This window comes from Pan paniscus, chromosome 5 (genome assembly GCF_029289425.2).
Source record: "Pan paniscus chromosome 5, NHGRI_mPanPan1-v2.0_pri, whole genome shotgun sequence".
In the NCBI taxonomy this organism is placed as follows: Eukaryota; Metazoa; Chordata; class Mammalia; order Primates; family Hominidae; genus Pan; species Pan paniscus.
The window spans coordinates 81,290,712-81,867,427 of NC_073254.2; the positions used below are offsets into that span (position 1 = coordinate 81,290,712).

Consider the following 576,716-nt stretch of genomic DNA (forward strand, 5'->3'; position numbering starts at 1 on the left):
CTCAATTTAGGACAACTCTGAAGTGTATCCTAGTTTCAGAAATCCTTGTGGGGTCAGCTGAGCATTTGTTGCAACTGAATAGCACTCACATTTTCTATATTCGTAATCCTCATTCCTTTTCCTCCATTTCAAGAACACTGATTCCAGCAGCCCCTATACATTTCCTGTGTGCATATCTACGTGTCATATTCCATTTCCTTTGTAATTCAACTTGAATGTTGAAGTCAGAAATGATCAAACAAGCAAATTTAAAGTTAAATTTTGGAGTTGAATCACTTGCTGCTTTGACGAGAAACTGTCATTGCAGGTAGATGAAGTATAGACAGTTCCTGAAAAAAGATAGCTATGTAATTTATAAAAGTTACCGGTGGTAAGCTTTATGAACTAGTGGTATGATTTATTTGTGGAGAAATATTTGCTCTGTTTAGATGAGAAGAATAGTAGAGTTGAAATAATGGCTATAAGGACAATGGAATTGGGTGGCTATAGCTAAGCTGTCTTAATATTCTGAGAAATGGGAATAACTACTAATTAAAATTAAGTATACTTCTGCTTGTAAATGTAGATAACAGAAAAAGGTCATTTCATTATGTAATTTAAAAAATCAGGTCAACTTTAAATTCAGATTTTATTTTTAAACTCCTTGCATAGCTAAGGATGCAGAACAACAAACTGGCCAAAATCTAAGGATAAAATACTTTTCTTGGGAAACAGTAGATGTGAGTACTTGCTCATCCGGGTTACAAGCCACTGGAAATCAGTAAGAAGAGTTCAAACAGAATATTTGAAAAGTTTTAAAAGCTGAATGTGAAGTGGTGAACAGTATAAATCTGTGACCTGGGAGTCACAGAAACTGGGGAAGTTCATACCCTTTTGCAGACATACTTACACTAACTCTACTCACAGATGATATCAGAAAGATCCCTAAAAAGTTTGATTGGAATGCAAGCTGGGGTTGGGTAACAGGAGCTGTATAAAAGTGCAAGAAATTCTACCGAGATCTTTCTTGCATACCTTCACTGTGAAGCAAAAGCCTCAGGTAGGTATAAGGACAAAAAGCATTGTTGTTTTTAAGGCATTGGTAAGGACTAATTGCATCTGTGGGAAGGAAAAAGAGGGAGGGGGGAGCTGTTCTTAGGAGAAGGGCAGGATAGGTACTCTGCCCACAACTACAGTCCTTGGTGGGTGAAAAAAGTAAGCCTACAATCCTGAGACTCGGAAACATAGTCATACCTAAGACAGAAGTTTAATCCAGAGCCACAGAGAATGGACTCCTCCAACTGCCCTCCTCATGACCAATTTAACAAGTTTTGAGTAACAATCAACAGTATATTATTCCTGGAAGAAGGACAGAAGGATCAAGAGAATGCAAAGGTCGTGAGGCAAATATAAAGGGAAGACCTAAATTTTATACTCCAACCGACATTGCTCTAAAAACTCAATCTATACCATAAACTCATGAAGTAGCTATAGGAATTTGAAATCTGTGGTTCACTGAGGGTACTCATAGCAACCAAAAACAAAACAAAACTAACATCTAACCCAACCCAACTCCTAATTAGATTACTTAACACCTTGCACTAAAGGCCCAGTAGAAGAAAAGCTGTGGCCATTTTCAGGAGTCAAGTTGTTTTTCTCAGCACACACAGGCATGATACTAATATTCAAACTGTCTGATGGAGAATTTAAAATAACTATGATTAAAATAGATTAATGATTCTAATGAAAAAGTTGCAAGATCAGATAGAAAATATCATAAAATGAAAACTAAAAAATTAAATGAAAATGCTACAAAAATTGTAAGAAAAATGTATTTGGAAAAATGCCACTGTCACAAACTTCAGAATAGACCCAAAATACCTAGGGAAATAATTAATGAATTTCAATATGAAGTCATTAAAAATTATCCATACAGAAACGTAAAGAGAAAAAAGGAAAAAGAATAAAAACCATAAGACCACCAAAAGCTATGAATCAATGTTAAACATTGTAATATATGCATAATTGTGTCTCAAAAAAAGGAGAAAAAATATTTCAATACCTAATGGATGAGGATTTTCCAAAATTATAATAAAGAGCCACCACAGATTCAAGAATCTCATAGAAAACCAAACTGGATAAGTAAGGGCACTCCACCAAAAATATCACCTAGACATATCATATTTAAACTTATACAAACAAAAGGTAAAGAAGAAAATCTTGAAGAAAGCTGTAAGGGGAAGGGGATCATTATATAAAGGAGAAAACTGTGAGAAATACTGAATTCTCTTTGAGACTATGTAAGTCAGAGGACAATAGAATGATATAAGTAAACTGGCAAACAGTTGGGGTTACCCTGACAACACATAACCCACAATTCTATTCCCATCAATATGAAAATAAATTGAAATGCTGAAGGAATTAAAGAAGGCATGCTGTGCAAAAAGAAAGCATAAAGGAGATGAAGTGACTACATTAATTTTATCACAATAAGTTTTAAAAATATGTTACTAAAGACAACTTATCATCACAATTAAAGTATCTATTATTATCAAGAGATTAAAAACTGTGAATACATAAGCATGTTAAAACAGACCCCAGGAATATAGTAAGCAAACACAAAGAATTAAAAGAAGAAATAGACAAATTTTGAGTGACTTCAATATTCTACTCTCAATGATAGATACATTTACTAGGAAAAAAGTCAGCAAATATATAGAAAACATGAACAACAAGAATAAATAAAAGACATATCACCAAATAGGGCATGCTAACCAACTTCTCACAACCCTCTGGGATGATGCCTGGTTTGCAACACCAAATAAGCCCCCAGAAGGTAAGGGGAATTAAGAATATACAGCAGAGGATGGAAATGATGATTGTTCTGTTGTGGTCCTGAGAATAGCTGCAGAAGCAAGGACTAGAACCTATTCCATTAACCTTAATCTTCTAAGTACCTCAGCAAGAGAGGTTCACCGCGACCCAAGCGGAACTACTCCCAGACCTCATTGAAGTTAGTGGACTATAATTGATATTATGATACATTGATTAGATGTCTTTTCATGCATGAACTCCCTGTGTTATCAACACACTAATTGTGAATTCTGCCCAAAGACATTTTTGCATTTAAGCCCTATTTGTGAATTGTTCCTCTGAAGAAAATTACCATGATCCACATTATTACTCCTTCCAATAGTAGCCTCACCCATGGCTTATCAAAGGAAGGGTAAAATGTCCTGGTTATGTCACTTCAACTTGAAACAATTCTGATGGGCCATATCTCCAGAGTACTCCCAAAGGGTGCCCTTTTGGTTGGGAGTGCATTACAACTCATCTTCGTCGTTTGCTCGGTTCTTTACTTCTGTTCCTTCCACAGATGATAATCCCAGGAGAACTCCACAACAAACATTCTTCAGGCTAATGTATGTCTCAGAATCTGTTTTCTAGCACCTAGGAACCCAACTGGCCATGGTAAAGTGGAGAATTAATTTTTCTTATTTTCAGTGTAGAACAGTACACCATCTTTTCTTTTTAGTGGGAACATTCTTTTTCTTTTTGTTTTTTGACTCGTAATATTGTAACATACATTTCCTAGCCTTTATCATGTGTCAGGTCTCAGCTAATGACTGAAAATGTAAATGTTTCACAATTTTCTGTACATAAGCTTTTAACATAACCATTAACTTGAAAAACTACTTACATTTCTTAGGTCTTGTCTAAGAAAGAACTTTTTCTTTGTCACTGACATTGCATCATATTGTTTTATCAAAATTTACTTACCACATTTTTTCCATTTGTTTAAGCCGTAGTCACACGTAAAGTCTTTTGAAATTTTGTTTTTTTCATTATGTTTTTGAAATCTACTTTCTTAATATCTTGTGTTCAAATCTGACAACTCTTTACATTACTTTACTTGTCTATTATGAACACTAAAATGAAGCAACTTTTTTTCTATACTCTTTCCACATCATAAATCCATTTTTTAAAAAAATTTTTGTCACATTAAAAAAAGAATAGCAATATCCATTTTCACTTTTACTTTCAAATGGGTAAAGTACTCCTATTTTTCCATCTGCCAGTGAATTATGTCTGACAATACAAAAATTAAATATATTACATATTTCTATAATATATTAAAAGTCATGAAATCATTAAACAATTTATTTTTATTTTTATTATGAATAATTGGCCACAATTTATAATGCCTGCCATAAAAAAATTTACATACTGCTTTTTATTTTTTAAGTTCTCATATACCTATTTTTAATGAAACTGTAAACTTTTTTTTTATTATTATACTTTAAGTTTTAGGGTACATGTGCACATTGTGCAGGTTAGTTACATATGTATACATGTGCCATGCTGGTGCACTGCACCCACTAACTCGTCATCTAGCATTAGATATATCTCCCAATGCTATCCCTCCCCCCTCCCCCCACCCCACAACAGTCCCCAGAGTGTGATATTCCCCTTCCTGTGTCCATGTGATCTCATTGTTCAATTCCCACCTATGAGTGAGAATATGTGGTGTTTGGTTTTTTGTTCCTGTGATAGTTTACTGAGAATGATGATTTCCAATTTCATCCACGTCCCTACAAAGGACATGAACTCATCATTTTTGATGGCTGCATAGTATTCCATGGTGTATATGTGCCACATTTTCTTAATCCAGTCTATCATTGTTGGACATTTGGGTTGGTTCCAAGTCTTTGCTATTGTGAATAATGCCGCAATAAACATATGTGTGCATGTGTCTTTATAGCAGAATGATTTATAGTCCTTTGGGTATATACCCAGTAATGGGATGGCTGGGTCAAATGGTATTTCCAGTTCTAGATCCCTGAGGAATCGCCACACTGACTTCCACAATGGTTGAACTAGTTTACAGTCCCACCAACAGTGTAAAAGTGTTCCTATTTCTCCACATCCTCTCCAGCACCTGTTGTTTCCTGACTTTTTAATGATTGCCATTCTAACTGGTGTGAGATGGTATCTCATTGTGGTTTTGATTTGCATTTCTTTGATAGCCAGTGATGGTGAGCATTTTTTTCATGTGTTTTTTGGCTGCATAAATGTCTTCTTTTGAGAAGTGTCTGTTCATGTCCTTCGCCCACTTTTTGATGGGGTTGTTTGTTTTTTTCTTGTAAATTTGTTTGAGTTCATTGTAGATTCTGGATATTATCCCTTTGTCAGATGAGTAGGTCACGAAAATTTTCTCCCATTTTGTAGGTTGCCTGTTCACTCTGATGGTAGTTTCTTTTGCTGTGCAGAAGTCTTTTAAAAACATAACTAGTGAAGAGAGCAAATATATGGAAAATGTGATAAACATTTTGTTTAGTTTTCCATTTATCCATTCCTTTTTTTACCAATATTTATTAAGTGCCTACTATGTGTCAAGTGCTGTTAATAGGTAATTGGGATAGAAAAGTGATGCAAAGAACAAAAAAGACAAAACTTCTGTTTCCATGGAGTTTATAATCTACTGAGGTGAGACAGACAATGAACATCATAAATAAGTGAATTATGCAGGGTGTGGATTGGCAAACCTTTCTGCAAAGGACCAGATATTATATACTTCTTTAGGCTTTGCCAGCCACGGGATCTCTCATACTTTTACAAACTGGCACTGTGGTGACAAAGCAACCCCAGACAATAGCTAAATATATGGGTATGGCTATGTGTCAATAAAATTTTATTCACAATAAGTGCTATAGAGAAATATTAAGCAGAATGAGGAAGATGGAAAGTACATGTGCCATTTTAAATAGGATGGTCAAGGAGTAGTCACTGTAAAGGTGATAGTTGTGCAAAGACAAAGAAGATAAGGGAGGAAAGTCACTTGGATATGAAAGGAAGAATGGTTCCAAGAGTAAGAATTAGGTCAAAGATTTCTATTAATTACTAAATTGTAATGTGACCTACAAGGGGTGATATTTTCTAAATTTGCACACTAATGATTGTCCTTTTCTTTTTGTCAAAGCTAGTGTCTGTTCTGTGTCTGTGCCATGCAAGTTATTAAATATTCAGACATCACCAAAGCTTACCACATAAAAAGCATATACCTCTATTTGGGAGGCTGAGGCAGGAGAATCACTTGAACTTGAGATGTGGAAGTTGCAGTGAGCCGAGAGTCACTGCACTCCAGCCTGGGCAAAAGAGCGAGACTCTGTATCCAAAAAAAAATGTGTATAAATATAAAACATGAGTTTGGAAATTTGGGAATTATAAGTTTAGTAAATAATTCATTATTGTATAATTATGTGCCATTTACATATGGACTAATTCACATATATAAAATTGACATGCTATTTATGTGCTTTTAAATATTAAAAATACGAAATATTACATCATGAATAAATTATATTCCTATTGATAACAGAATTTTCTAAGAAAGTAAGCTAAGGTGATTACAAAAACTTTCATTTTATTTATATATTTATTTTATTTTCAACTTTTATTTTAGGTTCAGGGGTACACATGCAGGTTTCTTACATGCGTAAATTGTGTGTCATGGGGGTTTGGTGCACAGAGTATTTCATCACTAACATAATAAGCATAGTACTTGATGGGTATATTTTTTATTTTTATCTTCCTCCCACTCTCAGCTCTCAAGTAGGCCTTGGTGTCTGTTGTTCATTTCTTTGCGTCCGTGTGTACCTGATGTTCATCTCTCAAACACAAGTGAGAACAGGCAATATTTTCTTTTCTGTTCCTAAATTAATTCACTTAGCATAATGGCCTACAGCACTATCCATGTTGCTGCATGATTTCATTCTCTTTTATGGCTGTATAGAATTCCATGGTGTATATGTATCACATTTTCTTTATTCAGTTTACCTTTGATGGGCATTTAGGTATATTCCACATCTTTGATTGTGAGTGGTGCTGCAGTGAACACATGTGTGCATGTGTCTTTAAAGTAGGATGATTTGTGTTCCTTTAGGTATATACCCAATAATGGGATTGCTAGGTTGGAATGGTAGTTCTGTTTTAAGTTCTTTGAGAAATCTCCAAACTGCTTTCCACAGTGACTGAACTAATTTCTCTTCCCACTAGCAGTGTATAAATGTTTTCTTTTATCCATGACCTCACCAGAATCTCTTATTTTTTGACTTCTTAATGTTGGCTACTCTGATTGATTTGTGTGAGATAGTATCTCACAGTGGTTTTGATTTACATTTCTCTAATGATTAGAGATGTTGAGCATTTTTTCATATGCTTGTTGGTCATGTGCGTAACTTCTTTTGAAAAATGTCTGTTTATATCTTTTGCTCAATTTATAATGGGGTTGTTTGTTTTTTACTTGTTCGTTTGTTAAAATCCTTATAAATTCTGGATATTAAGCCTTTGTTGGTTGCGTAGTTTGCAAATATTTTCTCCCATTCTGTAGGTTGTCTGTTTACTCTGTTGATAGTTTATTTTGCTGTGCAGAAACTTTAGTTTAATTAGGTCCCTTCTGCCAATTTTGTTTTTGGTGTAATTGCATTTGACATCTTCGACATGAAGTCTTTGCCAGGGCTTATGTCTAGAATGGTGTTTTCTAGGTTTTCTTCAAGGTTTTCTATTGTTTTTGGTTTTACATTTAAGTCTTTAGTCTATCTTGAGTTGATTTTTGTATATGGTGAAAGGAAAGGGTCCGTTTTTAATCTTCTGCATATGACTAGTCATTTATTTTGCCATTAATTGAATAGGGTTCCCTTTCTTCATGGCTTGTTTTTGTTGGCTTTGTCGAAGATCAGGTGATTGTAGGTGTGAGGCTTTATTTCTGGGTTCTGTAACCTGTTTCATTGGTTTATGTGCCTACTTTTTAAGCAGTACTGTGGTGTTTTGTTTACTGTATCCTTGTAGTGTAGTTTGAAGTCAGATAGTATGATGCCTTCATCTTTGTAATTTTGCTTTGGATTATCATGGCTATTTGGGTTCTCTTTTGGTTCCATTGCAGCTTATAGCTTTCAGTGAATGCTAAGAATGAGTACTCAGACAATTCCAGCTGAGCGGGGTGAGGGGCAGCTCTTCTGAGAGAGTGCCCCCCAGAATCCATCCACCAAGTATTTATTGAAAGGGCTTGCTACTACAGACATCCACCAGATGGCATTTTGCCATCGGGTCATGAGATACATATGGCCTTGTAAAAGCAGTTAAACTACATTCTTAGGAGACTGTTTTCAGCATTCCGTATCACACACTCAATTACTTGTCCTGTTTTCAGGGTCAAGGAGTTACAGTCTCATGCACAAACAACATACACACAGTACCTCAGTGTTTTTCTATGCCCTGACCTCAAGTGCCTTGTACAGAAGCTTGAATATATTGCTATGCAACCCCTTATATCCATATAAATTTTAGAATATATTTTCCTAATTCTGTGAAAAATGCCATTGGTAGTTTGATAAGAAGAGTGTTAAATCTGTACATTGGTTTGGACCATATAGCCATTTTAACAATATTGACTCTTCCTATCCATGAGTATGGAATATTTTTCCATTTGTTTGTGTTGTTTCTGATTTCTTAATTCAGCGTTTTAAAATTCTCATTCTAGAGGTTTTTCACCTCCCTTGTTAGCTGTATTCCTCGGTATTTTAATATTGTTGTGGCTATTGTGAATGGTATTTTGTTCTTGACTTGGCTTCCAGCTTGGATGTTGTTGGTGAATAGATATGCTAGTAAATTTTGCACATTGATTTTGTATCCTGAGGCATTGGTGAAGTTGTTTATCAGCTCTAGAAGCTTTTAGGCAGAAACCCTGTTTTTTTTTTTAGGTATAAAATCATTATGTATGTGAAGAAAGATAGCTTGATTTCATCTCTTCCTATTTGGATGCCTTTTATTTCTTTCTCTTGCCTGATTGCTCTGGCTAGGACATCCGGTACTATGTCGAATAAAAGTAGTGAGAGTAATACTCTTCTTCCAGTTCTCAGAGGGAATGCTTCCAGTTTTTGCCCATTCAATATGATTTTGGCTGTGAACTTGTCAGAGATGGCTCTTGTCATGTTATTTTGAAGTGTGTGTCTTCAATGCCTAGTTTATTGAGGATGTTTAATATAAAGGATGTTGAATTTTATCAGATGCTTTTTCTGCATCTTTTGAGGCAATCATATGTTTTTTGCTTTTAGTTCTGTTTATGTGATGAACCATATTTATTGATTCATGTATGTTGAACCAACTTTACATCCCAGGGATAAACCCTACTTGATTGTGGTGACTTCACTTTTTGATATGCTATTGTATTCAGTTTGCTGAATACAGTATTTTCAAATTGGCCTGAAGTTTTAACTTTTTCTGCTGTGTTTCTGCCAGGATTTGATATCAGGATGAGTTAGGGAGGAATCCCTTCTCCTAAATTTTTTGGAATAGTTTCAGTAGGTTTGTTACTACCTCTTCCTTATACATCCGGTAAAATTCAGCTGTGAATCTGTCTGGTATAGGGCTTTTTCTGGTTGGCAGGCTTTTATTATTGATTCAATTTCAAAAGTCATTATTGGCCTGTTCTGCGTTTTAGTTTATTTTTAGTTCAATCTTGGGAGTTTGAATGTTTTCAGAAATTTATCCACTTCTTGTAGGTTTTCTAGTTTGTGTGCCTAGAGATGTTTGTAATAATGTCTTGTCTGAAGGTTTTTGTTTGTTTGTTTTTGTATTTCTGTGATGTCAGTGGTTATATCACCTTTATCATTTCTGATTGTGTTTATTTGTATTTTCTCCTTTTTTTATTAGTCTACCTACCAGTCCATCAATATTATTTATTCTTTCAAAGAACTAACTCTGGTTTCATTGATCCTTTGTATGGGTTTTCATGTCTCCATTTCATTCAGTTCAGCTCTGATTTTGGTTATTTCTTTTCTTCTGCTAGTGTTGGAGTTGTTTATTTAGTTCTTCTAGGTGTGATGTTAGCTTGTTAATTTGAGATCTTTCTAACTTTTGAGATGGACATTTAGTGCTAAAACTTTTCTTATGACTTTTCTTATAACACTGCTTTAGCTGTGTCCCAGAGATTCTTGTATGTTGTTTATTTGTTTTCATTGGTTTCAAAGAATTTCATGATTTCTGCTTTGTTTACCCAAAACTCATTCAGAAGCAGGTTGTTTATTTTCCATGTTATTGCATGGTTTTGAGAGATCTTCTTGGTACTTATTTCTTTGCTTATTGCACGGTGGTCCAAGATTGTGGTTGATATGTTTTTGGTTTTGTGAATTTGTTGATTTGTTTTATGGTTGATTGTGTGGTCGATTTTAGATTATGTATCATGTGCAGATGAGAGTAATGTATATTCTGTTGTTGGGTGAAGTGTTCTGTAGACATGTGATAGATTCATTTGGTCAAGTGCCAAGTTTAGCTCCCAGTTATCTCTGTTAGTTTTCAGCCCCAGTGATTTGTCTAATACTGTCAGCAGGGTGTTGAAGTCTCCCACTATTAGTGTATGGTCATTTAAATCTCACCATAGATCCCTATGAACTTGGTTTATGAATCTGGGTGTCCCAGCGTTGAGTGCATATATATTTGGGATAGTTAATTCTTCTTGTTTAATTGAACCCTTTATCATTATGTTATGCCCTTATTTGTCTTTTTGATCACTGTTTGTTTGAAGAAGTCTGTTTTGTCTCAAATTAGAATAGCAACACCTGCTCTTTTTTGTATTCTATTTGCTTGGTAGATTTTTATCCATTCCTTTACTTTGAGTCAATGGGTGTTACTACATGTGAGATTGGTCCCTTAAAGATAGCATATAGTTGGGTCTTGCTTTTTTATCCAACTTGCCACTCTGTGCCTTTTAATTGGGGCATTTATTCTGTTTACATTCAATGTTAATATTGATACGTGTGGATTTGCTTCTGTCATCTTGTTTTTAGCTCCTTGTTATGCAGATTTGATTGTGTGGCTCCTTTTTTAGTGTTAATGGTCTGTGTACTTAAGTGTGCTTTTGTGGTGGCTAGTAACAGTCTTTTACTTTCATGTATAGCACTCCCATAAAGATTTCTTGTAAGCAGGTCTGATGGTAACAAATTCCCTTCACATTTGCTTGTCTGAAAAGGGTCTTATTTCTTCTTTGCTTATAAAGCTTAGTTGACTGGATATGAAATTATTGCTTAGAATTGTGTTTCTTTAAGAATGCTGTGTATAAGTCCTCAATCTCTTCTGGCTTATAGGGTTTCTATTGAAAGGTTTGCTGTTAGCCTGATGGAGTTCCCTTTGTTAGTGGCCTGTCTCTAAATGCTTTTAATATTTTCTTATTTCACATTGACGTTGGGAAATCTGATGATTATGTGTCTTGCGGAAGGACATCTTGTATAGTATCTCACAGGGGTTCTCTGCCTTTTCTGAGTTAGAATGTTGATGTTTCTAACAACGTAGAGGAAATGTTCATTGACAATATCATCAAATACTTTTTCCAAGTTGGTTCTTGTCTCTCCCTCTCTTTCAGGGATGCAAATAAATCCTAGGTTTGATTTCATGTGTAGCACTAATCTCACATTTACACATTACATAATCCCACATTTCTTGGAGGTTTTGTTCATTATTTAAATTATTTTTTCTTTATTTTTGTCTGACTGTGTTGATTTGAAGAACAAGTCTTTGATCTCTGAGATTATTTCTTCAGTTTGGTCTATTCTGCTGCTAATATTTCTAATTTTATCATCGAATTCCTAGAGTAAGCTTTTCAGCCCTATGGGGTTGGTTTTGTTTTTTCTCTTAAAATGACTATTTTGTTTTTCAGCTCTTATATCATTTTATTGGATTCCTTAGATTGGGTTTCAACTTTCTCCTGAGGCTTGATTATCATCCTAATCCAGATTCTGAATTCTGTGTGTCTCATTGCAGCCATTTCAGCCTGGTTGAGAACTATTGTTGGGGATCTGGTACATCATTTGGCAATAAGAAGACACTCTGGCTTTTTGAGTTGCCAGACTTCTTGTGTTGGTTCTTTCTCATCATTGTGGACTGATGTTCTTTTAATCTTTGAAGTTGTTGTCCTTCGGATGGGTTTTTTTTTGTTTTGTTTTTATATTATTTGATGTCCTTGAGAGTGGTATAAAGAGGGTTCCGTTGACTAACTTCATTTCTGGAAGATTGTACTGGGCCAAGGCTCAACCCAGCACTCCTGGGCTGCATGCTGTAACACTTGGGGGCTGGTACCTGGCCCATGGCTTTGTTCTCTGGCCTCTCGAGGTTGAGCACCTCCTGCCCTGGAGGGGGCAAGGTGTTCCTCATTTGTTAACAGTAACACTCAGGTCGGGAGTACCAGCCAAACTGTTTTATCATGGTGCTGATGAAGTGGGATCCATGCTTGTACACATGTGTTAGTGGCAGTGGTGGCAAAGTGGAGTCAGCAGTGGGGTCCATGCTTATGCACATGTGTTAGTGGCAGTGGTGGTGAAGTGGGGTATGTGTGTCAGCTGGGGTGGGGCAACAGCAGAAGTTGGGTGGCAGGTCTGTGTGTGCACATTCGCATCAGTAGTGGTGGTGAGGCAGGGTGCAAACATGCTAGTGGAGGCAGGGTGGCCTCCATGAGATCTGCACATGCATGTGCGGGTGGCAATGGGGCAGTGAGTTCTGTGTACCCTCTTGCACCAGCAAAGTGGTGCAGAAGTCCATGAGCAAATGCATGCTGTCAAAGCGATGGGAGGAGGCTGTGGATGGGTGGGTGCCCATCAGCAGGGACTCGTCTTTTGAATCTCTTCAATGGTTGTGCTTGGTCTGCTGGCAAAGGAGCTATAATGTCAGCTGCCAAGAAACTGCCCCACACCCCCTCAGGCATCCAAGGCTGTGCTGCAAGTGGGCATGACCAGGCAATGACCGTGTCAGAGGCCAGCACACAGTGGGGCACTGAGATTAGACTTTCCCCTCCCACAGGTAAGACCACACTGCTGTGTCCAGGTTCGACAGTCAACAAAAGCCAATGCCTCCTAAAGGAGCATAGCAAGCCTTGGGGGATCGATGTCTTGGTCATGTTCCATGGCAGCTGTTCCCATGCCAAACCCTCTTGGCTCTACATAGGCTGGAATCTTATCCCCAACACCTCTCCAAGCAGCTCTCCCTGTTAGCTCAAATGTCCATGGAGGTCATGGGGTCTCCTGCAGCTAGGATTCTGGAGGTCTGTGGTGAGAATGGGTCACTCCTCACCTATTTAATTCACCTCTTCCCCCAGAGCCCCCGGGGGCCAGGAACCAGAGTATACCATCCTTCTTGATCATCTGATCTCTGTGGGAGATGCTCTTCCTGGCTGCATCTAATCATCCATCTTGGCTCCCAATCTATATATTTTATTTAAAATGCAATGAAAAAGGCTTCAAAGTTTCCTTTTCTAATTGAGATCCTTTATAATTCATTATATTCATTAATAATTTATAATTATGCAATATGTTTAACATCATGAGAAATAAATAAACATCTCTTAGGATCTTTATCAGTTTTTTAGAGAATAAGAAATAGTTTGAATTAATGTAATATAATTTCTGCTGGTATGTTCTTATTTCTTCCCTTGCATCAGGGAGGAATTTGAAGTCACTATTTGAGACCCAGGGAGGGACTTGAAGTCACTAATTGAGACCTAGGTTTCATGATCAAATAATTATTTTTTATTTTATAGCCTCATGTAAAATTGTCCAAATATTTCTTATCATTCTTGTTATCAGGTGTATGTCAAGCACTGTATTGAGAAAAAAAAAAACACAACAAACGTTTGGAAAAGATAGAGGCTTGTTAGTAATTTTCATAAACTTGATATAATCAGAAGCAGCATCCAAGTCTAGGTGAGATTTCTATTTTGTGTATTAATTTTAACTTTAAAATTGCCAAAATGAGACTGGTTAAAATTCCATTGTACTTTAAAATTTAATAATAGAAATCAAAAGATACTTATGATGACATACAGATAATAAGAAAATAATGCAGTATATCATAAAATGCTCACCTTAAAACTGTAAATATTTTAGCTAGCTTTGACGAAAAAGATAAATCACATGCCCTTGACATATATTCAGAAAGTGAATTGTTGTAGAAAGGTGTGAAATGTATTCTATGGTAGCAACACATTATCTGTACTTGAGCATTGAAACAATCAAATGTATTAGTGATGTTACTTTATTAGACAGGCTTTTATACCAAATAAATTTTATTTAAATGTTGGATGTATAAAAACATGGAATAATGCATAATTTAAAATGTTAGCAGAATATTCTTAAAATTTAATATCATCTTGTCCCACCCCCATTTGTGTGTCATGTGTTATTAGGGAAAGATTAGCAGTTTATAAAGTTCTTCTCATAAACGTGTTGATTGATACCTTATAGTTGATTAATATTTTTCATCTTCCCTCTCTGTCATATTCTTTCCTGCCAGAATTCTACCTACTATGTATAAGTAAAAATGTCCAATTCGATTGTTGACATGACTAGCAAGAGAAAAACAAATTGGACATTCACAAATCGCAGCTTCCATTCAACACTTAATTCAGATATTAATTTTTGAAGAAAATTAAAATAGAATTTTGTCAAAGCAGCTACCAGGTGGCAAACTTGAAGGATATTTGATTTTTAGAGCTCAAAATGCCTTTTAAAATTTAAAATAAAATGACTATCAAATCAAAATTATTTTTACATAAAATATATACATTCTTTGTATTGTTAGTGGCGAAGAATATATACTTTTTAGTCAGATTACCTGAATTATAATGTGGATTCCAGTGCTTAATTGCCATGTAAGTTTTTACACTTTTTAAGACTCTCTGTGATTTTGTTTCATCGTCTTTAAAATGAAGTAGTAATAGTATTTTTGTTTTTTTGTTGGTTAGATTTATGGAATTACTTAATACTGGTAGACAGGGTTGGGTACTAATTATGTACTATGTACATGTTTAAGAGCTTTTTTTCTGGAAATTAGGTACTATTTTAACATACTTCAGTAGTATCAATATAGAAAACTTCATTACTAATGGAAAATGGTTACAAATATATGTGATTCACGGTCACACTAAGTACAAATTTAAATATAAGTATAAATAAGGGGATGGTGTCATATTCATAATTTGTTTATCACTGTACATCTTATATAACTAGCCAGAAACTGATGAATCTAGTGATCAGATTCTTTAAGCCTCAAGACATATATTTGTGAATACATGAATATCTGGACACATTAAATTTTCCCCACTTTAAAGAAATAACACTATCCCAGCGTTTCATGTAAAATGATCACACACACATCATTCTATATTATTGTAATAACATTACCATGTCATAGAATTTGAAGGTTTTGTTAACTACACTTCATTGATAAATAAAATCTCTAAGAAGTTTGTAGCAAGTTAATGGCGACTCTAGACTAAAAATCTCTGTTGTACCCATTATACATTCATAATAATTTCATTTACACATACTTCTAAAAATTTGTGTTGATTGCCATCTTCTGACATATTTCATGAAAATGAGAGATAAAAGGGGTTCGAATGGACATAATTTTATTATTAGAGAATAATAGAGTTTATATATCTTCAATATTTTAAATCAATAGAGATAGAGACTTAAATGTAGAACAGATAAAATAGAGGAATAAATGGATATGTTCTTAAGGCAGAATTGTCTCAGATTCTTCTTGATCCAGCAGTTTTTCAATGGGGGTTGATAGAAGAGAAAGAAGTATAAGAGGAGGGGCAGAGAGGCAGTGTCTCCCCAGAGGCATTTTTGACCCACACAATAAATGCATAGAATACAGTGTTGGGTGGGTGGGATGCAGAAATGTTAAACTTTTGCCAGAAACAGGGCAACTCCTAACTCGAAGTTATTGTTCCACTTAAAGTTCCAGTAATACCTCAATACTGGTAAGGGTCTTTTTTCTAACATATTTTAAGGGATATGACTATTTCATCAGTTAAGAATTGTACAAACAATATTTTACCGTATATGATGGCTTACTGTGTTCCTCAAACTATTTATCACAAGCAAGTAGAAAACTTATGAATTTAGATTAAATTTCTTCTAACTTTTTGGTAATTCAAATAACTGGCAATACCTTCTGCCATAATTGCCCCCTTTTTAGTTGAAATAAAAGAAAAACAAAGTTTACATATAGGAAAGGGTTTTATTGGAAAATTACCAGATTCTATAAAGCCATTGTCAAAATCATTTTTAAAATTGTATTATTATTATACTTTAAGTTTTAGGGTACATGTGCACAACATGCAGGTTTGTTACATATGTATACATGTGCCATGTTGGTGTGCTACACCCATTAAAAATCATTTTTATCTGAGTTGCCTCTATCAGAGTAATGAATCAATGTGGTAGTCTATAAGTAACAGAAATCAGTCAATAATTCTTAAAATAAGTTAGGAACTCATACTTGTTCTAAATAATGAGATGTACATTGGGAAGTCCAGACCCAAGGGAGCCACTCAATCACATTGATTTCCCTCTTGTTTCCATATATGTGTTCTGCCATCCTTAGGCTACCATACTTGAGGTGACCTCATGGTTATGAGATAGCCACTAGGATGCCTACCATCCCATTTGCTTTTCAGGTAGAAAAAAAAAAAAGACAAAATGGCATATGCTAGTTGACTCCTCACCCCTACTTCCCTTTAAGATTCCAGTTTCATGACCTAAAACTACTGTTAAAGCTCTTTAGCCAGAAGTAAGCAGTTACAAGGCTAGTCCTACTTGTCTAGGGGGCAAGAAATTGCATTTTTCTTTGCCAGTGCATTTCATTTCCAATAAAATCAGCTTTCTGTTGTTAAGGTAAAAGACAAGAATGGATAAAATATAGGCAAATGGCAGTTTCTGCCACAAGGATTAAGGACAATAATTAGGTAAATCAGAGTAAATGATAAAAGAAAAATGTTTGTGGAATGGGGTAAAGGAGATTAGCTTATTTGGCATGGAGTTCAAGGCCTCTGATGGCCAAGATATGTATAGACAGGCGAAGGCAGTAGCTGGGCGGGTCTGCCAATTTGTTGATATAATCCAAGCAAATAGGACATTTTGGCAGAGGAAATATTAGCTCTAGAAAAGACCATGTTTGCTGTGCTAATGTGAGTAGTTCAATTTGGGATGATAAGGATCTGGTCATGTAATTTTATTCCCTGTGCAGCTAGTAACTTACCCATCATAATTATACTTACATCTTATTTTTCATTTTAATTTTATGTCCAGGTCCAGAGGAAACTAAAACATAACCAAATTTTTCATTCAGGAGTTATTAATAAATTTGCTATGAATTTTTGGCATGTTTTCTAAAAGTAAAATGAATTAAACACATTTCCTGAAAAATTATTTACTATCCATCCATATGTAACAATCTTGCTCAATTTCAGACATATAAGTAACAAAGCCAAAAGTAAAACCCATTTCTCCTTCAAGCCAAGTCTATGTATTAACCCACTCAACTATACCAAAATCTCTTCAGGACTTTGCTGAATCATGACATTAATGGGTATGAAATGACTAGATGAGGAAAGTGGGTCAAACTAACTGCATATGACTAGAAGCACATGGAAAACCATGTTTAAGCCTGGGCAAACATCACTGTGAATGTTATTAGCAAACTGCTAAGCAACTCAGATGGAAAAAGGTCTTAAACTACAAATGCAGGGACCTATTAAAGAAAGAGATTTACTTAGAAAAGAAAAAATATGTATGAAGACCGCTTGTGAAAAAGCGATTAGTATTACTTGGACTTGTCTCAAATGACAACTGAGTTTAGCTACTGATACATTAGCTCGACACTTAAAATCATCAGTGGTACCCTGGGACATCATGAGTGTTTGGGGTTATGTAAGCAATCTAGATAATTATCTTTATGGAATGAACTTTGTTTATTTATAGCAAGAGTACATATAAAGGATTAGGTGTTAGGCCAACTCCTCACATTTTCACTACTTTTGACCTTATACCATTTCAATAAAATATCTAGTTGATTGGCATTTTCAGAGCTTTAGTGAGAACAGAAAGTATGCTATAAAGAGCAGTGCTTTCAAAGCATGGTTATTATTCCACTGTCACCAGGCTCATATGGGTTCTTGAAACAAAAGCCAGTTAATAAACCCTGGCCTAAATATACTAAATAATAATAGCTACAAGTGGACACCAGCAATTTGAATTTCTCACAGCTCACAAGATGATTCTTATACTCTAAAGATTGAGAAATATTGGTATTGGGGATGGACATTCATCTATTACTTGTTCATTGCCTTTACGTGATGGCAGATATGTGGCATTCAAGCCCCTTTCTCAGTCTTGCACACCACCAGGCAGTGTCACTAGTTAACATAGCACCCTTGATACTGAACTCAGGTTAAGCCTTAGAGTCCTTTTCAACACTATACTCCACTTATCATCCCTTATGTGTTGGTACATGAGTTGAATCATACTGTCAACTCAACACTGATAATTACTCAAAAAATATTGATAGAACTTGACTAAATAAAATGTCTACTGTGCACTTACATTCCTTTGGTGAAGAGTACAAGTATGGAGCTCCTTAATAGTCTCCAAACTTAAGGAGATGAATAAAGGTCTAATTTGTATTTTGTTTCTTAGTAATAAAGGAACATTTACCCCTAGGCTAAATGTTGAGACTAAGCTGATTGAAACAGCTGTAGCCAGTTGTCAACTAAATTCTCTTTACTATTAATCGGAAACATGCTCCTGAGTCTGTGGAAAGTAGACAGTGTTAGACAAAAGTAAAACTTTTATATTTATTGAAGTCAGATAAGCCTATATAAGTCAAAAGTCTTTAGATTTTAATACAGTAGGTAATTTCATTGCTGCTGACATGTAAAATAAATATACACAATGGATACATTTGTTGTGCTTTGAGAGATATGTAAATTGTGTGATTTTGATACCTAGATATCAGTTATATTAATTTAAAGCACTTAAGAGCTTGAAATTGAATAATATAATTCTTCTCAACAGATTGCGAAGTAGGAAACCTAAGCCAAGTCAAGGTTGACAATCAATATGAATTATTTGTCATCCTCCATACTCATAATATGAAGAAAAATCATGTTTATACCAACTGCATTTAGATTTTTAGGATTATTATTATTTTAAATGTGCAATTTAGGAAGTGTCTAAGGCTTATATGTACATTAAGAAAAGACTTACATGTACATTAATAAAAGATAGAAATAATAATATTTTGAAAGTGTTATTTTTTACTATCTCGAAAATATCTTTAAAAAATGACAGATCTTGGATGTATGGTGGTTCTTTTATTTGTGCCTTACACCATTTCTATAACTGTTTACCTAGATAATAAGTTCTATAGGACTTTTAACAGCTTTCCAATAATATTTTTAGCAGAAATTATTAGGTTGGTGCAAACATTTTTGCCAAGGGCAAAAACTGCAATTACGTTTGCACCAACTTAATAGCAAAGTTGTTTTATGCGGTTCGGTATTAAGAATGCTAACTGCTACATTTCCATCCCCATTCTTTCAGAGCCCACAAATTCTTAGTGACTGCCCTACTGTCAAATCCAGGAGTGGGCCTTGGCTTATACTAATTACTAGATCCCAGGGTGCATTATAGCGGTTGGTCACGTAAGGGTGTGTGGTCCAATGTGGCTATTAAGAATTGCAATAGTTTTTGTTTTTTTTTGAAGTTATCTGTTTGCTCTGGATATGAAGGTTTTTGTCATCTACTTTCATAACACTCTAAATAGATAAAACTTGAGGAAATAAACCATCATTTAAGATAAGAAACAGAGGCCAGGCACGGTGGCTCACGCTTGTAATACCAGCACTTTCGGAGGCCGAGGCGGGCAGATCACAAGGTCAAGAGATTGAGACCAACCTGGCTAACAGGGTGAAACCCCGTATCTACTAAAAATACAAAAAATCAGCCGGGCGTGGTGGCGGCGCCTGTAGTCCCAGCTACTAGGGAGGCTGAGGCAGGAGAATGGCATGAACCCGGGAGGCGGAGCTGGCAGTGAGCCGAAATGGCGCCACTGCACTCCAGCCTGGGCAAAAATGTGAGACTCCGTCTCAAAAAAAAAAAAAAAAAGATAAGAAACAGAATATTTATAACTTTATTTTGGAGTGAGAATATATTAGAGTCTTTATTAATCAATTTTCTAGGTACTACAACAAAGTGAAAAAAATGTATGTTTTGTGTGTGTGTGTGTGTGTCTGTGTGTGTGTGTCTGTGTGAAGTATGCTTTGTTCTGAATAGTGACAGATGATGAAAAAACTAAGCTGGAAATGAGTATGGGAAGTACAGGCAGAATTAACCTTTAAACAGGGGTATGAGTAGGATGGATTTGGTCTCGGCAGACCAAGAATTTTACTACAGTAACTGGAAAAGAAAATAAATTGCAAAAAAAATGTGTTTGTAAAGACAGCGGAGACTGAAGGAAGCAACAAGGACTTAATGAGTTAAAATTTCAGAGAAAGAAAAGTCCTTTGAAATGAGCTAATGATTGCCAGTTATTTTTTTCCTCTATTTTCCAGATCTGGTACAAACTGTTTCTATTCACCTGAGTAGACAAACTGTAAGGAAATAAAAAGATAGTAGATATTTGGCCATCTTGTGGGGCTAGCCTCACACAGTGAAAACTCAAAATTCTGGTAATTCATTTCTTGGAAATGAATCACCCCAAAATTTAGTTAAATTTAAACTTAAAATTGAAGCAATGATTTTATTTTCTTTTATACTTTCATTGGGACAAAAATTCTGGAAATTTTCAGCTTGATGATTCTGGCCCAGAGTCCCTCAGTTGGCTGCAGTCAGCTGTGACTGGAGCTGTACCAGTGGAGAGATGGAATAGTTGAGGACTAGATCTCTCTCTCTCTCTCTCTCTCTCTCTCTCTCTCTCTCTCTCTCCAGATCCATGGGTCTCAGAGCTTCCCCAGGTCATCTCTCTCTATGTAGTCTCCGGGCAATCAGATTGCTAGCATGGCAGCTGAAGGTAGTAGAAATGAAAGTGTACCAGCAAGAAAGGCAGAAGTTGAGTCGCTTTTTATGACCTAGCCTTGGAAATCACTGGCTCCCTTCCATCACACTCTGTTGGTTGAAACAGAAGCCTACCCAGTTTCAAGGGAAGGGACATAAATCCTAGCTCTCAATGGAAATAATAAGAAAGGCTGAATGAAAGCCCCCAGGGAGTCATTCCAAAACCAGGGACTACACTCAAACATTTTAACTGAAATGGGAGTTGTGAGGTTGACCATCTGTTTGGAGAACCACACTGGAGGCATTGTCAACTTCCCCTGGTTATATTAGGCCATGCTTGGTACTCCTGCACAATTGTCAATACCATTTTGTATATACCATATACACTCCAGGGACTGTGTTTTCTCTGTGGAACCAGACATTAACTTGCTTCCCTCCCCAAAACATGGTGATCTGGAACTTTCGGTGGTCATAAGAGACCTGTATGACTTTAAGGAAATTCTACCAGTAAATCATGCATTCCTCAAGACAACCTGAGTATCTCTCCAAAAGACAACTGCCCTTGGTTCCTAAAGTCCTAAAGGAAGACTCCTAGAAGAATATGTGTGTGTTCATGTGTGTGAATGTGTAAATATCAACCCCTTCTTCTCCCATTCTCCAAACAAAACTCTTAAAAATAATTGCTTGACTACTTGGAGCTTAAAACACATTATCCTAGAAACATGCTATTAAAATGATAGTAACAAAATACAAGATATCGACGTAACTCAGTCCCTAGCTAATACCACGTAACTTGGTTTGTCATGGTCAAGGAGCCCTGTTGCATAAAGGAGAGAAAACAATGGAAAAGGGTATTTTCAGCATCCTGAATGCAAGACAGGCCACTGAAAAGAATTCAAAATATGTACCACTCGTCTTTGGCACTCAAGACCATAACTAGGGTGAGGCAAATAAGACACAAAATTTAGGAGCTCACCAGAAAACTTAGTAACCAAATAAATAATAGTTATTGTGATATTATTATTTGAAGGAATCATATTGGCAAACTAATCTGACAATTGTTTCACAAAGTGGGCTGGACACTTGTTTTCATAAATAAAGTTTATCCTAACTACATGCATGCATTTCTTTCTCATCTCCTGAAAGCTAAATATTCCATTTGTTTAGCATTTTATATTGTTCTAATAATTTTACTAGCACAACTGTTGTTGGAGGGTGATGACTAAGAAATATTATATTTATGCACCCCTTTAATTATTTTATTGTTTGGACTTTTCTGGATATCAAAGTGAAGTATACATTTTAATGCATTTTCAGAGGAAGATAGATTTCCCCTGAGCCTAACCAGTGGAATAGGAATATTTGGATTTAAGCACATAGAGAAGTCTGCCCTACCTTTGAATCTGTTACATGGTTCAATGGTTCAAATTATTTTTTCAGGTTCTACTACTTTCCAGCTGCTATTTCTGAACTTACCTACTTTCTGAAAACTGGAGTTCATGTGTGAGTTGTTGCTTTGTTTTCAGCATTTATCATGACAAAGGCAGCAGCAACATCTCTGACATGAGGAGGGAGAAAAAGGGCATGGCATGAATCGTGGTTGGAGATTACTCTTAAAATTTATGAGTTTATTTGGATAAGGCCTATATACAACATCCATTTCTACTGCAGTTCAGTGGAGCTGAAAGAGTGTGAATTATTGGATGGAAATCCACATTGATGTTACTTATGTAGACAATCCGGTGATTGCAGGTTCGCTGTACAGTATTTCCATTGTAAAACTAATATTTCCTCCATGGCTAATGACACAGGCAAGAATTCTCATGAAATGCCGCTTGGCAAACAAAAATGAGAGGCCTTATATTTCTTTATTACTAAAGATTTGTTACCTTCAATACTAAAAGAGTTACCACATTAGTATTAGGGAAATGATATCCTATGAGTTCTTGTTTCTAAAATTGTCAGAGCCTCATACATTCTTATTCAGATTATTACATTTATATTGGATTGTAAAATAACCATCCTGGAGACAAGTGATAAAACAATTTTTAAAGTGCAAAGACTTATATTACATGTCAAGTGATTATTTTCAGGGAGCAAAAATCAAATTCTATCTGCTGTGCAGCAGGATAGAATTTTATGATAATAGAAAACACTTGCAAACAAATCTTACTATAGTTTTAAAAAATTAGACAGTTCTCTGCCTCTGAACATTGCCTTTATAAATGATCCATGAATGGCTGCTGCCAACATCCTCTCTACTGACTTCTCTCATCCTCTCATTTCCCTTTCTCATTTTCGCTTGATTTCAGCTGCTTATGATGCTTATAAGATGTATAGATGCTGTAGCTCTTGGAAGGTGACATATCTAGAGCAGCGACTAGAACAGTGCACATCCTTGAATTACATCATTTCACTCACCCTATTCCAGTGGCTGAAACTATAGATTGGAAAACAAACAAACAAAAATCCCCAGTTCTAAAAAAAATTCACAGGGCAATTTGTGAAGAGACACAGCACTCCCAATTGAGGAAGTAGGGTATTCCATGTTCCCAGAAACGAAGAACTTGTATCAGACCAAGAAAACAATATTAAATATTTGTAGTTACTTCTTAAGATGAGTGAAAAGGAAAAACTCCAATTAATCATAGAAAGCAAGACCAAGCAGCCAGGTAGGGACCAGCAACATTAGCCTCATTTAAGGATCTGGGGTTGATACGGATGTGACTCAGTCTATCACATCCCCACCCCCCCTCTTGCTAGGAGTAATGCAAAAGCAAGCAAAAATTCATACCTGATGAGAACTTTCATTCTCTCATGGGGAAAAGATATTTCTTCAGATATCCTTTTATAGATGGAATTATCTGCATTTACAATACATTTCTTGATAAATTCATTTAAAGTAGAAGATATATTACAAAAATATCCAAGTTCTGTTAACTGAGAGAGAAGAAGGAAAGGGAAGTAAGGCAGCTTTTGCAAAAGATTGTCTGCTTTGCTATCCCAAGGACCTCTTAATGTTTAACATAGTCCAAATTTCACTAAATGTTTCTGTGTGTGTAGACTTTTATTATGAAATCCAACAAAAGGACCAAGCTTTGGATCTTGGTGACATAAAGAAAATCTGAGGCAACCTATGGATACTAGGTTACCCATGAACAGGTGACTAAACTTCAAAATTGAAAAAGCACAACTGCTATATTGGAGTCCATCCGCCCACACAGTAGTATCAGGACAATGCCTTTCCCTGATGAGTTGGATGACTCACCAATGAAACATCCTAGGGCAGACTAGGTCAACTCTGCTTTAGTCATCCTAACTACAGCACCACTGTCCCCATCCTACCATGTGTTTTGTTCAGTAATTCTTCAAAGAGATAAAGTATTGTGAACAAAACCTTTTCTCTCTTTTAGGGTATATACATAATTACTTTTTCAGAAATAAATTTTATTGAACATGTTGAAGGTATTCAATATGATGTTATAAGATACCACACCCCACGTGCATATATATAGTAAAATGAAATAGTGAAACAAACATTTCCAACATCTCACATAGTTACCCATTTCTCCCCTTGTGGCTAGAACAGCTATAATCTACTAATTTAGCAAAAATCCTGATTGCAATAGTCCTCATGTTGTACAGTAGATCTTATGGCTTGCTCATCCTACAAATATCTACCACTTTTTAACTTGTAAAAATATTATTTTCAAATATTAAGTTTTCCATAAGCTTCAGTGTAGTTTTCTTCATACAAATGATAGAATTTTTAAATTAGATTCTTTTGACTAAATAGCACAGGTGACCATTTAATCTTCTGAAGGAGATTAATCTTCTGAAAGAGATGAAGACCTTTTGGAAGTAAGGCAAGGTTTTAGATTTTACACATAATGTGATCAACCTACAAAATACTTAAATATTATTTGCTCATTTGTAAAAAGGTATATTTTTATTATATTATTTTTATTACTTCTGTCAAGACTTGAATTTGTCTTTATATTGAATACAGGTTCTCTGACTCTGTTCTCAGAAATCTGATTTTGAAAGCCTAGGATTGTTCCTATTTAGAAATTTCCCAATTAATTTTTAATGTAGGTAGCTTTAACACAGTTTAGGCATACACAGGTTAGATATACAGAATTCCTAATGATTCACTTAAAATCATAGAAATGCATATTAGGCCGGGCGTGGTGGCTCACACCTGTAATCCCAGCAATTTGGGAGGCCCAGGCGAGCAGATCACGAGGTCAGGAGTTCAAGATCAGCTTGACCAATATGGTGAAACCTGGTCTCTACTAAAAATACAAATATTAGCCGGGTGTGGTGTGGTGGCGCACGCCTGTAGTCCCAGCTACTCGGGAAGTTGAGGCAGGAGAATTGCTTGAACCTGGGAGGCGGAGGTTGCAGTGAGATCGTGCCACTGCACTCCAGCCTGGGCGACAGAGCGAGACTCCATCTCAAAAAAAAAAAAAAAAAAAAAAAAAGAAATTCCTTCAAAAAAAAAAGGAAATGAAAAAATAAAAATAAAAACCTTAGAGCATCAGCAGATGGAGAAAGAACAGTGGAAACAGCAGAAATAAAGACAGCATAAGCTTCTAATGAGTTATATAAATTATATTTGATGATTGAAATAAACTATAATACCATCTGATGGTGTTAAGGGAAGATAAAGTGACTAAATGTAAGTAAGATTTTCATATTTCACTTGAAATTGTAAAAACTCCAGTAGACTTTGATAAGCTACATGTATATAATGTATTACTAAAAATCAACAACTACAAAGACAATACAAAGAGATCAACTCAAAAGCACTATAAATTAGTTAAGATCGGATTCTAGAAAATGTTTGAGTAGCCCAAAGAAAGACAAGAAAGAGAAACAAACAAAAAGCAAATAATAAAATTGCAAAATTATGATTCAGAAGATCAACAATTATCTTTAATGTAAATGGTCTAAATACACTGATTAGAAGACAGATATGCATAGTGTTGGCTAAAAAATACCTATATGTTGTTTATAAGAAATTCTTTAAATTTAATGATATAGATAAGCCAAAAGTGAAAGGATGGAAAAAGGTATGTCATGCAAATATTAATGAAAAGAAAAGCACAATTGTCTATATTAATATTTGATAAAGTAGATTTCAGGGGAAATAAAATTATTAAAAAAGGATATTATATAATTAATAAAGAATTAATACCATATGAAGAGAAATAATCATAAATGTGTGCAAAACACAGAGCTTCAAAATTTATGAAGGAAAAACTGACATAAAATGACCTTATTGCCAAAAGCAATCTATAAATTCAATGCAATTCCCGTACAATACCATCATCATTCCTCACAGAACTAGAAAAAAAAATCCTAAAATTCATACAAAACTGAAAAAGAGCGCGCATAATCAAAGCAAGACTAAGCAAAATAACAAATCTTGAGGCATCATATTACCTGACTTCAAACTGTAATATAAGGCTATAGTTACCAAAAAGGCATGGTACTGGTATTACAAACAGGCGCAGAGACCAATGAAACAGAATGGATAACGCAGAAATAAAGCCAAATTCTTACAGCCAACTGATCTTTGACAAAGCAAACAAAAACATAAAGTGAGGAAAGGACACCGTATTCAACAAATGATGCTGGAATAATTGGCTAGCCACATGTAGAAGAATGAAACTGAATCCTCATTTCTCACTTTATACAAAAATCAACTCGTGATGGATCAAAGACATAAATCTAAGTCCTGAAATGATAACAATTCTAGAAGATAACGTTGTAAAAACTCTTCTAGACATTGGCTTAGGCAAAGAGTTCATGACCAAAAACCCAAAAGCAATTGTAACGAAGATAAATAGATGGGACTTGATTAAACTAAAAGCTTCTGCACAGCAAAAGGAATAATCAGCAGAGTTAACAGGCAACCCACAGAGTGCAAGAAAATCTATGCATCCAACAAAAGATTAATATCCAAAATCTACAAAGAACCCAAACAAATTAGCAAGAAAAAAAATCCCATCAAAGAGTGAATAAAGACATGAATAGACATTTCTTAAAAGAAGATACACAAATGGTCAACCCATATGAAAAAATGCTCAATGTCAGTAAATATTAGGAAAATGCCAGTCAAAACTACATTGTGATACCACTTTACTTCTGCAAGAATGGCCATAATTTAAAAATCAAAAAATGATAGATATTGGAGTAAATGTGAGAAGAGAGCATTTTTACTCTGCTGGTGGAAATTTAAACTAGTACAACCACTGTGGAAAACATTATGAAGATTCCTTGAAGAAATAAAAGTAGAAATACCATTTGACCCAGCAATCCCCATTACTGGTTATCTACCTAGGGGAAAATAAGTCATAATATGAAAAAGACACTTGCGCATGCATGTTTATTTATAGCAGCACAATTCACACAATTGCAAAAATACGGATCCAGCCCAAATTCCCATCAACCAGGGAGTGGATAAAGAAAATGTGATATATGTATCAGCAATTACAAAATCACAATCAATAATATGTAATATATATCACATATATATCATATAAATGGGATATATAATATATACTTTATATATATAATATATATTATATAATCATATTTTCTTTATCCACTCCCTGGTTGATGGGAATGTGGGCTGGTTCCATATTTTTTTAATTATGAATTGTGCTGCTATAAACATGCATGTGCAAGTGTCTGTTTCATATTATGACTTATTTTCTTCTAGGTAGATACCCAGTAGTGGGGATTGCTGGGGCAAATGGTATTTTATGTTATATAAATTACAACATATATAATTATATACATATATTATATATCATATTTTCTTTATCCAGTCTGTCATTGACAGGTATTTAGGTTGATTCCATGTCTTTGCTATTGTGAATGGTGTTGCAATGAACATATGCTTGCAGGTGTCTTTATAATAGAAAGATTTATATTCCTTTGGGTATATACCCAGTAATTAGATTGCTGGGTCGAATGATATTTCTGTCTTTACGTCTTTGAGGAATTGCCACACTGTTCTCCACAATGCGTGAGCTAATTCACAATCTCACCAACAGTGTATAAGTGTTTTTTTGTGTCCACAACCTTGCCAGCATTTGTTTTTGTTTTGTTTTGCTTTTTGTTGTTGTTGCTGACTTTTTAGTAATAGCCATTCTGAATGGTGTGAAACAGTACCCCATTGTGGTTTTGATGAACATTTCTGTAATGATCAATGATGTTGAGCTTTGTTTCACATGATTGTTGGCTGCATGTATGTCTTCTTTTAAAAACGTCTGTTCATGTCCTTTGCCCACTTTTTTGTGGGATATTTTTGTTGTAAATTTGTTTAAGTTATGAATGCTGGTTATTAGAGCTTTGTTCAATGTGCAGTTTGCAAAAGTTTTCTCCTATTCTGTAGGTTTTATGTTTACTCTGTCAAAAGTTTCTTTTGCTGTGCAGAGCCTCTGTAGTTTAATTACATTCCATTTGTCAATTTTTGCTTTTGTTGCAATTGCTTTTCACATTGTCTTCATGAAACCTTTGCCTGTATATGTCCTGAAATGTTATTGCAAATGTTGTCTTTCAGGGCTTTTATAGTTTGGGGCTTTAAATTTAAGTCTGTAATCCATCTTGAGTTAATTTTTGTATATTGCTAAAAGAAGGGTCCAGTTTTTATCTTCTGCATATGGCTCACCAGTTATTCTAGCACCATTTATTGAATAGAGAATCCTTTCCCCATTGCTTGTTTTTGTCAGGTTTGTTGAAGATCAGATCATTGTAGGTGTGCAGTCTTATTTCTGGGTTCTCTATTCTGTTCCAGTGGTCCATGTATCTGTTTTTATACCCGTAGCATATTGTTTAGGTTACTGGAACCCTGTAATATAGTTTGAAGTCTGGTAGCATGATGCCTCTAGCTTTACTCAATTGACTTAGGACTGCCTTGGTTATTCAAACTCTATTTGGTTCCATATGAATTTTAAAATACTTTTTTCTAGTTCCGTGAACAATGTCAATGGCAGTTTAATAGGCATAGCATTGAATGTATTGATTCCTCATATCCATGAGCATGAAATATTTTTCACTTGTTTTTCTCATCTCTGATTTCTTTGAGTAGTGGTTTGTTGTTCTCTTTGTAGAGATTTTTCACCTCTCTAGTTAGATGTATCCTAAGTATTTTATTATATATATATATATATATATATATATATATATATATATATATGTAAGTTCTGGGGTACATATGCAGAACATGCAGGTTTATTACATTTGTATACATGTGCCATGGTGGGTTACTGCACCCATCAACCCGTCATTTACATTAAGTATTACTCCTAATGCTATCCCTCCCCTAGCCCCCCACCCCGACAGGTCCCAGTGTGTGATGGTCCTCTTACGGTGACCACGTGTTCTCATTGTTCAACTGCCACTCATGATTGAGAACATGTGGTGTTTGGTGTTCAGTTCTTGTGTTAGTTTGCTGAGAATGATGGTTTCCAGCTTCATCCATGTCCCTGCAAAGGACATGAACTCATCCTTTTTCATGGCTGCATAGTATTCCATGGTGTATATGTGCCACATTTTCTTTATTCAGTCTATCATTGATGGGCATTTGGGTTGGTTCCAAGTCTTTGCTATTGTGAACAGTGCTGCAATAAACATATGTGTGCATGTGTCTTTATAGTAGAATGATTTATAATCTTTTGGGTATATACCCAGTAACAGGATTGCTAGGTCAAATGGTATCTCTAGTTCTAGATCCTTGAGGAATCGCCATACTGCCTTCCACAATGGTTGAACTAATTTACACTCCCAACAACAGTGTAAAAGCATTCCTATTTCTCCACATCCTCTCCAGCATCTGTTGTTTCCTGACTTTTTAATGATCACCATTTTAACTGGCGTGAGATGGTATCTAATTGTGGTTTTAATCTGCATTTCTCTGATGGCCAGTGATGATGAGGTTTTTTTCTTTTTTTAATTTCATTTTATTTTATTTCATTTTTTATTATACTTTAAGTTTTAGAGTACATGTGCACAACGTGCAGGTAAGTTACATATGTATACATGTGCCATGTCGGTGTGCTGCACCCAGTAAATCGTCATTTAACGTTATGTATATCTCCAAATGCTATCCCTCCCCCCTACCCCCACCCCACAACAGGCCCTGGTGTGTGATGTTCCCCTTCCTGTGTCCATGTGTTCTCATTGTTCAGTTCCCACTTATGAGCAAGAACATGCGGTGTTTGGTTTTTTGTCTTTGCGATAGTTTGCTGAGAATGATGGTTTCCAGCTTCATCCATGTCCCTACAAAGGACATGAGCTCATCATTTTTTATGGCTTCATGGTATTCCATGGTGTATATGTGCCACATTTTCTTAATCCAGTCTATCATTGTTGGACATTTGGGTTGGTTCCAAGTCTTTGCTATTGTGAATAGTGCTGCAATAAACATATGTGTGCATGTGTCTTTATAGTAGAATGATTTATAATCCTTTGGGTATATACCCAGTAATGGGATGGCTGGGTCAAATGGTATTTCTAGTTCTAGATCCCTGAGGAATTGCCACACTGACTTCCTCAATGGTTGAACTAGTTTACAGTCCCACCAACAGTGTAAAAGTCTTCCTATTTCTCCACATCCTCTCCAGCACCTGTTGTTTCCTGAGTTTTTAATGATCGCCATTCTAACTGGTGTGAGATGGTATCTCATTGTGGTTTTGATTTGCATTTCTCTGATGGCCAGTGATGATGAGCATTTTTTCATGTGTCTTTTGGCTGCTTAAATGTCTTCTTTTGAGAAGTGTCTGTTCATATCCTTAGCCCACTTTTGGATAGGGTTGTTTGTTTTTTTCTTGTAAATTTGTTTGAGTTCATTGTAGATTCTGGATATTAACCCTTTGTCAGATGAGTAGATTGCAAAAATTTTCTCCCATTCTGTAGGTTGCCTGTTAACTCTGATGGTAGTTTCTTTTGCTGTGCAGAAACTCTTCAGTTTAATTAGATCCCATTTGTCAATTTTGGCTTTTGTTGCCATTGCTTTTGGTGTTTTAGTCATGAAGTCCTTGCCTATGCCTATGTCCTAAACGGTATTGCCTAGGTTTTCTTCTAGGGTATTTATGGTTTTAGGTCTAACATTTAAGTCTTTAATCCATCTTGAATTAATTTTTGTATAAGGTGTAAGGAAGGGATCCAGTTTCAGCTTTCTGCATATGGCTAGCCAGTTTTCCCAGCACCATTTATTAAATAGGGAATCCTTTCCCCATTTCTTGTTTTTGTGAGGTTTGTCAAAGATCAGATGGTTGTAGATATGCGGCGTTATTTCTGAGGGCTCTGTTCTGTTCCATGGGTCTATATCTCTGTTTTTGTACCAGTACCATGCTGTTTTGGTTACTGTAGCCTTGTAGTATAGTTTGAAGTCAGGTAGCATGATGCCTCCAGCTTTGTTCTTTTGGCTTAGGATTGACTTGGCAATGCGGGCTCTTTTTTGGTTCCATATGAACTTTAGTTTTTTCCAATTCTGTGAAGAAAGTCATTGGTAGCTTGATGGGGATGGTGTTGAATCTATAAATTACCTTGGACAGTATGGCCATTTTCATGATATTGATTCTTCCTACTCATGAGCATGGAATGTTCTTCCATTTGTTTGTATCCTCTTTTATTTCATTGAGCAGTGGTTTGCAGTTCTCCTTGAAGAGGTCCTTCACATCCCTTGTAAGTTGGATTCCTAGGTATTTTATTCTCTTTGAAGCAATTGTGAATGGGATTTCACGATGAGGTTTTTTTCATATGTTTATTGGCTGCCTAAATATCTTCTTTTGAGAAGTGTCTGTTCATATCCTTTGCCCATTTTTTGATGGGATTGTTTATTTTTTTCTTGTAAATTTGTTTAAGTTCTTTGTAAATTCTGGATATTAGCCCTTTTTCAGATAGATAGATTGCAAAAATTTTCTCCTATTCTGTAGGTTGCCTGTTCACTCTTATGATAGTTTCTTTTGCTGTGCAGAAGCTCTTTAGTTTAATTAGATCCCATTTGTCAATTTTGACTTTTGTTGCCATTGCTTTTGGTGTTTTAGTCTTGAGGTCTTTGCCCATGCCTATGTCCTGAATGGTATTGCCTAGGTTTTCTTCTAGGATTTTTATGGTTTTAGGTCTTACATTTAAGTCTTTAATCCATCTTGCATTAATTTTGTATAAGATGTAAGGAAGGGATCCAGTTTCAGCTTTCTGCATATAGCTCGCCAATTTTCCCAACACTATTTATTAAATAGGGAATCATTTCCCCATTGGTTGTTTTTGTCAGGTTTGTCAAAGATGAGATGGTTGTAGATGTGTGGTGTTGTTTCTGTGGCCTCTGTTCTATCCCATTGGTCTATATATATGTTTTGGTACCATGCTGTTTTGGTTACTGTAGCCTTGTAGTATAGTTTGAAGTCAGGTAGTGTGAGGCATCCAGCTTTGTTCTTTTTCCTTGGGACTGTCTTAGCTATGCAGGCTGTTTTTTGGTTCCATATGAAATTTAAAGTAGTTTTTTCCACTTCTATGAAGAAAGTCAATGGTAGCTTGATGGAGATAGCATTGAGTCTATAAATTACTTGGGGCAGTATGGCCTTTTTCAGGATATTGATTCTTCCTATCCATGAGCATGGAATGTTTTTTTTTCCATTTGTTTGTGTTTTCTCTTTTTTCCTTGAGCAGTGGTTTGTATTTCTCCTTGAAGAGTTCCATCATGTCCCTTTTAAGTTGTATTCCTAGGTATTTTATTCTCTTTGTAGCAATTGTGAATGGGAGTTGACTCATGATTTGGCTCTCTGTTTGTCTATTACTGGTGTATAGGAATGCTTGTGACTTTTGCACGTTGATTTTGTATCCTGAGACTTTGCTGAAGTTGTTTATCAGCTTAAGGAGATTTTGGGCTGAGACAATGGGGTTTTCTAAGTATACAAGCATGTCATCTGCAAACAGAGAGAATTTGGCTTCCTCTTTTCCTAATTGAATGCTCTTTATTGCTTTCTCTTGCCTCATTGCCCTGGCCAGAACTTCCAGTACTATGTTGAATAGGAGTGGTGAGAGAGGGCATCCTTGTCTTCTGCCTGTTTTCAAAAGGAATGTTTCCAGTTTTGTCCCATTCTGTATAATATTGGCTGTGGGTTTGTCGTAAATAGCTCTTATTATTTTGAGATATGTTCCATCAATAACTAGTTTATTAAGACTTTTTAGCATGAAGGGCTGTTGAATTTTGTCAAAGGCCTTTTCTGCATCTATTGAGATAATCATTTGGTTTTTGTCATTGGTTCTGTTTATGTGATGGGTTATGTTTATTGATTTGCATATGTTGAACCAGCCTTGCATCCCAGGGATGAAGCCAACTTGATCATGGTGGATAAGCTTTTTGATGTGCTGTTGGATTCAGTTTGCCAGTATTTTATTGAGGATTTTTGCGTCGATGATCATCAGGGCTATTCGCCTGAAATTTTCTTTTTTTTTTTTGTTTTCTCTCTGCCAGGTTTTGGTATCAGAATGATGCTGGCCTCATAAAATGAGTTAGGGAGGAGTCCCTCTTTTTCAATTGTTTGGAATAGTTTCAGAAGGAATGGTACCAGCTCCTGTTTGCACCTCTGGTAGAATTCAGCTGTGAATCTGTCTGGTCCTGGACTTGTTTTGGTTGGTAGGCTATTAATTACTGCCTCAATTTCAGAACTTGTTATTGGTCTGTTCAGGGATTCAACTTCTTCCTGGTTTAGTCTTGGGAGGGTGTGTATGTCTAGAAATTTATCCATTTCTTCTGGATTTTCTTGTTTATTTGCATAGAGGTGTTTGTGGTTTTCTCTGATGGTAGTTTGTATTTCTCTGGGATCGGCGGTGATATCCCCTTTATCATTTTTTATTGCGTCTATTTGATTCTTCTCTCTTTTCTTCTTTATTAGTCTGGCTAGCAGTCTATCTACTTTGTTGATCTTTTCAAAAAGCCAGCTCCTGTAGTCACTGATTTTTTGAAGTGTTTTTCATGTCTCTATCTCCTTCAGTTCTGCTCTGATCTTAGTTATTTCTCGTCTTCTGCTAGCTTTTGAATTTGTTTGCTCTTGCTTCTCTAGTTCTTTTACTTGTGATGTTAGTGTATCAATTTTAGATCTCTCTTGCTTTCTCTTGTGGCCATTTATTGCTATAAATTTCTCACACTGCTTTAAATGTGTCCCAGAAATTCTGGTACACTGTGTCTTTGTTCTCATTGGTTTCAAAGAATATCTTTATTTCTGCCTTTATTTCATTATTTACCCAATAGTCATTCAGGAGCAGGTTGTTCAGTTTCCATACAGTTGTGCCATTTTGAGTGAGTTTCTTATTCCTGAATGCTAATTTGATTGCCCTGTGGCCCGAAATACTGTTTGTTATGATTTTTGTATTTTATTCTTTTTGTGGCAATTGTGAATGAGAGTTCATTTCTGATTTGGCTCTGATTTGGCATGATTGGTGTTCGTGTATAGGAATGTTAGTGATTTTTGCACATTAATTTTATATCCTGAAACTTCCTGAAGTTGTTTATCAGCTTAGGAAGCTTTTGGGCTGAGACTATGGGTTTTTCTAGATATAGGATCATGTTGTCTGCAAACAGGGATAGTTTGACTTCCTATCTTCCTATTTCAATGCACTTTATTTTTTTCCGTTCACTGATGGCCCTGGCCAGAACTTTCAATACTATGTTAAATAGGAATGGTGAAAGAGGGCATTCTTGTCTTGTGCTGGTTTTCAAGGGGAATGCTTCTGGCTTTTGCCCACTCTGTATGATGTTGTCTGATATGGTTTGTCATACATGGCTCTTATTGTTTTGAAGTATGTTCCTTTAATACCTAGTTTATTGAGAGTTTTTAATATGATGGGATATTGAATTTTATTGAAAACCTTTTCTGCATCTATTGAGATAATTGTGTGGTTTTGAACTTTAGTTCGTTTATGTGATGAATCACATTTATTTATTTGCGTGTGTTGATCCAACCTTGCATCCCAGGATTAAAGCCTACCTGATCTCAATGGATAAGATTTTTGATGTGCTGCTGGTATTGGTTTGTCCATGTTTTGTTTAGGACTTTTGCAGTGATGTTCATCAAAGATATTGACTTGAAGTTTTCTCTCTCTCTCTCTTTTTTTTTTTTTTTCTTATCTCTGCCAGGTTTTGATATTAGGATGATGCTAGCCTCATAGAATGAGTTAGGGAAAAGTCCTTTATCCTTGAATTTTTGGAATAGTTTCAGTAGAAATGGTATCAGCTCTTCTTTGTACATCTGGTAGAATTCAGCTGTAAAACCTTCTGGTTTTGAGCCTTGGTTGGTAGGATATTTATTACTGCTTCCATTTCAGAGCTCATTATTGGTTGTTCAGGGATTCAGGTTTTTCCTGGTTCAATCTTGGGAGGGTGTATGTGTCCAGGAATTTATCTGTTTTTTTCTAGATTCTCTAGTTTATATGAATAGAGGTGTTTATAATATTTTGTGATGGTTGTTTGTATTTCTATTGGGTCAGTGGTAATATACCTCCTTCATTTGTGATTGTGTTTATTTGGATTTTCTCTGTTCTACATTAGTCTAGCTAACAGTCTATCTATTTTATCATTTTTTTTCAGATAAAAAAAAAACCCAGCTCCTGGATTTGTTGATATTTTGAATGGGTTTTGGTGTCTCTATCTTTTTAAGTTCAGCTCCAATTTTGGTTATTTCTTGTCTTCTGCTAGCTTTTGGATTTGTTTGCCCTTGGATCTCTAGTTATTTTAGTTGTGATGTTAAGTTGTTAACTTGAGATATTTGTAACTTGTTGATGTGGGCATTTAAATGTGGGCATTAACTTTTTTGCTATAAGTCTCCCTCTTAACAATTCCTTAGCTGTGTCTCAGAGATTCCAGTATGTTGTATCTCTGTTCTCATTAGTTTCAAAGAACTTCTTGATTTCTGCCTTAATTTCATTACATACCCAAAAGTCATTCAGGAGCAGTTTATTCAATTTCCATGTAATTGCATGGTTTTAAGTGAATTTCTTAGTCCTTGGTTTCTAATTTGATTGCGCTGTGATCTGAGAGACTGTTATTTCAGTTTTTTCACATTTGGTGAGGAGTGTTTTACTTTTGATATGTGATCAGTTATAGAGTATATGTCATGTGGTGATGAGAAGTGATGAGAAGGATGTATAGTGTGTCATATTGGGGTGGAGATATATATATATAGATATTCAGTTCCATTTGATCCAGTGCTGATTTTAGGTCCTAAGTATCTTTGCTAATTTTCTGTCTCAGTGATCTGTCTAATATTGTCTGTGGGGTGTTAAAATTGCCCACCATTATTGTTTGGGAGTCTAAGTCTCTTTGAAGGTGTCTAAGAATTTGCTTTATGAATATGGGTGCTCCTGTGTTGGGTGCTTATATATTTATAATAGTTAGAGATTTTTCTTTGTTGAACTGAAATCTTTACCATTATGTAATGCCCTTCTTTGTCTTTTTTGATATTTGTCTGTTTCAAATCTGTTTTGTCAGAAATTAGAATTGCAATTGCTACTTTTTTTCTGTTCTCTATATACTTGGTAGATTTTTCTCCATCCTTTTATTTTGAACCTATGTCTGTCATTGCCATGATTTGGGTCTCTTGAAGACAGCATATTGATGGGTCTTGGTCCTTTAGCCAACTTACCACTTTGTGTCTTTTAATTGGTACATTAAGCCCATTTACATTTAAGGTTGGTATGATATGTGTGGATTTTATCCTGTCATCATAATGTTAGCTGGCTATTTTGCAGACTTGCTTATGTGGTTGCTTTATAGTGTTACTAGTCTGTTTACTTCAGTGTGTTTTTGTGGTGGCTGGTAACGATCTTTCCTCTCCATATTTAGTGCTTCCTTCAGGAGCTCTTGTAAGGGAGGTCTGGTGGTAATGAATTTCCTCAACATTTGCTTATCTGAAAAGGATGTTATTTTTCCCCTGCTTATGAAGTTTAGTTTGGCCAGATATGAAATTCTGGGTTGAAATTTCTTTTCTTTAAGAATGTTAAATATTGACCCCCAGTTATCTTCTGGTTTGTATGATTTCAACTGAGAGATCTGCTGTTAGTCTGATGGGCTTCCCTTTGCTGGTGACCTGGCCTTTCTCTCTAGCTGCCCTTAACATTTTTTGTTTCTTTTGCCCTTGGAGAATCTGATGATTATGTGAATTGGGGATGATCTTCTCATAGAGTATCTTATTGGAGTTCTCTTGATTTCCTGAATTTGAATGTCAGCCTCTCTAGCTAGGCTGGGGAAGTTCTCATGGATTATATCCTGAAATATGTCTCTTCCAAGTTGGTGCCAGTCTTCTCATTTCTTTCAGGTAACCAGTCAGTCATAGATTTAGTCTCTTTACATGATCCCATATTTAGAGGAGGTTTAGTTCATTCTTTTTCTTCCTTTTTTCTCTATTCTTATCTACCTGTTTTATTTCAGAAAGGTAGTCTTCAACTTCTGAGCTTTGTTACTCTACTTGGTGTACTCTGTTATTAATACTTTTGATTGCATTATGAAATTCTTGTAGTATGTTTTTCAGCTCAACAGGTCAGTTGCATTATTCTCTATACTTGCTATTCTGTCAGCTCCTGCAATGTTTTATCATGATTTTTAGCTTCCTTGCATTGGGTTACAACATATGCCTTTAGCTCAGTGAACTTCACTTCTATCCATATTTTGAGCTCTACTTCTGTCATTTCAACCATCTCAGCTCAGCCTGCTTCTGAACCCTTGCTGAAGAAGCAATGCAGTCACTTAGAGGAAAGAAGGTACTCTGACTTTTTGAGTTTTCAGTGTTCTTGCACTGATTCTTTGTCATCTTTGTGGGTTTATCTACCTTCAATCTTTGAGGCTGCCAACTGTTGGATTTTTTTTTCTTTTATTCTATTTGATGGCCTTGAGGGTTTGATTATGATATAAGGTGGGTTCAGTCACCGGGCATCATTTCTGGAAAATTTTAGTGGGCCAACATTCAGATCCCAACTCCTAGACTGCATGTACTAACTCTGGGGGACTTGTTTTGGGCCTCAACTTTGTTCTCTGGCTCCTTGAGAGTGGGAGTCTACTGCACTGGGAGGACCAATGTGCAGAAGCCTACAGCTGAGTGCTAGAGGATGTTGGGGTGCCTGCCTCCCTGCAGGCTTTCACCACAGTGTCAGAGGCAAAGCAGTTGGTGTGAGGGTCGGGAGTGGAGGACACCAGCTGGAGAACTTGTAAGCTGTTGCATTGGAGGTGGTGTTGGTTTGGGGTGGGTGCTGGGCAGCGCAGGTCTGGGTGCGTTCTGTGTGCCTTGCAACCAGGAGTGATCGGTTGGGGTGTGGGAGGATCCCCTGTTCTCAGTGCAGTGTTAGCACAAGAGTAGGGGTACTGGCAGTGTTGGAACTTGCTGGCTGCGTACCCACCAAGGCTTTGTTTGCAGTGGCAGTCAACAAGGGTCAGGGGTTGTACTGCACTCACACTTACTGGTGAGGCAAGTAAGGCAAAACCTGCTCGTGCAGACACATGCCAGCAAAGTAATGTGGGCAGTTTCTGAGGGCTCAGGAGAAGCTGCAGCATGGGGTTGGAGTGTGCAGGTTGGTGTGCGACTGTAGGGGTCAATCTCCTGGAGCTCCCCACTGATCAGGCATGATCCAACAGCACAGAAGCAATGGTGTGGAGCCCCAGGGCACCCAGGACTGTTCTGTAAGCAAGCATGGCCAGGCTGAGGCCCCAGGAGAGGCCAGCAAACCAAGAGTTCTCAGGTCAGATCAGCCCTCTCTGATGTGCAAGACCACCCTGCAGAGATCAGGTCTGACAATTCCCCTAGGGCTAAAGTCTCTTATGGGAGCAAGTCAAACCTAGAGGGTTGGTCATCCCTAGCCGTGCTCTGCTGCAGAAGCTCCTGCACAAAACCCTGTGGGCTCCACATCAGTTGGCTTGCTGCTCCCCCACTTTGCTTGTCTCCTAAGGGCTCCACCCCGAAGAGATGTGAGTCAGCAATTGCTCAGTGCAATAAACCCAGGATGCAGAGTCTGTGCTGTGAGCTCAAGACTGGGGTTCTCTGTCTGGTGACAAGCAGTAAGGGGTGTTTGGGACCCATGGAAGTCAGACTGGTCTCCTATCCTTGGGTTGACCGCAGCTTGTTGGAGGTATAGATAAGGCACTTAGGGTCTTTGCTCCTTTGTTAGTCTAAGGGTAGTAAGGACAGTTCCACTGAAGAGGCAGTGTCAGAGAGGCTTTCAGTTTCCCTGGGAGGCTCTGCCTAGGGAGTTGCTGATTTGCTACTGACTTGACAGCTCTGGCAGAAGATGGCTAGAGGCCCAGGATTGGAGGACCTGCCCATTGAGGAGATATGGAAACAGGCAACCACATAACAGTCTGGCCAATTTTCCATAGGGCTGCTGCAGTATGCTGGGGGTCTGCTCCGGTCCCTAGTCACCTCAGATTTTTCTGGTACCTAGAGGTGTCATCAATGAAGGCTACAAAGCAGCAAAGATGGTGGCCTGCCACTCCCTCTGGGAGCTCTGCCCAGGTAGTATGAGCTTGTTGCCAGCCTGAATGCACTTGTAGAAAGTGGCTGAAGACCCCAGTCAGGAGGAACAGGATTGGGGAGCCACTTTAAAAAGTAGTCTGGTCACATTTGGATAGAGCAGCTGTGCTGTGCTGAGGGTCCACTTCAGCCCTTAGTCGCCTAGGGCACTCTGAAGCCTACAGGCTAAAAGGGCTAAGTTGCCCAAACAGCAAAACCAGTGTTTTGCCCCCTCTCCCTGGGCGCTTCGTCCCAGGGCGATGGGTTCTCTATCAGCTGGAGAACACTGGGAGGGGTGTCCAGAGACCCTGGTCGGGAGGTCTTGCCCAGTGAGGAGGAACGGTATTGGGAACCCATTTAAAGAAGCAGTCTGGCCATGTTTTGGTAGAGAAGTTGTGCTGTACTGGGGGATCCCTTTCACCCCCAGTCAGTTTGGACTGTCCAAAGCCGGAAGGCTGGAACAGCTAAGTCGCCCAAAGAGCAGAGATGGCAGCCCGCCCCTCCCTCTGGGAGTTTCATCCCAGGGAGGCACAAGGCTGCTAGAAGTTGCTGGCTGAAATTCCAATCCAGTGGGTCTTATCTTGTGTGGCCCATGGAAGTGGGGCCTGAAGGCCATTGCTGGTAGGCCCCTTGGATTCAGCCTCTTTCCTAGGAGTATATACGGAGATCTAACATCCCTCTTTGCCAAAGTTGCAACTACTTTTGTTAAGACCTCCAGAAAGCTGGAGTATCTAAAGCTCTTAGGTCTCTGTGCATGCCTGAGTGGCTGCTCTGCCGAGATTCCATGCAGTTGTGTGTGTCAGACTGAAGGCCTGGGTTTAGTGGAGTGAGTTTACAAGGAGATCTCCTGACCCAAAGGTTGCTAAGATCCATGGGAGAAGCATGGGTTCCTGGGGTTGCACATTCACTCACCACTTTCCTGGGTTGGGGAACTTCCCTTTGCTCCATGTCTCTCCTAGGTGGGCCATTGTCCTGCCTTGCTTTTCTCCATTTTCTATGGATCAAGTTGTTTCCTCGATTTATTCCAATGTGAGTAGCTGAATGTTTGAATTGAAGGTACTGTACTTATTTGCCCCTTCTGTTCCCCTCCATAAGAGCCACACACACTAGCTGCTTCTAGTCGGCTCTCTTGAAAAGTCATCTAAAATAATTCAAATCATACAAAAATGTGTTCTCCACCCAAAATGGACTCTGACTGTAAATCAATAACAGAAAGACAACAGGAACATTTCTCAACACTTGGAAATTAAATACTTCCAGATAATCCATATGTCAAAGAGTAAGTCTCAGCGAAAGCTTTTAACATTTACATAGAATAGAATGACGATGAAAATACAATACACCAAACATATATATGGGATGCAGCTAAAGTAATGCTGAGAGGGAAATGTACAGCATTAAATGCTTACATTAGAAATGAGGAAAACATCAAATGAATAGTGTATCTCAACAGACTAGAAATTGTAAAGAAAAATAACCCAACACAAAGAGAAGGAGGAAAATTAAAAGTAGAAATCATTGAAATTGAAAATGAGAAAATAACAGAGAAAATGAGTGAAATATAAAGTTGGCTCTTTGAAAGGCTAATAAAATTGAGAAACTTGTAGCAAGTCTTGAAGCAGTATATATTTTAAACCCTTAGAAGCAATGGGCTTCAAAAATACTTTGGATTACATTAACAAAATTCCATCTAGAAAAGTTCTGCAGTTAACTCAGAACATGAAGATGCATACCTTCTCTGGTTCTTTGGAAGAACATTGGACCAAACTTTTAAAACATTGTCTCTACAGCAAAGTCTACTAAAATATTTGACTGGATTCAAATTATGTTATCCACATTGAAAACTGCAAGTATATGGTAAAATGTGTAGAAATTTCCACTTTTTTTCTGAAAGACTAGAATATAATCTATGAATAAAATGTTGAAGTGTAAGAAAATAAAAGGCATATGTGCTGAAATATTCAGAAAATTCAGGAAAAAATTTTGGAGGAAATGTGTACTTGGTTAGTTTATTTCATTTATCTGCAATATTATACATACTTCAGTCTTTTTGAGAACAGATTCTTACAATCTGTTCCATTTTAACTTTAAAATATATAGGTTCATTTATCATGACAATTATTATTAATATACACAAATTATTTAAAAAATTAAATTGCTTTCCCTATACTATCTAATTCAATAGAAAGGTACAATTAATTTTAAAGTCTTAATTACCTAATTTATATAAGAACCATATTTATCATCTTTCTCTTAGAGTTTTCATATATATAAAGGCTTTTAGAAATGTATTATATTTGTACATCATCTAAAGCAAGCTAAATAAAATAAAAGTATAAGAAAAATTTAGTTGCAAAAGTTCAAATTTTGAAACATTTACTATTGAGAAAAAGTATCATTTTATTCTTCTGGGTAAACAAAAGTTATGTGCCACTACAAACCAACTGTAATAAAATCATATGAGGCAAGGAAGAGTACAATCTGAAATTTGAACAAGTTGCCCTCTGGTCAGAAAACATCACTTTTTTTTTTTTTGAGTTGAAAAGGAAGAATAGCTTTTGAATCTCCACAATTAGGAGACTCCAGTTGAAATGCTACAAGGCCATATAGCCTACAGCTTTATTTTTCTCCTTCAGTTAACACACTGTAAGAAATAACTGACGGATTTTTGAAGCCAGACTTGTAGTGTGATATTTGTGCTTTTTCTCATCTGTGGATTGTATCATTTTCTGTATCATATTTTTTTTTAGTCTGTGTTCTGATGACTGATTTATAATTTATGGAAGCTACACATATCTCCACTTATGTTCAATGCTGTGCAACACTGTGTGTTTTCTGTAAGCAATAATGTTATAGAATGTTTCTGGTATTCCTGTAATATTTTTGTAACCCAGAGTTTGAGGTGAATATACTTTATTCCACATTCAGAAATGGTTTATTTTACTAAAAAAAGGCTGTTTTTGTTTTTTGGTATTTGAAGTTAGAAGATGGTCTTTTTACTTCTTCATGTAATAGAAAATGGAAACCTAGTAGCTTAAATTGAAAAAAAAACAAACAAACAGAAACCTTCTTTGTATAATCAATGATTTCTACGACACAAGTTAACAATGAAGAGAAAGTCATGAATACAATTTTGTTATGAATTTCAAGTAGGTAATTATTTAGCTGCTTATATGCGTATTTACTTTCCTGATTATGGTAGTCAATATAGAACATCCGCTTATTTTTAATGGTAAGATTTTAACAATAATGGAAAACATTAAATATTAAGCTCAGGAAAAGGATTATGATTTGTATTTTATAGTTCAACATATTCTTTTTTAAATTTCATAAACAAAATTTAAAAAATAGCAACTGTCTGTTAAATGTATTTGAACATTAGATCATTTAAGTTTTAGAAAGGTAACCTTGGGAACTTAGGAAAGATGATAGGATGTAGGAACTGGAACATGACGTATTATGTATGGAAATTCTCCCACATTTGCTGGAATTAACTAACTAACGTTGTCAATTCAATGCTGCTTATGTATGTATTCTCTACTCCTACTTTAACACTCTTGTCACAGTAAGACCTTCCAGGCTGAAACATGTCTGAGACCAGGCTGAACAATTTAACAGCTTATTGAATGATAAAGAGCAATAAATAATAAAAAGTTATGAAAGATTTCAATATTTGGCAAGCAGTACATAACCTAATATTAGGTCTTAGAATTTCCCTCCTATCGTTTTGAGAAACTAGAATGTGTGCAAATTGTAGTAGAGAAGAGTAGCTTTTCCTACAGTGTAGAGTTTTGCTGAGAAGTGGCTGTTGAACATGAACTCTATTTCCAAGCTTTGCATTTAGTTGGGGCCATTCGGCTAAGGTTTGACCAATAGTGACTAAGAAGAAAATACATGTGCCACTTGTAGTCCTGGACCTATAGACATCTCTCCAAATACTTCGATTAGTTTCCATCTAACACTGATCTCAATCCATCTATACTCTCTTCTAGTTAGACTCAGAATGATGCTCATTGGCATAACCTGCTCTTGCAGCCAGTATTTCCTTGTGTGATTAGGTCATTATAATATGATGAGAGGTTTAGTGTCCTCAAGTATCTTGTTCAGTCTGTCTTGAAGATCAATACAAAAACAACACCAAAGGTACACAATGATATCAAGCTTTTGTGCTAAAAAGTGTACTAAGACACAGATTTTCACCCCCTATTTTATTATAAAGTTCATTAACCCATATCTCCTTTTACTGCCCTTGTTCTTGTGATTCTGAGAATGTGTGTATATGTGTGTATGAATACAATACACATAGGCCAACAGTTCTGTCATTTTCTCTCTCTCAATATTGAGAGTATATAATACATATAGAGTATATGTATTATACTCTAATGTGAAAGTTTGAATAACATTTTTGTGAATTTTACCATCAATCATTTCACTCTTCCTACAACACACCAATTCCTTTTCTTTGCAGCCTTCCTCTAAGGTAAAGTAAACATTATTTCATCAGGTTTCATATAGATTTGAATAATAATTCCTGAATTATTATTATCTCTCGCTCCACTCTATCACACACACAGTATCTTCAGAGAAAATTCTCTGTCTAAAAGTAATAGAAAATGATACCAGACCACACACACAAACAAATGTTCAAAATGTTTAGCTTCTTAGATGTTAAATTACAACTGTCAGGATAAGGGAAACTTTTATTAAACAAGAGAGTAATCAGGCCGGGCGCAGTGGCTCAGGCCTGTAATCCCAGCACTTTGGGAGGCCAAGGCGGATGGATCACGAGGTCAGGAGATCGAGATCATCCTGGCTACCGTGGTGAAACCCCGTCGCTACTAAAAATACAAAAAATTAGCCGGGCGTGATGGTGGGCACCTGTAGTCCCAGCTACCTGGGAGGCTGAGGTAGGAGAATGGCGTGAACTCGGGAGGTGGAGCTTGCAGTGAGCCAGTGAGCCAAGATCGCCGCACTGCACTCCAGCCTGGGTGACAGAGCCAGACTCTGTCTCAAAAAAAAAAAAAAAAAAAAAAAAAAAGAGTAATCAAGTCCTTATCGATTTTATTTCTCAGAAAACATGTTACCCATCTTGAAAATAGAAACGAAAGGTGGTTCCTATTTTACTATTCCGATGAAGGCTTCAAGAATTTTTATATTTGCTTGCTTTGTGGTAGGAGGTTATATTTCTGAGAAATTAAACATACAATGATACGCAATTCACCATTTTCTGAACAATTTCTGCCATAATTAAGCAGTTCCTATGTGTTGCCTGAAAAAAATGTTGTGGAATGTTATCCTCAAAGCTGTGAAGCAGCTTCATTCCTCCTTCCCTTCGTAAGCTAACCTTTTTCTTATTTCATTTGAATGTGTAAATAAGTTTTCATGAAGTGGTGCCTGGCTCATTGTGAACAAATATACAACTGGCCTGGATTTTCTGGCACTTCCGTAACTCCTTAAAGGAGTATCCTCAACTTACGTTGGATCAATTTTACAGCCATTTCCCAGTGCCAGCTTTGGTACTGCCTAATCATACAGAACACATATGCTAGCGAACATGTGTTGCAAAAGGAATGTCAAATGTCATGGCATTAGCCCAGTGTTTTTTGGTGGATTATTATTCCATTGAATCATCTATAATAAGCCCTTAGGTCTGGGATTCTCTTTCTCCTCCTCAGGGTAACTTCCTACCAAATTGTGACTCTGCAGCTGCAATTCGATTACCTGCAGTTAAATGTATCAAAATGGGGAAAACTGTAGAAGGAAAAAGTTGATTATGCTGAGTACATCCTGAATGCTTTCATTTTCTATTGCTGCTATAACAAATTACCATAAATTTAGTAGCTTAAACAATAGAAACTTCTTATATTACAGTGTGAGAGGCCACAAGTTTTAAAAGGAAGGCTTCAGAAAGACTGTATTACTTCTGTAGGTTAGGGGAGAGTTTATCGTTTGCTTCTTTTAGCTTGTAGAGGCCACCTGCATTCCTTTGCTCATGGTCCCCTTCTAGCAATGACATCATCTGACCTCTGTTTCATCAAATCTCTATCTCTAATTTTGACCCCCTTGTCTCTCTTTCACAAAAAGGCTTATGGTTATATGAGATCCACCAAGATATCCTCAGAAAATCTCTCCACATGAAGATCCTTATCTTTACCACATCTGGCGAATCCCTTTTGCCATGTAAGGCATATTAGTTCGTTCTCGTACTGCTATAACAAAATAGCTGAGACTGGGTAATTCATAAAGAAAAGAAGTTTAATTGGCTTTCAGTTCTGCAGGCTGTACAGAAAGTCCAGCAGCTTCTGCTCCTGGGGAGGCCTCAGGAAACTTACAATCATGGTGGAAGACGAATGGGAAGCAGGCATGTCCTACATGGCCAGAGCAGGAAGATGGGGCAAGGGAGGGGCAACACACTTTTAAACAACCACATCTTGTGAGGACCCTATCATGAGAACAGCACCAAAGGGCGAAAATCTGCCCCCATGATCCCACTGGCTCCCACCAGGCCCAGCATCCAGCATTGGGGATTACATTTCATCTTGAGATTTGGGTGGGGACAAAGATCAAAACTGTATCTTAAGGTAACATTCTCAGGTTTTATGGATTAAAATGTGGACGTCTTTGGGTGATCATTATTCTCTCTACAACATGAGTGAATAGTGTTTTTGCAATATCTATTAGACATCCTGGTAGACATATTAAGAGTTACTTGGATGTATAAACCTGAAGTTTACTGATGGGGTAGAGAGTGAAGTTATACATATATATATGAAAAGTATAAATTACCTTTGTGATTGTCCTATGATTAATTTTTTCTATCTAGGAGAGGGGAAAAATAGTATTACCTACCTTATAATATTCTAGTTAGAATGAAAACAAAAATATAAATACTAGGTAATGGCTTTTCTTATAGTTAGAAATTATAGCTATAGATGCAGTGTATTAAAAATCTTAAAATTCCAGAATTTATTTGGAGGAGGGTAAGGATGTGTAGAATCAAGAAAGTATAGTGAAGTAAGAGGAAAACCAGGAAAAAAAAATGTGGTCTCCTGGCAGAGTAGAAAGTATTTCAAGACTCAAGCAGGGAAAGACTGTATCAAATGTTATTATCAGAGAGTTCATCTTGCTTTGTTACATAAAGATACTATTTTTTTTTAAACAGAGTCTCACTCTGTTGCCCAGGCTGGAGTGCAGTGGTGCAATCTTGGCTCACTGCAACCTCTGTCCCCCAGGTTCAAGCGATTCTCGATTCTTGTGTCTCAGCCTCCTGAGTAGCTGGGATTACAGCTGTGTGCCACAGAGCCCAGCTAATTTTTTTCTGGCTAATTTGTTTTGTATTTTTAGTAAAGATAGGGTTTCACCATGCTGGCCAAGCTGGTCTTGAGCTCCTGACCTCAAGTGACCCACCTGCCTCAGCCTCCCAAAGTGCTGAGATTACAGGGATGAGCCACCATGCCCATCCATAAAGATACTCTTAAAGGAAATATTTCAATAGAAAGTTGGGGGCAAAGATTGTCTGAAGTGGGTTCTAGGGAAAGCAGGAGGAGAGCAAGTAAATACAGAAAATAGAACACTCTCATAAGAGTTTTGCTTTAAAGCAGAGTAAAGAAATACAGAAGTATCCACAGGTGATGGGGATAAATTAAGTTATGTATATAGAGAGTATATATATATATACACACACACATATATAGAGAGAGTATATATATATACACACACATATATATATAGAGAGAGTATATATCTATGTGTATATATAGAGATATATATATATAGAATGACATATATGGAATATATCAGAAAATCTTTGCATACTGCTGAGAATTGTCTAATTAAGAGAGAATAAGTTTGTTGTACGATGGAAAAGTGAATGATTTCTAGGGCAATGGCTGTAAAAGGGCATTTGGTTCTAGTGTTCAAGTGGAATTACTGGTCCTAGAAATATAGACAGTTTTCACCATAACCGGTGGAAAGACAAAGTATGAGCATCCAGATGTGAGGCAGTGTGGCAGGCACAGTAGTGGGGACATGTAAAATTTCTTGTCTGATAGCTTTTATTTCACAATTACACAAGAAGAGAGAAAAAACCATGAAATGGTATTTTCATAGTGATAGTAAATTGTCTATAGAAATATTATATAATTATGAAGCATATCTGATAACTCTGAGGTTGTAGTCATAAATTTAAAGGTGAGCTATTTAGCAATACTGACTGTTTTATCAAACAAATTAAGTTGTAAAGAAGTTCTGTCATGGACTAAGCAGAAAATAGCATTTGCCATCGTTCGGATATTTAAATAAAATAAAAATGGAACGAGATTACAGATGGCTTTAGGAGAGCAATTGAAATGATGTACACTAGACTGTAAGATGAGTAAGGAGGGATGTGATACGAGGCCAATGGAGTTAGTGAAAAGTGGTAAGGTCAAAGGTTTATATGTTTGATTTATTTTGAAAAAACTGTTGAATAGTCATTTTAGTCTTCAATTTATAAGAAAAGTAGTAGAAGTCTCACTTGAGTTACTATCTCACTGTTCCCTGATCCTGCTGTCCATCTGGTCACTATGATGCTGCTGACAGTCTCAGGGAGTCAAGTCTGTGTGTGATTTTGTACAAAGCTTGCATGTTGCAGTTTCTTTCAATCTTTTGGTTATTTCAGTGATCCTTACATTTTCTCAAACACAAAATAAAACCTGTTTCACAGACTTCTTGACAACCTCACAATTTTGATTGTTGGTTTTTTATTCTCCCAATTCATTCTGCTGTGTTAAATTCTGATATTTTACTCTTGGTAATACCTTCCTGTATGCTTTTTATTGATGTAAATTTAAGGGGTACAAGTAGAGTTTTGTTCCATGTTATTGTGTGATGGTGAAGTCTGGGCTTTTAGTGTAACCATCATCCAAAGAATGTACATTGTATTCATTAGGTAATTTCTCATTCCTCAACACCCTCACTCTCCCACCCTTCTGGTTCTCCTTTGGACTATTATTCTAGACTCTATTTCCATGTGAATACATTATTTAGCTCCCACTTAGAAATAAGAACATGGGGTATTTGAAATTCTGGTTCAGAGTTATTTCATTTAAGATAATACCCTTTAGTTCCATCCATATTGCTGCAAAAGACATGATTTTATACTTTTTATGGCTGAATAGTGTTTTATTCTGTATATGTACCACATTTTATTTATCCAGTCATTTGTTGATAGATGCTTAGATTGATTCTCTATCTTTGCTATTGTGAAGAGTGCTGCAATAAACGTATAAGTGCAGATATATTTTTAATATGATGATATCTTTTCCTTTCTGCTTTCCATGGATATTGCACTAATTTACATTCCCATCAACAGTGTTTAAGTGTTCCCTTTCCTCATTATCCTTACCAGTATCTTTTATTTTTTGACTTTTGACAATAGCCATTCTGTCCAGGAAAAGATTACATCACATTGTGGTTTTGATTTGCATTTCTCTGATAATGAGTAATGTTGAGCATTATTTTTCATATGCTTGTTGGCAATCTGTATATCTTCTTTTGAAAAATGTCTATTTATGTCCATTGCCCACTTTTTAATGGGTTTATTTGTGTTTTTATTGTTGCTGAGTTACCTGTAAATTCTGGATATTAGTCCTATGTCAGATGCAGAGTTTGCAAATATTTTCTCCCACTCAGCAGGCTATCCCTTTACTCTGTTTTTAATAATAATGATTAATGATAATTATAATGATAATAATTATTATTTGTGGTGCAAAAGCTTTTTAGTTTAACTAAGTCCCATTTGTCTATTTATATTTTTATTTTGCAGTGCAGAAGCTTTTTGGTTTAAATAAGTCCCATTTGTCTATTTTTATTTTTGTTGCTGATGCCTTTTAGTTCTTAGCCATGAACTCATTTCCTAAACCAATGTCCAGAAGTGTTTCCCCTAAGTTTTCTTGTAGTATTTTATCGTTTCGGGTCTCACATCTAAGTTTTTAACTCATCTTCTGTTGATTTTTTATATGGTGAGAGATAGGGGCCAGTTTTATTCTTCTGCATATGACAACCCAATTTTCCAAAATTTCTCAACAAAATACTAGCAAACAAAATCTAAAAATCACATTGAAAAGATAATACACCCTGACTGAGTGGGTTTTATTCCAGTGATGCAAGGATGGTTCAGTATACACAAATCAATAAATGTGATTCATCACATAAACTGACATTAAAAACAAAAACCATGTGATTATCTCATAGGTACAGAAAATACACTGGATAAAATACAGCATTTCCTTCATGATAGAAAACTCAATGAACTTGGCATAGAAGAAACATCAAGCTGAAAACAAAATCAAGAAGACAATACCATTTATAATAGCTTTAAAAATTAATAAAATACTCTGGAATGTATTGAACAAAAGAAATAAAATATCTCTACAAAGAAAATCACAAAACAAAGATGAAATAAATTTTAGATGATACAAACAAATGGAAAAACATTTCATGCTAATGGATCTGAAGAACTCATATCTGTTAAAATGACTGTATTGCCCAAAGCAATATACACATTCAATACAATCTCTATCAAAATACCAATGTCATTTTTCACAGAATTTGAGAGAACAATCCTAAAATTCATATGGAACTGATAAAAGAGCCTGAATAGTCAAAGCAATCGTAATCAAAATTAACAACACTGGAGGAATCACATTACCTGACCTCAAATTATAATACGAAGCTATGGCAACCAAAATAGCATGGTGCTGGTATAAAAGTAGACACGTAGATAAATGGAGCACAATAGAGAACCAGAAATGAAGCCACACATCTATAATCAACTGATCTTTGACAAATTCAACAAAAATATGCACTAGGGAAAGGACACATCTCCCTATATTTTTGCTTCTCTATTATTCCACCATATCATCTGTTTTATCCCCTTGAGGAAACACCCATTCTTTGATCCTTCATACTTTTCTAAATCTATAATATTCTTATATCTCATAGAACAAACAGCCTTTCCTTCTATCTGAGGAAAATCTTATTTCCTGTTTCTCCAAGAGCTTCTTCCGTCAGTTATCTCATCTATTGTCTTACAGTATCTCTCCATGAACTTAACTATTTGTCAATAAACATAATCAAGTCTTTCTTATTCCCCTTTGTCAAAATATTTTTATACATTCCTTCTCATTATTAGCCAAGTTTCATAAAAGCTCAGTTTGTATACTATGAGTTTATTTGGCCTTCACCCATGTCTCCTTCTACATCAATCCAGCACATGTCTTCTCCTGCCACTAATTACTAATTCTTCCTGGTCAGCCCCACCAATTTCTTTCCAACTGCAAAATCTAATGGGTAAATTTTAGTCTCCTTATTTTGCTGAAATTCTTTGATGTGTTTGACTCTGTTCGTACCTACTTTATATTAATTTCTGTTCTATCTTTGATCTTCCTTCACCGGGGTTCTTTTTACTGTTCTGATCATCTGTTCTTATCAACCTTTGTGTAAATTAAATATGTTCTTCTTTGGACTTTGTGGTTTTCTGTTTGATCCTGCCCCAGTGCTTTTCTCTCTGCATACTAATCTTGACAGTTCTTTCCACTGCATTTATTTTAACTCTTAAAGATTTTCAAATGTCTCTATTTTTGTCTTTGTCTTCAATTTTCAGACACTTATACACAAATTTCTTTTGCATAGACCACATTGCAGAGTTCAGAATCCATAACTTTCTTAGATTGCTTCTAATAATGTGTTATAGTGGTATAACTGTTTATGCAAAACATAAACTAGAATGCTAAACTATGAAATCTCATATTCTTTTTCCATGTGTCCATAGCATAATACATTCTGACAGAAATTTTTTCTGAATATTTCTTTTAATGTTTAATGTTTTTCACTTTATTTCTATTTCCACTGCTTTTGTTCAGATCTCATCATATCTCTTTCAGAACAATTTATTTGCCACTATGTAGAGTTAAACCAAGTTTTCACAAGAAGAAAGTTTGAGTTTTTTTTTAAAAAAACCTGAAAATCAATACTTGTTAAGCATTGCATGTTTGGTTTCCCCTAAAACACGTATGTTAGTATTTAACCCCTAATTACATGGTATTAGAAAGTCAGATATTTGAGAGATAATTGAGTCATGCGGGTGGGGCCTCATGATGGGATTATTGCCCTTATAAATAGAGACATAACATTGCCTCTTGTTTTGCTCTCGTATAGAGGTATTTAAGAAGGTATTAGAGGGGTCTACAAGCCAGAAAGCAAGCTCTCACCAAACACCAGACCTGTCATTCCCTTAATTTTTGATTTCCCAGCCTCCAAAACTCCGAGACGATAATTTTGTTATAACAGCCTAAACTGACTAATATAATGAGTGTACAACCTGACCACTATTTCTCTTTGTGTGTACATTTACACTGATATCTGCTCCAGTAATACTGAACTTTATGCTGTTCATTTACATACCACTTTTTATCGACTGTATCTTTGCTTGTGACTTTCTCTTCCTGGAAGAGTCCCCCTTACTTCATTTATCTTGCCAATTTTCATTCTTCATTACTTATTTCAAGTAACATTCCCTTCATTAAACCTTCCCTGAAAACTCAGATCATTGTAAGTGCTCTGTCAATCTCACTTAAAAATTTCTGTTTATATATCTGCCACCCCTCCTAGTAGTTGTCATACCTTTTTGGCAGAACTGTGCCATTCCTACAACAATTTACTATCTCAGCATGTAGCATGGCACCTGAAACACTGTATGAATGAATACTCATACTAAGTCAAATGAATAGGACTACTTTTGCAGGGTCTCTTTGTTAGTAAAGCTGTACCTATCAGCCTCCAATGATGTAATTTCTGTTTATGATAATAGTTTATATTTCTTGAGTATCTACTGTGTGACAAGCATGCTTCTGAGATTTTTTATATTAATTATCCCTTCAAAGTGATTATTATTTTTGTTTTTCTTATCCCTATTTTCTCAGGTAAGAGAACTGGGTCACAGAGAGTTTGAGGTATTAATGATCACAAAATTAGTAAGAGAGGAAGATTGAGTTCAGCACTTGAAAGTCTTGATCAAATGCAGTTGCTCTGAATCTCTACTCTTGTATGGTGAATTTTCAACTTCAATTTTCTGACTAGAGATTAAAACAAAATATATTACTTTTATTTACTTAGAGGTCAAAGTTAGGTGAGTGATGGGTCTACATTTAGCTATATATACCTATATGTCAATATTAATCTTAAAAAATTAATCTCCACATACAGATAGAGTAATGGTGATCTTTGATTACCTAAATTTGAAATACATAATACCAGTAAATGAGTCTCAAAGAAGAAGCACTATGGCTGCAAAAGGCTATTCAGAGGCAACATCCCAGCAGAGACAGCAATCCAATAATGCTCTTACATTTTGTTGTTGTTTAATGCAACATGTTATCAAGCATAAGCTATTATAAGACTGCACAAGGAGAAGCCAAGACAGTAGGATCCAAGAAAGAAAGGTTCAGTGACAAAAAATGGATAGAAAAGTAGGTCCAGGGAATTTAAAATAAGGTGGTCTGAAGAGGCCCAGGCATAGAAGGCCAGGTTTGTACTATACAGCACAGCACATGTGGGAATGCTCGTTGGAGTACCCCAGATCCAGTATAATCTTTTCATTATGAGTGTAACTATGGTTTTAAATCAGTTTTGTATGGGGTTTCCTTTTGAGCTTTTGGGAAATTTTGGCAGTTCAAACTGAATTTCCTACCGGGAAATAAAAATCATTTTCCCCTTTTAGACAGACATCCTCTGTTACCTGACATACATAATACTTCAAGTTCATGGGGACCCAAAGAGAATATACAGAGGTCACTCACACTCAGCTTAGAAGTTTTGTTTTGTTAAATAAAGTAATACTCAAATATTTTTAGGTAAACTTTATGCTTGTTATTTTATTACAGTCATGGAGTCAAATATTGTCCATGAGTCCTATCCCCTAAATGGAACCCTGAAAAATTACCTGTTGATAGAGAGGTCATAAAGCTCTACAAATAGTAAAATTGGGCATTCTTTCAGGGGAGCTCTAAGCACATTGTAACCTCATTTGTCTGCCTTTGAACTAAAGATCTCTAGCAGAGGAGACCTGGAGAAGTGATATAGGCGACGCTTAAGTGCCACTCTCCAGGCCACGCAGCTTCTGAGGTGCTTTCACTTGTCTCTCCTACACAGTATATTTAAAACCAAAAAACAAGAGAAGCCCTTCCTCAACAATTTTTGGATCTTGGTGTTTAAGAAAAGCCAACTTTAGCTTATTTAGGTTTACTCTGTAAAATGTGAAGCTCGTAAGGTCTTAATACTAATTGTCTTCATTTAAAAATGTGTAGATTCTCAAATTTTTTCTCAATTCAAAAGTTTCTTTACTGAAAATACTGGATAGAGTGAGACAATACTGCTAGGTGTTTTTGGCTTTTTTGGACAATGCTTTAACCTTTTAACTGCTGAATATAGAAACAATAAGTAGCCAGGAATGACCGTCTTCAGCCATATTTGAATTCTAATCCATCACTCATCTAGCAAGGGATTAGACAGAAAATGATATGAATGCCTGTTGCTATGTTGCTTAGCACAACATTCTGTGCATGCTTTTAAAATACTGTAGATCACATTATAGATGTCGTCTTCTTACCAAAACTTTCCCCAAGTAGCCTACTCTACATGCTATAACTTTTGTTTCCTTGTTAAATGGTTATTGAATATCTGCTATGTAATACGTTGTAAAACTGGAGACTTTCTCATGAGTGCCCCCTCCTATTTGGCTGAATATAGTTGTTCTTTTGGATTAAATAACACTGATAATGGTAACAGTGGTGGCGAGCACAAAGGGAGTGGTGCCTCTTTGTGTGCTTTGCTACTTACAACCCAATAAGTGCTTTGATGTATGTTTATATCAATCTGAGGTGTATATTATAATATTACCAATATGAACACACTGAACCTTATAAAGATTAAGTGTCTTGACAAAGTCACAAAGCTAATAAGCCATGGAATCAAAATCCAAACTGAAGCTGTCTGATTGCAAAGCCGTTTTTTTTTTTTTTTTTTTGAGACGGAGTTTCACTCTGTCACCCAAGCTGGAGTCAAGTGGTGTGATCTTGGCTCACTGCAACCTCTGCCTCCTGGATTCAAGCAACTCTCGTGCATCTGCCTCCTGAGTAGCTGAGATTACAGGCACCCACCACCACACCCAGCTAATTTTTATATTTTTAGTAGAGACAGGGTTTCACCATGATGGTCAGGCTGGTCTTGAACTCCTGACCTCTAGTGATCCACCTGCCTCGGCCTCCAAAAGTGCTGGGATTACAGGCATGAGCCACCACGCCCGGCCATCTTTAACTCTTGTTAAAAATCTTTAATTCTTGTAAAACTGTATCCATAAATCCAAACTCCTTATGGAGTTTGGTAAATTATGGTAAGGTAAATGCACCCACTTCACTTGATCCCATTATGTTTACCTCATTTTTCTTCCACCTCTGCTCTAATAACATGAGTATAACGTGCACTCATTTTTTTTTAATTTCAAAATTCATCACTGTCTGTGCTCAGAATGACGTCCTCCCCTTTGGCTTTCCTTTTCTTAAGCCTCATCTCTTTCAGGAAGCTTTAAATCTTCCAGGTTATGATTAGTGTCAAAATCTCAGAACATTTAGTTTATGGTTGTGCAACAAAAGACTTTAAGAGAGAAAGAATAGAGTTTAAACTTGCCAACTTAACTTCCTTAACTCCTCTGGGTTAAGGAGCCATCCAGACGAAAGGGTGGGAAGGAGGCAGGCGCCCAGCAGTGGGTATGCTATCCCCAGGCTGAGCCTCCCTTTCTAGAACTCACTCAGTTCTACTCCATGGGGAAAAAAGCAAGAGGATCAATTTGCTTCCTGTCAATCCTTCAGAAGAAGGAGAACAAAAAGATCTACAAAAACAACCTTGGGCTACAGTGAGATATTGTCTGGCCTGAATTATTGAACTAATCAAGAAGGTTTTTTATAGGGTCCAGAGTACAAAAGAGTAAAAGCAGCTGCTGTTTCACTGTCAAAGGAGGGGGAGTGGGAATGTTAAAGTTGCAGATAAACTGGGCCTGAGGTAGTGAATCCCTAAGACAGCAGTGCAGGCACTGATACATAAGACAGCAATCGTGAGTCAGTAGCCTAAGTGAGAATAACAGCCCTGGAGAAGCTTTGTCTTGGTGGCATCAGGGTCATATCAATGTGGCATTTGTCCTTGGTAGTGCCAGCATCAGTGGTAGGAAGCCTCCAGCTACTTTGAAGCTGCTGGACTCTACCTAAGTACAATGGAAACTAAGAGACCACGAGGATGTGAAAATTCTGAATTTACCTTTCTCAACCCCACCATTTTGGAGGTAGAATTCAAACTAAACAAAGTCTGTTGCTACTATGCTATATTAGAAAATATTTATTGCTTTTTGTAAAACCTCAACTGTACCTTCAGACTAATGTAGTCTTATTGAAAACAAAATAAAACCTGCTACTGTTGCTGATTAAGTTTACATAACTTCTGAATGTATTAATACACCTTGACAAATTTTCTTGTAATTATAAACATTTTATTTCTTTAATGAATAAATATTTATTGAAGTCCTACAATGCTAAGAACCAGGCAGACGTTGGTGACGTGTCTCCTGTATTTATGGAGCTTAAAGTCTAGAGAAGAATCAGAGTAAATAAATAAATAAACAAATATATAATTACAAGTTGTGATAAGATGAATGAAGAAAATGGATAGAAGAAGGGGAGAGCAGTAATGATACGAGGAGTTCAGGAGGTATTTGGATAAGGAGATAAGGGAAGTGATATTTAGGCTGAGACTTAATGAATGAGAAGGCCTCCAAAACATGTACAGGGCAGAAGGGTGGTTGGAGAGCATTAAGCCCTTTAGGTGGCAAGGTGAGGAATCTGGAGTGGCTGGAGCACACTAGACAAGAGGAAGAACTGAATGAGATATAGACAGAAACTTAGGCAGGGGCTAGGTCAGGGGGAGCTGTGTAGGCCAAGATGGGGATATTAGATTCAGCTTGAAGAGGGGATAAGGTCATGGACTGAAACCAGACTTGGTGAATAGAACCTAGCTTGTAACACTTACTAGATATTTGAACTTTGGGGAAGTTATTTATCTTTTCTGTACCTCAGATTTCTCACCTGTAAATATGGGGATAATAAGCATCTACTTCATAGGCTTGCTTTGAGGAATATTTGAGTTAATGAATGTGAAGTGCTTAGATTAGTATCTTGCTGTGTGTGTGTGTGTGTGTGTGTGTGTTTGTGTGTGTGTCTCAAGGATTTTAATCAGGGAGATGATATGGCCAGAGTTCAGTTTTAAAGATATAATCCTTCCTGTCTGGTGGGAAATAGCAAAAGGAAAAATTGAAATGGAGAAGACAAATAAGACTGTTTTAGGGTTCTGATATAATACTTTGACATTCAATATTATTCACTAATTCTGCAATACCCTCTATTTGTCCTGTCACTCTTCTATTTTTGAATGCCTTTACTTTGCTTGACTATTTAGTATGAAAGTCATGTGTTAGTGGCACAAATTACCTTGAATGGCTATATCATCCCTCAGAGAACAATTGCAAAGTCTTTTGTTTCTTTTAATTATAAAAATATTGGGAATAAAATTGTTTCTAGCCATATGCAGAAAACTGAAACTGGACCCCTTCCTTACACCTTACACAAAAATTAACTCAAGATGGAGTAAAGACTTAATAACAAGACATACAACCATAAAAACTTTAGAAGAAAACCTAGGCAATACCATTCAGGACATAGGCATGGGCAGAGACTTCATGACCAAAACATCAAAAGCAATGGCAACTGAAGCCAAAATTGACAAACGGGATCTAATTAAAGTAAAGAGCTTCTGCACAGCAAAAGAAACTATCATCAGAGTGAGCAGGCAACCTACAGAATGGGAGAAAATTTTTGCAATCTATCCATCTGACAAAGGGATAATATCCAGAATCTACAAGGAACTTAAACAAATTTACAAGAAAAAAAAAACCCATCAAAAAGTGGGCAAAGGATATGAATAGACACTTCTCAAAAGAAGACATTTATGTGGCCAACAAACATATGGAAAGAAGTTTATCATCCCTGGTCATTAGAGAAATGCAAATCAAAACCACAATGAGATGCCATCTCATGCCATTTAGAATGGCGATCATTAAAAAGTCAGGAAACAACAGATGCTGGAGAGAATGTGGAGATGTAGGAATGCTTTTACACTATTGGTGGGAGTATAAATTAGTTCAACCATTGTGGAAAACAGTGTGGCGATTCCTTAAGGATACAGAACCAGAAATACCATTTGACCCAGCAATCCCATTACTGGGTATATACCCAAATGATTACACATTATTCTACTATAAAGACACATGCACACGTATGTTTACTGCAGCACTATTCACAATAGCAAAGGCTTGGAACCAACCCAAATGCCCATCAATGATAGACTGGATAAAGAAAAGGTGGCACATAAACACCATGGAATACTATGCAGCCACAAAAAGAAAGGATGAGCTCATGTCCTTTGCAGGGACATGGATGAAGCTAGAAGCCATCATTCTCAGCAAACTAACACAGGAACAGAAAACCAAACACCACATGTTCTCACTCGTAAGTGGGAGTTGAACAAAGAGAATACACGGACACAGGGAGGGGAAAATCACACACCAGGGCCTGTCAGGGGGTGGGGGGCTAGGGGAGATACAGCATTAGGAGAAATACCTAATGTAGATGACAGGTTGATGGGTGCAGCAAACCACCATGGCACGTGTGTACCTATGTAACAAACCTGCACGTTCTGCCCCTGTATCCCAGAACTTAAAGTATAATAAAAAATTGTTTCTAATTAATTCATTTATTCAATAGACATTTATTGAAATCTAAGTATGTGTTAGAGATTATTCTAGGGGCTTAAAATATATAATGAAGCAAATTAAATTCTGTTTTGTGAAATTTATGTTATTGGGTAAGGCAAAATAGTTACATGACATAGTTGAAAATTCTATACCTGAGAAATAGTTACTCAAAAATATAAAATAAGGATGAATTCCATCACAGTCTTTTTTTTATATTTGTCCAAGGCAACCTTAGTGTTCCCCTTAACTTGACTATGCTTCAAAAGCATTTCTTTCTGACTCTAGGCCCTGACGTCCCTTTTCTTTGAGCATTTACTTTAGAAAACTTGTAACTGTAAATTATTTATCTGCCTCTTTGGGAGTAAATCTTCTTAAAAGCCTTTTGCCAGTTTTATGACCTAGGAATGTCTTGTTATACGACCTGAAAGTCATCCCTTTGAAATCTTCAAAGAAGATTGTGCCCTATTTCCCAGTTTCTGAAGGAGGGTAATTGTCTAATTTCTGGTGGCACCGATTAGTGAGCACCGATGCCCTAATCACAGAGAAAAACATTTGCAAACTCAGGAATAACTCAAGGCAGTCCACACATTCCATTGGTCCCCCCTCAAAATTCTCTAATCTTTCTCACTATTCGCTCCAGAAATTAAAAACCTTCCTTCCTTTAGTTTTAGGAGAACTGAATTAAACTATATTCTGGTGTCTGTCTTGTATTTAAATAGCCTAAAGTCTTCCTTAACACTTTAATTTTCCTTCCTTAACACTCTAATTTGGGGGCAAGTTTTGCTTTGGCATAGGTGTATAAAGCTGTAGCACAGTTTACAGATAGTTGATAAAATGCAATTTTGTTGTGGAGTTTAACATAATAATCTAAAGAAAAGGAAAAAGTGAATGTGTGTGAGCATGTGGGTGTGTAAAATACATTTTCTAAAACAGCATCAATGTAGTCAAAAATTAATGTCTAAAATTTCTGGAGAAACAAAGTTCAGAAGTCTTTATTGTTTTCAGTAAGATAAAAAATGTTCCAAGAATCATTAAAAACTAAATTTAAATCCCTGAAAAAATGAAAACCAAGAGAAATTGATCTTAAAAGAGAAGTGCCTTGACAGTATATTCATACGTGCAACTTATGAGTACAACTTTAAAAGATTTGTGTCTTTAAATGTCAATGTATACCAAAGCATATTGGAAGTATAGTACATAAATTACATTAGTCTGGGCATAAGGTATCTCTAAGTAATGAAGTAATTTTAAATCAATGCATTTAAAATTTAAAGTAGTCAATGGGGAAATTTAATTGTGAAATTCATTCTTATTATTTTATCTTGACATGAATTCTGTCAACTAGTTTGAGCCAAATTACCATATATATTAGACCTATTCAGGTGGTAGACAAAAATTACATTAATTTGGGTTTTAAGAGAGACTTGCAGGCTTTAACATTTTAAGTTCAAGAAATGAAGGAATGCATAACTGTAATGTATAGCCTAAGTGATAATGAGTTAATGAGTCTCAGTGCCTTACAAATAGTATTCCTCACCTTGGACATACAGGCAGTTGGTATTTAGTTGGTACTAGCTAAAGAAGCAAAAATACACACAAAAAAGTCAGGAGCCAGAGTTTTTCCTTTTGAGTTAAGTGAGATGACTTGGCAGCTGACATCAGTGATTTAATATCTAACAGACATTTCAGTAGCCCCGATGATTTATCCTATATATCACTGAAGAGTAGAAAAATAAATGTACATCACATCTGCATGACAGTGATAAACACAATTCAATTTCTGAATCTATGACAAGAGCAGAAGAACCTGCTTGAAACTAAAATTAGGCATATATTCAGGCTATTCTGCCTGTAAATATTGTGTGTTAATTTACCTTTGTTCAGAGAACCTTTTTGAATTAAATTGTAATGGAAACAACTTGTGCAAATAGTTCTACCTTAAATAATTTGTGTTCTGATGTTTAAACAGTATTTACTGTACTATCAGATTATCCATTAAAGAAAAGAAAGTATTCATGATATCATTAACAATCACCAAAATATACTAAAAACAAGTTTTAACTGAACTGTTCCTGATAAGGTAAAATTAAATATAAATACACATATATAGATGGGAAAACTGAAATAACTTAGCAATGGTATTCTGTTATCCCTATTACATTTTTCAAGGCTGTTATTTTGCAAGATTTCGGCAAATTGATTGCATGTTTTGTTAAAATTAAAATGTACTAAGAAGTCCAATAATAAAGATCCTCCTATGCACATATATACATATCTGGCTATGAATAAACTTTTCTATAATTAATTAGTTGCACACAAGTTAAGCTTTGTTAATCTAAGGCCTATTATTGTTAGCTTTAATGTAGGCAAAGAAAGAAAGACAGATTTGGAGTATGAAGAATTGCTTGGGATGCATGTGCCTCAGTAGGGGAACACATAACTAGGAACAACCTAAAGGCTGACACAAGGACAACAATGGGGAGATGGCTTGGGATGATAAAAATAAATCACAAAAGGGGATGAAGAATGAGTTCACAGATAAACAGGACTCACTTAAGATGCTTAATAATTTTCTCAGTATTATTGTCTAATTAAATCATTTTTGACTTTTCTGTTTATGTTTCGTAGAGAATCTGTAGTTTATCAAGATTACACAACTAGCTGTGTAATTAATTACATTCCTGACACAATAGGAAAATATAAACTTCATATTTTTTTAATACAAAGGATGGAAGTTGTCTCTATTTTTGGTAGAAGGAAGTATTCGAAGTAAAAGTTAAAAAGTTTCCTCAGGATGTTGTGAATATGGTTTGTATTTGCATGGCTGGGAAATCGCAAATAAATGCATTCTGGCTAGAGTCCAAAGGAACCTAAAATTTTATTTAACACATATTTCTCATTAAAGAAAAAAACCTGTTCCAATGAAAATAGACAGATACGTCTAATTATTTTCCTTTTATATTAATAAGTAAAAATACTTTATTTATTTTTTTTTTGAGACAATCTTGCTTTGTCACCCAGGCTGGAGTGAGGTGGCATGATCTTGGCTTACTGCAACCTCCACCTCCCAGATTCAAGTGATTCTCCTGCCTCAGCCTCCCCAGTAGCTGGGACTATAAGCATGCGCCACCATGCCCAGCTACTTTTTATGTTTTTAGTAGAGATGGGGTTTCACCATGTTGACCAGACTGGTCTTGAACTCCTGACCTCAGGTGATCTGCCCACTTCGGCCTCCCGAAGTGCTGGGATTACAGGCATGAGCCACTATGCCTGGTCTAAAAATACTTATAATAGAGTAATTACTCCATTAATACTGGAGTAATGAGCCTTAACTGTCAATGGCGCTTATGACCACCAAGATGTCTGTGATTCAATACTTTACAGTACAATGTGAGCAAATAAAACAAAGTTTTTCAATGATTTTTAGAAATAAGATATTTTTATGAATGAATATGTTTAACTTACCTTTATCCTTTTTATAGAAGTATACTTTGATCAATATTTAATGCAGAGCATTTATTTTGTACATGCAATCTTAGTATACTTATAGAAAGTGTCACACATAAGATACATTAAAGTATTATCTCAGTGAAGTAAATTTTATTAAGTACAACTTTCTGTTAGTCATCATTACCTGAATGAAAAATATATGATCTCCTCAGTGAAGTCATTCTCAAAACTTGAGAATCTGGGCTAGTTAAGATAAAATATTTAACATCATTGACTTGAATACCCACTTTTCAAAATTTAGGTCTAGAATAACTACTTAGCTTTTAGTGAATTAAATTTAATACAGCTCAGAAGGATTTTATTATATAAAAGGCAGTAAACTAAGACAAACACAACTCACTGATATTATCTAGGAAATTGAAATAGTAAGAAAAAATGAGTAAGAAAAATAGAAAAAAATTAACAAAATTCCTGTTTGCCAATGAAAGTAGAAGATACTAAAAGGCTTAAGTTAGATGACTGTAGATAAAATAAAATCACTTTTTTCATAGAAATATAGGAAAAATTTATAATCTATGAACAGTTAAAAATGTGGTAAAGGGTAAAGCAGGAGACAGGAGCAGTTGCTTCAAGTGCAGGCTATAGTAAGAAATATTTCATGGTAGTAAATGGTTAATTAAGTGTAGTTTAATAATGGCTAATATTCAGGTCTGAGTTGCTGTTTATACAGTACAATACTATCAGTTTTCATCATTTTCCTTAAATCATCAGTAAAATATTCCACAAATACCACAGCCTCATTTTAATGGTATTTTGAAAAGTCAGGAGTTGGGGTAACATCTATTGCTGATCAATATTGTCTGGAAATGTAACACCAATAGGAGTCAAGAGCAGAGATGCAGAACTTGGTGGAAGTGAAAGGCTAAAGATTACAGGAGAAAGACATAAGGAATCATAGTAGACTCACTCCCAACAATCCAAGAATAAATTATGGAATATACTTGTTCTCTCAATATATAAGGATTCATGTTGTCTTAATTAACTACTAAAGAAGAGGGATACCATCTTATACCAGTCAGAATGGCTATTGTTACAAAGTCAAAAAAACACAGACACTGGTGAGATTACAGAGAAAAAGGAACACTTATTCACTGTTGGTGGGAGTGTAAATTAAACACTTATACACTGTTGGTGGGAGTGTAAATTAATTCAACCATTTTGGAAGTCAGTATGGTGATTCCTTAAAGACCTAAAGGCAGAAATACCATTCGACCCAGCAATCCCATTACTGGGTATATACCCAAAGGAATATAAATCATTCTATCATAAAGATACATAAACGCATATGTTTTGTATCACTAGTCACAATACCAAAGACATGGAATCAACCTAAATGCCCATCAATGATACACTGGATAAAGAAAATGTGGTACATGTATACAATGGAATACTATTCAGCCATAAAAAAGAACAAGATCATGTCCTTTGCAGGGACAAGGATGATCTGGAGGCCATTATCCTTAGCAAACTAGCGTAGCAATGGAAAACCAAATTCCACATGTTCTGATTTATAAGTGCGAGCTAAATGATGAGAACACTTGGACACATAGAGGGGGACAACACACACTGGGGTTGATCAGCAGGTTGAGGGTGGGAGGAGGGAGAGGATTAAGAAAAGTAACTAATGGGTACTAGGGTTAATATCTGGATGATGAAATAATCTGTAAAACAAATTCCATGACACAAGGTTACCTATGTAACAAACCTGCATTTGTATGCCTGAACTTAAAATAAAAGTTAAATTTAAAATAATAATAAAACAAAAAAGAAGATGGTTATAGCAATACTTTGAAGAAACTTAGTACCCAGAGGCAGCAGATATTTTGTTTCCAATTACATATATGAATATGTTATACTAAGATTAGCGAATGACTATTAGATATCTAGTTCTAAAAATAATGCAGTTTTATCTTTGTTGGAGTTTAATCATTATGACTACTAGCTATAGCTATTCCTGTGTATAGGTAGAGAGTAATAGAAAACAAATATCTTTCAAAAGTTATCTTAACAAAAAGCCTGAAAATAATTAAACTTGGAAACTATTTCATAGAAGTGTGTGTGTGTGTGTGTGTGTGTGTGTGTGTGTGTATAAATTCCAGTGAAATTTCACAGGGACCTTTCAAATATTGTCTATTTTTAAAAGCCTTTATCAAATCATTTCACTTGAAATGTTCATTCATCTGTCTGCTTAATACCCATTCTTATACAAATATCTGTATTGCATTCTGTGTGGAAATTTTCTTAACCTTTTTTTTACTTTTCTCATAGGTAAGCAATTGATTCACAATTTCAAATAAAAAATGTAAACAACCCTGATTTTGGCACTTGTTTTTGAAATAAAAACTAAGACCAAATTTACATATGACAAAAACAGCAGTACATTCTAAATCAGCAAAAAATAATTTATTTATGATTTGTATTATTTGTATGTACCCCCAAGTAATACTGATGTTGTTAAAAAATTAGTTTTTGTTGTTGCAATTGCCTAAACTTATTTTTATGCCTAAAGCAAAATATTAATGTAACAATATTTAAATGAATAATTCTCATTTTCGATGTCAGAGTTAACTTAAGCATTGAACATCATGTGTTTTCAAAAATATGGATAACACTATATACTTTGCCTAAATACAATAAAAATATATTCTTAATATTTAGTAGGACATGCATACAGTCAATTAACTTCTTTATAAAAATGCTACTGGAATTTGAGTATGAAATTCTGTAGTGGAATATACAAGTAATAAAAAAAGGTGCAATTTGCAATTACTAAAACTTGATCAATCAGTTTTTTAGACTGTGTTTATTAAAACTTCAACTTTGGCTTAATTTTAATTTAAATCATTGCATTAATTAGTAATCTGTAACTCTCTTTTACTAAGTAAAATAGTTGTTTTTCTTGGCAACATGGAAGCTTTAGTAAAAGTTTATTAGGTATGTTGCCCTGACGTTCAGTTTCTCTGAAAGGATGATCAGGTTAAGATGTCACAACCTTTTTACTGAAAATGCCAAAAATGCACACTTATTAAAACAGCTCTCAATTTCCCATATGAAGGTAATAAAACTTATGTCCTCTAAAGTTTACCCATTTATTTGACAGACAATTAATTTGTAGATGAATTTTATTTACTTCTAAACCACCATGTAAATGCATGCTTATTATTGGTGTATGTATTAGTCTGTTCTCACACTTCTGTAAAGAAATGCCCAAGACTCGATAATTTATAAAGGAAAGAGGTTTAATTGACACAGTTTCTCACGACTGGGGAGGCCTCAGGAAACATACAGTCATGGCAGAAGGGGAAGTAGGCACATCTTACATGGTCACAGGAGGGAGAGAGAGAGAGTGTGTGTTTGAAGGAGGAACTGTCAAACTTATGAAACCATCAGATCTTGTGAGAACTCACTAAAACAAGAACAGTATGGGGGAAACAGCACCCGTGATCCAATCACCTCCCACCAGGTTCCTCCCTCTACACTTGGGCATTTTGAGGATTACAATTCAAGATGAGATTTGGGTGGAGACACAGAACCAAACCATATCAGTGTAACTAATCACAATTTTAATAGTGTGTATGTGAATCTGATAAATACAGGCTATAAAACTGTACAACATGTTACTATAATGAATATTGTAGGCAACTGTAACACAATGATAAATTATTTGTCTACCTACACCTATCTAAAAATGAAAAAGTACACTGAAAATATTGCATAAAATATAAAATACAGTACACCTGTATAGGGCACTTACCATAAACGGCACTCATAGGACTGGCAGTTGCCCTGGGTGAATCAGTGAATGAGTGGTGAGTGAATGTGAAGGCCTAGGACATTATTGTACTCTACTATAGGCTTTATAAACACTGTATACTTATACTACAGTAAATTTAAAAGATTTTTTTAATAATAAATTAACCTCAACTTACTGTAATATTTTTACTTTATAAACTTTTAAATTCTTTTTTAACTTTTTGACTCTGGTAACAACACTTAGCTTAAAACAAACACATTGTACAGTTATACAAAAATGTTTTATTTCTCCATATACTTATTCTATATGTTTTTCTCTAATTTTCATTTTTAATATATTTTTACTTTTTAAATTTTTGTTTAAAACTAAGACAGAAACACACACATTAGTCTAGGCTTACACAGAATCAAAATCACCAAGATGCCACTAGGTAATTTAAATTTTTTAGCTCCATTATAAACTTATGAGATCACCGTTGTATATGCAGTATATTGTTGACTGAAATTTTATTATGTGGTGCATAACTGTACTTACTTTGTAAAGTTGCTATTGTGAGAATACAGTTGTATATTATGTGAAAATGCTAACATCAGGCATGACAAAAATTAGGTACTCAAAAATATTCATTTTATTTGTCCTTCTCTTTCTTTTCTCTTGACCATTTGCTTATTGTTTTTCTTTTTAATACACTTAAAATTTTTCAAATTATTTCTGATATTAATGAGAGGTTTAATTAGTCATAGCATTTTTATTGAAATTATCCTTCTTAATGCCATGATTATTAATATATGGATAATGAATCATTGTTATTTTCAAATATTGAAGTCAGTAATTCTAAATCTAGACCTTGAAAATGTAAAATTTAACTAATTAAAAAGGAGGGTGGCTTTGCAGTTGTATTAGTTTGTTTTCATGCTGCTGGTAAAGATATACTTGAGACTGGGCAATTTACAAAAGAAAGAGTTTTAATAGGCTTACAGTTCCACATGGCTAGGGAGGCATCACAATCATGGTGCAAAGTAAAAGGCATGTCCCACATGGTGGCAGACAAGAGAAAAGAGCTTGTGCAGGGAAACTCCCCTTTTTAAAACCATCAAATCTTGTGAGACTTATTCACTATCACAAGAACAGTATGAAAAAGATCTGCCCCCATGATTCAGTTACCTCCCACCAGGTCCCTCCCACAACACATAGAAATTCAAGATTAGATTTGGGTGGGGACACAGCCAAACCATATCATGGCACCTCAGGCTCCTCCCAAATGTCATGTCCTCACATTTCAAAACAAATCATTCCTTCCCAACAGTCCTCCAAGATCTTAACTCATTTCAGCATTAACTCAAAAGTCCACAGTCCAAAGTTTCACCTGAGACAAGGCAAGTCCCTTCTGCCTATGAGCCTGAAAAATCAAAAGCTAGTTAGATACTTCCTAGGTTCAGTGATGGTACAGGCATTGGGTAAATACAGCCATTCCAAATGGGAGAAATTGGCCAAAAAAGGGACTGCAGGCCCCATGCAAGTCTGAAATCCAGCAGTGCAGTTAAATCTTAGAGCTCCAAAATGATCTCCTTTGATACCATGTCTCATGCCCAGGTCACACTGATGCAAGAGGTATGCTCCCACAGCCTTGGGCAGCTTCACCCTTGTGGCTTTTGCAGGGTCTGTCTCCTTTCTCAGCTGCTTTCATGGGTTGGCATTGAGTGTCTGGCTTTTTCAGGCACACCGTGGAAGCTGTGAGTGGATCTACCATTCTAGGGTCTGGAGGATGGTGGCCCTCTTCTCACAGCTCCAGTAGGCAGTGCCCCAGTAGGGACTCTGTGTAGGGGCCTCACTTTCATCTGCCAAAGGCAGGACTGTAATCTTAAGCCCCTCATCTCAGAAGGCATCCTGCCCCATATTCTGGAAGAATGAATGCTGCACAGAGAGATGAAGAAAAATCTGAACAGACAGACCTTGCTGGGTTTCCCCATGTGGTCTATTAGTGTTAGATCACACCTCTTTTTTCCAATCACATTTCTACATGGTTGTCAATCATGCTTATGTGATGAAGCTTCCATAAAACTCCCAAACCTGGGTTTGGAGAGCTTCTGGACAGCTGAACATGTGGCAGTTTCTGGAGGGTGGTACACTGAGTGAGGGCATGAAAGCCCTTCACCTATTTCCTGATAACTTACTCTAATCATTTCTTTATCTGTATCCTTTGTAATACCCTTCATAATAAACTGATAAACATACATGTTTCCCTGAGCTCTGTCAGCCATTGTAGCAAATTAATTGAAGCCAAAGAGAGGGTTGTGGGAACCCCAACTTGAAGCTTATTGGTCAGAAGATCTGGAGGCCCAGCCTCGTTACTGGTGTGTGAAGTGGGGAAGAGGGCGAGGGGCAGTTTTGTGAAACTGAACTCTCAACCGGTGGGATCTGATGCCGTCTTTAGGTATATAGTGTCAGAATCGAATTGGAGGTCACCCAGTTGGTGTCCACCGCAGAACTGATTGCTTGGTGGTGAAGAGAAACCCCTATACATTTGGTCACACAAGTCTTCTGTGTTGACTGTTACAATCAAGTGAGAGAACAGAATAAAACTCTTTTGAGTATATTTATTACGCTCAGTGTGTGTGTGCATGTGTGTGTGTGTATATACATATCTCACATATATAAAACATTATCTATATGGTACTGTACTATATATGTACGTGTGTGTGTATATATATGTGTGTATATATGTGTGTATATACATGTGTGTATATATATACTGTGTGTGTGTATATGTATGTGTGTGTGTGTATATATGTAAATATATATATAGAGAGAGCTCCTTCTATGGTTCTGTTTCTCTGGAGGACCCTGGTGAATACAATGATGTTTTAGGTAGCTTTAAAAAGTATTTATCAAGTTATAATTTACATCCAGAAAAATTTATCATCTTTAGTGTATAGTACACAAGTTTTGACAAACACATATAGTTGCATAAACACCACCCGATCTAGATATAGAGCATTTCCAAGACCTCAAAAAGTTTCCCTCATCTGTTGGTAGTTAACCCCTCTATTTTCTGTTGCTACAGTTTTGTCTTTTCCAGAATGTGATATAAATTGGTCAGTTTTACTTAAGAATAATATAGTATGTGAAGATGAGTAGAAAATAAAACTGAAACAAGATTTGAGGCCAGATAATGAAGTAGCTCTGTTAAGGAATCTGGAAGTGGATTCCTACCTTGTCTTGGAAGTGATATAGTTCAGTAGGAAGTGTACGGATTTTGAAGCCTACAGTTTCTGAGAATGAATCAAAAGTTTTGTGATCTTTACACATTCTGCTTAATTTTCCTGACATTCATTTGAACAATGGGAGAAAATACCCACTTCATTAGGTTCCATTTGTATACAAATATGATAATGTTTGTATATTATTTAATAGAACACAAGGTATTGCTAGGGTCTGAATATTTATGCCCAACCCCCCGCCGAAAAAAAATGTATATGTTGAGATTCTAACCCCCAAGGTATTGGTATTAAGAGATAGAGTCCTGAGGAGGTAATTAGATCATAGGGCAGAGCCCTCATGAATATGATTAGTGGGCTTACAAGAGGCTAAAGAGACTAGAGTTCTGCCCTTCCATCATGTGTGGATGCAGCAAAAAGGCACTTTCTTTGAACCAGGAAACTAGCCGTCACCAGACATTGTAGCTGCTAGAGCCCTGATCTTGGACTTCTCTGTCTCCAGAACTGCAAGAAATAAATTTCTGTTGTTTATAAGCTACCCAGTATATGGTACTTTGTTATAGCATCTTGAACAAACTAACAAGTAGTGAGCATGTGATTAAGTTATACCACAATTAATATTAGTTTGCACAGGCCAGTAGAAGTTTGTGATGTGGGAAGCTCTGACCTCATCAGAGCTATTTTTTTTTTTTAATGTGGAATTGATTTGAAGTTCAGGTACTGGAAAAATAACCAGTTCAGAAAAAAACTCCCCAATAGGTAGCATTGATCAAATGACCTTCTTGGTCATTTTTATGCCTACAGTCATGCAAGAAGAGGACTGAAATCAGGGACATGATGAGAGCCTGTGAGTAGGTACTTAGAAAACAAATGAAGAATTGATATTTTTAATAAAGATAAAAGTATTCATTAGAGGCTGGATGTGGTGGCTCATGCCTGTAGTCCCAACATTTGGAAGGCCAAGGCAGGAGGATCACTTGAGCCCACGGGTTTGAGACCACCCTGGGCAACATGGCAATATCTTATCTCTACTAAAAATTAAGAATAAATTTAGGTGTTCATTAGAGCCATGTAAAATTTGAAATTACAAGCCTAGATTTCCACAAACATAAAATAGGTTGATGAGAGAGAGAGACTGGGCAGAACTGAGGGCCAAGTCAGTACCATCAAATGTCAGTACACCGCACTTTGGAGTCAGGAGCGCAGGGCTGGATCAGTGAAAGAAAGACAAAGGTGTAACAGAGCGTAGTATAGTAGCCACACAAACTGAAATTTTCAGGGAAGTGGCCAGAGTCAAAAGATTTAAACAGGCAAAAGGAAGACAAAATGAACAGAGTCAGAAAGAAAAATCCCATTTATTATATTGGGTGCTTTCAGAAATGTTTTAGAGTCTTCTCTTTACAACCAATCTGAGAAGTAAAAATCTGAGATTCATATAATTTTAATGGATTGACAAAGGTCATACAACTAGTAAAAGATAGAACTGAAATTTAATCCTAGATGTTAGAAAAAGAATTATGAGGCCTTTTGAAGTAGTAATAAGGAGGTTACTGGTCACCATCAAGAAAGTTATTTTAGGGGGATTGTGGAAGCATAAGAGAGTTTGAAAGAGATTTAAAAGTAAGCAGATAACAAGAAAAAGGAGCACTAGTCTTTCAAGTTTTAAGAAAAAGGAGACAAACAAAACTAACTCAAGGGATTAACAGTGTCAAAGGGGAAATCCCCAGGGATGGAAGGAATTAAAATTGCTAGTGGGCAGGTTGCGGGGAATAAAGTTTCATGAGCTATAAAACATTATAAATCTCTGCAATGAGTTGCTCTGAGAATTGAAATAGTCATACTTAAATATTTTTAGCACTTTAAATGACAGAATGGTCTATTGTTTTAGTTTTTTACAGTGCTTGTTGTTATTTACAGTATTTTATTTATTTTGAGAATTTGAACTTTTTCTGATAACAAAAAGATTCTTTATTTTGGAGAATGTTTGTGGAAAGTTTAGGTAAAGTTTCCACTGAAGAATGGTGATATTTGAAACACTCAAGAAAGAAATGGGATCCCTAATGTTTTAAATGGCTGATTTTGTTGTGTGTAGAGTCACATTCTTGAATTCCCCTTTTGTATCTGTTCGGTAAATGTTTGTAAGTATTGTAAGAGTGTTTAAGAGTGTGTGTGTGTGTGTGTGTGTGTGTGTGTTTGCGTATAGGTCCATGCCTTTGCTTTTGTTCAAGAAACAACTGCAAAATATCAAGAGCAAAGAGTAAATGAAGACAGAAAAAACATAGAGACATATTTTCATCTCACACAGTCACGAAACCATAAGAGCATCTGACATGGTGATGTGCACCTCTGGCCATGAATTTGAAATAATACCAGTTAACATATGTGGAACACTAGCCAAGTGCTAAATTCTTTTCATGTGCTTTCTCTCTCTTGTGTGTGTGTGCGTGCATGTGTGTCACATGCATTGATTTGTGATCCTCTTAACAGTCCTCAAATATAGGCATTACTACGATATTAGTTTTACAGATATATAAATTTGTAATTTTCTCAAGGTCACATAACTGGTAACTGGAAGAGCCAAGTTTGATTTGAGGTCCTATGATTCTAGGGCCCAAGTTTTCAACTACACTCTATTGTCTCTGCAAAACCCAGATATTGGGAAAATAATTTATTGTCTGATTATTGTTGTCAGGAGCCATGAGATAAGAAAATTCCCTACAAATAAGTGAGAATTTTTTTCAGATATGAGTGACTATTTTTAAAGATCTGAAAAGAGAACAACATTGGCATGAAAAATTAGGTTTAGCTGTCTAAATTCCCAAACCCCACGGGATAAATCTGTGCAGCACATCGAATCTGTGACAGGGTGGGCTAATTTTCCCAGAAGACATATTAACAAACTTTAATACTGTTACTTTCCTTTACCATCTTGAATGGAATATGTGGGACAATAATAATTGTCTCATATAGTCTCTAATAATAAATCTATAATAATATATTCTCTCACTAATAATTTCTCTAATGGCACTTAAAGAAAACAAAGTACTCAATGGCAACTGGCAATTTTGGGGATGGGGGAGCTTATAGTTCCAAAAACTCAATCCATGAATAAAGGAGAGGTTATTTAGAGAGAATGGGGTTTGAGGAAGAATTTTTTTCCCCTTGCTTTCAGGCTGAGAGAGTTGGGGAAGAAAATAACTTCCTTTTTAAGTATAGGGAACTCAGACTAGGAAGGATCTGTGGTCCTACTCTCATCAAGAATTTTGAGAGATACCTTCCTTACCTCATAGGTATTGAGGTATAAAGTAAAGATAGTCACGCTGGATGCCAGAAACAGAGAAGCCTGAGGTAGCCTGCTGGATCACACTTCCTTGGACTGTTGTGGGAGAATGATGATTCTCATTTCTTCAGCTACATATGCAAGTTATATATTGAAAATGCCTGTAGTCCAGTGTCCTAAATATCTGTCTGCAGTATATGGCACAGATTATCATTCCCTTCTTGAAATGTTTACTTCACCTGCCTCAGGGACCTCATTCTCTTATTTTTTCTTCCACTTCAGCTAGTATTCCTTTGCACTTTCATCTGCTGATTCTTCTTCATTTCCAACATCTCTAAATTTTGCTGAAATCTCTTCTAGTCCCATAGCTTTATGAATAATCTATGTTTTAACAACTCCCAAATGTTTATGTCTAACTTGGATCCCTTCTCTGAACTACAAACATTGGCTATTTACCTACTTTCATAGTTTCATCACTTGCATGTTTAATAGTCCTCTCAAACTTAAAATGCCAAGTGCTAATACTTGACCTCCTTTCCCACCCCACCCCAAACCTACTTTTTTCATATTCTTCCCCCACTTGTAAAATAAAACTTGACTTCTCTATTATCCCAGGTCATAAGACTTAGTCATTATTATTTCATTTGCTTATTCAGCAAAAAATTATTGAGCACTTACTAAGTGGGACAGTGTCCTATGCAATTGTACATGATGGAAAAAACAAAGATCCCTAGACTCTTAGTGATTTCAATCAAGAGGAAGGGTGAAAACTATACAGTACACATGTTAATAAGCAGTTAAGTAGTATCTCAATGGTGACATATTCTGGACAAACAAAAATGGAGCTGGGTGGAGCAGATTGGAATGAGAATAGTAAGTTGTAATATTAAGTGGAAAGGTTAAGGTAGGTATATTCTGGAAGGTAAGGGCACTCATACACTTGAAGGTGAGACAGTTTACCTGAGTCAAGATAGCTGAGAGAAGAGTGTTCTAAGAAGGGGAACACTAAGAAAAGAAGCTAAAGCGCTAACCTCCTTGCTATCTCTGAGAAAAAGCATGAAAACTAATGTGTTTGGAACAGGGTAATCAATAAAGAAAATCAAAGAGGTAACAGAAGGACAGATCCTGAAAGGCCTTTCAGGTCCTTGTAACCACTCTGGTCTGTTATTCTAAGTGAAATAAAAAATAATACAAAATTTGGTTAAATATTTGCCACTATATATCTTAATTTCTAAAAGGATCACTGTGGCTATTCTCCCAAAAATAAACATGGGAAGAGGGAGGTGGGCAAGAGTGGAAACAAAAAGATCTATTAAAGGACGTTTGCATTAACTCTTGGGATAAATGGTGATGGTTTCAGCCAGAGTGACAGTAGTGAAAATAATGCGCAGTGGTTAAATTTGTGATATCTTTCTTTTTTTTCAACTTTTATTTTAGATTTGGGAGCACATGTGCAGGCTTGTTACCTGGGCACATTGTGTGAAGCTGAGGTTGGGTGTAAGAATGATCCCATCACCCCGGCACTAAAAGAATTCAACAGTCTTTCAACTCTTGCCTCTCTCTCTCTCTCTTCCTTCCTCCTCTAGTAGTGTCCAGCGTCTGTTGTTGCCATCTTTATGTCCATGAGTGCCCAATGTTGAGCTCCCACTAATAAATGAGAACATGAAGAATTTGGTTTTCTGTTTCTCGTTAATTCACTTAGGATAATGTCCTCCAGATGCATCTATCCTACTGCAAAGGACATGATTTTCTTCTTTTTTTATAGATTCATAGTATTCCATGTTGAATAACTACTACGTTTTGTTTATCCAGTCCACCATTGATGGGCGCCTATGTTGAGTTTATATCTTTGCTATCGTGAATAGTGCTGAAATGAACATGTAAGTGCTTGTGTCTTTTTAGTGAAACAATTTATGTGCTTTGGGATATATACACAGTAATGGGATTGCTGGTTCAAATGGTAGTTCTCAGTTCTTTGAGAAATCTCCACACTGCTTTCCACAGTGGCTGAACTAATTTACATTCCCACCAGGAGTGTGTAAGCATTCTTTCTTTCTCAGCAGCCTCACCAACATCTGTTTTTTTTTTTTTTTTACTTTTTAATAATAGCCATTCTTACTGGTATGTGAGGATACTGCATGGTTTTGATGTGCATTTCTCTGATGATCAGTTTTTCTCTGATGTTGAGCATTTTTTCATGTTCCTTGGCCACTGGGATGTCTTCTTTTGAGAAGTGTCTGTTTATGTCTTTTTTGTTGTGTTTTTTTTTTCTTGCAAATATTTTCTCCCATTCTGTAGGGTATTTGTTTACCATGATGATAGTTTCTTTTGCTATGTAGAACCTCTTTAGTTTAATTAGGTCCCACTTGTGAATTTTTGGTTTTATTGCAATTGCTTTTGAGGTCCTAGTCATAAATTCTTTCCCAAGGATAATGTCCAGAATGGTGTTCCCTAGATTATTTTCTAAGATTCTTATAGTTTGAGGTCTTAAATTTAAATTTTTACAGATTTGGGATATATTTCTTTCATACCTCACAACAAATTCATCATCTCTTCTCTAAATTCTGTTCAAAACTATAACCAGAATCCAACATTACCTTCATTACTGCCAACTTGATCCAAGCCACTGCTAGCCTGTGTCTGAATGAATATAATAGCCTCTAATCTGGTTTAGCATCTTCCCATTTCCACCAACCTCTCACTCTAGTCACCGCAAAATTAATCCTTTAATTGTTAGTCAAGTCATGTATTTTCTCTTCTCAAAACCTCCATGAACTTTCTATGAGATTTAAAGTAAAAGCCAAAGTCCATAAAATGGCCAATAGGGAGACATTCACATTCTGATTTATCCTTTACCGCTTTAGCCTCTTGTCCTGTCATGCTCCCAATTATAGTTTCTACTCCAGTCATCTCTGGCCTGCTTTAGGATATTTTTAATCAGTGTTTTCTCTACCTAAATATCTCTTCCACCGATGTCTGCATAGTTAAATTTCTGTCTTTGTTTCTTTTTGTTCTTCTATCAAATGTCACTTGAAAGTAAGAAGGAAAGGGGCCAGGTGCGGTGGCTCACACCTGTAATCCTAGCACTTTGGGAAGCCAAGGTAGGTGGATGACTTGAGGGCAGGAGTTTGAGACCAGTCTGGCCAACATGACGAAAACTCATCTCTACTAAAAATACAAAAATTGGCTGGGCATGGTGGAGGGGGTGCCTATAATCCCAGCTACTGGGGGTGCTGAGGCAGGAAAATCACTTGAACCCGGAAGGCAAAGGTTGCAGTGAGCTAAGATCGTGCCATTGCACTCCAGCCTGGATGACAGAGTGAGATTTGGCTTCAAAAAAAAAAAAGAAAGAAAAAGAAAGCAAGAATTAAAGGGATGAGAAAGGGAGGGGGGAGAGGACAGGGAGGGAGAGGACAGAAGGGGAGGGGTGGAAGGGAGAGGGAGGGGAGGGGGAGGGGAATGGGAGAGGGGACTGGAGGGTGATGGAAGGGAGGAGGAGAGATGTAAGGGAAGGGGGATGGAAGGGGGAGGGGAGTGGAGAGGAGTGGAGGGGAGGGAGGAGGAAAGGGGAGGGGAGGAGGAGGGAAGTGGAGAGGAGGGGAAGGGAAGGTTTGGAGGGTTAGTGGCAGGGGGAAGGGAAGGGAAAAGAAAGGGGAGGGGAGGTGCAAGGGAAGGGAGTGGGGAGGGGAGGGGGAAGGGAAAGGAGGAGGCGAACTGGAAGGCAAGAGGGGAGGGGGAAGGGGAGAGGGGAGCAGAGGGGGAAGGGGAGAGGGGAGCTGAGGGGGAAGGGAAGGAAATGGGTGAGAGGAGGGGGAAGGGAAGGGGGAGGGGAGCAGAGAGGGAAGGGGGAGGGGAGCAGAGAGGGAAGGGAAGGGAATGGGGAAAAGGAGGAGGAAGGGAAGGGGGAGAGGGAGCAAAGAGGGAAGGGAAGGGAATGGGGGGAGTGGAGAAGGGGGAGCAGAGGGCAAGGAGAGGAGGGGGGAGGGGAGAGGAGGAGGAGGGGAAAGGGGAGGGAAGGGAAGGGGAGGGGAAGAGAAGGGACACAGGGAGGGGGAAGGGAAGGGAAGGAGGAGGAGGAAGGGAGGGGGAAGGTAGGGGAAAGATATAAGAAAGGATGAAAGAAATAATAGGGGGAGATGCAGGAGAAAGAAAAGTGAAGAAAGGAAGGAAGAAGGAAGAGAAAGTAACAGAGGGAGAAAGATAAAGAAGGGAGAGAAAGGAAGAGAGGGAGAAAGGGAGGAAACTTCTAAGTCTTACAAGAAGCAAGATATAGTAGATGAACTGTTTTCCAGATATAAATGGATATGTGCATCATGATACTATGTTATGTTCACCGTAAATTGTCTTGGGAGGCCACAGTGTATAATCATGAATAACTCATTTCCATGAGTCAACATATAAAAGTTCTTCCCTTTAGATAACAAAATGTTAGTAGCATATTGATTCATGAAAAATGTGTAAATATTATATAAATTATATAAAGAATAAATCATATTAAAACATATACACATGTATAATTTTATTTATTGCTACAAATAGAAATTTTTTTCTACAGTGTGATTTTAATATTTTAAGATATTACTTTTCTTTCATTAGGAGAGTGATTAAATATATGTTTCACACACTTACTGCAGGATCAAGTGTAATACAAATGATTTATGTAATTTGAAAATATAACAATAGTATTAAAGCCAGTGTCCAACTGGGACTGTGGGTTCAGGATATACTAATAGAATCTTAATTTGACAAAATTCTAATGCACTCAGTAACTGTTCTTTCTATAATCTCACAGATAGAGGTGAGATTTCATTTATTCTACCTTTCAATGGTAGAAATTTCTTGAGGCTTTCTTTATTATAGTCCCATAATTCTTCTTTAGAAAAAGATAGATTCTGTATTACTTCTTTTATAAAGATCATCATAGAATCAATAAGTAACATACTAAAATCGTTCTTCGCATCAGCAGGCCCCCTTTCTGTTCTCTTATGCTGACAGCCTTTGCTGTACAACACCATCTGAGGTTGTTACTAAACCTTCAGCATCAGGTTTCCCTAGCAACAGAAAGCTTTTTTCTTTCTCCCACTGTCTGTATATGAGTTTTTTAAAAAACAAACAAAAAAATTGTAATAATCTCTAAAAACACAAGAAAGCATTCAGACTGAGACATATGAAGTTAGCAATGAAAATGGTGAGTTACAAATAAAATAAGGAATAATTAAATTGTAGAGAAGTATTTTGCTTATGGATTTACACAAAGCTCCAGATGGTGATTTGCTATATTCATCTCCAGATTAGCTAAATAAAGGCCAGGCCTTATGTCAGCCTGCACATGGCTTTAATGACTTTACCTTTGTACTGCAAAAGGTTAAGGCTTTTAGTGCTATGTTTCAGAAGCCACATATAAAAGAAGCTTTATTGGATTAGGCTTCTGAGAAACAAAGTGATACACGCTAGGCATGTCCAGACATTAACCGTAATCAGAAGCCTCCTAGGGTTGCAAGCCTCCTTGGCTAATGGTTGGGGTAAGTTATACTTGATTCCACCTAGAAATTATTTTTCTGTTACTAGATAAAAACACTGCCTAGCTGAACACAACTACAAAGATCTCTAATTATAATCATAAGCATTTCTTTAACCAGTTATTTTTACTTATTATATATAAAACATTTTCACTAAATTTTTTCTGTCATTTGCTTAAGGATATTCATTCTGTTTGAATCAAAAACAACATGTGCTTTATATTCCTTGGATATACAAATAATATAATTTTCACCTCCTTTGAGATACAGGATTTGGGGGATTGCTAGAGAATCTTTATTTAGTCATGAAGTACTTATGATTGCTTTCGATTTTTGAGGTTTTCCCCCATTGTCTGCTAGCATATACATAGGGCCATGAAATGTCAATTGCAAATGAAATTGTATGATTTTTCAGTTTGTTTAGAAAAGATTTTGGCCATAAATCTAGAGATACTCATACTAGTTTTGTTGGAGGTGATGTTTATTCTCATGTTAACGATCAACATTTTTTTCCTCTTCAATGGCACTGTGAGGATAGTGTTTCCTTTGTATGTGGTTGTTTATTTAAGTTTTCTTACAACTCATCAGGTATGATGATTTTTTAACAGCTGTATTGTGATTATTTATTTTCAAAAAGAAAACGTAAAGGTGTTTCACAGGTCCAACACTCTTACCTTATTAATACACTACCAGTCTTATTATTTAGGAGATTTATGGTTCAATAAGATTTATTAGTCCTGTTTAATTCTTATGACTTTAATGAGCTTAAAAATCTTTATTATTTAAATATTTCAGAAATCAGGTATGTTGAACTATTTGTAATTACTTAGTATACAATATTAAAATAAGGGACCATTGCTTACCTTAAAGGTTAATGTTATTTTCAAAGTTAATTGCATAATATTAGAAACTATTGATATGTATACTCATGTGTGTATATGCTCATATATATACTCATATCATCTATATCATATGAGTATATGTCTATCAATCATTCTGCCTAAAATTATTAAATGTGATTTCATAAAACACATATGAAATGAATATTGAAGCATGCAACATATTGATATATATTATTTTGCCATTAATTTTGATATATATTACTTTGCAGTTAATTTTCATACTATATTTATATTATCAATTCTAACAAGTTTTTATTTAAAACTTAATATTTAGGTAATAATGATTCAGTTTATATTAGTAGCAGGATTAAGGAAATACAATATTACTAGTGGATAAAGTGTGTTTTTATTATCAACAAAAATTGCAATTGTTAATAATTCAGATTTTTAAAAAATAATTCTCATTTATTAACTTAACAGTTTTAATTGGCCTAAAAATGGCCCTTTTAAACAAAAGTGTTTGCAACATTTTACTATTTAGAAAGGAAAAGGGCATTGATATTGATTTAATCCTGACTATACTCAATATTCAAGAACTCAAATCCCAAACCATGAAGAAACTTCCATGTTTGCAGTTGCCATAAATAAATGACAGACAAAATTTGTATAATTTTCTGCATTTTAACCAACTAGAGAATAACTTGTGAGCATAGGGAATAAGCACAATGCCCCTTTTTCCATTGAATTACTAAAACCTAATACCAAGCCTTGATTTGGAGGCATTCAACAAATATTGAGTTAATGCGTTAAAAACCAAAACAAAACTGTATTGACTTACTTGGTTCCACTTTCCCCTTCTGTAGCATCCTTAAAACAATAACAAAAAACTTAGGGAAAACAAAAAAGAGGAAAGGACCAAAAGAAATAAAACATTTCTGGGGAAGAGTGGCCAACAAGCCCTGAGTACGTTAAGCTATGCTTAGCTGTTCCATGAATAAATTTTCCTCTTAGGTAGCCCAGATTCTTTGACTCTGGCCAAGCTCCTGCCCTAAATGGCAGTAGCCAAAGAGTTAATTGCTCCCCGTGAGTGCCCTAAATTGTCAGGAGCTAACCACTTAATAATCTTAATGAAAATCATGTATGCTTGCAGAGGCTCATAGTAACTTTTATGGTGCCCATATAACACTGGAGAAGGTGGTCTAATCATACAAGTTTTTGCTAGCCCAACTGATATAAATAAATGACGATTACACTTCTCTATCATTGAAATAAAAAAGTGAAAAAAATAACCATTTTAAGAAAACCATGTGTTCCCAGAGGAAATTCTATTTTTAAATATAATAAAACTAACACTTCAGAAGATAACCCTGGAAAATAATGCTGAATAAAGATGAAAACAATTTTCAACTTTGAATGAACTGGAAGAAACAAAGATTAGAAAATGTGCCTCAGGTCATATTCTGGGTTTTGCCCCAAGAGAACTCAGAGAGTGAGTGCATCACTGCTGTGTAAGGTTTGGTGCATTTTACTTTCAGTGTTATGCTTATTTTCACCAAGTGCATTTTCTAATGATCAAAATAGTATTTACTAAATTCATGGTGCTAACTAAAATTTCTGATGAATAGAAGGTGTCTATTCTTGAGTTATTATATTTTATCTATCTGGGAAAGCTACTGAGAAATCAAATATAACCGAATATTAAGTTATAAATGTATAACAGTCTATTATTTTGTGACAAGAAATAGAACCACATCAAAGTCTGAAGAGGTATACTCTCCATCAAGCACACATTCTTTCTTTGAACAAGTAAATGTAAACCTGAATTATAATTGTAACTGAACTTGTTGAATTTAGAATCTGAATCTGGAAAATATTAGCTTAGCAGAGTAATCGAGCATGGGCTCTGAAGTCAGACACACTGGTTTAAGACTATTAGTCTGTCACTCATTAACTTTGCAATTTTTAGCAAATGAATTTTCATAAAATGGAGATAATTTTTATGAAATGGAGACAATAGTACACATCTCATCTAGTTGAGTTGAAGCTTACATAAACTATTTTATGTAATGTGCTATGCACTGTATTTGTGAGCTGAGAACTCAATACATATTAAGGATTATGAGTTATGTGATTTGCATGCTTTATCACACAAAGAAAGTTCAAAGCATCCACATGCACAGTGGTGGCATATTTAATACTGGGCTTGTTCCAATGGAGTTTTTTATATCAGCGTTTACTCCTCCTTAGAATCTGCTTGAAGACTCTGCCTAATATTGCTTCCATGGCTCTTTTTTTCACCTTCCTTCTCAGGGACCCCCACTTTCAATTCGTTCAGTCGTTCTCCAGACATGTTAATACTGTGTTTAACAGATTACAGCCAGATCTGACAGTCTTGGACAGCATCTTTGAAGTGACTTTGTAGCACCATGCCAATCCATTACATAATGAATTTACAGTTAATTTTCAGAAACAATTCATTTTTCTGTCCTCAAGGTCTTGGAGAGAAGGTCATTAGATGTCCCAAATATCAATAAAATACTTTAATTGAGATAATGTGAATTTCTCACATTGTTAGTTCAAAATATCAGATTTCTTCTAGGAGCTTTCTTTTGTTACTTCCAAAGTATCAATTTATCATTCATAGAGTTGTAACTTCAATGTAAATATAGATAATAGATAATTTTAATATTTTAAAATATAAATATAAATTCAATTTTATATGTAGAAAATAAATACACATGGAACCAATGCACTTTGCTCATTCAAATTTTTGATAGGAATATATTCTCAATAAAAATGTAATATTAGCATAAAATCTATTTTATAAGTTAATATGCAACCATTAAAGTGGTTTATTCAATGTATTATTTACATTTTAGGATATAAGTCTGGAAATTAGCAACTAACATAGTTAAATTTATAAAAAAAGAATTATTGCTCACATATTTTCTTATTATATATCTATCCATGTATCTTTCTGTGTATCTGTTTATGGTTTATGTATCTATCTTGCCTGTATATGTGCATGCATTAGTCAGAATTCTCCAGAGTAACAATACATATATATAGAGAGAGTAACAGTATATATATATATAGAGAGAGAGAGAGAGAGAGAGGAGAAACAGAGAGAGAGAGGCACTTTAAGGAACTGGTTCATGGGATTGTGCAGGTTGGCATGTCTGATATTTGCATGGCCAGCTGCTGAAGATCTAGGGAAGGTTTAATGCTGCAGCTCTAATTGGAAGGCAGTTTAGAGGCTGAATGCTTTTCTTTTTAGAGGACCTCAGTCTTTTCTCTGAAAGCCTTAAAGTTATTGGATGAAGCTCACTCACATTGTGGAAGGCACTTTTCTTTACTCTAAGTCTCCTGATTTAAATGTTAATAACATCTAAAAAATTACCTTCATAGCAACATCTAAACTGATGTTTGACCAAAAAGTGGATACTATGGCACCATGGCCTAGCCAAGTTGACACATAAAATTAATCATCATTATGCACACACGCACACACAGGCACACACAATCACCCCCCCACACACATATGTATCTATGTATTTATACACTGCCTTATATATTTTATTTTATTATTTATTTATTTTTTGACGTGGAGTCTCACTCTGTCACCCAGCCAGGAATGCCGTGGTGCTGTCTCTTCTCACTGCAACCACCACCTCCCAGGCTCAAGCGATTCTCCTGCCTCAGCATCCCAATTAGTTGGGAATACAGGCAAGTGCTACCACGCTTGGCTAATTTTTGTATTTTCAGTAGAGACAAGCTTTCACCATGTTGGCTAGGCTGGTCTCAAAATCCTGACCTCAAGTAATTTACTCGCCTGGGTCCCCCAAAATGCTGGAATTACAAGGCCTGAGCCACCGCACCTGGCCACCTTATATGCTTTATAAGCTAATCTGTTTTCTTGGTTATTACAGAAAATAGGTAAGCCAATCATCAAATTAGTGTAAATACTGTCATTAAGCTTAATGAGCTTTTTTGTTGTTCATAAACTACAACTTATTTTGAAACATTGAAAATTAATGTAAAATTAAGTAGCTTCAGCAATTACAAATAAAATGTAATGAGAAAAAAAGATTCTTTTATTTTTGAAAGAAAATAGTCAAAGAAACAAAGTAGAGAAATATTCTCTCCAAAACACGGAAGAAATAACTGAGAGCCACTGAGGATATGGTAGGGCAGAAAACTGATCCTAATCATCTCCCTACCCTGTGGCGGTGACGACTTGTTAAGTACATGTCAGTCATTACCCCATAGGGCACAACATGTTGATATTAGCTCGTTAAATATAAGGTTGGTTTCAGCTTGATGGTTAAATGTCCGATACTACCTTTGTAGGTTTGCACTGAAGTCAGAGAAATATGTTCAAGTATTAAAAGAATGCAACTCAATACCTTATGAAATATTTCTAAACCGTGATATTACAAAGCTTCCTGTTCCAAAAAACTTTCTCTATCTCTCTCTATATATGTATATGCCCATTTATTTATTTACGCAACAAATGCACGGTTAATATTCCCTGCACATTCTAGGTCCTGAGAAAACAGTGACAAATTAGACAACAAAGATTGTGAATTTTGTTAAGCTTTTATTTCTGGAGAGGTGTGAGAAAAAAAATCAAGAAATAAATAAGGAAGAAAATAATAAATAATAAAAGCTATCCAGATAATTCAAATAGGGTGAGAAGACATTGCCTGGGAGGGTATTTTAGACTGGGTAGTCAGGAAGCATTGCAGTGCAAGTTAATGTTTAAACTGAGATTTTTATAACAGTGCAAGAGTATTATTGGTCAGTTGTTTTAAAATAATCATCTGGCAGTTGTGTGAGGAGACTTGACTGCAGAGAGATGAGCAAGTGTGAAGGAGGATGATAATAGGGAACCTAGAAAAATGGACAGATTCATTTTCAATTTTCCCATGTTCTTTCTCCCAGTATTAATATGACTTCATTTCTTCTTAGTGTTTGAATACTTATCCATCTGTGATTTATTTTGGCATAAGGAGTAAAATAGACATTCGTGTTATTTTATGCACATAGGTAGCCTGTTGCCACAATCCCATTTATTCAATAATGGGAGAATAATTTTAAATATTTTTATATTCATAGTCCAATAAATTTTCCAATACTCTTTGAGGAAGAAATATATTTAAAAAGTACAGGCAAGGATTCCTCTCCTGGATATATACTCCTGAGAAATTATTGCAAAGATCTATACAAGGATGGTGTATATGGCATTAGGGAGTTGAAAGCAACCTGTATATCCATCTCCAGAAGAATGGATTAATAAAATACAGTAAATCACACTATGAGATGCTGTATAGCAATATGAAACAATAAACCAGACATGTGACATAGATTGGTCCCCAAACAAGGCTGAATGAGTAAAGTAGGACAGAGATGGGATTTACAAAACCCTTAATGGAACTGAAAATACACAAAACCCACACTATATTTTACAAGACTATATCTATGCTGAAGAACATACGGCAAACACATTACAAATGGTTTCCTATGAAAGGAAGCAGATGGGATGGGGATTAAGAAATAAGGGAAAACCCAAACATGAAATGGGCTTTGTGTTGATGGTAATATGTTAACAGTAAGAAGAAATATAAGGTGCATTCCAATTTCTGACACGGCAAATGTAAAAAAGTATTCCTGAGGCTTGATGAATATAGTAAATATTATAGCTCAATATTACACACCAGAGGTTTAATTTAAAATATTAAAGAAGTAGGATAAAGAAACACATTTAGATCAATACTACCATACAAATTAAAAGTTTTAAAAGTTAAAATAATTAAAGTGTAACATAGAATATTTAACATATATGTAGCCACAGTATCCCCATTTGGCCTTTGGATATTTCTGGTGTAGCCTACTTGATTCTTGGGCTTTTCTGTTTCCCAATTGCCAAAAGCTCTTGCAGACTCTGTTTCCTAATATCTATCATTAAAATGCTTCCCTCTTTTTTCCATGTCACTGTCACAGTCTTAGTTTAAGTTCTGATTGTCTCTCACTTGGATTATTGCCATGGTTTCCTAATTGGTCTCCCAGGGTCCAGTCTTGTGAGCAGCTATGATCTCTCCAAAAGTGAGAATGTGATTATTTAACTCCCTTTCATAAATCCTTGTGATGTTTTAATATAGTTTTAAGGGAATAATCCAAACTCAGCTTGGTTGGTTCATGGCCTTCATTAATAAGACTTTGATTAGGACTGTCCCTTTCCATATTTCACCATTCACCTCCTTTGTCCAGTCATTCCAGCACTTGGGCTTTCTGTCATTTTACAGAAGAATGTTCATGTCTTCTCTCTCGACTGTTTGCTGATGAGTACCCCATCAGTTAAAAATCTCCTTGCCTTAGGATGAATAGATCACACACACCAGGTTATTTTGCAGCTACTATACATGTTCATGTCAGACTTTTTCTGTGAAATTGGGTACATGACTGCTACTTACATCTGTTGGCTTATTTGTTTCCCTACCACATTGTGAACTTGTTCAAAGCAAGGTCTGCATCGTTCTTTTTTTTTGTTTTGTAATTACCGTTGCCCAGTATGAACCATAATATTGAGCGAAATTTGACAATATTTATTAAGGGAAATTCATAATTAGTTTCAATTTTCAATTATATGTACAATAGGGTTTCATAATTTTGATAAAAATACTTGTAAAGAGGAATAAAATTATGTGAAACTTCAACTTCATTATAAGCATAAATAAGCATCCAAAATATCATATCTAGCCATAGTAAAAATAATAAAACAGAAATATAGACGTGATCTAAAACGAATACGTATGCAAGTAGAAGATAATAAATTAAAATTATTTTCACTTGGCAAGAATCAAGTGCCATTGTTAACATTGACCAAATGGTAAGAAAAATTGGGAGAAATATTTATATAGGAAGTAAATCCAATTCATGAATAGCAAATAAAGCTCGTGCTGAATCAAATGTGAAAACTCTGGTGATTTTGTTCTACTTATTGACTAGTTTGAAGAAATACACATTATGTTGTATCAGTTTAGAAAAGTAATTGTAGGAAAAAGTAATCTGTTTTGAATAATATCAGGAAGACTGATTCTTTAGTTTTTCTTATTGTGAAACAATCCATGTTTAATGGTTTCTGTGGAGAATTTTAGAAAAAACTTCAAGAATTAACTAGCAAACACTGTGCTGATGCAAAGTTGTAGAATTTTAGTAAGGAAAGGTATATGAGGAATTCAAAGGATAACATGTATAGACACCTGCAGCATGGTAAATGTTTTAGCAATTCATGTAATAGAAACCAGAAGGTGCCTTGAAATTCACAAAAAACAGTAGTGCACACCACAGCTGTGGGAGAACACTCAGAGGAAGATGTGATATAACATCTGAGTTAGATAGAATCCATCTGAGTTACATAGAATACAATTTCTAGATGCATTCTTCATTTTTTTAGCATCCTAAAAGTAAATGTGGATAGTTTTCATCAGCTCTTATCTCTTTTTGATTTATAATTCAAGAAAAAGTCTTATATTGTTGATATAATCTGTAGTTCATATTTAATCGATGCATTAATTATATAGGACCCACCAGTATTTTCAGTTAGCTACAAATACTTTTATTAGAGAATGTTGGAGAAATGTACTGCATTATGACAAAAACTTCATTAACTCTCCATGCTGTCTATTAATATTCAGAGATTATGCTTCTCAATTAAGCAATAAAAAATTTACAAATTTTAATGCAAGTCATCTATGTACGGAAGATAAATATTTATTTGTGTCAGTGCTTGGGAAGGCAACTATTCTTTATGTATAATGATGCACCTTTGTCAGACAAATAAGTATTTCCCAGATACCGTATTTGAAATAATACATTCCTTCCCCCAGCGTCTGACCTAAACCATATCCGTCTCCCTCCCACCCTGACACACATAAATATTACCTGACAATGTTTCATAGGAAGCTGATGAGCTAGGCAAGTCTTTAAGCCACTCTTTGTGAAATAAATGTCGTATTTGTTACTTTGTATATTTTCCACTAATTGTGGTAGTACAGCAGTTTTGAAATGTCACATATTGGCTTCATTTGTAGGTTCTGAAAATGTCTTCTTGTGTCTTATAAACTGTGACTAGGGATACAATTTATTAGGCAATGGGCATACTGACAGGCTGTGACTAAGATAGATGTAATGCCGTGATGATTTCATGTCTTCATTAACATATGCTTGTTATTGGTTCCATCGTCTAATTTTATAACTTCACAAGCCAGGCTCTTTCTATATTTAGATTAGTTGTTTTTAAATTCTAAATGCCTCGGACCCAATCGTTTGGTAAGAATTCATAAAGTGAAAAAATACTGTTATTTTCTTCTATTTTTAAGCTTGATTGAAAAGAATGCTTCTGTCAGAAATAAAATGCAGAGCTGTTGTGTTTTCTCTGTGGGCCTGCAAACATTTAGTTATTTTGTTTACAATGAGTCTCATAAGATTAGAAAATCAAATTGACAGATGATCAATGTCAGATCTACTGAAAGACTACCTGCACAAATAGAATGCAAGATGAAACCTCAAATGGTCACTCAAGCCTTGATGATCATGTGGACATTGTAAAGCATGCCTGCAGTAAACACTTAATGTAAAAGTGACTTTGGTGTGAATATGCACTTAACATGAATTTCACATTAGCTTGTGAAGAATACTTTTAAAATGTCTAAAGTATACACGATGAAGTAGCTATTCATCATGATATACACTGAGAATTGACTTTTTAATCTATATCATTTTAATTATTAGACTGTTAATTATAATAATTTTAACAAAACATACCTTTTTATCCAAAGTGAATTATCATTATATGTATATGTATACACACACACACAAACACACAAAAACATATATGTGAGATATAAATGCCTCAGAATATATGTAATCTGGCTGCAGTTTGAATTTTTTAACTATCGAATCTTTTCATGCCTTTGGTATCCTAACAAAAACCAGACTATGCTTACAGAATTCAATATGGTGTATTTTAAAAGTGAAGACATATGCTATTCGATAGCTGTTACCTTTAGCAGAAGAAACAATATAGATTAAGAATTCTACATTCTAAGTACTCTGGATGATTTTTAAATTTTCTTTAGAAATATTTTTGTCAATTTATTTAAGCAGTGCATAAAATACATTTCAAAGTTTAATATTTTATTTACAATGGCTTAAGTGATCTTTGAATTATTTATCATTATTAAAATAGCATTTCATTTTTAGGATGTGCAAGACTCAAGTACCGCCTTACCTTACCAGTGAGATAATTTATACGATACTTTTATGTATTGTTATATAATTGAGAATTTGAAGAGGTTTCCATATTCTTAGCTCCCCCTATATTTTCCATTAATTTTCCTTCATTTAATAATCTAGCTTATCAAAAACAGAGAAAGAGGTTTGTAATAATGATAGCAACTAAGAAAATCAAGACTACCGTTAAGAACAACCACACAAAATGAATAAATGTAAAAATAGTTTACTCTCAAAATAAATGATTAAAATCAGCTCGAAGTTACTAACTTCAAAAGTTGTCTAATATTCTTATAGCATATTTAGGTAATATAATTTGAAAACAACGAATTGTATTTTAGAATCAGTTTGCATTTTTAACCAAATATGGTAAAGTAAATAAAGATGTTTAGATAAATAATATAGAATTTTTTTAACCAGGAGTATGACATTTTTAAATATATCTCTGAGAATTTGCCAGAAAATGTTTAATCAGAACAGGCATACTGGCTCAGGAACCAAGATCAGTCGTTTTGAAGAATACAACAGAATCTTTAACTTTCGTCTCAGTATACACTACTGCAGGCAGAGGAACTTTTGTTTTGTTTTATAGGATTGCTGAGTAGGAAAGAGACCTATTATATTACCTTTTATATATTCTCCTGCCAAAACAAGCTAGATCATTCCCTCTAATCCCAGCTGAATTCTGGGATTTCATATGGCTTTAGAATAATTATTTTAGACCAAATTTGAGTAAAATGCTCAAGTTGCAGTTAACTTGTCATTTCTTAACACTATAAATACAGAACCATGTGTGTTTCTGTATGTGTCTGAATATTCACAGGATATAGAATAGCCAAATTGCTACTTGTAATTATATAACTATGTTTATATACCTTCATATTTGACTATAAAGATAGTTTTCTATAAAAGTCAACAAAAAATCAACTTTTTGACAGAGCCATATTACCTGTATGTGCATGTATTTATAAAATGTTATTGTAGAAATAGTTACATATAGATATAACATTGCTAAGGTAGGCAAAGTAAAAAAAAAAACAATGATTGACTCCTTGATATTTAATAGGCATCAACTTAATATGGCTGCGACCCAACTTCCTCTACCTTTTTCCTTCACTGACTTCTACCATTCTCCTATTTTCCCACTGAAAACTCTTTTATCACATGATATATGAAGAAAAATCAAAAGATTACATTGGATCTGAGGTATATATCAAATTAAAATTCAATAAATGCAGTAGAATTTCTCAGAACACCTGCAGTTTAATAACAGAATTGTGTTTTAATTCTACTCTTTACTAGCCATATACCTTCTGAGAGTTTCAGGAAATATTATTAATCCTACTGTAATATTATTTGTCATAATCTTGCCAAACAAGGGTGATAAATACCATGACTCTTCTAATTTTGCAATCTATATTTAACTTTTCCCAGAGGTTGATATTTTTTAAATATTACACACATAACTCGCTGTTGAAAATTTCTCAATGGTGCCTAATCATTTAAGAAACTAAATGAACACTTATTTCTATGTACATGGACACCTAATTTGCCCTTGCATATTATATTTCAGTATTACTGAATGATATGTAGTTTTCTTGTAAAATTTATATTTTTCACAAATTATTGTCTCTGCTCTCTTTCAACTCTTCCTAAGCTTTCTGGTCTCACCTCAAATTCTCCTTCATTTTGAAAATTTTTATGACTTTATCAGGGAGATTAAGGAATTTTCTCTCTTAGTCATTATATCAGATTTTATATTTTATTAATAATTTTTCTCATGCAATATTGTCTTTTCTTGAGATTATTAAACACTTTGAAGGAAGAAAATGAACATTTTTCCTTTGTCTTCCCAATCTAACATAGCAGAGCAAACTATGGGCAAATATAAATGGCTAAGGGTTTTACAAAGTTTTTTTTTTCTTTTTTTTAAATCCACAACAAGCCAATGGTTTACCTCGTTGCTAGTTAACATCGTTTTGCACAAGTGCATCAATTTGCAGAAGGTGAAATAACCAGTCAGTGTTGGGTCTGGGATTCCAAGTCAGGCAGGCTGACCCCAGAAAGCACACTGTTAACTATATTTATAGTTTTAGTTACCTGAGCCTCTTCTATACTACTGATTACACAAGGGCGATCTCTGCTTAGAAATTATAATCAAGAAGGAGTAATTTAGTTTAAATGCAAATATTTGTCTTTTTAAAAATATACCTGAAGAAGTTTCTTTTAACAATCACCAAAAATATTAAATTGCATCACAACTTCGAGACAAAAAAAATGAAGAATCAAATGGCAATATGATTAAACTCCATAAGTTACTAAATTTAAAAATATTTACATATTAGTTTACGCAGAGTGCATATGTTTTATTATACATACATATATATATTTTTTATTTTTTATTTTTTTTGAGATAGAGTTTTGCTCTTGTTGCCCAGGCTGGAGTGCAATGGCACAATCTTGGCTCACCACAACCTCTGCCTCCCGGGTTGAAGTGATTCTCCTGCCTCAGCCTCCTGAGTAGCGTAGCTGGGATTACAGGCATGTGCCACCACGCCTGGCTAATTTTGTTATTATACATAATTTTTAAACCATCATGTTCAGTTATAGAACAAAAGTTTCAGTCTTTTTATTGATCTTAGATATTATCTACTTTCTTCATCCTCCTTGTGGGGGTTCTGTATTCATCAGGTGACTATAGCATCAAAATCAGGACATTCTTAAAAGTAGTAAACACTAACGCAATTAAAATGAAAACAAAGGTCTAGGACAACCCATAGAAACCAGCAATGTACTGTGCAAGCTGAGATGGGTGCTTAGATTTGTCTATTGACCATTTCCTCAGTGTCTTATGAGCCATTATTTCACAAGACACACAGGATCTTCCATATCTCATTGCGTTTACTTCATGTCTTTTTAAAAAAATTCAGATGGATTTTCTAAACTCAGATGCATAAAAGCAAGTTCTTACTCCTCCTATTATCCTTTCCTAATTTTCTCTGTCATTATCTTTATACTTGAAATTCTATAATTTTCCAAATCTTAATACTTCTCTAATATTAAATATCAGACTAGTGACTTCTGCAGGTTTTATTGTAAAATAGGTTTTTTTTTTATAACCTCATGTTAAAAATCAGGATGGTACTAGCAAATGTGTCCCTAAAATGCCAAACATCCTCCTTTCTCTTGCATTTTATAAACCACCACTGGTACAGTTTTGTTGTAACTATTGCCCAAGACTTAAAAAAAAAAAAAAAAAAGAAAGGAAAAAAGAAGATTGTTTGCTTTTGAGGGCTGTGTCTCTATCAGAGCTCTCCTACATGTTTTCTTGATTTTTACAAAGTTACAAGCTATATGAACTGTAAAATTATGCAGCATAAATTCATTGTAGAATACATAAGGAGAAAAATGGGAGAAAAGAGAGAGGAAAAAGGGAGGAAAGAGGGAAAAAATAAAACAGAAGTAAGGCTGGAGAGAGAAGAAAAGAAAGAGAAGGAAGGAAAATAGGAAGAAAGGAAGGAAGCGATGAAATCTATTTGACTTCTTGTTATTATTGGGAAATTTGATAGAATGCTTTATATTATTTTCTTGCGTAGTGCTACTTATGAAGACCATTTTACAAAGCTTTGTCTCACCTTGAAGTGTATGGTATTTATTTATTTATTTATTTATTTATTTGCTTAATAGATGTCTGAGCATCTAGGTATCTCAGGAGCCAAGACCATATGAAAGAAGGGATCAAAAACTTACAATGTAATGGTGCAGTTATTATTTCCAAAATTCTAAAAAGTAAAATATAAACCTTCTCTATGAGTTGAAAATTAGCCTAGAGTATATCTTTCAAACAAAATATAATGCAAAGCATTGAAAATTGTCTTTCCACCTTTTTTTAAAATTGTAGCAATTTGAAAACATATTTTAAAGAATGACTTTCTTTCTCCAGAACTGGATAGTTCTACATGTTTATAAATATTACATGTCGTGTTAGAACCAAAAAAATTATATGTTTTAGTCCCTTTGTAGTTCCTTATGGAAAACAATTCTTATAAATGATTAATTGGAAAATTATACTTTCCATTTATATTTGTCATTGTAGTGACATCTTTTACAATTATAATATCACAAGGAAAAATGTATATCCACTTTTTTCATTACCAGGAAACAAGTATGAAAAGATCTTCTTTTAATAAACTAAGTACCTCAAATTAATATTTAGTGTTTTCTATGAATTATGTCAATTTTTTCATATTCTGCTTCTTTTTAATTTTATTTTTATAGTTTTAGGGAGCACAAGTGTGGTATTATTATATGGCTATATTGCATAGTGGTGAAGTTCACTCCTTCAGTGTAAACATCACCCAAATACTGTACTTTGTACCCATTGGTAATTTCTCATTCGTCACCTCCCCACTTTCCAAGTCTCCTATGCCTATTATTCCACTCTCTATGTTCACTGTTAACATTATTTAGTTCTTACTTACAAGTGAAAATATGCAATATTTGACTTTCTGTCTCTGACTTTGTCACTTGGTATAATGGCCTCCAGTTCCACCTAAAAGACATAATTTTATTCTTTTTTATTCCTGAGTAGTATTGCATGGTCTGTATTTATGTGTACAAATTTTCTTTATCCAATAATCCATTGATGGACTCTTAAGTGTATTTCATATCTCCTATTGTGAGAAGTGCTGCAATAAACATACAAGTGAGGTATCTTGTACTGGTGCCAAAACAGATATATAGACCAATGGAACTTAACGGAGGCCTCAGAAACAACACCACACATCTATAACCATCTGATCTTAGGCAAACCTGACAAAAACAAGAAATGGGAAAAGGATTCCCTATTTAATAAATGGTGTTGGGAAAATTGGCTAGCCATATGTGGAAAGCTGAAACTGGACCCCTTCCTTACACTTTATACAAAAATTAACTCAAGATGGATTAAAAACTTAAATGTAAGACCTAAAACCCTAAAGCCCTAGAAGAAAACCTAGGCAATACCATTCAGGACATAGGCATGCGCAAAGACTTCATGACTAAAACACTAAAAGCAATGGCAACAAAAGCCAAAATTGACAAATGGGATCAAATTAAACTAAAGATTTTCTGCACAACAAAAGAAACTATCATCAGAGTGAACAGGCAGCCTACAGAATGGGAGAATATTTTTGCAATCTATCCATCTGACAAAGGGCTAATATCCAGAATCTACAAAGGACTTAAACAAATTTACAGTAAAAAAATAAACAACCCTATCAAAAAGTGGGCAAAGGATATGAACAGACACTTCTCAAAAGAAGATATTTATGCGGCCAACAATTGTATGAAAAAAAGCTCATCATCACTGGTCATTAGTTAAAGGCAAATCAAAACCGCAATGAGGTACCATCTTACACCAGTTAGAATGGTGATCATTAAAAAGTTAGGAAGCAATAGGTGCTGGAGAGAATGTGGAGAAATAGGAACACTTTTACACTGTTGGCGGCAGTGTAAATTAGTTCAACCATTGTGGAAGGCAGAATGGCGATTTCTCAAGGATCTAGAACCAGAAGTACCATTTGACCCAGTGATCCCATTACTAGGATATACCCAAAGGATTATAAATCATTGTACTATAAAGACACATGCACATGTATGTTTATTGTAGCACTATTCACAATAGCAAAGACTTGGAACCAACCCAAATGCCCATCAATGATAGACTGGATTTAAAAAATGTGGCACATATACACCATGGAATACTGTGCAGCCATAAAAAAGGATGAGTTCATGTCCTTTGTGGGGACATGGTTGAAGCTGGAAAGCATCATTCTCAGCAAACTAACACAAGAACAGAAAACCGAACACCACATGTTCTCACTCATAAGTGAGAGCTGAACAATGAGAACACATGGACACAGGGAGGGGAACCTCACACACTTGGGGGCCTGTTGTGGGGTGGGGGGCTAGAGGAGGGATAGCATTAGGAGAAATACCTAATGTGGATGATGGGTTGATGTAGGCAGACCCCGTGAAACTATTGCCACGGAATAAAAGATGAAATGCTCCTGATTATTGTAAATACAAAATTGCATGCAGGATTGTGTTAAGACAATGCCAGGTTGGACTGCCAGAATGAGCCAACAGCGCGTGATGTGCTTCCGCCTGCAGAGAGCCTATGAATGGACGTGCAGTCAGGGAGATTTCACATCACCAAGATTCCTATCCCAGAAAAGCAGATGTTCATAGCTCTGGGAATGGAATGCGACCCTTGTGGAGAGTTTATAAACGGACGCATGAGGGGCACCTGTCCATATGGATAAGATAGGACTATAAACACCCTCATCTTGGCACGGGTCTTCTAGGCCTGTTTAGGGTTAAGGCATACTCCCTTCTGAGAATTTCTGGTCTAACTGGTTGTCTAGCTTCACGTCCTGCTTCTATGGATTGTTTGTAACCAGCTTTTGCTGCAACTGTTACTGCTGATTAATATCTTGCTAATCATAGGTTATAGAAAGACTGTTTCTGTTTTAAGGCTCTGTTAGAAATTACTGATGCACACACTATATTGTAAATTCTTACCTCTGTATACTGTACTTCTGCATACAGATGTTATGTTAAAGAATTACTTCATCCCCATGTGACCATCTCACCTCATAATGAAATGACCCTAAATCCCTCACTAACCTACCCCCGCCCTCACTAAACTTAGTAATAAATGCTGGTATATCCAGTGCATTGTTGGCACTGCGGGACCAGAATGCGGTGACCCCCCTGGACCCAGCTTTCACTATCTTGTGTGTGTCTGTTATTTCTCGACCTGCCGATCCGTCTGGGAACAAAGAGAGATCCCCATTGCATTGAGGGCTGCTGGCCAGATCCCACAATATCTGGCGATGTTGGGTTGAGGGGTGCAGCAAACCACCATGGCACATGTATACCTATGTAACAAATCTGCACATTCTGCACATGTATCCCAGAACTTAAAGTATATATAAAAAGTAGATTTTCTAAAGGAAGATCATATAAAGTTGAAAACAGGATGAAGCAGTAAAATACTTATGTTATTATTAAACATATCTATATTCATATATATCACAGCAACTCAAAATAATATAGGATAATTTTTTCTACTTTTCAATTTATCTTAATTTTTACACATAATTTTTTTTTATTATACTTTAAGTTTTAGGGTACATGTGCACAACGTGCAGGTTAGTTACATATGTATACATTTACCATGTTGGTGTGCTGCACCCAGTAAATCGTCATTTAACATTAGGTATATCTCCAAATGCTATCCCTCCCTCCTACCCCCACTCCACAACAGGCCCCAGTGTGTGATGTTCCCCTTCCTGTGTCCATGTGTTCTCATTGTTCAATTCCCACCTATGAGTGAGAACATGCGGTGTTTGTTTTTTTGTCCTTGCGATAGTTTGCTGAGAATGATGGTTTCCAGCTTCATCCATGTCCCTACAAGGGACATGAATTCATCCTTTTTTATGGCTGCATAGTATTCCATGGTGAATATGTACCACATTTTCTTAATCCAGTCTATCATTGTTGGACGTTTGGGTTGGTTCCAAGTCTTTGCTATTTTGAACAGTGCCACAATAAACATACATGCACATGTGTCTTTATAGCGCAAGATTTATAGTCCTTTGGGTATATACCCAGTAATGGGATGGCTGGGTCAAATGGTATTTCTAGTTCTAGATCCCTGAGGAATCGCCACACTGACTTCCACAATGGTTGAACTAGTTTACAGTCCCACCAACAGTGTAAAAGTGTTCCTATTTCTCCACATCCTCTCCAGCACCTGTTGTTTCCTGAGTTTTTAATGATCGCCATTCTAACTGGTGTGAGATGGTATCTCATTTTGGTTTTGATTTGCATTTCTCTGATGGCCAGTGATGATGAGCATTTTTTCATGTGTCTTTTGGCTGCATAAATGTCTTCTTTTGAGAAGTGTCTGTTCATATCCTTTGCCCACTTGTTGATGGGGTTGTTTGTTTTTTTCTTGTAAATTTGTTTCAGTTCATTGTAGATTCTGGATATTATCCCTTTGTCAGATGAGTAGTTTGCAAAAATTTTCTCCCATTCCGTAGGTTTAGTTTAATTCGATCCCATTTGTCAATTTTGGCTTTTGTTGCCATCGCTTTTGGTGTTTTAGACATGAAGTCCTTGCCCATGCCTATGTCCTGAATGGTATTGCCTAGGTTTTCTTCTAGGGTTTTTATGGTTTTAGGTCTAACATTTAGGTCTTTAATCCATCTTGAATTAATTTTTGTATAAGGTGTAAGGAAGGGATCCAGTTTCAGCTTTCTACATATGGCCAGCCAGTTTTCCCAGCACCATTTATTAAATAGGGAATCCTTTTCCCATTTCTTGTTTTTGTCAGCCTTGTCAAGGATCAGATGGTTGTAGATATGCAGCATTATTTCTGAGGGCTCTGTTCTGTTCCATTAGTCTATATCTCTGTTTTGGTACCAGTACCATGCTGTTTTGGTTACTGTAGCCTTGTAGTATAGTTTGAAGTCAGGTAGTGTGATGCCTCCAGCTTTGTTCTTTTGGCTTAGGATTGATTTGGCAATGTGGGCTCATTTTTAGTTCCGTATGAACTTTAAAGTATTTTTTTTTCCAATTCTGTGAAGAAAGTCATTGGTAGATTGACGGGGAGGCATTGGATCTATAAATTACCTTGGGCCATATGGCCATTTTCACGATATTGATTCTTCCTACTCATGAGCATGGAATGTTCTTCCATTTCTTTGTATCCTCTTTTATTTCATCTAGCAGTGGTTTGTAGTTCTCCTTGAAGAGGTCCTTCACATCCCTTGTAAGTTGTATTCCTAGGTATTTTATTCTTTTTGAAGCAATTGTGAATGGGAGTTCACTCATGATTTGGCTCTGCGTTTGTCTGTTATTGGTGTATAAGAATGCTTGTGATTTTTGCACATTTATTTTGTATCCTGAGACTTTGCTGAAGTTGCCTATCAGCTTAAGGAGGTTTTGGGCTGAGACGATGGGGTTTTCTAGATATATAATCATGTCGTCTGCAAACAGGGACAATTTGACTTCCTCTTTTCCTAATTGAATGCCCTTTATTTCCTTCTCCTGCCTGATTGTCCTGGCCAGAACTTCCAAACTATGTTGAATAGGAGTGGTGAGAGAGGGCATCCCACGTAATCTTTATCTGTTTATGTTTAGAATCTTTCTACTTAGAGGTTGGTTTACTGCTGGAAAAGTGAGGTGGTAATTTATTACAAAAGGCGGAAAAGTAGGGAGTTATTTGACCTTGATATGTCCCTAAATTATTCCGATTTTTTCTATTGTCATTCACTTCAGCATATGTCATATTTAAAGCTGGAAATTTCCAACTGGACTGTTATGTTTATAGATCCTGAAATATTATCTTGAGTTTATCTTTTTTCTTGCATATATAACCTTGCATTTTTAGTATGTAATTTTTCAAATACTGCTGTATTCTTTTGAAGTAGTCTCAGTGCTACTGCTGATAAATTATTCAGTTGCATTTTTTATGCTTTAAAGATGTATAAACTTAAATCTGAATATTTCTTGGTTTCAAAAACACAAGAAGAACAATAATATGGCTAATGCATCATTTATCACTCATGCGTGAAACTAGTCTAGGTATAAATGTGTGACTAAAGAATACATTATGCCTTTTATTTCTATAGAATAATTAGACTTCTAATACTTTAAATTAAAAATAACATTTTTGTGTTCTAATAAAATCTATTTAAATAGCCTATAACACTAAAAAAAAGCTCCCTTTCAATTTTTCATGTTGTCACCAAGCCCCATCAATTCTAGCTTCCAATGAGTACCTGTTAACTTTTACCAGTGTCAATACCCAGCTTCAGGTATTCATCATCTCTCACCTCGTGTGTTATAATAACCTTTGCATTGGTCCTGTTTATGTATACAACACATGGCTACTATTTGCCTTTTAGGAAAAAATTCAGATAATAATACTTTCTTGCTTTAAAAACAACCCATTACCCAAGGGATAAATAAGAATTCCTTAAAGTGATATTTTAAAAGTTCATTTGTATTTATCTTTCATTTTGTAGTTTGTTTAACAAACATATGAATCCTCCTGTTCTCCCCATTTATGTGTGAGCATATGTTATATATGTGTGTTTGTGTATTCGTATGTGTTTGTGTGTGTGCTAGCACAAGCACAGAAGCATACACATGCATAACCACATAATTGCATCGACTCCACTACATAGGCCTCCTTACTGTATGATCAAGGAGCCATTGGAGCACCAGAAAGAAAATAATAATTACTAAAAAATGGCATTGTAATAAATGGCTTTTGACCTTGGAGGAGGACTGATTTCAGTCTTTTCTGTCCCATGTTAGATTTTTCAAGATGCAGAGGTAGACATCAGTATCAATTAAGGGCTCTTAGCATTGTCTTCTGGGGAAGAGCCGGGAAGAATGCCAGAGAAAATGGGCTCTGATACAGTCTAAATAAAGACCTCTAGAGATGTCCCTTCAGGTTATCTTAAGTAGAAAAGAAAGGATTAGGTTTTCAGTCTGTTTGTTTGTTTTATACCTGCATCTGGCTATCATTAGATGTAGGGTGACACTGGGAAGTACATGATCTTAATCAAGGCAACATTCTTCAGGTAGAACAATTCCTGAAGTTGAGGAAGAGCTCGAAATAATCTCGCAATGCACTTCCAGTAGATGGGGGAATAAGTTTTTCAGTCTTGAACGGAGATCTGGGAAGCACACCATATGGTCTTCTGTACTTACCTTAGAACAGTGATCAAATATATTTTATATGAATTTAATGTTTAGAATATTAATTTGAGGATTGAAGGCATTAGAATTTTAATGAGAATATATTGCAACATTATTGTACCTTCTAGAATGTGAATGACTCATTCAGTACATAAAAGATATAGATTACAAAGGAAAATATGAAATTTGGACATATTAACTGTCTTCTCTCACATATGCATGGAAACACACATTTCGCTGTAATGGAAATAAAAAGAGGTTAAAACAACAAAAAGAGAATATTAAGGCAAATATGTCAAATGATTAATACTCTTGCAGCTGGTATATTGAACAGGGAATGAAGGTTGAACTCTATGTGATATAAATAGGAAAATACTTTACTTTTCTCCAGACCTTGCCTTCAATTACACTCTAGTAAATTCTTTTTGCTGAACCTTAAGTCTATCTATTGGCTTTCCAATCAATTTCAATTAAAAGAAAATTTTTATTATGGTAATTCTGACACATTCAGACATTAAAATGTCTAGTTTATATAAACAAAACTTCAATTTGATGTTGTAGTCATAGCTTCTTTCTTCCCAGCACAGACTTGATTCTTGATTCTAGGTTTAAGAAACAATAGAGGAAGTGAGCAAAGGAATTAGAGAAAAAAATGCTGCTGAAATATGGCCATTGACGTCTCTATGTGTCCATCATTCAAATTGAGGTTCTTCTTCATGTATCAGGCTTGCTGTTTTTTGGAAGTGCTACAGGGACTTTGTCCCTACTCACCTGTCTAGTATAGGCTATGCCCTTATAGAGTGACCCATGTGAAAACATTCCTTCCATATCTTATTACCCTCACTCTAACCCTATTATAGGTTGGACTACATAAAAATAAATGGAGCCGGCCCATTATCCGCATCGTCTCCTCAGGCCATAGAAGCCCTATACATCTTTAGGCTGCCTGTTTTCATTCATAAGTTGGAGTTAAACATTGAGTACCTATGGACACAAAGAGGGGAACAACAGACACCGGGGCCCACTTGAGGGTGGAGGATGGGAGGTGGGAGGAGGTTGAAGATAAAAGAAAAACAAAAACAAGAGAAAACAACAACAACAAAAAACTACTTATCAGATCTATGCTTATTACTTGGGTGATGAAATAATCTGAACACCAAAACCCCGTGACACACGATGTACCCATGTAATAAACCTAACCATGTACCCCTTAAACCTAAAATAAAAGTTGGAAAAAAAAAGGACACATGTTTAACTGCTGACCCTTCTCTCCTCACCTTACCATGGGAAGTATCTCAAAACAGACTGCTGCTGCTTTTAAACTTCTCCAGTGGAAAACAGCCCCTAGGTTCATGTATATTACCAAATTCTCTAGAACACACACAAACGTGTATCAAAAACTCTCACACAACACTTCATTTCTGTACCATATAGCGTCTATACATTTCTGCAGCTCAGCAAACATTGTTTGAGAAAGAAGGTGCTGGCGGGTGTCCTCTCTACATTCTTTTGAACGTGCTCCCACGTTTGGCTTTAGGAAAAGGACCCCCTCCCACCATCTGACAGAGGAAGTGCCACAGCTTTCTTTATAGCCTATTAATTCCCTTCAAATAATCCATTAAAATGTTATTATTTTCTTGTAGAGCTTGGGGAGATAAGAGGATTTGCTATTTTTAACTAAATCCTGCATGACTGTGTCTCACACCCTTCTGTAACATAGCAGAATGTTTGTCTCCTATTGTTTTCAATCCTGGTTTTATCAGAATTTGAAGACAATAAATCAGTCCTTATTGTTATCATGTTACATCTCCACCAAACAAATTGCTTATACAAAAATTGACTGGCAAGTATCATGAATTTAATAAATTCTAAGGCAATGAATATTAATCTACAATCCACTAAAGAATAAACAGAAACCAAAAGGAAAACCAGCTTTTTCCCCTTTTAACAGTGATGATACCCTTTGCCTAAAACTTTGGTCCAAAATTAGCATTATTGCAAAGAAAATGAAGTAAAAACACAGTATAGTCCATTTGCACTGGTTCTATTTAAATTACTTGGCTTTAACTATACATGGTTGAGAGAGGGAGTGAATACATTCAGATACTGTTGGAAATGTTGCCTGCCATTCTGCTGAGTATATGTCCTAGACCCAGTGGATTGTGGAAGAAAATATGAATCTGCTGCTCTCTCAATCCTTGTCAGTTCCAACTCATGTCCCTGATACTGTGAGCTTCAGTAAGCACTGAATGTGCTGCTAGTTTTTAAAAACACAGTACTTATCTTAATAAAACATGGACCCTAAATACAAGCCACTACTTCATCTGATATTTCCATGGAGGAATTGTAAACTGTTTTACCATGGAGAAAAAAGTAGTGTTGTTATTTTGAAAGACAGATTGTGGATCTTCAAAATGGCACCTTTATCAGAAACTGACAAGGATAATTTGCACCTGATAGTTAAACAGGCAAGCAAACTTTATTCAACATTATTGCAATAGTAGTTAAGACTATTGCAATAGGGGAAAGATTGAACTCAACACCACTGAAACAAAAGGCAGGATAGTTTTTCATTGCTGGAGTAACCTAGTACTTTGAAAGACAGATTGTGGATCTTCAAAATGGCACCTTTATCAGAAACTGACAAGGATAATTTTGACTTTAGACTATTTTTCATCAGATGTGCTGACATTAAAACTAAATTCTAATGAAGATATAATACTGCTGTAAAATATTTTTGAGAAACAGTTTGGCAATTTTTATCATGAGTGATAAAAACACATCAAATATATTTTTGAAATGAATACACCATGGGTAAAGAAGGTTTGGGAATTTATATTCCCTGTAGTTAATTCAAGACTATGACAGTTTCTAATAACAGTCTCTGTGTAGAGCATTGCCTCTCTTTGATCCATATCTGAACATAGTACTGTTCTGCATAAAATGCTTAAATGGCACCACATCATTTACAAATAAAGCCCAACTTATTGATAGTGGCCTAAACTTTCCTTTCTGCCATGACCGTGTTTATATTTCCAGGTAATTCTAGCCACTCTCATATGGTATTTACTGTTCCCTCAGATACTCCATATTAAAGCCATTTTACCTTCTTTTCTTTCTTTTTACTATATACATGGCCTTTCCTTCTCCTTGTCTGATAAATTTAGCATCACCTCTTGAAACTCTGTATTTGTCTCTGTGCTCTGGCTCTGATTTCTTTGAATGTGGTACACAGCTAGAAAATTATTTAGCTGCTATATTGGAGATCCTGGAGAGCATGAATTTACTGTGTCTTATAGCTCTTGATCATAGCATGTGATATATATTAGGCAATCTATAAAAATGTTTGTTGAACACTGTATTAAATAAATTAATATGTGATTGAATAATAAAAATATTTGTATTTCAAGAAATAACTATATTTTAATATTTTCAAATTATAATATACCAAATGAACAAACATTTATTATGTAAGTATTAACTCTTATATATAAAATTATTGATGACATATGTTAGGATAGCTAAAAGCCTTGGAAGATACAGATAAGGTTTCCTTTTGGGTCAGAGACAAGATTTGTCTCCTAATCAGGATAATAAATACCATGTTTTCTTCCCACTCCGTAGCTAAGATTGGACAGACTTGCTAGCAACCCTCTGATGAAACTGGAGTTTCCTATGCTTGTATTTCTCAGCAGTGACATAAACAAACTATTACTGCAGCTTCTACCTGGACCACTCTTCATTGCTCCCAAGAGACTTCAGAATTTCAAAGAAAAATTGCACCTGACAGCTAAACAGGGAGGCAAACTTTATTCAACAATATTGCAATTGTGGTTAAGACTATTGCAATAGGGGAGAGATTGAACTCAACACCACTGAAACAAAAGGCAGGAGAGTTTTTAATTGCTGGAGTAGCCTAGTGGAAAAGTATTGAAGACTATTTGTTAGGTAGGGGTCAACGTGATTAGGCTGTGTTTGCTGATTGGCACTTACCAAAGTCAGAGTCTTACTCTCTCACAGAGCTTGACAGGTAGAGGCACTATATTTCTTAATGATTAGATTTTTAGAAGGATGGCTCTCAAGTTCTTAAGACAAATATACGTGAGCTATAAAACTAGCAAGAGGCTCAAAGATGCTTTACATCTCAAAGGGCGAAGGAAGTCAGGGGCCTAAAATCAAGAAGAAATCTGTTTAGCATTTACTCAAGCTGAGGGGAACATTAAAATTGTCTTGGTCAGAGGACAGGAGAATGATATTTATGCTGCCTGTTAAGCCATAAGTAATAAGGTCTTTTGTCTCTGGCCCAGGAGTCTCATGTCTTCTGCTAGCATAAAACACATTGTTCATGTCTAAGGGGAAAATTTAAATAAAGGCTTGTAGCCTACCATTGTAATTCAGCTCTGCTATATCGTGAAGATCATTAACGTAAAGCAAAAAGTTAATTCCTTTGTTAAATTATCTTCCTCACTGAAGCTTTCCACTGAAATATTGATATTGATTTAATTTCACTTAAATTTTTCTTCAGAGTGTGGTATTATGAAATATATATTTGGTCTTTGACCCCATTTCCTGGAATACAACTCCTAAAATCCTTAGAATCTCCAAAGTCTTTTCATATGCTAATGAGTTGGCTGATAGCTGTTAGCCCCCACAGATGATGACAGTTGGTTGCCAGATAGACCAAGGCTCTAGGGATGAGTTGGGGCTGAAGGTTAAAATGATCACTGGTGGCCAATGGGAGGCAATCTCATGAAACTGAACCTTCAACCTGTGGCTCATTTGCTACGAGGTAGAGTGTGAGAACTGAATTGAGTTAGAGAATTGAATTGAATCCTTAGAATCTCCAAAGTCTTCTAATATGCTAATAAGTTGGCTGACAGCTGTTGGCCCCCATAGATGATGACAGTTGGTTGCCAGATAGACCAAGGCTCTAGGGACGAGTTGGGGCTGAAGGTTAAAATGATCACCGGTGGCCAATGGGAGGCAATCTCATGAAACTGAACCTTCAACCTGTGGCTCAGTTGCTACATCAAGGTAGAGTGTGAGAATTGAATAGAGTTAGATGTAGCTCAGTTGCTACATCGAGGTAGAGTGTGAGAATTGAATTGAATTGAATTGAGTTAGCCCAGCTGGTGTTTCTGCAGAATTGATCACTTCTTTGCTGATGGTGAGGAATCCCCACATCTCCTCTGTCGGAAGAGAATTGTGAGAATATTTGTTATTAGGTCATTTATAATAGAAAGCTGAAATTGAACTCAGCATATAAATCAGAGTCAATCACAGGGCTAACCTAAACAAATTGCAGTCTTTAAACCATATTTACATTTTTAGGTCTATAATAAAGGAATTTCAAGATATTAGTTTAGCCATAGAAGTGATCCATTTTTCTTGAATCTTAGAAAACAAAATAAACTAGTTTACTTTACTGTCATTAATAGACTTTCAAGTTCTTATATTATTTTCTTTACTATAGAATGAATAAAATGCTGATGATGCTTTTAATAAAGTTCAAAACCACCAATTCTTTGCTTTTCAAAATTAAATTTGTTTGCTATTTCTGAGGTTGAAAACAAATAGTATGATTATCAGGATCTTATGTAATGTTGAAAGTGGTTGGAACTTTCAAATCTAGTTCGTATTGTTAAGGAACTTTGAATAGTTTTACTTAATTTTCTAGATCTGAAATTAGTATGGATTATCAAGTGTGATCAGTAAGATTAGAAGAGTTTAGTGAAGATACGTGACCCACATCTTAGAGTCAAAGTCAAACAATGAATTTAACTTCAATGTAACTTATATTGATTAAGAACATTTGCTTTGTGTGTGTGTGTGTGTGTGTGTGTGTGAAAATTTAGGAGCGCATAATATAGATGAATATAAGCTTTCATATAAAGCCATGTCACAAGTTTTATGTACATAATTTTCACCTGGAAAGAATACTTAAAATACAGATTCCTGTGTACCATCCACCATAATTCTGATTCAGTAGGTCTGGAGATGTTCTTAGATACCAGAGTTTTTATTCTGACTGAAGGCTACTGCAGACCACACTTTGTGAGAAATTGGTAGAAGAAACAAATTGCTATTGTACGACTTGAGATTAATAACAGATTACAACATGATCTCAAATAATTCATAAATATTTCAGGATGCAGTTTCCTTTACTATACTGTAGTGATTTTCTTGTTTTTAATTTGTCATAACAAGGAATACTTTTTATTGTGGTGAAAAAATCTCACACAACATGAAATATATCTTATTAACAGTTTTTTAGTTATACAGTACAGTGTTGTTAACTATATATACTTTATTGTAGAAAAGGTTTCTAAAACATTTTCATCTTGTATGACTGAAACTCTATACTTATTAGACAATAACTCCTCATTTCCCCATTTCTTCGGACTCTGGCAACCAACATTCTACTTTCTGCTTCTATGAGTTTGACTATTTTTTGGTGACTCATAAAAGTGGAATCATGCAGTATCTGTCCTGGTGATTGGCTTTTTCCACTTAGCATGATGTCCTCAAGTGTCATTTATGTTGTTACAGATGACAGGACTTCCTTCTTTTTTAAAGCTGAATAATATTCTATTTTATACATACACTTACATACACACATGCACACACATACACACACACATATATGCAACTTTTTAAACATTCATCTGTCAGTGGACATTTATGTTTTCATGTCTTGGTTTTTGTGAATAAAGGTGCAGTGGGCATGAAAGTGCATCCTGCTTTCAGTTACTTTAGATAAGTATGTAGGAGTAGAATTTCTAGATCATATAGTAGTTCTATTTTTAATTTTTGAGATATCTTCACACTATTTCTTATAGCCCCAGCACAATTTTACAGTAACACCAAGAGGGGATATGGGTTTCAATGTATTCACATCCTCTCTGATTATTGAGGATTATTGAGGATTATTATTATCACATCCTTACTGATTATTTTCTGTTTTGTTTTGTTTTGATGTCGGCCATCTATAAGAGGGATGACTTGATATTTCATTGTGGTTTTGATCGTTTTTTCCTGTTTAAAAAGATTTAGCATCTTTTCATGAAGATGTGGGTCATTTGTATGTCTTTTTTTTTTTGGAGATGTATCTTTTCATGTCCTTTGCCCATTTATAATTGGATAATTTCTTTTTTTCTATTGAGTTTTACAAGTTCCTCATATATTTGGATATTGCTGTTTATTAGACATATGGTTTGCAAATATTGTTTTCTATTCTACAGGTTGCCTTTTTACTCTGTTGATTTTTTACTTTGCTGTGTTGAAGTATTTTAGTTTGACACAGTCTCACTTGTCTGTTTTTGCTTTTGTTTCCTGTGCTTTTTGTGTCATATTCATAAAATCGTGACCTGCACCAACATTATAAAGCTTTCCACTATGTTTTCCTCTGGGAATTTTATAGTTTCATGTCTTATAGTTAAGTCTTTAATCTATTTTGAGTTAATTTATGTTTATGCTGTTAGATAAGAATACAATTTTATTCTATTGCATCTGAATATCTTTGGCATGTGAAAAAAATTCAATTTTTCCCAACACCTTTTATTGAAGATACTGATATAATTTTAATGTTTGTCCCCTCCAGATCTCATGTTGAAATGTAATCCCCAATGTTGGAGATAGGGCTTCGTGGGGAATGTTTGGCTCATGGGGGCAGATCCCTCATTAATGGCCATTATTGCAATAATGAGTGAGTTCTCACTCTGAGTTCACACGAGATCTAGTTGTTTAAAAGAGCGTGGTACCCCACATCCCCTTGCTCACGCTCTCATCATGTGACATGCTGGCTCCCGTTCCCTTCACAATGATTATAAGCTTCCTGAATCCCTCACCAGAAGCAAATGCTGGAGACATGCTTGTACAGCCTGCAGAACCATTTGGCAACTAACTCTTTTCTTTATAAATTACCCAGCCTCCACTATTCCTTTACAGCAACACAACAATGGACTAACACAGATACTATCCTTTCAACATTGTGTATTGTTGAAGATCAGTTGACTATATGTGCATGGGCTTATTTCTGTACCCTCAAACTTGTTTCGTTGGTTTATATGTCTGCCTTTATGCCTGTATCATGTTCTTTTGCTTACTGTAGCTTTGTAGTATGTTTTGAAGTTAGTCCTCTAGCTTTGTTATTGCATGAGACTGTCTGGCTATTGGGGGTCCTTTGTGGTTCTTTATGAATTTTAGGATTATTTTGTCTATTTCTGAAAAATGAAATGGCATTGGGATTTTGATGGGATTGCCTCAACCCTATAGATCACTTCGGGTGGTAATGACATTTTAATAATATTAAGGCTTCCAATATTTATACATATTTATATTTATAAATATTAAATTATATTTAATATTATTTATTAATATTAATAATATTAATATTTAATTAAATTATTAATTTATAATTAATATTTATTATCAATTTATAATTATAAAAATAATTATATGATAATTATTTTTATATATAAAATTTTATATATAAAATATATAAAAATTTATTTATATATAAAATATATAAAAATTTAATTATAAAAAATAATTAAATTATATTTATAAATATTAAAATATTTATAAATATTTTCCATTTATTTGTGTCTCCTTTAATTTCTTTCATCAATGTTTTATAGTCATTCATTCCCTTGGTTAAGATAATTCCCAAGTATTTTTTTCTTCTTTTTGATGTCATTGTAAATGGTATTGTTTTTAACTTCTTTTTCAAAATTGTTCTTTGTTAACGTGTAGAAACACAACTGATTCTATATGTTGATTTTTTATCCCGGAAATTTTCTGAATTCATTTACTAGTTCTAACAGTTTTTATATGAGATCTATTGTGTTTTCTACATGTAAGGTCATATCCTATGTGAATATAATTGATTTTATTTCTTCCTTTCTGATTTGGTTGCCTTTTATTTCTTTCTCTTGCCTAATTTCTCTAGCTAGGACATCTGGTACTATGTTGAATAGAAGTGATAAGAGTGCACATTCTTGCCTTATCCCTGATCTTACCAGAAAAGCTTTCTTTCTTTTTTTTTTTTTTTTTTCACCAATGACTGTGATAAAGCTATGGGCTTTACATATTTTACCTTCATCGTGTTGAGATTTTTTTTCAATTTCTAGTTTTTTAAATTTCTTTAATCATAATCAGTGCTGAGTTTTGTCAAATTTTTTCTACATCTATGAAGGTGATCAGGTGGGTTTCACTCTTAATTCTGTAAATGTGGTGTATCATATCGATAGATTTTCCTATGTTGAACAGTCCCTTCATCCCTGAGAGAAATCCCACTTGGTCATGGTATATGATTCTATTAAGATACTATTGAATTTGGTTTGCTAGGAAATTTCAGAGGATTTTTACATCTGTATTCATCTGGAATATTGGTATGCAATTTTTTTCTAGTGTTTTTAATCTAGCTTTAATCTCAGAATAAGGCTGGCCTCATAAAATGATGTTGGAAGTATTGTCTCCTCTTCAATATTTTAGCAAGTGGAAAAAGATTGACATTAATTCCTCTCTACATATTTGGTAGAATTCACCAGTTAAGCCATCTAGTCCTAGACTTTATTTCTGTTGAGAGGTTTTTGCTTATTGATTCAATTTTCTTACTAGATATATGCCTGTTAACACTTTCTATTTCTTCATGATTTAGTCTTAGTAGGTTGTATGTGTCTGGGAATTGATCCATTTCTTTGACGTTATTCAATTTGTAGACGTATAATTTTTGTAATACTCTTTTATAATCTTAATTTCTTTGGCATCAGTTGTAATGTCTCAATTTATAATTTTATTTCAATACTCTCTCTTTTTGTCTTAGTCTAGCTGAGGTTTTGTCAATTTTGTTGATATTTCAATAAACCAATTTTTATTTTTGTTGATTTTTAAAATTGTTTTTCTATTTTCTATTTTATTTGTTTCTGCTCTAATCATTAAAATTCCTTCCTTCTGCTAACTTTGGGCTTATTTTGTTCTTCTTTTTCTAGTTTCTTATGGTATAAAGTTAGGTTGTTTATTTGAGATACCTTTTCTTTATAATGTAGGTGTTTATCACGATGAAGTTCTTTCCTAGTGCTGCTTTTGCTACAGCTCATAAATTTTGGTATGTTAGGTTTTCATTTTTGTTTGTCTCAGTACATATTCTAATTTCCCTTGATTTTGTCTTTGATCCGTTGGTAGTGTGTTAGTTTTCATATAATTGTAAATTTTCCACTTCTCCTTCTTGTATTGATTTCTATTTTTATTCAGTTGTGTGCAAGAAAGATACTTGGTGTGATTTCAATCGTTTTAAATTTCTTAAGACTTGTTTTGCAACCTACAATGTATTCTTACCTGGAGAAGAATATGTACACTTGAGAAGAATGTTTATTCTACTAAACCGGTTTTGTGTAGACTGATTCTATGTATCAGTTGGGTTCAATCAGACTATAGTGTTGTTCAAGCTCTCTTATTCCTTATTGGTCAACTATCTGGTTTTCTATCCATAATTAAAAGGGGAGTGTGGAATTTCCTGCTATCATCATGTTACTCTCTATCTCACTCCAGTTCTGCCTGTTTTACTTTACATATTTGGGTGCTATGTGCATATATATTTGGTATACATTCCTAGTGACTTCACCCTTTTATAATTCTAAGACGTTATTTTTGTTTTATGACAGATTTTGACTTAAATTATATTTTGTCTGATACAAATATGGCTACCTCTGCCTTCTTTTGCTAACCACTTACACATAATATCTTTTTTTCATCCTTTCATTTTCAACCTATGTGCATCCTTAAAGCTAAAGTGAGTCTCTTGTAGGGTGCTTATAGTTAAATCATGGTTTTGGTTTTTATCTTAATCTGTTTAGCTACTCTACATCTTTTTATTGGGGATTTTAATTTGTTTATATTTAAAATATTTATTGATAAAGACTTATTATTGCCATATTATTCATTGTTTTCTGTCTATCTTGTAGCTTTTCTTGTTCCTCTTTTCCTCTCTTGCAGTCTTTTCTTCCCATTGACTTTTATACTGTCAGTGTTTAATTGCTTTCTTATTTTCTTTTGCATATCTCATAGATAAAATTTTCTTTGCAGTTACCATGGGGCTTCCATAAAACGTCTTATAATTATAACAATCTATTTTAAGCTGATAACACATAATTTCAATTGCATACAAAAAACTTTACATATTTACTTCCTCCTCCACACATACACTTTCTGTTACTGATGTCACAATTATACTTTCTTATATTATGTATAAATTTATTTTAGTTATATTTTTATACTAATACTTTCATTATACACCAGAACTAAAAGTGATTCATATGCTACCATTATAGTATTGAAGGATTCTGTATTCATTAAATATTTACCTTTGCTACCAAGCTGTATACTTTAATATGTTTTTTTGTTGCTATCTAGCATTCTTTTGTTTACAATTGAAGGACTCCCTTCAGTATTTTTTGTAAGGCAAGTATAATTATAAACTACCTCAACTTTTGTTAATCTGGAAATGTCTTTATTTCTTTTTCATTTTTGAAGGACAGATTTGTTCCATATAGTAATCTTGGTTGGCAATTTTATTTATTTCAGCACTTTGAATACGTCATTCTAGTCCTTCTGGCCTTCAATATTTCTGCTGAGGAATCCTGTGTTAGTTTTATGGAGGATTTCTTGTATATAATGAATCACTTTTATTGTGCTGCTTTTTTTTTTTTTTTTTTTTTTTTTTGAGACGGAGTCTCGCTCTGTCACTCAGGCTGGAGTACAGTGGTGTGATCTCGCCTCACTGCAATATTGTGCTGGCTTTTAAAATCCTCTCTTTGTCTTTTATTTCTGACAATGTGGTTACATTGTGTCTTATTGTTGTCTTCTTTGAGTTTATGCCACTGGACTTCTTCAACGTGGATGTTCATTTCCTTGCCCCAATTTGGGAAGTCTTCTGCCATTATTTCTTCCAACAAGAATTTTACCTCTTTAACTCTTCCCCTTCTAAAACTCTCATAATGTGTATTTGTTCCCTTGATGGAGTCACATCAGTCTTTTAGGCTTTCTTCACTCTTCATTCTTTTTCTTTTTGCTTGTCTGGATCATTTCAAAAGTTCACCGTTTTTCTTCTGCACAATTAAGCCTGCTTTTGAGTTCTTCTAGAGAATTATTTAATTATATAATTTTATTCTTTAGTTTCAAAATTTCTGTGTGTTTATTTTTATTAGTTTTTCACCCCCTCCCTTCCCTACACATCAAGCTTGGGGATTTGCCCCTGCCCAGGACTGGCAAATTGACTTTACTCATATCAGGAAACTAAAATGCCTCTTGGTCTAGTTAGACACTTTCACTGTATGGGTAGAGGCCTTTCCCACAGGGTCTGAAAAGGCCACCGCGGTTATATCTTCCCTTCTGTAAGACATAATACCTCAGTTTGGTCTTCCCACCTCTATACAGTCCAGTAACAGACCGGCCTTTATTAGTCAAATCACCCAAGCAGTTTCTCAGGCTCTCGGTATTCAGTGGAACTTTCATACCCCTTACCGTCCTCAATCTTCAGGAAACGTAGAATGGACTAATGGTCTTTTAAAAACACGCCTCATCAAGCTCAGCCTCCAACTTAAAAAGGAGAACTCTGACAAGGATAGAGCCCAAAAACTTACGCTGAACCCCCTTGGCCACTCTCTAAGTGTATGTCCTGGGTCCTCCCAATTCTTAGTCCTTAAATACCTGTTTTTCTCTTTCTCTTATTCAGACCTTGTATCTTCTGTTTAGTTTCTCAGTTCATACAAAACCACATCCAGGCCATCACCAATCATTGTGTATGATAAATGCTTCTTTTAACAACCCCACAATATTGCCTCTTACCACAAAATCTTCCTTCGGCTTAATCTCTCCCACTCTATGTTCCCACGCTGCCCCAATCCCACTGACAGCAGCCCTGAGAAACATCGCCCATTATCTCTCCATACCACCTCCCAAAATTTTCGCCACTCCAACACTTCAACACTATTTTGTTTTATTTTTCTTATTAATATAAAAGACAGGAATGTCAGGCCTCTGATCCGAGCTAAGCCATCATATCCCCTGTGACCTGCACATATACATCCAGACAGCCTGAAGCAACTGAAGAATCACAAAAGAAGTGAAAGTGGCTGGTTCCTGCCTTAACTGATGACATTACCTTGTGAAATTCCTTCTCCTGGCTCAGAAGCCCCCCACTGAGCACCTTGTGACCCCTGCCCCTGCCGCCAGAGAGCAACCCCCTTTGACTGTAATTTTCCACTACCCAACCAAATCCTATAAAATGGCCACACCCCATCTCCCTTCGCTGACTCTCTTTTTGGACTCAGCCCACCTGCACCCAGGTGATTAAAAAGCTTTATTGCCACACAAAGCCTGTTTGGTGGTCTCTTCACACGGACTCGCATGAAAATTTTCTGTCTTTGTTGATATTGTCATTTTATGTATTTATTTTCTGTATTCATTGAGCATCTTTACAATGGTAATTTTGAATTTTTTGTTGAGTAATTCATATATCTCCATTTCTTTAGGACTTATTTCTGGAGATAGTTTTTTGATACTTTGCTTGGTTGATGTGCGCAACTGTTGGTTACAACAGTTTCTTCATGTGCCTTGTTACTTTTTGTTGGGATCTATGCATTTGAAAAGTAGCCCCCTCTCCCAGTATTTGTGGACCAGCTCCAAACAGGGAAAGTTTTTCTTGAAATGACCCAGCTACATATTTTGCGGGTCTCTCAAATGTTTTCTGTGAATTTGTAAATTCCTAATTAGGGAGATTTTACTGGTTTCCTTTTTTAGAAGCTGAAATTTCCTCCTTCTTATGGTGTCTGTCTCCACTAATGAAGATCCTTTGATGTTACTGTAAGTCACTCATTTCTTTTTCTCCTCATTGGCCTCAGGCGTTTAGAGTATGCCAGCTCCCTTTAGTGCTCTGAGACTAGCAAGTAAACAACCAGTTTTTCAGGCAGCTCCTCCCAAAAGTCAGAATATTTGACACACCTTTTATTCTTCTCTTTTCCCCCTGAGGGACAAACTGTCAAGTTGAATCAGCTTCTGTCTGCTATACTGTAGGTCCTCTGGAGCTCTTATGTTTGTTTTCAGTATCCTCAAGCATCTAGAGCATTCAAATTCCTGTCAGTATGCCAAGTCAGGTGAAACTGTTATGCTGAGCTGGGGAGAAAGATGATGGTAACTGAGTGTGTGCTAGTTCAAAGGGCTGCCTCTGTTTCCACTGGTTTCTTATCTGACACCCTTTCCTGTCAGCACTTAGATTCAGATAGGGAAGAAATCAGTCTCTTAGGTAGTGCCCTCCAAATCTGAACATTAGACATATGTTCCAGTCTTCTATTTCCTCCCCAGGGAGAAGTGAGGAGTTAGGATCTTCCTTCTGATTGCACATTTCTGAGCTAAGGGCAGGGCTTTGGCAAGTGGGTGCCACAAATTTTCCCATCAACTTCAGTGTGGCTGGCATGATACTCACTTGGGCTACAGGAGTCTCTTGGCTGGTCTCTGGGTTTCTCACAAAGGAGAATGTTTTGCATATTGTTGAGTTGGTGTCCCTTTCAGAGGAGGGTTTGCTACTTATTCAGCCATCTTCCTTACTTCACCCTGCAACAAGGAACAAAATTTATTCCTAATATTATTGTGTCAAGAAAGCCTGTCAGAATTTTTTTTCCATTAGTTATGTGAAATATAACAGTATTTTATATTAGTTTTATTTTCTTCAAAGTTTATTATTATTTATTCCTCTTTTTAGGTAAACTAATTTGCAGAACACAAGTGTTAGTCAACCAAATTTTAGAACCTTACAAAATAAGATTAGTAGAGAAAAAAATACTGTAATTTACCAATGTAATGTTTTTAAAGTACAACTCTTTGTTTTCATGTAAAATAAAATAATATCCAAAATAGAAACATTTACAAATTTGATCGTTCTGTTTCATGATTGAAACAAGAGTGGAACTGATTTTAATTTAATGATCATACTACCATCTGGCATTTGCAATTTTGTTATCTTCACAGATGCCCTAGGATGTGGGAGGCTGGAACAGGAGAAATAGAAAGTGGATGCATAAAATTAACATATAACATGGCATAAATTCTTAAATTTTAAGTATTCAATTACTACAATAAGGACTATCTCAAGTTATAATAATCAGACAAATCAATGTTTAACAACATTTGAAAAGACATATTTCTATAAAAAAAAGACATATTTCTGAAGGTTTTCTCCTTTCTTTGTGCTTTAAAAGATGGGTTGTTAAATGTGTCTCGGTGAAAAGAAATATAGGTGCCATTCATATAAAATGTGTTTTCTCCTCTGTGAGATAGCTATAACTGTGGCCAAGGAAACAAGGATTGTAATTAACTTGCTCTTTTTATGTTAAATAAATGTTTTTAAATATGGAATGATGAAGAGAAAATATTCTAGTGTCGAGGGTAAACTGATCATTTGAAATGGCATATATTTTGGAAAAGAAGAGAAATTAGTTCCTAAGGTAAGTAGCAGGGCTTTTTTCTTGAAATAAGGTCTGATTGTTTGATCTTATTAGTCTTAAGTTAGCATTCATTATCAATTGTTCAAATTTCTCAGTATCTGGCATGTAATAAGCTATTAATAGAGTTTGGATGATTAACCCTGAAACTTAGACTAACACTTCTACTGACTCCATAAAGATCATAGGCATCTGTATCAGTCATGGTCCTGGCACAGAACAGTAGCACACACAGAGTTTAATATGATATTTCAATGAAATAACTATTTACAGAAGTGTGAACAGAGTGAGGAAACCTTAACAGAATGTTGAAATACCTCATGCCTAGCAACAATGGGAATCCCTTACCACCCCTAAACCCAAAGAGATAAGGGAAACCAAAAGGTCCATCCATGCAAAAGGAGATATGCAACAGAAGTTCTTTGGTTCCATAATTGACTTTTAATGAGAGAGTGTTTATATTACAAGGAAATGTTAAGAAAATAACAAGTAGTTGAACAGTAAATAGCATTCAATTAGAAGGCATCTAAACTAGAGGACAGAGAGAAATGGCCCTTAGAAAGAAGCCAAGTCCTCCATTGAAAGATGATAAAAGGAGAAACAGACAGGTGCAGGGTTAATCTTGTTGTATTTGTTCTAATTTCTCAGGTGAAAGAGTAGCATATGGGTTACATGTTCAAAAACGATGAGGAGGAGGAGGAGTCAGAGAGGCATGATGGAGACAATAAATCATTTTTATTAGGACTAACTATATGCTATGTACCATTAATGCTATCACAAGTATATGTTATAAATATTATTGTCATCATTTTACAGGAGAAAAAACTAAGAGATGGAGAGTTTAACCCATTTTTTCCAGATCATGCCATTCTTGTGTGACAAAGCCATAGTTAACTCGCATATGTCCAACTGTGCGGGTGTTAATAACTCTATTTGACACACAGTTTTTACACAATGATAGTAATGAAGGAAACAGGAGTTTACAGAAAAAATGAAACAAGGTGGTCTTGATATATTAAGGACTCATTTAATGGTGATGACCATGGATTTAATGTGGCACCAATATGCATAGCTCTTACATTTCTGGCCTGCAAATCATAGTTGTCTGTGTATAGGTGAAGAGAAGCTGACAGAAAGAAGAGATCAGAGCAACCAGTGAGGGACAGCTATTGATATCATGAAGGACAAAGCATTCTCTGGCAATTGGTATTATTTTTCTCTGATTTTAAGCTATACCTAATATTTCTGGAGGGCCAGAGAGGCCAGAAACCCTATTACAAAAGGGAAATTTCAGTCTGTTATAATCCCTACTGTACAGAGAGTCTGATGCCTTTAAAATTATTTAAGTGTTTTTGTATGACTAAATCTTATGCCTCTAGAAAAGGGCCTTATCTCCAAGTCAGATTCCTTTTAGCATGAATATATCATCTACTTTGTTTATATATGAGGATTCACCAATGAGTCCACACACACATTCATCGCCTGTAGTTTAGAAGCAGGTACCTCAAGAGCATCTCTTTACCTTGTTGTGGGTCAAAATTAAAAGTTTTATTGCAAAATGAGAGATCCTCCTATCTGCATGAATGATTATATACCAAGAAATTCATAATAAATGTACTTTAGATAACATCATAACCATATATACTTAAATAAACATCATACATTTAAATTTTCTTAGAATCCATAGTTTATAACTGTATAGGTACTAAGTCAACGGGCTGTGTGCTATAGCTATGGGCAACAAATTGCAGATCTTTATTTCCAGGTACAAAATTAGTTAGCAGTGGCAGTAATTGCCCACCCCTTTAGTGAAACTAATCATTTTTTCAAAAGCTTAAAGCAGCGTAATCTACTGATTTACACTGTGGTTTATTGGCTTCCTGCTAAATAAGGTAACTTGTCAATTAACAGTTTTATTAAGAAACTAGTGAAAACGAAGTAGTGTCTGTTTGCCAATGTCTTCAATGTTTAAAGGCTAATAAGAGATCTTGAAAGGTAATCTTTATATTGTATGGAAAGGGAGAGAGACAGATATGACTCAGTAAAGCTGATGGAAGAAAATGATTTGAATTTTATATACTTTTTAATCTCTGTAAAACAGTGGTTTAAAGTAGGGACAAGGAAGCTTTCTGATAAAGGGCAGATAATACATATTTTTTTGTTTTGTTGGCTGTACAGTCTCTGTTGCAATGATCCTGTCATTGTAGAGTGAAAGCAGTCATAGACAATAAATAAATAGGTGTGGCTGTGATTCAATAAAATCATGATTACAAAAACAGCTGCCAGCTGGATTTAGTCCAAGAGCCACAGTTAGCCAAGACCCAATATAAAATAATGAGGTGCAAGGTTATTGCCTATTTAATGTGATAATGAAGTAGTATTGAAAGATATTTTAGAAAACAGTCAGGCTTTCACTTTAAATGAATTGATTTTAGGGTACTTTTAAACACATATGTGAAGAAGCATGTTAGTCACAACAGTGATTTCTACTAATCATTGATTCAAGTAAGACTAAGATTCACAGTATAAAGACAACACCTAATTAGAAGACAGGAAGAAATATGATAGCCCAAAATAAAGTGGGCAAAGGGGATCTAAAGAAAGAGCCAAATATGAAACTTATGGAAGAGTTAGAGTGTAAACTATTTCATGATGAATTGGCTTTGTGTACTACTGATACTACTTCAATGGTGCATTTGCTGATATTTCTATTCACACTTAATGTTTCTCAGTTGCTGTTGTACAATACATATCAACCACTCACCCCATTACCATTGAATATCTTTTCCAACACTTTTTATTCCAAATTTACTGATAAAATTCTGTTTGAACATCAGCATCTTCATATTAGCATATCAACAAGCTTCTCTTTTGATTTATGTCCTTTTATTCATTGCTTACACAAATATGTATTGTGATACTGTAATTTAGGAAATATTGTTCTGGGTGGGAAAAATGTACCAGTGGAAAATGCCAGCAAAATCTTTGGTCTCAAGGAGCTTGCAATCTTGCAATCAAGAGGTAGATGAATGAACAGATAATTTCTGAGAACAATCATGTTAATATGCTACAAGAGTAATGTGATTGACAATTAATAAGGGTATTCGTGATAAGAATGGAATTTAAACAACAATTGATTTGGTAGTTGGGAAAGTCCTCTGAAAAGAGGCGTCACTGAGTTAAGATCTGAATCATAAGAATATGGTAATGGTGCTAAAATCTAGATCCAATGCTTACCAGTCAGAGGAAATGGCAATTACAAAGTGTCTTTGCTGGAAATGAACATAAATGTGTTCCAGAAATAGAAAGTTATGGGTGAAGCCAAATAAGTGAGAAAGAGAATGGTATGAATTTAAGTGAGAGCATTAGGCAAGGAACAGATTACATGAGTTTTGTAAACAAGGGTGAGGAATTTAGTTGTATTTTAAGCACAGTGGAAGAATTTGAAGAGTTTTAGCAGAACAGTCACATAATCAGTTTCATGTTTTACAAAAATTGCTCTGGCTACTGTGGGAAAAATAGAATAAGTAAGAGCAAGAACAGAAGTAGAACAACAAATTAGGAGATAGGGCACTAGTCAGAGCAAGAGATTAATTCTGTGTTTGCATTTTTAAAATCACTTTCATCAAATCTCTTAATAAATCTCTTCAAAGGAAGTTCTGATTTGTTAGTACCTAGAACTTACCATCTCCAGGCATATGTATTGATGGAATTTAAGTTAACAATTCAAATCTTTTTTTTTTTTTTACATTGGGTGGCAATGTAGATTTACGTTTCTATTTTTTATATTTTTTATGTATTTTTTATTTATTTTTAATTTTTATTATTTTTATGTATTTTTCAAGAGTATTTATCCTTAATCTTTCTTAGCTTAATAAAATGAAATAAAAATAACAGATAAAGAACCTTTTTTATTCTATGATTCTAGAAGATGTCTATAGGATGCTGATATTACTTTATTTTCACATATGGTTTCTATAGTCTCATGAACCCAGCAATTCTATTTTTTAGAATATTTTAATATGTTAGAGAAAAGTCAAAATTTAAATTTCTCAAAAATTATATTTAATCAATATCTGTAGAACACAATGAAGTGTGTACTATTAAGAATATTAGAATTGACAACCACAGCTTACTATTTAGTACAACCACATAATATTTACTACCTGACAGGTATAAACTTTAGTTATGCTAACATTTAATTACTACAGTAATTAGTAATTTAAATATGCTATGTAAAGCATATGTATAATTATCCCCATTTTAAAACTGAGAAAACTGAGACAAGAAATTTTGAGACTTGTTAGAGAACAAAGCAAATAAGAAATGGAGATGGGAGCCAATACAGATTATTCTGGCTCCAAAGTCCCTGTTTTTAACTACTATTGCTTCTACATTACTATAAAAAAATAAGTAAATATTGGCCAATGTGTCTATAGATATTTTATGAGAATAATGTTTGACAACCTATTATATAGCTTGGAGTACTGATTTCTTACATTTTTGTACACACATACTATTTCTTTCTGGTTTAGTATGATGGAATCTTAGCTATAGGGAAATGAACATGACACCAATGACTTAGTTTTAAAGAAACATAAATCTAAATTACCACCCAATGTAAAAAAAAAAAAAAAAGATTTGAATTGTTAACTTACATTCCATCAATACGTATGCCTGGAGATAGTAAGTTCTATGTACTGACAAATCAGAACTTCCTTTGAATACTGGAAAAATATTACCATGTTTTGAATTGGAAACCATCAGGCACAAGAGAGAAGTTTGACACAAATAACTGGGAGTGTATATGATTTATGAAGAAATAACCCACACTGTTATTGTTGTTTGTATCTTAAAAAGAGAAAGTTTACAAAGTTTATCCATACTTATCTTATTTAGAGATTTATTTATCATGGTTATGTAAATTTAGATCTGGTGGTTGTTTCAGTTAAAAGGTACAGATCCCAGAGTTTTGTTTCATTCTCTAAATCTTTCATACAAATCATGAAGGGTAAGAATGGAATATTATTTAAGAATCTATTAATTGCTCACTGGACCCCTTCACACATTTTTACAACTATGTATTAGGAGACTGCATATTTACAAATATCCACAATTTCATATTATAACATCAAGGATACCTAAGTAGCATAGACTGAATATTTAGTACATGCCATGCATGATGCTAAGCAATGTTTCTGCTGTAATTCTCATAAAACCTTGTGCCATTTTTAAGAAAATAATCTATTTTACTGTGTAGGAATTCATTGTTTCCCACAGTTTAGTGGCCATTTCTTGAGGGGTCACAGCTATTATGAAACAAATATAAATTGAAACTCAGGCCTTTAGCCCCTTCGTCTTAAGACCGAGCTTTAAGAGATAAATGAAGAAAGAAAGTATACTTCCTGGTGCAATTATGTGAGGGACTTAAGAACATCTCATAGCACAAGTAAGACTGCGTTTTCTGTCCTTCAGTTCTCATACCTTAACTTCTTATGGATTTTCGATATTTGAAGTTAAGACATTATGACTTGTATGTCCCTAGTTAAAACTGAACTATAACCACAGACCTATTCCATTATGTAATTTTAGATTGTAAAGATTTCTCTCAATGTCTCTATGAAGATTTCCCTCAAAGAAAGCTGATGTCTAAGATCATACCACTGAAGGAGGAAACTGGGTACATTTAACTGCAGAAAAGTTTAGCCTGGATTATTAAGAGCTCTTTTCCTGATGGGCAGATCACAGAGACAGAATTGCTATGTCCCATCTTGTCACAGACCTTTTGTTATCTACTGGGATGAGAACGTTGAAAACTGAAAAGAGAAAACAAAGCACAAATTCTTTTAACCTCAATATTTTGCCTAGTAAATATGGTGATCAGATACCTTAGTTTGTCTAAGTTTTGCACCTGTTGTCACATCATAATTATTAAAAGGATCTCTGTTTACTCCCTCTGAAAGAAATAATATGAAAACAAATTATTATCCTGTTTATTTGTGAGCATATTAAAAATGAATAACTTCCCTAAGGTGAAATAATTTATAAGTGGAGAAATTTCATATTGAACCCAGAGAATCCTTCTCCTCTGCCCACCATCCTCTCTAGCAACTTTCTCATATATACTAAGTGCTTATTAATGCCATTGTCTTCTTTTCTCTATCAAATTATATTTCCTTCTGACTCCTCTAGACAATACTTCTTTTGTAACTCCTCTCTTCAACTTTCTTTAATATGTTTGCTTTACTTAGCTATCATATTAAAATATTCACAGCTGTAAAAATGCATTGTCTGAAGTTATCCATGGGTTTTGTATCCTGGATTGATGTTCTTCTTTTCTTTACTCCCTTCATTTCCATAACACTTCTTGAACCCTAATGACCCACATTCATCTCAGTCTGCCCTTTCTTCTGTGTGCATGGTGTGCTTTTGCCCATACCATTTGAGACTGAACGTTTGGTGAAGATTGTCACTTTCTGGTTCTTTCACTATTATTATTCTGTTTTTCTAATTTTGGTTGAAATACATAAAAATTTATGGGCTGGGCGCGGTGGCTCATGCCTGTAATCCCAGCACTTTGGGAGGCCGAGGCAGGCGGATCACGAGGTCAGGAGATGGAGACCATCACGGCTAACACGGTGAAACCCCGTCTCCACTAAAAATACAAAAAATTAGCCGGGCGTGGTGGCCGCACCTGTAGTCCCAACTATTCTGGGGACTGAGGCAGGAGAATGGCCTGAACCCGGGAGGCGGAGCTTGCAGTGATCCCAGATCGCGCCACTGCACTCCAGCCTGGATGACAGAGCGAGACTCCGTCTCAAAAAAAAAAAAAAAAAAGAAAGAAAGAAAAAAACAAAAAATTAGCTGGGTGTGGTGGCGGGCGCCCGTAGTCCCAGCTACTCGGGAGGCTGAGGCAGAAATGGCCTGAACCCGGGAGGCGGAGCTTGCAGTGAGCTGAGATCGTGCCACTGCACTCCAGCCTGGGCAAGAGAGCGAGACTCCATCTCAAAAAATAAATAAATAAATAAATAAATAAATAAATAAATAAATAAATAAAGATTTTATCTACTAATGATGTATCTACATAAGTTTAACTTGCTTTTGTACCGTGATCCAAACCATGACAGATGCATTTCAAAGCTATCTTTCTGCCCACTTTGGCCAATGAACCCATTTGGTTTCCCTGATGCCTCCAGTAAGGATAAGTCCAAGATGGTATATTCTCATTATATTTGCTAGTGATAATTCCTTTCTTTAAGTTTCTTCTCCTATCTCTTGACTATATTTAGTTTTGCTAATTACCCTTCCTTTTTGTAAATGGGACTATAGCCTGATGACACTCTACTCTTATTTTTCTATGGTGTCTCCTGTGGTCCTATACAAATTCATGGCTCTAACAATCTTTCTAAGGGTTTGACTCCTGTGCCATATACTCTTAGAATTGGTTTCTCTGCTGAGCAACATATCGAACTCTCTTCCTGTTCTCTAGATACCTAAACACAGACATACTTCTAAACTAGCATGAATTTTTAGAGGCTCTAATCGCTGGAAAGAATGAAATTGATAAACAATGCCAAACTGTAGAGTGCATATAAGAGCATAAGAAACATTGTGATTACCCCCGTATGATTACTTTGCTGCTTCAAGAAAGAAGCTGCTGCTTCTTTGAGCTGTCAAAAATAGTTTCAAAGTATTATTTTCAAATATTTTTCTTATATTTTAGGGGCGCTCCCTCTAAACCCTAACATACGCTTAGCCTGATCATCATTACATTTCAGAGTAGATTCATTTTTTCTTATGTATCCCATTTTGGGTATTATAGTGCCAACATCCTAGTTTACCAGAGGTAAAATTTTATTAAGTTTATCTAAATCGTCACATTTTATAACAACCTTGACTAACTTGTTATTTTTCTTCCACCTTCCCTTTTATTTTTTCTCTATAGTACTGTTTAGCATTCCAGATAATGCTAGCAGATATTAAAGATAAACCTTAAAATTTTAGTGTTTATAACAGAGCATATAGTCATTTCAACACTGTGGTCCTTGACATGCTGCCTTCTTCAATACGGGGTTTCCACATCCACCCTGAGCATGGATTATTGAGCTGAAAGATGGGGCAAAAGATGTGGAGCACTCATTTATTGGGGAGAAATTCCATTTACAGACAATTTTATGGTAGATTAAAATAAAGCAAATATTAATTGCAATTGTATAAGTATGTAACAATGCAAAATAGATTGTTCTAAATTCTTTTGTTTTTTATTTAACATCGATGTCTCCCTTGCCTTTGAGAGAGAATATTGCATTGCAAAGCTGATGGGTGTTTGAGTGAAAAAATATATATCAAGCTCATCCTTAATGTAACTTGGTGATCATACTTTGGCTGATATGAGATTGGACATTAGCTTGGAGATGAGCCATTTCATTAAGCCACAGTGACCTTCTCTCTTCACTAAATTTGAGTAGAAGATAAACCTCTTCCAGAAATTAAGTGGTAAATTTTGGGAATGTTCAGAATCAGTACCTTTTATCTTTTTATTCTGTTGTTAGATATGTATGATAGGTTGCAAATAATTTATTTACTTTCGCCTTTTTTTTAATCCTTAACCTTAATTTATCCTTAACCTTTACTTAAAGGAAGTCTAGAAATATGGTGTGACCAGAAAAAAAGTAAAATGAGTGTGGTGAATTTGCATCCAGTTTCTTCCCTACTGTCTAATCTCTGGTGATTATTAACTTTGCCTTAGCTGTAGCCTTTTAAGTAACCTCCTTCTTGCCTCTCCATCCTTTCATTATGCCTCCATTCAAAACTGACAGAGAAAGATCCTGTACATATAAGTAGGAATTCAAAGTTTTATAGATCAGCCTAATATGCATTTTCCAAGAATAGCTGCCATTTTGTGTTCTATTCTCTAACCAAACCAGACTGTGTATTGTTCCTTGTGCAGGCACAGATTTTTACCATCTTCATACATTTGCTCATATAATTCTAAAACTGCTTGGAAGAAGTGGTACAAATGACCACTCATGAAATCATCCGAAAGTTCCAGGTAGAATTTGCCTTATCCTCCTTTCTGTTCACATAGCAATATGTCTGTAACTAAATCATGAAAATAGTGTATAATGCAATTCCTTTCTCTTCCACGGAAGTGTAAGGCAAGAATATCTCATTCATTCAAAATTGTATTATTATTGGAGCCTAAGTGACTTTGTTTATGTGTTTATTATTGAGCTAAATAGGAAGATACTTTGTAAGTTATAAAGTTCTGTGAAAGTATTTTAACATTGTAGCATAACCTGTGCAAATTTACTCTGTTTAAATTTATATAATCTTTTTAAGCCTCAGTTCCCTCAAGATACGTATAATAATGGTCACTACATGGAAGGGGCATAGAACAAAGCAAAAACAAACACCAAACAAAACCTTTTTTGCTTCTGATATAGCCTGGAAAAAGTTCTCAAAAGATGCTTATTGTTGTAATTAATATTTTACCGTCTCATATATGGTGGTTATATAAACCTAAGTATGGTTCTCTGGAGGTGAGATATAGTCCCTAGGTCTCAGAAAGGATCTAAACATTCCTTTGGTAAGGAAGACCATCTTTCCATTATAATCACTTTCTGAATACATTTTGGAAAGTGTTTAGGAGCTGCAGAAAAACAAATAAAAGACTACCACTTATAGACCGAGTTATTTTGAGAATTTAGCATTTAAGCTCTGTAGACTGTACTTACAGCTTATTTCAAGGCACAATTTATATTATTAAATATCACTTTTATTATCATAATTATCATAATAATCATTGTCACACTAGTGCTACATAGTAGAGTATTAAAGCAATTACATGAGAGCAGTGTGTTACAAAGCAATAAAAGAAGGACACTATGAGTCCTGAGGTGCTTTCTAATTGACTCTTTCAATTTCAAAATATAAGTTTACAAAGCTTCACATGCAAATAAAATGAATTATCAAGAAATTAAAGTGATCACAGTATCAGAAAGTTAATATGTCAATTTTCCGTAAACATTGCATACGTCTGTTATTTCATGTTATATTCAAACATAATAGGGTACTAAAAATATATAATTGTGTGTGAGTGTGTTTGTGTGAGTATACATATATTTCCCTTACCATAGAAGAACATCTTTTTTCCTAAAAATGTAGAATTCAGGAAATTACAGTACATATGGATATCTGTCTTTAGATGTTCAATTGTTTGTCCTTACAGGTTTCAAAAAGGCATATAGTTATATAAATTAAACATTAAAATAAAGAGCCATGAAGCGCTTTTCCACTCCTCACCTATGACTAAGTGCTACATGAGGAACTGTCCCCTCATCATATTTCATGTATTTGAAGGTTTATCAATTAAATAAATACAAGAGAAAAGCAGAAAAGCTTAAAAGGAGAGATAGTACATGCAATGGTATACCAAAGAAGAGAAAATAGTTTAAGATTATGGATTCATACTTAAAACAGGGGATCACTAAGTTACCAAAGGGAAAATAGTATTTATTCCCTAATTCTCACTACCCCTATGCAGGACCAGCTTCATGATTTTTTACATTTGCACAGGACTCAATGCTTAGAAGGTTCTTGCTGTTGGTTTCATGATCTTTTGACACCATTTTAAAATTCTGAATAAATTTTTAATAAGCAGCTCCTTATCTTCATTTTGCACTATACCCTGTCATTTATACAGCCAGTCCTGTCCCCAACTATAGTAGAAACCAGTTTATGTGACTAGTCAGTTCACAAAAATTTCTCTAAACTCATGAACACCCTCCATACTTAGGGGTGGACTTCCAAGAGCTGTTATCTGCAATTCTGACTTCTTGACTACAATAATTTGATTAGCCATAACCTTGTGTGCATTATTTTATTAACCACCTAAAAATGAAGGAAAATATACTCTTCATTGTATAGTAATGGAATACTGTACTTAGAATAATAAATAAATAAAATAGTAAGTTCATAAAATTAGTAAATTTGTTTGAAAATTCTAATGTTTGTGTCTCAAAAAAAAAAAGAAATAGAAAGCATAGCAGCTAAGAAGACAGCAAAACATTTTTTCATAGTATATGAATCTAAGGATATTTATTATCTCCTATAAGTCAGTATTTCCAGTTCTCCTTGTGATTCTTTTAACTTTTATCAGCTCAGCTGTTTCTAAAAATTGATCAGGAACAGTATATATACTCCAGTAGTGAATTCAACAATGGCATGATAAGTTTTATGAATCTTGATGGAAATCTGAGTTTGGTCTCAATCATTGAAATCACCAAAGGCAGAGATTTAGCACAGGATTCCTTATTTTATATTCCAACATTTTACTTTCTAGGATATTTTCTTACGGTTTTCCTTCATAAAGTGCTTAATATGTGAGTGTCATGCAGTTCTGTTTCAAATAAACTTGTATTGCCAGATAGTACTCCTGTACAATAAAAATTGTTGAAAACAAAGTTTCCTTTTGTTAATCCTGGAAAAAAATACTGAATATAATATATGTTGTTTGTGGCAGAGCAAATAATAAAGGAAGTTAAAAAAGTTATCTGCAATACTTTTATTTTTCCTTCTTAAAAATAAAAATCTAAAGGAACATTTTCAAGTTGTTCCAGGATATTGATATGTAAGGCTATAAATTAAATAAATCAAGAGAGATTTAAATTGACTACAAAAACAATAGGATCTAGATAAACTAAGAGTGAAATAAAGCTGCACCCATGTGGTCTTCAAAAAGAGAAAAAGAAAAAGATTCTGGAGAGTGTGAGAATAAAGCTAAACAAACCTTCTAGACCTTTCATTAAAAAAAAGAAAAAAAAGGTTTAAAGATCATTTTTATAATGCTTACTATATGAGATACAATGTATTCTTTCCTTTATCCCCATCCCAAGACAATATCTGTAAACACAATATGATTTGCCAGTGTGCTTAGAGTTGGGTTAGTGTTGGAATTGGCAAGTAGGGAGGTGGAGATGCTCCATATTAAGTCAGGAAAGGCTGCAGTTCAATTCCATATATGTTACATGTGTATCATAATTTAAAATTTAACTTTACTCATTTACTTCTGGGCAATGTTTTACTTTTAAGTATGTTTCCATTAAGCAAACATTAAATTTGAAATATACTGAATATCTGAGTAGATTGATCACTCAAAATACAATCATGTTAGTCATAGTTATCATTATTCATAGTTTTCAGGGAGTTTATTAATATTTTAACTATATTTTACTAATCTAAGTTTTTAAAAAAATAAACTTTTCATTTTATAATAGTTTTAAGTTTATGGAAGAGTTGCAGGAATATTAGTCTTCTCTTAAATTTCACACCTAGTTTCCCCATGATACATCTGTTGCAACTAATGAACTGATATTGATACATTATGATTAACAAAAGTCCATACAGTTTTCAGATTTTTATAGTTTTTATGTCATTTCATTTTTCTGTTATATGGTCCTATACAGGACATTATTTTACATTTGGTGGTCTTATCTCCTTGAGCTCATATAGACTGTGACAGTTTCTCAGACTTTCCTTGCTTTTGATAATACAGGCATACCTCATAGATATTGTGAGTTCAGTTCCAGGCAACCTCAATAAAGTAAATCCCACAAGCTATTTGGTTCCCAGCACATATAAAGCTTATGCTTACACTATACTGTAATCTATTAAGTGTGCAATAACATTATGCCTAAAAAACAATGTGCATATCTTAAATTAAAAATACTTTCTTGCTAAAAAATTCCAGTGATCATCTGACTCTCCAGCAAGTTATGATGTTTGTGCTGGTGGAGGATCTTGCCTCAATATTGGCTTTTGCTGACTGATGAAGGAAGGTTGGGATATCTTTGACAATTTCTTAAAATAAGACAACAATAAAGTTTGATACATCAATTAACTTCCTTTCATGAAAGATTTTTCTGTAGCACGCAATGCTATTTGATAACATTTTACCCACAGTAGAACTTCTTTCAAAATTAGAGTCAATCCTCTCAAACCCTGCCACTGCTTTCTCAACTAACTTTATGTAATATGCTAAATCCCTGTTATTTCAACGCTGTTCACAGCATCTTCACCAGGAATAGATTACATCTCAAGAAACCACGTTATTTGCTCATCCATAAAAAGCAATTCTCATCTCTTCAAGTTTGATCATGAGATTACAGCAATTCAGTCACATCTTTCAGCTCCTCTCCCACTTCTAGTTCTCTTGCTATTTCTACCACATCTGTAGTTACTCCCTCCATTCAAATCTTGGGTCCTCAATGTCATCTATGAGACTTGGAATCAACTTTTTCCAAACTTCTAGTATTGTTGATATGTTGACTTCCTACCATGAAACACTAATGTTCTTAATGGAATTTAGAATGGTGAATCTTTTCCGGAAGATCCCTCAGAGAAATCACGATCTACGGCATCTGTAGCCTTATGAAATTTCTATTTCTTAAACAATAAAATTTGAAAGTAAAAATCACTCCTCAATCCATGGGCTACAGAAGGATATTTTGTTAGCAGGCATGAAAGCAACATGCTTCTCCATTGTATACGTCTGTTAGAACCCTTGAGTGACCAGGTGCATTATCTATAAATAGTAATATTTTGAAACAAATCTTTTCCTGAGCAGTATGTCTCAAGAGTGGGCTTAACATAGTCAGTAAATCATGCTGTAAACAGATGTGCTATCATTGAGGCTTTGTTCCTCCATTTCTAGAGGACAGGCAGAGTAGATTGAACATAATTCTTAAGGGGCCTAAAATGTTCAAAATAGTAAATGAGATTCAGTTTCAACTTTAAAATCACCAGCTACATTAGCCTCTAACAAGAAAGTCAGCCTGTCCTTTGAAGCTGTGAAACCAGGCATTGACTTCTGTTCTCTAGCTATGAAATTCCTATTTGGACCTTCTTCTCATATTAAACTGTTTTGTTTCCATTGAAAATCCATTGTTCATCTTAATCATCTTCATCAATTATCTTAGCTAGATCTTCTGAATAACTTGCTGCAGCTTCTACATTAGCACTTGCTGCTCTACTTTGCAGTTTTATATTATAGGAATGACTCCTTTCTGTAAACCTCATGAACAAACATCTGCTAGTTTCAAACTTCTTTTCCAGCATCTGAGGTAATGACTTCCCAGTTACTTTCAAACTTTTCTTCTGTAACTTCCTCATCTCTCTGTCTTCACGGAATTGAAGAGAGTTAGAACCTTGCTGCAGATTAAACTTTGGCTTGGGCAAATGTTTTAGCTGGTTTTATCTTCTATCCAGATCACACAGCCATAAGCCTGTTTTTATCATTCATATGTTCACTGAAATAGCACTTTCCCTCACGAACTTCCGCTTTGCATTCATAACTTGGTTAACTGTTTGGTGCAAGAGGCCTGGCTTTCAACCTATCTCAGCTTTCAGCCTGCCTTCCTCACTAAGCATAATCATTTCTAGCTTTTGATTTTAAATGAGAGATGTGCTACTCTTCCTTTCACTTGAAGATTTAAAGGCTAATGTAGAGTTTCTAATTGGCATAATTTCAATATTGTTGTTTCTCAAAGAATAGAGAGACTGAGGAGACGGGGAGGAAAGAGGGAATCGCCAGTGGGTGGAGCAGTCAGAATACATACATTTGTTGATTAGGTTTGTGATCTTATATGGGCATGGTTTGTGGTGCCCCAAAACAATTACAATGGTAACACCAAAGGTCACTAATCACCTTAAGAGATATAATAATGAAAAAGTCTGAAATATGGTGAGAATTACGAAAATGTGACGCAGAGACACGAAGTGAGCACATGGTGTTGGAAAAATGACACCAATGTACTTCTTTCAAAATTAGAGTCAATCCTCTCAAACCCTGCCACTGCTTTCTCAACTAAGTTTATGTAATATGCTAAATCCCTGTTATTTCAACATTGTTCACAGCATCTTCGCCAGGAATAGATTACATCTCAAGAAACCACGTTATTTGCTCATCCATAAAAAGCAACTCTCATCTCTCCAAGTTTGATCATAAGATTGCAGCAATTCAGTCACACCTTGCTGGACACAGTTACCACAACCCTTCAATTTGTTAAAAAACAAACAAACAAATAAAAAAAACACACAGCATCAGCAAAGCACAATAAAACAAAGTAGGCCTATTTTAAAAGTGTTGAGGAACATGATGAGATATTTTATGAAAAATCCTTAAGTCTGGGTTTTTCTCATGGCTAGATATGGTTTATCTATTTCAAGGAAAATAAAGAGGTAAAGTGCCATTTTCATTGTACCATATCAAGGGGATACACTATCAACATATATTTATAATTGGTATATATACTATATATACTATAAACAACAACTTATTAATGATGTTAACCTTGATTAACTCACTAAAGCAGTATTTTCCAGGTATCTTGATTGTACAGATGTTATTTTCCCCTCATTTTCATACTATATTCTTTAGAAGGAAGTCACTATATGCATCTCATACTTAAGTGGTGAGCAGTTATGCTGTATCTACTTGATGGCAGAGTATTTAAATAAATTATTGAGAATTCTCTATACATTATTTGGAATTTTTCTAATAATGAGTTTTCAATGTCATCCAGAAACTTATCTCTAAATCCAATTTCATTTGTATTACACAAAATTAATAATACATTTTAATTATAAAAATGCATTGAGTTACTACAAATTCCTGTTATGAATAGAAAAGTAATTCTCATGAAGATATTTTATTCCTGCTCTAAAATCTTGGACAAACACTTTTTTTTTTTTTTTTTTTAATGAATGACCCAGACTCTTCAGGAAGACAAGCACATTTTAATTTGGACATATTTCCATATGTGAAACTTTGACTTACCTGTTTTAGAATATCTTTTAAAAACAAATTACCATAGTTGTATATGGTAAACTTAATGAGCTGGTCTCTGGTACCACTTTGTGTCTCTCCGTGGTATGGTCCTAAATCATTTCTTTCGGTGATCTCACTTTTGTCAGGTAATTCTCAGGAACAATTATAGTTCTTTTTCCCTTTTATTGAGCGTTTCTTGACTCAATTCAGTGAACAATACTTGTGAGAACAGAAGTGAGTGACCTTTTTAATGGACTCTCACCTGGTATAGGGATGTCTCTGTAACCTTTTGACACCCAGTACTATGTAGCTCAGAATCTTTAACACTTTAGATGTCATTTCTGATATCTATCAGTTTTGAGGAAAACCAAATTTAAACCTTACAGTGGCAGGTCAAAAACTGGGAAGTCATTACCTCAGATGCTGGAAAAGAAGTTTCCTCAAGAGTAAATAAGATAATGGTCCATTTATTAACCATTTGGAAAAATCTTTGGGTTGTCAAAGAATAATATCCATGCCCAAGAGTTGTGTTTTCCTCTCCTACAGGATTTCTTATATACAATCTTATTTATTCCAAGTAATAAAATAAGCCAATTACAGAAGCTCAGGTCTGTGAGTAACTATTACAGAAAGGCAAAGGAAAGTGACACATATACTATGAATTCATAGGCTATTTCTGACTGAAATAGTTTCATGCTACCTTTTTTAAAAGAAACTTTCACACTTTGAGAAAATTGTTTTGAGAACTAATAAATAATGAAAAGAGTAAAGCCGAGGGGTTGTCTTGTCAATTTATGACTAACTCTGAAGTATTTAGTGGGCATGCTAAAAACAAAAAGAAGTATAAATACTTCTAATAATCCTATAACTTTTTATATCAATGAAACTTACTTTTCTTCAGTATGAAGGACTGTCAGATATCCATGGCAGGAAATGAAAATGGCAGCTCGGGTTGTGGTGGCTGTGTTGACCTAAAAAGTGAGGGCAGAAGATACAGACATATTTTTGCTTCTGGAAGTTGCCTTCCTATGTCCTTATAGATGACACAAAGGATGTGAGATGTAGAGGACACTTGGACTTTGCCAATGCATTAAACCTGCTAGTAACTGGTTATTTCCTAAAAAGCTCTTATAAGAGGAAATAGGGTTCTCTAAAGTCACCACTCTTCGGCTATGTCAAAAATCTGACTCTATTTGCCTGTCCTTGAGATACAGTGCTGAATATAAACAGATCCTGGAATGGGAGAGATGACAAACCAGTGCAGTTCAATATGGTGTTGCTGTAAATCTAGAAGACTTACATGAGTCAGAATTAAAAGTTGGATTGCCCGCAAATCAGTTTAAATGTTGTGAATACGGCAATGATATGATATCTGAGCTGAAGTGGGTTCCTGTATAAAATTAAATGGGTTCTGAAATTTAATTGTCTCAGTGGCACCAGTATCCTAATGGGGCTCTGAAATCAGTGTATATCAAAGCTAGTGCTAGGCAAACTTCTTTGGTGGCAATTTTATCTTCATTGTTACTTTATATCTCTAGATTCACTCTTTTTATCAAGTTATTTGATAATTTGGTCCCCCTTACATATAAACTATGCCCATCCTGGGTGTGTTTGACCAATTATTTGTTCTTTTCTTGCTGTGCTCTGTGTAACAGGAGTGATAATCTTGTATTTTCCGGGCAACCCTGTCATCTGCTTCTGGGTGGTTTTGGACAAAGGTAGGCACAGGTAAAAATTAATTAAAGAAATAGAAAACACAGGGTATTTCTCTCTCCCTCGCCCTTTCTCTCTGAATTAGGTAGTATCCAGAATCTGTGTATCCTTTGTGGCTCCCACTTTTTCAGGACATGTCCACATGATTGTAGCTTCTGCCTGTTAACACTATCTTCTGGCTTAGGTTGAACCTCCTCTTCATTTATCCCTCCTAATTAGTATTGGTAGTGACTTTCTACTGGGAGATATTTGGCTTCTCCATCATCTGTGTAACCAAACCTCTGCATTACCGTCCTGTTATGGAAAATACTTGAAATGATTTCTTATATCCTGGATAGTTATCACTGATTCAAAATGTAGTTATTTAACATAAGTACAATCTCATGATTCATTAAACTAAGCTCATGTTGATATTAGATAACTGATATTTCATCTGCACCCTTCCTGCCTTAAAGATCTAGACAATATCAGCTCAAAATTTTACTGTATTTAGGGGAAAGTTCAATATTCTCCCTGGTATGTCTTTACATTCCTGATGTTCTTTTTTTAGTGACCTCTAGCTAAGAGTTCCATCTTCTTCTAAATTATTTAAGCTTATTAATTTTCTTTTCACTGAGTAGGTGCTCTCTATATTTACACTAACTACACAGAAGTGGAATCAGTCCTTTCTGTGATTTGAACATACATTACAAAATTTCAAAATATTAAAAAAGTGACACCAACAAGCCATCCAATGCCACCACCATTACACTTCTCTGGGATATTTTCTTTCTCTTCCTGTCTCCTCCTCCCTATCCTCCTTAACTTCAACACAATTTTTCCTCCAATTGCCTCAATAAACATCTAACTCGTTTCTTCTGCTTTTCAAAACAATTTTCAAAGTCAACTACAAAATTACTTCTGCATCTATAACTCCATCATAGTGTTCAGTGAGCAAAAAAATAAATTATTTCATTTCCTAAGATGTATACCCTTTAGTAAGCAGTATTGTTTGCAAAAAGCATTTTTCTTTTATTTCACATGAGTCAATTCTTTGATTTCATTTATCATTTTCCTTCCTCAAGCCATTCCAGCTTCCCTCTAGTTTGAGCTACACATTTTTATAGTTGTTTTAATTATTGATGTTTTGCTTTTATTTATTTTAATTCTACATACATCAGAAAAAAATGGAGTTTCTATTGTGTCTAATACCATCAAAGTGAGATGGAGCCTAGGGATTTAGTGTAAAAAAAAGGATCTTTTATATGTTTTTCTCTCTTTCCAGGAGTTCTCAATTTAGCGTATTAGTTATTTATTGCTGCATAACAAATTATCCCAAATAACAATGGTTAGTTTATTTTTTCAGTATGACTGCTAATATAGCACTGAAAATATACCTTGGATTAAAGAGACTGGTTACACAACTACAGCAGAAATTTTGACTGGATAATAGGAGACTCTGGATTTTTTACAGAAAAAGAGAGAACTGGATAGTTTCAAAAGTAAATATGAAAGTAAGGACATAATGAGATAAGAGAAGAAATAAAGTAAGACTTCCAAGATTCTAGCCTGCATCATCTAGTGGTTGCTGTATTATTCATTCATTTACAAAGAAGGAAGAGTTTTGCAACTGGAGAGGGGAAATGATGTCTTATGCTTTTAAAAATTTAAGTTTGAAATATTTATAGGAGATATACATGAAGATATCATAAGATTAAATATAAACCTGGGACTCAAAGAAAGTTATAGAAGAGACAATGGCAGTCAATATCAGATATATATGTACAGAAACACTATTGAATTAATATAAACATTGTCTCCAAAGAAACTGAAGTTTCTTTCTAAAATTGAAATCCAAGCTCTCTTACAAGCCTATATTTTCTGACAGTAACATTAAATATATATATATATATTTTAGACCATTCTTCTGTTTTTTTTTCACTTATTTTTCTGATCTAAAAATTTAAACAGTTCCTTTAGGTAAAAGCATACAAGGTCATTCCCTGGAAAATGATCAGCTTCTTTGATTTCCACCCATTTGGAGTAGCTTTCTCTAGTACAATTTGTAATTGATAATATTAACATGTCCCTGAATTCTCTAAGACTTTTGCCACTATATAATTTAATAGACATTAGACATTTTATTATATTAATAAAGGTTTTTATATTTAAATTTGTTGAAAACTGCTACCTTGTTATCCAGCACTTTCATTTTCAAAACATAAGTGAATTCAGTCCCATTTTCTTGCAGCTCAACTCTCTGAAGCAAACTAATGTGATAAAATAATCCCTGTTATGGTGTTGATGAATGATAATGAAGTCAGTGACACTCCCATTTAGGTATTTTAGTTGCATTTTAAAAGGAACCTCCTAGATATGTAGGATCTGTAAAAATAAGATAAAACAGTAATAGAGATTAGTAGATGGGCAAATGTGAGAGTATAAGCAGGACACTCAGCAGCTAGAGCTGTTTTTGCTCTCTGTGTACCCTCAGTCTGGACTGCTGTGAATGTTGTTTCCCCAGAAGAAAACATCCTCCCGAAACACTTGTAAATTTGAACTTCAACAAAAATTGTCTCAAAATGCAAGAATAGAGGGAAAATAATTTATCATTCATCTTTGCCTTTGATGTCAATGATCGAACAGAGAATCCTGTTTACCTTTAACATAAATGACAGTAAAGCCACACAAAGTATTCTGAAATAACCATTGCAATATTTCAAACTCACCTGGGGTCTGGCAATACACTGCAGGTCTAAAATCAAAATGAAATAAAATAAATATATGGCTACTGTGTTACAACCCAGCCTGGCATGCTAAATAGTGTTAATCTCTTCAAGCCTAGATTTTAGTTTAATTGTGAGACTGAGAATCTGTTATGAGTATAGCCTTATAACCTTCAGACCTCAAAGATAGCATTGTGTGTTGAGTTGGAAGAGCTGTGTTTGAGTTCTTATTCGGCCTATAGATATGTAACAAAGGGCTAATGTTTTCTATTTAAAGTATTATATGGTATAGATAACCAGTCTTTTCTCTCTATTTTGCCTGCCTTCATTCAGAATAAGTTATGTAGGCAATGAGAATGCTCAGATAACCCTGAGAATACTCAGATAAAAAACTGCTTTCCCTTCATTCACAGAAAGTTATGTAAACCATTAAATAATTCAGATAAAACACTGAAAACACAGACATCCTTTTCCTGCAAAATATATCCATTTTAATACACTTAATGCTAGTTTTAAATCATTCTTAAGTAGTGTATATTTAACTAATATTTTAGAATGCATTTTTAATGAAATTTTATTCATGAATTTTAACTCTTGACATTCTGTATGTTTCTATGTAAATTAAATGTGTTTTCTTTCACCCATTGTCATCTACAGGTGACTTTTGGTTCATCCTCTGTGTCATTTTACTACTCTAGTGACAGAAATGTGGGGCTCAATGACACATCATTACATCGATGCTATTCACACCTATTAAAAAACAAATTCCTTCATACTGAATTTGTAAAAAAACAATCTAAATAGTTCTGGTCTAGAGAAAGGAGCGAACTCATCAATGGTCTAATAAAAAAGAATGGAGTATTACTTTAAAGAAATTACAAATGGAGTTCTATTTTGCATGTATCAGCATTTCATGGATCAAACCAGTTCAATCCTGTTTTCTGGCATCAAACTTATCTTATGAAATCACTTATTTTTATTTATAATTTAAATGGATATTTGATGATTATATGTTTGATGAAGAGTAAACAATAAGGTTCATTATATTCTTAGTAATCAGCTTCTTTTAGTTTCAGTTATTACAAATGCACATGGATGTGTGTATGTGTGTGTGTGTGTTTTAAGATTGGACACACTTTCAGAAAAGAACCTATGCTATACACATTATGCACAAACACATAGGTTAAGGTCTTTGAAAAGGCGTCCAATCTTAAACACAAAACAAACAAAACAAAACACATACAAAACTCTTGCTAGAATAAAGGAAATCATAGAAAATAGTTGGGTCTTGCAAGTAATGTCAATTTTTATTGTTTAAGTTTTCCTTTTTTCCTTTTTTTTGTTTTTGTTTTTTTGAGACAGAGTCTCGCTCTGTCGCACAGGCTGGAGTGCAGTGGCACGATCTCGGCTCACCGGCCTCCCAGGTTCAAGTGATTCTCCTGCCTCAGCCTCCCGAGTAGCTGAGACAACAGGTGTGTGCCACCATGCCCAGCTAATTTTTTGTATTTTTAGTAGAGATGGGGTATCAGCATGTTAGCCAGGATGGTCTCTATCTCCTGACCTCGTGATCTACCTTCTCCTTGGCCTCCCAAAGTGCTGGGATTACAGGCATGAGCCACCAGGCCTGGACACCTTTTAAAAATCTTTTGTTCCCTTTCTTACATGTGTAAAAGCCTAGGTGGAATAGTGCGTTGTTCAGCCACCAATTTCAGTTAAATGTGAATGAAAGTTGTTTTCTTTTTTCTTCCCTTTTCTCTGTTTGTTTTATAAATTGATTTTTTTTTTTTAATTTCAATAGGTGTTTGGGGAACAGGTGGTGTTTGGTTATATGAATAAGTACTCTAAAGGTGATTTCTGAGATTTTGGTGCACCCATCACCCAAGCAGTGTACAATGTACCCAATGTGTACTCCTTTACTCCTCACGACCCTCCCACCATTTCTCCCAAGTCCCCAAAGTCTATTGTATCATTCTTACGCCTTTGTGTCCTCATAGCTCTGTTCCCACATATGAATGAGAACATATGATATTTGGCTTTCCGTTCCTGAGTTACTTCACCTAGAATAATAGTCTCCAATACCATCCAGGTTGCTGCAAATACCATTATTTCATTCCTTTTTATGGCTGCATAGTATTCCATGGTATATACACACACACACACACACACACACACACACACATATTTTCTTTATCCACTCATTGATTGATGGACATTTGGGTTCATTCCATTTTTTGCAATTGCAGATTGTGCTGCTATAAACATGTGCATGCAAGTATCTTTTTGTTATAATGACTTATTTTCCTCTGGGTAGATACCTAGTAATGGAATTGCGTGATCAAATGGTAGATCTACTTTTAATTCTTTAAGGAATCTCCACATTGTTTTCCATAGTGGTTGTATTAGTTTACATTCCCACCAACAGTGTAAAAGTGTTTCCTTTTCACCACATCCACGCCAAGATTTATTATTTTTTATTTTTTATTTTATTTTGGCCATTCTTGCAGCAGTAAGATGGTAGCACATTGTGGTTTTGATTTGTATTTTCCTGATAATTAGTGATGTTACGCATTTTTCTATATGTTTGCTGGCCATTTGTATATCTTTTTTTGAGGATTGTCTTTTCATGTCCTTAGCCCACATTTTGCTAAGATTTTGTTTGTTCGTTTGCTTGTTTCTCACTGATTTGTTTGAGTTCTTTGTAGATTCTGCATATTAGTCCTTTGTTGGATATATAAATTGTGAAAATTTACCCCCAATTACTGGGTTGTCTGTTAACTCTGCTAATTATTTATCTTGTTGAGCAAAAGCTTTTTGGTTAATTAACTCCTATCTATTTACAATATCTTTGTTTTTGTGGCATTTGCTTTTGGGTTCTTAGTCATGAACTCTTTGGCAAAGCCAATGTCTGCAATGGTTTTTCTGATGTTATATTCTAGAATCTTTATGGTTTCAGGTCTTACATTTAAGACTTTGATGCATCTTGAGTTGATTTTTATATAAGGTGAGAGATGAGGATCCAGCTTCATTCTTCTACATGTGGCTTGCCAATTATCCCAGCATCATTTGTAGAATAGTTTGTCCTTTCCCCACTTTATGTTTTTGTTTGCTTTGTCGAAGATCAGTTGGCTGTAAATATTTGGCTTTATTTCAGGGTTATATATTCTGTTCCATTGGTCTATGTGCCTATTTTTATACCTGTACCATGCTGTTTTGGTGACTATGGCTTTATAGTATAGTGTGAAGTCACATAATGTGATACCTGCAGATTTATTCTTTTTGCTTAGTCTTGCTTTAGCTATATGGCCTCTGTTTTAGTTCCGTATAAATTTTTCAGATTGTTTTTTCTAGTTCTGTGAAGAATGATGGTGGTATTTTAATGAGCATTGCATTTAATTTGTAGGCTGCTTTTGGCAGTATGGTCATTTTCGTAATTTCGATTCTACCCATGAGATGAGCATGGAATGTGTTTCCATTTGTTTGTATCTTCTGTGATTTCTTTCAGTAGTGTTTTGTAGTTTTCCTTGCAGAGGTCTTTCATCTTCTTGGTTAGGTATTTTTTGAAGTATTTTATTTTTTATGCAGTTATTGTAAAAGTGGTTAAGTTCTTAATTTGATTCTTAGCTTGGTCGCTGCTGGTGTATAGCAAAGCTACTGATTTGTGTACATTAATTTTGTATCCTGAAACTTTGCTGAGTCATTCATCAGTTCTAGGAGCTTTTTAGATAAGTCTTTAGGGTTTTCTAGGTATACGATCATTTCAGCAGACAGTGACAGTTTGACTTCCTCTTTACCAAATTGGATGTCTTTTATCTCTTTCTGGTCTGATTGCTCTAGCTAGAACTTCAAGTACTGTGTTGAATAGAAGTGGTGAAAGTGGGCATCCTAGTCTTGTTCTGGTTCTCAGAAGGAATGCATTCAGCTTCTTCCCATGCAGTATAATGTTGGCTGTGGGTATGTCATAGATGGTTTTTATTACCTTAAGGTATGTCCCTTCTATTCCACTTTTGCTGAAGGTTTTATTCATAAAGGATGCTGTATTTTATCAAATGCTTTGTCTGCATCTATTGATATAATCATGTGACTTTCGTTTTTAATTCTGTTTATGTTGGGTATCACATTTATTGACTTGCAGATATTAAACCATCCCTGCATCCCTGGTATAAACCCACTTGATCATAGTGGATTATCTTTTTAATATGATGTTGCATTTCATTAGCTAGTATTTTGTCCTTGTGCTCAACAGGGATATTGGTCTGCAGTTTTGTTGTTCTTGTTGTAGTTGTGATGTCCTTCTCTGGTTTTGGTATTAGGGTGATACTGGCTTTATAGAATGATTTAGGGAGGATTCCGTCTTTCTTTACTTTGTGGAATAGTATCAGTAGAATTCGTTTGAATTCTTCTTTGAATGTCTGAAGGAATTCAGCTGTGAATCCATCTGATTCCGCACTTTTTTTAGCTGGGAATTTTTTTTATTACCATTTCAATCTCACTGCTTGTTATTGGTTTGTTCAGAGTTTCTTTATCTTCCTGGTATATTCTAGGAGAGTTGTTTATTTCCAGGAATTTAACCATCTCCTCTAGGTTTTCTAGTTTATGTGCATAAAGGTGTTCATAGTAGACTTGAATAATCTTCTGTATTTCTGTGGTATCAATAGTAATATCTCCCATTTCATCTCTAATTGAGCATACTTCAAACTTCTCTCTTCTTTTCTTGGTTAATCTCACTAATGGCCTATCAATTTTATTTCTCTTTTCAAATAACTAGCTTTTTGTTTCATTATCTTTTGTAGTTTTTTTGTTTCAGTTTCATTGCGTTCTGATCTTATATTCATTATTTATTTTCTTCTGCTGTGTTTGAGTTTGTATGGTTCTTGTTTCTCTGGTTCCATGAGGTGTGACCTTAGATTGTCTATTTGTGCCCTTTTAGACTTTTTGATATAGGCATTTAATCCTATGAACATTCCTCTTAGCACCACTTTTGCTGTATCCCAGAGGGTTAGATAGGTTGCGTCACTATTATTCAGTTCAAAACGTTTTTAATATCCATCTTCACTTTATTGTTGACTGCTGATCAATCAGGAACAGTTTATTTAATTTCCATGTATTTGCATGGTTTTGAAGGTTCCTTTTGGAGTTGATTTCTAGTTTTATTCCACTGTGATCTGAGAGAGTACTTTATATAATTTTGATTTTCTTAAATTTACTGAGACTTATTTGTGGCCTATCATATGGTTTATCTTGTAGAATGTTCCATATGCTGATGAACAGAATGTATATCCTACAGTTGTTGGGTAGAATGTTCTGTAAATATCTATTAAATCCATTTGCTGTAGGGTATAGTCTAAGTCCATTGTTTCTTTGTTGACTTTGTATCTTAATGAGCTGTCTAGTGCTGTCAGTGGAGTGCTAAAGTCCCTATATTAGTTCATTTTCAACATTAGTACTGAGATGTGAGGTATTATTATCCTATTCATCATGCTATTTGTTGCCTGAATACCTTGTTTGTTTCATTATGTTATTGTTATATAAGTCCTGTGAGATTTATGCTTTAAGGAGGTTCTATTTTGGTTTATTTTGAAGTCTTATAGCTCCTTTTAGCGTTTCTTGTAGTGCTGGCTTGGTAGCAGCGAATTCTCACAGCTTTTGTTTGTCTGGAAAAGACTGTATCTTTCCTTCATTTATAAAGCTTATTTCAGTGGATACAAAATTCTCGGCTGATAATTGTTTTGTTTAAGGAGGCTAAAAATAGGACCCCCAATCCCTTCTGGCTTGCAGGGATTCTGCTGAGAAATCTGCTGTTAATCTGATAAGTTTTTCTTTATAGGTTACGTGATGCTTTTGCCTCACTGCTGTTAAGATTCTTTCCTTTGTCTTGACTTCAGATAACCTAATGACTATGTGCCTAGGCAATGATCTTTTTGTGATGAATTTCCCAGGTGTTCTTTGAGTGTTTTGTATTTGGTGTCTAGATCTCTAGCAAGGCTGGGGATGTTGTCTTTGATTATTCCCTCAAGTATGTTTTCCAAACTTTTTGATTTCTCTTCTTCCACGGAAACACCAATTATTCTTAGGTTTCAATGCTTAACATAGTCCCAAACTTTTTGTAGGCTTTGTTCATTTATTTATTACTTTTTTGTCTTTGATGGATTGGGTTAATTTGAAAGCCTTGTCTTCAAGCTCTGAAGTTCTTTCTTTTGCTTGTTCTATTCTATTGCTGAGACTTTCCAGTACACTTTGGATTTCTCTAAGTGTATCCTTCTTTCTATAAGTTGTGATTGTTTTTATTTATGCTATCTATTTCACTGAAGGTTTTTTCTTTAATAACCTGTATCATGTTTTTGATTTCAAGTTGGATTTCACTTTACTCTGATGCCTCATTGATTAGCTTAATAATCAACCTTCTGAATTTTTTTTCTGGCAATTCAGAGATTTCATCTTGGTTTGGATCCATTGCTAGTGAGCTGGTGTGATCCTTTAAGGGTGTTAAAAAACCTTGTTTTGTCATGTTGCCAGAATTGCTTTTATGTTTTCTTCTCATTGGGTAGACTATGTCAGAGGGAAGATCTGGGACTCAAGAGCTGCTGTTCAGAATTTTTTGTCCCACCGCGTGCTCCCTTGATGTGGTATTCTTGTACCCCCTCCCCCTAGGGATAGGGATTCTTGAGAGGTGAACTTCAGTGATTGTTTTCGCTTTTTTGGATCTAGCCACCAAGCAGAGGTACTGAGCTCTGGGCCGGTACTGGGGAGTCCTCTGATGTGATTCATCTTCAGGTCTTTCAGCTGTGGATACCAGTAACCTGCTCTGGTGGAGATAGTAGGGGAGTGAGGTGGACTCTGTGAGGGTCTTTGGTTGTGTTTTTGTTCAGTGCGCTGGTTTTGTGTTGGTTGCCCTCCAGGCAGGAGGTGGCGCTTTCAAGAGTGCATCAGCTGTGGTACTATAGGGAGGATGCAAACTTGCGCTAGGAATGTCTGGTTAAATATTCAGGTTTCTCAGCCAGTGGACAAGGCCATAGAGCTCCCAAGAGATTATGTCCTTTTTCTTTGGCAACTACATTGGTTAGAGAAAGACCACTGGGTGGTAGCAGGGATAGGCATGTCTTAGTTCAGGCTCTCCTTGGGTGGGGCTTGCTGCAGCTGCTGTGTGGAATGGGAATGTGGTTCCCAGGCCAATGGAGTTATATTCCCAGGTGTATTAGGTTGCCTCTGCTGAGTCGTACAGGTCACCAAAGAAGTGGGGGAAAGTCAGCAGTCGCAGGACTCACCCTGCTCCCACACAGCCCACAGTCCTAAAGGCCAGTCTTACTCCCACTGTGTCCCCCCAACAACACTGAGTCTATTTTTAGGCAGCTGGTGACCAGGGGCTGAGAACTTGCCTCAGACCACCAGCATCCCTGCTGAGAAAGCAAGTACACTCACAGTGTTTTGGCATCTCAGGGAGCCTGCAGTAGCAATCCAGTTCCTTCAAAGGGTCAGATAATTCTCTCAGCTTTCCTGGTATTTTCCTATGGTAGTTCTTGGAGCAAAATTTTATGATGTAAGTCTTCACACACTGCTCTGTCTGTCCAAGCAGGAACTGCAAGCTAGTCCTGCCTCCTATCTACATTTTTAATCAAAGCTCTCTAAATTATTCTTAAAGTTATTTTCTGGAGGCTAAGTGTTTCCCATAATGGGAGGATTGTTTGTACAAACAATTCTATTAAAAACTTCTAAAAATCTGCATAAGATGTATTTTAAAATAGCTTCTTAAAATCACTGCAGGTCTTGTAAGAAAAGAAATAATTATTAGACTGAAATCAAAGGGAAAACTAGAACTAATAGAAGTATTTGTTAGTTACATAAATGTGAATATTTGTATTGACATATCTATAGTTAAAAAATATAGAACAAAATGAAGAGTCTAACAGGTAAGTGTCCCACAATAAGTTGCTACCTAATAAATACACCTTTGGGACAAAGGTGAATAAAAAAAATAAAATGATTGGCTTTCTTGAAGAATTGTAGCCCAATTTTAAAAGTCTGGAGGCTTCAGTAATCTAACGTATTCAAATTGTTGAATGTGACTGAGGACAAGTAATGTCCCCATTGACTGAAACAAACAGAAATCCTCTCTGGATGAAGGCTTTCCTTCATCTCAGTCCTCTAATTATTCCTAAAAATAATTATGCAGTGCTTAATTATGCTTAATTGTACAATTAATTATGTGTAATGCTTAGCTCGATCAAAGATAGCCAGGTACATAAAGTAAATACACACCAAAAGCATGTACCCACCGAAACACAAACAACAAAATAAATAGACTCAGAAGTACATCCTATTGAAATCATCAGGGAGAGCACAAAATAATTTATCCTTTTTTGGCCATGCTTTTATTCAACAGATATGTATTGAGTACCTCTCAGATACTCAGAACTCCTCGAGGCCCAATATATTCAGTTATGGATAAAATAAGCAAATCTATTTTTTATAAGGACTTTACAATCTAGTGTGATGTTAAACAAGGAGAACTTATTTATTACTTAGGAACTGGTCCAAGCTTTGGTTTGAGCTCAGTTGTTTCTAAGTCTTTTCATGGATTACTCTGTGAGATGACTAATTCCAGGCCAGAAAGACCACTAGAGCCCAGGAGGTCAAGGCAGAAGAAACTCTTAAGCTTTTTAACTTAAAGAAGTCAAAGACAAAAGTTAAGGACATCAACAGAAACAGGGAAATAAAATGTGATGCTACAGATGTAAAAAAGGATATAAAGAACATAAAGATCTCCAAAATTTAATAAATTAAAAATTCATTGCATAGACCTCATAGCTAATTATATACAAGGATGTGAAGTTAGTGTTCTTAAAAAGAGTGCAGTAAAACAGTACGCAGTACAGACAAAGTTCAACCATGTGAGCACTACCACTGTAAGTAATACAGAATAGGACATTTATTATAGCACTAAAACTTTAGACAACTACACAAGACACTGGGTAAGTAAGGGTCAGAGTGGGTGAGTTAGAGGATCAGAAAATTTTGCTCTCCTCCTCTCTGAAGAACCAGTATGGGTGGACAAATTAGAACTTGCCAGAGATCTCAGAAACCAGGCATGGCTGACTTGCAGAATGGGACCATTAAGGAGAACTAGTGGAGACATCTGTGTCAGGGTATTGCCTTTGCATCTGAGATGAAGTAGGCCTGAGGTCACTCTTGGTCAATAGTGCTAGCCGGTGAATATTACAAATGCAGAGTTGGGAAGAGTATGGTTAATTTTGAATTTGCTTCTCTGAGCGTTGATGCTTCTGGTTCTTACAGCCTAACACCAAAACAACCAACAGAGGTTATGGCTGTTTCTTCCTCTCCACTTTCCAAATCATGTACAAACTTCTATTTTGGCCCACTATAACCTGGAAGCATATAGGGAAGCACATATGGAAAACATATTTCTAGCTAAGCTAAGTTTACACTGTAAAAAACACCACAAGCATGGGAGACAAAGAAATAAAAGGAAAATACAGGAAGAGAATAAAGTATATACAGGACAGAGTGAGAAAATGTAACATTATTTCAACTGAAGTCATAAGAGGAGAAAAAAAGAAATAGGGCACAGATAACAAATTTTACCAGCCAAGGGTAAAAAAAAAATTGTGGCTGATAATTTTTCAGAAATGGTCAATGACAGAAATCCATAGAGTCAAGGATCCTAAGTAATTTCAGGAAAAAAGAAATAAAAATAAATCCACAACTAGAAACATTATAATGAAACTGTACCTCATCAAATACACCATAAAAAAATCTTAAAAAATGGCCCAAGAGAAAATATTAAGTTGAAAGGTGACTTGTCAATAGCAGCAATAAAAGTCAGAAAACAGTAAAATGATATTCTCAACATGCCAAATAAAAACCCAGAACAACACAGAAAGAACAATAACAGCAAAACTCCCAACCTTGAATTCTATATGCCTTGAAAATACCCTTCAAAAATGAAGATGAAGTAAAATACTTTTCAGACAGAGGAGTAGCTGATCTTGCTTTCAACAGCAACTGAAGACATATACATATTTCACGGATAGCCTATGTATTAAAAAGTTTCCTAAAGGAAAAAAAAAACTCTTTTTAATGAAAGAATTATTTTTGAAATTCATTTAGAGATACTCTCATGAAAACCATCACTATGAAAATACAAATATGATCCTGCATATAATTTTAGAGGTTTCCTGCCAAGTTGAAGCCCTTTCATGGACCCACTGAATTACTGCTGACATTTCCCTAACATTTCTTTCCAGTATGGCATTTGGGTTCATAGGTTTAAAATACAATGGAATGGGAAAGCATTATTCTATAAATAATGTACTATTGTATTATTTGAGCTTACACTTACTTTTATTTGTAGAATTTTTGTATGTCAATTGCTTTCAAAGACTTTGTTACAGCTATACTGCCCATTTTGAAAGTTAATTACCATCTTATTTCTCTCAGTAATTACACAGACAATAAGTGTAGGTCTATAGCTAAAGGCAGGATACTGGCTAATCTGAAAGGAGGGGATTATATCCCTCCATAAGATGTGGGAGAGCTTAGGGATGATGAGAAGAAACTGAAAGATAAAATAATTTTTCTTATTTCTTTTTTTCCAGCTTTGTGCCTCACTCTTCTCTTACACCTGGGGAGTCAAGTCTGGATCCTCTGCTCCATATTTATTTAGCAAATAAAACACTGATCTCAAACAGCAACGGAACCTGTGTACTTGAGGTAAGGATAAGAGTCCTGAGGAAAAAACAGGTTCTGTGTTTTTATAATCTTGCCTCATTCCCTGCTTTCCATGGCAATTTTTGCTTCCTTATTCAGAATCTTTCACCATTCATTAACATCCTACTCTAGAGAATTTCAGGTTTTATCGTTTTGGGCTCTACTAAATGGTTCCTACCTCTTAAATTCACTTTAGATCTGCTAAAAGTGTGCTGAAATATCTCAATTTTTGTAGTCACAGTTCTATGGGTTTTCACATTGTTGGTGTTACTTTGTCATAACATTATTTGGGCCTTGGAAAGAGAAAGAGATGCATTTAAATAATCCATTATTAAATGCATCTCTTTCTCTTTCAAGATGAAAGGGTTGAATAATTTTTTTTTTGAGTTAATGGATAAACATATACAGGTTTTTATTCTTCTAGAAGTGACCCTTTATTACTTCCCTAATAACTTTTCTTATTTATTCAGACTGGAAAATTCTTCCTGAAACTTGACTTAATAGAGTTCTATTCTCTTCCTTTCTCTACTCCTCCTTCTACTGACAACTAGTTTTAAATGTAGTATTTTCTCATATTGATATTATCTTAATATACATTCTCAGCTTTTTTGTTCTCTGTATTTTATTATGAGCTTATTTGCTTTTTCTCTTAGATTTGGCAACTAAGAGGATATTGTTCTGAAGTAGCTTGATATCTGCTTGTTCTAGTATCCTGCCAATCTCCATTTCAATCATGTTACTATTTGTTTTGTCTGAACTTTTTTCTACAGAGCAGCTAGGATAATATAGAGCATGGTAATTAAGAGAGTATTGTGTGACTTCACAATTTCTAAATTAAAATCTTGGCAACACTGCTGTCTTGAGTTCCTTAGGGTGTTGCTTTTCCAGCTGGAAACCTCTGTGGCCAGTGGCGCGTTTGCCTGAGTTTTGCTTGGGCCCACTGGCTCGTTCTGCCCCGTCAGCCTGCCAGGCTGTGCTTGGCTTGCACCACCGGCTAGGATCCCACGCCGGCCAAGGGTAAGCCAGGCACGGAGTGGCAAGGGATATGTGAGAAAGTGAGCGTGGGGTCCACCCACTGCGCACAGCCAGGCATGCTGGCTGCTGCAGCGTGGTGGGCAGCTCCAGGCACCGGCACAGGTGCGGGCTCTGTGTAAGGCTGTGGCTGGATCAGATGTACCACAAGCAGCTTCCACTGTGGGCACCTGTGTCTGGATGAGGGGACTGCGGTGGCACCCAGAAGCTTTGAGACGCCAGGAACCACAGAGCCCCAAAGAGGGTGTCACGGCCCTGGCTCGGGGAGCCCCTAGGTCTGGCGTCCCCAAAGGGCCTCTTCAGCTCTTCTCTCCTTTTCATCGCCCACAGCATGGCGATCGGGGGGAGTTTCAGCCCTGTTTGTGTTACAGCTCTTTCATTCCCACCGTTCAGTTGGTCTTGACTTCTTGTCCTGCCTCTTAAAAAAATGAGGTATGCGGACAACTGGAGGGTGAGCAAGGTGGAGAGGAGCTTTATTTTGAGCAACAGAACAGCTCAGAGGAGACCCCTAGTGGATCGCTCCTTTCTGCAGACAGGTCATCCTTATCACTCCAGGAGACCTGAAGTGGGTAGTTCCTTCCCACAGCTGGTGGTCTCAACATATGTCCGAGTCTGGCTGAGTCCAGGGTTTCAGTGGGCTCAGAAGGAAGAAAATATGCGCTTATTTGTCCATGGGCTGTCATTGGCAGGCCCGAAAAAAGCACCGTAAGTTCTCACTCTGGGTAGTGGACTCCAGCTGGAACTGACAACCCGGCCCCCAGGCTTCAGGCCATCCCTGCCTTGAAGGTGGGGTTTCACCTGGGATGCACCCCTTTCCACCCAAGGGCCTGTCTGCCTCTTGCCACCATCAATATGCTGTCCCCAGTGCCCAGGCTGTTTGTGTTGAGGAGTGCTGCAGGCCCATGCTGAGCTGCTCTCACTACCCACCCTGCCCGCCAGCCTCCCTCCTGTGCTTGTTGGTGCCCAAAGTCTGGAGGAGGCTGAGGCAGCAGGGAGCTGGTGTGTCAGCGCTGTCCAGAGTGCCCGCACACTTGGTAGAGTTGCAACAGTGCCCAGGCTTGGTCACAACTTTGCTCCATGCCAGAGTGGGTGCTGGAAGTGGGGAGAGGCCAGGGAGCAGGAGCAGGTACTTTCAAGCCTGCGATGGCAAGGAGCTTCCTGGGCCCCCAAGAGTGCAGTGATGCTGGAGTCCAGAGCCACAGCTGGGTGGCTGCAGCTGTGCCAGGGAGCATGGGCTTCTGTTTCATCAACTAAGTAGGGGTCTGGGCTCTCGCCTGCTCCTGGCTCCCACCAGCTCTGCAGAACATGCAACCCTGTCCATGTCTCACGCTGTGCAACCAGCATCCTTGCAGCAGCTGCTCCACACTGGTCGTCACTTCCATCACTAGTTACTAGCAATGTGACTAATGCCAATTATTTTAAATATAATAAATTTGAGTTTTTTCCTTTTTTCTGTGGAGGAAATAACTCATTAATATGAGGATTAAATGAGAAAATGCATATTAAATACTTCACCAGAAACTTACTAAAAAATCTGTGGGCTCTCTACAAATAAAACAAACAAAATTTCTGCCTTTATCGTTTTTAAATTAAATTCAGGAAGACATGTAGTAAATAATAAATAAATGTGACCAAGTGTGTTGGCTCATGCCTTTAAGCTTAGCCTTTAATCTTAGACGCAGAGGTGGAGGATCGCTCGAGCCCAGGACTTAAAGACCAGCCTGCACAACATAGGGGGACACCATTGCTACAAAATTTTTTTAAAAAACAACATATCCAACTGTGGTGGTGTAAACTGGTAGTCCCAGCTATTCAGGAGGCTGAGGTGGGAGGATTGCTTGAGGCTGGGAGGTTGAGGCTGCATTGATGAGCTGTGATGACACCACTGCACTGCAGCCTGGGTGACAGAATTGAGATCCTGCCTCAAAAAATAACTAAATAAATAAAAGTAAAGTATATAGTGTCATAGAAGACATGAGTTAAGGAGAAAAAGCAAATACTTAAGAGTAGTGTATATTATAGTACATAAATTATATATCATAATAAAACGTTAATGATAGAAATAAACAAAGAATGGAAGATTAGAGAATATAGGAAGTACTAATGGGAAAGAGAAGTGGATAATCTTTTATGCTTTTATTTATTTTTATTTTTATTTTCCTCATTCTTGCTGTCATCTTAAGGGAAGTGGTTAATTGTTGGCTGTTTTATACAGAATAGTCAAGGAAGAGCTCACTGAGGTAATCAAATTTGAGCAGAAATTTGCAAGAGAAGAGATATCCATGTAGCTAGTTGGGTGAAGAGCAATGCAAACAAAGAATAACCAGAGTAGACTTCCAGGCAGGAGAATGCTTGGCATGTTCAGGAAGACAAGCAAGCAAAAAAGTGTAGCCAGAGGACAATGAATGAAAGAGGCTATAATATGAATTGAGGTCATGGAAATAACAAGGTAGGGTTGGGGAGGAAGTGGGACTGACTGCAAAACATTTTGTAGGTTGTTGTCAAAGATTTTGGCTTCTGTTTAAGAAAGACAGCAAATCATTGAAAAATTTTGAGCAGAGAAATGACCTTGTCTTCTTTTCAGTTTTACTGGGTCGTTCTGACTGAGGTATAGAGAATAGACCAAATAAGACAAGAGTAGAAGGATAATTGCTTGATCAGTTCTTCCTGCCCGCTGCATAAATAAAGACCATGGCATTGCACTAAAGGAAAGTTTAATTGACACAAGGCCTGCCACACTACACAGAAGATGGGGTTGTTACTCAAATCAATCTCATCTCAGGCTTTTAGGTTAGCAGTTTTTCAAAGACAGTTTGAGGGAAGGGATGGGGTGGCCAGGTAATGGGTACTTGCTGCTGATTGGTTCAGGCAGAGATGAAATTGTAGGAGGGCACAGCTGTCCTCTTAAGCTGAGTTGCTTCCATGTGGAGCCATAGGAGCAATCAGGTCCAGGTGTCAGACAGGCAAAAAACCTGAACAAATATCTCAAAAGGGCAATATACTATAGTGATGTTGCATATCTTGTGGTCAGACCACACCTTAGCTCTTCCCCCTAGCCTGATAATGTTTCATTAGATTTACAAAGGTGGTTGAGTTTTGGGGGAGGCCTATTATCATTTAAAACTAAATTTTATGTTGAATGGGTGCTGTGGCTCATGCCTGTAATCCTTGTACTTTGGGAGGCCAAGGTGGGAGGATTGCTTGAATCCAGGAGTTTGATACAAGCCTGGGCAATATAGGGAGACCTCATCTCTATAAAAATAACAAAATAAGATAAAAGTCATGTAAAGTAAATGTCTCTCAAAGTTAGCTTAGCCTAAGCTCAGGAATGTTGAAGGGAAAGGCAAGATGGGGCGGGGTGGTTAAATCAGATCTCTTTTACTGTCATAATTTTCTCCCTGATATAATTTGCAAAGGTAGTTTTAAACCCTGCTTTGGGTTCCATAGCACCTTACTCTTAAGGTGTTGGCTATAGAGATGGGAAAAGGCTGATGATCACTCTAGCTTCTTCCTGTTGACAAGAGGCATAGTTGTGGGATTGAGGTGGGTTATGCACAAGGGAAATAAAAATAAAACCACTTTGCAGTTATCTGCATCTACTCATGGGGTTCCCAGTTAGTGTTCCTAGGCTTATGTGACAAAGATGTTGATATCCTTACCAACAGTTTTAGCACAGCACTTAAATGAACTGCAGACTAGTCCTGAAACTAGATCGGTTCAGTTAAACAGCTGTTTCCAATATGAGGAGATGGCATCTCAGGTGGTCTAGGCTTCTGTCTGTGATGAAGGCAAATTGATTTTTAATAAGAGGCATTTCATAGAGACAGAAGAAAAATGAAGTTTAATGTTGGGCACAATTTATCCAGATGTTAGACTCAAAGAACTTTTAGTTATAGAAGAGGAAGGCACTGGCAATCTGACATATTCTTCTCACCTGTATAACAAGGACTAAGCTTCAGCTTGCAGGGCCTCAGGAAATATTTTGATGGGGTTATGACTAGATTTGCTAAAAATATGGAATGTAGATGACAGAGAGAAATCAAGGATGACTCCACAGTTGTTGGCTCAAGCGTTGAAACATTAAATTGCTATTAACTGGAATGGGGAAATCTTCAAGAGGATCAGGTTTTGCAGAAGTCAAGTTTGAAATACGGATAAACTTCCATGTAGAGTTGCTGAGTAGCTAGCTGAATAGATGACTGGCCTTGTGATAGAATTAAGATTAATCATCACATAAACACTGTATATTCATGAGGTTATATAAGATCGCTAAGGGAGTGGGTGTAGATAAAGGAGTAAAATGCTGAATCCTAAAGTGATTCAATATTTAGTGGCCTTAACATGGAAGCTAACACTATTGTTATGACTCAGTAAATGACAGGACATTCGAATGCATCCAGTATAATTTTTTAAAATTATAATCAAGTAACACTACTAACAGTGTATTTAATATATAGAGAATCCTTTATAGATCCACGAAGTCCAGGGCTGAAGAGGTTGCTCAGAAATGTAATTAGGCACCCTAACTCTGTTTTCTTTCTATCCGTCCTCATTTGTCCATATGTTTGTCTCTTCATGTATACAAAGTAACGACTGCAATCCCAGGTGTTGTTCACAATACAGGTTGGAAGAAGCAAATATAGGAAAGGGACAAAGAAAAGAAGAACCAAGCCAGTCAAGTCTGCTTATTTTAAAAACATTTCCTGGAAAGATTACCTACAGATTTCTGTAGTTTCTGAAAGAATAGCTGCAAGAGTCTGGAAGTATACTTTAGCTTTTCATATTCTCTAGCAGGGGTCAGCGCACATTCAAGGCAAAGGCCAAAGAGCACTGAAGACTTTGGGACCATGTGACCTTTCTCCCAACTACTTACCTTTGCCATTGCAGCGGGGAAACAGCCATAGACAATATGTAAATGAATGACTGTGGTTGTGTTTTAATAAACTTTATTTACAAAAGTAGGAAGGACTCCAATTTGATCTGTGGGCTTTAGTTTGCTGACCCCTGCTCTATAAAAGTGTGAGAAATTGGAAAAGGGCCAGTTTGTGGCTTTGAGGGTAGGTATTTCATAATTATAGTAGATGTATTCTAGGCAGCTACTATTAAGCAACACTGATTATCTCAGTAAACTGTAGAGGGAAAAGCACTGAATAATGGACAGCTTCACCACTTAATACCAGTGTGAACTTGGGCAAGTCACTTATCCTTCCAATGCCAAGTTTTCTCATCTATAAAACAGAGACATTAAAACCTACCTCGCCTACCTCTACAGATTAGTGGGAGAATTAAATGAAATAATGTGAAATAAAATGAAAATGCTTTGAAAACTCTCTGGTATTCACAAGTATGTGGTACTTCAGACTTGGCACAAAATGCATTCTGTAAAATACATTGAGCTTTTCTTTCCTCTTTTTTACAATGTCTTTTCATATAATTACAAAATGAAATATAGCGCACTGCAAGAAGGTAAAGTGTTACCATTGTAGCCTAACCCTTCTTAGACAAGTGGTGAGAGCAAAGTGAACTCAGATGTGAATTACTAGAAGATCTAAGTGAGAAAGCATTAGATATACAAAAGTCAAAAAATAAATCTTATGATGGATAGTTCAGAGAAAACACAACCCTAACAATGCAATGATTATGTTGTGGTAGCAAGAAAAATACTTTATATAGTATCTTTATATGAGCCAACCTTTTTGACTTCTCATTTACTATTAAAAATACTATTTAATAAATTTCTGTAGATAGACATATTTGCTGTTTAACATTGAGGCTTTTATTTTATTAATTACATAAGCTTGGAACACAGATTCAAGGGCCCTCAGTTATGGTCCTCAATTTATCCCTATTTACTAGTATCCTCTGAAATTCAGGGAAAATTATTTAACTTACTTGGGACTCAATTTCTTCACCTATGGAACATGGAAGTTAAACTAGGTATCATAAGATAATCTTCTAGTTTTTCAATTCTTTGTTTCTACTTGAGAAAATATAACTTACCTAGTGGTATATATTACATTCTTATAGTCATCCAAGTATCATAATAAGTTATTAAGGAATAACTAATACATTTATAACACTGTTCAGAATGCATATTTCTTCTGCTCAAAAACCACACAAACAGCAACACTGACCTTTCAATGGAAAATGAGGATAGTAGTTGATATGCTAACCTGTAGCATAAAATGAAATTTGGAATATGATAGAGCATGAATAATAACATGCTCACCCGCACCAAGGGAGCTCTTTATACTATAGGAAAAAGAAGAAAATTTGTATTTTTTTTTCTTTATAGAGTTAGTGAGTATAAGTGCGGATTTCTTACATGCATACGTTGTCTAGTGGTGGAGTCCAGGCTCAGAAAAATTTTATTAGACATTGATTTTGAATTTTATTTGAGTATTTACACTTCCAAAATGCATTAACTTGTCAAGTGGAAATCAGGAACATTCATCTGTCTACTGATGAACGAGCAGAGAAAATCTGGTACCTATAAAGCATCCAGATAAGAATATAAGTACAAAGCATGCAGTTGCTTTGCATTCAGCATTGTAACAGGCACTTTCATAAACTCCTCATGAGCTCATTTTGCCTAATTTTTATTGGTTCTGTCCATAGAACTTTCAGGAATTTTTTTGGTTTTTGGCAGTTAAAAGTGTTAGGCTCTGTGGCAAGTTTGAATCCCACTTCTATTACGTTAACAATTGTGTTACCTAAGACATATTGTTTACCATAATCTTTCTGTCACTAAATTTCCTCATATATAAAGTAGGAGAAGTTGTAAGAGAATTAGAGTGATGTGAGAACTAAAGAGTGTCTGCCACATTGTAAATATTCAGTGACTTTAGCCACTAACTGAATTATAACCTTTCTTTCCATTCATTATTCTCTTTTATGCTTGGGAACTCTAACATCCATAATAATGGACTTTCTAAAATTTGGCCTCACTGTTCCTGGAACACCTACTAGTAAATTTTACTTATACTCTACTCGAATTATCCATAGGCACATTAGAACTGCTGACACAATCTTATTTGCATGTTAAAAAATTTATTCTCCCTCTATGGAAAGAAGACTTGCAGATTATGAACATGAAAGAGAAAAATCAATTATAAGTCTGTTATAGTAAATCAGAGTAGAGATGACAGTATTTGTGCTTGTTCAGTCATAATGAAGTTGTAGAGAAACAGAGATCAGACTAGATTTTTCAAGTAAAACTCACCTCCCACTTGCCCCAAAGAGGGAAAACAACACAGGATTTTTTTTTTTTCCATTCATGTTAGGTGTCCATTATAGCCCATCTGGTGTATATGCCATCCCCATTCAAGGACCAAAGCTAATATTACTTTTCACAGTAGCTGGAGGAAATAACACACTGGAGGATATCATAGTGGATTAAGTACTTTGGTCCAGAAATGATGTGCATTCTTCCACCCACACCTCACGGACTGAAACTCACCACCCAGCCCCATCCTCCAGACAGAATTCAGGAAGTGCAACTACCTTGTGTCCAGAAGGTGGGCTAGAGAATGAGGATATTTTTCAACAACACAAATAATGGTCACATCTGTCTTCATTGTCACCAAAAACTTGGTTGATCCTCTTTTTTACAGGGGTCTCCCATTAATCACAGTAATTTATTCCTGCGAATTAGAGGTTTGTGTGTGAAAATACTAACAAGTAGTCTATTTCTTAATAATTTAAATGAAAAATATTCCTAATGAGTTACACATTAGTCAAATATTTACAACCAATATATTACTTTTTAAAATGCATTAAAGAATACACATTATGAACTATTGCCTAAGTATATAAATTGCTTACATCTTTGGTTCTTAACTACCAAACAATTAATACAGTTGTTAACAAGCAGTTCTTTTGCATTCAGTAAGTTTTCTTCCATTGATACAGCTTTTCTCAATAATTTTTATACAAATTTCTTTATTGTTTGGAGGACTTGTTTTACTATTTTAGACAAGTACTATAGAAGTATAAAAAGTAATGTGGCAAGATGTTCAACACAAGTACAAAGTCACAGAGAATATTTTAACTGACAATGACACTGTGATGTGCTTCATATAAGAATGGTATTTCTTTTGTTGATACTCTGCAAGTTTTCAAAATATCTGCATAGGATTTAGAAGTTCTGTTAAATGTATTTGTTATGCAACCTGAGACTTTCACATATACCATTTTTGCTAAAATATTGCTATTGAGTTTTTGAAATTTTTTTAGATAAATATTGGTCAAAATATTTACATTGAGAAATATATAAGTTCTACTAAGTTTGGATAGAAAAAGCAGAAAAATGCTCTATTAAGGAAATATTAATGGAGAAGATGTTCCATAAGGTGTAACTGTTTACTTCTCCTGTTTCTCCTGTTTCCCCAGGTGGGGGGAACACAAAGTCCCAAGCAATCTTAGTATCTAACTAAAATCCATGAATCTAGGTAATGTGATAGTCTCTAAATGAAGTCTGGATGTGATTCCTATTGACCTAAGTGTCAATGATCCCCTTTCCCCTACCAAATATTACATAGTGAAGCAGACACAAGACAACCACAGTGACCATTTTGACATGGGAAGAACAGGAGATATAATGGTCATTGGTCAACAGCAATTCTGAAATCCAGCTGTGTGGAATTTATGAGGTGCTTTTACACTGGAAGTGTATTCCTTGATTAGACCCTAATTTCACTTCCTAGGATTAGCAATCCAGTTCTGTACCTTGTTCTCCATCATCCATGGGATTGATCTTTGGGAGTTCTTTAACTTTCTATTATCCTTCTTGTCTTCACTTAAAGAGGGAATTTGAGAATTTGTCTTCTCTGAAGGCTGTGCAGGATTTTTTTATAGGCTTGTTTTACATCTTTAGAATATTGAGGTCATTTTATTTTTTAGTCCAGAGAGGTGGATTACTTAGTGGAACTATAGCCTCAAAAGGTTCATTGCCCATTGCCCTATGCACAAGACAAATCAATACACCAAGACATCAGGTTGCAGCAGAGAAGGAGGTTTAATTGTAGGGCCGCCAAAAAAGAGACAGGAGGAAACCTGAAGGCTGTCTTCTTGAGGAGTTTGAGGGTAGGGTTTTTAAAGGTTTTGGAGTGGACTGATGTGTGGAGATTGTTGATTAGTTGAAGAGTGCAGGGTGCAGTCATGAGACAGGGAGAAGAAGAAACTGCATTTTCGTGCTGATTTAGTTCTCATGTGGGGTTTTCGGGTTGGCATCAGCTGTTCTGCTGGAATTCAGGATTCTTAAAAGTCTTATGATTCTAACTTCAGATATCCTACCTAGAAGAACAATGGACATGCAAATGGTCGATATCTAGTGACTTTGATTTTGGTTACAAGGAAGTGAATCAAATTGCAGCCTGACTAATGCATACTTGTAACTATATTTCTGTCCAGAATTCTTGTTAACCCTGTGATGACAGCTTCAGAATAACCCCCTTAAAGATTCAAGTCTTTTGTGTGTGTGTGATAACTTCTGGTTATAAAACATACTATTCTTTTAATGATATGACTCTCCCTTTAGATTTAATTTTGGGTACCTTGATCCTGCCAGGAATCTGTAGAACAGGCTTACCTTCAGTCTCATTTCCTTGCACTATTTGTTCAACTGAAAGGATTGACTGAGCATCATCTTAAACTACTGTATAGTTTTAACAGTGAGTGTGATAGTCATACACTTGACTTTACTGTGAATCTGAGTTTTGATTGACCTTTGCTGATCAAATTATTTCTCAATTTTGCTTTTTAATGGTTGTGGTTAAAAATGTGTTTCAACCCTACACACCCTTAAAATTCTAAACAATGCCATCATATTTTTGCATGAAAACCATTGAATTATTTTCCAAGCTCATCTCTTTCCTATAGTACTGTGTCTGGAATTGGTGGGCTCTTGGTCTCACTGACTTCAAGAATGAAGCCGCGGACACTCGCGGTGAGTGTTACAGCTCTTAAGGTGGCGCGTCTGGAGTCTGTCCCTTCTGATGTTCAGATGTGTTCGGAGTTTCTTCCTTCTGGTGGGTTCGTGGTCTTGCTGGCTCAGAAGTGAAGCTGCAGACCTTCGCGGTGAGTGTTACAGCTCTTAAGGTAGTGCGTCTGGAGTTGTTCGTTCCTCCCGGTGGGCTCCTGGTCTTGCTGGGCTCAGGAGTGAAGCTGCAGATCTTCGCGGTGAGTGTTACAGCTCATAAAAGCAGCGTGGACCCAAAGAGTGAGCAGTAGCAAGATTTATTGCAAAGAGCGAAAGAACAAAGCTTCCACACTGTGGAAGGGGACCCCAGCGGGTTGCCATTGCTGGCTTGGGCAGCCTGCTTTTATTCTCTTATCTGGCCCCACCCACATCCTGCTGATTGGTAGAGCCGAGTGGCCTGTTTTGTCAGGGTGCTGATTGGTGCGTTTACAATCCCTGAGCTAGATACAAAGGTTCTTCACATCCCCATTAGATTAGTTAGATACAGAGTTTCCACACACAGGTTCTCCAAGGCCCCACCAGAGCAGCTAGATACGGAGTGTCGATTGGTGCACTCACAAACCTTGAGCTAAACACAGGGTGCTGATTGGTGTATTTACAATCCCTGAGCTAGACATAAATGTTCTCCAAGGCCCCACCAGAGCAGCTAGTTACAGAGTGTCGATTGGTGATCTCACAAACCTTGAGCTAAACACAGGGTGCTGATTGGTGTATTTACAATCCCTGAGCTAGACATAAAGGTTCTCCAAGGCCCCACCAGAGCAGCTAGATACAGAGTGTCGACTGGTGCACTCACAAACCTTGAGCTAGACACAGGGTGCTGATTGGTGTGTTTACAATCCCTGAGCTAGATATAAAGACTCTCCACGTCCCCACCAGACTCAGGAGCCCAGCTGGCTTCACCTAGTGGATCCCGCACCGGGGCTGCAGGTGGAGCTGCCTGCCAGTCCTGCACCGTGCGCTCGCATTCCTCAGCCCTTGGGTGGTCGATGGGACTGGGCGCCGTGGAGCAGGGGGTGGTGCTCGCTGGGGAGGCTCAGGCCACACAGGAGCCCATGGAGTGGGTGGGAGGCTCAGGCATGGTGGGCTGCAGGTCCCGAGCCCTACCCCGCGGGAAGGCAGCTAAGGCTCGGTGAGAAATCGAGCACAGCATCGGTGGGCTGGCACTGCTGGGGGACCCAGTTCACTCTCCGCAGCCACTGGCCCGGGTGCTAAGTCCCTCATTGCTGGGTGCCAGCAGGGCTGGCCAGCTGCTCCGAGTGTGGGGCTGCCAAGACCATGCCCACCCGGAAGTCCAGCTGACCCGGAACTCCACCTGGCCCGCAAGCGCCGCAGGCAGCCCCGGTTCCTGCTCACGCCTCTCCCTCCACACCTCCCTGCAAGCTGAGGGAGTGGGCTCCAGCCTTGGCCAGCCCAGAAGGGGGCTCCCACAGTGCAGCGGCGGCCGAAGGGCTCCTCAAGTGCCGCCAAAGTGGGAGCCCAGGCAGAGGAGGCGCCCAGAGCGAGCGAGGGATGTGAGGACTGCCAGCACGCTATCACCTCTCAGTACCATTACAAATGCAACCATCACAAATTCTCTGTTAAACTTGTTCAACTTTTGACCTAAAGCTACAAGTTCACTGGGATATTTTCTCTCTTTCATGGTATCACAAGTGACAGTTTTATGTTTCACTCTTGCATAATACAAATTGCCATTCTTACAGCCTCCAGTAAGAGTTCCCTTGCTGTTTACTGCCCAGACTTAAAGTAAATACTGTGCAATTTATTGTCGTTGTCACAGTAGCACCAATTTCAGGTAATCAATATTTATACGAAGATAAACTGGGAAAGGAAAGAGATGAAAGAAAGAAAGAGAAAGAAAGGGCAGAGAGAGAAAGAAAGGCAGGCTGAAAGAAGGAAAGAAAGAAAGAAAAGAAAACCTGAAATATATTGGTTTTTAACAAGACAGTTTTTTGTGTGTGTGTGTGTGTGTGTGTTTTTACATAATATGCCCATTTCCATTGAGCCGGGGGCTCTCTGTTCTTATGAGTCCATACAATACATAAAACACTGCCGAGCACACACATAGTCAATATGTATCTATTATTACTATTATTATCATTATTAATTATAACTTTGAGGCTGGGATATTTGTTACTATCTTTGAATTTGTTATTTTGTAAATTAGTCATTCCTCACTTTTGACCTCTTTACTCCATTCCTGGTCTGTATTCTAATCTACTCCTTATTCAAGTCCATGGCTTGTTTTAGGTAAATACAATTGATTTCAATGGTCAGAGGAGCTTTAATTAAAAAATTAGGGTTTGTTTAAAACAGATTCAATTATACAGGGAGTGGATTAAGGTTTAGTTTATTCATTGTATCTATCCCTGTATAGACTCTCACCCTTATCAGAGGGATCATGTGAGTTCCACAGTACATCATCTAGGCTTTTGGACATTCCAGACTTCCCAGTGATATGAGATTACTAAATGCATATAGAAGATAACAACAACAACAAGAAAACAAAGACTATGATCTTGGCCTTAGAATTCAAGCAAACTCTAGGTAGTGGCTCTGTTTTAGCCCCTAAATATGGCAAGGTCTGAGCCAGAAATGAATTTGATGAACTGTGTGACTTGATGAACTACAAATTCAAGAACCAAATAATCACTGTGAGATTTTAGACCTCAAAAATCTCCCAGGACTGAATAGTCTGACTATAAGTGCTTTGTATCATCGTCTAGGAGGTTCAAAACGTGTACAGGAGATGATATTTGTGGAACCTCTTAGGGACTAAGAGACTATACACATCACTACACAGGCTTCAGTGATTTAGATCATGATTGCTACCTGGAAGCTGCTATCTGGAAGCTACATTTGAAAAATCTGCAATTAAAGGAAGGGAAGGAATAATTTCAGAACATCCACAGGAAAGTTCAGTAAAGATAAAATAGTTTTGGTAACTGAAAAATATTACATTTGCAAATGATTATTGCGATGTAGAATTCCAAGAGCAATTTTAGATAGACAATTGTTACATTTAACTTCAGGGACTACATTAAGAACCTTTTCTTGAGAAATTTGCCTTGCTTAATGGCTTTAGAGCTAAATGGAAATCATTGTCACTGTAATTTCAAATATAAAACAAAACAAAATAGTTAGATGCAAGTTTTCAATTTGCATATAAGCAATTGTGTTTAATTTTCAGAAACTTAAACTCGTTAAATTTCATTTATTCGGTAAACATAAAAATAGAAAACATGTATGTTATAATTATATGAGACTATTTCACAACCTCTCTTTGCCTAAAATATGCGGTATTATATTGACATTTTCACACCAGAACTTTCCTTTTGTTAACTGAGGCAAGTCACAAAATTAACATGTTTTTGTTGTTCATATTGGAAAGATTTAAAAGTAAGCAAATGAAAGCTGGATAAATTTGTAATTATCTGAATCCTCCATTATGCCTGCATTAGTTTTCTGTTGCTATAACAAATTGCCACAACCTTAGTGAAATAAAACAACACAAATAGATTATCTCACAGTTTCAAGAGGTCAGAATTTGGTGATTTCAGCTAGTTTCTCTGCTCCAAGTCTCCCCAGGAAGAAGTCGAAATGTTGACAGAGTACCATGGCTTTTCGGGGAATATAAGATAATCTGTTTCCTTGCTCGCTCAGATTGCTGGCAGAATTCAGTGCATTTTGATTTTGAGATTGAGGTCCCTGTTTTCCTTCTGACAATTGGCTTGAGGTCTTCTCAGCCTCTAGAGGCAGCCCACTTTCCCTGTATAACAGCCCCCTTCCTCTAGGTTGAAATTTTCTCAGGCTTTGAATTTCTCCCCTCCCTCCCTTTTCCAGAGCATCTGTATTATTCAGGGCTCACTAGAGGAACAACATTAATAGGATAGATGTGTATATAAAGGGGAGTTTATTAAGGAGAATTGACTCACACGATCACAAGGTGACATCCCACAGTAGGCCGTCTGAAAGCTGAGGAGCAAGGAAGCCAGTCCAAGTCCCAAAATCTGAAAAGTAGGGAAGCCAACAGTGCAATCTTTAGTCTCTGGCCAAAGGCCCAAGAGCCCCTGACATACAGTAGTGTAAGTCCAAAAGGTCCAAAGCTGAAGAACTTGCAGTTCGGTGTTCAAGAGCAGGAACCATCCAGCACAGAAGAAAAATGAAGGCAGGAAGACTCAGCGGGTCTGCTCTTCCACCTTCTCCTGCCTGCTTTATTCTAGCTGCTCTGGCAGCTGATAGATGATGCCCACCCAGATTGAGGGTGGGTCTGCCTCTCCCTATGCACACTAACTCAAATGTTAATCTCCTTTGGCAACACCCTCACAAACACACCCAGGAACAATACTTTGCATCCTTCGATCCAATCAAGCTGACACTCAATATTAACCATCACAGCATCTTTCTGAATTCAGCTGAAAAAAGGCTCTCCTCCTTTAAGGACTAGAGTCCTTAAAAAATCAGAGAAAAAGTCTTTAACTCCACCATCAGCACCCAAAGCTAAGATTCTAATTTAAACTATTCTCTGTTCTTTCATGGGGAAGCAAATTTAAGTGCCACCTAAGTATTGGCTCATTCATTAGACTGAAACTGTCTAATCCAGGATAGTCTCCTCATCATACCCTTCATCACCTCTGCAAAGTTTCTTTTAGCATGTAAGCTGACATATTCATAGGTGCAATATCAAGGGATTGAAGATTAAGGGGGCAAAACTGCCAACCCCAATACTAAGTCATTTTAAAATACAGGGTTTAATGTAAACATAACATTCCCATACTGATATCTATCAGGGGAACTTTCATTGCTTTTGTATAAGTTTGAGATTTCTATATAGCCACTAAGTGTGTCTCTTCTATGCCTAATATCATTATTTTAGAAAATATTTTCTCAGATTCTTGAACTGTAATATGAGATATTGAATTAAGTTGTAATGTTTACTTTAATTGCTGTTTGAGAATATCTGCCTGTCTGCCTATCTGTCTATCCATCCATCTATCATATACTTACCTGTAGTTAATTATTTAGGAATAGGATGCATTAATTCCTGAAAGCAGAACATTCTTCCATGTGATTACTCCCTTGCTTCCCACTCAACATGAGCCTATGTTCAAGAAAGGTGAGTTATGCTAGGTTATACAAGAGAAACAGAGAAAATACCAATTCTCTTCTGTCTCACTTTATTCCAAAAGTAAACACTATGCACCATTTATGACTCATTGGACGTCTACTGCATGTTAGACATCATCTAAGAAATGTACATACATTACTTTTAATTCACAAAATAATTCCATGTTTATTTAACAATGATTCATATGTACATACTCAAGACTCTGAACTGAACTGATTAAATGGCAAATCCAGGCTAACCTATTATCGCTTCAATTTTTTTTTCAAAAAGTTTTTAGTGAATACCTATTATGTATTAAACTTTCCCATAGGCACAATACTATACTAAAAATTTGTACGTGTAAATTCATAAAAATTATTTATCTCAGCTGTCCTTTAAAGATAAATTTATTTATTATAAACAATTGTTAAAAATTACCCAAATTATTTTGAGCTGAAGCCACCCGAAATATCTGCATTAAATTTTAATGTAGTTCATTTCAAGGGATAAACATTCATTTTATATAAGCAGTTTAAAAATTAAGGCAAATGATTTTAAAATAATAATATATATGCAAAATGTTTTTCATGTTAGTTCCTCCTGGATGATGACTTCGCTGTCCCCTGCTTTCTACTAGGTTCCTACGAAAAATAGAGATTGAGAAAATTACAACCAAGTCTTTGGAGGTTATCCAGCAGGACATTGTCCATCAACTGCATCAGCTTGTGTGCCCAGAGCTCAGACTCTTTCTTTCCTCCCAATTCTGTAATTAGAAGTAAGGTCTACTGTTTGCCTGGCCATATCTCAAATTAAGGTATTAAAAAGGAGAATCGCCAAGCGTGGAGGCCCAGGCCTACAATCTCAGTACTTTGGGAGTCTGAGGTGGGAGAATCACATGAGCCCAGGATTTTGAGACCAGCCTGGGCAACATAGACAGATCTCAGCTGTACAAATAATTTGAAAATTAGTCGGGTGGTGTTGTGCATGCCTATAGTTCCAGCTACTTGGGAGGGTGATGTTGGGAGGACCACCAGACCCGGGAGGTTGAGGCTGCAATGAGCTGTAGCTGCCCCACTGCACTCCTGCCTGGGTGACAGGGAGATACTGTTTCAAAACCAGAAAAAAAAAAAAAGGAAGATTATTCCAATAGAGTAAGAGATATTCATTAAAAATGTGGTCTTACTCTTGATTAACTCAAGAAATGCAACAATCTTAACAATGATAGTCTGCTTTGAAGTACGTTTTTCTCCAATGCAGTAATCCAAACCAGGTGTCCCAAATATTTATTTTTATTATTCCAAGGAAAAATAATTTTAACACCACCATCCCATAAAACTGTTGTATAGATCTTAAATAGGAAAACATATGCAATTTACTTACCATAATTGAATAATGTATAAAAGAATGTAGCTACTACTACTATTTTAATAATAATAATATTACAATAATAATGGAAAACATGTCTAAGGAAAATTTGATTAATAGCAGAAGTAATTTTGAAATCTCTAAATCAGAAAATTTATAAAAAGTTGATGTATTTCAAGGTAATTTAAGTTGGTGCTCTAACTTATGGCTAACCAGATACAGAGCAACTGTTTTCAGTGTAGCCTGTAGAAATAAAGAAGAAAAATATAAAGTTCAAATTTCTCATCTCCAAAGGTTCTCCTCTGTGTCTAACCTGTATGAAGAAAACAATGGATTAACCAACTGGGGAGAAGAGTGAGCCCCAGAGAGAATCAGCTGAGAAGGACAAACGATTCTGTCTCATTCTGGTCTCCGTTTAGATATCCCTTTATTGCTGACATAAACTGCAAAAGTTGTTCAGTAAAATTTATAGGCATCTCTGTCTTGTGCTTGGAGACTTGGGAACTGCTTATTTTTTGTTTTGTTTAGTTTTATTATTGTTTCTATAATGTGCCACAATATTTGCCACAAGGAAAGATTAGTGAAAGCATAACACCACAGCTTTATAAACACCTGTTAATTAACTCACTTAACTTCTCTTCATTGAATGCTATGATTATCTGTATTTGGTGATTCATCATATTAGAACTCAGTAAAAGAGACACATCAAGGAAACATTTAAAAATAAAAATTATACTTTACAGACAAGCAAATGCTGAGAGATTTTGTCACCACCAGGCCCGCCCTAAAAGAGCTCCTGAAGGAAGCACTAAACATGGAAAGGAACGACCAATACCAGCCGCTGCAAAATCACGCCAAAATGTAAAGACCATCGAGACTAGGAAGAAACTGCATGAACTAACAAGCAAAATAACCAGCTAACATCATAATGACAGGATCAAATTCACACATAACAATATTAACTTTAAACGTAAATGGACTAAATGCTCCAATTGAAAGACACAGACTGGCCAATTGGATAGAGTCAAGACCCATCCGTGTGCTGTATTCAGGAAACCCATCTCACATGTAGAGACACACATAGGCTCAAAACAAAAGGATAGAGGAAGATCTACCAAGCAAATGGAAAACAAAAAAAGGCAGGGGTTGCAATCCTAGTCTCTGATAAAACAGACTTTAAACCAACAAAGATCAAAAGAGATGAAGAAGGACATTACATAATGGTAAAGGGATCAATTCAACAAGAAGAGCTAACTATCCTAAATATATATGCACCCAATACAGGAGCACCCAGATTCATAAAGCAAGTCCTGAGCAACCTACAAAGAGACTTAGACTCCCACACATTAATAGTGGGAGACTTTAACACCCCACTGTCAACATTAGACAGATCAACGAGACAGAAAGTCAACAAGGATACCCAGGAATTGAACTCAGCTCTGCACCAAGCGGACCTAATAGACATCTACAGAACTCTCCACCCCAAATCAACAGAGTATACATTTTTTTCAGCACCACACCACACCTATTCCAAAATTGACCACATAGTTGGAAGTAAAGCTCTCCTTGGCAAATGTAAAAGAACAGAAATTATAACAAACTATCTCTCAGACCACAGTGCAATCAAACTAGAACTCAGGATTAAGAATCCCACTCAAAACTGCTCAACTACATGGAAACTGAACAACCTGCTCCTGAATGACTACTGGATACATAACGAAATGAAGGCAGAAATAAAGATGTTCTTTGAAACCAACAAGAACAAAGACACAACATACCAGAATCTCTGGGACACATTCAAAGCAGTGTGTAGAGGGAAATTTATAGCACTAAATGCCCACAAGAGAAAGCAGGGAAGATCCAAAATTGACACCCTAACATCACAATTGAAAGAACCAGGAAAGCAAGAGCAAACACATTCAAAAGCTAGCAGAAGACAAGAAATAACTAAAATCAGAGCAGAACTGAAGGAAATAGAGACAAAAAAACCCTTCAAAAAATTAATGAATCCAGGAGCTGGTTTTTTGAAAGGATCAACAAAATTGGTAGACCACTAGCAAGACTAATAAAGAAAAAAAGAGAGAAGAATCAAATAGACGCAATAAAAGATGATAAACGGGATATCACCACTGATCCCACAGAAATACAAACCACCATCAGAGAATACTACAAACGCCTCTACGCAAATAAACTAGAACATCTAGAAGAAATGGATAAATTCCTTGACACATACACCCTCCAAAGACTAAACCAGGAAGAAGTTGAATCTCTGAATAGACCAATAACAGGATCTGAAATTGTGGCAATAATCAAGAGCTTACCAACCAAAAAGAGTCCAGGACCAGATGGATTCACAGCCGAATTCTACCAGAGGTACAAGGAGGAACTGGTACCATTCCTTCTGAAACTATTCCAATCAATAGAAACAGAGGGAATCCTCCCTAACTCATTTTATGAGGCCAGCATCATCCTGATACCAAAGCCGGGAAGAGACACAACCAAAAAAGAGAATTTTAGACCAATATCCTTGATGAACATTGATGCAAAAATCCTCAATAAAATACTGGCAAACCAAATCCAGCAGCACATCAAAAAGCTTATCCACCATGATCAAGTGGGCTTCATCCCTGGGATGCAAGGCTGGTTCAATATACACAAATCAATAAATGTAATCCAGCATATAAACAGAACCACAGACAAAAACCACATGATTATCTCAATAGATGCAGAAAAGGCCTTTGACAAAATTCAACAACACTTCATGCTAAAAACTCTCAATAAATTAGGTATTGATGGGACGTATCTCAAAATAATAAGAGCTATCTATGACAAACCCACAGCCCATATCATACTGAATGGGCAAAAACTGGAAGCATTCCCTTTGAAAACGGGCACAAGACAGGGATGCCCTCTCTCACCACTCCTATTCAACATAGTGTTGGAAGTTCTGGCCAGGGCAGTTAGTCAGGAGAAGAAAATCAAGGGTATTCAATTAGGAAAAGAGGAAGTCAAATTGTCCCTGCTTGCAGACGACATGATTATATATCTAGAAAACCCCATAGTCTCAGCCCAAAATCTCCTTAAGCTGATAAGCAACTTCAGCAAAGTCTCAGGATACAAAATCAATGTACAAAAATCACAAGCATTCTTATACACCAACAACAGACAAACAGAGAGCCAAATCATGAGTGAACTCCCATTCACAATTGCTTCAAAGAGAATAAAATACCTAGGATTCCAACTTACAAGGGATGTGAAGGACCTCTTCAAGGAGAACTACAAACCACTGCTCAATGAAATAAAAGAGGATACAAACAAATGGAAGAACATTCCATGTTCATGGGTAGGAAGAATCAATATCATGAAAATGGCCATACTGCCCAAGGTAATTTATAGATTCAATGCCATCCCCATCAAGCTACCAATGACTTTCTTCACAGAATTGGAAAAAACTACTTTAAAGTTCATATGGAACCAAAATGAGCCCACATGGCCAAGTCAATCCTAAGCCAAAAGAACAAAGCTGGAGGCATCACACTACCTGACTTCAAACTATACTACAAAGCTACAGTAACCAAAACAGCATGGTACTGTTATCAAAACACAGATATAGATCAATGGAACAGAACAGTGCCCTCAGAAATAACACCGCATATCTACAACTATCTGATCTTTGACAAACCTGAGAAAAACAAGCAATGGGGAAAGGATTCCCTATTTAATAAATGGTGCTGGGAAAACTGGCTAACCATATGGAGAAAGCTGAAACTGGATCCCTTCCTTACACCTTATACAAAAATCAATTCAAGATGGATTAAAGACTTAAACGTTAGACCTAAAACCATAAAAACCCTAGAAGAAAACCTAGGCATTCCCATTCAGGACATAGGCATGGGCAAGGACTTCACGTCTAAAACACCAAAAGCAATGGCAACCAAAGCCAAAATTGACAAATGGGATCTCATTAAACTAAAGAGCTTCTGCACAGCAAAAGAAACTACCATCAGAGTGAACAGGCACCCTACAAAATGGGAGAAAATTTTCCCAACCTACTCATCTGACAAAGGGCTAATATCCAGAATCTACAATGAACTCAAACAAATTTACAAAACAAACAACCCCATCAAAAAGTGGGCGAAGGACATGAACAGACACTTCTCAAAAGAAGACATTTATGCAGCCAAAAATACATGAAAAAATGCTCACCATCACTGGCCATCAGAGAAATGCAAATCAAAACCACAATGAGATACGATCTCACACCAGTTAGAATGGCAATCATTAAAATGTCAGGAAACAACAGGTGCTGGAGAGGATGTGGAGAAATAGGAACACTTTTACACTGTTGGTTGGACTGTAAACTAGTTCAACCATTGTGGAAGTCAGTGTGGCGATTCCTCAGGGATCTAGAACTGGAAATACCATTTGACCCAGCCATCCCATTACTGGGTATATACCCAAAGGACTATAAATCATGCTGCTATAAATACACATGCACATATATGTTTATTGCGGCATTATTCACAATAGCAAAGACTTGGAACCAACCCAAATGTCCAACAATGATAGATTGGATTAAGAAAATGTGGCACATATACACCATGGAATACTATGCAGCCATCAAAAATGATGAGTTCACGTCCTTTGTAGGGACATGGATAAAATTGGAAATCATCATTCTCAGTAAACTATTGCAAGAACAAAAAACCAAACACCGCATATTCTCACTCATAGGTGGGAATTGAACAATGAGATCACATGGACACAGGAAGGGGAACATCACATTCTGAGGACTGTTGTGGGGTGGGGGGAGGGGGGAGGGATAGCATTGGGAGATATACCTAATGCTAGATGACGAGTTAGTGGGTGCAGCTCACCAGCATGGCACATGTATACATATGTAACTAACCTGCACATTGTGCACATGTACCCTAAAACTTAAAGTACAATAATAATAAATTTTAAAAAATTATAAATAATACCATATGAACTTATTTTGCTAATTTTATATAATTTTAATTCAGGTCTCATTAAACATTTACCAATATACCTTGCTAATTTTATATAATTTTAATTCAGGTATCATTAAACATTTACCAATAGATATGTGATAGAATAGTTTTTGAAGTCGTAACAAGTGAGTTTCTTTTTCCCTATTAATTTGCATTCTGACTGTCACTAGTAAACTAGATATTTTAAGTCTCTCATAAGTAAATCAGTAGCTTCGTTCACAGGCTCTTGTTATATTGTCAACCTGCTGAATTAATATCAAATATAGATCAGAGGTTAAACAATATTTTTTCTCCAAGTCAACATTTCTTAGTTATACATAGGTTTCTAACACTCTAGATGTTTGATGAATGTCTGCAGAAACAAGCACGTTAAAGTTATTTAAAATCACCTGAACTAAAGATCAAAGAAAGTATAAAAATATTTCTCCTTTTCCATAAAAATCCATGTCCTAATGTTAGAAATCATTTGTTGTAACTGCATATGATGTTTAATTTTTATTTGTTTTAATGTTTATACACATATTCAATACTTAATTCGTATAAATAAGCCAGGGAAATAATAAAATTTTTAGAAGCTTCAATGTATTAGTTAGTCATAGTGATCAGTCACCAATCGAAGTAAAAATACTGAACTAAGCTATATACGTATTTATTTTTTCTTAGTTTTATTAGAAAATAAAGGCTTACTTTTTTTTTTTTTTTTGAGACAGAGTCTCACTCTGTCACCAGGCTGGAGTGCAGTGGCGTTATCTCGGCTCACTGCAACCTTGACGTCCCGGGTTCAAGCTATTCTCCTGCCTCAGCCTTCCTAGTAGCTAGGAGTACAGGCACGTGCCACCACGCCCAGCTAAGTTTTGTATTTTTAGTAGACACAGGGTTTCACCATTTTGGCCAGGATGGTCTCAATCTCTTGACCTCGTGATCCACCCACCTAGGCCTCCCAAAGTGCTAGGATTACAGGTGTTATCCACTGCGCCCGGCCTAAAGATTTACTTCTTAAAACATATAGGAAAATAATGCCATATTAAATTATCTGGTTCAATAAAATTAGTCTTAAAATTGGTCTAACTTGTGGGTTTATTATTTGAAGCAAACAAGGTTGATTAACACATTAATTGTCTTAAACAGTGATTTGATTATTTGCAAGAGTAATGAATTTCTAGAGAGTGAACAAATAATTTTGAGTGAATTAAAACAAACTCAGAGAAGACTTAAACACAAGAATTAGTGAAGAAACTCACAGAGCAGAAACATTTTATATGACTATTAACACTAGAAAAATGTCATTACATCAGAAAAAATGAGTAAAACATGTAGAATAAAAGCTGGCTTTAAAAATTGGATATCAGCCTTCCATTATACTAAAATATATAATTTAATAAAATTAATTACTTAAAACTGAAAAACTGTAAGAGTAAATGTTTAATACTTGATGCTAATGCATTAACATGTTCTTCTAACTCTTGATACAATTTTGTGTCAAGAAGTTCACATCAAATTAATTTGTGTTCATACTATTTGATAATTTTTCTTTCTTTTTTTTTTCTTTTTTGAGACGGAGTCTCGCTCTGTCGCCCAGGCTGGAGTGCAGTGGTGCGATCTCAGCTCACTGCATGCTCCACCTCCTGGCCTCACGCCATTCTCTCACCTCAGCCTCCCAAGTAGCTGGGACTGCAGGCGTCCGCCACCACGACCGGCTAATTTTTTGTATTTTTAGTAGAGACAGGGTTTCACCGTGTTAGCCAGGTTGACTTTGATCTCCTGACCTCATGATCTGCCCGTCTTGGCCTCCCAAAGTGCTGGGATTACAGGCATGAGCCACCGCACCTGGCTGAGAACTTTTTTTGCTAAGTAACCATATCTGAGAAGTATTCGTGTAGATGCCCTGGGGGAAAACATACTTTAAAAATCAAATATATATATCTGGTCTCCAGAAAACATAATATTTAAAAAATTAAAAATCATATTATCCAAAAGACAGTAAAAATGTGGCACAGTAAACATCATTTAGCTTTGTGTCTACATAGATAATATATAGAGTACACATATATGTACTAAATATATATATTTATATATACACACACACATATATATATATAAATAAAATGAACTCGGTTTTGAATATTCGGATAACTGGGATGAATTATTTTTCTCAGAGTATTCATTTAAATTGGCCAATGCTCATTTAATACCCACCACTTGCCAGTCTTGTTCAAAAGATGAAAACTGCAAAGTATCCTAAACTTTGTCTCAAGCAAGGTATTGATCAATAGTAATGTAGATGTAAAATTAAAAATGAAAGGACAAAGTAATTTGCAAAGTATTTTAAAATAATTATTTGAATTCAATTACCTACTTGCAGACAAGTTACTAAGCAACATTTTTCAGATTTTTGAAATAGCAAACACGATGACTGAATTTCGCCTTTTGGTATGTTCTAGAAAGTTTTGTTTGATTCTGCACAGTGTAGCAGTAAGCTAGTGGTTTTGAATAGATAATGAACAATGAGAACATACCTCTCATCTTTTGCAAGGACTAGCCTTTGTAGTATGTATACATGCACACACAAACATGCATGTATATGTTTATGTCTATAATCTTTATTGATAATCTTTAAAGATTACTACAGAATATGCATAGATTGTATTTGAATATTTACAGATTTTATTTAAAAGGCTGGCATATAAATGCAGGCTGAGAAGTATTTCATTAACCATTTTGCCTCTAGAGGATTTAAGAATAATGACAAATAAAAAACAAATACTGTCATTTATTTGCTATAATTGATGCAACCACTTTCTCTATCTAATAATATAAATGTTTTTCTTGGCAAGTAGAGTAAACCTCATGTAGATCCATTTTAAGTACACCTAGTTCATTTTTATGCATTTTATAACAAATGTACATTTTGTGGAGACAACTGGTCATCTATGGGGAAGATGGTTTATTGTACTTTCTTCTGAGTCATGACATTCATTGGACTACATCCAACATATATATAATTTTTTAATACAAGGTATTCTGGATCCTTTCACAGGCATAGATATTGCTAGGTGGCGAACTTTTCTGGAGATATCCATAGATATTACCATTTTAACCAAATATATGGACATTAAATGAATTAAAGCTTTGACCCCAGACAACAAGATTCTTTAATTAGGGTGTAATTGTTAACTAGTCCTGTGTATTTTGGTGAAGTACAGTGTAGCAAGAGTAATTTTTATATTGTACTCTAAATTTTCAGCATCTCACCATCTGTTTGGGGGTCCATATCTCCAAAAACACTCATAATGTGCATTTATATAGATTTCAGATTTAGTTATGAAATGTGTAGTTATTATCTGTGAAATAATGTAAACCTAAAGATAATTGAAAATGAAATAAGTAAAATTTAAAGACGTCGTATTGTATATCCCATGTGCCTGGCACTCTGTGAATAATTAAATTTTGTACTAATCATGGACACCATGTTGCCTGTAGTAACTAAATTGCTTTTTTTTCAGTTGTTTAAGAAAAGTATGCAAAAGTTTCCAACTTTATTAATTTAGGCTCTTTTATTTCATAATCTAAATAAATATTTTTACCTAATAACCATAAACCATCCATATGAAAAACATAAAAAAAATTAGGTTTGAAGTTATCAAAGTAGGAAATCATATTACAAATGAAAACATGTATTATGTGAAGACCGAGGTAGTGTGTTTTTAATCACTTTATCATAATTCATCATAATTGAAAAAAGTCAATACTCAGTTAAACGAATTGCCTGGATCCTTACATTCTGTTGTATACATGGCTTACATTCAAGACAAAGTTATCTGCTAACTTTTAGTACCTGTAAAAACTACCCTAAATCATGTAAACCCATTTACTTGTGTACATATTTAAATAAATTCTGTTTGGCTGGCAATCAGATCATGTATTTGAATTGCTGCTAATGCTCACACACAGAGTATTTCAGGGTTCATTTCTTTCTTTCTTTTCCACTTAAAAATGATCTTACCCAGTGTACCAGACTGAAAATTATACTTCAAATTCAGATTTCCCACACTGCAGATGTTTTTCCTTTTTATGTTCATAATTACTATGATGAACAGTGAATTATTGACAAGATTGCTTGAAGAATATTCATAGAAAGGATTCAACTAGGTCTCTCACCTTATCCATAGAGAAGTCACCACCATATTAAATAATAAAATTAATTTAGTCAACAAATATACCAATATTCTGAACATCTATTGTATTCCAGACACCTCTAATTTAATATATTGATTTCTGCAACACTAAATAATGTGATTTTGCATGTACTGTTATATTCATAAGAAAGACAAGAAAATTAAAGTTATAAGACAGACATGTATATCTGTGCAATGGAAATAGTTGAAGCAAAAACCATCTATAAACTGAGATGCCTCTGTAGCTGTTTCATTTACAGAGACTTCTGGGGTGGTTAGAAAAAAGTTAATTTAAGTTTTAAGATTGTTATTTTCTTTATATATTTATCTTGTTTACACAGTAATGCTCAAGAAAAATTCATACCTAAACAGCCTTCATATTTTTGATAAAATTGATGAAATTCTAACCAGAAAAAGTAAAATAAGTAAAAAAAAAATACTTAAAAGGAGGGAAAATATGATGAGCAATTCTATTTTTCCCCAATCAACTAATATAAACTATTTTAATTTAAATTTAATCGCTTGCTTTTTTTAAGTTATAATAAATAACACACCAGAATAAAGATTAATAACATTCTATAAAATATATGAAAAGAAAACTTCTATGATTAATACTATAGAATGATTATGTAATACCAATATCCACAATGTATTTTAATTAAATGATATTAACATTTCATATTGTAGAATGTTTAGTTGTTGCTTAGTTAACTCAGCAATAGAAATATTTAAAATAAAGTATTATTTTTCCAGAGGGTTAGGAATTTGTTTATGAGAATATTTTTATGCCATAATGCAGTTAATAAATACAATTTAGTTTATAGCTTGCAAGAATTAGTTTAGTCAGTGCATAATAAATTTAGTATTACCTAATTTAATCAGTTCATGGTAAATTTAGTACCTGTGTTTTTCTTTAAGCAGTAATCAGATAGATGGACCAAACAACAATCCGAATCAGTATCAAGGAAGTTCAATTCATCATATTTCATGAGCTCTGAATTATCTTTTGATTAAAATAGTAATACCCAGAATTATATGTCATACATAATAAATATATGTGATATATACATATACATATATATCATATATATACATATATATATACAGGGTTTACATTCAAAGACACATGCCAATCCAAGCACCGTTATATTAATTATTTTAACATCCTGTTAGCTGTCTAAAATGCTGGCTATGTCTAAATAATTTAATATATTTTTATACCATTATGAGTGTTCTTTTGGAGTTTGCTAGTGAAATTGTTAAGATAATAAGTATTGTTAGGGCCATTTTAAATGGCTTATATATGCAAATAATGTTTTCTGTATTACTAGATAAATTTTGAGAAATGTGACAAGTTTAAAGCAAATGTCTACTTTGCACTTTAGACTTTATTCTTCTGTTGATATACCTTTTGAGCAATGTTTCCTAAGCTTGGCTCAAGAATAGAACTTCTTGGGGATCTTTTAACGATCCTGATGATGAGGCAACATCCTAGGCCAATTAAGCCAGAAGTAGTGGGTTTGAGGCCCTTTTATTAGTATTTTTTAAAGCTCTATGGGAAATTGCTGTGTGCAGCCAATGTCAGAGAACTGTACTGTAAAGGTATAGAAATCTTGCGATAAATCGCAAATGCCATACTATTACAACTTTATGTGTACTAATAGGACATTTAAACAGATTGGAATTTGTAAATATAATATTTAACTGTCTCTGATCAATCAATATAATTTTTATGATAAAATAATTTTAATTCGAGATCTTTTCAGTCTTTTTCTGCTTATCATGACTTAGGGCTTTAAGGAATTTATCTATAAAAAGAAAACTAAACATAAAACTAAGAAAATTAAGATTTCATGAGAAAACAAGAAATAGTCTTTCTTATATACCCATATTATATTCATACTGAAGGTATACTTTATACTGACTTTTCAAATAATTTATTTATGTTCTTAGAGTTTCACCAAAACTGGTTGGAAGCATGCTGCTTAAAGTTTTAAATTGCAATTATACAGAAAATGAACTTATGTAGGTTGAATTCTCTCAATTCTTCATCATAATCAGTGAAGAAGACATGCATATACCAAGGAAGGGTAGCCAAGAAGAAAGGAAGCTTTTTTTCAATATTCTAATTATACCCACATGATTATTTGATTCAAAAAATAAAAAAGTGTGGAATAAAAAGTATGTATTATTTCCTGGGCATTAATTTATTAAATTATCAAGCCAAAACTAATAGTGCCCTTTGGGTCAACAGGCCATTTAAGCATTTAGTTAAATTTATATGAGTACATTGCCTGAAAGATAATTGTAATCGTATAAAATGATTCAGTTCAATGATTCCAGTGTGGCATAAAGATAATGAATCTTTTGTATCTTTCATCCTGGGAATATTAACATTATCGAGTCCTATGACTGCTAATGAGCTTTTTGCTAGGAAAAAGAATCAGTTACACAGAGAGATATTTTAATCATTATAAACACGATATTTTAAAAAGTAATTAGTATGCTTGTGAGTAAATAGCAGAATTAGAATTGGCTTTGATCATAAGGAAGCTGAATATTGCAAGCATCATAATCATCCTGTGAAAATTAATCCGTTAATAAAACTAGAAATGTTATAGAAGTTTTAAATAAAGTACAGTTAGGAAGACTTTGAAATATTGTCAGAGACAGAGGACAAGTGTCAAATTTGAATAGAATAATTTGCTTTATATATAGGATGTTCCCCTGTAGTTATAGCACATAGGTTAGAATATTTGCAATGAAAAAATGCACCTTTTGACAAAGAGAAGTAGAAAGTCTGGAATTTGCAGCTCCAGAAACCTAAAAGTGTCATAATAGGAAAATATAAACATAAAAATGTATCTAAATGATGGAACAAAATTTATCTGCATATCCTTCTCTGCCCTCACCAATTTAGATTTCATTGTTAGCAATTAATGACTAATGAAGATAAATAATCCCTATGAGTTTGAAGTCATGCAAATCTGAGTAGACAAACTCTGATATGTTAAGAATAGTTAAAAAAGGGGAAAAAAAGAACAACACAATACAAAGAAACAAACAAACAAACAAAAAAACCACCAACAAATAAGGAATAGTTTAATAGGCCGGGCATGGCAGCTCATATTTGTAATCCCAGTGTTTTGGGAGTCTAAGTGGAAAGGTTCACTTGTGGCCTGAATTTGCTTCAAGTCTGGACAACTTAGTAAGATACTGTCTCTACAAAAAATAAAAAAAATGAAAAAACTAGCCAGGCGTGGTGGCATGCACCTGTAGTCCCAACTGCTAGGGAGGCTGATTCGAAAGGATACTTGAGCCCAGGAGTTCAAGGCTGCAATGACCTAAAATTGCACCATTGCATTCCAGCCTGGGCTGGATATTTTTATATCCAGTGTGTGAACTATATCTCAAAAGGTGAAACACAATGCATTCAAAAAGATAAGTGTAGACACATGATATGTGGCCTATATATTTTTAGTGGCATAACAATTTAGTTTTATGTAACTTGCTTATGAACATGATACATATTCATATTATGCATTTGATTCAGAGGATTAAATGTATTTAGAATAGCTTTGGAGAAAATGATTGTTTAAAGAACTTTTTTCATTGGTTTTGTCTGCAAAGAAATATGAACTTGAATTTCCATGTTAGATATCTGATAAAGAGTGAATGTAAAATATGATATTATAATACACTGCCAGGTGGCAATTCAAACCTTTCCAAGTGTGTGAGATAATGCAATAAAGGAAATAAAAAGTGATATTCAGTGTAAGTGAAATTATATTATACTGAATGAGAATCTCCTTTTAAGATGATTTGCAATTGTGATATTTTTCTCATCTAGAAAAAGGAGAGTCAGCTAAGTATTAGGAGTAACAAGAGTACATTCTCTATTTTAAAAGATTCATGTAATTTTAAAATTAAATTTTATACAGTTCTTACAATGTTAGTATTAGATTTTTTTTTTTGGCTATCTTGGATACGTACAGTTGTACACCAGGTAAAGTTGTTTCAGTCAAGGATGGACCACATATACTAAGGTGGTCCTATAAGATAATAATAGAGCTGGAAAATTCCTATCTCTTAGTGGTGGTAGTCATGGTAATGTAGTAGTGCAATGCATTAGTCACGTGCTTGTGGTGATGATGGTGAAAACAAACCTACTGCTCTGCCAGTCATACAAAAAATATAAGCAAATATAATTATGTGCTACTTTATAATAAAAGATTGTGTTATTGATTTGTGTATTTACTATACTATGTTTTTAATCATTATTTTAGATTGTATTCTTTCTACTTATTAAAAAAGATTTAACTGTGAAACAGCCTCAGGTAGGCCTTTCAGGAGGTATTCCAGAAGAAGGCATTATTATCATAGGAGATAACAGCTCCGTGTGTGTTATTTCTTCTGAAGACCTTTCTGTGGGACAAAATGTGGAGGTGAAGGGCAGTGATATTGATGATCTTGACACTGTGTAGGCATAGACTAATATGTGTGTTCGTATCTTAGTTTTTAACAAGAAAGTTTAGAAACTACAAACGAAAATAAATTTTTTAAAATTTTTATAAAAAGCTTATATAGTAAGGATATAAAGGAAAAAGCTTCTATAATAAGGATATAAAGCAAGAACATATTTTTTACGGTTGTGGAATGTTTTTGTGTTTTAACCTAAGTGTTATTACAGAAAAGTCAAAGAGTAAATAAAAAGTAAATAAACCTAAAATGTTATGGTGAGTTAATTTATCATTGAAAAAATGAAATATATTTTTAGTAAATGTAGTGTAGCCTAAGTGTACAGTGTTTATAAAGTGTACACTGTTTATAAAGTGTACAGTGTTTGTGAAGTATACAATAGTGTAACATCCTAGGCCTCCACATTCACTCAGCACTCACTCACTGACTCACCCAGAGCAACTTTCAGTCCTGCAAATTCTATTTGTGGCAAGTGCCCTATACAGTGTACCATTTTAAGTCTTTTAAACTGTATTTTTACCATACCTTTTCCTGTTTAAATATATTGAAATACTTACCATGTGATACAGTTGTCTCCAGTATTCAGTACAGTAGTACCTCATACACGTTTGTAGCTTAGGAGCGATAGGCTATAGCATATAGTCTAGGTGTGTAGGAGGCTATCCCATTTAGGTTTCTGTAAGTACACTCTGTGATGTTCACACAATAACAAAATTGCCTAATGATACATTTCTCAGAATGTATCCTCATAATTAAGTGACACTTATCTATATCATTCTAAAGATTGCTGAATGTGTTTCCTCCACAAAATCAAGAATTTTTAAGAGTGGAATATATTCTTATTCTTTAGCAAGATAAAGATAAAAATATAAGAATATGAAATTATAATTTTAGAGTGTTTTGCTTTTGCTGCTTTCTCACATTCCAGGGAAAGCTAATTTGCTTTTCTCTGCAGAGATTGACACATAAGATGAAATGTAATTTTCTAACAACTGTATTTTCCAACTAAACAATAAGAGTGGCATTTTATTTCTGTGAATATCAATTCTGAAAGGAGAAAATTCTGCATAACGTATGTGTGTGGTTTTAAATATAATTGATTTTCACTCCATTCTTTTCGCTGAGATAATGGACTTTAAAGCACAAATTTTGTTTGGCCATATTAAAACAGATTAATTATCTCAGATAACAATGCATATTTGAAGGTATGCAAAATAAATTTAAGATGAGTTTGATTAAACATACTTCTTAAAAATAAAAGTATTTATTTTTCAAAAAGTAATTAAAAGAAGCAGTAATATCATAGGGCGACTCTTATAAAAAGTACTATTTTAATAAACAGACAAAAATAAATAGAAGGCGTGAGGAAAGTTACAGCAGGAATCTTATTAGTTGTATTGGTTCTGTTACAATGAAATTTGCAGAAAAGTTGTCAAGAGCACAAAGGGTAAAAAACTTGAGAAAGAATAACTTTAGAGAGAAGTTACTATGGTTTCTGTCAGATGTGACAGTATTTTTTTTTAAGTGAAAACAGAGGAAAATAAATATTTTGCCTTGCCAATTTTGTGCAGAGTGCCAACTTTTATGACAAACTAAAAATGTGATCCAGGGTGAAATCTCATAAATGAGATTCTGGAGGCAAGTTTGAATATCACTGATGCCTGATAGCTAATTAATTAAATTGCAAGTGGTTGAGAGAGAATTTAAAGTTCCCTCAAAACATTAACTTCAAAAGTTTCACAAGAAATTGTCACAATATCTAAATTAAGCATATTTGCTGAGATCATTTTTATTAGTTATTCAGTTTTCATAAATAAATATCCAATATCTCATTTCCGTTCTTAGATTAGATTTTTGTATATTCTACTCATTCCTGCTTAAGACATTATATCCCATTATTATTTCTTCATTCATTAAAATAACTAGTAAATTCAAAATTGCAAAAAAAGAATACTTTGGAAGAGACTAATTCAACTCAGATATTAGAAAAAAGTAAACTGGTAAACTTCTCTTTTTTACTTATATCTGTCTGTGGTTAGATTTCTAGCTTTAAGATTGTTTAATTCATGTTTAGATGCAGAAGGATAGTCAAGCTGATTAAAATTTTGAGTCAATAACTTTAACTTTTACTTTTCATTTAAGTAATTTTAAATGTATTAAATGGTTCAGATGTTGTAAAGCCAGTTGTATTTGTTATAGAATTTCAGTTTTCCATATTTTGAGTTGTGCATCATCCTGAAGGCTAAGAGTAATTAATTACGATTGTCAATGTCCAAAATTGATCTAATCAGGGCAGAATGGTGCTACATTCAAAGGAGATTTCATTTCTTCTTTGAACTCATGAATGATGATATAATCTAAATGTTATTTATAATCCTTTTCAAAAAAACAAAATTCAAATTTATCTTAGAATTTCATTTTACGAAAATGGTATTTTATTTATACAAACTCGTATGCTTTCTTTAGGCAATTAGAATTACATTTTAAATACATTTTAGTATAGCTTGGAGTATGTAGTAAGTAAATATAAAGCAATAAATAGTTTTACTTTGATGTGATCATTTCACATTTGTGTGTATAGAATATTAATGTACATTTAGAGTGGTTAAACATATTTTTAAAACTATTTTTGAATACTGGTTGTAAATATGTGGAAGGTAAGGAATACTTATTCTCTATATTTCTTATTCTCTGTGATTCCTAGAGACTACCATTTTGTCATGTAAATAAATATTGTTTTTAAAAATTTGCGACTGTTGGTAGTTTTTATCTGTAAGAACTCAGTACTTTAAGAATATTAATTATTCATTATATCCGATGTGAAATATTTCCTCAAGTTTTTATCTGTAAATGTTTATTTTTACTTTTCAAACTACTGAAACGTGTAAAAGGAAATGTATAAAAGGAAAGTAAACATTGACCACAATATAGCATTTCCAGAGATAGCAAATTTTATTTTATTCTACATTTTCAGACATTTATTCTTTTATGCATACAAACATATATAAATATATACACACATTCACACACATATTTATTCAACATAATTTTTCATAGCTTGCCTTTTTCACTCAAAAAAGTGTGGCTATCTTTTTATGTCCATAAATATAAATCTATATCAGTGCTTACAATACAATAAAAAATTTTAATCATATTATTTATACCAAATGTATTTAATCAAATAATTTTGCTAAATATGTATGTTATATACTTTCAATTTGATAACTATAAACTTATAGATATATATCTTTGCATCCAGTCTTTCAATGTTTTATGAAAATACATTTCTAAAATTTGAATTGCTGAATCAAAGGTAATGTCATTAAATTTATTAGACATATATTCAAAAGGAGTATTTCTAAAAGGCTGTACAAATTTATATACACGTGGACATTGTATATAATTCTCAACACCCTCACACTCAAAAACCTTGTGTATTATAATTTATTTTCTTCTTTCAAGACATAATAGAATAAATATCAATTTAATTTTAATTTATAAATGTGATCGACAATGAAGTTCTGCATTATTTTCATTTTTTTCACTTGTGTGTTTATTTTAAATTTTTTGTTGATACCATTCATGTCAATGCAATTTTTAATTGGTATTCAATTGCATTATATTATTTATTAGAAATCATCATGTAGAAATTTTTCAACATTTTATTATGAAAATTTCAAATGTGCAGTGAAAGCCAGTATGGTGACTCATGCCTGTAATCTCAGCAATTTGGGAGGCCAAGGCAGGAGGATTGCTTGAGTCCAGGAGTTCAAGACCAGCCTGGGAAAAATAGTGAGACCCCCGTCTCTACAAAAAAAAAAAAAAAAAAAAATAGCTGGGCGTGGTCGGCCACATGTTTAGTCCCAACTACTCAGGAAACTAAGGTGGGAGACTAGCTTGAGCCTGGGAAATTGAGGCTGCAGTGAGTCATGATTGTGCCACTGCACTCCAGCCTGTGTGACAGAGCAAGACCCTGTCTCAAAAAAAAAAAAAAAAAAAGGGCAGTGAATTTAAAGGTCTTTTACAATGAACATCATTGATCTACCACCTAGATTCTAACACTAATATTTATTTAAACTTGTGGCACAAACCAATCCATATTTCCTTCATCCTATCCATACATTATTCTACCTTATTTTTGGATGCAATTTAAAATACTTTGCAGGAATCAGCGTACTTTCGCTTAAATACCTTATTATTACTATCATTAACTAGAGTTCAAATTTATTTATTTTAATGTAAAATTTACATATAATAAAATGCACAAACCTTAAGTGTACATTCCAAATTTTGACAAATATATACACATGTATAACCCACACCTTGGTATTTTAGTACTCGTGGATAGTTTGTATTTCATGGCTTTACTTTTCCCTTTTCTCTTTTGAACTCTTTAATGTGTTTCCATGTGAATTTTTAAACGTAATTAATCGTGTGAATTTTCCCTTTTATGTATTCTGGGTTTTGAGTCTTCCCTAGAATTGCCCGCACATCAACATTGTAAAATTACTTATTATTAGTCTTCTGGTATCTAATTCAAATGTGATCGGAAGTTGAATGAAATTCCTCCTGTTTTATAGCAAAGTTGAGAGAAATAATAAATAATTACCAACATCAACTCCCTCCCATATTTAAAAAAGAGGGCAGAACAAACACATTGTTCATGACTATTAATCAAAACAGAGCTAATTCCAACCAAACTATGTAAAAGAAAACTGGAAATCTCCTGGTATTTGTTGAGAGGAGACTTTGAGGACATAATAAGTCAGTATTCCTATTTTTTCCGCATCTATTGCTTAAAAAGTACAATTTGAAAATAATTCACATATAAGTACCTGAAAAGAAAAAAAAAGTCATTCAAATCAAGGAAAAAAATCTAAAACATGAACAAAGATAAAGTTTACAGGTAACATTCTGTATGACAATTTTTCTACTTGCTGTTTGAAACAAACAAAAAAAACATGAGCAGTTTTATTTTTAAATGTGAAAAATCAAGGAAGTACCCCAAACAATCATAACCTGCTAGTGTAATTTATACAACAGGTTATGCTCAGAAATTTCTTTGAAAGCACTGAGGGAAAAAAAGGAATAGAAACCTAAAATGTTTTTGTCTTATTTAAAAGATTTTTCATAATGCTCATTAAGAAAGCTCTGGCGTTTACAAAAAACAGATAATAAAGCTCAAGTTTAAAATGAACAGAAGAGTATTTATGTAGGAACTCTTCAATGTGATATGTATTATAAAGTGTTTCCAGGTTAATGTATTAAGCTTCTATTATTTTCATTTCAAAATAGATTGCCTTCTCAGGTAACAGGGGGTTCAAAGAAATATTAATAGATGGAATTATAAAACTATCTTTCTTCAGAAAAAATGTAAGCAATTTATGAAGGCAAATTGTAGTTTTCATTCACCAAAGTTAGGACCTCATACACCTACAGAGATATTATCCCAATTGACAAATGACCATCATTAACTTCTAAATCTCAAGTCCATGGTCCATTACTCTGTGAATCTTTTTTGTTTTTGAATATAGTTAGAATTCACCTCTCTTTCATTGGTGATCCACTTACCCATTGCCAATTACACTAGGATTCCTGTAGCTCTAAGTTATATGCATGTGTTTATTTGTCTGTCTCTTTCAGATGGGCTGTGAGCCTCTAAAGCAGGAAGTGGTGTATCATTCTGTTATTTGAACTTTAGAGTCTTGAATGCTACTTTTTCTTTGAATAGATAAGTGACTTAAATACAGGAATGGAAAAGAAGATTATTTAGAGTATTTGTATCAAGTGTATCCACATTTCTGAATCTCAGTTACTATCACCCTAAACCCAATCAAAACCATCCCTTACCGAACCTGCTTCAATGCTTACAATCAGTCTCCTACTTTACCTTAGTCATTCTCCTAAATATTTGAGTGGAGCAAAGGCTACTCTGACAGACTGTTAGGACAACAAACGTAAATTAAAACTGTCTTAGGCAAACTTAAAAGTGTGTGACGCCATGGAGTTATCACTTCAAAAAGGCTTCCCTGTCTCTTCCCTACAATGGGCCTTCACACATTATTCTGTATCACATCACTCTTTCATTCAGATATTTACAACCTGTGCTTCCCCTGTTGACTTGTGTGAAGAAGAGTTTATTGCCTGCTTAACCACAAACTGCAAATGTCACAAAAATAGTTTTTGTCTTTTTTATTTAATGTACAAAACATGAGCACAAGTACCACAAAGGCCAGCATTTAGAATGTTTTTGTTTATTCAAGTGTTCTTGCTTCCAAGAACAGTGTCTGGCATATTTCAGAGCTCAATAAATATTTGTGGAAAGAATGGATAAATATTTTTCCATAGCATAAGATGCATGTGGAGAAAACATTTGTGGAATTATACATTATTTAATTCATTAATGTTTATGTTTATTTAAAAGCCTCAACTAATCAAATTTAGTAAAAAATTAAATTTCATGAGCAAAACGTGTTTTTATAACTCAACTTGAGCTTGTGTTATACATTTTTACATGTATTACATGTGTTTCTATTATAACCCAATAACTTTAATGATGAGAGTTCTAAACTATAATTTCACATTTATAATTTATACTAGTAGACATACTTTTGTGTACATCTTGTTGAATCAGTGACTCACTACTTAATTTTAAGTTTTGGAGGAATGGAAAATATAAAACATTGACAAGATACTTTAAATTGTTGAACTTCCCCAAGAAACATAATTATATCCTTAAAAATATCCATTCAATTTGATAACAAAATTATGCATCCACACTGCGAAAGACCCAGACCAGTGAGAAATTAGATATCTGGATGTTTTTGTCATGCTTTGTTACATAGGCTGTAACAATAAAGCTATTTTTATTTTCTTCATACCAACATTATAAGCCCACTATGAAAGCAAAATACAACAGATAAATAGGTATTTGTGTTTAATTAACCAAAAATTTGAAACTAATTATATGTTTTGATATTTCTATTTACAAAGTTTAAAAACTGCCACTATTTCCCACACTATTATTCTCAAAGTTGGCATGTTATTACTTTTAATTGGTCAAGAAAGAAAAATGTCTCACACTTGACATTTTCCCACATATTCACTTCTTGAAACAGCTGCAGTTTTACTAATCTGTGTTTCGAGAAAAATTAACAATCAGTTCTATTTTTATTTCATGGAGAAATTCATTTTGAGCTATTATTCCATCTTAGATCTCTAGTATTTGATAGGCTTACAGTGGAAAAGGTTAATATTGTCTCCTGGATAGAATTAGCATCCATCAGATGCATTGACTGGACCCATTTCTTATTATCGATATTTTGAGATATTCACAAAAATCACTGCAAGAGGCAGAATAAACTGTTCTCTTATTGGTGCTGGTATCTCTGTGGGGGAAAAAAAAGCATAATTGACTGTAGCCATGGGGATTCAGACAATTGTATGGGGACTGATAAGAGGGATTTATACAAGGTTTCATATTTCTAATCTCATATGGTTTCTTTGTAGACATTATTAGACTTATTGTTTTGCTATTGTTATAATTTTTTCCAGATGAAAAGATATGGCTAATGTATGTTCCTATGGAATTAAAACTACTCTCAAATTAACCTTAATGTATTTAATCTTAATGTATTTAGGCTATGCTTGAAAGGAAAGCACTAATAAACTTGCTTCCATGAAACAATATAAATGCCCCTATGTAAGCTACCTAATTTTAAACTGGAGTATGAATCTATAAATTCTGCATTACTTAGCTTTAGTATTCATAATAAGCAACGTGTATTTAGATATATTTTGAATCTATCACGATACATAAATGATAGTTTTAAAAGGAAAAATAACTCATATAAAGAAATAGACATGGAAACTAAGTGACATGACTTGTACTAAAATCCCAGTATCATTATTTTCTTTGCAAAACAGATATACTGACGGCTTACCTAAAACAATAGGGAAAGGAATTCCATAGAATAGCCCATGAGGGTAGATAGTACTACCAAGAAAATTGCCACTTTTGTTTTGATTACTATGTGTCCTATATATATCTTTGTCAAAGTCATATTTTAGAAACAAATTTCATGCAACTAACATAATTATATAACTACTAAAAATTTTTATGTTTTAATTTTGAAATCAGAGGTACAATTTCAATACACAGTACTTATTTTCCTGATTGGGATTTGGCGGTACCACAAAATGCACGTAAATTACCAGGAACTTGTTTTCGTGTTCATGAGGGGACATTATGCTTTCATCATTTGCATTTCTGAGTACCTCCCTATGTTGTTGTGTAGCTTTCATTTGCTTGAGAATAAGGATGGAGGGAATATAAAGATGATGTCAGAGATAATACTTAATAGTTGACATTTAATTTAGGATTATATAAGAATATAAGAGCCATCCTTATCCATGAGGTATGTTACATATATTGAAGGAATAACAATGAGGAGAAAACTCTTGCCCATAGTCCAGGAGTCTGGGATGAGGTTCTTCTTGAAGGTTTACTTGAATCACTAGGGGCTCAGCTATAATTACTTAGCAATGCAACAGGTCAGGGAGAAAAGGCCCTATGTTGTAGCCTTTTGGAACCACCCTGGGTTCCAGAGTTACAACAGGACTCAGAATTTACCAAGAGGCTGATGGGAGAACTGTATGAAGTCAGAGGTCTTTGCACAAAAGGTTAGGAATCACTACCTGCTATCCCCAGATGAAGGAAAATGAAATTATAGCGAGAGCTCATAAGTGACAGGTGCAGTGGAAGCTGAGATGAACCTTCCACTTGATCAAGATCACTTGATCACATGATCACTTTTACATTCTTTCTAAGCTGAGAGACTCACACTCGATACAGAATCAGCAGTGATCACTAGCAGATGTCAACAGCACATAACCAATTCTGTGTCAACAGCACATAACCAATTCTTTGGAAACCGTAGAAATCTGAGGACATAGCCCTCAAGGTATTTGTTTGTTTGCTTCCCCTACCACCATGAAACCTTATAAAATAAGTTCCATTTATCCCCCCAACCCCTCCCCTATGAATAGGCACTATCTAAAGGAGACAAAAACTAAGAAGGAAAGGTGTCTGGGAGACTAAACATTTTTACCTAGAAGACACTGAAAATCTACTGGACTAAATTTTTATCTGAATAAACATTTCATATTTTTTAATGCTAAAAATGGGTAGGATCTTCTAAATTTAATAGAAACATAAAATTTATATTTTTCTGAACATCTAGTAATAAGAGCTGTTCTTTTAAACCTGCTATAAACAAGAGAGTTTGAATCATTAAGTTCACAAAGATGGATCAAGGACCAGGGGCATCTACAAGTCAATGAAGTAAGAGAAAAAGATAATACAAAGTCTTGGACCTGACGGTTGGGATAGCAAGATGAAGAACATAACCTCTGTGAATCTTCTGGATCAGCCAATAGAGATAAATGTGGGCCCACACTCACATAAAAATAAACAAGCAAAGGAAGAAATCCTCTGGGTCCATGTGTTTCCAAATGGAGAGTCCAGAAGAGATATACAGTTTACCGTTGAACAACATGGTTTGAACTAGGCAGATCCATTTATATGCAGATTTTTTTCAATAATTACAGTTGGCCATCACTATAGGTGGGTTCCTCATTCACATTCATCTGCCAAAATCAGCTAGAAAAATAGTATTTGCAGGAAGCTAAATCCACATATATGGAAGGCCAACATTTTGTGTCCATGATTTCCACAAGGCTGACTGCGGGACTTGAGTATGCATGGATTTTGGTATATGCAGGCAGTCCTGAACCCAATCCCCTGAGGATACTGAGGGATGATTGTATAGATATAGATATATAAATATAGATATAGATATGTACACCACACACCTGTTCTAAGTGATGCATGTATTAATACATTCAATTTAAGTGATGACCCTAACTCATACTATTACTACTCCCTTTGATGACAGTTGTGGAAAATGAGGCAAAGAGGTTAAATAATACATTCAAGGATAAAGAGTTAGTAAGTGACAGAGCGAAAATTTGAACCGAGATAGTTTGTCTCCAGCTACTGTGTCCTGACTGCCATAACACTATTTCTCTTGCTCCAGATTTTGGTCCAATGGACAATGTACTGGAAAGCCTGTAGTTTACTCAAGTATGGAACAGAAACCAGGATGTAATTTCCACAAAGGAGCTCTGAGAAACAGCTGAGATATAATTTAAAATTTCTCTGAAATAAAGTATGTTGGCAAATGGAGTTAAAAAGGTATATATGAATTATGTTTTTGGTGAGCTATCCAGATCGTTCTGCTGCATGTAGGCAACACATCAATGCAGATATTCTGTGATTACTTGGTTCATATGCTTTGTTCGATTGGCTATAATCCAGGTGATGCTGGATGGTATAAATATTGGTTAAAAATCATTGAATTATATCTTCAAGAAGTAGCCTAAAGTTATTCTCTCTGTGTGTGCCCTTAGAAAATCCAAAACTCATTGAAAATAGTGTATCAGTTTTCCTGATAAAAGAGAAAAAATGAAGGAATTACTAAATACCTGGAGAGAAAAGTTTTAGTTTTTTTTTTTTTTTTTTTTTTTTTGGGTGGGTGGGGAGGAGAGTCTTCTCAATAACAGAAATCTATTACTACCACCCTGTGGTAGAAAATTTTGCATTTAGCAGTGAGGACTTAAAAATAGAGTTTTTTTGTTTGTTTGTTTGTTTTGTTTTGTTTTGTTTTTGTTTTGACAAGGTTTCGTTCTGTTGCCAGGTTTAGAGTGCAGTGGCCGGATCACAGCTCACTGCAGCCTTGACTTCCCAGGCTCAAATGATCCTCCCACCTCAGCTTCCTGAGCAGCTGGGACTACAGGTGCATGCCACCATGTCCAGTTAACTTTTTTATTTCAGTTGAGACAGGGTTTTCCCATGTTGCCCATGCTGCTTTCGAACTACTGAGCTCAAGTGATCTGCCCACCTTGACCTCCCAAAGTATTGGGATTACAGGTGTGAGCCACCGCGCTTGGCCATTTTTGCCAGTCTATGATGATTTCAATACCTTCCACCTGAATGGAAGCTGCACAGTTACCAGCTTTCAAGGAACCTAAATAAGGTCTTGGATAATGTTGATATTAGCCGCAATCATGACAGATTATTCTTGAGTGGAGGGTCCTTCCTTTGATCCTGTGTGCTGTTATAGAAGCCTCCAGACTTCTGAAGTGACCTTGCATTGAGATGCTGGTAGAAAGATGAAGAGAAATAAATCATTATTTGATGCAAGACTACAATTGAAAATAATATATGCATGTAGCTAATACTTTCCAATGTACAGTTTGGGGGTGTCTATCTATTCATTCATCAGTAATTTCTTAGTAAAAGCCTGCACTGTCAGTACTGTACTTAGTACTGGGAGTACACTGGGAGTGGCTAAAGGTGGTTCCTGCTTTCTTGTAGCTTACTGTGAACTCTTTGAATTATGATACTTAAGAGTGTTCCTCATTTATTGTTCCATGGAACATTACTCTGGGCAAGGCTAATCGTTTAGCCTTCACAAAAATCTCAATGCTCAAATGAAGGTAGGAAATGCTGTTTCTTGGCTCACTCTTAGAGATTAATCGTGCGTATTAGTAATTTAAAGCACAGGAGAGCCCTACAATTAACAAGCCTGTCTAACCAGCATTTTTTTCTCAAACTTATTTGAGCATGAATCATTTTAAAAAATATTATAACTGCTTATATATTATTAGGTAAAATACCAGTTTGGGATGCAATGGTCTCTAATATAATGTTCATATGCATTAGTATATTTTGAACTTCTGATCCTTTGTGAATCTGTATCAAATTTGAGTTGCTTCAGTTCTCTGGCTTCAGCAGAAGTGCATCATTCTAATGATGTTCTTGAAGGGCTATCATTTCCCTAATTAATGACTTTGTTCTGTTAGAACTACTGAAACAAAAATCTTATCATCCCTCTAAATAGTTAGAATAAGATATTAACAATGCTTTTTCATCCATATCAATTTTAAATGCTTTGTTATCCAAATCAGTTTTTCTAATGGTAATGAATATTTCTAGTTTTATAAATAAAAAGTAAGAAAATGATGTACCATTCCTTATTTTTTTATGGAAAGCCTACTGACATATTTGGCATTAATAAGGAGAATTATCAAGCACCTTTACTTAAAAAAAAAAATTCTTCCTGCATTTAACCTAGAATATGCTGTGGAGAACTGGTCTGTGAGAGAAGCCTGACTGTACATGAAAACCTGTAATTCATAGTGCCTGCTCCTGTCTTTCATTTCAGGATTCATATTGGTCACATTTTTGTTATCTGCACATATGGTGCATTTACATAAAAATCACATCTTTCCCAATATTCAGTAATGTAAGCCTTTGTTTTTATTTGGTTCTAGCTGCATATATATCTATCTGTTTGAAGTTTATGTGAAGATTCCAAAATGAATTCACATATATCACATAACCAAAATATAAATTATTAGTTATCTATTGCTGCATAAAAATTTATCCCCAAATGAAGTGCCTTAAGAAAAAACTTATCTCACAGTTGTGAATGTAGTTCAGTTGTGTTCCTCTGGCTCAAGGTCTCTAAGGACACCGAAGTGAATCAGCTTATCCAAGATGTTATTTAGCCACAGTCATCTTAGAGCTGAATTGGAAGATAATCCACCCCAAAACTTGTCAAAGGGACTGACAGTAGGCCTCAAAAGACGCTCTTTCACACTCACTCATGTAGCTATAGGCAGGCTTCAGAATTTTACTGGCTGTTGATGAGAGATATCAATTCATCTTCAGATGGACCTCTCTCCTCATAGGGGTGCTCGCAATAGGCTGTTTTTCCACTGAGGTAGGGGGTTGGAGAGAGAAATAGCAACACTCAGAGCTCAAGGATGAAGATACTTTCTTTTTATAACTTAATCTCAAAAGTAATATCCCATTATTTCTGATATTTTCCATTCATTAAAAACAAGTCTTTAAATCCAACCCAGACTCAACAGTAGGAATACCAAGACTCAGAGATCATTGGCGGTCACCTTAGAAGCTGCCTACCACACCCATATTCTGTCTTTGGTGAAAAGACAGTGATGTCGCAATTCTAGACTGTTTTCTCTCTTACATTTCCCAAAGAGATAAACCGTTATTTAACTAAACTGATTTTTTTTGAGATAAAAGAGCTGTTTTATTGACGCTTTATGTGCTAGGTATTTTACATGCATTAACTCCTTAGATTCCAAATGGTCCTGTGAAGTAAGTACCATTATCTGAATTTACAGATAAGGAAAGTGAAGCTTGTGGAGGTCATTGGCTCAAGGTTATGTGGATGATGGATTCTTTTTTTTTAAAATTATACTTTAAGTTCTAGGGTACATGTGCACAACGTGCAGGTTGTTACATATGTATACATGTGCCATGTTGGTGTGCCGCACCCATTAACTCGTCATTTACATTAGGTATATCTCCTAATGCTATCCCTCCCCCCTCCACCTACCACACAACAGGTCCCAGTGTGTGATGTTCCCCTTCCTGTGTCCATGTGTTCTCATTGTTCAATTCCCACCTATGAGTGAGAACATGTGGTGTTTGGTTTTTTGTTCTTGTGATAGTTTGCTGAGAATGATGGTTTCCAGCTTCATCCATGTCCCTACAAAGGACATGAACTCATCATTTTTTATGGCTGCATAATATTCCATGGTATATATGTGCCACATTTTCTTAATCCAGTCTATCAAACTATACTACAAGGCTACACTAACCAAAACAGCATGGTACTGGTACCAAAACAGAGATACAGACCAATGGAACAGAACAGAGCCCTCAGAAATAATACTGCACATCTACAACCATCTGATCTTTGACAAACCTGACCAAAACAAGAAATGGGGAAAGGATTCCCTATTTAATAAATGGTGCTGGGAAAACTGGCTAGCCATATGTAGAAAGCTGAAACTGGATCCCTTCCTTACACCTTGTACAAAAATTAATTCAAGGTGGATTAAAGACTTAAATGTTAGACCTAAAACCATAAAAACCCTAGAAGAAAACCTAGGCAATACCATTCAGGACATAGGCATGGGCAAGGACTTCATGTCTAAAACACCAAAAGCAATGGCAACAAAAGCCAAAGTTGACAAATGGGATCTAATTAAACCAAAGAGCTTCTGCACAGCAAAAGAAACTACCATCAGAATGAACAGGCAACCTACAGAATGGGAGAAAATTTTTGCAATCTACTCATCTGATAAACTGATATTTTTTAAGAACGTCAGGCTAACAGATATTAAGTAAGACAGACACAAATATATATAAAAAAAGGAAAATGTCTCTACTGCAAAGTAATGTAACTAAGTTTGAATCATAGATATACAAATTCAATTTAATTCAATTCAATAAATAATAGTTTACTACTGTTTGAGAAAACTATTATTAAATCCTGTACAGGATACAAAATGAAAAAGAAAAACGCCATGGTTTTAACTATGGGTTTTTGTTCAGGCTCATCTGCTTATTGGTTGGGTGACTGAGACAAGTTGCTTACAGCAATAAGTGTTCTCATCTCACAGGGATATTGTGAGGTGAAAATGAAATAAAGCATATACAACCGTGTAACTATGTAAAGTTCTTAGCATTATGCCTAGTACATGGTAATCACACAGTAAATAATAATAATCATGATCATAATGATAACAGTAAAGTAAGCAATAACCTAACACTTGCCAGAGCTGTTCTAATTGCTATATAACTATCAACTCATTATTTTGTTATTATTAGTCAAGCACCATGCTGCTCTGGGGTTGTATCATGTCTATGCTACCTAACAGCTGACTGATTTTTAGTCAAGTTATTTGACCTTCTCTATGCTCCAAGTTCCTTGTTTGTGAAATGAAGATAGCGATAGTGCTGTAGACTCAGTATTGGAAAAGTTTTTTGGAACAATACCTGGTACATTCTATGTGTTAATTAATTTTTAATGCAAAATATTATTGCATTATAATTATAAAGTAAAATAATTATAATACCTGACAGAAACACTTCCTAAAGAGAAGAACAAAATATAATAAGAGTACTAATGACCTCTTTGTAATGTATATGGGGAGAATAAAAAAATAATATCGTGGGAAATACATGAAATTTGTTACGGGAGAGTATGTTGAAAAATTGAATTTTAAGAATAGACTTTATTTGTTTAGGTTTCTTACCTCTTAAGAGTAGTTTTCAATAGTGTATGCATATGAGAAACACCTTGAAACTTTTCAAACTCTAAACATTCTGGCCCCATCCAATTATAACTTAAGTGTTCTGAGGTGGGCTGTCAGCTTTCATGTATTTACTATTTCAAGGTGATTCTAATATGTAGTAGTATTAAAAGCCCATGCCCTAAGGCATTGATTTTCAACTCTTAGCTTGCACCAGTTTCACCCGAAGTATCAGAAGAAAAACAGAGAAGTAATAAAATATTATAGAGAAGCAAAAAGTCTCAATTTGATCTTCTAATATGAATAATATTTTGTTTCTGAAGAATATGGTTTTTTCCATTTATGTTTAACAAATGTCCTATACTACTCAACTATGTAAAGATAGCTGAATAGAAGTTTGTTTTGAAAGACAGTTTTGGAAAGACAGATGACATTTATGTCTAGAAATGTTACATAAGAATTTCTTAATAAGGTGCACCTTTAATGGTTATGCATCAGAGGCCAAAAACAAAGGATTTACTGGACTGTACATTGAAATAATTTATGCTCTTCCCTAGCCCAACTAGGGGTAATGCTGAATTATTAGTGATTTATTTACATATTATCTTCAACATTGACTCCTATTGCTGGAGTTACTGGAAACAGGAGGCGGAATTAAAGATGGTTCTCATGCTGTTGTCCATGATGTTGTGCTATGTGGTAGAGAAGGATGCTACGTGCAGGAATCACAAAAGAATAAAGCCAATGTTAAGTTTCATTCATTTTAATTATAAACATGTTGTACTGCTCAGTGACATTAGGAAAGGGATTTTAATAAAACCAACCATTCTTCTTAGTTTTTTTTCTCCTGCTCCCACAGATAAATTTTAAGGATATGTGTAGTTTAATTTTAAACTGTGTTTAATGCAATGAAGTAGTGGTGCATCATGGCAGGGCCTCAAGCATTTGAGTTAAGCTCCTTTTTTGGAACTGGATACCTAGTTATGACTATAGTTTCCTCATGTCTAAATGAGAATAGTGGCGTTTACCCCTCTGGGTGGTTGTGAGGGTTACATAAGATAGCATATGTCAATCACTTATCCTATACCTGCTCATGATAAATGTTAGCTGTGAGTTTTGTTATTATCTTCATCCTGTATTTCAGTTATTTATTTATTTCAAGTAAATAAAATGCAATAAAACAGGAAACTTTGAAATATAGTAATAAAATATCTGTTTCATAAAAGTTACCAGATGTTAAATATTAAAACTTGAATTCAATGCATAATTTGTAAATATCTAACATATATAAAATTCAGTTATATACTATATTATAATTTGGCAACTTCTAACTTAACTAAATCCAAAATTAATCAATCAAATTAAGTTGTCTTTTACTCTGAATGCTGTTAGAATAATTGATAAAGCCTTTTTTTGAAGTTATGAAAATGTTCATTTTTTAGATAACTTTAATTATGAAAAGTGAAAGCTATAGAATAGAAATGTGTTTTGAAAAAAATGATCAAAATTAGCAAATATTAAGATGAACATACAAATTGGTACAATGATGCTAAGTATGATTAGCCTAGAAATACCATTTTCAAAATAGTTGATTATAAGGTACTGCAGTTATCCATCACATGCTTTTGTGTATCTGTTATGTTCTCATCATAGCACTGTGCTTGCCTGTGACAAGATATGTCAGAGATAATGACACATGGTGCTTGTCTTTAGGTAGCATATGGCTTAGTGGTGGATACAGAAATGCCTTATTAAATATAAAAAATAATTTAATTTTCAATTTTGTTAAGAATAGAAAGAGTTAAGAATGCAAATTATGAGAGAGTATATAAGTCCAGGACCCAGAGGTTTTCCAACGCAAAGGCATGTCAAGTGATAGCTGAAGAATCAGTAGTACATAACCAGGCAAAAATCAGGGGAAAGATTATTCCAGACAGAGAGAATGGTGACATGCATATAATGTGTGGGTGAATATAACAAAAGAGGTTAAATTAGTAAATTCAGAAGAAATTTTTGCATTATTTGGAGCTTCAAAAAGTGAGTCAGAGATTTAGTCTAAAAAGGCAAGAAAATAAACCAAGAACTAGAAAGAGAAAGAGAAAAGATAATATCTAGAACTATGAAATGGGTTGTTTTCTTTTAAATGTATTGTGTTTACTGTAATTCCAAGGACCTTCTCAATATGTTCATTACATTATGGAAAGGCATTATGAGAAACACACACAGGCACACACATACACACACACACACACACACACACACAGATTAAGTATATAGTAAGTAGCTACTTGGGAGGCTGAGGGGGGAGGATTGATTGAGATGGAGTCAGGGCTGCAATAAGCTGTGATGGCACCACTGTATTCCAGCCTGGGTGACAGAGTGAGACCCTGTCTCAAAACAAGCAAACAAACAAACCACTGTAAAATACCATCTCACCTCACCTTCAATGGCTATTATCAAAAGACAAAAAATAACAAATGTTGGAGAGGCCATGTGGCGAGAAAGGGGAACCTTCACACACTGTTGGTGGGAATGTAAATTAGTGCAGCCATTTTGAAAAAAAGTATGGAGATCCCTCAAATAATTAAAAATTGAACTTTAGTATGATATAGCAATCCCAGCACTGGGTATATATTCACAGGAAATGAAATAAATATGATGAAGAAATATCTGAACTCTTATGTTTATTGTAGCACTATTCACAATAGCCAAGTTATGGAATCTAAGTGTCCATCAACTGAAGAATGGATTAAAAAAATGTGGTATATTTACCCAATGTAATATTATTCAGCCATAAAAAAAAATTAAAATTCTGTTTTTTGAGGCAACACGAAATTGCCTGGAGGACAATATGTTAAGTGAAACAAGCCAGGCATAGAAAGACAAATGCCACGTGATCTCATAAACGGAATCTTCAAAAGTTGATCTTCTAGAAGTAAAGAGTAGAACAGTTGCTAGCAGAGGCCTAGAGGGATTTGGGAGTGGGGGAATAAGAAGTTGTCCAGTGGGTACAAAGTTACAGTGAGATAGCAAGAATAATATTTAGTGTTCTGTTGTACAGTCAAGTGACTATAGTTAACAATAATACATTGTATATTTTTAAATAGGTAGAAAAGAGAATTTGGAATGTTCTCACCACAAAGAAATGATAAATATTTGAGGCTATAGATATGCTAGTTACCCTAATCATTACATATTTTATACATGTATTGAAACATCACACTGTATCCCATAAATATGTATAAATATTACGTGTCAGTTAAAAATTTAAAAATAAAAAGTTTTGTGTTGATATGTTTATGTGTATTGTAGGCAGCAGGATATTCTGCTTCAGGTTGATGGAGGCTCTACCATCTGTTGCACATTGCTTCATTGGTTACTGTGGTAGTGGAAGAAAGAACTAGAAGGTTCCATGCTACCCCTTCCTTGCTTTTGCCTATAATTGACACTCATCTTGCTACATCTTCAGAATCATTTTACAATTACACTTAATATTAAAGTGGAATTGTGGGAAAACACAAAGAATTTTATTAAGCACTAAGGTCTCTAGTATTGTGCTGTAATCCTTTCTTTCTTTCTTTCTTATATGCTTTAAAAATGTCCAACGTGTTCATTTTGCCAATGGTTTTGCTTTCAGCATATGATTTTTTAAATTATAAAGATATATTTAACAATTGTAGACATTATAAAGACATATTTAACAATTATAGAAATAATTGATTTCAGAAGTAACAGATTAATAAACATTAAGCCGAAGTTAAAACGTAGGCCATTATCACCCCCCAAAACCTTTAACATTTATTTCTAATACATTAGAAAATAGAAATGTCAGGAAAATGGTAAAATGCTACATTCAGAGAAAGTGTTTATTCTTAGTTGAATTATTAGAAATATTAATATGTACTTTTAAGATTTAATTTAATTTTTTAAGTATACAATCTAGTTTGGTTTTCTAGGCATTCTAGAATGTAGCCAATTTCTAAAAAAAATAATAATCTGGGCCTTCAATACAGCGATAAGTCCAATTGAAGTTTATATATTGGCTGTTTGAAAAAATTTGCTACATAAGAGTACAAGCAGAATTCAAGACAAGAATCAACCATTTCTATCTAGAGAGGTAGTGAGTGTGTGTACAAGTGTATGTACTTAAGTGGGTGTTAGGGTAATCATTAAAAGGAGAAAGTATTTAAAATAGATATTGAAATAGAAGTAAAATTTCAACTGGAGGTAAAGAAAAAAAAGATAATTGCAGACTGACGAAACAGGCTGAAGAAGAGCACTGAGTAAGGATCGTCAAGGAGTCAAATGAGAGGAATTCAAAGCAGTGCACTCTGGCCAGAATGCAACATGCAGAGTGCCTGGTGCTTTAAAGGGTTGGTTGGAAGTAGAGTACAACATGCACACAATGCTCTGCTTAGGATCTTGGGATCAGAGAAAAATAGTTTCCATTCAGGGATAGTGACTGTAAGCAAATCCTGGTAGGAAGTCACAGGGCATGAGGAACACACCATTATTCCTTTTGGAAGTTAAGAGGTTACTAGAAATTTGAGTGGTGTGATACAGGAGAAAATAAACTTATCAGGAGGGGAAGAAATGGAAGTAGAAACTTTTAAAGAATGATGACTATTATATAATAGCCTCATTTGGTTTAAAAAGTTAATTTAGGGGTTTCAGAAATATAAAAGTCATTGATTTGCCTCTAAGATCATATACGTTTATTTCACTTTTTAAAAAGAAAGCCTGATGTATATATCCTATTAATATATCAAAACTATCCAAATTGTATATGATCCCTCTTGAATATATATATTGGCATGCCATCTGCAGAATGTTAGTTTAGGGGTTATAGAATCCTGCAAGAGACACATAGTTATGATGAATACTGTTTCATTTATTTTTATACAAATGTGTCAGTGTAGCTCTCTGAAAGGCTTCCCAGAGGAGCCCATCCCTTTGCCAAAAATATAGGAATGATCTTTCTTTGAGAAAGTCTCATTATTTTCCTGTGAGTAGGTATTTTTAAGTAAAATTCTGTGTCTAATAATATTATATTTCGAATACAGAGGCACGATATGGACAGGGGGAAGGTTTAGAAATAGCTTAAAAGAGATCAGGGAAGGAAATAGACAGGCAAGTGTGACTGCTGCCAATTTGCTGAGACCTCAGAGGCATGAAACTGCTTCTGCCATCTCTACAGTCTTAAGAGGCTCAGCAGATACTCCCCCTGCCACATGACAGGCCCACATCTGGAGATACCTCTAAGGATAAAGTGACATCGCTTTCTTTATGTTAGCCTGTTAGATTTTATATTAATAGTATTTGGCACAATAAGAATATGATTTGTGGGAGAAAAAAATCAGTAAAAATGTTAAATGAAGTGGATAGAGGTTTATGACACAGAGGAAAAGAAACACAATACAAAAATATGTGGCAAGAGAATTTATTCAGTGATGGCATGTGATACACAGCAGGAAATTTCATTATCTAATTTCATACTCTCAATTCCCTTTTGGATCAAGGATTTTAGAATTTAATCACTGTCACAAAATTATTCTTCTAAACATCTTTCTAATAGTAAATCTTAACACTATTTCCTCAATCTTCTCTAAGGGGAAAAGTAAACAACCAGCTGGGCACCACCCTCTGAATGATTTATTGTTCAAACTTAAGATAATTATTATTACTCTGCCATCTTTAACTTTGATAATAAAAGCTCAGTAATTTCAAATCTTGGAACTTCATCCACATCTTTTAATTTATGAAACTACAACTATAATAAGTTGGTTATATCTCACACAAATTTATACTTACAGTGAACTTCTAAAAATATTATTGCATATGAAAGTGTAATATAATATGCTGTTTTATTTTTGAATGAAGGTTTACAGTTCATCTTTTTATGTTTTCTTTTTAACTCTTAACTCCAAATACTGTTGTCCCAATAGAAAGGGATGTATGTTGGCCTTTGGTGTAAGTCCATTCTCACACTGCCAATGAAGACATATCTGAGACTGAGTATTTATAAAGGAAAGCAGTTTAATTGACTGACAGATCTGCAGGGCTGAAGAGGCCTCAGGAAATTTGCAGTCATGGCAGAAGGGGAAGCAATCACCTCTTTCTTCACATGGCAGCAGGAAGGAGAGAGCTAAGGGAAGGGGGAAGCCCCTTATAAAAACCATCAGATCTCATGAGAACTTTCTCACTATCATGAGAATAGAATTGGGGACATGGCCCCCATGATTCAATTACCTCCCATGGGGTCCCTCTCACGATACCTGGGGATTATGGGAACTACAATTTAAGATGAGATTTGGGTGGGGACACAACTGAACCATATCACCTTTTAACACCATCACATTAAAAACTTTGTTAGTTCTCTTCGGCTATCTCCAGTAAGTAGTAAGTTGAGCCAAAGGATTGTAAAACCAATGATGATAATAGTGTTATACATGGCAGCAAGGATTGTACTATAATCTAAACAGCTGGCTGTTTAGTTTCATGATTAGTCTTATCAAATGTTGCGTAGAGAAACATCTTCTCAATGGTAGCCTAAAATATGGAACATTTAATGCATATTCTTAAAGATATTTTATATTTGAACACTCAGATTTTAATAATCTTTGTCTTCTAAGCTTTGGAAATAAAGTAAAAGCATGTATTTAGAGTTAAGTGATCCATAACTTGAATTTTAAAAGATGTTTGACATCTAAGAAAAAAAATCGTACTGAAATTACTAAGGCATTTTAGTTGAAAAGAAAAAAATACATCTAGTTAAAGATAAACTGTCTATCATAGAAATTTTAGTGGCTCTAGATTTAGACTTGCTTGTAATAGAATTGGACAGGGAATGTACACACTACTACTCAATATGTCAATGGGTTTATTTTTTACTTTACAAAATTTCTTTATTCCCTCTAATAACAAATATTTTCCTATCAAAATTATATTTCCTTAACTTTTTAAGTGCAATTCTTATTCTGTGGTGGGAATGAACACACTTCTTTATGCGTTTCATTCTTCAGTTGTTTCAACCTAATTTTCAGTATAAAAAGTATGTTGCTACTCAAATGTTCCACAGTTCTGACAATCAGTTTTGTCTCTAATGGTGAACTTGACAAGAAACAAATGCAGGTATGTTCTACATTTAAAAGTGCTGTCCTAATTCCACAATGGCTACATTCCTTAAGATAGGATACCCTTAATCTCCAGCATCTCAATAGTTGCCCCTTTTGGTTATAAAATTATTCATAGAATTTAATTACCTAAATTTCAATTTTAGTTTTTAATTCTTGTTTTAAATTACTTGACCAAGAGATCAGTGTAACAGCAGTGCATATTACCATATTAATTTGAAATTATCTACCTTTGTTGTTGTTGTTCTATAAATCCCTCTGTTCAGTTAAAAGCCTCTTCTGAAATTCTCTATGTGTATAGTTACAAGAGAAACTATTTTGATTAAAGTAAAATGAAGAAATTACATCCAACAAAATACCCTCTCTCCCAACCTCTCCTAATGCAGACATTCCTGAAACCATAAAGAAACTCTAGAATTCCCCAAAATGGAGCCTGAAACCACCAAATAATTGAGTGGCCACATAGCATGGAATGTTAAATAAAATATTGATTTTCCTCCTTCTATGAATAGCTAGGTGCACAAGTAATTGCTCTTTTTGCCTTTAAAAGTAATGGTAAAAGCCACAATTACTTTTGCAACAACCTAATAATAAAATATTTTAGTAACAGGCAAATTCATATTGAGTAGTTACTAAACCTTTTAGTATTTTTTTCTATAAGCGAAGCTTTTATTTTAGCTCTTACAACAATAACTGTAAGACTCTCATATAGTTTACTTTTATTAAAATCTTCTATTAATCTTTTCTAGGTAAAACTCCTTCATCATTGAAATACAACATACAGTCACATAAATGTAGTCTCATATGCCAGACAACCTTAATATTTGGAAAAGATGTTTAAAATTGTCTTCTCATTATGACAAAGAATGTTATAATATTTCTGCTTCAAAGAGTACACTAAAAACTTATTGAAATAATATACTGAATTGTATTGTATTATTTATTTAACATTTTTATATCACTTCAAATTCTTTATGTGAATAGTAATTCAGTTTATTTTAAAAATATTTTAATGTACATTTTTGATTATGTTAGTTTTAAAATTATCAATATGTGTTTATACCATCTAGATTCATGAATTGAGGATTATTGAAGCAAGTCTTAAATTCCTTCAGTCAGTCACCCATGAAAATGAGCCAGTCTGTTTATTTCTTTTGTTCATTCATTTAAATAAATAATTGTTCTTTGTCAGAGATGAATACATTAGCAATAATCATTCAAAAGAGCTATAACTTTGGTAAATACAGAAAATGATGACATGAAATGGTTTATGTGACTGTTCATACATTTATTTTTTACTGTGTTCCATTTCATGTATTTATATTGGCATTCTTGAATTATCAAATTAATGCTTTATTGTAAATATTTTCTAATAAATTAGAAAGTATTTTCCTGGTGGTCTTAGTACTATTTAAAATTTAGAACTTTAGTAAAGCAAATAGCAATGGACCACACTTTTATCTTGTAAAATATCCTGCAGAAGCATGAACAGAAACATAAGATACAAATACAGTTTGAACAAAATTGTACTTTTATTGAAATTATAAAATCACAAAGTTTGGGGACAGAGAGATGAAAAATGTTATATATATATAATATATATAATATTCCTATAGTGCTAACTTCTTAATATGTTTATAAGTAAATTGTATTTGCGTGTATACAATCATGTGTAAAAGACATATATATTATTCATGCTTTAGAAGTGATTTAAATGGATTATAAAGATAGGTATATCATCCATAATATTCATATTATAATTATATAGCAACGTAAGATGTTATTGTAAGACTGGATAAATAAATGCCATAAACTTTGGATGGGGACCTCCACATTGAAAAGTGAAAGATTAGCCTTAACGTAGTATTTTCAAAGAAAAATGATTCGTTTGAAGGTATTTTATAGAACATTCTGGATAATACAGTTTGAACTAAAAGTTACTAATTCTTCAAATTTTTGTTTGAAAAAAACCTAATTGGTAAAAAGGCATCTCAGCCCCTCACTCTACCTCATGTTCCCCAATTAACTCTAAAAAACTCATCCTGAAATCCCAGATATAGAAACCATAAATACCGCCTGTTCTAGGGTCTCCTAATGTTGACATTACTCTTTTGGATTGGATAATTTTCTGTTGTGTGGAGTTCTCCTGTTCCATTTTACCTAGTAGATGCCAGTATTGCCAGCCCTAACCCCCTTCCCACTGTTGTGATATAAACAATGTCTTCAACCATTGCCAAATGTCCCGTGGGGATGCAAAATCATCCAGCAAAGAACTGTTGATCTAATACAACCTACCTATTTTCCAGGTAATAAGACTATGATGCAGAAATACTCCATGAGTTATTAAATTCATGTAGCTAACTAGAGACATAGTATCAAAGAGAGATGGCTGGGGTTCTTTTTCAGTTGTGTTTTTCTCTATTTGTCATAGCTGGCTGAAATATATTTCCTATTCACCCTTAGAATTCATCCAGTCAACAAAAGTTTCTGCTTTAACTTTCTGTAGTCTGAAATTTTTTTTTTTATATTAAGTAATATGTTCATAAGGTATGTTAGGTCATAAGATACATTAAGTAATATGTTCATAAGATATGTTAGGTAATATGTTAATATGAACATATTAACATTCTGTCAATATCCCTATTTTGTGTAAAACATAAAACCAAATATAATATTGTCCACTCATGTAAACTGTGAATATAAATGCACTTGTATTTTAAAAACAAATAACTTGATTATTGAAAGAAAATAATAGGAAGGTCCAATTGCATCAATTGCTTTCTTAAACAGAGAGCCACTTTAGATCATTATAGGAGCAGGTTCATTTATGAATGTATTAGTTGCTGATTTGTTAGCAGTTGAAGCTTTCCATTTTCCACTTTAAAAAGTGAAGATATTAATGAAAATGGGAACTCAAACTTTTTTTCCTCCTGTCAGTGACCAGATGGAGTTCAAAGCTATCCAAATGAAATGAGAGTCATAGAATTAAAATATTATTTGTAGTGGAATACCGGCTCGGACTTGCCATTTTGTTTTACTTTTGGCATCCTTAAGGCGTATAAAGCACTACAAGAAAACTTCTACCACTTATATAAAGTAATTCATACTTAAGGAAAAGCATAGTAATTGCCTTACTGAAAATGTGACATAAATATACCATTAAATTATCCTCTGCATTTTTATATTTAATATTCTTTATAAAAATTCTTCTTACGGCAAATTAGTTTAAGAGAAAACAATATTAAAATAAGTATACTTGAGCCCCCATTTAAAATCTGGAGTATTATAACCTAGATTTTATTCCATAGCAGAAGGGAATTAAAAAGATTTTACAGCAGTATTATCTAACAATTAGAACAGTACCTTTGAGTTATAGACATGGAATTCAAATTTCTTTTTTTGTCACTTATGTAACTTAAATTAAATTTAAAAATAACTTTTAAAATTGCATTATAGGGATCAATATTACAATCCACTTGCCATTACTGTGATGCAATGAAGTAGTAGTATACTACTATCAGTATATTAGTAAAATGAGTGTTAGCTACTATTGTTATAAAGTCATTCCTAGAGTTTGCAAGTAAGATACTAGGCATAAACATTTTAATGTGGTTACATCTTTCAAAAAACAAAACAAAAAATGTCCATAAAATAGGGATAATTATAACATTTCTTAGGTGTATTTCTTTGTCACTTATTACACATGTAATCTGTCATGTTTGTACAGGAGTATTCCAAACTACTTGGTTATGGTATTCTAAATTTGTGAAATCCCTCTGTTGGGATAGGCTAAATGAATTTATTTATTTCTGTAGAATCATGATGGTGTGTGGATAGTGATGGGGGAGTGTATGGGTTTGTTGAAAGTAAAGAAAGATCATTTTATTCTGTTTTCCAATGATAGCAAAATATCATGTAATTCCCTCAGTCAAAAGTACAGATGAGTTTCATCCATTTCTTTGGTTCAGAATGACATGCAGAAATGAATACAGTTGACATGAGAGCTAGCCTTTGTTCTTTGAAAACTAATCTGCCTAAGCCTCTATAAACAGGACTAAGGGGAAATTTATAAATTCGTTAGACAATCTTTAAACTGAATTTCTATTTATTAAGTTTCCTGGTCCTGACTGTGGGTGATGTCTCATACTAATACATAACTCCAGAAATTCATGAAGTAATATAAAGTATTCCCTATAAATGAAATAACTTCACACCTGCTTTTCCAACAAAACACTGGTAAAAGATCAAATGTTCTCAGAAAGCTTTTATTTATTTATTTATTTGTTGAGATGGAGTCTCACTCTGTCGACCAGGCTGGAGTGCAGTGGCGCCATCTCAGTTCATTGCAACCTCTGCCTCCCGGGTTCAAGTGATTCTCCTGCCTCAGCCTCCCGAGTAGCTGGGATTACAGGTGTGCACCACCATACTTGGCTAATTTATATATATATATATATATATATTTTTTTTTTTCTTTTTTAGTAGAAACAGGTTTTCACCATGCTATCCAGGCTGGTCTCAAACTCCTCACCTCATGATCTGCTGGCCTCAGCCTCCCAAAGTGCTGGGATGACAGGTGTGAGCCACCATGCCCAGCCAAGCTTTTAGATTTTAAAATCATTTTGAAAAAAATCACCAATAGGAATCACAGTGCACTAAAGACTTGGATGTATACATAATAGAGATATAATGGATTTATCTTGCTACTAATTTTTTTTATTTTTACAGATATTTATTTGTCATTTTTATAAATGATTTTCATTATTTACTAATGGGACTAATAAAAGCATGATGTATATACACATTTTTGGTTAGGTGAATATAGGTACTTATTTAAGTATTACAAGAATTTTGGTTAAAAGAGCATCACTAAGGAACTAAGATCATAGAGTTTACATAAAGCAATTAACAGTAACATTAAACATTAGAAGGGATTGTTGTAAAGCAACATTTTTGTTTCCCTCATTGACTGGCATACCACGTATTGAACATTGGCAATTATTGTGTTTCCCTGGCAAAAATTTTACTTTGACCATTCCTGAGGCCTACTAAGAATAATTCTGGCCATTATAGATGAAAGATATATATTTATTAATGGTTTCTGATTGTATAGAAATAGAACAAATATAGCATTAATTTTTGTTAAGTGGCTTTTAAAACGTTTGCTGTACAATAAGTCAGTTTTTCTTTCATGTCTTTCCTCCATATCACTTTATAAATCATATATTCGTAAAATTCTTGAACCAGTCCTAGTCTACATGAGCCACTTTTTTCCCCTCTATATTTAATAAAGGATGGGGTGGGTGAAGACAACGAGTACATGAAATATTACTGATTAGACCCACAGAAAAGTTGCAAAGAAGTCCCACATCAATTTACAGTTTCTTTGATTAAGCCATTAATAACATGTATTAATTTCTAATTATGTTAATAGATAATTCCTTAAGAGATCCATTATGAGAAATTCACTTTTTTAAAAGTTGAAACAAAGTGCCAAAATTACTCATTGCAATTGAATAGATTAAAATATGTCAAATTATATTTAACCACAAAATTCATTAGATGACATTTTAATGCTTACAATTTGAAATACTGGAATATTAATATATTATCTATATTTCAGGCTTGCCTTGAGATAAAAAATGGCCTTTAATATCTCTGTCTGGGGGAGACATGACACTTGAAGTTTTAGGATGAAGTATTTAACATTATAAATTTCTGGTTAGAACATTAGCTATATTAAATTGAAATAGTAGCTTTATATAGAACAATGGAATCAAGGTTAAAATTGTATCCAATTATGCATTATGCCATTTTGAATGGACTCTGTCTCATTTCATTTTAATTTTTATACAGATCTATGACATTCAAATAACAGCACAGAGTAAAGTATTAATCATTAATAATTGCTTCAAAGAATGCAATGTGTAGAGTACTTACAAATGCTATTTTATCTATGACTGATTAGTTATATTTTAAGCATTCTACAAAATTAGGTTTTCAATTAAAAGAGAATTTCTTACATTTATTGTCCTAAATCTTCTTAGTCTCTTAATTACTTTTGTAATTTGTTGTCTACAAATCTTCCTAATTTCAGGCTAGTAGTTACTAGACCCAATGAGTTCTGTTTGGATTCTAAATCTTGAATAAGCACAGCCATATTTTTAGTAACTTTATTGATCGTATCCTTAATATTTATAGTTGTTTTCTCTCTGAGTTGAATTAACTTTTATTTCAAAGCAATCTTTTCTCCAAATAGAACATTTGCAATTTTACTAAATACACTCCACTTTTGCTGAATTAATCTTGGAATATACTTGTTGATTTTGAATAATATTTTAATGGGCTGTTCCTTCCTGAGGATACAGATATTTTTCTGTGACATTTTTCAAAACCTAACAAAGTACTGATGCATGTGTCTTAGGTCTGTAAAACAAAATTATTGAATTAATTATATTCTGATATATTATTTAGTAAAATGCCATGGTAATGGAGATACTTAATATTTACATGACCATGTAGATACAATAACCCTATTATTTAAATTTTATGTAACTTACCTTTCTGAGTAAATTTCACATTCACATTTAAAAGATGGAAATTACAAAAGAGTAGAGTGAGAAAGGTCTCCTTCTCTTTTTTGTCTCCTGACAATGCAAATTATCTCCCTGGAGACAAGGTTCTACAGACTGAATTTTGCCCTCTCAAAATTCATATGTTGCAACATTTACCCTTAGTGTGACTATATTTGGAGATAGGGCTTTTAGGAGGTAATTAACGTTATGTGAGATTATAACTGTGGGTTTCTAACTCGATAGAACGGGTGACCTTATAAAAAGAAAGAGACAGATTTCTGTCTCTCTGCCTCCATAGCACATACATAGGTAAGGCCGCGTGAGGACTCATGGAGAAGGTGGTCATCTGCAAGGAAGAAAGAGAGGCCTCACCAGAACCTCACCGTGCTGGCACCCTGATCTCAAAGTTTCAGCTTCCAGAACTGTGAGAAAATATATTTCTGTTGTTTAAACCACCCAGTCTATATTTTCTTTTGGAAGCCGAGCTGGCTAATACACAAAGACCTTTGCCGTCTCTGATATATATTTCCAGAAATATATTGTAAATATATGTATTTTCTGTACAAATATCAGCATACTGTTTATATTCCCCCTTTTCTTCACTAAAATTATACTTTGGAAATCCTTGTATTTCAATGTCTATAAAGCTGCCTCATATTTCAAGTTTCTAAATCTAATATATGTTGTATCTTCTTGATTCTTGTAACTGGCTTATGTTTTTTAAGTACTTGCTATTTTCAAGTATGCTTAAGTTCCCTAAGAAAGGAACAAAAAAAACACATGTATACAGGCAAACGAATAATCGTCAAAAGTTTCTCATTAGTCAAAGTTGAGTTGGCCATTAGGTCACTGCCATATTTGAAGAAAACTTAATCCAGTCAGAGCAAAAGTAACTGGACGAAATGTGTTTTCTTTTGTGTGCTGGATTTATTCTTACACGGCTTTGGAAAATAATTTAAACTAGAAGCATACATAAACAAAGTTTTAATTATCTAATTAAATACTGTGTGACCATAAGAGAATGGGGTACGTTGTAATCTTTGTGCTTCTTTAATGCCTCAGTCAATATACAAGAACATTTTATAAAATGATTAATAAGTTAGTTATAGTCCTCAATTTATTATGAAGTTATTTTGTTGCAAGATTAAATTAAATGTGTGAAAGATGAGTCCAATTTCTTTTCTGTTTTTGTAAATTTAATTTTTAGTTAAGTAAAAATTATGTATATATTTGTGGTATACAACATGTATTGGTATGTGTATAAATTGTGAAATAACTGAACCAAGCTATTTTACCTATGCATTACCTCACACACTTATCATTTTTTTAATACTGAGAACACTTCAAAATCTATTGCTTTGCAATTTTTAAGTATACAATATATTGTTATTTACTGTGGTCACCATGATGTATAATAGATCTATTATATTTATTTCTCTAACTGAAATTTTGTGTCCTTTGACCAACATCCTCCCAAGAATTCCACCCCAAAGCCTCTTGTAACAATAATTTTACTCTGTTTCTATGAATTTGACTTCTTTAGTTTTCTACGAATTTGACTTTTTTAGTTTTCACATGTAAGTAGGATCATGCAGTATTTGTCTTTCTGTGCCTGGCTTATTTCATTTAACATAATGTACTCTAGGTTCATCTACGTTGTCACAAATGATAGGACTTCCTTCTTTTTAAAGGCTAAGTAGTATTCTATTGTGTGTGTATATATATATATATATATATATAAAATGTATATTTTCATTATCTGTTCATCTGTAGATGTACACTCCTGTTTAATCCATACCTTGGCTATTGTGAATAGTGCTGCAAAAAGTGTAGTGTAGACATATCTCTTTGACATACTGATTTCATATTCTTTGGATATATCCCTATTGGTGAGATTGCTGGATCATTTAGTGCTCCTATTTTCAATTTTTTGAGAAACCTCCACACTGTTTTTCATAAGGTCTTTACTAATTTATATTCCAACAAGTGTACAGTTGTTCCCTTTTCTCAACATCCTTTCCAGCAGTTATCTTTCCTCTTTTTATAATAACTATTCTAACAGGCATGAGGTGAGATCTCATTGTGGATTGATTTACATTTCTCTGATGATTAGTCATTTGAGCATTTTTTTCACATACCAACTAGCCATTTGTATGTCTCCTTTTGAGAAATATTTATTCAGGTATTTTGTCCGTTTTTTTTTTAAAAAAAAAACAGGCTTTTATTATTATTAATATTATTAAGTTCTTTATATAGTTTGGATATAAAGTCCTTATCAGATGTATGGTTTACTAATATATTCTACAATTTGGTAGACTGCCTCTTCACTGTGTTGATTGTTTCCTTTGCAGTGCAGAAACTTTTTAGTTTAATGTAATCAACTTTGTCTGTTTTTGATTTGTTTTCTGTGTCTTTGGGGTTATATCCAAAAACATTATTACCCTGACTAATGTCATGGAGCTTTTCCTCTATGTTTTTTCCTAGTAGTTGTATAGTTTCATGTCTTATGTTAAAGGCTTTGATTTATTTTGAGTTGATTTTAGATAGAGATGAGAGTCTAACTTCATCCTTTTGCATAGGGATATCCAGTTTTCTCAGTGCCATTTTTTAAAGACTGTCATTTCCTCATTCTGTGTTCTTGGAAATTTTGTCAAAAATAAATTTACCATAAATGTATGGATTTTATTTTTGGAGTTTCTATTCTGTTCCATTGGACTACAGGTTTTTGTTTGTTTGCTTGTTTTGCCAGTACCATGCTGTTTTGATTACTATAGCTTTGTAATAGATTTAGAAATCAGGTAGTGTGATATATCTGGTTTTGTTCTTTTTACTCAAGATTGCTTTGGCTATTAGGTTTTCTTGTGTGTGTTTTCATTTAAATTTTAAAATTATTTTGTCTATTTTTGTGAAAAATGTCATTGAAATTTTGATGTAAATTGCATAAAATTCATAGATTGCTTTGGGTAGTATGGACATCTTAACAATATTAATTATTCTAATCCATGAAGAGGAGATATGTTTTATTTATTTATGTTTTTTCTTTAATATCTTTCATCAGTGTTTAGAGTTTTCAGTATACAAAGTCTTTCATTTCTTTGTTTAAATTTATTCCTAAGTATTTGTTTTATAGCTGTGGTGAATAATCTTGTTTTTTGACTTTTTAGAAATAGTTTGTTGTTAGTGTATAGAAACACTAATCAATTTTGTATGTTGATTTTGTATCCTGAAACTTTACTGAATTTATTAGTTCTAACAGTTTTTGGATGGAGTTTTTAGGGTTTTCTATATATAAGATTATGTAATCTGAAAACCAAAATGATTTCACTTCTTGTTTTCTAAAGAGGATGCATTTTATTTCTTTCTCTTGACTAATTTCTCTGGCTAGGACATCCAGCTCTATTTTTGAATAAAATGGGGAGAGTGGGCATACTTGTCTTTTTCCTCATCTTACAGGAAAATCTTCCAACTTTTTACCATTTAGTATAATGTTAGCTATGGGCTTTTCATACATGGCCTTTGTTGTGTTGAGGTACATTCTTTCCATATTTAATTTATTGAGAGTTTTTATAATAGAAGAATGTTGATTTTTTTCAAACTTATTTGATGCATGCATTGAGATAATCATATCGCTGTTGTCCTTCATTTTGTTAATGTAGTGAATCACATTTACTGGTTTGCATATATTAAATTATCCTTGCATCCAAGGATAAATCCTCCACTTGATCATAGTAAGTGATCTTTTTAGTGTGCTGTTGAAATCTTTTTGCTATTATTTTGTTGAGGAATTTGCACCAATGTTCATTAAGATTATTGACCTGTAATTTTCTTTTGTTGTAGTGTGCTGTCTGAATTTGGTATTTGGGTAATGCTGACTTCATAAAATCCATTTGAAAGTATTATATCCTCTTTAATTTTTGGAGGAGTTTGAGAAGAATTGGTGTTCATTGTTTGCTAGAATTCAGCACTGAAACCATCAAGTCTTGGACATTTCTTTGATGGAAGAATATTCATTACTGATTTAATCTCTTTACTTGTTATTGTTTTGATCAAACTTTCTTTTTCTTCACAAAATAGTCTTGGTATTTTGTATGTGTCTAGGAATTTATCCATTTTATCTAGGTTATCCAATTTATTGGTGTATAATTGTTTAAAGTGGTCTCAAGATCCTTTATATTTCTGTGTTATCAATTGTAATATCTCCTCTTTAATTTCTGGTTTCATGTATTTGAGTCTTTCTTTTTTTTCCCTGTTGGTCTACCTAAAAGTTAGTCAATTTTGTTTAGTTTAAAAGAACACAAATTTTAATTTGGTTGATTTCTTTTCTGTTGCTTTTCTCATGTCTATATTATTTATTTCTACTGTAGTCTTTATTGTATCATTCATGCTACAAACTTTGGGTTTATATTGTTCTTTTTCTAGTTCCTTGATATGTCTGTCACATTAGGTTGTTTATTTGGGATCTTTTCCTTTTTCTTTGTAGACATTTATTACTAAACTTCCTTCTTAGAAATACTTTTGCTAAATGTTTTAATTTTGAATATGTTGTGTTTCCATTTTTGTTTCTCTGAAGAAATTTTTAAACTTTTTTCTTTTAATTAATTAATATTTATTTATTTATTTATTTATTTATTTATTTATTTTGAGAGGAAGTCCCACTCTGTCACCCAGGCTGGAGTGCAGTGGCATGATCTCAGCTCACTGCACCTTCCACCTCCCAGATTCAAGTGATTCACCTGCTTCAGCCTTCGGAGTAGCTGGGGTTACAAGTGTGCAATACACACTTGCAATACAAAAAAATTTTGTATTTTTAGTAGAGATGAGGTTCCACTATGTTGACCAGGCTGGTCTCGAACTCCTGACCTCAAGTGATCCATGCGTCTTGGCCTTCAAAGTGCTAGGATTATAGGCGTGAGCCACCATGTCCAGCCATAATTTATTCTTGACCTGTTTGTTGCTTAGGACCATGCTGTTTAATTTTCAAATAGTTCTATTCTTTTTTGAAATTTCTCTTACCATGTATTTTTAGTTTCATGACACTATGGTCAAAAAATATATTTAATATGATTTCAATCTTCTTAAATTTGTTAAGACTTCTTTTGTGGACTAAAGTATAATCTATGCTGGAGAATGTTCCATGTGCACTTGAGAGAAATTTGTTTTCTGTAGCTGTGGGTTAGAATGTTCTGTATATGTCTGTTAGGCCATTTGGTCTAAAGCATATAGTTCAAGTCCGATGTTTCCTTACTGATTTTCTGTCTGGATGATCTGCCCATTTTTGAAAGTGGAGTATTGAAGACTCCTACTACTGTTGTATTACAGTCTATTTCTCTCTTCAGATATATTACTATTACTTAGCTTCTCCAATGTTGGTTATATATGTTTACAATCATTACATCTTGATTAATTAATACATTTATCATTATATATTGCCCTTCTTTGTCTTGTTTTAGAGTTTTTTACTTAAAGTTTATTTTACCTGATACACGCATAGCTAGCTACTCCTGTTCTCTTTTGGTATCCACTTGCATAGAATATCTTTTCCATTCTTTCACTCTCAGTGTACATATGTTCTTATGTGTTATGCTTTTTTTCTCTTGCTACTTGCAGGACCATCTCTTTGTCTTTGATTTTGGACAGTTTGATTATATCGTGTCTTTGTGTAGTCTTGTTTGGACCGAATTTGATTGGAGACCTTTGACTTTCCTGTACCTAGATATTTGTTGTAGCTAGTGGGTTGCTCTTGGCACTCGGAATGGTTTAGGGTCCCACTAGAGGTGCCAGTGGCACCGATGTCTGGGTGGCACACATGGAACAGTCACAAAGCTGAGGACTAAAGAATGAGAATGTGTGGAGAAACTACAGTTTTGGGAACTGGGGCAGTAATAGCACTAATGCGTAGGGCGCAGGGACTCCCACTGCCATGTTGGTTACTGTCTGTGAGGCATGGATGATTGTGAACTAGCCAGAGTGCCAAGAATGACAGAATAGGCATGCACAGTGTTAGAGCAGCCCCAGGACTAGGATACTGCTTAACTCTCTAGGCAGCTGAGCTAGTGCCTGGGTCATAGAGGCTTACACTGCCACATTAGTAACAGTATGCAAGGTGATCATGAAACAGTATACTCATGAAATAGTTGAGAAGATGAGAATGGGAATGCAGGTGTGTGCAGGTTTAGAGCAGCTTCAGAAACAGGTATTCATCACAGCTGGGCTGATGTTCAAAGCATGGGCATATACTGCAAGAATTTGGCCCTGGAGCCTATGTGTGCAAACTAACATCTTATAGCTGTGGTTCCAGTATCTGAAAGGTAGGCTGTACCAGTACAGCCACAGAGCCTGGAGCTGAAACATGGGCACTTACAGGGAGGCTGGGCTTCAGGGTCAGGTTTTGCACAGAATACCTGCGTGAACATATGCATGTATCTATGGCAGTTCTTTTCCTGAAGAAGCTTCTTTCCTGAGGTGACTGAACAGCAGCCAATTCTTGTATGGGAGAAGAGTAAACAGTGGCGTCTCCCTCTCTGGGTTCCTCAGCCAGGATAGCTATTGATTCCTTCAGTGGCAAAAGATCCTGGTCTCCTTTGCAGAGCAGACTTGTGGAGACCACAGTGGTTCCGACCATGTAGCTGATATCAGTAGCTTTTACATTTCTTCTTTGCTTGTACTGACATCTTGGGTATTCTGATCTCATCAGTGATCCTTTCTATATACATGTTTTCCATTTTTGCTTCAACATGTTGTGGCAGATTCATTAATGAGCTCTTGAGCCCTCTCTGGCCTATTTTTGATTTTGAATAGCTGTCTATAGTTTTTCTGAGGGGGAGATGAGAGCTGCTATGCCCACTCCGCAATCTTTGTGACATCACTCCCAAGGTGAATTTCCTGATTTCATTGCCTATATTAACATAACCATAAAGGCTAAATTATAGATGTTTCAGAAGCACACATATTAGATCTTTAAGAGCTTCCATGGAATTATCTCCTCAGCCCATTGAAGTAAATCATCAATTGTCTTGATAACATCTATCAAAAAGCAGGTATAAGCTGCCTGGAGAAAAATGTAGTTTTATTTAATGGAAAGCATGCAAATAGATTTTTAAAATGCTTAATCATGGTTTTTTTGCAATTTTTAAAATAGATGTTCCTGTATAAAACATAAGACTAATGGGGGAGTACATATATAAATATATTAATGTTTTGCTTAGCAAAAGGTACACATTCTGAGAAATGCATTGTTGGACAATTTTGCCATTGTATGAACATCCAAGAGTATACTTACACAGCCCGAGATGGTACTGACTACTACATACCTAGACTACACAGTATAGCCTGTTGCTCTGATCACCATCTTATATACGGTTCATTATTGACTGAAATACTGTTATGTGGCACATGACTGTATATTTTAATTTCATTTCCCTTGCATATAACTAGTAGAAAGAAATATAATTTATCCCTCCCCACATTGATTTTTCATGTATGACAAAAATTTCTTCTAATTTGTGGCTTATCATTTAATTTTCTTTACTTATGATTTGTGTTTTCTGAGACTTAACAACATTGTTTATTATTATTTTTGGCTTCTGTGCCTTTTTAAAGAACTGTTTCTCTATCTAGAACCAAGACATATATTTTAAAAGTTTTTAACATTATGTTTCACATGTATGTATTTAATTTACAAGAAATTGATTTTTGAATATGAAAGACTGCTATATAATTTTGTATCTCTGTAAGGATATACAGTTATTCCAGCATGATTTATTGAAGAGTCTATAATTCTCCAGCTTGTCTACACTGTCATATTTATTCAATAATTAAACACCATATTCTGTTTCATGAGTTGATTTAAAAGGAATTAATAGAGAAAATTATGGTATCTTACAAGCATAGCTTTTCATGTTTTGATATTCACCAGAGAAGATTTTCCTTTCTCATTTTAGGTAATGTTCCTTAAAAAAAAATTATTTAATGTTTGTAACTTTGGGCTTTTGCCTTTCCATATGCGTCTCATTACATCTTTTCAAGTTTTACAAATGATCTGCTGAAAATTTGATTGATATTTCTTAAAATCTATTGATAAATTTAGGCATAATTGACATCTTGAATGTATTAAACCCTATATCCATAAACATATATTTTCATTGATTTGGATCTTCTTTACTGTTTTTCGAAGGTTTTTTAAAAAATGTTTTTTATAAAAGCTTTCTATATAGACTGGACTTGGGCATTATACATTTTTATCAAAAGCATTTGAAAAATTTCGTTATCGAACTATTGTTGTTTAGAAATGCAACTGATCATAGTACATGGAATTTATATTATAGTGGATCAGAATATGTTACCCGGGACTATGGCTATAGGAGACCAGATTATGTCATCCCAAAATAAAAAATACACTTTTTTTGGCCTATAAGATTATTTTGAGAAACAGCAGATATAATAGAAACTCTAAAACCAGAGTAGAAATTACACTTTTATAAGGGAAAAGTACATTTATAAAGGAAATTTCTATTTGTAAAAGTCTATCCTTCTCTGTACCAGAAAGAGTATATGACTCTAAATCACAAGGTAATTTTATCTATGGAGAAGGCACTGACATAAATCTGCCTATCAACTTTTATTCTTGTTCACCTTGGTTTTCATGGTCACCTTGCCATAACTTACCTCTCAGATATCCTTCTCTTTTTATATATATATATATATTTTAGCTGAAGATGGTATTTAAGTTTAAATGCTGAGCTACCCCTTTGAGAGTTGATTGCCCTGTCTTTTCACCCATGTATGTATGAGATATACATGTTTGTTTTTCTCTTGTTAATCTGTCTTTTTTTACAAATGCCACAGCTGAAAACCTAGAAGGATAGAATGAAAACTATTGTTTTTCTAAAGTATAATATGTGTAATATATATTCTCCCGCCCCACCAAAGCAATTATTCAGTATTTATGGCAACCTTACAGAACATAACTGATGTGAATAATGAGAAACAAATGTACATGTGTAATGGAGTTTCTAAAACATATGGCCTCCAAGTACACTTCTTTTAGAATATAAACAAAGGAACAAGTAAAAAATACATTGAAAAAAATCTTCAGTTACTTTTAATCTACTGAAGACATTCATTTTAAAAGGTATTCACTTCTATTTATTTCTAAGGCTGAAGTTTCCAGAAGCAGTCCAAACAATAATGCAAAAGGAAAGGAATGAAAATAAACAAAACCTTTCTTTTTATTGAGACTTTATTCAGCTTCCATTTCTAGACACATTGTAGGAAAGAGTCCATCTCTGTTTATCTTAAAAGTTATTGGCTATTTTTTGTTGACAGTTTTAACAGATTCACTTAGTGGAACCTAACTAGACTGCTCTGTGACAGTATCAGCAGGAGTTCTCACCCCCAGTTCAAGCAATCTATAAACCTAGCATGAGAGATCATGATAAAAATCAGTTGTGAAACTCATACAGTGGGTGAAGTAGATAGCAACTCTGCATTTTTCATGAATTTTGAGGGGAAAAATGGCACAGCAGTTAATCACAGCATGATAACTTCAAAATGACTTGCTGATGAGTTCCCAAAAAAGGTCCTAGTAAATCATTGAAGAGTATAGAGAACCTATTTGCTAAGCATAATTTAGCATGTTTTCTGCATAGGCTATTTACGATGCTAATTCATGACCATTCTTAAGAAAGGTCTAGGCTCTTCTTTCTTTGCAAGCTTCATTTAGTTGGTAGGGAAATTGTTCAGTAATCTCAAGTATACTGGCAGAATTGGAGGAGGAAACCTATCCCCTTGAATACCTTTTACTTTTTCCCTAGAGGAAGATAACTTTTTTTTTTTATTTTTTATTTTCCACCTATCCCCACACACCTAGAGCTGAAAACCTGCCAGGCATTGAGGTTGGAATAAAAGTCCATACTTAGAATATTTGAATCTTTCTTTCATGGCTGACTCCTCTTTCCCTCATTCCAACTCCCTTGTCCTTCCACATCAGTGTAACCACTCAACAGGTTCATTTTGCCTGCTGCCTAGATTGAGCTGATTTATCAAGGTAAAAGAATTAAAATAGAGAAAGAGCTTAATTCACACAGAGCAGTCTGAAAAGAAGACCTGAGTTTTATTATTACTCAAATTAGTCTCACCCCCAATTCAGAGACTGGATCTTTTTGAGGATAATTTGGCAGGTAGGGGGCCAGGGAGTGAGCATTGCTGATTGGTCGGGTTGGAGATAAAATCAGAGGGAATCAAAGCTGTCCTTTGTGTTGAGTCAGATCCTGGGTTGAGACCACAAAACCAGATGAGCCAGTTTATTGATTTGGGTGGGGGCAACTGATCCACTGAGTGCAGAGTCAAGATATTCTTCAGAATATCTTGCTCTATTATTTTCTGTTTTTAATTTGAAGTATAATTTTCACTTATGTAAAACATAAACATGTGTTAAAAAGTTTATTTAATTGTTTAAATAGCTAGTGAGGGGGCCATGGGCTCTTGGTCCCTTAAAGAGTCATTGAAAAATCCCTGACATGAGGCAGATAGACTGATAAGAAAAATGGCATGCAAATGTATTTAGTGTATATACACAGAAGCCTTTAAAATGAAGACCCAACTTTCCAACGAGTTATGAGGAACCTTATATACCATCTTGAGGTTACAAAAAAAAAAAAAAAAAGAAAAAAAGAAAGTGGGAGCTCAGATTCTGGTAAAACAGATTATGGGAGAGGGGAGAAGAGGAATTCTATTGAAGGACAATAAATGGTTTCTAGGGAGGAATGAATGGATATGGATCAGCAACAGAGATTAACTTGTAAATAGTTCAGTTGGGGATTTAAATAATCCTCAGAGACAGTCATCATAATTGTAAAAGGGTTTGCTCAGGTGTTGTTACTCTTGATCTTCTTTTCTGCAATAGATAATGAGGTAATAGGGAGGGGGAAGAAAAAATAATTATTGTTCTAGGTGGGAAAACGGAAACTTCAACATCTGTGGGAGATATATGGAGAGGTGGGGAAAAATCAGAGAACTTGAGCTTCATCTTCAGTTCAGCATGTCAAAATGCCATATTTTGGGGTATTGTTTTCTGAGCTATTGTTTTCTGAGCCACAACATTAGCAAGCTAATTAGGCAATTATGAGTTCAGTTAAGGGTCCAGAAAGGCCCACTTAAGGGAGCAATATTCAAAGACAGTATTTGAATAATATACCTAGCTTAGAAAAGAAACTGGTTAAAACCCTGTATAACTATAAATCCACTAGGGGTTATCTTTTTTACTACCAAAATTTATTTTAATTGGTCTGAAAACTAGAGGTTAACATATAACTTCACCAACTGTAAGGCTTTCATTAATAGCAAATATGAAAAATAAAATAATGATACATTTCCTAGAAACCGAAATAATCCTTACTGGACTTGAATTTTTGAAGCAGTCCTTCAGTGGAATATTAGAAGACATTCAGCGATCATCTGGCCTTATTTAAAAAGCTGCATCATTTTTATTACCTACTCTTTTTAGACTATAGAGTTTAGATAGAATGTTGACTAATATATATTTAATAAACATCAATTTATAATTTAAAATTTTTACTTCTCTTTTATTACTATACAAATATAAATACTTTTTCATTTCATTTGGGTCACCATTTTAGAAAATGTATCTGTTAGAACAGGTAACTTATATTTCATTTATATGTATATATTATATATATGTGTGTGTATATATATATATATATATTATTCATACACATATATATTTCTGACAGTTCTGAAGAGTGGGCATTCCCAGGTTGAAGTGCCTGGATCTCGTGACAGCCTTCTTGCAATGTTTTCTCATGGCAGATGGTGGAAGGAAAAGAGAGGGCAAGAGCAAGAAGGGACTGAGCTAGATTTTATAACAATCCATTCCCACAATAACAGCATTAATCCATTCATGAGGGCAGAGCCCTCATGATCTAAGCACCTTTATTTGGCCCCACCTACCAACACTTGAACTGGGGAGTAAGTTTCCAACACATGAAATCTGGGGGGACACATTAAAATCATGATGATGTGCTAAGTAATTTAACCTATGTTTCTGTGGTAAACAAATTTTCTTTGATTTTTAAAAATGCAGTCATATTGTAATTTTGTACTTTCTGTTAATTTCTGAGCTAACTCTTTGGATATGATTTTTTAAACTACTAAATCATATAAACCTAGAGAAGAAGGAAACTCTGAATTCATTGTGTATAATTTTCTTACTTTTTAGATGATGAAATTTAGGCTCTAACATGTTAAGTTAGCTTCTTCAGGTCATAGAGCTAGGCTGATGACACCATGATTAAATATAGAGGTTTTTGTTTGTTTGTTTTTGTTTTTTAACTTTTGTTACTGGTGCAAGTCTGGGTAGACTCTGCAGTCCTCAATTCTTGTCTTGTTCAGAGAAAGAATTCAGCCAACACACAAAAGTAGATTTAAGGCAGAAATGAGAGTTTACTGATGCAAAGAAAAACACACTTGGAAGAAACCAAGTGGGCAACTCAACAGATCGAGTGCCCTACCTGATTGTTGGTTCAAGGCTCTTAAAGAATTGTTATTTCCTGTTCTTTTTTTTTTTTTTTTCCAGGTCTTGTCCCCTCATCCTTCCCCTTGTGTGAGCTGTTGGCTAATCACCGCATGCTCAGTGACTTGCCAGTGTACTGGAGGAGCTGAGTGCGCCACTTGGTGGTTGAAGTTACAGGCATGCTCTCTTGGGGAAATTTTCCCTTACCAGTCTAGTGCATCTGGTGGAAGGTCAAACTCCACCATTTTGACCCTTACTGTAAACACCTATACATGTCCCCGAGGAAAGTCAAATTCCAACATTTTGCCCTTTACTGCCCATGCCTGAATATGTTTGCTCAATTCTTTTTTTTTTTTTTTTAATACTTTCAGTTCTGGGATACATGTGCAGAATGTACAGGTTTGTTACATAGGTATACACGTGCCATGGTGGTTTGCTGTACCCATCAACCCATCATCTACATTAGGTATTTCTCTGAATGCTATCACTCCCCTAGCCCCCCACCCCACAACAGGCCCTGGTGTGTGATGTTCCCCTCCCTGTGTCCATATATTCTCATTGTTCAACTCCCACTTATGAGTGAGAACATGTGGTATTTGGTTTTCTGTTCCTGTGTTAATTTGCTGAGAATGATGGTTTCCAGCTTCATCCATGTCCCTACAAAGACATGAACTAGTCCTTTTTTATGGCTGCATAGTGTTCCATGTTGTATATGTGCCACATTTTCTTTATCCAGCCTATCACTGATAGGCATTTGGGTTGGTTCCAAGTCTTTGCTATTGTGAACAGTGCCACAATAAACATACATGTGTATGTGTCTTTATAGTAGCATGATATATAATCCTTTGGGTATATACTCAGTAATGGGATTGCTGAGTCAAATGGTATTTCTGGTTCTAGATCCTTGAGGAATTGCCACACTGTCTTCCACAATGGTTGCACTAATTTATACTCCCACTAACAGTGTAAAAGCATTCCTATTCCTCCATATCCTCTCCAGCATCTGTTGTTTCCTGACTTTTTAATGATCGCCATTCTAACTGGCGTAAGATGGTATCTCATTGTGGTTTTGATTTGCATTTATCTAATGACCAGTGATGGTGAGCTTTTTTTTGTATGTTTGTTGGTCACATAAATGTATTCTTTTGAGAAGTGTCTGTTTATATCCTTCACCCACTTTTTAATGGGGTTGTTTGTTTCTTTTAAATTTGTTTAAGTTCCTTGTAGATTCTGGATATTATCCCTTTGTCAGATGGATAGATTGAGAAAAATTTCTCCCATTCTGTAGGTTGCCTGTTCACTGTGATGATCATTTCTTTTGCTGTGCAGAAGCTCTTTAGTTTAATTAGATCCCATTTGTCAATTTTGGCTTTTGTTGCCATTGCTTTTTGGTGTTTTAAAAGTTGTGAAGTCTTTGCCCATGCCTATGTCCTGAATGGTATTGCCTAGGTTTTCTTCCAGGGTTTTTATGGTTTTAGGTCTTATGTTAAAAGCTTTAATCCATCTTGAGTTAATTTTTATATAAGGTGTAAGGAAGGGGTCCAGTTTCAGTTTTCTGCATATGGCTAGAAACAATTTTATAAAATATTACTGAAATTGAATGGTTTTCTATAACAAATAAATTTTGATCATACATGAAAATGTAGCTGAATATTAAATTAACAAAAATAAAAATATAACATAGTTTTATATTAATTTTCTCCTGCAATTACTCTGTAATATGACTACATATTTAGTGAATGAACTTGAAATAATTATTGAATATTGTACTGAATTTCTGAGATATTTTGATTTAATTTTGCAACTGGTATAATTGGTAATGAATTACTGATATCCTTTTCACTAAAACCTTGGAAGTGTTTTGTGTTGAAATGAGTATGTACTAAACTAGGAAGCTGGAGACATAAATTCAAGTTTGTCTCACAAGCCAGGGCTTGTTATATAATTGTTTGAACAATTTATTCAAATTCTCTCGACTGCAATTTCTTTATCAGTAAAAAGAAGCAGTTGGATGAAAGGATACTTAATTCTTTCTAGAACAAACATTGTATGAATTCTGTAAGTGTTGCTGAAAAAGTGGTACTACATGGCTCACTGGCTTAGAATGTATTCAGGCAAAAAAAGTACCATTTTATTAAACTTGATGAAGCATCAATGATCAGTATCAGCTTCAAACCACCCACAGATATTATAATTGCTTTGGAAGTCTTAGCCAATTAATATCACATTTTTACAAAATTATTTAAACTGTACTTCATGCAGAGGACTGTTAAAATCACAGCACATTTTTAACAGTTACCAAAGGAAACTTTTACAACAGACTATAGAAATAAAATTAACTTAATTAACACAGTATTTATTTCATTTCATTTTAGTCAGGCTAATTATATATAAGTCATATCTACTGAAGGCATTCTGTCCCTGTGAAATTTAAAATAAAATTGCCTCAAACTTTATATATTTTGGGAAATTGAGCACCCTGACCAACTATCTCCAGGGTCTTGCTATGTGGAGGTCCAGAGAATATGGTATAACTACTTCAAGATTCCTATGTTTATTAAATTTGGAAGATTTCTAATATTTCAGGGGTTTTTTCATTTATTTCATTCTTTCTATTCTGTCCTCATATTAACTACAAATTTTGGATAACAGTATGGGAATACACTACAATAAGTTATAGGTGACTATTAAAATATATTAACTCTTCCTCTTCAAATTGTTTGGCTATGACCCCGTGGGTGATATGTACCCTGCTATATGTTTTATTATTAAGCTGCCTCATTCGAATTTGATGTTTTCTTGTCTTTTGCTAGCTCACATCTGATGTTTGTTCCTGATATTTGCTGATAACTTTTTGCAAATATAAAATGTCAAATTGCCTCTTGAACAAACATAGCTTCTTCCAGAGGAAATATAGTAGTCAGATAGTAGGCTAATTTTTTTGTCTTTACTAAACATGCATGTTATATGGTGTATATGGTAATTTTCTGTAATTATTATATACATATATAGCATGTTTATATAATATACAAAAAATTTTACAATGAGAAAGTTGGTGGAGAAATTAGGATATTGTAAAATATTTACATTAAAATACTGTATTTTTATAACCATTTAACTAATTTAGAAAATTACTTTCTGATAAAAATATTAAATGTTATATAAAATTCTGCTTATTAATATTAACTAAATAATATTCATGGTATGAATCAGCACTTTCAAGGTTATAATAACATGTATTTTAAAAGATTTGTAATAGAAGTAGAGTAGTGGTTTTCATTGTTTTTGCATTTCTAACCCCCAAAAGTATTTTGAAAAACCATTGACAGCCCTACGTATTTTTAAGATGCCATCTAAAAGTTATTAGTTTAAATATTTAAAAGGTGGTAATTTCTAAAACATTGTACATATTGACACTTAAAAATAAAACTGTTACATTACCTTTTGAATATATCTAAAAGATACCATTTAATACATACCATTACCCATTAGAAAAGCAAAATGAGACACACGAACGTGATACACCTGGGAGTTAACAATTAGGTCAATAAAACATGTAAGAGATAATGAGGGTCTGAATTCAATGACAAATGAAATAGAAAAGGGGGACTGCACTATAAATATTTGAGAAATAGAACTAATAGAGGGACCCTTGAGAGAGAAGTAAATGGTGACTCAAGAAGTCTCTTCAGCTAATTGGGAGTATTAAAGGTTTAGGTTTGGTTAATGGAAAGTATTTGCCTAAGCCAATTTTGTGTTATAGAGTGTAATGTTAATAGTAGAGCTTACATGAAAATATCCAACATGCAGTTTTAAATTATCTCTGCCTATGGATGGCAGTCTAAGATGTGGGTCCCAACTTGCCTGTATAAAAATAAATGCCACTGGGGGCAAAGTTGATTGTCAGCCTTAGCAGGAGATAACACTGATGCTCTGGGTCTTTCCAATCACATTTTCATTAGTATTGTCCGCAAGATACAGAGTAAATTCAAGAGTAAACAACTTTTAATCTGAGAATATCTGTGAATTATCCAAGGTAGCAACAATCAAAATAAGAGATGATGAAAAAATAACAAAGTACCAACAGGTCTTTAAAAAAAAATCTTCAGGCTTGAAGATTATGGCTAGACCATTGGTTGTCAAATCTCTCTGCAACTTACAACAACTGGAAAGCTTTAAAAAATATAATGACATGGATGTACCCATAGAATAAGAAGATACTGTGTATGGGACCAGTATATATAATAATATACATACTCACTTTATACTCTTTAATGTAAATGTTGTACTTTGTATATTCATTATATTATGCATATTCATTATATATATCCATTTAATATGCTTTAACTTAAAAGTTGTGTGCTTTTAGATCCTTCAGAAAGAATAAAATATGTGAAAGACATGCAGAATTATGTCTGCCTATGGATGGCAGAGATGCATGCCATCATTTCAGTGCATGTTGAACAATATTTTCTATACAATGAGTAAAAGTCTTGCTTAAATACACACACGTACACCACATACACACATATGTATTTCTGAAGTGAAAATTACAAAATCATGGACACCAAGAACAGTCTAACACCTTTATTTGTGTCCTGCAATATATACAAGTTTTGAATATTGTTATTATTATATAATTATATATTATACACAATATATAATAATGTATTATTATATGTTATATTATATACAATATATAACATATGTTATATTAATAATATATTATATATTATTATATGTTATATTAATGACATGTTATATGTTATATATTATATATAATAATTGTATATAATTATAATATATTGTAATTATTATATTTTATAATATAAATATAAGTATAAATATTATTATTACAAGTATTATAGTGATTGATATAGTTTAGTATGAATGAATGAATATTAGCATCTTAGTATATTAGTAAATGCAGATTATAGTTAGTCAATGTTTTGAGTAATAGATATAATGTAGGATATGATCATTGATCATTATAAATATTTGACAAAACATAAACTAAAACTGAAATACATTCTTTAATATCATTTGAAAAAAATGTCATCAAAGTGTTTGAAATATTTTAAAGAAACTAGAAAGTATTTTAAGTAAGACTGCAATAAAAATCTTTGAACTAATTTTTAAAATTCAAAGGACTGTAAATTCTAAATTAATGCTGCTTGAAAGGTACAAGCTAAAATATACATCAAAAATTAGATATAAAGTAATTTTCAGTACCATAAATTCAAAAATTGGACAACTTTACTGGAAAAGTTTTATAACTATATTATTTGTGTATCAAAATATCAGATATAATAATGAAATAATTAAACATACTATTTAAATGATAATTATTCAGAAAATTGCTCAACTGTATACTTTATTTGATGATGTAAACTATAGTAAAAACATAGTATTTCTTCTTACTTTATTAATAGTTAACTGAGATTGAGTTATTCCTGTTTGGGTTTGGTTATTAAGATGCAAAGATGAAAAATTATATTTATGTCCATGAAAAACCTTACAGCCTAATCTTGGGGAGTGAATATGTGGCAATCATTTCTGTACCTGCGGAAAAACAACCCAGTAGTTACATGCAAAATCTATCAGGAGTAGCCAAAAAAAATTTTTTTTCTTTTCTTTCTTTTCTTTTTTTCTCTTTTTGAGATAGTGCTTACTCCTGCACAGGCTGGAGTGCAGTGACGTGATCTCAGCTCACTGCAACCTTGGCCTCCCAGGTTCGAGCAGTTCTTATGCCTCAGCCTTTGTAGTATCTGGGATTACAGGCATAAGCCACCATGCCCAGCTAATTTTTGTATTTTTAGCAGAAATGGGGTTTTGCCATGTTGGCCAGAAAAGAACTAAAGACTGATTTCAAATTCCTGGCCTCAAGTGATCTGCCCACATCATCAGCCTCTCAAAGTGTTGGGATTACAGGCATCAGCCACTGCACCCGGCCTGCTTTTATTTATTTTCCTTAGGTTTTTATTTATTGTAGCTTCTCTCTTTATTCTATTTCATGTTTTATGGATTTTGTATAATACTAACTTTGATGTTTCTAAACAGATTTTAAAGGACTGTGATATTATTAAAAGTGGGAGATTGTTTAAAATCTTCCATTATAATTAAGGAAACTAGGATATGGTGAGGTTGTGACTTTTCTGGAGTTACGGAGCAAGACACAGTGTAGAACTAACCTAGATTTGACATTGTTAGAATTATCCTCTGTGTGTTCTCCAGACATAGGCCAGGCTGATGCATTTGCAGAATAAATGACATGACAGTGCATCTTGGGGTCAAGTAGAAAGGTAATTTCTTTCAGTCCCATTTTTCTTTTTGCTGTATCCGAAGTTGTGTTTCTTGCTATGTTCTTGTTGTTCATCTTCTTGGTGGCAGTGGTGACCCATCTGGAACAGCTACTACATGGAAGCCAGCTGCAGTGGAGGAGGCTTGACTGGGGATGTGCAATCTGTGGAGCTGGCAGGGGCTGGGAACAATCAGGAGCCCAGTGTTCCCAGGTGCAGCGGCAGCCACCCAGCTGTGGCTCCTGACCCAGATATCCTTGTGCTCTTGGGGTCCTGGGAAACCCCCTGCCCCTGCAGGTTTGTAAGTGCCTGCTCCTGGTCTCTGGCCTCTCCGCACTCCCAGTGCCTGCTCCAGTGTAGAGCAAAGTTGTGGCCGAGCCCAGGCACCGTCGTAAGCCAGCCTGGTATGCACACACTAAAGGCTGTGCTGACATACCACCCCTACTGCCGCCTTGACCCCCTCCAGGCTTTGGGTGCTGGTGAGCTTGGGAGGGAGGCCAGGTGTCTGAGGTCAGCTTGGTGCTGGCCTGCAGTTGCCCCTTGGCACTGACAGCCTGGGCATGCCGGATGGCATGTTGATGGCAGTAGGAGGCAGACAGGTTTCTAGGCAGGAAAGAAGGTCCCCAGTGAAACCCCACCTTCAAGCAAGAGCAATGGACAGCCTGAAGCCTGGGGGCTCGGATGCCAGTTCTGGGTGGAGTCTGTGACCAGAGTGAGAACTTATGGTACTTTTTCCAGGTCCTCCCATGGACCAATCAGCATGGATTTCCTCCCTTGTGAGCTCATAAAAACCCCAGGACTCAGCCAGATTCAGACACTCTTCCTGATGACCTCCCTGCAGATAGGAGCTACCCACATCGGGTCTCCTCTACACAAAGACCTGTCTGTGGAAGGGACCCATTTTGGGTCTCCTGAGAGCTATTCTGTCACTCAATAAAACTCCTCTCTGCCTTGCTAACCCTCCAGTTGTCAGTGTAACCTCATTCTTCTTGGATTCAGGAAAAGAACTCAGGACCCACCAAACCTCGGGAGTGAAAGGAGCTGTAACATGTTCCTGGCTGGCTTGCTGAGCTGCAGGTGGTGACGCACTCCCGGACTGTAAGAGTAAAGAGTGGCAGTTCTGGGAGCCCAGACCTCAGAGCTCCACGAGCCAGGCCTGTGACATGTTGTAACACCCTCTTTGGGGCTCCACAGTTCCAGGCATCTTTGAGCTCTCAGTTGCCACTGTGTTCTCCTCCTCTGGATGCTGGTGCCTGCAGCAGAGACTGCTTGTGGCGTGTTGTATGTCTGGTCCAGCTTTAGCCTCACACAAACTCGCACCTGTGCCAGGGACTGGAGCTGCCTGCCCCACTGCAGTAGCAGTGGCTGGCATGCCTGCCTGTATGCAGTGGCTGGACCCTGCACTCTTTCACGCACACACTCCTCACCACTCTGCACCTGGCTCAGCCTTGGCAGGTGTGGGATCTGGGCTGGCAGCGTGAGATGAGTGAAGCCTGCTGGGCTGGGTGGGCGGAACAAGCCTAGCAGGTGCCAGCAAATCTCAAGCAGAGGCTTTACTGGCCACAGAGGTGTCTGGCTGGTGAAGTGACACCCGAAGGATCTTGCGACATTGTTATAATTCTTGTTATAATTTACTTTGGAATATCAACAATTTATCATAACTATACCATCTGTACATTTTTAATGACTAAAATCTCTTTATATTGATTTCAAAACAGTTCTTAATATACTGAAACCAGATCTATGACATATATTATTACCATATACTGTTATGATACAAATAATGGTATTTCTTTTCTACTTTTATTATCCAAATTGTCCTAAGAATTAAGTATATGTGATATTAGAGACAATTTTAAAACACTTTAAGGTTTATATTCATTAAGTTATATAGAATTCATATGAAAAGATAGTAACATTGGACAAGATAAAAGTACCAGCAGCCTTAAGTGAATTGTTGCAAAATTAAGTCAAGTACACCTGAAAAAACTAAAGAGATATTGCAAGAAAATTTTGAGGATATTAAAATTTATAATGCCCATGGAACTAATATTGCTGATTTTTTTTTCTGAAAATAGCTACATTATTATAATATGGTATTGTAAAGATTTCATCAATTAAGATAATGTTTTCTTTAGAGAACCACATACTGGACAAGTTACTCAATCTTCCTCAAGATTCTTTCTCTGTCTGTAAAATAGGAATGATATCTCTCTTACATGGACTTTAATTAAAATGAGACATCTCATGTAATATCACTAAAAGAGGATCTGACACATGTTAGTCCTTCAAAATTCTCTCTTAGTCACACATACACACACACACACACACACAAACCCAGCAGTCTCCTCCACATATTAAATAGTAAAGCTGTAAGGGAAATTTTATGAGTTCAGTTATGCATATATTTTTTAAAATAAATGGGGTCTTTCTATGTTGCCCAGGCTGTCCTCAAACTCCTGGTCTCAAGCAATCCTCCTGCCTCAGCCTCCTGAACAGCTAGGACTACAGGTGTGTGCCACTGCACCCAACTTAAGAGTTTAAGTATTATAGGTTGGTACCAATAATGTGAAAATGACCCCCTGAAACAGTATTTTTCAGGTGGAAAAACAAAATAGTTAAAGATTGAAAGAAAAATGAGGGCAACAATATGCAGAAGGACCATTGAGCAAAGCTAGAACAGCATAGACCAAAGGAAATATAATGTGAGCCACAAAGGCAAGCTATTATGCAATTTTAAAATTTCTAGTAGCCATGTTAAAAAAGTGAAAATAAAGGTAAAATTAATTTTAATTATATATTTGATTGACTCCAATATATTTTAAAAGTTTCAATTGCCTTATTGAGATATTTTACAGTATTCATCTTTTTACTGTTTTTGAAAATCTGCATTTTTTATACTTACAGCACACCTGAATTTGAACTACTCAAATTTTACATGTCTAATAGTGACTATTCATTATTGTCTCAGACAGTTCAATTCTAAAATGTAAATTAGAGTCCCAAAAACTAATTACGAAAGTAAGAAACAGTTATTAATTTGCCAACAAAATTTGGCTAGACAATAATGAAGTGTGAGTGTTTTAAGACTAAAAAATATTTGAACCAGCTTCTGTGAGTAATCACAACTTCAAAGTAAAATTAAATTACAATATGAATGTTTTTAATAAAAGTGTCAAATGTAGTTTTATGCAAAGTGAAAATTAAATATATAAACATTTTTTCTTGAATAAATGTATAATAATAAAAGTATATTGCTAAGTAATATGAACTAATATATAGTGAAAAAATAAAGTAAAGGGCTAAATAGATCATTTAAGCAGTCATATGCATTGTAAAAGATAAGAGAAGAAATAAAACTCTAGGTGGCAAATTTATTTCTTACTACACCTTCAGGAATGTTATTTGGTAATTTATAAATCTATTAAAGTAGAATTGCTAGTAATGGTGTGAAGTAAATTCAATTTATTTCACAAAGTAGAATGAATTAGTTTATTTCATGGTCGTTTTAGGTGTACCATAAAGATAATGAAAACATAAATTTTATTATTTGGTCAGAAATCACTTTTATTACTTTTGATTGATAGTGACTGTAACTATCACATTCTATAGCCTGATGATCATCTTGGGTTTGTGCTCTGAAATTTGCTTTGAAACAGTCTTTGGAATATAATTACACCAGGTACAATTTGAATTGTTTCTTTTTTTTTTCCTTGTGTAAAGTTACAGTACAAAATCAATATTTTTATGACCAAGAAGAAATTGAAAACAACATATGAATGCATAATTGTGCAAATTAAGAGTTTTGTAGTGAAATATATGTTGAGATCAGGGCTGATACCAGACAAAACTGGGATATTTCTAACTTTAATTGTGGTGCACTGTATGCACTGACTTAAAGCCTTCTACTCCTTCTTGGCTAGACATTGCTTTCTGTAATTAGCCTTTGTGCCATTTTATGAATCAGGGAACAGAAGGCCGTCATTCACTTAGTAATCTTTCTGATAGGGCACTGCTATTTTTAACTGAGGACTTTATCTATTCAACTGAGTACCTGCAAAATGTGAAGTACTCAGTCTTTTGTCTGGGGGAAATGGTGAAGAGGACAGAAAGTAAAAGTGGTGTATAGTAATTACTGTAGAAGGCAGATAGATAAGTAGGCAAATATGGCATACCATGACAAAGTTATGGAAACTGTAATAGAGTGAACATATAGGAAAAGCATCTATCAAAACAAGATGGGCTAGGGAAGGATTCTTAAAAGAAAAGGGAATATTTTCTTGGCTGATATCAGTATAAAAGCAAGCCAAAAAATAAAGAAGGAGGTTGAGAGAAAGTTCAGGAAAGAGATTGTTTAATTAATTTCTTGTTCAAAGATACAATAATAAAAATGTAGTCAAATAATTGCTTGATAGGTGTTAGAACATATCATGCGGATACTAAATCTTTGAAAAACCCTCACAGGAAAGGGAAAGTATCTTTGTATCTTTGGGCTACTATAACAAGTACCATAGCCTGGATGGCTTATAAACAACACAAATTTAACACAGTTCCAGAGGCTAGAAGACAGAGATCCAGTGACAGGACGATAGGATCCTGGTGATGGAATGCTTCAGATTGCCAATTGCCATCTTCTCATATCTTTACATGGCAAAAAGAGAACTAGTGAGTTTTCTGGAGTTTCTCTCATAAAGGCAGAGCCCTCATGACCCAATTACCTCTCAAAGGTACCACTTCCTAATGTCACATGGGTAGTTGGAATTTCATCTTGTGAATTTTAGAAGGACACATATATGAAGTTTATAGCAGAAAGGTTTCTTTCCATTGACATATTTTTTAAATATTTTATATATTTTGATTAATGAATATGAGTATGTAATAATAAATAACTTCCTTTATTTAAATGTAAAAATCAGCTTGAGATTTGGACATTATCAATTGCTTAAAAAGGAGTACAGAACACCTCATGTTCTAATACGTTGGCAAAAATTAACTACATATAACTCATTATTTTATAAAAGATTATTATGGTGTTTTAGAGATGTTTTTGTTTGTTTTGTTTTCATTTGTTTTTACAAGCAAGATTTCTAAGTGTTAATCTTAATGAAGGAACTGGTAAATTTTCATCAAATTAACAATAACCAAAGTCTCATAGGTAAACTTTTTTTTCCTATTAATATGATTTCCCTCAATAGTACAATATCACTCTAAGATATAAATCATTGAATTCTCTGTGCTCGTTTTAGACAAAAGTACTGACAGGAGCATAATCCAGATTCTTGTTTTAGATGCTGGACATAGCTTCCTGTTTATCACTTTGTTTTCATGTTTCTACAGTTTTACATTTTCCTTTTATTGAACAAAACATTATGATCTATCCTATATCCCACAAAAGGAACCTCAGTGATAGATTGCTGTGATCTTCTGTTGCCTACACTGACATTTCTAAACTGTTTCTGATTACTGAATCCTTTTCACATTACAATATGCTGTTTCAGATGAAGCCACTTGGCAAAAATAAGACATGTCAGGTTATCATTTTAGGAGGATATCACTATAGAAGTGAATTTATATTTTTCTAATGATTTTTGTCAGAATGATTTCAGTAGAGCTGTGGACATAGAAACTTAAAAACAATGAATTAATCTGCCATCACTTGCATCATATAAATTCAGGTGAGATTCTAACTCCAATACCTTGTTCCCAAAACCAAAGTGCCGATTTGAATCAATTCTTCATTTAAAAGAAACAACAGATAGTGAATATATTTTTCATTAATGCAATTTCCTCGATATTTGGCTTTATTGTTTAAAATAAGTACCTTAGAACTGAAAGGCTTTTGCCTCTGATCACAAATTTGAATCTCATAATTTCTGGCAATTTTGGTTACTCCTTTTATTTTGAATCTTAGCTCTAATGTGAAAGATAATTACATTAGTATCATCACAGTTTGAGAGTAAATTAAATTTAAAAATGGTTTGAACCCCTTGTGAGAAAGATGCTATGTCCCCATTAATATGACACATAAACATCTTATCCATTTGTTCCTGGGCATTAAATAAATTAAATTGCCGGAGAGAATGCATCTGCACATGATTAATAAATTGAAAATTTCAGCTTCAGCTATGTGTATAGTGTCATTCTCGATATATGAGAAATTCAGCAGGTCTTCAAATGTTACCTACTGAATTGGTAGTTTGTGCAGTATTTGAAAAGAAAATTGCAGTTTAAAGTAAAATTATTTAAAATAATTTGAATCATCAAGCCAATTTCATTTTCATGTTAAGTATAATGATTACAAGATTTTTAAAAATAAACTCCTGTTAAAATGTCTTGAACAACTTGAGAGAACAATGTTTATTTATTAGTTAGTGGATTTTTACTTCTAATAAAGATGGATCACTTTTGCTTAGGGTCACTGAAAAAGTTCCAAATAAATGTAAAAGCAATCTTTAAAGACAACATAAAGCTAGCAAAGTAGTCGAGATAACAAGTTTGAGATGCCCTGAAAGATAAGGAGATAAGAGGTAAGTCTGGAATCTGAATCCATTTTGCCTTGAGGTTTTTCCCTGATCAGAAAGATATAGTAGAGTCAGATATTAACTTCTGACAGGCTTAGGGGAAAAACAGGTTCAGCTAAAAAAGGGCTCAGTGAAAAATAATGGATGGGAGTGGACAAAAAGCACCTGCCTAGGCATTTGGGGAATTCACTGTACCACTGCTGGTCCGGGGAGGATGGTTGCCACCTTGCCCCTCCCTGAGACATTTCTGGCCAACTCCAGAGCCCAATGCTCCCTGCATTCCAGACCAGGACATCTGTATGGTGGAACATGGATCTCCCTGACTAATGTAATCTGTAACTGTTCTGGCCAATGGGCGGCAGCCATTGAACCAGATCAGGAAGGACAAGGATAGGCAGACAGGGTTGACTGGGAGCAGCTGTCAGAAAAATTCTTCCTGAGGAGAAAGTCAGGTTGGAAAAACATATGAGCTGAGGCATTAAGCCCCCAGTATATCATATGTTATCCCAGCAGACTTTATAAACACTAATTCAAAAATGAATGTTTTAAGAATTTCAATAACGTAATTGCAGAAAATGAGACCTTAAATATAAGCCCTTCTCTGTGTGGTACCCTGTGGGAGTGCACTGGGCACATGTTCGTAAAGACAGCCCTAGGAATACAACAGATAAGGTGTTTATAGCAACTACACAGCTACAAGCACAAAAGCAGCTACACACAGCAGTAATGAGCAGAGGTGTGGTCTCATAAAATTTTATTTACCAAAACAGGAAGGCAGGCATATATGGGTTCAGGCTGCAGTTTGCCAAATTCTGGTATAGAGCATAACAAAGTAGAGCCAAAGTATTTTAAAATAGTTTATATAGGAAACATACTGCATCTCCAGTTCTCCCCATGGGCATTTGGTGATATAGCTTTAAGTCTCTGCATTAGGTTTAGTTAATACATTTTCTGCTATAAAATTAGATACAGATTATTGTAGTAAGATCTATTAGTCCAGGAATATCTGCTACAGCAAGCGTCCTCAGCCCCTGGGCCAGGGACCAGTGCCGGTTTGTGTCCATTTAGGAACCAGGCCTCACGGCAGGAGGTGAGGGGAGGGTGAGAGAGCATGACTGCCTGAGCTTTGCCTCCTGTCAGATCAGGGGTGCATTAGAGCCTCACTGGTGCTCAATCCCTATTGTGAACTGCGCATATGAGGGATCTAATGCCTGATGATCTGAGGTGGAACACTTTCATCCTGAAACCACCCTCCCCTCCCATCTGGTGGAAAAATTGTCTTCCAGGAAACTGGTCCCAGGTGCCGAAAAGGTTGGGAACCACTGTGCTACAGAACATCAGGAGCACACCTCCTTCCTCAGGCATAAAACTGAGTTAGTCTTTGAGCAAGTTTGAGTTGAATTGTCTGTGTATTTGTATCCAGAGAATGCTGAAGCAGGGCTTCATAGGGTGGGTTTAATACTCAGCAAATCTTACACTGTAGAACAGTTGCAGAAAATTGAAGTGAGTTCATAAGGAGAAGCATGAATTTAGATCATCGGGTTCAAATTGGAAAGGATACAATCATAGAGAAGAGGTGGAGATAAGTGCCGGGAATCAGACAGATACAGAATTTCTTGGAAATGGATTGGGAAAAAGGAACAGATTGAATCGCTGTGGAAACTTCCATTGGATAGTTCCTTTGCAGTACAACTTAAAAATAAAAGTGTACATTTACTTTTCAAGAGGTACTACTGTGCTGGGTCTACAGAAGTCTACAGTTATTATGAAATGACTTCATTCAGTTATTAAAAGCTTTGACAAGTTGCAATTTTTAATGTCCTATAAAAATAATAATTAGAAAAAGAAGTTGCCATAATTGATAACCTAACTGATTCAGTGAATACAGGTTTACGGAATTTACCTTCAATTTAGCAAACTAAAATTTAAATAATCACAAATAATGAAAATATATTTCATTTCCTTACATAAGTATCTTTCTTTATCAATAAATTCTGCATTAAGTATGATCATGTCACATTACTTATTTGTAGAATAGTTATTTGGACATTTTCACTTTTGTAGTTTGTTAGTAGCAGATAACACCACTATTTTTATAATTTAAGAATAAACTATATACCAAAGTGTGGGTCAAAGTTCAGGGGCCTGGGTGAAGGAGAGAAGTCTGACTAAAGTTTGATTAAGTTTTATCTAAATTTGTCAGTGGGGAAAACAGCTCAGCCAACCATTTATGAGATAAAGAATGGGAATTTGGAGAGTCTGTCTAGCCTTGTCAAGCTAAATAAGGAGGCCTCTGTATCTGTTTAAATCATATTGGGAAGAGTGTTTCAGAAGCTGTTGCCCAAATAACAAAAGGATTAGGAAGATTTCTTGACATTCTCTGTTTCAGGGAGTATAGGGCTTAGGCAAGTTGCAACATTGTCACTATAACCAATTACATTTGATTCCCTTAACCTGAAAAGAATAACAACAACAAAATTCCAAAAGATACAGACAATTTTCAAAGTAAAAAGTTCAAATGGCACATAAATATATAAAATATTTTCCATTTCAGTTATTGCATAAATACAACTTTTACAAGTGTTGTATTTTGCCTATGATATTAGATACTACAAAATCCAATAATCCCAATACAATACAGACACTGTATACACTAATATTAAAAGTAGGCATGCAAACATTCACATACATACACACACACAAGTAATCAGGAACATATTTTATCTACATAGATCTAATTCTAGAAGTAGTATAAAACATTCATTACTGTAATATTATTAAAATTTATTTTGTAGTTGAATATGGTATGTATACTGCTGTTCTCAGATCCATTTAAGATAGCAAACACTTGAATACCCTCTATGACCAACATTAGAAGAGGGCTTATATAGTTTTTAGTAGATTCATATCATGCAGCCATTGAAATCTTTCTAAGGATTCCTAATGATATGAAAATATCTGTGGAAATAGTGAAATTTAAAATTGGCTATACTAGATGAGCTCAACTCTATAAAGAACATTTTGCATAAGAATATGCATACAGTGGCAGGAAGTAGATAAGACCTATAAAGAGGAGTGGGGGTTACAGTCAGCAAAATTTGTCAGACTTGAAACAGGCAGAAGAGATGACTGGCAGTTTTTTCGTAGTGGCATTCTCGACATTGTCTAGTGAACCTTCTGATTCTATAGAAGTGTGTACCTTTAGTTGTTTTAGATTGATTAAGCTATTTATAACTCTGAAGGAGTAGTAGAGTTGTAGAAAACTTAATGGCAAATGCTGCCTGCTCCTAGCTGTGAAGATACTTTTTCTTCATTAAAGTGCAAATGAATGGCCTGGTGTGGTGGCTCATGCCTGTACTCCCAGCACTTTGGGAGGCCAATGTGGGTAGATCACTTGAGGTCAGTATTTCAAGACCGCCCTGGCCAACAGGGTGAAACCCCATCTCTACTAAAAATACAAAAGTAGCTGGGCATGGTGGCGGGCGCCTGTAATCCCAGTTACTCAGGAGGCTGAGGCATGAGAATCTCTTGAACCCAGGAGGCAGAATTTGCAGTGAGCCAAGATCTTGACAGCCTGGACAACAGAGCAAGGCTCTGTCTCAAAAAACAAAAAACAAACAAGCAAACAAAAAGATCGAGTTGTATTAAAAAAATTAAAAAATACAAATGAATGTTGTCTAGTGGAGAATAAAACTCTTTGTAAGTCAAATTCTCATTTGAATTGACTTATTTCATTTATATTCACATTAATCAGTGAGTTAAATAAAATGAATGACATATGTTTATTTTATATTTACAGAGTCACAGTTTTACCATTTTGAAAATTATACATTTTCAATGTAATTAATGACCAGAGATAAAACTTAGAATAATAAAAAAAAAAAAAGTCTACGCTGAACTTTGGGAGAATCCCAGAATTTTGGGAGGCTGAGGTAGGCAGATAGCTTGAGCAGGAATTTAACAACAACCTGGGCAATATGGCAAAACCCTGTCCCTATATATTAAAAAAAAAAAAACTAGACAGATGTAGTCGTGTGCTCCTGTGGTCCCAGTTACTCAAGAGACTGAAGTGGAGGATCGCTTGAGCCTGGGAAGTACAGGCTGCAGTGAGTCATGATCACGCCACTACACTCCAGCCTGAGTGACAGATCCAGACTCTATCTCAAAAAAAAAAAAAAAAAAGTTAAAATATTTTTTAATTAAATTTTTTACAAATCTAAAAAGGTTTGCCAAGATGCTTATAAGTTTGCTAAATAATATAAATACTAAAATGGTTCAACAGCAATGCTAGTGTATACAAGTTTAACTATTTCATCAATCAGCATCAAATCTTGTATAATCTTGCATAATTATCTAATCTTGTATTCAGCACTGGATCTTCCATAATAGTCATGAAATAATTGGTCTTTGTAAATTTTATTTGATGGTCTTTCTTAACTATTAAATTTGAAGATATTCCATGTTTGTTCATTGCTTTTAATCCTTTAATCCCTCCATAAATATGTAGCTTATTTTGATTTAGCCATTTGTAATGAAAATTGATTTGATACTTCTTTATCAATTTACATTACGTACATATACAACATACATATTGAAATTTAAAACAGCAAGTTGTAATTCTGTCTCTTGTAATTATAACATAACCCAGATAATATACTCTTTGATCCCACTTTCTTCATTGACATTTATGGGTTGAAAGATTATTTATATTGACATGAGATTCTTAAAACACAATTCAATTTTGAGATCATGGCCATGTGATTTTGCTACTCATATCAAGCTCCATAAAATCACTTTAAAAAATAAACATGTATAAAAATGTTTGTTAATATCTAAATACTAATTTAAAATCTGTAGTACTAAACCAAGCACCTATTCACAACCAGTCATATATTCTAACTAAACAACATTTTATTTTAATATTTAGAGGCAATAATGATCAGAGAAAAAAAAACAGAGTAAAAAAAATCTAGGCCAGGAACAGTGGCTCGCACCTGTAATTCTAGAACTTTGGGAAGCTGAGGCAATTTTTTAGTTTAGAGGCAACGTTTTTCTTTTTAACATCTTCTTTCTTTAAACTAAAGAATGTAAGAGTACTGAAAAGTCTCTTTCCCAATTTATTTTCCAGTAAAATGTAATTTTCCGTTATTTTTAAAGCAAAATTAGATTCACTGCCCAAGTGACTGCCTTAATACTTTTGAATAAAATAACTTTTTACATAGAACTTTAAAAATTATTAGTAATCTGTCTTGTGATTATCAGTTCTTTTAAATTATTTTATAAAGAAGATTTTTGTAAACATGTACTTTGGTTAGAATGAATTATGTCAAAATAATCTATTAAAATAATCATGTTAGTTATTCTTTTGCTTCAATGAGACACCAAGACAGAATTTTCTCAAACTGTTTAGATCACTGGCATGGAATTTCACATTTAAAAGTTTTGATGGCTTTTATTTTTACTTTTCTCTATATTAAAAATTTTACTCAGCACATGTGTTAGTCCATTCTCACACTGCTATAAGGACATACCTGAGACTGGGTAATTTATAAAGGAAAGAGGTTTAATTGTGTCACAGTTCTTCAGGGCTGGGGAAGCTTCAGGAAACTTACAATCATGGCGGAAGGGGAAGTGAACACATTCTTCTTCACATGGTGACAGCAAGGAGAAGTGCAGAGCAAAAGGGGGAAAAGCCCCTTACCATCAGATCTATGATAACTCACCCAGTATCATGAAAACAGATGGGGGAAACTGGAACTACAATTGAAGATGAGATTTGGGAGGGGACACAGCCAGACCGTATCACAGTATATACAGGATACTTTAGTCCAAAAATAATTTTAGCCAAAGTTACCAGCCAGATGCAACTATTAAATTGGAAAATATGCACAAAATGACATTCTGCAAAATAGACTTAAATGAATTTTTAAAAACTGTTTTTCAGTAAGAACTTCATGTGTTCTCATGAGTAATGAGCTACTGCTATAAAATACAAAGTGCAATGACAAACAACATCCATATCCAAGTTACAAACCAAAGGCCACACATGTGGTCATGAAAGAGTTAAATGGAAAAACAAAACAAAACAAAACAAAACAGATCTTCCATATAGGGTCTGTAAAGAGGTCTCTTTCTCTCTGTCTTTTTCTCTCTCTCACACACACACACACACACACACACATACACACACACTTTCTCCTTTTCAATAATAAGTGGAAAAGTTTGATTCTGTGTTCACACTGAAATTTTTCACTCTCAACTCAAAAGCAAGGCCATCTCTACTATGATCCCTCATACCCTTCACTCCAGCAATGGTAGAGAGAAGTTGACGAATTACTATTCACTGCAGCAGACTATTTTTATGGAGCAAGGATTGTTCCACTCAAAGTCATCTGTTATTTTAGAAACTAACAAATTGTGATTCACAATGTTAGAGCAAAAGCAAAAAATATCATAGTCATGACTCTACTTAAATCTGAATTTTAAGCAATTGTAGACTCTGGTGCAATCAGTGCTGACTATGGTTTTAAATCATAGGGAGACGATTAATGAATAACAAAGATTGAAGTGATTACAAAGCAAAACAACAAAATCTTGAAAACACCTGGTCTGAGAGATTCCCTTTTCTATGAAGAGATAAACATTTTATCAATTCTCATATGGTAAAACTATTGGGACTATAATATAATTTTATATATATATAGATATATACACACACATAATTAATATATAAACAGTATACATAATATATAATGTATTTATACATAATATACATTTATATATTATATATTTACATATATAATTATATAATATATATAAATATTTAGCAAAAGATAATTAGTTAAGTAGGAAAATACCAATGTAAAATAATGTAAAAAAACAGCTGACTGTGTGCAGTGGCTCACATCTGTAATCCTGGCACTTTGGGAGGCCGAGGCAGGTTGTTCATCTGAGGTCAGGAGCTTGAGACCAGCCTGGCCAACATGGTGAAATCCCGTCTCTACTAAAAATACAAAAATTAGCCCGGCATGGTGGCAAGTGCCTATAATCCCAGCTACTCCGGAGGCTGAAGCAGGAGAATCACTTGAGCCTGAGGGGCAGATGTTGCAGTGAGCCGAGATCACGCCACTTCTCTCCAGCCTGGGTGAAAGACTGAAACTCTGTCTCTAAATAAATAAATAAAAGTAAATAAAACAGAGAACTGTGATCACATTCTAATTATATAATTGTCTAATTTAATTTTTCATGTGGTTTGTGCAATTAGTTCAGAGAAGAGAGATGTTAGTATAAATGTTGGTGCTTTTATTCATGTTATCAAAGTAACAGTGCAGATAAATATTTTGTGTAGAAATATATTTGAATGCTTAAAATATGCATGTCTTTACAAAAATTCAAGTCATTGGTAGATTTGCTCATAATAGTATTTACCAATGTCATTTTTAATGTTGCCAATATCAAGGTTTATCAAGTAGCAGGTGTTTATGTCATTGAAATAGAGTTGGGGTTATAAACCATCTTTGAGCCATCCCTTAAATAACTTAAAATCTAATTAATCAGCTTTTAATCTTCAAACATAATAAAAAATGGAATTTGGAATATGACCGAGGTTGCTGTCAAGACCAAATATTCTAATTTTTTAATACAGTGAACATATGATTGGTGTTGACACATATCCTTAGTGTTTCCAAACATAACACACACACACACACACACACACACGCACACACACACACACACACACATTCTATTGTTATCCATAGCCACAGTTATTTTTTTGAAAAATCTCCATATGAAATACTATTTGGAAAAGAATATTAGGTATTTTAAAATTCGATAGACTGGTGGTTATACAATGTTCACTCAAATACAAATTTAATGGTATATTGTAAAATACTTTGTAAACTAGCAAGTCTGAGTCAAATCTAGCTATTATTGAAAGATAGATGCCTACTATATCTAGTTGATTTTATGAAATATTTTTTGTAATGTATTTAAAACCAATTAGGAATAAAGAAGTGCCTGGAAATAATCCCATAGTTGGAAATAATCTTAGAATTCATAAACTACTCAATGAAAACTGCTAAAAATCTATCTGTATATTTAGAATAAATGAAGTTAAATATTTGCAAAGTGTGTAGTCAATTCCTTGCACATTAATGTGTTTGTATTTAAATATTATTAATTTGATTTGTGTAAGCTCTCTTTAAGCTTTCCAACCATGCTAGAAATTTTATGCTTTACTAGCCTTCTAGCTTATTAGAAAATCAAACCTTCTGTCATTCCAGGTTCCCAGGTAATTGCATTCCATCCTCCGTGATGGTGAGCACTTGGCTAATATACAATCACTCATTTCTTAAATGTTCTGTAGGCATTCATCAAAGGAATCTTATTGGAACACATCTTCATTTTGAGCAAAGAGATAGCTTATATATCTATTTAAAGCAGTATTGTTGGGCAGTATACAAGATCTGACTATAGTTTCTAATAAATACACTATTATCCACATGGGACAAGGGTAGGCTAATTTGTAAGACAGCTTGTATCAACCCTTGGGGAAAAATGTTATGCATCTAGTGATTAAATCTTGGAAAGGCAGATAAAATTTTTTGATGGGAAAGTTAATATTTAAAATTCAAATTAAATTGGCAATTAAGTTGAAAGATGTGTTAAAATATAGTCTGGATTATAACAAAATAATGGATAACATTGTTGTGATTTTGAAACACAAGAGATTCAGAATTAACCTCCAAATTCAGTTTAAACAAGATGGCTTAATCAGCTCAATTAATCTTCTAAAAAAATACAACTTACATAATGGCCAAATATTGATTCATGAACAAATGTTCGTAAACTTCAATAATCTCTGAAATCAAACTTGTTTACTCAACAAAGAGTCTTACTCATCAGTGGTTATACACTATTAATCGCAATGTTTAAATTAACTCAGAATCTCTTACAATCAGTATACAATTTGTATATTAGATTAAAGGAACATAGTTTTGAACTATTTAATGTACATTTGTGTGATAAAGTGGCACCACCTAACTTTAAGGGCTATATTTCCAGATTTTACTGTGAGGAAATTTGCAGAAAAGGAATATGAGGCCAACAGGAAAAAAAAGTGTCAGCAAGATTGAAGATGTGAATAAATTTATGCAAACTATATAGGCAATTTTATTTACTAAAATGAAGGAATAAATATAAGTACTAGATAAAAATAAAAATTGTGATACTTATGTCAGTTTTATGGTAGTGATTTTTAATTACCTTTCTCTAATTTTTTTGAGATAGAGTCTCGCACTGTTGCCTAGGTTGGAGTGTGCAATGGCGTGATCTCGGCTCACTTCTACCTCCGCTTCCCGGATTCAAGCGATTCTCCTGCCTCAGCCTCCCTGGTAGCTGAGATCACAGGTGCCCACCACTACACTCGGCTAATTTTTTTTTGTATTTTTAGTAGAGACGGGGTTTCACCATGTTAGTCAGGCTGGTCTCGAACTCCTGACCTCAGGTAATCTGCCCGCCTCGGCCTCCCAAAGTGCTGGGATTACAGGCGTGAGCCACCGCACCCGGCCACCTTTCTCTAAGTTTTAAAAGAATATTGCTTCCTACTATATAAAAGTATGTGCTCACATTAATTTTGCTTTAATATTGGTATTTAAAAGTATGCTAAGAATTTTATGTATATTTGGCATCAGCTAAAATAATTAATTCCCTTCTAACATTACCTCATTCTGATCAATAGACTTCATATTCTTGTCTCTAGAGGCACAAATTGGCTTTAAAATGTGGCATGTTTTTATCTACTTGCATTTAACAAATATGGCATCGCTGAAGAGGTTCTAAAGCATCAGCTCTGAATTTTGATGCCTCCCCTTTCTCCTCACCCTCTTTATTTCATTTCCTTTGTTGCCCACAAAGTATTTATGCCACTAAAACTAGATAGTGGGGCAGGTTAGAGAGTTTGTTCCATTTTCTTAGAATACAATGTGCTTGGTATCATTGGAATGATGGCTTAATGGAGAAAGCATTGAGCTGGGGACAGAAAACTTCCATCTAAACCCAGCTCTTCTCTTATGTCCCTTCTGGATTTATGATTCTGTTAAAAACTAAAATAAGGTTCCCCTTTACTACAAATGTAAGTGTTTAGTGTGTGCAAAGACATGGGAATATATCAGTCTAAACTTTTTTATGCAAAGATAAACACCCGCTGAAGCAATAATGTTAAAACAAGGCTTCACAGATGGCTGCATGCTATAGTGGCAGCAAAGCATTATGAGCTTTCTCCCTTTCTTTTCATGGTCTTGAGCTTACACATCTGGTTGGATGAAATGCATGACAGAAGGTGTTTGAAGGACTATACTTCAGAGAGAATTCGATCAGTAGACAGTTCATGAATATTTTTAATACTTTCAAGATTGAAACTTTTCACTCATAAAGTTTACTTCAAAGAACATAGTTTTCATCTTAATTTTTTACAGCAAACTGCTGTAATATTTATTTATATTGAAAATGAAGCTTCATCAGACCGTGATATACTTTCAAACATTTGTTTTATGTCATTCTTAGTAGCTAGAAATACAACACATATTTGATATATATAAGAACCATTTTAAGGATATATGCCTACCTGTCTAAATTAGCATGGTGATTCGGAGTATTATTATAATGTCATGATTTGCAAATGTGATTCATTATAAACTATGTTGAGTGTTATCATTCTGTTTAATTCTAATCATTCTCAATGAATCGGTCCAATATATTTATATTGTATATCATAGCTTTCTCAGAAATTGCTATCTGATTAGTCTTCTATAAGTTTGTTTTAGGAAATTTTACTGAATGAGAACTATGTCTTTGGCTTATGTAGTGTTATAATTTAAATCAAAGTAAGGAACAAAGATGGCAGAAGAACTTCGTCTCCTAGTGCATTTCCAAAAATGTTTCTGAGAAATATTATTCTATGAGATGTGTTCTGAGGTCAAATAATTTTGGAAATTATTGAATCTCCTTAGTGATGCAATGATGCATATTTTTGTGCACCAGCTAGAAGACTGGAGAAGCAGAATTAATGCAATTTCCAGTTAGATATTCTTTAATCTGCAGAGTTTATATATTTTGCAGTGCAATAAAATAATAAACACTTTAAATACAATGGAGAATAATTTACCTTAAAGACATAATTATTCTAATAAGCTCTCTATTTCTTTTTATTAATTTCCATTTAGTTCACTTATGCTTTAACTGCATTAAACTTGTTGCCAGAATATTAACAGAAATTGTGTTTTCAGTCCCTGAGGATGGCATATATCTTTGCAATACTCAAGGTGTAGCAACACTAGTATGGCTGGAATGCAGTGAGTGAAGGCAGGGGGGTGAGGTCGGAGACTTAGCAGGATGCCAGATCATGTAGGGTTTGTAAGGCTTATTATGGTATGGAATTTTGAATACTAGGAGGAGTCATGGAAGGGTTTCAAACAAAAAAGTCTCCTTAAACTTTGAAAGAATTGTTGCGACTATATTTTAGTGTTTGAATGGATAAATGGGTCATTATATTATATGGGTCATTATCGATTCAAACATTAAAATATAGCAGTGGTCTATTTATGACATTCTCTGCTTAATTACCTACTTTTTTTGGGAGATACTCAATATATGTTTTATTTGTTAGGAAGGTGAACCTGGAAGTATTTGTTTTACAAATAGCAATTTTTAAGGGTTAAATGAGGTAATATTTGTGAAGCACTTAACAACAGGATCTGGTACAAAGGGAATGCTAAATATAAGTATGTCCTGGATACCTGTAACCATCTTTTTCTGTGCATAAGTATGATAATGTAATGCCAAGACAGTTTGTTAAAATATAGATTCTCAGTTGCCAACCTTTATTGGACCCTTGGAACTGTCCAACAATCAAACTATATTTCCTTATTATTATTCTTTATTATTTCCTTCAGCCACTCTTCTTGCTTTCTTAATTCTCCTAAAGACATTTATCTTTTCTTTCAACTTATATCCTTACCATTTATTGTGGAAAACAAAGGATTGTAATAATTGTCCACCAATATTAAACACTTATTTTGCTAGGAACTCTTTAAAGTACATTTTATTGGTCTTCTTAACAACTCACCTAATCAAGTTATATTTTTTATTGCTATTTAATAAAATGAGGAAATTGACACACAGAAAGGCGTAAGTAACTTTCCCAGGCTTACACAGCTACTAAGAGGCAAAGCAGGAAATTCAGATTCAGACTCAACCTGACCAAAGAGTTTGACTCTTAATCATTCTCAATACTAATTTGAAAATCCTCTCAGCATCAGCACTTACTGCAGGGATCCTGCTATCAGTAAAGTCCAATCTGTCTTCATATTTCCTGGATTTTGATTCTTCCATTATTCATCTTCTGTTTCTCCAGCTGTCCCATGCTAATGGCTCATCCAATGAATATTCAAGCGTGTTCTAGTATTTTGCATATCTGCAAGTCTTTTCTGGTAGCAATAATTTTTATCAGAGACGATCATCTTAAAGTATCCATTAGTCTTCAGTGTCTGTTTCTTTAATTTCTGTTTTCTTTTGAAATGAATTTTTGATTTTCCAACTAATAGTAAATACATTCATAATTTAATGTTTATCCTCCCAGATCTCTCTCTCTCTCTTTCTCTCTCTGTATATATAAATATTTGTGTGTGTGTGTGTGTGCATGTTATATATAAATATAACAAGTGTGTTATGTATACATAAACAAGTCTTATTTAATTATTGTTTATGCATAAATGTATATAAATCTTAGGAAATATTTAATGTTTAGGGTTTAATTTACATATACACATACTTGAAGGGTATGATATTCCACATAGCATGATTTTTTATTATTATACTTTAAGTTAGGGGATACATGTGCAGAACTTGGAGGTTTGTTACATAGGTATACATGTGCCATGTTGGTTTGCTGCACCCATCAACCCGTCATCTACATTAGGTATTTCTCCTATTGCTATTCATCCCCTTGCCCCCTGCCCCCTGACAGGCACCAGTGTGTGATGTTCCCCTCCCTGTATCCGTGTGTTCTCACTGTTCAACTCCCACTTATGAGTGAGAACATGCAGTGTTTGTTTTTCTCTTCATGAGTTAGTTTGCTGAGAATGATGGTTTCTAGCTTCATCCCTGCCCCTGCAAGGGACATGAACTCATTCTATTTCCATGTATTCATATGTGGCTACATACATCAATACACATCTGTTTAGTTATAAAACTTGTTTTAGTAATTCTTAGTTATTAGCGTTGCCATATGAGTTTAAGAATAATATTCTCAGTTTCTATGAAAAAAGTCCAATTGTGATTTTTATTTTGGGTGCCTTGGATTGAAATTTATAGGTTAATTTAGAGACGTTTAACAACCTGACAATATTGAGGCTTTCTGCCCACAAGCATATTATATCTCCCCAAAGGGTTGTGCATGCTTTATGTCTTTTATAAGGCTTTATTATCCTTTTCTTTGTTGAGGTCTTATCTAATTTTTGTTTGATTTCTGGCCTTCACTACTTTCTTCTGTTTTACACCATCTCAGACAAGCATGTAAAAAATATTACTATCACATTTTTCTAGCATTTTTAGATATTATCCAAATAGCTAGTGCACTATAGCATTAAAACCAGAAGTTTGAAGGCTCTGCAAACCACATCAGGCTGGCTTTTTCTTGAACTACTCTAAAGAAACAGCCCTTGATAACTCCAATAATTACCTCCATGTTGTGAAACATAATTGTTAATATTCATTCAACTTATTAGTCTCCCCAGTACCATTTGATAAAGGTGTCACCTAGATTTTGTAAACATCTCCTCTATTTGTTTTTCAAGACACTTTATTCCCTGTCTACCTGAAAAAAAAAAAAATCTCTGCTACTCCTTCTCAACCACTTGCCCTATATTATCTTCCTATCTGGCCTCTAAATACTAGAATTTCTCAGAACTCAGGTCTCGGTGCTATTTTTTTATTTAACTATAGTCTTTAACAAGGTATCTCTCCTATCACCATGCTTTGCTTGTCTTCTATAGTCGTGTGATTCTCAAATTTATCTATTTAGTGTCATTGTCTTCTTCCCCATATTTACTTGAATATATCATTCTATCTCAAATTAAATGTATCTGAAGTAAATTCATCATCACGTCACCACATTTAAATTTCTTCCATGATTTCCTCTTTTTCCTTATCTCAGATAATTTGACTTCGTGCTTTATATTGTCCGTTGATAGCACTGTTTCCACTCTTTTCTGTGTGGTAGGGGCTAGACACCTGTATATTACTGTGATGGTTGATTTTACATGTCAACTTAACTATGCCCTGTGCTGCTCAGATACTTGGGCCAACATTATTCTGGGTGTTTCTGTGAGGGTGTTTTTAAGTGAAATTAACATTTAAAGTAATAAACTGAGTAAAACAGATGGCCTTTCCTAATGTGGGTGGGCATCATTTAATCAGTTGAAGGCATGAATAGAACAAAAAGTTTGACATCGCTGAGTAAGGAACAGTATCCTCTGGTAACAGCCTTCAGACTGGAATATTGGCCTTTCTTCTGCCTTTAGACTTAAACTAAAATATCAGCTCTATATTAGTCTGTTCTCATGCTACTAATAAAGACATGCCTGAGACTGGGTAATTTATAAAGGAAGAAAGTTTAAAGGACTCACACTTCCACATGGCTGGAGAGGCCTCATAATCATGGCAGAAGGCAAAGGAGAAGCAAAATCACATCTTACATGGCAGCAGGCAAGAGGGCTTGTGCAGGGGAACTCCCATCTATAAAACCATCAGATCTCGTGAGACTTATTCACTACCATGAGAACAGCAGAGGAAAGACCTGCCCCCATGATTCAATTACCTCCCACTGGGTCCCTCCCAAAACAAAATGGGAATTATGGGAGCTAAAATTCAAGATGAAATTTGGGTGGGGACACAGCCAAACCATATCAAGCTCTTTCTGGGTCCCAAGGCCACTGACCTTTAGACTGGAACTACATAGGCATTCCTGGTTCTCAGGCCTTCAGACTCAGACTGAGATTAAAACATCAGCTATCCTGGGTCTCCAGTTTACTGACTCACCCTACAGATCTTGGGATTTGCTGGCCTCTATAACTGGAGGAGCCAATTCCTTATAGTAACTAACAAAATATCTCCTATTGCTTTTGTTTTCCTGGAGAACCCTGACTAATACAAGCACATTTTCCAGACTGTCTCTCATCAGGATGATTTTTGATTCAATGAGATGCGTGTAAAAGAATATTTGAAATGTGAAAACAGAAACGTCGTGTTTTCCAGCAGCAGCTAAATCAGGTAAATGAGTGTAGAAATAAACATAAACCACCCAAATGAGAAGTAAAAGTTGTTTATTCAGAGCAATGGAGTCAGGAATTATCACTTGTATTTGGCAAAGACTTAAAGGCAGGCAGTGGAGTGTGAAGCTTTACGGTGGAAAAAGGGGAAGGCTTCAGTTGTGCCCTGATTGGAGGCTGTTGCCATGGAGAAGCTGTAGATAAGCTAACTAGAACCAGGACATCCAATGTGATTGGTTATGTGTGCATATTTGACTTTCTTCATTTGGTCCTAAGTTGCAAGCAGACGCAAAAATTAAGGAAGCCGTCAGTCAATGAAGTGCTGGCTGTTTTTCAGCTAGTTGCTATGGGGTTGTTTTTTGGCTTTCTGGACTGGTTGCTGTAGAGGTGGGTCAGAGCTCTACTTTCATATATGGTCTGGCCATTGTGTTTGTATATTCCGGCTCATAGTCACCCCTTTTGGTCATTCTCTTACTTTCAAGAGGTTAGCCAATTTAAGGAAAGCTGCAAATCCAGCTCTTTACCACTCAGAGATTATTCAGTAAAGTTCATATAAAACGGTATTACAAAATATTCTTGACCTTTTTGTTGTATTATCATAGTGATTTTCTGACTAGAGAGCAGATGTGCAGAACCTTTTAAAAATCTAGATAGCACGCAGCATCATGCCTCTCTCACAAAGCCAGAATGATTAATAGTTCCTATAAGGTGATTTGGAACTAGGAACCTCAATTGCCAAATCAAGGCCAAAATAACAAATTTGATAGACCATGAAGATTAACCTTATAGAGCCAAATAGCTTATACTTTAAAACAATATATAAATAGTTCCAACTTGCTTGTTTCTTTGATCCAAGTACAAGAAGTATGAGCAATGGCACAGACACCAGGATGACTAAAAGACAAAAAAAAAATTAGGGTAATGTTATTGTCTATCACTACCCATGCCAATGAGTTGAGATTGATCTGTGTTTCTACCTCGGACAAAGGCAATATCATCAATAACTTCTGCCAGAGTGAGTGTCTTAGTCCATTCAGGCTGCTGTACTAAAATGACATAAATTGGGTGGCTTATAAACAACAGAAATGTATTTTTTTCAGTTCTAGAGGCTGAGAAATTCAAGATCAAGGTGCCAGCAGACTCCATATGTGGTGAAAGCCTGTTTCTCATAGATGGCATCTTCTATGTGTCCTCATATTGCTGAATGGGTGAACAAGCTCCTTTGGGACTCTTTTATAAAGGCACTTATTCATTAGGACAGAGGCCTCTGACCTAATCATCTCCCCCAATTCACATCTCTCAGTACCACCACATTAGGGATTAGGTTTCAACATATGAAATTTTTGGGGACACAAAGATTCAGACTATAGTATTAAGTGTTAGTTCTTTTACAGTCTTTTCTAGCTGCATGATTGCCACCAATGGGAACAATGCTCTGATTGCATAAACAATGAGGCAGTAATTTCTCCAGATAGTGTGCCTGTATAATCAGCAGTTACCTTATTTTGGAGCTCATATCTGAGTCTGTTTCCAGCCCTGGCAATTTATAGTACTAGCTAGGTTACATATTTGGATCTCTGTCAGTCTCTTTTAGGTATTTGGTCAATTGCCCCATAAAGGTTGTTGAATTCAACTTTAGAATTACCTAGGGTCTGATGAATACAGCAAAATACTACCTACTTGGTGGATTGAACAATGGAAATTTATTTTCTCATAATCCTGGAGGCTAGCAGTTTAAGACTGAGATGTAGGCAAGTTTGGTTTTTTTTGAGAGCCTCTCTCCTTGGCTTGTAAGTAGCCGTCTTTTCTCTGGGTCTCCACATGATCTTTCCTCTGTGTGTCTGTGTCTTGATCTCCTCTTCTCATAATGACATTGGTTATATTGGACTAGGGCTCACCCTAATGACCTAGTTAGACTTTAATTACTTATTTAAAAGCCCTCTCTACAAATACAGTCAAATGTTGGCATACTGGGGATTAGGACCTAAACATTTGAAAGGATGGGGAGAGCACAGTTAAGCCATTACTACCCAAGTGAGAACAAACAAAAGCTATTTATTCAGAATATGCTATATAGCCAGGGAGTTGGGAACAATCACTTGTGTTTGGCCTAGACTCAAAAGCAGATGGAGGAGTGGGAAAGTTTTATAGTGAAAAAAAAGGGAAGACCCTGATTGGAGGCTGTTGGAATGAAAAAGCCGTAGTCTTACTTGGAACTCTGAAGTTTAATTTTTTTTTATTATTATTATACTTTAAGTTCTAGGGTACATGTGCACAACGTGCAGGTTTGTTACATAGGTATACATGTGCCGTGTTGGTTTGCTGCACCCATTAAGTCATCATTTACAGTAGGTATTTCTCCTGATGCTATCCCTCCCCCATCCCTCCACCCCATGATGTTCCCCACCCTGTGGCCAAGTGTTCTCATTGTTCAATTACCACCTATGAGTGAGAACATGCAGTGTTTGGTTTTCTGTCCTTGTGATAGTTTGCTCAGAATGATGGTTTCCAGCTGCATCCGTGTCCCTGCAAAGGACATGAACTCATCCTTTTTTATGGCTACCTCGTATTCCATGGTGTATATGTGCCACATTTTCTTAATCCAGTCTATCACTGATGGACATTAGGGTTAGTTCCAAGTCTTTGTATTGCGAATAGTGCCACAATAGACATATATGTGCATGTGTCTTTATAGTAGCATGATTTGTAATCCTTTGGGTGTATACCCAGTAATGGGATGGCTGGGTCAAATGGTATTTCTAGTTCTAGATCCTTGAGGAATCATCGCACTGTCTTCTACAATGGTTGAACTAGTTTACACTCCTACCAACAGTGTAAAAGTGTTCCTATTTCTCCACATCCTCTCCAGCATCTGTTGTTTCCTGACTTTTTAATGATTGCCATTCTAACTGGTATGAGATGGTATCTCATTGTGGTTTTGATTTGCATTTCTCTGATGACCAGTGATGATAAGCATTTTTTTCATATGTCTGGTGGCTGCAAAAATGTCTTCTTTTGAGAAGTGTCTGTTCATATCCTTTGCCCACTTTTCGATATTTTTTTTCTTGTAAATTTGTCTAGGTTATTTGTAGATTCTGGATATTAACCCTTTGTCAGAGGGTAGATTGCAAAAATTTTCTCCCATTAAGTAGGTTGCCTGTTCACTCTGATGGTAGTTTCTTTTGCAGTGCAGAAACTCTTTAGTTTAGTGAGATCCCATTTGTCAATTTTGGCTTTTGTTGCCATTGCTTTTGATGTTTTAGTCATGAAGTCCTTGCCCATGCCTATGTCCTGAATGGTATTGCCTAGGTTTTCTTCTAGGGTTTTTATGGTTTTAGGTCTAACATTTAAGTCTTTAATCCGTCTTGAATTAATTTTTGTATAAGGTGTAAGGAAGGGATCCAGTTTCAGCTTTCTACATATGGCTAGCCAGTTTTCCCAGCACCATTTATTAAATAGGGAATCCTTTCCCCATTTCTTGTTTTATCAAGTTTGTCTAAGATCAGATGGCTGTAGATGTATGGTGTTATTTCTGAGGGCTCTGTTCTGTTCCATTGGTCTATATATCTGTTTTGGTACCAGTACCATGCTGTTTTGTTTACTGTAGCCTTGTAGTATAGTTTGAAGTCAGGTAGTGTGAGGCATCCAGCTTTGTTCTTCTTGCTTAGGTTTATCTTGGCAATGTGGGCTCATTTTTGGTTCCATATGAACTTTAAAGTAGTTTTTTCCAATTCTGTGAAGAAAGTCATTGGTAGCTTTATGGGGATGGCATTGAATCTATAAATTACCTTGGGCAGTATGGCCATATTCATGATATTGATTCTTCCTATCCATGAGCATGAAATGTTCTTCCATTTGTTTGTGTCCTCTTTTATTTTGTTGAGCAGTGGTTTGTAGTTCTCCTTGAAGACGTCCTTCACATCCCTTGTAAGTTGTGTTCCTAGGTATTTTATTCTCTTTGAAGCATTTGTGAATGGGAGTTCACTCATGATTTGGCTCTCTGTTTTTCTGTTATTGGTGTATAGGAATGCTTGTGATTTTTACACATTGATTTTGTATCCTGAGACTTTGCTGACGTTGCTTATCAGCTTGAGGAGATTTTGGGCTGAGATGATGGGTTTTCTAAATATACAATCATGTCATCTGCAAACAGAGACAATTTGACTTCCTCTTTTCCTAATTGAATACCTTTTATTTCTTTCTCTTGCCTGATTGCCCTGGCCAGAACTTCCAACACTATGTTGAATAGGAGTGGTGAGAGAAGGCATCCCTGTCTTGTGCCGGTGTTCAAAGGGAATGCTTCCAGTTTTTGCCCATTCAGTATGATATTGTCTGTGGGTTTGTCATAAATAGCTCTTATTATTTTGAGATACGTTCAATCAATACCTTGTTTACTGAGAGGTTTTAGCCTGAAGGACTGTGGAATTTTGTTGAAGGCCTTTTCTGCATCTATTGATATAATCATGTGGTTTTTGTCATTGGTTCTGTTTATGTGATGGATTATTGATTTGCGTATGTTGAACAAGCCTTGCATCCCAGGGATGAAACCAACTTGATCGTGGTGGATAAGCTTTGTGATGTGCTGCTGGATTTGGTTTGCCAGTATTTTATTGAGGATTTTTGCATCGATGTTCATCAGGGATATTGGTCTAAAATTCTCTTTTTTTATTGTGTCTCTCCCAGGCTTTGGTATCAGGATGATGCTGGCCTCATAAAATGGGTTAAGAAGGATTCCCTCTTTTTCTATTGATTGGGGTAGTTTCAGAAGGAATGGTACCAGCTCCTCTTGGTACCTGTGGTAGAATTCTGCTGTGAATCCGTCTGGGCCTGGACTTTTTTTTGGTTGGTAGGCTGTTAATTATTGCCTCAATTTCAGAACCTGTTATTGGTCTATTCAGAGATTCAACTTCTTCCTGATTTAGTCTTGGGAGTGTGTATGTGTCCAGGAATTTATCCATTTCTTATAGGTTTTCTAGTTTATTTCCATAAAGGTGTTTATAGTATTCTCTGAGGGTAATTTGTATTTCTGTGGGATCGGTGTTGTTCATTATGATCATAAATACTTATTTTCTATTTAATATGGCAATAAATTATACACAAATAGAGCTTAGAAATCTTTTAAAGCAGCTAATATTAGTAACTTTTATACATATTTTTAATTAAAAACAAAATTTATCCTTTTTTATTATTAAAAATCTATAAAATCGACAATTGCAAAGTTAAAATTGAGGAAGCAATTACAATAAATTGTAGAGATATTTTTAAAGATCCTAAAACAAACTTCATTAAAAAGGATAGATGAACTAGTTTACACTCCCACCAACAGTGTAAAAGTGGAAACTTCAGAAAGCAGAAGTAGAGATTATACCCTTTAGTTTATCTAAAAATTACTTGCCATATTTTTTTTCTGTTGGTAATGTTTACTCTAAAGCTTTTTAGTACATATCCATCTAGGGAATGTGGGAAAGGGAAGCATTAGAATCATTTCTAATCTCTGTTATTTGTCAGACCTGTGCTCCAGGACAGCAAAAGTGAGAAAATATTCCTGATTGTCCCGGTGTGAAATCGAGGCTGCTTTGCTGGAATTTTCACTTTTTCCCCTTTAAACGTAAAGCACTTTTTATACCTAGCTTGATAAAACAGTAATATTTTTTTTTATTACTTCTTGAACTAATATGTGATATTACGTTGCTTCTTGAACTAATAATGCATCAGGGACTGTGGCTGTAATACTTAATGTTTTGATCTAATCTTGAAGAAAGGCTAAGTCAGAACAAGAAGAATTAGACATAATTAATTCACCAGCCCATGGCAGAACAAAACAAGTATTCTAACATCATGCACCATAATATGGATATCAAACAATTTTGGATCAAAGAAAAATATTATGACTTGAGATCATTCAGATTGAATAGAAATATGAAGGCTTTAAAATACGTAGCAGAGTAAATATAGACTTTCTTACATGTAGAGTTATAATACTGGTTATAATCTTAGATTTTTGTTTTAATTTTAAAAAATTTGTTAAGCATATGATTATATATAATTTAGCAGGTAGTTGAGTTCAATAATTGTTTAAATTAAAATAAAAAACACCACCTTTTAAAGTATTTAAAATATTCATATTTCATTTTTATACATTTTCTATAACAGCAATAGAAATAATAACAACAATAATTTACATATGTAGAGTGTTTAATAAGTGCCTAGTATAATAATAAGAATTTTATCATATATTATCCACATCACACAGTAACTTACACAGAGTTAACAAATTCCCTTCTAGGTTCAAAGAATTTACATCACCAAGCAGATCTTGTGAATTAGGTTAATGAAAGATGTTTTAAAAATCAAGATGTTCTATATATTACCGATGAAACAAAAGGTTAATGTGTCAGTTGCTTCTTATGGTGGCTCCTAATTAGATAGCTCAAATCTATTTTAGCTGTTTTCTATCTTTCAATCAGCATCTGTGGGCACCTGTTGATTACTGCTCCCAGCTCTGGCACCCAGCCCACAAATTCATACCAACCTTGTTTGCCCACACTGAGCAGCGTGCATAAAATGAAGAGGAAATAGATTCTGCCTTGACTTTAATATTTATGCTGCTCATAGGGATCTCTCTATCCATTTAAAACTCTGAACAAAGGCTCCTATGTGCATACTAGGACTTGAATGTTTCCTTTCATGTAGTCTGACTTTGGGGATTGGGCTTTCAGTTAGTTATACCGCTCTGGTTCTGTCAGATTATAATGAGGCCACACTGTATCTTCTTTCTTGCCTCGTGTTCCATTTAATCCCAGAATCCCGAATGCTGAACATAAGATAGACCTTTGTATTTCACTCATGTATTCATTCAGTTATTGAAAAACATTTATGAAGCATTTTCTTTATAACTCATGCCATGATAAATGTGGCAAATACAATGATGATAACATAGGTATTGCCTCTTAAAGCCATTTCCTTTAAGAGATAAATGCCTGTTTATTTCCCTCTTGCCGGGAGAACATTAATTTCTATAAAATTTCCTATCCTGAACTCTGTGGCATTCCTTATTTCCTGATCAGAGATCATAAGGCATCATGGATCAAAGAGTTTTAAAAGAACTGAATAATTAAATTTCAGTAAGGTCATCCACACTTTCCATTGTGCCATAACAAACACAGATTATTCATTTATATTTCTACTGTAAAGGAGATCTAAATACAGAAAATTCTTTAATCTATTACTATTTTTCTTAAAGGAGCGAGTGATTGTATTAACTATCATATTAAAATTTTGTAGGCAATTTAGATTCTTTATTTTTCTAGAAAAATGTGTTTATTGGAATTATTTAAAGAGAAAAATATGGGACTTCATATTTTTAAGTGCAAGCACAAGGAACAAAAAGTATGCAGACCAAATGGCCCTAAAAACTTTTGGCCATACCTAAACACTCTACATACATGATGTCTTTTCAAATTCAGTGGAAATGTATGTTGTCTTTCCACATTCCTTTTCATAAACTGAGGTGTAAAGCAGTTTAGTAACTTGACTGAGGTTAACTAAATGATTTTGTCAAGATGGCAGGTATATTTTATTATAAGAAAAAAATGAGTCATGAAAAACAGAGTATGAATCCAGTTTAATTCTTGGAATGATACAAAAATTATGTTTTTATAAGCTTTTTTAAATAATAACAACTGTTGACATTTAAGCCAGGGGTCCACCAGCATTTCTGTTAAGTCTAGGTAGATATTTTAGACTCTTTAAGCCATGCAATCTTTGGCACAATCCTGATCTGGTAGCTTAGAAGTCATGGACAATACTTAAACTAATGTGCATTACTGCGTTTTGAAAAACTGTATTTACAAAGACAGGTGGTGGGCTGAATTTGGAGTCCCATGGGCCATTGTTTGCTGACTCCTAGTTTGGAGCTGGGTCAAAGAGTATGTGAATTTAGAGTTTGATAGACACTGAGAAATTGCTGTCTCTAGAAGTTTCACCAAGTAGGCTACCAAGCAAAATAATTGGGAATATCTTCCCATTTAAATTACTGACTGACAAATAGTAAGCTCACTGTTGATTATCTCATTATATTAATCTTAGTTTCTTTATAAAAACAAAAACCTGAGATGGATTTTAATGATTTATTATAGGATACAATCCCAAGGCTGAGACAAAAACAATAACAATAAAAATATGAAACAGGCAGGGAAATGTAAAAAGCAAACAAAAGATAATATTTTCTTCATCATTTTGAGCTGATATAACTAAGTACCATAAATTGAATGGCTTCTAAACAACAGAAAATTATTTTTCCTACTTCTAGAGGCTGGAATTCCAAGATCAAAATGCCAACATTATTGGGTTCTAGTGAGGGTCTGCTTCCTCATTCATAGACAGCATTCTCACTGTGTCCTCACATGATGGAAAGAGCAAGGGAGCTCTCTGGGGTCTCTTTCATAAAGGCATTAATCCCATTCATGAGGGCTGTAATGATTATTACATCATGATTTAATCACGAAGGCCCAACACTTAATACCTTCGTCTTGGGGATTATGATATCAACATGTTAATTTTGGGTGGACACAAACATTCAGTCCATAATAATGTGTTATCAGGCTGGTTGATATTTCATGAAGAACATGTGTTTCATGCTTACAAGACAATTCTGAGGGGAACGTATATAAGAAATTATTGCTTCAGGGGGAGTAATAGAAAGGCAATTTATTAATCAACTTCCTCTGGTGTCCTGTGTTTCATCTGTCAAAGTTTGTTCTAGGGGATTTTAGTTCTCCTGTACTTCTGAATTGTATCACCTGGTATCTTAAGCAGCTTCTGGGAAGCCAGATCTTTCTTCACATTCTTTGGTAATTCATCTGAGCCCAGAGACTCCAGATATTTGCTTTAGGTGATACAAGCATATAGGCCTCAACAGAGTGGTTACTTACACAGAATTATGAGGAAGTAAGCATCCAAAAGCCAGAACATCATAAGGTTGAGATAATTTTAGGTAAAGCTTAAAATGTGTCACTCCTTGCAACATTCACAATTGCTTGAACTGTCCTTTCATTATGCCAAGATCCCATACTATTTTTCTTTTAAGAATAGCAAGCCCCCAAGATGAAATCTAAAGCCTAATCAGTCATAATATCCACTTCAGGATGGTGGCTAATTTTGATCTTCTAGAGAACTTAAAACGGTTAAAGAAGTCATCTATAATATTGCTTCTGCATCTCCTCTTGAGCAATTAATTGATATTTCTTATCTTTCTCTTGAATCATCCATTCTAGATTTCTGAAAATTTGCAAAAGACTTTAGCTTGTCTCAGAGCTTGCCAAGAAAAGAAACCTAGAACTTTATTTCTTAAGGGTCTGAACCTTTAATTACCATGTTCTTATTGGTTTGTTATTATTGAAATTTCCATAAAGAATTTTCAAGGAACATGGAATAATGAGTGACTTCTCTTTACTTTATATGTAAATAAATTTCCCCAATTGATTGGTTAGTGTCTTAGTCCGTTTTGTGCTGCTATAACAGAATAGTCGAGACTAGGTAATTTATAATGAATGGAAATATATTGGCTTATAGTTCAGGATACTGAGAAGTTCAATATCAAGACACTGGAATTTGTCAAGGGCCTTCTTGCTGGGCCATGACATGGCAGAAGGCAAGAGGGTGAGAGACGGCAAGAGGGGGTCAAGTTACTTTTTTACAAAGGAACCCATTCCTCTCAGGAGGGTAGAGCCCTCATAGCCTAATCAACTCTTAAAAGTCCTACCTCTTAATTGTGTTACAACAGCAATTAAATTTCAACACAACAAACATTCAAACCATGGTAGATAACATCAATCATAGATCCTCATTATAACCAGGACACCCAGCCTGCACAGCAAATACATTTTGTCTGCTTATCAATAGCATTAGAACCTAGTTGGTAGATTGTAGTTATCAATTCTATTTCAGTGAAATTTTTTTCTATGTTCCCCTTGGAGAAATGTTGCTCCTAACAATCAGAAACAGAGACTGAGTTTGTGAGGAGAGAATTCCACAATATGGACATTTTGAAATATAAATTATTTCTACTTTCACCTTTATTTTCTCAATTCATATTAAGTTACAATCTCATTATATTGGCCATTGTTTCAACATATGTGCTGTTACCAGAAGGACAGTTTCTCAACACTGAAAGTATAGTGCTCGAGCTGATGCCTTAGTAACACTTTCAGTCATTCAGTTAATAGTTTTTAAAAACTGATCCTAGGCTATTTCACATGGCACAACCAGTGAATCCAATAGTCGTGAGCCTGTTGAACCAACTCCTTTGCCATAAAATGAGCTTCTTAATTTCAGACAATATTGTATGGATTATCATGTTGATGGATGTGTTACTTTGTAACCCTTAACTAAAGCTGTTTAGGGAGGTCCCATGTGTGGAAAATCAAACCCATATCTACACAGTTTATCATGTCTACTATGGATGAATGACTTTCATTTCGTGTCAATGCATTTGATTGTAATAGGTGTATGCCCGGTCTCCCTGAGTAACAGTGTGAAAGCAAAGACAGCGTCCAATTATACTGGCAAGTCAGACATAGACTAGTGGAAATAACTAGATCAGTTTGGATGAGAAGGCATTTGTATTATTGGGCCTGTGCATAAATGTCACCATGACATTTATGACTTTTCTGTGCTAACACTGGGGTGACCTGAAGAGAAACTGGATGACTTTTGAAAGGTATGTCATCTGTTCTGTTGAAAGGTGTGATCAATTTAGTGCTCAGAGATCTATCCTCTGAAAGGATTTCTGTTCTCCATCATGCTACTGGGCTGTCCTGTGTGGGCCTATAATGAAGAAGATGTGCAGTTTTGAATAGTGCTACCATAAACCAACCCATACGTGAGTCATACCCCAGTATATTTCTCTACCATTAATTAGTCATAAGGAAACTCCTTTTGTGAATATAGTGTGAGTTAGGGAGGTGATATAGGTGTCTGTAATTTAAAATGCTTTCTAGAGTTACTTGGGGTTAACCAGAATATACTACTCCTAGGCCACAAGAGGTTGTTGCTGAGATTGACTAACCTTCATGTACCTAAGGACATGCACCTCATTGAAAGTCATTCTGTCCCATGGACTGACACTTAGTTTTTACTATGGTCCAGTAACAGACATGGAAATTTTTAAGTGATGAGAAGGAGAAAATTGCTTAACCTTTCTCCAGAAACCTAGGGACTCATCCCTTTGGGCTACCCAAAACTCCACACACTCCTGTTCCAACACCGATTCCTATAGCTTTATAAAATGTACTGAATTATTTGGGTTGAGTTTTAGAGAAGCTTATACTGCCACCTGGACTTTATGCAGTGCCCTCTCGTTATTTCGATTCCACTCAAGATTAGCAGTCTTTTTTACATTTAATTTTATTTTTTGAGACAGAGTCTTGCTCTGTCGCCCAGGCTGGAGTGCAGTGGCGCGATCTGGGCTCACTGCAAGCTCCGCCTTCCGGGTTCACGCCATTCTCCTGCCTCAGCCTTCTGAGTAGCTGGGACTACAGGCGCCCGACACCACGCCCAGGTAATTTTTTGTATTTTTTAGTAGAGACGGGGTTTCACCGTGTTAGCCAGGATGGTCTCAATCTCCTGACCTCATGATTCACCCGCCTCGGCCTCCCAAAGCGCAGGGATTACAGGCGTGAGCCAAGCAGCCTTTTGAATAAACTAAAAAAGACAGATTGGAGCAGTGTTTCCAAATGTTTGCTAGCTACAAATCTAAAGAGACTTATCAAGTGCTGTGCATTATGCTTGGTGATGAGAGATGAGAAGAGTGATGGCATCTTTTAAGAGAAAAGAAATATTCTAAGATATTTCGGACCAAAGGACCTTCTCAAAATTTTACTTACAATTGATCTCTGAATCTTTGTGTTCTACACCTGCCGTGGTTTGATTTTTTCTGTAAATATCATGTATTGAAAACTTAATTCCCCAAATCATATGTCAATGGGAATCAGATTTGATGCCATTGGAAGATAACTAGGATTAGATAAGGTCAATAGAATGAGGCCCGTAACGGGACAGGTGGTTTTATAAGAAGAGGAAGAAAAGCCCTAACTGACATGCTATTGCTCTCTCACCATGTGATACCCTTCACTAAGTTATGACACGGCTCTCACCAGATACGCCTCCCTGACCTTGGATTTCTCAGTCTCTAGGAACCAGACCAAAATAACTTATTTTCTTTATAAATCACCCAGTCTCAGGGTAATTTGTAATTATAGCAAAAGAAAATGGACTAAAACACTCCAGACTCACTGCCATGTATGTAATTACTAGAACATTTAAGACATTTCTTATGTTATTAGTAGTCTAATTAAGAGAATATAATTCATAAATGGGCAAAGGTGCTAGTTTGTGAAATTCCAAAACAATCAAGACTTCTGAGCTACTCTGTTAGATAAAGTAGGAGCACTCATTGCCATGAGGCAAGACTGGAAAGATATACTGTTGTCCATTTCATCTAAAAGTAAACTGCTTTAGATACTTCCTGTTTATGGATATGGAAAACAAAAGAGTCAGTGATTAGTTACTTCATGTCAAATGCCATACTCTGTGTTGCTGATCTCCACTAACAATACCTTTGTTAGATTAATTTCTTTGAGAAACAAACAATAAGACAGGATTAATCAAAGATTTTATTAGAGAGATGCCTGTGAGAGTAATTGATGGTAGACGAGGGGAATCAGAAAGGCTGGGAAGGCTAGCAGATCATGAGTTAAGTTGAATTTTCCGGTTAGAATGGATGGCCAGGCACTTGGAAGTGACTTGATTGGAAAATCAGCGTTGAGGAGGTCTGGTAAGAGGTGTGTATAATAGACCTTTATGAATGGGCAAATAATGTGAAAATATTTGTTTTCACTCAGATGCTTGGTAAACAGTGACCTCTGCAGAGGATGATTATAATAATCAAGTTGATAGGATGACTTTTTCTGTGGATACCAGTCATGATTCCCCAGTTTTTTCAGTGACTTCTCAGTGGTTTCATTGAGCCCTATCTTCAAATGCTTTCAACATATGACTTTAAAATGGGTTTAGAAACCACCATGGCACATGTATACCTATGTAACAAACCTGCATGTTCAGCACATGTATCCCAGAACTTAAAGTAAAATTGAAAAAAAAAACAAAAAACAAAAAAAGCAAAAAAAAGAATCAGTTTAGAAAAAGTGGCCATGGTGGCAAGGATGGAAATTATGCATGGGCCCAGCAACGTGGACTTCCAGTCACCATGGTTGACCTGGCTAAAGCCATCGCTCAGTGCTCAATTTGCCAGCAGCAACGATAAACACTGAGGCCCTCACATGACACTCAAAGGTGATCAGCCAGCTTTCTGATGGCAAGTTAATAACATGAGACACTTCTGTCATAAAAGAGGCAGCATTTTGTTCTTGCTATATTAGATACTTTGGATATGGATTTGTATTCCCTACATGCAATCCTTCTGCTAGAACTACCATTCATGGGCTTACAGAATACATTTCTATCATCATGGTATTTCACACAACATTGATTCTAAGGAATTCACTTCATGGCAAATGAAGTGTGGCAGTGAAACCACACTCATAGATTTCACCAGTGTTTCCATGTCTTCCCATCAACCTGAAGTAAGTGGTTTGATAAAACAGTGAAATTGTGTTTTGAAGAGCTGGTTACAGTACCAGCTAGGTGGCAACATCTTGAAGGGCTGGGAAAATGTTCTCTAGAAGGCTGTATATGCTTCATGTATATGATTCACGGTCCAACATTTAGAGAGTAGAAATGAAAGTGGTACCACTCACTGTTACTCCTACTGACCCAGTAACAAAATGCTTACTTCCTGTTTCTGTGACCTTGTGCTCTGCTGGCCTAAATCCGTTAGTTCCAAAAAGGAGAATGCTTCCACCAGGAGACACAACAATTATTCCATTGAAATGGAAGTTAAGACTGCCATATGGCCACTTTGGACTCCTCATGCCTCTGAATAAACAGACAAAGAAGAGAGTTACTGTGCAGGCCAGGGTGATTAATTCTGACTGCTATAGGAAAATTGGACTTCTGGCCAGGTGCGGTGGCTCAAGCCTGTAATCCCAGCACTTTGGGAGGCCAAGGTGGGCGGATCACCTGAGGTTGGGAGTTCGAGACCAGCCTGGCCAACATGGTGAAACCCCGTCTCTACTAAAAATACAAAAATTAGCAGGGCGTGGTGTTGTGTGTCTCTAATCCCAGCTACTCGGGAGGTTGAGGCAGAAGAATCACTTGAACCCAGGAGGTGGAGTTTGCAGTGAGCTGGGATCGTGCCATTTCACTCTAGACTAGGCGACAAGAGTGAGACTCTGTCTCAAAAAAAAAAAAAAGTTGGACTTTTATTCCATGTTGGCTGTAAGGAAAAGTATGTCTGGAATATATCCTTGAGAAACACTAACTCAGCAAACCATCCGTATGGAGAACTTGCTCTCTCATAACGTAGACTACCCCTGATGTAGCTATATAATTTCCACCCACCTGCCATCTAGCAGTATATAAACATTTAAACTTTTTTTTAAAAAAAAGTTATTTTTAATAAAATTGGGCATATTTAGGGTATACAACACAATTTTTTATAGACATATACATAGTGAAATGATTACTTTACATTAGACATCTAGACTTATTCATCCTACATAGCTGCAACTTTGTGCTCTTTGCCCAAAATTTCCCCATTTTCCCACCTCCTCATTCTTCATAACAACTGTTTGCTCTCTGCTTCTCAGAGATGTACTGTTTTAGATTCCACATATAAGTGAGATCATGCACTATTTTTCTCTCTGTGTCTGGCTTATTTCACTTAGCATAATGTCCTCCAGATTTACCTATGTTGTTTCAAATGGCAGGATTTCTTTGTTTTTTCAGGCTAAATAGTACGCCATTCTGTCTGTCTCTCTGTGTTTGTGTGTGTGTATCACAATTTATTTTTTTAACTGTCACATAAGTGTTTTTATAATTTACAGTATGATGTTTTGAGGTATATATATGTTGTGGAATGGTAAAATGTAGGTAATTAAAGAATACATTACCCCATAATGCATTTATAAAATGTTACTAATAAAAATCATAGACATTTCAAAAAATCATATATAACAGGACTGCTCTTGGGGTTTGCATGTCATATGACAACAAGTGTTTTTTTAATTGTTAATCTATGTATTTGAAGATTCTATTTACATGTAATTGTACATATAATTCTCACAAAATAATCAGATATTAAATTAACAATTGAAACTATTTGAACACGAAAATGTAATATCCTACATTTAACTTTATTTTCATGTTTTGTTGTGTTCTGGTAATTATAATTAAATGTTACACTAAATTGTTCATAGAGGATCAAGGAAAAAGTTAAAAGGCAGAATTAGCCATAAAATGTGAAAAGTTCAGTTATTATAAAAATGTTCAGATGCATTAGATTTTATAGCACAGCTGCACAAAAGGTATCAAAAATGTGAGAATATAAGGGAAGATCAAATTAAATCAAATACATCTTCAATAACTTTCAAAGATTAAACTAATATGCAAAATACATAATAAAAATTAGCATATAATTTGGAAGCAAAATTGCATTGAAATTCTTAAAGTATTTATGCTTGTATGTGTTTTGATACAAAAATATGCATACATATTTCAAAACTTAAGAACACTAACACCCCAGCCTGGATGACAGATCAAGACTCTCTCAAAAACAAACAACCCATCTCCACCCCACTCCACACACAGACTTAAGGACGATCCACACAAAATACTTTCGCTATTATTTTTAATGTGCAGGCAGTGTCTCAATTCATTACCCAGGCTGATCTTGAGCCACTGTTTTCAAGTGATCCTCTGGCCTCAGCCTCCCAAAGTGCTGGGATTACAGGCATGAACCACTGTGCTGGCCCACTAATTTCTCATTTAATTTACAGCTATAAAAACTATGTTATACTATTACAGAGGAATATATAATTCATTTCAGAGATCAGAATATATAGAATCTTATTTTCAATTTACCAGAATAATTACTCTATATACCTTAGATAAATAATTCAAGTAGAATGAAATCTAAAGCTTACGTAATAGATTTACATCAGAGTATTTTTTTAGAAATACTAAATATTTTTGCAAGTGCTGAGGAAAGTATAACATGTCACCATGATTTGATAGAATTGTTATAAATGTTAAAAGTGATTTTTTGTAAGAAGAGACCCACAGGAAATTTGAAGGTAAAATTCCTCAAACTCTGAATAATAAAATTATTTATGAGCAAAAATGAATTAAATTATCATTTATTCACTTACATTGTTGACTATTAATCAAATAAAATATTTTTAAAACATCCGTTATATACCAAGAACCCTACGAGACACTGGGAATATTTTGATGAGTAGGAGATATTAGAATCTCTGCCCTTCATAATTTGAGGACCCTTAACAGGGAGTGGCATTAATAAAAAAATTACATTTACAATCTTCTGTAACTCTGCTAAGTGTGATAAAACAAGATTAGAAGAAATGAATACTTTAAATATAGCCAATCAAACAAATTACTTTCTTCCAAAATAATGAGACCTAATTCCATAAGAAACCTTATTCAAATTGTCAAAATTTTCTTAATGTAGATTTTTTGATATGAACTGTCAGGTATGTTTGGCTATGTAAGTTAGACTAAGATATGGGATAGAGGGGTTTTTTAACAAAACCTGATTATTGGATTTCTTCACGCATATACTATTTCATTAAAGTAATAAATTTACTAACTTTCTATTTGGAAGGTCTGAGTTCTCAAAAATACTTTTATGATTTATATAATTTAGTCCTCACAATGATTTTGTGAGATAAGAACAAGCATTACCTTCTTTTCACTGATGGAGAAACTGTGTTCAGTAATTTATTCAGTGTAAGAAAGGTAGAAAGCAAACACACCAAGATTTCTTCCCCCAGGGTTTTTGACTCCAGAGCCTCTGTACGTAAGTACTGCAGTGATTTGATACAACACGTATATATGTTGAGCAGATGGTCATTCTCTGTCATGATTTCTACATCTCTAAAACAAAAGTTTTACTCAGCGTCTAATTATGTGAGAATAAAAATTGATAAGATAAGCCTGAACAAACTATATTTTTATCTTAATTGCAGCAAATGCATCCATATAAACTTGTTCAGAATGATAGAAATTGTAATAATTTTTTGGTGTCAGCCTTGCAAACTGCAAATTGGAACATGTGAGCCTAGTCCATCAGCAGTCATAATTTCATATTTGTCCTCAAATTTAGGATTTTGAGAAGATGTTTGTTACTCTTAATTTTTAATTGCCTCTCCAATTGCAAAGAAATATGCAATCAAGCACTAAAATTGGACTACCCTTCGTCCAATGAAATTCTCACTCTGTAAAATCCATGATTTATGTTGTTAATAAAAAAGAAGATAGAAGAAACATTGCAGACAAAGACACTGGTCTTGCTTAGAGACCCTGTAAATAGGATAGACATAACAGTAACTCACAATTATCAGTCAATCCTTATTCTAGTCTATTCCTGATATATACATATATGTATATATGTATACATTATATTCCTCTGATATATGTATATACACATATACACACATATATATACATATCAGGAATAGACTGTTATATAAATGATATATATGTGTATATATAATTGTACCTCTGCAATAACACATATTGTGTAACATTTTTACTTCTCATGTTTCCATATTCTGCACTATATTATGAAAATTTGGACATTATAACTTCAAATTTCCTTAGTGTCCAGCACAAGGCCTACTTCCCAAGAGGGCTCATTACATCTTGAAGAAAATTAGCCAGTTCAACATATGTCTTGTTATCTTAGCAATATCCTTGTTACACTCATTAAAAATAAACACATTTTTAAATGTCTAGAACTATAAATTTTGTGGAAATCAAATTGAGTTTCTTTTTATCATATATAAATTATTTCTGTATCTTATCTGATATCAAAAAGTACAGTGGCCAAATTCAGAAGTATTGGCCCCGTATGCTTTCTGAGTTTTCAAATGATAATGGAATTCTTTTGCAAGTACACATTTTCTATATAACACAATTATTTTATTTTGGATAGCCAGAGGGGGTGATGTGTATCAAGTACTACTGAAATACATGAAATATGTTGTACATATTTGAAAAGTTAATCTAATATGCATAGTAAACTTAAAGGGTGAATCTATAAAGAGTAAAATTAATCTATAAAAAGTAAAATTAATCTATAAAGAGTGAAAATCCATACATGGTTTAGAAAAGTATTGATTCCTAGGCAACATGGTGAAACCTCATCTCTACAAAAAAAAAATACAAAAATTAGCCAAGTGTGATGGCATGTGCCTGTAATCCTAGCTAGTCAGGAGGCTGAGGTGGGAGGATCACCTAAGCCGTGGGAGGTTGAGGCTGCAGTGAACTGTGAGCACTCCGCTACACTCCAGCCTGGGTGACAGAGCAGGACCTTATCTCAAAAAAAAAAAAAAAAAAAAAAAAAATATATATATATATATATATAGTTACTACAGTTTTTGCAAGTGTTCTCAGTCACCTGGCCAAGAATATTATAACAATGAATGCAGACTAATAGAGACCGTAAGAATTAATTGTGTAATTTCATGAAAAATATCTTATTCACTCATTAATTCAATTATTAATTTAGTATTCTATTACTAATTTATATTAACCTTTATAGATTAATATACATTTATTTATTAGTTATCTAGTATTTGGTATGCCTTTGTTTACTAATTTAGATGTTAAAAATAATGTTTAAGGTAAAATCATAACTCTTAAATATCAATACACGATAAAAGTTTAATTTAACTCATGAATTGAAGAGGAAACTAGCACAATGTTCAAACTCATTTAAAGTTTAATTTGCCACCACCACCGCCACACACACACACACACAAACACACACAGAGGCAACAATGTATATTGAATTGAATGTACAAATAGATGCAAAATTGATAAATATCCACAATCCAATAATCAATTGTATCTCCATTGGACACAAATTGCATGTCAACGACCAAGCATTATTAGCATTATTAATAGTATGCCACAATTTACCGAATTGTAAAACAACTCAAACACAATGAAAGAGAGGGATATCCCAGAAGGATGTGCTTGATAGAACACACAAGAATCATTTTTCTTCATTTCAAAGAATTTCACAATTTGTTTTTCTGACATGGGCATTACACATTTATATGGTTTGGCTATGTCCCCACCTAAATCTCATCTTGAATTGTAGCTCCCATAATTTCCACGTGTCATGGGAGAGACCTGGTGGGAGGTAATTGAATCATGGGGGCGGGTCTTTCTCATGCTGTTCTCATGATAGTAAGTCTCCCAGATCTGATGTTGTATAAAGGGGAGTGCAAGACCTGATTTTGCTACACCTTTGCCTTCTGCCATGATTGTGAGGCCTCCCCAGCCCTGCAGAACTGTGAGTCCATTAAACCTCTTTCCTTTATAAATTACCCAGTCTTGGGTATGTCTTTATTAGCAGTGTGAGAACCGACTAATACACACATATTGCTATATTTATAGCAATGAACAAGAAAAGACAATAGCTTTTGCCCTCATGGGGTTTATATTCTAATTTTAAGATGATACCACAATTTTGCATGACCTAAAGAAAATAAATAAAATAAATCTTACCTTCTTGATTAGATAATGTGTTCACTAAATATAGAACATACATATTTCAAAATGTCTATTTCCTTCTTTAATGTTCATGGAATCCTGTGACACTTTAATATATTATTGAACATTTACCTTGTGTTTGCCAACTTGTTGTACTAGTGAAATACACATACAAAAACTGAGATGTATTGCCTGCCCTTTTTGGAGAAGAGATGAAGGTGGAAAGTTGGAGGTGAAAACCATAATTTTTATAAGATATGGGTAATGCTCCAGATTTTTCATAATATGTTTGTTAATTTTATAGAAGTAAAATTTTTCTTTCAATTTAGTCTACTCTAGGACAGTAATTAAGGACTCAGGCACTGATAACAGAATGCTTGGATATAAGTTTGGATTCTGCCAAATACCAGCTGTAAGACGTTGGGAACATTACTTTTCTGAGACTCAGTTTCTTCATTTATCAAATAGAGGTAATAATGTTACCTCTTAAAGCTGTTGTGAGATTTAGATAATGTATATATGTTAAGCTTGTTAAAGGAAGAGTGTCTATTAAGAATCATGTTGTTAATTATTTTTATTATCCTTAGCTTTTTGTTTATTTTTTCTATCTAAACATCAAGACTGTTGAGTGCAGGAACCACTTCCAAATCACTGGAAACTCTTACACATAGAACGTGTTTGGAGTTGAATTTTTACTATCCTGCCTCAAACATACACGTGCAAACTTGTATATTCTTGAATTTTTTTATTCCCTTTAATGATTAACATCTGTAATTCACAACAATGGTAATAATCTGTCATTGGTGTCATGTATGCCTGTACTTACCTTTACTTGGTTGAAATAATTAAACTGTAATTTCATACTACTATTCTTAAATGTTAGTTTCCAAATGTAAATTTTATTTATTTTACTTTAAAATGTTAGTTTTATTTAGCACAGATAAGTTGATAAAAAGCCCAAAATGACTTGCCTAACCATAGACCTAATGAGGATGTAATCACAGCATCATTTTAAAATAGTTTATTTACCCGTAACCTCACTTTACATAATACATAAGTATTGCTTCAACTGTAATTTTATTAGCTTGGATGTAAAGGCAGATTAATTCATTGTTAAAGATTTTTGAATGATGAATTCAGGTAGAGTAAGAAGATTGATTTTAGTTATTCAAAGAAACTGGTTTAAGGTTTGGGCTTTTGTTTTCTTTCTTTCTTTTTTTTTTAAAAAAAAAACAGATTCCAAAATACTTTTGTTACAGACAATTATTTTTATTTAAAAAATGGGACAGAAAATAAGCTATTAAAATATGAGGTATAAAATATATCCTAGGTTTATAATGGAAAATAAAATAATATAATATCCTTAGATTTACAGCCCTTCCACACGCAGTAGTTGCTTTGGTTTAAATCCAATTTCCATGTTCCAAGAGCAGGTATATTTTTCATTAATATCATGTTATAGCTAAGGAAACTGAGGCTAAGAATTATTTGCAAATGGATAAATAAGTTCATGTAATAGACATTGAGAGCACGATAAATAATAGAGCTATTATCCACATAGTATTTTTTATTATCATTTTAAAGGAAAAATAACAACATCATACAGTGTTATAGTTGAAAAGTGTGTGTTAACTTGAAACTCTTTTGTTCCCAGTAAGAGATTGTATTCTCTGACTAGGAAGTGTCAGAATCTAGAGTAGAATCTAATTTGTTTTCTCATAAACTCTTCTTCCTTTTGCATTGTATTCTCTTTGAGAAAAATTTTTTGAGGATAATTTTTAGAGAATTTTGGAGAAAAGAGGAGTTAGTAATACCAGGCATCCTTGTGCCTTTGTACATCCTCATGTAAAATGGATGTAAATATTTGTACTAATTTCAAAGACTGTAGATTAAAAGAATAAAACATACAAAACACTTATCATTGGGCCTGATGCAGATTAAGCCCTTAATAAAATTGTAACTCTTGCCCTGACATCTTTAAGAAATTATCTCACTCTATACTGAAATATCTATTTGTCTATTTCCCTATATTTTCTCCTGAAACATAAACTACCATTCACGCTTCTACTATGTCTTGTCAGTCCTAATCCTAAACAAGACTTCTGAAAGTTGTTTACATGTAATAATTTCTCCTTTCATTATTAAATTCACATTTGTAGGGACTTTAAACCTATCATCATTAAAAGTCCCTAAATAGCTGTGAGGATTAGCAGTGGTCTTTGTCTAGCCACAGGCCTAAATGCTTAGAAGTAGACAGATTTCCATGAGAAATATTGGCTTTCACATATAGAACATGCAAGTATATAAATAAAAGATTTATTCATATACATGGGCAGGGAACTAATTTGTCACATTATACAAAAATTAACTGAAAACCTGCTATGTGCCAGAATTATTTTACTATATATGTTCTCTTTTAATGGTTTCAGCATCCTTATGCTTTATGCTTTTCTTATTTCTTTCCTTCCTTCTTTTCTTTTTCATTCATTTTCTTCCTTTATTTAGCTATTCTATAAATATTTTTCAGTCTTAATACGTGCCTAGGGGATGTGGATTACATATATAATATTTCCCTAAAGAACTTTAGTATATTGAAGAAACATTTTATTTTATTTTATTTTATTATTTTACTTTAAGTTTTAGGGTACATGTGCACAATGTGCAGGTTAGTTACATATGTATACATGTGCCGTGCTGGTGTGCTGCACCCATTAACTCGTCATTTAGCATTAGGTATATCTCCTAATGCTTTCCCTCCCTCCTCCCCCCACCCCACAACAGTCCACAGAGTGTGATGTTCCCCTTCCTGTGTCCGTGTGTTCTCATTGTTCAATTCCCACCTATGAGTGAGAACATGTAGTGTTTGGTTTTTTGTCCTTGTGATAGTTTACTGAGAATGATGATTTCCAATTTCATCCATGTCACTACAAAGGACATGAACTCATCATTTTTTATGGCTGCGTACTATTCCATGGTGTATATGTGCTACATTTTCTTAATCCAGTCTATCATTGTTGGACATTTGGATTGGTTCCAAGTCTTTGCTATTGTGAATAGTGCCGCAATAAACATACGTGTGCATGTGTCTTTATAGCAGCATGATTTATAGTCCTTTGGGTATATACCCAGTAATGGGATGGCTGGGTCAAATGGTATTTCTAGTTCTAGATCCCTGAGGTATCACCACACCGACTTCCACAATGGTTGAACTAGTTTACAGTCCCACCAACAGTATAAAAGTGTTCCTATTTTTCCACATACTCTCCAGCACCTGTTGTTTCCTGACTCTTTAATGATTGCCATTCTAACTGGTATGAGATAGTATCTCATTGTGGTTTTGATTTGCATTTCTCTGATGACCAGTGATGATAAGCATTTTTTTCATATGTCTGGTGGCTGCAAAAATGTCTTCTTTTGAGAAGTGTCTGTTCATGTCCTTTGCCCACTTTTTGATGGGGTTGTTTGTTTTTTTCTTGTAAATTTGTTTGAGTTCATTGTAGATTCTGGATATTAGCCCTTTGTCAGATGAGTAGGTTGTGAAAATTTTCTCCCATTTTGTAGGTTGCCTGTTCACTCTGATGGTAGTTTCTTTTGCTGCGCAGAAGCTCTTTAGCTTAGTTAGATCCCATTTGTCAATTTTGGCTTTTGTTGCCATTGGTTTTGGTGTTTTAGACATGAAGTCCTTGCCCATGCCTATGTCCTGAATGGTAATGCCTAGGTTTTCTTCTAGGGTTTTTATGGTTTTAGGTCTATCGTTTAAGTCTTTAATCCATCTTGAATTAATTTTTGTATAAGGTATAAGGAAGGGATCCAGTTTCAGCTTTCTACATATGGCTAGCCAGTTTTCCCAGCACCATTTATTAAATAGGGAATCCTTTCCCCATGGCTTGTTTTTCTCAGGTTTGTCAAAGATCAGATAGTTGTAGATATGTGGCGTTATTTCTGAGGGCTCTGTTCTGTTCCATTAATCTATATCTCTGTTTTGGTACCAGTACCATGCTGTTTTGGTTACTGTAGGCTTGTAGTGTGGTTTGCAGTCAAGTAGCGTGATACCTCCAGCTTTGTTCTTTTGGCTTAGGATTGACTTGGCAATGCAAGCTCTTTTTTGGTTCCATATGAACTTTAAAGTAGTTTTTTCCAGTTCTGTGAAGAAAGTCATTGGTAGTTTGTTGGGGATGGCATTGAATCTGTAAATTACCTTGGGCAATGTGGCCATTTTCACGATATTGATTCTTCCTACCCATAAACATGGAATGTTCTTCCATTTCTTTGTATCCTCTTTTATTTCATTGAGCAGTGGTTTGTAGTTCTCCTTGAAGAGGTCCTTCACGTCCCTTGTAAGTTGGATTCCTAGGTATTTTATTCTCTTTGAAGCAATTGTGAGTGGGAGTTCACTCATGATTTGGCTCTCTGTTTGTCTGTTGTTGGTGTATAAGAATGCTTGTGATTTTTGTACATTGATTTTGTATCCTGAGACTTTGCTGAAGTTGCTTATCAGCTTAAGGAGATTTTGGGCTGAGACAATGGGCTTTTCTACAATCATGTCATCTGCAAACAGGGACAATTTGACTTCCTCTTTTCCGAATTGAATACCCTTGATTTCCCTCTCCTGCCTAATTGCCCTAGGCAGAACTTCCAACACTATGTTGAATAGGAGTGGTGAGAGAGGGCATCCCTGTCTTGTGCCCGTTTTCAAAGGGAATGCTTCCAGCTTTTGCCCATTCAGTATGATATTGGCTGTGGGTTTGTCATAGATGGCTCTTATTATTTTGAGATACGTCCCATCAATACCTAATTTATTGAGAGTTTTTAGCATGAAGGGTTGTTGAATTTTGTCAAAGGCCTTTTCTGCATCTATTGAGATAATCATGTGGTTTTTGTCTTTGGTTCTGTTTATATGCTGGATTACATTTATTGATTTGAGTATATTGAACCAGCCTTGCATCCCAGGGATGAAGCCCACTTGATCATGGTGGATAAGCTTTTTGATGTGCTGCTGGATTCAGTTTGCCAGTATTTTATTGAGGATTTTTGCATCAATGTTCATCAAGGATATTGGTCTAAAATTCTCTTTTTTTGTTGTGTCTCTGCCCGGCTTTGGTATCAGGATGATCCTGGCCTCATAAAATGAGTTAGGGAGGATTCCCTCTTTTTCTATTGATTGGAATAGTTTCAGAAGGAATGGTACCAGTTCCTCCTTGTACCTCTGGTAGAATTCGGCTGTGAATCCATCTGGTCCTGGACTCTTTTTGGTTGGTAAGCTATTGATTATTGCCACAATTTCAGAGCCTGTTATTGGTCTATTCAGAGATTCAGCTTCTTCCTGGTTTAGTCTTGGGAGGGTGTATGTGTGGAGGAATGTATCCATTTCTTCTAGATTTTCTAGTTTATTTGCATAGAGTTGTTTGTAGTATTCTCTGATGGTAGTTTGTATTTCTGTGGGATCGGTGGTGATATCCCCTTTATCCTTTTTTATTGCATCTATTTGATTCTTCTCTCTTTTCTTCTTTACTAGTCTTGCTAGCGGTCTATCAATTTTGTTGATCCTTTCAAAAAACCAGCTCCTGGATTCATTAATTTTTTGAAGGGTTTTTTGTGTCTCTGTTTCCTTCAGTTCTGCTCTGATTTGTGTTATTTCTTGCCTTCTGCTAGCTTTTGAATGTGTTTGCTCTTGCTTTTCTAGTTCTTTTAATTGTGATGTTAGGGTGTCAATTTTGGATCTTTCCTGCTTTCTCTTGTGGGCATTTGGTGCTATAAATTTCCCTCTACACACTGCTTTGAATGTGTCCCAGAGATTCTGGTATGTTGTGTCTTTGTTCTCGTTGGTTTCAAAGAACATTTTTATTTCTGCCTTCATTTCGTTATGTGCCCAGTAGTCATTCAGGAGCAGGTTGTTCAGTTTCCATGCAGTTGAGCGGTTTTGAATGAATTTCTTAATCGTGAGTTCTAGTTTGATTGCACTGTGGACTGAGAGACAGTTTGTTATAATTTCTGTTCTTTTACATTTGTGAAGAAGCATTTTTATAATTAAAATTACTTTACAATGTAATATATATCTATATTTTTTAAGATGGAGTCTCGCTCTGTCGCCCAGGCTGGATGGAGTGCAGTGACGCGATCTCGGCTCACTTCAAGCTCCGCCTCCTGGGTTCATGCCATTCTCCTGCCTCAGCCTCCTGAGTAGCTGGGACTACAGGCGCTCGCCACGCCAGGCTAATTTTTTGTATTTTTAGTGGAGATGGGGTTTCACCGTGTTAATCAGGATGGTCTCGATCTCCTGACCTCGTGAACCGCCTGCCTTGGCCTCCCAAAGTGATGGGATTACAGGCATGAGCCACCGTGCCCAGCCTACAATGTAATTTTTATACTAAGACGATCTGTAAGGCATATGAGTAACTGCCGGTAGTAATGTCTAAGTGTGCCGGAAAGGTAGGGGAAAATTTCACAGAAATGGTAACCTGAAGGTGATCAACGTATTAAGAGTTAGCCACTAGGTTTTGAATCCTCAATTTCAATTTAACATATACAATTTATATGATTTTAGATGAGTCATGTGATTTTTTTTTTTTTTTTTTTCTGAGACAGAGTCTTGCTGCATCACCCAGGCTGGAGTGCAGTGGCATAATATCGGCTCACTGCAACCTCCACCTCCCAGGTTCAAGTGATTCTCTTGCCTCAGCCTCTCAAGTAGCTGAGATTATAGGAGTGTGTGCCATCACACCCGGCTAGTTTGTGTATTTTTAGTAGAGATGACTTTTTGCCATGTTGACCAGGCTGGTCTTGAACTTCTGACGTCAAGTGAGCCCCCTGTCTTAGCCTACCAAAATGCTGAGATTATAGGCATGAATCACCTCGCCTGTCCTGAGTTATTGGATCTTTTTGACATCAATTTTGCTAATCCATAAATTGGAAAAAAATAGTACCTACCTAGGAAGACTGGAATAACAATTAAAAAAATTTACCTAATCTAGGTTAGGGCAGGTGGATTCCACAATACACATCATATTATAAGCAGTTTGCCTATAAGACTGTGTGATAAAGCATATGTAGAAGCATGTAGATGGGAGATGAAGCAAGCAAAGAGAAGGTTAGGTTGTTAACCTTAGGTCCTAGATAGGTGAGTATTTAAATCTAATTTCTATACTTTAGGAGTTCTGATAGACTTTCGTCTTGTAAAAATATTCTGAATACATGCTACAATTCCATCTCTCTAGATCTCTCTTTTCTCTCTCTCTCTCTCACGCACACACACACACACACACAGAATGCATTTGTATTAAGAAGTTAATAGTGTTAATTAATAATTTTCTCTGGTTTAAAATAGAATTATTTACATACTCTTTAAAGAATAATTTCTCCCTAGTAGATGAAAAGCATATACCATTAGTGGGAAAAGCAGCAGGTGTGCTATTTTCCTACAGCTCTTTTAAGTAATGTCATGTATAATGTATTCTTATTGCAAGAAAATAAAATAGTCTAGTTACTGTTTGTCAATTTTATTGCATGACTGTGAGAATGGAATTGGAATCTCTGTAGGTAAAATTTAAAAACAAATATATCCTTAAGGAATTGGTGAGAAAGTAACTCCTATTCACAAATTCTTCACAAATTAACCCTCGCCTTAAAGTGTTTTAAGTACAGTCAAAGAATGCTTTTGAAGTTCAGCCTCAAAAAGAGCAAGAGGCAGACAGAGAATATTATGTGCATCATCAAACATTGCACCATATTTACCAATGGAATAAGAAACCATTGAATGAAATAATTGCCTTGAGTAATACTATTTTAGAACTAAATAACAAATTTCTAAATTAACAACAACACACATACATGCCTTATTTTGATACATCTAAATGAATGAAAACTGACATACTTCAAGTCTTAATCACTGAAAATTTTTTAACAATAGAGATAAGGATTTGTGGGAGAAAAACATACCAAAAATAAGGTCATAATCAAAGGATTTGAAGTAAGAAGAATAATGGACTTTTACATCAAAGAAACTGGAAGAGATGAAGAAATACCTTTCCTACAGGAAAATGATCTTCAACCCAGCACTCTACTTCAGTCAAAAAATATTAATCAAAAGTGTGAATCAAATGATATTTTTGAGATATTTGAAGTTTTAAAAATGTATATCCCATTTCACCTTGCTGAGAGACCTATTGGAAAATTTTCCCAAATGTCCAACAATGATAGACTGGATTAAGAAAATGTGGCACATATACACCGTGGAATACTATGCAGCCATAAAAAATGATGAGTTCATGTCCTTTGTAGGGACATGGATGAAATTGGAAATCATCATTCTCAGTAAACTATCGCAAGAACAAAAAACCAAACACCGCATATTCTCACTCATAGGTGGGAAATGAACAATGAGAACACATGGACTCAGGAAGGGGAACATCACACTCTGGGGACTGTTGTGGGGTGGGGGGAGGGGGGAGGGATAGCATTGGGAGATATACCTAATGCTAGATGACGAGTTAGTGGGTGCAGCACACCAGCATGGCACATGTATACATATGTAACTAACCTGCACATTGTGCACATGTACCCTAAAACTTAAAGTATAATAATAATAAAAAAAGAAAAAAAAAAGAAAATTTTCTCCAGCAAAAAGAGAGATTATAACAATAATATGTGTGGTCCAGGAAACAAGGATCCAACAGAGAAGTGAGGCAATAGTAATAGGCAGAATGATGCTGATAGGAGGTTTCAGAAGTACAGCTGAGTTAACATCTAGAAGAAGTCACTTCACATTGCAGCATTTCAAGGTGGGAGTCTACAGTGGGGAAACAAACAAGTAAACAGAAAGGAATTGCTTGCTGTATTTCACCATATTGACAGGAGGTTTACATTTAAGTTTGAAAGCACTGAGAAAAAGTATTAATTGGACATTATCAAATGAAAATCGTAAGAGCTACTTCATCAGAAAATGAAAATTTAATCCACAGATTGTTAGGAAATATTTGCAAGTCATATATCTAGCATAGAGTTTTCATCTAGAATGTTTAAAGCACTCTAAACACTCAGTAATACAAAAAAAAAAACCCAAATAACAGTAGGCAATATGTTTGAACAGTTATTTTACCAAAGAAGATATGAAGGTGGCAAACAAGGATTAAAAATATGTTTGACATAATTGATAATTAAATTAAACCACAATAAAATATTTTAGTTTAGTTAAAATAGTTAAAAAGTTAAAAAGACCACCCATACCAAGTATTGGAGATGATACAGAGTAACTGGAACCCTCAAAAACTGCTGATGGGAATGTGTAATATAAACCATTTATGATGAAAAAAATCTTAGAGAAAAGCTAGAATTCTACACCAACCATCTTAAATTTTCTAGATTCCACATCAACCATCTTAAATTCTCTAAGGAGAATCTGTTATGAGCTGTCAGTCTGTAGCTCCTGCAGAGGCTCTGCTTCCTTTCTGGCATTCTTCTGTCATCCAATCAACGAAAGGAAGATGTATGTTCTTTCTGTTTATAGTATGTTACTACTCTTATGTTATGTTTATTTTCATCTCCAATTTACTCATTGGATACCTCTGGGTCCTGAGTCATCTAACAAAATACACTTTGTGTATTCATGTGATTCGTGTGAGGGAGAATCTCCCTGGGGCTACACTGCAGTCTTAGGTAGGTCCCCACACTTTCAGAGGCTTTTCCTCCAGGATTTTTCTCCACGCTCTCACTGTAAAGATCTGAGAATGATTCTGTGGGATCCAGGGAGTGGGGAGGGGAAGAGTTATCCTTTTTAAATGAACCCAGATCTTCTTTCTAACAAAGGCCTACTCTCCAGTGGGGAAGAGTTTGGCCAGAGTCATGCCAGGACTGTTAGCAAGGGCATTTGTCATACTCTAGCCCCCTGTATACTTTCTATCTCAATGAAAATGGGAAATTCATATAAGAAGAAACATTTCTTTTTTTTTTTTTTTTGAGATGGAGTCTTGCTCTGTCACCCAGGGTGGAGTGCAGTGGCGTGATCTCAGCTCTGCCTCCCGGGTTCACATCATTCTCCTGTCTCAGCCTCCTGACTAGCTGGGACTACAGGCGCCCGCCACCACGCCCAGCTAATTTTTTGTATTTTCTAGTAGAGATGGGGTTTCACCATGTTAGTTAGCCAGGATGGTCTCGATCTCCTGACCTCGTGATCTGCCCGTCTAGGCCTCCCAAAGTGCTGGGATTACAGGTGTGAGCCACCACTCCCGGCAGAAGAGACATTTCTTAAGGCTACAGGCTAGAGACACAGACCCAAGAAAAGACTGAGATTTAACTGGAGGATCATAGACCATAGATCATAGATTATATCATTTCCCTCTCTTATACGTTACCATCAAACCAACAGAGCCTCAATACCATAAAAGACAATAGTTGAAAGCTGCAAATCATAGACATTCTCTGTAGATGAGTACTTAGGAAAGTCCAAAGCAAAAGGGACAACAAAACCAGACACTAAAGGAATTTGAAATCAAGTCTTAGGCACCGTTAGGTATAGCAAACTCTAAATAAAGCCAAAGCCCAACCACATTGACAGAGATCTCCACATTAGAGGCCTATTCATCTCAGTTCCTATTACCCGATACAGTATGCTTGAATTTCAACAAAAATTTGCAAGGCATACCTAAAGGAAAGAAAGAATAATCTGAAGAGACAAAGTAATCATCAGAACCAAATTCATACATCACGAGGATGTTGTAAATACCACATAGATAATTTAAAATAACTATGAATAATATGTTAAGAGATCTAATAAAAAAGGAAGACAGAATGCAAGAACAAATGAGTAAACAGGGAGATGGAGACTCTAAGAAAGAACTGAAAGAAAATGCTAGAAATAAAAAATACCATAATAGAAATAAACACCATTGATAGGTTCATTAGAGAATGGACATAGGTAGAAAGCTAAGGAAAGATCAGTGGGCTTGAAAATATTTCAACAGAAATTTCCCAAACTAAAACTCCAAGAGGAAAAATAAAATAAAATAAAATCACAGCAGAGTATCTAAGTACTGTGGGACAATTTCAAAAAGTGTATTATGTGTTATTGTAATATTAGAAGGAGAAGAAAGAGAACAGAGCTGAAAAAATATTTGAAAAAATAATGGCTGAAAACTTTCCAAAATGAGTGACAAATGATTCTCATGTCCTGGAAGTTGAGAGAACACTAAGCTAAATAAGTTATAAAGATAAAAACAAAACAAACAAAAAAATTTCTCTAGGCATGTCATATGCAAACTGCAGAAAATGAAAGACAAAGGAAAAATCTTAAATAAAGTCAGAGGGATTAAAAAACACTTTTTCTATACAGGAACAAGGATCAGAATTACAGCCCACCTCTTATCAGAAACTATACAAATGAGAAGAGTGCAATGATATACCTTTCAAGAGAAAAAGCCCACTAACCTAGAATTCTATACCCAGTAAAATGATACTTTAAAAGTGAAGAAGTAAAAACTTTCTCAGACTAACAAAATCTGAGAGATTTTAATGAAGGCAGACATGTCATGCAAACGATATTGAAAAAGGGAGAGTGAAATAATATAGGTCAGAAACTCAGATCTACATGAGGAAAGGAAGACAGAGAAGGAATAAGTAAAGATAAAATAAAATGCCTTCTTTTCCTTATTAATAGTTATAGAAATAACTTCAAAGTAATAATGATAACCTGATAACCATATATTGGGTGATTGTAGCCTATGGATAGGTGAAATAACAGTCATGTCAGAAAGATTAGGAGAGATAAATTAGGAATACTCTGTTATAAGGTACAGGTGCTACACATGAAGCAGAATACTGTTATTTAAAAATCAAAGTAAATTAGTTAAAAAAGGATATTGTGACTGGGTGTGATGGCTCATGCCTGTAATCCCAGCACTTTGTGAAGCTGAGGTAAGAGAATCATTTGAAGGCAGGAGTTCAAGACCTGGGCAACATAGCAAGATTTTGTCTCAAAAGAAAAAAAATTCATAGTCTGCTCTGGTGACATGTGCTGGTAGACCCAGCTACTCGGGAGGCTGAGGCAGAGGATTGCTTGAGTCGAGGAGATCAAGGTTACAGTGAGCTATGACCAAACTATTGCACTTAGCCTTGGCAACAGCAAGACTCTGCCCAAAAAAAAAAAAAAAAAAAGAAAGAAAGGAAGGAAGGATATTGTAAACCTCAGGACAATCAATACAATAATTAAAAGAAGTGTAATTGGTGCTCTAAGAGAGAAGATAAAAATAATCATGTAAAGTACCCAACTAAAACCAGAACACATAGAAAAAGAGGAATATGGAAATCAATGAAATACAGTTACAAAAAAATTGCTTATCAGAGTGGAGAAAAACAAATAAACAAGACCCACCTATAATCTATTTACAAGAAACACTTTAAATATAAAGACTCAGGTAAGTTAAAAGAGACGAGAAAAGATATATTATGCTCCCACTAATCAAAAGAAATCTTCAGTAGCTCAAGTAATTTCAGATAAAGCAGTCTTCAGGGAATCAATTCTGCAAACAGACATAACAATCCTATATGTGCATGCACCTAGCAACGTTATGCCAAAATATATTAGACAAGTGATAAAACAGACAGGAATAAGAGAAAACCCACCATTACGGTTGGATACATTAAATACCCCTATTTGTAACTGATAAGCCAAGCAGGCAGAAACCTTATAAAGATATGCTTGACCAATCAGCACTATAATACAGCTTGATATAATTGGCAATTATAGAGTACTCTATCCAACAGCAGGAGGAATTCTTTTGAGACTGTGTAGAACATTTAGCAGGATAGCACACATTCTAGACCATAAAACACACCTGAGCACATGAAGACAAAATGAAATCATAAAACATATATCCCCATGCCACAGTGGAATAAAAGTAGGATTCAGTAAAAGAAAGATAGTTGAAGAAATGTCAAATTATTTGAAATTTAACAGTGTACTTTGAATAACACATTGATCAAAGAAGTCTGAAGAGAAACTTAAAAAATATTTTGAACTAAATGAAAATGAAACTATAACTGGTCAAATCATGTGAGATCCAGAAAAAGCAGTGCACAGAGACAAACGTATAACATTAAATGCATATATTAGAAAGTAAAATCTATAATCAATAACTTAAGCTTCTACTTTAAGAAGCTAGAGAAATAACAGCCAAACTAAGCAAAAGAAGAGAAATAATTAAAATTAGAACAGACCTCAGTAAGATTAAAAATAGAAAAACAATAAAGAAAATAAACTAATACAAAAGTTATTATTTGAAAATATTAATAAAATTGGTAAAGACTCTAGTTAGGCTAATCAAGGGAGAAAAGAGAGAGAGGACACAAGTTATTAATATAATAAATCAAACAGGGATTGCCATTATTGATCCTATGGGCATTAAGAGGATATATAAAAGGATACTAAAAACAATTTTCTGTCTCAATATTTGAAAATGTTGATAAAATAGACAAATTTATTGAATGACACAAACTATCAATACTCATGCAAGAAAAGATCATCTGAAGAGGCCTCCATATATTAAAGAATTTGAATCAATAACTAATACTCTTTCATAAAAGAAATCACCTCAGATTAATTCAGTGGTAAATTCTATCAACTGTGAAAGGAAGAAATGATGCCAATTCTAAATAACCTCTTCCAGTAAAATGGAAGCAGATGGAACACTTCCTAAGTCATTTCCTGAGGCTAGCATTACCCTAATTCCAAAAGTAGAGAAATGTATTAAAATAAAGGAAAACTATAGACTAATAACTCTCATGAACATAGACACAACATTCTCAACAAATATTTAAACTTGAATCCAACAATAAGTAAAAAGAATAATAAATTTTTTATTTATTATAGAAATATATAAACAGTAATTTATTCCACAGTGCAAAGTTAGGTCTCCATTTTAAAATTAATCATTGTAATCTACCATATCGATACTCTAAAGGAAAAATATTTTATAATTATATAAACTGACACAGAAAAAATATTTTACAAAATTTAACAACTAATCTGGATGAAAACTCTCAGAAAGCCAAAAATAGAGGAGAAAAACAGCAATTTAGTAAAGAACATCTGTAAAATCCTACAGTTATGCTAATTCGTGTAGAAAAATGGATACTTTCCTCCAAAGGTCTGGAACAAGGCAAGAATGTCCTCTCATCACTGCTATTCAACACTAGGAAATTCTAGCTAGTGCAATTACAAAATAAAAGCATGAAAATATATGCAGACTAATAAGAAAGACATAAAATGGTCTGTATTCCCAAATATTAAAAAATGCCTTAAATAAGTCAGTATAGCATGGGTCCAGGATAAAATTTAATACTGTATACAAAGTCAACTGCTTTCCCCTGTAACAGCAATGAACAACTAATATTTAAAGGAAAAATAATACCATTTGTAATAGTATCCAAAATAAATAAATAATTGGGTATATACCTACAAAACTATGTACTGACCTATATGTGGAAAACTAAACTCTGATAAAAATCTAAATAAATATTATATATAAATAGAAAGAGATTTCATGTTCATTGACTGGGAGCCTCAATATAATTAAGGTTCTTCTTACCTGTTTGATCCATAGATTCAGTACAATCCCAATCAAAATTACATCAAGCTATTTTGCCAATATTGGCACCCTGGTTATAGAGTTTTTATGGTAAGGCAAAAGACTAGAATAACCACCAAAATACTGAAGAAAATAAGGTTGGAGAATACACTCTGCCTTATTTCAACACTTAACCATTAAGCAACAATAATCAAGGTAGCCTGGTATTGACAAAAGAGCAAGCATGTAGATCAATGGAACAGAATAGATAGTCCAAACATAGACCCAAACAAATGTAGTCAACTAATTTGTGATAAATAATCAAATGTAATTCAAAGCCAAAAGTATAGTCTTCTTATTAATTGGTTTTGGAAGAATTTGATATTCATATGCAAATAAAATGAACATAGGCATTGAATTTACAACTTACACTCTTCACAAAAATTAGATCAAAATGAATTACATACCTAAATGTAAAACACTTCACTACAAAATTTCTAGGAGAAAACATAGGATAAAATGTAGATGACCCTGGCCTTGGCAATACATTTTTTGATACAACACCGAAAGCATAATTCATGACAGAAAATGGAAATTTGGACTTTATTAAAAGTAAAATCTGCTCTGAAGTGACACTGTTAAGAGAACAAAAATAACTACTTGGAGAAATATTGGCAAAACACATATCTGATAAAGGATTTTTATCCAAATGTAAAAGGATTCTTAAAACTCAATAATAATAAAACAAAGAACTAATTAAACGTGCATAAGATCTGAATAGACAATTCAACCCCCAAAATATACAGATGGTAAATAAACATATAAAAAGGTGTTCAACATCATTTGTCATTAGAAATTTAAGCAAGCAACAATGAGATACCAGTAAATACCTATTTAAATGGCTAAAATCCAAAGAACTCACACTGCTACCGCTGGCAAAGATGCAAAGTAATAATAACTCCTGATTAATTGCTGGTAAACATTTTTTAAAAATCATGGTACCACCACTTTGGAAAACAGTTTAATAGTTTCTTCCAAAACTAAGTAAAGTTTATTACATTCCAAAGAATTAGTATGGCAATGGAGGCAGGGTTAAAAGAGTGGTGGTGAAACTTGACAAATACTACCTCAAGACCGGTGATCAAGGTTAACATTAATGGTGACTACTTATATACCATATGATGTGATGAAAATGACACTTCACTGCTTCACTTCTTAAAGAAGATTTTACTTCTGTGGTCTTTCTCCCCAGTTCATATTACTTTTGTACAACAATGGAAAAGAAATCAGATGAATCATAACTGCAGGGTGTTCTACAAATACTTAACCAATAGTCCTAAAAAATCTCAAGGTCATCAAAACAAGACAAGTAACAACCAGGAAGAGCCTAAGAAGATATGACTACTATATGTAATGTAGTAGCCTGAATAGGATCCTAGAAAAGAAAAGGGAACATAATGTAAAAAATGAAAAAGTCTGAATAAAGCATTGACATTAAGTAAAATTCATTAGTTAATATCCTAATATTAACTCATTAATTGTAACAAATGTGTTATACTAATATGAAACATTAAAAATCATAGAAACTGGACAATATGGTATACATGAGAACATTCGGCACTCTCTTCCTAATAACTTTGTAAATTTAAAACTCTACTAAATTTTTTAAACAAAATATGTACTGAAAAAGTTAATATAATAAAGATCCATGTGCAGGATTTTCTGGGATGTAATTTTTCAACTTCTTTGAGTTAATACCCAAAGTATGATTTGTGCGAGTTGAGTATGATTATTGGATCACATGGTAAGAGTATGTTTAGTTTTGTAAGACATCCTTATGCTCTTTATAGCAGCTTTATTCATAATTGTCAAAACATGGAAGCAAAACATTTTTGTCTATAAGTCGCATATAGCCTTTGACTTTTATATACTTAAGCTATCTTAATTTCAATGAAAGGTCAATGTTTAAACAGAGAAACTTTTTTCATGAAAGCTAAAACATAGACAATGGAAAAGAAGTTATACTTATTTTTTTAAAAAAATCAATAATCTATAAGACCATATGTGGAGAAAGGAAAAGGAAGTACAAAATAAGGCATAATTTATTTAAAATCTTATTTTATAAAACCAGCTCTGTTTTTTAAAAGCAAATAATCATGTTGGTAAGTGTATGATGCTATGGTCTCATCCATTTCTGTTTAATAATAATATTTTCACCCTCTAGATAACGGCAAAGTTGTCTAGATAATATTTTTAAGGCAAGCTTAAAGTGTTTCAAAAAAACTAATTTCTTACAGCATATTTTAATATGTCAACAATAATCTCTATACTTTTTTATAATGTCATATATGGAATTATATATTTTGATAAAAATTTAACCACAAGCTAAAGAAATGTTAATACAAAATTTATAATTGCAATTGAAATGATATCTTGAATGGTAAATCTTTTATACTCTATAATCAGTGAGTTACCAAGTGTCATTCTTTACTCCAGTTACAATATATTGATGTTTCTTTCCATTTCCTTTACCACTTTTAATCCATATACTATAGACCAACTGTATAATGGCAACGATAATTTAGGTGTTTTTCTTAAATGTAGTTTTTCCTTATTAAAATATAAAATATTCTAGAAAAATATATTATCTCTGTTAAGAGATAGGAAATATGATCTTAAAAGAGTTGAATAATGAAACCTCAATGTAATCATTTAAATTCTCATTTTAATCATCTACAAAAGAGAAATAACTAACAATACCAATATGCTGTGATGACTCAAATTGAGATGAAGGCTGCATACACCTCCCTTCTCCCACACACAGACAAACGCACATGTATATATGGACATTCATAGATATAGTGATACTATTGTCAATTATTTTCCATTCTAGCTTACTTACAGAAAACCGATTTCCCTTCACAGAAGACAAACTGTTTCTAATAAGTACTCTTTAATACAGCTATTTAAAATTTCTGAGGCCTACTCATTGAGTGTGTGGATTAAAAAGGAAAATATTTTTAAAATACTGACATATTAAATTTAATCCCTAAAAATTTAAGCATGTTAAAAAGCATTATAAAATTATACATTTGTAAGTAGCTGAGTGATGAGCAAAACAAAAAGTTCTGACCTTCCCCCACCCCCAAGGGTAATCCACAATGCACTTCATTCTTCAGCTCATCTGTGACAGTCTTGTGGCTCTTTCTACCTCCTGACATCACTGACCCTTGCACATTCCCTACAATCACTTCATTCCTGACTGTTTATTTACTTTAGGATTATATAAACCTGGGAGACAGAAATAAGAGGGAATTGAATGAAGGTACATTTCTGCCTATTATTTCTTCTTCAAAAAGGATACTATAATGTGAAGGCACTTGTAGAATGGTGCTCAAGCTAGAGATCTGAGTTTAAACACAGCTTTATGAAGAAGTTGATGTAGGAAATGAGATTTTAACTCTATTTTGGCAACTTGATTACTTAATTACTCTTCTTCCATAGACAATTTTTTCAAAGATTTTTTAAATTTGATTTTTCTCTCCCATAATCCCACCATACCACTCAAATCTACCTGCTCTTATAGCATCAACTGACCAGTTACTGAGTTTACCACCATTATGATAATCAAATATAGAAAACTCACTTCATAATTTATAAAAGTGCCAACTCTAAAAATTCTGAAAACCTTTTTCTTTGTTTTTCTTAACAAAATGCAAGGATAATTTGAGATACCTTCTTTCACTTGTCTCTTGAGTATTATTGTTCTCCAGGATTGTTTATCATCTTTTGCCTGAGCCACTTTGTTTAATCCTATGCCTTATTGGCAATCATGTTGTGAATATTCTTTCTCCTAAATTACCTGCCTCCTTTGCCTCAGAAGCCTAACTGGGTGTGTGCATTTGTGTATGAGATGGTAAATGTGACTGAGAGCATGTGTTTTGGAGTCAGGTCAATACATGCACCACTGCTTATTGATTGTGTGAGCTTGGGCAAGTCCTTAATCTTTCTGTGCTTCAGTTTTCTCATTTTATTTTTTATTTTTTACTCTTTTTATTTTTATTTCTTTGGACACTATGGTGACTTAAGTTTTCTCATTTTTAAAATGGGGCCGTGACTATGTACCTCACAGGATCATTGTCATAATCAAGACAGTGTACTAAAGAAGGACCGGTGTCTCCCAATAGTAGGAGCATAATCGATAAAGTCAGTCACTACTCCCTTAAAAAATGTGAATAAATCAGCTGTCTCTTCACTAGTACTCTCAGTTTTATTTTAAAATTTACCATTTTTTTTCCCTTTTCTAGTATCCTTGCTAAAATGTTCATCATTCACACTGCTGGTAGCATTTCTGAAACACACATTTTCACTCCTATAATTTTAGTCCAATCTGTGGTAGGTAAAATTTGTTGCTTACTTTCTAGAGCACAGGCATAAATTATGAGAACTTTTATATCTGTTAATTTTATCTCTTCTATTTCTAATTTTCCTCTTTGTATATGTTTTGAAAGTACAATGTATAATTTATACAAATAAAAAGCTGCTTATTGTGGAGGCCATAGCTCTTAAATAAGTGAAACATGAAAAATATCAGGTATATAGAATCAACTACAAGCTTATTAAAGGCTTCCACAGTTCATAATACTGTCTATTGAGTGCAAATAGAAATAAATTACATCCATCATCTCCAATCTCTACTCAACTATCTTTAATTGAATGCCTATTATATGGCAACTATTATAATGAGCATGTTCTATTCAAATTATTTTTTGGCTTATATAAAACTTATTTGTTTAAACTTATTACCGTGTTTTTTTAAAAGATGTAATTTAAGATGACAGCTGTTTGTGAAAGAAGAAATATTGTTCATGTTTTCTTAACTACTGAATTTAAGTTGGACTTTATTTGTTAGAATAACCTAACTACAAAGCTACTATAAAAGTGATACAGTTCATACAGTTCTGAAATTACACATATTTTCCTGTGAAATATTTTTCTGGTAACGTAACCTGTCAAGTGATGTTACGGTTGTAATTATGTGAAATGCTGTCAATGGCTCCATCGTAGTTCTGGGTTTCTGGACTTCTTGGCTCAAGAATTTATCAGATATTAATGGTAATATCACCTGGGATAAAATTACTTCCTGATTTTAATCAATATGTGTGTTTAGAATTGAGGAGAATGCCATTTGGCTTGCTATTTTGACAGGGTTTGAAGAATGTCTTTATAAATGAAAAACTGAGACACATAACATCATACCTTTGGGGTCAAAATTACATCACCTTTTTCAAATTTATAATGTTTATATTACTCTAGTTCCCAATAAAATCCAAAGCATTTTGTATTCAGCATGTATAGATATACAGTGACTTTATAGATGTTTTTCTGTTAGTGTTTTTTTTTCCTTTGCTGCTATTTTCATTTATTTAAATTTTCACAAGGCAGAAATGCAATGCATCAAGCCACTTTCTCTTTGAAAACATAAATGCACAATAATTAGAGACCCAGCGTGCTCTAAGAACCATGGGATTAGCCCCACAATAATGTGGGCTCACATCTGCAGTCGGTCTAAAAATGTCACATAGGCCTAATTTTGCTTCAATGCAAATGTAATTTGTTTCCTCGCATTTACATGTGGAAATAAATTTGTGACTGTGTTTAACTCATTTGCTATTTAATCTTTAGTGTATCCTTTTCAACTAAGCTGCTGGGAAAATAATACACCTGTGCAAGTTGCTACTACTGTAAATTTGTGATTTACAGGTACAAAAGTATTTCAGTATTGCCTAGTGATTCATATCTTTCTCTAAAACCTCACTTTCTCTCTTGTGATTTCTGAACACTTGTGCTAGAAAATCACTCAGATAGACCTTAAACTGAGCGTATGCACAAGTGAATCAGACTTCTCCCCTCTTCCTTGCCGTCTTACTGCTCCAACTGGTCTTCCTGGATTTTCTTCTCTTTCTTTAGGCCAACAGCCTTGGAGATGTAGTAATTCTACCATTTCAATATTTATGGACTTCACGAGTGTTATATTTGTATTGCCTCTGTACTAATTAATCTTCATTATTGTTTCACTACATTAGTGTTGTTTTCTCCTCCACAAGTGTCTCAATTCTTTTAATTGCACTCACCAATATGTTCCTCACCTTGAAACTAGACTAATGCTATTAAATTATAGTGAGTTCTCAATGTAGTTGACAGGTTCTTCAAAATTGTGACTTTAAGCAAAACGACACACAACATGTTGGTCCTCAACATCTTTTCCTTCTCTGTCTTTTCATTATAACATTGAAGAGAGAACAAAATTGATTTTGTCATATGTTGTTTTGAAGTCGCAGTTTCCAAGAACCTATGGACAAAGTTAAGTGAGGATTTATTTATTTATTTATTTTGTTAATCATCCATGTGAAATCTTCAAGAGGCTCTTCATTGCTCTCGAATAAAATATGAGCTCCTTTACTGAGAATGGCTGCTCCTTCTTGATATAATCTCTTCCTAAATGGAGTGCTTATCTTTAATTGTAATTCCTTTTCCCTCTTTGATGAGAAAGCTCCACTTCTCTTACTTCCTTAAAGGCATCCAGCGTCACATTCACCTCAAAATCTTTAGATGTAGATGCTCTCTCCTGGAACATTTTTCCTTTGGCAATTTTCCCAGGTGATTCCGTTTTATCATTTTAGCTTAGATTTTGTTTCCTGGATTGGACTAAATGTCCTTGCTACATGTCTCAGACCATTAGACTATTTTGTTGATAGCAATTTGATGATGTTGCTTGTCTAATGATCTGTCTCCTTCATTGAGTTCTTAATTCCTTCCATTGATACCCTATTCCAACTGATTATTGATGAATCTTGGTACTGAGTATATTGCCTTGCACATAGATTGAGCTCAAATATACTTGTTTGAATTATTTTTTAAACCTTTAGCAAGATTGATAATTTAAATCTATAAAATTAACAAGGTGATTAATATATTTGAAATTGACATGATTATGTAGAACATTTAATTATGTAGAAGTTGTATTTTATCTTTCTATATGCATATTTGTGTTATTTGTCACATGAATTTATATTTCATAGATTTATAATATGCAGAACTGAAATTGCAAAGAGGTAATTTATAATTCAAATTTGATTTCTGCCTGATCTAAAATACCCATTAAAATGTTAGACTTACCATAAAGATTTGATATGAATTAACAAATAAATTATATAATGGCATACCATAATGTATTTTAACAACATTTAATTGATCTTTATGGTACAGTAGAAAATGCCGATATTTTGAATCTGACAAACCTGAATTTTAATCCAACATATACCACTTACCTGCTGGATGAAATTGTACAATAACAAAAATAAAAGCTACTATTTATTGAGTGACTCATATATGTTTACGTAGTCATTCCATCTTCAATACTACCTTGTTAATTAGGTGTACTTCTCCCTGGTGTACCTATTTGAAAGTGGAGAGAATTAAATCTCAGGTTGCCTAAGGACATTAAACAAACGAATAACATAACTGAGATCCAAAGAACACGTTTTTTTCACTAACGTCATTTACCTTTCCTCTCAAAATTTGAGTTTAATTGTGAGGATTGCAGTTTCTTTGTTAATCAAGTAGTAGAGTGATTTGTACAGAGAAAACCTTCAGTAATTGGTAGTTACCTTTAAAAAAAAATAGGTCAATATATTAAACGCAGAAATCCTTTATGTTTTCTTGCCCTCTGGAACAACAGAATTGATGGGCTGACCCCTCCTTTCAGTTACTACCATTTAACTTATATTTATTTTTACTTTATTTACTTATATTTATAATCTTTTCATTACTGCTTTGTGACTTTCTTTTCCCTCTTTATCTGGCACCTTCCACCATTCCTACAGAAGACTCATTCTAGGTTAGTCATTTGCACAACAGAATTTTACATATATATGGGAGTTCCCATCCTCTGGATTATCATAAAAGGAACATGATTATCACTATCAGTTATTTTAAGGCTTATTTTTATATAAAATATTGCATGAAAAATATGTTTAAATGGTGTTTACTCTTCTATGTTTTAAAGGTGTTTTTTGAAAACTAATCAGAAGAGGAATGCTTATCTCCCAAGAAAATTGAAACCATCTGTAAAAGAATCTTGGCTGTGCTGTGTTTTGATTAGATTGAAGTTTGGTGTAAAGAGAAAACACAAAAGACCGCAGTAAGTTGCTGGCTTAATTATGTCATGAAACCAGAACTTTTCAGAATCAGGTGACTATATAAAGCTTGACCAGATCAACATATCTTGATCATGTTTTTCTTGGCCTTCTTTCCCAAAGAAGGTCCCCAGCTGCTGGTGACACTATCTTTGCAGTGTAGGCTCTTATGAAATCTACAAAAAGAGCTAGCATTTTCTATATTATTAATTTAGGGAAAACTTCACTAACAATATATGTTTTTTTCTGTTTAAAGGAATATTTACAACATTTGAATTCCTGTTTCTCCATCAAAGCACATTGTCATCAAAGCTACTTTGGGGATAGAAAAAAGGTCAATTCCAATTCCCAGGAATCCCTAACCACAACTTTACTTGGAAATTTCCGGTAATACTTAAAACACCATTTTGCAGCAATTCTTTATGATAAACTGTAAAATACAGTTACCCGAAAATGACTGACAAATCAATCATCATTCTGAGCCTGATGGTTTTTCACAGCTCTTTCATAAATGGAAAAACATGTAGACGGCAATTGGTGGAAGAATGGCATCCACAACCCTCATCATATGTGGTAAATTGGACACTAACAGAAAACATCTGCTTGGACTTCTACAGAGATTGCTGGTTTTTGGGTGTAAACACTAAAATAGATACTTCAGGCAATCAAGCTGTTCCCCAGATTTGCCCTTTGCAAATTCAATTAGGAGATATCCTTGTAATTTCTTCTGAACCATCTCTTCAATTTCCAGAAATAAATTTGATGAATGTTTCTGAAACATCTTTCGTTGGCTGTGTGCAAAATACCACAACGGAAGATCAGTTACTTTTTGGCTGCAGACTAAAAGGAATGCACACTGTTAATTCTAAGTGGCTGAGTGTTGGGACACATTATTTTATCACAGTTATGGCAAGTGGTCCATCACCTTGTCCACTGGGACTTCGACTAAATGTGACAGTAAAACAGCAGTTCTGCCAGGAATCTCTGAGTTCAGAATTTTGCTCTGGTCATGGTAAATGTCTTAGTGAAGTTTGGAGCAAGACATATAGCTGCCATTGCCAGCCTCTATTTTCTGGAAAATACTGCCAGGAACTTGATGCATGTTCTTTTAAACCATGTAAAAATAATGGCAGTTGCATTAATAAAAGAGAAAATTGGGATGAGCAAGCATATGAATGTGTCTGTCACCCACCATTTACAGGTAAGATTGTTTAAAATATATAATTTTATTAAAATAGAGAAACACAGTGCATTTATAAACTGTTAACAGAAATCAAAGTACATTTTAAACGCGGTGGCTCACACCTGTAATCCCAGCACTTTGGGAGGCCGAGGCGGGTGGACCACGAGGTCAGGAGAGCGAGACCATCCTGGCTAACACGGTGAAACCCCGTCTCTACTAAAAATACAAAAAAAAAATTAGCCGAGCGTGGTGGCGGGCGCCTATAGTCCCAGCTACTCGGGAGGCTGAGGCAGGAGAATGGGGTGAACCCGGGAGGTGGAGCTTGCAGTGAGCCGAGATAGCGCCACTGCAGTCCGGCCTGGGCAAAAGAGCAAGACTCCGTCTCAAAAAAGATAAAAATAAAAATAAAATAAATAAAAATAAATAAAAATTTTAATAGATTCCTTAGATTTGGCTGAATATAGATTCTGGACATATACAAATCCTATCAGGGATCCTCCAAAATAAGCTTTTTGCTTAACTGAAAGAGGGCTCTTAGAAACATGTTTAATAGTGAAATATCTATATCTACATCTTTCCCAACATTCATTCTTAACGTCTCATACATTAAAACATAAGATTATCAGAATAATATAAAAGCTTTTAGTCACTGAATGAATTCCCAAGATTATGGTATTTAGATAGGTGATAACTTGAAAATAAATTATACATCTCAGTAGAGGAAGTTAGGGAACTATGGTTGAAGGGAAGTGATTGAAACTGCTTGGCAGAATTGGAGAGGAACAGATAATTGTGAGCCAAGAGCAATGTTTTAAATGGATGTTGGTGTGGCATCCAAATGGTGACTTATAACCAATAGTGACAAGGATGGAAAGAAGATGTTACAATTAATAACGGTTGTAATAAGCTCAATAAAAGGCAATAATCAGAGAAGGTTGTAAAAAGATGTTTGGTGAGTAATTAAGCCAGAGGAAAGGCAATCTAAAAAAAATGTAAATGATGCTGCCTGAGGCTAACGTGAAGTTTGAAGGGAATAAAACTCTCTCTACTTGAGAATATACTAGAGGAATCTGGGTCATCGGAGGAAAGTGAGGAGAAAGATTGAAAAAATGTAGGGAACATTTAAAGCTTGGAAACTTGTGAAAGAATTTATTTGAGGGTTTGACAGACCTGGCATGGAGAGTTACAAGTGAAATAAGACCACGATGATCTAACAAAGAGAAATATTTGACACGGCTGATAATAATAGTATAGGAAAACAGCAGATTGGTATGTATTTTGGTCATAAAAGAAGAAGGAAGGTTAGAGCAGAGATATATCTAGAGCAGATCACCTGCAGGGATTTAACTGTAATTTTGTTAGGCAGGCTTTAGGGGGATTCCTTCTCCCCTGTGCCTGAGGCTGACTCCATTGGAGCCAAGTTTAAAGAGGCTGTGTGATAACATGTAATGGGAGCCGACTTGGAGGCGGCTCATGCCTGTAATCCCAGCACTTTGGGAGGCCCAGGCAGGCAGATCACCTGAGGTAAGGAGTTCAAGACCAGCCTGGCCAACATGGTGAAACCCCGTCTCTACAAAAATACAAAAATTAGCCGGGCATAATGGCGGGTGCCTGTAATCCCAGCTACTCGGGAGGCTGAGGCGGAAGAATACCTTGAACCAGGAGGTAGAGTTTGTAGTGAGCTGAGATCGCGCCATTGCACTCCAGCCTGGGCGATGAAGGGAGACTGTCTCAAAAAATAAAATAAGATAAAATAAAAAGATGTAATAGAAGACCTCAATAAGCCATTGTAGGCTGTAAAATTCACCTAATCCAATCTTTCAAATAGTCATTTTGAACTTGGTAGCTCAGTACCAAGATCATTATAGAAGTTAATACCAATAATAGCCACTGAATATATTGTCTCTATAACGTGGATCAAATTCTCATTTGACTGTGTTGGCATTGGTGATAGAAGGTGCAAGTTATACGTCTTCTTTCCGCTGGGGTATATCAGGTGATTAAAGTTAAGGAAGACTAGAGAAAATGTGAAAACACTCAAATTGCTGATTTGGAGTGAATGATAAAGCAATTTAATAGACAGTCTTTAAAGCATCCATTTTCACCTGTCCAAAGAGTTTTAAAGAACATTTGGCCAGAAAATTTCTACTATGTGTCAGAATATTAATTTGCGTGTATGCATTCATAGTTTATGGGATATTATTTTAGTGGTTTTATTATAACTGCATAGAATGGTTTGCTTCCTACTCAATTTCCTTCCTTCCTTCCTTCTTTCCTTCTTTGCTTCCTTCCTTCCTTCCTTTCTTTCTGTCTTTCTCTTTGTTTGTTTCTTTCTTTCTCTTTCTTTCTCTTTCTTTCTTACAGCCATAGGTGCTTTAAATCATTAAGCTTTGAGCACTATAAAATGCCTGAATAATGCTTACTTATTTTAATAACATTAAGAATACTCCATTTGCCACTTTAATTATAAATAATTACTTCAATTTTAAAAATCAAAGAAGATAATGAAGTATGTAGAATTGTCAAAACAATTGAGAATGCTTACTGCATTAGTTTGCTAGAGCTGTCATAAAAAAGTACCATAGACTGGATGGCTTAAACAGAAACTCATTTTCTCACAGTTTTAGATGCCAAAAGTCAAAGATTGGCAGATATGGTTTCTTCTGAGATCTATTTGCTTGGTCCATAGACTGCTGTCTTCTCCCTGTGTCTTTATATTGTCATTTCTCTGTATGTATCTGTGTGTAAATGTTCTCCTCTTGAGAGCACACCAGTCACATTGGATTAGGACGCACCCTACTGACCTTATTTAACCTTAATTGCGTACTTCTCTAAAGATATTATCTCCAAATATAGATACTCTGTGATGCTGAGGGTTAGAACTTCAACATATGAATTTGGCGGGGGTGGGTGGGCACAATTTAGCTCATAAAACTCACTAAGTTTTAATTAGGGTGTGGCCTATTGAGCATTATACTGTTAATTTAGTTTTTATGTTTGGAAAACCTTTTGAAACACAATGATTTTTATTTATATTTTCATTATTTATATTTTCATTACATTTAGGGTTGCTTGGAGGCAAATGAAGAAAAAGGTTCTGCATTAGTGAGGCAGGGATGTCAGTATATAAGGAATTTGAAAGATATCAATGATAATGGCAAAAACTGCTCATAAATTAAATTAAGAGCTTAATTAAACTGGGGAAAAAACATATTGCCAAATTACATGCAGTTGGTTTGTAACAACATTTGTCCACTTGCTATGCCCTGGGATTTTCAAGGCACATTCCTCTACTAAGGTATTATAAGATGATTAAATATGCATAGAATGAGTATGTTATGGAAGGCTGTGTGTGTGTGTGTATATATATATATATATATATATATATATATATATATATATATATATATCTCTGATATAGTGGGACCACAATAGTATGTGTAAGTGAGATTTGGAAAATTTGATATGCCAGCAAGTGCAAAGAAGTGTTGAATTTGGAAGTTTGTGCACATATTCTGAGAATCCAGGCAGCCATTTCTGCTTTTGAATTGTTCCCTTGGCTAGGGGGTAAGTCTGAGAAACAGTACACATTTGAATGTGTCATTTTGTAAATTATCACTGCAATACTATGAATGTATGTTGAAAAACTGGTACTTAAATGTATGAATATTATCTATCATGAAAATACAATTAAAATTTTAAAATATTATGTAAATTAAATAAAGCTCAAATACTACAAGCCAGAAAAAATATTTGGATATTATAGTGTGGGGTCAGAAGATGAAAACTTATGTAAAGTATCAAAATTAATTTTTATTTCAATTTAAATGCATCATCGTATAACATGGTTTCATAACTGAAATTACTTTAGTCGGAATTTGATATTTTCATTATTAAAGAATTGAGGGAAAACTGATGGTTATAATATTGATATCCAATGTAAAAAAAACTTATTTTCATTGTTATAGGAAAGAATTGCTCAGAAATAATTGGCCAATGTCAACCACATGTCTGTTTCCATGGAAACTGCAGCAATATTACTTCAAATAGTTTCATTTGTGAATGTGATGAGCAATTTTCAGGTAAAAAATGCATATATATACATCCATATACACAAGTAACTTTAATTTTATCTATGTATTTCAAATTAAATGTGAAATATTTCCTTTATTATTGAAAAATACGATTTTAGAATTTATATATACTGAACTCTTTTATGGTAAAGTTTAATAAATCAATTTGGTTAATACAATTAAATCATACTACTGCTAAATGTTTTATGGCATAAGAAGAGTCTGAACAACAGTTCACATGCTTTTCACCATAAAATTACTTACATCTTTCTTCAGACTTGCATTTATGACCAATGAATTTGAAATTATTCATGTGTTTATTTGACACTTCTTAACCATTAAATTTTAAATTATGGACATTTTCACTGAACACATGATGAGGTTTCTGTAAATTTCTTTTTAAAAAGTCTGCTAAAGGAAGATATTATTACATCTTTTTTTGATATAAAATGCAGATAAAATATATATTTTTAAATTACACTTTAAGTTCTGGGTTACATGTGAAGGATGGGCAATTTTGTTACATGGTTATGCCATGTGCCATGGTGGTTTGCTCACCCATCAACCCGTCACCTATATTAGGTATTTCTCCTAATGCTATCCCTCCCCTAGCCACCAACCCCCAACAGGCCCCAATGTGTGATGTTCCCCTCCCTGTGTCCATGTGTTCTCATTGTTCAACCCCCATTTATGACTGAGAACTTCCAGCGTTTGGTTTACTGATCTTGCGATAGTTTGCTGATCTTGCGATAGTTTGCTGAGAATGATGGTTTCCAGCTTCATCCATGTCCCTACAAAGGACATGAAATCATCCTTTTTTTTTTTATGGCTGCATAGCATTCCATGGTGTATATGTGCCACATTTTCTTTATCCAGTCTATCATTGATGGACATTTGGGTTAGTTCCAAGTCTTTGCTATTGTGAATTGTGCTGCAGTAAACATATGTGTGCATGTGTCTTTATCGTAGAATGATTATAATCCTTTGGGTATATGCCCAGCAATGGGATTGCTGGTCAAATGGTATTTCTAGTTCTAGATCCTTGAGGAATCACCACACTGTCTTCCACAATGGTTGAACTAATTTACACTCCCACCAACAGTGTAAAAGCATTCCTATTTTTCCACAACCTCTCTAGCATCTGTTGTTTCCTGACTTTTTAATGATCACCATTCTAAATGGCATAAGATGGTATCTCATTGTGGCTTTGATTTGCATTTCTCTAATGACCAGTGATGATGAGCATTTTTTCACATATCTATTGGCTGCATAAAGGTATTCTTTTGCAAAGTGTCTATTCATATCCTTTGCCCATTTTTTGATGGGGTTGCTTGCTTTCTTCTTGTAAATTTGTAAGTTCTTTGTAGATTCTGGATATTAACCCTTTGTCAGATGGATAGATTGCAAAATTTTTCTCCCATTCTGTAGGTTGCCTGTTCACTCTGACGACAATTTCTTTTGCTGTGTGGAAGCTCTTTAGTTTAGTTAGATCCCATTTGTCAATTTTGGCTTTTTTTGCCATTGCTTTTCGTGTTTCAGACATGAAGTCTTTGCCCTTGCCTATGTCCTGAATGGTATTCCCCAGGTTTTCTTCTAGGATTTTTATGATTCCAGGTCTTATGTTTAAGTCTTTGATCCATCTTGAGTTGATTTTTGTATAAGGAGTAAGGAAGGGGTCCAGTTTTAGTTTTCAGCATATGGCTAGCCAGTTTTCCCAACACCATTTCTTAAATAGGGAATCTTTTCCCCATTGCTTCTGTGTGTCAGGTTTGTTGAAGATCAGATGGTGGTAGATGTGTGGTGTTATTTCTGAGGTCTCCATTCTGTTCCATTGGTCTATATATCTGTTTTGGTACCAGTACCATGCTGTTTTGGTTACTGTAGCCTTGTAGTAAAATTTGAAGTTAGGTAGCATGATACCTCCAGCTTTGTTCTTCTTGCCCAGGATTGTCTTGGCTATGTGGGCTCTTTTTTGGTTCCATATGAAGTTTATAGTAGAGTTTTCCAATTCTGTGAAGAAAGTCAGTGGTAGCTTGATGGGGATAACATTTAATCTATAAATTACTTTGGGAAGTAAGGCCATTTTCAAGATATTGATTCTTCCTATCCATGAACATGGAATGTTTTTCCATTTGTTTGTGTCCTCTCTTATCTCCTTGAGCAGTGGTTTGTAGTTTTCCTTGAAGACGTCCTTCACAAAATGAAGGCAGAAATAAAGATGTTTTTTGAAACCAATGAGAACAAAGACACAACGTACCAGAATCTCTGGGACACACTGAAAGCAGTGTGTAGAGGGAAATTTATAGCCCTAAATGGCCACAAGAGAAAGGAGGAGAGATCTAAAATCGACATCCTAACATCACAATTAAAAGAACTAGAGAAGCAAGAGCAAACACATTCAAAAGCTAGCAGAAGACAAGAAATAACTAAGATCAGAGCAGAACTGAAGGAGATAGAGACATAAAAAACTTTGAAAAAATCAATGAATCCAGGAGCTGGTTTTTTGAAAAGATCAACAAAATAGATATACCACTAGCCAGACTACTAAAGAAGAAAAGAGAGCAGAATTAAATAGATGCAATAAAAAATGATAAAGGGGATATCACCACCGATCTCACAGAAATACAAACTACCATCAGAGAATAGTATAAACACCTCTATGCAAATAAACTAGAAAATATAGAAGAAATGGATAAATCCCTGGACACATACACCCTCCCAAGACTAAACCAGGAAGAATTTTAATCTCTGAATAGACCAGTAACAGGTTCTGAAATTGAGGCAATAATTAATAGCCTACCAGCCAAAAAAAGTCCAGGTCCAGATGGATTCACAGCCGAATTCTACCATAAGTACAAAAATGAGCTGGTACCATTCCTTCTGAAATTATTCCGATCAACAGAAAAAGAGGGAATCCTCCCTAACTCATTTTATGAGGCCAGCATCGTCCTGATACCAAAGCCTGGCAGAGACAAAACAAAAAAAGAGAATTTTAGGTCAATATCCCTGATGAACATTGATGCAAAAATCCTCAGTAAAATACTGGCAAGGAGAATCCAGCAGCACATCAGAAAGCTTGTCTACCACGATCAAGTCGGCTTCATACCTGAGATGCAATGCCAGTTCAACATACGCAAATCAACAAATGTCATCCATTGCATAAACAGAACCAACGACAAAAAGCACATGATTATCTCAATAGATGCAGAAAAGGCCTTCGACAAAATTCAACAGCCTTTCATGCTAAAAACTCTCAATAAACTAGGTATCCATGGAACGTATCTCAACATAATAAGAGCTATTTATGACAAACCCACAGCCGGTATCATACTGAATGGGCAAAAACTGGAAGCATTCCCTTTGAAAACTGGCAGAAGACAAGGATGTCCTCTCTCACCACTCCTATTCAACATAGTGTTGGAAGTTCTGGCCAGGGCAATCAGGCAAGAGAAGGAAATAAAGGTTTTCAAATAGGAAGAGAGGAAGTCAAATTGTCTCTTTTTGCAGATGACATGATTGTATATCTAGAAAACCCCATTGTCTCAGCCCAAAATCTCCTTGAGCTGATAAGGAACTTCAGCAAAGTCTCAGGATACAAAATCATTGTGCAAAAATCACAAGCATTCCTATATACCAATAACAGGCAAACAGAGAGCCAAATCATGAGTGAACTCCCATTCACAATTGCTGCAAAGAGAATAAAATACCTAGGAAAGAACTTACAAGGGATGTGAAGGACCTCTTCAAGGATAAAATATTTTTTAGGAGTTCTATATTTTACTTATTCAAAATCAGTTTGTTAGATAACATTTTCCAAGATATTCATGAAGTAAATGATTTCTATTTATTATTCTTTAGAACGTTTGGCTAAATTTAGATACTGCAAAGTTGTTGACTCTCTCAATTTATTTCCATTATGCTCTAGTATGTAAGTTTATCCTTGAAATTTAGGAGCCCCCTCAAATGCTTCCCACAAGCCCCGCTATTCCAAAGCACTGTTATAATATTTAAAATCTTATATACTTTTGAAATCTTATTAAATTTGCTAAGTGTCTTTCTTGAATCATGGAGGAATAAACTTCAATGCTTTATCTAAAAAATGCAACTTACTGTAATGTTCAAAAACTGATTTCTTTGGTACTTAAATTTTTTTAGCTGTTTAATCAAATTTTTGAAACTGATTTTGAGCAAGATGCAGCTAGAGCATTCTGTTACCAAAATGTCAAAGCTTCCCTGCACCCTTAGATTCATTTTCAAAGTCATTCTTTAGAGACTTAAACATTTCTAAATTTGAATGTTGATGAAAAGAAGCAAGAAAAAAAGCACATTATGCCATGTTACAATTTTTTCAATAATAGTTTTGTCACAACAAATTAGTTCCATTACTCTATAAGTATTTAAAATTATTTGTGAATTTTGAAACTACAGTTTTTATTTTAGTTGTGTGAATATCATGACTGATTTGAAACAAAATATGAACTATGTGTGAACCACAATACATTTCCTATATTTTCTGCTCCACATTTTTCTATATTTGATCAAAACAATGTATTATGCCACATACTTAACAAAATGTGTATTTAAAATTTCACCACAGGAACCAATAACTTTATTTTTGAATATTGTTTGCTGAATTCACAAATTCCCAATGGCACTACCAACATTGTCAGATGTCTTGCCTTTGACAGAATAAACTTGCAAAACTTTATTTTAATTTAATGAATTGGAGGGAAAAAGAAAACCATTGTTGGAATTAACTGATTATCAATTTGAAGTTTCTGCTTTTATTAATATGGCTCACTTTTTTTTTTTTTTTTTTTTTTTTTGAGGCAGAGTCTCACTGTTTCACCCAGGTTGGAGTGCAGTGGTGAATCTCGGCTCACTGCAACCTCCGCCTCCGAAGCTCCAGTGAGTTTCCTGTCTTACGCTCCCAAGTAGCTGGAATTATAGGTGCATGCCACCACAGCCGGCTAAGTTTTGTATTTTTAGTAGTGACGGGATTTTGCCATGTTGGCCAGGCTGGTCCCAAACTTTTGTCCTCCAGCGATCCACTTGCCTTGGCCTCCCAAAGTGCTGGAATTACAGGAGTGAGCCACCACGCACAGCCCAAGCTGGCATTTTTTAACTGTAAGTGAAGTTGTCTACTAGCTGAGCTGACACTTTGACAACTATCACTTTACTTTTTGTATGCACAGAGGAACTTGTGATAAAAAATGACAAAAATAATTTTGGGACAGTCATTTGATCTAAATGAAAAGACGTGCTTCACAGACTGATATGTAAGAAGACCTGCCTATGAACCTAGCTCATCATCAGAAGACAGTCTTCTAAAATATTTACTAACATTTTTAAAAGTAGATGCTGATGATTGCTCAACTAATGTATGCATTCTGGTTTGTATATAGTCAGTAATGTCACTAATATCCTACAGTGGATCATTAATAGTGGCACAGTTTAGGGGCAACTACATATTCATCATTGATTTTCTAGGGAAACAAATTTGAAACTTAGTTTTATTAAAAAGTAAGTATTTATTGTAGAATAAGAAATGTTCATCAGTGCATAGTAAAGTATGTAAATAGTTGTAGATTTATACCAAGGGCTGGCAAATTTTTCTGTAAAGAGTTAGATAGTAAATATTTTAGACTTCTTGATCCATATGGTCTCTATCACAATGATTCAACTCTGCTATTGCAGCATGAAAGCAGCCATAGACAAACATAAATGTGTGGATTTCACTATATCAATAAAACTTTGTTTACAAAAATAGGTGGAAGGCCTTATTCAGCTTACAGCTATAGTTTACTGACCACTGTTTTGTACCACACAATAATTGACCAAACCTCTATAGCAAGAACATACAGACAATTATCTATAAACCCTATGACAAAACTAGTAGCCTCAATTTTCCTCTCATATATAACATAGACATAACTCATAATTTCCTGTGTTCCTACTGACCAAGCTCACTGGCAGCCTGGAAACATTGTGCTGGAAGAGTAGCATTATTAGTAGCTTCTCTGCATACCAACTGAAATAAGAAGGAATTACCTACGTTTGTCTGCTTGGGTCTTCAAAGTCCAACAAGCTGTCTTTGAATGATTGATACAATAAAATCTGCATCTGGAAAGCATTGAAAAAGAGAGGTGTGTTATCACTGGTTATATTACCATATTATCCTCATGTTAAAAATAATTTTCTGCTTATGTATAACTCTATATCTCACACTTCTGGAAAAGATGATGGCAGAATATAAAATACCAAGTGGTGATTTATCAAACTCATCCCTATTTGTTTTAGTGCAACCATAAATAATAGTACTTGGTTAAAACATCCAGGACAAATGGCATTTTAATATTTGGAGAGAACTGAGATACTTCAGCAATATTCTGTCTTCTACCCCATGAGCATAAACTGGTGCTATCTTGAGCAAACTAGAGTGATTACCCTATAAAGGTTTGGTAACTATAATAGGGTTTTTAAAAAAAATATTTTGAGATGTACAGCCTGTGCCAAATGTATACAGGAAGCATCACATTTAAAAGATGTATAAAATATGTCTGTATCTATCCATCGGATATGGCTTGACTGTGTCCCCACCCCAATCTCATCTTGAATTCCCACGTGTTGTGGGAGGGACCTGGTAGGAAGTAATTGAATCATGGGGGCACATCTTTCCCATGCTGTTCTCATGATAGTGAATAAGTCTCATGAGAGCCGATGGTTTTAAAAAAAGGAGTTCCCCTGCACAAGCTCTCCGTCTTTGCTTGCTGCCATCCATGTAAGATGTGACTTGCTCCTCCTTGCCTTCCACCAGGATTGTGAGGCTTCCCCAGCCACGTGGAACTGTAGGTCCATTAAACCTCTTTCTTTTGCAAATTGCCCATTCTCAGGTATGTCTTAATCAGCAGCATGAAAACGAACTAATACACCATCTATCTCTTTATTTGATACATATTTTCTAATATTTTATTATTGGTTTCTTCAAAACTCTTCAGAAACCAATATATGTATATTTTTCTACCATGATCAACTGTGCATATTAATATATATTATTTGAAATATGAGTCTGGATTCATAATCAATATTATGTTCTAATGAGCCATAGTAAAACTATAGAAAATTAATATTCCTAATGCCATATCAACCAGTGATTATTATAAAATTAGCCATTATGTCAAGTTCTCATTGCTCTTGAATTTCCTTCCAAACAGAATTTTGGAATTCATATAATTTGGAATATTATAATTGTCATACCTAAAGCAGTTTAATAACCCACATCTAATGCAAATTTACATTAAGACTGCAAATAAATATGGTATAGAGTATGCCAATCATATTTCAAAACTTAAGAGCCCTTAGAAAAACAAATTCTTGATTTTTCAGGTATCTCACATATTGTGAAATAGAGTAAAAATAAGAATCATTAGCCATAAGGTCAAACTTCAATTTCAAACATTATAAAAGTAAAATTAAGAATTAAAATATAATATAAGACCACATGAAAATGTATTCTTAATTGTAATCCCAAATTTGAAATGTTATGTAAGATTTATGCATCCATTAGAAAGTGATTTATTCAAATTTTATAAGATTTATTGCTAAATTTTTAAATGTGTATTTTTGATCAATGCCAGGAAATGTTAAAATTATTATGCTATACATTATTAGTTAATGACACATTTTCAAGTGTGAATTTGACATAGAAACAGGTGATTGTCAGAAAATAAACTGTTTTTAGTTTGACTAAATTAAAGCTACCATAAACAAATTTAGTTTCAAGGTAGGAAAGTTTATTTGTAAGCATGCTGGGATGTTTGAATCCAAGATGAGTGATGTTAAAAAGGTTTTGCAATGGCATTCAATGATGGTAACTTCAGCTACCATTTTGGACAGATAACAAGAGATCCAATCTGACTAGTAGAGAATAGTGTAAGACATTTAGTTAGCAGTTTAGATCAGAGGGTAGACAAAATATTTTCCAATGTAAAGTACGTATTTCTCCATTTGAGTAATCCTCACCAGTGGGTAGAATTTGTGAAGAATAGAATTTTGCTCATGGAAAGAAAAGCAGGCAGGAGCTAAATCAGATATAACTTTCTTCATTTTTAATAATTGAACTTTAATCCTATTTTGAGACTCAATTCTGATAGAGTTTGGAAAATTAATCTCTGTCAATTTAACCCTATCTCTAACCCCCTGCCATGTAGAGAATTGAACTAGTCCTTGCTCTCATAAGTGGAATTTTAAAAAATAATGGAGTCACATGAGCTGATAAGCACACATGTATAGTCAATGTTAAGACTTAGTATTTATAAAATTTGGAATGATAATTTATGGCAAATGTTTAACACATTTAATAATGTAAATAATTTTTAAGGCATTGAATAGGCAGGTGTTTATATAAGCTTATTCTAGGTTGCTATTAGTTTTACATTGTCAAATTTTATTTTGTAGCATTTTTCTTCTTGTTTCTCTAGTCACTATGATAATTATTAGCATTGATGGTGACTGTTATTTCCAAACACAGCATAATCCACAATAACACAACATTTAAAAGCAAAGGCTCTGTATCAATTACTAACATGAACAATTTCCTTTGCTACCGTATTCCATCCAGATAAAGAACTGAGTCTTCCTCTGAATCTTCCAATTAATTTCTTCCATTGTGATGAATCCTCCATAGATTTATTGGCAAAACATTATTTCCAAGTGCTCTCCACCCTACTATAAATTGTCTCAAAATTGGACTGGGCGCAGTGGCTCACGCCTGTAATCCCAGCAGTTTGGGAGGCCGAGGTGGATGGATCATGAGGTCAGGAGATCGAGACCATCCTGGCTAACACAGTGAAATCCCATCTCTCCTAAAAAAAAAAAAAAAAAAAATACAAAAAATTAGCCGAGCTTGGTGGCGGGCGCCTGTAGTCCCAGCTACTCAGGAGGATGAGGCAGGAGAATGGCGTGAACCCGGGAGGCAGAGCTTGCAGTGAGCCGAGATCGCGCCACTGCACTTCAGCCTGGGCGACAGAGCGAGACTCCGTCTCAAAACAAAACAAACAAACAAACAAAAAATTGTCTCAAAATAGTTTGTGTCTACCAACAAGGTAGTGTATACTATACTTAATAAATAGTAATTATTGATAATTATGAGATCTCAGGATGCTAATGAAACTTTATTGCTTATATTGAGAAATGAGAGTGTAAATTGATTATAAAATGAAAAGAACTGAATGCTCAATAAAGCATAAATTTAGCTAAAGTTATTAAACAGATATACATATATGCCAATTTGAACGTCTTTTTATTGTTGTTCAATGTATAGAATACTTATTTTTTCCTTTTGCTTTTTTTGGTTGACACTTAATAATTATATTTATAAGATACAGAGTGATATTTTGATATATCTATACAATATGTAAGGATCAAATCAGAGTAATTAACTTATCCATCACTTCAAGCATTTATCATTTCTTTGTGTTGTGAACATTCAGAATACTCCCTTCTAGCTTTTTGAAAATATATAATAAATTACGGTTAACCACATTCACCTTACAATGTTGTAGAACACCATAAACCATTCCTTCTATCTAGCTATAATTTTGTATCCAGTAACCAAACTGTCCCTATCCTCCTTTTCCCTACCCTTCCCAGCATCTAATACTCACAATTCTACTCACTACTTCCATGAGCTCAAATTTTATTTAGTTCTCCCATATGAGTGAGAACATGCAGTATTTATCTTTCTGTGCCTGACCTATCTCACTTAATATAATATCCTACAGGTTTATCCATGTTGCCAGGAATGACAGGATTCCATTCTTTTTATGACCGAATAGTATACCATTGTGTATATAGACCACATTTTCTTTATCCAAGCATCTCTTGATGGACATCTAGGTTGATTCCATATATTGACTATTATGAATAATGCTATAATAAATATGGGGGTTCAGCTATCCCTTTGGTATACTAATTTAATGTCCTTTGGTTATTTTTAACTACTATTTAATATGCACCTTTCTTTTTATCAGAAAGTCCATAAAGTAGTAAATAAAATAGATAATCTCATCTCTATTTTACCATTTGAGGAAATGGCAGAAATATAAGTATAATTTGGAATTATTTGACTCCAGTGATTTGATCTTAAATCAATATAATATGTTGCTTCTCTGGTTTATTCATGAAAATGTCAATGAAATATTTAATAATATGGTAGTATCTGTGTATATTTATATAAGGCCCGTAATATCCTGTAGTCATTGAAAGCCAGTATGGCTCACTCACTCTGCCATTTTTAAGTTGTCTTTTTATTAGTGATAGGTAGAAAAACTGTATATGTCCTGGATAGAGGTCACTTGTCATGTATGCATATAATACAAATTTTTCTTTCTGTCTCTGACTTGCCTTTTAATTAATTAATTAATTAATTTTACTTATTTGAGATGGAGTTTTGCTCTGTCACCAGGCTGGAGTGCAGTGGTGCAATCTCAGCTCACTGCAACCTGTGCCTCCTGGGTTCAAGCGATTCTCCTGCCTCAGCCTCCCAAGTAGCTGGGACTACAGGCACGTGCCACCATGCACAACTAATTTTTTTTTTTTTTTTGTATTTTTAGTAGAGACAGGATTTCACCATGTTGGCTGGAATGGTCTCCATCTCCTGACCTCCTGATCCACCTGCCTTGGCCTCCCCAAGTGCTGGGATTACAGGTGTGAGCCACCACACCCAGCATACTTTAAAATTTTTTTCCATGTACTTTGATGAGCAAAAGTTTTCAATGTTAATAAAATAAATTTATCATTTTAAAACACATTTTGTATGTTTTGTGCCTTCTTTATGAAACATTTGCATGTTCCAAAATCCCAAAGAATTTATCCAATGCGTTCTTCTAGAAGACTTACAGTTTTAGTCCTCTGTTTAGGTTTATAATCCACTCAGTTAATTTTTACATTTCATAGAAGGTTGGTTTAATTTTTTAATATATGGAAATACAGTTTAGCACCATGTGGCAACTTCCTTTTACCCATAGATTTGCTTGAGATCTTATCATAAATAAATTAAATATATATGTGTGTGTGTCTAGTTCTGTAATCTCTGTTCTATTCTATTGGTCTATTTTTATTTCCTTAGCCAATACTAGTGTTTCTTGGTTAGTGTATATTTATATCAAATTTGAGGTTCTATAAAACAAATCTTCCAGTTTCTTAGTCTTTATTAAGATTGTTCTGACTATTCTAGATCCTTTGCCTATACATATAAATCTTAGAATCCACTTGTCAATTTATTTTAAAAATTCTACCAGAATTTTAATTCAGCCTCTTTTGATATTTGCCAAATATATGCCAAGGAGTTATTTGCCAAAATGTCTCCTTCCTTTCCTTCTACAGTTACACGTATGGTAGATTAAGAATTCTCCTACTGGTCACTGAGGCTCTATTCATTTTAGTTCAACCATTTGTGGTCCTCTCACTATTCTACAGATTAGATAATTTCGTTGGATAAATTTCTGCATTTACTCATGCATTCTATTTTTGCCTGGTTTTGTTCGTTCTTAAAGGACTTTGCAGATTTCTGTGTGTTTTTATACAGAATTTTTGTAGTTTTCAGTGAGAGAGTTCATCTGAAAAAAGCGACACCACCAACACAGAATAGCAAATGTCAATGTGGCTTTCTCTCTCTCTTTTTCTTTTTAATTTTAAGAACTTTTCTGTGTTTTCAGTGAAACAAGCAACTCTTCAGTGGTTCTAAACAGGGCCCTTCCAAGTAGAAACAGTAATTTGGGATATTTAACTAAAATCAATTATGTATAATTAGGCATAAAGATCAATTTCTTGTAAAGTGGTCCTGACTTCACTATAATTTGGTAATTGTTTAAAAATGAAATTCACTAATATAAATGAGGAAACCAGTAAATGGAGCACTGTCAAGAGGGTGAATTTAAGGGGAAAGAGAACTGAGTAGCATCTTTCATGTGTTTTTCTTAAGACTAAATGAACCAATTCATGTAAAATACTTGGTAAGCACATAATTAATTTTAGCTTTTGCTACTTTTGTTATTGTTTGGCATAACAACTTCTCATTCAATTTTATGTCCACCATTTTGTGAATATAGCCAAATCCAGTATCCTTTTTATGGCATTCAGGTGTTTATGTAATTTATGTCTATCTACTTTTATAAGCATTTTTCAATATTTTCTTAACCAGTCGTTTGCTCTAATCAACTAGTCTTAGTGATTGTGTCATAAACAAGCCATATACATTCATATTTTCTCTGCTGTCATTCATATATTATATCTTCTCTAGAATGAAGTCTCTCTCCTTCTTCACTTCTGCAAAAATCCACTTCCTTTACTCCTCCTACTGATTTGCAAAGTTCTTGACAGCAAAGCCTGTGATCGATTCAAATTTACAGCCCTATTTTACAGCACATATAAGGTATTGAATAAATATTTGATAATCAGGAGAATATGAGATGTGGGGATGTTCTTAATCTTAAAAGAAGTTCAAAGTATTATCATTCTCTTCTGACAGACATATTTGAAAATAGGTATGACACAATTTTTTAGTCTGAAATCACAGAGTTATATTTGAGTACTGACATTCTTATGGCCATGTGTAGAACGAAAAGAATCACAGCTTTCTCTCCATGTTTTATTAACACACAGAAAAAAGATTGAAAAATATATCATTTCTTAAAAATGAAATGTATGATTTGCTACAAATGGCCATATGGAAAATATGATACCTGCTTATTTTTGACTCAGAGTGTATTCAATTTTTATACTAGCTGAAAATTACATGATTGCTTTCTTTGTTTTAAAAGTGAAAAAAATGTAATAACTGCCTTTAGCCTTGTAATATTGAATGCATCAATTGGCTTCCCTTGTAGAATGTTGAATTGGCTATCACTGGTGGCAGATGTTCTATACATCGCAGTAATACTGCTTATATAATTGTGATAATTTTCCACTTCTAATTTGTCATTTTCAGTGATTTAAAAATCACTTCATGACTGCCTGAAAAATGACTGACGTTTTTCCTATATTAAGTAATTTCTGCTGGTAAAGTGTAAGTCTTTTAATGAGTTCTTGAATTCTGTTGAAGTCTGCATATTTTCATTCTTTGTTCAACTAAACAGGTGTGACAATTTATAGAACTCCATGTAGAAACATCTCTCTAATTACTCCATCTTGGGACTTAGAAATGTGTTTTATGGGGAAATGCCATAAGCTTATTTTTCAGATACAGGAACACTTCTGAACATATGGCTTCAGTTTTTATTTAGTACAAAAACTTGAAAATGAAAATCTAAAAAGTTAAATTTACAAGGCATTTTACCTTTTCTCTGTGGGTAACCTTATTATTGTATCTTGTCTGTGATACTCAGTGATATTACAGTTTCAGAAGCTGGCTATAAAAGCACAATACCATAATTATTAAAGTGTCATCATCCTTTCAATAGATACCATACTGGATTTCTTAGAATGTTGATTTGATTAGCGTGAATAAAAATTCGAAATTTTTACAACCTACTTAATCATATCCAGGCTTACCTTAATAACCCAATCAAATTCTTATTGTATAGGTTTAAAAGCAATTTTAGGCTGGCCACTGTGGCTCATGCCTGTAATCCCAGCACTTTGGGAGGCCGAGGCCAGTGGATCACAAGGTCAAGAGATTGAGACCATCCTGCCCAACATGGTGAAACCCCGTCTCTACTACAAATATAAAAATTAGCTGGGCCTGGTGGCACGCGCCTGTAGTCCCAGCTACTCGGGAGGCTGAGGCAGGAGAATCACTTGATACTGGGAGGTGGAGGTTGCAGTGAGCTGAGATCGCACCACACTGCACTTCAGCCTGGTGACAGAGCGAGACTTTGTCTCAAAAAAAGAAAAGCAGTTTTAGAAATGGCTTGTAATAAATGAACATTTCCTGATTCAAGATAAAGATTTGGAAATAATTAATATATTTTGAACTCAAATTATGCCACAATTCAGGAGAATTTTCCATCAAGTTTAAAAGCAAATTTAAAAATAATCTGAGATAAGTGAATTAAATTAAGATGTACATATAAATATCTTAATGAGCAATCAATTTTGTAAATTTGGGGAAAAATGTAATTCCTTTTTCTGTCCTTTATGCATTAGATTTTATTCTATTAGTATTTGTTAGTCTATCTATGGTAGACCAACTCTGATAGCAGGGTATAATTGAAATTAGAGCTTTTAAGGAGCATCTTTAACAGAGTTTATTCTGTTTGATAAAACAAATATCATGCGTCATGGCAGATGAGGCCACCATTTGGTGTTTAGAACCCAAGGTTTCATTTCAGGAGCAGGGTCGCAAAAAAAGGGAGCTTCTCTAATTCAATCATGCCTTTTTTTGGCAAGTTACTTTTTAAAAAATTTTTTTTTTAATAAGAGAGTAATCCTCATATCTTCTCCCTGACAAAATTTTACTTAAATAATTGCTCTTAAGAGGTGTTATACTTGTATAATGAAGAATATCATTGAGATAGTAAGAAATACAGGGTGAACATCATTTTTGGCTTACTGAAATCATGTAATCGGTTCTGTAATATTCCTTATTTATTATTTTCTGAGTCTAAGATTTTAAAAATGGAGTAAATTTAATTACTCCATGAAGAGAAAGCTGGGAAAACTGCTAATGTCTCTCTTTCTCTCTCTCTCTCTCTCTCTCTCTCTGTCTCTCTGTGTGTGTGTGTGTGTGTGTGTGTGTCTGTCTGTCTTTCTGTCTGTTGGGGTACAAAAATTTATAAAATGAGTATATACTTTAGGTAAGGTAAACAACATATGTCAGATGATTTTTATTTCAGTTATTTTAAAAGTTATTGACCAATGACTTTCTGAGTAAATCCCAGATGTTAATTTGAAAATGGTGCCTTCTTATACTTTTCAGAATTTTTTCATAGAAAAGTAATGATCTGGCTACTTATTATTAACTAAATATAAAATTATTTTCAAATAAATATCCTTGACCACACAGAATTTTATTAGTATAGCATTATGATTATGTGTAAATTTAGTCTATAATTTTGAATTTTCAGTTTATTTTAAAATTTCAAAATATTATTAATAAACATTGTTCCACTGGGTATATATAAAGACCAATGCTAGAAAGATTCAATGTACTTATTATTGAATAAATGAAAAGCAGTAGCTCTTTTATCTCACCTAATGTAGTTTGTTTTTATGACCCAAAACCAAGAACTACTTGTGTATTTTTAGTGTTTTGAACTCTGTACAATGTTTTCATACAAAGATGGCCTTCAGTGATTTTAACTATGAGAAAATAAATACAATAACCATTAAGTGCTATATATATATATGACAGTTGGACTAGGAGGTGGTTAGTTTTCCCACAAGAGACACTATAATTTTCTGAGTAATTTATTTTGAATGCTGATAAAATACTTTTGTCTGAAAAAATCTGACTTTTATCAATAGCTGAAACTCTGGGATTTTAGTATATATTACAAGCATATTTTTTCTCTGTGCCTTTGATCTATGTTCTTCTTATCCTCAGCCAAAATGCAAGTCTCTCTGTTTTTTACATTCTCCGGAGCTCTCATTTCTTTCATAACTTTTCCTCCTCTGTCGTTCACTTCCAGTTCTTTCAGCACTTTTAATTCTTAGTGCTCTTTCATCTTCACTGCTCAAAGTTTTTACTGGTCATCTGTTTCTGTGTAATAAACTAACCCTAAATTAAGTGGTTTAAAACAATGACAACATTTATTTTCATAAATCAGCAATTTTATTTTGATTTTGCTCTGATCATTGTCATTGCAAAGACTGGGTGCTAGAATTATCTAAAGATTGCTTCCTCCCAAATCTGGAAGTTGATGCCAGCCATTGGCTTAGATGTTGCTGATGCTATCTGTTGGAAGACTTACATACTGACTTTCTACATGGCATTGGCTTCCTTATACATGGTACTAAATTCCACAATAAGCTTCAATAGAGACAATGAGCTGTATTAACTTTTATGACATCTTCAGAAATCATACATTGTCATTCTCTGTATATTATATTTGCTGAGGATTTTATAGAAGCTCATTTAGGATAAAGGGGTAGAGAAAGGTCTGTAAGACCAATTTTGGTTGGAAATTTTGCTGAAGATATTTTTGATAGGCTACCACACCACAAGTTCTTTTTTCTCTTTCTGCAGTTTGCTATAGAATCATAGAAAGCTACGCATTCTACCATATACCATTCCCCATGGGGGTCATTATTACTTTCTCTAAGCTAACAATTGCATTTATGAAACTATTGCTTTACACATATTATTCAAAATCTGCTTCTTCTTTGAGCTCCATGTCACCTTATATCAGCTTTGCTACTGCTTTTAGCTTTGTCATTTACTGTCTTCTTGGTTTCTCCTAATTGATGGATACACCTACTTGATAGTCTTTCTTTTCAAATACAAAACTTGTCATCAGTATTTTAAAATCTTACTTCAAATTTTTTGGTCTCCTTAACTGCAAGGAAAATCACAACCACTTTAATGTAGCAACTCATCCACAAAAGTGCCAAGAACCTCATCAATACTCTAAAAAACACTGGGCCTTGTTACACTTCTAGTTCTCTCACTTTCTGAATCATTCTACATTTCCTTTTTTTTTTTTTTTTGAGACAAAAATCCCATAACCAACATTGTTGTTTTTCCTGTGGAGGAAATTTTATTTGCTGGGAAAATATTTCTTTTGAAGTTCAAGGACTTCAATGTCACCCCATATCTACTATTTATTAATCTTATCCAAAACATTTAACTTTTCTGAAGCTAAATTTTTTCATGTGCAGTAGTTGAGTAAAAAACAAAAAAGAGAATTATTCTGAAGTTTAGTTAGATCTTGTATCTAAAATATAAATATTGTGCTTAGCATCTAGATAGTACCAAATTATTAATTATTGGTTTTCTCTTGCATAAATTTTTGTTCTTTAGTAATTAATCAAAACCCAGGTGTCACAGTTACTGACCACAGTTGGTGGAAATCCCAACATTTTTTATAGCTTTAAAAATACAGTGGCCTCTAGTCTCAGCACTACTGCCAATACATTATTTCCATCTTTTCTTAGGTATTGACACAGTAACCTAGGGACCTTAGGAGTTTGGACCCACAAGAGGGGATATACCAAATAAGAGCATATTATTAAAAAAAATAAATCTTAAGAGAGAAACAATTTTATAAAGACAATATTTATAAGAACCAACCTAGGAATTAAGTAAGAAAAATAGTGAGTTTTAAATAAAATATGCCTAAATACATAAACCAGTTAATGAGATGGAGTGATGGCGCTCAAATACACAAATATATGTAGTTTAGTGTTTGACTTCCTCTCTTTTGAACTTTATCTCATCTGTAAATTTTTCCTGTCAGTAAAATCACATTTTTGTACAAATAAGACACTTTACATTTCTGTTTATGTGCTATATTTTTGAATCCTATACTCTAGTGAATTCCAAATAATTTGTAAGCCATAATGAAGAGTTGTTCAGGAAATTCAAGGCATGTTATTCAAAAGCTCATCAAATTTGTAACTGCTTACATTAAAAAAATTTTAAGCTAAATTTGTTCCACAAACTTTTCCATAAGAATATATATCTGACATTTTAGTGTAGATATTGAAAATATAATTTGCAAAATAATTATAAAACATCTCCCGTTTTGTGATCATCATAACGTACTGCCTTCCAAGAGAAAACATGGATCTGCCAAACATACCCATATTCTTCCATGATGGTTATGTTTGCCAGACATAAATGGCTTTCAGACTTACAAAATATTTTGTTATAATTACATTTCATCTTCAACATTGGTACACACTTCTTTATATGGATCTTCCAACTCTATGATTTCGTTTTTGAGAAGTAATTAAACAAATACATATTGCAGTGTATCACATGATCCCCTTCAAAGTGCATGGAAACTGACAATATGTTGTTAGTTTGTGTCCATAAAAAAATGTACTGTTTATTCAGGCACTGAGTAATATGAATTAAAGCAAGATGAACAAATGCAATCATCTTCATATAAACTATATATAGAAGAGTTTAACGCTATAAAACATAGCATAATCTATCCAAATTTCTTCTCCCATTTAGGTTCTATATTTAGTTTTCAAATATGTCTCATTTAAAAGGATAATGCCATGAAAAATATTATGAAATATAGTTTAACATGACAATACCATGTTATCTTAAGGTTAAAATATCTTAAAATATTTTATTAGAAATAGAATAGTAATGGTAATTTACATAATCACATGATTTCTATTGTGAACAAGAATACAAATAATTATGATTCATAGAAGAGAAAAAATAGTCAACTAGTATTTTCCATATCATTTATTTTACAGTAAGGAATATTTTTCTTTCTAATGGCTCTGGCTACAGAGGTAATGAGGTCATATTCTGAATTTTCAATTACGTCAACATAAATTACAATGATGTCAAAGCAGGAGTTAGTGAAAAGCTGGTTGTGATATGCTAAGCAAGTTGTCCAAGATCTGAAAATCATTGGTTTTACTCTCTTGTACTAATATAATATACAATCCCAGAATTCATCGTCATTTATCTTTATTTTATTAGTTGATTTTATAAACTCCTTTTTTTTGTTTTTGTTTTTAAAACAGGGTCTCACTTTGTTGCCCAGGCTAGAGTGCAGTGATGTGATGTCAACCCACAGCAGCCTCAACCTCTTGGGCTCAAGTAATCCTCCCACTTCAGCCATTGCGTAGCTGGGACCACAGGCACCCTACCAAACCTGACAATTTTTTTTTTTTTTTGTAAAGATGAGGTCTCACTATGTTGCCCAGGCTGGTGCTTTTGTAAACATTCTATGCCATCCTTTTTTTTTCGTTTTTGTTTGTTTGTTTTTTGAGACAGCGTCGTGCTCTGTCACCCAGGCTGGAGTGCAGTGGCGCGATCTCAGCTCACTGCAACCTCTGCCTCCTGGGTTCAAGCGATTCTCCTGCCTCAGTCTCCCAAGTAGTTGGGATTACAGGTGCGTGCCACCACGCCCAGCTAATTTTTGTATTGTTAGTAGAGACAGGGTTTCACTGTATTGAACAGGCTGGCCTCAAACTCCTGACCTCATGATCTGCCCTCCTCAGCCTCCCAAGCCATCCTTTTTTTATAGCTTCACCTTTAATTTTAGAACTAAACACTATATCCACATCCATCTTCTTAAGTGACTTTGGCGTGTAGGTAACAATTTCTCTTCTTGGTATCACACTTAACAACTTATACATTAATGTGGATGACATGTCAAATTCCAGAGATTTACAGTTAGCTCTCTTTGATTATAGTACTATCATATAATCATCAGTCTTTCTATCAGCTCAGTTACTTAAAAATTTCAGATTATTTTCATGTCTTTGGACTGGCTAACACAGTACTAGCCATATGTAATCATTTAACGTTTAAATGTGATATCTATTGTATAGAATGGTTAGTGACAATATATTGTATTCTTGATTAATGAATATTGCTTTTAATGCAAAAATATTAGAATGTATATTTAGATTGGTCAGACTGCATCAAGGACATCTAGCTTCATAAATTTTAAAACCAATCTAATATATTAAATTAAAATTGAATTAAAAATAATAATAAGTTCTATTTATTGAGTACTTGCTACACGTTGGGCAATGTGTTCATTGTATTTTATGCATTATTTACATTTAATCTTCAGAATGATACCAAATAGTATTTGCCACTTTACTTCCCATTGCACCCATTAATTAGAGAAAAGAAAGCTCAGAAGGCTTTCATGAGTTTAAAAATTTCTTAAGTCTATACCTTACTTGCAGTAAAAGGAATGTTTTTAAACATTAATGCCATCAGCATATTTTTCTCCTTGATGCTCAGTTGGAGACAATATTTTAATTGCTGGCATATACTCTTCTCTTGCTTGCTATCCGTCCTTTAAACTAAGCACATTTTAAGGAAGATGGTATTATCATAAACTCCTCTAGAAACATCCTTTTCCTGAGAAAGTATTATTTTGTATCTAATCTCTTATATAGACAATTTTTAAAAGCCATACATAAAATTTAAAATGCCATGTGGAGGAAGCTTGTGCATTTTTCTTTGATATGATTTTAAGTCACAGTGCAATCTGGCAATTGCTATACTTAGGCTAAAGCTAGGGACTTAAAATCTTTGGAAATTTACTTACATCATTTCCTCAACAGATGCTTGGCAGAATAGATGCCTATGTATAGCTGAGGAAGAAAGTTTTTTGAGGATAGTGAGAGATGTGTTGAAGTTTGAATTCCTCTGGCTTTTTGTGACTAAAAAAAAAGAACTGAATGGTATTCACCAGTACTAATGGCAAAATGTCCCTCTTTCTTGAACAATACAAATTTTCAAGAAAATTAAAGAAATAAAAAATACAGAGAAGAATAATTTTAAAAGAAAAACAACATTTGATTTTGGTGAAGTTCATGTGACTCATAGATTTGAAGGTGTATACATTTTCTTTCATACATTGAGTTTTGATCCTATTTTTAGATTCACTGACCTAAAATATTTGATAAAAGAATATATGAAAACATTATGTCCTTAAAAATTTTAATGGAAAAGAAATACATATCTATGTATATTTACCAGACTGAAAATATTTTTTATGAAGATTCAAAAGTATAACTGAAAGAATTTCACTGAAATAAAAATGTTGTTTTAAACTTTTTCAGTTTGAACTACTTATGATATTACATGTCAAAAAATTGGTTGTTACCATACTTCTTCCAATTTCATGGTTAACAAAGTTTATGAACTCATAAAATTTGATGTATTATATAAGGTCGCTAGAATTGGCAAATAAAAACAGAAAAAAGTCCAGTTAAATTTGAATTTCAGAAAAGGAATGGATGTATTATTATATCTCATATCTTGAATGGGAAATACTTATACTGAAAAATATTGTTCTATCAGCAATTCAAATTTAATAGTGTATGATATATATTATCTGGCAACCCTAGAGGTGAATTTGAACTTTGATTTCTTCTTTGTTTCACAGAAAAATTCATTAGATCAAAGAAGTAAAGAAAAGTATTTAAGTAGAGACTGCATAAAATATTAAAAAGAGTGAGATATTCCTGATGCCATATCTCATAGAATCTTAAAGTTTTAACATCTGTGAAGGACATTAAAGATATCCTTCACAGAAATGAATGAGACATTTCTGTGGAATAGAGTTTCAGTTTTGGTTTTTCTTGAAATGTAACAATCACCAGAACTGAAATTTCTCTCTCAGAATTCTCCTTCTATTGGGCTTCCATAAAACTTACACTGCTTTGCAATCATAGGTATATCAAGATATATGTTTTTTATTTGTGATTTCCTTAATAGGTAACTTTTGTTCGAATTAACCAAAGGCACCCAAATACTTAAAAGGACGCTGGAATACATAAGAGTCATAATGAAAAAGGAGGTTATATTCAGCTCCTGACATGCAAAATAGGGCCATGCAACAAAAATAACTAACTAACTAACTAAATAAATAAATAAATAAATAAATAACTTTAAAAGGCTGGCTGTTATGTTGTAAGTCCATCCTGAAGCACCCAGGTCATAGACTTCTCCCTCACTGTGCATAATATTATTTAACTAAATGTAAAGTAGCTAATCTAGCTTAGTGGGAATAATAGCAAAGTCCTAGAGGAAGTAAGAATAAAATTTCCCCTATTCTTGCCCCAAAAAGCATGAGAAGAAGGCTTTGAAAAAAGAAAACAGCAAAAATAAGTTATATGTGTCACTGTCTCTTCTTGTAGCTTCGGCTCTGATTAGGAAGAAGCATCAGAACATCTCTTGCCATGATTCCCTGTTTAAGGTTCTGGAAACAGCTTTTTGTTACTTTCCCTTTAAGGATAAAGTGTCATAGGAGTGCTCAGGAGGTTAATTTTCCTGAGCTGCCCTTAGTTCTTCTCTGGTATAAACCCAACAGAGAAACCACTGAGAGTCTAGTTTGAGACTTTGGGGAAAGGAGCAAACAGGGCATTGGAGTTCCCACAGTCAGTGATGTGCATTCTTTATTTTCAAAAGTAATGTGTGCATGATAGTAATTAATCCCTTCTAGTTTGGAGACATTTTAGGTATATCTCTTAATATATTATCTTTGTCTGTGGCTTTTTTTAATCAAAAGAAAAGCTATAATCAAAATCTACACATTCTTCTTAATAGAATTCTGTCATATATTTTTATTTTGTCTGGACAATTACCCCCCCACTATTATTTTCTAGTGTTAACCTACATTTGTGGCTCCTTTTTACCTATGTATTTTTAAGTAATGTTATTAAGCATTATTAAATATATAATTTAATTTGGCTTAAATTAATAGGATAATTTGGAGAGAACAGACAGTATACTGTTAATTCATGAAATCTCATAAAGTGACATATCTCTTCATTTATTCAGATTTTTAAATCTTCATTATGATAGTTTCTCTCATATGGGTTTTGTATGAGTGTTTGTGTGTGTGTGTATGTGTGTGTGTGTGTGTGTGTGTTTAAATAGTCATGTGTATCAGTTTTGTCATTCTAGGGAATAATATCTTATTTCTGATTTTTTTTATAACTGTTAGTCTTTTGGTAAGGAAATGGCATTGAATGTTGGGCATCAATCTTGTATTCTGCAACCTTGTGGAAATCTTGTATTCATTCAGTATTTTACCTATTTGTTCTATGCATTTACTTGCTAGATAATCCAGTTTCTCTGCATATGGTTAGAATAACTAACTTATCTTCCAATTTTTAAATTTTGTTATATAAGTGAGGCAAAAAGGCCCTGTATATTGGCCCCTACATTGATATTTCTTCACTACAGGCTGATATCTGTTAGCTCAAATGCCAGCTGGTACCACATTAAAATTTTTACATACATAATGGTTTTAAAAATACTCCAAACAAGAAGATTTTTAGCTATTAGGTGGGTGCAAAAGTGACTGTGTTTTTGGCCATTACTTTCAATGGCAAAAACCTGAATTACTTTTGCACCAAACTAATATTTAGAGCCTGCCTACTTTGTATAACCTGTAAAACTACATATAGCATCTGCTGGGCATTGATGAGCTAGAGCTTTGTGGTGATAAAGCCTAAGCGGCTACTGCCCTTAAGAGCTCTCTGACCCAGAAACTTTCCGTGGTGCTGCTTAGTTATCACTTGGACAAGTAAGTCTCTCTCGGATTCCCTTTTACCTCAGGAGTTTCCTTGTGTTCCTTCTCTTCTGGATGGTGGCCTCCTCACAATTAGTGTCTGAAGGTCTTAAGTTAGAGAGACGTCCCTTCTCATGCAACCCTGTCCAAGTGCCATTCAATGAAGTTTGTGTGTGCGTTACTGTCTTTTTTCATCACATCTGTTTTCCTTGATCAACCCCCAAATCTTTCCAATCTCCAAATATCTCTTATTTCCTTTTTTTTTTTTCATTTTGGTTTGACCAAGACCTCTAGGACAGTAGTAAATGGTTGTAACAGTGAGAATTTTAACAATGTTCCTCATATTAAAGGGAATTAATTTAATTTTTCCATTTCATATGAAATATACATTGTCCAACATATTCTCCCATGGTTTTATTTGTAACTATCCTGAATGAATTTGTTTCTAATAAATGGTACATATTATATTTTATTTTGAGGATATATTTCTTTTGACTCATTTGCTTAATGTCGTATTTTATATTCTAGGTCTAAGTGTCAACAATGAAATATCTCTTTAACTGAATCCCTTAATAAAAACAGTATATACAAAATTCTTCAAGAAAATATTATCTTATATTTACTGCTTCCATTACCTCAATGCCTTTTTTAGTTCCAATTCTTGGTTTTAGTGGTGGTATTTGAAATCATATACACATTATAATATAATGATCTAGAAAAATTATTAAAACTTGTTACACTATTATACATTGTATATTGCTGAGGGCAATGCAATTTCTAAATTGTTTTTCTAATTCTCTGTCCCATTAACATTTCTTCTTTCTCAAAATTGTAGAATTTTCTTTCTCTTATTTATTATTGATTGATTGATTGATTGATACAGGGTCTTACTCTTCATCCAGGCTGTGGGGCAGTGGCACAATCACAGCTCACTGCAGCCTCAATTTCCCAGCCTCAAGGGATCCTCCCACCACAACCTCATGAGTAGCTGGGATCAGCCAACACATTCCGCTGATTTAAAAAATTTTGTAGAGTTGGAGTGTCATGATGTTGCCCAGGCTGGTTGTGAACTCCTGGACTCAAGTGATCCTCCTGCCTTGGCCACCTAAAGTGCTGCAGTTACAAGAGTGGGAGTAAGCGACCATGCCTGGCCTGATTTTGTTTTGGTATTAGAAAGTTCCTCCAATTTGAATTTTAAAAATATATTTATTTATCTCAACGCTAATTGTGCTTTTCTCTGACTCTGATGTAAATTTAATTCCAATTTTTATTTGTCTATAAATTCTAACTTATGTTACCCTTCTTTTCCATTTCATTCTATTATCTGCCTTTTTTGTTTGTTTGCTTGGTGTTTGTTTGTTTGTTTGTTTGTTTGTGACAGAGCCTCACTCTGTCACCCAGGCTGGAATACAGTGGCACAATCGTGGCTCACTGCCACCTGGACCTCCTGGATTCAAGTGATTTTCCCACCTGAGGTTCTGAAGTAGCTAACACTGCAGGTGTGCATCACCACAGCTGGCTAATTAAAAAAAATGGGGGGAGATGAGGTCCCATTATGTTGCTCAGGCTGGCCTCAAACTCCTGGCCTCATGTGATCCTCCCTCTTCAGCCTCCCAAAGTGCTGGAATTACAGACGTGAAGCACCACAACTGGTTTCTGCTATCTTTTTATCTCATTTATTTCTCTCTTGGTGTTCTTCTCTTTTCATTTTATAGACATTGTATGTTCTTGAATATGGCAAAAGGTTTTTCTTATTAATGCAGTAGACTATTATCTAAATTATATTTTATTTCAGTATTCAGAACAATGGTTCTATTCTCTATTTTTGTAGAACTATCTATAAATATTGCTGTTTTTTTTTCAACACTACTTAAAGAAGTGAAAGCTACCCCAATTCAGAAATTTTTAGTAATTAGGTCATGTGGATACCTTTAAGCCTCATCTCTCTTCACTGAGTAATGGCAAAATAAATTTCTCAGTCCCACACGTGGAACACAAGGTAAGTTTCCAACCTAGTCATTGGTTCTTGTTGAACATCTACAGATTCTCTAGTCTACTGTGGTGGATTCTGCTTCTATGCTCTGAATCAATGGAAGCATGAGAAACCGAAGTTTCCAGACTCTCTCCTGTATGCTCACTTGGAGTATCATATGGAGTTGCTGTTTCAGAATAGATGCAAAACGACTGGGGAGAGGAGATGGTTTAGAGGAGATAGGGCTCCAATTTATTAAAAGGTGGCATGTAGATGGATGATGAAACTTTTTACTTTCTTTTAGATGATGAGAAGACAAAATATTTGTATATTGATTACATTAACTTTGATGTTGGTAGAGATTCAACTTTGGCATTTAGTTGTATTACAAACTTTAGTCTTATTTTCAGTTTTCACAGATATATTTGACATAATTTGGGAGATATCTTATCATGCACTACAACTCAGACATTCTTTAAGCCAGACAGTGTAATTTGCTATTCTGTAGTAAACAAAATTTAACTACCTTCATGGGACAGCCAAGATAAATATTAGAAATATCTACCCCCTGTAGTTGTATATCTAATCTTACAAACTGTATCCAAAAAGTCTTCTTTGCTTCTTATCTCCTGTGTCTCCTGTGATCTTGGTTGTATGTACAAAATAACAATTAAAATGCATCAATGTGTATACTTTTGAATGATCTCTGCATTAACTGGGGACCGCGTAATTGCATAAGGTTAGACTACATGACAATTTACATCCATTTATCGGAATCCAATAGATAGAAGAAAATTGAAAACATAACTGAAATTTGAAAAAAGAAAATAGGTAGATTTTTGTTTAGGATAAAGATAAAAGCACCAAATCATACATTTGTATGAAATTAAATATATTAAAAGTATATAGTATCACAATATATTAAAATTATATACCATCACAGTTAACCCATTTATGCCTGAGGTTGCAATTTTTTGAATTTTTGCAGTCAGACCTTGGTGATGACCTTGAGCAATAGAATATAAATAACTCCCACATGCTTAGCACTCCAATAATGGAACACTAGGCATAAATGGGTCAAGAGGGAACTTGAAGTATATCTCAATGTTCAAGACTGAGTTGTCATTTACATAATTATATTTTATTTTAAATTCAACGTTTATTTTCCTGACAAATATTTTAAGGAGACAAACCATACTTTTTAAAATAAACACATCAAGCAATATTTGATCATGAATTATTATTTTTATATGCATACATAAAATACTTCTTGCACAAATTAATTTATAAATTATTCTCTGGCATTGAACAAATATGTATTGATCACCTTCTATATGTCAAGCACTGTATTAGGTACTTGGAAATATAAATAATTTTATGTTAATATATGATAGGTTAATAAAAATAAAAAACAGTAAAACAATATGAGAAAATCAGCAAATGCTAAGAGAATAGGTTTACCAATTTTATATCAATTGTTTACAAGGTGATTAGAAGAAATCTCATTGAGAAAGTGATATTTCATCTAATATTTGGGGGTGTCAGGCAATGAACAGTGACAATTGTTTGGGAAATAAAGTTGTAGACAAAAGAAACAGCTAGTGCACAACCAGGAGTGTGTCAGGGGTGCAATTTAAAGAGTGGTAATAACAGAGAATTATGTCAGATAAACAAGTAAGAGTCAGAACCTCAGAGACCATCTGAAAGACTTTAATTTTGACCCTGAAATGGGGAGCTACTGCAGAGTTTTGAGCAGAGGGGTAACATGGTCTGACATGTTTGGAAACAGTCATTCTGACTGCTGTGGTGAGAGGGAAATACGGCAGAGATGAGGGCAGGAATAGAAGCAGGAAAGCCAGTTAAATGTCTTCTCCAGTTATCCATGTGAGAAAAGAAATTTTCCATGAAATAATATTATTTTGAATACCTTGGAAATCAAGAGAACAAGCTTGATTATTGAAGTATAGAAAAAAATTCAGCCAAATAAAATGTAAATATGAGAATGAAATGTGTACATGTTAAAAATTTGACACATTGACAACACATATTAAGAACCATAAAATGTATACATATTTAAAATGTAAGCCATATAACTCACAATTTTAAATATCTATTGTGAGAGAATGAATAGTTTTAAATTTAATGACTATGAAATTATAGACATTAAAGTTCCTGTAAAATTTAAGAGTAATGGTGTGACATCAAAACACAGTGAAAATAATAATGGAATATTTCAACAGTTGCTTGTATGTTGTAGTAAAGACATACACAATCCTAAGAGAAAATATACTGTAAATAATACACTACAAATAATAAAATATACTATAAATAATAAATAGAATTCTAATATTTCTACTTCCAGTTCTTGTTCAATGTAAAGACTTAAATTTAACTTTTTAAAGGAGCATACCCAAAATTGATTTTGTGTGTGTGCAGAGTTCTATGAATCTTTACACATAAAGATTTTTGTAATCACCGTTATAATTAGGATACAAAACATTTCCATTCACACCAAAACTTCCTTCACACTATCCCTGTGCAGCCACACTCTCCCTCACTCCAAACCCTACCAATCACTCATCTGTTCTTTGTCATTATAGTTTGACTTTTCAAGAACATTATATAAAAGTATCATACATTACATGAATTATTTAAGTTGACTTCTTTCACCCAGCATATCTTTGAGATTCATCCAAGTGTTGTTTATATTTATAGTTCACTTATTTTTATTTCTCAGTAGTTTCCTATTATACAAATGTCCCAAAATTTGTTATGCAGTGGCCAGTATAAGATATTCACTCATTTAAAGACATTTGAGTTATTTCCATTTTTAATGATTATGAATAAAACTGCTATAAGCGTTCATGAATAGGATTAATGTTTCATTCTCTAGAGTAATAGGTTTTCATTCTCTATGGTAAATACCCAAGAATAGCATTGCTAAGTCATATGAAAGTATAGTTTAATTTTATAAGAGACTGATAAATCATTTTTCGGAGTGGCAATACTGTAATACTACTTCCTATCAGTAAAGTATGAGAGTCCCTGTTACTTGGCATTTTAATTAATAATGGTTGTTTTACTGTTCTATTGTTTTAGTTATTCTAATAATTGTGTAGCAAGCAGCTTGTGATATAAAATATTTTAACGATTATATTTAAAATTTATTCAGTGCCCTTAAAACTTAAGAAGGTATGCTTAAAACTTGAGGGTTTCAGGGCTGATCAAGGAAAAAGACATGATCATGAAGTGGCAATAACATTTAATTGTGTAGGTTTAGGATTACGTGGGAGGGGCATACACAGCAGATGTTTCAGAAACAGAAGCAGAAGGCCAGAACCCAAATCGCAGAGAGGGCAAAGGAGCTCCAGGAAGAAAGGAATATGAGAGTGAGCTTATACATCTGGGTGATGTAGCTCAGCACTATAACTGGAAGTCGATGAGTTAGAGAACTCCAAAGATCAACAGTCGCTTGGTGTCATCTATAGCCTCAGGATGTGTCTTATCTATGACTAACAAATGTTGAGTGAAGTTTTCCTAGATATGTAATGGAGCTAGGCTCTAAATTGCTAAAAATAATGCTTATCAGGAGTTTGTTCAGAACAATTGCATGTGTGAAAATTTGTGTTTGGCACCACTGGGCTTTTGAGGTAATGGTCTTAGCCTTCTGTGAAGAAGTAAACAATGGTAGAGTTAATTTACCAAGGCCATTGTTGCCTCATTTATATGACAGAAGAAAGTACAACTATATATGGCATTTGATCCAATCAGTCACATCAATTGAGTAATACAATTTCTGAATAGAGAATCATAATATTTTATCAATATCTGGATAAACCAAACTTGGAAAATACATCTTTGGTAATTTATTATTTTAATGTTTGATATAGAAACAGTATTTGACCTTCATGTATGAAGAATATTATGGATCATTTAGTAAACTTCCTTATTTAGAAGTAGAGTTGGGAGCATGTTAAGAAATTCATATATGCCAAATCTTTTATAGTAATGCATCGTGTTAATGGAATAGTTTTTCAATTTAATAATATAGTGTGAAGCAGTCAGTGTGTTTGTATGTGAACTAATTGATCTATATTTTAAGTTTATTTGGCAACTATTGTGTCGTTTGTAGTAATCCATTGATTTGTTCAGGCCAAAACACCACTAGATATTACCGGAATAAATGTTCATGTACTTGACTGAAAAATTGCCAAAGGAAGACTGAGTAAACTAAAGCTGGCTTTTGGCTCTACGTCAGCATGAATCTGAGCTAAATAGAACTAATTTTGATTTAATCTAATTTTTTCCATTATTAACACTATAATTATTTTCAACTGGCCTGGTCATAAGGTCCAAATTATCAGGTCTGATGAGATGAGCTAAACAGTTTCACAACTATGGAGAGTTCTTTCTTTCTGTATCATATGTTCTCAAAAGAGAAAATAATTAATCAAGATGGAAGAACAAGGGGACTTTATCTTCTTAGATATTTGACAGAAGTTACATTTTTATCTGCATATTAACAATGCAAGCATTTATAGTATGGCTAGTGTAAATTTGTATTTTATATATAATAGAAATTTTTGCCTATTTCTTACTTTGTGGATTTATTAATTTATATGTAAGTTTAGAAAGATGTGATTATCTCTAGGGAGGAAAGAGTAGATACCATAACTCATGGTGTCTCTCTGGATAATTTCCTCTTTCCTTTTATTTTTTCTCTCTCCATTCTTTCTTTTCTCTTAGAGGATATTTTATATGTATGTGTGTGTGTGTGTGTATACATATATACATATATACACACATATATCAGTGATATATATTATATTAATACATACAATAAAATTATATATATATATATATATAAAATACACAAACACACACACACACGCACCAGAAAAAGTATGGAAAAATAAGAAAAGATACAGTAGTAATCCTTTTAGTTTAGGTAATTTCTGTTTAAGAAAGCCAACCAAAATACAGTGACTACTTTGTGAGAATGGACAATTTATCATACTATGACTGTAAATATATTTTCAAATATTTCAGTTGGTTTTAAATATTTATGGGCTAAAAAATATTTGTCTCTCCATGTAAACAGATATTTGAGATCTCTTGAACAGTCTTCTGTTCAAGACTCTCTATGAAACTCTTTTTTATCCATTCATTCATTTAACAAATATTTATCAAACATCTACCAGGTGTCAGGCACTTCTTGCCTTAGCATCTTTGGTTTAAAGTTGTATAATAATATTTTATTTTATCTTTTCATTCATTAAATTGTCAGATTTAAAATATCATATACTCTTCATTATATGTACATTCTTATTATCTTAATCATTTGCATATTCCAAATATTGATTTTGAAAGTTATAGTAGGTTCTTTAGTCATTTTGTTTCACACTTAAACTGTAATGTTCTCTAAATTTACTCTGCTTACCTGTGCAAAATAATATACAGATAATGAAAGCAATTATTCAGAATTAATACCACTGGCATTTAAAATATCACTAGGAACATCAATTGCTTCATCTTTTCTAATAAGTGAAAATATTAATTGAATATCCCCAGTCTCTGTGACATATACACTCAGCACATCCTCTCTCTCATTCTTTCATATACTGTTACAGCTGGCCTTTCAAACCAGCAGGTGCATCTTGCTCAATTAATTTTGGCAAAGTTCACTTAGCAGGAGCCATCTTATCAGATTTTAATGACTGTGTGTATAATTCTATCATAGCAAAAGTGTTTTTCTCTGATTTTTGTAATGAAAATATAAAAGCATTTTTTAGAACAAATCCTATTAAATATCAACAATTTTAAAATTCTATACTTTTTAATTAAATTTTTTGTAAGATTATTTTGCAAGTACATTACAAAGTTGTGACAATAAGACTCTCTATTACCTCTCTCTCTCTAAATATATATATGCTATTAGGCTTACAATAGTACCCGCAATGATGTTTTATTTGAAACATTGCAATTTCTCCTCAGTGTCTGGCAAAATTCAGTATTTTTAGTAGGCAACAAAAAAATGTCTTTGTCTACCCAAACTGTTTTCACAATTATATAAGTGTGTATGTGCTTTGTAGGCAAATATAAACAGGTAGCTTAGATTGGGTATACCCTAAATTACAAACTTTTAATGCATTACATGTACTTGATTAAATTATGTAAATCCTGAACTTAACAACAGAAACTATTTCTGAGCAATTCTATTAACAGAAATAAGTGACATTACTTCAGCTTTGCAGTGATAAATAGGAATTGGAAAATTAGTCTTGAAGTTCTCGAAACATTTCTGAGAGCACCTGTTTTGAGTCAGCATAAATTATGCTGTTTTTAGGTATTAATGTTTTGTCTTCATTTGACAACTAGGATTCTCATGGGATATTCCCTGAGGTTAGGCTGGGAACAAGTATAAGATGGGTGAGGGAGGATTGAGAACTAAGACTACAAAGATGAATCTGTAGTTTCTGTCCTCGAGCAAGTCACAGGTTGGTGGAGAATGAAGACAGAAATGTATACAAAGAAATTATGGTGGAAGATGTGACGTGCCACGGTAGAGAATATATGGTTGCTATAACAAACATTCAGTAAAGTACTTTATGCATGATCAGATTTGAATTTTACAGTGATATCTTGAATGACAAGATTAGAGGATAATTCAGAGTTTGGGAGGTTGCAACTAACCTAGTTATATTCCAAAGATGTTGGTCCAAACTTAGTAGTGCCAATAAGGAAACAGACAATGATAGATACATGTTCAAAATCCACATGATTTTCCATAAAGGTTTTTATGAGTGGGGAGGGATGAAGAGTTAAGAAGCAGGATTGCTCCCTGGTTCTCCCTGGATATGATTAAGAAGATAATATAGGTTTGAGGGTAGGCAGAAATAATGGTCTAATTTTGTACTTGCTGAGCTTGAGCTACTCAAGCTTAATGGCTTGAGTAGCTACTCAAGCTTTAAATGGCTACTACTGTGGGCCATTTAAAAAGATGAGATGACTGATATTTGAGAATTTGTACCAAACTTGTACACATCTAATTAGGTCTAGGAACATATATAAGAATGTTTAAGCTTGATTTGTAGGTGAAAATATTAATTATCTTTAGCTTGGTAACTTTCAGCTTGATTCCGTGACAATGTAGCATATTAGGGTAAACTTGATTTTTTTTTTATTCATCAGAGTGTGCTAGATTATTTTAGGATAACAAAACAAATAATAGCACTTATTTAGAACAAGAAAGATTTATTTCTTACTTATACAAGGAAACTGCAGTTTCAGATGATATTCCAAGACAACCATCAAGCAAAGGATAGTTCAACTTTGCAATTCCAACATCAATTCCAATCGAGGATTGCCACTGCATTGAAAGAGAACCTTCGGCCAGGCACAGTGCCTCACATCTATAATTCTAGCACTTAGGAAGGCTAAGGTGGGAGGATTGCTTGAGGCCAGGAATATGAGACCAGCTTGGGCAACAAAGTGAGACCCCATCTCTACAGAAAAAAAAAAAAAATTAGCTGTGACCGCACGCCTGTGGTCACAGAAACATAGGAGTCTGAGACAGGAGAATCACTTAAGCCCATGAGGTCAAGGCTTTAAGAGCCGTGTTTATGCCTCTGCACTCCAGCCCACGTGACAGAGGGAGACCTAGTCTAAAAAAATAAATAAATAAAACACAACAACAACAACAAAAAAAGAGAGAAAACAACCTTGGAGAGGCTTCTATCAGCAATTAATTGCTTCCGTCTTTAAGTGACACATGGCATATGTTCCATCTGCATAGATTTATTTAGCTAAAACCAATCATAAAGCTATGCCTAAACTCAAGGGGGTAAAGAAGTTCTATACTGACCCTCATGTGCTCAGGAGATAATGGTAAGTAGCACTAACGTCTTCAACAGTTTTGAAGTCAGAAACACTTGAATTTCTCTATATAAGATCATGTTGTCTACAAATAGGGACAGTTTGACTTCCTCCTTTCTAATATGGATACATTTTATTACTTTCTCATGCCTAATAACTGGCTAGAACTTTCAGTACTATGCTGAATAGAAATGGTGAAATTAGGCATAAAGTTACATACTTCTAATTTGTTGTGAGGTTTTTTTTTTATCATGAAGGTATGTTGAATTTTGTCAAATGCTTTTTATGCATTTATTAAAATTATCATATGCTTTTGTTTTTCTGTTAATGGGATATGTATCACATGTATTTATTTGCATAAATTAAACCCTCATTGCATGCCTGGGATGATTTCCACTTGATCATAGTGAATGTTCTTTTTTTTATAATTATAAAATAATTATACAAGAACAGTGGTAATGAATCTTAAAATTAAAACTGAATTGTATTAAGTCATTAAGAGTAAATTTTTTTTTTTTTTTGAGACAGTCTCACTCTGTCACTAGGCTGGAGTGCAGTGGTGTGATCTCGACTCACTGCAACCTCCGCCTCTCAGGTTCAAGTGGTTCTCCTGCCTCAGCCTCCCGAGTAGCTGGGACTACCGGCACACTCCACCATGCACAGCTAATTTTTGTATTTTTTAATAGAGATGGGGTTTCACCATGTTGGCCAGGATGGTCTCGCTCTCCTGACCTCGTGATTCTCCTGCCTCAGCTTCCCAAAGTGCTAGGGTTACGGGTGTGAGCTACCTCGCCTGGCCTGTTCTTTTTAGTGTACTGTGGGATTGAATTTTTTAGGATATTGCTGAAATTTTTTGTATCTGTGTCCCTCAGAGATATGGCTTGTAGCTTGCATCTCTCTCTCTTTCCTTCTTTCTTTCTTTCTTTCTTTCCTTCTTTCTTTTTCTCTTTCTTTCTTTCTTCCCTTCCTTCCTTCCTTCTTTCTTTCTTTCTTTTTCTTTCTCTCTCTCTCTTTCTTTCCCCTTCCTTCCTTCCTTCCGTCTTTCCTGCATCCTTGTATGGTATTAAAATCAAAGTAGCGCTACCCTTGTAAAGTTAATTTGGAAGTATTTCATTCCATTCAATTATTTGGAATAGGTTGAGGAAAATTACTATTAATTCTTCTTTAAATTTTTGGTAGAATTCAGCAGTGAACCCATTAGACCCTGAGCTTCTCTTTGATGGAAGACTTTTTGTTACCGATTCAATTTTCTTACTAATTTTTGTTCCGTTCAGATTTTGTATTTCTACAAAATTTAATCTTAGCAGAGTGTATGTATCCAGAAACATATCAGTTTTTTCTATGTTATCTAATTTGTTGGCATATAGTTGTTCTTAATACTCTCACATCTCCTTTTGTATTTCTGTGATGTCAGCTGTAATGATGCATTTTTCACCTGATTTTACTTATTTGAGTCTTCTCTCGTTTTTTCTTCGTTTAGTTAAAGATTTGTGAATTTTATCTTTTCAATCATCCAACTCTTTATTTTGTTCACCTTTAAAATTGCTTTTAGTTTCTATCTTAAAATTCTTTATAGAAAACTTTAAAGATTCTATCAGGAAAAATTGTTGGAACTAATAAATTCAGTAAAGTTTCAGGATGTAAAATCATCATACAAAACTTAGTAGTATGTGTATACACTAATAGTGAACTATCTGAAAAAGAATTCAAGAAAGCAATTTCATTTGCAAGAGCTATAAAAAATAAGATACGTAAGAATCAACTCAACCAAGAAGGAGAAAGATCTCTAAACTGAAAAGTATAAAACTTTGATAAAAGAAATCAAAGAGGACAGAAATAAACGGACATAATCCCATGTTTACAAATTGGAAGAATTGGTATTGTTACGTGGCTGTACTACCATAAGCAACCTATGCATTTATTACAATCCCTATAAAAATACCAGTGACATTCTTCACAAAAGAAAAATAATTCCAAAATGTATATGGAACCACAAAAAGATGCTAAATAGCCAAAGCAACCCTAAGCAAATATCACAAAGCTAGAGAAATCGGGCTACCTTACTTCAACATACACTACAAAACTAAAGTAACCAAAAGAGCATGGTACTGGCATAAAAACAGATACATGAATCAATGGAACACAATAGGGATCCCAGAAATAAATTCACACATCTACAGTGAACTGATTTTCAACAAAGGTAAGAAGAACACACATTGAGGAAAAGACAATCCCTTCAACAAATGGTGCCAGGAAAATTGGATATTTACATGAAGAATGATACTAGACCCCAAACTCTCACCATATACAAAATCAACTCAATATGAATCAAACATTTATATGTAAAATCTGAAAATATGAAACTATTAGAAAACAGGAGAAATGCTTTACAACTTTGGGCTGGGCAAGGATTTTTTTTTTTAAATAAAACCTCTAAAGCACAGGCAACAAAAGCAAAAATAGGCTAATTTGATTACATCAAACTAACATGCTTTTACACAGAAAAGGAAACTATTAGCCAAGTTGAAACAACCTACAAATGAGAGAAAATATGTGCAAATTATACATCTAACAAAGGATTTATATTCACAATATATAAGAAATTTAACAGCAAAAGAACAAATAATCTGATTTAGCAGTGGGCAAAAAAAACTTAATATACATTTCTCAAAAGAAGACAAGTGATCAACAGGTATATAAAATATACCCAACATCACTAGTCATCAGGGAAATGCAAATCAAAACCACAATGAAATACCACTTTACTCTAGTTAGAATGGTTATTATCAAAAAGACTAAAGAAAACAAGTGTTGGCAAGGATATGGGGAAAAGGGAACACTTACACACATTGTAATCTAGTAGAGACATTATGGAAAGAAGTATAGAAATTCCTCAAAAAATGAAAAATAGAACTACCATATGATCCAGCAATCCCCCAGTGGTTATGTATCCAAAGAAAATGACATCAGTATTCAAAGAGATATCTGCACTTTCATACTTATTACAGCACAATTTATAATTTCCAAGATATAGTATCAACCTAAAAGTCCAACAAGGGACGAATGGATGAAGAAAATATGGTGTTTATACTCAATGGAATACTATCTAGCCATCAAAAAGAATGGAATTCTGTTGTTTTAAATAAATTTTTTAAATAAATTTGAGTTTTAAAATCAGTTCTAATTTTTAAATACATAAGCTGAGATTATTGGTGTTCCTCCTAGAATTTGGAATAAAATGCCAAATGCTATCTAAATGTCCTAGCCTACTCCTCTATACATGGTGCAATTAGATGGTACAGTTTGCTTGAAAACAGTATAGAAGTTAAATACATAAATAGTTAAATACACGCTATGTTTGTATATGGACTTCGAACAATAAACCTGCCCATACATACCAACCACACATATGTCCGTGAAAATTTGTTCTTTTAGGGCATATTAGGCCATTTATTTTGAAAAATATGAACAAACAAGTGATCAACTTCAGGCTGTGTACTTATAAATCCTTCCCTGTGCTTTGTAGATGAATTTGTTTTTTGAGAACCTTACGGAGCTTGTCTGTGATCTAATGTCCTTCATGTCTTTCTTTAAAAGAAAGTCTTCTTTTGGATTTCTCATTATCAGATTGATTGCCTGTTACAGTTTGTTGGTCAATGGATGTTTGTTCATATTTGTATTCAACAAATTTACATCTTCTCTGATTGTTGATATGGGCCACGTACATGACATATGCAAGTACAGTGATTTATTACTTGCCCATATATAAGAAGACCAATGTCTTGGACTGTAAGATACTTGCTAACATAGTTCCCTCAGGCTGGAATAATTCACAGAAAGTTCTTTACTACAACACTTCTTTGAGAACTTCCTTAGGGACAACGTCCATTGACTTTAGCAGTAGTCTGCAAATCTTCTAAATGACATTTTGATTTTAGGCAGATGTTGGTTTCAATTACATAATATTTTTTATTAGGAATATAAATTGAAAATTCCCAGTGAAGTCAACTAATTACATATTATTATCTCAAATGAAGTAATACATTGCAAGCTATAATTTAATTAATCCTACCTAGTGGCGTCTATACATATGTCTGATACACACTAAAAAACTTAATTATTTTAAGCAGATAAATCTGGCTCAATATTAGAACATCTTATTTAATTCAGAAAATATTTAATTTTGTAAAAAAAAAATCTTTCCATGTTCTTACTTCTGTCTTTAAAATGTTTTTCATGTTTTATTAAAATCAAAATACATTGTTTTCTATAAAAATGATAAAAATATCCCTTAAATTTTAGGCTGATAATCTTACTATTAGAAAGTTTTTTTATACCCTAGTTATTTGTTTACTTCTTGCTGTTAATAAGAGCTGACCTCCATTTCACACTAAGTGTGAGGTCATAAGGTACTATTACAAGTGTATGACATATATTAACTCATTTAATTAAATTATTATTAAATTCTACTAATAGTTGCATGTAAGCATATTAAAAATTAAGATTAGTAAAACTTCTCAAAGTTTCTGTGAATAATTTTCAAATTAAAAATTAATTTTCCTTTAAAACATTTAACAAGGCAAAAGATATAAAATTATTTATTTTAAATGAATTGTTCAAATTACAGTTGTTCATTAATAACATACCATTGAATACATTTTTTAAAAAATTAGACACTTTAATTTGGAATCAATGTTTATAAAGATAAAATGTTGGAATATGCATTTAATAAAAAGAAATAAAAAGTATAGATCAGTGCCTATATTTAAGAAGTGCTAATTATAATGAGAAGTTTTCACTGTGGAAGTAGCAATTGTAAAAACAGTGTGTTTCATACTCAAATGACTTTATGTTTGCTAACTTTATTTTTTATTGTATTTGAGCAAACTCTTTAAGCTAATGACAAATCCAAGTTATGTGAGTTTAAAATGTGACAATACTATATATCTCTAAAGTACTATGTATCCCTAAAGTATTTGACAATACTGTATATCCCTAAAGAACTCTTAAGGATCTGTGATTGTGTATCTTTCAGATATTTATTTATTGAGCATTTACAGTGAAACAAGAATTATTAGATGCTAAAGGGGCATCTGAGTCGTTACTAGAGTGTCAAATAATGCATTTTGATTGAGGTAGTAAATACATAAATTCTTTGAATTAAACAAATGAAAGCATGGTCAAAATTGTGTGTGAGGGGTGTAAATAAACAAATTAATGGTATTTTCTCATTTATCCTCAAATGTGCTATTAGTAAACACTACAAACATGAGTCTTTATTATCTTTCTCTACTTTGTGCCACAATTAAAGGCTCCAACTTAGAATTGGCTACACTACTTATCTGCATGCATTGTTTTTCTATTAATCTAGAAATCTAGATTAATAGAATAGAAAAATTCTATTAATCTAGAAAATAGCAAAGACAAGTGAAGAATAAGTGATAACAACACTAATACCAGTAGTTTATAATTATAAGTACGCCAAAGGAAAAATAAAGCAAAAATTAAAAGAACTATGTGAGTACAAAGCATGTATATACAGCAGTATCTCTGACCCATGAATAAAAGTTAAAAGGAAGATAAAGTATATGTGAATAAAATGGGTAATACCAAAAAAGGGTGAGTTTTGAGTTTGTCAGAAATTTTCATATTAATGATGAGCTAACAAGGCATCAATATTTTAAAACAAAATTCTTCAGCATAAGTCTAGGGATGTTAAATGTTTCTTAGGTGTTGGATGTGGAGATGGGTCACCCCCATTTCGCAGGGAGTATCCTATTGCCACTGGTCTTAGGAGTGTAGGTGGCAGGAAAGCTTCAGCCCCTTAAGGGATTGCCTGAGTTGAGAAGCTGCCCTGCCCAAGGTCACACCCATTTCCAGAGCAGGGCACATCTGCATATCTGTGACTGACAGAGGGAGGGATATAGAGGCCTAGGCCACTTCCACTTCAAGCAAAACAACTCTGATTGGTCATTTTTACCTTCATAAATCACTGGGTCAGCTAAGTTTCTGGTCACCATATGGAAATCCACTTCTACCTCTGTCAGGACTACTTTCTTTCCCCCTTGATTCCACACACTAAACTCTGTCTCAACATCTGATTCCCAGAGAATCCAATCTGTAACATCTCGTAAATACAATGTAACTTTAAAAAATAATTATATATAAAATTGCACTTCATAAGAATGACTGCTTTTCCCCCTGTACCTAGGATAAAGTTACATTTATTCATAGCTGATTTTCTGTAGAAAGCATGGAACAGACATGGCAGAATCTAGAAAAAAATGCTATAAAATCTGTGATAACTGTGTTGTATTTGAAGAAATGAATAGGCTAGGATTCTGATGACAGTAATCACACAAGCCAGAACCCAACAAAAACCTGGTTTGTTTTCAAACTGTGTAAGAATGTCAGAATTAGACATGCAATGTTAAAATAAGTGTAAAATTTAGACACATATCTTGTTTTTCACACTTTCTTTAAAAGGCAGCAGAGTCTCTAGTATCTTCTGTTTTACACACTAAACTATTTTGAAATCTGCCTATGATCACAGAATTTTTTGATGTGCTAAAGTGTTTAAAATACTCAGCTTTTAAAATTTCAATTAGTAAGTGCTAATTAGCATCTAAAATGAGGAAGAGGTCCTAGAGAGGTTGTAATAAAAACCAGGAAGATAAAAAGTTGAGAGGCCCAGCTAAAGGAAGAAATTACTTTAAAACAGAGAAGAGTAGAATTGAAGAACAGAAGGTGGGAAATGAGAGGAAAAAAAGGAAACAAAATATTCTGAGGAAAGTAAAGGGAGGAAATGAACAAGGTCTTTTCTTCCTAAGGCTTATTTTTCTTGCCTTTGCTTTAAAATGGGATACCAAAATCATCTTTGTGTACTTGAATGAATTGTTTGATTTTGTTTGATTTTATCTCACAATTGAATCTGACCAAAATGAAATTCCATTCAGCTACTAGTAGCTTTCTATTTCCAATACTTCATAATTATAGGCAACAATGTATACTAACCTTAATCTCAGTGTTGTTCTTTTGTTTTCAATTGTACAGATTTCAATAGAAATTTATAAGGTTTGAGAAAGATAACAACCCAATGCATTCTTTTAATTATAAAAATTTCAGAAAAATCTCCTAAGAAATTATTTTCTTCTATGCATTGACAACTCAAATATTTTAATTAGAAAGTTCTTCACCTGTCTTATATGCATCCCAATAAGGGAAATGTCATATGACTGGCCATCTATGCTATAGGCAGCTGGAGACAATTCTTGAATTTCTTACAGGAAGAGAGCCAAGATAACCATCAGCAAAACAATAGGTCATTGAGAACATCAAGGAAACCATTCTTTAGTAAAGGAAAACAACAGAAGCCTCAGAAGGCAAAACAGAGCAGATGGCCCCAAGAATCTTTTGGACTAGGTTATTTTTGTGCTCGGTCCATAGCTTATGAAAGAAAGTGAATAAAGTGGAAGCAAATTAAGCATTGCATATGGATGTGGGTGTTAGTTTCTTAAGGTGAGAACCAAATTCACAAACCTAACATTAAATCAGAACTGTTGTTTCTAACTAGAATGGCATGCTGTATTGCTTACAGATAAGATTATGTAATCATGTTGAAAAGAATCATACATTGTGGACACAGCCTTCTTGAATGCAGTAATTTGGCTGAAACATAAACTGTGTTTATTTGCTTTGACCACTATTTTCATCAAGTCTTAAGTTGCTTTTTGTTTTCATAATATAATTACTAAAAACATTGCATTTGATATTGCCAAATTGTTAAAAAAAAAGAAAACAATTATTTCAAAGAAGTCAAAAACTTACTCTTCAAAAATACGTTTGTAAGAGCTTTATAAAGCAGTAAAGCAGTGTATACAAGTCTATGTGACTGTGTATGTATATGAGTGTGTGTGCCAATGAACAAAATATCCTATTGTGTTTATCTTTGAAGGCCATAAAAAAGTGTTAATAGAATAAGGACGTGTTCTAATGCAGTTTCATGTCAATGAAGCAGTAATGGACAAGTGTTAAGTTGTCATAACCTGAAACTTAGCACATTTCATAACTGCAATCTCTGTGAATTTTAATAAAACTTTTCACAGTTTTAAGAATGATTTCAGCTTTCCTCTTACAGTTTGGGCTAATCATATTAAGGAATTAAAATTGGAAAATTAGAAAGCATAATACAATCATGTTAGTCATCTAACATCTTCTTTACCTTCATTTGTCATTGAATATTGTCCAAATTCCTCAGTACTTCACATTGGCCCTTAATGCCGTGCAGTGTGTGTATGTGTGAGATTACAATTCCTGATGGAGGCACTTGGAAAAGTGATGGGAGAAATGGGTGAGTTGTGTTTGTATCAGCTTGTTGCAAATACTAGGGAGTACTTGGAATTTAGTGGATAGGGCAAGTGATGTTTAACTTCCCTCAAATAATTTGTCTGAACAAAGAAAAATTTGTCCAAATTGCCAGCAATAGTTCTGCTGAACAACACTTCATCGTAATCTGACTTGACTGTATTTCTGCTAGCTTACATTCATTTCATTCTAATTCACACACTACATCACAGGCAAACTGAGCATCCTATCTTCTTTAACCTGGGTCTTTGTACATTGTTTCCTTTTCCTGAAATGCTTTTCCTTTCTTCCATTCCCTGCCAACATGAAGCTAGACAACTAACTACTTTTCCCAGTTTCAGCTCACAGGTGGCTTCCTTAGCAAAGTGTTCCCTAGCTCCCTCATGATTCATTAGTTATTTATCTCTCTGCATCCGCAAAACACAAACCATTCCACTAATACGATGTGTGCACCTGTTTGTCTGATTTAATGTTGTTTGCATGCTGCTGCCTTCAGACAATGAATCACTTCTTATTCGTCTTTACATATGGAGACTCTAGCACATTGAAATCTATGTGTTCATTAAGTGCCCAATTAATGTCAAATGAAAAAAAAATACAAAGAGCATATGAAAAAGTGAGTAAATCTATGCAAAAAAAGAAATACATAGAAATACATGTTACAATGTTTGATCTGGGAAAGTGCTCTTGTTTTGAAAGAAATATCACACATATACACTAAAAAAATTATGAAAGATTTATGACACAGTACAGTAAATTTATAATTCTAATTATATATAATTACATACATATATTTACATATATATACATATATATACACACACACACAGAGAGAGAAAGAAAGAGAGAGAGTCAGGTTCTGTGAAAATTGCTGGAAATTAGAAGTAGAAAAGCCAATATTGGTACCTACCCTCACAAATATTGCAACATTGGGGAAGACAGATGATTAAGCAAATGAATAAAACAAAGTTTAATTACTGGTCTGAACTGTATTTAAAGTCTTACTTCTGTGCAATCTTTAAAAAAGTACTGAATCTTTCTGAATTTTAGCTTACAAAATATATAAAATTTAAAAGGAGACACTTCCTCTCACATACTGGTGATTACGTTATGAGGATTAAGATAGGTTATACAATCATCTAAGACGATGTCTGGAATGTGAGAAGTCTTTAATAATTGATAACTAATATTATATGAAAACTGTATAAATTATTAGAATGGCTTTTTTTCTGTGCCTTCTCTTTTTCTCATAAAGTTTTAAGAATTAATATTTCTTACTACATTTTGTACTCAAAACCAGAAAATTTGCTTATAATATTTTGTATGTTTCTTAATTTTTATGTAATAATATATTAGTTATTTATTTCATAGGCCAGTTTAGATTTAGATCCCATGAACACTGCTTTAACATGTCTTTTGACAATTTAGGATGAATTCAGGAATGTATCAAAGTACAATCAAGAACAATGTTTTGCTTTTTCTTTGCTTTTCGTTACTGTGACTTATTTCCCTCTGGCTTTTTCAGCTTTCTCTCAAGTTAATACTTTCTCAACTCTTAGATGCCTGATATCTTGTCTTGCCATTAATCACTGTGAACTTAACAGCTAGCACAACTCTCATTATCTTGAGTTTAATTCTGTGTACACAGCAATGAATCAAAGTCATGAAAACAGAGGATTGTACCTCTTCAAATCAAAGCATTTAAAAACATTTATATCATTTAAACTTTCAGGCTTAAAAATACTTTTAGTTCTGACAGTTTTCTCTTTGAAGTTAATATAGTTTAAACACACTATCTGGTAAAATTTTACTTGATGAAAAAGTATTAATTAGCTATAATTATTGAAGGTGATTTTGCCAAAAAAATTAATGGCTTCATTAAAAGTATTAACATTTTATTGTTTTTTCTAAAACTACTGTTTCTGTGTTTATTACTCAATATTGATGTATTATCTCTTGTGTCTTAACACCCTTTGGACAAATGATAAACTATAAATTTGCTACATATATGATAAAACAAGTGATCAATTGGGTCCACTAATTGACATTAGGCAAAGTGACTGAGTTTTTGAAAATATTTCGCTATGATTGATTAAAAAAACCTCTGGGTTAAAACCATGTTATTTATACTATGAAAATTTTCAAACTCTACTACTTTTAGTTCAAATTTTATTTCTCCTGAATTATGAGTAGTAAACATGAATCTTATTGATATTATAAGCTAATTGGGAAATTTTATGTGGAAAATTATATATCATAACATTATGGAAACAAATAGTTTAGGAATTTAAACATTCAGTACATATTAACTTGTTTCTAAAATATTATCTCTTAAAAAGGAAGTTCAGAGAACATCAATAAAGTAGAACTGAATTCAAGATTTTCCATGACGGTTAAATATGAAAACATGATATATTATTTCTATATAAAGGCAAATATTTTAAAAGAATACCTTTTTGGTTTATTTCTGCACTGTTGAGACTGTGTCTTAGTACACATCTTATTAACCAATGATTTTGCTATCTGTTTGAATGTATGCTTTGGCTGTCAGGTAAATTTTTTCATAATCAAAAGTAAGTTTGAATAAACCTAAAATCACATGAAGGAGGAAATCATTAGATCCAAAAAGGGCTTCAAGTTTAACAAGTTAAAATATAAATTAGCAGGCAAATTTAATTTTATGCTTTTTTGTTTAAAAAAAAGTGGTAAAATTTTATTCAAAATATTTATCGCTCTGATTTTCTCTTAGGAGAACTTTATAGTTTAGTTGTTAAAGATGAATACTATTATACTTCCCTAATAAATTAAGTTAAACTATAGGCCTGAGCAAAGCAAGTTAGCTATTTTTATGTGATCAGTACACAGGATTAATAAAAGTGATCATTTTCCACCTAGTACAAAAAGTTATAAGAAATATTCAATCATGGTGGATTGGTGAACCTAGACCTTTGGCTTGTCATACTAGGAACACTTAAATAACCATAAAAATAATTATCAAAACATTAACAATCAAAACTATCCAAGGAGTTTTAAAGACCTTTTTTTTTTTTTCAGGTACCAACTTGGCAGGCATTAAATTCACTTTCATTTGTTAATGCAGCATTTATTCTAGAGATCTTTTGTCAGATTAATCGAGAAACAAATGCTATGCATAAAGTATTTGGATGTTAAAATAGAAACAAGATAAGGTCTTAGGTGTAGACAGGTAACAAGCTAGTGAAGACTGAAAAAGCATGAATTAATTGAATACATCATTGAGAAATGGAAGCGCAATATATTGGTCCTGCTTCTAGCATCTAAGTATAAATATAATCAAATAGTTGATATAGTTCATTACTTTTCTGTGAAATAAAGGAATTTGTAAAGATGACCTGTTGGGCTCTATAGCAGAAAATGTCATAATTGCAACTAATAATATTTATACTAAATGTTAATCTTGGCTAGAATAGAAGCTCCTAACATAGAAGACCTAAGGTAGACTGCCTAGCAGAATGTTTACCTGGTATTATTCTTTTTATTTTATAGAACAACAAAACCCAATATTTAAAAGGAGGATCAGAAATACTTTATAATTGGCCTAAAGTCACATAGTTTATAGGTGCCTTAAAGGATTACAATCCAACCCTCTCCAAAGACTGACCTTTCCGCTAAGCTGCCTAGCATCCTGGTCTCCCTGTATTAGTAGGCCTTGTGGCAAAATAAACACCACTTGTTTATGTTCTTTTTATATAAACTTTCTTGTGAAGGAGGGGAGAATAAATCAATTACATCAACTTTAAACTAGAAGACTTTGAGTCACATCCTGTACTTGTTTAAAGTCAAAAGTTAGCACTGTGTTGTTGTCTTTAGAATCCACAAAGCCAAAATTTAGTATGGGAAGGTTTATTGAAGATAAGCTTTTAAAAAATAGTGCCTGAAATTAGTAAAAATATATATTTTGAGACTATATTGAAGAATAGTGACTCTAGTGTACAATGGGAATATGTGGGTTAAGGAAATTGACTACTCTGGTTCCTTGACAGCAATTTTCAGTAATATGCGTATAATTAATGTCCTTCTAATAAAACTGCAGTCTTTAGATTTCAGACACAGACACAGGGACCTTACTTTTAACCATTGAACCATGCTTTAATAATTATTATTAAAGTCTATTATTACTATTATTATTACTTGTTCCATCCAGCTTAGGTTAATTATTTAAAGTGTTCTTCCGATCTTATGGATATAAAGAAAAAGGTATAGGAACTAACATGAGGATTAACTTAGATTTTTTTCATTTAATTTAGACTTATATTTGATTAATATTCTTAACAGTAAGGGAATATTACTACATATATGTGTACATAATGTATATGTAACTATATATGAATATATGTGTATATGCACGTATGTGTATATATGTGTATATGCACGTATGTGTATATATGTGTATGTGTGTATATGATGTATACGTATGTGTATAGACATATATGTGCCTATACACGTTTATATGTGTGTATATGTGTATATGATGTATATGTATATGTGTATATACACATGTGTGTATACATGTATGCGTATGTGTCCATAAATATATGTATATACATACATGTGTCTATACATATAAGTATATGCACATATGTGTATATATGTGCATATGTGTATGGCGTATATGTACATATGGCTATATGTGTACATACATGTACATATATGGCTATATGTGTACATACATGTATACATATATGGCTATATGTGTACATACATGTATGCATATATGGCTATATGTGTACATACATGTATGCATATATGGCTATATGTGTACATATATGTGCATATATGGCTATATGTGTACATACATGTATGCATATATGTCTATATGTGTACATATATGTATGCATATATGTATGCATACATGTCTATATGTGTGCATGTTTGCATATATGTATACACATATGTCTATATGTTCACATATGTGTATATGATGTGTACATATATGTGCGCATATATGTGTATGATGTGTACATATATGTGTATGATGTGTACATATATGATCCACATATATGTATATGCATATGCATGTATGTATAGACACATACATATCACATATATGCATACTCCCATATGTCTATATGTATATATGTGTGTATATTTACAGATATGTGTACATATACATATACGCACATATGTATATATACATATATGTACATATGTATGTGTATGTATATGTGTATATACATATATGTACATATGTATGTGTATGTATATGTGTATATATACATATATGTACATATGTATGTGTATGTATATGTGTATATATACATATATGTACATATGTATGTGTATGTATATGTGTATATATACATATATGTACATGTGTATGTGTATGTACATATGTATATATACATATATGTACATATGTCTGTGCATGTGTGTATATATATACATATATGTACATATGTCTGCATGTGTATATGTATATATACATATATGTACATATGTCTGTGCATGTATATATGTATATACATATATGTACATTTGTATGTGTATGTATATATGTATATACATATATGTACATATGTATGTGTATATGTATGTATATATGTACATATGTATGTGTATATGTATGTATATATGTACATATACACATATGCATGTGTGTGTGTCTATATATATATTTATTTATTTATTTATTTTATTTTTATTTTTTGAGATGGAGTCTCGCTCTGTCACCCAGCCTGGAGTGCAGTGGCACAATCTTGACTCACTGCAACCTCCACCTCCTGGGTTCAAACAATTCTCCTGCCTCAGACACCCAGATACCTGGGACTATATGCATGCTCCACTAAGCCCTGCTAATTTTTTTGTAGTTTTAGTAGAGACGGGGTTTCACTATGTTAGCCAGGATGGTCTCAATCTCCTGACCTCGTGATCTGCCCCCCTGACCTCCCAAAGTGCTGGGATTACAGGCATGAACCACTGTGCCTGGCCTATTCATTTTTTAAATTCATGAAAAACAGTAGTTTACAGCAGTATGAAGTAATAAAATTGCCTTACCATAAAATAAATAATAAAATTTCTAAGTTCTTAAACTTTAGAATGCATAAGAATATTCAAAATTTAGAATTCTAAGCCCATATAATTCAAACCCAATAATCAAAATCAATAGTCCTGAGGTGAGACCAAGTAATGAATATCGACTATAAGATATTGATATTTAGATAGGAAATAAAGTATCAGGTATTTCAGGAGTCACTAAGAAATGCTGAAATTTTCATATATGAAGAACTCTAATTATTAGAAAAATTATAGTCATATTTTTTAAAGAAGAAAACACAAATAATTCAATGGTCTAAAAGCAACACAATTTAAATAAAATTACTATAAATTCTAACGGGGTGTATGAAGTAAATAAACCAGGCTTTCAGTTACAGTACAGTCATATTTTTGGGAATGAATCATGTCACAAAAAAGAAAAAGATCTCCAGAAGGCCTCTATGAAGAAATGACATTTAGTTTTTCAAGCAAGCAAATTTAACGGCTTCAGATATGACTTTGGCCTTGAACTTGCTGTGTCATTCCTTGATATGTCTGAGCAGGATTTAGAAAATAGTACTTCTGAATGTCCTTGCAAAGGTCAATTCATTTCTCTGGTTCTCAGTGTCCTCCTCTGAAAGCAGGAGAATTTGAAGTAGATATATATTTAGTCCCTTCAAGTTCTACAGTTCTGTGTTTTTAGGTTGACTTTGCTTACTTTACCTATTTCATAGGTTGACTTTGCTTACTTTACCTATTTCCTTAGCACATTTAAATGGTGCTAAGGAAAAGTTCCTGTGTTCCTCAGAATATTTTCCACTGTAATTATATTAACATAATCTTTTTGATGCACAGTTTTGATCTGCAACCGTCTGTCAACACATAGAACAGCTGAAAGACCTAACTGTTTAGTGAATTTTTTATAAGTCCTGGAAAGATTTTGTCATTCCATCTCAGAGGAGTCATGATTTCTAAAATACAATTCTTTCATAATGCATTTTCAAATAAGAGTTTTAGAAAATGGGAAAATCTGTTCATGAACATTCGTAAATAGAACAGATCTAAAACTAACACATATAGTGTCAAAATATAGTGCAAAAATATTAAAAAGTAAAAGTTCTTAAAAATATAAATATTGAGATGATACAAAATATAAAAATTTAAATCCTGAAGAGACATAATGTGCAATGAGTGAATTTCATAAAATTCAGTATTATGCTATGTTGATATTAAACGTTGAAAATAAATACTAATAAAAATGGTTTGTAGCAAAAAATATTATCAGCAAAATACACACATTTGTTATTGCTCCATGATTCACAAAACATGACAAATCAAGTCATTAATGAATTTAATTAATTAATCTTATTATTTTTCAGAAGCATATATTTAGTTCCTATGATGTGCCAAACACACACACACAGTTTAATATATATAGATATATATATACACTGTTTAATATATATATTTATATACATATACAGATACTGTTTTTTATATATATACTGTTTAAATATATATATTATATATAAACATATATAATATAAATATATAACATAAATAAATAAATAAATATATATATATATATATATATACACACACATATTTTTTTTTCTACACAAAGGAATTAAGTCAGGTTCCTAAAGCAGTATTCCTGGTGAAGCAGACATTAATATAAATTAATGTTATTAGCCATATCAAAAAAATTTCTCAACGATACTTTATGCTACATCCCAAACACCTTCCAGTGTAGAAGTATATGGTGTGAGTACAAAAAAAATTAGCTTTACATGGTCAGCTTTATGAGGATGTTTATGGAGGAAATGTGGGGAAGACTCATTAAAGACAAGCAAAAATTACTTGTGAGCAGTAAAGTAAAAGATATCACCAGCTTGCACGTCCTATTAATACGTTTCTCAAACTCTATTCTCTGGGATTTTTTTCTTGATATTATAATGGGTCTTCCAAATGAGGAAAATTTTCATTTTCATAAAATTTAGAAAATGTATTAAAGTCAAGGGGGTTTTTGGTTTTGTTTTTGGGGTTTTAATTTTTTTTTTATTGAAGGTTGTTTATAAACTAACATGCATTTAAGTTTTCAAGACAGTTTCAAGTAGACATATGGTATTGAATCTATCAAATGTTTCTCACTCCTGTTCATCTTGGAACTATTTATGCATAGAAGGCCCTGTCCAGTGAGCATTGTTTACGTATCACTGGTATAGAGTAAAATGCATGCTTGAACAATTGCTTAAAAAGCCACTGCAACTTTAACTTCACCTTTATTTTAAGCTCATCTGTATTTATCCATTTGTTCCATTGACTTTCACAATTATGTGATTTATCCTTTTTGAATCACTTAATTTTTTCTCTGAAAACTCTATGCACTAAAACAGCTGTTTAACCTTTCCAATGCTGTTTTATTTGTCTGAAACACCCCCTCCTCCTTGTCTGCTTGACAAGCACTTATTTGCCCTCCACTGTCACCTTTTATCTTTGGTTTCATCTGGCCATTATGAACTGTTCACTCATTTGTCTTTTATCAGCTGCTGTTTAAAGATAGATCCATTACAGTACTTTTCATATTATAGTTTTATGTCTATGAATGTTTGTTGAGTTTAATTAAATTGAAATACAGGAATGAGAACTGGGCATGATTGGGGTTGAAATTGTGAGGACACACATAAGAGCAAATGTCCTTAACCTGATAAGCAACTTCAGCAAAGTCTCAGGATACAAAATCAATGTGCAAAAGTCATAAGCATTCTTATACACCAATAACAGAAAAACAGAGAGCCAAATCATGAGTGAACTCCCATTCACAGTTGCTTCAAAGAGAATAAAATACCTAGGAATCCAACTTACAAGGGATGTGAAGGACCTCTTCAAGGAGAACTACAAACCACTGCTCAACGAAATAAAAGAGGACACAAACAAATGGAAGAACATTCCATGCTCATGGATAGGACGAATCAATATCATGAAAAATGGCCATGCTGCCCAAGGTAATTTAAAGACTCAATACCATCCCCATCAAGCTACCAATGACTTTCTCCACAGAATTGGAAAAAAACTACTTTAAAGTTCATATGGAACCAAAAAAGGGCCTGCATTGCCAAGTCAATCCTAAGCCAAAAGAACAAAGCTGGAGGTATCACTCTACCTGACTATACTGCAAGGCTACAGTAACCAAAACAGCTTGGTACTGTTACCAAAACAGAGATATAGACCAATGGAACAGAACACAGCCCTCAGAAATAATACCACACATCTACAACCATCTGAATTTGACAAACCTGACAAAAACAAAAAATGGGAAAATGATTCCCTATTTAATAAATGGTGCAGGGAAAACTGGCTAGCCATATGTGTAAAGCTGAAACTGGATCCCTTCCTTACACCTTATACAAAAATTAATTCAAGATGGATTAAAGACTTAAATGTTAGACCTAAAACCATAAAAACCCTAGAAGAAAACCTAGGCACTACCATTCAGGACATAGGCATGGGCAAGGACTTCATGTCTAAATCACCAAAAGCAATGGTAACAAAAGCCAAAATTGACAAATGGGATCTAATTAAACTAAAGAGCTTCTGCACAGCAAAAGAAACTACCATCAGAGTGAACAGGCAACCTAGAAAATGGGAGAAAATTTTTGCAATCTACTCATCTGACAAAGGGCTAATATCCAGAATCTACAAAGAACTGAAACAAACTTACAAGAAAAAAACAACCCCATCAAAAAGTGGGCAAAGGATATGAACAGACACTTCTCAAAAGAAAACATTTATGCAGCCAACAGACACATGAAAAAAATGCTCATCATCACTGGCCATCAGAGAAATGCAAATCAAAACCGCAATGAGATAGCATCTCACACCAGTTAGAATGGCGATCATTAAAAAGTCAGGAAACAACAGGTGCTAGAGAGGATGTGGAGAAATAGGAACACTTTTACACTGTTGGTGGGACTGTAAACTAGTTCAACCATTGTAGAAGACAGTATGGCGATTCCTCAAGGATCTAGAATTAGAAATACCATTTGACCCAGCCATCCCGTTACTGGGTATATACCCAAAGGATTATAAATCATGCTGCTATAAAGACACATGCACACGTATGTTTATTGCAGCACTATTCACAATAGCAAAGACTTGGAACCAACCCCAATGTCCATCAATGATAGACTGGATTAAGAAAATGTGGCACATATACACCATGGAATACTATGCAGCCATAAAAAAGGATGAGTTCATGTCCTTTGTAGGGACATGGATGAAGCTGGAAACCATCATTCTCAGCAAACTATTGCAAAGACAAAAAACCAAACACTACATGTTCTCACTCGTAGGTGGGAATTGAACAATAAGAACACTTGGACACAGGGCAGGGAACATCACACACTGAGGCCTGTCGTGGGGTGGGGGGAGGGGAGAGGGATAGCATTAGGAGATATACCTAATGTAAATGATGAGTTAATGGGTGCAGCACACCAACATGGCACATGTTTACATATGTAACAAACCTGCACGTTATGCACATGTACCCTAGAACTTAAAGTATAATTGAAAAAAAGAAAAACTGAAATAAAACCCAAAATATGAATGTTTAAATTTGGAGATGTTTGAAATTGACAAAAAGCATAATGCCAGAGACTGTTTTATCAAACGTTTGCATAAAGGAGATATCAAAATCTCTAAGCCATTATAATAGGAATAAAAATGAATCTTCCCCACTTGAAAATATTTTTGTAACAGTTTTGGATGCCAAGTTTCTTAAAGAAGATTCTTCTATACAGTTCTTAAAGAAGCATACATGAAGTACTCTTTAAAATTTTAAGTTATATTAACATGTCCATATGTTATTCTGTGGGTAAAGTAAGTTCTGTACTTAAATATCATATGGTAACCAATCTAAATTACTATCTTTATTTTCTCAATTTCCCATTATAATTGTGGCGATAACAATGAAAGAAACTGATTTCCATGAAAAAACTGCATACTGAAGAAATCCCAAAATTCCCTTTTTCTTTCTATATTTCAACTATCATCTAAGAGTTAATGTTCATTCATGAATTTGCAAGTATCCTAATAGAAAACAGCTTTTAATCTCATGTTACCATTAAAAAACACTAATATATGTTTTTCTCTCTTTAATCCTGTAATTAATTTTTGACACTGAGCACACCCATAACTGCAGTTGTTAGGATATTGCTTTATTATTTTGAAATAAATTTCACATTATGAGCCATTTTAGTAAAACAGCAGAGTTGCATAAATTCAGTGGAATCATCTGCAACATTTTCTGTAGTATAAAGAAAAAGAGAAACATAATAAATTAAGTTTTCCTTTTATATACAGACTTTCTATTCTGCTACCAATCAGCCAGCTTACACCAAAATACTATACTTTATTACTTACTGTAGATTTCTAATTTTTACTTTACATACCTGTTAAAACCTGCTTTCCCTTTATGCTTGCTACAGAATTGTCTTGGCCATTCTTGACTCTGTTTTTGTGTATTAAGTTGTAGGTTTTGATTAGAAATTTCCTGAATTTGTAAATTATTTTTGGGAGAATGGTTTCTTTAAATAAAATATTAAAATTTCAACCATTCTTTATATCTATTCAGATATTTTTTATTTCAATAAAGATTTATAATTATCTTCATACATATCTTGAACATCTTTTCTAATTATTTATTGAAGGTATATAGGACATTTATCTATTTTGTATATTGATATTTTCTCACCAATCTAGATGAATACTTTTTCTGAAAGATTGTCACTATGTTGATTTACAATATAGAACAGGGTTCTCAACCATTTGCAGCAGAATACTGCTGTGTCACAAATGGTTTACAATTGAGGGAAGATATTGATCTGGTTCCTTTAGCAATTTCTGTGTTTCCCCTGAAATGAAAAATGCTGGGAAGCACTGAATAGACAATCAAAACATCATTTTTTTTTCTTCTTTTTTCTTCTTGTCACATTGCTCTGGCCGAGTCCTTTCATATGGATTTGAATAGATGTGGTGATTGCATTCTACCTTCTCTTGCTCCTCATTTTCAAATAAAACGTTTGTAATGTTTCACCCTTAAAAATGATGAAAAAAATAATGTCTGTTGTTGGTTGTTAGTAAGTAGCCATTGTCAGATTTAGAGATTTCCGTTTCATTCCAAATGCTCTGGCATTTAATCTTCAAAAGTATGTGGAATTTTATTAAATATTTATTCCAGCATCCAAAAAGATGAGCCATGATTTTGTTTCATTCCATCTGCTAATATGGCCAATTACATTGATAGTTTTCTTTGCTATTAGACTTTTCTTCTACTTTTGGTTATATGTATTTTAAAATAAAATGCTCTGTTTAGTGTTATATTGATTTGTTAGGACAATCGTAAAAAAAAGTGCCATGTACTGGATGGCTTAAAAACTAAAATTTAATATTTTCACATTTCCGGAGACTAGAAGTTAGAGATTAAAGTGTCAGCAGGGTTGTTTCTTCATAGGCCTCTCTGTTTTCGGCTTTTAAATGGCCATCTTGTGTCCTCACATGGTCTTCCCTCTGTGCCTCTATGTCCTAATCTCCTTTACTTATAAGGACACTAATCATATTGGATTAGGGCCCACCCACATGTCCTCATTTACCTTAATTTTATCATTAAAGGCCCTATGTAAAAATACAGTTACTTTCTGAATTATTAGGGTGGGGGCTGGGACTTCACCAAATGAATTTTGACAAGGACACAATTCAGTCCTTAGTAAGTGTGAAAATATTTCTATTAAGGTTTTTTTCATTTAGAGATAATTGTAGATTCACATGCACTTGTAGGAAATAATAAAGGAGGATTCCATGGGCCCTTCACCCAGTTAAAATTGTTAACTTTAAAGTTAACAGTTTAATCTCTCTCTTTTTACTTAGTAATTCCATAAGAGACTGTAAACATGCTTACATAATCATTTCCTTTTAAGTTTTTGTGATAATCAGCCCATAAAAGACATCTATTGTTAAATAATATGTATTTGTATTCATATATATAAAACAAAATTTTATTAGAAAATTTGTGAAAATAGAACTACTAAATAGCAAATCATAACATGTGAACTGTTATAATCTTTGACTTACAGAAATTCCTTTAAGTCTCGTAAAGGCTTTATCATCATAAATAATTAATATTACATTGATACTTTCATCTACTGTCCCACAAGGTCAACATTTAATTATATAGGTAACATTTTAAACATGTTGTTTTTTGAGGTTATTTTATAACTCTGTAACCAATTAATGAAACCCAATAGGTACAGTAATTTGTCTTTCAATTTTTTTTTCTTAAATCAGATAGAAAATATCTTATTTAACATAAAATCTGGTGACTTTAGATGTGTGATATTAATTTACTCATCTATTAATTATTTAATATACTAACCCAGTAATAATGCAAAATACAAGCCATGCAGAATACTAGTCCTTCTGTCCCCAAGAGCCTATGTATAATAAATATTAAGAATACTAGGAATAGTAGAGATAATTAGATAATAAAGGTACAGAAAAGAAAGAGATATTTAATTGAAATGAGACAAACAGGTCTTCACAGAGAAGTAGCAATATAAATTAAGCCTTAAAATATTAATACATTTTCATATTAAGGGAACATTTTAGATATAAAGAGTAGCATATGTCAATGTTTCTAGCATTAAATGCATCTTTCAGGAGAAGAAGGATGATGAGAGATTTTAGGCGCTATGCAGCCTCTCATAGATGAAACATTTAAGCTGAAGTGACAATTTTAAAATTTTCCTTATTTAAAAATTTTTGTGGCCGGGCGCGGTGGCTCATGCCTGTAATCTCAACACTTTGGAGGCCAAGGCGGGCCGATCACAAGGTCAGGAGATCGAAACCGTCCTGGCTAACATGGTGAAACCCCGTCTCTGCTAAAAATACAAAAAATTAGCTGGGCGTGGTGGCGGGCGCCTGTAGTCCCAGCTACTCGGGAGGCTGAGGCAGGAGAATGGCGTGAACGTGGGAGGCAGAGCTTGCAGTGAGCCGAGATTGCACCACTGCACTCCAGCCTGGGCAACAGAGCGAGACTCCATCTCAAAACAAAACAAAAAAAAAATTATGCAAACCTAGGAAAATGTCCCTGATATAACCTGTTGTTGTTGTTTTAATATTGCCTCTTCCTTCTGCAAAATTTTGTGTCACAATACTTGGTGCTTCTCTTCATCTCTGGATAATGACTTATGTCTTCAACAAGGTCCACATTCTTAGCAAAGCTTAGTTCTTGAGAGCTCTCAGCACTATGCTGCACTATTCACTCCTCCACATTGCTCTCCAATCACTCTGCCTTTTTAAAATGTTCACTGAAGATCAGGGAAAATAAAAAATGGTTTATCTGGGATGATTATGAGGTCAGCTGTATTTCTGTTGAAAGTGTGATGCTTAGGAAGAGCTGTGACTGATGTGGTAGGAAATAGAGGTCTTTGTCATTCTCTAAGCCACAGAAGTGATTTGAAGAAGAGGTATATTTCATATTTCAAATCTCATTCTCAAATTAAACCCAAACATGGCATTTCAACTTGTTAATTTTTCCTCTGGGCCAAAAGAAAGATTAAAAGTAAATGAAATTAATTAAAGAGCCAAATCGTGATCAAGTAAAATAAAAAGTAAGTGCATATTCAAATGTTAAAGTCATTACTTGGTTCATTCTAGTACCATTTTTATTAACAAATAATCTTATAAAGCTATCAAATTATTAACAACTCCCGAAATATTTCTGTTTTGCCTTCTGAAAAACGTACTAAATCTGTCCCTAAGAGTCTGTAGGCTGACCCCAAATTTTAAATGTTTCACAGCCACTAAATTTGGCTGGGTGTTATTACTTTTATCTCTCATATAATGAGTTTAGACATGATTTAATTATTTCCATGATTAATCTCAAACATTCTCTTAATCACACATTACAGCACTGAAAAGAGATGACCATGAAAATATAATCTTGTTGAGGCATTCTGTTTTTTTTTTTAATCATGTACCCTGGTGAGTCCCACAAAATGTTAAGACCCGGAATGAATAGAGTCCATCAGGTCAGGTTCCAATGCCTCCAATTGCAGTTGAAGTGACTGACATTCTAGAAGAGCTAGTGATTGTCATAAAATTGATCCTTCCTTGCCCTTTAAAATACCGTCTTCACTTGGACTCCAGGACACTACATATTGGCTTCCATGTCTTTGCTATCTTCATTTCCTTTGGATTCTTGTCTAGTTTTATATATTTAAAAACAATCCATAACCTGAAAAGGCTCAATAGACTTTTCCCATGGACTCCATAGTTTTGTATCTAACTGCCCACTTGATGTGTTTCCTTAATGGTACCTATTATATATTGATGTATCTTAAATTCAACACTGTAACTTAATTTCACAAAACAAACACGTGATATCCACGCCCTCCCATTCCTCCCTGAATTATCAGTCTATCTTCTCAGTTGGCCAAGGTTAAAAAACAAACAAAAACCTTGCAGTCTTTTTTTTTCTTGACTTCTCCTTTCTCTTACACTCTTACTTAATCTCTTAGAAAAGTTTGTTGCTCTTACCTACAAAATACATTTAAAATCTGACCACTTCTCACCCATTTCATTGCTGCCATGTCAGTGGCAGCTTCTGCCTTTTACCTCCAACAGCAGGGAGAACAATTCTGCTCAAATGTGGGTCAGACCATGTCAATTTGCTAAATCCCCTTCTGTGTAGAAGCTTTTATATCACTAAGAAGAGGAGCCTTCAAAATGTCCTGGACCTAAATTGTCTGACCTCCTTTCCTTTTGCACCTGGTCTCCCACGTCTGTACTCCTCTCATTCTTTCACAGTCATCTTGGTCTCCTTCTTGTTCTGCACAGTTAGGCATTTCCTTACCACATTATTTAAAAATGAACCTATACCCATACCTGAGCAACCCCACCCTCTTTTGTTTCATTTTTTTCATAATACTCGTCTGCATCTAAATTATTATAAATTATAATGGTTATTACATAATCATAGGTTTTGTGTGTATGTATGTACCTATGTATGTACTTATTTTTCTGTGTTCTCCCACCAGAATTTAAGTTCCAGGAGGTGATATATGGTTATCTGTTTTGTTCATTATTTTATCTCCAGTCCCTAGGAAAGCATCTGACACAATAATTTTATGTTTCATATAAATAATTAACTTCCAAAAACCCTATTTATAAAACAGCTATTGCAATCCTGTCTTATGAAAAGATTAATCTTTACCCTTACTCTGAAAATACAGCAACAATCCTCTAATGTTCTATCTACAAATATGAGTAATATTTATCTTACTTTTATGGATCATAAGATTTTAATTAACTGGGTTTAGAGAATGCCATTATTATTGGATATTTTCTTGGTTTCCAGAAGGAATCTAGTGAGGAATTGCTTTTGGTATTCTAAATTATTTTTAAAATGTACAATAACAACCTCCCACCAGAGATAGTTGCTCAACATTGTCAATACAAGCCTTGTGAAAGATTTATATTTGATCTTCAAAAATTCAGAAATGTTCAAAGAATGATGAATTGCATTTAATTTTGTTATTTATTCATGAGTTTAATGTTAAAATAAACATGATAACTAAAATTACTAGCTCACATTTTAAAACTTAGTTTGATTTTATTCTTCATTTTCATTATGAAAATTACGGAAATTTAGAGATAATGTGACACAGATATTACCTAATAAAATTGATTTTAGAACAGCCAGTGATCATGAATATAATTTGAGCAATTTTTTCCAACACATAATATTTCCACCTAATAATGTTACTGTCATATATAATGAACAAATATTTATGATAAATAATGTAGTGTTTTCAACATATTTAAAGAAGGAAAGCTCCCCAGAAGAGAGAATAGTAAATTACAAATAATATATTATTTATTTTATTGTCATAAATATCATATACATATTAGTTGACTTCCTGGGATCTGGTAGTATCCACCAAAGGAAAAAAGCTGAATAGAAGAAAACTATCTTCAGAACAGAATAAGGAGGAATACCAGCAATTAAAGTGAAAGTGAAGTATGTGACAAAGAGACACTGACACAAAGGGCATTGAGAAGTAACAACCCAAGATACAGGATGGTGATATTAAGGAGTAAAGGAAAAGGTGTTTCTCAAAAGGAGGTTATGACCCACACTTTAAATGCTGCTTTGCTGACAGGTCAATTAACAAAAATGGTGAAAGAGTTCACAACGGATTCTGAAGTAAGATGGTTGTTAGTGATCTTGTCCACAATCTGGAGTGGTGGTAGAAAAGGCAAATTGAAAGTAGTAGTGTAGAAGATTCTTAAGTGCCCACTTGGTGCTCTGCCTGACTGTGGCAGTACTTGTATCTAAAGTGTAAGACAAAGTTCCCTCTTCTTTTTCCTCTCTTTCCTCAAGAAGGATTTTTTTCCCCCATGGCCACCAAGGTTGGTAATGTGCTGCATCTCACCTGAGGACAGCAAGTCTCAGAGGCTCACCCAAGGCCCTCCACATAGTACCTGGGTGTTACTGCTGGTTTTTCAGGACACAAGGGCTCTTCAGTTAGCAGGTATTGAATGCTGCCAGGACTGGATCCTTTCCTGCAAGTCAGCAGATTCCTTTCTGGCCCAGGATGTGCCTAGAAATGCCATCTGGCAGCTAGGGCCTGGAACAGGGGCCTCATGACTCTGACCAGTGTCCTATCCTGTGGCTGATCAAGATCAAAGATGCAAGATAAAGTCCTCCCCACTGTTTTCTCTCCTCTGCTCAAGCAGAAGGAAAGGGTTAGGGTTAGCCTGGGTCTAGGGGAGGGGTAATGCCAGCATTCCCTTAGCTGCCCCAGCTGGTGTCTTTGTATGTCACATTCCCTACAAGTCAACTGTATCAGCTTAGTTCAGTGCTAGGACTTGCCTGTGAGTTGCAGTCCCTATGGCCTAGAAACTTATGCCTTATGCCTTTCAAGTTTACTCAGAGACCGGCATTTTGGACCCCAGTGTGAGGTTTGTGGGCACTCAAGTCAGGACTGCTGGGATTAGTGGTTCACCTCTGGCTAGGGTTGTTTAAATGCTCCATTTGTGGGCGGGTGTCAGATGAGTTCGGTCTGGTTTTTCTTTCTGCTCTAACAGAACAGCACTGAGTTCAGTGCCTCTTTCAGTGATATGAAGTTAAAACAGGATACTATGAGTGCTCACCTGATTTTGGTTATTGTGACGTGTTTTTCCTTTGTAGATAGTTGTTAACTTTGTGTCCCTGAAGGGGGGGATGATTGATGGAGACTTCTATTCTGCCATCTTGCTCTACCTCTCAACCCCTGGTTCAGACACAAGAGTTTATCATTTGTAGCGGTGTCAATTTGAGCAAATTACTCATCTTTCCTATGCTTCACTTATCTGTAACGGGAATAATAATGCTACTATCTGATAGGTTATTATGAGGATTAAAACAGCTATCCATGTAAAGGTATTGAAACACTGCTTGGCGTAGTAAACTAAAAGTATTACTAAAAGTATTATTACAAAACATTGACTATTATTGTCATTACAATAATTAAAAGTATCTCTTCTCTGTCTATCAAGTGTTATTTTCTTCATTTATTTTCCAAGACATTTTCATTAGCCTGAAATTATTTGTGTATCTGTTTTTGGAAACTCATCATAAATAAGAAAAAAAAATCATTCTCAATGTTTCTCCATAGATAATACATTTTATTCTCTTTTGCTTGTTTTATTGTATAGTCAAGTCCCAATATCACTTTGTTTATAGTGTGTAATCTGGAGGGTTGGTGTTACCAACATAAATTAGCAAATTGGGTTTGGAACCAATGAAGTAAGGATATTAGAGTGTGCTTGGTACTACTGTATACGGACAATGAAGCCACTATGGTAGGGCTCAGATATTAGTATTTAGCTTTCTCTTTAGCTATAAGGCTGTAAGAAATGAAGCTGTTAGTATTTAGCTTCATTTCTTTGCCTGCTGGAAAATGAATTGAATAACTCTGCCTCACTGTTTTGTTTTGTTTTGGTTTCAATTTTTTATATCCAAGTGGAAGAATCCCAGAGGCTGGAAGAGTAAGCTGCTTTATAATACGTTTGAGGATTAGTGATTATTAAAGGGAGATTCCACATAGTATATTTCTAGTTGTACACCATGCACTGGCCCCTGGTAATTTCTCTTCCAGTTAATTGTTGCTACAAGTGTTGTGCCAGAACATTTTTTTTTTTTTTTTGAGATGATTTTGCTCTTGTTGCCCAGGCAGTAGTGTAATGGTGCATCTCCACTCACCACAACCCCTGCCTCCTGGGTTCAAGCAATTCTTCTGCCTCAGCCTCCCGAGTAGCTGGGATTTCAGGCATGTGCCACCATGCCCGGCTAATTTTGTATTTTTAGTAGAGACAGTGTTTCTCCATGTTTGTCAGGCTGGTCTCGAACTCCAGACCTCAGGTGATCTGCCCGCCTCGGCCTCCCAAAGTGCTAGGATTATAGGCATGAGCCACCACGCCCAGCTCAGAATATCTTTTATTTATAGGCCACAATTTCATATTGGTGCCTCATGTGGGGGATTTATTAGCAATGAAGCACAGTGCTTCAAGATGCATTTGACAGTTTTTGGTATCTTTACTGCAATTTGATCCAACTTACATTATATTTAACAAAAATTCCTCAGTGATTTTCAGTTCCCAATATGATGTAAGATTATCTATATTTTATATTATTTTATTGAAGACCTGAGGGCATGGGTGGAGTTTAAGGGAAGGAGAATTTTATGTGTCGAAGTGGTCAGTCCATTGTCTTGTCTGTTAATGGCTTGAGAAGAAGGAGAATCAAAAAACAGCATAGATTTGGCATACAATTCCAGCTTGGATAGTTACTTAACCTCAATATTGCTAAAAAAAAAATGAGTTTAATGACAGTGACTATTTCATAGAAAAATATGTGATATTTAAATGAGTTATACGTAAAAATGAATAGCAATGATTGGCACATAATTAGCACAATACAAGTGTTTGATGTAATTATTATGAAATTTAATGACTACTTGGCCTTTTATCATTTCAATGTATTTATTTAACCATTCTATGTATACATTCACTTTTTAATATTGCCTTTATTAAAAAATACTGTCATATAAATCTAGATCTTTGAGTATATATTTGTATTTTAGAATAAATTTTCAGACATAGAATAACTGGGTCAATGTTCAAAATAATGAACATAAGCATACTAAGAAATTCCCTCTGAGAATTGATGAGCAAGTTTGTAATTCCATTATTGCTGTATAAAAGAGGCCATTGTACATCACTCTCACCAGCAGTAGTTGATATCATTCCAAAAATTAAAAAATATTTGCTAAGTTGAACATCAAATTTCACTTATTATGTATAACGTGTTAATATTTTAAATTTACATTTTATTACTAATAAAATGAAATTTTCTTGACTTGTACTTTCATACCATAGAATGTATCATGTATACTTTTGTAATTATATATCATGTTCTTGATATCACTTATATGTGGAAACATCCTAAATATATAATTTTGAATCTCCTGCTTTCTCTCCTTAGTATGTCATGAATTATATCCTGAATATAATAAATCATATATTGCATTTTATACTATTTTGATTATTTCAAATCTGTATGAATTTCTTTTGCAATTTTTATTACACATGGTTAATACTGAATGATATTAATTCAGTTAATACTGAATGATATAATTCAGCATTCAGCGGGGTACTTCTACACCATAATGGTGCCCCTTTTACTGTTGCATGTCTGCAATTGATGAGAGCATATTTTATGTTGACTCAAATATGCTGCCTATCTTCGAAGTAATTCTTATTCTACCCCTGTAATGAAAAAAAAATTCTATTTTTTATGTACATTATATTTATTTTTAAAATATATGTTTATAATTACATTAATAGGCTATTGAAAACACAATTTAAAGGGAAATATTTTATAGTATTAACCAAAAATACATGTTAACTATGAAACAAATCTAACATGAGATAGTCAATGCATATCTGTATTTTGAAAAATTTAAACGTGTAAATGTATTGAGGGAAATAGCATATTCATGCACAAGGAGACTTCATCATCTCCTTGAGATAATTCATCATCTCAATTAATTTTAAACTTCATCTATAATTTTAATTAATATTCCAAAAGAATTTTCCAAGAAATGTGCTAAAATGATTACAAAATTTGAATGGAAGGCCAAAGAATAACTATGATGCTCCTGAAGAAAAAGTGAAGTGAAATGCCCTGGCAGATATCAAGACTGCTTATGAAGGTGGAACTAGAGTAAGGGTTACCCTACACCATTTAAAGAAAAAGCTTCAGGGGGCTAAACTTTACAAATTTTATTTAAGGTTATAATAGAGAAGATTATGGCTTCACTATGGGAAATATTTCCTTAAAAACATACAGAGATACAACACACACATTCAAAAATTAAACCTAAAAGAAAATATTTATGTATTTAACTACATTAATATTAAGAACTTCTAATAATTAAAAATCCATAAAGTTTACATCAAGCCACAACATTTCCATATATGTAAACAAAAGATTCATTTTTAGGTGTTACATATTTAGTCATGTAAATTCCTAAATTAAGGTTTATAACTTATTAACGGCTGTTGAAACTCCTAAAACAAAATTTTTACATTACAATATGTATTGTAAATTTCTTGCCTATGATTAAAAAGGAAAATAGTGTAGAAGGATATATAGTAAAAGAAAAGTCTCACAACCCTATGATTTATTCATCATATTATCTCTGTTCTTCCTAATTAACTTTTATAAAATCAGCTTTGATAGACAAAAAGAACAGGGCAATTTAAAAAGTGGAGATGATTCAGCAGGCAACTTTATTTAGGAAAACATGCTCCAAAGAATATAGGATCAGAAAATTAATCTGCTTAGGTCTAGCAGACATTTTACCACATTGCCTCTTATCCAAAGTGGTACAATCTCATTCATTCAGTGATTTTTTAGACATTAAATATAATAATAAAATATATTTATTTATGTATATCCATACATCAGAGCCACTAAATGCAAGGTTACCCCTGTATTTTATTTAGTAGCCAACAACAGATGGAGAGCAATTTGTTTCAGCACAGGAAATGAAAAGTTAATAATAATAAAACAGAATTTTGGCTATGTGTAGTGGCTTATGCCTTAAGTAATCTCATCACTTTAGGAGGCCAAGGTAGGATCCCTTGAAGCCGTAAGTTTGAAACCAGCCTAAGCAACGTAGCAAGAACCCACCTCTACAAAATACAAAAATAAAAATTAGCTGGGTGAGGTGGCATACACCTCTAGTCTTAGATACTTTTGAGGATGAGGCTGTGGGATCACTTAGCCCAGGAGTTTGAGGCTGCAGTGGGCTATGATTGTGCCACTACACTCTAGCTTATGGGACAGAGTGAGACTCTCTTTCTAAAACTTAAAATGGAATTCTTCTGTTTGACTTATTAAGAAGTCTTTGTTCTGTAGTCTTCAGTTTGGTTACATGCACTTGAGTTTGGTGGATAAATACAGCTGAAAAACACCTAACATTTCTGCCATCACTTCTAGAGAGAAAATTCGTCATCATAAAGCCATAAAGTGCTGTAATACCTGCTGAGATGACCAGTTAAATCCAGGAAGAGACTTTGGCAAAGATGAAAATGCTTTAAAAGACTGGTCCCTCACCATGAACTATAAACACTTGTCCATCAAAGCCAAAATTTTAAGAGTAATAAAAGGATTCTTAGCCTCTGCTCGCTGTTTAAATTTCTTATGGAAGGACAACCTCATAAGAAGAAATCAAATCCAACCAAGTTTAACATAAATGCTTTAGACATTGTTTTCACCTCTAAAACACATAGATATTATTGAAGTTAATCTTGTTTTATAAAGCAAGATAGCCTCCCCAACAATTATGAAAAGCAAAAACAATTAAATTACCTACTCAGCCTCTTTGCAATCTGAGTCTATTGATTTTTTAGCTTTCCTCAATATATGAGTAATTTAATGGCACCATTTTAATATGCTCTAAAATCATAAAGAAAACAAGTGTATATGGAAGCCACAGTCTTGAACCAGAAAACACATTTCAAAATTTTACTTGTTTTGCACGTTTACTAAATCTATTTAAAATTGACTATATTAATTCTCTTCATGATCATGGAGAACACATCTAGAGATAGATTAGTTTGTAATTCAAGTATTTTAATGTACCCTTTACAGTCATTATCCATATACAAAAATAATATTTTCCTTCCCTGTTGAAAGAATAACTAACCACAATATTCAACATTACCTTTGTAATCAAATATACATTTATACAGCTAAAGGCTTTTCAGCTGACCAAGATAGTTAGTCAAAGGAGCGCTTTGGTACTGAATTGCACATATAATTACATTAGCCATTCAATTTTTATTCATTATCAATGTCTGCAATAACACCCTTAGACACAGAGACACCAAACAAGAAAAACAATCTCTAGCTTCATTTATTATTTGCCTTCCTGGAGTAAATTTCATTTGGGCAGAAAATATAGAGTAATAGTTCATATGCACTTGAGGTTGGAATGCAGAGAAAATCTCCCTGCTTTTTATTAATAATAGCTTCTAGGTTTGAGGGTTATTGAAGGCATACTATTTCTTCCATCTTCAGACAGAGGTGAGAGATCCATTAACCTGTACATGCCTCAGTTAATGTAACACACATCATCTGGATACCAGAATATTTAAATATTTCTGAGGTAGCAGCAAAATACCAAAGCATTTATAAACTTAGGATACCTACTCTCAAAACCTCACTTCTTAAAAATATAATTGTGTACTGATTGGTAAAATGAGTTAGATTTGATGTAATATAAAACAGATGCCTTTCATTAAACATGGAAAATCTGTAATATATTTTCAAGCACAAGAGGATGAATGCATTTATTTAATACTGTGTATTAAAAATAGGTTTCAATGGCCATGAAAGGAAGAGAGAAAGGAAGTAACAAAGGAAGCATTATTTCCGAAGCCACAAAGTGAAGGACATAGGATAAATATCCATTTTCCATAAAGTATTTTTGTGGAGAGTAAGACTAAAGAAAATAGTAAGACTAAAGAAAATAATAAGGTAATTCACAGACCATCAGAAAAATCTTAAGAGCAAGGTTATATGAGGAAAAGAAAGAAAATAATAGAAATAAAATTGCTAGGGAACATAATGAAAGGGAGGTTATGGATTGTTAATCTTCTGGCAACTTAGTAAGAAGGACAGTGCACCCTACCAAGAAAGAAGCAAGTAAAACTTCCAATGTATAGAAAAATGTTGGCAGTCTTTGGCTGAGTTAATGAAGAAGGAGGCTGCCAGGACACAAATTTCACGTTAAATTCATTACACCTTAGAAACCTGGAAGGAAGGTGTTCCCAAGAAAGCTGGGATTAAAGTTAGACTTTGAAATAGGGGGCTAAAGGCAAGACACATAGGAACCTAAAAGAGAAATTGACAACTGAAAGGAATTGAAAAGTCAATGGATGGGATTTATTTATTCAACAGATATAATTAAATAAACACTCTCAGGGATAAAGTAAACCCTAGAGAATGTCGCTTATAGTGGGGCAATTAGAAGGCTAGACAGAGAGATAAAATATCTTAAGTAAATTTCTCAGGAAAATATTATGAAAGAATAGAAGCGGGCTCCCTGAAGATAATGGTAGGTTTGGGAGGAGAGGGTAACCTAATTATGCGGCCTTGCTGGAGTTGGGCCTAGGGTGAATGTAAAAGTGAGTTAGCTAGGTGACTGTGAGGACGGAGGGAAGTATATTTCAATGGGCATAGCAAAAGCCAGAGGTTTATAATGTGTGGTCCTGTATCAGCAGCATCAGAATCACCTGGGAACATGGCAATAAAAATTCTCAATTTATGATACCTAATGTAGACCCACTGAATCAGAAGTTTTGGAAGCTAGGTCCCGGGATCTGTTCTAAAAAGCTGTCCCTGTGATTCTGACATTGGCTAACATTTCACTCCCAGTGACACAAGCAAACAGCTAAAAACACTGAAGAACATCTGCCTGTCACACACATTACATTTTAACAAATTGCCTGCCTTTTAATTTTATGCATGGTTTAATTACATGTATTTTTAAATTGAATAATTTAACATTTTGAATACAAAATTCTCACAAAGCAAAATCCCACATACATGTGACATAGATCAAGAAATAAAATGTTGCCAGCGTTCTCAGATCTTTACTCCTCCCCCTTCTCAGTAAATATGCCCCAACGATAAAAACCAATCTGAATTTTTAAATTTTAGTTTTGTTTTCCCTCATTTAATTTTTATGTGGGTGAGGATTATGCAGTATATTCTCTATTCTCTTTATCCTTTTTCTATTTATAGGATGTTTGTGTGATCATGTTGTGTTTAGTTTTAGCAATTATTTCTATCGTCATGTGCTTTTTGACTGAATGAACATATCAAAATTATATATCTGTTATAATGATGATGGACAGAATTTAGGTAATTTTAAGTTTGGAGTTATTATGAATGATGCTACCATAAGCTTTCTTGCACTTGTCTGTTGTTCCTTTGTAGGATGTACACATAAACATATATATATACATATGTGTGTATATATGTATATATATATGTCTCTCTATATAGAGAGAGGCTTTTTGGTCCTGATTTATGTATTTGTTAAATGTTATTAAATGATAACACATTGTTTCCAAAGTGATTGTTCCAACTTACCCTCCTGTTAGATGTGTAGGATATTTCCTGTTGCTTCATATGAACACATTACTCTGTGGGTCACAGATGTTTATTTCAGCCACTCTGGCAATTAGGTAGCAGCAGTTTTTTGTTTAATTTTATGTTTATTAATGATATAAAAGCTTTGCATGTTTATTGGGCATTTGCATTTTTTCTATGTGAAGTGTATTTTTCTTATTAAATTTCTTTTCCTATTGAGTATAAATGTAACTTATTATATTCACAGATTTTCTAAAATTTTCAGTATTAAAGTGGATCCAATTTGGTTCTGTTTATTGCTACATGTCAATACTAATAAAATGTAATTGCTCATATTTCTTTTAAGATTCTTCCAACTTTAGTCAGTCATGGGACTAGAATTAAATATGGTACATTATAAGGTATTTGTATCAAGTTACAATAACTTCTTGAGATTAGATTGGAAGCTTTATTTATTTTCCATGCTCTAAAAATGTGCTACTCAGTATAGAACCACAAGCCATGTGGCTATTGAGCACTTGAAATTTAGTTATTTCAAAGTTAAATATGCTATAAGCATAAAATACAGACATACATTGTTTTCTTGTGCCTTGCTGTAATGGGCTTCACAGATACTTCAGTTTCTACAAATTGAAAGTTTGTGGCAATCCTGAGTCAAGAAGATCTATCAGCACCAGTTTTTCTAACACCATGTGCTCACTTTGTGTCTCTGTCACCTTTTGGTAATTCTCACAATATTTCAAACTTTTTTATTGTTATATCTACATGGGGCTCTGTGATCATTGATCTTTGATGTTACTATTGTAATTGCTTTGGAACACCACCAACTGCATCGATATAATACGGAAAACTTAGTAGATAAATGTCGTGTGGTTCTGATTGCTTCCAACTGACCGTTCTGCTTTCTCTCCCCCCTCTTCTCATGTCTCCACAGTCCCTGAAACACAACAATATTGAAATTAGACCAATGAATAGCCCTACAATGACCTCTAAGTGTTTCAGTGAAAGGAAAAGTCACACATCTCTCAATTTAAATGAGACAATGTATGTTTGTAGAAAGAAGCTTAATGAGGAAATCATGTGGAAAGCTCAGATAGCCCAGAAGCTAGGCCTTGTGCTCCTAACAGTTAGCCAAGTTGTGAATGCAAAGGAACAATTCTTGAAGGCAATTAAGAGTGCTACTATAGTAAATACATGAAAGTTAAGAAACCTAAAGAGCCTTATTGTTGATATGAAGAAAATGTTAGTGGTTTGAATAGAAGACCAAACCAGCCACAACATTTCCTCAAGCCAAAACCTAATCCATAGCAAGACTCTAGCTCTCTTCAATCTATAAAGGCTGAGAGAGATGAGGAAGGTATAGAAGAAAAGTTTGAAGCTAGCAGAGATAGACTCATGAAATTTATGGAAAAAAGCTACTTCCATAACATAATAGTGCAATGTGAAGCAGGAATTCCTGATCTAGCTCAGATTATTGATGAAGGTTGTTATACTAAACAACATATTTTCAATGTGAAAAAAAACAGCCTAGTATCAGAAGATAGTGCCACCTAGGACTTTCACAGCTAGAGAGGAAAAGTCAGTGCTGACTTTAAACCTTCAAAGAACAGAGTGCTTCTCTTGCTAGGGGTTAATGCAGCCGGTGAATTTTAGTTGGAGCCAATGCTTATCTTCCATTCCAAAAATCCTAGGTTCCTTAAGAAAGATGCTAAATTTACTCTGCCTGCCCTCTAGAAATGGATGAACAAAGTCTGAATGACCACACACCTGTTTACAGCATAGTTTAGTGAATATTTTAAGCCCACCATTGTGACCTGCTGCTCAGGAAAAAAAAAATATTCCTTTCAAGATGTTACTGCTCAGTGACAATGCAACGGATCACCCAAGAGATCTGATGGAGTTATACAAGGAGATAAATATTGTTTTCATGACTGCTAACATGGCATCCCTTTTGTAGCCCACCAATAAAAGAATATTTTTACTTTCAAGTCTTTTTATTTAAGAAATGCTTTTTGTAAGGCTATAGCTTCCATAGACAGTGATTCCTCTGATGGATCTAAGCAAAGTCAATTGAAAGCTTTCTGGAAAGAATTCACCATTCTAGATGCCATTAAGAATATTTGTGATTCATTAGAGGAGATCAAAATGTCAACAATAACAGGAATTTGGAGGTAGTAATTCCAACCTTCATGGGTGACTTTGAGTGGTTTAAAACATCAGTAGAAGAAGCAACTGCAAATGTAGTGGAAATAGCAAGAACACTAGAATGAAAAGTGGAGCCTAAAGAGGTGAATGAATTGCTGCCATTTCGTGATACAACTTTAATGGATGAAGATTGTTTCTTACGAATGAGCAAAGAAAGTGGTTTCTTCAAATATAATCTACTCCTGGTGAGGCTGCTGTGAACATTGTTGAAGTTACAACAAAAGATTTAGAATATTACATTAATCTGGTTGGTAAAACCAAGTGCAGGGTTTGCGAGGACCAACTTTAATTCTGAAAAAAGTTCTATTGTGGGCAAAATGCTCTCAAATGGCATTGCATGCTACAGAGAAATATTTCATGAAATGAAAGCTTGTTGTCTTATTTTAAGAAATTATCACAGCTTCTCCAATCTTTAGCAACCACCACCCTGATCCATCAGTGACCATGAACATTGAGGAAAGAACTTCCATCAGCAAAAATATTAGGATTTGCTGAAAGCATGGATGATTGTTAGCATTTTCTGGCAATAGAGTATTTGCAAATTAAGGCATGTACATTGTTTTCCTCAGATATGAAGTTATTGCACACTTAATAGATTATAATATAGTGTAAACATAACTTTCATATGCATTGGGAAGCCAAAACATTTGTGTGACTTGCTTCAGATTGATATTGACTTTATTGTAGTGATCTGGAAACCTACCTGCAATAGCTCCAGGATATGCCTGTACGCACTTTACCACTTTGGTTTTCAAAAACTTAGTATAAACAAAATTTAAAATATAATGTTAATAATGTTTTATATTGATAATGTGTTATGATAATTTTATTTTGGATATATTGAGGTACATTAAATATTATTAAAATGAATATTACTTGCTTTATTTTTTAAAATGTGATGACTAGAAAATTTAAAATCGCATGTGAACTATTCTGTTTCTCTTGAATGGAGCTGTTCTAGAACATAATGAACAAAATTGTACAGATTACACAGGTTTTAAAGAATCAAAATTTAGGCTCAATGTGTTTTTGGAGGTTAATTCTCTGATTTTTTTTGATAAATTATATTTTGTTATTGGTATTTTCAACCACTATAAATTTATTTGTGTGAATTTTTGTACATGTTTAGATTGCCATTTTACTAGAACAGAATTGTTAATCATTCTCTTATATTTTCAGTCTTTTAAAACACATATAATCAAATTATAAAATTTCTATTTTAATATTCTTAATGAGGTGTAGATATGTTCTCTCACTTTTTAAATAAGAACTACTAAAGGACTGATTGCTTTATTTGTTTTTTGAAGCCTCATGTTTGGGTTTATACATCCGTAAGTTATACATTTATATTTTATTCACCTTCCAATAGCTCTGCTCCTGAAAAAAAATGACTGCCTTATTTTTCAACTTTTCTTTTGAATATTAACTCTTCATATGTCTGCTTTATTTTCTCTTTTTTCTCGTTCTCCCAGAGAAATGACTAAATCTGCATGGTATTAGGGGTTGAGGTGATTTCAGCCAGAGATTAGGCAAGCCCCTGATCAAAGCTTTAAAGCTTTGATGAAACATGAAAATAAAATTAGATGTAGAGAGGCTTCACTGTCCAACCACAATTGGAGGTTTGCTAATTGTGGCTTGAGACCATACTTTTAGTATTCATGACAGATTTTTTCTCTTTATTTCTTCTAAAAAAAATGGGATACATGTGCAGAACGTGAAGGTTTGTTACACAGGTATACGTTTGTCATGATGGTTTGCTGCACCTATTGACCCATCCTCTACGTTCCCTCCCCTCACCCACCAACCCCCAACAGGTCCTGTTGTGTATTGTTCCCCTCTCTGTTTCCATGCGTTCTCAATGTTCAACTCCCACTTATAAGTGAAAACATGTGGTGTTTGGTTTCCTGTTCCTGTGTTAGTTTGCTAAGGATGATGGCTTTCAGCTTCATCTATGTCCCTGCAAAGGACAAAGGACATGATCTCATTCCTTTTTATGGCTGCATAGTATTTCATGGTGTTTATGTACCACATTTTCTTTATCCAGCCTATCATTGATGGGCATTTGGTTTGGTTTCATGTCTTTGCTATTGTAAATAGTGCTGAAATAAACATATGTGTGCATGTGTCCTTATAGCAGAATAATAGGAATGCTTTTACAGTGTTATTGGAAATGTAAATTAGTTCAACCATTATGGAAGACAGTATGGCGATTCCTCAAGGATCTAGAACCAGAAATACCATTTGACAGGTCTTCTCTGTATTACTTTTTGTTTACATCATTTTGATTGTGTTGCTCAAAATTACTTTTCTAACTGGAAATGTAGTTTTTCTACTAGGAATACTTGAATTTATTAAATAGGAACTTAGGCTGGTATGTACAACGTAGTCCCATGTAGCCTAACCTAAAATTGCACAACAGGATATGTAACATATGCATATTTTTCCAACAATTATACCTCACAGTCTGTTTTGAATTCTACCACACCCTTCTCATATCATAATTCAGTGCTCTGGGAGCCCTTTTTATTTCAGTCTCCTGCTTCTTCAAAGTAAGAGATGTGAATGGATTTATTTTAGGGGCCATATCTATTTGCTCCCCATGTGCTTTTTGTTGTTGGTATTCTATGCATGATTTACATGTTTTTAGGTACTTTCTTAAATCCAGTATTGCATTTTGGGTTTCTGGCAGCCATTCCTCGAAGTTTCTGATGAATAATGTAGAGATGGAATGTTTCTAGACTATCCCCCTTGTGCCTCAGTCACCTTGCTTCTAATAGGCATAACGACAATATCTACTTTATAAAAGTTGCTGCATTATTACATATAAAGGGCTTAGAGCACTGTGTGGTTTATTAAAGACATAGATGAAAAGCAATATAACAATCATTCTTATGCATTTATGTATAATCTTTCCTCTCATACTACAAGAGCAGAGTTGAATAATCCAAGAGACCTGATGGCCCACAAAGCCCAAAATAATTACTATCTGCTTCTTTAGAGAAAAAAAATTGCAGATCCATACAATGGAGGAATATATTGGGTTTTAATCTCCTTGCAATAGGTTGTGTGCTCAATCCTGGTAATTTAAGTGGAAGAGCTGAGTGGTGAGAGTCACACATTAGAAACTTAGCAAAGTCAGTACTTTTAACTGCTAAACTTTCATATCCTGCATGGCCAAAACTGAATTAATAACAAGATAATAACTTTACTTAAATGGTATTTGTTAAGGTATGTTTACAATGAATAACTTAAAATATTTTTTTGTTTATCTGAAATGCTAAACTAGCAACTTTTTACATAATTACTTTTACCATGGATGAATAACTGAGTATTTTCATTAAATGTTCTTTCTTATTTTGGAGCAATTCTTTGTCTTGGCAAACTCTTAAAAATGTAATCAAACATGGGTAAACAAGTTAGCTGTCTTTCTTCAATTTTCTTGTATTTACTTCTTCTGTCACTTTTCAAGTTCTTGAACAGAGCCCCTAGCAACCATTTCTTTCTCTCCCCATAGAAATGAAAGGCAAATTATCATGCTACTTGGTGATGCCTTTGTGTTGCCTATCCTAAGAGTATAATAGCTTCATTCTTACAGGAAAGTAGACTAAAACGAACTTGAGTGAATAAAATACTCAACTAACTGCAGTGCGTTATTTTACACAGAATTGCTTCGGAAATTTTTGACACTTCATCAGAGGATTGACCAAAAGAATTTACTGAAATTGTAATAAAACATAATGGTCTAAAATAATCTTTTATTCATTGTGATTTTTTTATGGATATATGCACATTGTTAGGATAGCAGAGCTAGTTTGTTTTATAGAAGCCCCATTATGATTTCTACTAAAATAAAAATTACTTAGATAATTTTAATAGGATTGCTGCTTAAATATTTTACTTCAAATTATTTGGGTTATGTCTGTATGTTTGTACATGTGTGTGTATGAGAGAGAGAGACAGAGAGAGACTTTTTTGAGATAAAAATGATAATAACTTACACCTGGAGAATTGTTTCTTTATCATGGACATCTTTTAATAAATGGCTCCTTATTTATGCCACACTTACTATTACTATGAAAAATGTACTGTACTCTTATAGCAAACCCACACTATGTATTTTTTGTATTTAGATAAACTTTTAAGCATTCTACTCCAAGAATATAACCCTGTCTCACTTTTCAAATTTGTTCCTTCTAGGATTCCAAATTCTGTTGGTTTTTCATTCCCTCAAACAACAAAGTCTATTGAGCCTTTACCATACTTTCATTATTTCCTCCTTGTGGTGCCTTTCTCTTCTTGTGCAATTAAATTATATGGTCTGTCATTACTACCACTTTTTCACATTCTCAATTTCTTGTTCCTCTCTCCTCGCGTTGTAACCCCCTGCAAAATTACAAACCTGTTAAATTTATCTCTACTTATTAATTTGTTTGCAGTAAAATATACATGGAACCATGCTACCTGGTCTCATATATTCACTAATTTCAAGGAGTTCGTAGACACTGCCCATAAATTTTGATAGGTTTTTCTAATGTGTACATTTTTTTCTCTCAATATGCTAGGCAACCATTTATTACGTCTCTTCCTTACTCAAACTTCCACCCCTTTCATTAGACTTCATTTTTGTCTTTGCTTCATATTTTAGTAAACAGCAGAAACAACCAGAAAAAGAGATCTCCAGGCTCTGCCTGGATGCCACCAGTTAACTTGATTATTTGCCCATCTATTTTTGTCTTTTCTCCTGTTATATTGATGTCTCTTACCTGATAATCCCTTTACCGGTGGGTGGGATTCCATGTGTCACTCTACCTTACTTATAGACATTAATCTAGAATCTGTCCCCTTTATTGCATTCATTATCAATTTTCTTTCTCTAGTTAATCATCCCATCTGTTCACAAATATGACCTGACAACCTCTAAGACCTCCTTAGTTGCTACTTCATACCACTGTACTTCATACAACTCAGAAGAGATATTTGGATCAATGCTTCACAAATTTTTATTTACATATGAATCATGTGGGACTCTTGGTTAAATCGGATTCTCCTTCAGTTGGTCTGGAGTGCATTTCTAATGAGATACCAGGTGAAATCTTGATTCTACTGGTTCAGGGACCATCCTTTGAATTGCCAGGAATTATATACTACCTCTTTCCATTTTTATTCTTCTCATTTCCTCTTGAACCTATGCAACTAATGTTTATCCCCACTATACCATAGAAACAGTTCTACTAATGTTTATTAAATCGCCATTGCTAAATTTAATCTTTAATTAATTCAGTCTAATTCTTCGTCTTTTATAAACCATTTGCAGTATTTGACAAATTTTGTATTTTTAAAACATCACACTCTTGTTTCTCCTACATTCCCCCTTCCTTGGTTGTTCTTTCTTAATAACTTTTCAGGTACCTTCACATCTTTATATTTTCTATACATTGAAGTGCACATTCTATACATTGATAGCACAACTCTGCTATAGTAACATTAAATATCAGTGTTGTCATCTCTCTCTCCATTTTTTCCCTAAAGGATCATACCTGTTCTCTTGGCTTTAAATACTATCCTCATACAGGCAAATCTCAAATATTTATCTTCACTTATGACCTCACCTCAGAAACTGCAGATCACTCTAATTAACTGCCTATAAACCAACCTCACTTGGATGTGTAATAAATATCTTGAAATTAACATATCTAAAAGTGATTCTGATTTCTTCCCTTAAATTCTTTTTCCCTATCTTAGAAAAGATTAATCCTTTCTTTCTGGTTACTTACATAAAAAAAAAAAAAAGATTAAATCTTCCTTTTCCTTTTCCTTCACTTTAAATCCATCAACAAATGTAGATGACTGTACTTTCAAAATATATTTAGAGCATGATTTTTTTCTCACTGTCTTCTTCACTAGCATCCTAATCCAGTCTCTATAATTCCATTACTGCAATACTGCAGTAGTCTAAAATCTTGTCTCTCTGCTTTCCTTCTTGGACATCTACAGGCTACTTGTGAAGAAATATTTTGAAAATGTGAAATCATGCCACTATTTAGAACAAAATGCTCCGTAATCTTTCCATAGAATCTAAAAGCAGTAAATGCCAGAATTCCTGAAATAGTTTATTACATCCTCCTCTGAGCTCATCTCCATACCCATACAATTGTTGACTCAGTCTCTTAGCTTTCATTCTGTTTCTTGAATACCTAAGCATGCTCTCAACTCAAAGTCTTTGCATTTGTTGTTTTCTCTGTTGATATGCTCTTTATTTATTCATTTACTTGTTTTTTCACCAAATATTTATTGAGAATCTATTGTGGGGTAGCAGCATTCTATTTGCTTGTAATAAATCAGCCAATAAAACAAACAGAATTACCTGCCCAAGTAGAGCTTATATTTAAATGAAGGAAACATATTATATACACAAATCCTTATATAATATATTATTTTAGAACATTATCTGAACTGAAAAGTGTAAATACAACAAGATGAGGGAAGTTGGTGTTCACATTATTCCTTTTTTTTTTTTTAAGACAAAGTCTCCCTCTGTCGCCCAGACTGGAGTGCAGTGGCGCAATCTCCGCTCACTGCAAGCTCTGCCTCCTGGGTTCGAGCAATTCTCCTGCCTCAGCCTTCCGAGTAGCTGGGGTTACAGGTGCCTGCCACCATGTCTGGCTAATTTTTGTATTTTAGTAGAGACGGGTTTCACCATCTTGGCCAGGCTGGTCTCGAACTCCTGACCTCATGATCGGTGCGCCTCAGCCTCCCAAAGTGCTGGGATTATAGGTGTGAGCCACAGCACCTGGCCCACTTTGCTCTTAAACAACCTATCCACAGGACTCATTCCATTATTTCTATAAATCTTAGATATTCCTTGCATCTTTGAGGCTGCACAATGTGCCCCCTCTCTTAAGAACTCTTCTTAGAAATCCTTTTACTGATTTATTTTTCTTAACATCATTTATTACTAGTAAACATACTGTATAATTAATTGATTGTATGTATTTTAAATGTGTTCTATTTCCTTGTAAATTCATGACTTCATGAGGTTAAAATCTATTTTGTACATTGCTATAATCCAAGTATATAGAATATTTCTTGACATATAATCAGTGTCAATAGACACATTATTCTAAATTAATTAAAGTATTACTTTAATTGCTTCATAGCTGCGATGAAGAATATTTTACATAAGAAAAAGTCTGATATCTTAATTTGGGGGTCTAAGCATATATGATCATTTTCTTTTCATCAAACATTCCATAAAAATAAACAAATACGGTGTTTCTGAAGCATAACATGGAGACCATTATCAGACTTTTTATTCAGGAATTCTGGGGAAATTGAGAAGTGATTGGATCAGGTAAATTAAAAAGCCAAGGCACAGAAAATCACATCTTAAAATGTGCACAACAAAATGCTTTCACCTCAGAAAAAGCAGTTGTCCCCATTTTGAAATCTTGGGGTCAAGCTTATGAGAATGGATCACTGCAAGAGCTCTTAGATATGGCACTAAAAGCACAACTCATAAAAGAAAAACTAAATAGATAAATCAGTGTTCATAAAAATAAACTATTTTTTTTCCAGAAATACCATGTTAAGAAGATTAAAAGACAAATGATAGGCTTGCAAACCACATATATGACAAAGGACACACATATAGATGACAGAAAGGCATCTCAAAACTCAATACCATGAAAATCCAAAAATCTCGATAAATAATAGACAAAAAATACAAGGAGAAAATTCACTGAAGAAGCTATAAGGATGGCAAATAAGTACATGAAAAGATGTTCAATGTCACTGACCATGAGATAAATGCAAATTAAGGCCACAATAATATGTTGCTACATACCTATTAAAATAGCTAAAATAAAAAAATGATAACACAAAATGCTGGTGCATATGAGGGGTAACTAAATCTCTTATACATTGCTGTGGAAAATGTAAACTAGTACAGCCACTTTGGAAAACAATTTGACAGTTTCTTTAAAAACTATACATGCCTTAACCATATGACCCAGCAAATCCTAGTAGGATAAAAATTTACTTTCACACTGAAGCCTATATATTATTTGTGGTAGCTTTATTTGTGTCTTAGTCAGTTTAGGCTACTATAACAAATTAACACAGATTAAGTGGCTTAAACATTTATTTATCACAGTCCTGAAGGCTGGGCAATAGAGATCAAGGTCGCAGAAGATCTGTTGCCTGGTGAGGCACACTTCATGGTTTGTCAATGGCTGTCTTTTTGTTGTATCCTTCACATGGTAAAGAGCTGAGAGAGGGAGAGCAAGCTATCTGATTATTATAAGGGTACTAATCTTATACACGAGAGCTCCACTGTCATAATCTAATTACATCCCAAAATTCCCACCCCAAATCTATTGTATTGAGGATTAGGTTTCAACATAATATGTGGGGGACACAAATTTTCAGTCCCTAGCAATTTGTAATAGTGAAAAACTGGAAACAATAAAAGTGTCCTTCAATAAGTGAATGGTTAAACAAACTGTGGTACATTCATACCAGATACTACTATTTACCAATTAACCGAAAAAAAAAAAGACCTATTGGTACACATAAGAGCTTTAATGTATCTCAAGGGCATTATAACAAGAGGGACAAAAAAGACAATTCCAAAAAGTTACATATTGTATGGTTTCATTTAAAGAACATTATCAAAATAGTTCAACTATAGAGATGGAGAAAATCGATGGTTGTCAGTGATCAGGAAATGGTAGAGGGCAGAGAAGTGGGTAAGATTATAACGGGATAGCATGAGAGAGATCTTTGTAATCATGGAATGGTTCACATTTTTATAGTGGTGATTACCTCAATCTACACATGTGATGAAATGACATAGAACTATACCCAAATATTATGCTAATGCCAATTTTCTAGTTTGATATAGTGTTATAGTTACATAAGATGTAAACATACTCAGGATTTCCTGGTATTAACTTTGTAATTTTCTATGAATCTATTACTATTTCAAAATGAAATGTGAAAAATCACACATTTCACTGTTTACTATGTTACCCAATGGATTACTTTGGAAACTGCCATGACAAATATACACACAGGATATATTTATACATTGGGAGAATTTTGTTTGTTTCTGGAAGAAGCCAAATAAAATGCATTTGTTTTTGTATATTTTTATATTCAACATATGATGTTGAACAACATTTTATCTGAGAGTAGAAATATTGGTCTAGTACTAACAATCAAATGGCATTTGAGTCTTCTATTTTTTGTACAGAATTAATCTGGACATGTATTGCTGTGAAAAGAGCATGGAATTATTATGGGATTAGGTGGTATGCGGTTTTTAAAATTATCAATCTTCCATTAATTAACCAGATGTGTGACATGTGGCAAATTGCTTAACATCTAGAAAAATTAGTTTCTTTTAAATAAAATAAAATGAAAATATACAACTCATTTATTTTACTTAACATAATATCCACCATTTCCATCCTTCTCACAAATAGCAGAATTTAATTATTTTATATGTCTGAATAGTATACTATTGTGTATATAGTTAACATTTTCTTCATCCATTCTTCCATTGTGGAACACTTAGGTTGATTCCATTTGTTGGCTATTATAAATCATGATGCAATAAACAGGGGGTAAAAATATCCCTTTGGTATACTGACTTCAATTCCTTTTGGAGATATACATCATGTTAACTGAAATAGGCCAGACACAGAAACACAAAAACTGCAAAAACTTCATGATCTCACTCATAAGTGAAATCTAAAAAAAAAAAAAAAAAAAAAAAAGCTGGTATCATAGAAGTAGGACAGTGGTTACTAGAGACTGGAGAGGGGAGGGAAGAGGGAAAATGGGTAGAGGTTGGTCAACAGGTACAAAGTACAATGAGATAAGAAGAAGAAGTTTTGCTGTTTGATTGCACAGAGTGACTATGCTTAAGTAAGGTGCTATATATTACAAAAGGGCTAGAAGAGATGGTTTTGAATGTTCTTGCCACGAATAAATGATAAAGGCATGAGGTGATAGATATACTAACTATCCCGATTGGATCATTATACCACATGGATATGTTTCAAAATGTCAAATTATACTCAATAAATATGTACCATTACAATGTGTCAACTAAAATAAAACTGGGTAAGAATAGACCTCTATAAATTTCAGGTTTTGTTTTAAGAATTTTATCAAATCTTTATGGATGTAAGCACTATGGAAATGCCAAGAATTACATACTTATAAGGTAGGATCATTCAAACAATGTTTTACTATAATTTCAAGTAATATTTATGTCTAATTAAGTACCACTAAATATCTAATCAAATATCATCAATATTTGATTATTTAAAAGGAAAACATTATGTTAATGTATCATAACATGGAGAAATACATATTTACTCTTTGTATGATCAAAATAAAAGCTTATATATTAATAAATATCCACAAATTAAAGGTTGAGTTGTTTTCAAATAATAATGTCAATGGTGTGGTCACTGAACATTTTATACTGCCTTTATGACTGTCTGTTTTAGAAACTGACACAATCCAAAATCCAAATGAATTAATATTATATAATCTAAGCAGTGTTTTCTGGCTAGTAAGTTGTCACTAAGTAACTTAATATTTTGTAGATAAGTATTTCTTGGTGCTCCTCTTCACATAGTAATAAATGAGTTGGATATAAGAAATTTTTCAATAAATATGTTGTTTACTAAAAACTCTTACACTATATAGTGATTTGGATGAAAATGGTTATAAACTTGAAGTACAAATACCTTAATTTTCAAAGTCCACATATATCATTTTTAGCTAGGAGTCAGATATCTCCCTTTTCAGTTTTTTCTAACATGTATCAATTGTCCAAAGCCTTACTCAAGGTAAGAGGAGTAAAAGAGTAAAATTTGTTTTCAAAATCTAGAAGTTCACAGAGATGGCAAGGCCTGTCAGCCTACTACTGCAGTTACGTTTTAATGTCACTATGGTGTGCCTAATGACAGCACATTGAACAGATTGACAAGTATTTGTTAACTGTGAAGTGAAACACCTGCTGATCCAAGTTCTATACAAGCTGCAGTGGGTACCCCAGGCTTGGACCTTAATAATACTAGTTTGTTAACTCTATTTGCATAATCTTAGTAGGGTGGGGACTAAGGGGAGGCAAGTGACTTGCCTAGGAAATCAAGTTTAAAGAGGCATTTGCTTTCACATCCCTTCAAGTGCCAAACCTCACTGTACAACTCTGCTGTTGATAGGGTATCGACAAATAGGCATGGCAAGAAAATTAGTCTTAATAAATCTAAAGGAATACAAATCATATCATATATGTTCCTCAACCCTCACAAAACTAATTAGAAATTAACAACAGATGTTGTTTCTAGAAATCTTCACATATCTGGAAATTATTATAAACAACATATTTCTGAAATAACCTGAGAGTAAAGAAGAAAAAAATAACATGGAACCATATGAAAAATTATGAAATGCAGCTAAGACAGTGCTTAGCTAAAACAGTGCTTATACTGTGCTTAAGTACTTATAACAGTGCTTATAGTTCCAAGTTTCTACACCAGAAAAAGAACTCTCAAATCAATATTTTAAGCTTCAGCCTTAAATAAATGGAAAAAAACCACATTAAGTGCAAAGCATACAAACAAAAGAGGACAGTAAGATTTGCACAGAAATCATTAAAACTTCTTAGAGAAAATCAATGAAACAAAAAAATTGATTTTTGAGGAAAACAAGATGGACAAATCTTTAGTCGGAATGAACAAGGAAAAAATACAAGGAAAGACACAAGTAAATAAAATAAGCATTGGAAGTGAGGACTCATTAATGACCACTCAAAATTTAAAAGATTATAAGGAGGTATTATGAACAACATTAGGCCAACAAATGTGACGACTTAGAGGAAATGAATAAATTCTTAAATATATGTAAATTACTAACAGTGACTCAAGAAGAAATGGAAAATTCATATAGACCTGCCAGATATTTAAGAGATTAGTACCAATCCTCGATAACTGGCACTAATCTCTTAAAAGAAGAGAAAAGGAAAAAAGAGAAGAGAAAGGAACACTTTTGAAGTCATGCTATCAGGCCAGTATTACCCTCATACCAAAACCAAAGACAAAGCTGCCACAAGAAAACTAAAGACCAATATCGCTTATTAATAAAGATAGAAAATCTCCACCAAAATATAAGCAAATTGAGTCCAATCACATATAAACATATTTTTTTCTATCCTGATAAAGTACGATTTTTTCCCCAGGATTCAAGATAAGTTTGATATCTGAAAGTCAATTAATGTAATATACCATATTAATATAATAAAGGACAAAGCCTACATAATCATCTCAATAGTTGCAGGAAAAACATATCACAAAATCTAACACCTATTCATTATAAAAACTCTCAACAAATTAGAAATAGAAACACAATCCCTCAGCCTGATAAAAAGCATCTATGACAAATGTCCAGGGAACACCACACTAAAGGTGTCAGGCTGACAGCTTTTCTTGGAAGAATTGGGAACAAGACTATGATATCTACTTTCACCATTTCTATTTAACACTGGAACATAGGAAGTTCCAGGCTATTTGTTAGACATACACACACACACACACACACACACACACACACACGGACATATTAGTTGAAAGGAAAGCAGTAAAACTGTCTTTATTCACAAATGACATGATCTAATATGTAGAAAATCCTAAGTAATCCCCCCAAAGGACTACTAGCACTAGTAAATGGATTTATACCGTTTTCAGACTACAAGCTAATATACACAAGTAATTTGCCTTTCTGTATATTAAAAACAATACTTCAAGGCCGGGCATAGTGGCTCACGCCTGTAATCCCAGCACTTTGGGAGGCCAAGGCGGGCAGATCATGAGGTCAGGAGTTCGAGAGCAGCCTGGCCAACATAATGAAACCCCATCTCTACTAAAAATACAAAAATTATCTGGGCATGGTGATGCATGCCTGTAGTCCCAGCTACTTGGGAGGCTGAGGCAGGAGAATCACTTGAAGGCAGGAAGCAGAGGTTGTGATGAGCTGAGATCATGCCACTGCACTCCAGCCTGGGCAACACAGCGAGACTATGACTGAAAAAAATAAATGAATAAAAATAAAATTCAAAAATAAAATTAAGAAAGCAATTCTAGTTACATGACCTTCAAAATGCCTAGATATGAATTTAACAAATAAATGCAAGACTTTAACATAAAGCTATGCAACAATGCTGAGAGAAATGCAAGAATAGCCAAAGAAATGGAGATACATTGCATATTCATCGATTGGAATTCAATCTTGTTGGGATGGAAATTTTTCCCAATTTTATCTATTGATTTAATAAAATTCCTATAATATTCCAGCAGGCTTCTGTGTAGAAATTGAAAAGCTCATAGAAAAATTTATAGGAAACTATAAAAAGAATCCATAGCATAGCCAAAATTATTTTTGGAAAAAAAGAAGGAAAGGTTGAATGACTACCCAATTTCAAAACCTACTATATAGCTGTATGCATTATGTATTTATCTGGTCAATGGGTTATTGCACATAAAAAGGCATATAAGTCAGGAAAAAAATAGATATGCCAGAAATCAACTTTCTTGCATATCTATGTGCAACTTTATTGCACATAAAAAGGCATATAATAGGTCAGTTTTAACAGTTTTTAAACAAACAAACAAAGAAATGAGGGAAGGACAGTCTTAAAAGAAAAAAGTGTCATAACAATTGTACGTGTATACGTGAAACATATAAGCTAAATCATTATCCCACACCATATAAAAAATAAACTCAAATGGATTAGGAATCTAAACATAGGAGCTAAAATTATAAAATATATTAAAATGTCTTCATGACCTTGGGTTAGGCAAAATATTATTAGACACCAATTATATGATACCAAAATATATGATATAAAAATGACAAAATGGACTCAATTAAAGGAAAAGTAGAAAAATTGGATTTCATGAAATGAAAACTTTTGCTATCCAAATGTCAACAAGTGAGAAAATGGAAAGCCAAATCACATATATCATAAAGGACTTTTATTCAATATATACAAAGAACTCACTCAAAAAATGCTCTCAATCATAAGAAAGCTGATAACACAATTTAAAAATAGTTAATAGATTTAAAAAGACATTTCATTTTTGAAGATATACAAATGATTAATACACATACCAGAAGATGCTAAAAATAATTAGTCATTAGTGAATGAAAATTGAAGCCTCAGTGAGATACCATTGTACATTTACTAGAATGAGTACAACAAAGAAAACGGACAATATCAAATGTTGGCAAGAATGTGGAGCAACATAAATCTGACACATCGCTGGTGGGAATGTTAAAATGGCACAGCTACTTTGGAAAACAGTTTAGCAGTTTCCTAAAATATTAAACATGAATTTTCCATAAAATCCAGCAATTCCATTCCGGGGAATCTTTTCAAGAAATATAAAAAAAAATTCCCTCAAATAATTGTATATGAATTCATGATTCATGAGAACCAAAAACTGAAAACAGATGTCCACTGAAGGATGAATGGATTAACAAAATGTATATATTGTGAATTACTCTTTAGCAATATAAAGTACCAACTACTGATACATGATACAACATGAAAATTCTTTAAAAAACATTGCTATGCAAAAGAAGCCAGTCACAAAAGACCACATAGTCCGTCATACCTTTCTAATGAAATGCCTGGAACTGGGCTTGGGTACAAAGATTGACTACAAAAGAGCTCTTCTTTGGGTAATGGAATTGTGCTAAAACTGTATTGTGATGATGCTTGAGTAGCTCTATACATTTGCAAAAGTTACTCTAGAATTGCAGTGAATGAATTTTATAATATATAACTTACACTGCAATACATTTGTTAAATAAAAATATTTCATAAACTCTAGAGAAATTTTCTAGAATGTTTTGCTACATATCTATGCTCATTTCTTCTTTCCTTCCTTCCTTTTCTTTTTTTTTTTCTTCCTTGTGTGTGATTTTTTTAAGGTCCATTCTGTGAGGTGTCAGCAAAACCTTGTGTTTCTCTGCTTTTTTGGAAAAGAGGAATTTGCCCAAATAGCAGTTCTGCTTATACTTATGAATGCCCAAAAGGATCTTCCAGCCAAAATGGTGAAACTGATGTCAGTGAGTTTTCATTAGTACCATGTCAGAATGGTACTGACTGCATCAAAATATCAAATGTAAGTCTCAATCTAACATATAAGTGAGTGGTTTTAAATTTTTTTACTATTACCAAGCAATTTGGAAAGAATAAATAATTAGAATCCTTATTAAGGTAGTTTAATTGTTAAACTCAGACGAACAAGAACGGTCTACTTATTTTAATTTTTCCCATTTATATAGGAAAAAACTTTGCTCTTCCATCAGTATTTTCTCTTTTAAAAGAATATAAATTTGTACACTCTTCATTTTTACTTATTGCTTTTTTTCATCTTTTAGTTATTCAATATTGTTATACTTTAACTTTTCAATTTAACATTTAAATAAATAAGAGTAGGAAATATTTCATTAGCTCTTCTCACAAATTACTGTCTTTTCATTTTAGATTCATATTTGTCATTTATTCTTTAAAGAACCTTAAGAGATTATTTTTCCAACCTCCTAAACTTTTTGTTACTAACACTCTGAAAAGGAAATTTTTTTCCCCTGGAGAATTGTCCATTTTATCAAAAAAAATTGCTGAACTTTTGCTGAGAAGAATTAGTTACATTATATAGAACATAACACACAGATAAAAGTTTATAGAAGAACATTTTTTACTCCACCTGAAATTTCTTCTACAATATGCAAATATTTGTTACCAATGTACCATATACTAGCCCCAAATATTTGGAGATACAAGGGCAAAGAGCAATAATACATGCTTCTTCTAAAAATCAAGGAAACTATTATTGTAGTAAGCAGACTATGTATGCCCCTCATCCTCCACCAAAAAATAAAATAAAAATAAAATAAATAAATATGTCCATGCACTAATCCTGGGAATATGTGCATGTGTTATGTTACCCAGCAAGAGGAAATTAAGATCGCAGATGGAATAAAGGCTGCTAATCAGCTGATGTTATCTTGGATTATTTGGGTGGATCCAGTGTAATCACAAGGGTCCTTTAAAGTGGAAGAGAGAGATGGAAGAATCAGAGTCAAAGGGGGATTTGATGATGTAATGAGGCTGGTTTTAAAGACGGAGGAAGGGACCATAAATGAAAAAATGAATGCATCCTCTAGAATAAGCTAGAAAAGTCAGGGGAACATTTTCCTGTAGAGCCTACAGAAGGGACACAGCAGACATCTTGGTTTTAGCCTTCTGAAACTTTTCAGACTTATGACCTCTGGAACTCTAAGATAATGATTTTTTGTTGTTGTTGTTGCTTCAAGCTACTAAGTTTGTAAGAATTTGCTATTTAAATAAAAAGTTGTTATATAAATAGAAAACTAATACAATAATCTATCAAGAACTATTAATAGTATCATTTAAAATGTTTTGCTTTTAAAGTTGACAATAATGAACAATTGAACACATTCTATAACTTTACTAGTTAAAAGAATCTTAATATAAGAAGCGACTTTTAATGGATGTATGCTTAACTATTAATTCATAGAAGTACTTTAATTCTATTTTGCTTCTCTATTATTCATTATTTATATTCTCTATTTAATATTCTCATTATTTAATATTCTCTATTATTCATTAGAAGAATTATTTTGTAGATAAATTACTTGGAAAATTGTACATGTTATCATTTGTACTGCTACCATGTATGAGGTTGGACAAGCTATATACCTCTTTCAACGTTAGTTTTGGGTTAAATTAAATAAATTTTGATTGGATTCCATGAGAATAAAAAAAATCATCAATTTTAAGTATACGGGCTTTTTACCTTGGAATCTTAATAAATCTTATTGTTCAGATAAATATGATAATGAAAATGATGGTAATGATGATGATGTTGATGATAAGGATAACAAAGAAAAAAGAGAGGAAAAAATAAGGAGGACAGCAAGAGGAAGAAATATGATGACTAGGTTGTATTTTGAATGCAGGTGAAATTAACTTTTGCCCAGCAAATTTAATTTCATTTTATTTTTACCTGCCCATGGATGCATGGACTTGTTTCAGGTGCCAATGGTTTATTTTCTATGCATAGTCACCCCAAAACTTGGTGGCTTAAAATAATTGTTTTATTATTATCTCTTATGGTACTGTGAGCTGACTTGTCTCAGCTAGGATATTGTTTAGAGTCCCTCTGAGGTTGCCATCGGAAAGTGACTAGACTTGGACTTCATCTTGAAGGTTTTCTTATTCATATGTCTGGTAGTAAATGTTGGCTGTTAGCTTGGCCCAGAACTGGGCCTATTAGCCACAATCCTAAACATGATTTCTCCATGTGGCCTGCGCTTCCTGAGAGCATGGTGGCTGGGTTCAAAGAGCAAGCATTCTAAGATAATTAGATAGAATCTATATGGCCTTTAAAGCATCCTTGTCTCCATGATCACAATCTTGCTTACATTCAAGAGGAAGGGAATATAGTTGCTAACTCTTAATAGAGGAGCTTTGATTTCACATAGCAGGAAGAGTGTGTGAGATGGGAGATGGTGTTGTGACATTTTGGAAAATAGAATCTGCCAGATTGCTGACAGATAATTTCTACTCCAAGTTCATGAAAATAATTTTAACCCTTCTCCAGGTAAGAACCCATTCATTACCTTTGAAATATCCAAAATACTTTGTAAAAATTTTTTTAAATCTTTCCTAGGATGTTATGTGCATCTGTTCACCAATATTTACAGATTTGCTTTGTAAGAGCATTCAAACATCATGTGAGTCATTTCCTTTGAGGAATAACGCTACATGTAAGAAATGTGAGAAAGATTATCCTTGCAGGTATAACTAATTTTCTGTTTATTTTTAATACAAAATACATGGTTTTTAAATCACGTGAACAAAAATATAATGATGTTCTGGTTTTAATCCTAACTTATACTTAATGGTATATAATATTCTATTTGAAGTTAAAGTAAATTTTTTTGCATGTTTTGGGTTAATTGTTGTGGTATTAATTTAAAATAAATATTGAGAAATTCTCAAGCATAATTTAGGTATACGGTTATCAAAAAATATTTTGTTTCATAATGGAGGTTTTAATATAATCAAATAATAATTGAAGGTCTAGAAAGAAAAGAGAGATATATGTCTCCATAGTATTATTTCTGTTATACATATATAACGTTGAAATATTTTAAAATAATAGAATATTTCTTCCTGTATTTCACAAACCTCAGCAGATAGATATTAGTTAGGGTCTTTAGGCAGACTTTTAGGAATTCATTCTTTCTTTAAGTAAAAATTTGCCACAGATTACTCATTTATAAATGGCAGAAGTGACCCAAATATCTGGGCGTATAATTTAGTCAATTTTAAATAGCTTTATAGACATTTTCTCACATCATTAAGAAATACAATTTATACTCTTCACACTTGCCTGACTTTTATCTGGCTGCTTAAAGTAAATTCTGTTGGGCATTATTGAAAAGCAGTAAGTAGCCTCAAAATTTTAGAATATTCATAAAGGCAGAAAATTAACATGTGGGGTACAGAATAGCCTTGGAACACACTGAAAAGAAACTTAGAATATGCATCCACTTCACACTGTACGATACTTTAATCTATTTCAAAGGAATCCAAATTTAAAGGTTTTTTTAAAATTAACCTTTTGAAATGTGACTTTTTCAAAAGAAGTGACAATAAACCTTATCATTATATCAAGATATTGAAAACTCTAACCCATTCCGTCAAATTTTTGCATGCCTTCAATCGTATATTAATTCATCAATAAACCTGAATGTTATCCCTTTAAAAATATTTACTTTTAATTTACAATTCTATTTCTATGCCTCAATGTGCTAGTAGATTAGTGAATGTACTTAGAAAAGTGATCAACTTAAAAAAAAAAAACCAAATACATCTCCTCCCCAAACATAAAACTGACTGATTAAAAAAAATTGCTAACTCTGACTCAGGTGAAATAATGGAGATATAATAAATATTAATTAAGTATGAAGTTGAAAAAAATGACAGGAAATTAATCTTGAAATCTATTTTTCTGTTCTCATATGAGTCAAAGAATATCAGTGAATATAATAATAAAAATAAAAACGACTTGACTTCAATGCTTTTATGTTAAGGATTTATCTGTGTGTTACTAACTTATGAGGTATGTTTTCCTAGGTCAGTGACTCTAACACTTTGAAATTAGAACTTCTTGAAGAGCTAAAGTGCAAATGGTTGTTCTTTGTCTCTAGTGTTTATAATTTAATAGATCTGGGATGAGGATTGCAAATGTACATTTCCAATCAAGTCGTAAGTGATGCTGATGGTCCTGATCTGGAGACACCATACTTTGAGAACTATTAGTCAAGATGAGCTTGGCCTTAAACAGCTTCAATGAGGGAAATTGTCTTATACCTTCCAACTAGTTTAACTACTCTTTTCTACTGAAGTTTTACTCTTCTGAATTTGGGAGAAAAAAAAATGTGTTAAGGTGAAAAGGAGTCAAATGTGGAAAGGAGAAGAATAGAGTGATTATAATGATATTAGTTTCCCTACCTGAACATATGCTATAGATCTAAATTTATATGGGTAGATGAGAGAGAAACTGAAACAAAATTACCTCCCTGAGAAAGACAGTGAAACATTGGTTATGGAAATTTTTATTTGGTACCTAGTAACTTAAAGCAATACAGTTAGAAAGAAATTAATTTTCTCCAGTAGTTAAAAATCAGAAAATTCCTTACCACCTAGAAGACTGAAAGCTTTAGATGTCTATGGGAAGTTAGCATAAAAATGTTATTATTATGAGCAGAAAGAGTTGTAAAGTATCAAAAGGGGCAATGCTGGGAGCAGGTAGCACACAAGTAGAGTCTGATAGGAAAGGAAAAGGAATAATTGATGTCTTGGAGGTATCAGACAGATAGAATACAACTTTGGTGACTCTCTTAAATTATAGAAGAATGGTTTGATTGTTTATGTGAATACTTTGGAAAATGATTTGAAAATAAAATGGAGTTTGTGAAATACAGCAACTGCAAAAAAAAGAAACAAATATTTTAAAAAGGATACTTGAACATTATTTGGGTGGCGGTTTAGCCATCCAAATACTAGGAATTCCTAGAGAATTCCTCTCACTCTTCTCCAGCATTACTGCTTTCCGTCTACAAAAGTGAAATAACTTTTTTACCCCCTACTTGCTTGTTTGGCCCTAGAAGGTAAATTTTTTCAAGGTATATTTGGCACTTTTGCATGTTGATACTTGAACCATTTGGAAGAAAGTCTGCACTTAAGATTAACAGTGAAACTCCTACCAGAGGTTTTAAAGGGAAATGAAAGTCACACTCTACAGTAACACTAAGAAACTGTATTGCAGCATGTAATTGTGCAACTGGAGGTCATTTTGCAACCATGAAGTCCAGCAAGGAGACAAAGCCAAAACAGATATAGAGCTGAAAGGATTAAAAGGAGAGCCAGAACAATGATCAAATTCTTTATGAAGAAAGAACTACCTATAGACAGTTTAACAATATGAGCCAATAATTCCCTGCATTGGTTTAGTCTGTTTGAGTTAGCATTATGTTATTTACCACTGAAAACTTTCCATGTAAATATACTGAAATTCTTTACAAACCACTGAGTTAGATTGCTCACATATTTTAAATGGTTAATCTTCAGCCATACAAGTAGTTTTATTGCTCACTCAATTATTAGTTATCTACTAAAAGAAAATCAAATATTTCTGTAATATTGCTGAGTACTCTATGAAAATGATTTTGAATTACTATGAAATTCTACTCTACTGTAAGATATTCAAGAAGAATGTGTTTTATTCATGACTGTATTTGTAAATTATTTTACTGTGCTATGTATAGAATATTTTCTAACTAATTTATTTGATTCATTATATAATTTGTTTATAATAATTATTTTGGATCTTACTGATTGAAATGGAAGGTCTTGACTTGGGCGGTGATATGAAAAGACTAATTTGTTTAATTTAAAGAATATTTATATATTTTTCAGAAACTTTCCTACTCTAAGTAAAACTCTTCTGCAACCATAAAAAAGGCCAAAAAAAATTAAAAAGAAAAAAGCTCTTTTCGTTAGAAACTTACATTCCAGTAGGCAGATACTGCTTTAAATGATCACTCTGAGTCAATTTTATTAAATAGAGCGTTGGTGTATGTTCCCAAGGGAAGGGAGACCAGCTAGAAAGCTACTATGAGTATGTAGCCCAGAGTTGGTGGTGACTGACACTGCCATCAAGATGACTCGCGATGATGGTAATTAAGGATCAGATCTGGAATATATTTCTAAGAATAGTTCAATCTTTTGCTGAAGGATTAGATGTGAGGTAACAGAAATAAGTCAAGGGTAACTCTAAGGTTGTTTGCTTAATTGAAAGGTTGGGAAATAAACCTTAACTGTTTTCTAATACCATTTCCAAAATGGAAAAATCTGTAGAAAGAAGGGCCTGGTTGGCAGGAGTGGAAAACAAGATGTCAGTTTTGAACATGTTAGACAAGACACCTAATAGAGCCAAGTAGAGATATTGAAGTAGATATCAAGTATGTTTCCATTTTAGAGAAGCTATCAGGGCTAAATATATAAATTTGGAAGCCAGTGCCAGAGACATGACATTTAAAACCAGGAAACTCGCTGTGCAGAAACCTTTTAGTTTAATTATATTCCATTTTTGTCTATTTTTGTTTTGTTGCATTTCCTTTTGAGAACTTAGTCATTAATTCTTTGCCTAGGCCAATGTCTGGAAGAGTTTCTCCTAGTTTTTTTTTCTAGGATTTTTAAAATGACAGGTCTTATGTTTAAGTTTCTAACCTAACTTGAGTTAATTTTTGAATATGGTAAAAGATAGGGGTCTAGTTTTATTCTTCTGCATATAATTCTTTATTTTTCCCAGCACTATTTATTGAATAGGATATTCTTTCCCCAATGTATATTTTTGTTGACTTTTTCAAAGATCAATTTGTTGTAGGTATGTGGTTCTCTATTCTGTTTCATTAATCTATGTGTCTATTTTTATATATCAATACCATGCTGTTTTGGTTACTATAACCTTTTAGTATAATTTTAAGTCAACAGAGTAAACAGACAAACTATAGAATAGGAGAAACATTTTCAAGGAAAACATACATCAAAAGGCTAGTATTCAGAATCTACCAGAAACTCAAACACCTCTGCAAGGAAAAAATCAAATAACCCCACTAAAAAGTCAGCAAAAGGCATGAACAAATATTTTTTAAAAGAAGATATAAAAGCAGTCAACAAACATATAAAAAATGCTCAACATCTTTAATCATCAGATAAATACAAATTAAAACCACAGTGAGATGCCATTTTACACCAATCAGAATGGTTATTACTAAAAAGTCAAGAAACAGCAGATGTTGGCAAGGATGCAGAGAGAAGGGTATGCTTACACACTGTTGATAGAAAAATAAATTAGTACATCTCTATGGAAAACAGTATGAAGATTTCTCAAAGAGCTAAAAATAGAACTACCATTTTATCCAGCAATGCTACTACTGGATATCTAGCCAAAAGAAAAGGAATCATTATATCAAAATAGCACCTGCACTTATATGTTTATCACAGTACAATTCACAATAGCAAAGTCATGGAATCAGCCTAAGTGTCCATCAATGGATGACTGGATTAAAAACATGATACACACACACACACACACACACACACACACCATGAAATACAACTTAGCCACCCAAAATAATAAAATCATGTCTTTGCAGTAGCATGGATGGAACTGGAGACCATTATCATAAGTGAAATGACTCGGAACCAGAAAGTAAAAAACCTAATCTTTTCGCTTATAAGTGGGAACTAGACAATGGGTACACACTGACATACAGGGCAAAATAATAGATATTGGAGACTCTAAAAGGTGGGATGGTGGGAGAGGGTGTAAGAATGAAATATGAACTATCGGGTAAAATGTTCACTATTCGGGTTATGGGTACACTAAAAGCCCAGACTTCACTGCTATGTAATATACCCATGTTAAAATAACAAAAAACAAGCAAACAAACAAAAAACTGCACTTGTAGTCTCTAAATGTAAAATAAATAAATAAATAAATAAATAAAAGAGGTTAGCTTAGAAAAAAATAAAAAATACAACAGGAAACTCAATGAAATTACCTCACATTGAACCCAGATAGGAACAAGAGAAGGTTTTCGAATGAGACTTGGTACACTCATATTTGAGGGAGTTAATGGATTAGAACATGAGATTTAAAAGGACTCCGTGAGTTAAGATGATAAAAATACAGACAATTATTAGAGAAGCTAATAAACTGGCAACTAAGGAAACTTCAAAGTAGTTTATATTTAGATAGTAGTAGAAATGGGTTGGGATATAGGGCACAAGCAGAAGAGTTAGCTTAGATAGGATGGCAGATGTTAAATGAATTGTCATAGAAGGAAAAATAGAATAGGTTGCTTTGAATGTGTGGTTGTTGAATCATTTGGAAAGTGTCTTCTGATGGCTCTGTTACTCAAGTGAAATAAGCAGCAATGTCTAATGAAATAGTAATCCAAGTGAGTATGAGGAAAGTAGAGTATTACTGATATGCTACAGCATCTCCTTGAAGTTAGTGAACATGAATTTAAAGTAAGTTCAGCCTGCAATAATATGTGTCAATCTCAAACCAGGTGTAATTTACTCATATGCCCATCAGAAATAGCTAGGGTGTTGAATTAAAGTAGGGTTGAGCTTTATCAGGCTATGACAATGGAGGGGAAAGAGTGATTTAAGGGTGTATGCAATTAGTGATTATAGAAGTAAAAGGTGTAATCTAATTCACACAAGGAGGCAATAGAGAATATGATGGGGATGACAGACACTGAAGGTTGGTAGGGTCAATGGATCGTGGGATGGAATAAACGTTGGGGGAGAAAAGGACTACAAGGAGTAAATTAGAAAGAGAAATGAGGCCGTGCATAAAATATAAAATACTTAACATTAAGATTATGTAAGTTAACATTGAGAAGATGACATAGTTATATATTATGGTAGTATAGAGCATACTAGAGTAGGAGTAGGTTGTAGAGTTAGAGGGAAGATTCAGATCTTTGAGTTGAGACAGTATGCTCCTAGGAGATGCTAATGTTGCAAATAAATAAACTTTGCAGATATTGAAATAATGAAGGCACTTAGGTGTTCTCCATGCCTTGGCTATTGTGATAAAGAGGATGTGATGTGTTTGCATGTGTATGTATGTAATATTACACAGCCACATAAAGAAGGAAATTTTGTCATCTGCGACAGCATGGATGAATGTTGATGGCATTATGCTTAGTGAAATGAATCAGCCAGATAAAGACAAACACTGTATCATCTAACTAATATGTAAAATTTTTAAAAGTCAAAGTCATAGAAACAGAATACTGGTTTTCAGGCAATTGGGACTGAGAGAAATGCGGGGGTGTTCAAAGGGTTATAATATTGTATATTTCAGTAGAGTTAGAAGGGAGAACTTGAAATGTTTCCAAGACATAGAAATGGTAAATACTTGAAGTGATGGATGCCCTAAATCTGACTTGATTATCACACATTCTCAGCATGAAACAAAACATCACGTGTATCTCATAAATATGTACAAACAGTAGTTATCAATAAAAAAATAAAGGCAAAAAAGATGAATAACTTCTGGGGAATTAATGTTCAAGGTAATGACTATAGCTAAAAATGATGCATTGCATTCTTGAAATTTGCTAAGAGAATAGATCTTACCTGCTATCCCCCACACGTACAAATGATAACTGTGCAAGGTGACAGATATGTTAACTAAGGATAATCGTTTCACAATATATAATATACCAAGTCATTATCACACTTTACACTTTAAATTTGTACAACTTTGTCAATTATGCTTCGATAAAGTTGGAAAAAAATAGCAAAGTAAGGTTGAGATTGCTGGGCTCAGTGGCTCAAGCCTGTAATCCCAGCACTTTGGGAGGCTGAGGCAGGAGGACCACCTGAGGTTGGGAGTTCAAGACCAGCTTGACCAACATGGAGAAACCCCGTCTCTACTAAAAATACAAAATTAGCTGGGCATGGTGGTGCATGCCTTTAATCCTAGCTACTTGGGAGGCTGAGGCAGAAGAATCAATAGAATCTGGGAGGCAGAGGTTGCAGTGAGCTAAGATCGCGCCATTGCACTCCAGCCTGGGCCACAAGAGTGAAACTCTGTCTCAAAACAGACAGACAAACAAATAAAGTAAGGTTGGGATTACATTAGAGAAAGATATAACATGTCAGAGGTTAAATGTTAAAGAATTAGAGGGGATGCTCAGGAAGGTTGACTATGACTATGACAAGGAGAAGATATGGGTAGCATGGTTTGATGGCATCATCTTGAAATAAGTAAAGCTTTTAAGGAAGAGGACGGGACATGAGGAAAAGATGAAGACAACTATATAACATGTAGACATTGAGCTGTGAGAGAAGAGGGAGAAAGAATAACCACCACTTGAGAGTTTACAGTCAAAAGAAAGAGATTCCTAAGAAGAATATGAAAGAAGTGTACAGAGCTGCTTGGGGGAAAAGAACCACACAGTGAAGGATGACTTGGAAACCACTGGCTTCCTGGGATATCTGAGGTAATGGTAATAAGGGATTAATTTTAATGGCCTCAAAGGTAGATCATGGTGGGTTGATTGTGAGAGTTGGCATAAAGTTAATAGTGCTGGGTTCTGTCAGAAGCTCACAGAGCTGGATAGACATTTGGAAATTTCTCCAAAGGCAGTGCTACAGCTACAAGACTCTGTGCTGCACTTCACTTACACAGGTGGCAGTGTCCACGGCGCTACAGGACACAGCTCCAGTGATGCTTCCTAGGGTCTCTGATCACCTCTTGGATGGAGGTTCATGGGTAGAGAAGGGAAACTCATTGTGACCTGACATGTAGATTTCTGAATTCTCCACCATACTTCCCACTTTTGTAGAGTGGAAAGTGTTTATTCACCAAAATCACTTAATGGCTTTGAAGATTATCATGAACTACATTATTAATATTGCCATTTTGCATACACACACACACACACACACACGTGCGCACGCGCGCACACACACACACACTAATTTTTACTGAATGCAATGACTCCAATATTCTCAACATATCAGGAGGATCAAATTTTTACTATTTAGAGTAAAATGAGGAAATGAGCCAGGAAATAAAGTTTCGTTAAACCAGCTGGTGTCTTTCTCATAAAAATTTTTCAAGTCTGAAAATCAACTATTTAACCAAATTAATCGGGAGAAAACTTTGTAAAATATGCCACTGACTAAATATTAGAGAAATATGAATACTATGTTTTTAAAAATCAGAAATGTTGTGATATAGAGAATTTTGCTTTCTAAGCCTTTTATTTTCTCCTCCAAAATTCTGAGATATTTCAACAATAATGATATTCTCTTTTATATTCTCAGCTTATTGTGTTTTTTTTTTCTGTTTTCTACTCACTGGATTTAGATTATTATAACTTACACTACTTAAATTTCGATTTGATGTATTAACATAACTTCCCCCACCCCCATCCCCAAGTCAGTTTCAGCATTTATTTTATTTGGCTTGTGATAAATCTCACCATATCAGTCATGGGTAAAGTTAAGGTTTTCAGTTTATGTCACAAATATAACTAAGGTTTTCAGTTTATGTCACAAATATAACTAACTAAGTATGCACTGTGACTATGAAATAAGACACTGCATTTGCAGAAATGCATAGGTTGACATATTTCAACATATAATAAAATTATATTTTCTTATTAATTTTGAAAAATGATTTTAAAAATAGCAATCATATATTTGCATGAGGAATGTATTAATTAATGGAATGCTTCCACTTGGTCACTCAATAATTTTCAACAGGAAAGCTTAATCTTTTGGAGTTAATTATCTCAAAAGCTGGGCTGCTACATTTTTCTTTGCTTGAAATCAATAGTCACATTTATAAGGCTATTTTTTAAATTATACTTTAAGTTTTAGGGTACATGTGCACAATGTGCAGGTTAGTTACATATGTATACATGTGCCATGCTGGTGCGCTGCACCCACTAACTCATCATCTAGCATTAGGTATATCTCCCAATGCTATCCCTCCCCCCTCCCCCCACCCCACAACAGTCCCCAGAGTGTGATGTTCCCCTTCCTGTGTCCATGTGTTCTCATTGTTCAATTCCCACCTATGAGTGAGAAGATACGGTGTTTGGTTTTTTGTTCTTGTGATGATTTCCAATTTCATCCATGTCTCTACACAGGACATGAACTCATCATTTTTTATGGCTGCATAGTATTCCATGGTGTATATGTGACACGTTTTCTTAATCCAGTCTATCATTGTTGGACATTTGGGTTGGTTCCAAGTCTTTGCTATTGTGAATAATGCCGCAATAAACATATGTGTGCATGTGTCTTTATAGCAGCATGATTTATAATCCTTTGGGTATATACCCAGTAATGGGATGGCTGGGTCAAATGGTATTTCTAGTTCTAGATCCCTGAGGAATCGCCACACTGACTTCCACAATGGTTGAACTAGTTTACAGTCCCACCAACAGTGTAAAAGTGTTCCTATTTCTCCACATCCTCTCTACCACCTGTTGTTTCCTGACTTTTTAATGATTGCCATTCTAACTGGTGTGAGATGGTATCTCATTGTGGTTTTGATTTGCATTTCTCTGATGGCTAGTGATGGTGAGCATTTTTTCATGTGTCTTTTGCCTGCATAAATGTCTTCTTTTGAGAAGTCTCTGTTCATATCCTTTGCCCACTTTTTGATGGGGTTGTTTGTTGTTTTCTTGTAAATTTGTTTGAGTTCATTGTAGATTCTGGATATTAGCCCTTTGTCAGATGAGCAGATTGCGAAAATTTTCTCCCATTTTGTCGGTTGCCTGTTCACTCTGATGGTAGTTTCTTTGGCTGTGCAGAAGCTCTTTAGCTTAATTAGATCCCATTTGTCAATTTTGGCTTTTGTTGCCATTGCTTTTGGTGTTTTAGACATGAAGTCCTTGCCCATGCCTATGTCCTGAATGGTAATGCCTATGTTTTCTTCTAGGGTTTTATGGTTTTAGGTCTAACGTTTAAGTCTTTAATCCATCTTGAATTGATTTTTGTATAAGGTGTAAGGAAGGGATCCAGTTTCAGCTTTCTACATATGGCTAGCCAGTTTCCCCAGCACCATTTATTAAATAGGGAATCCTTTCCCCATTGCTTGTTTTTCTCAGGTTTGTCAAAGATCAGATAGTTGTAGATATGTGGCGTTATTTCTGAGGGCTCTGTTCTGTTCCATTGATCTATATCTCTGTTTTGGTACCAGTACCATGCTGTTTTGGTTACTATAGCCTTGTAGTATAGTTTGAAGTCAGGTAGCATGATGCCTCCAGCTTTGTTCTTTTGGCTTAGGATTGACTTGGTGATGCGGGCTCTTTTTTGGTTCCATATGAACTTTAAAGTAGTTTTTTCCAATTCTGTGAAGAAAGTCATTGGTAGCTTGATGGGTATGGCATTGAATCTGTAAATTACCTTGGGCAGTATGGCCATTTTCACAATATTGATTCTTCCTATCCATGAGCATGGAATATTCTTCCATTTTTTTGTATCCTCTTTTATTTCCTTGAGCAGTGGTTTGTAGTTCTCCTTGAAGAGGTCCTTCACATCCCTTGTAAGTTGGATTCCTAGGTATTTTATTCTCTTTGAAGCAATTGTGAATGGGAGTTCACTCATGATTTGGCTCTCTGTTTGTCTGTTGTTGGTGTATAAGAATGCTTGTGATTTTTGTACATTGATTTTGTATCCTGAGACTTTGCTGAAGTTGCTTATCAGCTTAAGGAGATTTTGGGCTGAGACAGTGGGGTTTTCTTGAATCAATCATTCTGAAATTTAACATAGGGAAAAGTTTTTTAAAGTCTAAACATAGTTTTTAACTTCAGTTTCTGGTCATAAACTATATAACTATTAAAAATATCTAGGACATTGTTGCCATTTTCTCATCAAGAGTAGCTTTTGCTACTATTAGTACAACTTTACATTCTGCAATATTGTTATAGGGGACAGGAGGTATCCTGTAATCTGGCCCCCTAAATGCCCCATTTAAGAACATATGTTCTCATCAGTATAAACTTTCTTCCTTCCTTCAATGTATTAATTTCCATATAAAAAATAGTAAGTTAGTACAGACATGTGCAGATAAAATTTGAATCAACATCATGAAATCTTTAAGTCTTCCTGGCATACCTGATTAAAGGAATCTTAGCCCCATAATGCTTTGCACAACCTCCAATATTTCTTAATATCCAGTATTCTTCCACTGTGCCCTCTGTATCTCATTTTGTCCGCAGAATATTTTCCAAGTATCCACAATGTATTTTCTTTTTCTTTATTTTTTTATTTTTTAGAGACGGGGTCTCATGTTTTCACCCAGGCTGGCATGTAGTGTTGTGAACCAAGCTCATGTCAGTCTCAACCTCCTGGGCTCAAGCAATCCTCTCACCTCAGCCTCCCAAGTAACCGAGTAGCTGGGGCTATTCACCTGGCTAATTTTTTGAAAAAAAGAAATTGTGGATATGGGGTCTTACTATGTTGCCCAGGCTGGTCTGGAACTCTTGGAGTCAAGCAATCCTCCTGCCTCAGCCTCCGAAAGTGCTGGGATTACAGATATAAGCCACCACACCCAGCCCACAATATTTTTTCTACACTTTCTTTCTTTTTCTCACTGAAACCTGAGGACAGTTTTTCTTGTAGCCTTCTGAGTTGGTCACTATTCATTCTTCTACAGTTGTGTACCACAGACAGTGAAGTGTATAGACAGTGTTGCCCTTGTTGCCATATTCAGGCCATTTTTTCCCTTCTCCTTCTGAAAACCCTAGCCAGCAGCTGTATCTTCTCTCTCTCTCTGACTCTCTCTCCCCCTCCCCCTCTCCCTCGCTCCTTTTCTAGTAGCTTTTCTCTCAGTTTCTGCTTATCCTTTACTAAATGTTTTAGCATCTAGCTTGCTGACCTTTTCTTTATCACCACTGTGGTCATATTTTTTGATAACTTTGGTATCCCTCTTGGAAATCCACTCACTCTGGTTGTTTAAATTTTTTGATAATTATTTTGCTAATTTCCCCCTCTCCTTCACCTCAGTCCATCTCCCATGGTCTTATCCTATAAGTTATCATGCCTTTAATTGCACACCCTGAAATACCTTTAATTTAAATTCTTTCACTCTCTGATCCCCACTTCCTGTATTTCAAGTTCACTCACTCATGTACTGTAATGACAAAATTTCATAAATTTTTAAAAAAGCAACAGGACCTCCAATTATATGACTACATTTGACATTCCTGTGTCTAGTATCCCCTGCAGGTCCCCATTTTCTTTTAAAAAACATACTTACACATCCACTTTCAAATTCCTTGATTCTCTTTTTCTATGTTCCATTGACCTGAAAACATCAAACCTGTTTAATTCTCATCCTACCATTAAACTCTTGTCCATTTTATATATATCTAATATAGCAGCTCAAACTTAATGTATTCCAAATTCATAATTGATTACTGAGCCCTGGACAAAGCTTCTTTTCTGCCAGTATTCGTTTACATTACTCTTTGATTTCTTCTTTTCTCTCTTTTGACACGTCTTGTCCATCAACAAATCCTTTAAACTCTCCCATAACTACGTATCATGGATATGAACACTTTTATCATTAGGAATGTTAACACCCTTGTTCAAGCCAAATTCTCAGCTGGAACATTTCAATAGCTTCCCTCTTGACCTCATTGTTTTGAACCTTCATTCAGGTACATGTCAAATAGTGAATGGAAGTCTCATCAAAAAAGCTAATATTTTGGCGGAGATTTGAATGATGTGAGGGAATGTGCAGCTGTCTAAGGAAGAGTGTTCATGGCAGAAGGAGTACCTATTGCAAAATCCTTGGCCTATTCAGACCCTATCCATGCATGAGTCCAGACTAACTGCTCTGGAGAAAGCAAGGGAAGTAGCAGCAATGAAGTTAGAAGAGAAACCAGAATCTGGGGCAGCTTTAGATCATGAATGCCTTTGTAACGTCCTTCATTTTCACTCTAAGTACAATGGCAAGTATTGCAGTGTTGCTGGCAAATGAGTTACTTTATTTGGTTTATATTTTTGAATTGTTGTGTGACTGTTGTTTTGAAAGGAAACTGTACAGACACAAGGGCACATGCAAAGAGACCTGTTAATAAGCTATTATAGTAATTACAGTATAGCAAACTGGGTAGGACAGTGACTTAGATTAGAATTGGAGAGAGGGCATAATAAGAAGGGGTTGGATTGTGGATGTATATTTAAGATGGAGTCAATACAATGTTTCTTTAGAGCGGATTGAATGAGAAAGAAAAAGAACAAATATATTGGCTCCATAGTTTTTGACCTGAGCAACTAGAAAACAGATTGTGATTATTTTAGATGCTGAAAGTTACAGGTAAAGTAACTGCAAAATAGTTTGCTTGTTTATCATTTTTTATCCACAAAAAAAGAATATATATGTTTTAAAATCATGTTATTCCTCTGCCAATGCCATTCAGGGGGTTCCCGTACATTAATAAAACCTAAAGGATTTAAAATGCTTACAAGGTGAGCCATATTTTCCTCCTGCCTATCTCTCTGCCACCATCTCCTACTAAGTCACCACTTTGGTCTTTGAGATGTTTCCTGAATATCTCAAGGACCTCTTGCTTCAATCCTCGGTATTTGCCGTTCCCTTTTCTGAAGTGCACATTTCCCAGAAAGCACAGTAGCAATTTGTACACTTCCTTCAGCCATTCACTCAAATATTATCTCCTCAAAGATGTCTTTCCTGTTGATCCTGACACAGCCTGGAAATACCTAATCTCAATTTCTCCCTCCACTTTTATCGGATTTAATTTATTAATTATATAGCACCTCTCCCTATCTGTCATTATACTCATGTATTTATAATTTTCTCTCCCTTCCCCATAAACGAATGTATAATAAGGCAGAGGAGTTGCTGTTTTAATAGGTTTAATACTAGCTTTCTATATTCTAGGATAGAGGTATAGCATGTTAATTTTACTTATCAAATATGGATGGTTTTGTCTAAGATTCTTATTTTCATCTTTAAATAACTTTTACATCTGAATTATTTGCTTTCCGAAATCCAGGCAGTGACCTTGTTGCTCAGTTTATGCTTAAAAGATAAATTCGTCATATGAAGTAGTCCATAGGTCTGGACATTTGTCTATGCCCACAAAAGTCACAGTATGTAAGCATGCAATAGTATTGCAAATATTCTATTATAAGAATAAATCTTAATTTACTTCGAAGGGTTTTTTGCCCAAGTAGCGGAACAGGTTCAATGACAGCATTGAAACTGATACAAGGAACTTTCCATCAGAATCCCCATGTCTGCATGATGAAACCAAAGAGACAAATGTGAACTACAATGCTTTAAGACAAAAATTACAACTTAAACATTATAAAAATTACAAATATAACTGTTCATTTCCTGGAAAAAAATGTATCAAAAGTTGATTCCAAGTTTTCAAACAAGTGATGAGAGTATTTCAAGTTACCACAGGCAGAGAAAACTATCTGAAGTTAGTTTATAACTATCTCCTTTCCATTTGCTAGAATAGTATAGAGTTTGAAAAAGCTATTTCAGCAGCTAGAAAACTTTAAGCAAAAGTATACTTCCAATTTGAAGTTAACTCTTTAAAAAATATTTTTTCTAATTTTTTGCTTTATGAAATTATTATTTTAATACAGTAATAATTTTTACTAACTGTTAGTAAAATATTGAACATTTTATTTTTAATTGTATTAAATTTATGGGCTTTTCTTAATATTTTGAAAAAATACATTTTGAAACCTATTTAAAATGTAGTAAATATTGTTTCACTGATTTTTACCTTAATTGATAAATTAACTTTAAAAATAAATAGCAGTTATAAATACTAGTAGTTCTGTATTACATAAAACATTTACCAAAATGCTGGTGATGGAATTTTGTTCTGATATTGCTGTCCCTACTCTATTAATGCTGTGTTCCCAACAGTGCCTGACACTTCTCCTTAAAATCAGTAGTGTGCATTCCATAGGTCACTGGACAAGTTTGGAATGTTATGTCCAAGAAATAGAGTAAAGCTAATTAACTAATGAATATTGGCTTTATTGGCAAAAGGAAACCTAATAGTAGAAAGATATTTAAATCAGTGGTAAGAAATCATTTTAGGAAGGAAAAAGTAAAAGAGGATAAGAGTATTGTTTTTGTCTCCTCTTTTCCACTATTATATTTTATTTTCATTATTTTTTTCCTTCCCTTTCATGTATCTTCACAGATCCTCGCTGCTTTCCTATGTATCATTTCCCATTTTACCACTAAAATGACACCTTAAATATTTCCATCACAATCATGAGGTTACCCTTACCCTAAAGTCTCAAAATAGTTTTATATAAAAACAAACTATAAATTGGATGTTTTAGAAACATGGTGATCTGAAAGGTCTTTCCTTTCTCTCCCCCTGTATTTAAAACAATTGGCCTCTGACTAAAATGGCTGCTGGACACCTAGAGTAGCTCAAATTAGTTAGCAATAAGTCTCTCTGAGCATTTCAACAGAAGTTAATGCACTTTTGTAAACACATTTATTAAAAAGGTCCATGTTGTTTCAGAGTTTGCTTTTGTTTACTTTGCTTTTGTTTTCTCTGTTTTACATTCTTAAATGTCAAGGCTACTATTGAAACTTCTTTTTCCTTGACAGCAGGCTGAGTTGATAGGATGACATTTTTCTTATGAGTAAGACTTGGAAGTGCCTCTTAGATTTCAAGCCATCACTGGGAGTGGGGGATTGGAGATGATTGCCTGAAACTCAGTAGGAAAGTTTTCCCTTTTTGAAAAAAAAAAAAAAAAAAAAAAACTTTTAAGTTCAGGGATACAAGTGCAGGTTTCTTACATAGGTAAACTTGGGTCATGGGGATTTGTTGTACAGATTATTTTATCATCCAGGTATTAAGCCTAGTACACATTAGTCCTCCGCCTTTGGGTCAAACCTCTCTGAGCCACACATTGCAGATAGTATTTGGGGGGTCTCTTACCTAGTGTGTACTGAGAGTAGAAAATCTTTGGCCTTTTTTTTTTTTTGGATCAATAAAACTTGCTCTGTTTAGAAACACTTTCTCAGAGTTGCTGCTGCCCAGTGTTCATCCAACACCATTTGGATCTGATTCTTCTTAGTGGCTAAATATTGGTTCTTCAATTCATAGACCTGATCCTGTTCTTTGGAAACTGCAACACAAAGTAAGCCCAAATGTCACATGTGTCTTTAACTGCTCTTGGTCAATTCAGTCCATTCCAACTCAAAAGGAAAATTGAAACTCATCAACTTTTAGGATGTGCTAAAGCTCTTCTCTTCTTCTCTATGCTATTACATGCTCATCCTCAATAGGAAGCGATGCTACCTCTCATTAAGTTGGTATTTGGAGTGATTTCTGGATATCTAGCCAGCCCCTCAGAATGAGAGACGTAAAGTAAATATATCTTACTATCTGTGGAGTGGTAGAGTAAAATACATAAAGGTCTTCATCTATGGAATAGCAGAGTATAATAATGCACTTAAAGTTAGGACAAACTTAATTTTATTAACCACTCTAAAATTTGTAAGTAATATGGCCAAAGCAACTAATGTAATTTCTATGGGTATGTTTCCTCATTTATAAAAGTGATAAATAATAATATATTTCACAACTTACAAGAATTGAATGAGAACTTAAGAAAATTGTGTAAAGGTAATTAGCCTAGTGGCTGGCATATGATGGGTGCTGAAAAAAAGTGGATGATTATTTCTGATATGAATGGAGAAATAATTTAATTCTGTAAGATGAAAATGCAAAGCTGTATGCCTCAAACTATAGGAAAGGTAAATTACTACAGCATTTTATTGATGCTATTTCAGTGAAATTGTGCCAACATGGCCTTTGATCCCTTTTATGAAATTATTTTGTGTTCTTATAACAGATTTAAAATAATAAATGCATAGTTAAATTCACTTCATTAATAAATCAGCTTCTACCAACTTAAAGTCATGAGAAGTCATATTTTTGGTCTTAAAATATTTGGTGTTTACATTAGAAAAAACATTCTTTCATTTGGGGTCCCATTTATTTTATAATAGAAGGTTTACTAAATATGATTTAAGGCACAGGACTGTTTCCTACAAATTAATTAGAAGTGAGGGCAGTAGAAGCCAGAACACCAGTGTGTGTTCTTTAGCAACTTATAGATTGCAGTTAATGAAATACAGTAGACTGGAATATAGATTGTTTGAAAAACAATTTTAAAAATGACAACTAACAAACAGAAGTCCTATAAGTAGCCCAACTATAACTAGACCATTATCATCCACTGGCAGTCTATCCTGTCTCAAATTCATGTAGTCATCATTAACTCCTGCTAGCACATCATCAGTATATACTGGCTCTACTAAACATTAAAAAATCACATTTGTCATGTTTTTTCTTCATATTCCACTAGTTTTCCAAAACATATACTGTATTGTTAAGTATCAGTTTAGGCCAAAGTTTATTTTATTCTTAAATTCCCAAAAGAGATCATTAAGAGCATACATTGAAAATTTAGTTTACTGTAATTCTTTCCAAATACATAAATAGGAGCTTTTTGGCTAAGATCACAGGTATGTATAAAAAAATGATTAATAGTACCATATAATTTAAACAAAGCCTTATTCCTTTTGGAATAATGTTAATAGGCTTTTCTGAAAACATTTAAATTATAATTTTTCTAATTTACACTGATGTATTTACAGCTGTATATCAGGATTTACTGAAAAAAACTGTGAGAAAGCAATTGACCACTGTAGACTGCTGAGCATCAACTGTCTGAATGAAGAATGTTGTTTCAATATAATTGGAAGATTCAAAGTAAGTAATTTAATACATGGCAACATAATTTAGCCCTTCAAAATACAATAGACTCAGTTAGTCTATATTTCAAATGCTCTTATTAATCTTAGCCAGAGAAATATATCCTTATATCTATATTTAAATGTGAGTTATGTAAAGCTTAGCAAGAGGGGTTTTAATTTATAAGAATTATGTTGGGAGGGAATTAATAAATGTTCTAGGAGGTGTTTTTATTATAAAGTAAGTATAAAGCTAATTGAGGCCTGGTGATATACTTCTTAGTATATAAAACCCCAGTTACTAATACTTTAAGCTCTTTAACTAGATGAGAAATAAAATCAGTCTAGTGGTTGATTGTTAGGGTCCATAAAATATGCTTTTTTAGTGAATAGTTTTGGAAATTACTTTACAAATACAATATATCTGTACTACACATGGTAAGGGATATTCCACAACCTAGCAATGTTACTTGTAGGTGTGTGTATTAGAGAAATTATCAGGTATTTACTGAGAGACCTACACAGGAATTTTCACTTCAAATCTGAAACTAAACCTGGTAAATAAGAGAACGGACAATTTCATCATGCTGTAGTCTTACAATGGAGTTATAAAAACTAGTTAAAATGAATAGACAATAGCTATATGTATTAATGCTTACAAATATCAAAATATTGAATTTTAAAATTTTATAAACTTGAGGATTACACACACCAGCTTTATTTGAAAGGCAAACTATAGGGAGGTAGATGGGAGAATGAAATCAGGGAGAGTACAAAGGGAACTTCCAATGTTTCCGCAAAGCTTTTTTTTTTCAAAAAATAATTTTTTTGAGAAATAAGGCAAGAAAAATAAATACAACATGAAGATAGAATAAATAAAATGGTATGGTTTTGATAAGCATTCCTCATTACTATTCATTGGAACGCTATAAAAATTAAAAAGTAGAACTAACAAGTTAAATATGGCAAAATCCCAGGATTCATTATAACTTTTTAGAAACCAATAGTGCTTCTGTAATATGGCAACAACTAATTAAGACATGACACTAAAAATTAATACTATAAAAGTGAAATAAAGTATGATTATAATTGTATCAAAACACTTCAGAAAACATTTAACAAAATGTGGCTAATATCTCTATGCTGAAAACTAAAAAAAAGATTAGAGGGAAATGGAATATGCCCTATAAATAAAGTTATAAAATATTTATGAATTAGAAAAATTAGTATTTTATGATGTCCTTTCTTCTTACTGATATTAACAAATGTTTTGTAGAAATGGGTAAGCTGATTATAAAACTGATATGAAACATCAAAGGACTTCAAATAGCTAAGCAATCAAAAATAACAGCAAATCTGAAGGATTTTACCAACCTGATTTCAGGAGTTACTTTCAAGCTAGAGTATCAAGGCAATGTGGTACTAGCATGTGATGCTTAATACTGAGGGTCAACTTGATTGGATTCAAGGATGTCAAGTATTGACCCTGGGTGTGTCTGTGAGGGTGTTGTCAAAGGAGATTAACATTTGAGTTGGTGGGCTGGGGAAGGGAGACCCAACCTTAGTCTAGGTGGGCACCATCTAATCATCTGCCATCACAGCCAAAATGTAAAGCAGGCAGAAAAACATAAATAGGCTAGACAGGCTTAGCCTCCCAGCCTACATCTTTCTTCTGTGCTGGATACTTCCTGCTGTCGAACATTGGACTCCAAGTTCTTTGCTTTGGGACTCAGACTGGCTTCCTTGCTCCTCAGCTTGCAGACAGCCTACTGTGGGACCCTGTGATAGTATGAGTTAATACTCCTTAATAAACTCCCCTTTTCGTATAAATCTATCCTATTAGTTCTGTCCCTCTAGAGAACCCTGACTAATACATAGCATAAGGATGAACTAGAAGATCACACACACACACACACACACACACACACACACACACACACAGAGGAAAGGAGACTTCAAAGATAGATCCACAGGGAAATTTCTGTTGAATTCTCTCAAAAACACCAAGGTAATTTAACTAACAAAGGAACATCTTATCAAAACACACGTGGAAAAAAAGTGAGTCCATATCCCCTACGTCAAACCACACAATAATTAATTTGACATGAAGCATAAACCTGAGAGTTAAAGAGAAATTTATAAAACTTCTTGAGAATAAAATGGAGCAAAAAAAAAAAAAAAAAAAACACCAAAGGATGAGGTTCTTCATGACCATGTATTAGACTAAACTTTGTTAGATAGGGCACAAATTAATTGGTTTATTGAACTTAATTAAATTTAAAAACTTCTGTGCATCAAAATAATTTTTAAAAAGACAACAATAACCAGTGATTACCCACCTAAATTTACATTAGAAATAAACATAATCATAATAGAGGTATGTACTGTTCACATGAGATAATATGAAATAAAATGTCTTTATTGAAACAAAATGATGGAAAAAATTGAGAGAAATACTAACCAGAAACCAGTTGATGCCTACCTTACTTTTATGTAAAACAGACCTTAAAACTTAAAATCAGAAATCATAAAATTCTGATTTTTAAAATTCTTAAAATTAAGAAATTAATAAATCCTCTTTCACGGTGGGGTGTATTTGTTTCTTCATGAAAAACTATGTGTGAGTTATATTGTTAATTTTTAAAGGGAAAGAACAAATAAAATTAGAAAATATATTGTATAGATAATCTTTAGATATAAATGAAAATAAAGGTAAATACACATTTTAAATGTTCAAACTGTCTCAAATTTTTAAATTTAATTTTATTTTGCTTTAAGTTCTGGGATAGATGTACTGAATGTAAACGTTCGTTACATTGGTATACATGTGGTATGGTGGTTTGCTGCACCTATCAACCCGTCATATAGGTTTTAAGCCCCACATGCATTAGGTATTTGTCCTAATACACTCCCTCTCCTTCCCGCCACTCTGCCTAACAGGCCTTGGTGTGTGATATTTCCCTCCCTATCTCCATGTGTTCACACTGTTCAGCTCCCACTTATGAGTGAGAACATGTGGTGTTTGCTTTTCTGTTCCTATGTTGCTTTGCTGAGAATGATGGTTTCCAGCTTCATCCACATCTCTGCAAAGGACATGACTCATTCTTTTTTATACTGCATAATATTCCATGGTGTATATGTGCCACAGTTTCTTTATCCAGCCTATCATTGATGGGCATTTGGGTTGGTCCCAAGTCTTTGCTGTTGTAAATAGTGCTGCAATAAACATACGTGTGCATGCGTCTTTATAGTAGAATGATTTACAATCATTTGGGTATATACTCAGTAATGGGATTGCTGGGTCAAATGGTATTTCTAGTTCTATATCCTTGAGGAATCACCACACTGTCTTCCACAATGGTTGAACTAATTTACACTCCCACCAAAAGTGTAAATGCGTTCCTATTTCTCCGCATCCTCAACGGCATCTATTATTTCCACGTTTTAATGATCATCATTCTAACTGGCATGAGATGGTATCTCGTTGTGGTTTGGATTTGCATTTCTCTAATGACCAGTGATGATGAGCTTTTTTTAATATGTTTGCTGGCTGCATAAATGACTTCTTTTGATGGGTGTCTGTTGATAAACTTTGCCCATTTTTTGATGAGGTTGTTTTTTTCTTGTAAATTTGTTTAACTTCCTTGTAGATTCTAGATATTAGCCCTTTGTCAGATGGATAGTTTGCAAAATTTTTCTCCCATTCTGTAGGTTGCCTGTTCACTCTGAGGACAGTTTCTTTTGCTGAGCAGAAGCTCTTCATTTTGATTAGATCCCATTTGTCAATTTTGGCTTCTGTTGCAATTGCTTTTGGTGTTTTAGTCATGAAGTACTTGCCCATGCCTATGTCCTGAATGGTATTGCCTAGGTTTTCTTCTAGGGTTTTTATGGTTTTAAATTTTACATTTAAGTCTTTAATCCACCTTTAGTTAATTTTTGTATAAGGTGTAAGGAAGAGGTCCAGTTTCAGTTTTCCGCATATGGCTAGCCAGTTTTCCCAAAACCATTTATTAAATAGGGAATTCTTTCCCCATTGCTTGTTTTTGTCATGTTTGTCAAAGCTCAGATGCTTGTAGATGTGTGGTGTTACTTCTGAAACCTTTGTTGTGTTCCATTGGTCTATATATATATTTTGGTACCAGTACCATGCTGTTTTGGTTACTGTGTAGCCTTGAAGTATAGTTTGAAGTTAGGTAGCATGATGCCTCCAGCTTTGTTCTTTTTGCTTAGGACTGTCTTGGAAATATGGCCTTTTTTTCGTGGCATATGAAATTTAAAGTATTTTTTTCTAGTTCTGTGAAGAAAGTCGATGGAAGATTGATGGGAATAGCATTGAATCTATAAATTTCTTCGGGCAGTATGGCCATTTTCACAATATTGATTCTTCCTGTCCATGAGCATGGAATGATTTTTTCCATTTGTTTGTGTCATCTCTTATTTCCTTGAGCAGTGGTTTGTAGTTCTCCTTGAAGAGGTCCTTCACATCTCTTGTAAGTTGTATTCCTAGGTATTTTATTCTCTTTGTAGCAATTCTCAATGGGAGTTCACTCATAATTTGCCTCTCTGCTTGTCTGTTAGTGGTGTATAGTAATGCTTGTGATTTTTGCACATTGATATTGTATCCTGAGACTTTGCTGAAGTTGCATATCAGCTTAAGGAGTTGTTGGGCTGAGACGATGGGGTTTTCTAAATATACAATCATGTATTCTGCAAACAGACACAATTTGACTTTCTCTCTTCCTATTTGAATACCCTTTATTTCTTTCTCTTGCTTGATTGCTCTAGCCAGAACTTCCAACATTATGTTGAACAGGAGTGGTGAGAGAGGGCATCCTTGTCTTGTGTCGGTTTTCAAAGGGAATGCTTTCAGCTTTTGCCCATTCAGTATGATATTGGCTATGGGTTCGTCATAAATAGCCCTTATTATTTTGATATATGTTCCACCAACACCTAGTTTATTGAGAGTTTTTAGCATGAAGCGGTGTTGAATTTTGTCGAAGGCCTTTTCTGCATCTATTGAGATAATCATGTGGTTTTTGTCATTGGTTCTGTTTATGTGATGGATTATGTTTATTGATTTGCATATGTTGAACTATCTTTGCATCCCAGGGATAAAGCCAAATTGGTCGTGGTGGATAAGCTTTTTGATGTACTGCTGGATTCCATTTGCCAGTATTTTATTGAGGATTTTCACATCGAAGTTCATCAGTGATATTGGCCTGAAATTTTATTTTCTCATTGTGTCTCTTCCAGGTTTTGGAATCAGGATGATGCTGGACTCATAAAATGTGTTAGGGAGGAGTCCCTCTCTTTTTTTTCTGTTTTATTTTATTTATTTATTTTTTTCTTGTTTATCTTTTTTATTATTGTACATTAAGTTCTGGGGTACATGTGCAGAATGTGCAGGTTTGTTACATAGGTATACATGTGACATGGTGTTTTGCTGCACCCATCAAACTGTCATCTACATTATATATTTCTCCTAATGTTATCCCTCCACTAGTCCGCCACCCCCTGACAGGCCCCGGTGTGTGATGTTCCCCTCCCTGTCTCCATGTGTTCTCATTGTTCATCTCCCACTTATGAGTGAGAACATGTGGTGTTCGGTATTATGTTCCTGTGTTAGTTTGCTGAGAATGATGGTTTCCATCTTCATCCATGTCCCTGCAAAGAACATTAACTCATCCTTTTTTATGAATGCATAGTATTCCATGGTGTATATTTGCCACATTTTCTTTATCCAGTCTATCATTGATGGGCATTTGGGTTGGTTCCAAGTCTTTGCTATTGTGAACAGTGCCACAATAAACTTTTGTGTGCATGTGTCTTTATAGTAGAATGAATTATAATCCTTTGGATATATACCCAGTAATGGGATTGCTGGGTCAAATGGTATTTCTAATTCCAGATCCTTGAGGAATTGCCACACTGTCTTCTACAATGATTGAACTAATTTACACTCCCACCAACAGTGTAAAAGCGTTCCTATTTCTCCACATCCTCTCCAGCATCTGTTGATTCCTGACATTTAATGATCGTCATTATAACTGCCATGAGATGGTATCTCATTGTGGTTTTGATTTGCATTTCTCTAATGACCAGTGATGATGAGCTTTTTTTCATATGTTTGTTGACTGCATAAATGTCTTCTTTTGGAGAAGTGCCTGTTCATATCCTTCACCCACTTTTTGATGAGGTTGATTGTTTTTGTCTTGTAAATTTGTTTAAGTTCTTTGTAGATTCTGGATATTAGCCCTTTGTCAGATGGATAGATTGCAGAATTTTTCTCCCATTCTGCAGGTTGCCTGTTCACTCTGATGATAGTTTCCTTTGCTGTGCAGAAGCTCTTTAGTTTAATTAGATTGCATTTGTCTATCTATTGTTTAGAATAGTTTCAGAAGGAATGGTCCCAGCTCCTCTTTGTACCTCTGATAGAATTCAGCTGTGAATTCATCTGGTCCTTGGCTTTTTTTGGTTGGTAGGGTATTAATTAATGCCTCAATTTCAGAACTTTTTATTGGTCTATTCACGATTTGACTTCTTCGTGGTTTAGTTACGGATTTTCTTCCTCCTGGGAGGATGTATGTGTCCAGGAATTTATCCATTTCTTCTAGATTTTCTAGTTTTTGTTTTGTTTTGTTTTGTTTTGTTTTTGCATAGAGGTGTTTATAGTATTCTCTGTTGGTAGTTTTTATTTCTGTGGGATCGGTGTTGATATCCCCTTTATCATTTTTTATTGTGTCTATTTGATTTCTCTCTCTTTTCTCCTTTTTTAGTCTGGCTAGTGGTCTATCTATTTTTTTAATCTTTTCAAAAGAACAGCTCCTTGATTCAATGATTTTTTGAAGGGTTTTTCGTGCCTCTATCTCCTTCGGTTCTGCTCTGATCTTAGTTATTTCTTGTCTTCTGCTAGCTTTTGAATTTGTTTGCTCTTGCTTCTCTATTTCTTTTAATTGTGATGTTAGGGTGTCAATTTTAGATCTTTCCTGCTTTCTGATGTGGGCATTTGGTGCTATAACTTTCCCTGTAAATACTGCTTTAGCTCTGTCCCAGAGATTCTGGTACGTTGTCTGTTTTCATTGGTTTCAAAGAACTTTGTTATTTCTGCCTTATTTTTGTTACTTACCCAAGAGTCATTGAGGAGCAAGTTGTTCAGTTTCCACAAAATTGTGTGGTTTTGAGTAACTTTCTTAATCCTGAGTTCTAATTTGATTAAACTGTGGTCTAAGAGGCTGTTTTTTTACATTTGCATCCATTCTTTTGCATTTGTTGAGGAGTGTTTTACTTCCAATTATGTGGTTGATTTTAGAGTAAGTGCTATGTGATGCTGATAAAAATGTATATTCTGTTGATTTGATGTGGACAGTTCTGTAGATATCTATTAGGGCTGCTTGGTCCAGAGGTGAGTTCAAGTCCTGAATATCCTCGTTAATTTTCTGTCTCATTGATCTGTCGAATATTGACAGTGGAGTGTTAAAAAGTCTCCCACTATTACTGTGAGGGAGTCTACGTCTCTTTGTAGGCCTCTAAGAATTTATTTTTATGAATCTGGGCACTTTTGTATTGAGTGCATATATATTTAGGATAATTAGCTCTTCTTGTTGCATTGATCCCTTTACCATTATGTAATGCCCTTCTTTGTCTTTTTTGACATTTCTTGGTTTAACGTCTGTTTTATCAGAGACTAGGACTGCAACCCCTGCTTTTTTTGCTTTCCATTTGTTGGTAAATAGTCCTCCATCCCTTTATTTTGAGCCTATACGTGTCTTTGCGTATGAGATGGGTCTTCTGAATACAGCACACCAGTGGGTCTTGACTCTATCCAACTTGCCATTCTGTGTCTTTGAATTGGGGCATTTAGCCCATTTACATTTAATGTTAATATTGGTATGTGTGAATTTGATCCTGTCATTATGATGCTAGCTGGTCATTTTGCACATTAGTTGATGCAGTTTCTTCTTAGTTTCATTGTTCTTTATATTTTGGTATGTTTTTGCAGTGGCTGGTATCAGTTTTTCCTTTCTATATTTAGTACTTCCTTCAGGAGTCCTTGTAAGGCAAGCCTGGTGGTCACAAAATCCTTCAACGTTTGCTTGTCTGTAAAGGATTTTATTTCTCCTTCACTTATGAAACTTAGTTTGGCTGGATATGAAATTCTGGTTTGCAAAATCTTTTCTTTAAGAATGTTGACTATTGGGCACCACTCTTTTCTGGCTTGTAGGGTTTGTGCAGAGAGACCCACTGTTAATCTGATGGGCTACCCTTTGTAGGTAACCTGAACTTTCTCTCTGGCTGCCCTTAACATTTTTTCCTTTGTTTCAACCTTGGAGAATCTGAGAATTGTTTGTCTTGGGGTTGTTCTTCTCAAGGAGTATCTTAGTGGCATTCTCTGTATTTCTGGATTTGAATGCTGGCCTGTCTTGCTAGGTTGGGGAAGTTCTCCTGGATAATATTCTGAAGTGTTTTCCAACTTGCTTCCATTCTCCCCATGACTTTAAGGGACCCCAGTCAATCATATCTTTGGTCTTCCCATATGGTCCCATATTTCTTTGAGGCTTTGTTCGTTCTTTTTCATTCTTTTTGTTGTAATCTTGTCTTCATGCTTTATTTCATTAAGTTGATCTTCAATCTCTGATATCCTTTCTTCTGCTTGAGCAACTCAGCTATTGATACTTGTGTATGCTTCACAAAGTTCTCATGCTGTGTTTTTCAGCTCCATCCGGTCATTTATGTTCTTCTCTAAACTGGTTATTCTAGTTAGCAATTCCTGTAACCTTTTGTCAAGGTTCTTAGCTTCCTTGCGTTGCTTCCTTTAGCTCAGAGGAGTTTGTTATTACCCACTTTCTGAAGCCTACTTCTGTCAGTTCATCAAACTCATTCTCTGTCCAGTTTTGTGCCCTTGCTGGAGAGGAGTTGTGATCATTTGGAGGAGAAGAAGCATTCTGGTTTTTGGAATTTTCAGCATTTTTTTGCTGGTTTTTCCTCATCTCCATGGATTTATCTACCTTTGACCTTTGAGGCTGATGACCTTTTGATGGGGTTTCTGTGTGTGGGGGTCCTTTTTATTGACTTTGATGTTATTGCTTGCTGTTTGTTGGTTTTTCTTCTGATGGTCAGGCCCCTCTTCTGCAGGTCTGCTGCAGTTTGCTGGAGGTCCACTGCAGACCCTGTTTGCTTGGGTATCACCAGCAGAGGCTGAAGAACAGAAAAGATTGCTGCCTGTTCCCTCCTCTGGAAGCTTCGTCCCAGAGGGGCACCCACCAGATGCCAGCCAGAGCTCTCCCATACGAGGTGTCTGTCGACCTCTGTTGGGAGGTCTCTCACAGTCAGGAGGCACAGGGGTCAGGGAACCCACTTGAGGAGGCGGTCTATCCCTTAGCAGAGCTGGAGCGCTGTGCTGGGAGATCCACTGCTCTTTTCAGAGCTGACAGGCAGGAATGCTTAAGTCCACTGAAGCTGCGCCCACAGCCGCCCCTTCCCCCAGGTTCTCTGTCCTAGGGAGGTGGGAGTTTTATTTATAATCCCCTGACTGGGGCAGCTGCCTTTCTTTCGGAGATGCCCTACCCAGTGAAGAGGAATCTAGCAAGACAGTCTGGCTATAGCAGCTTTGCTGTGCTGTGATGCGTTCCGCCCAGTCTTTAGAAGGGTCACGGGAAAGTCTCCTACTCAAGCCTCAGTAAAGGCGGATACCCCATCCCCACCAAGTTTGATGATCCCAGGTCGACTTCAGACTGCTGTGATGGCAGTGAGAATTTCAAGCCAATGGTTCTTAGCTTGCTGGGCTTAAGGGAGTGGGACCCGCTGAGCCAGACCGCTTTGCTCCCTGGCTTCAGCCCGCTTTCCAGGGGAGTAAATGGTTCTCTCTCACTGGAGTTCCAGGTATCAGTGGGGTACGAAAAAAAAAAAAAAACTCCGCAGGTAGCTCAGTGTCTGCCCCAACAGCCTCCCAGTTTTGTGCTTGAAACCCAGGGCCCGGGGAATGTAGACACACGAGGGAATCTCCTGGTCTGCGGATTGCAAAAACCATGGGAAAAGTGTAGTATCTGGGCCAGATAGCCCAGTCCCTCATGGCACAAACCCTCATGGCTTCCCTTAGCTAGGGTAGGGAGGTCCCTGACCCCTTATGTAAACTCACACTTCCTAGGTGAGGCAATGCCCCACCCTGCTTCTGCTCACCCTTGGTGGGCCGCACTCACTGCCTAAGCAGTCTCAATGAGATGAACAGGGTACCTCAGTTGGAAATACAAAAATCAGAAATCACCTGCCTTCTGTGTTAGTCTTGCTGAGAGCTGCAGAGTGGAGCTGTTCCTATTCAGCCATCTTACTACAGTTGGTAATCCAAACTGTCAAAAAATTAATGAAATATTATTTAAGGCACTATGAAGATATCATTTGATATTTTCATATCACAGAACATAAAAGCATACGCAGTTTATATTTCTGTATCACAAAGGAAAATTGAGACAGTATGTTCACATGTATCCAGGGAAAATATGACTTGTAATAAGTCCACTGAATGGCAATTTAGCAGTATGTGCCTGAAATTTTTCAACCGGTAATAATTCAGTATCTAGAAATATCTAAAGTAAATTTTAAAGATTATATAAAACATGCATATAAAATGTTCATTATAATATTATTTATTGTAAAGGAAAATTAATCAAATTAAACAACAAGAATATTAAAAATTATAGTGTATCCATATAATAAAAGATGAATCCATTTGGCCTTGTTTTTGAAGGTTATTAATCACATTGAAAATGCTCAAGTTAAAATGTTTTGTGAAAAGCATCTGTATCATTCTATTATTTGGTTTTAGATATTTGTATGTATTTATCCACTTGTAAAAAAATAATTTTTATGTATTTTCTGAGGTGCTGAAAATGTTAGAAGTCATTCCAGGACTGCTCCCTCAGAAATTGATTTTACCTCCCAGAGTGGTATAGACACTAGAAAATATTATATATCAGGAGCAGAGGCTTTCCCAAGCAGCAGAAAGCATAAGGGAGGGGAGCCATTTAGATGGCAAAAGGTGATGTGGTATTTGATGTCATCCATCCCCATTCTCATTTAGCATTTAACATGAAATTTTCTTAGCATATTTGATTTGGTTTGATGGAAACATTAAAATTTCCAGAGCCTGTGACCTACCTGGCCCAGGGATAAATTGAAACAGACAGGGACACCGAAGCAAGGATGCAAAGAGAAACATGGGGAAGAATGGATTTGGAATTCACAGAGTGGCTCTGTTAGTATGAGGATTTAACTTAAGACCAAGTTTAATCAGAGTTTTGATGGCCAGTTGGGCCAGGATGAAATTTGTATTTGTGCAGATGTGTATTAAATAAGCTATAAGAAAATAAACCAACAAATTTAATAGTGGTTTACTCTTGTTAATGGGATTAGACTAAAATTAAAAAGAGAACAAAAATGTTTCTTTTTTAATATGCATTTAATGAAATTTTATGAAGAATAAAGCATTCTTCATAGTAACATTAAGATTAGGAAGCTGATATTAATAAAATAGGCTGGAAAATATGAGGAGATAAAAAAACCCTGTAGGTCAGAACCTTATTAATTCTAAGTCATGCTCTTCATTATGAGTTAAATTTCTCTATTTTCAATTCATTTTCTTTATAATTGAAGTGGCGTAAGGATGGCGAACTTCCTCATTGAAATTGTGATGAGGAATATCTAATCAAGCACATTCACAATGTCAACTGCATTCTCAATATTAATAATATAAATGGCCTCAATGATAAAACAATTGTTGCTTTACAATTGAGGGTGTTAGGTTTCTAATCACCATCACATATGTATAAACTATTGAAGAGATTAAGAGCTCATGGAAAAAAAAAATCCTATAGTTATTTTCATGTTTATATAAATAAATGGCATCCAATACATTTAAAAATGTTTGATATTATGCATATTATAATTGTAAAATACAGGTACTATGCAATTAAATACTATTTATTATGCCTTACCGCAATGATTCAGGCATTCTTTTCCTTAGAGTTTCAGTAATTTACTGACATATTTATTTTCATTTATTTTATTTTAATACATATAGTTAGAAATGCACTTTCTGGTTTGTGTCTATTCAAATATTGTATAACTTCCTAATGTTATGACTTAAAGTTATCGAGTGTTGTTTGTTATATCAAAGAAAATAGCATCGGAGCTTTATACAAAGCTCCTTTGATTCTCTTCTTTTGCAACTGGCTCAGAAGTGTATATATAAGAATTCAGTTTATGTTTTATCTTATTTTTTTTAAATCTCCTATAAGGCGTCATTAGAGAACAAAGAAAAAAACACAAAATTTAAAACTAATCTACTTTAACTTCACCATCTGCTTTATTTCTGTCTTCTATTTCTATCCTCCAGTTAAATCATTTTTGCTTTTTTTTTTTTACAATTATCCTCAACAAGAGTGACTTATGTAAACTCACGCTGGAAGAAGTAAAGCTCGAATTAGAATTCCATATGAGTACAATTTGCATTCGGGTAGGATTAAAAGTTTTAAATTTTAGTTGCAACAATTGAAAATCTAAAGAAAATCTCTCTCTGTCTCTGTCTTTCTCTCTCATTCTGTCTGTCCCTCTCTCCTTGTCCCCACTTACCCCATTACACACACACACACACACACACACACAGAGAGAGAGAGAGGAATTTGAAGGCTCACATAATTAAACTTTGCAGAGAGGAAAGCAGGTAAGCTTTTAACCAGAGGCTCAATATTATCATACTTCTCCTGGTTTGCTCTACAATAACATCGATATCATCCTGGAAGCTCCCATAAGAACTCAGGCATATTCCTGCTTGAGGCCTTTTTTGTGAGCATTTACACCCAAATTTTCACCCACATTTATTATTCATCAGTTTCTTCATTCTGTGTAGGTATTTTCTCAAATGTTACATCCTCGGTTTGTCCTTCTGTAGAAACCCAATCTAAAATGTTATATACAGTCCTCCCTAGGTATCCGTGGAGTGTTGGTACTAGGGACCTCCACCCACTTGGATACTTCATGGATGCTCCAGTCTCTTATATAAAAGGACATAGTGTTTTCATATAACCAGTCTACATCCTCCCGTATACTTTACATTATCTATAGATTACTTGTAATACCTAACACAAAGTAAATGCTATGTTGTTATACTGTATTTTGAAAGGAATAATGACAAGAAAAAGGAGTCTGTGTGTTTCATACAGAGGCCACCATCATTTGTCTTAAAAAATATTTTCAGCCACAGTTGGTTGAATCCATGGATGCAGAACTCATGGAGAAGGAGAGCCAGCCACACTCCCATACTCTCATCCAGCCCATATGTGTCATCTCCACTTTCTGTGGTTTTTTTTTTTTCTTGACAATTATTGCCATCTGGCTTCCCAGTTTACAACATAGTTCTTCAAACATTATTTTTATTGACTAGAAGACTAGATTAGGCTGAAATGTAATCTCTATGAAGAAAGACATATTTGTTTCTTTGTATGGTACTAACTTTCTTCCAGGGAAGGCAGAAAAATTGCCCTAAAGGCAAATTATGCCAAATGTAGTTGGTGGAACCCTATTTGGAGGGACTCCCTTATAGGAAGTGCGCAGACTATAGAAACTGACCAGGAGAACTCTTTCTTAGTAATGAGATAGTCAGAGCTAATTTGACCAAGCCTGGAAAGCCAGATTACATTTTATAGCAATACATAGAACATGGGAAAAGATGCATTTGTTGAAAGGTGGGAAAAATTAAGTGATGCATAAAAAAACATTTGCATTATGGTTTTATGTAAAAAAATATAAAAGTCGGTCAAAGAAAGAAGCGTTACAGCCAGGCCTGTAATCCAAACTAACAAGGAGACTGAGATAGAAGGATGGCTTGAGGCCAGGAGTTCGAGACCAGCCTGGAATACATCATGAGATGCAATTTCTATTTTTTTTTTAATTAGTGTGATCTGGTGGCACGCATCCATAGTCCTGGCTACTTGGGAAGCTGGAGTAGGATAATCACTTTGAGCCCAGGAATTAAGACTGCAGTGAGCTATGGTTGTGCTACTGCACTTCATCCTGGGGTAATAGAGTAAGATCCTGTTTCAAAAAAAAAAAGAAAGAAAGAGAGAGAAAGAAATAGAAAGGAAAGAAAGAAAGAAAGAAAGAAAGAAATGGAGGGAGGGAAAGAAAGAAAGAAAGAAGAGGCATTGGGTAAGCTAAGTATGTTATGACACTCAAAATATTAGTATTCAAATATACACAAAATTGCAAAATCTGAAATTCATGCTATGCTGATCTACTAAAGCCTGAATTAAACAGAAATACTGTGACCATCTATCACCTTACCAATTACATTTTAATCTGTGAAAGATACCTTCTGATTGTACCCCAAACCAAATAAACACACCAATATATTCATTATTTATCAGTCTTCGCAGACAGTTTCTTCACACTTAGGGACTGGGTTGTCAGTGCCATAATTTGTGCTGAGAGTCGCAGACATCTTTGAAAAGGAATAGTTAGAGTCAGAATCAGGAAGATCCCTGAAGGAACCAAGTGTGATTTTGCCCCTTAGGTAATATGTGGCAATGTCTAAAGACATTTTTAGTTGTCACAAGTAGAGATCAGGGCTGCTACTGGCGTTTGGCTATAGAAGCCAAGTTGCTGCTAAGGATCCTACAGTGCACAGGAGAGTTTCCTACAATAAAGCAATATTGAGTCCAAAATGCCAATATCGTTGTGGTTGAAAAATTCTTCCTTAGAGGAAGTTTAGGTTGCAGAAAATGGAAAATAGTAAGAAAAAAGGAAAGATCAAATGCATACAACTTTATGAAAGTTAGAGAACCCCAGACTTACAAAAGAAAAACTGTTTCAGACTAGCAGACCATAATAACAGGAGATAGATTCCAGATTGGGAAATCTTTTTCTGGTTCATGTGGGCATTGCGTCTGACAGTTAGATGCACATAATTGGTTAGGACAAATTGTTTCCTTGTTATTTTCTTGCTTTGTTGGAACAGACTAAGCACTTTTGGTTCAGAATGAGATATATATATATTACATATATATAATATATATATAATATATATAAATATATATAATATATATAAATATATATAATATATATAATATATATAAATATATATAATATATATAAATATATATATATACACACACACACACTGCTTGGTCACAAATGTGTGTGTATATATATATATATGTACTGCTTGGTCACAAACTTTGCTTTTCAGTTCTTCCTTCTGAAATGCTTGCTTACATTAAATTTGCTTGATTTTTTCCTCTATGTATATTATTAGTCATGTAGGTGAAAAATTTGAAAGAGTTTTGTTAAGTAGAATGAACTTGTGTGATAATAACAGAGAGCTTGCTCTACTTCATTTTTAAGAAAACGGGGAGAAAGAGGTAGGATCCCAGATGTATTAAGCATAAAATAACAAAATCAAATAGCCACTGAATTGCTCTGATGTAGCTTCAATAATACCATACGATCATGATCCATTTCATTCATGTCCTGGTCTATGCCTTACATCTCCTCTCATCTCTCTCTTTCATGGACATATTTCTCAATGGCTCTCTGAAAGAACTTCATTAACTGAGTAGTTTATCCTGTACTTGTACTGACTCTTGGGAGGGAAGTTGGCTTATGCTTAAAGTACTACTTGAAAGAGAGCAGCATCCTCAAACTAGCTGTTCACTTTTAAATATTGTTCATGTGCATGTGTTACTGTTTTTCTAGTTCTATGATATATTTTAATAATTTAAATTACTCTCATATTTTAAATAAGCAAACAACAATGTGCTTTTACTTGGAAGAATTTTTTCAAATAACGTAAGAAGCATCTTTCACAGGATTCATGTTTAAGTCATTCTCAAATGGTTTTATTGCCATAAAATTGTTAGTCATTCAAAGTGGTAGAAACTTTATTTTTGGTCAACCATAAATAGTATTATCTGGGGCCTTTTGGCTTGTCCTTTCCTAGGCAGCAAACAATAATAAAGCTTCAGATGTGTTCAACTGAGAAGATTAATAGAAATCAAAGTTACCACATAACTTCCATTATGTGTGAAGGATTTGATGTACAGGAAATTTACCAGTATCTTAATAGATCTAGGACAAAAATAAAAATTAACATTGGTTTTTCTGTGTCCCTACCCAAATCTCATCTTGACTTGTAGTTCCCATAATCCCCATGTGTTATGGGAGGGAACCAGTAGGAGGTAATTGAATCATGGGGGCGGTTTCCCCCATGCTGCTGTTCTTGTGATAGTGAGTGAGTTCTCACAAGATCTGATGGTTTTTTTTAAGGAGCTTTTTTGCCCTTTTGCTCAGCACTTCTCCTTCCTGCTGCCATGTGAAAAAGGACATATTTGCTTCCCCTTTTGCCATGATTGTAAGTTTCCTGAGGCTTTCCCACCCATGCTGAACTGTGAGGCAATTAAACCTCTATCCCTTATAAATTACCCAGTCTCAGGTATGTCTTTATTAGCAGTATGAGAATGGACTAATACAGAAATGCTCAGGAATTAGTGCTATGCCAATGTTACCTCTACATGCATGATATGTAAATTAACTAATTTCCAATGAGAAGTACTTTATAATTCCACATGTTTTCTGTTGATTGGCTATAATAATTGATATTAGCTATAGAGTAGGAAATATTTAAGGGAGACCTCTAATAATGAATTCATAAGCTTCTTCTCTCACACTTTTAAACTTGATTTTTATGCTATTATCCATTTACAAGAGTAAGCACCAAAGGAGTTGCAAGTTTATCTTTTATCTTGCTTTTTTTCAGCGGAAGTTTTGTAAGTGATAAAATAAATTAAAACAACTATAAGAAGTGATAGATTAATTCATTCAAATTAGTGCAATGCTTGTGAATAGTTAAAACATTCATATTTAAAGGAAACATATAAACATTTTAAATGTCTTAGAGAAATTGAGAATGTCACAATGTCTTTACTAGTGCTGAAACAGGAAAAATAATTGAAAAAACTTTTTTTAACAAGTTTTATTATTTAAAAATTCGCCTGCTATGGTTAAGAAAAAATCATTTGTGAAAGAAAAACAAAATAAGGTCAGGTTATTTATGTGAATCTATTTCATATTATGTTTTGGATCCTTAAGATAGCAGCTCTTCTACCAAGATGCTTATTAACAAGGATTTAGAGCCATTCTATCTGTACATATGGTAAGAAGGAGTTTCACAAATATTTGGGAAAGAAACCAGAACATAAACTTTCTTCAACAGTTTCTGAGCATCCAGAGTATGCTGGGCTGAATAATGGTACCCAAATTTTCCTCTGTGGCCTAATCCCCATAACCTATGGATGTTATCTAACATGGCAAAAAGGACTTTGCAGATACGTTGAAGATAAGTATCTTGAGATGAAGAGATTATCCTGATTATCAGATGGGGCCTGATATAATCACAGAGGTCCTTATTAAAATGTTGCATACAGAATCAGAGACAGAGAAGGTGATATGATAACAAAGCAGAGATTGGAGTGTTATTTTTTAAAGCTGAAGGAAGGAAGGTACAAGCCAAATAATATAGGCTACCAATAGAAGCTGAGAAAAAGATAAAGAAACAGATTTCCCCCTCAGAACCTGCAGAAGAAGCCAGTCTTGCTGACACCTTGACTTTACATCAATAAGACTGATTCCAGATTTCTGACCTCCAGAAATGTTGGAGAATAAATGTTGTTTTATGCCACTGCATCTGTAGTGTTTCATTACAGCAGCAATAGAAAGCAAATCCACAAAGGCTTCAAGAAATTTTATTCTAAAATTTACACCAATGTAAACTTGCTAGCTGAAAATCATTCAAGAAGCTCTCTAACTGAACACATAAATTTGAATGTAAATATGGTGATAGGTCCTCTCTAAAAATGTATATAAAATACACAAAAGAAGTCAATCAAGATTTATTCTTAGCAGTCATTTTTAGTCTTAGCTTTTAGATCCATCTGAACTAACTGATACAAGTGGATTGAGTGTAGATCAGGAAAAACCAAAACAGCAAGATGTTTAGTTAGTTGCATATCTCAGAACAAATGGATTTAACTTTCATTAGTTAAAATTCTGCATTTACCTTGACATGGTTGGCACGTTTAGGAGATCCATTTGTCAACTGCTTAGTGAAACAGCAGACTTTCACAAATGAGATCTTGGCTTGTAACATTTTGCTGTCCCATTTCTAACGCAGACAGGAATAGCCCGTGCTAATGCCATATCCTGCATGTGTACATACTTTACTAATTTATCATTCATACTAGGACACATTTGAGAATGAAAAAGAGTCCGAACAGTTGCTTGGCTGGAGTAACAGGCATTAAACTAGGTCTGGTTTACACAAAAGGCACTAACTGGTATTCTTCCCAATATGAACATCTAATGTTTAGAAATTGGTGTCTGCATGATTCTTATGTTATCTATAACAATTGCGAAGTCATGTTTTCACCTTGTACTCAAAAGTCAACAGAAACACTGATTTAAAAAATAAGGCAATCCACATTACAAAGTGAGAATCATACATAATTTACTAGACAGCCAACATTCTGATTGCAGATGTAATCACGGGTATTACAAGAGGCCCATGGACTAAGTAACTTTTGTTTGGCCTCAGTAAGTTTTGGTGAAATCTTTAGTCACTTGTCTTTCAGGAAAATCTCTCTCTAATTCTTTTGTAATCTCTTAGTGCTATGTAACTAGTACAGCTCATTGAAAGAATATCAAAAACATTGCATTGTGGAAACTCTCAACTCCAGGCACACAATGTTGAAGAAGACAGGCCATGATCTTACCTTATGTTTTGTAATAGTCACTCAATGAGATATATATCTTAACTTTAATTGCAAACAAAATAAAAGATAAAAGAGAAACCTAACATCAGTTGCTGAAAGTTCAGATTTGAAAATAGTGTCCACCTGTTACTGAGGAGGGACTGACCACACATACGCACTCACACAGGGGGAGATACAGGAGACGGAGACAGAGATCCACAGGTTAATATTTTCTATCTTTTGCTCAGTTCTTCATAATCATTTCCAATCTAAACCTGGGATCAGGCAGAAAATTTTTCAGGCGTAAGAAGGCAGGCAGATGGAGGGCCAAAACAGGAATCCTCCTAGGTCCTGGAAAAATATGAGTGAGTTTTTTGTTGGTTGTTGCTATTGTATTTTGGATAAGCTTACTATTAGCAAATATAGGTCAGTTCTTGACTATTCTTACTTCTGTTATGAGAACAGAAAAAGGAATTTATTCATTCTTTGTTGGTTACCAAGTTTCCCTAGATTGATAGTTGTCTGAAGTCCTGACTGTTTATTTTTCCAGCTGTTCTTCAGAGTTAGGATGACTTTTTTAAGCAATCTATCTCAACTCACAAAAAAATCCTTTTGACAGTATGCAGATGACCAGAACTCCTTAAAATGAGGTGGAGAGTTTAATTATGCAATTGTACCAAAAATGTTTGACACACACTATCACTGAGATTTTCATCCAAAGAAAAAGTTGCTTTTCGCATTTGAATAATGAATATAGAAATCTGAAGAAACACATTTCATTTTTTAAAAATTTAGCTGCCTCTCTTCTAACTCCATAATATTCTAATTGGCCAAGTACTTGTTTTTAATACATGCATCCTATCTCTTTAAGTAGGATACTCCTACTTAAAATAGGAGAGCTCCATGGTGTCATCCGGGGAGAAGGAGCTGAACTTTAAAAGTACCCAAATTAACCCAGAAGAGAACATTGTCCCTGAACTATCTCGTTAAAATGCCTGATATAAAAGGTAGATATAAAAAATATCTGAAATAATTATAAAATTACCTAAAATCAAACCTAAAGAGAAGGATATCATAATAAGTCTTAATATTTTTAATATAGTCCAACTTGATCTCTTTTATGAGGACCATGAATTAAAATATATCTGAAGCGCATATCTGTAATGAGTGGACTATTTGAAAAAAATTTTTTCAACTCATGCAAGGTTATCATATTTTAAAGTTTTATTCATTTTGTATTTCTATATTATTACTCTAGTATATCTGTAAATGTTTCCTATGTAATGACTAATACAATTCTGAGGTTGATTATTTACTACTTCTTATGGAAGGAAATGTTCTAATCAATGTTCTACCATGAATTGAAAAAAAATTGAAAAAAAAAACCATTTAGTTGATTTTATTTTTTAGTCAAAGCCTGAGAAAAATCATATTACCCTACAGTTTCAAAAATTCACAAAGACAAAATCAAATGATGTGATGTATCAGATGTTATTTAATAATTTACATATAAGGGATATTTAAGAAAAAATATCCAAGAATTTATTTGGAAAAACAAATTTAAAAATATATAGGGAAACTTTGAAAAAATACCAAAGAAGTACTTGGAATACCAGGTGAAAAAATTAATTATAAAGCCCCAATAATTAAGATATTATTGTAGCACAATAAAAAAGATAATTAAATTAAAATAGAGAAAATCAAATGCAAGAATATATTTAAAGTCATTTTCTGAATTTATAAACTGAAATCAGTGGGGTAAAGTTTGATTATATAAAAATTATATTAAAAAATTATAATAAGGTATTTTGAGGGAAAATTTAGTTCACATACACTTCTACAATTGGAAAAAATATGTGACACATATATTTAATCTAAGTTTTTAGTTAAATTACAAAATGCAAACTACTGATAGATTGAAGTAATCTAAATAAATGCTACTAAATAAACTTGACTTGTATTAAAAGAGTTAAATCGTCAATTATCAATCTAAGTTTTTAATTAATTATGAAAATTAAAAAGAACATTAAAGTCACTTTTAGCCTGTTAAAGATGTACTCTTCCTGAGATGGCAACGTTATCAGATATGTCTGTCTACGCCGTGAAAAACAGCATCAATCAGAACATTTATAATGTTGTGGAAACAAAATGACATATACTTAAAGGAGTTATTTTTCTTCTGAAATGATTAAATATAACTGTAACAAAAAATGAGTAGAGTCAATGTAGGTTATCTTGAACCTAAAGCTATATATTTAATTGCTTAATTGATTGTTTATTTAATATTATGCCACTATTAAAAGAAGTTTGCATTAGCAATTAGCTGGGAAAGGAAAATAGGGATTTTGTTTTTCTACAGTCATTTGTTTGATAGAAAAATGAAATAAATAGATGTTATGTAGCCTATAAGAGCAAAAGGAAGATTTAATTGCAAAAAAAAAAGAGTTTTAATATCATTTTAAATGAGTAAGGTGATCATTTATCTTCTTTTGTAGCCCATGATGATCACATTCATTCCTGAAGTTGAATGACATTTGGCATGCAAGTCTATGTAGTATGTGAGAGACAACTACAAAGGTGTAATGTCACGGCAAAGGCATTTTTACCTCAGCAGCTGAAAGTTGATTTAGGACTAAATGCAATCAGATCATTTTCATGGTTCTTTGAGACTGCTTGCTTTCCTGTTGAAAAGAAAAGGGTGACTTCACTCTCTAAAGATTTCCCATAACTTTTCTAATTTTTTTTGAATTTAAAGCTATGATAAGAGTTTAATAAGAGACACTGTATTTATAAAGTTTAAAAATGAAAGTCCTTGAGAAAAAATAAATACATCAGAATCAGAGAACAGTATAGCACTGGAGAATATTACACTTTGTCTACAGTGATATAAAATAGTAATGTAGAAATTTTTAAAGAAAATGTATATATTTAAGAAGGGGAAGAAACTGTCTCCTAAGAAGAAAATCTTTAAACACTTGTAGTAAAAACATTACATATATACACATGCATATACATTACATATATAGGCATATATATAAATGTATACGTACATATATGTATATATATAATAATGTGTAATGTGTATACATACATATATGCATATATGTAATGTATATGCATGTGTATATACATTTATACAAACACACACACGCATATATATATACACATGCCCATAAATACATATATGTCAATTTTACTTTACTCCCAAATAGTAAAATATATCTACGTGTGTTTAAATGACATACTCAACTTGCAGCATCTTGGATTAACGATGTCCTAGAATGTATTGCCTTTAGGAATTGTGAGATTTTCATTTGTTTGTTTGTGTTCATTTTAAAGTTATATCTAAGAGAACTGGGACAATTTCATTCTTTTACTTTCTTTGTGCCATATGTGATTAATAACTCCCCAGAGCATACTTAAAATAAATACCTATTGAATAAAGAAGTGATCTTGAATAATAGTGATTATCATGTCTTAAAACAAGAAAATCAAATACTTGGTGATGAATTAGGTAGCCACATTTTTGTTCTTGTAGTAATACTTTTGAAAATCAAAGAAATCTTTAAAAGGAAATAAATGAAAATAGGGGAAGAACAGGTTCTCTGGCCATTAGCTATGGTGCACTTTTATGGGATACTACAGATTGTGAATAATAAATTAGTTACTCATATATGTTTTAGAATAGTGTACATTTCTTCACAATCATGAAAAATTCCAGTATTTGCTCAATTTCTTCAGTCATTTTCTCATAATTAGAAAATAAGAGGCTTTACTTGTTTTGCTTTGTGTTATCTGTGTTATTTTTGGAGGGAAACATTAGATAATGAATCACTGTAGTCTAAGAAATTACTTTCAGGATGAGCATGGTGGTGCACGCCTGTAATCCCAGCATGTTGGGAGGCTGAAATGGACAGATCACTTGACCTCATGAGCTGGAGACCAACCTGAGCAACATAGCAAAACCCCATTTCTACAAAATATGTAAATAGCCAGGCATGGTGGTGCATGTCTGCAGTCCCAGCTACTCAGGAGGCTGACATGGGCAGATGGCTTGAGCCCAGGAGGTGGAGGTTGTTGCAGTGGGCAGATATAGCACTACTGCATTCCAGCCTGGGCGATAGAGAGAGACACAGACCAAAAAAAAAAAAAAAAAGAACGAACGAACGAAAGAAGGAAGGAAGGAAAGAAAAAAGAAAGAGAAAGAAATTCCTGTCAGTCACCTCACAAGTCATTAAATTAAATTGATCATTCACATATCCATATATGAGTATTTCTTTTTTTTTATTATACTTTAAGTTTTAGGGTACATGTGCACAACGTGCAGGTTAGTTACATATGTATACATGTGCCATGTTGGTGTGCTGCACCCAGTAACTCATCATTTAGCATTAAGTATATCTGCAAATGCTATCCCTCCTCCCCAACTCCCCACCTCACAACAGGCCCCGGTGTGTGATGTTCCCCTTCCTGTGTCCATGTGTTCTCATTGTACAATTCCCACCTATGAGTGAGAACATGCGGTGTTTGTTTTATTGTCCTTGCGATAGTTTGCTGAGAATGATGGTATTTCTAAAGGAAATTTAGAAATTAATTATAATATCTTGGGTAAAAGTACAGATATTCAATAATTTATGGTCACCTACCATTCCTTGAACTCCAGTCACAATTTTATATGTAGAAATATAGATGGAAATATGGAAAAGATTGCATTTCCTATTTCATGTCTATCCCAATACATGCCTTCATCCAGAATGAAACTACCTCACAACATTTGTGATTATGTCGACTACTTCTTCCTTTCTGTTCCCATTGTTTGCAAAACTGTCTTTCTACATAGCAGTGACTACACTAAATGGGATTTCTTGGAATGACCGTAAACACACATTAGACTGTGAGCTCAGTGAGAGCAAGGATGCCGTAATTTAAACTTTTTATCTCTTTTTAGCATAACAGTTGGAGAAGAGTTATATTTCAGAAAATATCTGTTGAATTTTCACATTTCTATAGAATATAGTATGGTCATGGAGTTGTCAGCAACTACTGTGATTTATGGAAAAATGTTAAAGTAATAATAGGAGACCAGAAAATGATCTTATATAATTTCCCAAACTACTTGAGAATTTTCTGTTAAAATCAGATTTCCCTTGGTCCCCAGAGAGCCAAAATAGGCCAGCTTTGTTTTTTATTTTGCATTATTCTACATTTTTTTGATACAGTTCCTAAATTTAGGTGCTACCTAGAAAAGCTAGAGGAAAAATAATTCTAATGTTTTTTTAATTTAAATAATATAATTACTATTGATTTTACTTTATTAATTTTCCATAGAAGATTTTGACTATGAGTGGAAATTGAACATTAATTTACGTAAATTCATCATTGCTTTTTGAAGGATCATTACATTTCTTTAAACTGGATAGAATAAGATATTTTAGAAATAATCTGTTAATAATTTATTGGTACTTAAACTTCAGAAGGATAAGTGAATAAGTGATGTCAAAGCAAGAAGGTGGTGTCATAAAAACAATAAAACATCAGAATTATAAGGTTATATACTTCCAATTTTTAACAATAATAGTTCTTATGTGTCAATTAAAACTTCCATTGAAAATATTTTTATTGGGGAATAGAGAATAAATTTTAAAATAAAGTAACAATTGATGAGATTTGAAACCTAAGTATAAAGGTTTTATGTCTTAGACCTGTGAGAATTGAGGTGTGTGAGTTCAAAAAAATTCTATAATTTTTATTTCCTTATCTGAAGTATGGAAATGAATATACAAATATACTATCCAGGCTATTGAAAAAAATGATGAAATGAATAGAATGAGTTAATGCTTTTGAACCCATTTGAACAATGAATTCACATATGTGGTAAAATGGCCACATATACAAATACTAAGAAAAAAGAGAAAGAGAGAGAGGTGAGGTTTTCCCACTATTAATATCTGCCTATATGAAGGAATTTCTTTTCATTTTTCTGTATGGTTTCTAAAAACTAGCAAATGCTTTAAATAAATATAAATAGAATCACCAGGGAATATAGATGCTGTAATTCTAGGTATATGCCATAATTTCATGATATAGTTTCTTTAAGAAAGAGAAGTTTACAATGCTTAATACATCATGAAAAGCAAGATTTCTAATGGAAATCCTTATCTTTCCTAAGAAAGGTTGCTGCTGAAATAAGAAATCAGCATCTAAAGTTGCTTTAAAATCCTCTTCATACTAGCAATCAAAATTAGTTTTCCCTTATAAAATAGAAAAGCCTTAAGGAAAGCAACATTGAATATATTTGGCACATGAAATGACAAATCAGTTGGTTAAGGTTATAAAATTGTTATAAATATGTATTTTGTGTCAATCAAATAAAAATCACAAAACTTTGATACTGCAAAATTTGCTTATTTCTGATGTGACGTGAGATACAAGAAATAGATTACTTTCCTTTTTATAGACAATTTTCTTGATTCTCTTGTTTCTTTTTACTGTCATTGTGAAACCATTTCATCTTTGTCTTAATTTCACTGTTTGCTTACCAGAATTACTCCTCTCACAAGCTTATTGAGGTTCCAAGTCAGTTCAAGTTTAGTTGTCTAATATGTACCAGTTAATTAGTTCACTGTCAAAAGTAAGATAGATGTTTGCTTCCAAAGGCATGTTTGTGTATTTCCAAACCTTGGCATTCAACTCACTAAAAGAAGAAATAGATCAAATGCTGAATTGATTCCTCTTTTCAGTTTTTATATATCGAGTGGGCTGTCAAGTACAGGATAGATTAACACATTGCTATTTTTCATGTATATTGTTATTAGCAACTTATAAACACCTATTGTTTACTGCAATTAATGTAATTTTTATTTTCTTATAGAAATGTGAGCTATACATTTTATAGTATAAGGTCTAATTTAATATATTTGATAATGAGTTTAGTCTCACCTATAGGTGGAGGAAACTTCTGATAAGCATGTTAAGTTGGGTTATTCTATGGTAACTAAATCCCCCCTTCTCCCAACACACACACACACACACACACACACACACACACACACACACACTTCAGAAACCTACAGCAACAGAGGATCATTTCTCTCTCTCATGGCATGCCAAATACAGCTCTACTACTCATCCTCCTTAATTTCAGAAATAAAGCTTTGAGTGTATAATCAACACTTAGGAAAAGAAACCATCCCAGTTTGCCTAGGAATGAGTAGTTCGGTAGACATAAGACTTTTAGCTTTTAAAAAAAGAAAGTCCCAAGCAAACAGTTAAGTTGATCACCTTAAATTCGCCATACCATAATAAGTGAACTTATTTAAATGAAGATAATCATACTTCTATTTCAGAGGTAAAGTTTGAAATGTATAAATTTTGATATAAATTCCCAGACCACAGAAAATTTTCTGTTAAATATTTGTCACCTAATCTATGAATTAAATGGGAAATAGTATTTAAAATGGGATTATTTTAAAGCATTAATTCCAAATATTAATTTAAATAAATTAAAAAATCAAACTAAGTGAACACTTCCATGTAAACTAACTAATTTTTAATCTCTTTGGTTCTAAATAAGATTGATGGGCCAAAGTTAATATTACCATAGTACCTGAGGTCACTGTGAAACTTAAGATATCTTAACAGAGAAGATCATCATTCTACTGAAAATTAACTTCATTTTAAAAGAGAGGTCACATTAAAATAACTGAATTCCACAAAGACAGCTATCTGGTCATACAAATAACGTTTGACTCACTTAATTGTCTTTTTATTTAAGTTTACAAAAATGAAAAAAATAGTGTTTCAGCAAGCAATGAGCATTACATTAGTCGCCATTTCACTGTGAATTTGAAATAATTACTTTTCTTTTATTGGCAGCATTTTTGAACTTCATACTCAAAAAAAGGAAGTTGATTTAGTTAAAAATCATCTTACTTGTAAAACATAGTACTTAAGAAAACACTTTGCAGACTCCTGGTCAATATAATAAATATTTTTTCATAATAGTATTACCAAAGTATTGTCATTTGTTTTATATTCTCCACCATATAACAATTGTTCCTTAGGAATATCAACTGGAAATCTGGTTCATCCAATAAACCAAAATGAATCTACCAGTATAAAATTAATCAATAAAAAACAGCTGTGGTATATTTTAATGTTTCCCCTTTTCCCTTGGCTTCTAGAAAGGTCAGAGCAATTTAAAGACAAACATTTAGTTTATTCACTCAATAGATGGCATCACTTGAAGCTTAAGAAGGTGCACATGCGTATTATAGACAATGGACAAGAACAAATTAAGAGAGAAAAGGCCAGGAATGTATTTCATATAGCAAGCCAAAAAACACTTTAAGACTAAAAACAAAGCAACACCAGTTACCACTAATCTTAAGAAGATAAACATTATGAATGATTAAGAAGTTAACAAACTGAATAAAGCTTTTGTAAATATACAAAAAGAACTTGTACACTGCTCAAAAGGCCTTTCTGTTGAACCTCTACAGAAATGATGAGCCTCTCAACAACATGATGAAATTGAACCAAGTTAATACTGATGAAGCTTCAAGATTAATGGCTCATTTGTAATACAGCGGTGATGCATCTAATTCCTACAAAAGACCATTAAGTTAAATGTTTTACACAAAAAGTGCTTCCACTCTTCCATCTCACCATCATACTTTACTTATATTAACATGCTTTAAAAGTTATATTGTACATCTATTTTCATGTTGGTGCTGTGAAATGTGTGTGTGTATCAGCATCCTCACATGAACACACAAGGTATAAATGAGAGGTCAGAATCAGAGATAGACCTATATGAAAATACTCCTAGCCTCTACATATGGCTTAAATAAATTGCTCTTTTAAATTAACTGCTCTTAACATTCAGGTTGTTATGTTAGAGGATAATGTACTGGTGTTGCAATAATTTTAAAAAGGTATTAAGAGCTGCAATCACAAATAACTCCCTCTAAATCCAAATTGTATCTAAAGTTATAATATCTTCATAGTGTCCTTATTCAATATAGAAGGTTATAAGTACAGATAAATCGTTCAGACACCCATTGAAATATATCCTGGGTGACTTTGTTTTTTTCATTAAGAAAAGCCAGAAGTCAAATTTGGTCTTCAGGTTAAAGTAGTAGGAAGAATACCACAGCACCCCTGTGAGCAGGGATTCATATTATTTGTGTCATTTTTCCTGGCATCTCTCATTGCTCCTTACCAGCTCATCTCTCTCAAGGTTGTTACAGAATACTTAATGTCTCATTTTTAAATGGTTCCTTAGCTCCTGAGTGGCAGAAACAGGGATTCATATCTTTGATCCAACTTCCTCTGATATTCTTAGTTCAAAAAACAAACAAACATGAACAAAAACAATTGCAGACAAAACAAAATACCTTAGACAGGACTTAATTCAAACTTAGTTTTTGTTGTTGCTGTTTTGTTATTTTTTTGCCGCAGAAGACATGATTTTATTCTTTGTTATTGCTAAATAGTATTCCATTGTGTGTATGTATATGTACGTGTATGTGTGTATAAACAATTTTCTTTATCCAGTCATCAATTGGTGGACACTTAGATTGATTCCACATTTTTGGTATCATGAATAATGAATCTAAACATACTTGTGCTGGTATCTCTTTTATATAATGATTTCTTTTCCTTTGCGCAGATATCCGGTAGTGCGATTGCTGGATCAAATCACATTTCTGTTTCTTGTTCTCTGAGAAATTCCCATACTATTTTCCACAGTGGTTGTACTAATTTACATTCCTATCAGCAGGGCATAAGCATTCCATTTCTCTGCATCTTCACCAACATCTATTGTTTTTTGACTTTTTAATAATGGCCATTCTGATTGGTATAAGATGATGTCTCATTATGGTTTTAATTTGCGTGTCTCTGATGATTGGTGATGTTGAGCATTTTTCCATATGTGGGCTGGCTATTTGTATGTCTTCTTTTGAAAAATGTCTATTCATGTCATTTGTCCGCTTTTTAATTGGGTTATTTGGTTGTATTTTGAAGATGTTGAGTTGCTTGAGTTCCTTATAAATTCTGGATTTTAGTCCCCTGTTGGATGCATAATTTGCAAATATTTTCTCCCAATCTGAAGGTTGTCTGTTCACTTTATTGATTATTTCTTTTGCTGTGCAGAAGCATTTTAGGTTAATCAAGTCTTATTTGTTTATTTTTGTCTTAGTTGCTTGTACTTTGAGATCTCAGTCATGAGTTCTCTTCCTAGGCCAGTGTCCAGAAGAGGATATTCTGAAATTATTTTTAAATTTTTATTTCAATACTTTTGGGGGTACAGGTGGTTTTTAGTTACATGAATAAGTTCTTTAGTGGTGATTTCTTAGATTTTGGTTGACCAGTCACCAAAGCAGTGTACACTGTACTCAATATGCAGTCTTTGGGGACTCAGAGGGAAGGGTGAGAGGGGGATGAGAGATAAAAACTGTCTATTGTTTTGTTAAGTTTTAAGTGAAGAAATGACTCTACAGGATCCTATCTATATGAATAATGTACTATTCTGCTAAGTTTATTTTGTACAGTCATATATTCAGAATTTATTAGGCCTTCATATTTTCTATCACAATGAGGACCCAAATCCAATAAAGACAATCTCCACTGACGGTGAAGATTGATTAATGCCATTTGTAGAGTTCAACATTTGATGTCTCAGTATAAAAGTAATGGGTTAAAGCTTTTGATCATCTCACAACTTGGAAATATATCATAAAATTGTATTTTTGGTAATCGTTTAATATAATTAAATGATAATTATTTTTAAAATTATTTCTTTTTTTTTCTTTCTTTTTCTTTTTTTTTGAGACAAAGTCTTATTCTGTAGCCCAGGCTGGAGTGCAGTGGTGTGATCTCAGCTCACCGCAATCTCTGTGTCCCTGGTTCAAGTGATTCTCCTGCCTCAGCCTCCAGAGTAGGTGGGATTACAGGTGCACGCCACTGCACCTGACTCATTTTTTGTATTTTTAGTAGAGACAGGGTTTCACCCTGTTAGCCAGGCTGGTCTTGAACTCCCAACCTCAGGTAATCCATCCGCCTTGGCCTCCCAAAGTGCTAGGATTACAGGCATGAGGCACCACGCCTGGCCAATTTTTTTTTTTCCTCACATTTAGTGTTGACTCATACTTTAGGGTTGTTGTGCAATTAGGAAATTGTGATTGCAAATCCAGGTAGACCACCATGACTTGAAACAGAACAATGCTTACTTAGTGTAGTAATTTCATTAATGGAACTGTCAGATTCCTTGTACTGCATGTCTCAGCTGTGCTTTTCTCTGCCAAATTCAAGGGAGATTTGTTAATAAAAAACGTGGAGAAGTAGAAATAATTGAGGGGTATGCTCTAAAGAGAATACATAGCCCTAGTTTGTCTCTAGGGCTTACATTTCATGCTGGTTGATGTCTTCCTAATACCCAAGTAGCGCAGCATGTACTAAAACTTAGTGATGACCTCAATGTGACCTAAAATGGTTTACATTTAGTTAGTTCAATTGTGGATATAACTATATATGATTTTTGTATTTGAAGATGCTGGAGATTACCATAAACAAATCATATTATTAGACAATATGCCCTGATTATCTTCAACTATTTTCAAATGATAGCAAAAGTCTAATTTGAACACACCATGACATTTATTGTGCTAATTCTACTGTTATAAGTGTTTTAAATGGTGTATCTCTTAATTTATACCATAGGTATTTTTAATTTGTGAGGGGAAAGATGTATTATAGCCCATCAAACAGAAGATTAGGGACTGCTGTATATTGAGAGTGAGTCAAAGCTAAAAGATTATCATATAGGCTTTTGAACATGGATATGACAAAAGATAGTACAGAAAGAAAAGATAAAGAAATAGAAGAAATAAAGAGAAGTATAAAAAGTGTGTCCCATAAAGTTTTCTATAATCACTGTGATTTTAAAAATTAGTTGTTTATGTTATATGTATATATTGAAAAATACATCAAAAAACAATTTACCATTTTTCCTTGTTTCCTTTTTGTAGTATGTATGCATTCCAGGGTGCACAAAAAATCCATGTTGGTTTTTGAAGAATGTTTACCTAATTCATCAACACCTCTGCTACTGTGGAGTAACCTTCCATGGTATTTGCCAAGATAAAGGTCCTGCTCAATTTGAATACATGTGGCAATTGGGATTTGCAGGTAACAAATTTATGTAATTTTTTTCAATCTGCTTGAATCATTTCAAAATTTGCTAGTCACGTATTCATTTTCTAAACACACAAAGTATTTTACATCTCAAAACATAATATAAACTAAAAATAAAATTAATACTCTTATTTTCTGATGTATTCCTTTAACTGACATGTTTAACACCAACTACATCCTAGGAAATCTACTTGGTACAAGAGAGATAATAGTGAAGTAAACTAGAGCTATTTCCTACTTTCATAAATCCATTTGTTGGAAGGGAGTGGTTAATGGACAAATACAGTGATAACTATGTAATTTTATTTAAAAACAAAATGCTCTTATGAGAACAGGTAGCATTCCATGAATGCTTATAAGCAATGAGCCTATTTAGAAAAAAAGAAAAAAAAAAACTTGGCAATTGAGATATTGAGTTGGGTTGCCAGAAAAGGTTTCCACGAGAAAATGACCCCTGAAGAGAGATATAGAGAATAATGTCATGGCAGAGAAGTTGGAGAAGAGAGGATTCTGGGTTGAGGGAATTGTATTTGTAAAAACATTATATTAGAAGAAATGGCTTCTTTGAAGGCCTGTCTGGGGCTGTGAGAAAAGACTAATAACAATTCCATGGAGGGGGTGAAGCCAGAACTAAAATGCTGGGTTAGATATTTTGATTTCTATTCTAAAAGGAATAGAAAATTACTATAGGTTTTGACACATTCGATAAGTTTATAACAAGTAGAGAAACACATGGAAGAGAAGGAAAAAAGCTAGGGAGTTGGTTGGAGTAATAATGTGAGTCATAATGCTGGAAGCTTGAAATAAATGGAAGATCTTGTTTATGAATTGGAAATAGCAAGTGATGAAGGTGTCAACAGGACTCCTAGTTTTCTGTCTTACACACTTGAAATGAAATCATTCCAGCACTTGTGTTCCCATATATGTTTTTGTTTATATTATAGAGTTTCAATTTCTATCGCAATCTGTTTTGATGAGCTTAATTGTCATTCTTTGATTACATTTCTAATATTATTTAACTTAGCTGATGCAAATTTGATTTACATTCTTAAGACTATATGGTATTTTCATTCTTTTAAAGAATATTTCCTCTGACAGTGATATTTTGGCACTTCAGTTTACAAACAACCAGCAAATTAACAGTTTGATGTCTCTGTTTTTGAGTAACAGCTAACCAACAGCAGCTGAATTTCTAACATTGTATTACATCACAACAGTGTTGAAGTAAACTAACAATTAGCCTTTTAAACAGAAAACATGATAATTTATTTCACCATGCTCATAAAATAGTATACTGTAGAGTTAACAACCTTTAGTGACAGAAATAGTTATCAGTTCATTAATCGGATCACACTGAAGACCAAAAGTGGTAGAAGAGAGCAAAGCATTGTTGATTATACTATGTTGATGCTGAAAGGAACTTTCAGAGACTCTGTTATGAATACTTACTATTTTATAAATGACACAATCAGACGAAACAAAGAAATAAATAGAGTTGAGGTTAGAGGAATTAACCTCAGTACTATTTAGGGATTGTGTCAGTTCAGTTGTTTTTAAACCCTGACCACATATTAGAATCATCTGAAGGAGCTCTTGAAACATACTAATGGTGAACTCTCATTACAGAACAATCAAACTGGAATTGTAGTGAGATGGACACAGAGTATTTTTTGAGGTTCCCTAAATGCTTTCAATGTGCAGATTGAGAAATGCTCTCTACTGTTACAACCAAATTAGTTCACATATTTCAGTGCTTGCATCATTTTTGCACTTCATTTTCCTTTGTCTCATAGTAGGAATAATGCTTTCATATGTTTGGTTATTTTTAAATATTAAACTTCTTTTGAGAACTATAAATTGCTACAGGGAACATATTCACAATGATGAAATGGCAAAAGTATTTTTGAGGGAAAATGGAAGGAATAATAGCAAGTCAAATTGCTCATGGATAAATCAGCTTTGAGCAAATATAGTCAACTTTATGAATGGCAGTAAAATAACAAATATATGTTTTAGAAAATGGGTGGTGTAATACAAATTTAAAATTACTCATGGAAAACTTAGAAGAAAGCAATTATCTTCAAAACAATGTATACATATTTAATCATTATTCCTTCCTGAATTATTGGACAGAACTTACTGAATATAGCTAATTATAACAAAAATTAAAATTATGTGACCACTACATCTGAGAATCTAAATGACTTGGGCTTTCCAATGGAAAAGAAACAGTGTGATAATGCACAGACCGAATGAATGTTTAAGTAAAACACTTAAACTCATTTTGAATTTCAATATGAAGATTCAGCAGTGAAACTTCTCAAGTTTTCAAAACAAAATAGAAGTTAAAATAAATGAAAAATATGTAAATAGAATTATACATTTTACGTATTGCAAAATTCCTTCTTATTTCTTTTGATAACTGCCATTAAGATCTTCTTTTACTTTTTCCTCATGAAATATAAAATGTAATTGAAGAGGAACTTTAAAATCATGCTGGTAATTTTGCATGGGGTGCATTAATTTTACCAGCAGGAAAATTATTTTAATTAAGGGATTTTTCTAACAACTAAATTAAGTGTCTTACACGCCCAATCAATTCTTGCCAATATGATTGCTCTACAGAGAAGGGATGGTAATTAATTAGAAGAAGCCCCTTCAAGGACAATTGGTCAACAGTGCACATCTTGAGAAAGAGCTGACATGCACTGTTTCTTTTCAGTGTCATCATCTATGTTCATTATGTGTATTATTAAGTTTGAGGAAAAGAGCTACTGACAGAGTGGATAAAGAGTTGCGAAGTGAAGTAAGACAATATGAATCATGCTTAAGAAAAGACAAAATCCTAGACAAAAAAAGAAAATAAGAGAAATTCTTTTAAATCTCTTTCTTCTTGAAGCATGTCATTATTTCAGTTTGCTTATCCAAGTTAAACATAGAGTTAAAACACTTAACATGTACTAGTGAACTTTTTTTCTAAATAAATAGTGATTGTTGCATTTGTGAGTTGATATTGCAAACAAATATTTACTTTGAAAGTTTTATTTTTCCTTTATAAAGTAATGGATCTTCTGGTAGAACACCTTCCAGAATATTAATTATAATCTATGCATTATATGTTACTTCTTAAATTTTAAACGATTTTTGTGAAAATAGGAAATGCTGTATCAACAAAGCAATCTTTATCAAAATCTATTTTTCTTAGTATATTGTTCTACCTTCAAGTCTTCTTTTGTCAAATGCCTGCTATTTATATATCTATTAAGTATTTTAGGGACTTTAGTTTTAATCTTTAGTTGAAGGCTTTTTAAAAAACTGAGTATTAAAAAAACTGGTTTAGTATTTTTCATTCATATCACTTAATAGTAAGTTTTTAAAGCATTTTTACATGCTTTGAAAGAGAATTCTCTTAATTAAGTCGCTAATTAGAAATAAACGACTTTAATAAACAGAATAAAGCTAATTAAATCATAAGGAAGAAAATATTTCTTACAAACAAGAATTAAAATGTTAAAATGCATTGGACTAAAAGTAACAAAAACATGCAACTTCTACATGGAGAAAACTTTAGATATTGCTGTAGTATAGGCGCATGAATACATAATCTGAAAGAAAATCCTAAAGATATATTACACTGTAGCTACTATTATTCTTAATAGTTTTTTCTTTCAACCTTCATACTAATTATATTAGTGATTTACACACTACCATACCCTATTTGAGTATTCTGAATTTTACAATGTGTTTACTTTTGCCAGTGAGTTTTATAATTTCAGAAGTGTTCTTACCACAAACATGATAACTATATGAGGTAATGCATATGTTAATTAGCTAGATTTGGTCATTCTGCAATGTGTATATACTTCAAAATATCATGTTGTATATCATACATACATAATCATAACCTTATGTATGATACATACGGTTTCATCTGTAAATTTAAAATAATAACAACCTTCCCCCTGAAAAACTTATATTATACTGGACATACAACTTTTAAAGATTTCAATTCTTCATATTATTTTGTAGGTTTATTGAGATTTTAATAAAATAATGGTGTTATTTTTGTGTTCTATGAAATTGACATCTTATTTCTTAATGTTCACATGGAATAAAAGACAAATAAAGCCAAGTGTACTCTGCGAAAGTGCATTGTTTGGACAAATGGTGTATAGAATGAGCTCTGCCATATATTAAATTAGATTACATAGCTTCATTAATGAAAAGCATAGCACCACCGCATGCAAGTCAACAAATATGACAAAACACAAAGTCTCAAAATGAATCCAAAACATGAAAAAAAACATATAATAAAACTGCCATCTCAGATTATTAGAATAAGTAGGGACTATTTAATAATTAACATGGAACAACTGGATAGCTGTCTGAAAAAAAAATTCAACTTGTTTATACCTTTAAACATTCTCTGGATTAAACTGAAATAGATAAAAGTTTTAATACATAAAAAAGAAAGTATAAAAATATTAGAGAATGTTGGAGAAATGCTTTGTAAATTTGGATGGGGGAAGAATGAAACTAAACCCCTATCTCTCACCATATACAAAAAGCAAATCAAAATGGATTAAAAACTTGCATCTAAGACTTCAAACTATGAAACTACTAAAAGAAAACATTGGGGAAACTATCCAGCATATTGGACTGGGCAAAGATTTCTTGAGTAATACCCCACAAGCACTAGTAATCAAACAAAAAATAGACAAATGATCTCACACCAAGTTAAAATGCTTCTGTAGAAGAAAGGAAACAACAAAGACAAAACTCACAGAATGGTATATCATATTTGCAAACTATCTGTCTGACAAGGGATTAATAACCAGAATACAAAAGGAGCTCAAACAACTCTACAGGAATAAAATAATAATATGATTTTTAGAAATGGGAAAAAAGATCTAAATAGATGTGGCTCAAAAGAAGATATGCAAATAGCAAACAGGCATATGAAAATGTGCTCAACATTATTAGTCATCAGATAAATGCAAATCATAACTAAAATGAGATGTCATCTCACCCTAGTGCAAAGGACAGGCAATAACAAATGCTAGCAGGAATGTATAGAAAAGGGAACCCTTGTACACTGTTGGTGGGAATGTAAATTAGTACAATCACTGTGGACAACAGTTTGGAGGTTCCTAAAAAATACTAAAAATAGAACTGCCATATGATCCAGCAATCCCACTGCTAGGTATATACTCAAATGAAAGGGGATAAGTATATTGAAGAGATATCTGCACTTCCATGTTTACTTCAGCACTGTTCACAATAGCCAAGATTTTGAAGCAACCTGGGTGTCCACCAACAGATGAATGAGTAAGAGAAATATGGTATATTTACTCAATAGAATACTATTCAGCTATAGAAAAAAATGAGATCCTGTCATTTGCAACAACATGGATGGAACTAGATAGAGGTCATTATGTTAAGTGAAATAAGCCAGGCACAGAAAGACAAATTCACATGTTCTCATGTATTTGTAGGAGCTTAAAATTAAAACAATGGAACTCATACAGATAGAGAGTAGAATGATGGTTACCAGAGGTTTGGAAGGATAGTGAGGTGGATGGAAGTGGGGATAGATAATGGGTACAAAAATATAATTAGATATAATTAGTAAGATCTAGTATCTGATAGAACCACAGGGTGACTACAGGCAACAATAATTTACTGTACATTTTTAAGTAATTAAAAGAATATAATTGGGTTATCTGTAACACAAAGAAAGGATAAATGCTCGAAGTGATGGATACACTATTTTCCCTGAGGTGATTGCTATACATTGTATGCCTGTAGCAAAATATCTCATGTAACCCATAAATATATACACCTAGTATTTACCCACAAAAACTCAAAGGGAAAAACAAACAAAAAAAAATGGATGGGGAAGATGTTTATAGTTAATACTAAAAATGTTAATGTCAGAAAGAAAAGACTGGTGAATTTCACTACAAGACAAGTAAAAATATCTGCTTATGAAAGACATAAAAATCAAAATGCAAAAGAAACACTGCACAAACATTTTACTTCACAAAAGATAGATTAGGATCGAGAATATATCAATAACTTAGAAATTAAGAAGGAAAAACTGAAAAAGCTGAAAGGTAAGTCAGTAATATAAACACCCAGTTTACATACAAAGACACAGAGAGTATCCCTAAATATGTGGGGAAAATGCTAAGCTCTATTCATAATGCAATCAAAGCAAATTTAAAAAACACTGTAAGTATATAATTTTTCTCCTCTTAGCCTGGTAAAAATTTTAGAATTGGACAATTTAATGACTATCCATTGCTGGCAATAATGTAAAATCACTATAATATCTAAGTGGGATAGTTTTGCAATATCCGTCAATATTACAAATTCTATACCATTTGACCTAGCCTTCTGATCATTGAGAATACATCCACATGCTAAATAATATAGGTGTAATTTTATACCTGGTATCATTGGTTATTAAGAAAAAAATAAACATAAATATGGAAATGAATGTAGAATTCATCTAGGACTGAGATACATGATAAGGTGAAAGAAAGGCATGCAGCAGTGTAGAATCATGTGTATAGTAGACAACCTTGTGCTTCTTTATATATAATTTGTGTTTATTTCTGTGGAACACTTTTCCATGTTTTTTGCTCAGTGTTCTGAAATTTCACAATGTTGAGACTTTTACATAGTATGTTCTTGTTGTCTCTTGTTAAACTCTTCTATTTGGAAGCATGGGTCTTTCCATTTTTAGGTAGTTTCTGTATTTTTTCCCCTAAAAAGTCCTTTTTCCTGTTTCTTTCTGTAGCCCCAATTCCAAAAATTGGGTATCACATCTCCTAAATTCATCCTCTCATTTTCTCATAATTTCTTTTCTCTTTCCTATTTCTTTTCATATTGCTTTATTTTCTACTCCATTCCTCCAATTGAATATCTCAAAATGAGTTTGAATTTTTAATTTGTTTTACTATATTTGTAATAATCTAGGGCAGTTTTCCATCCTTTAAATTATACACACTTCGGCCATTGTTTTTTTTTTTTTTCAATAAGGGTAAAATGGCTTTTCTTCTCTCTCTAAAAATGTTATAGTTTTGTTTGTTTTAATTTTCTTCTTTTTTGCCTAGTGTCTCAGTTTTCTGTAAATACTGTTTATAAAGATTTGTTCTCTCTCGTTTGGAGTCTTTCTGCCAAATGTGGGGTGATCATATTTAACGGAGAGGAACTAAGAAGGCTGACTGGAAACTGACCATACAAGGATGGGCCATGATGACTGGAGCTCTATGACAGGGTTGCAGGATGGCAACTAGGCTTTCGCTAGGGGACCCTCAAGGAGCTTGGTATCCTTAAGGCAGGAGCTCCTGAGATTCTTTAACTCCTGAAAACAAACCTCGGAAATTGTTTGTTTGTAAAGCTGAGTGAGGAGTTAGAATAATAATCTGGATCACTCAGTTGGGAGAGAGACTCTCAGTGCCAGCTAATCGTGTTTCCAGAGCCCACCTTAGTATCAGATTCTCAGATGCTTTTTAAACCCAGAGCATCTCAGTATTTCTGCTAGTCCAATTTTTTTTTCATAATTATGTCCCCTCACTTGTGTTTTGGCTGTAGCCTTTCTGCTAATTTAGTCAATGTATCATTTTTTTTCATCTTCTCACTCTTTTTTGTGGGTTAAAACGTTTGTTTTATTTATTTTTTTAATTCTCTGTTTTCTTGAGGTCTTGGGAGGCAGAGGGAAGACGTTAAGAGTTAAATCCAAATGTTTAGTCAGATACATCATTATGAAAAACTTTATACTAATAAACTGGACAATTTAAATGAAATGGATAAATTTCTAAAAAAATACTAGTTGGAAAAACTGAGCAAATCATAAATTTCAATTCTAAACAATCCTACAATTTCTTAAATAACTGAATAAAATAGTTTTAAAAATCATCCCACAAAAGCATACTTGAAATATATGGCCTTCTATTAAAGTTCTCCAAATTTTCAATAAAGTATTCATTCTAATACTACATAAATTTGCACAAAAACACAGAGGGAGGAACACATATCAATTAATTATATGGAGCTAGCATAATCCTGTTTGAGTTAATTACTCTCAGAATGTTACAGGTAGAATTTTTATTGACCTATCATTAAATTTACTGATCTTTTCTTCTCTTGTGTTTGATCTGATAATCTCATCCATTAATTGTTTTATTAACATAGCCATAATTTTCTGTAATCTTAAATTTATAAACAGTCAAATTACATACATATGATTGAAGAGATTTGGGATATTGTGCTTGGTTCCTAGCTCCTTCCTTTTTTCCAGTAATATGTGAGATTTCTTGGTGAAATATTCACACGGTAGGGAGACATCAGTTTATGAATCATTTCTAATTTACAACTCAGTTGTAAAATGCATAGCTTACATTCTATTTTCCAAGAAATGACGCCTTGCGAGTCCCTAGAGTTTAGATTTGTTTACTATAAGCAATCCAAAGCCAGAGATATTTTGCTAAAAGATTCTTTAGATAAATACTGTCCTCTGACAAATATTTTTTGTTTGTTTACTAGGAGATGTAGTCATGTTTACAAAAAGATTGGATCAGGTCTTCTATGTTCTTTTATTACCACTATTAATGACCAATAATGGGTTTTCAGCCCAGTTTAATTAACTCCTTTTTCCCTACAATTCTGAGATTTACCATTTTTTTGTTTGGTTTTTCCTACAATTTCAAAATCTCTCATCCCCTAATTCCTTATCTAATTATCTATTTTATTCATCTTTTCCTGTTGATTTTTCAGAAAGTTTAATATAATCATTTTAAAGTCCTTGTCTGAGAATTCTAGGTCTGGGCCTTAAAATTTTAGTTTTCCTCTTGAATATAGGTCACATTCTCTTGAATATAGGTCACTTCTTTCTTCTGCTCTTTTGCAATCTCTGCTTTTATTTTTGTTATAGGACAGTGTTCTTTTTATCGTTCTACCATCCTTTCTTACAATTATTAATTACAGTTTAGTCACCATTTGATTATTTTAAAAAATGAATTGGCCTGGGAGCTGTCTCTTCTTCTTCTTGTGATGCTGTATTTCTCAGTTCATGTTTAAAATGAGAGTGTTGGGCTTTGAGGTCTTCTACAAATTCAATATCATATGCATACAGGAACTTATTTTGTGGCAGATGTTGTCAAATTTATCTTTTCAAGTAATTTCACCACAGTCCTTAATAATTCATTCTGAATTCAAGTTTGTAAGAGTTTATTTAATTTTTTATCTTTTTTTTTTAAAGGATCTGAAGGTGAAAAGTGCCAAGGGGTTATTGATGCCTATTTCTTTCTGGCTGCAGACTGCACTGAAGATGCAACCTATGTGAACGATCCTGAAGATAATAATTCTTCATGTTGGTTCCCACATGAAGGCACAAAAGAGGTAAGGTAATTTTATGTAGTTGCTTTTCATTTTTCTCTTTAGCTTGTAATTGTCTGATTTTTAGAAAGTTAGAAATGTTTAGGTTACAGATTCTTCAATATTCAAAATATATAGTTTGCATAGTTTAAATATAACTTCGTAAACAAATTCTCAACAGTCTACTTGGAAATTTATATTTACGTCATACATTTATAATATGGGAAAGTAAAAATTTTGAAGAATCATTTTGTTCCTAGTCTTCTTGTTTTTTATTAATGTTATAATTTGCAGGCTGACTAAAGCCTCTCAGATACAGTTGTGATTATGCCACTTTTTTTGCTTACAGATCATAATGAAATGCATTTGTCTTTTGGATATGTTTAAATCTCTGAGAGATTTCTAATCTCTTACACGAGCAAGCTACTTAAAAAATAAAATAAATAAAAATAAATGAAAATAATTTCTAATCTCTAGGCAGTTCCATCACTAAAAATTGTGAGGCCTATGGCAAGAATAAAAGAGAGGCCCTCCTTTTATCCCCTCACCACTGTCTTATACAAATTAAGATTATATTTTTTAATATGTAACAATAATTAAGAAAAATTTAAGAATCTTCATTTTAAACAACTTAGGAATAGGAACTTTTTGTTAAAATGATTCAAGAATTTTCCCAAAAGAGAATTAACAAAGTATTTGTAACCTATCTTGTCTTGATACATCCTAATTTGGTCATTTTAAGAAAGCCATGTTTTAATTCTGCATATTGTATACATTTCAGTAAAGACTCATAAGCCCTTTTCTTTATTAATGTATCAATTTATATTGAGTCAACCTTGTAAAAACTGATACAAGTCACTATTTCCTTCGAATTCATCTAGAGGCATTACAACTACAGGCAAAAAGACTTCAAATACCACAGAACATCTAAAAGTATGCCCTAAAATATATTTTGATATATGTTTACAAGTCATAAATATATGAAGTAAGCTTAATACGTTCTTACATATATATATATTTAGCCAATCACATATACATCACTATACACATAGATGATTACATTACAGCTTTATCTTTAAGACTTTTAGCTTTATCAGTATATTAAAAATAGTTACATATTATAATACACTTAATAATTCAGTAACTGTAAACCTTTGTTAGGAACAAGCAAATCATATTTGTTGTTTTGTTTATGTATTTCTAGTTCTCAGTATCCTTTTATAATATAAATCACCAACTTTAATTAAATTAGACAATTTCTTTAGACTCAAGAAAATACACAAATATAGCAATCTAAGATCATTTTGGCTATTTTATTACTTTATGATTACACATTTTATATAACTTTAACAACTTTTATCATAGGCAAAATAAATATAAATACACATCCTTCAACTGTATTTGCACACCTTATTTCCATTCTATAAGGACAGAGGTAATTTAAATCTATATTTAGAGACTATATTTTTATAATTTTCTTAATTAGGAATTGTTCAGGCAACCAAAATAATTTGATTAATTTGATTAATTGTTCAGGCATCCAAAATAATTTGATTAATTTGATTAAATATCTGTGTAAGTTCTTAATGTTGACTAAATATTTAGAAATTGCAAACTTACACAATCATTTTAAGTTCTTATGATTTGCAGTATCATCAATAAAACATTCTAATACATCAGTGTAGTAGAATTAGTAAGAATTCACAAGATTCAACCCTTTTAAATTATATCTGTTATTTAAAATTTCGATTATATCAATTTTAGATTGTGTAATCAGACAATTTGAGGACATAATTATAGAGTATTTCTCTTAAAGTTAAATTAAATCAGGCTAATTTTTCTGAAGTGTCATTTATTTAAAAATTACATGAGTCCTTTTTAAATAAATAAACCTCTTTAGAATAAATAAATACATATGTACTAATATAAATAAGCAAACCTCAGTATTTATGTATTTTGAAAAATCAGAACTTTAGGATTAAGCCAAAGCTCTGTGGAGCCCAATTTTTTTCTCAACTAAAAGACTAACAATATTACCCATACACATGAATGCTTTTCCTGATTTGTTAAAATTTGGGAAGAGAAATCATGTAAATAAAGCACAGTTAATCGTTTCCTTTCATTGTAAAATGTAGACTATCTGAAAAATCATCCTAGAATGGCAATATAGAATGTTATAAAAATATTTATGATCAATTAATTTCTATTTTTTCTAAGCAAAACAGAAAAGGAGAAAAAGTGAAAAATGAATAAATGAAGTTTATCTAGATTCTGGTAGATGTAAAATTATGATTGCAAAGTTTGATTATCTCCCTTCTGCACAGCATTGGAGATGCTTAAATGAAGAAAAACCTATTTTCAAACACACAAGAACAAATTATTATAGACAGTTTAAACAACTCACATACTTGACAATTCCACAGAGCCATATAATTAAAAATCTAGTGCTTCTTAATCCCAGAAGCATGAAAATGAAAGAGGAGGTTTTGTATAATACACAGTAATCTCTCTATTAGATATACAGGACAGAGAATCTCCTCATGAGGATTTTTCCCTTTTTGTTCTATTAGATCTGTCAAATAAATAATCTTGTTCATGTCAAAATTTCCCCAGGGTGGTCACTGCAATTTCACATTGTCCTTTGAGAAATTATGCCAATTAGAGAGATATGTATATGGCTTACAATATGAGGGGAGGAATGTGTGGTGTCCAGGTATAAAAGACTGAGAAGAACCCGTGAAAACTTATGTCAGCAAGCATTTGTACAATATCATGTCTCCAGAAAATTCAAAAGATCAATCGATTTCAAATCAACTAAGACTGTTTAGAAGATTTTTTAAAAGGTGACAATAAAAATGTTGCCCAAAGGAACACCAGAGTGATGTGATCATCTGAACTCATCGCTTATTTAGAACACTTGAATGATGTACTTATAGAACCCACACTTTCCTCTCCCAGCTGAGCTTCCTCTTATAGACTCACCTGAAAAAGTGATGAAGACGGAGAGTTTTCCTATTTATATATATTCGAATTTTTTTTATTCTTAAGAAACAACAGAAACATGACATTTGTGAAGTTGATGAAAAATATTGGAGTTTAGACTTTATACTGTACCTATGTCACTTTCACAGTTGGAGAGAATATCCAGTGGTCTCAGCGTAGTGCACTGGTTGCTATCCAGCCTTGAGAGTGAGGGCATTTTAATGAGATTTTGTGAAACTTTGGATTTATTCACTTTTTACCCTCCAAAAGACCACCAGACTATTCTGCTGATGGAGAAAAACTAATTATTTTAGACTTCTTTCAATAAGGGAAAACAACACCTTAGTAGAGTCTTGGTAGTGCATCAGATGGGAGAAGTTGTGGAAAGTTATTTATTTGGTGTAGAGCCTTGAGTCAGTTGTAGAGGGTATTTAGTGGGGATTGGTTAGAGTTTATGAAGGAAAGCTTCGAATTGGTGGCACAATATACTGAGAATCTTTAAAGTGAGTCTTGATGTGCAAACTGTTAGTTTTTGTAAATAACTTATTTTAGTTGGTTCACAGTCTTATGTTCCAGAAGCAAGTATTTCATAGAGTAAATAGTAAGTTAGTCTTGCTTTTTCTCAGTATTTTGAAACATATGATGGGAAATTAGGTTTATTTTAGTTTTCATCATCAAAGACAGAAATTCCAAGAGTGTTGTTTTAATTTTTTTTGTATTAAAATGTGTTCCTTCTCTGAGTGAGGTCCTTTTAAATGCAAATGCTTCTGGAGTGGAAACACATAATTACAAATAAGTTTACCTTATTTTCTACACCCCTGCTACAAAAATGTTATGAAATTATATATTATTATGAGTTACTGGGACGGGAAGGTGAATTTCAAACAAAGTAGAAGAGTCCATGGAGCACTAAAATTTGGGATGTGAAAGGTTTTTACCAAGTTTATTTTATTTCAGAATTTATGACTAGGTCTTAATCCAGTATAAATTTGAACTTTAATTCATCCAGATATGATTTTTAAAATCTGTTCCCTTTTAGTTAGCTAAATATAGAGCCAAAACAACCTTCCTCTTTCCCTCACCTTGAGTAAACTTCAGACAGGTTTCTTACTGCCTACAGGCCCCTGCACTCTTTTTTTCTTATAGGATGTACTTTAAAATTTTTGCAGTTGTAAATTATCTGCCTTTTTGAAATGTATGTAAATCTTCTTCCAACCTCTTGCCAGTTTAAGGATGCATGGGATGTCTTTATCAAGGACCTTGGAACCATGTCTCTGAAATGTAAACATCAAAGAAAATAGTACTCTTACTTCCCTGTGTACTCTACAGAAGGCCTACTCACAGAGCAAAATCTTTGCAAACTCAATAATAACTCAATCTGCTTGACACATTTCATTGATCAAACTCTTCTCCAGTGACATCGAGTATAACAGTCTTCCCTCTTAACTGCAGGGATACTTTCCAAGACCCCAGTGTATGCCTGAAACTGTGAATAGTACCAAACCCTGTATTTACTGTATTTTTTTCTATACATACATACCTATGATGAAGTTTAATTTATAAATCAGGCACAAAAAGAGATTAACAACAATTACTAATAAAAATAGAACAATTATAACAGTATACTATAATAAAAGTTATGTGACTATGGTCTCTCTTTTTCAAGATGTCTTACTAAACCACACTAACATATTTTTGAACCGTGGTAACTGAAAGCATGGAAAGTGAAACCAACAATAAGGGAGGACTGCTGTCATTTTTTATTAGTTCAAGTTCGCAATTAAAATCTCTCCTGCTTCCTATTTTTGGAGAATTGAGTTTAGTTTCTCTCCCTTATTTCAATAGTCTTTAATAAAATTTAATTACCTATCTAACTTTGGTGCAATTTTTACCTTGACAGATATTATTTTAAGGATCCAGCTTTCTACCTTTCATGATTAAGAAAAGTCACTTTCACCTCTGAAGTCACTTTATTTATCTATTTAATAACAAGAGTCAAAATGGCAAAATAAAGGGCATATATTAGATCTTACAGAATTTTTTCCCACAGAGTCCTTTGCCAAGTGACCTTATGTACTAATATAATGTGGATATGACAAAATTATTTCTAGAAAATTACACGATATTCCCTGAAATGATAGCTGGCATTATTTAACTAGAGTTGTTTATTTACCTATGCAGAACATTTTCTGTAAGTATGTTATAAATATCCTTCAGGAAGGTTAATTTCTCTACAGATGAAGTGACTTTGGGGTAATAATATTGTGTTATGTATATACATTACTAGTAATGAATTATCAAAAAGGGAATTTCCAGCCGTTTGTTTTACTTCTGTTTCCTTTGGGAAGAAAAGATCTTCCACTGCCCAAAATCATGATTTTATTGCATTCCTTCATCAAGTAAACATTTTAAAATATCTAGAATAAAACTTCTAATTTAATTTGTGTGTATTTTGTAATATTGAGGTTTTTGTGCAATCAAAGTTTAATAATTAATTATATATTTTATGTACATAATATATATACAGTTGACCTGTGAAATACAGGAGTTAGGGTTGCCGACCCCTATTCAGTCCAAAGTTTGTTAACACGTTTGATGTAATGTTTTGATAGAATGTTTAATAGAATTTTTTGTATAAAAATTTTAAAGATTAATGGACTCCTTTAAGCAGATCTTTGATTCTCTGTATACACAAAGTTGAGAAATCTTTCCTCTGCTTTACAAGGCAGATTCAAGTTTCTATATGTCTACCGATATAATTTACTCTCTTGCTAATTTTTCTGAGAGACTTCTTATCTGTAAATTTTATAGAAAACCAAAATTCTAGTAGATGTCTAGACTACCTGAACAGATGAGAAATCATGTTGAAATCCAAAATTATTTTTTAGTCCTAGATATAGTACATAACTGCAGCGTAAAATAATTCACCATCTTTTCCATTTAATAAAAGTATCTCAACCAGAGCATTAGATATAATTTAGGTGTTCATATCACATCCCTTAGACAAAATGTTATGTGGTTTTTGAGGTATAGCCAAGAGAAAAACTCATTATTCAACTTTAGTTCTTTCAGATTTTCTTAAATCCCAGTAATAATTATTTTGAAAATAAAAGGGAAAGCACATAGTTATATGAAGTAAGTCTGTCCTATTCCAAATTCCATACTAATATTCCTTGTTAAAATATTGCTCTCTTTCAAGATTTCATTATGTATTATTTTGTAATATAGATATATAATTATTAAAAATACAATGGGTAATTTGAAGTTTTGGTGTTTCATATTTTCTAATTATATATAAGGTGCAGAAATGATACATTAGGCATTTTTCCATAAAGAATATTTTAAAAATTAACAAATTTTGAATAAGGCTTATAAGCTAGAAAATATAGCTTTATAGCCAAGTCAACTTTCTAACTTTGGTAATTTTTCTGAGGTAACAAAAGAGAATATTCTCTTTTTTTAAAGAAAAGCACAGTAAGTTACAATGTTCAATATAGTCTCAAATCTCAGGAAGCTAAACTACCTGTTGATATAGAGATAGAGATAGATAGAAAAATAAAGTACTGTCATAAAATGCTAGAATTTGTTGCTTCTTATACGAGTGTTTATTAAATTTGTAAGCCAGTTATAAAAGTGCTCCTTTAATTGAAAAAAAACTTTACAACTAATATCCTCTGGATGTAGAAAATCATTACATACTCAAACAGAAATGAAAGCCTTTGTGAATTACAAACACATAGACATACAGACACAGAGAAAACTTATAGCTTCAATTGTAATATTTTAGACTTGGGGCAAGTGTAATTAACACTTTATTATCTGTTCATGTCAAAGAACTATTCTACTTCCTAGTAGATTTGACTTTCTTACTTGTTTTGAGCTCTATGTAAAAAGTGAAAAGACAGATTCTCATTTGATTCTAATTCAACAGAGAGTGAATCTCTATGAAACATTCATCTATTTAGATATCAATAAAGGATCAGACCATGAAACCAAATTCCTAATCTTTGTTGCTACAGATGGAAAATAACTTGTTGGCTATGAACCAAAACCAAAAAGAAAATGTGAAAATATGCAGAGAAATGATTTTAAAGATAGTAAAATTCTATTGTCATTTGAATTTACTTGTAGAAATTAGGAATATATGTATATGTAAATATATAAATATATACCTGTGTTTAAGCACTCCATAAGAAGTGCATTTCTCTTCTGACAGTTTACCTAACCATCAGGTGAATCCACTGGGCATATCTGTGGAAGATTTTTAAAGCTGTTAAAAATATAAATATAATTTTCAATAAAACATAGCATCATAACTTTATGAAAATATTAAACAAATATGTGTGAAAGATATTATTTAATTTACTTTTAATAAGGAATCCAGTAAAGCTTTACTATCAGTTCAAAGGAGAAAACAAGTAAACCACTGAAGGATAAAAGTATTTCGCAAAACCACAAATAGATTTTCCATGGATCTGTCTATCAATACAATGCTATTTCCATCACATCAGTTAGTATTTAAATAATGTCTATAAAAATTTGGTTAAAATAAAATGGAATTTTAAAAAATTGTGTAATAAATGTACATATATTCAATACATATATACATACATATATTTACACATACATATATATTTCTGTCACAATTTGAGTATAAACAATTTGACTATTAAAAATGATTTTGACATAAATCAAAACTGATTTTTTTAACCTTCGCTAAAGAAACATATTATTTCAACAAATAAATGAAAGCTTGAAATTCAAACTTTGAAATGATTGTGTCATCCAAAAGACTACCAAAAAGACTAAACAGTAGAAAGAAGAGTTTATTTGTGATATCAGTTTGCTAACTGGGTGTATTAGTCAATTCTCACACTGCTATAAAGAACTACCTGAGACTCGGTGATTTATAAAGAAAAGAGGTTTAATTGTCACACAGTTCCACAGGCTCTACAGGAGGCATGGCTGGGAGGCCTGAGGAAACTTACAATCATGGCAGAAAGTGAAGGGGAAGCAAGCATGGTCTTCACATGGCAGCAGGAGAGAGAGTAAAGGGAGAGGTGTTATATACTTTTACACAACCAGATCTCAGGAGAACTCACTCAGTATCAGGAGAACAGCAAGGGGGAAACTGCCCCCATGATTTAATCATCTCCCATCAGGCCCCACCTCCAACAGTCAGAATCGCAATTCAACATGAGATTTGGCTGAGGAAACAGAGCAAAATAATATAACTGGGAAAACTTCATCTCTGATGTGGACCCAGGGTGCTCTCCTAGAAGTGGTAAAGGGCAAGGTGATTTTTGTGCCTCATAAGGTCTGTGTTCAAAATAGAGTCAGACATATTCAGCAAGTTTGTGGGGAAAGCAATACATATTTATGGGGGACAGGCAAGCACATGTTCAATGAGTAAACATGTATGTAACATACATCCCATGTTCTCTTTGAAGCAGGGTTTTAGCTTTAAAATGAGGTGGAATTTGGCAGTTCACATAAAAAAAGTGAACTATAGGACACAAAGACAGTTTATGTCCTGTCTGCATAAACTGGCTGAAACTGGTTTGAGGCCTACAATTGCTTATCAGAAAAGTGTTTTGTAAGGCGATTCTCTGTCTGATAAGGGTTATGGTGGCCTTGGTTGTAAATCAGAGTTAGAAATGAAATGACAATTTGACTGATAGCTCCTATTAGGGAGTTTAGCAAGGGTGTGGTTTTTCTTGTAGCTCTAGAAATTTAGGGAATTGCTGTGCCAGCCAAGCTTTGAACCCTTGTCCAATAGTTACCTTCTGTTTCCTTAACCCTAGGTTTCATCTTAGTAGACAGAGAGGCATCTATCGTGATCTCTCAGGTCACAATTGTAATATTGTAGTAAGTGATGGGAATTCATAACATTTTTACTTCTTTTGTTGCTATAGATTTGTGCAAATGGATGCAGTTGTTTGAGTGAAGAAGACAGTCAGGAATATCGGTATCTATGTTTTCTCAGATGGGCTGGCAACATGTATCTGGAAAATACAACTGATGATCAAGAAAATGAGTGTCAACATGAAGCTATTTGTAAAGATGAAATTAAAAGACCCAGGTATTTATGTATCATTTGCGCAGATAATATCACATATCAAAAAGTTATAATTAAATTGATAGTCATCGAACTGTTTCATGGTAACAATGTTTTTGTTGATTAAAATGATTGGAATTTCCATAACAAACACTTACATATACATATATAGTTATTATATATTATGTTACATAATACATGTTATGTATAACAATTCTAGCACAATAAAAGGAGGGAAGAAGGAATATATCTGTATAGAAATAACTTTTCTATGTCATTGTAGAATTAAGTTAGCATAAATCTGTGGTAAATTCTGCTAAGTTAAGATGTGTACGATTAGCTCCAAAGCAACTACAAAAAACAACAACAAAACAAACAAAAACTCATATGCTTTAGTAAAATTAGCATTAACAAAATTAAAATGTTGCCCTCAGGGTCTGGCACAGTGACTTAAGCCTGTAATCTCAGTGTTTTGGGAGGCCAGGGCAAGAGAATAGCTTGAGGCCAGGAGTTTGAGACCCGCCTGGGCAACATAGTGATAATTTGTCTCTACAAAAAATTTAAAAAATCAGCCAGGTGTGGTTGTGCACACCTGTACTCCTAGCCCTAGCTACTTGGGAGGCTGAGGAAGAAGTATCACTTGAGCCCAGGAGTTAGAAGTTTCAATGAGCTATGATTGTGCCACTGCACTCCAGCCTGGGCAACAGAGTGAGACCCTATCACGAGAGAATAAATACAATAAAATAAAATATTGCCCTAGAGATTTACTTAGTATAAAAGAAACTAGTATTAGAATAATTACAATGAAAAAAAATACAGGTACAAAAGAGATATAAGACATGTGGAAAACAAAAAGTAAAATGGCAGGCATAAATTCAAATATATCAAAAATATTTAAATAAAGTGATTTCAGAAATTCAGTCAAAATTTAGAGATGTTTAGACTGGCTGTTTTCTGATTTAGTCAACTATATATGATCTATAGAAGATACACTTTATGTATACGTGTGTGTGTATATATATATATGGTTTACGGAAGACACTTTAGATTCAAAGATACAAATAAGCTGAAAGTAAAGCAATAAAAAAAATATCATTCAAACTGCATCAAGAAGAAAACTGGAGTGCCTATACTAACATCAGGGAAAAAATAGATATTAAGAGAAAAAATGAAACACTTAGTAGAGAAAAAGAAAGATATTTTATAATTATAAAAGAGTCAAACTATCAGAAAAGGTAGTGATTACAAACATATATGTGTGTGTATATATATATGTATATACACAACTAACAACAGAGCCTCAAAATAATGAAGCTAAAAAATAATTTAAGGGAGAAATAGCCAATTCAACAATAACAATTAGAGGCTCTAATATTCTACTTTCAATAGCAGATATAACACTTGGCTATAAATCAACTAAGATATAGGAGATTCAAACAACACTATAAATCATCTAGAAATAGTAGATAGCTATAAAACACATTACCCAACAACAGCAGAATAACCTTCTTAAATGTACATGGCACACTCTCCAGGATAGATCATATCCTACACTATGCTATAAAGCAAGCTGTAATATATTTCAAAAAATTGAAATAATAAAAAGGACATTATCTGACCAAAACTGAATGAGATTAAACATCAAAATCAATAAGTAACTTGATAAATTTACAATTACATGGAAGTTAAATAACACAATCTTTATTAAACAATGAATCAAAGTGAAATTGCAAGAGAAATTAGAAAAGACTTTGAGATTATTGAAAATGGATACCAAAACTCATGGGATGTGGGTGATGCAGTGCTGCGAATAAAATTTATAGCTGTAAATACCTCAATAGCCTAAACTTCCACAACACAATGGATAAGAGAGGAAACTAAACCTAAATAAAATAAGTAGAAAGAAGGAAATCATAAAATGTAGAGTAAAATTAATAAAATAAAATATAGATAAACAATAAAGAATATCAAAAAACAAAATTTCATTTGTTTTAAACATTAACAAATATACTAAAATCAGGAATAAGATATAAAATATTACTGAAATTACAGAAAGAAAAATAATTATAAAGAAATGCTATGAACAACTGTAAATTAAAAAAATTAGTTAACTTCGATAAAATAGAAAAATACCAACTACTGAAATTGATTCAAGAAGAAATAGGAAATCTAACCTATAACAAGTAAAAAATTGAATCAGTAATTAAACAAACTAACAAAAATTAACACTATGAAATGCTCATGCCTAGATGACTTCACTGAGACATTGTAACAAATATTTAAAGCAAAATTAAGAGTAGTTATTCACCACCTCCTCCAAAAATAGAAGAGAAGAGAACATTTCCCAACTCATTTTATGAGGCCAATATTACAACAATAGCACAACCAGACAAATCACAAGAAAACTATAGGCAAATCTATGTTTTCAATCCATCTATATAGCACTATAAACCCTCTGTATACCACTAAGCTCAATGAAAATGAGAAAATTGTATATACTCTGAATAAATGGAAATATAATGCATAGACTTAAATATTAGGCCTTAAGTTAGCTAAAATATTAATTCTTCCCAAATTAATTCACACAAGAATCCTCAACACGGTGATACCACACCAAATTCAGCAACATATAGAAAGGTTTATACAGCATGACCAGGTGAGATTTATCGTAAGAATATAAGTTTGATTTAGTGGCTTAAAATCAATTAATGTAATTTAATGTATCAATAGAATAAATAAAGAAGAAAATGCATGATAATGTAGATGGAGAAAAAAATTGTATTACAGAATCTCACAACACTTTATGAAACAAACACTCAACAAATAAAGAATAAAAGGGAACTTCCACAATCTGATAAGAGAAGTTAAAAAAAAATAAGAAGAATGAAGAAACATAACTAACATTATACTTTACGGTGAAAGGCTGAAAGACTGGAATTTTAAATCAAAACAATGAGATAACACTTTACACCCAGCAATTCTACTTCTAGTATATACTCAAAAAATTGAAAATATATGTTCTTACAAAAATTTATATGTGAATGTTTACAGTTTTGTTCGAAAGAGTCAAAAAGTTGAAACAACCCAAATGACCATCAACTGATGAATGGATATATAAAATTTGTTATATCCATACAATGAAATGTTATTCAGCAATAGACAAAGATGAATTACTGATATGTGCTTCAATACGAATAAACATTGAAAACATTTTGATAAGGAAAAGTAGTAAGCCACAAAAGACACATAGAATAGTGCTCAACAAATACTTGTTTAATGAAACAATGATTTTCAGAAGCTTTTTTATTTATTAAGAAAATTATCCTTCGTTTTGTGATGTTATTTCCTTTTTTCTGATTTTGTGATTCTCTTTTGTTTGCCATTATTTTTTGATATCCAGAGAACCTTGGATAAATTACAAAATTTTTGTAATTTATCAACACTTTAATGAGTTCTTGATATTGTCTCATAATTAATATTAACAATGGAGCCCAACAAATGTTGCAGATACCAGTATTTTATATAAAATTAAGTTTCTCTATATCAGTTGCAATATCTAGAAATTATATGTGTGATACCACCTGTTATAATGTCAAAAGATATGCAAAATCTTTAGAATTAAAAAAAAAGATGCTCTAATTCTCCATTAAAAAGACACTCTATATACCACTAAGCTCAATGAAAAAGAGAAAATTATATATACACTGAATAAATGGAAATATAATGCATGGAATTAAATATTAGGCCTTAAATTAGCTAAAATATTAATTCTTCCCAAATTAATTCACACATTTAATGCAATAGTAAAAATATTGCAAGTTATTTTAGAAACTAATTATCATGTTATATATATTTATGAATAATATTTTCTAAATTATGAAGTCATCTTTGAAAAGGAAGACTAATGGGGTGGGATCTCATGAACCATATGACATGACAGACTACATAACACATATGGGTGCCTTTAAAGGAAAAAAAATAATAATGGGTCAACAGAGAGCTCTGACAACAACCCGAGTATATACGGGAATTCAATATATGAGAAATTTGGCTATAATTTCATTTGAACATACAGGGTTCTTTAGTAAATGGTATTGAGGAAATGGCTCATAATGAGACCTTAAATGAAACTGGATTACAACCTTATACCTTATATAGAAGTAGACTCTAAATGTGTATAGGGATCTAAAAGTTTAAGGTAAAATGACGATATAAATGAAAGAAATGTAGAAAAATATCTTTGTGATTTCGGGATGGAGAAATTTTTCAATTAAACTCAATTTATAAGGCAAAATAATGATAGTATTATAATGATAGACACTAATAATGTTGATGATGTTAACAGACACAAAGTTAATGAATAACGTATAAACATTTTCTTTTAAAGTGTATTTTAAATGGGTGCAGATTAAAATTCATCATATAAATGATGTATTTCAAACAGGTCTGCATATTACCACATTTTTTTGCCCTGAAATCTTCAAAAAATTTTTCTGGGAGTTTATAAAATGTTGAATGAGCCAAAGACTAAATCATACCAGCCATATTGTTACTTAAGACCAGGAAAGATTTGCTAAGTCTGGGATGTTAATTTCTTAATACCATGCCCAGACTGTGAAGTGTTCATGACTCCCACCTGTTTTTGAAGCCTCAAATTTATGTCTAAGTCACCAATCCCTACTTGCTACCAGAAATATCATAACAGAATGAAATATATTCATTCATACATTTATTATTTATTGAATCTCCTCTAACTGGAAGATATTTTTCAAAATGTTATGACAATGAGACATGATACCTGTCCCCAGGTAATGTACTATACATAGGTAAGATTGTATACTCTTCAGAACACATCTCATGGTTCTTCTGTTTCATTTAGAAAGTGAACACATTTTTAAAGTACTAAAGTAATTATTTTTTTCACTTTCTGAACATACAAGTTGCTTGATTATAGCAGTGTGTCTTCTGGCTTTCTTTCTGGAAGTTTTAAATTTAACCTGTTTCCTTTACAGGCTATTTTAGGAGATTCACATTTTCTGTGTAATGTTAAATATATCCAAAACATAATTTTCAGTTATAAGTAAGAGTTCTGTTTCAAAGTGTAGAATCTAAAAGTCCATAAGAAAATCAGGTGAAGTTTCAAAAACTATTTCTGTAGAGTCAGGAGGCTTGTAAAAATAGAGCTTTATGTGAATTTGGCACAAAAGTATAGTATAATTTGACCAGGATTTTCTTAAATTATTTCTGATCCCAAAAGTCTAATAATTATTTATTCTAAGACTATTGTAATTTCTGCCGTGATGTCTGTGATTTTATTAACAAGTTGAATAGTTGGTTTTAGGTTTATTTATTTATTTTGGCTATACTATGCAAACTTTTCTGCCTTCAAGTAAAAGTTTTATGTGGGTATATTTTTACCTTTAAAGCAAAAAAGATATTGAACTGCATATGAAAGTGTCATATTGAATGTATTTTTGGGTTGGGGCCAGTCTTGAAACCACTAGATCAAGTGTCTAAATCTTTTTGTCTAAGGCACTTACATACACTGATATATTTTCTCTCTTTATTATGCTCTAGAAAACCAAATAATCTTGGTTCTTAAATCCTTATAGTAAAATGATATAGAAATCATTCATTTAAGCAATTCTAGAGTACATATCATTGTATTACCCATACACATACCAAAATTATTATAACAAACTTCATTAAATGAAGCATTTTTGAATAATAAAGTTTCAAGTTTCATATGGGTTGAAATTTAACTCATCTATACACAATTATCTCTCACATATTTTTCCCAAATACATAAGTTATATATTTAAAATTAAAGTTTGACCGTATTATAGCTTCAGGTTTTATGACTTTTCATACTTCAATTTCATATCTCAAAGAATAAAATGATTTGCACATGTTATATAGTTTTATACTACCTAAGCCAGATTTTTATTTAAATTTATATTTAAATCATTTTTATAGGTATAACCTTTTAGCATTGCTTTTCAAATTATTTTCTAAGACTTGGAGTTTCATGCAGCCTTTTATGCAGAATCTTTAAAAGGTGACCTTTGTCTTAAGCATAGCTTGTTCAAGTTTAAAATGCATTTGTTGACCATATTAATGCAACAGTAATTGAGCATCCACAGTTTATAAGGTATTTGGGTCATAACTTTAGGATTCAGGATAATGTGTAAAGGAATACATTTTAGTTTTTCTATTCCTAGAATTTTTTTCATTAAAAACATAAATGATAAAAAACTAATAATTATAATATTTTCACATTAGATCATATTTTAACTTATATAATTTTACCTAGTAGACTTCTGCTTTTTACTTTTTATCATATTATTCATTTGTTTCCCATTTATATTTTAAAATGTATATATTTAATACAGTTAGCAATACATTCATAAATTATTTTAGTCCAATTTGATTTCTCAAAGAAAATTTCTTTAGATTTACATATTTTCAAGATATCAATAACATTTATAGGTTACTATAATTTTCATCAAAATTGATATTTTAGCAAAATTGATGTACTCACTGAAAAGCTTTCAATCTGATAGCCATTTCTCTTAGTACTCAATATCAATGTACACATATATATTACAATTTATTTGAATTTATTAATTATGATGACAAAATGCTAGACGTACTAGTACATGGTTGGGTGAAAAGTGATGAGTGCTTTTGTAAATTGGAGAAATTTATTTCAGCTCAGTGATTTTCAGGGAGAGTATTTTGTCTTCTAGAGGCATCTTGGGAATTTCTAGAGTCATTGTCAATATTCAGAATAATTGACTGGAACAGTTTAATTTTAGGATATGGGTAGTGAATGATGAATGTTATAAATCTTTCAATGCACAGAACAGTTCAGGCAAAGCAAACGTTTTTCACAGATTGCACAATTTCTAAAAGTCACAGCATATGTTAATGTGTGTATAAAACCTATACATGAATATCTAAGCCTAGATCTGAATTTCATGTCACATATTGGCACAAAATATTTTTACACAATTTTAATAATCATTGACTATATCAGGAATAAATTTTTTATGTTAAGTCAATAAATATTATTTTTCATTCAGAAATTTCTTAGAATTTTTTAACTATATTGAAAAAAATACATCATCCTACTTGAGTGTCTAATAGGAAATGACTATTATCAGTCTTTATTTATGGCTACCAAACCCATGGTAATTCTGTGTATGAGTGCAAAGAGCTAACCACTTCAATGTATCTTCTAGTTCAGTCATTCCTTAGTATCTTTTGTATAGAAATAGTGGTCTTGTAAATTAGTGGTCTCTTATACTTTTTATATTAGAGTTAGGGAATTATCTTGGTTAATTTTTAATATTAGGTGTGTAGGTAGGATACATTATGAATTCCATTGTATGAAGTAAAGTGTGTGCTACAAAAACCAAAAATGCACTATTAACAGAAAATATTGGTCTCATTGATTTTAGTGTATCCATTTCAGGAAGTACAAAGCTAAGTAGATCATACACCTTTAAAAGTATAATGGAGGATCAAAAGCAGACAAATATTTCAAAATTATAAGAAATAAATAACATCACAAACCACAAAATAAATAAATAAAACACAATTCACATTTCAAAATAGAAAACAAAAATATTATAAACACATAAAAGACATATTGGTTATTAACATCTATTAAATTACCTCAAAAATCAAAGTAAGAGCAATTCTAGGTTAAGAGGTTCATTATAACACTTTGACTTAGAAGGATCAAAAATACACAACAGAAAAACTTACTGGAGAGATCTTAATGAGAACAAGGCTGGAACTACAGACTTGATATATCAAGGTGGAATTTAGGATAGAAAGTGTTAAACCAGATAAAAAGTAGTTTTTATTTAGCTTTATGTTGACGTAATAAAGCATTTTGCATTACAATCAATAATGCCTGCTATTAATTTAGGCTCCTGAAAGTATTTAAGTATATAAACAAGTCAAAAAATGAGGAAGTATAAATTGGATAGGAAGAAACACAATTATTGTGGTTTATAGATATGATTATGAATATAGTAAAACAAAAGAATTGATTTTAAAAACTTATTAGAAATAAAATAATTTTATTTTGTGGTCTACTGACAAATCTTTGTAAGAAATGTATAGATTTCCAATAAGAGATAAATGTCGTTTAGAAAATAAAATGAAGACTAATATTTTATTTACAATAGTAACCCAAAAGATAAAACACCAAGGAATAAACTGTTATAAATGCATAACAAAAGAAAATCTTAAAATTATAATGAATGATTTATGAAAGATTATTAAATGCTTTCAATTGCATAGCATGTTCTTGGGTAGAAAGGCTCAATGTTTTAGATATGGTAACTCTAAATTCATATATAAATTCTATATGGTCTCATATAAAACAAAAATAAATTTTTTGTTTTACTGTGTATATAAAAAGGATAAAAGTTGAAAGAAAGAAAAACTATAGGAGTATGAGAAAAGATATTAAAACAAGGTATTAAAATATGTTCTGGGGTGTTAAATCAAACATTCTACTGAGGGGGACACTGACTCATATATATGAGTCATATGCATATGTATATCTTACATATAAATATATGTACTTATCTATATGAATTTATTTTAATATACATAACATTTCTAATCAATGGTAGAAAAAAATTACACCATTTAAAAATTTATCAGATAATTAATTTATGAAATAAATCTATCGCTTTCTAAAAGACAATGAGAGTGAATATTTGTATATCTTAAAATGGGGAGGCTTTTCTAAATGTGACACAAGATTGAGAAGCAATTAAAGGAAAAACAGATACAGGTGTTATATAAAAATGTATAATTTATAAAGGTATAAACTCCAAAAACATTCAAGCATCTGGAAAAAAATATTTACAGTACATTAGACAAAATGATATTTTATAGGTACTCCTGTTAAATATAGCCAATGTAGTACATGGGTTTCTATTTTTTCCAAAACCCATTAAAATTATGATCAAAGGGAACAAAGAGCATGGGAGAGGAAGCTATAGAATAAATAAGTAGATTACTCAACAACAAGAACACTGCTCTTTCATTAGCTTAATACTTTGACTATTTTGAGTTCAAGACAGTTTAAAATTAATAGGAGGCCTCTTACAGTTTAGCCAGTCTATTACAGGCAAAACCAAGTGAAAGATTGAAATAAGAATTCCTGTAACTCTAGCCCAAAGCTCATTTTTAACCTAAAAAATGATCTCGACACTAATTAGAGGCTGGAACTATTTCTAGGAGTCAGAGTGTCCCTACCCTGGGTAAAGCACCATTAACATTTCAACAGGCCACCCAAATCAGAAAACTAGGAAGTATTTTAGACCCCTTCTCCTCCTCACAGTCCCCTGTCCCTGACACATCCAATCACTAAGCCATCTGATTCTACCTTTTGAATCTGAGTGACTTTAGAACAAGTGTCCTGGAGTCAAAGAGACTCCAGGTTCAAATCTGAACCTCCAAGAGAAGTTCAAATCCTCCTGCCATCACTTATGAATTGTGAGACGTTAAGCAAGTCATTCTCCCTCCTATGCCTCATTTCTCTCAACTCCATTGCAGAGTTACTATACCTACCTTAAGGGAGATTAAATAATGATGAAATGAGACAGTGTATGTATCAAATGCAGCGTTTGTTGTATATGTGCTTAAAAATTTATTTAAAATATTATTATTGATTTGCTGTCTCTATCCTCACCAGTACAACCTAAATCCAGGACAAAAAAAATCACAGCTAGATGAAGAAGGATGAGGAGGATGAAGAAGGGAGAGGAGGAGGGGAGAAGAGGGAGAAAGGAGAATTATGAGGAAGAGTAAGGGAGGAGGAGGAGAAGCTTATGATGGTGGCGACAGCTGCCTTCATTGCCTCTAAATGTGAATTCCCCTTGCTGCCACCTTGTTACCAGGGCCAGCTGCCTGGGGGTGTACCTGTGCCAATGGTGCTGCCACTAACTGAAGTTATAGGGGCATGTCTGCCGAAAGCTCTTCCACCACCTGCTAATGCAGACTGACAATCCACTGTGTTAAAATATCTTTTACTTCTGATCTCTTAAAGGCCATGCTTTGTCACTTTAATCCCAGAGATACAGTATCTAGCTCTTTCAAAAATCTCTCTGACACTTTGTGAGGAAACAGTTCCTTTGGCTTTTTAGAGAACCTGACTCTCATGACCAAAGGAAGGATCATTAATTTCATTTTAAAAATGATAAAAACAACCTTAGAAAGGTTTTTAAAACGTTTTTCCAAGTCACACAGCAGAGCCAGGGTCCTCTGATCCAAAGTCCAGGTTACTTATGTACAATCAAATGGTCTCGTGTCCTCTTTCTTGTGAATTCACTGTTATAGGTACCATTTTCTCTATGCTTTCTCTTCTTTCCTGACAGTGGAGAAGAGCAAATGCTAGAGTGACCTTCCGAGGAAGGACTCTGGCTTTGACTCATTCCAGTCTTCCTAATCTCAGCCAGGCAAGCGAAGAGGGTTGCAAGGAAGGTTTACAATATCACCGGTGTTTCGCTGTATGTTCCTTCCTTCAAGTGGCTCTGGTATTCAGAATGCCTAGAGGAAATAGCCTGGACTTAGGGTGAAGATGTGAACGGGAAATCTGGCTCCTTCCTTTCTGTCATTCATTAACAAATTTTCCTTAGTGGGCCCAGGCTCTGTTTTGGGCCTGGAAATAGAACAAATAAAACAAAGTCCCCACTCTCATACAGTAACATTCTTGCAGGAGAAGACAGAAAATAAACAAATGAAGAAATAAACAAATAAAAGCCAGGTGGTAACAAATACCATGGGAAAAACAATGAATCGGGGTAATTGATAAAGAAAGTTGGGAAAGGGGCTATTTTATATAGCGTAGCCAGGCAAGGGTTTGAAGGAGCAGTGACATTTAATCAGAGATGGGAATAAAGTGATAGATTTCTGGCAAAGGAGACAGAGCAGGTGTAAAGGCCCTGAGGTAGGAACATGTCAAGCTGTGTGGAGAATGGTAGCACTGAGTTCAGGAAGCAAGAGGGAGAGGTGAGACCAGAGTGACTGGGAAAGTGAGGGAGTGGGGAATAGATTATATAGAACCTTAGAAGCCCTACTAATGCTCTGGATTTTACCCTGAGGGATATGCCAGTGAAAGGTTTAAGCAGAGGAATGACATGATCTGCTTTATGTTTTTGAAAGGCTCACTTTGGTCACTATACAGGGGCCAAGGTAGAGGTAGCAGTTAAATAGATTTTGCAATAGGTCAAAAAAGATCATGGTGGCTCAGACAGAGATGGAGGTGACGGTGACAAAGGTGTCAATGGCAGGTGATTTTTCAAAGGCAGAATCATTTAGCAGTTGGGCTACTTTGACTGAGATATTTTGCCTCTCCTGGCTCAGGTCCCTCATCAGTAACATGAAGGTAACAATACCAATCTCATAAAATCACGGTATGGATTAAATGAGATAATTTATATGAAGGCTATACCTGTTGTTTTCCTTTGTATTAAAGACAAAGTCTGCAACCTTATGCAAAACTTTATTACATATATGCTCAAAGACTGAGATGTAAGAACACCTTGTCTTCAGAGTAGCAGAAACAATTTTGTGTATAGCAAGATTATTTACACTCATCTATCTCATCCTCTTAAATAAGAAAACTGATTACTATAAATATGTGCCAGCTTTTATGGTTCATTTTAGAATCTTAGTGCGTCAAAAAGTAGAAAATAGTTAGACAAGTGAGGGATAAGTGACTCATGAGAGTCTTATTTATAAAATAAAAGCTGGGAATATCTGTGAAAACATCTTAATAATGATTATGACTGGTGGATGATATTGCAGAGTTTTAAAAAAATCCCTTTGTGCTTTTCTACATTTTCCACATCAATACAATAAAAAATGTATTTTAAGAGTATTTATTCCTATATCCATTTAGCAAAGAGAGTTAGAATCTCTGAAAGAAAACATGAGACAAGTAAAGAAAATAAGTATGTTAAAATTATAAGGGAAAAAGGGCAAAAATTAATATTTTGTGGGTATTATCTGCACAAAAGACACATCAAGTAGTTATTTAATTTTTGCAAATTAAATAGCAGGATGTGCTTTTTTCCCTAAATCAAGAGCCACTGAGGTATGGATGGAACACATTGGAACCAGTGAGCCTGAGATGGAGTCTGGCCTGGACTTTTTTCTTTCTTTTATTTATTTATTTTTTTTGAGACGGATTCTTGCTCTCTCACCTGGGCTGGAGTGCAGTGGCACAATCTTGGCTCACTTGCAACCTCTGCCTCCTGGATTCAAGTGATTCTCCTGCCTCAGCCTCCTGAGTAGCTGGGACTACAGGCGCGCACCCCCAGGCCCAGCTAAGTTTTGTATTTTTAGTAGAGACGGGATTTCACCATGTTGGCCAGGATGGTCTCGATCTCTTGACTTTGTGATCCACCCACCTTGGTCTCCCAAAGTGCTGGGATTACAGGCATAAGCCACTGCGCCCGTCCTGGCCTGGACTTCTTACACCCTGCTGGTCGCATGGATATATTCCTGCTGCATAACCAGCCCCAGTGGCTGAGCCTCTGCGGTCTGACTGAGATCAGGTGCAAAGCAGCAATCTCACTGTTATTAATAAGCAATGCTGACAAGCTCATACTAACCTTCCCAAAACTCCTGAGACCTGTGGTTACAAAATGACGCTATTAATCGGTACATTTCATGCCTCGGCTTAAAACCCCAGAGTCCTACTTCTTTCTCTTGAAGGTGAACCGTGCTTTCCGCATTTCATCTGGTTCCTCTCTCTGTGGATACGTCTGGATAATTAGATCCTGCATATGCAAGAATAAAATGAAGAAAAAGGTGACCTGCCTAGTCCAGTTTCAGGGTAAATTATCTGCTAGGTAAGCATAGAATCCCTTCTTGGCATAAGTGTAGCACATTAATTGGGCTAAGCATCTCCATCTCTTTTCTCTGCCTTGCCAAATATCTCATTCAGTTATCATATCTTGGTACGAGGAAGCTGTGAGGGAGTGGAGAAAAGAAAAGCATCCTGCCACACAAATAAGGAAAATGAGATTCAGAAGGTTTAAGTGACTTGCCTATTCTCTGACCCTAAAGAAATCTAACTTACTAAAGCCTTTTCTCCTTCACTAACTTTCCATCTCTAATCTAAACCAAATTTGTGCATTTCACCAGGCATCACATTGTCTCTCTCACTGATTTTGAGGCAATGGCCAGGCCCCCTACCAGCTCACACAACATCTTTGTGCCAGTCAGAAAAGGCACCCCTTCTTCCTGGCACATGCAGCCCCACATTGGCCAGAGCTCAGCCTCATTTTAGACTGGGCATGATACCATAGTGCTGGTTATAGCCTTCATGACTGTATTGCAGCCCCTTAATAAGGCTGGACAACTAAGGTGGCTCCCAACACAAAGAAACTTCCTCTTAAATAGCTTGTTGACATTTTAAATTAGAGATGGCAAAACTTGAGGATATTATCTTCTTCATTAAGTCTCTTTCCATTTTGTCTGTTCCCATCCGTGACACTCCCAGAAACCTCTGCCCTCAATCTTGGAATCAATATTTATTCTAGCTGGCTTGTCTTCATCCTCACATCCAGGTTGACACCAAATCTTTCCAACTCTTTTTTTGAAAAATAGCAAGTACATTTTTTCCCTCCAAATGCAACCCTCTTTTAGCCTGTGGATTTACTCTTAGACTCCTGAAACAAATTCCCAGTCTGTTTTATATTTTACCGTCTTACACTTCCAGGCCATCCAATGAAACAAGAAGAATCATATTTCTTGGCCACCATTTTAAATCATGTTAATCCATTTCTCAGAATACTGCATCTGCCAAAAAAAAAAAAAAAAAAAAAAAAAAGGCTTTCATACCCTCTACTAGTTTTAATCCCACAAAATCTCCGTAGTCTTACAGAGCACTGCCATGGGTTGAGTTGTCCAACAGCAGACCTGAAACAATGTTTAGCGTTTAGTATATTTCTAGGGTATCCCTTGGGACCAACAGCTGTGAAAAGAAGGGGAAAACAATTGAGCAGAGGGAGAAGTCAGGTTGTGATGCAGACCTGATTGCCTTAGCCAACTCCACAGGAAGCTGTAGGTGCCTGCTGGAGTTGCCTCACTTAGGGTGAACATGGCCCTCCATCAGTCACTGCATGCCAACCTTTGAGGGGATGGGGGTGGTGGCCTTAGCTAAGGCCACCTTTTTCAGGCCACCTGTTTAAGGCCACTTGTTGAGGGCCACCTTAAGGCCACCTGTTTAAGCTGCACCTCTGCAGCTAAAAGAATCCCTGAAGGGGCTGAGCCCTAGAGGCTATCTACTGGCAGAACTATAACTGGCAGAAGGACAACATGTCCTTCTGAGATGCACATCTCTGTTTCTACCACCATCTATCCCATGTGCCACTTGGATCCACTTCAAGGAGCCAAATGTGCCACTTGAATACATTCAAGGAGCAGTTCCTCCACTGTACCAAGAGGCATCTCTTCCCAGTGAAATCTACAATAGGGGAAGTTAATAGGAGGAACTCCACCCCTGCTTCTGCACCAGTCCCAGGGCTGCAACTGATACTCATCATCTCCTTCCTCCATTATCCATCTGGATTCCTCCTATATCAGGCTGCAGCTCTGCTAGTCTTAGTAGCTTACCTGATGGCATGAACTAGACACTCATTTCTGAGGGACCTGAGCTCCTGGTCACCATGCCCTTATCAGGCTACATGTGCTTTTGTCTTCTCAGCACTTTCTATTCCTTTTGGAATCTCTCATTGGCTGACTCGCAGCCCAAATTCTCCCTCTTGACTTGAGTCCCTTCAGCATGTAGTCCCCATCCATTTTTTGTGTGTGTTATTTTTATTTTCATTTTTTTCCCCTGCATTGCATCCTTAGGCAGCTCCATTTACACTCGCTAGTTAATTCCTTTCTTTAGTCTTTCTGTCAGTTCTTCCCCATCTCCTTTTCCGTTCTATTATTAGGCATCACAGAGCTACAAAAGATCACCTGTGAGACCTAGACTCTCTTTAGAGGGTAGGAAAGGCAAAAGAGTAGGGGAGTTGGGGAAATAAGCTGGCAAACAGAAAATTTTTCTTGAAAAATTGGATGGCTGGGGGAGAAGGAAGCAAAATTTCCCAGCAGACCAGGAAGTCAATAGGAAGGCATTCTAGCTCTCTTTCAATGATTATGTCTAGCTCAAAATATGGAGTGAATACTTGTTGAGATAACCAAGCAGCCACTTCCCTGTTTAACAGACTACTTTGAGGGAGGGAGTCCTACACTCACCTCCCCTAGCAAAGCGGCATCATTCCTCTTTCAACCAACCATCCATCTATCTGTATCACTGATTCAACAAATACTTATTGAGTGTCTACAATGTGCCAGTTCAGAGAATGTTCCATGATTATACAGAAGAAATTTTAAACTCCTGTTTGGACATCATCTTAATAAAGACACAAATATAATTCAACAATGTTTTTGAAAATAAGAGGAATAAGAAGTAAGGCCAAGTATCAGGACAGTACATTTAAATGTTTTCGGTTCTTCTATGGAAAACTGAAGACTTTCAGATTCAATGAACAAAACCCATGATTTGCTAAAATAGAGTGGCATTTTAATTTAAAAAAAATATATATATATATATTTTGAGATGGAGACTCACTCTGTTGCCCAGGCTGGAGTGTGGTGATGTGATCTTGGCTCACCACAACCTCCGCTTCCTGGGTTAAAGAGATTCTCCTGCCTCCGCCTCCCAAGTAGCTGGGATTACAGGCATGTGCCACGATGCCCTAATTGTTTTTTTGTTTTTTTTTGTTTTTTTTTGTCTTTGTTTTTTTGCATTTTTAGTAGAGACGGGGTTTTGCCATGTTGGCCAGTTTGGTCTCGAACTCCTGACCTCAAGTGATCCACCTGCCTTGGCCTCTCAAAGTGCTGGGATTACAGGCCTGAGACACCACACCCAGCCAAATAGTGACATTTTAAAAGTTTAAAAATATAAAGATAAAAATCATGTAAACATATATATATGTAAATACACAAATCAAAAGTAGAAAATAATATTAATATCAGAAAAAAATAGAATTCACAACAAAACTATTACCAGGCTGGGCGCAGTGGCTCACGACGGTAATCCCAGCAGTTTCGCAGGCCAAGGCGGGTGGATCCCTTGAGCTCAGGAGTTTGAGACCAGCCTGGCCAACATGGTGAAACCCCATCTCTACTAAAGATTCAAAAAATAGCCAGGCATGGTGGCACATGCCTGTTGTCCCAGCTACTTCAGTGGCTAAGGAAGGAGAATCGCTTGAACCCAGGAGGCGGAGGCTGCAATGAGCCGAGATCGTGCCCCTGCACTCCAGCCTGGGTGATGGAATGAGACTCTGTCTTAAAAAATACATATATATTATATGTATAAATTATATATATTTTATATATATTATATTACATATAAATTATATATACAAAATATATGTAATACATATAATATATAAAAAATATATAATATATATATAAAATATGTATATAACCAGGATCAGTGGTGACCAGCCTCCAAGATGACCCTCAATGACCCTGCCTGCCTCCGAGTACCCACACTCTTGTGAAGTCTCCTCCCACACGCACTATACCAGGGTTAGTCTGTTTGAACAATAGCAGATGTGGAAGTGATGGTAAGTCATTTCTGAGATTAGACTTTGAAAGAGTATAATTTCCACGTTGAGCTCTCTTGTTCTCTCTGTCTCTTTGTGTCTTTGTCTCTCTCTCTCTCTCTGATCTATTGCTGGAAAAGAGGAGTGAGAAGGGGAAAGGAGTGAAAAGCAAGTTGCCATATTGTGAACAGTTCTATGGAGAGGGCTGCACGGTAAAAAAAAAAAAAAAAATGGAGCCTCCAGCCGGGCGCGGTGGCTCACGCATGTAATCCCAGCACTTTGGGAGGCCGAGGTGGGCGGATCATGAGGTCAGGAAATCAAGACCATCCTGGCTAACATGGTGAAATCCCGTCTCTACTGAAAATACAAACAATTAGCTGGGCGTGGTGGCGGGCGCCTGTCATCCCAGCTACTCTGGAGGCTGAGGCAGGAGAATTGCTTGAACCCCGGAGGAGGAGGTTGCGGTGAGCCGAGATCGCACCACTGCCCTCCAGCCTGGGCAACAGAGGGAGACTCTGTCTCAAAGAAAGAAAGAAAGGAAATGTAGCCTCCAGCCAAGAGCTAGCAAGGAATCGAGCTCTGTCGGTATCCAAGTGAGTGAGCTTAGCAGTGCATTCTCCAGCCCCAGCCAAGCCTTGAGACAATGGCAGCCCAGGAAGAAAAGCTTGACTGTGACTTTGTGAGAGATGTTGAACCAGCCAAGCTGCCCCTAGATTTCCTTGCCTCAGAAATTGCATGAGATACTAAATGTTTGTTGTTTTAAGCCACTAAGTGTTGGAGTAATTTGTTTCACAGCAATAGATAACAGAATCAAAGACATTCATTTTATAAAATATACAGACCGTAACAATAGGAAAACAAAAATCATACCAAAACTACAAATGAAAAACAGTATTTACAAGAATTGTTCACACATTTAACAGAATATTAAATGTAGCTTTATATTAGTAAAAATAAAACATGCCTTTAAATGTATAATTTTCTGGAGAAATATAAATGACTAAAAATTGACTCCAGATAATAAACTGAGCAAATTAGTAATCAGTGAATAGATTTAAGTAGAAAATCAAACACCTATTACAGATTTTTTCCATTATCTCTCCACAAAGATCTAGGTTTAGCTGCTCCAACCAATGAGTTCTTCCAACAATTGAGGTAAAATAAATACTTTGACATTTAAAAAAAGACAAAATCAGCCTTAAAATGATAAATTGATAGCATATCCTAATTGCTAAGCCTTACAAACATAAAGAGAAATCATAGTTATAAATATAGATACAATATTTATTCTATAAAATTTTCAAATTGAAATCCACACAGAATATATTCTTTTCAACAAATGATGCTGGGTCAATTCAAGACACATGCACATGTATGTTTATTGCAGCACTGTTCACAATAGCAAAGACTTGGAACCAACCCAAGTGCCCATCGGTGATAGACTGGATAAAGAGAATGTGGCACATATGCAACTTGGAATACTATGCAGCCACAACGAAGGATGAGTTCGTGTCCTTTGCAGGGACGTGGATGAAGCTGGAAACCATCATTCTTAGCAGACTAATACAGGAACGGAAAACCAAACACTGCACGTTCTCACTCATAAGTGGGAGTTGAACAATGAGAACACATGACACAGGGAGGGGAACATCACACACTGGGGCCTGCCAGGGGGAGAGGGGCTAGGGGAGGGATAGCATCAGGAGAAATACCTAATGTGGATGATGGGTTGATGGGTGCAGCAAACCACCGTGGCACTTGTATACCTATGTAACAAACCTGTATGTTCTACACATACATCCCAGAACTTAAAGTATAAAAATAATTTTTTTAAAAAGTTGACGATTTAAAAAAGAAACGACCCTTACCACCCACCACACATGAAAATCCATTCTGGGTGATTGTAGATGTAACTGTGAAAAGTGTGAAAGAGAAAATAATAAAGCAATTAGAAGATAATCTAAGACTATAACGCAGATAATACCTTCAAGACTTTAGGACAGGTAAGGATTTGATAAATTGGGACCAAAAATGACTGTTCATAAGAAAAGATGGATACATTGGATGTTAAAATTAAAAACTTCTTTTCAACACAAACACCATTTAGAGACTACAAAAACAAGTCACAGAGTGAGGAAAGATATTTGCCACACACATAACTAACAAAAGACTTGCATCCAGATAAATAATTTTTAAACTTTTACAAATTAACTATAACTAGATAAATAATGCAATAGAGAAAAGAAGGAAATACTTGAGTGGACACTTCAGGAAAAGGATATCTGCATATTTTCAATCTTATTTGTAGTCAGAGAAATGCAAATTAAAACCTCAATGAGATACTACTACTATTTACCAAGGAGAATAACTAAAATAAAGAAGAGAGATAATCCTAACTGCTGACATGGATATGTAGCAATAGGATGTCTCTTATATTGCTGGTGGGAGTTAAATTGGGACAATGATTTAGGAAAACTGCTTACATTATCTACTAAAGTTGAACATGTACATACCTATGACACAGATATTGCACTCCAAAGTGTATATTCAACAGAAAGGGGATCATGGTAACCAAAAATATTTCCAAGAATGCCCAGAGCAACATGATTTATAAAAATGAAAAGCTAGAAACAATATATTGTGATAAATTCATAAAGTGGAATACTATGAAGCAGTAATACTGAATGAACCACAGTTATTATATTCAATAATATAGATGAATTTCACAAACATAATATGGAGCAAAAGAAGCCAGATGCAAGATTTATACAGATGATTTCATTTATAGAAAGTTGGAAAAGAGACACAACTGAACTCCAGTGTTAGAATGAGCGTAACAGTTACATTGGGGAGGAAGAAGGGAGTAGTGATGGGGAGGAGACATCAGAAGACTTCTGGATACTGGAAATATTATTTTTTAACTTGAGTAGTTTTACAGCAATGTTCATCCAAGGACAATTCATTGAGTGGTATGCATTTATGTATAGTAGAGTATTCTCTATGTATCTTAATGTTCAATAAACATTAAGATACAAAAGCTCAAACTTTCACCCTATCATGGTATTTGAGAGAAAAAGACAAATAAAATTAGAATGTCTATGAATTAGAAAATTCTGAATAGAAGTAGTAAAACAGTCTATTACACTGGACCTCAGATTTGACATGCAGTAAACTACTCAGCAGACAACTGGTGATTTTCAGTTAAGTATGAGGCACAGGTATTAATGTATCCCTACGGCTACAAAAGTCAGAGATGATTATGTGTGCTCTGTGAGATTCCATTCATTTGAACGGGTATTCAGTGGGTGGTCTCAGCAAATTCCATAACTATCAAGCATTGGAATGAGAAGTGTTTTGGTGATATGATTTACTTTGAGTTATCAATCAATTTAATCAAATTAGTCAAAGTTATTTTGACCAGGCTTTGGAGAAATGTAAACAGTGACCCTTCTGTATGGGATTGTTAGTTGATACAGGACTGAAGTTTTACCCTGATAAACAGACCTTCAGAAACTTATTCCATGAACAAAAATCTATGTGAGTGAGCACAGTTCCTGAAAATGTTCCCATCATCATCATTGGCTATGTCCCATCCTTGGGTACTGAATAAATGATGTTCTTGGAGTTCAGTAGATACAAGATTTCTGAAGAGCTAGCTGCAACTCTCTTAATGGTGTAACTCAAGGATATTAGGTTTTAGCTGGAAAACACACACACACACACACACACACACACACACACACACACACATACCATAAGGGGAAGTCCAAAGAAGAGAAAGAGGGTTGAGTGCTTTTGAACCTTTAAGGATTGATGAAGACACATTAAGCAAATGTTTAAGACTTTCTTATCCTGTTTTATGCATTCAATGGATATATGTTGAGTGCCCTCCATTTCTTGTGACAGGCACTATTCTGAGTGCTAGGAATGATAGAGCAGGAACGAAAACAGATAAAAACCCGATTTCATGGAGCTTATATTTAATTGGAAGAGACAGAATAAAAAACTTTTAAAAACCTCTCTTAGAAGTAATGAATGCTATGGAGAAAAATCAAAACAAGGATTAACAATTGTGGAGGGGGGGTTTTGATTTTAAATGGGGTGATCATTGAGAAGGTAACATTTGAGAAAGTACTTGAAGGAGGTGAGGAAGCATGTAAGCATGTATACACACACACGCACATACACACACACACACAGATAGACACACCTGAAGGAAGAGCAACCCAGGCAGATGGAACAGCCAATGGAAAGGCACTAAGTGGGGAAATGTTTGGCTTCTGTGAAAAACAGCAAGGTCAGCAAGGCTGGAGGGGAGTGGGTGGTGGATAAAATTTGAGAAGACAAGGACAATAGTCATTGCAGAGGGTCTGATCAGATACCACCTTGCAGGCCATTATAGGACTTGGGCTTTTATTCCTATTAATGTGGGAAGCTCTTGGAGGCTTTTGAGCAGAGGATAACTAACATGCTCTGACTTATGTATTGAAAAGACTGCTTTGACTGCTACATTGAGTACAGACTAAAGCTGGCTGAAAACAGAAGCAGGGAGACCAGTTAGGAGGCAATTACAAGGCCACGTAGGAGATGAGGTGGCCTGGGCCAGGTGTTTGCTGTGAAGATACTGAGAAGGGATCAGATTCTGGATATACTCTGAAGGTAGAGACAAAGGGTATTTAGTAGGTAGACTGTTATTTAGATAGTTTGAACAGCTAACGTGAGAATAACAGAGGAGTCAGAAATGACTCCAAGATTTTTGGCCTGAAACACTGGGAAGATGAAGTTGTCATTTATCGAGATACGGAAAACTGCAGAAAGACCATATCTGGAGGCAAGATCAGGAGCTCAGCTGTGATCACAGTATGTCTGAGATGCCTAAAGGACACCCAGATAGACAGTTGAATAAGTTTTGAGTCAAGGGAGAATTCGGGGCTGATCCTTTAAGCATGTGTTAATCACGCATGTATGGGGTCACTTCTTTACTCTAAACCCTCCTATAATTTCCCAGATATAAACTAGGGAGCTGTCAACATTTGGATGGTTTTTAGAGCCATGACAAAAGATGGGATTACCAAGTGAATGAAAGTACCCGAAGAAAGACAGAAGAGGTACAAGAATAGGCCCCGGGTGACTCCAACATAATATCTCACCAGCCCTACCTATGGGGAAAAAATATCCCCCAGGGAATAGGCCAGGGCCATCTAGACTTGTAGGGTTCAAGATGCTCTTTAAGAGGTGTGAGGAAAGCTGGAGTTTGCCTTTGTGTCCATGTTGCTGGTGTTCCACGAAACAGTAGGGAATCTCTACTACCTCATCTGGGGGTTGAGGACTGGAGTAAAGCAAAACAAGCAGCTGTTAAATTAGGGGAAGTGACAACGCAGTGATAATCTGAAGATCCCAGGTCTTCAGATGAAAGCTCCCTCCTAAAGAGCCAGAATTTAACTTTGAGATTGGCATATATTCCAACTGGTTACAGGAACATTGAACTAGGTATCTCCCAGTGGAAAGGAAAACAGAAAGACCTGTTTAACGTTGAAGCTCTGCCCCCATGTTCCTGAGAGCATACTGTGATAACTGTGACCATAGAGAAAAGAAAAAGCCAATAGCTGAAATGAATCAGGTTGTTGGGGGCCTAAGATAAGTAAGTGCAACTTGTTTACATGTAAAACATTTGTCTTGTCAATTTGGGCATTTTATCTGGAAATTATCCAAAGCAGCAATTATCTAGAGCTAGCATGCTAGACTGTTTATCCCTAGACATGGGTGGGGGATGAGGGGATAGAATGCAGGTTTTCATGGCACTTATAGAGTGTGGGAGGTCTCTTTGTTTTGTATTTAAGAAAAAGAATGCAAAATTAGGCACGGGGCCATGGAAGTGACCTATGCGAGTGACGGCCCTAAAGCTATAGTTTTCCTAACTTCACAGAAAATCCACCTCTGACCCTAAACCCAGATGACAGAAACCTTGGGAGCAATAACTGATCACTTAATTTATCATGACCAAGTTTATCTTACAAGTGCCAGGAAGTATTCAGAGTTAGTCAGGCATCATAGGAAAACTCTCCTTTATGTCTATTTCTCACTCAAAGGTATTCAAATAAAAGGAAACATATTAAAGGCACTTAGATAAAGGAAGGCATAGTAAATATTCTTGTTCCATGAAATACCATCTTCTAACCACCTTAACAGATGCAACAGTTGAACAATCTAGCTGTGCTCCGCTGATATTAGAAATACTGTGGTCTGAGCCAAAGGACCAGTGATGGCATCAGGAATTATGTCACTGGCTATATCCTATATATATGTTTACCAGATAAAATACATGATATCCAGCTAAATATAAATTTCAAATATACAATAAATAATTTTTAGCAAAACTGTACCCCTACATACTTATGCATAGGACATACTTATACCAGAAAAGCACTCGTTTTTCTGAAATTCACATTTAACTTGGCATCCCATATTTTTATTCGCTAAGTTTAGTAATGCTACCTACACTGATTTCTGCTTTGGGATACATAATGAGTGATAATTTGGAGAGCCTACTAAACAGAAAATCAAAGGGACAGAGGATAAATATTGTATTAGTAGGTCACATGGTTGCTTCCAACATTGGCCCTGACAGTTATCATTACTCATATAATAATACTCAACTGTCATATCAGAATCTGCAAAAGGGGGCTGAGGGTTGTGCAGAATTCGTGCATATTTAATTGACACAAATTAAATATTAAATATTAATTTAATTAGTAAAAACTATTCACTTTTAACTAATGAAAAGGATGGAAACGCTGCTTTTGTAAATAGGCAGCATTATTGGGAACACAATATTCTACTGCGTTCCCCATCCATAAGTCAAACCATCTGTAAGTCCAGGACTAAGTGTTATCTGTAATTGCTTAAAGTGCAACATTGGTCAAATATGCATAAAGCAGCTAATTGTGAAATATGAGTAATGGGTCTATTTGTTCAATGGGTAAAACTCACTTATCCTCCTTTGACATAGAAAATAGGATTAAATGTAAAACTTATGTCCCAGCTCATAGAGAAACTTACCAGAAACATGTCCAAGTACTTTGTTTACCATCCAACCCTTTTAGTTATATATCTATGAATATTAATATTGTAGTACTTCATACTTTTTAAGTATTTATAGATATACGTATCGCTTCTCGGCCTTTTGGCGAAGATCAAGCGTAGTATTTATAGATATACGTATGTTCTTTTATTCCCTCCTCAAAAAATAATATTTTATTTATCATCCCCATTAAAAATTATGTATTCATTTGACAGATATTTAATGGGTATCGATTATGCGCTTGGAAAACAATAGTGAACACGACAGGAAAAGTTGGTCATTACAGAACTAACCTTCTAGTAAGAAATAAATAATATTTTAAAATAATAATAATAAAATTTCAGTTGGCAATATTGCCATGAAGATATAAAACAGAGCAAGAGAGACAGTGGCTGCTATTTTAGCTAGGATGGTGAAAACCCATTTGAAGTGGTAACACTTGAGTTAGACATGGAGCTTATATGATAATGATAAACCAGCCAGTGGAAATGGGAATCGCTCGAGAAATGGAGCCACTCCTTGGAGAAGAAATGAGCTTAGCAAATGAGCTGCTCATAGAACAGTAAGAACTAGATGACTGTAGCAGAATGAGAAGGGTGTGGAAAGAGCTAAGGTTCAGATGAGGCAGAAGAGGTAGACACGGCAAGGTCACGTGGAGCCTTGAAGGGCATACTGAAGAGTTTGGGTTTTTTTATTTCCTTGTTTTTGTTTTTGACTAACCAGGGTTAGTCAAACAGACTAACCCTGGCATAGTGTGTGAGGGAGGGAACTTCACAAGAGTGTGGGTACTCGGAGGCAGGCAGGATCATTGAGGGTCATCTTGGAAGCTGGTCACCACTAATCCCAGATATATCTATAGATAGATAGATAGATAGATAGATAGATAGATAGATAGATAGATAGATTTACACAGAGTCTCACTCCATCACCCAGGCTGGAGTGCAGTGTCATGATCTCGGCTCACTGCAACCTCTGCCTCCTGGGTTCAAGCAATTCTCCTGCCTCAGCCTCCCGAGTAGCTGGGATTACAGGCACATGCCACCTTGCCTGACTAATTTTTATATTTTTAGTAGAGTTGAGGTTTCACCATGTTGGCCAGCCTGGTCTCAAACTCCTGACCTCAAGTGATCTGTCTACCTTGGCCTCTCAAAGTGCTGGGATCACAGGCATGAGCCACCATGCCCAGCCAAGAGTTTGTATAGTCCAGTGCAATGGGAGGGACCTGAAGGGGTTAGAGCAAGATAGTATTGTGATCCAATGCATCCTGAAAGGATCAATATGGCTATTCAACCAAGAAAAATTGAACAGGGATCAAGGGGAGGAAGACAAAAGTAGAAGTAGACTGGAGACCAATTGTCTAGGCAATAGATGTTGAGGCCTTGGATGTCACTGTGAAAGGGAGAGAAGTAGTCACGTCTGTTTGAAAGTAGGATCAATTGGACGTGCTGCTAAATTGGCAGTAAGAGGCAAGGGGAAAGATACATAAAGGATAACCATAGAATTTTTACCGGGAAGCTTGGTTGCTATTAACTGAGATGGGAACTGATGTTCATTAAAATTAAAACACATTCCCATAATCACACTTTAAGTACCAGAGCAAAGATTCGAATTCAGTTCTTCCTAATGCTCCAATATTTTGGGGTTGGTGAGCTGATTAATGTCTACTAGTGTGCTTACTTATTTAAAAGTCCCCCTTTTAAGCTATAAGCTCCTCAGTGACAGAGACTTGGTGATATCTGATATCTAGTCGTAGGAACCAGAGGCACATGAATAATGCTTTTTTGAGAACATTTGTAACAAGATATGACAAGTCTACCAGGCCCCATGTTTCCCGTCACCCTTGGCTGATTCACCAATTTTTTTCTTTAAGGCAGCTATAGATGCTTTCTATAGTGTTGGTTTTGAATTCTGCTATGGAAGTACAATGGTCATTTCAGAGGCCTGCAAACTTTCCCCTTCTAAGGAAGTGTATGGGTGCAATTACGAACATATGTTAACGGAAATAAAACACATGCTAATTATTTCCCTACACGCAAAACCGTCTTGATGGAACCATCAACAGCCTTTATTTATTTGAGGAAATCTAGCGAAATAATATCTCATCAGCTATCTCATAACATTCTGTATTTGATTACCAGTTGAAATACTCCAAACTCCACACTAGTTTTTTTCTAATTTTTTTAACCCTATAGGTTTTAATACCATGCAATTCTCAACCTCTGCATGACTTTTTTCTCCTTGTAAACAATTAGGAGCCATCTGGTTCCATGGATTTCCCGATCCTCCTGAGAATTTAAACTTAACACACCAAAAGGTTTGATTCGCCCAAGCACTACTATTACATTATTCAACTGGTTTTCTAGTCTTGGATCTTAAACAATATCTTCCTTAGAAAATCAGAAGAAATTTTCTCTTCATACTTCATATAATCCTCTTGCTCTATGTATAATACTAAGCTTTGAGGACCTCCTCAAAGCTATCTTGAAATGATTTACCAAAATATTTGCCAACTTGCCTCTTTCTATGGCAACATATAACTCAAACTGTATCACTTTGTCAATCCCAGTTTTTCTAAGTACCTGTCAAAAAAATTCAAAGGAGTTGGAGTTAGATAGAAAAGGAAACAGATTCCCCTTGGCACCTGTTTGTGCAATGTTGAGCTATGTCTGGGTACCCACTTCAATCTGAAACATTTGCATTCCTGATAAATAGGGGGAATTTTTTCTGAGAAGGCTAATGAAAACAGAGATCTTTCTCACTCAAGATACTAATCAACTTAAAACACCCTGGCTCAAATCCCTTTCTGATAAACACCAAGATCTTATTATGTAATAAAGTTTATTGATATAGTAGTAAATGGCCCATTGAGATGTAGCCTAAGGAAAATTTCTTGGAGATTTTTATTATGGCATATCTGGTAAGAAAGTTGTTTTAAACTTGTCAGGCAAGACATTATCTAAAAGGCTCTTTATTCAGCCTGAGGCAGTGGCTCACGCCTGTAATTCTAGCACTTTGGGAGGCCAAGGCAGGTGGATCACCTGAGGTCAGGAGTTCAAGACCAGCCTGGCCAACAAGTGAAACCCTGTCTCTAATAAAAACACAAAAAATTAGCTGGGCGTGGTGGGATGTGCCTGTAGTCTGTCCCAACTGCTAGGGAGGCTGAGGCAGAAGAATCGCTTGAACCCGGGAGGTGGAGGCTGCAGTGAGCTGAGATCACACCACTGCACTCCAGCCTGGATGACAGTGAGACATCATCTCAAATAAATAAATAAATAAAAATAAAAGGCTCTTTATTCAATAAACACACTTATACACACATAGAAGTGGGAGAGTGGGGGAGAGAGAAGAAAACTTCCAAAGTTACCTAGGTTTTTGTTGGACAAGATGAGATACTATAATGCTCCTCGTTCTTATGATTTTTACTCCCCAAAATGAGGGGATAACAACTGAATTGTTCTCGTACACGCTAAAGCCACAGTCTCAGAAAAACATATCCCACAATTTAAAGGACGAGTGCTGCTGATGGGTACAGAGGAGGAATTATCTTTCATACAATGCATTAAGATATTCCAAGTGATTTATGGATGTATTTGAGAATTAACGGATTGAAGCTCGTGAAAACTGCTAAGAGAAACTGAAAATGGAAACATTAGTTGTTCACATTAAATCTAAACATGTTTAGAGCAAGTTTAGGGACTGTCACTTCTCAATGTGATAGAATAACTGGTACCAAATCTGTCTCTCTGCCGTAAACGGCTAGGAAATTGGACAAAATACATGAGACAGCTGTTTTCAGACGTTAGAAAACAGACACAGCACAGAAGTGTGAGTCTTCAGAACAGGAAAAGAAATGAGGTAAGCCCTATAACCAACATGGCTTTCTGGATGTAGGCACTTCCAAGACTGCAGTAAGAGAGGAGGAACCATGACAAGGCAGATCCAACTTACTGAATTTAATAGACAGAGATCAGAGTTAAAGGAGCTAAAAGAGCTGAAATGTGAGGCACAGAGAGAAAGAACTCCAGAAATCTATACAGGCAGCTATCCTGAGTCCTTCATTGAATATTAGGCTACATATGCATGAAATGAAACTCTATGAGGCCAGGCAAAAACAGCTACTGGGATTTGTGAGCTGGGGGTTGAGTTGCAGCCAGCCAGAATGGAGGCATTGCTGACCACCCTGAATATTTCCTCGAGCCTCCTGAAGAGGCGTGCTTCAAAAGGATAATTAAATTAGCCCTAAAGAAAAACTTACTCTAGACGCATACTCCCAAACTTAAAAATACACTTAAAAAGGATCAGGTTGAATGGTAAGTAACTGAACTCCCCGGCAAAACAAAATTCGGCTTTCCAGAGGAAGACTACAAAATCTAGACTTTCTTTTTTTTTTTTTTTTTTTTTTTTTGAGACGGACTCTTGCTCTGCTGCCCAGGCTGGAGTGCAGTGGCACGATCTCAGCTCACTGCAACCTCCGCCTCCCAGGTTCACGCCATTCTCCTGCCTCAGCCTCCCAAGTAGCTGGGACTACAGGCACCCACCACCACGCCTGGCTAATTTCTTTCTTTCTTTCTTTTTTTTTTTTTTTTTCCTACATCGGTTGTATTTAAAACACAAACAAGTATTTCTCTTTCTGTAAGGGCAAATGGTTCAAATAATGCGGAACACGAAACATTGACTAATACAAGTTTATTTTTTAAAAGAGCAAAAGAATAAAGAATATATACAAAAGGGACCTGGAATCTGTAAGCTGATTCCAAAAGCGAAATAAGTAGAAAATCCGTGGTGAAACCTGAACATTCTACCCCTGCTTTGGAGAAGGGCTATCATACAACATTCAGTCAGCTGAAGATGGATTGCTAGAGGTGTGTCGATACATAAATTTCAAGTCATTTTTGCTTGTGCAGAATCATCCCAATCTTAACAAGACTGAATGGGCAGTCCTGTGGCTTTCTTCCTTTTCCATATTCCCAACAAGGCTACGTGAAGTTCAACTCTTGATGAGCCGCTTACAACAGCAGTTCCTTAGGAGCCAACATGACAGGTGGGTCAGATTTCCCTATGAGAAACAAAACTGGCCACCTACAGCAAAATATCAAAATGGGTAAATCCTTCCTTCCTCTTCCTTCTGATTATATACAACATATCTCCTTTCAAGACTATTATTTCCGTCATGCTTATTCCTTCACAAATCTAAACCTTGAGGTGATATGAAGGAAACCAACATCAAGAAAAGAAAACTCAATTCAGAAATGAAGAAAACTGGCAGGTATACAATACACCCCCAGAGCATCTCAATATCCCTGGCACAGTACAATTCGGTGTACTGCTACAGCCCATAGATAAATATTGGCAGCTTGAATAAGCTCATTTTTTCCCTCAGGTGGTTAAAGGCCACCACATAAATACTGGGCAACAGGGGTTTGTTGGGAGAATTAGAAATAAAAAATTAACCAAATTTTGTCCCTGTGTTAATTCAATGCCAGCAAGGAGGCAAGTACTGAAGAAGAAAAGGGACAATTTTCATACGAAAAAAGAATTCCTCTAATCATGTCACCATCTCATATAATGAATCCAGGGAATCCCAGAAATAGAAAATTAGTTTCAGGGGACCCCTGAGGCACTTTAAAGCCTTTTAAAAAATTACAGTAATAATAAATTAGATATTGCTCTTCAGAGGCCAACAGAGCAGCAGAAGCATCAAGATCAGGTCCAAAGAGTTATGCCCACATTACAGGCTTCCTGAGCTGCTCAGCCCTCTTTAAAGCTTAGTTGAATCTCTAAATACCTTTACAAAGACATACAATTTAACGCAGACTGAGTGGGTATTTTTGTTTAGTGGTAGCATAAAATTTGGTCCTTAATGGTAGCAGCTGTCTTCATCCATTTCAAACTCAGGTAATATTAAGTACATCAAGACAATACATAAAGAATACAACAAAGGAGAAAAAAGCCAAAACTGACAAACACCTCAAGGAGTCATTAAGTTTGCTTACACCCTTTCACTTGATCTCCCTCTCAGTCTCTTTTTTGTGGAGAGAAGGGTATGACAGAACTTTTTTCTCAAAAGATGATAAACAATGGCATCAAATGGACAAAATGGTTATAAAGTAACTTTAAAAATCTGACCCCAAGGAATCCAGGACACATACAGATAATTCAGAGGTATACTTCTGATTTGGGGCAAATTCTAGACTAAAGAAATGATCGTCTCAGGTAAATGTTACAATAGATGAAACCAAGTCCAGTTTTTTGGCGGTTTTTTTTTTTTTTAAAGTGTCCTCACTACCACCTTCAGCTATCAATCATTTCTCATAGCTCAAGCGGAAGGTCATCTTCATCTTTCCCAGGATCCAGGTCAACCTCAGCTTCCCATTTGCCTCCTGAAATCTCCCACGTTAGTTTCTCAAAATCATCCTCCACAGAGAGTGGGGGCTTTCCTGTTGAGGCAGAGCTGAGTCGGCGAGTTTTCATGCTCATTTGGGGTGAGGAAGGGCCAGACGCCTCCGGGGGTGAGGAATCTGAAGAGGACTGGGTTGGAGGCAGCACAAGACTGTCTCTAACCAAACACCGCATATTCTCACTCATAGGTGGGAATTGAGCAATGAGATCACATGGACACAGGAAGGGGAATATCACACTCTGGGGACTGTGGTGGGGTGGGGGGAGGGGGGAGGGATAGCACTGGGAGATATACCTACTGCTAGATGACGAGTTAGTGGGTGCAGCGCACCAGCATGGCACATGTATACAGATGTAACTAACCTGCACAATGTGCACGTGTACCCTAAAACTTACAGTATATTAAAAAAAAAAGAAAGAAAGAAAAAAAAAAGAAAAAGAAAAAGAAAAAGAAAAAAAGACTGTCTCTAGGATTTTCTGCTTCAGGCACAGTGACTGATTTGTCCTCAGAGACAAGCAGGACAACAGCATCCACAGCTGCCTTTTTGGCTGGGGGTTCCTGTAGGACGCTGCTGGAGCTGAGTGGCTTCACAGCGGCAGTGACAGCAAGGTGCATCTCCACTGCCTTACGTTTTGGGGCCAATTTGGGGGATGACACAACTTTAACCACAGATTGCTTCACGTTCACTTTGGGTTTAGCTTCACCCCTTTTTTCCAAGGTCTGTGCTGCCCATTTCACATTCAAGAATGAGTCTGCAATCCCTGAGGTTTCTACCTCCACCTTCTGGGATGACTTTGTGGGAAGCTGCTTGGTCAGGTGCCATGTGATTCCTGGCACAGCAGTGAGCACTGGTTTCTCTGCCACTCGGGTATTGCAAGAGGCTACATCTCCCTGAAGAGGTGTCGAGACTGATTTTTCCCTCTCCTGCTGTTTCCGCATGCGCATCTCTCTCATGGTCGCACATCTCTTGACTTGAATTTTACTGATGTCAACTCCTGTGGTCTCAACTGAAGCCTCTGTAGCTTCCATTCTAATACGGCTCTGAAAATCAACTTCATTTCCTTCCTGAAGTATCTTCTCTTCTTTCCTCCATGTTCTTTGGGTGACTCGCAGCAGCAACCTTGCCCCCGGAGTGGCCTCATGTTGAGACGGGGAGCTGGTGCTGCTCTCAGAGCTCTGCTGCACCCTCAGTGCCTTCTCCAGTTTAATTTCTTCCAGCGTCTTCATGTGCACCTCCTGCATGGACTTTGTTTTACCTGCAGGCTCCTCTGATTGTCCTTTGCTGGCAACAATGGGTGGCAAAACTACTGTTTTTTTAATTTCACTATCAGTCTTTAGCTTCATGCAAGTTGTATCCTTTTTGCTTTTTTGTCTCTCTGCTTCCTGCTGCCTATGTTCTTCTTCAGCCAGGACCTCAGAGAAGGTTTTGATACGGAGAGTGGAGGAGCTTCTTGCTCCTGAAGTAGAATCATCAGTTTTTGAAGGTCCTTCTGTCTTGAGTTTAGTTTGCGATTCCCCATGTTTCTGACTGGCTCTTTCAAGAAGCATTTCTTCTAATGTCTTCACATGGATCTCACCAACTTTATTAACTTTATCTGTTGCGTCCTCATTATTTGGATCAGCTGACATGCCTAATCGCTCCTTAAGAGACTTGGAAACTTGAGCTGTCTTTGGTGTTTCGTCAGTGTTAGTTTCCGGAGCTTCAACTTTCTTCCCTAGCCTCTGTGCCAGGCTACGCTTTAATGGAGGATCACTGTCAGCGCCTGCCGAAAATTTTCGTTTCCCCAGTCTCTCAGTAAGACCCAATCTAACCAAGGGTTCTTCTCCTTGTTTGGTGGAGAGAGTTACTGTCTTCACCACAGTCCTGACATTTTCTTTTTCAGGACCTGGAACAGGCTCAGGGTGGAGCAAAAGACTGGAAACTCCTGAAGAACCCTCACCTTGCTTCTTAGATTTTTCCTTCATTTTCTCTGACTTAATTTCCTCAAGAGTTTTTATTCCAAAATGCAAACATTCACCTTGCTTTATATTGACTGCAGGTCTCCGGACAGAAGTCACTCGTAATCCATTGTGAACTTCAGGAGTTGGTTGCAGGGTAGGTGTTTTGGTTTCATCAGGAAACTGATCATCATCATCTTCATCATCATCTGCAGCATTAATTACAACTGGTGGATGCTTGGGGCTAGGAACATTTTCGGAACTTTCTACTTTCATAACGCTCCGCAGCTGAGGGGAAGGATTGGACTGGACAGACAATTTGTTCTGCTGAACTGAAAGTTGGCTAGCCTTCACTTCCTCTTCTGGTGACTCAGGCACAGTTGTGCTCGGAGGTAGGAAAAGGCCATCAACATATCGTCCTCTATTGTGATGGAAAGCGCAGTTTAATTTTTGACATCCTGTTGGCTGATTTTCCCAATAACAAGGAACTTCACTGCGTTTTTTATCAATCTCCATGTGCCGAAACCTGCACACCCGTCGAAAACAGCGCCCTTCTCGCCATAATGTGCAAACAGTTTCATTTCCTAGTGCAGCTTCACAGTGACGGAATGGGCAGCTGTCACCTTTGGTACATGTAGAATAGAAAAAAAAATAGCAGTCTTCTCCTTGATTAGGCATGCTGGGTAGATTCTTAGATCAGAAGTGGCTTCTTGAAACAAGCCACTGCTTCCTCAAAGCAAGGACAAGGCTCCAAGTCCTCGTGAAATGGGTTTAATCTTCCAAATGACAACTTGATCACAGAAATTGTCTTTAAACTGTAATCATTAGCTGGTTGCTCTCAACAGGAACGTCTGTGTCTTCACTGAGTTCCAATCTATTACGCCTGTAGGTCGAACCAACACTCAATCCATGAATTAATAATAATGAGGCAGAAAAAATTTTCCTCCTCACATTGCCAAGAAAACCTCTCAGCCACAATTCAAACACAGCATGTGTTTTTAAAACATCTCCCAACTACTGGGAGATTAAGTCCATTCAAATAACCTTTGTCAGACTGGAGACAGCTAGGGTTAGTTATCTCCTCAAAAACAAAACAAAACAAACAAAGAAAAAAAACAAAAAAAAGAGTTCATTTAAAGATGAACTTGAGAGTCAAAGGATCATGAAAAAAAATCCATCTTCCATAGCTGAACAATATAATCTGAAAAACAAAAAAAACATCAGTTTTTCAGTAAGATCCAATTTCTGGTCTTCAAGATTTCTTCACACTTAATACTAGTCAATTTTCCAGGAATTTTTTGGGCAGGGAATATCCCCAAATCCTAAAAAGCATCGCTATCTCTAGTTCCACAGCCTCCTTCTCAAGGTCCAGAATCAAGGCCTGGAAGATGTCAACACTATAGGCCTTCCCCACAGGAATCCGCACCGATTATGGGAGTTTAGGGGTGTTCTTCATTACGGTTTCACCAATCCTACAAGGAGTACGGAAGTGTCCCTGTTGCTCTTGACTCCCACGCTGAGGGCCAGGGGTGGGAGTGTAATGAGGGTGGGGAATGGGTGTAGGATACCGGAATAAGGTCGGTGGCTTTCTGTATGTGGAGTTTGAGACAAGCTCCAAAGTCGTGGGACCCGAACCGATGACACTATCCCCGACTCCCGCTTGCTGCTACGTCTTTCTTCTTGCTTGGCCGCTGCCGTCCGTCGTCCTCCGAGCAGCAGCAGCACTAGCAGAAAACCAAGACTGCCAGCGTCAAAGATGGCGCCCGGCTACAGGCTCCGCTCTAAGGCCCGGCCGGTAAAAGTGCCAGCACGACGCAGGGCGCGAGGGTTCTGGAAGACGTAGTTCCTCTATGACGCGATGCCTAAGATCTAATTTCATATATCTTTGGTAGAGACGGGGTTTCACCGTGTTAGCCAGGATGGTCTCGATCTCCTGACCTCGTGATCTGCCCGCCTCCGCCTCCCAAAGTGCTGGGATTACAGGCATGAGTTACCACGCCCAGCCCCAAATCTAGACTTTCAATAAAATATTTACAATGTCTAACATCCTAACAAAAATTATTTAAAATGCAAAGGATCAGGAAAGACTAGAACCACCAAACTAAGTTGGTAGCAGAGGGGAAGCCACTAAATAAGCCGAATACTCGAAAGACAGGCATTGTACTCATCAGTCATTCCTGAGGGTGGGACCATGGTAAAGCTGAAAATCAAAGAATTGGTTGAAAGCTTTATGAGCACACAGTTAAACTCCTGAATTCTCTCTTTTATCTGTGTGAACAGCCTGTTCCATTCTTGAGCAATACACAGAGCCCAGGGATGTGGTGCAATACTACAGAGGAGAAATTAAGTAAAAATCTACTCCCAAAACAAAGGTAACAAGGTATTTTTCCCTATTCTGCTCTAAAAATGTGGGTGGTCAGGCCACTTCCCCTGACTGTCACTGAGTGGATGTAGGTTAAAGAATACAGACTGAGAGAATTAGAGAGTTCTTAAACAAATCAGCCAGGTCTCTTTGATCACAGTGCAATAAAGTCACTAGAAAACCACTCACAATGAATACATGGAATTTCAAACCATATTTTTTGGTGATTTATTTTTCAATATAAGTGGAGAGTCAAGCATAACCATGTAAGTTAAGAAATTCTCTAACTTCACAGCCAGAGACCAAAGTCAGTTGGAAGGTAGGGAGAAAATTCAGAGGAAATACAAAGAAGAGATGCATGTTAAACTTTTGAAAAAAACTCCAAAACTTAAGACTACTGCCCTCAAAGTAATAAGAAAAAGGTAGAAAAAATAGTTTTCAGATCTACAATATGTGAACATTTTTAGTTCTAAGAGGTCTAACCTAAAAATAATATACTTCGCTTAAAATAGGAAGTCAAGTAAGGAAAAGATGAGGAATTTAGGAAACTGAGGATCCAAACCAGAAGACAGGCGGTAAAGCTTCCCAGGATGAAGGTGAAGAGTCATCCCAGAAAACACTATGAAGTGAGCCTGTGGATCTACCCATTCAGAAGAGGCATTTCTAAGGACAAAAAGACTGAGGCTGAGAGAATATCCAATGTATTTTGCATATTGAGGGACATGGGGAAGTAATGATGACTGGGTGCTTAGAATAAGTAAACAAAACTAAAAATATAGTGATTAAAAACTGCCAGGAAAACAAAAATGTTCTGTAAAAGTAAATGCATACGACCTCTTTCAGCTACAAATGATATCACTAAACACATAATTATATAAAATGAATGTTAATTTATTACAAAATTAACCTAATTTTATATTGGGAGAATGATATATGGGCTTGGTGTGTTTATCTGTGTGTCTGTGTGTGTGTGTGTGCGTGTGTGTGTGTGTTTTGGGGTAAGGAGCAGTGTAAGAAATGTAAATACTTCTCTTCCATAGGATGACATCAATGAATAATGTTTAAATGTGCTTTTTTATTAAGTAATAAATGTAAAATATTTTATTCGGAAATATTGAGATAAATGAAAACACAAAAATAGTTAAACATCTTAAAGTAGTTATATATAGGTGGCAGGATGAGTTAGAAATGGAAACGCACTGTAATATTTGACCCTCAGAAGACACTATAGTTATTCTATAAGAAATATTTGCATTATTATAGGAATATTTCCATAGTATTTGATGAAAATATAAATTAAAATAAACCAGAATATTAAAACTTGGAAATAAATTTAAAACCAAAACGCCTGGCATTTCAGAAATTTTGGACTACTTCCAATGCATCAGAAGCGACACTTTCCTAAGAACATCCCAATGAGCTTTCAAACAATGGCCATTAGAAAGCAATAGATTGCCAAGTTGTTTTTTGGGGGGGTCAGGGGAAGGTGTGGTGCAAAGGAAAAGGAAGTGTTGCTATCTTATTTTCTTTTGTGCTAATTATAAAATTAGTGTTAAAAATATGTTATTTATTGTAGAAAAATTACCAAAAATAGGTTGTTATTAGGAAAACAAAAAGGTAAATGACCAGTAACTTTGCAAAAAAAGTGCAATTCATGAATTAAACACATAAAAATCATAGCAAAATAGGACAGATTTTCTAATCAGACTGGTAAATACTAAAACATTTTATGATATGCAGAACTCGCCAGTGTTTGGGAAGCCCAGCATTCTGAACATCAACCTTTATAGAGAGGGCTTTGATAAGAACTATTAAAATTAAACACTTGATTTCCTTTTGATTAGGGCCAATTTTGCAAGGGATTTATCCTATGGATCCTCTTTATAGAATCCACTGATATATTTATACAAGGACTTCCATTTCTGTATAAATATTAACACAACAAATTAAAACACATAGTAACTACAGTGCCTTCTGAGGGTGAAATATTATGGTACATTCATATAATAGAATATTTGCAACCTTTGAAAACAAAATGTGCTAATTTGGATTGGTATCTCAGACATATCATTAAATGGAAAGATAAAATTTCAGAGCATTATATATTACTAAGATATAATCACTTTTGAGAATTTAAATATATATATATAAAAATATGTATGTGTAGGTAGGTTTGTATTGTAGGTAGGTTGATATAGAAATGGTAATGCTAAACAATAAGGGAATGTGCCTAAGTTGTGTCAAAAATAAAATTTGAAAAATTCAAAAATTGGGAACAAGTAGGTTGTTGCTCTAACCACAACTCGTCAAATTTTAAAAAGACGAGTACACAAGAAAAAGTATTCTCTTGAGGACATTAAAGCTCAATAAAACAAACATCAAGAGGTCAATATAAAAATACATGAAATATAATGAAATATAAAAATAGGTCAATTACCATTTCAAATTTGCTATGGCCAAATGCAGATTCCTAGTTTCTACCCCAAATTTTCTCCTATTAAATCTTCCTCTTAATAAAAGGTGTCACTATCTCCACACAGCTCAGATTAGAGACTTAAGCAAGATCCTAATAGTTAAGTGGCAAACTCTCTTTCAATTAGTACAGTTTTTGTTTGTTATAGTATCTGAGCTAGTACTTCCATATTACTCTTAATTTTCAAAAATATTCTCAATGCCGTAAGCTTCCCATATATAATTTAGAGTCTACCTCTTGATGCCTTTATTGAGATTTAATAAACTAGAGATTAGCTCAGGAAGAATTATAAAGATATGCCTTCGTATTCTTGTACAGGATATCCTGTTCATTTAGGAAGGAACTTTCTAAAATTTTCTTTTCATTTTCATGGAATAACAAACAGCATTATGACTAAAGCTTGCATAGTAGAGGCACAGAACTATGTAATAATCTTGGCATTATACATAGGGCCCCATGTAATCTACCACCCCAATCAGAACACTGTTAAAAGTGAAAGAGCACTATTAACAATTTACAAAGATACAGTTAAACAAGGCCTAGCACAGGCCAACAATTTTTTGCCATGTGGCAGTTGTTTTGAATTTACCTAGGTTTTTTTTTCTTTTTCTGTATGTGGAGGGAGAAGAGGAAAGGTATTGAAGGGAAGTAACTGTGTTCTATGATTTTATTTCAGGTAACTTTGTTGGAAGGGTGTTTGATATAGTAGGTAACAGTTACTTGCCCAGTAAAATATGCATTCAATACTCTTCTGTGAAATAGATGTGCAACTGAGAATTTTGCAGATGAGGAAAACAGGCACAAATATATTTGTTTAATACATGTTTGAAAAGAATTAAAACCAAAGTTTTCTCTCCAAGACCAGTGATTTGAACACATCAAAGCATCCACTACACTTCCTACCATTAATAATCTCAGTGATCCTTGACAAATTGCATTAAATGGCTAAGTTCTTTACAACTACAAGAAGAAAGGCTTGAACTAATTCACCTTTAACATTTTTGCTGGCTCCAAACACTTACCGTCATATACAGTTATAAGTGTAATGACTTAGGTTCAGTAGGTTAATTTGTATTAATAATAACAAGCAAAGTGATTTGACATTGCTTTTCTCAGCCCATTGACATATTTATATGCTAATGTTAAGTGCCCTTTGAATGCTTGGTAAAGAATTCTTGAAAATCATGATACTTTAATTTTTTTTCATCTTTTGTTTTCTTTTTCAATTATGTATGTATATAAAATATTCAAAGAAATGCATATGGATATATTATATAATGTATTATTATATTAAAATGATCTAAGAATTTATATTAATAACTTATAACTATGCCTAGATATAGAGGAACCCAAGAAAAGTTGTTCAATGTATAATGATCAAATAAATTAGGCCTTGAACAGATGTGTGTGTGTTTCTGTGCACATCTGTATTTGAAAGGAAGAAAAAAGTGAAAAATCTTTGTCTCTCTAACTCCAGAAAAATATCCCCACTTTTGTTGATAGCCAACATAGTTCTCAGCATTAAACCTAAAACATATTTAAAATACATTTACATAAATTGCAGACTATTTCACAATTGTCTTCACTTACAAGAAAACTATGTAAAAAACTACTAGAAAAATATATTGGATAAATTGAAATTACTATGGGAAAATCTCGTCGAAATTTGCAAATTCATTAAAAATGTATCTAAAAAACTAAAATAATGAATGCATGAATTATGTTCATGTATTCAAGAGTACAGATATTTTAAAATTCAAAATATTATAGATTTAAAGAATAATATAAGAATACCTGGCATTGCCTTACAGCTACATCTTAAATAATTGCACTGAGTGACAAACTGAGTTTGAATAATCTTATATATATGTATATATATATATAGTTGTTACAAAAGTAATTGTGATTTTTTTCCATTACTTTCAATGACAAAAACCACCATTACTTTTGCACCAACCTAATAATATATGAATACACACACACACACACACACATTAGCATAGGCAGAGTTCATGATGTTATCCCAGCTAACATAGCAATTAAGTGGCAGAATATGTTTTTGAGACTAGATATATTCAGCACCAAAGTTATTTTCACTCATAATTCTGCACAGTAATCAAAAGTAATTTTGCCAAGAATGGACACTTTATGAAAATATTTTTTAAATGCACCCCACAACTATCTTCATTAAATATTTATTTCTGTGTTTTTAAATAAATGTGTGATTTAAATACTTAAATATATCAAAATAAAGTATATGACTAATTGGGTTTTTCATTTTTCTGTGTTTCAGATGCAGCTGTTCTCTTAGTTACATTGGCAGATTGTGTGTTGTCAATGTTGACTATTGCTTAGGGAACCAGAGTATATCAGTGCATGGCCTCTGCCTGGCCCTTTCGCACAATTGTAACTGTAGCGGTCTGCAAAGATATGAAAGGAACATCTGTGAGATAGATACTGAAGACTGCAAATCTGCGTCCTGCAAAAATGGAACAACTAGTACACATTTAAGGGGATATTTCTTCTGCAAGTGTGTCCCAGGATTTAAAGGCAAGTTTTTTTTTTCTTGATAAATTAAATTTTCTAGTAAATAATGTTGTTAATATATTTATTTGATATATCTCAAATGTGTCTATTGATTGGTATTGTTGTCTCATTTCTTATTTGGCAAAGTAAAAAAAAAATGCATTCACTTGAATAATAGGATTGCTTCTTTGGGCAATTTAATCTGACTACACAGCCTTGCTCATGCAAATAAGACTAATAAGGTCAGGCTGAAGCATTGGGAATATGATGGTATATGTCAAAGGTCTGAAGGGAAAAGCAGGCAGCCATAAGCTCCAAATAATTTTGCCTAAACAGCTTAGTACTGCATTTCAACCTTTTGTTTGGCTGCATAAGCACATGGAGTGACAATTTTTTCTAGTTTAAGAATAAAATTTGGTTTCAGTATTGTCTAGGTCAGTTTGATGCCGTGACGTTAATAACATTTAAGAAAAAGTGAAGTCACAAACATACTATTTTCTCTGTACAGTCATAGAGAACAAGATTCAGTGTAGTAATAAGGCAGCTTTTAAGGTTAAATATCAGAAATTAAGCATTCAAATTTAATTACTTGACATTTTTCTGATTGGTCTTACATTGATATAATTATTTATAGTAATTTCAAACTTATTATGATTACCTTATAAAATCAGAACAGTGGCCATACAGAAAAACAATTACATTATCACTTATAAAACAACATTTTTTAAGTTTTGTTCAGTTGGATATTCCATTTTATTAAGCAGACCCAATTAAAAAAGTTATTTGGATTTTCATTGTAACATGAAAAATATTTTCCCTGCTTGGTATTTAAAGTAATATGTTGAAGGTTTTGGAAGCAATTTAAAGATAAATTCCAAAAATGGAAATGGTGATATCATTGGAATAAATGTATAGCCATCCAGATTAGCTATTTTAAGGCAAAAATAAATTTGAGCGCAAAAATTCTGGTAAGCTTACTAAAAAGTTGGTCATATTACTTCACATTCAAACATATTCTAAGTAAAAATAAAATTGCATAAATGTGCTAGCATTGTTAAAATATAGGTGTCTGTCTTAGAAAATAGATATATATCATTTCTTTAACAATCTTCCAAATATCAGTAAATATATAGTTAAGTAGTAATTTTACATAAGAGAAAGAATGAATTTAACTCTGCATAATGCCATTACTAATAGAATATGTAATTTGCCATAATCCTTTTGCATGGCTAAATACATATGTGTATTTGCAAACATGATCAATGAATCATCTATTATTTTATATATCAACTCTATATTGGTTGTACATTATATTATCATTAAATATATATTGTATATAAACTATATAGTTTTACCACATATATACATAATACTTATTACTGGAATATAATATAAAATTGGTATGGCCTACTTCTCCAGGTGGGGTTAAACGCTATTATGTTTCTTTCACTTTTCAAATTAAACCCAACACAAGCTTCACAGGCCCATATTATAAGCAAGGCCCGTATTTTCTATTGTGTCTTTTTCTTTCCACTGAATTATAAAAAATCCTCTGGCTTTCCTCAGTTCAGTCCTACTTCTAAACTCTTCACACGGTGAGAAGTAAAGGAACTGATCTGCCTAAACTTTCCCAGGGATGCAGAGTTAATCCCACTAAAAGTGGAATCTTTTGGGGGCAGTTTAAAGTAGATGCCCCTCTTTCTCTCCAGCCCCCTTCTCTTCCTCTATCTGGTTCCTTCTGTTAGTTGTATCTCCCTTCATCTTGAATTCTTCCCATCTGATTTCTCCGTTTCCACCTGGTTTCTCTCCCCATCATATGATCCTCCTCCTTCCCTTTCTCCCTTTCCATTTGATTTCTCCTTGCTGTCTCTTTTCCCCCCTCCATTTGCTTTCTCTCCCTCCATCTCCAAACTCATGTGCTTTCTGAAGGCATTTGTTAACATTTTAAAAACAACGTAACCATGGCTTTTATATCAAGTATAATCACCTTTTATTTCCCTGATCCCCATCACATTTTTGGAAGTTTTAGCCTTACGGTCAAATTTCCAGATTAAATGTCAGTCTCTGTATCTCCAGCCCAGAGGATCACAGACGTTAGGTTAGTAGAATCACCTGGAGGTCTTGTTACAACACCAGTTATTGGCCCCACGTTAGGAGTTTCTCAGTTGGTAGCTCTAGCGTCCAGTATGTCGGGGGTGATCCTTACACTGCTGATCTGTGAACCACTTTAAGAAAACTGTTCTAAACCCAGTAAATTATGTTAATGAAGAGGAGTTGTATGGATCCTAAGATGTAAAATTCACTTCTGAGTGTGAACTACCATGAAACACAGCATGAGGAAAGCAGCTAGTCCAATCTTCTCTGCAGAAAACCACTAATCTCTGGAGTTCTTGAAGAAGCTGATACATTCATTTGGTAAGGCCATATGCTTGAGTGAATCCTACAGGATTTAAAACTGATTCCAATCAATTTTCTGAAACTCTCCAAAGATTTTTAAGTCTGGAAATAATTTCAAAGAATGTGTTTTTTCAGGTTATAACCTTTTTGCAATTCCAGTATTATTTATGTCTATAATATTTTAGTAATGAACTCAAAATTGATTTTTTTTTTTTTTAGTTGATATTCTTCCCTCATCCTTTTGACACTTTCAGCACTACTATTCTCTAAAATTTTTTCATGGTCAAAACAAGACCATGCAAGTTTATCGTCCTTCTTGATTTGAGTAACCATCTTCTCATCTTACTTTTCTTATAATTGTCTTGATTACCAGAGAAGTCTAGAAAGTTCTCCTTTAACCAATAGGAGGATTCAAGTTCTTAGACAATATCAAGCCCAGCCGTTTCCTGTTTGAGATGAGACTGAGATAAGCCTTACTGATAGATTTGCTAGTTTTCATCTAATTTCCATGAGGCTGCTATCCTAAAGCAAACTCCTTTTCTGATACAATCTTATATATTATAAATTTGACTTGCAAATCTTTATGACTCTATTCTCCAAAATGCCAACCAGACAACTTTATTCTATTTTTAGGTCTAAGTTACCGTGGCAACACAAAACTGTTTAAATTCCAGGATTAATTTTTTTTCCATAGGCCTCTTTCCTTCCTTGTCTGCTAACTTTTATTTCTGTAGAAGTGTACTAGTATGTTTCAACCACGTTTGCATTTCAGCTGGAACCTAGCTCCCACTGTACAGTGCCAATTATTGATGCCTAATTTTCACTGTTGTACTATATTCCTTCAGGTTATAATTTCATTTTACCCAAAGCAGTCTACAAGTACCTAAAGGGGGTACTTTATATACAAAGGAGTTATATACAAAGAGAGAAACTTCTAGGTGCCTTCGTACTTCTAGAACACTCACTGGAGTGATCACACTGCCCAAGACTATCTCGTCCACATTAGAATTGAACTACTTCATGTCGGGTGTTCAAAACTGACCCAGTTAGTAAGACTTTTACCCTTGATTGCTTCCTTCCACATTCCAGTCTCTATACTTTGAATAGACATTTAATTAACCTAGCCGTTATAATCACCAATTCTGTTAAGACCTCATGGATAGTTTTACAGAAAACAAATTTATAGTGTAGCCTATTTTGTGTTCTGATCTTTTAAAAACACCAATGCACAAATAACATTGATTTTATATCTTATGTAATTGCTTTTATTTTGTATATATTTTCTTTTGTAATTTATGCCTAAGAGGAGAAAGTAGGAGATATTATATAAGCCTGTTGCTTGTATTTATGGTTTTCCCCAAAATTCACCATGATATTGTAGTCTTCCTTCAGAAAATATTTTGTTTTTAGTCACTGGGGTTGTGCCTTAAATTCACTATTTTTTTTGTTGGTATCACTTATCCCAGTATATTCTGTCTCTCATGGAGCTGCATGTACATCCCTCTCTTCATAAAAATTCCATTAACCTTTTGTATCTGCTCAGGGCTTTCAAGACATATTGTAGGATCACGTCAAGCTCAATTTCATCACTTTGCACTATATTCTGACATACTGGCTCTTAAACCACTCAGCTAGTGGCTTAAGATCTTTGATGTAGGTAGAAGCAGGATCCTACTCTTTCGATGTACTGAGAATTTAGTTCTTCATGAAAATGAGCCTCATCTTCGAAGCAACATAACTCTTTTAGTAGACTCCCAAGATGAGTCTCCACAGAGCTGATCTGTCTCTAGGAGTATTCATTCCTAAATTCCCAGAGATGAGCTCCTGGAGCATTTTCCTTTAGTTTTTGTCAACTTCCTACCCATTCATGTCATGGAAAGAACAACCTCCCTTATGAAAGGTTAACAGTGGATTTCATGTACATATGTTTATAACCTCCTTTTTTTAAAATAACACATGAATGTTGACCATCAGTGTATATCAATAAGATAAATATACAACCTCACTTTTTATGGCTTCGAAGTATTTATGTAAATGCATGCACCTAACTTGAAGAAAATTGCTAAATCAAAAAAAGCATGTGAGTGGTTGTTGATTTGGTACAACCAAATTCTCTGTCCTCATTTACACTTCAAACAACAGTGTGTAGGAGGACCATTTGGTTTACACATTCACTATGCCAATTATTAATCACTATGGTTTTGACTTTCCTCCACTCTTATGTATCAGATTATATCTCATTTTGATTTTCACTTCTTGCAGCAGCAAAAAAACATTGAGTGCTTACAATGTGAAATTTTTACAGGCTCTTTACCATGTTTTCCTGAGAAGTGTATCTTACTTAGTTGCTATAGTTCTTTATAATTTAAAGATACAACTTTTCTTATTATTTCTAGAGAGAATTACATCTGCAAATAAAGGTAGTTTTTATTTTCTTTTTATTATTTACTGAACTAATATTATGCTGTTGTTTAATACCATTTGATCAAATTTCTAAGACAAAGTACAGTATTAATGGTGAGAGTAAACACCCATTTTTTTCTTCCTGAATTTCAAAGGACTTTAGATTTTGCTATCATTAAACATGGTGATGGCTTGATATTAAGGAGATGATAAATAAGATGATATCATTTCTAATTAAAACACATTAAATAGGAATAGAAGGGGAAGCAATAATTTAGCACAACAGCTGTTTAATAAACTGATATTTTACTTTCATAATTTTTAAAGATTTTGCAAATTGCACACACTGATGCACTAACAATTTTGGTCTTTTAGATGCGTTTATTAGAAGTTTTGTTTATGGCCTTACAATCTTGTGCTGACTTTATACAAAGATATGGAAAGTACTTCTGACTCTAAACTCTAAAATGTTTTAAATAGAGTGAGATGAATCATAATGGTTACAAACATTTTAAAAATTCCTTAGGATTTGCTAAGAATTTGCTAATGTATATTACTGGAGTTACTTATAATATTCACATTTAAAAGTATAATTGTCATAGAATAACAATTCAATGATATGCAAAATTCTAGCTGTTCCAATCAAAAACTAATAAAACATGAGAAAAAAATATAGACATAAAATCAAAATCAATTTTTTTCATCTTTTGTATTTTCTCTTATAATAGTTAGATTTTTCTACATATCATTGTTATTTTCAAGAACTTATTTTCATAGATTTATTCTCAAGGTTTTCTCTGATTTTTGTTTAATACTTTATATGTTTAATGATAGAGTCCTTTCTCCATCTTTACTAAACTTTACAATGCTTTGTTCTTTGTGTTCTTTAATTTTTGATGTTTTGTTAACCCTTAGTCAATTTTTTATTCTGTTTGTTGTTTAATAATAACAAGTTTGGAGCTATAAATACTTTGGGTATTGCTTTGCCTGTATTCTAAAAATGTTAAATTAAAGTTTCTTATTTGTACTATTTTCTAAATAGATTTCAGACTTGATTTTCATTTCCATTTATGAGTAAATATGGCATTTGAAAGAAAAGACTTCTAAATTTACTTGGCAATACTTTTTACTCTTTTGGTACTAATTTTCAGTGTTAATGTATCATTAATAAAGAATATGATTACTAATCATTGCTTTTTGGTATATTTTTGCTCTTAATTTTTTTGAAAAATACAGAAATGTAAAATTATTTCTTATTATTCTTCCAATTGTAGAGAATTTCTAGCACCTACCAAGAGGACTGAAAGGAAGGGTGCTGAGAAAAATTCCTAAAGTTTGGCAGAAATACTGCTATGATTTGTTAGTAATGTGTGAATTTAGGAAGGAGTTAGGAATGTTGGATTCCTATGACTCATCTGTTATGCTTGGCTTAGCATGTGATAATTTTTGAACAGTGCTTGGATATTTGGAAGAAATTTACCTTACGCATATGCTTTAAAATGTCTTTTTCTGTGGTATATATATCAGGCTGGGGGTAAGAATTACCTGAATACATTTTTCCGAAAGCAGTATTTTGATGCCACCTCAAATATAACACATCCACATATTTGGGAGTAGTCCTCAAGAAAAAACCCAATGTTTCAATCTATATAACATACTCCCATGTGGTTTTAAAGTGTAGCTAAATGTTGGAAATTTGACTATATAACATTTACATCTATTTATAATAAACATAAATGTATATACATACACACAAACCCAATATAAATGAGTTAGAGGTCCTCACGCCAGTTGGTTTTAATAAGTTTCAAGCAGTTCTAAAATTTTACCTTTTAAATTTTGAGCTATATTATTTAGCATATACTTAAAAGTTTCTTATTTTAATCCATATTTGTATAAAATAAACATATTTTCTTATTTAAATCTATTTATGGGATACTACTTTTGCCTTTATCTTTTATTTGGAGACTTCACCTACTTTCATTTTATGTAATTAGTTTATATTAAGGTCTAAATATATGCCAACACTATTTGTTTTTTATTTGTTTCATCCATTCTATGTTATATTTTTCCTTTTTATGTATTCTTTTCAATTGATTATTTTGTCTGTCCAATTTCCCCTTTATTGATATTAACACTTACCTTTACTACTCTTTAAGTGCTTAACCTAGGGATTGCAATACTTTTAATTAGCTTACCATATTTTAATAGAAATTGGTACTTGTTACACATTCCAGACAAGGTAAAGGTCATAAATATTTAACCACATTTAATCCCCTTCACATATATGTGCATATGTATTATTCCATATATCTTTAAAATAGCAGGAGACATTGTTATCATTTTATAGATCCAATATTAGATTTACCCACATTGTACTATTTTATTGCCCTTATCTCCTACATTTGTGAAATTCCATACAAATTGCCATATGTATGGTAACTTTTTAAGTAGCTCTCGTGTGTTGAATTCTCCATTCTCTAATTACCTCTTCCTTTCACCTTTATACTTAAAAGATGTTTGATGGTAGGAGGTCAATATTAATTAAGTAAAATGAAAGAACTGTACCAAAACATATATATATATATACACACACACATGTGTGTGTTTGTATCTATGAACACATATATACATATGTGTTTGTTTGTATCTGTCTCGTATTCTTAGTCCTATAATAACTTTGACTCCTCTTTGTCCATTCCTGTATTTTTTTAAAGCACACCATGGTACAAAGAATTTAGTGGAAGACTCAGACAGCTATAATACCAAATATTTCCCATATTTTTTGTCAGAACTTCAGCTATTCACTCCAGTTCCTTATTTATAGGATTCCCTCAGACATAATATGTTTGTCAATATGTTTGTCCCTCAGACATAAGTTTGCCATTTCCTACAGGTCATTTATACACCTTACATTCTGAAAAACAGGAAATAGAAAGGGGGCTAAAGATATTTAACAAATTTTAAAAGTCCAATATTTCAAGATAATTATTCTGCTACATAATTTTCATTTTATTTAACAACTAATGCATATTTAGTCCTATTAATAGAATACTGTTCTATACAATGTCTGATGAAATTATTGATGAAATCAGGGAAATAAAGTTGGGCATTATATTTTTGCCTACTTTGATCCCTGGACTTTGAGTGTACTGAAGGCTAATCTAACCAAATAGAATATAGGAGCTCTAGAAACTTTTTTGAAAGGTAATATTAAAGAAAAGGTTATGGGAGACAGAACAGTTTTTCTTCACTTTGGAAGATTCTTATGAGTCCTTTGTGAATTTAAATATTTAAACATCTTCCCATAAAAAGGCAAAAAAACAAAAATTAAGCAGAAAATTTGTGACTTTTTAAATGGCAAAGGAATTACAGACTCATGGAAAGTAGTGTGTGTTATTACAATTAGATGGCAGCTCTTTAGTACAACACATGTTTTGTTTCATTTTTTTTCAGAATCTGATTTAATTCTAAATTGGTTTCTCCCAAACTCATTAAAATGCAAAAGCTATACAAAACATTGTTTGCATAATTATAAAATAATTTACTAAATGTTGCATTTCAGGAAGGAAAAGGTTATGTGCAGGAATTTAATTAGTGATCTGGCAACACAAAATATTTGATGTTGGTTCTAATTGTATGCACATCTGGGATTTTCTCCAAAAGAACTACATTTTTAAAGGTTAAGCATTTATATTAAAGTGTTATAAAATAACCATCTTGGGAAGTGACCCCAAGGGAAATGACCAAATATATTCATCATAACATGAAGTATTTGTAATGATATGTTTAGCATTTATGCTGAGCCCATTTCTACACTGTGGAGTGTTCCAAAGTAAATGGTAGTAAAATTATAAGTGTGAGCACCATTCATTCTGTACCAAAGTAGCTAAAGGAGACCTGGTTTCTGATTCTGTTTCATCTAAATATGAAATATCTTATTTTTTTTCAATTTTCCCATTATTGGTGTATAGACATTCTATTTCCCCTCTGTATACCTGCCCTACTTTACTATTAGGATAAATACTGAAAGGATCTTGAGCTTCCTGCGGGAAATCCAATATATTAATATAAGGTGATAACACTACTGAGCCCAAGACTTTTATAAGCTGCTCCCAGCTTTACGTAATTTAATTTTCTTACACATTCCCATTGAAGTTAAAAGAATCCCATTAAGAAATCAATCAACAATACAGCACCCATACAAATGAACAAATACAAAACTAAAACCCCATTCACTACTTTTAAAATTACTACTCTTCAATTAACTGCTTTTAAATCAAATATCAAGCAGCCCAAGACCACAGATAATTTTAAAGTGTGGGTTTTTAATTTTAATGTGAATTTACACAGCATAACTAAGTGGCATATCACTGAGACTTTATTTTGATAGCTTGTTTTTCTTCCCTTTTTATTCAGAACATTTTTAGTACTCTCAAAGAAAGAATTACTGTTATTCTTTGGGTAGAATTTTTGGTATTCATTTCTATAACTTATGTACATGGATAATATCGTTTTATCAACATTAAAGACATCACATGTTAAATTTTGAAGATATATGTATATTTCTGTGGGTTACAGGTCCTGATTTTTAATTCAACACATGTAGAAATGTATTTTTAAAAATTTAATCAAGAATCTGTCTTGATGGATAGTCAATGACTTTTGCCTGTGGTATTAGAAAATGTAATATTTGAGCTGATCCTTGAAAGATGAATGGGATGAAACTGAGTCTTCCAATACTCCATGAAATGCAAGGTAACTGTAAACAAGAAAGAAGTGAGAGAAAGACAAATCTACATTTGGCAGAGATTGAGATAATGTATAAAAGGCCAGCTTAATTTGGAAGTGTGATATATGCATACTGTATAATTATTTTAATTATCAAGCAACTGAGAAATAACTAAATGAGAGTAAATGAGAATAGAGATTAAAATGAACAGGTCTAAGTATGAAAATGACACATTTTCAATCAGAATTAATTTTCTGGCTGCAAATTCTAACATAATTTCTGTGTTTAGATTTTTTAAGGCATAGTATGGAAGTGATCGGTTAGAATTTCCCTCCTGTGACCTAGTAGCTTTGCTAACCCAGAAAAATTTTGGTGTTAACCTAGGCAACCTCACGATGGGTGAAGGCCAAAATAATCAGTGAACTACCAATTTGGTCACCCTCCAGAATACTGATAAAAGTTGTGTAAGTTCCTACAATACCTGGGGAACTTTTTCTCCTGATTTTTTATACCATTATAAGTTAAATGATGTAGTTGTCAAATTCCATTCTCTTTCTAACAGATACCAGGTTAGCTCTGCATTTATAATTCAATGTGATATGACAGTAATATTTCTCGATTTGTACACTTAGGACATTTTCTATCATTTAATACAGTCATATTTGTTGACACTATACAATTTATATTTTCGTAGTTTTTAAAATTTATCTGAAAATGTTATTTTGCAGCTACATTATATAAACAGCCTCCAAAAGCTACTGAAGGAAAGTACCTTTCCAAAATAATCTTTTTTATGAATAGAAGATAGCATGGCTTTTCTTGCTGTTAGGGCACTTCTTAAAAGATTTCTAATCTGTACAATTTTCAAAAATGCTGAGTAAATGTAAAAAGCATTATAAAACAGCATCCAAAAATGCAAGAGAGGAAAGATACATTTTTTGCATTTCTCAGAAAACTAAGTGATTTCTCTGTCTTTTGTTATTTTTGCTACAATGTAAAGGTGATACTGCCCTGCTCTCATAAATGAAAAGTTGATTGTCTTTAATTTAAATTCCATGGAAAATAGAAAAAAATGCAAATTATTCATAGTAAAATAGCTGCAAAATACAATTGCAGAGTAAAATTTCACATAATTAGGCCACAAAATGTAGCAGAAAATAACACAAATTTAAACACAATCCTCAAAGGGTTTATTTGATGTTTTAAATTTTAACATATATTTCTCAATTTTGTAAAAGATACCACGTATCAACAATCACTTTGAAAGCTTCCATTACATGCCATTCTTTTTTTTTTTTTTTCAGGGAAGACCTTTAATAGAAAAACATAGCCAGAAAACATCAAACACTTACAATAAATATGCACATGTTTAAGAAAGAAGGAAAATAGATTTGTTTGCTTTTAAAGATGTTTTAGTGTTTTTATTTCATTACAAATAGAATACCTCTTGTTACATGAACACTATGTAAACATGCAAATTAATCAGATAAGTTATAGGATAATCTAAGCTTATTGCTTCAAACAATCTTTCAATAAGTTAGGTATTTTTAAATATGCTTTAACAAAGTTATGTATTATGGATTCATCCATCCATTCATCTGTTAACAACCTGTTTATTCTTCCATACTTGTATTTACTTACCTTGGCACAAGGTATCAAGTATAATGAGGCCATAGTGATTAATTATATATTTAAAACCATTTAGCTATGTTGTTCCTTTTTTATTTATACACCAAAAATGAATGATGATTGGAGTTATATTAGTTAAGCTCAAGCTGGATAGATCTGTAAGCCAGGATATTTTCAGAGAAGCATAGGTGCGTTCTCATTATATAGCATTAGATAATATTCATTATAATAGATATTAACTTTTCTATTTTAATAGTTATAAGCATACATGGTAAAAATAGTTTTTAAAATGATATTTTTTCTTATGGTATACTTAACAGCTTCTGACTTTTTAAAAATCACCTGCAAAAAAAAAGTAGTAGCTTTTTTCATATGACAACTGAGACAGGCAAAATGTATTATTAAAAACAAAATGGCAGAAGCAGGATTTTCACATAAGTTATTTTTAGCAAAATAAAAAGCACAAAATTTGGCCAGACTTCTTTTTGAGAAGATAGATTTTCTGTTATCTGGTAGCCATTAGCTTTCCCAAAGTTTGTGGCTAGGGCATTGCGCAGCGTACAACATGAACCTAGCAAGCGAACAGAGGCTAACTGGAGCCCACAGCCACACAGGAATTCCTATGTGCCATTTCAATTCTTGGCAGGTGAGAAAGCAATCGCTCCAGAATCTTTCAACTCTTCCAGGAGTACTGGTGCATCGCTTTGATGGAAAACGTATATAACATTCAGTCAATCGAGTTTAGATCACCTAAGATTTTAATAGTGGCCACAGAAATGGCAAGAAGATTAAAATAAAAATAACCTACTATTTTGTAAGCAACTATTTAGATTGTTCAGATTTCTGCTCATACAAATTAATTCACTTAATATACAAAGCTCAAATACAGCCCATAAAAATTTGCAACATAAACCAAAATAGAAACGAATATTGACACTGAAAAGTATAATTCTTTATGAGATCTGCTAGAGATGAGAAAGCTAGCTTGACACAAATATTTTCTTAAAAAGGCATAGATACTGTGGAAAAAAGGTTATGAAATGAGACCACCGTAAAAATGAATAGCCACTTGAATAAAATTGGAGAAAAGTAAACAGAGTAACTCTATTTTACTATTGGCATAGTAAAATAATCTCCATTAAAATCAGTAAAGAATGGGATTAGTATTACAAATGTCAAGTCTATAATATGAGAAAGGAATTTAGAATATTTTAAATGTAAAAAAATAGAAAAAATAAAAGATGTTATTAACAAATAGTCACGACAATGAACTGCCACCATATTGATAAATGTTGCTACTAAATGCTAACAAAGAATAATCAAAAGTAAGATATAAAACTAATTTCTAATCCATATAAACAACTGATATTATCATTTGGAATTGTAAAATAAATATCGATGTATCTGGTTTAACATCATGAGCTGAAATATTTTTTAAAATAAAAATAAAATTATTACAGAATGAGACTTGTTCTTTTTAAAGTTCAGTGCCAAAAAGATCAAGTAGAACATTAGCTATGGAGTTCTGATAGGAAAAATATTAACTAACAAATAATATTGAGTCATATTGTTTTAATTTTCTGGGAGAAAAGAAAAATTAGTATTGCTTTGGGTAGTTGAAAATGTAATATATTAACAAATATCAAATTTTTTAAATTATGCATTTTGTAAGATGATAGACATGTCTAATAACATATAAACAGTCACTAAAATGACAAATTTTAGCACGTGGATGTATATATATTTAATTTTGCCTACCTGTAAAATGAATGGCATTTGGAGAAGATATGCTAAGTTACATGAAACTTTTTGAGAAATGAAACAATTTAAGAAACTCTGCAGACTGAGCCATTTAATTGTACAAATAAGACCAATAGTCAACAGTATACAAATGCTACTGTATTTATTAATAAAAATATTATAGTTATAGAGCAATGAAGTAATACTAACAAAAGCATTGTACCTAGAATATAAAGTTAAAATGTGCACATGTCTTTATGGAAAGCCATTATTAGTGAGCTATTTTGTTAATATCTGTGACATCAATTATTGACAGTAAAAATGTATTATCTCATTCGGCCCCAGAAAGTATGGAATGTTTACAGTGCTTATGAAAAATTGGCTATATTTTCCGAGTTAAAGTTTTCTGTTCTCTAATCATGTAGTAAAATTTGAAAATCAGCATTGCACACAGTAACATACTTAAAAATTTGCTCACGTGTTAACAACTTATTTTTGTTTTACTTTTAAAACTATTACTATTTTTTCTACTTTCAGACATTTTAAGAGCCAATGTTATGTTTTTATTTAATTTTAGTTCATTTTGTTATTCAGTATATTGTTAGAAATTTGTTGAATTGTAAATCGATACTTTTTATAAATGTATGATGTACAAAGCAATGTTTTGATTTATAAATAGAATGTGGAGTAATTAAATCAAACTAGTTAACAGATCCATCACCTTAAATATTTAATATGTTTGTGATGAGAACATTTGAAATGTACTCTCCTAGTAATTTTGAAATGTATTTAATACTCTATTATTAACCTATATTCACCATGCTGTGCCATAGAACTATATATATATTTTTTCCCTCCTGTCTGAAATTTTGTATTCATTAATCATCACCCCCCACCCCCAATCAAATCCTCCATCCTCTGTAACAGTCACTCTACTCTGTTGCTATGACTTGAATCGTTTAAGATTCCACATATTAAGCATTCATTTCAGTACTATTCACAATAGCAAATATATGGAATCAACCTATTATCCATCAACAGATGAATGGATAAAAAATTTTAACATAGATGTACTGTTTAAATATGTTTAAATTACCCAAATACTAAATAAAATTAGAAATACAAAACTATAGGTAAAAACTAGGAGACATATTTATCTAGAAATGGAGTTTTCCTTCAGAAGAACTTATAGAACCTGGTTGATCTGTTATGAGCTTTCAAAAGAAGTCCCCAATGTCATTAGTATTCAATCCATACCTATTCTCTTTATGATATGAGGCCTAGTAGAAATATATGGTTTTTCTCTCTCATGCTATATGTGACTGTCAAGGCTTTATCCTTTCTTAGTTGAGATTTCAAGTAAAGTACTGACATATGCAAGAATGATTACATGTTCAAATGTACATTTATGTGATCTTTCAAAAGTGTGCAGCTGCAAGCATTCACAGAGTTATACTGAGAGTGATCTTTCTGAAATACAAGAAAATAATATAACACACAAGCTCAGGACACTATTTCCAATGTTTAAAACTGTACTTCAAAGTAATTTTCAGTGACTAGACAGAGACTAATTATCCCACAATAAGAACTACATACATTGTGAGTTATAAAAGGAAATTATTTTAGTGTTAATTATAGTGAAAATACATCTGAAATATTCTGTTGAATATTAACATTTATCTTTAATTTTGCTAGTTTTACTTACAAGTACTACTTCTAATAAGAGTAGTTGAATATCAAATTAATATACTCAAAATAGAAAACAAAATATAAGTGATTGTTAACTTAATAATGTTACTTAATGAGAGGTGGTATAGATAATATTCTAGATTTTCCAAGTATCACTTTATTAATGATGCATATGTACATATACATATATATGACAAAAAAGAATTTACCTCAATAGTTAGGTGTTATTATTTCTTTTCTTTTTTTTTTTTTTTTTGAGATGGCATCTCACTCTGTTGCCCAGGCTGGAGTGCAATGGCATGATCTTGGCTCATTGCAACCTCCATCTCCTGGGTTCAAGCGATTCTCCTGTCTCAGCTTCCCAAGTAGCTAGGATTACAGGCACACACCACCACACTCAGCTGATATATATATATATATATATTTATATATATATATATTTTTATATATATATATATTTATATATATATATATTTATATATATATATATATTTTTTTTTTTTAGTACAGACGGGGTTTCACTTTGCTGGTCAGGCTGGTCTCGAACTCCCGACCTCAGGCGATCCGCCCACCTTGGCCTCCCAAAGTGCTGGGATTACAGGCGTGAGCCACTGCGCCCGGCCAGGTGTTATTATTTATATGTATCAGATGAATTAATATCATAAAATAGCACTGGAAATTGTAATTTTACATTACAGGTATGTGAAAATTATATCCCCCACAGACCGAATTAAAAAAATGAAATCATGTAAAAGTAACTTACAAATATTTATTAAACCTAAATTCATAAGAAAAAATTACAGCTACAGATAGTTATGATATAAATTATACAGCATTAATTTCTTAGTATAGCTTGAAACTAGCATTCTATGTGAAACGTCAGGGTGCTCAAATAGGTAACTTCACTATTAATAATTTCCAAGTGCCTCTAATTAGCTATTATATCTTGAAAATATACGTACTACATAAAAACTAAAGTTATAATTCACCCAACATGTCTGATACAGACATTTGTTTTTGAGAATAAACACATTTCCTAGTGAGAACACTCAGTAGTCGTGCAGTGCTGGAGGTGGCGTCGATGGCAGAATGGAGGGAGGGGCTGAGTGAAGGGATGTTCTGTTGACTAATGAGTCATTGTTTGTGGATTGGAAGAGTGGCTAACAAACTGGAAATTAGTAACATTCTTTTAGAGATGCTGTTTAGTAGGTAGGGGAAGTCAGTTAAGTCTAAACTAAAGCTCCTCTGAGAAGAGCAGAAATAATATAAATCTACTTCTTTTATCCAGTACTTTATTAAGTGACTTTATAAGAGGATACCACAAAAAATAAGTGGTTGCTATCCTGGGTCTATTTCCAAGTGATACTGAAAATGCTCTAGGAAAGCCTCCTTTCCTGAGGTATTCATTATTTCAGAGATTGTCTCCTAGGAAAATTAAATAATCTGAGGAACTCCTGTATTTTCTGGGCCGGTGAATGTCAAAATTATAGAATTGAAACCATGTTGGAAAAAGAATGAAGACATTGTCTTTTTATAAAATCTTTAGCAAGATGTAAACAATCAAGATGTCACATAAGAGGCCGGGCGCGGTGGCTCACGCCTGTAATCCCAGCACTTTGGGAGGCCGAGGCGGGTGGATCACGAGGTCAGGAGATCGAGACCATCCTGGCTAACACGGTGAAACCCCGTCTCTACTAAAAATACAAAAAATTAGCCGGGCGTGGTAGCGGGCGCCTGTAGTCCCAGCTACTCGGGAGGCTGAGGCAGGAGAATGGCGTGAACCCGGGAGGCGGAGCTTGCAGTGAGCCGAGATCGCGCCACTGCACTCCAGCCTGGGCGACAGAGCGAGACTCCGTCTCAAAAAAAAAAAAAAAAAAAAAAAAAAAAAAAAAAAAGATGTCACATAAGAAAGGTTTATGTAAGTCTACATTTAAAAAAAAGGGAAGGATTTCTGTTGATTTTAACGTGATGCCAGAATTATTTAAAGGATGCTTGATGAGTACTTAAAATAAAAGTTTATTTATTCACTCATTTAGTCATTCATATATTCACCCAACAGAATATTATCAGTTGTTATACTTACTGCTTGTCAGACATGCAACTATTTTGGGGGAATGGTTAGGGAAAAAAAAAAAAGAAAACACAGATGAACAAAGAAAAAGCCTGTCTTCTTTTGGGAAGCTAAAATTTTACTGGAGAAGACTGAAAAATATAAGTTAGGGAAAGTGTGGTATGTTGCCTAATGTTATCACTTGCTACAGAGGAAAATAAAGTGAGGCAATAGGAGAAGATGATATGGTGAGTAGAAAGCTATTTTAGATTGATAGCAAAGGGAGAACTCTAAGGAAATGACATTTAAGCAGAGATCTAGAAAAAATAAGAGAAATAACTATGAGAAAGTCAGGGGGAAAGAAAGTTGTAGGAAGAGAGAGCCCTAAGCACAGACATCTTGAGGTACACAGGTACCATATTTGTTATTTGTTATTATTATTCTTTTTTATAGAGCCAGAGCCTCACTCTGTCGCCCAGGGTGAAGTGCAGTGGCGTGATCTTGGCTCATTGTCAACCTCCACTACCTGGGTTCAAGCGATCCTCTCACCTCAGCCTCCTGATTAGCTAGGACTACAGGATGCCACCACATCCAACTAATATTTTTGTATTTTTAGTAGAGATGGAGTTTAGCCATGGTGGCCAGGCTGTTCTCAAACTCCTGACCTCAGGTGATCTGCCCACCTTGGCCTCCCAAAGTGCTGGGATTACAAGCAGGAGCCACCGGGCTAGGCCATGGGTATCATATTATGTAACACCTCATAGGACCCTCTTAGAGCCATGACTGACCAAGAGTTAATCATGACATCTGAGACTCAGATACTATTTGAATAAAACTCAATGGCTGAGTGGTAGTAAATGTAGTATATTTCACAGAACTGTTGTACAATCTCATGTCATCTGGCACAATAGAAACAATTATGAATTGACTAGAAGAGTCAGCAACAAATGATAAATTATATACAATAGTGAGCATGACAAAGTAAACTCCTCTGACTTGGGCCTTGTGTTTAATTCAAATTAAAAACAAAACCCTATCAGTAACTGGGGTGAATACATTTATGCCACACTGAATAACCTTGAAATTGATCCTCAGAAATAAAAAGTAGAGTCAATATCCAAAAAGATTGCAGCAAAAGAATGGCATTATTAGAAAAAATAATTTTTGAATAATGTAATATATAGATATGAGCTGCTGTATTAGGGTTCTCCAGAGAAACAGAACCAATAGGAGATATATATATATATAAATATATTTCTATAAAATATATATAATATATATTCTATATATAGAATATAGATTGAATTCTATATATATATAGATTTCTATAGAATATATATAGATTTCTATAAATATATATATAGAATATATATAGAAAGAGATTTATTATAAGGAATTGACCCACATGACTATGCAGGTTAACAAGCAGCCAGATCTGCAGTCTACACCAGAAGAGCCAATGCCATAACACTCCCAGTCCAAAGGCCTGAGATCCAAGACAGCCAAAGCTATAATTCCAGTCCACAGGCCAACAGGCTCTAGACCCAGGAGCCAATCTTTCAGTTTAAGATGGAAGGCAGAAAAAAAGAAAAGAAAAGAAAACAACCTGGTGTCCCAGCTAAAAGGTAGTCAGACAGAAGGAATCCCTCCTTATCCAGGGAGGTAAGCCTTTAGGTCTTTTCTGGCATCTAACTGATTGGATGAGGCCTGCCCACATTAAGGATGGCAATGTGCTTTACTGGGTCTACCAATTTAAATGTAAAGTCATGCAAAAGCACCTTTATAGAAACACCCGCAATGTTTAAGCAAATATCTGAGTACCATGTGGCCCAGTAAAATTGACAAATAAACATTGTAAGTCCATCCCTTGTTAATTTAACCACCCATATGCATCTCTTTCATACCCAATCTCCAAATGAAGACAATAGCAAGGTCTGAATCTCCTAACTTGATACATCTATCTTGTGTACAGTGGAAAATGTATCACCACCTGCTCTAAAAAGGAGGTAAAGTCATTGAGTGACATTTGCTTTTCTTCATATCCCATAACTTAATTACTATGATGGATTAGTCAGTTTGGTTTCATATGACAAAGTACCACAGACTGGGTGGCTTATAAAGCAGAAATTTATTTTTCACTGTTCTTAAGGATAGATGTTCAAAATGAGGGTGCCAGCATGATTGAGTTCAGGTAAGGGTTCTTTCCCAGAATACAGACTGCTGACTCCTTGTATCCTCACATAGCAGAAGAGGAAAAAAAGTTTTCTGGGGCGCTTTTTTTAAAATTAATTAACTTTTTTTTTTTTATGGAATCTCACTCTGTGGCCAGGCTGGAGTGCAGTGGCATGATCTCAGCTCACTGCAACCTCTGGCTCCCGGGTTCAAGCGATTCTTTTGCCTCTGCCTCCTGAGTAGCTGGGACTACAGGTTTGTGCCACCATGCCCAGCTAATTTTTGTATTTTTAGTAGAGATGGTGTTTCATCATGCTGGCCAGGAAGGTCTCGATCTCCTGACCTCGTGATCTACCCACCTTGGCCTCCCAAAGTGCTGGAATTACAGGCATGAGCCACCGCACCCAGCCCTGGGGTCCCTTTTGTAAGGGCACCAATCCCATTCGTGAGGACTCCACCTTCTTACGTCTAATAGTTACCTCCCAGTGGCCTCATTTTCTAATGGCATCACACTAGGAGCAACGATTTCAACATGTGAATTTTGGGGGAACATAAACATGTAGTTTGTTGTCATGATGTAAAATTAACAATACTTCAATACTTTGTTATATGTCTTATGTTGCATGACCAGGAAATAAGAGAGACAATAAAAAATATTTTATACAAACATGCACATATTTATACCAAAATAAGAAGGAAATGCTCATGTCAATTACAGTTATCTTTTTCTGTAACTAGTCACATGGTCACAGCTGGCTGTGACCTAGGATAAATCCCTGCTTCTTCTACTACCCAATCTGTATTTCTTTTGGCTTCATTAACTACCTCAGCTGATCTTGGGTGACCTAGACGTTTATTCTTGAAGAAACTTAGCCATTAGTAGTCTTGACTGGATTCAGTTGTTTTCTGTTTTCCTTTGACCTTCATCAAAGAGCATTGTAATACCAAGAAATGCTTTCAATGATCTTTATTCCAGATATAGCCTTCCTTACCTCTGTTGTAAAACAGTAGACCAATCTACTCTAGTAGTCAGAGTCAATAACTACAAGCAGTGTAGTAACTCTTCTTTGCCTGTTGATCCTGAGGCATGAGGAGTTCTAAGTGACCCAGTGGCAGTCTTAACTAAGTGTCAGGAATCTTTTTTTTTTTCTTTTCTGGGTGAAAGCACTTCCCTCTTTGTAACTAAGATCTCTAGGTTAGCAGAGCATAAGGTTTCAGAAACAAAAAGCAAAAATTTTTTAGTGGGTCACTAGGAATAATGGTGCTACTTCTATTTCTACTCTTCCTATCCTGGACCATGAGTCCTGGCAATGGGAGAAATAACTCATCTATGGACACTGATTTAGAGCATATACAGCCTTCTAAAGAACCTTGTTCCATCTTGTGAGATATTGTCACCTCACTGGCACTATAACTGAGCTTTCAGAAAACTCTTCTACTGTTTTATCAAACCAGTCATCTCAGAATAGTGGGAAACATGGTAAGACCAGGGAAATCTATGAGCATGGGCCCAATGCATCACTTCATTTGCCATGAAATGAGGTTTTCTTGTTTGTTTGTTTGTTTTGTTTTTTTATTAGAAGCAGTGTTATGTGGAATACCATGATGGTGATAAGGTATTTGGTAAGTGCATGGATAGTAGTTTTGACAGAAGCAGTGCATGCAGAGAAGGCAAATCATATCCAGAGTAATTTTCTATTTTATTAAAAACAAAATGATGCCCCTTCTGTGATGACAATGTTTCAAGTAACCAATCTGCCACCAGGTAGCTAGCTGGCTGATCACCCTGGGGAATGGTGCCATATTTGGGGCCAGATCTATCTACAAACTTCTTTCCCAAATTTCCAATTTATATTCTTTTCAAGTCTGAGATCATCCAGTCGAACCATTGGCTACAGAAACAGCCCATGAATCCATCTATGATTGCCCTTTTGGCCATTTCTTCTTCCAAGCACAGGGAACAACCTGGCCTAAGTCTTCTTTCCTTTTCATGTCATCCTAGGAAACTCCTTATGAAGCCATAGATGCAGGCTCAAAGAGAGAAGACAGTGTGGCAGAAGTGGCAACCATGGGCATTTGGGCCACTTTATGTAACTTACTTGTGCCTTCAGGGCCTTCTCAAGCCCAATCACATACATAAAAGTTCCATTTGATGATGAAGTGCTGCTATGTAAGGTACAATGTTGTGACTTGGTGGGTTAATAACATCTAATTCATTATGGGAAACTCAGGTCACATGGTTGAATTATCACCCATGTGAAAATTCAGTTCCGACTAAGGTCCAGTAACATACCAACAGCTGTTTCTCAAAAGGAGCATAGTTAGCCACAGCGGATGGCAAGATTTTGTTCCTAAGGGCCTGTACTATGATTTACCTATAGGAACCTATCAAAGGCTCCAAACAGGATGCCTGTCACTGCCGTTTTGAGCACCATTGGATCTACTGGATCATACAACCCAAGGGACAGAGTAGCTTGCACAGCAATCTGGACCTCCCGTAAAGCCCTCCCTTATTATGGGTCCCACTCAAACTAGCAGCTTTTCAGATCACTAGGTAAATGGGAATACCCAAATAAAGAATATTTTAGCTCTAAAATCTAAAGAGGCCACTAGGTATTGTCTCTCTCTCTCTCTCTCTCCTTTTTTTTTTTGGCTGTAGGAGGAACCAGATGCAGCAACTTATCCTTCAACTCAGAAATGATATCTTGACAGGACCTATGGACCCCTAGAAATGTTACTGAGTTAGAAGTCCCCTGATTTTCTGTTGGATTTATACCCTCTGATATGTAAATGTCTTACCAATTGGTCCAGAGTAGTTGCTACTTCTTGCTCACTTGGTCTAATTAACATGATGTTATCAGTGTAATGAACCAGCATGATATCTTATAGAAAGTAAAGATAATAAAGATCCCTGTGAACCAAATTATGACAATGGCCTGAAGAATTTTTATAACCCTGAGGTAAAACAGAAAAAGTATACTTCTGGTAGTGCCAGCTGAAAACAGACTACTTCTGGTGGTCCTTATGAACAAGAATGAAGAAAACAGTTTGCTAGATCAATAGCTGTATACTAGGGACAAGGAGATGTGCTAATTTGCTCAAGCAATAAAGCTACATCTTGTACAGCAGCTGCAATTGGGATTACCACGTGGTTAAGATTTTGATAATCCACTGTCATTCTCCAAGATCCATCTGTCTTCTGCACAGATCAAATAGAGGAGTTGAATTGGGATAAGATGGAAATCACCACCCCTGCATTTTTCAATTCTTCGTGATGGAACTAACCTCTGCAATCTTTTCATAAATACTATACTGCTTTCGGTTTACAGTTTTCCTGGTTAGAGATAGTTCTAGTGGCTTCCACTTGTCCTTTTCTACCATAACAATCTTCACTCCACAAGTCAGCTGCTGAGTATGTATATTCCTATTGTGCATTCCAGAACTGGGGAAGTAACCACAGGGTGTGTCTGGGGACTCACTGGGCCCCTTGTGATTTGAACCTGTGTAAAAACTCCACTGCTCACCTGACCTCCATAAGCCCCAGTTCTAACTGGTAGACACCAGTGATGTTTTATGTCTCCTGAAGTTAGTATGGGTTCAGGGACAGTGTCCAGTAGTCCTTAAAAGGTCTGATTGTTGTGGGAAACTGAGGACAGGAGAGACCAATATGGAGAACAGGAGGATTGTTTATTTTAGGTACGCACTGGCTCAGTGCATTTGCATACAAAAAGCTGAACCTTGAACAAAGACAGAGTGGGGTTTTTATAAGCAGACCTACAGAAGCAAAACAAAAGCAGTTAATCATACAGTGATATGTCACGTAACGTATAGCATAACATAACTTGTGGCCTTGCATAGCTGGTGACCTTGTAGCTGCATTGCAAGGAAAACAAGAACGGGATAAATACAGAAATTTGTAAAACATAATCATGCTTAAGAAACCAGGGAAATAATTTGTCTTTCTCTTTTTTTCCTCTTCAACCTTGCTCTGGATTGGGGGTGTCTGGAGCCCATTTCTTTGGCCTTGCCTTTCCGGACAGTGTTACCTTATAATTGTCCTTGAAGTGAGCTTGCTAGGTAGAGTAAAGTTTGTTCTTTTCTTTGTAACCCTTGCCTTGCCTGTTACTTTCCTTAGAGTGAATGAATGCATATTTATTTTTAAGTTTCTATCTCATGATTGTTTCCCTTCCCTTAATGCAGAGTTACACTGGTAAAAGGCTGTGGAGTCACTTGTGGAATGCTGGCAGAAAGAGTAACAGTCCAGTAGTCCCCACTTATCTGTAGTTTCACTTTCCATGGTTTCAGTTACCTGTGGTAACTGTATAGTCAAAGTAGTTGACTACTGTCCAAAATATTAAATGGAAAATTCCAGAAATAAACCGTTCAGCTATTTTAAATTATGTGCCATTCTGAGTAGCATGATGAAATCTCACATCATCTTTCTCCCTCCTTCTTAGGACATGAATCTTTTTTTATCCAGTGTATCACATATTATTCAATTAGCCATCCTGATTATTAAATTGACTGTTATGGTTATTGCAGTGTTTGTGTTCAAGTAACGTTTACATTACTTAATAAAGACCCCAAAATGCAAGAGCACTGTGACTAATTTATAAATTAAACTTGATCGCACACATGCTTATGGTAGGCCCTATCATCCTAATCTTAATCTTATTCATCTGTGGGAGATTAAGGCCGCTCATGCCAATATATTTATGCATAAAGTTATTTTTAGATATATTATACTTTTTAATGTCAAGATATTTTGAATGCTCATTCTACTTATCCGTGGGAATGAGTTTTAAATTTCTTCAATATAACATTAATGTATTCATTACTGTGTTTAGAATGACATTTATATATATGTAATAATTATAATACATGAATGGAGTAATATATATCCTAATGGTTCTGTTTCCATAACTAATACAGATTTTGATACTGAGAATGGTTCAAAAGGAAGAGATTTTTAAAGATGAGTTTGTTCAGAAATGGTTCTGGGGTTTTTGGAATTGACTCTGGAACATGATTAGATTTAGATTCTGATTGATGCAGAATGGCTGGGCTCCTGGCTAAACTCTACCCTCAAGCCTGGAATCTTGGCCCTAAGTCACCCTTTAGTGAGCTGTTAACTCTTAGCCATCCATGGACTGCAGGCTGAGTGAAATGAGCCCCTTCGGTTCCTGCTCATGAAGGGACAAGGTCAAGGTCAAGGGGTTCAAAGTCAAGGGAGCACTCTCCTCTCATAATGACACTATTTTCAGCAGTTCAAAGAGCACTGATTGCCCATGGCATGATCTGGCAATAGAGATAAATAAATAGTCACCATTGGGTACTCCTAACCAACCACTTATAAGAAGCAAAGATCTCGGTGACTGAGTATATGATACTTTTGAATATTTGTCTCAAATTTAGAAATATAAAGTAATTGGCTGATTGTTCCTAATGTTGCTAGACAGACTGGGAAAAGAAAAGGATGAGCTCAGGAATTTGAATTACTAGTTTAAGCAGCATATACACAATCTGAAAGCTGTATGTATGCTGAGAACTTTACCTCCTGTAGACATAGGACTAAGAATGCTGAAAGTCAAATTCAGGATTTTATCCTTCAACTGGCTGAAGGTAGAGCTCATGGTCTCTGTGATGGTGAATTTTATGTTTTGACTGGGGCTGGGTGCAGTGGCTCAGGCCTGCAATTCCAGCACTTTGGGAGGCTGAGGCAGGTGGATCACTTGACGTCAGGAGTTCAAGACCAGCCTGGCCAATGTGGTGAAATGCAGTCTGTACTAAAAATACAAAAAATTAGCTGGATGTGGTAGTGCACTCCTGTAATCTCAGCTACGAGGGAGATTGAGGCAGGAGAATTGCTTGAACCCGGGGGGCACAGGATGTAGTGAGCCGAGATCATACCACTGTACAACAGCCTGAGTGACAGAGCAAGACTCCAACTAAAAAAATAAAATAAAATAATAAAAAATTTAAAACTTGACTGGGCCACTGGATTCCCAGATAGCTGGTTAAACATTATTTCTGGGTATGTCTTTAAGGATGTTTCTGGAAGAGATTAGCATTTGAATTGGTGGGCTGAGTAAAGCATGTGGCCCTCCCAGGTGTGGGTGGGCACCATCCAATTTGTTGAGAGCTTGAATAGAATAAAAAGTTGGAGGAAGGTTGAATTTGCCCTCTTCCCTACTGTGTGAGCTGAGACATTGATCTTTTGCCATGAGTGCTTCTGGTTCTCATGCCTTCATACCCAGACTGGAACCATCATTGACTCTCTGGGTCTCAGAACTTCAAATTATGCCAGCAACTTTTCTGGATCTCCAATTGGCAGACAGCAGATTGTGGAATTTCTCAACTTCCAGCTTCCTGTGAGCCAATTTCTTATAATAAATCTTCATATATATATATATATATATATATATATATATATATATATATAAAATCTATTGATTCTGTTTCTCTGGAGAATCCTAAAACAGATTTTGGTATCGAGAGGGTGGGATGTTGTTATGATAAGTACCTAAAAATGTGAAAGCAATTTTAGAACTGGATAATGGATAGAAGCTGAAAGAAGAATATGCTAGAAGAAGCTAAGACTCTTGTGAAGAGACTTTTAAAGACAATTCTGGTGAGGGCTCAGAAAGAGAAGAGAGGTAGAGAAAGTTTCTGTTTTCTTAAATAATACATAAATCATATATAGAACACTGCATTATGGCTGCCATTATGGTCTCAGGTGAAAACGAGAAACATGTTATTGGACAATGGAACAGAAGTGATCTGTGTTATAAACTAGCAAAGAACTTTGCTGAATTTTATTTATGTTCTAGTTGTTTTGTGGAAGGTAGGGGTTGCAATCAATAAAATTAATATTTAATTGAAGAAACTTCTCAGCAAAATGTTGAAGAAGTGCTTGCTTCTTTCTGACTTTTCATAGTAAAATGTGTGATGAGATAAATGACTTGAAGACCAAATTATTAAGAAAAAAGAACTAGAAATTAAATATTGAGAAAATTCTCAGCCTATCCATATCACAAAAAAAATGAGAAAGTGTGTTAAGCGAGAACAGTTAGGATGTATTTTGTGTTGGTGTTGGGGACTTCACGTTGCTTTCAACAGTACAAATGGCCTTCACTCAAAACCATGAGCAGAGGGGCTGCCCCAAACTGTGAGGGTAGGGTCACCCAAAGCAATAAAGATGTAACTCCTGATCCAATAATTCTGGAAGGCAGGACACCTACCCCAGTGGGATCAGAAGGAAGAGCATCTAGCGAAAGAGAATTATCCTTGAACCTTAAGATCACCTGGAGTTTCCTTGCTAGGTTTTGAACTTGCTTGAGACCCATCACCCCTTCCTTCTTTCCTATTTCTCCCTTTTGGAATGAGAATGTTTATCTTATGCCTGTCCTACTATTGTAGCTTGGATGCACACAATTTGTTTGGTTTCAAAAATTCACAGCTGGAGAGGAATTTTGCCTCAGGATGAATTGGCTTTCAAGTTGCACCTATATCTAATTTAGATGATATTTAGGTAAGACTTTGCATTTTAAACTTTAGAGGTGATGCTAGTGTAAGTTAACTTTTGGGGCTGTTAAGTTGAATATATTTTGCATGTGAGAATGACATGAATTTGGGGGGAAGAATAGAAAGTTATGAATTGAATATTTCTTTCCCTCTAACCCGCAATGTAAGGATATTTGGAGGTAGGGTCTTTGGGAGGTAATTAGGTCATGAAGACTCCACCCTCATGATTAGCAGTGTACTTGTAAGAAGAGGTCAGAGACTAGCTTGCCCTCGGTCTGCCATGTGAAGATGCACGAGAAGTGAGCAGTCTGAAACTTGGAAGAGGAAGAGGACCCTCACCAGATCCCCACCATCCTGGCACCCTCATCTCAATTTTCCAGTGTCTAGAACTGTGAGAAATAATTTCTGTTGTGTATAGGCCACCTAGTATATGGTACTTTGTTATAGCAGGCTGAATTAAGACAGTCTCCACGAGTGCCATAACTCAGATTCTGTAGCTTTACAGATAGGAATCACATCTAACCCACATATCACAGTAGCTGCTGTAGCAGAAACTCAGAACTACCAAGTCTTATAAGACTCAGGGCTGGATGTCACAAGTTCTTTACTGCTTGTTTCAGGAAATACCTACACATGACACTTGTCTGGAGATGACATCCCCCTTATACAATTGCCTCCACAGGTTGCTCCCTTTTAAATCCAGTTCTCTCACTGTGATATCTAGAATCTGAGTCACACACATATACCTAAACTCCAAGATAATCTAGACATGCTTGTTTGTTTCTTTGTTTGTTTGAACTTATGCTTTGGGAAGTGGGACACACAGTGTGGGTGATTATGAAATATAGGGAATATGTTCAAAGACATGAAGGACAAAGATTGACTAGAAACTATATTTGAATTATTGAGCAGGATTTGGTTGTCATTTTAAGAGCTGATACTGACAAACAGAGCCTAGAGTCAAGAAAAAATGATCAGGGTGATGACAAGGCTGAATAATGACTATTATTAGGCTTAGATTGGAGATAATATTTGCCTTCTTTTTTTATTCTTTAAGTATTTGTAATATGAGAAATTAAGGTATCAATTATAAATTTTGAAAAGAAAATTATAATGAAATTTACTGATTTGACTGCATTTTTGAAAGTTTTACAATCATTAAAGCTAACCATTAGTAGGATATTAGAAATGTAAAATAAAATTATATCAAGAGATCTTAGCATCTTTTTTTTAAAAAAAAAGCTTATGTTGAAATACCACGTTATGTTACAAAAAACAATTCCTCTTGCGTTTAGTTCTAGCAGTTTTTCTTTCCAGATAAAACGATGATGTTCTTCTTTCTAGAGAATGAGAATGATACAATCCCTTACATTTCCAATTTCGATATAGTTGCTAAAAAGTTCAAAGTTAAATGTTTCTTTCCAAGCTCAGTAACTGTTCTAACTTGGTTGCAATGCTTTCATAACCATTTCTATTATTCTCCCTATCTTCAGGGAATTGCTCTTGTGATCTCTATTTTTATCAATGACTTTATTTGTATTAATGTTTGATTGTATGTTTTCTCAAATATATTTTATGGAGTAGGGAAAAAGGGAGGATGTAAATTATATCTAAACATCATAACTATTGTTTACTTATATTACTTATAAAACTAAGTATGATATTGAAATACATAATATTCATGATCTTTTCAAATCTATAATTTATCCTTTTTATCATACAATCTACAACCAAAACCATGGGTTACCTAGTAAAGTTTATCTCTTTAATAATTTGGTAGGTGGAAATCAAATATCTTAAATTGCTGAATCAATTTTAATGATAGATTTGTAATCTATTTCATATACATATTTGCAATGATTCTTTCATGATTATTGCTAAACACCAGTGTGTGTTTCATAGGTATTGTTTCAAGTGTAACTGATTAATTATTCATTGCATATCCACAGCATAACAGCATTTTTACATTGTGAATATGCAAATCATTTCTGAATATAATTGCCTATTACATTAGCAAATATCCTGTGCATAATAAGACACAAGTATGTTTTCTTTATATGCTTTTGTGTGTGTGTGTGTGTGTGTGGGTGTGTGTGTGTTTAGAGGGGAGAGATAGTGAGACACACATTTTCTAAGGTTAATTTCAATATGGCCAATTTTTGAAGAGGTATAGGTTTAAGAAGAGATCCATCTTGGTTTTTTGAAGAAATTGGATAGAAAAATGTAAAATATTTCATACTTTGCAGGAAACAGATTTCCATTTGCTTGTTTGTTTGTTTGTTTGAATTTTAAAGTTTTGGTATTTTGATTCTCATATGTTTACCTGGAATTTAGCTGGTTGCATGATAGTTACCAATCGGAATTGTTACGAACCTGTGTTCTAGCTTATACACTGCTGAGGGTAACATCTGTACATGTATCCCCTAAACCTAAGGACAGAAAAATACATACGTAAGTAAAATATAAGAGAGGTATTAAAAAGAACATATAAACATATGTTATTGTGCTTCATCCGATAAATTATGATTCATCAGATCTAGGGTGAAACCCCATGGAAAACACTGGTTGGACTTCTGTGTAACACTCCTGCAGGCAATGTACTATGACAAATTAAATGTCTTATAAAGACTGTGCCTCTCAAGTTGAGGCAGACAATGATTGATATTTTTGTCAAGTGATGGTCTCACAGTACCCTTTCTTTTTCATGCGATTAGTCATTTTCCCAACTATAGAATTATTATATATCAGTGGAATGTTATTACAGTCTAGAAAATCTGAAAAGAAAATTGCAGAATTAATATCAAGAAAAATATTATATAACTGAGAAATATTTTACCCAATCATAATTGAAAAGTGGAGCTTTTCTATAGCCTTGCATAAAGCACCAGGAGTCCATATTTTCAAATCTCTTCAGGATCACACATGCTTCTGAAAAGCCGAGGTACTTGTCTGCTTGAGAGACATGTACAGAAAAATTCTGGAAGAAGCAAGATTTGTGAACCAAAAATAGGGCTTAATTCAAATTTTTTACATGTGTGATCTCTCTCTCTCTCTCTCTATATATATATATATGTCAAGGTATGTGTGTGTGTGTATATATATATCAATGTTTGTGTATATATGTCTCAAGATGTATATATATATATATGCACACACATTAAGATGTGTATTTATAACAACTATAAATGTTAATTTAAAATTTTCAGTGTTTTTTTATTAAACAGATATTGTAGAGTAGCTTAAGTAGAAATTAACACTGAAAATTTTTTATATGTTCTTTCTTGCTTTGAGCTCATGATACTAATGAACTAGTTTTTAATATTTTAACACAGTATTGTAAAAACCTGGCAGAGATACAACAAAAAAATAAAATTTCAGGCCAATATCCCTGATGAACATTGATGCAAAAATCCTCAATAAAATACTGGCAAACCGAATCCTGCAGCACATCAAAAGGCTTATGCACCACGATCAATTTACATAAAACATTTTTGTGGATTTAAAATTTTATTTTTAAATTTCATTCATTCATCCATTCATTCATTCATTCATTCATGCATGCATGCAACAAATCTTTGTAAAGTAGCTTTTAGGTGCCATGCATCAAAGTGAAAGAAAATAATGGTGAAAAAAGTATATGGAGTTCCGCCTTCATAGATTTATAGTCTTATATGTAAGAGTCAAACCTCTTTCACTGTTTCAGAATCAATTTCTATTCTATCAATATTATCATTCTCTAACCAGTCCTTAAAGTCTGTATGGTCCCCTAGCTGCCTGACAGGAAAGTAAGATATAGGTTCTACAGGTGTTGCAATAACTAGAATGAATAGTAAAGAATATCATAATCTTAAGTTGATTGAACAGTTATACCAATTATCTGAAGGATTATCTGGTACACTGCAAAATAAAATATAAAAATTCTCTCTATATTATCAACTTGGATATAGTAAAATCAAGAATGAGATATGGAAGGATAATACTGTATTTCTTACTTACAAGGCAAACATATTTTTTTCTTAAATGTTAATTTTTTTATTCTCTGATGGCCTAAAGAAATAGATGAAAAAATTTTAGATGTGTACTCAGAAACTACAAAATATTATCAAATTCTGTATTTCATTTAAACCTCAAAACACCCAGTAAGTTAAGGTGAGTGCTGTTACCTTCATTTTACAGATTAGAAAATAGAATCCTAGGTTAAATGGCTTAAGTTTGCATAGCTAAAAAATAAGAGCATTTTCTGAAATCCACAGCCTATGTTCTTCCCACATATCCTTACTCTGTAAGTTACATTTGATATATTCTTCAAAAGCAGGGTCAAAATTCACTTCCCCACAAAGTCATCCTGTTTTCTGAGTAGTTCTATATCATTTAATCTTCATTTATTCCACCTAACTTTCAAACATATAATTTCTTTTGCACTTTAAACAATTGGAAGTGGGGTATTTTAAACAATACTCTATACACATTGTTATTTTGTTTAGCTCACTACATTAAGCATACCATATTAAGAAAATATAATAATAGACATATTCACATGTTCCAGGTCCAGTCAGCAAACATCTACTCACTTCTCTTAGGAATCACGTTCAGAGTTGTAGAAAAGTCACAGAATAGCAAACCATAGTCCCTGCTTTAAATACCTTATCCCCTAATAGTGACACAATCCATAAATACAAATAATAATTCAAGACCAAATAAGGTAAAAGAACTACAGATAAGGTTCTATGCGATAACAAAGGGAAAACAAATTACTTTCTTTAGAGATTTCTTTTTCCAACTTTTATTTTGGATCCTGGGGGTACGTGTGTAGGTTTGTTACCTGGGTATATGGCATGATACTGAGGTTTGGGTACAAAAGATCTCATTACCCAGGTATTAAGCTTAGCACCCAATAATTAGTTTTTCAACCCTTGCCTCTCTCCCTCTGCCCTGCAACTAATAGTCTCCAATTTCTGTTGTTGCCCATGTGTACTTAAATTTTATATGGAGTAGGCTACTTATGTTTTAAAATCTTTCTGAACTTTTCTAGAGGGTAAAAATCAATGCAATCTGTATTACATTGTATACTAATGCAATAGAATATTGTTTATAAATAATATCAAAATAAATTATTTTAGATAAAATAAATAGAATAAGATATATCTACACAGATATATCTATGATAATGTAAGTAAAAATCATTCCAAATGTTTTTACTTTAGAATGCTAATGTGAGAATATTTTAATTTTTTATATTTAGTAATTATGAGCAAAATTACATCAATAAGTTCAGTAAATAGTCTTTCATTGTTATCAATATGATACCTTTAAACAGTGAAAGAGATTCATTATATGTGAGACAAGAGAAAAATAAACAACCAATAACCTAAAGGAAACCAGCAAAGCATACCTTTTTATTAAATCACTTTTATTTATTTTCTATTTTTCTTTTGATTTCACTAACAACAACTAAACAGTCTTCTCAAAATAAAATGGCCGAAAGTACCCAAATTTGCAATATAATTTTGATTATTTAAGGAGAGACAAAGAAGTACTTCTATTCTGAGGTGTACTTATTTTCTAAACTTTTGGTGTTTTAAGTGAATGTCTTACATGCATCAAAATTCTGGCTATTTTTAAAAATCCAGTCTCATTCTCTGCATGTTTAAAAGTAATGAAAACAATTTGCAATGAAATGTAGTTACAATTTTGAAAACAAAGAATAACTTGGATATTTTACAGAAGAAATGTTAATTAGCACTTATTAGTACACTTTTCCTACAAAGGAGAAATAAATATTTGAATGTTAGAATTTTTGGTAACACTTTCCTTTGTTCGCTGGTAAATAACTTTAAATTGGTTCAAAAAGTGCCTTGCTAGGTATAACAACTGGAAAGACATTTTATTGGTTATCAGAAATGCAGGTTGATTAATTTTTTTAAATAGAACATTCCAAATAATTTACTGCAGAGATATTATTTCAAAAGAAAGAAATAAAATTTAAATGTCTAATTTGCCTAACTCCTCTACTTTTTTCTCAGTACTGCCTTCCTCCACTATTAACCATCATGACTGGCTTTTTTCCTATTCTCTTGACTTCTTTTCTATGTTTTTTTCTACTTCCTTGTTTTTTATTGAGAGACAGGGTCTTACTGTGTTGCTCACGCTGGAGTTCAGTGACTATTTCCAGGTGCAATTATAGCACCTTAAAGTTTTGAACTCCTGGGCTCAAGTGACCGTCCTGCCTCTGCCTATCAAGTAGCTGACACGCACAAGCTACCACAATTGTTTTTTATTTAATTTTAAATTACACACACACACACACACACACACACACACACACACACACACACACAGCTTTGCCTTGTTTTTGCTTTTTAGGTTGAAGTTCTATGCCTTATTTGTAAATCAGCTACTTGCTACCCTTATAGAAAACATATTTTTATTGTTCCAATATTCATGAAAATAATAAATTACTTTTGATTCCTCAAACATTAATTATAATACAAATTCTTCAGCCTGTTTTAAAACTGACTTTTAATTTCTAGTTTTTATTAATTTTCTGGAATTTTGGAAGAGCCATTTCTTTATGTAAAGGGTAATAACACTTTATCATATTACTTTACTGAATTTTGGTGAGGATTTCAGGTATTTTACACTTATATGATCAACACTCTCCATATTTAACTTCTGATTTCTTACATTGTCTGTTTATTTTTGAGAAAGGGTCTTGCTCTGTCACCCTGGCTGGAGTACATTGGCATGATCATAGCTCACTGCAGCCTCAACCTCCTGGGCTCAAGTGACCATCCCACTTCAGCCTTCTGAGTAGCTGGGACTACAAGTGCACCCCACCATGACCAGCTAATTTTTGTGTTTTTTATAGAGGTGGGGTTTTGCCATGTTCCTCAGGCTGGTCTGGAACTCCTGGGTTCATGTGATTCACCTACCTCAGCCTCCCAAAGGGCTGGGATTATAGGCGTTTGTCACTGTAACCTGCTTCTTGCATTGTTTACAATTCGCTGTCATCCAAAACTAAGTTATCTCCTTTTCATATGTTTTGATTGTTTACATTAATAACCATTTCTACTTCATAACAGACCCGAGTTATACAATGGACTTGGAAAAATATAATATCAATGACGGATCCAATGGCTTTATGATTATAAGCAAGATGATCGATATGATGGACAGTTACTGAATAGAGTCCACCAATTATCCTCTTAATATGGGTGTCCCCTTAAAATCTTTTAAAGGTATTCTTGAAATATAGAGATACCTACATGAGCTTTAAATGAACCTAACTAGTGCATCTCAAACACACAATGTGTACGTTAAATAAATTGGGTGTCTGGTGTTTTGCCCATGGTTGAAAAACTAATACATAAATGTGTTATTGTTGTTCTTATTGTATCATATCATAATATATATCATTTCATATCATATTATATCATTAAAGAAATTATATCTTCCATCATATATATGATGAAGTACAGAAATTTAACCCTGAGACTTATGGGAATGCAAAAATCACTCTTGTAATTACCCAATGATAATTACATCTCATGCATTCTAGCTCTCGAGTAACAAAATGTCATTTTCTAAGTGAATGAGTTAACGTGTTTCTGGGCTGGGTAGGTCACTGAATGTTATTCTCAGTAGACGATTCATTATATTGAGTAATACATTTCTTATTCAATTATATATTAAGTCTTTTGTCTTCTAATCATCACATTTGATTAAGTATGTGCTTAGTCCTGTATGACATGTAATGTATTGAGAAAAATATTTATGATTAAATTGATTATGACCAATAGTACCAAGATTCTTTAGTAAGAAGTAACACAAATATCGCTGGCTAATTGAATCAAAGATATGTTACTGGAAAGATATAATGAGCTCTCAGAATTAACAGAAGGCTAGCTAGGAAAAAGCACCTGGGAGCTATTTAGAACTAAATCAGGTGCAGAGATTTAGGGATGGGATACAGGATAAATCTCAACATGATCAGTGTACTTTTCTCTTTTGATCTCTGATAAGAATTATATTCTAAGGAGGGAAGATTTGATTGAATAGTTTGATCCACTGGCCTAAGAGGAAAGTGTCCATAAATATAATGTTAGTAGACCTTGTTCAATTGGAAAAGCAAATTCTTCAAATAATATCGTGGTGCTTTCAGAACAGCTATAGACTGTTTCATAGACAGAAAACAGTAAACATTTTTGTATGCTGGTAAAACAACTCTATTTAATGAGCAAATAAAGTTAACTATTGAAAGGATTAAAGAAAAAATACAATTAAAATTTTCCAAGTGGAAAAATTTTGACATACCACTTATGATTGAAGAAACAAAGCAGTATAGATTTAGAATAAGAAAACTTAGGTTCAAGCCATGACCTTAAAATTTTTAACAATTTGATCATAGACAAATGACAATCTTCATATTTTTTATCTATACATAGCTGTTTTATCTGTTTTATATTATTAAGTGAATACCAAATAAATCAGTGTGTGAGAATAACACTTTGTTAATCATTATGCAAACCATAATTGAGTTTACTATTGCTTGGAACATGTCAGTCTTTTATTAAACACAAGCAACTTAAGAGTTTTCTTGATATTTGCTGCTTAACAACAGAGGAGTGGTAAACACATGCACACCAGACAGATATGGATTTTTCCTTATTTTCTGCTCACTTTGTATATATTTGGATGAGATGTAAAAATTATATCAGACATATATGTTTGTGTGTATATATATATTCATGTGAATGTAAATATATATGTATAAATATACATATTATATATGTCCTTTCAAAATACAGTTTAAAAAATAACCATTGATTAAACTTTTTTCTTGATTCCACACTGTGACAATCAGTATTGTGTGAGATAATCCAACAGAACCTGAGTGATATAGATAACATTATCTGCTCTTAAAATATTCGTAATGCATTCTGAAATGTTGATATTCTCCACTCTTTAAAGATCAGTGAAGTGCAAAGTTCCCCCAAGTAAAGTCACTCCAAACAATGATGATAGTACTTAGTAACTCTGAGACCTAGATTAAGTAAAAGCTTTTAGGTTTTAGACAAGAAAATAGTAAATAGAAGTGTAATATTTGGAAAATGGATTAATAGAGTCAAAGAACAAATAATTCATCTTGATAGAATAAAGGTAGTGATCTCTTTCTAATAAGTTCTTATAGGAAAATAATTCTGTACGAGCCATGTTTCAGTTTTCTCTTTTATTATTTTTGTCCTTGTGTTTTTTTGTGCTTTTTTACCCATTGTTCTTAAAAGTGTATTTAGAGCACATATGACATAAAAGGGCCATATTGGATATTGTGTGACATATAAGTAATCTTAAACGTGTATTTCAATCTTAAACGTGTATTTCACAGTTTATAAATTTATAATATATTGAATAGGCAAAATATGAAAATAATTGATGGGTTAAAAAATAAACACTACAAGAGGCAGTGATAATGTAATATAATTCAAACAAAGACAATTTTAATGAGAGAAGAAAAGCTTTATGGAAAAAGTGGCATTGTGGTGGGTACTTGAAACATTGATAAACCATAGAAACAATAAGATGTTTCTAGGAAATAATAATAAGAAAAAGATAGGTCAGAGAAATGAAACAACAGAAATAAAAGCCTTTGTGTGGTAAAGTAGAGCAGGCATCTGCAGGCAGGTCTTTGAAATTGAGTGATATGGTTAAGCTTTGTCTCCCCACACAAATCTCATCTTGAATTATAATTCTTATAATTCCCACATGTCGAGGGAGAGACCAGGTGGAGGTAATTGCATCATAAAGACAGTTTCCCCCATGCTGTTCTGATAGTGAGTGAGTTCTCACGAGATGTGATGGTTTTATAAGGGGCTCTTCCCCCTTCACTAGGCACGTCTCCTTTTGGCTGCCTTGAGAAGAAGCTTGCTTGCTTCCCCTTCGCCTTCCACCAAGATTTTAAGTTTCCTGAGGCCTCCTCAGCCATGCTAAACTGTGAGTCAATTAAACCTCTTTACTTTACAAATTACCCGGTCTCAGGCCGTTCTTTATAGCAGTATGAAAATGGACTAATATATTGCGTAAATTAAAGAGATTCTACTCTCCAACCACTTCACTTTACAGATGAGAAATTGAGAGAGATTGCATGAGCTGTCCAAAGACAGTTTCTACTCCAGGCAGAAGTGGAGTGTCACTATGTATCCTGGGTCTTAGTCATTTTTCATTATTCTGTACTTTTGGTTGAATTTTCAAGCACATGAAAATTAGGAGTACATTCCCACTAGTATCAGTTAGAAATTGAAAGATATGTCGAGTTAGGTCTTAAATTCCATGTGAAGATTTATCATTTTTACTGATCAGTCCTATGGAGCCAAAGAAGATTTTGAAAAACAAACAAACAAAACAAACCAATAATCTTGGCTTTGTGTATAATTTTCTAAACAGATAAATTTTTCATCGGAAATACAACATTTCATCTATTTAATGTTGTAATTCTTAAGTGGCAATTTTACTATCTAAATTTGCATTCAAGTATAAAAACACATCAACCATTTTTTTTTTAATTTATTCAATGTCTCTCTCAGGATAGGATATGTTATACTGTGGTGCACAAAGACAAAATCTTAGAAGATTAACACCGAAGACATTTGGTTCTGGGTTACAGAAAATTTGCTGCAAAACTGCAGGAATCTCTGAGGCAGTTTTTTTCCCTACCTAATGACTCACTCTGTATTTCCAGCTGTTTCAGTTTATTGCAACTTCATTTGTTACCACCAGGAGGGAAGAAGAGGACATGGGTGGAGCAATGACTCTTTAATGCTTCTATCCTGAAATGACCAACACCAGTTCCTTTCACTTTTCATTGACCAAAGTCTCAACTTACTTCAATAGGTATATGTATAAAGGAAGAGACACAAGACCTCAGTAATGTCTACCATCTAGGATTTGTCATTTAAAATCTTTATGAAAATATTTAAATTTCTGTAATCATTCTTAATCATCTTGCATAGATTTGGAAATTATCAGATATTCAGAAGTAACAAAAGTTTGTTTATTTTTTCTTCTGTACTCCCCTCCAGCTTGCATTTCCACATGCAGGGTTTTCCTACTTGTATCAATTTTTCTTTTTCCCCAAAATTTAAAAAATATTTTTATGGGAGATTTCACAATTATGTCATTTCACAAATGCTTTACCAATTTTAGTTAATTTCAAATGGTCAAAAACCAGAAAATGTTACTTTAACTTTCAGCCTTAAACATATGGTAAATTTGTGTTTTGAGAAACTCTGAGTATACATTCCATTGTATCTCCTGCAGTGGCATACCTGTTTGGATTCATTTATATTCCACCGCAAAATTTCTCTGTAGGTACTAGAACCAGACAATCTTGCTCTCATAATGTCTGATAGGAGTTTTATTAGTTTTTAACCAATGCAAGAAAGACATTTTCCTAACCTTTGAAATTATTTGTTGGTTGGATTACATAGCTCTCCCCCTTCCCCACACCTTGTGACATATACTACATCAACTTTTAAAGGGAAACAGTTTTTCTCTTTTGAGATTAAACTACCATGCACGATAGAATATACAAATGTTAAATACGTCAATAATCAAAACTTCACAGGAATCCTGTATCCCACAATATACAATGCAGATTTTCTCAGAAGATTACCTATATCACAGGGAAATTGTGGAAATTTTGGATCAAATTACTTTGAATGGAAAGTGCTGCTTTCTCCTCTAATTCAACTCTTCTTCCCCTGCTTTGTCTATTGTCAGTGGATTTTTCCCCCCACTTTTAAATTCCAACAATTTTTTTTCTGTCACTAACTGGAAAATGATATCCATGTTAATATCTTCGCATTTTTAACTTAAAAGTTATTTAAAACTTTATTTAAATTTTTATGGGTATATATTAGATGTCTATATTTACAGGGTACACGTAATGTTTTGACATAGGTATACAATTTGCAATAGTCACAACAGAGTAAAGGGAGTATCTGTTGTCTAAAACATTTATCATTTCTTTGTGTTAGGTACATTCCAATTCCACTTTTTTAGTTTTTATAAAATGTACAATAATTTCTTGTTGACTACAGTCACCTGATCATGCTATCAATACTAGATCTTTTTCATTTTAACTATATTTTTGAACTCATTAACCATCCTTACTTTTCTCCTTCCCTGCAACCCTTTCCAGCCTCTAGTAACCATCATTCTACTCACTATCTCCATGAATTCAATTGTTTTCATTTTTACCTCATACAGTAAGTGAGAACATGTGAAGTTTGTCTTTCTGTTCCTGGCTTATTTCATTTAACATTATGACCTCTAGTTTCATTCATGTTGTTGCCAATGATAGGACCGCATTCTTTTTTATGACTGAATAGTACTTCAGTGTGTATATGTGCCACCTTTTCTCTATCCACTCATCTGTTGATGGACCTGCAGGTTGCTTCCAAATCTTGGTTATTGTCGTTAGTGCTGCAAGCAGCACGGGAATGCAGATATCACTCTGATATATTGATTTTTTTCCTTTTAATATTTATCCAGCAGCAAGATTGCTGGATCATATGGTAGATTTATTTTTACTTTCTTGAGGAACTTGCAGATTGTTATCCACAGTGGCTGTACTAATTCATATTCCTACTGAGAGTGCTTGTGGGTTACCCTTTCCTCACATCCTCATCAGCATTTGTTATTGCCTGTCTTTTGGATAAAAGCAATTTTAACTGAGGTGAGATAATATCTCGTTGTGGTTTTGATTTACATTTCTCTAATGATGTTGAACATTTTTTATACACCTGTTGGCCATTTATATGTCTTGTTTTTAGAAATGTCTGTTCAGATCATCTGCCTAATTTTTAATTTGATTATTTGATTTTTTTCCTGTTATTTGAGCTCCTTATATATTCTGGATATTAATTCCTTGTCAGATGGGTAGTTTGCAAATACTTTTTTCCATTCTGTGTATTGTTTCTTCACTTAGTTGATTGTTTCCTTTGCTGTACAGAAGCTTTTAGCTTGATATTATCCCACTTTTACACTTTGCTTTGGTTGCCTGGGCTTATGGGATAATACTCAAGAAATCTTTGCCCAGACAATGTCCTGGAGTGTTTCCCCAATGTTTTATTTTAGTAGCTTCATGACTTATATTAAGTTATTAATTCATTTTGATTTACTTTTTGATTATGGTGAGAGATGGGGGTCTAGTTTCATTCTTCTGAAAATGGATGTCCAATTTTCCTAGCACCACTTATTGAAGATACTGTTCTTTCCCCAGTGTATATTTTTGGCATCTTTGTTGAAAATGAGTTTACTATAGATGTATGGATTTATTTCTGTGTTCTCTATTCTATTCCATTGGTCTATGTTTTGTTTTTATGCTGGTACCATGCTATTTTGGTTACAATAGCTCTATAGCATAATTTGAGGTCAGGTAATGGGATGTCTCCAGTTTTGTTCTTTTTGCTCAGGATGGCTTTGGCTATTCTGGGTCTTTTGTGCTTCCATAAAATTTTAGGATTATTTTTTCTGTTTCTGTGAAAAATATCATTGGTATTTGTATAAGGATTTCATTGGCAGTTATTTTGCTTGAACTAATTCAAGTGATATGTTTGAACATTATGAGCATGGTTTATTTAAAAATGTGTAAATTCATGTTTACTTTTTCAAAAGTGAAAATGGAGCCATATTAATACTTTTATCAAAATGTTACTTTATGCTGTAAAAATGTGCTGTTTCCTTTTTTGTATAATTTTAAATTACCAGTGTCTTTGATTTCAGATGAAAATAAATATTAGAAGAAACATTATTCCGCAAGGCACCAAACATCCATTTATTAACAGCCCTACATAACTTTCCACTGTTTTTGAACAGTAATAAATTGGGAAGCTCCTTAGAATATGAAAATTCTATACTGAATTCCACATTTTACTATGGTCTTGTTTTAAAAGATGTGTAACCAAATTAATCTTTCCACAATAACTTTGGAATCTAACATTTGCAGTTCTGTGTCTATCAATTTTTTATTGTACTGAACTTTAGAAAGTTCTTTATCATTCAAAATGCAGTAATTTTTCTTTTCATAATTAACATTCTATTCCATTCAAGTACAATTACCTCTTCCACTCCATCCTGCGTAAATTGAATTTCCTACTTGTTCTTACACTTTAACTAGGATCTTCTTCACTTTATTCAAAACGAGATAGAGTTGGAATATTAGTGGTCTTAGTAGATGTGTTTAACCATACCTGTTTTATCCCCCAAAATATCTCATCATTAAATCAATACACAAGCCAGTTGTTTTCTATGTGTGCACTGGTCTGTATATACATCAGGGTGTGTGGGTGCGAGAAGGGATTAGTTATAAAAGAGCAATACTCAACTGCTCAGGTGATTTGAAAAAGTTCTAAGAGATAAAAGTAAATCTGTGTATCAAAATAAATGCCGTGTTATCTTGGCATATGTTTTAAAGACTTCTTTTAGCAAGCCTTCTTAGAAACTTTGAAGTTCTTAGGTGACTTTATAGATATGACTTTATAGATATAAAGCACTTTTAAGCTTCCTACCTTAAGATTTATTTTAAATCCTCTTAATCTTTTCAATGAGATTAAGCTTTACTAAGAATTGAGTCTGATACAGTAGCATTTATATTGTATGGGGGAAATGCCTGAAAAATCAGAAAAAGATAGGATATTAGAAGTTTGACTAAGTCACTACGTAATAAAAAGAAAAAAGTTTCAATTTACAATGTGTACTCGTATATCCATGTATACTGTTTTGAAGTAGCACTCTATTAACTTTAACTTTCTATTGCTTGTATTTTTATGAATCTAGCACAAATATAGCTATGGTCTACAGTGACTTCTATTTTGAAGACCTTTCTGAATCAATGCAAATTGCTTTTAGAGTAATTTCATTAAAATATTGTTTTTAGAATAGTTTCAATGATGGATGTCATTCACAATAATATGTATATGACTTATAAAATATCTCAATCTTATGTGTTACATCAGAACACTGCATTTACAAATAATTCAAATATATAAAAATTACAGTATGTTAATATTTTTCTGCTAGGTCATAAAACAGTTAAAGGAAAATCACCTTGGATAAGTAGAGTACGATGACCTCAGTGGGCGTTTAATTTTATTTTCACATATTTCAACTTAACAAAAGGGCAGAAGCTACAACACAACATTCTTTTAAAACAAACACTAGGATAATTCATCTGGAATTAATGAAGAAGAATAAGAAAATTATTTCAAAGCCTTTATGGCAGATTGGAATAGATTAGAGCCTAGATATATTATGTGGGAGTCCAACAGCAAGAGCTACAGTATAAATGTCTCAAGCTATATTGTCCTTTTTGTCTTTAGCTTTCAGCAGCTTCCTTCTGATGTGTCTGAAGGGTTTTGTTTTGAATGTATAGATTTCACTGTATTTATTGAATCTGTCGATTTATGTGTTTTAGCACAGTGGGGTCATATTCAGCCACAATTTCTTCAAGGTTTTTGTTTTGTTTGTTTCAGTACTGCATTCTTTCATCTCTTTTCTTGGTACACGGATGTCTCAAATGCTACAAATTTTATTGTCTAACAGGTCTGAGGCTCTATTCATTTTTTTCACCAATTCTTTTCTCTATTTAGATGGATAATCTTTATTGATCTGTTGTCAAGTTCACTGACTTTTCTTTTCTGTCATCTTCATTCTGAATTGAACCCACCCAATGAAAACTTTCACTTCAGTTATTTCAGTTTTCAATTGTAAAATTTTCATCCAATTCTTCTTTATATATTTTATCTATTTGCTGAGACTTTGTATTTTTCCATTGATTTCAATAGTGTTCTCAATTATTTACAAGGGCATTTAAAAATAGCTACTTTATAGTGTTTGTCAGATAAATTCGACATTTAAACATGGGCATCTATTGATTGGCTTTTCCCATATCAGTTGATATTTTTCTGGTTGTTCATATGTTGAATAATTTTAGACTATACCCTAGGCATTTTAAATAATAAATATGAGATGCTGGATCTTATTTAAATCCTATTGAGGATATATGCATTTTATTTTAGCAAGCAGTTGATTTGTTTAGTTTCAGGTCACAAATTCCAATGTCTTCCCTGAGCCTTGTCTCCAATGTCCATTCTGTTTTCAAACCTTTGTTCTGTTTGTATTTGTATTTATCCTAAGTGTTTGCCATCAATGGTCAATCTGTGATATGGTTGGTGGTCTATTACTATATTTCTTTGTCTTTGGTATGCTGAATAAAATCAGATCCACATCTGTGCAACACAGGGGTGATTTAGGAGTTTATTAAAAATGTGATGGGGTCACTTTGCTTAGCTCCTCCCTCTGCCATCTCCCCTGTGCACTCCAGTTCCCTTTCCACTTAGACCTCTTGCCAGGAAGTTGGGGTTTAATACTCTGCTCTTCACTTCCATGACTGCACCCCCATCTGATGCAAGAAGCAAAAGAACAGGCAATATAAAACAAAAACAATAGGAGTCGCCCCTACCCCATGGAAAAATGACTGTAGCAAACAGAAAGGAAAGTTCCCCTCCCTCATAATTTTGACTACTATAAGCTTTTGTCACCATCAGCTATCACCACCAGCATGACGGAATTGCTTAAGGCTAGTACAAAGAAAAAGAGAGAAAAACAAAAACAACAAAAAAAGGGATGTGGCACAGGGAGGTTGGGATGGGGAAGGAATCTGGTATTCTCTTTAGGCATTGGGAGTCTCCTTTCCCACTCTTTGAGTCAGAACCAGAGTTCTCCCATCACTCTCTAACTCCATCTGTGGCCAGTTCTGAAGCATTGCGTTCAGACTATGGATATTTGAGGGGAAAAATGGTAAATTCACTGGCAATTGGGTCTTCTACCCATTTTACCTGCTACTGTTTGCTTGAGTCAGTCCTCATACAGCAGCTGCAGGCTTTCTATAGCTATATTCAGTGAGAAATAGTAGAGTGGAATGTCATTATTCCATCTTCCCTGGAATCAGAGTTGGTATATTGTTATCTTGACAACAGTGTCTCTATCTTGATTATATATTTCCCACAAATAATTAAATTTCATTTTTGTTGTTTTTTTTGTTTGGAAGTCCTAGGAACTTATAACATCTTCAAAAATATTGAAAATAATTTTTTCTCTATAATTAACATTTTTATAGTTTGTAATAAATTGCTCAAAAATATACCACTATTTTATAGTTTATTTTACATACATTGATCAAACATCAGTATTTTCTAGTGTAGTTTACTTTTGATAAATTTTGTAATTAATTTTATTTTATAAGATTGGTGCTATTTGTTCATGCATTCATTTTTAATTTTTTTGTTGGAAGATCAATTTTGTCTTTATTTATTAAATATTCCTAATTATTTCCACTTGACACTACCTATATCTGGATTCTCAATGCCATAAAAGTGCACATTTGTCTATTCATACAAAATTTTTGCCTGTTTAAATATGTGTTAGGGCCAGTGCTCTCCTGGTTTTTTTTCTGTTGTTATTTATATTTTTCTTATCTATTTTCTGGATATTTTTTTCATATCACTTAAAATCATATTAGCCAATCTCCTTTTAAAAAGAATAAACTCATTGGGATTATAATTTGAATTGCACTAAATTTTACATTAAGGTATGAGGACTAGCATTATTGTAGAATTAAGTCTTTCCACAGAGAAGCAAATTCTAACTTGCGGTAGATTAATTTTTTGGGGGGATGTTACTGTTTTGGTTCTTTAACTTGCAAAAGGATATATCTCTTGGACTTAAAATATCTATCTGTTATTTTGATTATATACATGGGTTTATATTCAAATTTGGTCATCTGTATTGTTGAAGTTTTTCATCATGAGAATATTTTTATAATGTCATTTTATCTCCTTGAGAATGTTTTTTGAGGCCAGGTTCTGAATATGGTTGGAAGTAAGTTGGGATAAAAATAGAACAGAGTTAATTTTTAGCTTTAATTTAGTGGTGACGTTGGAAGTCAACTTTATTAAGGTACTGTTAGATTTCTTCTGAGAATTTTTGGTGAACAAAATCTACTCTGCTCGCTAGTAACCCCAAGAAGATCCATAAAAGATCAGTGGTTTGTTTTACAGGAGCTGCCTCATAAATGCAGGAGAATACCAACTGATAGTGTCTCCTCCCCTCAGCTAATAAGGATAGCCACTTAATAGGTATAACCTAGACTTATTTTTTTTTTAGCCAAATGTACTTAAATAGAAAAATGTATAGACTATGAAAGAATATTTATTTAAACTTTGCTGGATTTTCCAGAACACTCTCCAGACTTCATCATGCATATAATAGAGCATAGTTTTAGTATGTTTGATTTGATGCTCTTAACCAAAAGCAACTATGGTATCATCATCCATTCAGTTGCACTGGACAAAATTTTAATCTAAGTATCATCTTCAATTTCAATATTTTCCACATATTCCACATACTATCTGCCAGCACATTTTTTGAGCCTTGCTTCTCTAATATCTCTGAAACTTGACATCTTCCATTACGTTTGTTAAATCCGGGCCCAATGCTTGAACATCTCTTACATGGATTTCTGCACAATCTTCTGGTATAGGGGGTCTCTTCACTAACAATACAAGTATTGAAACCACATATTGCCAGTGATGCTTCCAGTTATTAACCTTTTTTGCTGCAGTACCTTGTTTACCTTGCTTATTATTAATGAAGTAAGTGCTTTTAAGTTGTACATTATTTCTCCTGTGGGCAATCTTTTATAATTTATCTTCTCCACTGCATCTTTCATTCAGTGGTTTTCTCTATATTATGACAGAAGCAGAATATGTACTTTAAATTCAAAGAAAAAATTGTTTCACACAATAAATGTGTTTTAATGCCTGCTTTGTAAATTTCCAACAATTTTTATACATTATTTTTGTGTTCGCAGACAAGAGACTTCTAATTCTGTTTTTCTTTTCTTGATAGTGTTTAAACCACTTTTGCCATAGCAAGAACAAAAGGATATTTATGTAATTGTTTGTGGATTTAGGCCTTTTGCTATTTAAGTGAGAATTTTTCCAATAAAATTCTAACTCTTTAGGGTTGTTTGGTGACCTTGCATGAAATACTGGACTGGGAGTTGCATGACCTGAGATGTTTCTCAAAAATTTGGTTCTCTTCATTGTCAAGATGCTTAGTTTTGGAATGTCTTATTTATTTTCATGGCTTTATACAGCCATTCACATCTTAAAACACAGTGTGTAAGTTCTGATTTATCATTAATGAAACCAGATAAATATTAATATTTTAAATTGTTGTGATTTTGAGCTTTTGGGGGTTGGTGTTCATCATATTAGACTATTATTCTTCATAATATGGTTTAGATAGTTATACTCTGAGAAATATCAGTGATGCTATTTTCTTTTATACTTTTGTTCTTATTACTGTCATTTTATTCCACAGTTTGTTCATGTTGGTTTGAGTTTTGTTTTTTTTTTCACTTGTCGGTTTTATAGGACACATTTTACTAAACCCAGAAAATATTCTTAAATCAACTTAATTGGATATGCTCAACATCACAGTATACTGAAATTAACAGTCTGAGCTCCACAAAGGAGTCTGGCAGCCATTGGCAAACTTGCCTATTATAGGACCTCCTATTCTTCCTCAGGATAACTTGTACACAGCATACCATGAACACATACATATCAATCTGAATATTACACACTTTAATGAAAATGAGTCCATGTTTTCTTATGTTTAGATAAATATGCATATAAATGGAAGTTCTAATATTTTCTTCCTGTACATGCACAACAAATCTATTTTTTTTCTGCCTTGAATATACGTCACCCTAATTTGTGGACTGATAGACAGCTAGGAGATATTATTTACAGTTAAATGTGATTTATAATTTTTTCATTTTTTTTATTCTAGATGATTTATTTCCTACAGAATTTGATTGCTATTTCAATTAACTCATTATTATTTTGCTACATAGGGTAACCAGAAACACAATCAAAGGCTCTAGGCAAACAAAACTTGCACACATTGCTGGTCACTAAGCTATCCCCATGTACTCTATCATTTCACTGTGGGGAAAATATGACATATGTCATTTCTTCTGCATTGAACTGTCTCTCAACAAGCTCACTTCCATGCACCCCCATCTCCTCTTCCTGGCAGGTCTGCCAGAATGTTTGATGACTTATTGTTACTATTACATTTATCCTGCATCATCAATAAGCAAGTCCTAGGAAGGGAATACAGATTAATTCACTAAATGATACATTGATACATTCTCGGTATTATTGCCTGTTACTCAAATGTTAATGCAATGGTTATGGCAATCTCAATGTAAAATAAAATATCTCTGACTTAATAATAGTAGGCCATTAAATCACATAAATGTCTGAGAGCTCTCTGGGGAGTGTTAAAATTGAGCAGCCAAAACCAGCTGAGGAGGAAAAAAAAACAACAACAATCTGAGTATCTTTTGCTTTTCTTTCTTTTAAATAATCTTTTTTATAGAGTAAATTGTAGGGGAAATTATAAGCAATCTAAAATCACAAATGTATGGTCTTTAATGTATTATACAGGTTTTATAAAGGCACATTTTTTTCCCAAAATAAGCAAAATAAAGAGAGTCACAAACTATTTAATTGTAAAGCCTAAAGATAACCTTGGTCAAATTTTATTCTGATACTATTTTAAATTATTTTCTTTCCAATATAGAACAATATTAGTGACTGAACACCCAGTTTTAAAGAAATAATTGTGTATAGGCTATGGACAAAAATAATTTGGAGTGATTCTAGCCAAAATGAGACAGGAAACACAAAGAAATGTAATGCATTCTAATCCTTCTATTTTCTTCTGTGGTTTACAAATTTGCCAAGGTGTCTGGTAATTAGGTTAGAGTGCATAGTGAGATCATTGAAAGAGAATATGTTTTCTCCCCTATTTACTTTATTCTCTCTTCAAATAATTATGAGTTCTTGTCATATACTAGGCAATGTTCTCTGTATTGGAGGTGTAACAGAAGATAAAACAATGCCTGTTAAGGTTTCACTCTGCTAGAGCAACAAATAGTAGGCAAAACAATGAATATTTATATATTAGGAATAAAAAGATGTTACTGACAAAATACAGCAGGGTAAAAGATTAGTTATAGGAATGGGTCCTATCTGATAGAAAGTTATCAGAGGAAACTTCTCAAATAAATTGACATTGAGAAGTGATCTGAAGGAAGTGAGATAATGAGAAAATTGATATCTGGAAGGAAAGACACATAAACAGTCCTTGAGTCAAGTGAGCATATGTTGTATTCATGAACCTGAAAGGGACTATATGGTTGGACCCGAGTGAGCAAGAGAGAGTGATAAGAAAGATGATTATCATGGACTGATACAGCTTATTCATTTGCCCCTGTCTCCAGTTTACTCAGGCCTTAGTTAAAACAATAATGAATCTGCTTTGAAATACATATTTTAAAACATAAAATCACCCTATGAACTATTTGTTTATTTTTTACTTTATCACCTTATATTGTTCTTCCATGAGACCTGGCATTGAGAGAACAATACCAGAAATAGAGATCTTTTTTATTCTCTTCATTTCTGAGTTTATTCTAGGCTTTTCATTTAGCCTTATGTTTGTTACTTTAGGAATGTACTTGAAAATATGCTTGTCACAAGGACACAGTGAATGAAAAAGCAAGAACTGAAATAATAGCTTTTAAAGATGGCCTGAAAATGGATTATCTGCTTAGCCATTCTTTGTTGTTTTAAAAGTTTTTGATTGAAGAACGTATGAAAGAGAGTGCGAGCGAGCACGCATATATGTGTGTGTGTATTTCCAATCTGAATACCAGAAGACTACAGTAAAACATACCGTGTTTCAGATGTATTTAGAAAAGGCAATATGAGCAAATGGGAGGATATATTAAAGGCAGGAAAAAGACAGGAAAAAAATATTACTATGGGGGTCTCTTTTCCCAGTGACCACCAAGCTTCTGTTAGGCACATTGAATCCCTGTGGATATACTTGTAATAATGGATAGAAAATGAAATTGAAATCTAAACCCAAATAAAGTTCTCTTAATTTGATTTTGTCCTCTGGCATACCATAAGACATGAATAATTAAATAATGTTACAAATTAACAGCCTTTCCTTGTGTTATTCAACAAACTTATTTGCATTCAGTCTTCTTGATGTGTGTGTACTTGTCCCTATACATTTTCATATTCACAATATAGGCTGAAAAGTCACCTATACTCTCTGTATGTCAGTTTCATCAACTGCAAACTGAGAATGATAGTAATTACAACATAAGGTGAGTATAGGAATCAGTGCAATAATCTATTCATAGTGCTTAGTACGCACACTGACACATAGTAAACACACCATGTGATAATTATTGCTATGACATAGTACCATTTAGGAACAACCAAAATAAGATTGAATGAGAAAAATCATTTTGTATATCTTTCACATTGCTATGTTGCATTTGATTGCCCTTCCTGTCTACTGTACTAGGGAGAAATAATAGGAATATAAGGAAAATAGAAAGACAACAAGGTTGGTGGGGCAGGTTCCAGTTATGTCAAGGGCAGTATTCCCCAAAGTATATTTTTCAGAAATTAAAAATAAACTAAATTATATTGTTAAATTCTATATTATTTAGCTCTTCAAGAGATCTTCCCCCCATGGCCAGAAAAAGAGGCCTCAGTGTCACTGAGATGATAACACAAAACGAGCACCAGAAACAACAAAAAAGTTGTTGTTTATCCAAGATTTTTCAAATAAAACAAGCTATAAATATCTAAACATCCTGCTAGTACCTCAATTTTCTTTTTTACTTTTTTTAAGGAGAAGGTGCAATTAGATTAAACTGAACACTAGTAAAAATGTAATTTAGAAGAAAAACAACAGATTTTGTTATCCTGAAAACCTAGTTCAGGGAAACGCACAAGAACTGAGAAAGAACATCAATATAAAGGCCTTGATATGAGAATAATAAGCTGAGGTGGCAGCCTTTTTTTAAAGTCAGAGCTATTGTATGATCTTTGTGTTATACAATTACATGTATGGGACTTACATGTAACTTAATAATTATGAATGAAATACAGTTTTAATTTGCCTGAATCCTGGATTGCAATTATCCATCTTAGTGCTATTTTTCAAAGCATAGATAAATAAAAACTGATTACATGTTTGGAAAAATAGATAATCTGTAGAGAAAATCAGTGTACTTGATGTATCCCTCCCATTGCATATTTCCTTCTCAAACTGAACAGAATCAGAGAATTCCATTTGCTAGTTACGTTTTCTTCATTTACATATTGGGTTGTGAGCATGCTCTGAGCTGCTGCAATAGGTTTAAGTCCACATTTTAGCAACACCATATGTAATGTGCTGGGATGATTCTAAATATCTGATAAACTTGTACTGAATTCTAGTGCTGTTCAAAATTACAGCAAAAGAATATTCTAATAGTTAAAACATTTAATAATATGAGCAGCAGTACAATTTTCACCATTTTATGTCCTATTTGTTTCAAATATTTAAATTAACTTTATGCTAAAATAGTGGAACTATAATAAGCCAAATCTTTCGAATTAGACATTAGTGTGTCTAAAGGTCATAAATATAGAAATAAAAATAAACACATTTTTGGATGGTATTTCAGTATAACTTTGGTGAAAGATAGATGCCATGGTAGAAATAAGTTCGGGCCAGGCGCGGTGGCTCACGCCTGTAATCCCAGCACTTTGGCAGGCCAAGGCGGGCGGATCAGCAGGTCAGGAGATAGAGACCATTCTAGCTAACACGGTGAAACCCCGTCTCTACTAAAAAAAAAAAAAAAAACAAAAAAACAACAACAACAAAAAAAATTACCCGGGAGTGGTGGCGGGCGCCTGTAGTCCCAGCTACTCCGGAGGCTGAGGCAGGAGAATGGCGTGAACCCGGGAGGCAGAGCTTGCGGTCAGCATAGATCGCTCCACTGCACTCCAGCCTGGGCGACAGAGCGAGACTTGGTCTCAAATAATAAATAAATAAATAAATAGTTCGGATAATTAAGGTAGAAATTAGGGTATAAGTATAATTATTTTAGAACAGCATGATTCTTTTGAATAGGAGAACATAGGAACAAATACATTATTTAGGGAGACATTTCTAGTAGGTTTTAAAGAATAACTTATGTGCTAATTTAATTTGTAGGTAAAGTGAATTTTAGTTACCCCTAGCCAATCTTCATGGTCAAATTGTATCAGCAATTAAACTTTATTAGGGAAAATAAGATAAAATAATTTGCGTGAAGCGACTAAAAGAAATATCGTACCAATGACCTCTTGTAATAAATACTATTCACAAAAAAGTTGTGTAATCTGTTCATGTGTCCTTAAAAAGACAAAAACAAGCCTAATTGGAAAATCTCCAAGCCGCTTAGGGAGAGGCCTCAGCCCTCTTATATTTCAACTCTAACCATTGCCATTTATCAGAGTGAGCGTTCAATAGGCCCAGCTCAGATGAAGGGATGGAGAGAAGAGGACTATGACAATGATAAAGGGTGAACTTATCTTTATTGGTTCAAAAATTATTTTATTTGGAATACAACTAGCAAAATGGAAAAAAATACAAACTTTAAAAACAAATTACCTTGAAACAGATTCTTAGTCACCTAGGCTAGAGTTCAGTGGCACAATCATAGCTCACAGCAGCCTCGAACTCTTGGACTCAAGTGATGCTCCTGCCTCAGCCTACAGAGTAGCTAGGATTACAGGCCCGTGCCACCATACATGGCTATTTTTTTTCTTATTTTTCTGTAGAAATGGGGGTCTCGCTATGTTGATTGGGCTAGAAAAGATTTCCAAAATGGTAAGAGTTGCTCAGCATGTCCTCTCACCAGAGGAACATAAATTTAACTGCTGAAAGTTATTTATAAAAAAAGAAAAAAATAAAGTCTTTGACATTGTCTTAAATGGCATACAACAAAGGGAGAAACACCTATTAGAACCTTATGGTAATCAGAGACAGAGTCTGTGGTATTTGAGTCTTGATTGTTCCCTTAATTCCTCCCTCATTCCCACCCAACAAAGCATCACAAAAGCTCAGAAGCTCCAAAGCAAAGAAGTTCCTTCACCCCCCAACTCCTATTCTAGGACTACAGTTTCATTCTGAGAGGGGCAGGCCACCAGTAACTCTGATCTCTGCTGCTGTGATAGTTGACAGTATAGTGTAGCCATATCTTGTATATGTACTAGAAAACCAAAATCTTAATGGCTAACTTTATTGTGACATTTGTTTTATTGTGATGATCTGAAATAGAACCCACAATATCTTTGAGGTATACCTGTAAAATCAAAAGTACAAATGATAAGATAAACACACACAAAAAAAGTGAATGAATAAATGAATGCACATCAAAATATGCCTGACAAAATTAAGTTTATTTTTTGTTGCAAATCATATTGTTATATACAATGTAAGAAAACACTTGTTAATCATGTATCTGGTAAGGTACTTTTAGCCAGAACTTATAAAAAACACTTACAATTCAATAACAATACAGAAATAAACACATTAAAATATGAGCAAAGCATTTAAGTAGTTACCTCTTCAAAGAAGACAGCAGTGGCCTGTAAGCACACAAAAATATACTTGACATCATTAGTCATTTAAAAAAATACAAGTCTAAACTTGAAAACGCTACCACTTTACAACCACTAGATCAAATATAATAAAAATATAGACAATAATTTTCCATTAAGATGTAGAGAAATGGGAACCCTAATATGTTGCTAGTGAAAATGTAAAATCATCCAGCAATTTGGAAACTATTTTGGCAAGTCCTCAAAATGTTAAATATAAATTTATCATATGACCCATCAATTCCAATTCTTACATGTTCTGAAGAAAATTGAAAATATGTATCTACAGAAAAGTTGTCCAAAAATGTTACAGTAGCATTAATAAAAATTTAAAAATGGAAATAATCCAAATGTCTATCAACTGAGGAATGGATAAATGAAATATGTTACATCTGTACAATGAAAGATTAGATGGCGATACAAAGGAATGACATACTGACGCATGCCACTAAATGGACTAACCTTAAAAAATTATGCTAAAAACAAGACAGTCACAAAGACAACATATTGGTCATTACCATTTATAAGAAATATACAGAAAAGGCAAATGCATAGACACAAAATACATTATTGATCACCTAGAGCAGATGGGGAGATGGGAACTGAATGCTAATAGATTCTTTTCCTGGTTAAAAAAAAAATTCTAAAATTAGATTTGTGATGATGGTTGCACAAATTTCTAAATATACTAAAATCACTGAATTGCATACTTTAAATGGTAAAGTGTATAGTTCGTGAATTATATCTCAATATAGCTGTTTAAAAAATACATAGAAATTTTACACATAAAGCTATTTTTTAATAGTGTAATGGAGTCATTATACAGGTAATCAAATTAAATGTTCATTTAAAAACTTATCTGTTGGAATTTTGCTGGAATTTGCACAATATTTTCTCTAATTCACTATTTTTAATATTCTCATTTTTTAATTGACAAATATAAATTGTATATATTTGTCATATATAATACCTTGTTCTGAAATACACACACGCATGCACACATTAGGAATAGCTAAATTGACTCGTTAATAAGTGTTAGGGAAGCAGAAGGAGTCAATATTCTGCCTAAGACAATCCCTAAAGTACAAGCTAACACCTGATTTACTCTTTCTCTGTCCAAGCAAGGTTAGATAATCACATATAGAACTTTAAGAAATACCCTCCAACTTGTAGAAAAAATCAAGTGTGAAACCATAAATATGGTACATAGGAAGGGGAGAGTTATTTTCCGGACTCCTTTAACTGATAAGCAAAGATACAATATATCATGGATGGAGACTCCTGACATACCAGTTCTATCAAAGCAGAAATTGCAGATATAAATTATTATAAATAATTACAAAATGAAATTTTTGTAAAAATTAGACCAGAGGGAAAATAAAATTAGGTGGGTCTTGATTTTAAAAAAGTGGGTGTTGGAGTGGATTATGAGTTTTGATTATGCATCCAGCTCTGAAATGTTTATAAACTTGTTTGCTACTGACTCTTTAGTGCAGAATAGAAACAGAATAAAAGCCTATACTTAACACAGGGGCACAATGGAAAATGTTGCTATGCGTGTAACTGTAACTCAATCATTATATGTAACAGACAAGAAAAGAGAAAACTAGCAAAGAGGATTTTCATAAATAAAATGGTCACTTAAATTCAAGTAAGTTTTATGAGTATATCTATTTCATGATTTTACTTTTAACATATTATTTTAACAATGTGAAAGGAAGAAGACTGAATCAGTGAAAAATAGCTGTATATAAGATCTTCCATTTTTATGTAAGTCTAATTTCAAAATATTTAACAAAACCAGTCATTTTCTACCATGTAAAGTGAAATTAGTAAGTATTTGTATTTAAAATGAAATAATTAGAAAAATATTTATTCATTTATTTATGTTAAAATGTTTTAGGAAAACACTGTCAGGAATTTCAAGTAGATATTTCAGAGGAAAAATCTGTTATAAAATTGTGTTGCAAAGAAAGGGGAATGCTTATACACTGCTGATGGGAATGTAACTTTATTCAGCCACTATGGAAAGCAGTTCAGAGATTTCTCAAAGAACTTCGAACAGAAATACCATTCAAACCACCAAACCCATTACTGGATATATATCCAAAGGAAAATAAATTGTTCTACTAAAAAGACACATGCAATTGTATGTTCATTGCAGCACTATTCACAACAACAAATACATAGAATCAACCTAGATACCCATTAATGGTAGACTGGATAAAAAAATGTGGTGATATATACCACAGAATACTATGCAGCCATAAAAAAGAACAAAATCACATCCTTTGCAGTGACATGGATGTAGCTGGAGGCCACTGTCTTAAGGTAATTAACAGCAAAACACAAAATCAAATGCCACATGTTCTCACTTATACATGGAAGCTAAACATTGAGTACACATGGACATAAAGATGGGAACAATAGAGACAGGGAGCTACTAGAGAGGGTTGGGAGGGAAGGAGGTGGGCAAGTGCTGAAAAAACTACCATTAGGTACGATGTTCAGTACCTGGGTGACAGGATCATTCATACCTGAAATGTCACCATCAAGCAATATGCCCATGTAACAAACCTGCAAGTGTACCCCCTGAACCTAAAATAAAACTTGAAATTTAAAAAAATCGGCCGGGCATGGTGGCTCATGTTTGTAATCCCAGCACTTTGGGAGGCCAAGACGGGTGGATCACAAGGTCAGGAGATCAAGACCATCCTGACTAACATGGTGAAACCCCGTCTCTACTAAAAATACAAAAAATTAGCTGGGTGTGGTGGTGGGCGCCTGTAGTCCCAGCTACTTGGGAGGCTGAGGCAGGAGAATGGTGTGAACCCAGGAGGCAGAGGTTGCAGTGAGCCGAGATGGCACCACTGTACTCCAGCCTGGGCAACAGAGTGAGACTCTGTCTCAAAAAAAAAAAAAAAATCAAAATATATATGCTACAAATACATGGATTTTTAAAATCAGATATGTTTTCTGTACAGGTGTTTAATGTTAGTTTCTTAACATATTTTTTTTCTGCTTATAGTACAAAGTAAAACATTCATCAGGGTAGTAATTTGAGGTTTAAAAAGTTACCCATTAGAATTACATGTATGGTATTAGTATTTTGTATTATACAACTGAGGTAAACATAGCCATGCATTTAATATTATTTGTCCTTTCACAAATAAATATGTATATCTTAATTTCAAAAACCATTTTCTTTAATATCAACTCTTGTTGCACCCAGCTTCTAAACCCACAAAATTCTGAAGATTTTCAAATTTGTTCATTTAATGAGGTTCTGTTACATTTCTGCTTATATCTGCTTGTTTATCTGGAGTCATCTTAATAGTAGGTGAAAAAAATATTAAAGGCAAAAATTTTAAAAGAATTTTTAAAATCCTAGAGTGGACATTAGCCAATTGAATAGAATAAATATATGAAAATTTACATTATGTATTTAGCAAAGTTTATACTTTCAGATAATTTTTATATATTAAACTAGCCTTTAGTTAACAAAAATATCCAGATTATAATTTGTACCAAGATATTTTTGTAAACCTTATTGGTCACATGTGAAGGGTGATTCTTGTCTATAATTTATTGATTCATTTATGTCAAAATAATATATAGAAATGCTTTATTAATTTTAAAATTGTGGTAATTGTTATTTTTACGCTCTCATTTCAAATAAATGATTAGGAGACAATGAGCATCACCCTGTGAAGACAGGATATGTCTTGTTTTGGCCTGTGTCTATGAGTTTTTCATTCTGCAGACTAATTTTTACACATTTTTTAAACCAGAAATGTAATGGAGATTAAGGGCAATAAAATGGAGATTACCTGACAAAATATTTTAGCCAAGCTCAACTTTAGTAAGCCTATGATATTCTCAGCTCTTATTTTTTGAACTATAATGAGAAGAATATGGCAGCTGTTTGTCATCCTATCATTCTTCCAATAACTTTTTTAAGCATATTAATATGATTGTAATTTTATATTAATCATGTAACTGACTTGTCATTGTAGCATTTGTTCATCTCAGTTATGTTACCAAAATTTGGGTGTTTTATTTATTGGTATTTCTAATACTTTTAAATGAAATTTTGTGGAACAGGACATAAAAAGATTTGGCTATTCCTACCTTTTGCCATTGAATAAGATTTAAAACCAGCAATATATGGAAAGGTTTTGCTCTGAATTTTAATTTTCTTTTGAGAGGAGTTCAAGAATGTAACCATAAATTATGATTATCATGTTAGTAATAATAGCAATAACAACATTATGGTGGATCATTGTTTTTTAAAAGTGCTTTCGTACTCTTTATTTTTAGTTCTGTCTCTCCCTCTCTCACACACAAAGAATAGAAAAGGCATTAACTTCTATTTCAGAAATAGAACACTATGATTAAAGAGGTCTAATAATTTGGGTATGATCACAAAATTACTAAAAATCAAACCTAGGATTCAAACCCAGCACTTCAGAGATCAAAATGAAATAACTTTTCAATATAATCATGATGATGCTTTGGATTATTTCTTCTGACAAGTGACAGTGAAATATTAATTGAAAATGGATAAAAAGTGATTCTAGTATTATTGATTCATGTATTGGTGTGCCTATCTTGAATATTACATATTTATATTATATATATATTATATTTTTAAAAGGATTATATACCTTGTCTGGCAATTATCTTTACATAATAGTATTTGAGAGTAAAAAATGTAACAGGAATTAATAGAAAATGAATAAAAGTATAGCAAACTACTTTTTGTATAACATAGTATTCACATTGTTAGACTTTAAAGTTCTGAAATCAAACTTTGGTAAAAAAGAAAAATGTTTCCATCTATATACATATACCTAAAGCTATTACTATGAACAAATCTTGGTAACTGAAAGAGAACTGTACTTTATGGTTTTACATGACCATTTTGTGATCATTTGAAACACAAATCAGTAATTTTTACTGTCTTAATTTTTACCATTTTTCTTTTGCCAAAATGGGCCATGATTCACTGTAATCAGTTAAATGTTCATTCTTTTACCAAATACACTGTATGACATCACTTTCTTGCATACCCATACATCATTCCGTCTATAATTACTAGTTCAAAAAATGAAGAATTTGTATAACAGTATTTCAATGTTAGCAATGGGTCCTAAACAGCAGATCCTGCTTATGAACTCATTTAAATCTCATAATAACCTTAGATGGACATACCATTATTTGTCAGTATCATAAATGAGGAACAGACACCAAAAGCATAACTGTTTGCCCATGCAATTATACAAATGTGGTTTATAGCACTACCATAATCCTTGATTGATTGATTGATTGAGACAGGGTCTTACTCTGTCACCCAGGCTGGAGTATTTCTTTATTTTCAGTTTTTCCTACTGTCACTTCTTTGATCCCCTTTTGCCTAAATGGCACAAATGCCTCTCCTTTTAGATATCTGAGATCAGTGTGGAAGGTCTACTGGAAATCTGCATTCAGTTATAATGATACAAATCTATACTATTCAAGTCTCTAGAGAATGTTCTAAAATGTAATGATATTTCTAAAACATTCCTTATACTTTGTAGTTCAAGTAGTGTCCTAAGTGTTCATGATGATAGACTTTATAAGAGGCCCCTGACTTGTATATGCTCGAATAGTATCTGGGTATATGCAAAAACAGTTATAGTGAGCAAAGTGCAGAGCTAATTTTTATACAAATTTATTTGGCTTTCGTTTATTCGCGTAAAGGCATATGCTTACTCCTGGAAAATGTAGATGTATTACCCAGGTTTACCCAGTTCTCTATTATGTCCTTATATTTTAGATTTTCATTTTGTATTTAATATAAATGCAAAAACGTGTTAATATGTTCAAGTGAGAGAAAAAGAGCATAAACACAATTGGTCTTCAGCACATCTACCACCTTATACCCAACTTAATCATTTTCAGTATATTCATTTTAATTTATGTTTTTGAACACTCACATAAGCAGAAAACCACATTCATTGTATTGGCCGAAGAAAAGATAAAGAGAGATTTAATCTACAAATGCTTAGCTTGCATCAGGCAAAGATGAAAAGTGGTCCTAAGTTGCTGTGACGAAAGTTTCACAGTAATTAGCTTTGAGGAAAACAGTGAAATCTTTGCTTTATAGTCATAGTACATGAAAGTTTCTACCTATTAAATGTAAAAGAAACTGTACCACTGAAGTCAGTACCATAAAGGTGTTATAAGCATATATTTGGTAGCCACAAACCATCTTCTGCCAAAATGATACTGTTATTTTTGTTTGTTTGTTTGTTTGTTTGAGACAGAGTCTCACTCTGTTGCCCAAGCTGGAGTGCAGTGGTGCAATCTCGGCTCACTGCAACCTCCACCTCCCAGGTTCAGGAGATTCTGCCTCGGCCTCCCTAGTGGCTAGGAAAACAAGCGTGCACCACCATGCCCAGCTAATTTTTTGTATTTTCACTAGAGACGGGGTTTCACCATATTGGGCAGGCTAGTCTTGAACTCCTGACCTCCTGATCCACCTGCCTTGGCCTCCAAAAGTTCTGGGATTACAGGCATGAGCCACCGTGCCAGGCCCATTTTACGGGTTCTATATTTACTTAGTAATTTTAGTTTATGGAGTAATTGAGTATGTAAGCCTAAGAAATGTATTCCAGTACCTTAGAATGTGACCTAATGCCCAAAGTTTTGTACATTTTAAGTAACATAATGGAAATTCCAGTAATATTAGGATCCTCGATTTTTTTCCCTTTAAAGAGTAATTAATCATATGTAAGAAATGCTGATATAATCCAAACTAACAAATTAATGCTACGAATAATATTTATTACAAATTACTATAAATATTTTACTTTGTTACATAAGAGGTGCACATAATTCAAAAATCAAGGAAATTTTTCCTAAATAATCTAATATGTAAATTAGCAGAATCACATATGTAAGCCTAAGAAATATATGCCAAAATTTTTGTACATTTTAAGTAACATAATAGAAATTCTGGTAATATTAGGATCCTCAAGATTTTTTTTCCCTTTAAAGAGTCGTTAATCATATGTAAGCAATGCTGATATAATCTAAACTAACAAATTAATGCTACTCATAATAATGATAATATTTATTACAAAGTACTACAATGTATATATTTTGCTTTGTTACTTAAGAGGTGCACACATAATTCAAAAATCAAGGAAAATTTTGCTAAATAATCTAGAATGTAAATTACCAGAATCACATAATTTTGCCATCTTAAAATATTGAAGCTCAAACTCTGAAGATTAGCGACTTGTTCAGAGTGACAAAAATTGTCATAAAGAGCTGGAATTACAATCTACATCACTTAATTCATGCTTCAATTTCCTACTGTAGCTGTCAGCTTGTACCTCTTGGCATTATGAACTATATAAAGGAGAAATATGATATGTGAAATAACTATAGAATAAAAATTGCCAAACCTTCATACCAGCTACTTTTGTTATAGCTTATTTCCTTATTGTGTCTTATTATGCAGTTTATCCACATATTTTCATTGCACATGTATACATCCAACTCTTCATAGTGTCATACATATTCCATTTATTTCAATTTACTTCCAGTAGATTAAATGTGGCTCAGTCACAGTACTATTAAGGATGACAACCTCTCTGCATATTTAAGAGAAACTTGAACAAAGTAAATCAGTTATACTATTTTCCATGTTGAAGAATGAACTCTTGACATCCTCTGTAATAGCACAACTACAAAATTCTCCACCAATACTTTAAGGCAGAACATCTAGCTTAGGCTCCTATACTGAATATTTTCTTGCAATGCTAGCCAATGCATCTTGGTTTCTGTGACAATTTAATGCTGCGAAGATAAAACTTTAATGAACCTTAAAATATTCTTCACCCACCCCTAATATGGCTTTAGCCATACTGAACTCCTTTAGTTATTTTAACACATCATGCTCCAAATTCCTCTGTGACTTTATTCTATATTCTTACTTGCAGGCATTTTTACCCAATCTACTCCCAATTTATTAGTAAATTCCTGCAGAAATTTTAAGAGATCAAATGTCACTAGCTATGTAGTATCTTTAAATCCTGGAAATTCAATTAATGAGATTGTTTCTCTTTGGCATCAACATATCTCACAAAGACATCTCCATATTATACAAACACTTTGTACATATTTATGCCTGCTAACTGACAATACAAATAGTATAGTTTGTGTTTCTTTTTAATATCTATCTGTTACATCGGATTATAAATACATTGCATTCTGTGTGTCTTATTCATCTTGGCATTTCCAGTATCAACTATAGTGATTGGTAAGAAAGGAGATGTTAAATAAAATCACAAATCAATTAATCTGATTCAAATTGGAAATGTGTTTTAATGCTGTAGAAATGATGGTGATCTTCAATTAGAGCTCCAAAGGCTACATCACTTCACAATATATAGAAACTAATGATATCTACATAGCCCTCACTGGTAGAGAAGAAGTTCCTCCTCAGGGATAGCAAGCAAAGAAATCTGAGACTTTGATTGCCTGTGGCCCAGGTCCCTGGTAATGTAGGAGTTCCTTGATAGAAAGAGCAAACCAGAAAGACCAGGAAATAATAACACCACTTCCATCCACTGCTTACTCTTAGAGCCGGAGTACCACTTTGAGAAAAAATGGTTCCCTCCACCCAGCTCTGATGCTGTGGCAGGAGGTTCTGCCCACAGGAGAGGCTGGCCATATGACAAAGAGCTCTGCAGATTTGTCTGAGATGACTGGGTTTACTTGGTACAAAAAGCATAGAATTCCATGCCTAAGGACACTATTAAAAATAATGAAGATCTTGGTGGGCAGTGACTAAGAAGAGGCTAGTAGACCCATAATATACACAGAACAACAGAGCAGCCGGAAATGTGATAGAATCAGGAAGAGAGACAGCCCAGGATGTCCCTATGGAGATCACAGTCAACTCAGGGCTTCTGGAAGGCTGTGTGCATGTGCTGGGTTGCCCTCACTCAGGAGCAATCTGAGCAGGACAAGGCATGAAAATGAAAACATTCTCCAAGCTACATGCAGACCCATCAACACAGGGCAGAAACCTCATAGACACAAGGAGCTTAAACACAACTTCTAGCAAAACAGTGACTGAACAGTTAATTATTCTGACATGGAGGTAACTACTAGAGAAGCTAAACGTAAAGATAAAATAACACTTATCCTCAGCTTTCTGGAAGACTGTACATGCCCAACAAGGCTGCACCCTCTAAAGCACAATAAGAGAAGGACCCTCCAAGCTGGCAGTCTGTTGAATGTGAGACTGACATAAACTCCCTAAATAATGATTGCAGCCTCCAAGCCACACACACATATCCAACAGTAAAAGGGTAAAACTCCAACTGGCTAAGGAGAGCTTATGCAAAATGTTTCAACAATAAATAGCTATATTCTTCCTGGGACAACCTCTAGATATTAGACTCAAAGATTAAAAATAATGGGAAAATATGATCAGGGGAAAATATGATCAGGGAAAACACTGCAAGGAAAATATCCTTCACAGAGTTAATTCAGGCAAATCACTATGCAAACAAATGACCAAGCAAGCAGCAGCAATAATAACCACTGCCAGATGGAGGGGTGGGTAATGTATTCATAGGTGCTACAACATATTACCGAAAATATCCCACTTGCAACAGAAATATATGACACATGCAAAGAAACAAGAAAATATGACCCATACACAGTGAAAAAGCAAACAAGAAAAACTGTCTTTGATGGGGCCTACATGGTAAATTTAGCCAAAAAAGACTTCAAAGCAGCTCTTAAAAACATGCTCAAAGAATTAAAGGACACTAAGATTAAATAAAGGATGGCATGATGACAATTTCATATCAAATGGAGAATATCAATAAGATACAGATATAAGAAATACAAAGGAAATTCTTTAATGAACTGAAATGAAAAATTCACAGGAGCAGACTAATAGTACTGACACATGTGACAATATTGATGGATCTTGAAAACATGCTAAGTGAAAAAACGAGTCACAGTATCTATAATATTCCATTTATATGAAAAGTCTAGAATAGGCAGTTTATAAGTAGATTAGTGATTGCCTAGAACCTTGAGGGTTATTATGGGTCAAATTATCACTCCCCACCCAAATTCATATGTTGAAGTTCTAACTTCCAGTACCTTAGAATATGACCTAATTTGGAAATAGTGTAATGTATTCTATATGGGAATGAAAACAGGCATTAGGTAAAAACAGAAGCTAAATAAAGTATGGACTTCAGTTAATAAATCACTATTTTCATTAATTGTGACAAATGCCAGATCTTAAGCTGTTAAGAGGAGAAACTGGGTAAGGGGTATATGGGAACTCGGTGCAATCTTGGTAACTTTTCAGCAAATCTGAAACTACTCAAACGTTTAAGCATGAGACTGAGGCATAAAAAAAGATTTTGTCCTTAACATTATAGAGCATGTTAAGAAATTTGGACTTTAAGAATTTTGGAAAATAATTGAAAGATTAATTAAAAGAAAGTAGTCACTTTTGAGGAGTCCATTAATACAGTAGATCACAGTGGTTTTAGGCAATATTTGTTCTCCGAAAGTACCACATGCGTGATTTGATGGGAAATCAAATATTACTTTTTTCTTCTCTGTAGTCATGTAGTGAGGATTTATATTTTAATTTTGGACATTATATCTGCACCCACAGTTCTGGTAGCTCCACCATGCAATGTTGCACAAATACAGAGACATAAACATAGACATATGTAACTTGGACTGATTAGGAATATGTCTCTTGGAACTTCAGAAAAGAGAAGGCTGAAGAAACTGTATGTAATATAATGTATCATATCTTCTACAGACCTGCTTTTTTACTTACATAGTGTATTTTATAGATAAATATAGAACATTTTAAAAAGAAATATAAACACTTAGATATGGTCTTGCACACAATAGTGGCATTGCCTACACTGGCATATAGATTGGATGCACTAATTGCTATGTGAGTTTTCCAGCTTAATCTCAGGAGAAGCCTTTATATCTTTTTCAACCACAAGACTTGGGAACTATTCATACCACTACTTGCTTTCTCCTGATTTAGAGTGCCTTTTGTTTTTAAATCATATGACTGCATAGTTGCATATTTCTCGGTAACTAAGGATTTAAGGAATTATAAATATATCCCATGACTGGAGTCTTTCAAAGGAGATGATGTATTTTCACTAAGAGGATATCTATCAATGTTTCATTATTAAATTTAATTATTAAGCAACACTCCAGAAGAAAAACTTGCCTGTACATATAACTTTCTCAAACCTTGATAGCACATTTATCCTTTGCTGTTCATCCATTTGTGTATTTATGGTCAAGGTGAAAAAAACTGAAATCTGTGATACAGACTTTATTGGCTTTGAGCCATCATGATGATTTTCTCTGCCAACACAATGTATTATTTCATAATTAGGTAAAGAGTCTCTCCCCAATCCTCTCTTTTAATAAAACACCACAGAGAGGGAATTTGAGCGACATAGAACAATTTTAGAATTTAACTGTTTTAATGAATGGATTTCATTCAAATAAATACATGCATATATTCATACATAATTGTAAGTGTGATTTTTATATATTTTATTTTTTCTGATCTAAGAGACAGAGAAATAAGCCAAAAATAATCATATGCAGGATATTATTGCTTAAAAAGCAACAGAAATTCAGACATATATGTCTGAAAAGAATATATATATATGTATATATATATATATACTTTTAATTTTGGGGTACAAGTGCAGGTTTGTTACATAGGTAAACTAGTATCATGGAAGTTTGTTGTACAGATTATTTTATCACCCAGTTATTAAGCCTAGTATGAAATATATATTCACTTTTTGTTTTTCTTAAATATTGCCAGTAAAAGTAAAACATCACTTCACCTGTACAATTAAGAGCATGCCATGTAACACAATGAAATATTTTTTTCCCAAAACAATGATAGCTTTGACATGCATATTACTACTGCAAATTTTAAAATTTCTACTCATATAAAAGAGGGATATTCCAGACAAATTTCAGGCCTTACTCTCTGAAAAAAGATATGACTCAAAGAAAAATAATTGTCAACGTTGTAACTCAGGAGTATGTGAAAAATGAGGGGAGGCCCTCCACATGTGATATAGGCCCATTGTTCAAATACAGACTCTCTAGGAAAAAAAAGACATGAAAATAAATTTTGCATTGTTGATAATTGCATTTAACCAAGACGGTAAATTTTTCTCTCTGAAAACATTTTTAAGGGAGGAGGATTAGCAACTCATATTAAAGTTAAAAAGAGGTATTAAAATGTATGGCATTGTATAAAAATAATCTTCTGGGGGGAAAACTAATTGTATACATGAATAATTGTATTATACATGGGTAATCGTATTAACACATTGACCTCATTAGATGGTTGCTAAACCTGGACCAATCATTCTGGATGCTCTGCTATTCACCAATTATTTTTATTTTTTCTTTATTGGATTTTAAAATCTGTCCAGTTATGGAACAAAACACAGTGTAATCTAGGAGAAAATCACGTGAAAGTAAAAAATGGCAAGAAATGTGACTCCTTCTATTAAGGATTTCATCACTTAATTTATCTTTAGATTACTTCTATTGCGTTTTTAGAAGAACAGTTGTTTAAACTGCAAGCTGTCTGTGATGGATTCTACCCTTTATTACTCAAGTGGTTATTGTATAAATATTCACTTTTCATAGTTCATTGACCCCTATACTTTCTAACAGTCTGTCAGCCTTTGTTTTCTTTTCATTTCCCCTTATTACTTAAATGGTTGATTATTTTAGGAACATTCCCCTAAGACCCGTGGATTATTTATGTATGTGTCATAGATCTCTGGCAAAACCCATGTGCACTTTATTCTGCTTCTTCAACTGGGCAATTACACAAAACTGTATTACCTCAAAATAAAGGAGAATTGTCTTGCAGTAAATTCAGATCTCATATCTAAAATGGACACAGCAAACTGTCCAGATATCACACTTGAGACTTCTCAGTTTCACTCATTGTCACTTTCTTCAACATTATGTTTTTTCACTTTTCTTCACCCTCCTCTGATTTCTGCAACTTGCCACCCAGCTCCAGTCTTAGAAAGAGTATAAACTCACTATCCATGAACTTCCCTCTCTTCTTTCAATCTAAATCCACACGCATCTGCACTCTTGTCTTCTCTTACATTAGAGAACCTTCTTTCTGTCTAATTTCCCGAAAGGGCTCCGGATTCTGCCACTTTTTTTTTTTTCTGTAACTTCGTTTATTAATAGTACATGTTATTTTCTATACAATTGACTTTTCTCCACCAATTTGGTCCTAAGAGCTTTAGGACCAAAAGCTCTTTTTTGTTCCATGCTCAGTTCTCTACTGTTATATAACACAAACAAAAACAACATCCTTGCTATGCTGTCTCCCTATAAATCTCTTGCTCAACGAAAAAGTTTTCTAAAAATTACTGTCTAAAACCTGTTTCCTTTTTTTCTTTTTCTTTTTGTTTATCTAGCCGCAACACTAGTTGTTCAAATGGTCCATATCTTGCTAAATACACTGGACATTTTCTAATCTTAATCTTTTAAAACATTTCAGCATTATCCAATGAAGCATTCTTTTCTTTTTAAAAGTCAATTCTGTTTATTTGGCTTCAGTGAAATTGTGTTGTCTTGGTTTTTCTTCTACCAGTTTCTTTGCTCAATTTTGTCTACTCTCAAGAATCTTCTTTCCTTATGGTTACTTTTAGGTCTATAATCCATTTTGTCTTAATTTTTGTATATCTTGCAAGGTATGGATTAAGACTGGCTCTTTCTTTTTTTGAAACAACAATCTGATTCTCCCAGCATCATTTGATAAAATGCTCTTTCCCACTGAATCGCCTTTACACTGTTGTCAAAATTAATTGACCATGTAACTAGATTATTTGTAGATTCTGTATTCTGTGTCATTAACAAGTGTGTCTTTCTCTCTTACCAGTACCACCACTCTTGTGATTACTACACATTATAACAAGTCTCGAAGTCAGAGAGTGTTAGAACTCCAATTGTATTACTATTTTTTTCGTAGCATTTTCACATGATTTATAAAACCATCTTGCCTATTTCTATAAAATACCTGCTAGGATTTTCACTGGGACTATACTTAATCTGTAGATCAATTTGTGGAGAATTAATATCTGAAAGTATTGATTCAAATGGTAGGGTTTTCACCATGATTAAAAGCTGTTAGGATCAAATTGTTAGAGAAAAGCCAATAGTGTAAAAGAGGAAAAGTATTATTAATGATCCATGACCACAATATATCTATTTATTTAGATATTCTTTAATTTCTGTCAACAGTCTTTTGAAGTTTTAAATGTGTAGGTCTTGCATATTTTTGTCAGATTTACTATATATTTAATGTTACTGAAATATAACCATGTGGAACACATGTAATAGTTTTAGTATATTTAATGGATTTAATAGGATATTCCACATAGACAATGATGTCATTAGTCAATACTTTTATTTTTTCCTTTTCAATCTGAGTGCTTTTTCTGTATTTTCCTTGTCTTATTTCACCATTTAAAAACCTCCAGTACGATGTTGCATGGAAATGGAGGAAGTGGATATCCTTGTTTCCGCATAGACTGCGCTAGCTATAGACTTTTTATGGATGCATCTATTTTTGAAAATTGTGTTAAAATATATGTAACATCAAACTTAACATTTTAACCCATTTTAAAACATATAATTCAGTAGTATTAAATATATTCACATTGTTATGTGACCATCATCCTTATTCCTTACCAGAACTTTCTAATCATCCCAAACTGAAACTCCCTACCCACTAAACAATAATCGCCTATTTCCCCCTTCCCACAGCCTCTGGTAACCACTCTTCTACTTTCTGTCTCTATGAATTTCAATTTATACATTATATAAGTAGAATCAAACAATATCTGTCCTTTTTTTGTCTGGCTTATTTCAATTAGCCTAATGTTGTCTAAGTTCATTTATGCTGTATCATGTATCAGAATTTCATTTTTAAGATTGAATAATATTCCATTTTATGGCTATACCACATTTTGTTTATTCATTCATCAATGTATGGATATTTGAGATATCTCAGCTTTTGTCTATTATTAATAATGCTCCTATAAACATTAGTGTTAAGATACCTGTTTGAGTTCCTGCTTTCAATTCATTTATTTATACCTAGAAGTAGAATTGCTTGATCATATATCAATATGATCATACATCAATTTTATGTCTTAATATTCTGAGGAACTGCCATATCATTTTCTACAGTGGCTTTATCATTTTATACTTCCACAAGCAGTGCAGAGAATTCTAATTATTTCATGTTCTTATATGTGTATTTTTAAATAATAGCCCTCCTAATAGATATAAAGTGGTGTTTTCTGTTTTATCACCTCACAAAGAAAACTCATACCCAATTAACTGTTACTTCTCAGCCCCTTGTAATCATTAAACTTCTTTCCATCTCTGAATTTGCATACTCTGGACATGTCATATATTGTGGAATAATTCAGAAAATATGTCATATTCACATTCAAAATTCTTTCATGTTGCAACATGTATCAGTACTTCTTGTTTTGTTGTTGTTGTTGTTGTTGTTGTTGTTGTTGTTGTTGTTTTTCCCCTCAGCCTCCCGAGTAGCTGGGATTACAGACATGCACCACCACACCCAGCTAATTTTGTATATTTAGTAGAGATGGGATTCTCTATTTTGATCAGGCTGGTCTCTCACTCCCGATCTCAGGTGATCCACACGCCTCGGCCTCCCAAAGTGCTGGGATTACAGGCGTGAGCCACTGCACTAGGCCACTTATTTTGCTTTTATAGCTGAATAATATTCCATTGTTTGTTATACCACATTTTGTCTATTTATCATCCGATGGATATTTGGATGACTGCGTTTCTACCTTTTGACTACTGTGAAGAGCACTACTAAATTTGTATAAAAGTATTGATTTGAACAACTACTATTAACTCTTTTGAGTTTATACCAAGGAATAAAATTCTTGGGTCATACAGTAATTCTATTTTTAACTTATTTAGGAACTAACATTCTTTTCCACAGCGGTCTCGCTATTTCATACTTCTATAAACAATATATGAAGGTCATAATGTTTCCACATCCTCAATGACACTTGGTTTTTCTCAGGTTTTTATGGTTGTTGTTGTTCTACTCAGGATGAAGTGGATCTCACTGTGGCTTTGATTTGGATTTCCATATTGACAATTGATATTGGGTATATCTTTATGTATTTGTTTACTATTTTCTTTAGAGAAATGTCTGTTCAAGTCCCTTGTCCATTTTTAAATTGGTTGCTTGTCTTTTTGTTGAGTTAATGAGTCCATTATGAACACAGGATGTATTTTCATTTATTTAGTTTTTTAATTTTTTTTCAGTAATATTCTGCAGTTTAGAGTGTAAGAGCCTTACACCTTCTTAGTTAGTTTATTCATTGATTAAGTTTATTTCTAAATATTTAAATGTTTTATATGTTCTTGCAATGGAGTTGAGATTTTAATTTTTAAAAATTTGTTTATGGCTGGTATATAGGTACACAATTGATTTTAGTGTGTTGATATGTATTCTACAACCATGTTGAATTTGCATATTAATGCTAATAGATTTTTTTACTATTAAGAATTTCATATATATAACATCATGAAGTCTTTAAATATAAATAGATTTAATTTTTATTTCTAATAGAGATATCTTTTATTTTTCTTGCATAATTTTCTGTCTTAAACTTCCAGTGTAGTGGTAAAAACAGATTTCTTTTAGTTCCTGATATTAAAGGTAAACCTTCCCATCTTTTGCTATTGAATATAATATAGTTGTGTGTTTTCACAAATGCTCTTTATCATGTTAAAGAAGTTCCCTTGTATTCATAGTTTCTTGAGTGTTTTTATTACAAAAGTGCATTGGATTTTTCCAAATGTTATTTTTTTCTTCATCAATTGAGTTGATCATGTAGTTTTTTTGGTCTCATTCAATTAAAGTTACGTGGATTGGTTTTCTTTTCCTTTTTTTTTTTTTTTCTTTTTTGATGGAGTTTTTTGCTCTTGTTACCCAGGCTGGAGTGCAATGGCACAATCTTGGCTCACTGCAACCTCCGCCTCCCAGGTTCAAGCAATTCTCCTGCCTCAGCCTCCCGAGTAGCTGGGATTACATATGCCCACCACCATGCCCGGCTAATTTTTGAATTTTTAGCAGAGACGGGGTTTCACCATGTTGGCCAGGCTGGTCTCTAACTTCTGACCTCATGATCTGCCCGCCTCAACCTCCCAAAGTGCTGGGATTACAGGCGTTGAGCCACCGTGCCCAGCCTATGTGGATTGGTTTTCTGTGTTGAAACTCCTTGCATTTCTGGGATACATCCCCCTTGGTGAGGGTATACAATGTTTTTACCATTTTTAATATGCTGCTTTATATTTGCTATACTATATAATTATAATTATATATTGTATTATAGATTCAAATATTTTCAATACATTATAATTAGTTTTTAGTTTTCTTGTAAAAGATTTTAGACTTAGTTTTGTTGATTACTATATTTCAATTCTCTTTTTTTTATATATTATACATTTATTGAAAAGTTTTGCAACTATATCCATAAGATATATTGGTGTATAATTTTCGTTCCTTTTGTTTGACTTTGGTATTAAGGGTAACACTTTCCTCATAGAATGAGCTAGAAAGTATTCTTTCATCTTCTATTTGAGAAAGATTGATATTATCTGAAAATTTCTGATATTATCTGAAAAACTTTCTTTAAATGTTCATAGAATTTGCCAGTGTGGCCATCTCGTCTTTGTGTTTTCTTTTTGGGGAGGTTTTGACTACGAATTCAATCACTTTACCTATGGTAAGTCCAGACAGATTTTGCATTTCTTCCTGACTCATTTTTGGTAGTTTTTATTTTTTCAAGAATTTGTCCAGTTTGTTTTGGTTATATAAATTATTGGCATAGAACTAAGTATTCCTTAGTATTCTTATAAATCCTTTTATCCTTTTATTTCTGTTAAAATAGCAGTAATGTCCCCATCTGCAATTCATTTCTAATTTTAGTGATTCGAGTATTCTCTACTGCTGTTTTTTTTAGTCAATCTAGCTAAAGGTTTGTCAATTCAAAGAACCAATTTTTAGTTTTGTTGATTCTCTCTATTGTATTTCATTTCTTGATTTCATTTATCTCCACTCTAATCTTTATTATTTTCTTCCTTTCAGTTTCATGTTTAGTTTGCTATTTTTCTGATTCCTTAAGGTGTAACATCAGGTTGTTGATTTGAGAAATTTCTTCTTTTATAATGTAGGTACTTATTGATAGAAATTTCTCTCCAAGTACCCCTTTACTGCAGTCTGTAAGTTTTGGCATACTGTATATCTTTTTCATTTGTCTCAACATATTTTTTTATTTAGAATTTACCTTGTGATTGCTGCTTTGACTGATTGGTTAAGAGTGTGTCATTTAATTTTCACATATTTATGAACTCTACTTTTTTGTTCCTTTTATCTATACTTATTTCATTGTGATCCCTAAAGATAGTTTGTATGACTTCAATTTTTTTTAATATTTTGAGACTGCTGTGGCCTAATACATAGAGGATGTTCCATGTGAACTTAATAAGAATTTGTATTTTGTTGTTGGTATTTTGCTGTTCTTGGATGGACTATCCTGTGCATGTCTGTTAGGTCTGGTTTGTAGTGTTACTCAAGTCATCTTGTCAAGCAACTTCATTGTGCACTGGTTACCAACTTGTCTGAGTCTAGTGAGACAGGACACTCATGTGTGCAAGTTACCTTAAGTGAATGTATTACTTACAGATACGCAGCAAGGGAGATCAGAGCCTAGTATCCGTTGTGAGCTGGTACTCCAAGACAGGAAAGCTGCCCAGGATGGGTACAGTCTTATATGTGGTGGTCCAACTGGTACCACAGTGGAGGGACCCTGAAAAGCAGCCTGCCAGTTTCCTTCCCCAGTCTCTTCTTTCCGAGGCTTTTTCATGTGTCTGCTACTTGCCCTGGATGGTATCCATTGTCCTAGACTACTGTCGTAGTGTACTTTGCTATAAATGCTTTTGCCAAATGTGATATAAGGTGCTGTTCTTAGACTGAGAATACTTCTAGGCAGTTGAAATAAAGGCAAACTTCAGATCCAATCCCTCAGCAACCCACCAAACATGTCAACACACATCATATGTCTTTGAAAACAGTCATTTTTGCCTCCTCTGGCACAAGCTAGCCACACTAGGAATATAGACCACTTATCTCCACAAATAGCACTAAGTTAGAGACTGGAAGATGATAGAAGGTAAGTTAAAATGTCGTATGTTCTCTTTTTAATATTTGGCAGTTTATGTTGTTGTTCTTGTTGTTGTTGTTATCAGAGATGGAGTCTCATTCTGTTGCCCAGGCTGGAGTGCAATGGCGTGATCTCGGCTCACTGCAAACTCCACCACCCGGGTTCAAGTGATTCTCCTGCTTAAGCCTCCTGAGTAGTTGGGATTACAGAGGCCTACCACCACGCCCAGCTAATTTTTTGTGTTTAATAGAGATGGGATTTTGCCATGTTGGTCAGGCTGGTTGGCAGTTTCTTTCATCATTATACATTCCCCTATTTATTGTGAGTTTTTGATTAGAGGTCCAGAGCTTTGAAAACAGTTGATTCTGACAGGTTTTGTTAAATTTATCATTGCTTTTGTAGAGGGACTGAATTTTGGAATTCTTACCATCATTGTTGATGTCGTCCTTAGGTCTATACTCTTAATCACTTCCGTTTAGCTGTTCTGTTGTGAGTTGCTGTGTACCCTGACTCTTACCTCTTCTTCATCCTTATTTCATGTGTTTTCTCTTATGTTTTGTTATCCAGACAAACTGACCGTTTTTAGTTCTTTAAGCTGGTGCCACCGTGTTTCTTCTTACTGTGATATCTTCTCGTTCCTGACAAATCCGCTTTTCTCTGCTATCCCATGTATCTAATTCACATTTTTCTCTGTAACTCAATCATTGTTGATTCCTGAGCAAAGATCCTGTGACTTCACAAAGTAGGCCAATTATGCATATCATATTCCTTAGCACTATATGTGCATCCTTGTAAAACTTTCATGGTTATATTTCCATTTGATTCTGTTTTACTTTGGTTAAATGAGGCCAAATTCTGTGTTCTTTTGTATTAATCTGGTCTCATGCTACTAATAAAGACATACTGAGACTGAGTAATTTATAAAGGAAAGAGGTTTAATGGACTCACAGTTCCACATGCTGGGAGGCCTCACAATCATGGCAGAAGATGAAGGAAAAGCGAAGGGATGTCTTACATGATGGCAGGCAAGAGAGCATGTGCAGGGGACTCCCCTTTATAAAACCATCAGTTCTCATGAGACTTATTCACTATCACAAGGACAGCGGAAAATCCCACCTCCATGATTCAATTGCCTCCCACTCTGTACCTCCCAAGACACATGGGGATTATTACATTTCAAGGTGAGATGTGGGTCAGGACATAGCCAAACCATATCAGTCTGCCTCTGGCCCCTCCAAAATCTCATGCACTCAAGTTTCAAAATCAATCATGTCTTCTAACAGTTCCCCAAAGTCTTAATTCATTTTAGCCTTAACCCAAAGGTCCAAGTCCAAAGTCTCATCTGAGACAAGGCAAGTCCCTTCCACCTATAATGCTGAAAAATCAAAAGCAAGTTAGTTACTTCCTAGGTATAATGGGGGTACAGGCAGTAGGTAAATATACCCATTTCAAATGGGAGAAATTGGCCAAAAGGAAGGGCTACAAGGCCTCATGTAAGTCTGAAATCCAGCAGGGCAGCCAAAACTTAAAGCTTCGTAATGATCTCCTTTGACTCCATTTCTTCCATCTAGGTCACCCTGATGCAAGAGGTGGGTTCCTATGGCCTCAGGCAGCTCTGCCTCTGTGGCTTTGCAGGGTACAGCCCCCCTCCAAGCTGCTTTCATGGGCTGGCATTTTGTGTCTTGGCTTTCCTAGGTGCATGGTGCAAGCTGTCAGTGGATCTACCATTCTTGGGTCTAGAGGACAGTGGCCCTTTTCTCACATCTCCACTAGGCAGTGCCCCAGTGGGCACTCTGTGTGGGGGCTCCAACTCCACATTTCCCTTCCACACTGACCTAGCAGAGGTTCTCCATGAGGGCCCTGCCCCTGCAGCAAACCTCTGCCCAGATATCCAGGTGTTTCCATACATCCTTTGAAATCTATGCAGAGGTTCCCAAATCTCGATTCTTGACTTTTATGCCCCTGCAGGCCCAAAACCATGTGTAAGCCTCTAAGGCTTGCAGCTTGCACCCTCTGAAGCAATGGCCTGAGCTCTATGTTGCCCCCTTTTAGCCACACCTGGGATATAGGGCATCAAGTCCCAAGACTGCTCAAAGCAGCATGGCCCTAGGCCTGGAACACAAAACCATTTTTTCCTTGTAGGCCTCTGGGCATGTGATGGGAGGGGCTGCTGTGAAGATTTCTGACATGCCCTGAAGGCATTTTCCCCATTGTCTTGGTGATTAACATTTGGCTCCTCATTACTTAGGCAAATTTCTGCAACCAACTTGAGTTTCTCCTCAGAAAATGGGTTATTCTTTTCCATTGCATCACTGGGCTGCAAAGTTTATGAACTTTTATGCTCTACTTGCCTTTTAAATGTAAGTTCCAATTCCAAACCATATCTTTGTGAATACATAAAATTGAATGATTTTACAGCACCCAAGTCACTTCTTGAACACTTTGCTGCTTAGAAGTTTCTTCTGCCAGATACCCTAAATCATCTCTCTCAAGTTCAAAGTTCTACAAATCTCTAGGGTGGGGTTAAAATGTCACCAGTGTCTTTGCTAAAATATAGCGAGAGTCACCTTTATTTCAGTTTCCAACAGGTTCCTCATCTCCATCTCATACCACCTCAACCTGTACTTTATTGTCCATATCACTGTCAGCATTTTGGTCAAAACCATTCCACAAGTCTCTGAGAAGTTCCAACTCTTCCCACGTCTTTCTGTCTTCTTCTGAACCCTCCAAACTGTTCCAACCTCTGCATGTTACCCGGTTCCAAAGTCACTTCCATATTTTTGGGTATCTTTACAGCAGCACCCCACTCTACTGGTGCCAATTTACTATATTAGTTCATTCTCATCCTGCTAATAAAGACATACTCAAGACTGAGTAATTTATAAAGAAAAGAGGCTTAATGGACTCACAGTTCTGCATGCTGGGGAGGCCTCACAATCATGGTGGAAGATGAAGGAAGAGCAAAGGGACATCTTACATGGTGGCAGGCAGGAGAGCACGTGCAAGGAATTTTTCTTTATAAACTATCAAATCTCATGAGGCTTATTCACTATCATGAGAAAAACATGCCCTCATGTTTCAATTACCACTCACTGGGTCCCTCCCATGACACATGGGGATTATTACAATTCAAGGTGAGATTTGGATGGGGACACAGAGTCAAGCCATATTATCATTTATCATCACAGTATTACCCTCACTACCTAGCAGAGTGTCTAGTGCATGGTAGGTACATGGTAAAAATGTACCTAATGAAGAGTGAATTTTTTTCCAATATTTCTTTTTCTGGATTTGGTGATACTTTTAAAAATAAAATCACAGTCATTAAAAAATGCAAGTAGTCTTTTTGATGTAAACAATAAGGATAAAAATGCAAAAATCTGAGCCTATAAAAAGTTAAAAAAAATAGTTTTGCAGAGAGGTTTTCCCAAGGCTATAGGATTATATCACATCAATATGGAGGCTTATAGATGAGAGGAAGAAAGATAAAGTTATTGATATGGTTTGGCTTTATGCCCACCCTCAAATCTCATCTTGAATTGTAGCTCCCATAATTCCCATGTGTTGTGGGAGGGACCCAGTGCAAGATAATTGAATCATGGGGGCAGTTTTCCCCATACTGTTCTCATGGTAGTGAATAAGCCTCATGAGATCTGATGGTTTTTTAAGGGATTTCCTCTTTCTCTTGGTTCTCATTCTCTCTTGCCTGCCACCATGTAAGATGTACCTTTTGCCTTCCACCATGATTGTGAGAATTCCCCAACCATATGGAACTGTGAGTCCATTAAACCTCTTTTTCTTTATAAATTACCCAGTCTTGCATGTCTTTATCAGCAGCATGAGAGCAGACTAATACAATTATTGTTTTTGACTTCTGTGCTATTTCATTTCACTGGAATTCAGAAACAGATGTAAACAAAGATTTGTCTAGTGCTTCACAAATGAAGGAAAAAAAGATTGTAAATCTCATGGAATATTTCTTAACACTTGAAAGCTACATTTCTTAGTCTGAAAAAAAATTTCTCTAAACTCAGTAGAAGAAAATGTTATCTTTTCTTTTCAGCTGCTAATACTCCAGCATCTTTACAAGCAGACTTGGCAAACACTCTACTATATTTTAATCACCAAGATAATTTAGGTTGTGAAATATTCTGTATGGTTTTACCAATCACCAATTTTCTCTATTTTTCCTCTACTGAAAATCAACATTCCAGTTTATTTGGAACCATTGTTTTAATCTTTGTCAAATCTGGCAGCATGAACCATGTTTCCTGTATTGGCGAATGCCTACCATCCAAATATATGTATGTGTGCTTATATGTCTAAACGTCTCCAGAAATGATTACAGCTTTACTGTTTCTTGATTTAAATGCCATATAAACCTACTTGAAGATTATGAGCCCCCTAAAATATTTTATGTGCTTCAAATCATGCAAAATTTGGAAGATATATCTTCTATGTAAATTAAGGCTTGCTGAGATCATAATAAAGAAATAACTTCTCTGTCTTCATTTTTCTCCACCTCTCATTAGCATTCTGAAGTTGTCTTATTTTACTTTCTGGAAAAAAAAGTTATCTTGATTTCTATCACTGTTAACTTGCTTTGTTTTCATTTTGGATCCTTGGTATTTTGCAAGATTTTTCTACCCTTTTCTCTTCTCTACCCGACCACAAAAGATAGATTGCCCTACTCCTTATTCCTCTTTAATTTTTTTTCTCCATTCTAGGCTAGATGAATTTATTTAGAATTCATTGTTTATGTGACACATATTTAACAGTATTTCTGGTGAGACATCTGAAGTTTGGTGATTTAGAACTGTAACCATTTGTCTTTCTCACAAATCTTGAGTGGCTAGAGTAATGACTTAGGCCTGGGACTGGGTTGAAGTCTGATTCATGTGTTTTTCATTTCAGATCAACAGGTACTCAGAGTACGCTCTTCTCATGACAAATGGCAAAATCCCAATGAGTGAAAATATTTGATGTCTAATAAAGCCTCAGCTTATAACTGGTACATTGTCACCTCTACTCATGTTTTGTTTTTGTTTTGCTAAAGCAACTCACGTATCCAAACCCAAAATCATACATTCAAAAAACACATTCTTACCTCAGTGAGGTATCACAAAACCAGGGAGGTAAAGAAAAAATGTTAGCATCAAATATGCTTCAAACCATCTACATGCCAATAACTAAATTTTTTTTTTCCATAATTGACTTATTTAGAAGTCGGTCTTATGTATCCCTATCAGGGTATGTTTAAGAGATGAATTAAATACAAAAGTCAGAAATAAAACACTTTCTGCTTTATAACTATCCCCCGTACTATCTAATGTTCATTTATCTTCTCTTAGTATTTTCGATTTACCTAATTACTAAAGGAAAATATTAAGATACTTGTTTAATTCCTTTCTCTTACTCAACTACCACACACATAGCCCCCAGATCTAGTTTATTCTATTTAAAAATATAAACTGAACTTATTCACTATTTTCTAATTCAGCTGTGACATCCTCAGTAAAGGTTACCAAGATCTCTCAATGGAGACAATGTAAAACCTTTCATAGTTGGTCTCAGTGCTTCTACTCTTGCTTCTACTCGTCAATCTCCACACAGCAAGTCAGAATATTTTTAGTGTATATTTAAATCAGATAATATTTTTAACCTACTGGCATGTCAGTGTCCTTAGCATGACATCTAAACTTCTGACCACATCCCAGAAAACTCTATATTTTCTGTATTTGGCCTATCTTTCCAGCTTCTGGTTTATTTTTACACTTTGACATCCCTAGCTCCATGCTTGTAAAGATCGTTTGCGTTTCTTATTCTTTCAGACTAAAAGGCTTTTCATATGGCTCTTTTCATTGCATTCCTGCTTATTTCCTATATGTCAACAGAACTATTACTTCCTCAAAAATGCCTTCTGTGATTACCCTAATTAAAGGAGCTCCCTTCCTTTGCTCCAGCCCATCTCATCATCTGGTTTCAGGTCTGTTTTGATCATCCCTAAAAATGAGAAACTAGAAGAGTGTTTGACAAATATTTATTGGCATTTTTTAGAATGCTAGGCCATCTTTACAGTAAATTTCTCATTGTTTAATACCTTATTATAAGTGATCATATAATTTCTAATGCATAATTCATTTTTCTTTGAAAAAAGCATTGCTATACATAATACTTCATCTTCATGGAATGAAATGACCATAGACATTAGATTTGGATAATTGTCTAAAATTGCTACAGTCTTAAATTTATTCAGGTTAAAACAATAAATTAAGTGACTTTGTTTAAAATGATACACTGAGTTTGGATTCCAGCTGACAATCCTGCAAGATTCATTTACTTCTCAAGAGCACAACATATTGTTAAAAATAACCACCAGATCATTTAGTATTCTACTATCTCCCGATCGGATACACTATTAAAATATTTTGATTGCCTCATTCACCTGATCTTGCTTAATGGACCATAAGTATTAAGCAGTATTGCTGAGGCTCATTTGTTCAATACATTCTAGATTGAGAGGTTGATTAATTGATTAGTATGACCTAGCAATTCTCATTTAAATGTGGGCTGATTCAAATTAGGTTTTCACTAATTTTGTGATATGTTTTGCATGTTAATGGAATTAGAAAATAATTTTGATTTTTACTTGCCAAATTTGTCATAGGAATAAGTTACTAAAAGTATATCATCAAAAATAAATTTTGATGTATAATATATGTATACATATTATATTATAAAATATTTGCAAGCCAAGTAAATTATAACAGTTTAAGATTGTGTTTTTATTATTTATATATCAGATGCTTTCGATGACCGATCACATCATTTTAAAATTATTTTTTATATTCTATTTATACTAAACTTCATAAAAGTTTTTCCTAGAAATTACTGCTAATATGTTAAACATTCTGTATTATTTTTAAACTCAGTATATTCTAATATAAAAATGTGCCTTAACCACAATAGCAAACTAGTGCTTCTCACACCACAATGTTTCAAAATTCACAAAAATATTATTTACTTTTACCTTATATTTTTGGTAAATTAAATATATTTGTGTACATTAATGCTATAAAGTAGCAATACAATTTGTATCATTTTATAGCATGGATTATAAACTTATTCATATTTCATGATACAATGCATATATTCACACTATAAATAACTTGTATATGTATGGGTATTCATACAATTTGAACATCAGTCATATAGACGTGAACAGAACCCACACTTCACTCATGTAAACACTTTTTACTCATTTAAGACAAACCTCAAAAAGAAATTACTATGCATATATAAAATATAAATATATAAACATGAACAAAAGATGAACTTAATTATATAATCTTTGCTTTTGTCCTTAATTTAAGAACTGTGAACATTTGCCACATTTATTTACAATTTATATGAAAAATTAGAACACTTTATATGTAAGTACATCTTTGTGTACCATGCTGACAAAAGAACACTGATTGTGAAGACTTACATTGAAATTACAGGTTTGGTTCTAGACCACTGCAATAAAATATTTTTGTTCTCTAGTGCATATAAAGTTATGTTTAAAGTATACTATATTCTGTTAAGTCCACAGTAATATTATATCTACAAAAACAGTATGTATAGCTTAACTGAAAAATTCTTCATTGTTAAAATATGCTAACAATCATCTGAACCTTCAGCAAGTCATACTCTTTTAGCTTGTGGAGGGTCTTGTCTCAATGTTGATGGCTGCTGGCTATCAGGATGGTGGTTGCTGAATGCTAAAGAGACTGTGCCAAATTTTAACATAACACAACAATGAAATTTACCACATCGGTGCACAATTCCTTTTACACAAGATTTCTCTGTGGCATGTGTTGCTGTTTGACAGCGTTTTACCCGCAGTGGAGCTTCTTTCAAAATTTAAGGCAATTCCCTTTAAGCCTGCCATGGTTTCATGAACTAAGTTTTTGTAAGATTTAAAATAATTTGTTGTTATTTCAACAATGTTCACAGCACCTTCACAAGAAGTACATTCCATCTTAAGAAACCATTTTATTTGCTCCTTCACAAACAACTCCTTATCTATACAAGTTTTATCATGGGATTACAGCAGTTCAATCGCATCTTTAGGCCCTACTTCTAATTCTAGTTCTCTTGTTATTTCTACCATATTTGTATTTCCTTCTTCCACCGAAGCCTGAACACCTTAAAATGATTCATAATGATTGAAATTAACCTCTTTTAAACTCCTGTTAATATTGATAATTTGACCTCCTCCCATGAACCACACATTCTTAATGGCATCTAGAATGGTGAATCCTTTCCAGAATGTTTCAATATGCCAAGATCCATAAGCGGAATCACTATCTATGGTATCTATAGCCTTATAAAATGGATTTCTTAATAATATTGAAAGTTATAATTACTCCTTTTTCCGTGGACTGCAGAATGAATGTTATGTTAGCAGGGATGAAAACAATATTAATCTCCTTTCACCTCTTCATCAGATCTCTTGGGTAACCAGGTACTTTGTATATTAACAGTAATATTTTGAAAGGAGTCTTTTTTTCTCACCAGCAGTTCTCAAGAGTGGGCTTAAAATATTGAGTAAACCATCCTGTAACCAGACGTGGCGTCATCCAGGACTTGTTCCATTTATAGTGCACAAGCAGAGTAGAAATAGCATATTTCTTCAAGGCCCCCAGGGTTTTCAGAACGGTATTCTGAATTGGCTTCAAATTGGCTTCAATGTAGTCATCAGCTGCACTGGCTTCTAACAAGAGTCAGCCTGTGATTTGAAGCTTTGAATTTAGTCTATGATGTCTGCTCCATAGCTGTGAAAATCTTAGATGATGTCTTTTTCCAATATAAGGCTTTTTTGTCTACGTTGAACATTTGTTGTTTAGTGTAGTTACCCTCAGCAGTGATCTCAGGTAGTTTTCCTGGATAGCTTGTCACAACTTCTACTCAGCACTTGCAACTTCACCTTGCATTCTTCTATTAATGGGGATGGGTTCTTTCCTTAAACCTTAAGATCCAACTTCTGCTACCTTCGAACTTTTCTTCTGTAGCTTCCTCACCTCTCTCCCGCCTTCCCTGAATTGAAGACACTTAGGGCCTTGCCCTGGGTTAGGCTTTTTAATAAGGGAATGTTGTGACTGTTTTAATCTTTTATACAGACTGTTAAAAACTTTCTCCATATCAGTAATAAGCGTGTTTCACTATCTTATCATTCCTTGTATCACTGAAGTAACACTTTTAATTTCTTTCACCAAATTTTTCTTTAAATTCACAACTTGGCTGCTTGGTACAAGAGGCCTAACTTTTTCAGCCTATATCAGCTTGCTTGCTTTTTTTTTTTTTTTTTTTTTTTTGAGACGGAGTCTTGCTCTGTCGCCCAGGCTGGAGTGCAGTGGCACAATCTCGGCTCACTGCAAGCTCCACCTCCCGGGTCCACACCATTCTCCTGCCTCAGACTCCCGAGTAGCTGGGACTACAGGCACCCGCCGCCATGCCCAGCTAATTTTTTATATTTTAGTAGAGACGGGATTTCACCATGTTAGCCAGGATGGTCTCTGTCTCCTGACCTCGTCATCTGCCTGCCTCGGCCTCCCAAAGCGCTGGGATTACAGGCGTGAGCCACCACGCCCGGCCAGCTTTCAATATCCCTTCCTCACCATGCTTAATTATTTCTAGCTTTTGATTTAACCTGAGAGGTGCACTACTCTTCCTTTCACTTGAACACTTAAAGGCCATGTAGGATTATTAATTAACCTTATTTTACTATTGTTGTGTCTCATAGAATAGGCCTGAGGAGAGGCAGAGAAACAGATGAATGGGTGGTTGGTGGAACAGTAATAACATACACACATTTAGCAATTAAGTTATCTGACTTACGTGGGTATAGTTTGTGGCAATTTGAGACAATTCCATTAGTAACATAAGAGATCACTGAACACAGAGCATGATAACAGATATAATAATAATGAAAAGTTGGAAATGTTGTGAGAATTGCCCAGCCGTCACACAGAGACATGAAGTGAGCATATGCTGTTGGAAAAGCCAATACATGCTCAATGCAGGGTTTCCACAAACATTCCATTTGTTCAAAAACTCAGCATCTGCAAGGCACAATTAAGCAAAGAATAATAAAACAAGGCATGTCTGTATTGTAAAAACAAAGGAACGTTTTTCTCAAAATTTTAATGCAAATACCTAAAAACAACTTTGAAGGTCACCGCTGGGCATTCAGCTAAAAGCCTCCAGCAGAGTTGCCGCAGGTGTGCACACGGATGACAGTTCATCGATTCTGTCAGAACCACTTTTCCATGAGCAGCACCCTCTCCATCTCAAAATTCTATTTTAAATAATGTCACATATTTTGTTCAGTTTATCAGCATCACATGCAAATATATGCTAATTTTGTTTAAAAGAAGTGTTTCTGACTATAAAATAACATGCCTCACTATAAATAATTCCTCCACATCAAAGGAAAAAAAAATAAAGAAAAACAGTTGGATAATCCTGCCACTTAAATATAACGAACATCGATCGATTTTATATATTAAAATTACATAAAATATAAGCCCCATTTACTTGTCCAAAATTGAAAGCATCTCAATTAATTATTAATATATTTTTACGTATTATCATAACAATGTTTTCTAGTGTGATAAATTTATTTTCTAAATTATAGGTTTAAATGCTTTATAATTTTTATGAATATAACTTATTTGAGTAGTACAATATTAATGAATTTCTTAACATGTCCTCTTAAGATAACTCTTCTTATACATAAATTTTCAAGAGCATCTCTCCTTATTTTCTAAAAATAATTTCTTAGAACAGCACTGTCTAGTAGGTCTTTCTGTAGTAATCAATGTGTTCTATATCTGTATTATATAATTCAGTAGCCACTGGCAACTCTGGTTATTAAGCCCTTGAAATGTGACTACTCAGACTGACAAATTTATTTTTAGATTGTATTTAATTTGGATCAATTAAAATTTATGTTTAAATAGTAACACATAACTAATGGCTAACATATGAGAAAGTTCATTGAATATATTAAGAAAACAGTGGGCCAAAAAGTATCAAGCTTCCTTTAGCTGTAATTAAAATATTAGATTCAGCTGTATAGATCCCAGATATCTTCTATTTTCTTCTTAAAGAGAAAATGTTATCTGATTACTTCCTCTGTTTCAATTCTTAATTTCTTCCTGGAAAATACCTTTCATTCTTATGTTAGACCACCATATTCTTTCTCTTCCAATTGTCAGTGTATCTCTCATCATTTTGTTTGTATTCTTGTATAGTACTCAAATTGTCCACATACTTGATAAAATTCCCATCTCCATCCATTTTAATGGCATTATTACAAAACTTTATTTCCAGCCTTTCTTATGTATTTCTGTTTCACACTATTTGGTGACTTTTAATTTTTTTTTCTGGCATAAATAATTTTCTGAATCTCTATGTCTATGTTTTGTTTTCCTTGCTTCACAGTAAACACAATGGTGTTTTCCATAATCACAGTGGCGTTCAATTTTATACTTATTTGTCCATAATTTAGATGCTAAGATCTATTATGCCTTTACCTCACCCAAAAGACTTCATATATGGATGAAATTTTAACCTACTTTGTGTTTCCTCTGAGTGATATTTGAGCCTATTCTCATATGGATGACAGAGTGAATTAATAGTCCTCTCATTCTAGTTTTTGTGTGCGTACCTTGGAGTACACACACAAAAATAATAATCCTAAGTTTGGATAGCTATAGGGGCTTTTTTTTCTGCCCCTCCTACAGATATTCCTTTCTCTCTACTCTGTTTACCAGAACACAATTCACAAGGACAAGTCATACTCTACCTGTCTGCTCCTCTGATTTCTGGAAATTTCTCTCTCTAAATGTGTATGGATAGATGCAAGAATATTTGGTTGAAAATCAGAGTTAGAAAGTCAGTACTTTGGATGACTATAAATATCTTATACCTCAGAGTTAGAGGAAGAGTCAGACAATATATATACAAAGTCTTTGTCTTGTTTTTATTTATAAAGTAAGACCTACAGTCTCTAACAGTCCTGTTCCATCAAAATTTTTTCTAACAGTATGCCAATAGATGGTTTGCATGTTATGTCTCAGATAGAAAGCTAGTCTTCTATATTTTTCTCTGTGATAGCAGTTTTGGTTGGGATTCTACAAACTACATTTTTCAGATTCTTTTACCAAGTGACTTCCTGTTAGAATATGAAAATAATAGAGATGCTTAAAGGTATCAGCAGCACCAACACAAGCCCTTTCCTAGGAGATATGAATAGTCAATTTGTGGTACTTCCCTGAACTTCAAGGTTCCTGTAACTCCAATCCTTCTCTTATTCTCCCATCCGTAAGAGTAATAGGTTTTCTTGAGGTTATTATATTTGGTTAATTCAGGATTTAATATCGCTAATACTTGTGTAAACACTTCCCCATTTTACATTTCCTCTTAAAATTACCTAGGAATAGTTTGTGTTTTTCCAGTTAGACACCGACTAGTATATTTATCTCTCACTTTTCAGTAACCATGTTTGTTTTCTTCGTGTGTGTGTGTTTGCATGACTTTATAGGTAAATTAAAACATCAGGAAAGGCTGCATGCAGGGACTTGCTAGGCAAGAGGCCATTATAATCAAGAATTATAAAATATTTCTTTTAAAACTTTGTCTAAAACTTAACACTGAGAAATTTAAAATCGCATTAAATATATTATAAAATTATCTATGTTCTTCATGCTACAAGTGATTTTCTATTTTTGCAATTGTCAGAGTTACATTTAAATTTTTACCCCCTATTATCTTTTTATTCATGATTCCTTTCATGTGGTTTTTCTCTATAATACACTATTATTTATTTTCTTTGCCATGTACTTACAAAGCTGCTGTCCCCTTCCAAGCTTTCCACAACTGAGATCGTGCCAATTGATTTAATAATGTGAGGCTATTTTCCAGTGAGCATAGTAACTGCAGTCTTTGTTTTAATTGTTTGAAAATTATCCTTTTTCTCTTAAATGAAATTATTAAACGTCATCATTGGCCAAAATCAATTTTACCAGATAGTATGCCTTCATATGTAAGTGGGAAGATAATTCTGCCATGATTCAGACTTTCCTCTATTGTGTCATTATTTAAACCCGCTAAAGAAAAAGAGACAAATAGGATTCCAATGGGAAAGTTCCCATGTAATCAACTCCAACAAACACTGTTTCACAAGAGTCAAGACTGAAACATTATGCCTGTGAAACTCATGAGACTTAGCATATTACGCATTCACATGTAATTTGTCAATTCTAAAGCACTTTAAAATTTTAGAATTCAATCCTCTGCCTGTGTTTATGTCTTCATGTTTTGGACATTTCATGTTTGGTAACATATATCACTGTTTTCCTTTTCTTTTCAGCTGTCATTAATTTGATCCATTTCACTATTAATTTAATATTTTATCAACTCTCAACTACAGTCTCTGTACAAAGTTAAAATGCTCTACATGTTTTCATTACTTCCCACTGCTCTTATTTCTCTTCTCCTAACTGTTCCTCTCTGTTCATTGTGCTGGATGCAATACAGACTTTCTTACTCTCTTAAAGTCAACCTATTTCCCACCTGGGGCTTTTATATGTGTTGTTCCCTTTGTCTGTAATGCACTTCTCCCATATCTCCACATGGCTACTTCCTTCAACATTACTTAGGTCTCTGAAATTGTTAGCTCCTTAGATTGGTGATCCCTGACCACAGTATGTACAATGCTCCCTCCAGTAACCCTCAGAAAGCTTAGCAGGCTTTCTTGTAATGCATTGCACTTCCTCCACCTGAAAGTATATGTTATATGTTTTGGGTTCTATGTCATCCCCACAAGCATGTATGTTCCATCATCTTAGGAACTCTTTCCAGTGCCTATGACAGTGCCTGACACATAATACATATTAAATAATATTTTCAGATTAACAAATGCATAAAACATTAAATTGGGCCAGAAAATCAAGCTGAGGGCTCAAGGATATGAAAATAAACATTCCTTGTTGTGTTTATATTACTCTATATTAAGTGGGAGATCATTAAGTGGGGGATAAAAATGGTATTAATAAATCCTGATTTGTGGAGCAAATAATTGTTTCATTCTCACATATTTTTTCTTTTAATATAGCAGAAAGCTTGGAGTTTTTTCAAGTACTATGATTAGTTCAGTTTACTGAGAGTCGAGTAATAAATATACATAGGAAGTAAAAGTTAAAAAAAAAAAACTTCCCCACACACTGGGCTTTGCTGCTATTACATTTTACTACCTGATTTATTCCTCACAAGCATTTTGTGAAAACTATCAAAATTATTTTTATTATTTTGCATATTAAAAGACAATCTTACCTTAAAGTGCTTCAGGAAACAAAAATAGGGCTTACTTTCAGAAGCCCTGATGCCATTCAGTAAGGCACTGGAATAACATCAAATTAGTTGTAGATTATTATTGTATTTGCAAGTATTTTCAACCTGTTGGGCTTATGTTTTATGTTTAAGTCTTATTTTTGAGGAATTATGAGTAATATATCTTACAATATTATTTTATTCAGGATGCACATGAGCAGGTTTGTGACTTGAATGTATTGCATAAGGGTGAGGTTTGGGCTTTTAGTATATTCAGCATCCAATATTGGACATTACCCAGTAGGTAATTTTTTAAGCATCAATCCCCTCCAACCATATCCACTTTGGGCAACACCGGTGTCTATTATTTCCATCTTTATGTCCATGTGCTCCCATTGTTTAGCTCCCACTCATAAGTGAGAAGGTGTGGTACTGATTTTTCTGTTTGTAAGTTATTCATTTAGGATAATGGCCTCCAGCTTTATCCATGTTGCAGCAAAAGAAATGACTTCATTCCTTTTATGGCTGAATAGTATTCATGGTTTAGATATATAACATTTTCTTTATCCAATCAACCATTGATGGACACATAGCTTGATTCCGTGACTTTGCTCTGGTGAACAGCTCTGCAATAAACAGACAAGTGCAGGTATCTTTTTGAGATAATGATTTATTTTCCTTTGTGTAGATGACCTGAAGTAATATTGCTGGATCAAATGGTAGTTGTAGTTTTAGTTCTTTGATACATCCCCACACTGTTTTCCATAGAAGTTATATTAATTTACTTTCCCTCAACTGTTTATAAGTGTTCCCTTCTTCTCTCCACATCCTTGTCAAAATCTGTTGTTTATGCACATTTTAATAATACCCATTCTGACTGGTATAAGATTTCTCAATTTAGTTTAATTTGCATTTCTCTGATGATTCGTGATGTTGAGCATTTTTCATATGTTTGTTAGGTACTTGTATGTCTTCTTTTGAGACATGTCTTTTCATTTCCTTTGTCCACTTTTTAATGGGATTGTTGGTTTGACATAATTTGCAAATACTTTCTCCCATTCTGCAGGTGGTCTATATACTTTATTAATTATTTCTTTTGTTAGGTAGAAGCTTTTCAGTTTAATTCCCAGTTATGTATTTTTGTTTATGTTGCATTTGCTTTTAGGGTAGTAGTCATAAAGTCTTTGCTTAGGCCAATGTGGTTTTCCTAGGTTTTCTTCTAGGACTTCTATAGTTTCAGGCCTTACATTCAGATCTTTAATACATCTTGAGTTAATTTGTATATACTGTTAGTGATAGTCCAGTTTCATTGTTATACGTAGACTAGCCAATTTTTCCATCACCATTTTTTAAATGGGGAGTCCTTTCCCTATTGTTTATTTTTGTTGACTTTGTCAAAGATCAGTTTGCTGTAGGTATGTGGCTTTACTTTTAGGTTCTCTACACTTTTCTACTGATCTATGTGTTTATTTTTATATCAGTACTTGATCTTTTGGTTCGTATACCCTTGTAGTATGTGTTATGGTCAGGTAATGTGATGTCTCCGGCTTTGTTCTTTTAGTTTAGGATTGTTTTTGCTATTTAGGCTCTTGTGTGGTTTCATATGAATTTTACAATTGCTTTCTCTAATCCTGTGAAGAATGACATTGCTACTTGATAGGAATTGCATTCAATCTGTAGACTGCTTTGGGCACTATGGTACTTTTAACAATATCAATTCTTCCAATCCATGACATGAGATGTCTTTTAATTTGTTGTGTCATCTACAATTATTTTTTCATCAGTGTCTTTTAGCTCTTCTTGTAGAGATCTTCCACTTAATTCTTTAAGTGTATTCCTAGGTATTTTTCATTTGTGCATGTGGCTATTTTAAACAGGATTGAGTTTTTTATATGGTTCTCAGCTCAAATGTCATTAGTGTATGGAAATGCTACTGACTTTTGTACATTGATTTTGAATCTTGAAACTTTACTGCCTTTATGTATCAACTCTAGTACTACTTTGGAATTATTAGGGGGTTCTAGTTATAAAACCATGCCATCAGTGAATAGAGATAATTTGACTTCCTGTTCTCTAATTTGGATGCCTTTTATTTATTTTCCTTGCCTGATTGCTCTAGCTAGGAATTCAACTACTATGTTGAATAGTATTTTTGAGAGGGAACATCCTTTTCTTGGTCCAGTTCTTAGGGGGAATGCTTTCAACTTCTCCCCATTGAGCAGAATGTTACCTGTGGGTTTGTCACATATGGCTCTTATTATTTTGATGTATTTTCCTTCAATTGCTAGTTTGTTGAGGGTTTTCATCTGGAAGAAATGTTGGATTTTATCAAATACTTTTTCTGAATCTATTAAGACAATCAAATGGTTTTTGTTTTTAATTTGGTGTATGTGGTGGATCACATTCATTGATTTGCAAATGTTGAATTGCCCTTATATCCCTGGAATAAAACCCACTTGACTATGATGAATCATCTTTTTGATGTCAGATTCAGTTTACTTGCATTTTGTTGAGGATTTTTACATCCATGTTCGTCAGAGATAATGGTCTGTAGTTATTTTTGGTGTTGTCATTGCATGATTTTAGTATTACAGTGATACTTGTTTCAGAGAATGAGTTAGGGAGGAATCCCTTCCCAAATTTTTGGAATAGTTGCAGTAAGATTGGTAGCAGCTCTTGTTTGTGCATCTGGTAAAATTCAGCTCTGAATCTGTTGGTCCTGGGCTTATTTTTATAATATTTTTTTAATTGATTCAATTTTATTACTCATTATTGGTCTGTTCAGGATTTACATTTCTGCTTGGTTCAATTTTCGGAGGTTGTATGTTTCCAGGAATTATTTACATCCTTTAAGTTTTCTAGTTTGTGCACATACAGCTGATGTTCACACTAATCTTTGGTGATCTTTTCTATTTCTGTGGCATGTATCAGATGTGATGTCACCTTTATCATTTATGATTGTGCTTATCTGAGTCTTCTCTCTTTTTTTGGTTAAACTATCTAGCAGTCTATTGATTTTGTTTATCCTTTCCAATAACCAACTTTTCATTTTGTTGATCTTTTGTATCATTTTTAAGTCTCAAAATCATTTAATTCTCTTCTGATATCTGTTATTTCTTTTCTTCTGCGAGCTTTGATTTTGTTTCCTCTTGCTTTTCTAGTTCCTTGAGATGTGACATTCGGATTTTAAATTGAGATTCTTTTTGATGCAGGGACTTAACACAATTACCTTTAGTGTTATCACAGCTTTTGCTATATCACAGAGGTTTTGGTATGTTGTGTTTCCATTTTTCTTTGTTTCAAAACTTTTGGATTTCTTCCTTAATTTTATTGTTTACCTGAAAGTCATTCAGGAGCAAATTGTTTTGTTTATATGTACTTATGTGGTTTTGGGAGTTCTTCTTGGTAATGATTTTTAATTTTATTCTGCTCTAATCTGAGAAAATACT

At 34.3% G+C, this 576,716-nt stretch overlaps 2 protein-coding genes across 2 annotated transcripts; one reads left to right on the forward strand and one right to left on the reverse strand.

Moving 5' to 3' along the window:
• Window positions 1-144,795: 144,795 nt before the first annotated feature.
• Window positions 144,796-449,005, forward strand: LOC117980609 (protein eyes shut homolog). The gene is made up of 10 exons (XM_063605330.1): window positions 144,796-144,915; window positions 287,964-288,098; window positions 288,350-289,294; window positions 293,245-293,358; window positions 377,729-377,922; window positions 380,497-380,624; window positions 398,629-398,743; window positions 429,551-429,710; window positions 438,985-439,124; window positions 447,998-449,005. Exons 3-10 carry the CDS (start codon window positions 288,547-288,549, stop codon window positions 448,265-448,267), a joined length of 1,869 nt encoding a protein of 622 aa, XP_063461400.1. The 5' UTR covers window positions 144,796-144,915; window positions 287,964-288,098; window positions 288,350-288,546; the 3' UTR covers window positions 448,268-449,005.
• Window positions 449,006-475,506: 26,501 nt separating this feature from the next.
• Window positions 475,507-482,510, reverse strand: LOC134730596 (zinc finger CCCH domain-containing protein 11C-like). Its single transcript, XM_063605327.1, has 2 exons — window positions 481,771-482,510; window positions 475,507-481,403 (listed from the first exon to the last, which is right to left on the reverse strand). Exon 2 carries the CDS (start codon window positions 480,878-480,880, stop codon window positions 478,649-478,651), a length of 2,232 nt encoding a protein of 743 aa, XP_063461397.1. The 5' UTR covers window positions 480,881-481,403; window positions 481,771-482,510; the 3' UTR covers window positions 475,507-478,648.
• Between the last annotated feature and the right edge of the window lie 94,206 nt (window positions 482,511-576,716).

What these genes read in the sequence shown, in the direction of transcription:
- LOC134730596 (XM_063605327.1), bottom strand. Translation starts at nt 480,880, where the DNA reads ATGCCTAATCAAGGAGAAGACTGCTATTTTTTTTTCTATTCTACATGT.
- LOC117980609 (XM_063605330.1), top strand. Translation starts at nt 288,547, where the DNA reads ATGACTGACAAATCAATCATCATTCTGAGCCTGATGGTTTTTCACAGC. An exon ending in ATGTGATGAGCAATTTTCAG is followed by an intron (nt 293,359 to 377,728) that starts GTAAAAAATGCA and finishes GATTTTTTTAAG; the next exon opens with GTCCATTCTGTGAGGTGTCA. An exon ending in ATATAATTGGAAGATTCAAA is followed by an intron (nt 398,744 to 429,550) that starts GTAAGTAATTTA and finishes TCCTTTTTGTAG; the next exon opens with TATGTATGCATTCCAGGGTG.